Source organism: Ptychodera flava, chromosome 8, assembly GCF_041260155.1.
Source record: "Ptychodera flava strain L36383 chromosome 8, AS_Pfla_20210202, whole genome shotgun sequence".
NCBI lineage: Eukaryota > Metazoa > Hemichordata > Enteropneusta > Ptychoderidae > Ptychodera > Ptychodera flava.
In genome coordinates, this window is record NC_091935.1 from 6,406,904 (window position 1) to 6,983,619 (window position 576,716).

General features: G+C 37.7%; 20 protein-coding genes and 2 long non-coding RNA genes across 35 annotated transcripts; 13 read left to right on the forward strand and 9 right to left on the reverse strand.

Moving 5' to 3' along the window:
- Nucleotides 1-275: 275 nt before the first annotated feature.
- LOC139138310 (deoxyhypusine hydroxylase-like) lies at nucleotides 276-3,175 on the reverse strand. Its single transcript, XM_070706635.1, is given in 5 exon segments — nucleotides 276-846; nucleotides 1,301-1,547; nucleotides 2,445-2,521; nucleotides 2,903-3,067; nucleotides 3,070-3,175. Coding segments are annotated over 5 exon segments (915 nt in total). The 3' UTR covers nucleotides 276-526.
- Nucleotides 3,176-3,316: 141 nt separating this feature from the next.
- On the forward strand, nucleotides 3,317-16,353 carry LOC139138309 (guanine nucleotide exchange factor C9orf72-like). 4 transcript variants are annotated; one of them, XM_070706632.1, is made up of 9 exons: nucleotides 3,317-5,246; nucleotides 5,710-5,811; nucleotides 6,174-6,235; nucleotides 7,256-7,328; nucleotides 7,622-7,732; nucleotides 8,483-8,700; nucleotides 9,588-9,645; nucleotides 14,214-14,314; nucleotides 14,906-16,353. In XM_070706632.1, exons 1-9 carry the CDS (start codon nucleotides 4,815-4,817, stop codon nucleotides 15,093-15,095), a joined length of 1,347 nt encoding a protein of 448 aa, XP_070562733.1. In that variant the 5' UTR covers nucleotides 3,317-4,814; the 3' UTR covers nucleotides 15,096-16,353. The 4 variants fall into 4 exon arrangements, with proteins under 4 accessions (XP_070562733.1, XP_070562731.1, XP_070562734.1 ...); XM_070706630.1 differs by having other exon boundaries at nucleotides 3,369-5,246; nucleotides 14,205-14,314; XM_070706633.1 differs by having other exon boundaries at nucleotides 3,384-5,246; nucleotides 8,486-8,700.
- A 1,763-nt stretch (nucleotides 16,354-18,116) lies between these two features.
- On the reverse strand, nucleotides 18,117-34,422 carry LOC139138311 (elongation factor 1-delta-like). Of its 2 annotated transcripts, XM_070706636.1 has the most exons (12): nucleotides 34,328-34,422; nucleotides 32,474-32,589; nucleotides 26,345-26,419; nucleotides 24,508-24,610; nucleotides 24,230-24,339; nucleotides 23,688-23,771; nucleotides 23,098-23,164; nucleotides 22,508-22,557; nucleotides 22,257-22,272; nucleotides 19,820-19,882; nucleotides 19,158-19,273; nucleotides 18,117-18,859 (listed from the first exon to the last, which is right to left on the reverse strand). In XM_070706636.1, the coding sequence occupies exons 2-12, from the start codon at nucleotides 32,585-32,587 to the stop codon at nucleotides 18,821-18,823; spliced, it is 837 nt and encodes a 278-aa protein (XP_070562737.1). In that variant the 5' UTR covers nucleotides 32,588-32,589; nucleotides 34,328-34,422; the 3' UTR covers nucleotides 18,117-18,820. The 2 variants fall into 2 exon arrangements, with proteins under 2 accessions (XP_070562737.1, XP_070562738.1); XM_070706637.1 differs by lacking the exon at nucleotides 26,345-26,419.
- Nucleotides 34,423-42,843: 8,421 nt separating this feature from the next.
- LOC139138312 (uncharacterized) lies at nucleotides 42,844-44,471 on the forward strand. The gene is made up of 2 exons (XR_011553573.1): nucleotides 42,844-42,924; nucleotides 43,382-44,471. It is a non-coding gene; the product is annotated as an uncharacterized lncRNA (long non-coding RNA).
- A 6,452-nt stretch (nucleotides 44,472-50,923) lies between these two features.
- Nucleotides 50,924-111,952, forward strand: LOC139138314 (uncharacterized). Of its 2 annotated transcripts, XM_070706638.1 has the most exons (33): nucleotides 50,924-51,363; nucleotides 64,275-64,652; nucleotides 65,656-65,862; nucleotides 66,059-66,262; nucleotides 77,876-78,172; nucleotides 78,726-78,850; nucleotides 79,387-79,651; nucleotides 80,792-81,208; nucleotides 82,070-82,411; nucleotides 82,979-83,095; nucleotides 84,814-84,939; nucleotides 85,199-85,321; nucleotides 86,280-86,393; nucleotides 86,826-86,939; nucleotides 87,518-87,631; nucleotides 93,264-93,380; nucleotides 94,108-94,221; nucleotides 96,357-96,470; nucleotides 96,909-97,028; nucleotides 100,437-103,421; nucleotides 103,677-103,973; nucleotides 104,540-104,827; nucleotides 105,090-105,395; nucleotides 105,869-106,150; nucleotides 106,778-107,065; nucleotides 108,194-108,475; nucleotides 108,806-109,087; nucleotides 109,281-109,562; nucleotides 109,883-110,167; nucleotides 110,329-110,613; nucleotides 110,764-111,048; nucleotides 111,207-111,487; nucleotides 111,811-111,952. In XM_070706638.1, the coding sequence occupies exons 1-32, from the start codon at nucleotides 51,297-51,299 to the stop codon at nucleotides 111,470-111,472; spliced, it is 9,888 nt and encodes a 3,295-aa protein (XP_070562739.1). In that variant the 5' UTR covers nucleotides 50,924-51,296; the 3' UTR covers nucleotides 111,473-111,487; nucleotides 111,811-111,952. The 2 variants fall into 2 exon arrangements, with proteins under 2 accessions (XP_070562739.1, XP_070562740.1); XM_070706639.1 differs by lacking the exon at nucleotides 94,108-94,221.
- LOC139138313 (uncharacterized) lies at nucleotides 68,382-75,576 on the reverse strand. 3 transcript variants are annotated; one of them, XR_011553576.1, is made up of 5 exons: nucleotides 75,364-75,576; nucleotides 74,183-74,962; nucleotides 73,749-73,821; nucleotides 69,673-69,847; nucleotides 68,382-68,650 (listed from the first exon to the last, which is right to left on the reverse strand). It is a non-coding gene; the product is annotated as an uncharacterized lncRNA (long non-coding RNA). The 3 variants fall into 3 exon arrangements; XR_011553574.1 differs by having other exon boundaries at nucleotides 69,673-73,821; nucleotides 75,364-75,558; XR_011553575.1 differs by having other exon boundaries at nucleotides 69,673-73,821; nucleotides 74,183-74,288; nucleotides 75,364-75,554.
- LOC139139490 (uncharacterized) lies at nucleotides 111,485-184,804 on the forward strand. Its single transcript, XM_070708402.1, has 88 exons — nucleotides 111,485-111,491; nucleotides 111,811-112,095; nucleotides 112,685-112,969; nucleotides 113,122-113,403; nucleotides 113,727-114,011; nucleotides 114,608-114,892; nucleotides 115,053-115,324; nucleotides 115,772-115,940; nucleotides 116,533-116,817; nucleotides 116,977-117,258; nucleotides 117,409-117,693; nucleotides 117,848-118,132; nucleotides 118,283-118,567; nucleotides 118,734-119,015; nucleotides 119,143-119,427; nucleotides 119,877-120,164; nucleotides 120,762-121,046; nucleotides 122,086-122,370; nucleotides 122,706-122,987; nucleotides 123,269-123,550; nucleotides 123,705-123,989; nucleotides 129,715-130,002; nucleotides 130,704-130,988; nucleotides 131,453-131,740; nucleotides 132,077-132,361; nucleotides 132,621-132,908; nucleotides 133,245-133,529; nucleotides 133,994-134,281; nucleotides 134,618-134,902; nucleotides 135,148-135,435; nucleotides 135,802-136,086; nucleotides 137,360-137,647; nucleotides 138,156-138,443; nucleotides 139,381-139,665; nucleotides 139,928-140,209; nucleotides 140,682-140,987; nucleotides 141,572-141,865; nucleotides 143,203-143,490; nucleotides 144,345-144,629; nucleotides 145,068-145,355; nucleotides 146,215-146,499; nucleotides 146,939-147,226; nucleotides 148,079-148,363; nucleotides 148,677-148,964; nucleotides 149,180-149,464; nucleotides 149,898-150,185; nucleotides 150,402-150,686; nucleotides 151,121-151,408; nucleotides 151,838-152,122; nucleotides 152,558-152,845; nucleotides 153,060-153,344; nucleotides 154,535-154,822; nucleotides 155,041-155,325; nucleotides 156,523-156,810; nucleotides 158,995-159,279; nucleotides 159,489-159,776; nucleotides 160,114-160,398; nucleotides 161,154-161,438; nucleotides 161,693-161,974; nucleotides 162,459-162,764; nucleotides 163,319-163,612; nucleotides 164,034-164,309; nucleotides 164,934-165,212; nucleotides 165,749-166,045; nucleotides 166,405-166,598; nucleotides 167,492-167,723; nucleotides 168,098-168,208; nucleotides 168,795-168,985; nucleotides 169,501-169,626; nucleotides 170,042-170,112; nucleotides 170,421-170,461; nucleotides 170,671-170,767; nucleotides 170,950-171,055; nucleotides 171,563-171,682; nucleotides 172,205-172,308; nucleotides 172,718-172,850; nucleotides 173,520-173,639; nucleotides 173,796-174,089; nucleotides 174,496-174,627; nucleotides 175,058-175,214; nucleotides 175,890-176,116; nucleotides 176,428-176,529; nucleotides 177,103-177,324; nucleotides 177,782-177,823; nucleotides 179,056-179,076; nucleotides 180,343-180,402; nucleotides 181,085-181,139; nucleotides 181,827-184,804. The coding sequence occupies exons 1-88, from the start codon at nucleotides 111,485-111,487 to the stop codon at nucleotides 182,501-182,503; spliced, it is 21,558 nt and encodes a 7,185-aa protein (XP_070564503.1). The 3' UTR covers nucleotides 182,504-184,804.
- An 8,487-nt stretch (nucleotides 184,805-193,291) lies between these two features.
- On the reverse strand, nucleotides 193,292-259,979 carry LOC139138316 (proteasome adapter and scaffold protein ECM29-like). Of its 3 annotated transcripts, none has more exons than XM_070706641.1 (44): nucleotides 259,904-259,979; nucleotides 255,446-255,576; nucleotides 254,099-254,188; nucleotides 250,336-250,362; nucleotides 249,243-249,361; nucleotides 248,801-248,956; nucleotides 245,353-245,572; nucleotides 244,559-244,698; nucleotides 243,878-243,956; nucleotides 242,972-243,091; nucleotides 242,511-242,675; nucleotides 241,263-241,312; nucleotides 240,491-240,557; nucleotides 239,813-239,938; nucleotides 239,218-239,321; nucleotides 238,594-238,723; nucleotides 237,909-237,989; nucleotides 237,158-237,448; nucleotides 236,455-236,586; nucleotides 235,484-235,652; nucleotides 234,689-234,930; nucleotides 234,204-234,305; nucleotides 233,431-233,640; nucleotides 232,812-232,926; nucleotides 232,117-232,231; nucleotides 231,612-231,680; nucleotides 230,340-230,457; nucleotides 222,470-222,640; nucleotides 216,746-216,825; nucleotides 215,656-215,761; nucleotides 208,157-208,323; nucleotides 206,459-206,621; nucleotides 205,983-206,042; nucleotides 204,463-204,552; nucleotides 203,560-203,626; nucleotides 200,569-200,862; nucleotides 199,451-199,716; nucleotides 199,090-199,133; nucleotides 198,205-198,406; nucleotides 197,742-197,880; nucleotides 197,508-197,613; nucleotides 197,174-197,274; nucleotides 196,861-196,932; nucleotides 193,292-195,671 (listed from the first exon to the last, which is right to left on the reverse strand). In XM_070706641.1, exons 1-44 carry the CDS (start codon nucleotides 259,923-259,925, stop codon nucleotides 195,532-195,534), a joined length of 5,658 nt encoding a protein of 1,885 aa, XP_070562742.1. In that variant the 5' UTR covers nucleotides 259,926-259,979; the 3' UTR covers nucleotides 193,292-195,531. The 3 variants fall into 3 exon arrangements, with proteins under 3 accessions (XP_070562742.1, XP_070562741.1, XP_070562743.1); XM_070706640.1 differs by having other exon boundaries at nucleotides 199,451-199,719; XM_070706642.1 differs by lacking the exons at nucleotides 254,099-254,188; nucleotides 255,446-255,576; nucleotides 259,904-259,979 and adding an exon at nucleotides 252,249-252,378 and having other exon boundaries at nucleotides 199,451-199,719.
- On the forward strand, nucleotides 224,145-230,323 carry LOC139138317 (thrombospondin-type laminin G domain and EAR repeat-containing protein-like). Its single transcript, XM_070706643.1, has 2 exons — nucleotides 224,145-224,731; nucleotides 227,362-230,323. The coding sequence occupies exons 1-2, from the start codon at nucleotides 224,239-224,241 to the stop codon at nucleotides 228,471-228,473; spliced, it is 1,605 nt and encodes a 534-aa protein (XP_070562744.1). The 5' UTR covers nucleotides 224,145-224,238; the 3' UTR covers nucleotides 228,474-230,323.
- A 14,041-nt stretch (nucleotides 259,980-274,020) lies between the features above and the next one.
- Nucleotides 274,021-314,546, forward strand: LOC139138318 (mucolipin-3-like). 2 transcript variants are annotated; one of them, XM_070706646.1, is made up of 14 exons: nucleotides 274,021-274,248; nucleotides 277,208-277,443; nucleotides 279,073-279,264; nucleotides 282,969-283,122; nucleotides 303,549-303,651; nucleotides 304,110-304,191; nucleotides 305,774-305,876; nucleotides 306,084-306,199; nucleotides 306,747-306,896; nucleotides 307,340-307,441; nucleotides 308,229-308,351; nucleotides 309,589-309,795; nucleotides 310,760-310,890; nucleotides 311,438-314,546. In XM_070706646.1, exons 1-14 carry the CDS (start codon nucleotides 274,167-274,169, stop codon nucleotides 311,475-311,477), a joined length of 1,821 nt encoding a protein of 606 aa, XP_070562747.1. In that variant the 5' UTR covers nucleotides 274,021-274,166; the 3' UTR covers nucleotides 311,478-314,546. The 2 variants fall into 2 exon arrangements, with proteins under 2 accessions (XP_070562747.1, XP_070562746.1); XM_070706645.1 differs by having other exon boundaries at nucleotides 274,023-274,314.
- A 3,499-nt stretch (nucleotides 314,547-318,045) lies between these two features.
- On the forward strand, nucleotides 318,046-324,418 carry LOC139138319 (low-density lipoprotein receptor-related protein 12-like). The gene is made up of 5 exons (XM_070706647.1): nucleotides 318,046-318,499; nucleotides 320,819-320,961; nucleotides 322,094-322,325; nucleotides 322,791-322,919; nucleotides 323,326-324,418. Exons 1-5 carry the CDS (start codon nucleotides 318,391-318,393, stop codon nucleotides 323,433-323,435), a joined length of 723 nt encoding a protein of 240 aa, XP_070562748.1. The 5' UTR covers nucleotides 318,046-318,390; the 3' UTR covers nucleotides 323,436-324,418.
- A 12,607-nt stretch (nucleotides 324,419-337,025) lies between these two features.
- LOC139139491 (uncharacterized) lies at nucleotides 337,026-346,455 on the reverse strand. Its single transcript, XM_070708403.1, has 7 exons — nucleotides 346,264-346,455; nucleotides 344,432-344,717; nucleotides 344,103-344,209; nucleotides 343,059-343,291; nucleotides 342,548-342,725; nucleotides 337,671-337,904; nucleotides 337,026-337,033 (listed from the first exon to the last, which is right to left on the reverse strand). Exons 1-7 carry the CDS (start codon nucleotides 346,343-346,345, stop codon nucleotides 337,026-337,028), a joined length of 1,128 nt encoding a protein of 375 aa, XP_070564504.1. The 5' UTR covers nucleotides 346,346-346,455.
- A 371-nt stretch (nucleotides 346,456-346,826) lies between these two features.
- Nucleotides 346,827-358,883, reverse strand: LOC139138320 (regenerating islet-derived protein 4-like). The gene is made up of 6 exons (XM_070706648.1): nucleotides 358,718-358,883; nucleotides 352,050-352,368; nucleotides 351,100-351,173; nucleotides 350,429-350,560; nucleotides 349,726-349,831; nucleotides 346,827-348,826 (listed from the first exon to the last, which is right to left on the reverse strand). Exons 1-6 carry the CDS (start codon nucleotides 358,782-358,784, stop codon nucleotides 348,751-348,753), a joined length of 774 nt encoding a protein of 257 aa, XP_070562749.1. The 5' UTR covers nucleotides 358,785-358,883; the 3' UTR covers nucleotides 346,827-348,750.
- Nucleotides 358,884-364,430: 5,547 nt separating this feature from the next.
- LOC139138321 (uncharacterized) lies at nucleotides 364,431-389,521 on the forward strand. Its single transcript, XM_070706649.1, has 16 exons — nucleotides 364,431-364,823; nucleotides 369,118-369,188; nucleotides 371,368-371,462; nucleotides 373,726-373,868; nucleotides 374,010-374,123; nucleotides 375,266-375,388; nucleotides 375,845-375,939; nucleotides 376,632-376,704; nucleotides 378,316-378,398; nucleotides 378,934-379,162; nucleotides 379,912-380,118; nucleotides 381,693-381,899; nucleotides 382,947-383,158; nucleotides 384,264-384,452; nucleotides 386,421-386,580; nucleotides 386,852-389,521. The coding sequence occupies exons 1-16, from the start codon at nucleotides 364,652-364,654 to the stop codon at nucleotides 386,929-386,931; spliced, it is 2,253 nt and encodes a 750-aa protein (XP_070562750.1). The 5' UTR covers nucleotides 364,431-364,651; the 3' UTR covers nucleotides 386,932-389,521.
- A 1,393-nt stretch (nucleotides 389,522-390,914) lies between these two features.
- On the forward strand, nucleotides 390,915-395,306 carry LOC139138323 (zinc transporter ZIP3-like). Its single transcript, XM_070706651.1, has one exon. It carries the CDS (start codon nucleotides 391,304-391,306, stop codon nucleotides 392,354-392,356), a length of 1,053 nt encoding a protein of 350 aa, XP_070562752.1. The 5' UTR covers nucleotides 390,915-391,303; the 3' UTR covers nucleotides 392,357-395,306.
- A 3,650-nt stretch (nucleotides 395,307-398,956) lies between these two features.
- LOC139138322 (prolyl 3-hydroxylase OGFOD1-like) lies at nucleotides 398,957-414,714 on the reverse strand. Its single transcript, XM_070706650.1, has 13 exons — nucleotides 414,349-414,714; nucleotides 413,717-413,868; nucleotides 413,313-413,359; nucleotides 412,736-412,836; nucleotides 409,242-409,358; nucleotides 408,854-408,945; nucleotides 408,103-408,231; nucleotides 407,853-407,966; nucleotides 402,900-402,979; nucleotides 401,630-401,862; nucleotides 400,997-401,137; nucleotides 400,432-400,490; nucleotides 398,957-399,840 (listed from the first exon to the last, which is right to left on the reverse strand). Exons 1-13 carry the CDS (start codon nucleotides 414,536-414,538, stop codon nucleotides 399,673-399,675), a joined length of 1,623 nt encoding a protein of 540 aa, XP_070562751.1. The 5' UTR covers nucleotides 414,539-414,714; the 3' UTR covers nucleotides 398,957-399,672.
- A 163-nt stretch (nucleotides 414,715-414,877) lies between these two features.
- Nucleotides 414,878-445,609, forward strand: LOC139139492 (U6 snRNA-associated Sm-like protein LSm4). Its single transcript, XM_070708404.1, is given in 6 exon segments — nucleotides 414,878-414,970; nucleotides 415,423-415,464; nucleotides 416,286-416,384; nucleotides 417,003-417,122; nucleotides 417,124-417,181; nucleotides 445,530-445,609. Coding segments are annotated over 6 exon segments (402 nt in total). The 5' UTR covers nucleotides 414,878-414,967.
- A 14,074-nt stretch (nucleotides 445,610-459,683) lies between these two features.
- On the forward strand, nucleotides 459,684-503,113 carry LOC139138324 (metalloprotease TIKI1-like). The gene is made up of 6 exons (XM_070706653.1): nucleotides 459,684-460,312; nucleotides 460,640-461,203; nucleotides 483,380-483,701; nucleotides 498,623-498,722; nucleotides 498,932-499,120; nucleotides 500,192-503,113. The coding sequence occupies exons 1-6, from the start codon at nucleotides 460,190-460,192 to the stop codon at nucleotides 500,391-500,393; spliced, it is 1,500 nt and encodes a 499-aa protein (XP_070562754.1). The 5' UTR covers nucleotides 459,684-460,189; the 3' UTR covers nucleotides 500,394-503,113.
- A 1,462-nt stretch (nucleotides 503,114-504,575) lies between these two features.
- LOC139138325 (transmembrane prolyl 4-hydroxylase-like) lies at nucleotides 504,576-520,992 on the reverse strand. The gene is made up of 9 exons (XM_070706654.1): nucleotides 520,738-520,992; nucleotides 519,198-519,279; nucleotides 509,605-509,762; nucleotides 508,372-508,433; nucleotides 507,836-507,870; nucleotides 507,262-507,427; nucleotides 506,497-506,667; nucleotides 505,677-505,767; nucleotides 504,576-505,063 (listed from the first exon to the last, which is right to left on the reverse strand). The coding sequence occupies exons 1-9, from the start codon at nucleotides 520,933-520,935 to the stop codon at nucleotides 504,773-504,775; spliced, it is 1,254 nt and encodes a 417-aa protein (XP_070562755.1). The 5' UTR covers nucleotides 520,936-520,992; the 3' UTR covers nucleotides 504,576-504,772.
- Nucleotides 520,993-523,132: 2,140 nt separating this feature from the next.
- LOC139138327 (mitochondrial ribosome-associated GTPase 1-like) lies at nucleotides 523,133-531,600 on the forward strand. Of its 3 annotated transcripts, XM_070706657.1 has the most exons (11): nucleotides 523,133-523,251; nucleotides 524,102-524,229; nucleotides 525,154-525,218; nucleotides 525,543-525,647; nucleotides 526,117-526,203; nucleotides 527,392-527,539; nucleotides 528,483-528,544; nucleotides 529,080-529,176; nucleotides 529,727-529,808; nucleotides 530,320-530,426; nucleotides 530,663-531,600. In XM_070706657.1, exons 2-11 carry the CDS (start codon nucleotides 524,112-524,114, stop codon nucleotides 530,761-530,763), a joined length of 972 nt encoding a protein of 323 aa, XP_070562758.1. In that variant the 5' UTR covers nucleotides 523,133-523,251; nucleotides 524,102-524,111; the 3' UTR covers nucleotides 530,764-531,600. The 3 variants fall into 3 exon arrangements, with proteins under 3 accessions (XP_070562758.1, XP_070562759.1, XP_070562760.1); XM_070706658.1 differs by lacking the exon at nucleotides 526,117-526,203 and having other exon boundaries at nucleotides 530,663-530,931; XM_070706659.1 differs by lacking the exon at nucleotides 523,133-523,251 and having other exon boundaries at nucleotides 524,100-524,229; nucleotides 525,014-525,218.
- A 989-nt stretch (nucleotides 531,601-532,589) lies between these two features.
- Nucleotides 532,590-547,468, reverse strand: LOC139138326 (RING finger and CHY zinc finger domain-containing protein 1-like). Of its 2 annotated transcripts, none has more exons than XM_070706655.1 (11): nucleotides 547,323-547,468; nucleotides 544,903-545,022; nucleotides 543,464-543,582; nucleotides 542,298-542,376; nucleotides 541,812-541,856; nucleotides 538,466-538,629; nucleotides 537,850-537,879; nucleotides 537,191-537,311; nucleotides 536,426-536,564; nucleotides 534,308-535,971; nucleotides 532,590-532,876 (listed from the first exon to the last, which is right to left on the reverse strand). In XM_070706655.1, the coding sequence occupies exons 1-10, from the start codon at nucleotides 547,401-547,403 to the stop codon at nucleotides 535,715-535,717; spliced, it is 1,155 nt and encodes a 384-aa protein (XP_070562756.1). In that variant the 5' UTR covers nucleotides 547,404-547,468; the 3' UTR covers nucleotides 532,590-532,876; nucleotides 534,308-535,714. The 2 variants fall into 2 exon arrangements, with proteins under 2 accessions (XP_070562756.1, XP_070562757.1); XM_070706656.1 differs by lacking the exon at nucleotides 538,466-538,629 and adding an exon at nucleotides 540,801-540,859.
- Nucleotides 547,469-553,000: 5,532 nt separating this feature from the next.
- Nucleotides 553,001-564,725, forward strand: LOC139138328 (aldo-keto reductase family 1 member A1-like). Its single transcript, XM_070706660.1, has 7 exons — nucleotides 553,001-553,322; nucleotides 555,596-555,747; nucleotides 556,555-556,756; nucleotides 557,079-557,278; nucleotides 559,791-559,863; nucleotides 562,015-562,107; nucleotides 564,061-564,725. The coding sequence occupies exons 1-7, from the start codon at nucleotides 553,134-553,136 to the stop codon at nucleotides 564,124-564,126; spliced, it is 975 nt and encodes a 324-aa protein (XP_070562761.1). The 5' UTR covers nucleotides 553,001-553,133; the 3' UTR covers nucleotides 564,127-564,725.
- The last annotated feature ends 11,991 nt before the right edge of the window (nucleotides 564,726-576,716 follow it).

Below are 576,716 nucleotides of genomic sequence, written 5' to 3' on the forward strand. Positions count from 1 at the left end.
GGGATGATCACGTTGCTCACAAGCTTGGCCAGCCAGTGACTGCTAAGAAGCCAAGCAACTGGTAAGTCTATCACCAGAGGGCACGCCTCACTGCAAAGTGACAGACCCTGTACCTGTGAGAAAGGATGCAAGGAGTTCCCTCAAGTAACAGATCTTCCAGTTCTGGGATGCAATGAACTTGGGTTAATATCTTGGGAACAGGAAAATATTTTCTAAGACGACTGATTTTGATTACCAAGGGGAATCTGCAGACAAGACTGACCAATATAGCCTGATGATATTTCTTACAGTGTTTATTGCTTACAGTGTTACAGCTGGGTAGTGTTGAGTATTTTCTCACACAAACTTGGTAAGAATTTTGTGTTATCCTTATTCAACTACCCTTCCAATTGCAATATATAAATTGTAGATATTGCCACTCGAGAGCATTGTTATGTTTCACTGTGGAAAGCCAGGCTAGACACTGATAATAGTTACATATACATATGGTACCATGTTTTTATCAAGATACGGAAGAGAACTAATATCAAGAATCTGACTGCGTAACTTTGACAAGTCCATCTGCGTACTGAAACTGATCACTCTTTTCATAATTGTACATATCAATGGCAACAACACAACTTTCTTTGACAACTCTCTCGGTGTCCTTGGCATACTCTTCTAATATCTTCATGCACTCGTCCTTGGCTATGGATCCCAATGCCTCTGCACATTCATGTCTGACCATAGGATTCTCCCCTGTCTTCTGTAATGACTTCTTCAGCTGTGCGATGCCACCCTCATGCTGCATCTGTCCAAGGACGTAAGCTATTTCATGTCGGAATAGTGCACTACCACACTCCAAGCCTGCATAGGTAACAAAATATAAGTGCCATTATGCATGATCTGGTTGATGTAAAATCATGTGATCAAAGAGAAAAAGTTCATAGAGAGATCTGAATTCTCCAGCAGAAATTGTCAGTAACTTTCACAAGAATTAAGACAATTGTCAATACCATCTATATTAATATTTTATCTTCCACACAAAATTGGTCATCACCTGCTTGTTTTACAAGCCTAATGTAATATTTAGAAACATACCCTTTATGGTAACACTGAATTGCAATACAGCTCGGTGTGGTACCAGTGTTTTACAGTCATGCCATGCAATGATTTGCAGTCAGATAAATCTAACTAAACCGAATACTTTGGGTCATCTTATTATCAGCTCACAGAAAAGCTGACATGAATTATTGTGACACTGTCTATGCAATGAAATCACTGCACAATGTCAACTCTGAGAATTTCTACACATTCTCACCTTGTGAAAGAGCAGCGACTGACTCCTCACTTCCGATATTCCTCAATGAAAACATGGCACGATACCTATCAAACAATGGTAACTTTTCATCTAGCAGAATCTTGGCCAAAGTGTCTACATCGTTTTCTTGAGCTGGTGGTGCCGGATCAACAGATTTGTATGGATTTTCACTCAGATTTTCTTTGTCTTCCTTTCTACTGTGTAACCATTTTATCCTTTGAACAGCCAGCTGGCATGTTTCTGCCACCTAAAGAGAAAGAGTGAAGACGTATTTAAATTGAAAGACGAGTACACATCAAAAGAAATTAACTCAGTAGGGAGTAATTGTGGGATTGTCGACTACATTAAATGCCAGCTGAAGAAAAAATGTTTTGCTCACTTTTTATGTAGTTCAAAATGCGTCACATGCTTCTGTAGCCATTTTATGTATGGCTTTGTTACAAAGAATAGAAAGGTAGACCAAGTTTACATGTAACTAACTGAATTTGAACTTCATCACCTATGTTCACAGACAAGGTGGCATCACACAGACGCAGAAAGTGTAGCTCTACGGTGAGGCGGTCGGTGAGTTTTGGTTTTTGCGACCTCGCTCACCAGTAGAGCTACAATGCCGAAGGCCCTGTAGCATACAAAATAAGCGCGCTACACATGGCACGGCATTTTGATGTAAAATCCCATATATTTACTGCATTTGGTCATACTGATTTATCACTACTGAAGATTAAACACTGTACTACACTAACCTTGTCGTGTATGGGGTTTGCTATTTGTTCAAATACGTCGATCGCGTTCCAAAAACATTTCTTGGAGCCGCCATTACCAACTTCCGGTAATGGCGGCTCCCAGAAACACGCTCAATGTTTATGGAACGCGATCGACGTGTCTGTGCTAATACCAAACCCCATAAACGACAAGGTTAGTGTAGTATAGTGTTTAGTCTTCAGTAGTGATAAATCGGTACGACCAAATGCAGTAAATATGTGGGATTTTACATCAAAATGCCGCGCCATGTGTGGCGCACTTATTTTGAGGGCCTTCGGCATTGTAACTCTACTGGTGAGCGAGGTCGCAAAAAGCAAAACTCACCGACCGCCTCACAATTTTGCAGCTAGCATCACACAAACGCAGGAAGTTTTGCTTTCACCTCTATGACTGGATCTTGTGAATACTGTTGCAACACTTCCAACACCGATTCTGATCCAATAGCTCCCAAAGCTTCACCTGATGAAAAGAGTACAGAAAAAGATGTCTCAGCAATCATCAATGACTATACACAACTTCTGCAGCCATGTTCAACACTCCTTCCATTGCATTTTATCTTTCATTGACCGAGATTTCTAGCTAAACATCTCAAAAATAATTTTTTAGCAATATACATTGTCATGTCATTCATGAGCTTTTCAAGAAGAAATAAGTTTCACAAGAAATCGTACACAATTTATGTACTCTGACTTGCTACTGTTTATCAATGTTAAGGACTCTCTAATAAAGTTAATGGATTTTTTTTGTTCAGAATGTTTACTTTTAATTTTTCCTGAGATAAAAGTTCTATCACTGAGAAATGTATTAAGTAGTATTGCAATGACGTTATATTGAACCTACCTGCTTCATGTCTAACCATTGGTTCTTGATCGGTGTCTTTTAAAACTTCCAGAAGATGTGGTATTGCATAATCGTCTCCCATTTGACCGAGACAATACGCAAGTTCATGTTTTAACAAGGCTGAGGGGTCACTGAAGCACGTCGCAATGTAATCGACCGCTGCTGGCCACCCAGGCTGCGAAGTGTAAATAGTGCCCGGAAACGCTCTGTCAGCGACTTGTCCTGGTCACACAGTATTTGACCAATTTTCTGCACACTGTCACTGTCCACCATGATTGATCACTGCGGTTCAAGATGTGTCCTTCTTACATGTAAACCTGATTGTAAGTTATAACGAGGACACTCTCACCAATTTCCAGAAAGGTTACCCTGTATACTGATGCACAAAAAGACGTGCTCACCCTCGTGCGTATTGCCTGCTGCTCTATGAGTTACAACATCACTGCGCAATCGCAAAAGAGCTCACGACTTTATCACTTCCGGGTCAATTAAACTTCCGGAAGACGGAAGGAAGAACAGATGCAGATCTGTGAAAAATACAGAAAAGCAGTACACCAAGCCGTACAGCAATAATATTTTACCTCGTTCAACAAAAGAATTCGAAAAGTTTCAGGCACCTGCAAGAATTGCATCTCAGAAAAGTTGCTCCATTGGAGGTATTTTTTTGTAATTTTTGTTGTGCACAGCGATCAACGCGTAGGACGTTGGGGAATATGCATGCGCACAGTTGAGGAACGCCTTTTTACCTTTGTGATATCTCATCCTTACCACCGGCTTTCATTCTCAGCGGATGTGGAATGCGTGAATCCTGATGCAACGCTGTGTTATCTCAGCAGTACAACATATTTAGACCCTCTCTGGTGATAGTATTAAACTGTTGCTATGGTTAACCGGCGTCACCAGCCCGTTCTGGTTAACCTCATCAATTATTTCATGACCTGAAGATGTCTTCCATCGCTCAGTGGATGGGCACTGTAGTCGACCGTTTGATGTTAAAACATTTCTGTTTCAACTATGCGTTGTCAACGTACATGCTGACAGGACTGACTGCCTGTATCCTGTCTCTTGCGTATTACAGTTCGTCATCTCCATCACCTCGGATCCTTCTCACAGCTTTGGCGTACACCATGTCCACCTTTACAATCGCCCTGGGCATCAAAGTTGCTTATTTTGTGGCCAGCGTCTCTCGTATTCAGTTTGATGCTCAGATGAACAACCTCGCGTGGTAAATTTGGAACTGTGTGGTCATAGGTCAGTCAGATTAAAAAATAGACGCCTTAGGAAGATTTGGAAGACATTTTCTCTGCATCTTCTGTTATCTGCTCTTTGAATATCAAACTTCATCACAGCTCTCTTTTCAAACAATGCTCCCAGCTTATCTGAAACTTACAGAAACAATTGTCGACCGCATTGGACTTAAGCATATTTTTTTCAACTATATGTTCGCATCGTGTATAGTTTCCGGACTGGTGTTATTTTTGATGTCATTTGTGAACACAGCTTCCCCAAGACTGACCATTGGTGGCATTCTTTCCCTGATGACCATGCTGATACTGTCCCTGTCCATTGAGTGTGCTCATCAAATCTTGTTTTGGATGTACGTCAACAAAGAACCAGTCAACTACCTCTTTGGTGACCAAGCTAATCAAAGCAACTGATCAGAGACATAGGGCATTGTTGCAACCAAAACAACTTTGTTTATCATCTAGCTGTTTTCAAACATTCTATGATTACTTTCTGTGTTTGACTATTGAGTGCAGTAGCTGCTTGAAAGTGAAGACTTTATGTACATAAGAAGTCAAGCTTCACTGAGACTGAATTGGGGTGAAGCATAGATTTCCTGAACTAGTATTATTGGAGTACAAAAAACGTGTTATCTTAGGAGTTCAATCACAATATATCGGATTCAACTATGGAATCACTGAGCCCCTACAAAATTGCACCGAGGAATATTACAACGGTTGCATCAGCGGAAGATGCATCATTCCATGGAATTATACTTTCAATGTGGGATAACATCCTGGGACCACAGATACAACATGCCTGGTTGGTGGAACACAAGGAAGCAGTCAGCCATGATGTATTGAACTATGCTTCAGGGCGCATGTTGAACTCCAGCGACGAACCAAGCAACAAAACTCACAATAAGTTTTTTGTGTTGGCAGAGAAAGGCATAATTGTCAATGCTGTAATATTCAGTGGCAATAATGGACATGAAATTAATGTTTATGCACTGTCTTTGGTTCTGCCTTACAAAGAACTCAAATGGTACATGCCAATCCAAGAGCTATGTACAAACAGACTTCTGACCATGGTCTACAAGTTGCGGGTTTTATTTGACAAAGTAGGTCACTTCAAGTATAATAATTCAAATTCACCTATTTAAATTCATACTTTTAGCAGTCTAGTAGAAATAATTATACAAAAATTTTCAAAGCTGATCATTTCCAACTTGTATGGCTGGGGAAAAAAATTTCAATTCTATTCTTGCAATATGTTCATGAAGTTTTATTGTGCCATTGGTGCTAGGAACTTGCCAGTTTTTCCTTGTATTTGTGCTATAAATAAGTGCAAACAGCTTGTTTCTATACATAACACTTGAGAAATGAGTTTAGATGAAGGTTGTTTTCAACAGATTGTGTCAATAGTTGCCAACGCTGCTTTCATTATAAAACAGTGGATATAAATGACCTTTACAAAAAACAGGACAAATAAGAACAACCAAAACCAGAAATAGCTCAATGATATATTGAATAAATCACTTTATATCACTAGGAAGTGTGAACATTTTTGTTTATTCTTTGCAGGATTATTCAACAGCTCTTACAGAATTCAAATCAATGTGTATAAACGGATTTGTGCAATTGTTGATCAACATGGGGGAGTACAGACTTCCTCCCACCATAGATGTAAGTTTACAATACCGGTATGCCCATAATAACAGTTCATATTCTCTCATGTTGAAAATGTCTTGTAAAGAATATTTTTATTTGACTATCTATCCATTGTGTAATAAAATCAAATTGTTGCATATGAACTCCGCATGAAATTCACAGAATCACATATTATTTACATCTGAACATTAGTCTTACTCAAGAAGACCACTTTTTACACAAAATGGCCAGTTTTGGTCAATTTTGGAAAGGCAATATGTGAAGGATGGCCTCATATCTTTCTGTCAGATCTCACTGTTCTTAACATGTACAGTCGACCAGTGTACCAAAGAATTAATATTCAAAATTCACAAAAAAATGTAATTTTATATTTTCAGATCAACCACACTGTGTTTGCTGCAGGCCAAGAGAATCAATTAGATATTGCCTTTGTAAGACGGTGAGTATTCATTATGAGATTGTCACATCAGCACACTGGTCATTACCAGTCATCCATCAAAGAGATGAATTAACCCTTGACGCGATGAATTGAATTGTTGTAACATACCTCATCTAAAATCTCTCTGTCATGTGTCATCAATTTAAGCATAGACTGTACAAGACTCTCTTGTACTGCCTATGATATAAAGTCATGTGGTACATGTATATGTCTTTTTGGCACAGACACATATCCAAACAGCCAGTTACTGGTTAATAGTTTCGGAAACTTAACCAACCAGCTTGCAGTTAAGACAACTGTTACCTGGGTAAGTTTGAAAGTGCCCTCTACATATTCCCACTTTCTAGAAAAACATAAAAGAAGATGACAGTGTTGTCTGCAACCAAGACGAGTGATGGCAGGGGAAATTTTGGAATTTTCAGTGAGAAAATTGGATGTTGTGTGTTGCAAAACACATATTGCCTGGCTATATTTGGGTAACAGCATTCGTTTCTTTCCCCCAGGCTTGAGAATTGCCAAAAAAGTCTGTTTCACAAAGCAAAGCAGACTGTTTTGGGATGATTCTCAGGTCCTTGAGGAAACAAATGCATAATGCTACCCAAATATGGTCAGTGGAATTGTGTATAATACTGATATTGTTTAACAATATATCTGCAATGCTTGTTTTTCCCTTTTTTTGTTGTACATAGCCCAGACTTTATTTTAGAAACTTGGCATGTAATATGGTGAAATAAAGATGGCAACAGGGATTACAAAATATCTTTGAAAGGACAAAATACTGAAACCTTTTAATTTAATCATATGTTATGCAATGCAGATTAATGTGGTTGATTTGTGTGTGGAAAGAGAATGTAGCATCTTGTACGCCAAAAAAGTCTTTGTTATTTTCGTAACGACAGCAGTCATCACCGGTGTGTTAGCATGAAAGAAAATCTCATTTTATTCTGTGACATTTGAAGGGAAGATTCTTCTTCAATTTTGTGTTGTTTATTGAGCTTTCCTTGTTTTGTTCTTCTTCAGGGCCATAGCATCTCATTTACAGACATGTGGTTGTTCTATAGTGATTGGAAAAAATATCAAAGAAGTCAATATGGTAAGGATGGTTACAGTACAAGCTGGCCTGTAGTATGTTAATATTTCAATAAACCATCTGCCAATCTCTCTCTTGTCCTTCACTCCCCACTCTCTCATGCATTTTGTACACAATAACATTATAAGAATGTTATGTTATCATGCTTTGACAAATAAATCTTTGACCTAAAAACTCTTACACTGACAACAAGCTGTATGTCAATCCTCACACATCCTTAAAACAAAACAGATAATGATACATTGAAGTATACATTATATGCTGTTAAATCTATGGTATCCTTTCTTTCTTTCTAGGTAATCAACACATTAGCTCTGTTTCTGACGCCTTCAGAAAGACAGTGTTCGTGTTTTGTCTTGAGTGATTGTGATTATCAACAAGGACTTTATCTCCAAGGTCTTGTCAAGGTAATTATGATACAATATGATATGATAAGATATAATGTGATAAGATATGATATGGTATGGTATGGTATGGTATGGTGTATGGTATGGCATGGTATGGTACATGTATGTCTGTCTGGTCTGATCTGGTCTGGTCTGGTCTGATCTTAGTAGATCTAATACGATATAATATTATAATATAATATAATATAATATAATATAATATAATATAATATAATATAATTTATACAATATAATTCAATATGATGACACAAAAAGCAGCAGCATCTCACCAATATTGATGAATCAAGTTTTTACATGAAAGGTCCAGAATTTACATGCCATTGTGGAAGTCATGTATTTTGGAAATATGCATTTCCAGTTCATGTCAAATTTTGCAAAGTTATCACTGTGCCTTTACTGAAGGTTTGCTTGACAAATGTTTAAAAGTGTTAGACTATTTCTGCCCTGAAATTACATCAACAAAAGCATATAGCCTCAGTGTGGCCTGCCTTCTTGAAGTGGTATGTGAGCAGTGAGCTTCAGATTAATGACATTGATACTTTGATGCATACGTCTTCCAAAGGTAAAACAAATTTGATAGGACTGATGCAACGAGAAGTGCCAAAAGAATGTTAAATTGACCCAGAAACTCAGAATTCATACATTTTTAGGTAATACTATGGTATGTCTGAAGAGTAATTATCAATGTTGTCTGTGATTGCAAGAATGTCACAGTTAATATAAATGTCATTACACAATGTTTCATTGCAGCAGTCACCCGAAGGCTTTGACACCTATGCAACTCTCAGTAACAACATGCGATCCATACTGACCAGCGAGTATCCTACCAGCCTGATTGACATCACAACTCTAGAAGTGAAACAGACACCTCTGTGCAATGAACACTACGCCAGGAAACATCTGGTGATGACACAAGAACTGCAATGTCTGTGGGTGGACAGTCAAGAAGAGTTACTACTCGTACCATTGTAAGCATTTTATCATTTTGCTCACCAAAATACAGATAACAAATTTCAAGTATGAAAGTGTTTAAGATCTCTCCAGTTGATATGAATATCTCTGCATGTGAAACCATATACTTCAGTTCAGTGACATATTTGTCCCTGATCATAATCCATTTGAGTCTTTGTAATTCTATTTGCAACAAACTGATTATTTCTTAGGTATAGTTTGATCTGGCAATAAGAAGGTTGCAGATGGGGAAAACATATATATTTTTGTGTAACATTAAACAGGTTATTTTTCTCTGATGTAAAGAACGATATTTGTATTTTTCTGTTGGATGAAGAGATTCTGTATTGTTGGTCTTGCAAACCCTGCTCCATTGTAAAAATATCCTTTGCAAATTTACTGTAAGCACATGAATTTAAAACCAGATTTTCCATTAAATGGGGCAGTGCCATAATCTGAAATCATTAAGATTATTTTAGTTTCGCTTGAAATGTTATCGCCCAGCTGACTAACTCCAAACTGAGACAAAGGTCACGTTTTCCCATCCTGCCCGTATAAATACATCTGTCAGGTAAATACTTCCATCGGTAATTTCAGGTACATTTGTGTTAGAAATTACATCACTGCAATTACATATCACCACTGCATAAAACAATGACTCAGTTCAAACACTAATGCCCTCTACATGTTTCAGGCAGCAAAATATAAGAAATAGCATTTCATGCAAATTTGAAAATAACTGAAATATTCTGATGCTGACGTGAGAGTGCTTCATTATACTTCAATAAAAAAGTAATATTTTTTACACTCTGTACAGCAGTGAATTATTAGATGAAACTAGCCCAAGATCACAGAATCTTTTGTCATTGTTCATTTTCTGACCTTTTTGTGTTCTCTGTAATAGCACATTCTTTCAGACAGTTGAAGACCCTGAAACGATGGTTCGAGATATTATGACAGAGGTGAGTAAAATCTCTCATTCACAAATGTAACACCAAAGGTGAGTGGTTTCTATGGTAAAATCATTGCTTGAGATTGGTTTGCTTTACTAACAGTTTGCGCAGTGCTCCCATGCTGGCAGTAACAGAGCTGTACTTGCTGTGTCTGTATGCAAGCTTGCTTGTGAATGGCTACGGAATCTAATGTTGATATGGAGTAAGGAATTGAATTTTGGAATGCTCACGCTTTTTGCAAAGATTTTGTGTACTCCTTACACACTTCTCCTTAGAGAATTCACAATACGGATAATTAGCATATCCAATGTGATATATGCCATAACAAGGAGGGGGGTGTCCTAGGGATGGAGAAGGGATTATGAGGCCTCCACTTCTTTGACGATACTGGCTTCTAGAGATTCACTGTAGCTTTGTCACATCTTTCTCTCTGTCACATACAATTTTGTATGACAAAAGGCAAATGGGATTGAAGTAAACCCATCTGTACTTTCAATCCCTAAATAATTACTTGCTTTGAATTGATATGGTGTAGAAAAGGATACCAGTCAGGTATTACATATCACCATTGTTGATCTGTTCAAGGAACCATCTGTCTCCCCATACCCTCCCCCCAAGTACAATGAAGTGTTGACTTGAAAGGATGGAAAACAAAATTTCCATTTGTATCTGTTGTTCAAAGAAATCAATGATTACAGCCAAATAGTCTGAAAGCGCTCATCAAAACAGTAATGGAATCTATGTTGTTCAATGTTCTTTTTGATAACACTCTGTCACAAATGCGTATGGTTAGACAGAGAAATCCCTAATGCTCATGTTAGATTGCACAAGAAAACATCAATTTCATTGTATTCTCATCAGTGCATTGATGCTACTCGGATGAAAAGGGTCATGTTATGGCTATCAGAGTATCTCCACAATATGCAAACTAATAAAAAATCCATGCTACCGTACAACATAGTGTGACAAACCAATAATCTGCTGCCATAACATCCCAATGTTGTGAACTTGAACTTGCCCAACTTGGACGACGCAAAGTTTTTTTTAGTGAAGTCTACACATTTTACTATATTATACGCTTAGCCCATTCAGTTTTAGTTTTTCATCTCCAGCAAATGGATGTTATTGCCCACACAACATTAATGTAGGCGATGACTTTCTTTTTGGAAGAATATATGCTAAACTCAAAAATTGAATGGTAAATGAAAGCTACACCAACATGGCTTACTGTAGCCTATTGATAATTCTAATAAGATATTGCTTCAGTCTGAAGAGCATATCTGTTTGTCACTGTGTGCCTGTTATCCATGGTTGGTTGTCATAACAACACTGACGAGTCTTTTCATTCTTCTACTGAAATATTCAAGCAAGCACAGACAAAAGTTTTCTAAAGGCATCATTTTCCGATGTCATAATGCCAGCAATGGTGCTGATGCTGACCTCCCTACTTTATTGAAAATAACCCTCTCTGCTATTTGGCAGTGAAAGTAGTAAAATATATGAAATGTAGTATCAGTAAGGGTTTGTGCTTCTGTTTTTCAAACAAAGAAATTTTAAAAGGGCCCATGAAATGGTTTATACATAAATGTTGAGATCACTCCTAAGTGGCCCCTGGCTTGATATGTTCATTTTCACTCTCATTTACCGTTTGTGCACCTTTGCTGGATAGTAAATTGATGAAAGTTTGACCAGTTGACGTTCATCTCTATGAAGCTTGCCAATCCCCAAGTACCATATTAAATAAATAGTTCCCTCAGAATCACCTGATAGTGACCATAAGACAAGCATTCTGTTTGTATAATATTATTAGCCTGTTTTAAGAGTCATTTCAGCTTTGTTTATGTTCCTCTATCCTTACTTTGAACATGACTAGAGACCACAACATCCTGATGCCCAGTTCACTTCTACCAGCTGTGTCTTATGTGGTGTTGGGCCTGGCGGCAAAAATGTTTGATTTGAAGTGTCATCTATAAATCTCAGATTTTTCTGGTCACATCAACTTCTTGGTCTAAATACCATAGTGAATACCTCTTATTCCAACACATATACAAAAGGGAAAGGGGAGACCATTGCATCGGCCCTTTAAAATTGTGATATGTACTACAATTAATCAACACATCAAATTGTATTGATTAATGAAAAAAGCTTTGCAGATAAAATTAATGAAGTAGGTTACATTTAGGTTACAAATTTGAAGCTACTTAGCAATCAAGCTGTAACCAAGCTGTAAACACTGAATGTTGTGAGTCTTTCTATCCCAGGGTTTTCTGCAATCAGTTGAATTGTTAATTACTTTTCATGGTTTGGGAATTGCCAAAGTTGTCAAATATCCTAGTATTGTACTCAATGGAGAATTTTGAGTTTCTGAACATGGCATTTCTCAGTGATTTTTTTGTGCCCATTGTTGATTAGCTTTAATTTTAGATTGCAATAGTAATGCAACATAATGGTAAAATATCACTTACAGTGTAGTCAACCCTCACACATGATAATCAGTAATACCTTCCTTAATTGCATGTGTTAATTAAATCACCCTTCATAAATTATGCGACAAAAAAGTCATCAACATCATCAATGAAACTTCACCAATGAGACTGCTCTGTAAATGTATATAATGTGGTAAAGATAAACGTTTGATAATTGTTGTTGTTTTTTATTCCTCATACTGTCAACCCTGCTGAACCATGCCTGTGAAAAAATACTGTGATACTTTGTTATACATTGTAAGTACTGTTTACAAACACCTAGATCTTCAAATCAGTGCCCATAGCTTTCACAAATTCCAATCAGTCACCGTAGCTAATTAATGTGTCCTTCAATCAAACACCCTAGTTTTGTGTTTCTTTCACCCATCAGTCACTGTAGTTATGTGTGTCTTCAAATCAGTCACCCAAGCTACATGTCTTCCGTTTAGTCACCCTAGCAAAGTGTGTCCTGCAATCTGCCACCCTAGCTTTGTGAGAATTTTAAATCAGTTTCTTTTCAAACGTGCAGTTGCCGATCATTGTAGGCAGGTGTCTTCCGCATAGTCACCTTAGCTCAATTTATTTTGAAAACAGTCCACATAGCTCTGTTATCAATCATTCCTTTGGATGTAGTGACTGCCAATGACATCTGTAAAGATTCCAGTACCCTGCAGTGCATGCAAGTCACCGTAGCTTAGCTGAGCTCTGAATAATTGCTGCTTCTTATCTCAGTCCCTCAACAAAAGACCGTGTTCTTATCAATTCACTGTCTCCTGGGAAGGTACACAATTACAAGATTGAATCCAGTTGAAGGTCAACTAGTCAATTTTTCAGGAATTTGTTAATCAAATTATCTTCAACAAGTTCTTTTTGAATTGATAATTCTTTTTCAGTGCCCATCCACAGTCTGAACATTGATGTATATTTCTGAAACATTACAATAACATTTTCCATTGGTAGTTGGTTTGGAATTGACTTTCCTATCATATTTACAGAGAAGTCATGAACATGTCAGGTTCAACAGAATTCAACCAGCAACAGAAAGGACTTATTATTTAGTTAAAAGTCCTTAGAATTATTGCCATACAATCAGAATTTGTGACGCTGCCAAATTGTGAAATGCATATCTGAAAGTCAGTCATCCTAATGGACGTGATATCTATATACCAAGTATTTGACAGCTAAAAAACTTACTTCTAATGGTGCAACAATTAAGTTTAGCATGCTAAATTAAAGGACTTTATCATAATATTGCCCAACATTTGGATTTTGCTTCATATAGACTACGGTCTCTCATCACAAACTGTGTGTAGATCAAAATCTTTGACAGTTTATCGTCAGCCATATTAATATTTATTATTCGTGGTGTATGTTTACTATGTTGCTTACAAAAGCCAATGTAAAAAAAACATCAAAATCAGTTGGCTCCTACAAAAATCAGATTTCATGTTGTGGAAAATTTTGACATCAGAAAATGTGTGTTTTGCTAATGAAAATAGAATTATTTAAGTACAAAGAGATGGAGATGGATTATTAAAGGACAAAGAGATGCAGTGGAGACAAAGAAGCATCAGTCACATGCACGTAAAGTTTAATTACTGATTGAGAAGTGATTTTTTTTATCACCATAGTGCCAAGCAAACATTTGAACATTTAAAACTACAGTAGATGTATCTTTTGACTACTTTTCAGTATTTCTGTTTATTGTATCAAGTAAACTTTCTTGGTCTACTTCCTACATGTAAATATAACATTTTCAAATACCCAGCATGATTTGGTTTGTCCTTTTGGTGTGTCTTATCGTTGATAACTGAAATTAAGTCCAAACCCGAAATTTAATTATCAACACTAACAATATTGAACACACATATTAAATGGCCATGTCAGCTGTTGGAAGTAATCCCAGAAACTGTTCTTGACACAAAGCATTCAAAATTTACATTTACTAGGCCTTTAAAGCTTTAGGTTGTTGATTCACTTTGCTTAAGTTAGCATGATTTGCTTGACAGATGACTTGCACTGATGTTTCTAAACTCTTTTTTGGATTACATGTAGTACGTATGCGTGTAAAGATACTGAATTACAATTTCCTTATGGTTGCAGATACATCAGTTACATCCTGGATCAGGTGTCAGAGAAGCTCACATTGAGCAGTTCCAGAGGATTTTAGAGAGAAAGGCATTGGCAATGATCAAATACGTTGAAGAAGAGACGTAAGTTTTCCCATCAAATTTTGAACAGCTGATGTCACCTGAAAATTCAAGCATTCATGTTACTTCTCTCTTTAAAATACCAGTTGGAACCAAAGGTATGACTATGTACGACAGAAAAACATACCAGAAGTGTTTGATACATGTTACACATCTGTATTCATCACAATAAAAGTGAGAAATGTTCAGAAACAAAGTTCAAATCAGCTCAAACCATTACAGTTCAATGCTCAAACTTGACTCTGACAACTTCATAACAAAAGCATGGATTGCGATTGTAGGTTTAGATAGTAGGTTTAGACAGTAGGTTTGTTTAACTGAATACAGCAATGATCGCAAAACATTTTCTGCTGCAGAGAGAAATTCTTACAAATTTTGTCTCTTTTAATATTGCAGCTTGTGCTAGTATCCTGTGGCAAACACTTTTAAGAGTTTCATTGAGAACATTGGTTGTATCAAAGTACCATTTTCACAATTCCTGGAAGAATTTCCAAAAGTCCTGTCAAAATTTCGGACAAATATTTTTGCATGCTAATAATGGAACTCTGACATTATCATGGTTAGCCAATCAGCATTATTCATTTCTTTCTACAGTAACAAAGGATCAGAGGATTTCAAGTCGTCCATGATGAAGAGGATGAGGCAGGATTTGAATTTGCTTGTAGAGGGTGACTGGAAAATCATCCTGGCAGTCGCTGAAAAGCTAAAACCCGGAATTTATTCGTTTGTTTTTGGTGACTATAGACAGAGTGATGAACAGAGAAGGGAGCCGATATCTCAGTAAATTGATTACCAACTCTGTTTTCTGCAGAAGTGACTTGTCTTATTCATGTTTGTTTTTGGAAGAAGAAAAACTACTTTCTCTTATCAAGCGATGTAAAATATTTCAGGCCATTTCTTATTCCAGTAAGTAGACCTTGTTAGAAGTGACAGGATTTCAGAAGTAAAGCCGTCATACTGTGTGCCGTTGGCCAGTAGTCCAGAATATGGCTTTGTTGATAGTCATTGGCCAGTAGTCCAGAATATGGCTTTGTTGATAGTAAGACTGAAGAAAACTTTGCCTGAACAACTTTACAAATGAACATAATCTTAGGGGGTCCAGTTGTTTCAAAAAGATACAAGATGACCTTCTCTCCCCTTTCACCCCATTTCCCTCTCTAGAGGTCCAACTTTACCATAGAAACAATGGCATTGGTTCAAACTATTATGGTGAAAGGGATAAGGGAACACCATTGTTTTTATGATGGAGACTGGGCCCTGTATTCTACAGGCATGCCGAAATACTTTGTTATCATCTTTTATCAAGCGAGATGCCGACTGTTATGTTTTGTCAAAACTGCTAAGCGCAGTGTGAAAGTTGGCCTGGGATTGTATTTTACCATGTAGCACTCACAGTGTTCACAAAGTTCTGCACAAAGCTCTGAAAAGTTCTACATCATCCAGATCAATGGCATCTTCAAAAATTGAACAGCTTTACCACACTTTCCATCAAAATTGGAACCAACAAGCGTCATTGCAAAGATCAAAAACTGTGACATAAATAGCACATTTGATTCAAATACTCTTGGGTCCAAGAGAGTTAAAAGAATGTCGCTGTGAGTGTATGGACAGTTTGATAACAGATTGGGGGAAGAAAAGGATGACAAGTAACCGGTGTAGCAGACTTCTAGCTCTGAGATTGTTATGTATTCAGGATTTCTTGAAACTTTTACCCAGTCTACACATTGCTTCTATGTTATTCTGAACTTACTTACTTTGCCTATAGCTGAGAGGAAGATTTATATGGACAGGACTAACTCATGTTTTACATGATGTATCTCTGACTGTTAATCTTTTGAAAAACTTGTAATAGTCTGCAGAACCTGAAGATTACTGCTTGAATGTTACTTTTCAGAGAGACAGACTGATTCTGAGAAAAAGATAAAACGCTTGAGCTTACCTACAATTGCCAAGGCAACAAATATAGCAATGCTTCTACAGCGATCCTTCTGAAATTGGAATTACTGAAATAATGGAATAAAAGTATGATGTGCAAACATAAATTTCAGTCATTGTTTTTACTGTGCATGTGAATCAGACCTTGTCTGTTCTCGTACATAGACATAGGTATAGATAGTTATTTTGATTTGTGCCAAAGGCCTACAACTTGCCTATTGCAGTATTTTAGATGTTGAAGATGGAACTGTACATTTTAATTCCATCTTTAATCAAGATTTGCGTACGCAAATGCATGTGTACAGCAGGAGTTGAACAGAACTCTTTCTCTGAAGTAAAGTGATAAGAAAATCACATTGGAAATTTCACAGGGTTCTGTGTCGGCAGCTTGGTCTCTGTTGGTCTCTTGGTGCAGAGGTGTAATCATGTGACCAATGTCTTTCTGAATCACCTCAGCTGCTTCAAATGAATGTCATTTTGATGATGTAATTTGTGTTAAACATGTATTTATACATTTGTACATGTGAGAAAGTAGAAATTTCTGGTTTGCTTTGACTGGACAAGTAGAAGTTGAGCAGGCCTGTGCTTTGTTTGAATGGCCATCTGTAAAAGTCATTTTGAAACTCTTTCATCTTTGAGCAATTAGACTTGTTTTCGGACTCTGTTGAGTTCATAATGTTGTCATTGATTATACTACAGATGTCATTTCTCTGAAACTGTGCAAGGGGTGTGAAGCAATGAGACAGTGTCAGCAAGGCCAACCTATCTTCATTGTTCAATATAGCAATCACCCTATTAGGGACAATGTCAGTTTCAATAATCTATGAAGAACTGTGGCCTGAACTACTTGACTGACAAACGTAAAATTGTTTATTGCGGGGTCCTAACTTTATATCAATGGTGTTGGCACCTTTACCCTGGATGGAAGGTTTTAGTCTGTGCCGACTAAAATGTTGGCCACAATTTTAAATGGGGCTTTTCAACATAACATGTTTCACCAGAAATTAATTTTGAGTGGATAGATTAACTATTTGGTGTTCTTGGTCATCAAGCATGCAGCAATCTTCTGTAAACTACTGATGTTAATACATTAATTTCCTTTGCATTACCGTTAAATTTTTAGCAATCAAGAAAATCACCCATTCTTGCTCTGATGACCTAAATCTCTTCCTTAAAATTGCTATGCCAGATTCTCAGTTTGACAATTCAATTCAGCTCGGCAGACAAGATTGACTGTACAGAAAAGGTTTTATCTACTCTTGGCTGACAGTGGTTTTAAGAAGCACGTAAACTTCTAATATATGTCAGTCATCTTCAAACGCTTGATTCAAGACGGTCTATGAAACGGATCGGAATACTGAAATCAATCCAAAGGCGTTTCCAAAATGAATGAACCACTATCCATGCATACCAAAATTATTGTCCCAGCAGTATTACACACACATTTCATAACTCAAAAAAAGTTTTATATGCACCTGTCAATGTATTTGGAAAACTGTTACAAATTTACTAAATCAGTCCGCCATCAGTTCAGCTGTGTACCATTACATCTCCATATATGGTCCACTAACAATGGACCATTCCTTCTTTCATATGGCATATCAGCTTCTCCATAGTTTTACTACACCAGTCATAAAGACTAGTAATTTGCCACAGTGAACTAATAGCTGATTAGCATGAGTGTATATATAACAATACTGTCGGCATTCAACCTAAATATATTGAGACTTTGGTATGTCAAGATATACCATCATGGAAAATACAACCAACAGTAACTAAACTGTGCATGACTGGTTTCTGTTCATGTGACTAGTGGAGGAATTTTTTCAGAGCAAAGCTTCTCAATGATGACCATGGTACAACCGTCATATGCTGTTACAAGTATTTATTACTTCAGAGATTACATGTAGGGCGTAAAAAAGGTTTACAGCCACAATTCATTGCATTGAAAGACAGCACACATACAAATCCCAGTCAAAGGAATGCCTGTTGGTCATGACTAAGTCTCAAAAAGTTTCTCATTTTTTTTGACAGGGTGAATTTACATACTTCTTTCAGACAATTTATTTTCTCTATTTCATTCGGCTTGGTTAAATTTTGTGAATCAATTTCTTTACAAGAAGAGCCAAATCATTAATCATACTGCATATTTCGTCCATTAAAGCATACCCTTCACATGACTTAGTTCATCTTTTCAAGATTTTTTCGAACTTAAATTCATGAAAAGCTAAACCTCTGTACATAAATCTCATCCTCTTGCCTTTGTAGTTGCAGAGACATTTATCATAAATATGCAAATGAATTCATATATTATGTCATTAATATTATTCAAGTACTACACAACTGCATTCAGTGTCTACCCTATGCACATGGATTCTGACTGTGCAGTCACCGATATAGGCTAACAGCAGTAGTGTCCATGGAAAGATACTGTGTCTGGAATGAAAAAATTCAGGAACTTTTTGAACACATGCACCAATGACGGTGAGTTCATCTAGTCTTCATCAGAACCAGAATGGAAGAGCTTTCCCTCTGTGTCTGGCATTTGCAGATCTTCAATGCAATGTCAACTGATTAGACTTTGTTGAAAGCCACCACATCCATGCTTTGAACCTGTGAAAAGAAAATAACATCTATGTATGACTGAATTTATTCACCCCTGATTTGCTGTAAACAGGTCCAAATCATCACTGATATCAATGGGTTCGGGCCAAACCATGGCGGTGAAAAGGATAAACATTACTGAACATTAAGTTTTTGTTAACAAAATTCCAAACCTAAACCAGGATTTTTTTTCAGATGACTTTTCACTCGCATTGTGTAGGATTCCTACAGAACAAAGGTCACTGTCCCGTATATTCCATTCTGAATGTTGCAGAATGTTTTGAAGGACAAGACAATTCTTACTCACCAAATCATCAAATGCAGTAATCTGTTCTTCAAGTAGGTCAGTGCCCACTTTTTCATCTTCGACAACACAGCTTATTTGCAATTTCTTGATGCCATAACCAACAGGAACCAATCTTGCTGTGTTTTTAAAGAAAATAAAATTTAAATTATACAGATAAATTGACTCTTCACAGGAGGGTAGGATTTCTTATCAGATTTATCTCTGGACAAATTGATTCACTGAACACATCTTTCAAAGGAGATCAAAGGATTAAAATCACAAAAACAACAATAATGCCAGAACCAGGGATTGCTTACTGTCACTTTCAACTTATTTTAACATGTGCTATTTTTTAATCGACTGCAGATTAATTGAGATTTGATGATATGTGCAATGTTAAAGGGATGACAGCTGTATTCAAGAAGTGTAATTTGAAATGAATATGAATCAAAACCACATCAGTCTGTAAAGTCATGGTTATTGCTTCATACAGCAAAACACTACCCCTGTTGCTGTACAAATACATTGACAACTCCAGTTAATGAAATTGGTTCCATACATATTCTTCAGCATGTATACTCTGCAATTTTACAACACGGCTATTGATTGCTGTTGAGCTTGTCACTCATGTACATCAACTTGATCAAACAATGGGAAAATGTGGTACTCTAGACGATACTTACAGGCACCCCACTTAAGTCCATCCATTTCAATTGACCTGACTTTGGCTTCCACATCTTCCATGTCTGCAAAGAAAGAAACGGTTGCAAATATGACAAGTTACTGACTGTGTGAAGTTACAAACAGAACTTTCTGAGAACTACGACGGCATAATTACAACTGGATATGACATGTAGATTAAAACCAACACAACAGAGTGCTAGTATGTGCTCATGGGTGAGCAACCATTCGCCTGACGTCAGGAGGGCAAATCATCTCCTGCCTGAGGGTACATAGTCCCATACTAGGGCTATAATGTTTTTATTACATGCTTCTCCCATACAATTTTCATCTTGAATTTTCAGTATGATTTGTATGACAATCATGTGCTTAATTTCCATGAGAGACAAAAATTTGTACAAATAAAACAATTTTTGCTATTGAACAGCTCATGAATATTTGAATTACTGTTATGCGGGTCATTGATTTTTGTAACAAAATTTTGTAAATGCACAACTCCCTGTATTTTTCATGAAAAGTTGTGTAAGTCAATCATAATTTAATCCAAAGTTGTCGACTTGAAAATAGTGCCAGGTCAGTTTCATTCAAATGATGACAATGCAATCTCCAATGTCATCAATAAGGAGGTATGTAATCGTCTCAAAACGGACGAACTACGAGCAGACCTACGAGCTCGTACGAGCGAAGTACGAGTGACGTAATGTGCCGTACTTTCAAAGGACGAGTGACGTATGCAAGCTATAAGTTACACATGCCTTTTGACCTAATTTTTTATGAATACGCCTAGGACTATGTTGTATTCCATAGATGAAAGATTTTTGTTTATGTGAAAGGATTTTACGACAAACGAACGCTTAGACACATTTTCTGTGTATATTCGAAACTCGGAAGTAGGAGCGGGTGTGAACTTCGTATGATTATTTTTTTGGTCGTGAGAGCGGGTTCAGTGCAGTGCGGAGGAATACTAGGCTTTGACTTTCGGACGAGTCTGTACGTACGGGTCAAGACTGGAGACGACGCGACACTCTCTCACAGTGTACAATGAATAATATGAAGGATTTTATGAGTTGGCGGGTGTTTTTGTGGCATCCGTGTGTACCTCATGTTGTACAGTCTATTTGAAAATGACCTCTACTCAACAATGATTTTAAAGACTAACATTTTTCTGACCTCGCATTCAACTTCAAGTTTTGAAAAAGCACATTATCGGAACTACACTATTATTGGTGTGTATTGTTGAGAATACGGCCCCGCCTATTGAATAATGGTATAGTCAGGTCACTGTGGGGTCAATATTCCTGTTTGTCATCGCGGAACGTGCAGAAGCCATACAAGATATCGATGCTCGATACTTCTATATTCAATTCGTTCGTTCGCGCTCCTGAACAACAAAAAAAAACATCACTCAAAACCAACTCATCACATTCCAAACTTACCTAGCTACACTCAGTTCGGTAGATAAGTTCCAGGCATCAGTCGTAGTATAAATGTTGACGTCAATTTGTCGACGTCAATGAAGTCGGCGTCGACGTAATAATGTATTTTTACAAATATATTTATTTATTTGGCGTTAATTAGAGGAAAATCACATCAGAGGGTGGATGACGTATGTATTACAATATCGTGGGTAGGCTAAACTGGCCGTTTTGTTTATCGCTATTATTGCCTACTCCCACCGTACCGCCCATCGTCTGTAACTTGCACGCGATGTTTGCACACGAACGAACGCCCAATGCCAGTCACTCAGACGTCGGTTTTCTTGCTACCCAAGTTGAAATATATGCAATTATGAATGTCATTTTTGAAAATTCACTAATGCATGCAATACCAATTATGATGAACCCACAATTTATTGTTGTTGAGATTTTGTCAACAGTGTTATTGCTGCAAAGTCAGTAGTTGGGCCTACCCACGTGAAAGACGTTTTGAACTCGTTCCCGTACTGCTATATTCAAGCTGAAATCAGTCAAGTCATTACTTGTTTATTTCGCATATTTGCTATATTTTAGCACCCGTACTCAGAACCCCACTTTGACATTCTGTTGGCATGTTTCTACGTTCATTTCGAATCCTATTTGTCTTTTTTTTTCAACGCTCAGTTCGACGCTGTTTTTGTTTTCCACGCTCAGCTTGACGCTCACTTTGTCGATTTTGGGACATGCATTACGTCACTCGTCTTTGAAAGTATGGCACATTACGTCACTCGTACTTCGCTCGTACGAGCTCGTAGGTCTGCTCGTAGTTCGTCCGTTTTGAGACGATTAGATAAATGCAATAAGTTAACGTTGCCGTTGAATCCTATGGGATGCACAATGTTCAATATATGAGGCATGTATTAATTACATTATTGTTTATCAGTCTCACTCAGAGAGGCACACAACTATATAGAACTGGGAATACTAAGCAAAATGATATGTTTTGAAAATAGTTAGGACTTACCTGTTTCATCATCCCACTGAAAGGAAAGGAAACAAAAAAGAGAGGCTATTATCATTCAATTCATTTAATCTGAACAAACACAACTCTGATCAGTACAATAAATTACAAACATGCTGGCTGCATGAATTCTGTGGGAGTTTGATCTCTTTTAATGTAGAACAGGCCTTGTGATCAGGTCTAATGAAATGACAGAGCAGTAAGAAAACACACTTACTGCTTGAAAAGTATGAATAACTTGCAACATCACTTACCGGCTTGACATCTAAAACTATATTAGACTTGGCAACTGGGCCAGGACCCTCTGTGAGAAAAGAAAAGAACACGGACAAGATGAGCATAATTTGGGCGTTTTCAAAAAGTAGCAAAAGTGATCTCAACTTCTAGAAAAGAGAATACACAATGAGATTGATGGCACAGAGACACATGGGTTATGTGTTGAACACGAAATCAGATGTTGATATTTCATGTCCAATTGACAACTTATGGTTGAACCATTCTGGTATATCAAAAGCGCTGGGAAGGAAGATGCCGTACACTCTCTGTAGCAGATATTCATGAGTACAAGAGAATAACAAAGGCAAGCAGGAAACAGTGGACCAAATAGGACCAATAGTTCAAAAGCAAGCAACCTCAGAGTCTGGCTGTGGCTTAGAATTACATGTACCAATCATGGGAGAACTGCTGAACGTGGCTTGCTTATTTGCTCACAGTTTTTCATTTGTGCCTTTTAAGAAATTATGAGAAAGTATCATAAGAAGGAATCACTACTTATACATTATTTTACACAATAAAAGCATGGCAGTGTTTTAAGTAAGACTGCTCAAATGACACTCATACTTACTTTTAGCCTTTTTCTCTTGATAAGCTTTTAGTCTCTCTTCTTTTAACTTTGCGGCGGCCTCATCCTCCTACTCATTGAATGAAAGCATTATTAAAGATTCTTTATAATTAATCATAAACTCAAGTTAAACAAAGCGTGATGACACAATTTCATTTTTCAATATCTAGGTAAACAATCTCCAAGGTTACTGCATTCAGCAAATTGCAACATTTCTACTTGATGTATGGATTATAAAGGACACTCATGATTGGACAAGGAAGTGATGACATCATGCCTGCCACATTTCTGATTGGAGAGAAAAAACTATCACCATCATCAGGGCTTTGAAACATTCCATGGGCATTGGTCTCAAAGAATTCCTTCCTTAGGTTTATGATACAGACAAGTATTGATAAATACTGCTCAAATCAACCACTTCAAGATGGAAGATTGAAAAACCACAGAGTCACAAAAGTGGCTCGTTTTAAAATGCTTCATGATAAAACAGAAATTCTGGAGAGGCTAAACTCAGCAGGTAAAGTTCCTAGGTCACTTTGTGCTGACTGCTTCCCTTTTATTTGAAGGACAAATTCAATAGAATTAACACTAGCCTCTGCATCTGAGCCAAATAGATCAATGTCACTATCATCATCATCATCGTCATCATCATCTTCATCTTCTTCTTCCTTCTTGGCCTACAACAAGAAACGAGAGATTCTTATTTCTTGAGATGTTCACTTACTCAGAAAATGACCGAATCAACAGTGAGTTCATAATCAGTCAAACAACGGCCACATTTCCTAAACAAAATAATCACCATCCTCTTGGTCCAGCATACATGTGTACTTGCTTGTGAATTCTAACTTGCCATAATTTTCTATTACTTTAAAGTCAAATGTGAGGAATATTGGTCAAAAGTAGAAAACGTTCAGTGAAGGTACTGTTTTGTGCAAAAATTAGGATAGACATACATGTATTTGCACCATTTGCAATTATATCATACACTTCATACAAGAAAACAATAATATAATATGAAAAAAGAAAATGGATACAAGGTTTCAGTAAAGGATTCAGAATCAAATATAAGATACACTTTGAATTCTTTCAATTGCTAGTACAGAGATTTCATTTACTGGAATATTTGGTTACTTACAGGTGCAGCAGCTGCTGGTTTTGGAGCAGCTCCTCCAGACGTTTGACTTTTCTCCAAAGCTGACACTTTTTCTTGTAATTTGGAGACGGCAGCCTGCAGATCCTGAGTGACTGTAAAAGAGAAAACAAGTTGCTAGACAAAATGTATTTGCTCTCAGCTCTGCAATGAAATCCCAAACATGACCTTTAAGATGAAATACATCAATACAGTCACTAGTCACATTGTTCCCAATGGGAAATTCCAGTCTGGATAGGTTTTCACAAAATATTTCAGCTCACCTTTCTTCAAGTCTTTGTTCTCCTTTTCCACGGCACAGAGTCTAGATTTGAGTTCACCGACTAAGTTGTTCTCGACAGCAAGGCCAACAGCCAGTCCTGTACCCTGAAAAATGCAAAGAGAGAGAGAAACGATTGTTGCAAGTCATGAATCTTCTCAACGAATGAAGAAATCTCCATTCAATTCACACTATTGTGATGTGAATGAGTTGATGGATTTCACTGAAATTCTTGCTTCAGTTTGTGTATTTTTCTAGTGTTTTACTGGGACAGGTCAAAGGTTACAGCAATTGTCAAGGACGTAACATGTAACATGCATTGATAACACAAAACATGCCCATGCAGACCAAAAGCTCTAGTAGTGGTCTGAACAACAGAATGAAATCTTTGTTATGCTTGTATTATTGCCACTCTATTTCACGACTGATCACTGATATTCAACATAAGCTGTTGTCATACCAATCAGTTCAGAACAATCTCTGGCAAAAAATCATTCCGAGAATTTCCCATTGGTTACTGAATTTATAAACGCCATAAAGTATATTGAGCATTTCCGGAAATTGCAGATACAAAGGCTGTACTTTGCAATAATTGGTAACAAGCTTTACGTTGAAGAGATATGAAAAAATCCTTGCATTTAAAAAGCAACTTTCAAAAGATTATACTTTGAATTGTGTGGAACGAAACGAAAAACACATTAGCGGACTTATTCCCTACAGATCAAGCTTTCAAAGTCTTGACACAAATCAGTGTATTCTAGATGGGAGTTTCCCCATGCTCCTTAATTGAGAAAATACATTTATATACTGGAAGGGATCGCTTTGTTCTTCTTGTCATTTCAACTTTTCATGATATTGTTCTTGCAAATAAATAACAGACAGAAAATTGACATGCTTGAATATTCCTACCTTCAAAAGGTGTTGAAGACTGTTTATAAGCATAACATTTAATTTCATTCTGTGTCAAATTAAAGATTTTAATTCAACGATACCTAGCTTGTAATGGAAACATGGAAACACATAACAGTAGGAGGTACATGTATTGTACAGAGAATAAAATTCAAACTCCAGGGCTGACCAGTGGAGTTTAGCCATGCATGCATGCAGGTAGGCATACAGGAGGTTTGGTACATGTACATGTATATAACCATAGTAGCAGCAGAGTCTACGTACTTGGCAGCCATCTTGAAATGTTAATGATTGGCGAAGTTAAAGACAGTAGTTAGTGCTGATGTGACATTTGTGAAAAAAATGCACTTTTAGACCTTGGAATTCAAGTTTACCATATGAAAATTTACACATTTTTAAATATTAAGCACTGAAGTTATTTTAAAAGGAATGTATGTCCACCGCCCAGTCTTGTACGCCCTCATTCAGGCATTACTATTACCATTGTTGATGAAATCATGTATGATGTATGGGAGAACATGAAAATATTTCCTGCTGCGAATATTTAAATGATTATCATTTTACGAGTTTACCATGACTGCAGATGGCTACCATGTACTTTACTTTTTTTTATCCACAAGAGAGTTCATTGTCACACCAAAAAGTGTGAAAGATTTTGAAAAAAGAAACATCAATTAACAGCACTTTGCATAACGATATACAAAAAACTTTACGTAATCAGACAACAGACAATCACAACAAAAACTCAGAAATGCACATATACTGAAGGTTTTATCCTATTTCTGCTTAGAAAAAAGAGGTAACTGCTTTAATGGGAAAAGTGTAATGGGCACTTTGGCATGTGCTTTTGCTTGAGTTAGGCCAAAGCATGAGAACGACAAAAACATGACAATAAATTTGTGTGGCAACGAAATTGAGACAGGTGTACTCACACCAGCGGTGCTTAGTGTGTTTTGAATATTCTGACGGGCCCTGGCAATTTCCGACACGAGACTACTTGACGAACCCTAGAAGACAATCCAAAGGAAACATAACAGTTCAAAGAGACACAATATCACAGACGACAAGGATTTTAAGGCCAGTGTAAATGATGGACAATGTTAGTACATATATACTGTACACACACTAGTCATAGAGGACAGTAAGTCAGTAGCCCATTACCAAAGCAAGAACCCTAAGCAAAATAACAGCCTCGTGTGGGGTCAAAGGTCAAGGTTCAGGCATTTGTGGTTGCACAGAAGGAAATACCATGAATGTATTGCATGCTAGTGTGTTTGTTGGCATGCAAATGTGAAAATGCATATCCAGAACTCCTTGTCTCTAGATTCATGGAGCGTCTTCATCAACACTGTATTCAACAGGCTTCCATTCACAGTACACTTTTGAATCAACAAATAAATCGACAAATAGTAGTTAAACTCATGAAAATACACTATCTTCCAGTCTGCTTCAGTCTGGTTCCAAATTTTGAAAGTCATTGTTGGAATGCAATGATGGCAAGTCAAATTACATGTAGAATCTTGTGGTTGACTTTGACTTGTCGTGACCACAACCAATTACAGTGGGGAGCGGCGCAGATTTGACGTTTAAGTAGAGCTGGATATTGATAAGGTTGTATTACATATTACCTACTTTGTTCCTAGATGTACACAACTTGTTTCAAATATTGCTTCACTAGCGGCAGGTTCTCAAAAACAAAAATAATACACACTACACAAACTCTTTTTACACTGAACAGCCAGTTTCCTATTTAATTACCTACAGTCTGGAACTCACCATCCTCTGACAGTGAGTCCGTTACTCTGGAGGTTACTCTGGACCCTGCAGGTCTCAACTCACCATCCTCAGATCGTACAGTGAGACTGGTACCCTTTAATACCAATATCCCACAGTGCCTCCTCTAACAATTAATGTTTACTTTATAATATCAAGGCAAAGGCGATTAAAACTTGATTTTGAACATAAAATTTACATAAAATGCACATTTCTTTATTGATTTATATCCGATTTATTTAGAAGATCTGAAAATGTCATACATTACAGTTTTCAACATGTGTTTTATAAACTTAAAGCACAAAACAAAACATTCAGTGCAGTAATTTAATGTGTGATGTATCACTTTAATGTTTCTTAAATAAAACATGACATAACATCTCTCAAAATGACAATAAATCTCTAAAAAGTACATCTTTTGCAATAATGCTTGAACTGTAAACAAACAAGATCCTATGTAAATTTGTAGAAACAATAAATACTCATCAATAAATATATTCTCTATGTAAACAATATCAAAGACGTAAATTACAAAAATATTTCACCACTTTGGTTCAAAACGAGATATAATCTGTAATGATGAAACATCAGTATGGCACACTTGTATGAGAGAAAAACTAACAACTGATGTCTTGTAACTAGCCTTACGTTCATGGTCTAGAAGGTAATGGCCAGGTAAAGTCTTGCTATCTCAAAGTAAATTTTTGGATAAGTGGCCAACTTTTCACTTGCAAATGATCTCATAGCACATCCAGCAATGTAACAACAAATTCTGCAGAGTTCCAATCTACTTGAAATGTGAGATCCTTGTGAACAAGACCAATTGTTTCCATAAACTCTAATTCTTTTTCTGTTGTTATTAGCTGATGTGTTGGCCATATTATCAGGTGCTTCAGTAATAGTCACAATGAACCATCAATGAATTCTAAATCTTTAATCTTTGTAATGTAATTTTGCTTTGGATATCAAAAACACTAATGTAACCGGCCTGTTCAATTATTGGTCTGGTTTGGTTTCAAAAAATACTAAAGACTGCTGTTGAAACAAAGTAATACTGGAAACTCAATACATGTATGTCTGTTGAACGTCTGCATGTCTGTGCTTTCATTATTTGCTAAGGTATGCCATGGTCACTCCACAAACCATGGGTATGCATAACTGACAGGATTACACATGATAACGGTATCTTTAGCATAACCAAACCAGTAATCTCTGCACTGTTACCTGACTACAACGAACAATAATAGAACATAGTAAAATGCTGGACAAGTTTTCTGTAACTTCTGACATTTCGAAGTTTCTAAAACCATCTGCACCATTTGTAAAATTCATAATTGTACAGCCCCGTTTTACCCATGGTATGAAATAACATGTCACAGTCCTTGAGGAGATATTTGCTTGTATCAACACAAAGATCATACAAGCAGTGACCCTTGAAATCATATGGACTCTCTGAGAATCTACTGTGGCAGTTTTTATCATTAACCTTAAAATATGACAGTTGCATATTTTAAAATGGAAAACTTATTTCCATTGTATCCATATGAACAAAAATACATCATATTCCTTAAAACATACTTCCTTATTACACCTTAGGAGGTAGCTATGATACAAAAAAGTCAATATGCAACGGGCTGCACCATGTTTCCTGAGTAATAAGCGTTGGGTGCAGTATTTGTACTCTTGTTTGGTTTTCTCAACACAGCTCTCATTACTGTTCCTCTGTAGGGTTTGGCTTTGGTCGTCTCCTGGTGGCATCTCCTCTTGGTTTCTGGAGAGGGCGCTGTCACCAAATAAAATATTAAAATCATTACTCGGAGTTCTGTCAATGGTGCACAGTTTGAATTGTAACACAGTTATTGTTTGATAAAGGTTTTTGCATGTGAACATGAACCCATAAAAAACATTTAAGCTATCGAATTTGTAAAATACAAAATTTCATGACCCATGTAGAATGATCTTCAGTTTCAAATGCAAACTTGTGTTGCTAAAAAGATCAAGCGCCTAATTATCACCTTTGTATATGATGAAGTACCCTATAATTTGAAAGCTTTACAAAGTTTGACTCAGTTATTGAACATCTTGTAAATTCTCAACGGTGGACTGCTTTGTTCTAAATACTGCTGTAAAATCTGCAACTGAATTTGTGTACCGGCAACAGAATCTTGAAGTAATTCAACCAGAACTGGAGTGAAAACAATTTTTATGACAGGTAAACGCAAACTGACTTTAATCTCCATTACATAGTCACAGGTCAAAATTCAGAAATATTCATTGCATCACAGTTGAGTTTGGGTCTGTAGCCCAGATAAAAACAGTAACAAATACAATTGACAACATACCTGTCTCTGAGGATACACGTCAATCTGACAGGCTCTACACTGCTGGCTGGCGTTGGCAAAACTATTGCCACTCATCCATTGGTGATTACACTGTGAACATCTAAAGATGCCAAAACATCGCTTTTTCCCTTGATACGGAGTCAGGCCTGTCCCTTTATTTTTCTACATTGTGCAAATATAAAGGGATAGACAATGACTTGCACTGTGTTGATATGCTTCCCATTTACTGGTTTGCCACTCTGTCAGTTTTTACAGTATTTTATACGACACAGGAGGGCTACTGTAAAAACTAACAGACTGGTCAAACCAGGAGGGATTCCTTAGCTGCCCTGTCTTTATTTAGACATGAGAATATGGCTGATTTCACGGTTTGAAAATCATAATCCATTGGCAAAAATATTTCCTTGGGTATAAGAGGTTGCCCTGTGAGAGTCACAGTGAGTGGTTTGTCATCAGTGTACGAAGTGTCTTATTCACGTAAAGCATACAGAGAATAGGTCTTTAATCTCTGTTTATGTTTTTTGAGGTTTTTTCAAAAAAAGTCTCTGGATATATGATGTTAAACAAACAACACTGTTTTGACATGTGTAGTTGTAATTCGATATTAGAGAGAATATCGACATAGAAGACAAGTCTACAGCGACATTGAAGAAAGCTCTCATCTGCAGACTGTCTATATTTCCTCCACATGTCTTCAGACATCTCAAGGAGTCTGACCTTGCCAGATCAGAGTTTCAAATCTTTGTCCTCTGATAACACAAAATCTATATTACTCCAATGGTACTGGGGTACAGTTTGTAATTTCAGGGGCAATTGAAGGTATGAGGTGATATTACCTTATCAAGACTCAAGAACTATGGTTAGCATACTGTGTAGCTCTTGATAAGGTAATACGAGCATCTTTGTTATAGCACTACTTATATTCCCCATGAAAAAAGTGGACTTCAAAAGACTCTCCTAAATATTAGCCACCTTATGGGTATAAGATAACATTTTCAATCCAAAAACACCATTTGGTTATTTAGATAACACATTCAGTGTAATTGAGGAAACCTAATTCAAGATTTGCATATAGTTCACAATCCAGTACTGACGTTTGAATGAGATTCAAACTTGAGTCAAATCCCTTGGAAAAGGCACTGAATGCACATAGTACCATCTGCACCATGTCATGAAGACTATCAAGCAAGCATAGACTTCATATTTATGTTGGTTGATGATCAGCTGATGATTTAGCATAATTGTGCAAATATGCCTTCATTGGCACGAATTGACCTTTTCTCATACCAACATTAGCTGCACTTTTATTTGTGACTTGGTTACTCAGCTATTTAGTGCTACAGAATGGTAACATAATGAAAAGAAGAACAGCTCATGATTCAATAAAATTATTTGTACAAACTTACACATAATTTCCTCCATGAAATTGCCATATAAAGTTAAAAGACCATCAATGGAGATAGATTTCAATGGGCAATTCCAGGTGGTATCAATCTGACAAGGTCATCAAAAATGTTGTCCCCCTCCCTTCCCCCTTTATCCTCAGTGAAGAATGTATGTATACATATCTAGCATATAGTCTGTTTGGATGCTTTATCAGCCATGGCTATGGATTGCAAGAAATGTTTACATGTCCACACCATAGCAGTGTTTTCTGCTGGATTTTGAAATTACGACCATTGAAACAATGCCATTCTACACAGATGCTTCCAATGGGATTACCCCTTCCTTCAAGAAATTTTGATACAACAGATTTGTTTTCAAGGGTTTTGACTTTGTATTTTCAAAGGGGCTAGCCCAAATCACTGATGAATACATGAGCCATCGCATTCACACGCAGTGATTTGATCTACATGCAAACTGTCGCACATCACAGCAATAAACTGCATCAAGACAGATACTCCATGCACAGGGATGTAGAAAATTTTGGTTACAGGTGGCAAAAAGTAAAGTTCAGGCAGTTACAAGTAGAGTGTGGGCACACAAAGTTTTGCCCAGCTGACAGTTGGTTGTTGTCGCCAGCTGTCGGCTACTTTCTACATCCCTGCATGTAGTGAGAGTAATATCTAAATTCATTCATCCATGGTATATACTTCTAGTATATTCCAAGAATCTGCCATGTCTGGAATTCCATAACATTTATCTGTTATAGTCAGCAAAGTCTAGTGAAACACATACTGTTTTGGTGGTTGTTATGGATGCCAAAACTGCCCAGCTGAGCACAAGTATGTTACATTCTTGTGCATGACATGTGCCAAGTGCATGAAAATAAGTAATGGCTCATTACTGCTTTTCACTTGCTTGGCAGGACAGCAGCTAACAAGGGATATACCTTCATGAAATACTTGTCATTTTGGTCAACAACAAAGAAAACGGTAAACTTTTCAAAAATTTTGTTTCAGGAAACCTCACCCCTTGGGGTCTACAGGCTTGCTTTGTAGTGTACAACTGTATATGTACACATCTTTCTATCCCATGATGCAACTTGCTACAGGATTTATGAAGAAAATCCCCCTGTTCATCACCTATCATGTATTCACTCAATTTCACAGAGAGTTCTTCACAGCTTCCGTGAAGAATACATATAGAAGCATGCTTTCAAAAGCCAACATACAAACGGAATGGACTTTGAGGTGATCAATACTGCCAGAGAAGAAGTTTGCTATACATATGAAATAGGTTGAATCCTATTTTAGCTCAGTAAAAAGTATTTGACTGCAGGGAAAAAGAAGCTCATCGACAGATAGAAAAGACAGCCCAACTGAACACCGTTCATGATTGAAATTTTTTGTAGATTATTACACACAATATGCAAAGCCACTTTGCCTTGCTCAAAATGTTGTCCGTCGACTGTCAGATATCTCAGCTATACATTTCTGATGCTTTCCATGTGCTGAAGATTGATGAGATGTTATCAAAGTGGAAACCAAGAACAGAAAAACCAACCTCAATGACTAGCCCTGCATGTTGACTTGCCAACTTCTCTTGGTAAATTCTCTCGGCATCTTCAACTCGGTGTCTATCAAACCAGATAGATTCAAGTAGCAGAGGGTGTGCCATGACTGGAAAAGCAGAAAGTACAGTCAAATGATTACTAATGAGTACAGCAGTACATTGACAGATTCACAAAAAAGCTGGAAAGAAACTAATACAAATTAAACACAAATCACAGGAGTGCTAATTTACAGACCTTCAAAATGCTGTAGATCTAATATGTTTTCAGTATGAAATTGCACATTCACACATTATTGAGGCTGAGCACAGATGGATTGACAGCTGAGGTACAAATACACACAGAATTATCTCCCACTCTGCTTTTAGGTTCCAAAGAAGCATTTGTCTATTGCAAATGACATACACATTGTATACTACTTGTTCAAGTAGACTCTTATACAAAATTACAGTTGTGGTGCTGAATAGTGCATTGCACAATACCTGTGGTGTTGGTAATTTGCATGTACCTAACTATGGAATCTATTATTCTTCACCTCAAATGCACTATTACTAATTGTTGTGTATTCACTGCTTGTATCAAAGGAGGTAAACGAGACTCTGTTCTTCCTCCATGCTGTAACAGACAATTTTCAAGTAGCTCTTGGAATCACACAATTCATCTGAGACTACACAAGGCATGAAATATGTGACTATTTTCATCAAAGTCCATTCTCAAAACCCACTGAGCTTAAAATTAAAATCAGTCTAAAAAGCTTTCAAAATTATTCATGGCCAATCCCCCAAATGACAAATAATGCTGGATGTTCCCTCCTTGTCCTACTGGCACTGTTGTGCACATATATTCAGCTGAATTGGTCATCCACACCATTGACAATGGCCGTTTCTAGAACATTAGAAGACTAGGAATCTGACTGCAGCCAAATCATGGGTTGCTTTAGTGAATGTCCCTGAATTACTGTTAGCCATATTTTATTACTGATCAAACGGTTGGCTCCACTTCAAAGGAAGACTTTAAGCAATTACTGATAATTCACACTTGTATAATTGATATACTGATCAGCACTTTGACACCGAAATGCAAGAAGTTATAAAGTTGCTTGCTTTCTCAAAAGTCAAAGTTGAGCTGTCATCTCGCACACGATATTAAGTTTTTTTATCATTTTCATGACAGAGAAATTTATTTTATGACAGCACCTTTCATACTTCACCGTTCCAAACCCTTTTATCTATCTCATCAAAGTGACAATCCACCCGTTTAAATCCTGACATTTTCTTCAATCGTTCGAGAGTGCATTCACTATCAAAAAGTCATTACATTAGGCCGATGGGAGTACAGCTGTATAATACAAAATGTACGTAGATGTTATTCTTACATCACTTTAAACTTTTGTGTATTGGTTTGTTTCCCTGCCCTCATAAACAGTTCGGGACACTGGAGTCTGGAGAATGTGTAAGACTGAAACTCGCTGTCGGATTATTTCCCATATGACCTTCCCAGTATTCACTACAACGTAACAGAGCTTCGAAAAGCAGAAATGAAAGCTGCTTGTATGGACGGGATTTTTAGACTGGCAATTTCCTCTCTTGTAAACTATTCTCGTGGCTCCTAAGGAAATCAAATAACAATCCCGAAGTACGGTCCTGTGAGCGTGTTCAACAGTTCATGATATTAAAACTAGCCAAATGTGATCCATCGTGGTAGCTTCTTGGAAGTAAAACCATCTTCATGTATTCTGTCCCTATTTCAGCCATTTCACACCAGTCAACCTTCTCTATTATTTAGAGATAATCATTTTTGTTTGAGTGATCTTTAATAAGTCTGAAATGGCTTATTAGAGTTGTTACCTGTGTTGTGAAGATACGCTTTCTATGTGGAGCTGTAACTCAGCTGAAATGGCTGACGGAAGAGAAACCCAAGACCGGCCACACGTGAATTGCCAGCCTCGTTTTCAGTTTATATTCGACCGTGCGGGAGAGATTGGATAGAGTTGAATGTTTGCTAAAATTAGCCACCAATACCCTTAAAATATTTCAATGTTAATAAGTAAACCTTTCATGAAAAAATAAGAGGAACTTTGCATTTTATTTATGGTTTCTACTTTTTTTTTAATGACCTAAGGTCAACGTTTTCGACTGCCATCACAATGCTAACTGTCCCATACTTTTGTTTTTATCTCATACCGACGTCGCCCCGACCGAGGCACGGGGTGGCAGTCGTGATATTAGTATTCCTTATTCGCACAGCCGCGGGGTGAATAACATCTTCCATCAATATTATAGTGATTCTTGGACTATTCACACGTAGCTGTGGGTCCATAGCTGTGGTGTTTTCGGACGGGGTTCCTGTCTTTTACGGGCTGATTTTGACTTTCACGCCTCAAAAACACCACAGCTATGGACCCACAGCTAATTCACACCATGCTTCATCCCATGATCAAACTAGTCACTCGTCCAAATGTAGACATGGATGAACTCTTCTACTTCGTGCTATGCCATATTGGTGTTAAATTGAGTCATTGATTCAGGCATGGTAAGCATAAACCGACAGTGATGATCGTCGTCCTGTTGTACGTCGCTTCTCCTTTCGTCTTGAGAATAAGATTTTTATTGTTTGAACTATTTAAAATCAGCTTCCGAGATCCATGTCACGAAATCGAGTCTCAGCTCCCAATGGGAAAGCTACAGGAATGCATCAGGCTGTGTTTAGAGAATACCAATCATGGGTCGTGATCATACTCCAAATTCGCCTAAACAATGTTACTGACTTTATGTGTGCTCATTTTTATTTAAAACGATAATTGGTTAAGGTTTAACTGATTAATGCAAAATCTGCGCCACAAACTCGTATTTTTGACCCCGTTTGTCATCGGCGTTAAAATGATGGCCGTGCTAAGATTATTTTTACATTTAAAACTAGAGACCTTACTTTCATGCACAGCAAGTCCGGATATAGGACATCATGTGTAGCCGCTCATATGATATGAGGATATAAGTAAGTATAATCGTAAGAAGAATTGTCGCCGTACTCTACATGTGATTTTAATTAGATTGTCTCCATGTCAGCATCTATGTTGGAAATGAAAGAAAACCCACTGAAATCACAGGTCCACGGAACGTTTCGTAGATCGTCGTCGGATGGAAAGTGACTGACACTGTGAGGCCGAAGGCCGAACCTCGGTACTGTAACGTTATACATGTAATGTTATATAGATGTTACACGTTATAGGTATGTTATACTGTAATGTTATACAGTACCGAGGTTCGGCCTTCGGCCTCACAGTGTCAGTCACTTCCCATCCGACGACGATCTACGAAACGTTCCGTACACCTGTGACTGAAATCACAGGTCCACGGAACGTTTCGTAGATCGTCGTCGGATGGAAAGTGACTGACACTTTGAGGCCGAAGGCCGAACCTCGGTATACGGTATTTCCGACCGGTCGATGTAATTTTTTTTGAGGTAGATGCTTTATTTCGTTTGTTTCGGGCCACCGGTCGATTTTTCCGTGACATACCTTGATATTCTTATACAGTACCGAGGTTCGGCCTTCGGCCTCACAGTGTCAGTCACTTTCCATCCGACGACGATCTACGAAACGTTCCGTGGACCTGTGACTGAAATGATCAAAAGTAAAGTTTAACTTATGTTTTCGTGCGTGTTCAAGTTGTTCACTAGGTTAGACCTAGCTCTGCGTTGCAGGCCTAGGGCTATGTGTTACCTGCGTTATACGGTCTCACCACATAAAGCCGGTAACACACAGCCCTGCCACGCAGATCTAGGTTAGACCACCGTCCCTCCACACAAGGGACGGTGGTTAGACCATGGAGGTAGTAGGGTTAGACCCCGGTGGTGGCAGTCCCCGGGTTGGTGGGTACCCATGCGCGTTACCAAATTCACGGAATAGGGGGTGTTCTTCTTCAGTCATCTAGGAGATTCTAGGTCGTCCGTGAAATCGAGAAAAAGGGGTACTTTTTCAGAGTAACCTCCGAGATTAGGGGTAGTCCTTTCATAATCTCCCTAGGACACTAAATCTGGTCGAGTCTTTTTTTTTTTTTTTTGGATTGATTGATTTATTTAGCACTTAAAAAATAACCATACAGTACAAACAAGAAAAAGACAAAGACAAAAGTGCTGGGATAACACAGAAAAGTTAAAAACTTATTTCCCTGCGGTCCCACGAAAATAAAATCACAAGCAAATCGGCACGACAACAATTAATAAAAACAAAATCATTTTGCTCACGTTGAATCATTGCTTCATAAAAATACTTCTTTAACTTTCTTTTAAACAGAGAATTTGAAGTAATACTCTGTATATTTCTTGGAACTTTGTTCCATTCAACACTAGCTGTATATACAAAACTATTCTGATAAAACCGAGCCCCACCTTGAATAAAAATAGAATAGGGTCCGATCTCGTTCTATGGACATGACTGTTAAAAAACAAAATTATCAGACAAATATTTCGGTGCTAATCCTAATGTAACTCTATGAACATGATTGATTTTATATATGCGACTCTATGGCTAACAGGTAGCCATCCCATTTGTTTGAAGTGAACCGATTCAAGGTGTGCTCTTGCTGACATACCAAGGGCAAACCGTATAACTTTATTTTGGGAAATTTGAAGTTTTTGTTTGCTTTTTAAAGTGAACCGATTCAAGGTGTGCTCTTGCTGACATACCAAGGGCAAACCGTATAACTTTATTTTGGGAAGTTTGAAGTTTTTGTTTGCTTTTTAAAGTCAAGGCACTATACCAGTAAGAGCTTGCATAATCAAAATGGCATTGTATCAAACAGTTAGCCAACAGTTTTCTCGTATGAAAATCTAAAAACTTCTTATTACGATATAAAAACTTGAGACGAGAACATGTCTTTTTAATAACCTTAGATGCTACTGTTTCACCAGACAAGGATTGATCCAAGTCAGTACCAAGATATTGCACAAACTGTTTTGCAGCGATGTTGACATCCCACACAGAACCTGCATTTCCGAACTCACAAAGAAAATGAAAAACAGTACCGTAACGTTTGTATGTACATATGACGTATACATGCCCATCACTTAGGGTCCATCCCCCCTTAAACTCCAGATCCAAACGGATAAGAAAGATGATTGTGTATGAATGTGACTAAAATCAGGTGAGGACAAATATTTGTGATGTATGTACATCAATACAAAGTCAACCTCCAGGGTCAACCCTGGAAGTCAACATACTAACCTCCTAGATTTCGAAAATAAGGGTATGTTTTTTACAGCTAATTTCTCCCAGATTTGACACAGATAGGGGGTGTTTTTCTCAGAAATATTCTAAGAAAGGGGGTACTTTTCAAACTTGGGTAACAAGCATTGGTACCCACCAACCCGGGGACTGCCACCGCCGGTGGTTAGACCATGGAGCTAAAAGCTCTATAGTTTAATAGAGCAAGAAAATCCCCAATCACAAGGAAAACCGATTTTTTTTCCATCCGTTTTATAGGTTAGACGCTTGGGATACATTAAAGGAAACATAAAAACCATGGAGGTAAATTAAACGTACCGTACGATGAAAACAACCCGCGGGTTGAAGTATATGGCAAGCCAAGTGTTGCAAAATTCAAAAAACACATTTTTGTGTTCTAAGTTTTCATGTTTGTGTTCAAAAAATTTATGTTTATGTTCATAAAAACCATGTTTATGTTCTTAAAATGTATGTTTATATTCTTAAATTGTATGTTTATGTTCATAAAAATCATGTTTATGTTCTTAAACTGTATATTCAGGTTCATAAAAACCATGTTCATGTTCTTAAAATGTATGTTTATATTCTTAAATTGTACATTTATGTTCATAAAAACCATGTTTATGTTCTTAATTGTATGTTTATATTCTTAAATTGTATGTTTATGTTCATAAAAACCATGCTGTTATTCAAACTTTCATGCTTATGTTCATGAAGGTCATTTGTTTGTTCATTGAACAAATTTTATGTTCATTAAAACACTGCTTATGTCCATATCTCCCTGTTAACACTGAGGGCGCTCTGGAGTTAGCAGCACGAGACAGCTATGGCGGCGGACATCAGCAAGTTACACCGCATACAGCGAGAAAAGTGGGCTTTACGTGTGCTTAAAGCAAAGCTTAGCACATCGTGGATCTAGACAAGTAGAGCGTGCTCGAAAACGGAAATCGATCACAAGTTTGTACTAAATACGGCTGTTCTCGGCGGAGAAACTGCACACTCTCATTCGGAGGCGCAACCAGCGGTTTAACGTTGTAGGCCTAAATGTCTACGCACTTTCGAAGTCCAAAGTCAAAGACTCAGGGCTGTGGGAGGCACTCTGATCCGATGTAGAGATGGGTCTGTCACAAGTGAGGGGAGGACCACACAACAAAATACCCTAATACGATAAAGGGAGAACCATTTGATTTCTGGGGGGGCATGGAGGATTTTGAGAAAATAAATTTGTCACCAGGTGAGATAGAAGGAAAAAAAATGATCCTGTCATGGCCTGAGAAAAAAATTGTCATAACAAACAGAAGTGAAAAAAAAATTGTCACAATGCATCAGAAATTCGCAAAATTTGGGAACCTTATTCTCATGCATTCTTTGCCGGAGCGCCGCCATAGGCGGCGCAAATGTTTTTACCACAAGCAATTCTTATGTTTTTTTCCCCAGCACTTATGATATAAGCATGCACTACATAGGTCTACTTTACACCTCAGTACACTCAATGTTTTCCTTCTCTTTTCTGACCCAAGAAATCACATTGGAGGATTTCTGTTGCAATATCTCAATGGCATAGGCACTATCTAAAGGGGACTATTTGACTTCTGTAAATTGTTAAAATTTAAAACACAAGACAGGAGTCAATAAACTAGTGTTAAAACCAATATATTAATTCTCTCAATATAAATATGTTATAATGATGAACAAGTTAACAATGAAAAAGTGAGGAACAACAATATAATGAAATAGAATGTGAGAGCCTTGTTTCTCTGACCACAAAAGATAACATCTTCCCTGAGAACTTACATCGATGCTTGGTCATGTTGATTATAATATGACACCACACACCGGATCACATACCGGGTCAAAGCACTATCGATTCACCGGTGTCTCGCCATGTATTCGGAGGAATGTGAGGGGGTTAGGGGTCACTAAAAAAATTGAAAACTTCAGGGGGGCATTACTCAAAATGTGGCGGGGTAACTCAATTTCTTTGTGCGAAATAAATTGAAACACATCTGAGATTGCACATTTGCACACATCCATTTCTCAAAATTTTCACTGCGAGAGGGGGAGGACCCCCCTCTCGTGCTCTCCCCCTTGGGTCTTCTAACAGTTTTACTGGGTAAAAGACAAAATTTAAATTGAAAATATTAAGAAACCTCTCGGATTGCACTTCACTGCATCGTGGCGCACATCAAAATCTCAAAATTTTCACAGGATCGAGACAAAACTGAACTGTTGTGAATTCATCCTTTATTATCACAGAAACATGTTTTAATGTACCTCAGTTCAATGACCATTTTGACAGATAAACATACCATATTCCGGCTTTTTATTAGAAGCTGGCAGCTGGAGAAATGACGCAAGAAGCTAGGTCACAGCTTTTCCGTTCCTGTATATTCGTTTGTCTTCAGTCTCTGGCAAACAGAACTGTTTTTCACAAATGATGACCCCCCCTTTGTCAGACGAAAAAAATTGATGACCCCCTCCCCGCTAAAAAATAACCAAAACCCATACGTCAAATTTACCCGCACGGTTTGGATTTTAACTCCGGTACGCGGCACACTTGATTCGTGTAGCAGAGATGCCAGTGCACAAACTTCTCAGCCACATCCATGCAAACGTCTGTTATTAGGACGACTGTAAGGCAATTTTTAACTTCATTTCCATAGACAACTTATGTCCATGGACATTGTATAAAGTAAACTTTATTGGAGTGGTTCGCCAAAGGCAGCCCTTCGGTTAAGACGGTCATGGGCCATTACGTAAAGTCAACTTTATTCTCATGGGCAACCAAAGGTGGCCCGCTGGTAAAAAGAGGGTCGATCATGGCCATTGCACGAAGTAAACTTTACTGAACATGCAGGGCCGCTGAAGGCGTCCGGCCGTTAAGATGGTCATGGGTATTACAATAAAGTCAATTTATTGTAGTGGGCCGCCGCAGGCGGCCCGCCGGTATAGAGGGTCGATCATGGCCATTGCATGAAGTAAACCTAATTAGAGTGGGCCGCCAAAGGCGTCTGCCCGTTAAGAGGATCATGGGTAATACATAAAGTATAGGATTTTGCCAGTCCCCCCCCCCGGGTCGTAAAAACTGAACGGTCCCTTAGGTCTGTTTTTGTTCGGTCCTCTTCTCACTAGTAACGGACCATTCTCTACATCAGATTTTAATCAGAGTGCCTCCCACAGCCACAACAACCCTAAGTCTTTGACTTTGGACTGCCAAAATGCCATAGGCAAACCGGTGGTTTTGCCCCACAGGCGTGCTGTTTTCTGGGTAGTTTCTATAAGTGTAGTTTATTCTACGTTTCGACGTTCTTCCGTAGCCTAATCACCAAGGTAAGAAACAGAATTATCCGGCCAGCCAAGAAAACTGCACGTTCTAGTCGAAAAATAAACAAATCCTTCATTGAGTTACCTAGTTAGATGCGGAAGGATCTCGGCTGTCCAAAAAACACACTCATGTCACGATAAAATGACACTTTCGAAGAAATCTGCCGCGTTTTGACAACATCGGCGTTTCTGATGGCCACCGTTGTAATAACGCAACTCATTAACATAATGGACGGTGTCTGCACATAGAAAGTGGTGCATCTCAGTCTGATGCCGTTGATGGCGTTGCTCACGGACCAATCAGCGATGCGGACGGCGTACAATTATGATAATGAGTTGCGTTATTACAACGTTGGATGCCAGAAATGCCTAGTTTGTCAAAACACGGCAGATTTCTCCTGAAGTTGTCATTTTATCGTGACATGAGTGTGTTTTTTGGACAGCCGAGATCCTTCCGCATCTAACTAGGTAACTCAATGAAGGATTTGTGTTTATTTTTCGACTAGAACGTGCAGTTTTCTTGGCTGGCCGGATAATTCTGTTTCTTACCTTGGTGATTAGGCTACGGAAGAGAACGTCGAAACGTAGAATAAACTACACTTATAGAAACTACCCAGAAAACAGCACGCCTGTGTTTTGCCCCGAGTCGGAGAGCGTGCAGCACAGTCACCTTTGGTCGGAATATTCCACTCGGCGTCTATGCCCTCATAGACGTGTGTACATATGCCTGAGAAGGAGATGTACACACGTCTATGGGGGCATAGACGCTGAGCGGAATAGACCAACCATAGGTGACTGTGGGTGTGCGTGCAGTTTCTACGCCGATATTTATTAACCACACAGCCCTGAGCCTTTGACTTTGGACTTTGAAAGTGCGTAGACATTTACAACGTTAAACCGCCGGTTGCGCCTCCGAATGAGAGCGTGCAGTTTCTCCGCCGAGAACAGGCGATATTTAGCACAAACTTGTAATCTATCTCAGTTTTCGAGCACGCTCTACTTGTCTAGATCCACGATATGCTAAGCTTTGCTTTTAAACACACGTAAAACCCACTTTCTCGCTGTATGCGGTGTAACTTGCTGATGTCCGCCGCCATAGCTGTCTCGTGCTGCTAACTCAAGAGCGCCCTCAGTGTTAACAGGGAGATATGGACATAAGCAGTGTTTTAATGAACATAAAATTTGTTCAATGAACAAACAAATGACCTTCATGAACATAAGCATGAAAGTTTGAATAACAGCATGGTTTTTATGAACATAAACATACAATTTAAGAATATAAACATACAATTTAAGAACATAAACATGGTTTTATGAACATGAACATACAATTTAAGAACATAAACATGGTTTTTATGAACATAAATGTACAATTTAAGAATATAAACATACATTTTATGAACATGAACATGGTTTTATGAACATGAACATACAATTTAAGAACATAAACATGGTTTTTATGAACATAAATGTACAATTTAAAAATATAAACATACATTTTAAGAACATGAACATGGTTTTTATGAACATGAACATACAATTTAAGAACATAAACATGGTTTTTATGAACATAAACGTACAATTTAAGAATATGAACATACATTTAAGAACATGAACATGGTTTTTATGAACATGAATATACATTTAAAGAACATAAACATGAAAACTTAGAACACACAAATGTGTTTTTTGAATTTTGCAACACTTGGCTTGCCATAGACGTTCATGTGGAGATTTTGTAAATGGGGGCGCTGCACTGTGAAGAGCGTTCGGTCTGGTGTTCGTTGGTTCGGGTCGGCTTTGTGCTTTCTGCGCATGCGTAATGCGATCAGAACATAGTCATTTTGGTGCTGCGTCATCACTTTGTCATTTTCGTTTTCTCAACGGACGGTGCAGGTATGTGAATTTGCGTTTGTTCGGTTCGTGACGTTTCTCACTCGTTCTGTCGTAATGAAAGCGTATTATTTTGTACTGAAACTGCAGCAAATGATTTCGTATTGAATTCTGTGTATGTTTGTTTGTCAATAGTTTAAAAAGATAATTTTTTCACCTCGTTTAGCGGTGGGAGTACGAGTGTCGAGAGGGAAGCCAAAATCTGCTTGACGCCATATTGGCATTGTTCTACGCCCCTGAGTTTTTTCACAGCATTGTGTCACGGTCGGGCGTTCCTCAAGATCTCTTGACTGCATTCAAAGGAATGGTCTGTTTTTATAGTCATAGTCAAAATGAAAGCGGAAAGTATCTTTATTATTCTTATGGTTATTCAAAATGATTGCGAGACTTAGGAGCTTTCCCAGGCAGTGTAGCTGGCTCTCGCGCCAATGTAAAATTTTCTTCCATTTTGTATCCACAGGTAGTCATGGACAACTCTGTTTGCAGATGTTACAACAATATGTTCATCCAAGTCACCAAAGTTTCAGTCAGTATTGTGTGTAAATGAGAGTTCAAGTATCGAGTTTAGGTAGCACCGTTGAACCTCGTGCAAGAGGCACCATGGGATGACGAGACAGTTTCGCGCGGGCGCGAAATCTGCATCGGCCGCCATAACGGACATTGCATTGAGCACGTAGCTCTCTGATAAGTCGTCCATTTTATGGGCGCGGTAATTGTAATAGGTGTGTATATCGGTAAACAGGTGTTAATTGCGGACAATATGTCCGATTTTTCGTATGAAAAGTGTTTCTTTGAGGATCAATTTTAGAATTGCTGAAAAATTTGAAATATTACTCTATCAAGTGAATGGCCATGGATTTTTTTTCAAAACGACCGATTTACTGACGTTCAAACTACTCTAAATCATTCAAATGTTATTCTGTGAAAGTGTCCTTCAAACAGTAAAATTAGCTAGTTCTGGGTTTGGTGTAGGACAGCCAGTGTTGGTGTTTTTGACAGGGCGGTGTTGTAAGCTGGGAACATTGAAGGGAATGACCATTAGATCAGGGAGAAGTGTGTGCAAAAGAGAGGTGATGTAAGAAAATTGCCCAAAAGTGGTATTTGCAGATTTGAAAAATGTTTTGAACACGGTCTGTAGTCTGCCAATTGCTGGAGAAGGTTTGTAGACCACCTTGATGCACCCTTACCAAGGTGTAATGTGTCAACCCCTTGCCTGCCAGTGTTACCAGTTCTCCCTGGTAAAAAATTGTTCTCTTAAAAAAGAATGTAAATTATCCCTTTGCAAAGGTGTATTTTGAGGCTGATTTCATTTTATCATATTTTTTACCCAAGATGCCCTGGCAATAGTACCACAGTCCTACTACGAAACCCTTTGGACACACTTAGGTAGTTCAGAGATGACTATTCCAAATTTCTGACCATAGCATTCTCAAAATTTCAATTTGAAAATATACAATTTGGCCATGTGCAGAATTTGACAAAAATTACATTGTGACTTTTGCATGTCGACACTGACACACATGCACCATGCACACACCAACACCTACATCCCCTACCAGTGGCATGTACCTTGTCGTGGTGGTAGGGCAACTGATTGGTAGACAATGAATCAATGTGCTACAGCAGAGACTTCCAAGAAACCAATATGTATATGATTGTCTGCCAATTAGACCAAATCATGCCAACCATGCTTCAATCCTTTAAATTGATGAGTGTTTTTACATGAAGGGGAGGTGCCCTTGGTTTACAACTACTTTAATAGTATCGTGTTGACAGAAAATTAAAAATGGCACATAATATGGCCATCTGTACAAATGAGCTTATCCCATACATAATACAGATGTCTGTGATATGCATCCTAAAAATATTCAGTGAGCTCTGGAATGTTGAATGGGTTAAAAACTAAAATCGCAGTCCCTCTGTGTGGGTAGGACTGCTAAAATGTATGCACTGTAATAAATGGTAAAATTGCTGTTTGTTCGTAAGTGTGTTGGTCTATGAGTCTCTCCCTCAAACATGATATGATGTTCATCATAGTTTGCAAGCTGTCCACTTTAAAATGCCCTTAGGATATGTAGAAATCAAACCAGACATTACATAAAATGGCAACCACCCTTTGTACCGTTGCCCACTTGATGTAGGCAAGAGTTTGAGGCAAAACCCATTGTGTAGATATGATTTATTAGGAGTTTAGTGCTGTCACCCACAGCACAGAGGAGTCCAAAGGTGGCACGGTTGGCATGAAACTGCTGTAGGTTCCACGCTCTTACATCACCAGTATTTAGCTGTATCTTTTTTCACAGCTTCTGTTTCATTTGTTTATTACCAAATTCATGTTCCACTCCACAGTGGGGGGAAACTGCTAAGGCCAGGGAGAGAGAAAACAATGCAAGTCTGATTTTCGTGGGCAAAGCTACAAAGGCAGCGAGCGAAGTTTTTTTTTTCCAAACCATCAAATCTCCCACTGGACTCAGGCTAGGTACATTGTTACTGGTGACTTACAAATTAAAGTCCAGATTTTGCACTGTCCAACGTATTAGTAGTAGTAGTCTTGAATCTAGACCGTCTGTTAGGCCTTTTGCTTTTCGTGGGACGAAAATCAAGAAGCCCAAAGGACGCCCTGGATTCTGGACTATAGCTATAGCTGTCCATTAGCAGACCTTGGCTAGCTGTGAATACGCGTGTGGTATGGTGCTGTGGAGCTCGAGCTGGCACATCCATTGCGCCCGGGTCAGGGGTCATCCCGTCAGAACTGCTGTGAGCCAATAGTTTACAGTAATATGATGCTGATCGGTGTCGCCGACTTAGGGAGCCGTCATTATTTCGAAACTCCAAAATTTGAGTAACCCCCCTGCCAACCATGACGTGTTTGAGTAACACCCCTCTCTGCTACAGAAAATTTGAGTGACCCCCCTCCCCCCCCAAAAAAAATTGGGAAAGTTAAATATCTACATGTATACAGTAAAATGGATTGCTGCTGCGACAGACCCTGATTAAACCCTGTGGTATAGGTCTTTGTCGGAAGGAGGTTCCAATTGCTGTGGCAGGGCTGATGTACAGGTCTGTATCCAGTGCTCTGGTGACATGCAGTTATTCTGTAGGATTTTTTTCAAGAGGGGGAAGATGTGGTGCGAAAGTACCAAAAGAGACCGTATAAGCGGTCGCGGGGGGAGGTCAGGAGGGGGGGTGTCCCCCCTCCTGCCATTGGAGCTTTTGAAAAATAGAGGTTAAAATGGTGTTATTTGGTGGCACTTGGGGAGTATTTTTTTCGTATAAAAAACTCTAAGGAAAATAAATCTGAGACAGTATTCCAAAACTTATATTTCAGTTCACTGATTTCAACTATATTTTTTGAAACCGAAAAAATAGCAACAGACATACATTTATTCACATTTATTATTTATTATTATTTTCCTGCAATAAAAGATGGGTTTGTTGTCAAGGCATTCAACTGGTTTTAAACTTCATAGAATCAGAATAAGCTTGCTTTAAACATTTTCCCACACGTTTCTCATTAATGATCAGGCAAGTATATCAATCTTTAATCAGGAAATACTGAAAAATGTACTCAGTACTAGCCTCTAACATAAGGCTTTCCACGTCGAATAGCTGATCATTCTCGTCTGAAGATCACAATAACGTGAAACACATAGTGTAATGAGATTTTAGTTTCTACTTGAAACCAATGATTTATATATATATTATATATATATATATATATATATATATATATATATATATATATATATATATATATATATATATATATATATATATATTATATATATATTATGTGTGTTGTGTGTGTGTGTACACAAATACCGGGTATGAATATACATATCTTTACTATTATTGTTGTATTAATTCGTAACTCCACTAAATGCTTCAATACATGTCAACAAAATTGAGTAGCCCCCCCCCCCTTCTTGTTCTCCACTTTTGAGCAACCCCCCTCCCCTTGTAGCTTTCGATTTTTTGAGTGACCCCCCTCAGATTCCTCCGACCCCCCAGGCCATAAATAATGACGGCTCCCTTATAGCAGGCAAAATCATAACTTATATGAGTCTTTCAATAGATCAACCTTATACCCGCTTTATCACTACCTACGACTAATTCTGTATTCCTGCTACATGTATTTTCAACCTTAGTGAGCCGTCCGCGGTATGTGCTCGGACTTTGAAGTTTTGCCCTCCAGCGTAAGGGGCGTTGATAATTAAAACACGCGTACAGCAAACGTAACTTCCGCGTTTAGGCGAGGAGGAGATGGAGGGGTTTGGCTGTATTTCAATTACCGTGCGCAAAAATCGCACTGCATGTTTTCATATCAACATCTTGCTCCACGCTTTACTGTATCGCAAAATATCGGGCTGTGCTGTTTGGCTTGTACCAGGCCAGTGCGGCACCTGCTACAGCTTTCTTTTGACATACATGTGGTTCAGTGTACGGTGTAAAATAACGTAAGAACCATTTTGGATACATTTTTGTCGAGTTGACGCTGAACAAAGATTGATTTTAGAGGGGGTATCTGAGTGGTGGGTGGAGCGTGTGCATGCGTGATTTGGCCTAGTATTTCTGTCTGTTGCTTTCCTACTAGGTGACTGGATGCTGTATGTTGTGGGTTCGAACTCGATTGGAAACACCGTGTATTTATAGCCACGTAATTACCAATTGTAGATATATGATACAGAATGAGGCTCGGTTGGATTTTCGCACTTACAAACTTTCATGGGGGAATGGGGGGGGGGGGGTGTTGAGGCCAAACGCTCTCAGTTCCGTTTACCGTGCGCACGCTTTAATTGTCCACGGCCCCTAATAGGGCACAGAATGCGTTAGAGGTCAAAAGTTAACGACGAAATATTGTGATACATTTGAACATGTAAGAATTGGCCTTTATGTAAGGGTTTTGCGAGTATTCTTATGTCGACCATATGGGTGTTCTCTTTGATGTATCGTTGACATTCGTGTGCCACCAGGTTATATGAGAGCTGTTATGTATTTGCCGTGTATTTCTTGGACAGAGAACTTGCAAGTGAAAATTTGACAGTTTGATGAATTTTGTTAATTTATAAACTTTCGTTTAAAATTGTATCTTTCATATACTAGTATATTTTTGTCTCGGTTTGTCGTTTAAGGTTGATAGTCAATGCAAATTAAAGGGAAGGAAGCGCGTGGTAACTAGGCTCAAGCTCGTACGGGACCCATACGACCAATGTAAACACTTTATCCGAGTTACGTTGGCGGTGAAAATATAGTAACATTTAAAAGTTGCAGTTATGTTAACGTGATGCGTCTACTATATCGTGCTTGAAATACATTGTTTATAAACAAAGTCGCACAGGCGCAGTTTCGACGACTCTTCCCCTTTAAAATGAGCCGTTTCAGGGCTGACAAGAATTCAAACGTTCCTTCAGGTCCAGTACTTGTCGCAGATTATGTACTTATCTAACACACCTTCGCCTCTTTCCCGGATAGTGATTTTTTTACAGTTAGCGGCCAATGGACATTTTGCCACTGTGGTGGCGCTGTCTATATCTGGCGATTGAAGAGCTACTCAAGTCGGAATTATGTTAATGAGTTTTTTTGTATAAATTTATGCTCGGCCTGATCACGGTCCCTCATGATATAACAAAAAGAGCGCACTTATATTATTTTTTCAACAAGATTAGGGTGTTTCTTGTTTCTTGTTTTACACGAACAGGGACACTATAGATTAGTAAAAACTAGATAGGAGTATTTTGATACTTTTTGATGTAATTCATAGCGGTATGTAAGTTCAAAGTCATTTTGCCACGTAAAGTTTGCGCAATGCATGTACATACTGTGATTTTAATGATAACAGCAAATAGCAAAGTAAATCTGGATTCAGCAAAGGTAACCTGCATCGTCAACTTCAATAGTGACACTTGTTATACAAAGCAATACGTTTTGCCAAGACAAATGCGACTGACACAGATGCTACAGGTATATAGTACCAGAAAAGTTAAGAGAATGTCTTACTTGAGGCGCATACAGAATATATTTTCACCAACGTTCATACTTAACTTAGTAGGAAATATATATGAGTTAATGTATAATCAAGATATCTCGCTTTGAAGCTAGCTTTTCTGATACGTCCAAAGCTTTGGAAGGGCTGGCTATACACGTCTTTCTTAATTTAATTTGATCGAGGGGTGAGTGAGTTTACTACAGTTTTAAGGACACAGATTTTGGTATTCTGCTTGGACGGAAACGCTTGCAAAAAACTATGATAACATTCTATCAACTTTATTCTGGTCAATTTAGAAAAATGTGTATGTGAAAAGTTGTGATGTGTCTCCAAGTGACGTTTTTGTGATGAGACTAGTTCTTTGTACGCGATAATGCGATTTATAATGAGATTATTTTCATACCGGTATGATTTGTCACGGCCTTTTCATCTCGGCTACAAGAATGGCAAAGAATTGAACGTGCGTGCGTGTGTGTCTGTATTTAAGTCTGTATGTATGTATTTAAGTGTAAGTGTATGTAATGCATATGGTTGTGCATGCATGCGGTATGCATATGGGTTTTTTTCCATTCACAAATAATTATAGCTTGTTGTTTTCAAGGAGAGTACACCAGAGAGCTTTATAACGTATACAATATTTCATTCATTGCCAGGCGCCCTCAAAATTGTTTCTTGGCAATAGGTTACAACATCTGACTGATACTAGGAGTGGGGTTGTAAAGTACAGAAATACATTCTCTCCAACTGTATTAGGCCTATCCCAACTCTGCTTGTTCTCGCTATATCCCCAATCCCTCGATTCATCGAAATGTCCATTGATTATTTCTTTGTGTCCAGAGAATATTTGGTTAGGATATCATAGGTGTATCCCTGTGCTGCCACAGATCTGTATATCAATAATGTGGATAATTTCCTTTCTCATAGTAATGGTAAATCAAAGATCACAGGTAAGACTCGTTACGTAACGACTTAGCGTAGGTCTTAACGAGCATATGTGACCTGCTCATTGACTCCTGTGAGGGCAATGGCGCTTTAGTCTTGATATTACCCGAGATATAACAATCTGCCGTTCTTCATGCTGGGCTATCACTGTATAAGCAAATAATTTTCATTTTGATTTTTAAAGTACGAAATCTGCTTGTACACAAAAAGGAAGTGCAGTCGATTTGCAACAGTTATTAATGCAGTTCCTAAGCTCATGCTGTAAATTATCGGGCAGTTCACTGACCATCGATCGTATAGGCAGCTCCTCAGGTGCCTTCTTATCCTAAATAACACTGTTTGACGATTTGGTTTTCCTTCCTTCCTCCAGTAGGTTTACAATTTATTTGGCAGCACTTTTTTCTGTCGTTTGTTTTTCTTTTTTTATACGCAAACTAAATCGAGTTGCTTATGTTATTACTTCCCGTTCCCGACACGTGTAAATTGTCAGCAGTTAGCCCCACCCTAGTCTGCAACAATAGAGCGCAATGCACACACACGGTAGCAGTGACTGATACAAGGCTGACTGTCTGGGCGGTAAGGAGGTGTTGCATAAACTCCCCGGACCACACCCATATATATCACATAAATGGGGAGGGGGCTTTCATCTGAAAAATGCGCAACTTTCCCATCGAGTATCGATGGCCTGATTGCACCACATTCCCAAAGGAATTTGTCAGTTTAGTTGCTGAGCACGACAGTGCGATCAGGTGGATAACTTGACGTAACGATATCGACGTCGCGAAAAACCAGATAATATTTTTCTACCAGTGCACTGTTTCCGTCGAGTTTTTTGTAACTTGTCAACAATACGAGCTAGTGAACAATGACGTAAACAAAATATTAATTTCCATGATATGATCAGTTAATTATCGACATTAAATTCGCAGATAATTATCGACATTAAATTCGCAAACTAGGGCACTAATAGGTATAGTGAAATAAATTTCCTCCGCTTATTTTTTCGAATCACTGAGTCCACGCCGTCTGCCTGTAAAGGCGCTATACTGTTTGCTAGCTCGCATACCTTATCAACTGCAACGCCGTGCGCCTCTGATCTTATACACAGTTAAGGGGACTCTTTCCCAAGAAAACAAAAGTGACCACAAAAGCCGCATCTGTCCGTCCGACGTGATTCGAATGTCGAGCTGGTTCACCGCACACCCAAGCAAACCAAAACAGTGGCTTTTGTTACCGCGCATTTGCACAAGAATACGATGTATTTGAATAGGCAGGGCGCATAAAAAAATCTGGACAGTGAAGTCATTTAGGCGACCTGCGGCTGATCTCGCAATGGTATACACGACTGAAGGAAATACTTAAGCTGCAATCCCGTGGTAAACATACACACTCGGCACAGTAGGTTACGGAACGAACGCCATCCGATGGTGGTGAAATCGGCGGACGAATGGATACCGCTGGATTATTGATATGCTACTATTTTATTGCACAAACGTTGACGCTCGGAGTGTTAGGTAAGTTGGGCAGTTCTTCGTTTGTCAAATGTGACGTATGGCATTTATGCTTTCTGTGTATAACATGTTTGACTCTACATTTCTCGACATGGCGCTACCGTCACAATGGATCAGGTGTTGGTCGTCCCGAGTAGCTCTGCTCAGGGCATGGGGCACATTGTATACGACGTAAGCCAAAGGCGAGAACCGCAATATCTTGTATTAATAGGATTTTCCATACCTGCATCTTTCTATCATTTAATTGTTTCAGTAACGCGCTCGACTTGTTGATGATATCCCATTGTTTGTCATAATCAATGTGTGAGGTGCTCGTGTGCCGTTAAGTAAGCAGAAGCACGCCATGAAAATCACCTCCTAAAGCCGCTGGCGCAAGAGGAAGGTGTATTAACAGTCCATAGAGAGAAGTTATCGCCTTGTCGGTCCCTATCTTAACGTAGTTATTTCGTGTTGGTCCCTGCAGGTCACGGATGCTGACGCATTTTCCCTACGCCCCTCCCTTGCCTACCTCGCCCAGTTCAATCATCACTTTCTTCAACCAGCAGCAATGCGTAAGACCCAAAGCCACTTGGCACGTTCGAAAGGTCAGGACGAATCAATCGCCAATTTATTGTTCAATAACAGTTGACTGGTGTTTGGAAAAGATCTTTGCGGCGTAGCACTTGTGAAATGAACACGCCATTCAGTAGTTCCTTTGGAATTTAGACTATGTGTACACCTTGCCTGTCACGGTGACATTGGGTGAACCACATCCATGGTGAATTTACCAGTGCCCGTTGTTACTGCACTGAATCATCAGAAAGGTGTCTGGAGTTCAGCTAGCAACTCACTATGTCTATTAAACATGTAACTCTATACAAATTTTATTGGAACACTTTCACTGCAAGAAGATTCATACACGTTCAAAGAGCGCTGGTCCTCCCATTCCTATAGTTATACGGCTCTCGTGTTATTGCTGTATACTTAGGATGTTACTCAACTCCCTCTCCTCTTGGAGGGTGACGAGAGTGACTTTGCAACCCTACAAGTAAAGCAGATCTTCAAAGTTGGGGCGATACCCGATATCTCAGTCTTACAACTGTGCTGGACTCAGCGTTCACTTAAACTGTGTTGGGTTTGCCCTGTGCTGTCACCTGTGCTAAAATGATCCCTGCAGACGGTGGTGAAAAGAGACAATGTTCAACGTGGGCTCGGGTAGCAGATGTAGATGTGTCGTCACACTACTCTAGAAAGGATGATCTTTTGTCCAAGATCATTTATGCGTTTTCCAGTTATTTCTATTGTAACCTTTGTCTTTCGCTTACATAAGGCAACTTTTAATGACCACTTCAAAATGTGACCCATGGGAACATAGGAACTGCATCAACTGTACAAAAGAGCGGTACAATATGTCATATTCCTTTGTCAAACGAATAGAAGTCATGGACAATGCGATATGAAAACTCCAGTAAAGTCAAGGGATTGAAAGAATAGATTTTGAAACCAACACTCGACGAGAAAACAAAAATATGCGACCGGGAAAGGGAAAGCTTTTCCGTGATGAGTAACTTTGTTATAACTTTATTCTGTTTAGACTGTAAGTTGTCACATAAGCTGCGTCGGGCAATCTTTAATAACTACAACAAAAAATCCAAAAGATCCATTAAAATTATGTAACAAAATTCATTCTGCACACGGCATATCAGAGTCTGTTCTTTTTCAAGTAGACAGCTGCTTCTGTTCTGTCAATAATGCGCGGCCGCCTTTTGTTTCTATTTACATGTTGTTATGATTTAACTGGCTAAAGCATGCAAGGACGAAAAATGAATAACTGTAAATGGACATTGTTACCCGTTGTTCCATAAGCATCGTTGCTGTCACGCATCCGCCTTGTCTAAATTGAAGGAATGCGGAAAGCATGAAAGTTTTTCCGCGAGAAACCCTGAAAAAGCGAAATGAAATTAGAGACATTCGGTGAAAAAGCTTGCGAACTTGACAAAGACTCTCAACAAAGTTAAGTTGCTCCGAAGGAAGGCATACATTAGACACATAAAAGAAGAAACGAAGTTCTCAAACTCTAATTACGTGGGCTAGTCAATGGAAATTAAAAATACATATGATAATCCTGTTATTTGCTGTCGTCATGTGTCCATTTAACCCTTTTACCGTGCATGATATGACCCAAACCCATTGTTTCAGTGTTGCAGACCTGTTTACATGAAATTGAACTGATCAGTACACGACAAAATGCACATCGAAGACAGCTTTTGGCGCTAACAAAATCTCACAATTTTTCGCTGGTCTATCTTAAAGGCTTTTCTTGATTCATTTGGATGTCTGCCAAAAAAATAAATTACCGCTGTCATTTTTAACCTATGAATTTGATTTTGGCAAAGAGATCATACATGAGATGGTAGGCATTTTTCATTTTAAATCCTGGCATATTATTTGAGATAATTTGCTTCTCCGATCCAATAATCTGCATGTCATTTTTAACCCATGAATTTGATTTTGGCAAAGAGATCATACATGAGATGGTAGGCATTTTTCATTTTGAATCCTGGCATAATTTATTATTTGAGATAATTTGCTTCCCGGATCTAATAATCTGCACTTCGACCCTTTTTTTCATAACAGACGATGAATATAGTCTAAATGATAATCTCATATTTGTTAGCGACATGTCATCTCTTGGCTTTAGACATAATCTTGCTGCAAATCTGAGGGCGATTGACGTTGTGAACACGGTGGATGGCTTGATGGATAAAGGGAGAGGAATGTATGAACAGTGTCACATTGATCGATGGGTGTTGGATGAGTGACAGGCTTGTGGTGAATACAAGACTAAGTGATTGACCGCCAACCTAACAAAGTTCATCGTGATAGTTACAATTGTAACCTATAGCAGTCAGTGTGTCTTTCTCGAAAGATGCCAATATTCGTAGACAATGGATGACATGGGTATACTACACGTGACAATCTGCAGCAGAAACTCGTCGCTCGCAAATTGTATTGATTACACTCAGTAAAATATTGAATCGACTCAGGAAAATAATATAAAAACAAAACAAAACAAAAACAAATAAAAACAACCATGGCAATTAAGTTCAGCGCAGTACTTGTGAGACGGGACCTGCCTTTCTCGGGGACTCGGACATAACAATCCACTGACCTCATCAACTCTATCACAGGAGGCCACAAATACACCTAAAGGACGTCGATTAAGATGCCAGGGTAGACATTTTTGTCAGCGTCTGTCCACGCATGAGCGGCTAGCCTGTACACATGAGCGAAGCCACACAAAACTATAAACATTGCAAATTATTAGGGGACGGGCAATTATATCGTAGCTAAGACGTTCAGAATGAGACAATAGGTTTTCTACCGCAAGCTATTAAGTTTTACGATAACGCAGTGTATGCTTGCAATTTTTTCGTGTTGAAATAAATGTACAAATTTCAAATAGGTATATTTGACTTCCTTTCATTTCCATTATACACTGGGTGTCCCAAGAGTAAGTCTTTAATGCGGGGTTCCATGCTGAACTTTACGTTGAAGTTATTTTGGTGATTTCTACACTAACTTTCATCCATTGTAGTTTGTGCGAACGTCCCACAAATTTCAACGAGATGACGGAATAGAATACTTATTAACAGCAGGTGTCTGCCACTCAATAAATTATTCCGCCAAATGTGTCGGCAAGAATGCAACGACAGCAAGAAAAAAATAATTAACATATACCCCTGGAGCAAGGTCCAGGGTCTAAAGAAGACACAGACTTTCGACAACTCAAATAAAAAAAAAATTCGCCCTTAATCAACGGGATGAAAGGGATCAGACATTACCGCCAGATAGTGATACAGAAATACAAATGGAATAGCGCAAAAAAGCTGGTGGATCGTCGAAATCCTCATTGTTCTTTTCGCTGTGAACGATTGAGAGTGAATGTTACTTTTTTTCAATGGAACCAGTGATTTGTAACGTGTTACCAAAAATAACGAGTGTAGACCAAATGAATGGTGGAGTTACACCTGTTCCTAAGCAATCATGGATTCGTCTTACAAAATATCAGCTGCTGTATATATGAAAACAGGAAACGACGGTCACCTTACATCAAACCTGACCCGGTTAGCTAATAAACCTCCCTCAGTTATTGTACAGTATTCAGAAGTATTTCTGTGTGAGTCATATTGCTTTTCGAACAAAGCAGAACAAATTCCAATCTGTTGTCGAAAACATGAATGAAAGTGTGAGGCGCACCGCTATAAAGGAACTTTGGGCGGGCCTCTGTTCAGGTAGGGAACTTGAAACTCAACGGTTCCGGCGAATAGTGAAACGATGATGTCAATGCCCTAATCACTGTGTTAATAAAATTCTGCAGGCAGTTATTACCGCTGATCTTGATCTGAACGTCGTTGACAGATACAAAGCGCCTTTGGTTGCTTTCATTGTCAATGAAATGACTTTATTTATTTAGCCGTAAACGTAGGTATTCACTGCCTTTTCATGTTTGTTTGTCGAGGATCTATTCTGAGTGTAAGGTAGGCGTATCAAACACAATTGGCAGTTTTAAAATTAAACCTCATCATATTTCAGCACATCCATTGCTACTGTTTATCAACATAAATATACTTTTAATAAAGGATAATTTGATCATGCAAATAGACGCCAAAGGTTCTGATTGATGAAATCGCGTCATGAGCGAGATTTGCAATGAACAAGTTTTGCACTGCAGCAGACTACATTTGAGTCATGGATCACAAATCACCAGGCGGGTCAAAGGGTCTTTGTAAGGGCCGACCAAAATACAACATGACGGAGCTTCGCAATTCAAGAAGCTAATAATACTGCCGTTGACGGTGCGGTACCTTACTATACTAGATTTTGATACAGCACGTTGTAGCGACAGATCCCCGGAAGTCCATCCGCCATCTAAAAGCCAATGACGACGACGACGACGACGATGATGATGATGACGATGGTGGTGGTGGTTGGGTCGACAGTTCAGTATTATCCAATTCATTATGTTTGCATGTTGCATGTAAATGAAAACATCCTCGTAACATTGTCGTTTTCTTGACACTTTAACAAAAAACACTTGGCATGAGAAGCCTTTTAAAAAAAGAATATTCAAAAGTGGTGTCACAGTGCTAGATTTCAAGTTAAATTGGCAAGATTCTTTGCGAAAATGTATTGTTGTTTTCCTCCATTGCATGGTCAGAAACATACATATTCATAACGCAATCTAGAAGTCATTTGTAAGGAAATGTTTCAGAACTCTAAGACTGCAGGAAATATCGATGCTTCAGTAATCTTTAGCCCCCCCCCCCCTCACGTTTGAGGGCTTAAATTTGTCACGAAGCAGTGTGAACTGCATAAAATCAAAGGGTATGGTGTATTTCCATAAGAGGAATCTCATTAGTAAGACGGGATCACTGCTTTTTCATAAGATATTTCTTGTCTACCCACTTTATCCTACCTCATATATGCAGTTATCAATTGGTAAGAAAATGACAATATTTTAACTTTAGAATAGTCATCCACTTCAGTGGGCAACCTGTAAATGTTAATGTTTTTTTCTTTTTTTTTCAATGTCAAATAAATTGTTATGTTCATGTTTCATGTTCCCCAAAGCAGGTTGAGTTTGTCAACTCAGCCTTCATATGTGTAGGCAACATCGTTATTGTCGACAAGTGAATTATGAGTCCGGACTGAAATTCAAATGTAAAGAGTATAACAGTGCATTTTACACGAATAGACTGCAGTGTTTGGGGTTTGATATACAAATCAAAAATGGCGAAAAAATCGCCGAAAGATACAACTACTGGCGCTGTATTGGTGGTGAGCGATGGCGGTTAGGTTCAGTTTACGCCAGTTGAACTGATGCCAACGATTTCAGAATATTTTGTCTTGAGGCGACTCTTCTAGCTACTTTAAATAATATTTTCATTTTACAGTGCTATAGGACACCTTTCAAAGGGTCACAGGTTGATCCATATTGACAGTAATTCTGATAATCCGCACTTGTCATCTTACTGATTTTGTAATCCTTCACGCACTATGCCACCTGAAATCATCGTCTAACCGAATTACTAGCTGTCTGCAGAAGTCAGTAACAATTTGATGTGTCCCAAAAGTTGACATTGTGTGCATACGTTTGACCTTGTTTTTCGACATGCCGACATAATGAGTGTAATATGCAATTTGGGTTAAATTTTTTTGAGGAAGAGATGTTTCGATGTCGAATATGGCTTGACTTTCTTTTGCAATTTTGTGAAAAATACACCAGAATTTTAGGTTTTGTACATAATTTTCTAAACTGATTTGGAACTGTTCTTTTCCGTTACGCGAGTTAAATTTCCTCCTCGTTCCGTGTAAGCACTCGTGCAGGCGGGGAAGGGAGAGAAAGTTATGTCCAAGAGAACCTTGCCGTAGCATCATCTCAAGGACAACAGTCAAAGACTGACCTTTCTAATCTTTACCAATTGGCGGATGTCAATGAGTTTACAGTCAGCCATCCACTCATACTGCGCCTCATTGATGTTTTCATCTACTGTGACGATCCAACTCAATTGTCAGTGAACATCGAATCCCCGAACAAGGTTTACTGGTTTTGTATGGCCTTTTATTTGTTTTTAATCCATGCTAGCAAAACCAAGGACAGTTATACACAGGCACTGCATGCATACAATGAGAGGGAGGGGGAGGGGAGGGGGCGATGCGCATGCGTGAATCAGACTCTCGAAATTGTGCTGTTTCTCGACTAAACTATTCTCCTCAAATACAACGAGGCTGGTTTCTGGGACTTCGGGGACTGTTTTTGTGACTTTTGGATGCTCCATTTTGCTGACCTTTTTGATGAATACACAACTAATGGACATTATGTAACCGCACGGGAGGACCTCAGGGCTCTACTTTACGTCAGCTTTTTTATTCAAGAATTTTATCGACAATATGACTTTCATCCGCAGCGCCGTCCCCGATACATATGCTGATTTTCTGACAATACTTCAGCGACAAAAGCGTTGTCGATGTTTATGATGCTTTCCAGTTAATCCCTGAAATAGTCCTTCGTGTCTGTGAATGGTTGCATACTTTTTATGTATGACTGCCACTGAGGCAAGAGTATCCTCGCCCTGTTGTCACCAAATCATCATTAAACATTCAAAGATTAACAGTGGAATCATCTTCAATTTCCAATCTGTCAAACACTTGATAGGGAAAACCTGAAGATTGGATTACGCTTGCGCGACAGAGTGAAAAGTGATCGGTCATATTTAACTTCAACGTTAGTATTGCCGAATTGAGTATTAACACTAGAGTATAATTTAATTTGCCTGAATAATTTATTTTAGATTATTCTCGAGAGAAAAACAGACAGAGAGACACAGACATGCATCGACAGATAAACAGACAAACAGAGACAAAATCCCATAGTTGAAGTGCACATAATACCATTGTGATATGTGTTGGCCTTACTTCATACATAATTGGGCGTATCGATTTTGATTAATAAAAGCTCATTAATTAACTCCTATTATTGAACACACCATTCGTATCATTATAAAGCCATGATGGACGTCTCGATCAGTGTTCGAACAAAAGCCAGAATTCTTGTTATTATACCGGGCACTAAGTAAACAAAATATTATTTTGCCCAGCTTGAGTGGAGCATGTGAATTCAGGTTTCTTTGCCAAGCGTAATTTTTCGTACACAATAGAAAACATACTTCGAGTTAAGCCGTGTCATCTCCCGTTGGAAGTCAATTCTTTGAAACAACGAGCAAACGAACTAACCGCAAAGTATACGTCAATGTTCGAGAACAGGGTAATACTAAAATTCACAATGGCAATTAAGACTAAACGCAGACATCTTATTCGAGAACTAAATATGATCTATCATAAGACTTACAAGTTAAGCGGATTTTCATCTATCGATCTATGCACTTTACAGACTCATATATATATATATATATATATATATATATATATATATATATATATATATATATATACACATATATATGTGTGTGTGTGTATGTATGTATATATATAAATATATATATATATATATATATATATATATATATATATATATATATATATATATATATATATATATATATATATATATATCCCACTTTTTAGAGTTCATTTTAACGCTCTTGACCATGGGAATGCAAAAAGATTCGCTGTTTACTTTTCCGAAAATTGAAAATTTTTTGGGAGCCATTTTGAATGCCAAAAAAGGAACTGTTCGGTACTAGTAATTCGTATTTCCAGTACCAAACTTTGCTCAGTGAACCCTTATTATTCTTATTATTGATACGATGAGAGAATGCTTGAGCAAGTTAAATTTAGAAAGTTTAAGTCTTTTACTTTCGAGACGCATATTCGATGTATAGGAAGTAGACCAAAACTTGTAAATCTAGCAATACGGAATACTGAAACAACGTTGAGCTTACGTGAGAACAACAGCTCTTCGTCATTTCCAAGAAAATCGCTTGCAAAATTTATTTATCGAATTCAGTAATGACATGTACAACTGTATTATTTCAAAGTTCGAGTTTGATCCGTATGTCAAAATCCATGAAATGAATTAGGCTATTTGTACCTGAAAGATTATAGAAATCATAGTCCAACGTGTAAAGACTATTCCTCATTCTGAAGTCTGTGTATATATATATATATATATATATATATATATATATATATATATATATATTAAAACTAACAGCCATTCTAAATTTTATTACCTGTAGTTCTTAGCGTGATCACACATGGCAACATGACCGCCACAGTGACAAAATCACAAGTCACCTCACGCATCGCAGTGCAGCAAACAATTTTAAACAGACGTACAACTGACATTTTCTTTCAATTGAATGAACAAATAAATGTGTTTCTTCACCTCAGAAAGGCAAGCCATGTCTCTAGACAACATTCTGTTCCATGTCATTTGGTAATCTTGTTGTCAGACAATGCCAATTGTTAAGAATTGCGCTTTACAGACACTTACGATATTGGGAGCGAGCAAATCGGCCAGCCAAAAGTTCAGTGGAAAATAAAGCGACCGGCTAGACAAATCCCTGACATTGAATGACCCCTGTATCTGCGTTACAGGAATGTAGATAATTCTTGGCGGGAAATCTACTGTGCAGGTGCCAAGGGACGTGATTAGAATATTTCTTTTTGTTGTCGTGGACTGAGATTTCGAATATTTTACGACGGTTTGAATGCGTTGGAAATTCCTGCACGTCAGAGGAAAACTCGCACAAACCACGTACAAAACACTTGTAAAACACGTCAGAGAGCTTTTTCCAGCTACATGAATCTACGTAAAAATGAAATCTTAACCGTAACGCAAGTAGTCTCGCCGTAGACAGGTGTGTAGTTTACTATGATGGCCAAACAGCAATGATTGCAAGTCGGTGCAGGTGAAAGAACACTGCGTTGCGAGAATCATAAAACTCACTGAAGAACTTCTCTTTTGTCAAACATGCATAAAATATTCCACCCAATGGCAATAATTTGCCACTTCAGCTTTCCTATGCAGATTACAGACTTCATCGTGTGGCACCTCAGCCTTGACTACACGTTATCACGTCTTATCATGCTATACTCGTTCTCCGTCGGTTTCGCATGGTCGCAAGTATATATTACATCGAAACTTATGTGTTAGAGTATTGTTCTCGAATACACAGACTTGTCAATGGAATCGAGGTTTATCCGACAGAAATCATTTAAAGCAAAAATTTGGGGAGGGGTTCAATCCATGGACCAACAAAGTTTTTGATACTTAAAGTACACAACAAAATGAAAGTGTAATGAACCAACACTTCGACGTTTAGATTTGTATGGAAATTCAACATTCCTCGCCACTAGAAAGTTAACGAGGCAGAGCCGGATGAGTGCTCAACTGTAATCAGTGGAAACACTGTTCACTGTCTGCCGCGTGACTCTTTTCAGTTCGCTGACACAAAGTCGTTCAAAATCAGCACAAAACTCACCACAGCACAGTGACATGTATCGCTGTTACATCGCTGTAGTCAGTTATAAAACCATCCGGCTTGTTTATCCTGTTCACCCCGATCCACACTAACCATTGAGAACGAGGGGTTTGGGTCAAACTATGGCTATGAAAACGTTACGTAGCTATATTTCAGAAGCACAACTCAGTGAACATCATAACAAGGGGTCTTCAAATGAAATTAAAACATGTCTGTTCATAATCTACATCGTATAATTTAAATGTTGCAGCTATGATGATGAGGTAGATCTAGATATCGTGCACGAAATACATTGTTTGTAAACAGAAATTCGCACAGGCGCAGTTCCGACGACTGATTCCATTTAAGGTAGGATGCGCCATGGGGACAGATATTCGGACTCTCAGATATTTAACATTCTTTGATCTATCGCTTGTTTGGGCTCATTTTAGAGCTTTGGAGAAAGAAAAATTATCCACGTCTTAGTTTTGTGAAAATTGAAAACTTTGTCTCCCCTTGGGTAAACACAGGGATTGCGGTCACTTTGAATTCGAATATCGGTAAGCTTAAATGTTAAGTAATTTGTTTCTCTAGTACCAAACTTTGCAAGATGACCCCTGAATTCTATTCTTGATTTGGTAAGAGGATGGTTGAAAGTTTCATTTAGGAAAGTTTGAGTGAAAGTTAGGGCTTTCACTTTAACTATCGTACTATCGTCCTGCGATCGAAGCCAGAGGGACAACAATGGAAGAGAATTATTTTGAAGACCAGTAAAATCCATAGAGCACGATGTCCTCAAAAATTTCCCCGTGGCTATTCTTCAACTTACTTGACCCTAAAATTGTCGAAGCGTTGTCCAACACCTTCGGTCAACAACCCATCTATTCAGCCTATGTTTTGTTTTCTACTTCTCTAGAATACCAATGTGTGGATACTCAAGGAGCCATAGCCTTAAGCATTTCTCGCTTCTACTTGTCTATGCATTTAGGCAATCGAATTGCGCATGATTCTGCGCGGTGCGGGAGTTGTTGCTCTCACCTCACGACCTTTTCAAATCAATCAATAAACGCAAGAGTCTTTTAAAGGAGAGACATAAAACGTAGGATGCGAGCGGAATTTTGAACAATTCGGTCAGCATTGTTCTGTTTCTACTCACAGTGGTGTCGTTGACCTAATAGAACATTGTTGCCGTCTGGTTTCTGCAATTGTGTGTAAAAGCTAATTGTGCGCGATGACTGATGGGATTCAAACTGTAACAGGGTAAACTATCCCCACCAGCACGTGCAGAAATACATGCATGCAAAGTCAGAAAATTTCTTAAAACATTTATCAGAAACACTTTATAATTGTCCATGATTAAGATAAAACAACATCGGCACGCAAACAATACTGTATGTGTCATCGAACAATTAATCACGTTTCGGGTTTCGGAGTTTATGGTAATTTAACTGTCGTTAGCACCGAAAAGTTTTAACACCAGAGGTAAGCTCATTGAAACTTTACTCTACACCATATTTAGCAAATAGTCTCGGCGCTCTCCTTGACTTGCCCCTCGCTGCAGTAAAAATCTCACCTGATATTTGTCTGATCTACCACTCAAGCACGTTTCCACACTTCTGTTTTTGACTGCTTAATTCTCAGTCAGTTGCCAACATGCAGCGTCTGTGTGTCGACAATGTGCAATGTTATCATCAGTTTTGTCGAACACAGTATAAAACTCTGATGTAAATATTTCTAGACGTTTTAAGCGCCAATTTTAAAGCCCCTGTAGCTGTAACTCTTGAAACATGTTGACCTGAAAAAGGCTTTCTATTTTCTCTGGTTTTCTTTAAATTCTACAGATTTAAAGGATATAGTCTTTTACCACTGAAAAATTGGACCAGTAAATTTAAATTTTGACCGTTATTTTGATTTCCCGCCATTTTTAAAAATTGGTAATATTTCAAAGAAAACATGGCATATGATGTCCCAGTGGAAAGCATTCAGCACTATATGCATTATATTAGACTACTCTGTTCTTTCTGTGAAGATTCCAATGCATATATGCACTGCGTACTGTGTTTTTGCTTTATCTGCATGAAGGCGCCATTTTTTGTTTGGGCAAACATTTATTATTTATCTTGCTCAAAATTGCACATGCAGTCCCAGTGGACAGTTTATTCTACCTGTATAACCACCCCTAAATAAGTACATTCCATGAACTTGTTATATTTTGGAAGTAAAATCACAAAAAATAATGCTAAAAGATACAGCTATAGGGCCTTTAATGATATCCCAGATTTCAGACCGCTATTTGTCCAACCATAAGGTATTGGATGAGTTCTTAAGAATGCCATTGCGAATGCGTCAGTTTCCGATGTTCATTTAGATGCTTAGGCGTTTTATGCTCAACTCCAGTATCCAGTACTTGGTATGGCTCAATTTTAATGAAGAATGCGCCTCAAGGAACGATAATCGGACTCTCAAATTTTTACATTACTTTTCTTATTTATCATTTGTGAGGCTGCATTTCGAAGGTCTTGGAGTAAATACAATTTTCACCGGATTAGTTTTGCGAAGATCGAAACTTTACATTTTCCCCATTGAGTAAACACAGGGATGGTGGCCATTTTGAATCTAACGTAATATAAGGTAATTTGTTTCTCTGGTACCAAACTCTGCACGGTGATTCCTTATTTTTATTTGTGATTTTGAAAGATAGAGGCTGAAAGTTGCCTTAAGAAAAGTTGAGCAAAAGTTTCAATTTCAACTTGAAGGCATGAACAACATTTAGATTTTATGTCTTCCTCTATGATGAATTCTCTGCCCCTTATCCATAGACTTTTGGATGGAAAGACATTTTTCATGACTCTAATTTCGATGTCTTTTCGCCATAATTTAGTTTTACTAAGTTTCTGTTGCTTGATGGAATCGGTGATTGACTTACATCGTTTTTTCTCTGTATAGGCCAGGGCGACGAGGGGCCATGCACAACCCCCTCAATCTTCACAGCGCCAACAGCGACCATCACATCTCCGTCGTATCCGAGTGAGCACGGTCACAACTTGCAATGCACCTACATCATAACCGTCGAGGGAGCCACCAACGTTAACATAGAATTCAATAGTTTTCACTTGGAGTACAAACTAGACTTTTTGAGGCTCGGTGCTGGGACTGAAGTCGGTCAAGATGAATTTGACCGACAGGATTATATATCCAAGTCAGGTTTTACGGGTGACATGGACATTCAACCGCTGACTATTCAGGGTAACTCTGTATGGATTGTCTTCACAAGTGATGTCGACGTTGCTTTTTCTGGATTTTCGTTGACGTATTCCACGTCAGGTTCGTGAAGTTTATTGTCTTTCCTTAACTTTCTTGCTCATCACTGAAGCAATTTATGACGGACGGATGAAGTGCCAGGGAAAGACAGGCCAGTTTAGAGAAGAGATGGAAGAGAAAAATACAGAGAGAGAGAGAGAGAGAGAGAGAGAGAGAGAGAGAGGAGAGAGAGAGAGAGAGAGAGAGAGAGAGAGAGAGATCACAGAGAGACAGACAGAAAGGTAGACAAATTGAGTGAGGGAATATAAAGGACTGCATATCCAGCAGTATATATGTATAGGATAAAGCCCGAGTACGAGGGCTCTTCTGGTATATAAAGTCCAACCCAACGATAAAATGTCGAGGCCGCAGGCCGAGACATTTTATCGTAGGGTTGGACTTTATATACCAGAAGAGCCCGAGTACGAGGGTTTTATCCGACTTAAAAACTATCGCCCCTAACTGATATATTTCGTTTTCAATGTGTTACGTCAACCGTCCCTTTGCCAATGTAACATGTTTAGGATATGAATTAAAACTTTTATTTGTGAAATAGCCTTCCAATGTAATGGAACATCCTATAAATGCCCTAGGGCACATTATACAAATGCCCTAGGGCACAGCAGATTTTGTGTTGCAGCTGGTTTCCGCTGTGTTACCAAATTGAATATTAAAACGTACCAGATGTCTACAGAATATGACATGTTCACTTTGATTGGACAGTACTTTACTACGGTGCTGTCATTCGTTTCTGGAATTTGGTGACCAAGGCTTTACGAGTAGATAAAACACCCTGAATTGAGCACTCTGATTGGTCAATCAACAGTAGATAGTTTTTAAAGTTTAATAAATGCATAGCAAATTGAAAGGGGAGGGCAGATAAAGAGTTTCCGAAATACCTATTTAAGTCATAAAATAGACCGTAGATTTCAGTCTACATCCTTATTAATTTCATCGTAGATCGTAACCTTTTACGCATGCATTGCAGTCGCTTAAAAGAATACAAATTGTTTTTCAACTCTCCCAGAGACATGTCCACCGGGTTATCAGTACGGGAACGCCGGACATTGCTACAAGTTTGTGAGCATACCAGCTACATGGCATGAAGCCAGGCTAGACTGTCAAACAACACCCGGGAGCGACCTTGTCAGCATTAACAGTGACACGACCGCCGGTAACGATCAGGAAATTTCGTACATTTCTTCAGCAATCGCTGCTGTTGAATTCTGGACAGGTAAGTGGTTCCAGTTAGATTTCATCTTATCTTCATCTCATCTTACCTCATCCCATCTCAGGAAACCAAACTGTTCGACTGTCCCGTTATAGCTGGTTTATCTCATCTCAGTCACGGAACCAGAATGTTAGGCTGCCTCGTTACGTACAACTAATTTCATTAAATAATCGATTCTGATATGAATTTCCGCTGCTAGGTCTTTCTGATCTGTCGGTCAATCAAGTATGGCGTTGGATTCCGGTGAAGTGCGGCGCCTTCACCGAATTATCAAGATGGGCGCAAGGCGAGCCATCCAATCAGAACGGGGATGAAGACTGTGCAACTTTGAATAGGTTAGGTTCTTTTAGAGCCAGAGAATGTGAGAGAGCCTACCCCTACGTATGTGAAGTCAACGCTGGAGGTAAGTATCTAAGGGGGTTGGTTACGGGAGCTTACAATACAGTCTCTACTTTGTTGGGGGGATGCGTTGCCGGGTTTGAAAAAAATTCTTCAAGGTACAAAATTCCAAATGTTGGCAGTTTGTGCCAGGAAACATTGACTGCCTTAATTTCAAATCCCAACAATAATTCAGAGACTGTCTATACATAATGCGGCAGCGCTTCCTTACGCAAATATGTCTGTCTCGTCAGAGGAGTCATCAGCTCATCAGCATATAGTTCTTGTATCTGTATTGACATCATTCAGGCATTCATCAGGTGCAGCCAACGAACAATGCTCTTTTAAAGGGGTCCTTACTATGATAAGATATATTGTGCATGACAAGTAATGTGAACTGACTAATTTTAAGTCATGAGGGTAATTAATTAGCTGTTCATAATTTGCCCTCCCACTGAAAATTTTTCGACTTACCCTCCCGCACTCAAACTTCATTTTTACCCACTCCCCACTAATTTTTGTCTGTTTCCCCTCCCCACTGTCAATTTTTGAAGCTCCCCTGCCCTGGGGCGAAAAAACTTGCCGATTTCCCCTGCCCTGCAAAAAAATTCCCCTTAAATTTTGCTCACCAATTTTTCTGCAGACATGAAGCTACCCTATACCCTCAGATGGAAAAACCTGTGGATTTTCCCCTGCCCTGTGAAAAAAAAATTTCTCCTGAAAATTAACATTCCCATGCAGATACTAACTGCAGTGGCCTTCTATTTGGTTTCCATCCCGAATTACATTGATGGCTGGCTCCTACATGCGTCTTCTACATAACACGAAATCCCAGAAAATTGTATTTGATTTTTCAATGCATATATCCACAGGAAAAGAAAAAACATTGTGTACCCATAGAAATGTTAAGATCTTGTCTCCACAAGTTTTCTAAAATGGCGCCCTTTATCGTCACAAAAATGTCGACATACGTTGTCGATGTTCTGAGAATAGTCCCCCTAGCACAGGTCCAAATTTGTTATCGGTTCACCTAATGCTATTTTCGTTCATTTTTTGGTAAGATTTTATGTGAAAATATTACACAAAGATTGCCAAAAGTCCTATTCAAATTACCTGCACTTCATTGTTCGAAAACTCCAATTCTACCTGCACATTTGGGGTACGTTCAGTCACAAAGCACTGGTCACGAGTTTAATTTTGTAAATTAACATTTTTGACGAATTTTTTTTTTATTATACAAGAAGGTGAGTAAAATACTGTGCAATACTTTTGTTAAAACCAGTAGATGGAACTGTCCTTGTGAAAGTTATCATTGAACTAATCTCTACAATCAGGACTCCATTGCACAAGCTCTTCATGGTTTGGTACTTTTCTATTTTTGATTGAAAGGAAAGATGCAGAAAATGTAACAAATTCTATGTAATGACCTTGGCCATGTTGTTGGCCATTCGGGTAGATAGTAAAACAGCACATTTAAAACCTGTGGAGTTTAAGCCTGTGTACATTCTATTTACTTACCTTGATATTTTAAAAGTTCGTTTGCAAGTCTTTTATTATATTGTTATCTTAAATTTAAAACGAAGAGTAGCTTTAACATCTAAGAATTTATTCAGTATTTTTAACAACTGCAGTATTGTGTATCAATTATAATTTCTTCTCAAACAAACTTAAGGTACAACTATACAAATTTAGCCTTGATCACTATGGAAAGTGGAGATCAAGCCGATTGAAGATTTTCACAGGGTGGTCACACAAAATAAAGTGTGTCACCACACAGTCATTTAGAAAACTGAAACCCACCCTCATATAAGGTCATATGTAAATTAGAGGTGATTGTACACACCTTTAAGCATGTTGAAGCAACCTGTAATCCCAAATAAAACCAACACTTTTATTTTTGAAGGTTGAGTTATACTGGACTTTAATATTAATAATATGTTTTTAGGCGACTGAGGAAGAGACCGCTCTGGTTTCGAAACATGGGGACAAAGGGTCACGGCTGTCAAAGACACATCTGACTACGCCCACGTCTCGCCATGGCTCAGTTTCTTTAAAATTAACGACTCGTTTGTTAATTTTCACACTAACAGCCAAAACACAACTCACACAGTAAACACACCAAAGCACATACAAGACAAGATGGGTGATGTGTGAAGCCACTTTCCCTTTATTACATAGTCATTAGCAACAATACTTATATTATACTTAAAAGCCCTATACGGAGGAAACTCTCTGTTATTAAGGCCATAGTGTCCATCGAAAGTAGTGAAAACTGGTTCCAAGTGAAGATAAAGAGTTCCGTGTTTGCAAGCAAGTCTTCTCTCCTGAATCCACGTTCAATTCAGTGCCAGTCTAGAATCCTTTTATGTAATATTTCATACACAATTTGATAACGGAATCTTCCTACCTCTTCCTGCAATAGAAAATTAATGTAAAACTGTTACAAGATAATTAGCATAATACTTATCTGATTGAGTCATCGATTAATGTTCCAAGACAAGAAATCAACCTTTCAAAGCTAACGATTCTCTGTTGCTTAATAAGCTCAGAACCCCTCTAAATTATATATTTTTCAAAAGCCTAGATATAGGGAAACATTTTTGTTAGCATAGTGTCACCATTGTTTACATAACCATCACGTGATAGGTAATTTGCATAACCTTTCATAAATCGGTTTTCCTTATGTTTTGTTTCAGTGCTTTGAGATATATGGCTGAAATTTGTGCGAGTGCAAGCTGTCCCATGGATCTTTAAAAGTGTGTCTCAGAATTTTGTTAAACCTTATTAAACAATTTTTATGCCAGAAAACTTCCAGAGCAGCAAATTTAACCCTAATTAATGTCTTTAAAATTGTGCTAAAAAAAACTAAGCAAGATATAAAAAATCTGAGACACTCTTTAGAAGAGCATTGTGACAGCTTGTATTCCAGCAAGTTTGAGTAAGATATTTTGAAGTATTGAGACAAAATATAGGGAAAACAGATTTTCGAAAGGGTATGCAAATTACCTGTCACGTGATAGTTATTTAAATAATGGTGACACTGTGGTTACCAAATTGTTTCAGTATATCTAGGCTTTCAGAAAATGTATAATTTAGGGGGGTTCTGAGCTTATTAACCACCAGAGAATTGTTAGATTAAAAAGGTCAATTTCTTGTCTTGGAACCTTAAGTTGGTGACACTGCATGGCTTACCTGCAGAGTGTAAATTTCTATTGGCTACTGGACACTTGTGTCATTTACATTTTTCTGCTATAAAACATGACCAAAAACTTCTCCACTACATATAATCTTGACAGTAAGCACAGCAGCAATCAAGATATTTTTAATTCATTTTGAGACAGCGGAGCTAAAAAACTAACAAACAATAATACTAAGCATGAGTCTGTCTCTTCTGTGTTATGTTGTGCATTGCACTTCCACTACCGTAACACTTACTTGTGTAAAGTTCACAACAACATCACTGGCAATCAGTCTGGCAAAAATGCACACAGCGACACCACAATCAAACCCGGTTTTTTGTTGGGGCATCTGTCTTACACATTCTAAGGTCCAATTCCATACCGCCGTGTCTTTTCCATAGACTTTTTTCCTCTCCAAGGACAAATCTTCTCTATACGACAAAAATGGCAAAAAAAATTGAAAATTAGTACAATAGATAATTTACACTGTCAAAATGTGCAATAACAAATTCTGAAACCATTCAGTGGATGACAATTAAACTCAACAAGCTGAGCATCACAACGTTCTCCATCATTGTGCTTGTGCCCTTTTTTAAAGTAAGTTATACAAGATTTGATTCCATTTGGGAATTTCTTAATTTTTCTTTATACATTCTCATTTCATATTGGCAATTTCCTTGTGTATACAGGGTGTTCACGTTATCTGTGGCCGTTCAGTTCAGATGCCTAACATGGCACATGGCTGTATACAAAAATGAAATTTCTCATTTTCCTCTTCCGAAAGTAACACCTTCTTTTAGCACCTTGGAAAATCAGAAACCTGGATGTGTAAGATATTCAACACCCTATTGTTTAAAATTGCATTAAATGGAGCATTTAGCAAGCTTCATTTTGTCCTATGTGCTGATATTCTGGGGCTATCCACCATCTAAGACAGTTGCCCATACATTATGGCTATCTGCTAAATTAAGACAGTTGCCAATACATTGTGGCTATCTGCTATCTAAGACAGTTGCCTATACTTTTCGGCAATCTGCCATCTTAGACAGTTGCCCATACGATTTGGCTGTCTGTCATCTAAGACAGTTGTCCATACATTGTGGCTATCTGCCATTTTAGACAGTTGCCCATACATTGTGGCTATCGGTCATGTAAGACAGTTGCTAATACATTGTGGCTATCTGTCATATAAGACAGTTGCCAATACATTGTGGCTATCTGTCATGTAAGACAGTTGCCAATACATTGTGGCTATCTGTCATGTAAGACAGTTGCCAATACATGTGGCTATCTGTCATATAAGACAGTTGCCCATACATTGTGGCTATCTGTCATATAAGACAGTTGCCAATATATTGTGGCTATCTGTCATGTTAGACAGTTGCCAATACATTGTGGCTATCTGTCATATAAGACAGTTGCCAATACATTGTGGCTATCTGTCATGTAAGACAGTTGCCAATATATTGTGGCTATCTGTCATGTAAGACAGTTGCCAATACATTGTGGCTATCTGTCATATAAGACAGTTGCCAATATATTGTGGCTATCTGTCATATAAGACAGTTGCCAATATATTGTGGCTATCTGTCATGTAAGACAGTTGCCAATACATTGTGGCTATCTGTCATGTAAGACAGTTGCCAATACATTGTGACTATCTGTCATATAAGACAGTTGCCCATACATTGTGGCTATATTTCATCTTAGACAGTTGACAATACATTGTGGCTATCTGTCATTATAAGACAGTTGCCAATACATTGTGGCTATCTGCCATCTTAGACAGTTGCCCATACATTGCGGCTATCTGTCATCTTAGACAGTTGCCCATACATTGCGGCTATCTGTCATGTAAGACAGTTGCCCATACTTTTTGGCTATCTGTCATCTTAGACAGTTGCCCATACATTGCGGCTATCTGTCATGTAAGACAGTTGCCATACTTTTTGGCTATCGGCCATCTTAGACAGTTGCCCATACATTGTGGCTATCTGTCATGTAAGACAGTTGCCCATAAATTGCGGCTATCTGTCATGTAAGACAGTTGCCCATACATTGCGGCTATCTGTCATGTAAGACAGTTGCCCATACACTGTGGCTATCTGCCATCAACGACAGTTGCTCATTTTCTACTTTCAAACTTTATGAAAAGACATTACCTCATCCGCCGGAACAAATGGAATTGAGGCATTGCATTATCTACGTTCATTGCAATATTTCACCTTTTTAAAACGGTTGGAAACTGTAAATGTACTGATATTTCTTCAGTGGTTCTGTTAGGTTTTTCACAACTGCGTATTTTAATTAATCATGGCTGCCTTAAAAAGCGTAAATTCTTTCAATTTTGCATTTTGAAAATCCTTCTTTTCACATGCACTATATAGCCATACACATACGAAGGAGAGGCAGAGTTTGGACTGCGAGCCACTGGTTGTGTAGTAACGCTGGTAGAGGCCATTTCCTGCAGGGCACACACAGCAACATCTAACACAGGACTGTACAAAAGTTACATACAGCTTGGTCATTGAGGAAATCACTCTTCTGTAATATTATGCCACCCTGCAAACTACGCCTATGTATGTGATTTTGAACAGACAAGTTTTTTTGTAAACGGTATCGAAAGAGGGGGAAAATACCATTTGAATTTACATTTATGCAGTAGTCTTGCATTTGAATAAATTGGAATACTTTTTAAATGAATTTTAAATTCCCAAATTCCGATGGAGGCAAGGACACACAAAACAAATAAATGTTAATGTCATAAGTGTCCAATGTAATACAGTATGAGTGAATACTTTTTTCAGTAAATAGGGTCACAAAGGGAACTTTGACCAAATCTGTTGACATCCTTCAGTAAGCTGTGGGAAGGTAAGGTTTTTGTTGTGACTACGCTAATGTGTGAAATAGAAACTACGGCAAAGAGAGATGAAGAGAGATAGAAATACTCAAAATCTGAAAAGAATACAGGAAAATGTGGTAAATGCAATTTTCAGATATAACTATCAATCCCAAATTGACTCTATTCCTTTTAAAACTGCCTTGATGATGTTGGTGTGGCTGTACCATACACCACTTTCATAAATTATTCGCTTTGGTTGGCCTTAATAGTGTCATGCATTGACCCAACAGTTTACAAACTAAAACTCTTTGCAACAATTAACTAGTTTTTTTATTCAAAAACATATTATAAACAATAGGGCACGCGCATCAAATATGCAGTGTACGCGTTGCTTAGAAGTTATGTCTGTGATTCAGTGACTATTTATATCATGTCGTGCAGACACTTTCTCTTAAGGTTAGCTGAGATTTAACCTAATTTTTAGTGAGTACGCTTCAACACACTGAACAATTTTTTGTTTACGGTCATGAAAAAATATGTCAAATAAGCAGTGTTTTGCATTAATGGAAACACTTCATTCCTAATTCTTTGGTTGTTTTTTTCACAAATAAGTGTTATCTTGATTGAGTATCAGACCATATCATTAAGTACGTATAATTAAATGCATTTGGAGCAGCACAAATTTTATTGAGTTGCAGCTCATGGGCCTTTAATGGACATATGCTCATTTTGGCTATCTATCATCTCAAATCCTATCACTATCATTTACAATTTTTTCTCACAGTAATTGAGCTACGTATAAAGTAAGACATAAGAGACATCACTAAGTGTAACTGATACTAGTTAATCAAGATATCATGTTAGATACAGTAAGCATCAAAGGCTCAAGGTTCATCTCAGTGTCGGACATGAACCGTTACTTCACTTTTGTTAGTAAAACTTACAGATGTAACTTCAGCTGGATTTACTCTAAATTAAAGTACTTTCTGTAGGCTGTCAAATATGCTAGTCTATCATCACTCTTTCACAGTTGATCAAGTCCATGTTGTACTTAAATTCCATTTTGTCTCTGAATAAGTCAGGCTGTGTTATCTACAAGACTTGATTACATAATGATCAATGTCCGGTTTTCAGGTTGATCAAATCATGGAAAATACAGTTTGAGGTTCCTACATTTTTCCCTCATTGCATGCTGTCTTAGGCATTGCATATGAGCCTGTTTGTGTGAAGTGGTAAATCGTCTATTTAGTACAAGTCAGATTAGGTACAATATAATACATCCTACTGACATGGTTATTCACCTCAAACAAAAATTCAAACGTGCAACATGTTTCTCTGGGACGTTTTCATATTCTGCCTATGACAAGTACGGTCACAAAAGCAGTTCCGGATAGTTGACAATATGCCCTGAGTGACTGTGTATGTTTAAATCAAATTAAAGGCATTGAGGAAGAAAAATAAGGCTGAATTAGGAAGCAGTGGTACTTAACTTTTGAATCTGACCCTCTTGAATGAGCCATGACTACCACATTCCTGCTACATGTACTGGTGCTGCGGATCAACCTTTCAGAGATAAAAAGTTTCTATAAGTGAATGTTACAAACAACCATAGTGTTACTCTTACACTCCTCACACGGGTGTAGTATAAAGATGATTGGGTTTATAGTAAATTGTAACATGATCATGGTCAGTCTGATTCAGAATATCACGACTCCGTCAGTATCTGTGAGTTGTGTCCACTGGCCCCGGGCTGTTTATCTATCACTCTATATATAAGATAAAAATCAAAGGCTTCATTACAGGTGAACTCCTCCAATATGCTTGAACATGCAACAACATCATAGACTTCATAACAAAGTCAATTTTTTCACACTAAAACTTCAACTACAAGATAACAGAAAAACAGAAATATCTCGTATCATACCTATCAAAGCGTCGGCTATACCTCATCAACAAGAGCTATGGCGGATCTGGAGCTTTGAGCTGTCAGTCTGTGTCCAGGGGCCGTCTATCTTAAATACTGTATCTCACTTAAATTTAAATAAACATCACTAGAGTAACTGATATTGCTAATCAATATCAGAGCATGTTACATAAAACTGAAGGTTCAGAGTTCATCTTAATGTATGTCTACTGATTTTTCGTAAAACTTACAGATATTCAGTATTAAATGAAAGAAGTTATTTTCTAAATTCATGTATGTTCGGTGGTTCCAGTAAAACATTCTAGTCAGTCTATCTTCAGGGTCGTTAACATCTTCATTTTATATGACCTCTCCGTCAATGTCCAGGGGCTGTCTATCTGTAATACTGTGTCTCACTATATGATAACCATCACTGTAGTAACTGATATCACTTCCATATCAGTGCACGTTTTGTCAAACTGACGGGTCAGGGTTCACCTTCATGTCAATTGATTTGTCAGTAAAACTTACAGATATTCAATAATGGCAGAATTTACTCTCGAATTCACATATGTTAAGTGGTTCCAGCCAAACATGCTAGTCAGTCTATCATCACAGTAAGAAACGTCTTTGTCTTAATTAAATTATAACTGTCTTCGAGGAAGTCAGGCTATGTTATCTAGATTTCTTGATTATATAACAGTGGTTGTGTCCACTTTTTAAGCGGTTTTGTTCCCACATTAAAAAATTTTAAATAGTGTTGCACGATAATGCTTGACTTGGTCACATTAACTTCCATACCTGTTTGGGATCAGAATAAAACAGATAAAACATTGATTCAAAACATTTTGTTGTTTTCTAGATGACATTTATAGGTACATTTACCTGATCGTTGTTTAAAACTGTAAATGTCAGTATATTCGAAATTGTACATCAATACTATAATTTGCAAATTGAGTGTTGACTATAGTGGTAAGTCTTACTTGCAGTATGAAAACTGACTGGCTATCAGTGCCGCTGGATAAAAGAAGAATGAACTCAAGACTGGGATAGAGAATACTTGATTGACTTTGAAAGTTTAACCTATCCAAGTTAGACCTCAGACTCTCTGGTGGAGATATGCAGTTCGTATAAATCAAGACAAAAGGATAATTTGAGCGGCAACAATGTAATGTTCTGTAACACTCTAAGGACACACTTACCATGGGTTGTCCTACGAGCCACGGTGGAGTTGACCGCATCCGCGGTTGTCGGCTCCAGGATATGCTACGTCGCGTTGGCGCGGTAAAGTCGAGCTGAACTCATGATCAGCTATCCCGGATGTACCACAAGCCTTGTTGGTCTTCGAGAATTTTCGGAAAACATCCGATCGATGCATCGCAATAACCGGGGCCATGTGGAATGACATAATTTACGTCATTTTGATAATCAGTAGATTTCGTTTAACACCTCCATGTGTCGGAAATTTTTAACAAAGTTACAAACATGTCTGTAGGCCTACATGTAGCCATCCAATCAGAAAAATAGAAAATACATTCTAAAACCTGAGAACAGCCCCTCTTGCATGCTACAAAAAGACTTGCCCTCCTTTATTAAAAGGCTTGTAATAAAAGGAAAGTGGCTTCACACATCACCTATCTTATCTTGTATGGGCTTAAATGTGTTTTGTGGCTATATTGTATTTTGACTGTTCGTGAGAAAACTGAAAAATAGGTCCATGGCGAGAGATGCATGGGCGTAGTACAACCATGACCCTTAGATCTGTATCTTTCTCAGCTGCCAATAAATATAGGTATAAATCTTTCGTACGTTTATATTTTGTCGATGTTGTTGATCTCTTGTTCGTCTAGCAGGGAGCTCGAATATTATGTTTGGATTGTTTTTTGTATTTTTGTTTGCGGCCTTGTTCCTAATGCCGTGGACTTTGGCCTTTATCAGTGTATCGCATATGTTTGGATTTCTTTTGTATGAGATGATCGGTTGTTTTGGGAATAATTTCCTTAGTGTTTCGTCCTTTTCTATGTGTTCCCAGTTTTTGCACATTGCTGTTTTTATAGCTTGTGGTCTTACATATAGTGGCTATATTTTGTTGTGAACACAAATGTGTTGTGGTTTCTTCTTTGTTCTCTGTAGCCTAAGTTCTGTGGTGTTGTAGTTGCGTAATTCGTGTGACGAAAGATTGTCTGTTGTTTTTAGCCACGTTCGACTATCTTGCATGAAGTGTATTGACTTTTGAAACAAAGTTGTTGTTAGTGTTGCAAGTTTTGGTGTATCTTTGTTTTCGCCTTTCACCTAAGGGGACCCAGAGATCTAGTTGTTGATGTTTGTATTGTTGTTTATGTTCATTAGTTGTGTTGTTGACCATCAAAATTCAACGAACATATGCCTAACTGTTCTGTTGTTGTTGTTGTTTTAAACCTAATGTAGATGTCATAAGAAACGCTATAAGGACACTATCATTGTTTTACTCGATTCAACACTGCCAACGTACACTCTCTTCATATACTTTTATAGGGAGAGAGTTGCGTCTGGTCCAATAATGGGGAGTAATCAGAGCATAAGGCAGACAAGGTGACAAATAATCTGCGCCAAACATTTAACCCATTTTTGTTTCATTATATCATTGCGTTCATTTCATCAGCTGTGTGGTTTACAACGATAGTGCCTAAAATCCTAAAATCTTTTTACACAGACTGTTGCTATGATTAAATAAGGGTAGAGTTCAGCCAACATAAAAAGTCGAAAATAAATTCAAAAACATGTGAAAAGCTTAAAGTTTGACTTTTCTCGTCAGGTGCAGCACAGACAGAAATACACAAGTTAGGGTACATCCGTAATATATTGGCAATGTACATGCAGTATAGTATAGGGGCCAGCTGCGAAAGTTTTTTTTTACCCACACTGCTTTGCTCAGCCTTGTTCGGCCCCCTCATATACGCCCTTGTAGATTTAGCAAAGCAATCTGATAACAGATAGCAGCGGGCCGTTACGCGAAGTACATACAGTGAGATGAGGGGTCATTCGCGATAGGCTAAGTAGTCTGGGCAGCCTTCAAAAGGTATATTACTTGCACAGTGTCCCAATCCCCGGAAACACCATGGCTGAAATTCCCCTGTCCCCGTTTTAAAAAGTAGCTTCCCCTCTCCTCGTTTTTTGCGAAGCCCTGTCCCCTGACAATCAACCGATATTTCAGCCCTGCCCGACAAAAAAACTAAAATTTTCTCCCCTGCAACCTAAAAATGTGTCCCCTGCCCACGCAAAATTAAAATTTCCCCTCCCCTCGAAAATTGCTCATGGAATAGCTTTTTCGATGAATAGCTCCGTTGGCTGCACCTGGTGAAACATTCATTCCTTCCCCCCTTCAGTGTTGTATGTTTGAATGACATTGAAGTTATGATTTCTCGACCACTCTTTCAACGTTGTTAAAGATGCTTGAAAACATAACGCATTCCCATAGTCCGGACCGTCAGGTCAGTTGTCTGCCTAGTTTTGAGAGAGAGCGAAGCTGAACGCATTCCCTCAACAATACAAGTTTGACGAAACCAGAGTTCAAATCCATGGCTACTCCAGCTCTTCATCCTTTCTTTGGACAAATAGAAAAGGAGATCACAAATCCTTTTTGTCTGAAAATTTTAGACTTGTCATCTCTAATTAGCTCAAGGGTCATAGATTGTCCAAAACCCACTAAATGGTACTGAATTTTCATCCTCGTAGCTAATAGAGTTGATGTACCGTCGGTGACAGCTTCTGCCCAATCATCGTCCAGCATTCTCGTCAACTGGCTGATACCTATTGACATCTGCGTGGTAAATGGCTACCAGATTATGTACCATAGATCTGATTGGTTAGGGGGTGCGTCTTTCATTGACGTGGGCAGCCCACTGACCAGCTCCAAGGTGATCGACAACCTCCAAAGTGGAACGAACTACACGGTGTACGTGGCCAGTCGACTTATTTCCGGGGATTTACAAGAGTTCGTACCGATAGACGGACCAGTAGAAACTCACCAAGGTAATAAATTTCCTTTTGTTTAAAAAAGTACGCCTGATTATTTCGATGTCATTTTCAGTCTGCACGGCCTCCGTTTCATTCAAGATATAATCTCTTTTAAAGTCTTTTTCAGCTATTCTGTTTACCAGATATATGGATATTTGTTCACCTCACCCATGGGTATGGCAATGTTGTGCATGATTAGTCCACTTGTAAATATTATCTTACTGGTGAGGCAGGCGTATAAATTTTATAACTTCAGGTTACCTACTGGTTGCCCTGCAGGTGTTATAGAACCGAACATTCATGACTTTTGACAAGGTTTGTCAAGCGGTGATATTTGCGCTTCATTTCAACTTTGATCCGAGCACTTTACCAATGTGGAAACCTGACACTTCTAAACTTCATGGCCAATTACATGTCGATTCTGTTTATTACAACCCTCTTTCCCCATCTCTATTTTCCTTCGAAAATTACTTCATCTCATGAAACTTTATAAATAAGAAAAGTATTACGGGCCGCTTTCTGATCACTGAAAATACTGATATCTCTTTAACGACGCATCAACTTTCAGTGACAAAACCTATTGGTTCATCGGCTGCGCCATCGTCACCATGCGGCGGAAGTGTAGCACCAAAACAAGGCTCCGTGATAACTCTGACGTCACCAAATTACCCCAAAGATTATGACAACAATATCGTAAGTAATATGCTACATACTTCGTGCTATTCCCCCTTTTTAGTTTGGGAAGATATTAAAGCAAAATACCACTCTTGTGACGGTATACCACGAGATTCCACGAGATTTTGACATGTGCAGTTCACTACATACATGTACGAAAGATAGCGAGTGCATATATCATATATACGGAGTGAACTGGTCAAAACCAAGCGGCATACCCCTTGCTGATCTGGTTTGTTGCTATTACTACGTTTCAAATCTCGATTTTCCATTTTCACAAAAAAATAAGTCGTTGAAAACTATATTTACCCCATGAACTTCAAAATGAAACCAACAAGAGGTAGACCAAAACTTCTGCAAATACTTTAAAGTACGAATATCTGGCATCGAGGCGTACTCAACCTCAATCCACAAATGAATTTTACAGCATAGAAAGATTTGTCGGTTTTGTGACTTTTCCTCTAAATTATTCCAGGCTAATGATTTCTTTACCGATAAAATCATAGACAGTAGAGAATATGTTTCAGTGACTTTTTTGTCTATTTATGTGCCAGTATTGCGAATGGACTATCACAGCGGCGGAGAACTTTGTTGTAATCGTCTACCTTGGAGACCTGAACACAGAGAATGAATACGATTGGTTAGATATTGGCGAGGGGTCTACACCCACAGATGACAGTCGTGTATTCCACATGTCAGGTCTTGATCGACCAATCGAATACTGGCACTCAGACAGCAATCAGGTGTGGATCACGTTTACTTCAGATTATTCCAACACAGCCAAGGGGTTCTACGTGTGGATCACTGCCATTGCAGCCGGTGAGTAAACCTTACATGCTTTTCAGAATGGTAGCATAAGAACGACTCAAAATTACACCCAATGTTGTTAATAATATATATTCAGCTGCCGAGGAAAGCCAGACTGAGACTGAGGTCAGTCCCAACGTACTTAATTGACGCAACCTGTTAATGGAACTTCAGTGTTTGATCTCCAGGATATTGCGGACGAATTTTCGTTGTCTTTTGCGAAATGTTCCAGCTTGTAATGCCCTTTACACAGTTGCAGTTTTGGTGATTTTTTAAAAATCTTATCACACCTACTGAATGTTACCCAAGCATGTGTTTTGTTTGTAAATGGTATAACATTACCTAAGTTAAAACTTTAATATGTCGAAGCTGAATACTTAGCTGATATGAAAGTGACTCGAGAAAATGGTTGCTGTGGTTCATTCTCCCAACCTTATTTTTCACGTTTGAATTTTTATCATACGCAGTTTCATTATATCAAGACTTTTTTTGTACTAACTAAAAACAAAACAATGTAACAATAGCCGTTGCACAATACCGATGACTTGTGGCTGACGAAAGCTACCAGTGGAATCTACTATTGGTGCTTTCATCATCTGTGAATTTTAACTGAAATCAGCTTTAGAGGTGTGAAATATATAGATAATCTTTCGTGTGAACTTCGGAAAAGCGAAGAAAGTCGACCGCCTTGGCTTTGGGGACACACCCACCTGCAACTTTTACTTGCTTATAATTATCTACAGCGCGCAACTCTCAATGTCCGATATGGGTAGAACTCATCTCCAAGCTTTAAGGCATAGAGATTGATTTTAAAAGTTGTTGTTTTGGGCATGGCATTGACACTTTTAATCGCTCATACTTCCATACATATCGTCATGTACCACTGGCGTGTACTTGGCTTTTACAAGTACATGTGTGTAAGCGAAGGTGATGATTTTAAATATCGCCACCTTTTGTATCACTACACACACCGCACTCATTTGCTGGAAATTACCCACAAGTCTCCTTCAATAGTACGTAACGGATATTTGATTTCTAGTGTCGAGTTACTGAGATCTGCACTGTGCTTCCAAAATTGACCATATATAATTGACGTTCTCATGACAATTTAGACAATGTTATTATTAAGGGCCTTGTTGTCTTCAACTGCAGATGAAGTAAACCCACGAAAGCCGATCGTCACCGAACCGATCCAAATAAATTATATATATCACGATGAAATTGTCCTCCTCAGTGGTGGTTCCGTAACAATATCCTCACCGAATTACCCACAACCCTACGACATCGACAACCAAGTTTATTGGCGCGTGCGCACAAGCAGCGGGAAAAGAATGCAAGTTTCATTCTTGGTCTTTGACACAGAGGAGTATTATGATTGGTTGCTCATTGGTGACGGACATGACTACTCTGACGTCAGCACGGGAGTCGTTCGCCAGTCGGGACGACCATCGCCGCTCCCGGCACCTTTCACCTCTGTCGGTGACAAAATATGGCTGACTTTCCTTTCGGATCACACCCACACTGCACAAGGATTTTCTCTTTATATCCGTGAGATCGATGAAACGACACGTAAGTATCTGTAATATACAAATATTACATCGATTCCTCGTCATCTAATGTTTGATTTCAATTTCAATTTATGATCAAAATACTAATTAGTGGTGTTTTAATCTGATTTACAAAGGGTGTATATATTTTTTCTTATGAAATGACATCGTGTGATTCTTTACAAAATCGCGCAACCTGTTTTCCCTACAAAGATTTATTATACAATCGTTTTGGCGTGTCACTGTTGCCTAAACCATATTACACAACTTAAGATTTTAGTCATCTAGCTTTTTGAAATAATCAATGTCCATATAATAGTATACAAAGTACTTCAGGCTATGGAACTATGCATATCATCAGTCACCTGAAATCGTGAGAAACCAAACATTGAGATGCTTTTCCCGGTCTGTAAAGTTATTGATCAATGAAAGGGACACGATGCCATACCGTCGACACTTCGCTCAAAGGCCATATTGGCCTTATACGACCAAGAAGGGTTGTGGAAATGTTAACAAGTGTAATAGTCAAAAAAAAATTTGTGTTTTTTTGCCCATTCTTACATCAAACTGTCTTTCGTGTTTTACATCCTCACATCTATATTTTGTAGCTATTTCATCTGGCTTCAGTATTGTTTAAAAAACTTATATTCGATCGCGCTTGCGCGGACATGACGACGGTCGCCCTTTTAATGTGTTTGCTATTTTGGGTACTTTCTTTCCAGTAAATTTTGTTCAAGTAAAACAACATTTTAAAGAATAAGACACTGTGAATATGCTCTCACGGTCAAAGCTTGAAGTCAGAGTGAGTAAAAAGGGAGATTGTGTGAAAGTAAATTTCAAAAGGGGATTTAGTATTTTGCAACATGTTATTTTCTATCTGTAGAGTGTGGTGGCGAACTGGTAATACAAGAAGGCGTTTCACAGGAGATCACCTCGCCGAACCATCCTGGGAACTACAAAAACGATGACATGTGTAGATGGACACTGACAACTGCCAACGGAGCTGACATCACCGTATCCATAGACACATTCAGTTCTGAGAAATTCCACGATACGCTGGAAATCGGCACCGGGATAGATGGAATGGAAGCCTCGTCTCGCATGCTGAGGTTCTCTGGCACTGACGTTGAGGGCTCCTATCCCATGAGATCGTCTGCTGTTTGGGTTATATGGCGAACGGATTCTTCCGTAACAGATAGCGGTTTTTTGATTCAGCTATCTGCAGGTATGTTTGGACAGATAGCTTGCTGGTGTATTCCCTCCTTTACTTTAAGGTTATGACAGTGAAAATTGTAAATAAAACGTAAACTGGAAAAGGAGAAAGTCTTGCTTCTTAACATTTTATGCGATCCAGTTGAGCGAAAAATGTCCCCATTTGCGTTTGAATAAGATATTAGAGTGGTCTCGTCACGACATAAAAGATAGAAAAGACCATAAAATAAAAAAAAATACGAGCCTGCTCATTCCCTGGTCTTTTAGACTTGGTCTAGTATAGTGTAGTGCAGCGCATTTTTGTATAAGCTGTGCGGTTTGATGAATAATTTAAATGAGTTTTCAAGATTAATAGCCGCTTTTTCCATTTTCATGTCTCCCTTTCAGAGACTAATTTCATTTACCGATTTTACTGTCTCTCTACCGTACTTTCTACTGCATTCATTCAGATTATAGCTACTTTTGCCCCTACGTACAGTCACGTATATCTGTAACTTATCTGGAACTTTTTTGTTAAGTGCGAGTGTCACAAAGAATTAAAACACAGACCTTCAGGCGTTTTGTTTCTATCTGGTCACAGGTAGCGAAGACCAATGCGATGCCAATCCATGTGAAAATGGTGGCACTTGTGTTGTAGTGAACGGTCAACCAACATGTATTTGTGCCAGCGGGTTCATCGGTGATACATGTGACACAGGTAAACGTTTGGTAGTTTAAAACCAATAACCCTTTAATACGAGATTTTTTCTGAAATGGCCAAGTCATTCTTGTGTGTTTGTCTTAGCGCATCTGCTCTACTCACGTTGGTAAAATAATATTAGTGAGAAGTTTGGTTTCACGGCTTTATAGCAAGCAATGTCTTCTGCCTAGTTTAACCATGCTGGGAAGTATTTGAAAATTGTAGGCATGTGGTGAGCTGCATTACTACTATGTTGCGGAAATTCCAAGCAACAAAGGTCAGGGGCAGGTACTAAAAGTGTGCTGGGGTTTCTGGGCATTGTTATGTTCTGGAATGTTTGTCGATTGACTGACACTTTCACGATAGGATAGTATGTTGCCATAACACTGTCAAAAATGTTCGCCTGATAAGCGACTGGTGACGTCTTGACAAAAGTACTTTTCTTGCACGTTAATAACATGACACCATGTTTAAAGTCCCTGCTATTCACGACAGAATTTATGTTGTGTTTGTGTTATGTTTGTGTGTCTGTAATTATTTGTTCCATATTGTATATAATTGTTTATTTTGTACATTATTTTTTATTCTGCCTTGTCACTACTGCATATCACGCCACCTTTTCGCTCTTTTCATTCGGACGTTGCATACATACACTTACAGTTTACGAGTGTGCAAGTCAGCCGTGCCAAAATGGCGGCTCCTGTGTCGATTTAGACAACCTGTATATCTGTCAATGTCCGCCTCGTTTCTATGGCAACAATTGCGAGTTAGGTAAGGTGCAAATTATTTGAATGCCAACGCGCATGTCACCTTTAATAAAATGTCCCTGGCTGTAAGTTTATCCTTTCATGTTTGTGCATTGCTTGCATAGCGCATGCGCCAAAAGTCGGCTTCAGTTTCACTCAACCATCATCAAGAGTTATGCTTATGTGTATGCTGACCAAAATATTCTTAAATTCTCGTTATGAATTCGAATGTCGCATTCACAAACTGTTTGCCAAAACGGGAATAGTACCACTCATTAATGATTACAGTGTGGCTAAGTGAAACAAAAGCCGACTGATCATAATGACCAACCTGCTTGCTGCTAGCTTATCCACCACTAACATGTCATAATTCAGTGAATATCGATGAATATTAATATTAATATTTTGCGATGTTTAACGAATGCTAAATGAAATACGTAACGCTAATATACGTAATGGTAACATTACTTAATCCGCCAAGTGTATGGTCAAATCTATTCATCACCCATGACCTGTACATTCATCGTGTTTAATCATGTTAATTATGTCGATGATTTTTCATAGACCACTTTAATGTTTTTGTGCCGTTTTGATTAATATCAAGCAGTTTAATAATCAAGGTAACTAGTATGATACCGTATGAAAATGAACGAAAAAACCTGGAGAGTTAATTTGAACACCACAGAACTGTGGTATTGCGGGATTCAAAGCTACTTTTTAGTGAAGTATCAATATTGCTATCTTTCTACATTAATTTTATAACTCATCGATAGAAAAACACAGATAGATTTAGTTACGCCGTCGCGATCTCAGGAAATGATAGCGTTGTAGAAACTGCGGTTATCAAAATGCGACAATCATTCGAATAAAATGCTAAGTTATATGAGTCTAGCGACGAGAGTCATTGCAACTATGATAAACATTTGCCATCTTTAGGAAATACTGCATATTTTCGAATCACGGGTTTAATTCCTATATGAATTCCCTTAGGTCCCATAGACCTGACACCCTGTTTCTCGAACCCGTGCCTGAATGGAGGAACCTGCAACAACGTTGGTGACACGACCTACCAATGTAACTGCATGTCTGGTTGGCAAGGTGATAATTGTGAAACAGGTGGGTATCCAATCATTTACTTGCGCCTCTTGTGATTTTGACAATGAATATGAATATAGTCTGCTTATGTTTCTGCCGATGTACAATGTGTATCTTAATCAAAGCTTTTTTGAGCATGCTCTTTGCATTTAATGACGTCATTCATAATGGCGGTGATGAATATTATGAAAATCAGAAATGTTTTTTTTAGAAAAATTTTGTGGTTTTTAAAATTAGCATAATGCTATGTTAATATTCGTTTACTTTTTTATTTACGCAGCCGTAGAGGTCGGTGTATGTGACTCGTCACCGTGTCTCAACGGTGGGACATGCGTTGAGGTAGCCTCCGATGGTTACGTCTGTTTGTGCCGAACGGGCTTCACTGGCACGACCTGCGAAATAAGTGAGTTTTTAAAGAGTTCAAAACAGCAATATTTTTAACAATTTGAATAAAAAGAGTTCAATAATACACATGATAGAATTTTATGTACTAGAATTAAGTGAATTTTGAAATTTATAATAATTGGATTTCTACAAGATATAAAATATGTAATCTGAAATCTATGGTAGTTCTGTTTGAAAATAACATGAAAAAAATCTTCGTTCAGAGAACGTTTTCTTTGCTGCCGATACTTACACATTTTTGAACACAAAAGATTATTTCGTCGTGAGGTCGAATCGCAGCTTTGTTTTTTATTTTTATTTGGCATTCCAGTTTTTGCGTTCATATGAAGTTGCAAAAGTTTGCTCTATAAGCAAGTGATTTCAGTCCATGTGCTTTTACTAGAATGAGTAATTGCATGTGATCAAAACTTTTTGTTGAAATGTGTTAATATCTACAAGCAAGTTAGCCGAGTCAATGTATTTACACGAACGATTGTATGTGGTCAAAACTTTCTTATAGAAAGTTGCAAGAAACAACCATTCCTAACACAATGTTTCCATGCAGAAAAGGCAACACGGTTTACTTTAAGGCGACAGTTTTGACACCCAAAACAATAAAAGCAAATCAAACAGTTTGCAAAACCGTGTTATGCAAAGTTGATCAGAATTTTGGCGTGCAGAAGGCGACTTTCTTAGATACTCAAAACAGCTATTCGTTGATGAGATCATCCATGTCTTCCGTACGTGTTCTATGATTCGAAAGGCACAAATAGATGTGGCGGCAGAATATTCTGTTAGTCTGAGAGTAAAAATGGTTTCCGATGGTTTCGAACGAGCAGTAAGATCTGAAAAAGCTTGATCACACAATACCTTCAAAATTGCATTTATTAAATGAGATCGTGATTTTTGTCTCGTTGAATCTTCTGTATATTGCACAACCATTTTATGAAGTTCTTGTTATTTTCTTCTCATTTCAGACTTAAATGAATGTTCAAGTTCCCCGTGTATGAATGGAGGAGTTTGTATCGACCAAGAAGGTCGCTTTGTGTGTCTGTGTCCACCTGGTTTTGGCGGTACATTGTGTGAAACAGGTCTGTATATCAACATCTAACATTTCAGGTAGAAAACCCCTCGGCCTCAGATATTCGGATTTTCTGGGTTTTACAATACTTTTCTAGTGTACCGTTTGTTGGGGCTCATTCTGAAGCTCTTGGTAAAAGTAATATTTTCACAGTCTTAGTTTATTGAAAATAAAAAAGTCCATAGAGTTAACACAGGTACTGCGGCTATTTTAAATTCCAAATAACGGTAATATTGGGCGATCTGTTTCTCTGGCACCAAACTTTGCACTAGACCCCTGATTTTTATTCTTGATTAGTCGAGAGGATGGTTGAAAATTTCCAAGTTTGAGCAAAAAATTAAGTCTTCCGATTTCGAGACGCGTACTACATTAAAAGGTAGTCTTTTTGATACTTCACATGTTTTTTTTATACTCGCGACAAATAATTCCTTTAAAATTCCAGATCTTAACGAGTGTATCAGCCAACCTTGCAGAAATGGCGGAACGTGTGTCGACGTGCAAAACGGATATATCTGTATATGTGATGTTCGCTACACTGGAACAAATTGCGAATCAGGTAGGGTGCTTGATAAAGTGTTGGTAGTTGCACTGTGTTCGGATTATTACTTTACGAGGTCCATAACGTCGTATTCTCTACGTACTCGTGTGAAAAGAAACTCCCCGATGACATAAGGACTGCTTACTTGTCAAGCTGCCAGTATAGTGGCTATATGGCAATGTCAATGCTATCAGTGTATATTGCTTAAAACCTATACACTGTTCATCCACTGGTTGTATGTATAACAGACTTCGATTAGTAAAATTTATTTTTCCCTCTGGCGTTAACACAGGGATGGCGGCCATTTTGAATTTCAAATATCGGTAAATGTCAGGTGATTTGTTTCTATAGTACAAATATTTGTACGGTGATCCTTGATTTTTATTCTTGATTTGGTAAAAGAAAGGTGAAATTTTGATTGAGGAAAGTTTAAGTCTTTCACTTTCGAGGCGCAGACTATCTTAAAAACAACTATTTGATTTCATGACGTTGCATAAGAGATGTTGAAAACAAATGATAACTACGTCTTGCACCATAACTATGGAAAGTGTGAACTTATTGCTTAAATTGTCCATTTACTCACATTCTTATTTCAGGTATCGATTACTGTGCGAGTCGACCTTGTCAAAACGGCGGAACTTGCAACACAGACACGAACGGCTATATGTGCACGTGTCTTACTGGCTACGTCGGCAGTGACTGCGAAACAGGTAGGCTAAAAGTGAACACTCGTCACTCACTTGTTAATCCGATCAACCTTTCCGAAGAGAGAGAGAGTACATTTGTTTTGTATATTTTTCAGCATGAATTATGCTTCAACTGAAAAACATTTTGTTATGTAGGTCATTTCCCCCACACTCATCATGACCTGAGTTCAATCAGTCTAGAACATTCCCAAGGTCACTGCCCTTGATGACCTCACAACCTTGAATTCAATTAGTCATGTTTGGAATGTTCTGGAAAGTTGATTAGTTGTGTAAGGGAGATAATTTTAGAACAGTAATTAGCATGTCAATAAAAGGTTCTAGATTGTTCTTACATGCCTTTATAAAAGGGACGTGCACAGCTTCCAGTCAGACTTTGGGATCGTGTCTCTTGTGTGTTACTAAACTCCAGCAGTAGTCATTCTCAAGACTTTTCAAGACCTTCACTGTCAACGCTGGATTTATACTGTGGTCTTTGTGCAGCTTCAAGCCTGCAAGCCAAAGGACTGTTCATTCATCCAACTGACTGTTACAACTCTGAGACTGGAGCTTTGCCGTCCCAGCTGAGATAAGTAGTCTGTACACTTTTAAAGCTTGTACTCTGTCCCTAACTTAGCAATTAGTTTTGTTTTCGTAATAAATTTTGTTTAAACGGAAACTGCTGAGTTCACCCTTTTGTTCGTTTTCTCTGCACGTAACAAATTGGGGGCTCGTCCGGGATACGAATATTTTGAGCCGTTTGACAACATTTTGCCAGCCTTTTAAAAACTACAGTATTCTGTGAACTCAGCGAAATTTAATCATGGCGGAATTTAAACCAGAGGAAATGGATGACCTTGATCAGGACACATTTGATTCCCTCAGAAAAGACGACCTCATTGCACTGGCCAATTTCCTTAAAGTAGAAGTCAAAAGATCTATGCGCAAGAGGGAAATACAGTACCGTATTGCCAAACATCTAGTTGATTTAGGCCAATTTGAGGAATCCACCCTGAAAGATTATGAGCCCGAGTCTACCTCTGAACTCAGAAAATTAGAATTAGAAATGCAGACAAATTTGGAGATCAAGAAACTAGAATTACAAATGGAAAAAGAGAGACAGGCATTAGAAAAAGAAAAAATACAAATGCAATTAGAAATGGAAGAAAGACAGAGAGAGAAAGATAGGCAGGAAAGATTAGAAATGAAACGTTTGGAGCTTGGACAGTCAGGAAAATTCTTCCCTTCAGACAAGTTTGACATCACTAAGCATTTCAGGTTAGTTCCCCCTTTCCAAGAAAAGGATGTTGATAAATATTTCCTTCATTTTGAGAAAATTGCTCAGAGTCTGAATTGGCCTAAGGAGTCCTGGTCTATGCTTTTGCAGAGTGCTTTGGTGGGTAAAGCCAGAGAAATTTACATTCAGTTGTCAGTAGAGCAGGCTTCAGATTATGATTCTGTGAAGGAATTAATTCTCAAGGGTTATGAGTTGGTGCCTGAAGCTTACCGTCAGAAATTTAGGGATTGTGAGAGGTGAAGGATCAAACTTATGTTGAATTTGCTCGAACAAAAGAACAACTGTTTGATCGTTGGTGTTCTTCTGAAAAGGTTAGTCAGAATTATGACAAATTACGACAACTTGTTTTGATTGAGGAATTTAAAAGGTGCATCCGGAGTGACATCAAGACATTTATCAATGAACAAAAGGCAGATACATTGGAGGTTGCTGCACGTTTGGCCGATGATTATTCATTGACCCACAAATCGTCATTTCTCAGCAAACCATCCCAGTCCTTTTCATACAGAAACAATGCAGGTAAATTTAACTCCTCCTTTTCATCCAAGAATTTTCAAAGGACAGTAGAAAATCAAATGACAACAGTTCACAGAGTTCAAGTAACACTTCCACATCATCAAATCCCAAGTCTCAATCTCCTTCTGACAAACAGTTCGGTACACTTTCTTGTAATTATTGTAAGAAAGACGGCCATTTAATGTCAGAGTGTTTCAAATTGAAAAGAAAACGTGAAGGTCAAAGTGGTCAAAGTGGATCTAAGCCAACCGGCTTTATTTCTTCATCAACTCAATTAGAGTCTAATAATGTGTGCAACACATTTTCTGAGGTTAAACCCCTCTTATCCCCAATTAATGAGGTCAAGGTCAATTCTTCTCAAGATAGCATTATGGGTATTTTCGAACCATTTATTCATAATGGTTTATATCACTTTCTAGTGATTTCTCTTCCGCTACTCCTGTCAAAATTTAAGAGATACTGGGGCTTCCCAGTCTCTTTTGTTGGCAGATACCCTGCCGTTTTCTGAAAAGTCATTTTCAGGTTCTAAAGTTCTTATTAAGGGGTAGATTGCAATGACTACATTCCTGTTCCTCTCCATAATGTCTATTTGTCTTCGGACTTTGTTTCTGGACCTGTGACTTTAGGTATTAGGCCTTTTTTGCCTTTTGAAGGGATTCACCTTCTTCTTGGAAACGACCTTGCTGGGGACAAGGTCATTACTAATCCACTTGTGACTGATAATCCTAGTTTAGATCAGGATCCAGAGCCAATTGAACAAGAGATACCCGATTTATTTCCTTCATGTGCCATTACTCGAGCCATGTCAAAGAAAACTTCTGAGAATCAAAATACTCTCAAAAATAATGTCACAGATGTTGACTTAAATGACACCTTTCTCAGTCAGGTGTTTGACACGGATCATTCCGTTATCCCTCGTGGATTTGAAACTTCCAGTAAAACTTCTGCTGACCAAAGTCAGACATTTTCTAGATCAAATCTCATTGCAGAACAACACAAAGACCCAGATATTTTGTCTTTGTTTGACAGGGTAGATGATGAAGGTAAAACTTCAGATAGCTCTGTTTCCTATTATACAAAATCTGGTATTCTCATGCGTAAATGGAGACCTCCAGATGTTTTGGTTGATGACGATTGGGCTATAAAACATCAAATTGTGGTTCCAAAGCCCTACCGTGCTGAAATATTGCGCCTGGCCATGAAACCCCCTGGGCTGGTCACTTAGGAGTCAGGAAAACTTATCATAAAATTCTCAGTCACTTTTATTGGCCTAATCTCAGGCAAGATGTAACACATTTCTGTAAAACTTGTCACACATGTCAAATGGTAGGAAAGCCAAATCAGACCATTCCAAAGGCCCCTTTACAGCCAATTCCTGCATTTCAAGAACCATTTAGTAGGATACTAATAGACTGTGTTGTGGCCCCTACCAAAAACAAGATCAGGAAATGAGTACATGCTGACAATAATGTGTACATCAACTCGGTTCCCCGAAGCCATACCACTGAGAAACATAAAGACAAAGACTATAGTGAGAGCTTTAGTCAAATTTTTCACTTTATTTGGCCTCCCTAAATGTGTCCAGTCCGATCAAGGCTCCAACTTTATGTCTGGAATTTTTCAACAAGTAATGGATCAGCTAGGCATTAAACAGTATAGGTCATCCGCCTATCATCCAGAAAGTCAGGGTGCTCTTGAGCGATTTCATCAAACTTTGAAAAACATGATTAGGACCTACTGTTTTGACACAGAGAAGCAGTGGGATGAAGGAATTCATTTTCTGCTCTTTGCTGTTAGAGAGTCAATTCAAGAGTCTCTTGGTTTTAGCCCATTTGAGCTTGTATTTGGACATACAGTCCGTGGCCCACTCAAGCTCGTTAAAGAGAAATTCCTATCAGACGATGATGATTGTCTGAATATTTTGCAATATGTGTCAGATTTTCGTACAAAACTCTCTAAAGCATGTGAATTAGCCAGAGAAAATCTTGAGTCATCTCAGCAGTCAATGAAAACCAGATATGATAAAAGCACCTCAAAACGGAAGTTTGAACCAGGTCAAAAAGTTCTTGTTCTACTTCCAATTCCTGGCAAACCACTCCATGCTCGTTACTTTGGGCCATATCTAATTGATAAGAAATTGAGTGATTTAAATTACATCATAATAACACCTGACAGGCGAAAACAAAAACAGCTATGTCACATAATATGCTTAAGCCATATTTGGATAGGGATAATCCTACTAAAACAAAGCCTGTCAGTACAGTCAGTTCTGGCCATTATGAAGATAGTGATACTGAAACTGACTTGAGTGAAAATACTCTAAACTCAAAGCTGGGCTCGGTCAAGCTTCAGAACTCAGAAATCCTGGAGAAGCTGGAGTCTACAAAGTTGGCACACCTCCAGCCAGAACAACAACAACAGCTGAAAGAACCAATCCATGAACATTTGTTCCCAGACATTCCAACAAGGACAAACATCATCTATCACAACGAAGATGTCTGCGACAGTAATTCAATGGAACAACATCGAGACAGACTGAATCCTGCGAAAGCGGAATATCTCCAGGAGGAAGCCAAGTATTGCCGAACAATGACTTTATAGAACTCAATACAAATAACCGGACTTTGCCGTGCATACTTTATGCCAAATTCAGTGCCATTTCAAGTTTTCCAACAACAAATTGCAAGAAGATAGTCATGGGACATCCTGTTTGCTATTTTTCACGCAAATTTAACAAATCCCAGAGAAACTACTCTACAATTGAAAAAGAGTGTTTATTTTTGATATTAGCTTTACAGCATTTGAAGTTTATGTTACTTCTTCAAATCAGCCAATAGTGGTTTATATTGATCACAACCCTCTTGTTTTTCTGCAGAAATTTAAAGGCAAAAATCAGAGATTGCTAAGATGGAGTTTAATGTTACAGGAGTTTAATCTTGACATTAGACATATCAAAGGCAGAGACAATTAATTGCAGACTGTCTCTCTCGTATTTAGAGTTTATTGTTGTTCACTTTCAAGAAATTTTACTTTAGAGTAAAAAAATTTTGAGTACTTAAATCTTTTTCAAGATTACATTTGTAAAAGAAAGATTTTTCTTTGAAAAATTTTCTTTTTTGAAGAGGGGGTGTGTTATGTAGGTCATTTCCCCCACACTCATCATGACCTGAGTTCAATCAGTCTAGAACATTCCCAAGGTCACTGCCCTTGATGACCTCACAACCTTGAATTCAATTAGTCATGTTTGGAATGTTCTGGAAAGTTGATTAGTTGTGTAAGGGAGATAATTTTAGAACAGTAATTAGCATGTCAATAAAAGGTCTAGATTGTTCTTACATGCCTTTATAAAAGGGACGTGCACAGCTTCCAGTCAGACTTTTGGGATCGTGTCTCTTGTGTGTTACTAAACTCCAGCAGTAGTCATTCTCAAGACTTTTCAAGACCTTCACTGTCAACGCTGGATTTATACTGTGGTCTTTGTGCAGCTTCAAGCCTGCAAGCCAAAGGACTGTTCATTCATCCAACTGACTGTTACAACTCTGAGACTGGAGCTTTGCCGTCCCAGCTGAGATAAGTAGTCTGTACACTTTTAAAGCTTGTACTCTGTCCCTAACTTAGCAATTAGTTTGTTTTCGTAATAAATTTGTTTAAACGGAAACTGCTGAGTTCACCCTTTTGTTCGTTTTCTCTGCACGTAACAATTTAGAGAGGGTACAATCTGCGAAAACACTTCGTCATTTTATGCAAACCTGAAATCAACCATCAAGTTTATTAATTGCCTAATATATATTCAGCAACGTCTGCAAAATTTTCGCAAGTTACTATCAATTGTTTATATCCCGTCAGATGCGAGGCCTTGCAACAGCATTCCATGCCAAAATGGTGGTTACTGCTTGAACGAGCCTGACAACACGTACATATGTGCCTGTCCGGCAGAGTGGAGCGGAGATAATTGTGAGATCGGTAAGCTGAAACAATTCACATTCAGACATGTTTCTCGAGGTTAATTTTTTTTCAGTTTCACACAAAATGATTGTGTACGTACAGGATGGCGCTGCTTACTTTCATGCCAATAATAAACAGCACTCATTAGTCTGAGACATGAATTATCTTTAGCATATCACCATAGTTACTCGACTTGTAAGAGTCACATGCTAGAATCGGCCACAATCTTTCGTTCTTTACAATGATTTCGTCCGCAAAGTGGAGCCACATATTTAGCACTTCGTCGGTTAGTTCATATCGAAACGCAAACAAGAAGCACACAATTTCAAACCACTCCACCTTACTGGTACATAGCTAGGAACTTCAAAGTAGCACCACACGTGTTTTTCAATGGCTTTGATGTTAATTGCATGGATATTCATAACACCATACATAAGAGCCCTTTGGGGATTCTGTACGGTCTCTTTCTTTCGGTATCATTTATTTTAGATTAGAAGATGGTTTTATTTTATAATTATGCATACATTATCTTTAACGTTCATGAGGTCATGATTATTTTTCTTAAAAAATGTTTATAAATGAATTCAATATGCAGAGATTAGCAGTCAAAGGATGTACGATTGTTTTGAGAAATCACGTGACAAGTTTATTTCATGCTTTAGATTCATAGCCGTGTGAAGAATTTTTCAAGAATAAAGAACCGACAAATATGTTGTGCATGTTTTTCATATTTCCCGCCTAACAGGCGTACGTGAATGTGTCGATGAGCCATGTCAGAATGGCGGTACATGTATAACTCTCCCAGACCGATCGTACTGCACATGTCGTTCTGGATACTCGGGGTATCACTGCGAAGAAGGTAGACACAACGTCCAAATGAGACGCAATCTTTATTTCGCTCGGCTGCACAAAGCTTCGCTATACTGCATTGAGCTTTAATTAATTCACGCGTTTTCTAAAAAATACACCTTCTTGGTGACTTATTATGCTACGCATTCTCCTTCCACGATGAAACTTTAAGTTTATAATTTCCAAGATGGAACATCTTAAATCACGTTCATCCGAGAAAATGGTCACTCCTAAACACACGTGCCTTTGTGTAGATTGCAGAGCTGACTAACAGTTGCAGTGTTCCTCGTTTATAAGTGATCTTGTCATCGAACACGCTGCTCTTTCTAGTATGACTAATCACATGACAGCAGTATACCGCGGGTTTTACTGGTAGACAAGGATGTGTTCACTTTCTTTGAAACACCTGGCAGCACATCATTTCATGTTTCGAAAACTTGAACATGTTTTATCTGTGTTTTGTTCTCAGCATTTCACTGCAATTAAGGAAGAACGCACCTCGGCGACAGATAGTGGACTCTCAAATTTCTTCAATTCTTTTCAGATCAACCACTTGTGGGGGCTCATTTAAAAGCTCTTGGAGAAAGAAAAACTTTAACCGGCTTAGTATTTTGGAAATCCAAAGTTGGACTTTTCCCCCATAGCGTTAACACAGGAATGGCGGCCATTTTGAAATGCAAATATCGCAAAATGTTGGCTAATTTGTTTCGCTAGTTCCAAACTATGCACGGCGAACCCCGATTTTTATTGTTAATTTGATAATTGAATGGTTGCGAGTCTCATTTAGGAAAGATTGAGCAAAAGTTTAAGTCTTTCACTTTCGAGGCGCATACTACCTTAAAGTGTGGACGTTTATCAATGGCATTGAATTTGGGATCCGGAAAAAGGAAAGTTTACTTAATATCTACTTTAACACAAAAACAGAAATTCGTTGCCTGTGTCACAAATGAATACAAAAAAGAAGTTGATACAGCTTATATTGCGTGCAGTGGGGAAGGGAACGAGTGCATGAAATTATCGGCTAAAATTTCGACATATTTGATCGATGCAGGCAATTATCTTTCCTGTGTATATTCAATTTACAAAACCGACGCACACGAACCCCGTTTCGATTGTAAGAAGTGGATGTTCCTCGGGGAGTTAAATTTTCCTTCTAGCGAGTAAATCAACACTCCATATTGCACTGCTAGATATTCTGTTCTGTAAATATGTAAATTTATTCGCTGGCAGTAAATTGCACTTAAATACCTGTGCTTTTTTTCAACGTTACAATGCAATGAATCTCATTTTACGTTCGGGCGGTGTCAAATGATGAAATGATAATCATATTTAATGGCGATGAAACTTCTTCCCAGGTAAAAGACTTCACATGGGCTGCGCATCGTTCCATTCCATTGACTTGCATGTGAAAATGCAAGAAAATGTTATTTTGATAGCGTTATTTTACTTGAAATTTTCACAAAAGACGATGCGACAATTTATTTTGAAAAGTGTACTTTAAACATGGCGGCATTAAACTACATATAAAGATAAAAAGTTCTTTCTTTGCAAAACAAAATATTAAAATAATGACTCAGCAATTTTCTTATTGATTTTGATAAAGTCATTACATCAAAGGATACGCTGAATGAATTCTATTTAGATCTTTCTCAGAAAGTAAGATGGGAACACAACAGTTTCTCCTCATATTTCTTACCTGCTCACAGCTTTCTACAGCATGCACGAATTATAAAGACTGCCATCTGCAACACGTGCATTTACAACGAAAATGACAATGTCATCTACCTCTATGCACAACACATAGATATACTGTGTAAATGGAAAACATTAGCGCTTATAGAGTCTTGCACCGAATGTATAACACTTAGTGCTTTTATTGAGCATAAATATTTTAAATTTACCATTAGTAAATTCTCCATGAAGAAATGTAATGGCCTCGCCACGCGATGTCACTTCGCAGTCAATCTCACTGAAATATGACGTTTCTTAATATGTAATACATAATCGAATCCTTGGCCACGGACGGATGACAGTGTACGATAATCCACCATGCTCCGAGTACACCGTCACGTATAAACTTTTATGAACTTACTTAAAGTTAATGCTCATTTTTCTAAAGACAACATTTCTCTTTCTGTCTACCAGCAAGCACGAATTGCCTCAGTCAGCCATGTATGAATGGAGGTACATGCGGTGAAAGCCCTGATGGATACTTCTGTGTGTGTCCATTGCCCTACACTGGAAATATATGCAACCAACGTGAGTACCTCAGTTTCTGAAATTGTATGTAAAAAAACAATGCTGTCATCGCCAAACCATATTTTTATTCTATTACAGCTTTGTCAATACCGGTAAATTTTGTGACGTCATCCCTCCCAAATTATTAGCGATAATGTATCCAATTATCAAAAAATTGTGGCCCCATATGTTTCTACATCTGCAACTTCCCTGACATTGCCAAAATTATAAAATAACAGCAATAATGTATCCCCTCCCTGCCCATAATGGACTCAAGCAAACTTTGCACTCCACGATGTACTCTGTTTCACCTCGTACATTATGTTGTGAAAAGTTTGCTGTCGTCCATTATGGTCCGGCAAGGGGTACATTTTTCCGTAAATATAACAGTACTTAACAGTAATTCTTTTTACACAACATGTTTTTGGCCAATATCAAATATTTCTGTTTTTTCGACAGTGTTTGACGCTTGCTCCGTGGCCCCCTGTTTGAATGGCGGTACCTGTAACAATTTTATGACGTACAGTACGTGCTCCTGCCCGCCATTATGGACTGGTGTTATTTGCCAAACTTATCTAGGTAAGATGAATATCCACTCGGCATTATCAATTCTTTTATCTTAAACTTATGTCGTGACGTACCTGTGTAAACGTTTTGATTTGCATATATTATACCGGTAATTTGATCATGGAAACTGACATAAAATTGAAAGCTAGGAATCCTTGATTAAAATGCTGACTCGGAGGCTGTTCATAACAGTACAAAGAAGAGAATTACATGGTAAAGGGAGGGGTAAGCTATAAAAGGAAACCGACAGAAGAAAGGTCGTTCGTGATTGCACGACGTTAATGGAAGGACGTGATAATGGAAGAAAAGAAGTCTACAAGAAGCAAGATCCTCCACTGATTTTCGATGTTAATGCTGCAGAGGATGAGAACAAGTGTAGAAGCGAATGACTTCGCTGCAGTTCTTAGCATCTCATATTTGTATTTGTGTATATCCGTCTACTCCCTGTGCCGTCCTGTGACCACCCTGACGGGTTTTACCGAATGGAAGATGCAACATAACCCATCGTGTTCTCCATACTTCCATTGACATGCGATGTTCATGCGGACTAGCATTTCATGGTCAACTTAAACTGATGATTCGCTCTTAAATTCGTAGAAGATTCGCGTCGAGAAAACAAATTTTCGACTGGACTCACTCGTTTTTTGCTGTGTCCGGAGAACTAGTTACGTCCCCGTTGGTGAGTTTGGCGATCTGCTTATTTTCAAATCTCTGCTGCTGTTGCCTTTTCTCCTGCATTTTAGCTATTTAAGTTTATTGCTATTCTTTTCGCTCTGTTATATCAACCATCCATTTTATTCTTCTGTTGTGCCATGCCACTGCTCCTTTTGTCTTCTGCTCTCTTTGTTAATTTGCATTTGCACGCACCAGTATTTCAGCATGTCTGATTGCAATAGCTTCCAAAAGCTTTACAAAACGCATATTATATTCTCCTTTGCATCCAATCTCTTCGCTCTGCTCCTTTCTTGGTCTCTCCATCTCCGCTTCCAAGAAACAGTCATGCATCATACCGACAGAACAACAAAGTGTATGGTGATCGGAAACACACCACTCAACTCGGAACTGATATACTCAGCACGCTCAACGACAATCACGGAGACGTCATATTCTTACGGTAGAGATTGACATGGCACAGGAACTACTGTGATCGCTTGATGGATCAATAACACAGAGAATCACACATTGTCATTTAAATAACTAACAAACGATCATTGTTATGTGTTGGGGTCTACGATAGCATGTGGAAAAGTTATAAAGAGGGCAATTTTAAATTTAACAGGTATAGTACATAATAGCCCACTTTGAGGGACAAGGTCACTATTTTTTGCATTTAATATGTAAACTAAGAAATGGGAAATACATTCGTAAACTAATCACATACTGAAATAATATAGATGCGTCATATGCAGGGCTCGAAATTAACCTTTTCCCTGGTAGTGCCATTGGGCTACCATTTTCTGAAGTTGGTAGCCCAGTGACAAGGTCTGGTAGCCCATGCATGAATGAAGAGTTTTTTTGTAAAGGATATTTTTATTTTTATCTATATCTAGACAATGAACGATTCAGTTTGCATGATTCTATCCAGGAAGTGAATTTTCTAGCCATTTGACATCAATAGCTGCAGATCATAACCTTAGGAGAACGGTGACGCCTCAAAGTTTTTAAGACCTATTCACACATACGCAGAGCCTATATGCAAATTTTGATGTTCGCCATGACAAAGAATTTTCACTCAGCACGTGTAAACATAACATGGCTAAAATTGAATTGGCTATGAATTTCAGGATGACAACTTGGTACAGTCATGTTCCTAATACTTTCGTGGCAATTTTGACTATATTTCTCCACCATAGTACACTATCATGGGATGATCTCGTACACTTCGGAAAGCGTAATTTGTGGATGGCCCGACTACTTTTTCTTTGCAGTTTGAATAATTTTGTGTTTAATTGTGATTTAGACATTGTGATTAAATAACTATGAAAATGAATTTCCATTGGTTATCATTTCCCGAGCCTGTTATCTAGGTACATCAGTTCAGATAATGATATTTTATTGGAAAGTTTGTCGCAACAAATTCGACTGCGCTGTCGCCTTTTAATTTGCATAATAAAGTCATAGTCTGGTCTTTCTGTGTCCAGCTGGGTTGACTGTATGAGCGTGGTCATCTCACAGCGATCGACATCATGTCGCCAAGTGAGTAATTTTTATCCCGGGCGTTGGTAGTCCGTGTGGGCTACGATTTTATGGGTTTTGGTAGCCCCCAAGGAAAAGTTTGTAGTCTGTGGACGCGGGACTACCGCTAATTTCGAGCCCTGATATGGTAAAATTATGATATGTCATATGTCTTAATGGTCATGACCATTAATTCATTTTCGCGATGGTTTCATGTATAGTGTCTAAAATCGGGGTCGAATATATGCATGGTCACCCATTCATTATCTTTCAACATGTCAAACAATATAAGTAGTATCTCGTATCAAACAAAATTCTTGAAAAATGGCTGACTTTGTCCCTTTAAGGTACAATGCGTTTTAAAAATAATTATCTGAACTCTTAAATTGTTACAATACTTTTCTGTACTGCCGCTTGTTTTGGCTTATGTTTAAGCTCTTGAAGTAAATAAAGTTTCGAATCCATTGTCTCGAAATCGAAATAGAAATCGAAAGTTTCAAGTGTCAAGTGTAAATGTAAGGTAATTTGCTTCTCTCGAACAAACATTTGCACAATGAAACTCCTATCAGATGATATTCTTAATCATGAAAGAGACCGATGAAAATTTTTTTGAGGAGTTTGAGTAATAGTTGAGGTGTTTCAGTTTCGAGGCGCGGATTGCCTTAAAAGGAGTGGACGGTATTTCTTGTCGGTCGTCCTATGGACATTTGTCAAGAGGATAAAATTGATGAGTCAAAAACATTGCGTTTATCCCTATAATTATGTTCGATCAAGGGATTTTGTGTCGCAATTCACAATAGGTTACACAACGTGTTATGATTCAAGAGGAAAGATACGAGGTGATATTCATTTATGGTTTGTAACTGATATAGAAGTATTAAAATTGGAAAGAACAGCATCATAAAATCTTGCTTTTGTGCAGTTGTCACCTAATCAATAATCATTTTAAATGACCTTACATAAACTACACACTATTCCAACAGCTCACACTATCCTAACAACAACAAATTAATAGCATATATATATATATATATATATATATATATATATATATATATATATATATATATATAAACTTACATATGCATTTATCTATGTATACCCATATATCCGAAGATTAGTATATATCTACCTACATATACAGATAACCATGTATGCATGATTATAAATATATATCATGTGTACACGCTTTTCAAATCTAAAGATATTTGATTAAATATTTACCATATTGGTTTATCCAAACAGGTCATTTGAGTACACCAGAACAACAAACACCAACCAAAACTCCAACCCGTGCAATTACACCTGTGGTTACAACAAAACTGACAACAGAAAGAAAGACTACAGAAGAAGCTCCTACCGCTGGTATAACAAAACAACTAACAACTGATGGACCAATAGCTCCTACGGAAGAGAGAACAACATCGCGATCAACTACCCCTATTAAAACGAGTAAATACCAAACAACGGCGATCCCCGTCCCATCGGAGACGGCAGACATGAGAACAGTCATGGCCTCTGCATCAGTCTCCCTTACCACTGAAGAACAATTACATACAACACCAGCGCAGCCATTAACGACGTCAGCGAAACGGACTTCAACCAATCAGTCCACGCAAAGAATATCCACTCTAAATACACAGACCAAGCCTGTGACCACTCGCATGACAACAAGTTCAGCCATGTCAACACAACAACCCTCATCACGACAGCAGACAGAGACCTTAAAACCAACAACTCAGATGATTACGACAAAGGAGCCTACCACGATTGATGAAACGACAAAGATACCTCTTACAACACCTATAGCGACGCCAGCGTCAAGAACAACACCCAGCAGTTCTTCATCTAAACCTGGCACATCCTTTCCATCAACGACTGTAAAGCCTGCAATAACGATGCAACCAACGACGAAAGAACCAACGACAATAGCCACCACGCAAAAAGCTGACACAACACTGGAAACAGAGGCTCCACAACGTTCATCTGTTCCGGTCCCTGAGGAAGCAACAACACAAACAGCCAGAGCTTCATTGATACCTGGCTCAACTTTAGCTTCATCACAACAATCAACTGCTGTGAGACATGTTACAACAATGATGCAACCAACCACAAAAGAACCACTTATTTTGGCCAGTACACAAATAATGTATACAACAGTAGAAACGGGTGATATTGCTACTCATAGTACAGTTTTCTCCATTCCTCAAACCTCTCCACTGCCATCTGATAAAAGCACAGAAAGAAGCAGTACTACTCTTAAACCGGCCACATCTGTGTCATCTCCTAAACTATCTACAGTATTAGGAGATGTTACAACATTGATGCAAACAACGACAAAAGAAACCAGATCAACTGTGACATCACAAAAATCCTATACAGCAATTAAACCAGAAACTCAATCCACTGCACCTTTTTCTACACCAAGTGATGTAACAACAGAGAGGGACCAAACTACACATAAACTAGGTTCAACATCACAAAAATCCTATACAGCAATTGAAACAGAAACTCAATCCACTGCACCTTTTTCTACACCAAGTGATGTAACAACAGATGGGGACCAAACTACCCATAAACTAGATTCATCATCACCATCGTCACCAAAATCAACAATTGGCAAACCTGTAATGACAGAAACGCAAGCAAGTAAAGAAAAAACAACTATATTACAGACCCCTACAACTGTTGACAGAGACACTCGAGCTGCTACAACTTTTGCCATGCCAGAAACCTCTTCAATGCCAACTGTGGCAGCGACAGAAGTTTCCAGAAGTACTTCAAAACCAGATACCTCTTTACCACCATATTTACAGACAACAGATGTTAGACCTGTCACAACAATGATGAAGCAGTCTACAGAGGGACACTCTACAATAGCAACCACACAAACATCTGGTACAAAGTTAGCAACTGGCACTCAATCTGGTACAACAACATCAGAGCCTGAAACTTCTTCCATGCCAACTGGTACACCCATGGAAGATGTCAGTACCACCACTATATCAAGCACGGCCTCACCATCGCCACCATCACCACCATCTACTATTGCAAGAACTTCACCAATATTGCAACCAACAACGATAGGACAAACGACTCTCCTATCACACAGGCCCTTTACAACAGGGGTACAAGAGACCAAGCCAATCGAATCATTTTCGACACCAGTCGACGAAATGACAGAAGAAGCCAGTAGTTATAGTGAACCAAGCACATCTTTCCCATCACCAGCACAGTCAACAGCTGTGCGACCACTCACAACGACGATAGAACTGACATCTGATAGTGGAGCTACATCAACAACGTACACAAAGTTACAGACACGCACTGAAGCTGGTACAACTACTGCAATGCCAGAAACCTCCCAAATTCCGATTGATAGTACGACAGAAGGTACAGGCACTACTCCTAGACCAGGTACTATTTTCCCAACGCCACCACCACCTCCTTCTTCACCACCGCCCCCACCATCCACTATTGCAAGGACCATGCCAACATTGTATCCAACAACCAAGGGACCAACAACGATGGTAACACCGAGAACCTTCACAACAAGTGTACAAGAAACTCAACCCATTACATCTTTTTCCACATTCGATAAAACAACAGAAGGAATGAGTAGTCATAGTAGATCAGACACCTCTGCACCACCATCAACACAACCAAAATCATCGTTTTTGACGCCAGACACAACAATGATACAACAAACCACAAAAGAATCATCTCCAATGACGACTACACCACAAACCTATACAGACGTTTATGCAAGAAAAACTTTCACCATGTCTAGAACGTCCACAACATCCTTAACGTCGTCAGCGACAACCCAATCAGAATCATCAGCGATTGTAAGAAATGTTACTTCAGTGGAGCCAAAGGGAACAGTCAAAATTACACAAACAGCAGGTACTGTAACTCAGACCATATCAGAAGAATCTACACAAAGTGTTACTACTCAAACGTCACAGCCGACTACCTCTCCGGAGAAAACAATGGTCGATACCATCACCACAGATGACGGTATTTCAATTGGTTCAACTTCATCATCATCTGACTTGTTTACCGAGACGATGTTTACTACAAACCCATCAGTATCTGAATTTCTTACACGTGCAACCAGTATCGGCACTTCTTCATCCACGATTCCACAGACAGACGTAGCAAAAAATATCACAGATGGGACAGATTACAGCAGTCCAGTATCAACAGTCACGATGCAAACTCCAACAGGTACATACTATTATTTTAATTTGTTGTGGTAATGGTAATGCTTTCGATATCATAGAAGTGTCAACTGTCTGACATAGATTGTGACCTAAACTGAAGTTCATAGCTTCCCTGCAACGAAGCTCAATGTTGGACAAAGCTACAAAAAATGGCAGAGGTTGCACTTTATCCTTTTATCCTTATCTTACATACTCTTTTTAGTTTGATACATTTTCGCTGATTGGTTTGACCACTTGTTTCCTGGTGTCTTTTCTACAGTGAATACTACCTTTGATGCAACAGAGATCACGGCAACAACATCTTTAGTGGTGTGGTCCATCGGCACAGACTACAACCCTACAAAATATGTGTCTGTTGCCTACTTTCAAAATCAAGGTTCTGCAGGAGGCTTTGACACTGAACAATGGTTCACAACAATTAAAGTCCCACGAGAACCTAGTAGACTCAGGCTAACCGGTCTACAGCCAAACACTGAATACAGATACAGACTGCAGCTAGAAGATGACAATTTCAATGCCGTGGGAACCACTGACACAAAGTATTTCACAACAAAACGTAAGCGGTCAAACTATTTCCGTTTTGCCATTTTATTTAACCATGCACACTATTGACTTGTTTTGTGTCACTATGAAAGCACAGTAATGTGCAACATGTTGTACACTGTAGTATGTTTATAACCACCTCGACTTTTCGCACGCAGCAGTTGAATTCCATAAGAAGACGTATGTATGTATGTATGTATGTATGTATGTATGTATGTATGTATGTATGTATGTATGTATGTATGTATGCATGCATGCATGTATGTATGTATGTATGCATCTATCAGTCTATCTATCTATTTATCTATCTATTTATCTATCTATTTATTTATCTATGTATCTATGTATGCATCCATGTAATATATATATATAGATATATATACGGATGTATGGATACATTTACGTATGTAGGTATGTTGTATGTACGTATGATATTTTCATCAAAATAATGTTATTTGTAGAAATTCTGAACTAAAGGAACTGTGACACAAAGAACTACTAAGCTCTTGACTTCGATTTCATCGAACTCTGTCATGTTGTGATATCTTTTACAGTAGATCAATTTTAATATCTTTGCAGTTGTTCCTCTACCGGTGAATGTCATCGTTACGAACATCGATGATACCTCTGCTACAATAACTTGGATCTTTCTTGACGACACTGCTCTTATTGAAACATTTGTGTTTCGGATGCAAGAAGCTGATTCAGATGATTGGTTCGCTGTAAATATACCAGGGGACATGTCACCAATTATAGAGCTGACGGATCTTAGTCCAGCTACAAAGTACCAACTTGAATTTGTAGTTACTGCTGCTGATGGCGGAGCTACAGAGAGCACTCCTATATATGAATTCACAACACTGAAAGGTATTGTCCTCAATTGTCTCTCGTACGTTGACTGAACTTCGTCCCGGTACAGTGAATAATTGACGATGATTATTTTTCTTGAACTCTGTGTCTGTCGGAAACGTAATCATGCATCAGCACTAACAATTCATTATTTTGTGATTAATTAATTAATTAATTAATTTGTCAAGCTACTGATTGTTTGTTTGTTTGTTTTTTGACATCTCTTACATCGATTGATTTTGAGTGATAGCCTTCTTGTTACTATTTTCCAACTACACAGAGATTTTAATTCCCGACCATTTGCAAGTGGTAAACATCAAAACTCGGGAGGCTACGTTGACGTGGATGTTGAATGAAAATTCCACCACAGATGGGTCAATAGTCCAAGTCAAACTCGCAGACATACCAAGTAGCAGATATGTTGACAGTTCTGTGTGGCAAAATATATCATTTATTGAACCTCATGAAAGGTCTTACACACTGACTGAACTTAGTCCTGGAACAGAGTATAATGTACGTCTACTATCGAGCAGTGAGAACGGTACACAATTCAAAGCAACAGATGTTGTTACCTTCGAAACGCAAGGTAGGTGGTTACAATGCAACTATAAACAAATCAACGATTTTTGCATGCATCTTATTTTTTCATGAAGATCTCCCATTCATATCAGTAATATAGTGTGAAGAGAATCACTGTAGCAGTTCTCTGGATATGTCTTGATCGCTACCGAATTTGGTGAAAGTGAATGTGATCCTAGGCCCGTAGTCGTACAAACACAACTGCAAGATGCACATCAAAGCCAATGTGGACATAAGCTTAACTATCAGAATTATCGTACAATGAGTATGTCAAGTACTCAATCAACCTTAAAAATAGTGCAACGAAATTATAAGCAGGTAAGGATGTTTTACCAAAATCCACACTTGGTGTTTGTGTACTATGAATTGTTTATATACACTTATGTACACTGCGGTACTACATTAAAGCATAATGTCTACCAATGGCTAACTCTGTCATTCTGTAATTGATGTTAATCTGTGTACTTTACATATCGACAGCTGTACCTCTGCCCACAAATGTGATTATTAGTGATGTGACGAGCGACTCAGCAAGAATTGCTTGGATAATTGAAGATGAGCAATTGATCGGCCAAATTACCTTACGATATAAAAGGAAAGATGAAGATAGCTTTAACGATGCACCAGTTGTACCTCTTGGTAACACAACCACATTAACAGGACTTCAACCCGGCAATGAATACACGTTCAACCTAGAATTCGTGAGCAATGATGGCCAACAACACCGAACTACACAGAACTATACTTTTGTAACATCGCCAAGTAAGTAGAAATTACGAAGCTTTTGTTTTCAAATACGCAATTACACGTACATTACTTGAATGCGTCGTTTCGACTATACATCAAGACTTGTGTCCTTCATTCGAGTTACTGTCTTCAGGTAACAGAGAGGGGGCATTTCCCCAAACTACTCTTCAAATAACCATTTGTCAAGGTGTTGACTAACGAACATGTTTGTATGTACTTGCATCTGTTAAATTTACAATATTCAACCCATTTACGTACACCTCATTCTATTTCCTTAATGGAACAGACCCAGTACCGTCTGAGACTACAAAAATTCGCTTAGTCGGTAGTTTGCATAACGACAAATCTTCTGATTTTCTTACTATAAGTAACGGGATCTCCTTGACGAAGAATTATTGCTTGTTTGTACAATATCAAGTTGTGTGATATTTTACATGCATTGTACCTTTTTCGTCATAAATTCGAACAATAGATTATGTGATAATATCAAGTTCCTTTATCTTTATTCTGGTCTTTTTCTGCAACCACTAAGAAAGTACAACAATTCATTCCGTAAATATCTCTCTGACCTAGAGACTTTGTTTTTTATTTAAGTTCCTGTCTTGTTTATCGTTCATTTTACTTTTGTTTTCCACACAACAGGGGTAATTCCATTGCCGATCAACGTGACCATCACTGACATAACAAAGAATTCTGCCAAAGTGTCTTGGACCTATCCACAGGACACCACCAATATTGGAAATATTTCAGTACAGTACAAATCAGGCGATGCAAACGAATGGCACACAATGAAAACATCTTTTCCTACTCAATCTGTCACACTGACTTCGTTGGAATCTAACATGGAGTACTCCGTATATCTCGTTGTTGAAAGTGTTGACGGGCAAGATAGTAGTGCCACGGAAATTGTTGCATTCAACTCTACACCAGGTTTGACAAAATACTCACGAAATTTCCAACAATATGTCTGTAACTCTCTTTTGTGTACGCATCGTTGGCTTTGCTTATGCTTACATATACATTCTCTATCTGCACACGCTTCTGTGACTATGTTAATAATCTGTTGATTTCATCGAAGTTTTGCCAATGTCATGTCCAATTTATCGATTGTAGAAAATCTAATTCTTTGCCAATAAAAAAGTAACGAGTGCTTACTATCTTTGCTTTTTTATTTGAGAATATGCATCATGGTTCTTTTTAGCATGATTCCTTTTCACAGCGATTGTGATCACAATCTCGCATCTTGCATCTTGCATGAAATGACGCTAAGAACAGCTGCTTCAGTGGTCAGTGCATAAGCCTATGCCCGATTCACTGGCGTAACAAAATGCATATTATTCTGTGGGCATCGTAACTTTTTTCTTTTAGTTTCCACGCTTTGTTTACTGTGCCATTTTATTATAGCCATTCAAAATGTATATCGTTGTTCTATACCGTCAATTCGGGTTCACACACGCCTTTCAATTTTATTTCCAACCTGTATCTGTCCTAAAAGTTTGCTTAATGCAATGCATGGCTGATTTTTGCCTTATACTTTTGAATGATAGTTACTGTTTCTATAATATTTCTGTATTCAGTGCGTGAAGTGAATAGTTTGTGAAGTGCAATGGCTTCATTGTAGCTTAACATATCAGAATTCATCACTTGCGGGAATATTAACGACTTTTAGATCGAAGATGACTCCCTGTTGGTCGATTGTATAGTTGTGCGTGGACACATGGATAAAGAGATTTTGCAAAGAGTGTCAAAATTAATTTACAATCAACATTTCTGTAGCTCAACACCTGCCTGAATGTCTTATTATAAAACCCCAGCAGAGAATGGTTGGCCAACTCTGTGAATCAGGCCATTAAATTGTCCAATCATGATAGCGTATACTGTCACTATTGAAGCTTGTCTATTGAAAATATCATATAATTATTCATTCAAATATAAATGATTTTGAATCACGAGTGATAACGATCTTCGTCGTTTTCTCTTCCTCTTTTAATCGATACGAGTGTAGTATTTTATGATAAAGACGAAAGAATTAATGCTTGGCATGATACTCTTTTTAAGGTGTTCCATTGCCGAGGTCAGTAACAGTCACCGACATAACTTCGAGTACAGCTACGGTGTCATGGCTGCTTCCACTGTACGTTATCGTAGGACACATTTCTGTTAACTACCAGATTAGAGGACAGGAGACATGGCTTAATGTCAGTGTCACGCCTCCGACTGATTCCGTGGTTTTGGAAGACTTGAGTCCCGATGAAACTTACATGCTCTACTTAGTTGTAGTCAGTACTAGTGGCGAAGACTCGAGAGTGACTCAACCCATCTCCTTCAAAACAACATCAGGTAACTTAGCTCAGATTTTGTCAAAGTACAATTTTAACTTTCCTTTATTTCAAGGGTATCTTTATTTGCTTGGTCTGCTTTACTGTGTACCTTGTGCTGAAGTTGGAAAAAATAAAAATGCACACGTCTCCTTCACAACATTTGGAGATAACATACTGCATTGAAATACTATTCTGACAGATACTAATTTGAGATATATTGAGCCGCGCAAGAAGGAAAGCAAAATATTTTCCCTGTATTGGCTACTTGACTTTCAGTAGCCGTTAATTTGCAGAGATTTGCTAAATATATTGGTGACATTAACAAACAGATCTTCTTTGTTGTGCATAGCATTACCGACTCCGAGCGATGTGATGGTAGACGATGTCACGGAAAATAGTGCCAGGATATCGTGGACACTCCCCGACAATATCGATCAAATTGGGCAAGTGGTCTTCCAGTATCGAAAAGCAGATGGACAGTGGCAAAACGTGTCCCTCACACCCGACACAAACACATTTGTACTATCAGGGTTGGATCCCGCAAGTACCTATACATTCCGCTTTGATATCAGAAGTAAGGATGGAAATGAAAGGACGCTGACACCCGAATACACGTTTACCACCAGAGCAGGTAAACGTAATATTTGAAGTTAACTTTTATCAAAATATACATGGTTTTGAACTGAGGAACATAAAATCAATGTATGTGTATATTCTTTTTTGAAATTTTGTGAAACTATGTAAAAGTATTTCTTCTTTCACTTTTGATACGTATCGGATGATGACATGTGAATATCGTGTCTTATCTTCTATCATATTGACAGAGCTTCTGTTACCTGAAGACATCACTATTGTGAACAAAACAACAAACCAGGCTACAGTAACTTGGACACTGCCACTTGGATCATCTGTGCACAGTTCAATTGTCGAGTATCGGCAAACAGGAATGGAAAGTTGGACTGCATCTGGAGAGCTTGATAACTCTACCACTGCATTTACCATGGTTGGACTGTCTGCCAACACAGAGTATAGTGTCAGACTTGTGTCGAAGAACAGTGATGGATCAAGGGTTGAAACCACTGACGAAATAGTCTTTGTAACTCATGGTGAGTATGATATTTGTCAAACACACCTTAATAAACCAATAGACTTTGCAGGATAGTTCTGGACATGATAGAGAAATGTAGGAATATTGAAAAATAATCACAATCATATCTATCCATAATCCAATAACACTAGTTCAAAATAATTCGTAATACATTCTTGTCAATTGTTATAAACATAGACACAAAACAGCGCAGAACAGACAGGAAATCACCTGTACACACACACAAAAGGAAAATTCGTGAAAGAAAGATATATGGGGACCATTGCAACGACCAAGAAATCATTCATTAAGAACACAATTCTATTCCCCTTTGAACAGCTATTCCACTTCCGACTGACATAACAGTCAGTAACATCACGGACGATGGCGCAGAGTTCTCATGGACAATACCAGAAGACGAAGATCTCGTGGGTTCTATAGTATTACAATACAGAACCGATGAAAATGGTACATGGCAAAACATAACAGTTACACCACCTGATAATTCAGTAGAGTTGACTGACCTTGAACCTAACACCAACTATGAAGTCCGCCTTGTTGTCAAAACTCAAGATGGGAATCACACCAGAATTTCTCCAGTGACATCGTTTACCACACGAACAAGTAAGTTTGCTTCTGTTAATTATTTCATGGCAAGACTTTTGTTTTCACAAGCACATATTAACTTACATAGCAAACAACATGTGCAGTTTCATTTTTCAATCCAAGACAAATATATACATTGTCTTTTTAATTGCTGTATTTTTCTATATGTTCATATGTAGCTCTTTCATTGCCATATGACGTCAAAGTCCAAAACATCACAACCAACAAGGCTACAGTGACATGGACAATGGATCCTGATTCTACTATACCAAAATTCGTATTGCAATATAAATCAGAAGCTGGTGACGAGCCTTGGATTAATGTGACTTTGGCCTCGATCGCTGTCACTGACGTTACCCTCAATGACCTATCGGCGAATACTGAGTATTCAGTAAGATTTCTTGGTACAAGTGACAATGGATCGTTTTCAGAATCTACACACCCGATAATGTTTAGCACAAAAGGTGAGAATGATTATTTTGATGTTGAATTTTCAATATTAAACCATAGGTTTATTTTATTGGCAAATCTTTCATTCCATACATCGACTTAATATCCCTTAGTATTGAGTGAAAGCTATTCCGTAACATTTAAATCTGCTTATTTCCTTACAGCTGTACCTTTGCCTGTCGATGTAAAATTTAGCAATGTTACAGAAGATAGCGTCAGAGTTACCTGGACCATTCCTGAGGATGAAGACTTGATCGGCAATATTATTGTTCAGTACAAGATGGACAGTGATAATGAGTGGGAAAATGTAACGGTTGTACCACCGATAAACACAGCACAAATTTCTGATTTAGAGCCAAACTCCGATTACAATATCCGTCTGATAATTGTTGCACAGAATGGACAAGACTTCAGAATTACACCTACATCCTCTGTAAAAACGTTGGCAGGTAAGATTATCGATGACGACTTTTCGCACCGTGTGTTTTATTGCACTTGCCGTTTCCTGGACAGTTATACACTCTGTATTGTCTATCTGATCAATACCATAGCATCTGCATATGTAATGTAACATATTTACATAACATTCTTTGTCTTATATCTACAGAGTTTCTGTTACCAGATGACATCACTATTGTGAACAAAACAACAAACCAGGCTACAGTAACTTGGACACTGCCTCTTGGATCATCTGTGCACAGTTCAATTGTCGAGTATCGACAAACAGGAATGGAAAGTTGGACTACCTCTGGAGAGCTGGTAACTCTACCACTGCATTTACCATGGTTGGACTGTCTGCCAACACAGAGTATAGTGTCAGACTTGTGTCTAGGAACAGTGATGGATCACGGGTTGAAACCACTGATGAAATAGTCTTTGTAACTTATGGTGAGTATGGTATTTGTCAAACACACCTTAATAAAACCAATCACCGTTGCAGGATAGTTCTGGACATGATAGAGAAATGTGCCAATTATTGACAAATAATCACAATCATATTTATCCATAATCCAATAACACTAGTTCAAAATAATTCGCAATACATTCTTGTCAATTGTTATAAACATAGACACAAAACAGCGCAGAACAGACAGGAAATCACCTGTACACACACACAAAAGGAAAATTCGTGAAAGAAAGATATATGGGGACCCTTTGCAAAGACCAAGAAATCATTCATTAAGAACACAATTCTATTCCCCTTTGAACAGCTATTCCACTTCCGACTGACATAACAGTCAGTAACATCACGGACGATGGCGCAGAGTTCTCATGGACAATACCAGAAGATGAAGATCTCGTGGGTTCTATAGTATTACAATACAGAACCGATGAAAATGGTACATGGCAAAACATAACAGTTACACCACCTGATAATTCAGTGGAGTTGGCTGACCTTGAACCTAACACCAACTATGAAGTCCGTCTTGTTGTCAAAGCTCACGATGGGAATCACACCAGGATTTCTCCAGTGACGTCATTTACCACACGAACAAGTAAGTGTGCTTCTGTTATTTCATTGCAAGATTCTTGTCTTCACAAGCGCATATAACTTATATAGCAAACAACATGTGTAGTTTCATTTTTTCAACCCAAGACAATATATACGTGGTCTTTTTAATGGCTTTTTTTTTCTATATGTTCATATGTAGCTCTTTCATTGCCATATGACGTCAAAGTCCAAAACATCACAACCAACAAGGCTACAGTGACATGGACAATGGATCCTGATTCTACCATACCAAAATTCGTATTGCATATAAATCGGAAGCTGGTGATAAGCCTTGGATTAATGTGACTTGGGCCTCGATCGCTGTCACTGACGTTACCCTCAATGACCTATCGGCGAATACTGAGTATTCAGTAAGATTTCTTGGTACAAGTGACAATGGATCGTTTTCAGAATCTACACACCCGATAATGTTTAGCACAAAGGTGAGAATGATTATTTCGATGTTGAATTTTCAATATTAAACCATAGGTTTATTTTATTGGCAAATCTTTCATTCCATACATCGACTTAATATCCCTTAGTATTGAGTGAAAGCTATTCCGTAACATTTAAATCTGCCAATTTCCTTACAGCTGTACCTTTGCCTGTCGATGTAAAATTTAGCAATGTTACAGAAGACAGCGTCAGAGTTACCTGGACCATTCCTGAGGATGAAGACTTGATCGGCAATATTATTGTTCAGTACAAGATGGACAGTGATAATGAGTGGGAAAATGTAACGGTTGTACCACCGATAAACACAGCACAAATTTCTGATTTAGAGTCAAACTCCGATTACAATATCCGTCTGATAATTGTTGCACAGAATGGACAAGACTTCAGAATTACACCTACATCCTCTGTAAAAACGTTGGCAGGTAAGATTATCGATGACGACTTTTCGCACCGTGTGTTTTTGCCGTTTTCCTGGACAGTTATACACTCTGTATTGTCTATCTGATCAATACCATAGCATCTGCATATGTAATGTAACATATTTAACATAACATTCTTTGTCTTATATCTACAGAGTTTCAGTTACCAGATGACATCACTATTGTGAACAAAACAACAAACCAGGCTACAGTAACTTGGACACTGCCTCTTGGATCATCTGTGCACAGTTCAATTGTCGAGTATCGACAAACAGGAATGGAAAGTTGGACTACCTCTGGAGAGCTTGGTAACTCTACCACTGCATTTACCATGGTTGGACTGTCTGCCAACACAGAGTATAGTGTCAGACTTGTGTCTAGGAACAGTGATGGATCACGGGTTGAAACCACTGATGAAATAGTCTTTGTAACTTATGGTGAGTATGGTATTTGTCAAACACACCTTAATAAAACCAATCACCGTTGCAGGATAGTTCTGGACATGATAGAGAAATGTGCCAATTATTGACAAATAATCACAATCATATTTATCCATAATCCAATAACACTAGTTCAAAATAATTCGCAATACATTCTTGTCAATTGTTATAAAACATACACACAAAACAGCGCAGAACAGACAGGAAATCACCTGTACACACACACAAAAGGAAAATTCGTGAAAGAAAGATATATGGGGACCATTGCAAAGACCAAGAAATCATTCATTAAGAACACAATTCTATTCCCCTTTGAACAGCTATTCCACTTCCGACTGACATAACAGTCAGTAACATCACGGACGATGGCGCAGAGTTCTCATGGACAATACCAGAAGATGAAGATCTCGTGGGTTCTATAGTATTACAATACAGAACCGATGAAAATGGTACATGGCAAAACATAACAGTTACACCACCTGATAATTCAGTAGAGTTGACTGACCTTGAACCTAACACCAACTATGAAGTCCGCCTTGTTGTCAAAACTCAAGATGGGAATCACACCAGAATTTCTCCAGTGACATCGTTTACCACACGAACAAGTAAGTTTGCTTCTGTTAATTATTTCATGGCAAGACTTTTGTTTTCACAAGCACATATTAACTTACATAGCAAACAACATGTGCAGTTTCATTTTTCAATCCAAGACAAATATATACATTGTCTTTTTAATTGCTGTATTTTTCTATATGTTCATATGTAGCTCTTTCATTGCCATATGACGTCAGAGTCCAAAACATCACAACCAACAAGGCTACAGTGACATGGACAATGGATCCTGATTCTACTATACCAAAATTCGTATTGCAATATAAATCAGAAGCTGGTGACGAGCCTTGGATTAATGTGACTTTGGCCTCGATCGCTGTCACTGACGTTACCCTCAATGACCTATCGGCGAATACTGAGTATTCAGTAAGATTTCTTGGTACAAGTGACAATGGATCGTTTTCAGAATCTACACACCCGATAATGTTTAGCACAAAAGGTGAGAATGATTATTTTGATGTTGAATTTTCAATATTAAACCATAAATTTATTTTATTGGCAAATCTTTCATTCCATACATCGACTTAATATCCCTTAGTATTGAGTGAAAGCTATTCCGTAACATTTAAATCTGCCAATTTCCTTACAGCTGTACCTTTGCCTGTCGATGTAAAATTTAGCAATGTTACAGAAGACAGCGTCAGAGTTACCTGGACCATTCCTGAGGATGAAGACTTGATCGGCAATATTATTGTTCAGTACAAGATGGACAGTGATAATGAGTGGGAAAATGTAACGGTTGTACCACCGATAAACACAGCACAAATTTCTGATTTAGAGCCAAACTCCGATTACAATATCCGTCTGATAATTGTTGCACAGAATGGACAAGACTTCAGAATTACACCTACATCCTCTGTAAAAACGTTGGCAGGTAAGATTATCGATGACGACTTTTCGCACCGTGTGTTTTATTGCACTTGCCGTTTTCCTGGACAGTTATACACTCTGTATTGTCTATCTGATCAATACCATAGCATCTGCATATGTAATGTAACATATTCTACATAACATTCTTTGTCTTATATCTACAGAGTTTCTGTTACCAGATGACATCACTATTGTGAACAAAACAACAAACCAGGCTACAGTAACTTGGACACTGCCTCTTGGATCATCTGTGCACAGTTCAATTGTCGAGTATCGACAAACAGGAATGGAAAGTTGGACTACCTCTGGAGAGCTTGGTAACTCTACCACTGCATTTACCATGGTTGGACTGTCTGCCAACACAGAGTATAGTGTCAGACTTGTGTCTAGGAACAGTGATGGATCACGGGTTGAAACCACTGATGAAATAGTCTTTGTAACTTATGGTGAGTATGGTATTTGTCAAACACACCTTAATAAAACCAATCACCGTTGCAGGATAGTTCTGGACATGATAGAGAAATGTGCCAATTATTGACAAATAATCACAATCATATTTATCCATAATCCAATAACACTAGTTCAAAATAATTCGCAATACATTCTTGTCAATTGTTATAAACATAGACACAAAACAGCGCAGAACAGACAGGAAATCACCTGTACACACACACAAAAGGAAAATTCGTGAAAGAAAGATATATGGGGACCCTTTGCAAAGACCAAGAAATCATTCACTAGAACACAATTCTATTCCCCTTTGAACAGCTATTCCACTTCCGACTGACATAACAGTCAGTAACATCACGGACGATGGCGCAGAGTTCTCATGGACAATACCAGAAGATGAAGATCTCGTGGGTTCTATAGTATTACAATACAGAACGATGAAAATGGGACATGGCAAAACATAACAGTTACACCACCTGATAATTCAGTGGAGTTGGCTGACCTTGAACCTAACACCAACTATGAAGTCCGTCTTGTTGTCAAAGCTCACGATGGGAATCACACCAGGATTTCTCCAGTGACGTCATTTACCACACGAACAAGTAAGTGTGCTTCTGTTTCTTTCATTGCAAGATTCTTGTCTTCACAAGCGCATATAACTTATATAGCAAACAACATGTGCAGTTTCATTTTTTCAATCCAAGACAATATATACGTGTGTCTTTTTAATGGCTGTATTTTTCTATATGTTCATATGTAGCTCTTTCATTGCCATATGACGTCAAAGTCCAAACATCACAACCAACAAGGCTACAGTGACATGGACAATAGATCCTGATTCTATCATACCAAAATTCGTATTGCAATATAAATCAGAAGCTGGTGACGAGCCTTGGATTAATGTGACTTTGGCCTCGATCGCTGTCACTGACGTTACCCTCAATGACCTATCGGCGAATACTGAGTATTCAGTGAGATTTCTTGGTACAAGTGACAATGGATCGTTTTCAGAATCTACACACCCGATAATGTTTAGCACAAAAGGTTAGAATGATTATTTCGATGTTGAATTTTCAATATTAAACCATAGGTTTATTTTATTGGCAAATCTTTCATTTCATACATCGACTTAATATCCCTTAGTATTGAGTGAAAGCTATTCCGTAACATTTAAATCTGCTTATTTCCTTACAGCTGTACCTTTGCCTGTCGATGTAAAATTTAGCAATGTTACAGGAGACAGCGTCAGAGTTACCTGGACCATTCCTGAGGATGAAGACTTGATCGGCAATATCATTGTTCAGTACAAGATGGACAGTGACGATGAGTGGGAAAATGTAACGGTTGTGCAACCGATAAACACAGCACAGATTTCTGATTTAGAGCCAAACTCAGATTACAACGTCCGTCTGATAATTGTTGCACAGAATGGACAAGACTTCAGAATTACACCTACATTCTCTGTAAAAACGTTGGCAGGTAAGATCATCGATGAGGACTTTTCGCACCGTGAGTTGTATCACACTTGCATTTTCCTGGACAGTTATACACTCTGTTTTGTCTATCTGATCAATACCATGGCAACTGCATATGTAATGTAACATATTTAACATAACATTGTTTGTCTTGTATCTACAGAGTTTCTCTTACCAGATGACATCACTATTGTGAACAAAACAACAAACCAGGCAACAGTTACTTGGACGCTGCCACTTGGATCACCTGTGCACAGTTCAATTGTCGAGTATCGGCAAACAGGAATGGAGAGTTGGACTACCTCTGGAGAGCTTGATAACTCTACCACTGCATTCACCATGGTTGGACTGTCTGCCAACACAGAGTATAGTGTCAGACTTATGTCGAGGAACAGTGATGGATCACGGGTTGAAACCACTGATGAAATACTCTTTGTAACTTATGGTGAGTATGGTATTTGCCAAATACCGCTAGATTAACTTACTGTCACATGCAAATAAATGATATTGGCGTACAAGAGAAAGTATTGCATATTAAAATGTTGAAAATATCGACTCAGTAATAAAGTACTCCACTCTCTTCCCCTTGAAATAGCTGTTCCGCTTCCGACTGATCTAACAGTAAGTAACATCACAAACGATGGGGCAGAGATATCTTGGACGATATCAGAGGATGAAGAGCTCGCTGACGTCATAGTATTACAATACAGAGCCGATGACAATGGTACCTGGAGGAACATAACAGTTACACCACCTGACAAATCAGCAGAGTTGACTGACCTTGAACCTAACGCTAACTATGAAGTCCGTCTTGTTGTCGAAAGTAAAGATGGAAATCACAGTAGAATTTCTCCAGTAACGTCATTTACCACACGAACAAGTAAGTCTCAGTGTTCATCTCATTCTAAGGGTCTGTTTCACCAGGACATATCGATGTATGTGGCAAACAACATGTGCAGTTTCATTTTTCATCTAAAGACAAATATATACGTGTATCTTATTAATTGTTCTATTTTTACCATATTCATCTGTAGCTCTGTCATTGCCATATGACGTCAGAGTCCAAAACATCACAACCAACAAGGCTACAGTGACATGGACAATGGATCCTGATTCTACTATACCAAAATTCGTATTGCAATATAAATCAGAAGCTGGTGACGAGCCTTGGATTAATGTGACTTTGGCCTCGATCGCTGTCACTGACTTTACTCTCAATGACCTATCGGCGAATACTGAGTATTCAGTAAGATTTCTTGGTACAAGTGACAATGGATCGTTTTCAGAATCTACACACCCAATAATGTTTAGCACGGAAGGTGAGGATGATTATTTTGATGTTGAATTTTCAATATTAAACCATAGGTTTATTTTATTGGCAAATCTTTCATGTCATACATCGACTTAAATATTCTCTGTATTGAGTGAAAGCTATTGTGTGACATTTGAATCTGCTTATTTCCTTACAGCTGTACCTTTGCCTGTTGATGTAAAATTTAGCAATGTTACAGAAGATAGCGTCAGAATTTCCTGGACCATTCCTGAGGATGAAGACTTGATCGGCAATATCATTGTTCAGTACAAGATGGACAGTGATAATGAGTGGGAAAATGTAACGGTTGTACCACCGATAAACAGAGCACTAATTTCTGATTTAGAGCCAAACTCAGATTACAATATCCGCCTGATGATTGTTGCACACAGTGGAGAAGACTCCAGAATTACACCTACATCCTCTGTAAAAACGTTGGCAGGTAAGATAAATCGATGATGACTTTTCGCCACGTGCATTGTATTCCACTCACCATTTTGCTGGATTGTGTTACACTCTATATTATCTATCTCGACAACAATTTGACACCGGCATATGTATTTTAATGTAACATATTTAACACAACATTGTTTGTCTTATATCCACAGAGTTTCTGTTACCAGAGGACATCACAATTGTGAACAAAACAACAAACCAGGCTACGGTATCTTGGGCACTGCCTCTTGGATCATCTGTGCACAGTTCAATTGTCGAGTATCGGCAAACAGGAATGGAAAGTTGGACTGCATCTGGAGAGCTTGATAACTCTACCACTGCATTTACCATGGTTGGACTGTCTGCCAACACAGAGTATAGTGTCAGACTTGTGTCGAGGAACAGTGATGGATCACGGGTTGAAACCACTGACGAAATAGTCTTTGCAACTTATGGTGAGAATTGCATTTATCAAAGTCCAGTAGATTAAATGCTCTATGCGTACAAGAGAAAGTATTTCATACAAACGTTTAATATTTCAACTCATTAATCAAGTACAACATTCTGTTCCCCTTTAAATAGCTGTCCCTCTTCCAACTGACATAACAGTAAGTAACATCACAGACAACGGTGCAGAGTTCTCGTGGACGATACCAGAAGACGAAGATCTCGTGGGTGTTATAGCATTACAATTGAGAACGGGTGACAATGGAACCTGGCAGAACATAACAGTTACACCACCTGCAAACTCAGTAGAGTTGACTGACCTTGAACCTAATACCAACTATGAAGTCCGCCTTGTTGTCGAAAGTAAAGATGGAAATCATACCAGAATTTCTCCAGTAACTTCATTTACCACACAAACAAGTAAGGTCAAATCTTTTAATTTCATTGCAAGATTCTTGTTTTGACATGAAACATTAACACACGTGGCTAATAACATGTGAAATTCTATCTGTTCAAACTAACTATTGTCATTTTCTATTTTGTTCCGGGACCTGGCAAGTTATTTATTTACTGATGCTGATTATTAGGCTTATTTTGTTGTCATATCTAGTACGAGCTTTTAAAGAATAGAAACTTGATATGGGTGTAATTGTGCGTTTGGCAAATATTATTTTCACATTTCGGCAGTTAAACTGCAACAGGGTTATGCATAAAAACCGGATCTCATTTGAAACTGCATAACACGATTCAAATAAACAACTTTTGATATTAGGTATTTGGACGATTTTCAACGAGGTTGAACATTCTTTTAAGGAATTCTTTGTTACATTTTCAAAACCAGATACAATTTCCATGTTGCTTTCCAATAGATGTACCTGTAGCTCAAAATATTGAAGTGGTGGATATCAGAACAAATCAGGCAACAGTCATGTGGTTAATTGACAATATCACAGTCCTGGATGGCGTCATGGTTCAATTCAAGCCAAGTGGGAGCATCGGTGATTGGAGAAATGCATCGTCTGTTTTATTACCTTTTACCTCATCGTTCACCATCACCGATCTTGCTGACAACAGTACTTATGCAGTCAGACTTTTGTCCATTCACAAGGATGGCACGATAGGGGTTTCTGACAAGGTGTCATTCACAACAAGTGAAGGTAAGCATTGCATTTAGTTTTCATTTTTTACTCAGGGGTGCATGGTAAAGTACCCTCAAACACAAGTAAGGAAGTCACTTGTTCTGTCTCCAGATTTTTTACATTAAGGTATCAAAACTTAAATTTGCTCAAAAGACGTAGTCTCGTTGTTTGACATGATTAACCAGAAAATGAATTCTCGAAATGAAACATGTACTGAATTTCATGCCGTGAGTCAGATTGTCTCAGAATGTAGTGAATTTAAAAGTTTTTGGTTTCTTTTAATTGCTGTAGACCATTACTGATAGCTCATTGCCATATATTTCCAATAAATACGAGATAGCAATTTCATACTTTTCTTTGTCAGTTCCATTAGTAGGAGACAGACGCTTCTGTTGTGGTCTACTACTCTTTGATAATGACTCAAGGTGCTGGAAAATATGACAGATTTCGCAAACAAAATTTACGTGGCAAAATACGTCAAACGGAAGTGGGTTTGCACCTTTGAAGTGGACACGTGCTAAATGTTATTTGGATTTGCCATAAGGATCATAGAAATATTACATAATAAGTGAATTCTCATAATCGATACATAAACAAGCATCTTCTCTTCTGCAGGTGTCCCGTTGCCACTGGACGTTGAAATCAGCGAGATAACGGACGATAGCGCAACAGTTTCCTGGACGTACCCATCCAACTCAGACCTGATAGGTAGTGTTATTGTTCAGTACAAGACGGGCACTGATGACAAATGGCAGAACATGACAGTGGTTCCACCCATCACTTCAGTAAAACTTTCCGATTTGGAAGCAAGTACAGAATACAATGTCCGTGTAATGGTCGTGGCACCGAATGGAGCCGACACAAGTATTACACCTCAGTTCTCACTGACAACGCTTACAGGTAATATTTTTGGAGATTGCAAAAGTGGTCTTGCAAAGTATTGCATTCATCTGTGAAATGAACAGCAAACTGAAGGAGTGTCATGAAAGAAACCCTCGGACGATCCTCACTCAAAGGACCAAAGGATAAATGCTTTTTCAAAGGGTGTTAATAGTTATTTCATTGTCAATCCATTCACTCGCTCGCTCAAGAGCTGTCTGGATGTCTTAATTTGAAATTATACTTTTAACCCTTGCAGAATGTGAGCGACAATTTAGTTTATCACGTCTATAAACAAGGCACTCTCACCAGCTTATTGGTATACATTTCCCAGCTTATTCGATATGCAAGAGCATACAGTTCATATGGTAATTTGGCAGAGAGACATAGCCATCTTACTTACAAACTTTAAATCAAGGTGACACCAGACAAAGACTTGCCTCAACATTCAAACGCTTTTTGGCAAGTGTCGCAAGCTAGTATATAAGTATGATAACTGTCTTCGAGAAATGATAGCTGACGGCATCAGTGACATTGGTCCCTAGTTCGTGACCACTACCTCTTTGACTTACAGATTGATATATGGTGGGTGCTATATGTGGGCAGAATGCGCTTACTATTTTCGAAACACCTGACATCACGTCTTTGTCTTTTTGCTAGAGGTCCATATATCTTTCTCTAACGAATTTGACTTTGTTGTATGTACCGGTACTTTTCTGTCTGTCCAATGCTGTTTTGTGTCTGTGTTTGTAACAATTAACCGTGTATTAAAGGATTTTGACCTAGTATTATTGGATTACGGATGGATGATTGTGATTAGTATTCCACTAGATTGTTTAATGATTATATTATGCACTCTCACAATCGAAGCTTGTCTTTTTAACATAACATAACATTTGATCATTCTTAACTACCCGTATTTCCTAACATAAAATCATTTGGATGATGTGTCGTAGCGATCTTCATTCTTTTGTCTTCCCGTCTTAATCTACAAAATTGTTGTATTGCATAACAAAGAGAAATAAATTAATGCTGGATGGACCTTTTACTGTATTGTCAGGTGTACCTTTGCCAAGATCAGTCGAAGTCACCGATATAAAATCGACTAAGGCTACGGTGTCATGGCTGATTCCACAAAACGATGATATCGTAGGATACATTACCGTCAACTATCAGATAAGAGGACAGGAAAAATGGCTTAATGTGAGTGTCACGCCTCCGACTGATTCCGTGGTTTTGGAAGATTTGAGTCCTGATGAAACCTACTTGCTCTACTTAGTTGTGGTTAGTACTAGTGGTGAAGACTCAAGAACAACTCAACCTATATTCTTTCAAACAACATCAGGTGATTTAGCTTCGATTTGATCGATCCATATTTTAAGTTTCCTTTATTATGTGGGCATGTTTATTTGCTTGATCTGCTTTTCTGTGTACTGTGTGTTTAACTGGGAAAAAATTAAAAATGCACACGTCTCTATCATGAACATTTATGTACTGGATACTGCTTTTGAATAGTGCTCCAACAGTTAATTGTTTAGAAAAATACTGAGCCACGTAAGAAGAAATCAAATTTTTTCCCTACATTGGCTACTAAAGATTTAGTATCAGTCCTCTCGTGGACCGAAGAGAAATTTGGAATCAGGAGTGTCATTGACAAACATAGCTTCTCTTTGTGCATAGCATTACCGACTCCGAGCGATGTGATGGTTGACGATGTCACGGAAAATAGTGCCAGGATATCGTGGACACCCCCCGACAATATCGACCAAATTGGGCAAGTGGTGTTCCAATATCGTAAAGCAGATGGACAGTGGCAAAACGTGTCCCTCACACCCGACACAAAAACGTTTGCTCTATCAGGGTTGGATCCAGCAAGCTCCTATACATTCCGCTTTGATATAATAAGTAAAGATGGAAATGATAGGACGCTGACACCCGAATACGCGTTTACCACCAGAGCAGGTAAGGGAGAAAATTAAGGAGTTAACACTGGACACTCAACTACTTGAGCGAAATCTGAGGCAATGCCGTTAATTCAAAACCCCAACTCGAAATGCTTTTTGTGAAATAATTTTCACTGAAATTTGATCGACATATCATGATGTTCAACATAGGAAACATAACTGCAATGTGTTTATTCATTTTTGACGTCTTGTGAAACGATTAAGAAGCATTTCTTCTTTCACGTCCTATATCCATTGCACGATGACAGGTGAATATGGTATTTTTTCTATTATTTATAGAGGTTCTCTTACCAGAGAACATCGCTATTGTGAACAAAACAACAAACCAGGCAACAGTAACTTGGACACTGCCTCTTGGATCATCTGTGCACAGTTCCATCGTCGAGTATCGGCAAACAGGAATGGAAAGTTGGACTACCTCTGGAGAGCTTGATAACTCTACCACTGCATTCACCATGGTTGGACTGTCTGCCAACACAGAGTATAGTGTCAGACTTGTGTCGAGGAACAGTGATGGATCGCGGGTTGAAACCACTGATGAAATAGTCTTTGTAACTTATGGTAAGTATGACATTTGTCAAATACCGCTAGATTAACTTACCATCACATGTGCATAAATGGTATGGATGTACAATTGAAAGTGTTACATACGAAACGTTTAGAATTTCAGCTCGGCTCACTGATCAAGTACGCCACTTTGTTCCCCTTAAAATAGCTGTCCCACTTCCAACTGACATAACAGTCAAAGACATCACAGACAATAGCGCAGAGTTCTCTTGGACGATACCAGAAGATGAAGAGCTCGTTGATGTCATAGTATTGCAATACAGAGCCGATGAAAATGGTACCTGGCAGAACATAACAGTTACACCACCAGATAATTCAGTGGAGTTGACTGACCTTGAACCCAATACCAACTATGAAGTCCGCCTTGTTGTCGAAAGTAAAGATGGAAATCATACCAGAATTTCTCCAGTAACATCATTTACAACACAAACAAGTAAGGTGGCATCTATTAGTTTCCTCGCAAGATTCTTGTTTTCACCGGGACACAATAAAAATATGTGGCCAAAAACATGTGAAATGTAATCTTGTCAAACGAAAAGTTGTCATTTTCTGTTTGTTTCTTTGAACTGGCAAGTTATTTAGTTATCGTGAATGACGCTGATTATTGGACCTTTTTGATGGCATATTTAAAATTAGCTTTACATAGGGCAATTTGACATCGGTGTAATCGTGCAAACGTTTCGTAAATCTTATTTTAAAATTTACACAATTAGACTCGAACTAGAGGGAGCTGAAGCTGAATTTCACTAGAACTGTATTACTCGATTCAAATAAACAATGTTTAATAACACTATTGTTGTAAAAGATCATTTTCAACAGAATTAACAATTTCGTTCTAAAGAATGCTGTAAATTTTAAAATCTAAACATGTTACAATGTTACTGTCCAACAGCTATGCCTCTACCTCACAATGTTGAAGTTGTTGATATTAGAAGCAATCAGGCAACAGTCATTTGGTTAATTGACAATATCACAGTCCTGGATGGCGTCATGGTTCAATTCAAGCCAAGTGGAAGCATCGGTGATTGGAGAAATGCATCGTCTGTTTTATTACCTTTTACCTCATCGTTCACCATCACTGATCTTGCTGACAACGGAACTTATACAGTCAGGCTTTTGTCCATTCACAAGGATGGCAGGACAAGATTTTCAGAGGAGGTGTCATTCACGACAAGTGAAGGCAAGCATTGCATTTAGTTTTCAATTTTTAATAAAATACCCTGAAACACAAGATAACTAGTCATATGTTATGTGTGCAGATATATTGGTGCATTAAGACATCAAAAATTATAACTTTCTAGGAAGACAAAGTGTCGGTGCTTGGCACAATCAAACAGAAAATACATTCTTAAAATTAAAGTAGAGAATAACATGCGAGGTGTTAAATTTCCTCAGTATATAATGAATGTAAAAGTTTCTGTTTTGAATGAATTCTTGTAGACTATTATTGCTGATTGTTTTCAATGGATCATAACATAGATTTCCAGTAAATGCAAGAGAGCAATTTATAGTTTTCGTTTCGTCAACTCAATCAGCAGGAGACGGACACTTGTGTTGTCTACTGCTGTTCGATAATGGTTCAAGATGCTGGCAAATATGACAGGTTTCACAGACAAGTGGTCAATTATGTCAAACAAAATTGGGTTTGCACCTTAGAAGCGTAGGCGTAGTTCATCATCGTTGGATTTGCCATAAGAGTCATAGAGACTTCATATAATCGGTACAATTCTCATACAATGATACGCCAAAAATCTTGTCTTCCCCAGGCGTACCGTTGCCAATCGATGTTCAAATCAGCGAGATTACAGACGAGAGCGCCACAGTTTCCTGGACGTACCCCTCCAACTCAGACCTGATAGGTAGTGTTATTGTTCAGTACAAGGCGGGCACTGATGATAAATGGCAGAACATGACAGTGGTTCCACCCATCACTTCAGCAAAACTGTCTGGTTTAGAGGCAGATACCGAATACAATGTCCGCGTCATGGCCGTAGCACAGGATGGAGCCGACACAAGTATTACATCGCAATACTTACTGACAACCCTGACAGGTAATATTTTAAAGAATGTATTGTACAGACCAGCTGCCAAAATATTGCATTTATCTGTTTCCGGCAGTAATAAAATGCATGTCTTAAGGGTGTCATCATACCTGTGTAAGCGCGTGCTTTCTGTTTTTCAACAGTATTCCAGCATTCTAAATGGCCATGGAATAATGCCTATTATATCATACCAGTATATTGATGGTGCAAATACAGCGATCTGATTGGTCGAGACGCGAAAAGAACCGTGGTATATTGGCGATATACCACGGCTGGCATGCGCACTAGCTCTCAGCTTGAGGAAAAATCCTTATATGACGTTCCACGCCAGAATTTCAATATACTGTTATGATATAATAGCAATAAATCACACCCAGCGACGGTATACCACTCGGTTTTGACCATTTTACTTCATATATGCACTCGCTATCGCTCGTGCATATATGTCGTGAACTGGTCAAAATCTCGTGGTATACCTTCGCTGGGTGTGCTTTATTGCTTAAATACATAATAATGTCACAAATCAAGTTTGAACGGTTTCTTATAACTTTGTCCACAAAATTACTACTATTTTCATTTTTCCCAGATGTGCCCGTCGCTGAGAATGTTGAAGTTGTTGATATTACAGCTAATCAGGCAACAGTTACGTGGTCAATCGATGACATCACAGCGCTCGATGTCGTCTTGGTTCAATTCAAACCAAAAGATAGCACCGACGATTGGAAGAACGCATCTTCTTCTTTATTACCCTTCATCTCATCGTTCACCATCATTGATCTCAATGAAAACCGGACTTACTTGGTCAGAGTGCTGTCGATCCATACTGATGGAACGAAAGCGTTTTCTGATGAAGTTATATTCACAACGCAAAGTGGTAAGCATAGTACTATGTACTGCATGTTTATGCACACTGGGGGTTGAGGAAAAACACGTTTTCGAAATGTTGGCGAAAACTAGCATGTTAAGAATTGTTCACCTGCAAGCTGTTGATGTTTGAACAGTAGTGTGACACTCGCAAAAAACAAATGTTTCAGAGTGATTATTTTTTCATAACTCAATGCCATTGAATGCCCATCAAACTGAGTGTCATAACCTTTCTTCTACAGAAATACCTTTGCCGACCGATGTTGAAATCAGCGACATTACAGATGATGGTGCAACGGTTTCATGGACTTACCCGTCAAACTCAGACCTGATTGGTACTGTTGTTGTGCAATACAAGGTGGACACCGACGATGAGTGGCAGAACATTACAGTGGTTCCACCGATCAGTTCAGCAAAACTGAGTGGTTTAGAATCAAGAACAGAATACAATGTCCGCCTGATGGTTGTTGCACAGAATGGTGTCGATGCAAATATTACGCCTGAGTTGATGCTGACAACGCTTACAGGTAATATGTTGGAAATGATAAAAATATCCAACTTGTAACATACACTTATATAAAAGGATGCAATCGATACTTGTTTATTTATTTATTTATTTATTTATTTATTTATTTATTTATTTATTTATGTATTTATTTATTCGTTTATTTATTGCGGAGTCCAACACGGATATGACACTGTTTACCAACATGCTTATCTAAAAAAATTAAAACCTAGGAAGAACTTCACGCAAAGGTCCAAGATCGGGGCTTTTACGAAGGATGCTAATAGTTACTTTACGTTCAAGATTTCCGTACGCTTGCTCAGCACCTTCCTTAATGAGTTTAATCTTAAAATGATATTTTAAACATTTGTAAAACGTGGGCAAGAAATGGTTTAGCACGAATTTTGAACCAGACCACTATATTGTTCAATCATGACATAGTGTAACATACTGTTGAAGCTTGTTTGTTCAAGATGATGTTTGTCCACTCTCCCCAATACGAGATAAAATATTTTAATCAGGAGTTGCAGCGATCTTTGTCCTGTTTTAATCTACATGATTGTACTATTGCATTATAACGAGAAAAATTGATGCTAGCTAGGCCTTTTACTCTTTTTTAGGTGTACCTTTGCCGAGATCAGTCGAAGTCACCGATATAAAATCGACTAAGGCTACGGTGTCATGGCTGATTCCACAAAGCGATGATATCGTAGGATACATTACCGTCAACTATCAGATAAGAGGACAGGAGAAATGGCTTAATGTGAGTGTCACGCCTCCGACTGATTCCGTGGTTTTGGAAGATTTGAGTCCTGATGAAACCTACTTGCTCTACTTAGTTGTGGTCAGTACTAGTGGCGAAGACTCAAGAACAACTCAACCCATTTCCTTCAAAACAACATCAGGTGACTTAGCTTGGATTTTATCAATGAATTTTTTAAATTTTCTTTATTATACGGGCATCTCTATTCGCGTTATATACTTTACTCTTTCCTGTGTATTTAACCAGGACAAATCCAAAATGCACACGTCTCTATCATGAACATTTATGTATTGCATATTTCTCCTAAATACTGCTCCAAGAATTAAGAGTTTAGAGAAATACTGAGTCACGTAGGAATGTCAGAATGCTTTGCCTGTATTGGTTAGTAATGTTTCAGTAGCCATGAACGTTTAAGTGATTTGCTAAAAGTTAGGAGTGTCATTAACAAACACATGATTTACTCTTGGATTTAAGCAGGGGTCACAATTATAGCATGTTGAATAACTGCCTGTAGAGGGAGTGTTATTTAAGGTAGTATGCGCCTCGAATTGAAAGACTTAAACTAAATTTTGCTCAAAATTTTCCTCAGGGAATCTTTCAACTTTTCTCTTTCAAAAATCAGGAATAAAAATCGGGGGTCAACGTGCAAATTTTGGTACTAAAGAATCAAATTACCAAAGATTCTCCGATATTTGAAATTCAAAATGGCCACCAGCTCTGTATTAACTCTATTGAGAATTGAGAAAAGAGTCGTAAAAGTTTGACTTAACTGCACAACAAATTTCATACTTGAAGGTGACAGAGTACCAATGACGTTTTACATTAAGATATTCATACCATTAACATTTCTGTATTAGATAATGTTTTTCAATATTGTTCTGAACGGTGAGCGTTTCAGAAAGAGGAAAACCAAATGGAGAGACAAAGCAAAGTGTTCTCCAAGCAGCAGCTAACAAACTGTCTCTACCCTTGGACCGAAGAGACATTTGGTTATAATTAGGAACTGTAATTTATAAACATGATTTCTTTTTGTGTATAGCCCTACCAACTCCGAGCGATGTGACAGTAGACAGTGTTACGGAAAACAGTGCCAAGATATCGTGGACATCGCCCGAAAAAATTGACCAAATTGGGCAAGTGGTGTTCCAATATCGCAAAGCAGATGGACAGTGGCAAAACGTGTCCCTCACACCCGACACAAACACGTTTGCACTATCAGGGCTGGATCCAGCAAGCTCCTATACATTTCGCTTTGATGTCATAAGTAAAGATGGAAACGATTGGACGCTGACACCTGAATATACATTTACCACCAGAGCAGGTACGAACACTCAATTTCAGGAGATATGACATGAGTAGTGCGTTGAATTTCAAAACCGAACTCGAAATACTATCGAGAAAGTATTTTAACTAAAGGTTTAACAAAATATATGATGTTAAACATGAATTACATGTTCATATTCTTCATAAAGGTCACGGAACGATGTATATGTACCACCTGTTTCACTTCTTTTACGTAAGGCATGATATCATGTATGTTTTTCTATCATATCCATAGAGCGAACGATTCCTAAACCAACATGGCTTTCATTCAAAGGCAGATATTTCTACTTAATTTAATCATCTTTTTCCCACCACTTGTCAACATTCTGTATTTTATACTTCCGTGACAAGAGATTAAGATTCCAATTATGAACGAAAAACTACAGACAGGTAGCTTGTTATGTAAACAGAGATTCAATAAGTACATGGCAACACAATAGGCGTTTAATACCAGCTCTTGAAGAGTGTTCGATATCTGTGTAATCGTTTAAAACAGTTTAACTGGAAGTGGACTCCACATAAAAATTGCATGTTATCAACAAGATTTTGTAAAAAGGTTCGGAAAAAAATATTTTGATATAACTTATTGGAACGATTTTAAACAAAGTAAATATTTTTTTCAAGAAGCGTGCTGTATTACATTCACGTTGTTCTCCACCAGATGTGCCTGTACCTCACGATGTTGAAATTGTTGATATTAGAAGCAATCAGGCAACAGTCATTTGGTTAATTGACAATATCACAGTCCTGGATGGCGTCATGGTTCAATTCAAGCCAAGTGGAAGCATCGGTGATTGGAGAAATGCATCGTCTGTTTTATTACCTTTTACCTCATCGTTCACCATCACTGATCTTGCTGACAACGGAACTTATACAGTCAGGCTTTTGTCCATTCACAAGGATGGCAGGACAAGATTTTCAGAGGAGGTGTCATTCACAACAAGTGAAGGCAAGTGTTGCATCTAGTTTTCCTCTTTTCATGCAGCGGGTCCTGCATTAAGGCATTAAATTTAATGATTCGCTCACATGACAAGTCTCTGTGTTTGTTACAATTTTATGTCAAGTCAAACAGAAATGGACCTCATGAAATAAACATTACGAGAACGACATGGCTTCTGTCGAATATTTATACCAAACTGCGCTGAACGTCAAAGTTTCGGTTTGAGTTGCTGTGAAGTCATTACTGATAGCCGTCGATAGATCATTAAACTATGTTTCCAGTTCATATCAGAAATTATTTCATCGTTTTCATTCCTCCTCTCCGTCAGTAGAAATCAAACACTTATGTTATTGTCGACTGTACTCTATCAAAATTGCTCATGATGCCAGGAATAAATCAAAACCAAAGTCTCAAAATTAATGCGCCTTTGAAGAGGTCGAGTATTTTATCGAATTTGGATTTGCCATTAGAGTCTTAGAGATTTTATATAGTCTGTGAATTTATCATAAAACGATACATAAACAAGAATCGTGTCTTTTCCAAAACTACTTTAACGTTGAATTGCCATCAAACAGAGTCTCATAACGTTCTTTCTGTAGCAGTACCTTTGCCAACCGATGTTCAAATCAGCGACAAGAATCGTGTCTTTTCCAAAACTACTTTAACGTTGAATTGCCATCAAACAGAGTCTCATAACGTTTCTTCTGCAGAAGTACCTTTGCCAACCGATGTTCAAATCAGCGAGATTACAGACGATGGTGCTACTGTTTCATGGACTTACCCGTCAAACTCAGATTTGATAGATACTGTTATTGTACAGTACGAGTCAGACACTGACGATGAGTGGCAGAACATTACAGTGGTTCCACCAATCACTTCAGCAAAACTGAGTGGTTTAGAACCTAGTACAGAATACAATGTCCGCCTTGTGGTCATAGCACCGAATGGAGTCGATACACGTGTTACACCTCAGTTCTCACTGACAACTCTTACAGGTAACAATACTGAAACATATTTCTACAGAACTGGCCGTTGAAAATAATGTATGTATCTATTTTTGGCTCACTTTACATAAATGTGTTCCTTCACGGTATCATCATCTTACCATAAGGAAAATGTTTTTCGCGATTTTGAACACTATATAATTAATATATGCGCTATGCTACCTTGTGTGATTAATAATACATATACAAGTGTTACTAATCATATTTGGACAGTTTCTATCGACTTTCTTCAAAAATCAATACTATTTATGTTATCCGCACACTTTACGTACATGTGTTCCTTCATGGTATCATCATCTTACCATAATGACAATATTTTTCGCGATTTTCAACACTATGTAATTAATATATGCTTAATTGTTTGATTAATAATACATATACAAGTGTCACGAATCATAGTTCGACAGTTTCTATCGACGTTCTCCGAAAATCGATACCTTTTATGTTATCCGCAGACGTGCCCATTGCTGAAAATGTTGAGGTGATTGACGTCACAGCTAATCAGGCAACAGTCACGTGGTCCATCGATGACATCACAGCGCTCAATGTCGTCTTGGTTCAATTCAAACCAAAAGAAAGCATCGACGATTGGAAGAATGCATCTGCTTCTTTATTACCCTTCATCACATCGTTCACCATCACTGATCTCTTACAAAACCGGAATTACTCCGTCAGATTGCTGTCGATCCATAGTGATGGAACGACCACATTTTCTGATGAAGTTGTATTCACGACATCTGAAGGTTAGCATTTTGTTATTGAAGAATTTGAATCGGCAAGGCTGCCTCTTATCCATACAGACGGGCTAATGACATTTTTAAAGCAGGTTCTGTTCACAACGCATGATTGTTAACATTGTTGCATACTTTGTTTTGGTTTCTCCTTGTAGGCTGACGAAATGAATCTCTGCGCAGGAAGGCGAAACTAGTTTATTAAAATGTGTCTTCCTGAAAGCTGTTGATGTATGAGAAGTGACACTTGTTAACACAAATACAATAAGAGTGATTAGCTTTCGTTTTAAAAACCATGTTGGCATTGAGTGTCCACCAAGCAGAGTTTCATAACTTTTTCTTCCGCAGAAATACCTGTGCCATCCGATGTTCAAATCAGCGAGATTACAGACAATGGTGCGACTGTTTCATGGATTTATCCGTCAAACTCAGATTTGATAGATACTGTTATTGTACAGTACAAGTCAGACACTGACGATGAGTGGCAGAACATTACAGTGGTTCCACCGATCACTTCAGCAAAACTGAGTGGTTTAGAACCAAGTACAGAATACAATGTCCGTCTGATGGTCGTAGCACCGAATGGAGTCGAAACACGTGTTACACCTCAGTTCTCAATGACAACTCTGACAGGTAAGAAAACTGAAAAATATTCTACAGACTGGCCTTTTATGTATGTATCTATTTTTTGCACGCTTTAAGTAAATGTGTTCCTTCACGGTATCATCGTCTCGCCATAAGGACAATGGTTGTTTTTTGCGATTTTCAACACCATTTAATTATAATATGCTTATTTTTGTGATTACTAATAAATATACAAGTGTTACTAATCACATTTGGACAATTTCAATACATTTTCTTCGAAAATCAATACTATTTATGTTACCTGCAGATGTGCCCATTGCTGAGAATGTTGATGTGGTTGACGTCACAGCTAATCAGGCAACAGTCACGTGGTCCATCGATGACATCACAGCGCTCGATGTCGTCTTGGTTCAATTCAAACCAAAAGAAAGCATCGACGATTGGAAGAATGCATCTTCTTCTTTATTACCCTTCATCTCATCGTTTACCATCACTGATCTCCTAGAAAACCGGAATTACTCCGTCAGATTGCTGTCGATCCATAGTGATGGAACGACCGCATTTTCTGATGAAGTTGTATTCACGACATCTGAAGGTAAGCATTTTTGTTATTGAATCATTTGAGTTGGCAAAACTGCCTCTTATCCACACAGACGGGCTAATGGCATTCTTAAAGCAGGTTCTGTTCACAACGCATGATTGTTAACATTGTTGCATACTTTGTTTTGGTTTCTCCTTGCAGGCTGAGGAAATGAATCTCTGCGCAGGAAGGCGCAACTACTTTATTAAAATTTGTCTACCTGAAAGCTGTTGATGTATGAGACGTGACACTTGTTAACACAAATACAATGAGAGCGATTTACTTTCATTTTCAAAACCATGTTGACATTGAGTTTCCACCAAGCAGAGTTTCATAACTTTTCTTCTACAGAAGTACCTTTGCCAACCGATGTTCAAATCAGCGAGATTACAGACGATGGTGCTACTGTTTCATGGACTTACCCGTCAAACTCAGATTTGATAGATACTGTTATTGTACAGTACAAGTCAGACACTGACGATGAGTGGCAGAACAATACAGTGGTTCCACCGATCACTTCAGCAAAACTTAGTGGTTTAGAACCAAGAACAGAATACAATGTCCGCCTTGTGGTCGTAGCACTGAATGGAGTCGACACTCGTTTTACACCTCAGTTCTCAATAACAACTCTGACAGGTAAGAAAACTGAAAAATATTTCTACAGACTGGCCTTTTAATATAATGTATGTATCTATTTTTGGCACACTTTACATAAATGTGTTCCTTCACGGTATCATCGTCTTACCATAAGGAAAATGTTTTTTCGCGATTTTGAACACTATATAATTTCTATATGCGCTATGCTAACTTGTGTGATTAATAATACATATACAAGTGTTACTAATCATATTTGGACAGTTTCTATCGACTTTCTTCAAAAATCAATACTATTTATGTTATCCGCACACTTTACGTACATGTGTTCCTTCATGGTATCATCATCTTACCATAATGACAATATTTTTCGCGATTTTCAACACTATGTAATTAATATATGCTTTATTGTTTGATTAATAATACATATACAAGTGTTACGAATCATAGTTCGACAGTTTCTATCTACTTTCTTCAAAAATCTATACCTTTTATGTTATTCGCAGACGTGCCCATTGCTGAAAATGTTGAGGTGGTTGACGTCACAGCTAATCAGGCAACAGTCACGTGGTCCATCGATGACATCACAGCGCTCGATGTCGTCTTGGTTCAATTCAAAACAAAAGAAAGTATCGACGATTGGAAGAACGCATCTGCTTCTTTATTACCCTTCATCACATCATTCACCATCACTGATCTCCTAGAAAACCGGAATTATTCCGTCAGATTACTGTCGATCCATAGTGATGGAACGACCGCATTGTCTGATGAAGTTGTATTCACGACATCTGAAGGTTAGCATTTTGTTATTGAAGAATTTGAATCGGCAAGGCTGCCTCTTATCCATACAGACGGGCTAATGACATTTTTACAGCAGGTTCTGTTCACAACGCATGATTGTTAGCATTGTTGCATACTTTGTTTTGGTTTCTCCTTGTAGGCTGAGGAAATGAATCTCTGCGCAGGAAGGCGCAACTAGTTTATTAAAATTTTGTCTACCTGTAAGCTGTTGTTGTATGAGAAGTGACACTTGTTAACACAAATACAATAAGAGCGATTTACTTTCGTTTTCAAAACCATGTTGTCATTAAGTGTTCACCAAGCAGAGTTTCATAACCTTTCTTTCGCAGAAATACCTGTGCCAACCGATGTTCAAATCAGCGAGATTACAGACGATGGTGCGACTGTTTCATGGACTTACCCGTCAAACTCAGATTTGATAGGTACTGTTATTGTACAGTACAAGTCGGACACCGATGACAAATGGCAGAACATGACAGTAGTTCCACCGATCACTTCAGCAAAACTTAGTGGTTTAGAACCAAGAACAGAATACAATGTCCGCCTTATGGTCGTAGCACCGAATGGAGTCGACACTCGTTTTACACCTCAGTTCTCAATGACAACTGTGACAGGTAACAATATTTCTACAGACTGGCCATTGAAAATAATGTATGTGTCTATATTTTGCACACTTTACGTAAATATGTTCCTTAACGGTATCATCGTCTCACAATAAGGACAAAGTTTTTTTGCGATTTTCAACACTATGTAATTAATATTTGTTTGATTAATAATACATATACAAGTGTTACGAATCATAGTTCGACAGTTTCTATCGACTTTCTTCGAAAATCAATACTATTTATGTTATCTTCAGATGTACCAATTGCTGAGAATGTTAAGGTGGTTGACGTCACAGCTAATCAGGCAACAGTCACGTGGTCCATCGATGACGTCACAGCGCTCGATGTCGTCTTGGTTCAATTCAAACCAAAAGAAAGCATCGACGATTGGAAGAATGCATCTTCTTCTTTATTACCCTTCATCTCATCGTTTACCATCACTGATCTCCTAGAAAACCGGAATTACTCCGTCAGATTACTGTCGATCCATAGTGATGGAACGACCGCATTTTCTGATGAAGTTGTATTCACGACATCTGAAGGTTAGCATTTTGTTATTGAAGAATTTGAATCGGCAAGGCTGCCTCTTATCCATACAGACGGGCTAATGACATTTTTACAGCAGGTTCTGTTCACAACGCATGATTGTTAGCATTGTTGCATACTTTGTTTTGGTTTCTCCTTGTAGGCTGAGGAAATGAATCTTTGCGCAGGAAGGTGAAACTGAATCTTTGCGCAGGAAGGTGAAACTAGTTTATTTAAATTTGTCTACCTGAAAGCTGTTGATGTATGACAAGTGACACTTGTTAACACAAATACAATAAGAGTGATTGGCTTTCGTTTTTAAAACCATGTTGTCATTAATTAATTGTTCACCAAGTAGAGTTTCATAACTTTTTATTCCGCAGAAATACCTGTGCCCACCGATGTTCAAATCAGCGAGATTACAGACAATGGTGCGACTGTTTCATGGACTTACCCGTCAAACTCAGACCCGATAGGTACTGTTATTGTACAGTACAAGTCGGACACCGATGACAAATGGCAGAACATGACAGTAGTTCCACCGATCACTTCAGCAAAACTTGGTGGTTTAGAACCAAGTACAGAATACAATGTGCGCGTGATGGTTGTTGCAAAGAATGGAATTGATACTGGTATTACGCCTGAGGTTACGTTGACAACTTTGACAGGTAAGGTGTTGAACAATGTGTAGTATAACCAAGTTGAGAGAAACAACTGTCTTACATCGTGTAAGAAACACAATGGATACTAACGTATATCTGAAATCTAAATGACATCTCTAACAGGTATAATGTTGGCCCATTATATCCTAATCCTTTATGTATTATTATAATACTTAAGAAAATGGTCTTCTCGTCTGCTGATTACGCCATCAATGGTACTCCTTTTCAATGCGTCTCTGTTGTCAAAGACCTGGGCATTTATCTCATTTCCACTTCCAGCCTTAATTAGGCTTTTCACAATAATGACATCGTTTCCAAGCCTTCAAATCTCTTGGTTTTATTAGGCGTCTTTGCCAGCCATTCAATGACCTATCAGCAATTGTCTCTCTATATTTGATAATGTTAAGATTTATTGCTCTGTTGTGTGGTCACCGCACCGCCTATCAAATTAGGTTTGTTAAGTTCATCTGTCGCAAACTCAATGTTCACTGCAGCAAGTCATTATGATTGACCCATTATTTGAAATCAAATCTCTTTTCATGACCCTAGTAGAAATTTACGCAAGAAAGCTCTTTTTAAACCTGTTGACTGCATTAAATTGTTCAGATGCATGTCTGCTATGATTGAATCGAATGTATTTCTACGCTGTATAGTTTTAGAACTATTTTATCCAGTAATTTAGTAGTAGTGTTTCTGGATTCTGTGTATTTCTTAATTTTTATTTATTTTTTCTGGTTGTCTTGTATATTTGTCTTGTGATATTTTTTTTCGTTTTTGGTTTCTCAGATCATAGTGGGTTCGCCCGTCGATCTTTGTATTAAATAATTTAAATAAAATGCTGTTTTTCTTATTCATACCGAGAGCAATACCTCACGATGTTCCCCTCCATTGATCAATCAAAATTCAAACATCAGATCCCACTCCCACTCCACCATTTAGATATTTTAACGGGCACACAAAATGGTATAACTTCCTCTTCCGCTGATAACAAATACTTACCTACGTACAAAATTACCACCTTGTTATATATGGGAGAAAAAAACCCCTACTTTTCACAAAATGTTTGCCAGCTGAAATTGCTAATTAAAGCAATCATTGCCACCTACAATATCATCAAAAAACGCCTTGTCCATTCTACCATTTCTCCTGAACGTTCCATTGAAATTCACATTCAATGCGATGTTCAGCACAAGTTAATGTTTAAGGCGAATGTCATCAGACAGGATAAATTGTATTCACTTATAAAAACATTTCTATCGGTATATTTCTTATCCCTCAGATGTGCCCGTTGCTGAAAATCTGAAGGTTGTTAACGTCACTGCCAATAAGGCAACGGTCACCTGGTCCATCGATGACATCACAGTTCTAAATGGCATCGTGGTACAGTTCAAGCTGAGAGATACAGCCGATGACTGGAGCAACGCATCATCCCTTTTATCACCTTCTGTCTCATCGTTCACAATCACCGATCTCATCGAAAACAGGACTTATTCTGCAAGAGTGCTGTCTATTCACACTGATGAAACTACAGCATTTTCTGATGAAGTTTTATTCACATCAACTGAAAGTGAGCGTTTTACTTTTTCATGCATTCTAAGGACGGGGTCGGTGGAAATCAAGGGAGTTGACTTTTACGTAACTGGTTTTTTTTGTGTGTTTTTTTGTGTTTTTTTTTATTGTTGTTTTTTTTGTTTTCCGGGGGGGTTTCCAACTTTACAATCAATGATTGGAAGTGGGGGTCAAATTTTACAAAGGTTTGTAAGGAGTATGGAAAAAAATTGAGTGTCTTCCAAGAGTGCTGTCTATTCAAACTGCTGAAACTATAGCATTTTCTTATGAAGTTGTATTCACACCAGCGAAGGTGAGCCTTTTAATTTTTTCACGCCTTCTATAGTCATGATGAATAATATCCAAATACTATGATTTGTTCAGTTTTTTTATTCATTAATTTACACATAATTTCGCATTTTTAGATAGCTCCGTTGAGAGCCTAAAAAGTCCTAAGCGACAAAATGCGTTTGTAGGATACATTATTATTTAGTTTCTTTGCCAAATGTGCATCTTTTGTTATACAGGTGTCCCGTTGCCAATCGACGTTGAAATCAGCGAGATAAGAGACGATAGCGCAACAGTTTCCTGGACGTACCCCTCCAACTCAGACCTGATAGGTAGTGTTATTGTTCAGTACAAGACGGGCACTGATGATAAATGGCAGAACATGACAGTGGTTCCACCCATCACTTCAGTAAAACTTTCTGATTTGGAAGCAAGTACAGAATACAATGTCCGAGTAATGGTCGTGGCACCGAATGGAGCCGACACTAGTATTACCCCTCAGTTCGCACTGACAACGCTTACAAAAGGTAATATTTTTTGAGATTTAATAAGATAGCTGTTTGTTTAAAAATTATTGTACTTATATTTGAAGTTAGTTATATGTAATGAAGAAACATCGCAAAATGACCCCTCAGAAGGATCTCGCCAAAATTGATTTCAATTTTTCAAATGCAATGTTCCATTTTCCGGCTTTCTTATATACGAGACAAACAACACTCGATTCTCTTCACAAAAGGCTTGATGGATGCAATTACTTGCTGTAGCAATGGTTGTCACATACTCTATAATCAACAATCGACTTCAGCAGTTCACCGCTTCCCACCACGTGCTTTTGAAATGCATTATGACAACAGATGCAATATTTAGCACAAGTTAATATTTAAGGCGAACGTCATTGTCTAGTATAAGGCAGACAATGACGATGTGTGGCAGAACGTAACAGTAGCTCTACAAGTCACTTCAGCAACACTCACTGGTTTATAGCCGAGTAAAGGATGTAGTTTCCCGGTGACGGTTGAAGCAGCGAATGGGGTGGATCATTGCATATCATCTACCAAATTTGATTTTCCCACACAATCTTATACATTGCAAGTCACAGTGTCGCTAAAGAGTATAGAACAAAATCTGGTACAGTAAATTTAATTAGTTCCACTTCCCACTATCTTGTCCAGTATTGAAACTTTTGATGAATGTTATACACACGAGTTACAAAAATGATGATGATATGCGTGCTTTCATAGAATTTAATCTCGAAGGCGTCTCTAATTGGCAGAACGCCAAAGTAACAATAACGAACACTTCTTCACAAAAACACAGTAAAGTTATTCGAACTTGAACGAGATTTTCAACACTGTATAAAATTTGGCAACAAGACTCAGAATGTTATGACGGATAGAGGTAAAGGGTGTTCTGCATATATTAATGGAATTGTTTACTTTATCTTCCCTTGTCCAATATGTCCAGCATTGCCAAGTGCTACCAATATTCTTGTGGAAGAAATTTCTGTGACGTCAACAAAGATTACGTGGGAGTTATCGGACACTGAAAGTCGTGTGCAGAGCATCGTTGTACAGTATAAACTTGAGCAAGACGGTGCAACGTGGAACAATGGATCGGTACTACCTTACACTGCTCGAAATGTCGCCCTCTACATGCTAACACCAAACTCTACTTACATGGTCAGAATTTTGGTGCAGGGTAACGACGGTACCTCGTCGGAGAGTGAAATCGTAACATTCCAAACACCAGGTATTGCTGTCAATTATTTGTGAATATTTTGTATACGTTTTCAATGAGATAAATATAGGCTTGTATTCTGCAGCCCTTGCAAGATTGCGAAGGGGAAAAACTCTTTAGTATTTCACGATTCACGTTCTTTTCGACAAGAAAAAAATCAGTGATTGAGATTGTTACATTTATATATTCACAAGAGAACTTCACAAGTTGATTAGTTCATTTGGTACCACGTAAGTAAAAACTAATGCCCCGTAAAATTGTCTCGATTGCACAGCTGTACCGATGCCAAAAGGCATTGAAGTTAAAACTCGACCTTTCAGTGCCACCTTATCGTGGACGTTTGAGTCAGATGACAGTAACGTCGGGGCGATAGTTTATTACAAAGAAAGTGAATCTACTGGCGACTGGATAAAATCCTCCTACGTGGCAGCTCCTGACGGCAGTTTCGTCATAGAAAATCTCTCGCCTGATACTGACTACGTCTACAAGCTTGCAGTGGTAGCTGGAACTGCTGGAATTTATCACGAAACGGAGGAGGCAACATTTACCACAGAAGGTAGGTTTCCAATCGCAAAAAATACCCCAATAGGTCATGGAGTTAATTTCATCATGACTTGTATCTTCACAATAATAATAGCCCAGGGACGTCCAAAAGCCAATATAGTACATCCGGGACCTTGTCCAAAAGTATCATCAAAGCCAGCGACGTTCAAGAGGAATTTCACTGGGTTACTATAGGACTTTGTCACCCAAAATTCATATAAAGTATTTTGGTAAACGTTGCACCACATTGTGACTGCTATAATAACCTCGGGGTATTATTTTTGACATCAGTTTAAAAGTAACAAGTTGCTCATCGTCCCCATTGATCGTCGTATTTAGCCTTTACAAGGATAGGGGAAAGATAGCTGCACAAATTTATCAATAATAACACGTGACAGTATTATAGATATTACTGATATATTTTGATTTTTTTTATTCATAATAATATAAGATGTGTTGGTTTATTCTGGTCTTTCTTTTCTCAGAAATGCTTCTTCCGCGTAACGTAACCATGGTGAACGTAACACAAGACTCAGCTGAGGTCACGTGGATACTGGATGCAGATTCTAACGTTGGATCACTAGTCGTGCAGCATCGGGAAGACAGGGAACGTGTGGCCAGGGATATCGTCGAGGTCGCGTGGTTAAATTCAACTGTCTTGAGTCCCTCAATCACGTCGTACAAGCTTGTCAACCTGACGGCAGAGACGAACTATGTCGTTCGTCATTATGTGGTTACCCGGGGTGGAACTTTCGAGGCAGTAACTGAACCAACGTCCTTATCAACCTCTGGTAACCTTCTCATTTTAATGTGTTTTTTAATCATCATATCTACATTAGAAGGAAGCCTTGATGCTGAATAGTCTTACAAAACAAGTTCTACTGTTTGAGAAGTGGGAATGGCTAGCAATACGGTGCAGACATTGTCCCTATTTTCTCACCCAGTTGTCCGATTTTCCTTTCCTGTTTATTGAATATGTTGTATTGGCTAAACATAAGCTATTCTGAGTTGTCAAGCAATGTTTTAGGAATCTCGATTTGCTGTCGGTCCGATTTGCTTTGTTTTCTTCCGTTCTCTTAGTGATATTCCCATAATGTCCCCTGTGAATGGAATTTTTATAAGTTGTTGTTTAGTTATATACATATCCTGCGCGTTTGAAAATTTATATCTACCCGCTATGCAAATGAGATGTCATTATTAAGCACACGTGCCACTGGCGATAGTGCAGCAGCTAATAATGAGAGCAAGGGAAGTAATTATGATTAAGTTTATAAATGCATCAGAATGTGAGAGAATCCTACATTGATAATGATAACCCTGTTTATTATTACACATATCAAAAGATAACATCGATATGTTTTTTATTTTGTTTAAGCTCCTCCGCCTCTGCCACTGCCGAGCGTAATCGAAGTCTCGGACGTAGGGCCCGGGGGTTCTACAATCGAATGGTCTATGCCAGACACGACTGGTGTGAAGTCTGTTGTCGTACAATACCGACCCACTGACTCAGGGGATGACGATTGGGTCGATGCTGCCGTTCTGCCCCCGTCCAGTGGGACGTATGTTTTGACTGGCTTGTCATCCGGAACAGACTACGAGATCAGACTACAAGTAACTGGCGAGGATGGAAGAACCGTGGAAAGTACGCCACAGGAATTTCAGACAGAAAGTAAGTAGACCAAGAACAAAAACAAAAAAAACAATCGAACATCAGCTGCATGTAACTGAAGAAACATCGCAAAATGACCCCTCAGAAGATTCTCACCAAAATGGATTTTTTTTTCGAAATGTAATTCTATTTTCCCACTGTCCTATATACGAGAGAAAGAACACTTGATTCCTTTCACAGAGCTCGTTGGCTGCAATCACTTGCTGTAGCATTCAATTCAATTCAATTCAATTCAATTCAATTCAATTCAATTCAATTCAATTCAATTCAATTACTCTCTTCAAATACATGTATAAAACTTGCCTTCGGGCTCATCATATACAGCTTAAGGTAGTGCAAATGACAATAGCATTTTATAAAGGGACGCAATTATAACAGTAAAATGGTTTAAAAACACACATAAAGTTGCGACATAGATACGCAAATTTAAACACTTAAAAAACAGAGACAATTGAAACGACTGGAAGTTTAAAACAATTACATCGAGTTTGAGTTTACAATTCAAAATGCTGATGGAAGAAATGACTTTTTGAAGAGGTTTTTCTTTGCACGAGGAACCCGATAACGTCTCCAAGACAGGAGCTTCTGGAAGTAACCATGAAGAGGGTGATTAACAATGTTGTGCGCTTTGCTTTTCACTACCAGATGGTAACGGTTTGCAAAGGAATTTTCACGACAACCTATATTTTTTCTGCCATCCTCACAATACGAGAAAGCTTACCTATGTTTTTGACAGTCAAATTACAATACCAAAAATGATATTATAGGTAAAAAAACTCTCAATGAGGGATTTATACACTATTTGTAAGAAATTTTGACTCACATTGAACGATTTGAGTTTCCTGACAAGGTGAAATCTTTGTTCGGACCTTTTCGCCATATAGTCAGTATGTTCATCGAATGTGAGTTTTTCACCTAGAAATGAACCTAGGTATTTGAAACATAAATCGATAATAGACCAAAAAAAGGAGGGACGTGCAAATGCGGCAAAGATGAAAGGGATTAATCTTTTCTTTAGTGCGCTGTTGCTTGTAATCTTGGTCGTCCACAGACCTAAATAATAGGGTCTGTACTTCAACAGATATGTCACAGATAGTAATATCCGGACAAACTTTACGATCAATTACAAGCTCTTTTATAATGGGTTCGCTTGTCACATACGCTATAATCAACAATCGACTCCGGCAGTTCAACGCTTCACCACCACGTTCTTTTGAAATTCATTATGAAAGCAGATGCAATGTTTAGCACAAGTTAATATTTAAGGCGAACGTCATCATACATGATAAATTGTATTCACATATAAAACCATTGCTATGGTATTTCTTATCCCTCAGATGTGCCCGTTGCTGAAAATCTGAAGGTTCTTAACGTCACTGCCAATAAGGCAACGGTCACCTGGTCCATCGAGGACATCACAGTTCTAAATGGCATCGTGGTACAGTTCAAGCTGAGAGATACAACCGATGACTGGAGCAACGCATCATCTCTTTTATCACCTTCTGTCTCATCGTTCACAATCACCGATCTCATCGAAAACAGGACTTACTCTGCAAGAGTGCTGTCTATTCACACTGATGAAACTACAGCATTTTCTGATGAAGTTGTCTTCACATCAACCGAAGGTGAGCCTTTTACATTTTTCATGCTTTGTATGGTGGTGATGAATGTTATTCAAATAGGATAGTTTGTTCCGTTTTTCAGTTTGTTAACCATATATTTATTTATTTATTAGCCGTGTTCACAATAATGACATTGGCTCAGAAAGAAAGAGAGAAGGGGAAGAAAATGTACAACACTGAAAAGTTTTCAGATTCACTTCATTCAAATTAGCTCAGAAGTGATTAAACTTTCTGTCTGAAAATCTGTAACAATTCATTCATGTATTTTGCAACAACATGAACAATGCAACTGTCAGTACATGACAAAAAGTACTTAAAAAGAGAATCATTGTCAAAGCATTTTAGCTGGTTCTGAATGTTAAAAATAATTTCTAAGTAAATTGTTCGTACAGTTTGTGCTGGTTTACTTGGACATAATAAAATACAATGGATTTCATCACCAACACCAGAATGACAAAGGGTACAAAGTCTAAGATGTCTTGGAATGTTTTTAAAACGACCAATTTCTACTGCAAAAGTATGGTCAGAAATTCTTGCCTTTGTCAAAGCAATTCTGTGAAATGGAGACTTAACAAGTGATAGATAATTTTCACATTTAAACATGTTTTTAATACTACAGTATACATTTAATTTGTTATTTTTTGACAAGGCATTTTTCCAGGCTTCCTTAAATTTAGACTTTAAAGACTTTTTCACAATTTACAATTCACAATTTCACAATTTGTTAATTTACAAATAGTTATACATTTTTCAGTAGCGCCTATTACAACTCTAAAAAGTCAGAGGCGACATACTGCATTTGCAGATCCTATTATCAGTGAGTTTCTTCTGCAAAATGTACATCTTCTCTTCTGCAGGTGTCCCGTTGCCACTCGACGTTGAAATCAGCGAGATAACGGACGATAGCGCAACAGTTTCCTGGACGTACCCCTCCAACTCAGACCTGATAGGTAGTGTTATTGTTCAGTACAAGACGGGCACTGATGACAAATGGCAGAACATGACAGTGGTTCCACCCATCACTTCAGTAAAACTTTCTGATTTGGAAGCAAGTACACAATACAATGTCCGCGTAATGGTCGTGGCACCGAATGGAGCCGACACAAGTATTACACCTCAGTTCTCACTGACAACGCTTACAGGTAATATTTTGGATATATTATAATAGAGCTTTTTCATTGAAAATTATTGTACTCATCTTTGAAGTAAGTAATATGTTACTGAAGAAACATCACAAAATGACGGATCAGAAAAATTTAAATGAAATTCATTTCAAATTTCCAAATGCAATGTTCCATTTTCCCACTTTCTTATATTCGAGACAGTGAACACTCGATTCTCTTTATAAAGGGCATGATGGCTGCAATTACTTGCTGTAGCAACATGTATCACATACGCTATTATCAACTATCGACTCCTGGACCAGCAGTTTACCGCTTCCCAAACGTTGTTTTGAAATTAATTACGACAACATATGCAGTTTTCAGCGCAAGTTAATATTTAGGGCGATCGTCTTCAGACACGATAAATTGTATTCGCATATAAAAAACATTGCTATGGGTATATGTCTTACCCCCTAGATGTGCCCGTTGCTGAAAATCTGAAGGTTCTTAACGTCACTGCCAATAAGGCAACGGTCACCTGGTCCATCGAGGACATCACAGTTCTAAATGGCATCGTGGTACAGTTCAAGCTGAGAGATACAACCGATGACTGGAGCAACGCATCATCTCTTTTATCACCTTCTGTCTCATCGTTCACAATCACCGATCTCATCGAAAACAGGACTTACTCTGCAAGAGTGTTGTCTATTCACACTGATGAAACTACAGCATTTTCTGATGAAGTTGTCTTCACATCAACCGAAGGTGAGCCTTTTACATTTTTCATGCTTTGTATGGTGGTGATGAATGTTATTCAAATAGGATAGTTTGTTCCGTTTTTCAGTTTGTTAACCATATATTTATTTATTTATTAGCCGTGTTCACAATAATGACATTGGCTCAGAAAGAAAGAGAGAAGGGGAAGAAAATGTACAACACTGAAAAGTTTTCAGATTCACTTCATTCAAATTAGCTCAGAAGTGATTAAACTTTCTGTCTGAAAATCTGTAACAATTCATTCAGTATTTTGCAACAACATGAACAATGCAACTGTCAGTACATGACAAAAAGTACTTAAAAGAGAATCATTGTCAAAGCATTTTAGCTGGTTCTGAATGTTAAAAATGTTAAAAATAATTTCTAAGTAAATTGTTCGTACAGTTTGTGCTGGTTTACTTGGACATAATAAAATACAATGGATTTCATCACCAACACCAGAATGACAAAGGGTACAAAGTCTAAGATGTCTTGGAATGTTTTTAAAACGACCAATTACTACTGCAAAAGTATGGTCAGAAATTCTTGCCTTTGTCAAAGCAATTCTGTGAAATGGAGACTTAACAAGTGATAGATAATTTTCACATTTAAACATGTTTTTAATACTACAGTATACATTTAATTTGTTATTTTTGACAAGGCATTTTTCCAGGCTTCCTTAAATTTAGACTTTAAAGACTTTTTCACAATTTACAATTCACAATTTCACAATTTGTTAATTTACAAATAGTTATACATTTTTCAGTAGCGCCTATTACAACTCTAAAAAGTCAGAGGCGACATACTGCATTTGCAGATCCTATTATCAGTGAGTTCTTCTGCAAAATGTACATCTTCTCTTCTGCAGGTGTCCCGTTGCCACTCGACGTTGAAATCAGCGAGATAACGGACGATAGCGCAACAGTTTCCTGGACGTACCCCTCCAACTCAGACCTGATAGGTAGTGTTATTGTTCAGTACAAGACGGGCACTGATGACAAATGGCAGAACATGACAGTGGTTCCACCCATCACTTCAGTAAAACTTTCTGATTTGGAAGCAAGTACAGAATACAATGTCCGCGTAATGGTCGTGGCACCGAATGGAGCCGACACAAGTATTACACCTCAGTTCTCACTGACAACGCTTACAGGTAATATTTTGGGATATATTATAATAGAGCTTTTTCATTGAAAATTATTGTACTCATCTTTGAAGTAAGTAATATGTTACTGAAGAAACATCACAAAATGACGGATCAGAAAAATTTAAATGAAATTCATTTCAAATTTCCAAATGCAATGTTCCATTTTCCCACTTTCTTATATTCGAGACAGTGAACACTCGATTCTCTTTATAAAGGGCATGATGGCTGCAATTACTTGCTGTAGCAACATGTATCACATACGCTATTATCAACTATCGACTCCTGGACCAGCAGTTTACCGCTTCCCAAACGTTGTTTTGAAATTAATTACGACAACATATGCAGTTTTCAGCGCAAGTTAATATTTAGGGCGATCGTCTTCAGACACGATAAATTGTATTCGCATATAAAAAACATTGCTATGGGTATATGTCTTACCCCCTAGATGTGCCCGTTGCTGAAAATCTGAAGGTTCTTAACGTCACTGCCAATAAGGCAACGGTCACCTGGTCCATCGAGGACATCACAGTTCTAAATGGCATCGTGGTACAGTTCAAGCTGAGAGATACAACCGATGACTGGAGCAACGCATCATCTCTTTTATCACCTTCTGTCTCATCGTTCACAATCACCGATCTCATCGAAAACAGGACTTACTCTGCAAGAGTGTTGTCTATTCACACTGATGAAACTACAGCATTTTCTGATGAAGTTGTCTTCACATCAACCGAAGGTGAGCCTTTTACATTTTTCATGCTTTGTATGGTGGTGATGAATGTTATTCAAATAGGATAGTTTGTTCCGTTTTTCAGTTTGTTAACCATATATTTATTTATTTATTAGCCGTGTTCACAATAATGACATTGGCTCAGAAAGAAAGAGAGAAGGGGAAGAAAATGTACAACACTGAAAAGTTTTCAGATTCACTTCATTCAAATTAGCTCAGAAGTGATTAAACTTTCTGTCTGAAAATCTGTAACAATTCATTCAGTATTTTGCAACAACATGAACAATGCAACTGTCAGTACATGACAAAAAGTACTTAAAAAGAGAATCATTGTCAAAGCATTTTAGCTGGTTCTGAATGTTAAAAATAATTTCTAAGTAAATTGTTCGTACAGTTTGTGCTGGTTTACTTGGACATAATAAAATACAATGGATTTCATCACCAACACCAGAATGACAAAGGGTACAAAGTCTAAGATGTCTTGGAATGTTTTTAAAACGACCAATTACTACTGCAAAGTATGGTCAGAAATTCTTGCCTTTGTCAAAGCAATTCTGTGAAATGGAGACTTAACAAGTGATAGATAATTTTCACATTTAAACATGTTTTTAATACTACAGTATACATTTAATTTGTTATTTTTTGACAAGGCATTTTTCCAGGCTTCCTTAAATTTAGACTTTAAAGACTTTTTCACAATTTACAATTCACAATTTCACAATTTGTTAATTTACAAATAGTTATACATTTTTCAGTAGCGCCTATTACAACTCTAAAAAGTCAGAGGTGACATACTGCATTTGCAGATCCTATTATCAGTGAGTTTCTTCTGCAAAATGTACATCTTTTCTTCTGCAGGTGTACCGTTGCCACTCGACGTTGAAATCAGCGATATTACAGACGATAGCGCAACAGTTTCCTGGACCTACCCCTCCAACTCAGACTTGATAGGTAGTGTTATTGTTCAGTACAAGACGGGCACTGATGACAAATGGCAGAACATGACAGTGGTTCCACCCATCACTTCAGTAAAACTTTCCGATTTGGAAGCAAGTACCGAATACAATATCCGCGTAATGGCCGTAGCACCAAATGGAGCTGACACAAGTATTACACCTCAGTTCGCACTGACAACCCTTACAGGTAATATTTTGGGAGATATCATAAGAGAGGTTTTTGATAAAATATTATTGTACTCATCTTTGATGTGAGTTATATGTATTAACTGAAAAACATCGCAAAATGACCCCTAAGAAGAATTTCACCAAAATTCATTTCAAATTGTCAATAATCGACTCTACCAGTTACCGCTTCCCCACCACGTAGTTTTTTGAAATTTATATGAAAACAGATGCATTACTCAGCACAAGGTAGTATTAAAGGCGAACGTAATCAGACACGATACATTCTATTCACCTATAAAAACATTGCTATGAGTATATGTCTTACCCCTCAGATGTGCCCGTTGCTGAAAATCTTAAGGTTGTTAACGTCACTGCCAATAAGGCAACGGTCACCTGGTCCATCGAGGACATCACAGTTCTAAATGGCATCGTGGTACAGTTCAAGCTGAGAGATACAGCCGATGACTGGAGCAACGCATCATCTCTTTTATCACCTTCTGTCTCATCGTTCACAATAACCGATCTCATCGAAAACAGGACTTACTCTGCAAGAGTGCTGTCTATTCACACTGATGAAACTACAGCATTTTCTGATGAAGTTGTCTTCACATCAACCGAAGGTGAGCCTTTTACTTATTCATACTTTTTATGCATGGCCATGATGAATAATATTGAAATATGTTTTGCTCACTTTTGAAATTGGTTAATTTACGAATACTTGTGCATTTTTGATAGCTGTTTTTACAACATAAAAAGACATAGGCCATAAAATGCATTTGGAGATCCTATTATCAGTGAGTTTCTTTTTACGAAATGTGCATTTTCTCTTCTGCAGGTGTACCGTTGCCACTCGACGTTGAAATCAGCGAGATTACAGACGATAGCGCAACAGTTTCCTGGACGTACCCCTCCAACTCAGACCTGATAGGTAGTGTTATTGTTCAGTACAAGACGGGCACTGATGACAAATGGCAGAACATGACAGTGGTTCCACCCATCACTTCAGTAAAACTTTCTGATTTGGAAGCAAGTACAGAATACAATGTTCGCGTAATGGTCGTGGCACCGAATGGAGCCGACACAAGTATTACACCTCAGTTCTCACTAACAACGCTTACAGGTAATATTTTGGGAGATATGATAATAGAGCTTTTTCATTGAAAATTATTGTAATCATCTTTGATGTGAGTTATATGTTATGAAGAAACATCCCGGAGTGACCCCTTAGAAGATTCTCACCAAAATTCGTTTCAATTTTTCAAATGCAATGTTCCATTTTCCCACTTTCTTATATACAAGACAAAGAACACTAGATTCTCTTCACAAAGGGCATTTTGGCTGCAATTGAGTGCTGTAGCAACCGTTGTCACATACACTATGATCAACAATCGATTCAACCAATTTACAGCTACCCCACCACGTTGTTTTGAAATTCGTTATGACAACAGGTGCAAAATTCAGCACAAGTAAATATTTAAGGCGAACGTCATCAGACACGATATATTGCATTCACATACAAAAACATTACTATGGATATTATTCTTGTCCCTCAGATGTGCCCGTTGCTGGAAATCTGAAGGTTGTTAACGTCACTGCCAATAAGGCAACGGTCAACTGGTCCATCGATGACATCACAGTTCTAAATGGCATCGTGGTACAGTTCAAGCTGAGAGATACAGCCGATGACTGGAGCAACGCATCATCTCTTTTATCACCTTCTGTCTCATCGTTCACAATAACCGATCTCATCGAAAACAGGACTTACTCTGCAAGAGTGTTGTCTATTCACACTGATGAAACTACAGCATTTTCTGATGAAGTTGTATTTACATCAACCGAAGGTGAGCCTTTTACATTTTTCATGCTTTCTATGGTGGTGATGAATGTTATTCAAATAGGATGGTGTGTTCCGTTTTTCAGTTTGTTAATTTACAAATAGTTATACATTTTTCAGTAGCGCCTATTACAACTCTAAAAAGTCAGAGGCGACAAACTGCATTTGGAGATCCTATTATCAGTGAGTTTCTTCTGCAAAATGTGCATCTTCTCTTCTGCAGGTGTCCCGTTGCCACTCGACGTTGAAATCAGCGAGATTACAGACGATAGCGCAACAGTTTCCTGGACGTACCCCTCCAACTCAGACCTGATAGGTAGTGTTATTGTTCAGTACAAGACGGGCACTGATGACAAATGGCAGAACATGACAGTGGTTCCACCCATCACTTCAGTAAAACTTTCTGATTTGGAAGCAAGTACACAATACAATGTCCGCGTAATGGTCGTGGCACCGAATGGAGCCGACACAAGTATTACACCTCAGTTCTCACTGACAACGCTTACAGGTAATATTTTGGGAGATATCATAACAGAGTTTTTTCATTAAAAATTATTGTACTCATCTTTGATGTGAGTTATATGTAATGAAGAAACATCCCGGAGTGACCCCTTAGGAGATTCTCACACAAATTCGTTTCAATTTTTCAAATGCAATGTTCCATTTTCCCACTTTCTTATATACAAGACAAAGAAAACTAGATTCTCTTTATAAAAAGGGCTTGTTGGCTACAATTACTTGCTCTAGCAATGGTTGTCACATACACTATGATCAACAATTAACCCCAGCATTTACTGCTTCCCCATCACGTTCTTTTGAAATTCATTTTGGCAACAGATGCAATATTCATCACAAGTTCATATTTAAGGCGAACGTCATCAGGCACGATAAATTGTATTCACCTATAAAAACATTGCTATGGTTATATTTCTTATCCCTCAGATGTGCCTGTTGCTGAAAATCTGAAGGTTGTTAACGTCACTGCCAATAAGGCAACGGTCACCTGGTCCATCGATGACATCACAGTTCTAAATGGCATCCTGGTACAGTTCAAGCTGAGAGATACAGCCGATGACTGGAGCAACGCATCATCTCTTTTATCACCTTCTGTCTCATCGTTCACAATTACCGATCTCATCGAAAACAGGGCTTACTCTGCAAGAGTGCTGTCTATTCACACTGATGAAACTACAGCATTTTCTGATGAAGTTGTATTCACATCAACCGAAGGTGAGCCTTTAACATGCTTATGCTTTATATGGTCATGATGAATAATATTTAAATAGGATGGTTTGTCCAGTTTTTCAGGGGATCACGATTAGAACTAATTTGGGATGACTGGATTTTCATATTTTTCAAATTTCTCAAAGTGTTAGGTGCCTTATAGCTCAATGTTGCAATATTGCAAATTACTCATCAAAGCAAGTCTGTTATGTAAAAAGGAAAGCAGATGAGCTTACATTTGTAGATTAAGTCGGCGTTCTCCGCCATCCAATTATCCGAAATTAGTTCCAATGGTGTTGTTGGTTAATTTACGAATAGTAGTGCATTTTTCGATAGCTCCTCTTACAACACTAAACGTCATGGGCGACAAAATACATTTGCAGAACACATTATCAGTGAGTTTCCTTTGCCAAATGTGCATCTTCTCTTCTGCAGGTGTCCCTTTGCCACTCGACGTTGAAATCAGCGAGATAACGGACGATAGCGCAACAGTTTCCTGGACGTACCCCTCCAACTCAGACTTGATAGGTAGTGTTATTGTTCAGTACAAGACGGGCACTGATGATAAATGGCAGAACATGACAGTGGTTCCACCCATCACTTCAGTAAAACTTTCTGATTTGGAAGCAAGTACACAATACAATGTCCGCGTAATGGTCGTGGCACCGAATGGAGCCGACACAAGTATTACACCTCAGTTCTCACTGACAACGCTCACAGGTAATACTTTGGGAGATATCATAAGACAGCTGTTTGATTAAAAAGTATTGTACTCATATCTGAAGTAGTTATATGTAACTGAAGAAACATCGCAAAAATGACCCCTCACAAAAATCTCACAAGTATTGATATCACATTTTCAAATGAAATGTTCAATTTTCCTTGTTTTAATATAAACAAGACAAAGAACACTAGATTCTCTTTACAAAGGGCTTTTTGGCTCCAATTACTTGCTGTAGTAATGGTTGTCACATACTCTATGATCAACAATCGACTCCAGCAGTTTAGTGCTTCCCCACAACGTTGTTTTAAAATTCATTATGACAACAAATGCAATATTCAGCACAACTTAATATTTAAGGCGAACGTCATCAGACACGATAAAGTGTATTCACCTATAAAAACATTACTATGGATATTATTCTTGTCCCTCAGATGTGCCCGTTGCTGAAAATCTGAAGGTTGTTAACGTCACTGCCAATAAGGCAACGGTCACCTGGTCCATCGATGACATCACAGTTCTAAATGGCATCGTGGTACAGTTCAAGCTGAGGGATACAGCCGATGACTGGAGCAACGCATCATCTCTTTTATCACCTTCTGTCTCATCGTTCACAATAACCGATCTCATCGAAAACAGGACTTACTCTGCAAGAGTGTTGTCTATTCACACTGATGAAACTACAGCATTTTCTGATGAAGTTGTCTTCACATTAACTGAAGGTGAGCGTTTTACTTTCTTCATGCTTTCTATGGTCGTGATGAATAATATTCAAATAATATGGTTTATCCAGTTCTTCAGTTCGTTAGTTACGAATAGTCATACATTTTTCATTAGCTCCTCTTACAACATTAAAAAGTCATAGGAGACAAATGCATTTGCAGAACCTCTTATTAGTGAGTTTCCTTTGCCGAATGTGCATCTTTTCTTTTCCAGGTGTCCCATTGCCAATCGACGTTCAAATCAGCGAGATAACGGACAATAGCGCAACAGTTTCCTGGACGTACCCCTCCAACTCAGACCTGATAGGTAGTGTTATTGTTCAGTACAAGACGGGCACTGATGACAAATGGCAGAACATGACAGTGGTTCCACCCATCACTTCAGTAAAACTTTCTGATTTGGAAGCAAGTACAGAATACAATGTCCGCGTAATGGTCGTGGCACCGAATGGAGCCGACACAAGTATTACACCTCAGTTCTCACTGACAACGCTTACAGGTAATATTTTGGGAGATATCATAACAGAGCTTTTTCATCAAAAATTATTGTACTCATCTTTGATGTGAGTTATATGTAAAGAAGAAACATCATAGAGTGACCCCTTAGAAGATTCTCACCAAAATTGATTTGAATTTTTCAAATGCAATGATCCATTTTCCCACTTTCTTATATACAAGACAAAGAACACTAGATTCTCTTCACAAAGGACTTTTTGGCTGCAATTGATTGCTGTAGCAACCGTTGTCACATACACTATGATCAACAATCGAGTCAACCAGTTTACAGCTTCCCCACCACGTTGATATGATATTCGTTGTGACAACAGATGCAATATTCAGCACAAGTAAATATTTAAGGCGAATATCATCAGACACGATTTATTACATGCCTCGATGTGGGTGCAAAATTGTGCATTGATTTGAATAGGAACATCCCGGGGGGGTTAGCGGGCCTGTGAACGATATACTGACTGGTTCCCTTGGTTACTCGGTCCAGTGATGCCCTTCGACGTTTTCGATGTCAAAGTAGACGCTTAGCTCTAGATGTAAAATATCCATGCGCGCTCTGCTATTTTGACTTTCGTTAAACTCTGTATGATACTGGTCGATTATAGTAAATTTATTTGAAAATGCCCTGCATGTAACTAAATGTCATATAGCGTTAGCTTTGAAGAGGCATGTAATAAAAATATTTTTGCCTGAATACGTGGGTTTATGTGCCCTCGTAGCAGGAGACAATTTGCCCTTCTGGCGTCGGGCAAATTGTCACCTGCTCTCGGGCACATAAACCCATGTATTCAGGCAATAATTAAGCAATAAAGCACACCCAGCGATGGTATACCACGAGATTTTGACCAGTTCACGACATATATGCACGAGCGATAGCGAGTGCATATATGAAATGAAATGGTCAAAATCGAGTGGTATACCGTCGCTGGGTGTGATTTATTGCTATTATATCATAACAGTATATTGAAATTCTGGCGTGGAACGTCATAAAAGGAATTTCCTCAAGCTGAGAGCTAGCGCGCATGCCTGCCATGGTATATCGCCAATATACCATGGTTGTTATCACGTCTCGACCAATCAGATCGCAGCATTTCCGCCATCAATATACTAATATGATATAATATATAATATTGCATTCACATACTAAAACATTGCTATGGTATATTTCTGATCGCTCAGATGTGCCCGTTGCTGAAAATCTGAAGGTTGTTAACGTCACTGCCAATAAGGCAACTGTCACCTGGTCCATCGATGACATCACAGTTCTAAATGGCATCCTGGTACAGTTCAAGCTGAGAGATACAGCCGATGACTGGAGCAACGCATCATCTCTTTTATCACCTTCTGTCTCATCGTTCACAATCACCGATCTCATCGAAAACAGGACTTACTCTGCAAGAGTGTTGTCTATTCACACTGATGAAACTACAGCATTTTCTGATGAAGTTGTCTTCACATCAACCGAAGGTAAGCCTTTTACTTTTTCATACTTTTTATGCATGGCCATGATGAATAATATATTCAAATATGTTTTGTTCACTTTTGAAATTGGTTAATTTACGAATACTTGTGCATTTTTGATAGCTGTTTTTACAACATAAAAAGCCATGGGCCATAAAAATGCATTTGGAGATCCTATTATCAGTGACTTTCTTTTTACGAAATGTGCATCTTCTCTTCTGCAGGTGTCCCGTTGCCACTCGACGTTGAAATCAGCGAGATAACGGACAATAGCGCAACAGTTTCCTGGACGTACCCCTCCAACTCAGACCTGATAGGTAGTGTTATTGTTCAGTACAAGACGGGCACTGATGACAAATGGCAGAACATGACAGTGGTTCCACCCATCACTTCAGTAAAACTTTCTGATTTGGAAGCAAGTACAGAATACAATGTCCGCGTAATGGTCGTGGCACCGAATGGAGCCGACACAAGTATTACACCTCAGTTCTCACTGACAACGCTTACAGGTAATATTTTGGGAGATATCATAACAGAGCTTTTTCATTAAAAATTATTGTACTCATCTTTGATGTGAGTTATATGTAATGAAGAAACATCATAGAGTGACCCCTTAGAAGATTCTCACCAAAATTGATTTCAATTTTTCAAATGCAATGTTCCATTTTCCCACTTTCTTATATACAAGACAAAGAACACTAGATTCTCTTCACAAAGGGCTTTTTGGCTGCAATTGATTGCTGTAGCAACCGTTGTCACATACACTATGATCAACAATCGATTCAACCAGTTTACAGCTTCCCCACCACGTTGTTTTGAAATTCGTTATGACAACAGATGCAATATTCAGCACAAGTAAATATTTAAGGCGAATATCATAAGACGCGATTTATTACATGCCTCGATGTGGGTGCAAAATTGTGCATTGATTTGAATAGGAACATCCCGGGGGGGGGGGGTTAGCGGGCCTGTGAATGATGTACTGACTGGTTCCCATGGCTACCCGGTCCACTGAAGCCCTTCGACGTTTTCGATGTCAAAGTAGACGCTTAGCGCTAGATGTAAAATATCCATGCGCGCTCTGTTATTTTGACTTTCGTTAAACTCTGTATGATACTGGTCGATTATAGTAAATTTATTTGAAAATGCCCTGCATGTAACTAAATGTCATATAGCGTTAGCTTTGAAGAGGCATGTAATAAAAATATTTCTGCCTGAATACGTGGGTTTATGTACGCTCGCAGCAGCAGACAATTTGCCCTCCTGGCGTCGGGCAAATCGTCACCTGCTCTCGGGGACATAAACCCATGTATTCAGGCAATAATTAAGCAATAAAGCACACCCAGCGATGGTATACCACGAGACTTTGACCAGTTCACGACATATAAGCACGAGCGATAGCGAGTGCATATATGAAATGAAATGGTCAAAATCGAGTGGTATTACCGTCGCTGGGTGTGATTTATTGCTATTATATCATAACAGTATATTGAAATTCGGGCGTGGAACGTCATAAAATGAATTTCCTCAAGCTGAGAGCTAGTGCGCATGCCTGCCATGGTATATCGCCAATATACCATGGTTGTTATCGCGTCTCGACCAATCAGATCGCAGCATTTCCGCCATGAATATACTAATATGATATAATATATAATATTGCATTCACATACTAAAACATTGCTATGGGTATATTTCTGATCGCTCAGATGTGCCCGTTGCTGAAAATCTGAAGGTTGTTAACGTCACTGCCAATAAGGCAACTGTCACCTGGTCCATCGATGACATCACAGTTCTAAATGGCATCCTGGTACAGTTCAAGCTGAGAGATACAGCCGATGACTGGAGCAACGCATCATCTCTTTTATCACCTTCTGTCTCATCGTTCACAATCACCGATCTCATCGAAAACAGGACTTACTCTGCAAGAGTGTTGTCTATTCACACTGATGAAACTACAGCATTTTCTGATGAAGTTGTATTCACATCAACCGAAGGTAAGCCTTTTACTTTTTCATACTTTTTATGCATGGCCATGATGAATAATATATTCAAATATGTTTTGTTCACTTTTGAAATTGGTTAATTTACGAATACTTGTGCATTTTTGATAGCTGTTTTTACAAACATAAAAAGCCATGGGCCATAAAAATGCATTTGTAGATCCTATTATCAGTGACTTTCTTTTTACGAAATGTGCATCTTCTCTTCTGCAGGTGTCCCGTTGCCACTCGACGTTGAAATCAGCGAGATAACGGACAATAGCGCAACAGTTTCCGGACGTACCCCTCCAACTCAGACCTGATAGGTAGTGTTATTGTTCAGTACAAGACGGGCACTGATGATAAATGGCAGAACATGACAGTGGTTCCACCCATCACTTCAGTAAAACTTTCTGATTTGGAAGCAAGTACAGAATACAATGTCCGAGTAATGGTCGTGGCACCGAATGGAGCCGACACAAGTATTGCACCTCAGTTCTCACTAACAACGCTTACAGGTAATATTTTAGGAGACATCATAACAGAGCTTTTTGAGTGAAAATTATTGTACTCATATTTGAACTGAGTTATACCTAACTAAAGAAACATCACAAAATGTTCCATCAGAAGAATCTCACTGAAATTGATTTTCAAATTTTCAAATGCATTGTTCCATTTTCAAACTTTGTTATATAAAAGAACACTAGATTCTCTTTACAAAGGGCTTCTTGGCTGCAATTGATTGCTGTAGCAACCGTTGTCACATACACTATGATCAACAATCGATTCAACCAGTTTACAGCTTCCCCACCACGTTGTTTTGAAATTCGTTATGACAACAGATGCAATATTCAGCACAAGTAAATATTTAAGGCGAATATCATAAGACGCGATTTATTACATGCCTCGATGTGGGTGCAAAATTGTGCATTGATTTGAATAGGAACATCCCGGGGGGGGGGGTTAGCGGGCCTGTGAATGATGTACTGACTGGTTCCCATGGCTACCCGGTCCACTGAAGCCCTTCGACGTTTTCGATGTCAAAGTAGACGCTTAGCGCTAGATGTAAAATATCCATGCGCGCTCTGTTATTTTGACTTTCGTTAAACTCTGTATGATACTGGTCGATTATAGTAAATTTATTTGAAAATGCCCTGCATGTAACTAAATGTCATATAGCGTTAGCTTTGAAGAGGCATGTAATAAAAATATTTCTGCCTGAATACGTGGGTTTATGTACGCTCGCAGCAGCAGACAATTTGCCCTCCTGGCGTCGGGCAAATCGTCACCTGCTCTCGGGGACATAAACCCATGTATTCAGGCAATAATTAAGCAATAAAGCACACCCAGCGATGGTATACCACGAGACTTTGACCAGTTCACGACATATAAGCACGAGCGATAGCGAGTGCATATATGAAATGAAATGGTCAAAATCGAGTGGTATACCGTCGCTGGGTGTGATTTATTGCTGTTATATCATAACAGTATATTGAAATTCGGGCGTGGAACGTCATAAAAGGAATTTCCTCAAGCTGAGAGCTAGTGCGCATGCCTGCCATGGTATATCGCCAATATACCATGGTTGTTATCGCGTCTCGACCAATCAGATCGCAGCATTTTCGCCATCAATATACTAATATATAATATTGCATTCACATACAAAAACATTGCTATTGGTATATTTCTGATCGCTCAGATGTGCCCGTTGCTGAAAATCTGAAGGTTGTTAACGTCACTGCCAATAAGGCAACTGTCACCTGGTCCATCGATGACATCACAGTTCTAAATGGCATCCTGGTACAGTTCAAGCTGAGAGATACAGCCGATGACTGGAGCAACGCATCATCTCTTTTATCACCTTCTGTCTCATCGTTCACAATCACCGATCTCATAGAAAACAGGATTTACTCTGCAAGAGTGTTGTCTATTCACACTGATGAAACTACAGCATTTTCTGATGAAGTTGTCTTCACATCAACCGAAGGTGAGCCTTTTACTTTCAAACTTTCTATGCATGGCCATGATGAATAATATTCAAATATGTTTTGCTCACTTTTGAAATTGGTTAATTTACGAATAATTGTGCATTTTTGATAGCTGTTTTTACAACATAAAAAGACATAGGCCATAAAATGCATTTGGAGATCCTATTATCAGTGAGTTTCTTTTACGAAATGTGCATCTTCTCTTCTGCAGGTGTACCGTTGCCACTCGACGTTGAAATCAGCGAGATTACAGACGATAGCGCAACAGTTTCCTGGACGTACCCCTCCAACTCAGACCTGATAGGTAGTGTTATTGTTCAGTACAAGGCGGGCACTGATGACAAATGGCAGAACATGACAGTGGTTCCACCCATCACTTCAGTAAAACTTTCCGATTTGGAAGCAAGTACAGAATACAATGTCCGCGTAATGGTCGTGGCACCGAATGGAGCCGACACAAGTATTACACCTCAGTTCTCACTGACAACACTTACAGGTAATATTTTGGTAGATTGTATTTGATAGCTGTGTTGTTACGATTTATTGTACTCATCTTTGAAATAAGGTCTATGTTACTAAGGAAATATCACAAAAGGAGAAGTATCACACCAAAATTGTTTTCGTTTTTTCAAATGGAATGTTTTAATATTTCGAATATGTGCGTCAATTTGTTCACGACATCTATTATATTTTGTTATCTTCCAGATGTCCAAGTAGCTCAGAATGTTGAGATTATCAATGTCACAGCTTCTCAGGCAACAGTTACGTGGTCAATCGATGACATCACAGTTCTCAATGGCGTCGTGGTTCAATTCAAACCAAAAGACAGCACCGACGATTGGAAGAACGCATCTTCTTCATTATTACCCTTGATCGCATCGTTCACAATCACTGATCTCTACGAAAACCAGACTTACTTGGTCAGAGTGCTGTCGGTCCATACTGATGAAACGACAGCTTTTTCTGAGGAAGTTGTATTCATGACAACTGAAGGTGAGCTCATTTTTATTTGATGACATAGCTTGTCAGTCAATTGATGGCAACTTTTCCTTATAGTTTGTTGGTCGTGTAGCCAGTTATTTAAACATCGTGTAAGTTATCTCTCTTCATAGTACTTGCTTATTGCAAAGTCTGAAGAATAGTTTTCGAAATGTTTAACATATGAAAGTGCCTTTCATTTATGAAAGACTAAGTATCCTGACGTTTTCTGTCCATATTCCGCCGTTGAGCAACATTGCTAAATATATTTTAACAGGGGATAATAAAGATATGCAGAACGTATATGTTGACGTTGCATTTCGTTCGAAACACATGTGTCTTGTCTCTTTAGGTATCCCGTTGCCAGTCGATGTTAAAATCAGCGACATTACGGACGATGGCGCAACGATTTCGTGGACTTTCCCGTCAAACTCAGACCAAATAGGTACTGTCATTGTCCAGTACAAGGCGGACAGTGACGATCTGTGGCAAAACGTGACAGTAGCTCCACCAGTCACTTCAACAACACTCACCGGTCTACAACCGAGTAAAGGATACAGTGTCCGACTGATGGTTGAAGCAGCGAATGGGGTGGATCGCAAAGTTACATCTACTACCAAATTTGATACACTGCAAGGTGAGGCTGATGTATTGCTGGCTTTTCCTTCACTGTCTTGTACATTGCAAATCACAGTATCGCTCCAGAGTATAGAACTCGCGTTACTTTCAAAGAAATCTGGTACAGTGAATTTAATTCAGTTTCACTTCCCAGTATCTTGTCCAGTATGGATGACGCTGATAGGCGTAAGGTCATAGAGTGTGACCTCAAAGGCGTCTCCATTTGGCTGAACGCCAAAGTAACAAAGTAACACTTCTTTATAAAAGCACAGTAAATTTATCCGAACTTGAACCAGATACTCAACACTTTCTTAAATTTGGCAGCAAGACTCAAGATAGTGTGATGGTTAGAGACAAAGGGTGGGAAAGAGTTCCTTAAGGCCCCCACGCCAAATTGTGTTTCTTAGGTAGGACATACAACACTTTTAAGTATGCTAACCGTAAAACTATTCGTTGCCCTAACCCTAAACCCCTCCAAAAGTTATATTTGGAAATTAAAGAGTTCCTTAAGCCCCCCCCCCCCCCGCCCCCGCCCAATTTTTTTTCTCAGGTAAGATATACAACACTTTTAAGTATGCTAACATTAAAACTAACCATAACCCTAACCCTAACCCTAAACCCCTCCAAAAAGTTATATTTGATGTGCTTCTTTCAAGAAAAGTCTGCGATTAAAGTGATTTCCATGAACGGGGCCTAAATGAACTCTGGCCAAAGGGTGTTCTTCAGATATTTGATGAAATGTTTTATTTTCTCTTTCTTGTCCAATATGTCCAGCATTGCCTAAAGCTATCAATATTCGTGTTGAAGAAATTTCTGTGACGTCAGCAAAGATTACGTGGGAGTTATCCGACACTGAAAGTCGTGTGCAGAGCATCGTTGTACAGTACAAACTTGAGCAAGACGGTGCCACGTGGAACAATGGCTCGGTACTACCTTACACTGCTCGTAATGACGCCTTCTACATGCTAACACCAAACTCTACTTACATGGTCAGAATTTTGGTGCAGGGTAACGACGGCACCTCGTCGGACAGTGAAATCGTAACATTCCAAACATCAGGTATTGTTGTCCACTCTTTGTGAATTTTTATATGTACGTTTTCCGTGAGATAGATAGGCTTGTTTTTGCAGCCCTCGCAAGATTGCAAAGGGGAAAAACTATTTAGTATTGCACGATTTACGTTATTTTTGACAAGGAAAATGTCAGTGATTGTTACATTCATATATCCACAAGAGAACTTCACACGTTGATTAGTTCATTTTGTAGTACGCGAGAAAAAACTAATACCCTGTAAAATTGTCTCGATTGCACAGCTGTACCGATGCCAAAAGACATTGAAGTTAAAACTCGGCCATTCAGTGCCACCTTATCTTGGACGTTTGAGACAGATGACAGTAACGTCGGGGCGATAGTTTATCACAAAGAAAGTGAATCCACTGGCGACTGGATAAAATCCTCCTATGTGGCAGCTCCTGACGGCAGTTTCGTCATAGAAAATCTCTCCCCTAATACTGTCTACGTCTACAAGCTTGCAGTGGTAGCTGGAACTGCTGGAATTTATCACGAAACGGAGGAGGCAACATTCACCACGGAAGGTAGGTTTCCAATCGCAAAAAATACCCAATAGGTCATGGAGTTGATTTCAGCATGACTTGTATCTTCCAAACAGAACAGCCCTGGGACTTCAAAAACCCAATAGGGCCATGGTACATCCGGGCCTTGTCCAAAGTACCACCAAAGCCCGCGAAGTTCAAGAGGAATTTCACTGGATTACTGTAAGGTTTTGTCGCATAGAATTCATATAGAGTATTTTTTGTAAACGTCGCACCACATCGTGGTTGCTTTCACCTCGGGACACTATTTTTGACATCGGTTTAGAAGCAACAAGTTGCTTATCGCTCCTATAGGTCGTCGTATTTAGGCTGTAGACAGAAAAGGAGACCAAGCAGCACGAATTTGACAATAATATCACGTGAAAGTATCACAGATATTACTCATGTATTTTAATTTCTTAATTTATAATAATATAAAGTGTTGAGACAAAATTATTTTGTTTATTCTGGACTTTTCTTTTCTCAGCTATGCTTCTTCCGCGTAACGTAACCATGGTGAACGTAACACAAGACTCTGCTGAGGTCACATGGATACTGGATGCAGACTCTAACGTTGGATCATTAGTCGTGCAGCATCGGGAAGACAGGGAACGTGTTGCAAGGGATATCGTCGAGGTCATTTGGCTGAATTCAACTGTCTTGGGTCCTTCAGTCACATCGTACAAGCTTGTCAACCTGACGGCAGCGACGAACTATGTCGTTCGTCATTATGTGGTTAGCGGGGATGGAGCTTTCGAGGCAGTAACTGAACCAACGTCCTTATCAACCTCTGGTAACCTACTCATTTTTAATGTTTTTTAATCATCATATCTACATTAGAGGGAAGTCTAGATGCCGAAACAGTCTTACAAAACAAGTTCTACTGTATGAGAAGTTGGAATGGCTAGCAATGCGGTGCAGACATTGTCACCCAGTTGTTCAATTTTTCTTTCCTGCGTTTCGGAAATGTTGTATCAGCTGGTATTCTTAGTTGTCAAGCAATGTTTTCAGAATCTCGATTGGCTGTCGGTCTGAATCGCTTTCTTCCGTTCTCTTAGCGATATTCCAAAAATGTCGCCTATGAATGGAATTTTTGTAAGTTATTGTTTAGTTGTACATCCTGCCCGGTAGAAAATATATATCTACCAATAATGCATATGAGATATCATTATTGAGCGCAAGTGCCGCTGATAGTGCCCTGCTAATAATGCAAGCAAGGGAAGTAATAATTGTGATTTAATTTATAAATGCATCAAAATGTGCGAGAATTCTACATTGATAATGATAACCCTGTATCGTATTATACATTCCAAAATATAACGTCGATATGTTTTCATTTTGTTTAAGCTGCTCCACCTCTGGCACTGCCGAGCGTAATCGATGTCTCGGACGTAGGCCCCGGGGGTGCTACAATCGAATGGTCTATGCCAGACACGACTGGTGTGGAGTCCGTTGTCGTACAATACCGACCCACTGACTCAAAGGATGACGATTGGGTCGATGCTGCCGTTCTGCCCCCGTCCAGTGGGACGTATGTTTTGACGGGCTTGTCATCCGGAACAGACTACGAGATCAGACTACAAGTAACTGGCGAGGATGGAAGAACCACGGAAAGTACGCGGAAGGAATTTCAGACAGAAAGTAAGTAGACCCAAAAACCAATCGAGCATGATTGGACGGTTTACTCATTCCAATGTCAATTAGTTCGTTTTCAGCCGAATACAGCAGTCTTGTATATATCATGTAACTCGTTGACACGTTATTTGTGTGTGTGTGTGTGTGTGTGTGTGTGTGTGTGAGAGAGAGAGAGAGAGAGAGAGAGAGAGAGAGAGGGGGGGGGGGAGAGAGAGAAGGAGATGGACAACCGGATGAACAGAATGGCAGACTCTCTGCCCGTATAGGAGAATCTGTAGTCGGTGAAACTGTTGAAGGTGGACAGATAATGGTACCATTATATCGCTAAACACTAGTTTTTACTATTATTAAAAAAACAGAAATGTATGTCTTTCAGCTTAAATCTCTGATTTTTGCTAATTCTGTCAACGAATTCGTCTATCCATAGGCCTGCCTTTGCCATACGACGTGAAGGTCATTGATATAGCAGATACAAGGGCTACAATTTTGTGGCAGCTTGACGTTGATCTCAATGTTGCCGGCACATTGGTTCAGTATAGCTACGATGGTGATGTCTGGTTGAACTCATCCTTCGTTTCCGTCGGAAACAACTCCGTGGTATTGTCTCAACTACTTGAAGGAACTCCATACACCTTTCGCCTTGTTGTCGTGGCAACTGACCAGGGCACTGCTGTTTCAACGTTTTACAACTTCATGACGACAGGTTTGTCGCTATAATGTTTACTTTGCGTGAAAGATAAGAATAAAAGTCATATGCTCATAAGTAGAGTGACTGCTGATAGACATTCTTCTGTTATCCCACAATGCATTACTGTGGTCGTTCAAACTCTGTATACGCACTTGAAATTGACCAATAATCTCACTTACGATGATAAAAATGTCTGTGACTTGATTTCCAATCGGCGCCGAATGTCTAGTCCAGGTAGCATCAGCCATAAATGCCGTGACTTGCCGATGCGCTTAAAGTATCATGGCGCATGTCGAATACCATCAGATCATGGCAGTGTCCTTCCCCTGACGCTCAATCTCTATGTAAATTTTCATCGAAATTTTATGGAAATGATTGTGTCGAACATCATCGTTTTCCTTAGCATTTTAGAAACTAATGCATAAGAGATCTGAAATGAAAAAGTGCCTTTCTTTGGTCTCCCTTTTGAGACGGCAATAATAACTTTCATTATTTTCACATCAGGAAAAATGCCGTTTCAAAGCTTGTCAAATCCTTTAATTGGTAGCTTCTCTAGTTATTATCTCTTTAAAACATTCAAATACAGCGACGTTTCTTCCACAAACTCTTACATACATCTCACATTTTGTACGTCTGTAGGTGCATTGTCACCATTTAACATCAGGGTGAACGACATCACCAGTTCCAGTGTCACCATTCTGTGGGACCTGAATACCAACCTGACCACAGACGGCGCTGTTGTCCAGTATAGGACTTCCAACGAGACGTGGCACAACTCATCGTATGTAGCCATGCCAAACACCAGTGTGGCACTGATCGGCCTGTATCCAAAAGCCAAATACATCTTCCGTATTATCTACTTCCACAAATATTCAGACGACGTGACCGTCACTCCAGCGTATTTCTTTGAGACAACAGGTGTGTGATTCAAGATACACATTGTGAACTTTTAGTCCTAGTGTTCCGTCATTTCCCTCAACTCAAGACCTTGACCGAAATCCCCTCAGAGGGGTTTTCCATCCGCCAATATTCGTAGCTTCGTATTGCACTTTCCCTCTCACGGCTGTGCTTGAGGTCGCAGTGTTTTCTATAACGCCTATAGCCATTCCAAGATTGAATGATATTCAAGGGTTTCCTTCTTTAATTTTTACCGCTACAGAAAAACGGGTTGAAATTCTAACTATAATTTTTTTAAAAAGACAAAGTTCGGTGGGCATCGTAAATTAGGGTCGACATAAATTCCACAATTGGTATAGTCTTCAGGTTCGACATAGAGACACCGGAGATCAAATAAGCAATTCCTCGGAGATTGCCGTGAAAAATTAACGTTTTACCAGGTTTATTTGGTAGTTATCAGTCGTCATCGGCTTTTGTTGTACATCTTTCTCAAATTCTACTGTATGTTATACTGCTAGGGCACCAAAACCATATTATGGTCTACTTTATCATTTCAGCACTGGTTCCTCCCCTGCCGTTTTACCTCAGAGTGATCGCCATACACGACACTTCAGCTACGGTGATCTGGTATTTCAACGACACATATGGCATCGCCGGATGTTTCATACGGTACAAGACGGCTAATGACAAGACGGCTAATGAACCCTGGTCGTTGACGTCGTTTTTGCCAGTTGGCACGGAATCGGTGAACTTGCTTCACTTGGAACCGGATTCCCAATATGTAGTGATGATGGAAGTAGTCGGCGTCGATGGATCAACGTCCTTTACTCCATTTGAGCTTTTCACAACGGAAGGTGAGGTGATGCTCCAAAGAAATCGATCTATTTGTTCGTTTTAGACTATTTTACGACGAGTACTGAACTCGTGACGTAAATGATTGTTATCACAGATATAGGTTGATTTGATAGGTCGAATAGAACCTCTGCCTCCACGACCTCTATTACTATACAAATGAATACCGTATTGTTACAATATATGGACAGTATCAATGTTACGTCACGTGGATTATATTTTTTTCGTACATGAATTCTTTTATAGATAAAAGCGTAATTATAATATTTATTCTTGTTGGACGAACGCAGTACAATAAACTCACGTTAATCAAGCTGACTTTTCATAATTAATCGTGAAAGTTAACCTTTCGTCATGGCAGAGACTGGTGGAGGTGTTGCCGCACCGCTGTTGGGAGGTATGGACTGGTGGTTCTACCTGATCGTGGCCATTGTCATCGTCGTTTTCATACTCCTTCTCTGCTGCATACTGTGCATGGTGGTGTGTCTTCGAAAGAAGAAATACACTGGCTACAGCACCGACAAAGAAGCATTGACCATGGAAGAAGCTATAAAGGTTTGAGATGCTTCGCTTTCATATTTTAACGTTTCCTACCTCCGTTTTAAATTCATCGGTTCCAGATTACCAATATCTATATGGTATTGGAGAAACCTTTAGGTTTGTGGATGTTCGTATCGGTAAAGTCTGCACATTTGACCTGTCAATAAATCATTGATATTGAACGATGATTACGTGTGTACCATCAACAACACCGCTCATGTTGGATTATATAAAATTCAAAGCCTTTTCACTTACCTCATATAGCCTATTGTTATTATGAAATGGACGTGTGTGAGTATTATTGAGGCATATTCCGAACCAATTGCAAGTAAATAAAAGTAGCCCAAGGATGACTAGGCGGGGAAAGTCCGCAAGCTTGTCTGTCTATTCTGACATAAGAGAGGACTCTCTTGCAATATGCTATATATCTGATTGGTGGTAAATTGTGATTTAAACGTGGGCTATTTTCTGCCTGATTGGCTGATGGGAAATATATCAAAAGAACAATAAATGTCGACAAATAAATTGGCTAAAAGCCTCAGAAACGTTGCGTATTAGTCCAACTCTGAGATGCCTTTGACTGCTGTACTGGTGCTTTTGTGTGCAAAGAACAGCATCTACCCAGGAACTAATTTTGACTTTTATACGTCTCATGCAATATGAATATTCATGAGGCATGGATAAAGCTTTTAATACCACCATGTTTATTGTTGCACAAAAAATGCTGTGTGACATTACGTTTCAAATCACCGTGGTACAAAATATTTCCAAACTGTCGTCTTTATCCACCGCGGAGTATTAAAATCAAACGACATTACTTCGGTATCATCTAATACAGAAGATGTCTCCAAGAATATTCAGTTTGAAAATGATCCTTACACTCTTTTTTATTTCCTTGCTTTCTATAGGCTGACATTCCTTCTGGCGTCGAAACAGTCTACCCACTGACGGACGAGATAGTGGAAAGCTACGACCCTGTTGTCAGCATCGAGCAAACGAAGTCCCATTGGTGGGAGATACCCAGAGACAAACTCACCCTTATCAAGGTGCTGGCGGCGGGTAAATTCGGGGACGAGTTCTGGGAGGGGCAAGTGGAATCCTACGGTGAGGTGGCTGATGTTGGGGTGAAAAAGTCACAAGGTGAGATTGCTGACCAGATGTGTTTTGAGTTAACATTTAACAATTCAACGAATGCGCCAAAGACCTTCTCCACTCTTCTGAGTCGAGCCACGAGATGTTGACTGTAAGATTGAAACTTCGAGATGTTACTTCACTATTCTGTCAAAATCCTCATACATTTTGATTTCACCTAATTTCGTACGTGATTAATGCTCTTGACTCCCCTTTCCCAGAACGAACAGAGAAAGCGAGAATGGAAAGATGATTTACTCAACTCATAGCAAATCTTCGACTCCATTCTTTGTACTTATTTCCCTGCAATTCTCGAAGTTTCTGTTTGCACTCCACGAAACCTAGCATTATTATTCTAAGGTTATGTTTTTGATTTGTCATAGATGACGATGACAACACCGCCAGGGGATTACTTCATCAGGAATTAGACGTTTTAAGCAGAGTCAGTAAACACACGCATATTGTAAATCTAGTGGGAGCTTGTACTGTCAATGGTAAGAGGCTATTTATATTTCATCTGCGCTGCAGTCGTTTGTGCACATTTAACACTTTCTACGCTACCACCCTATCTACCTACGGATATGTCTACCCATTCGTCTATCCACCCATCCCTCAACCCATCTATCTATCTATCTATCTATCTATCTATCTATCTATCTATCTATCTATCTATCTATCTGTCTTTATCTGTCCGTCTGTTTATCTTTCCGATTATCAATCTAAGGTTATCTATCTGGCTGCCTGTTCCCCTGGCTTTATATCTCTTTCTGTTTGCGTGTACATTATACATCAGTCTCTGTACGTAAAATAGTTATATTCCTCAAATGGAAAAACGTGATATTGCTGTAGTATGCTGTAGTGGGCAACATGTGAGGCGCTTGACTTTTTTCGTTACACTATAGCTAGAAGGCCAGATACCTTTCAGTAATTATCACTTTTTTAAATAATTTGACTTGTTTCCTGGGCCCTCTGCTTGGTTGATGCCTTCTTTGTAGACCTTGTTAGGTTCTGCAATTTCCAGATCTATTCATGGCAGCGATTTTAGCATCACATTGATGGATGATATTAAACCATTTGCAGGTCCTTTTATTATTGTTGTGGATGATTCGGAGAACATTCGTTTGGACGTTTGGTTGAGGAATCTTGATCGACTCCATGACCCTGTCAGACAGTCATCACTCGGGTTTAACCTGTCTCTACAGGTCTTGCCACAACTCTACGACTTTGCCATCGACATATCGAAAGGAATGGGACACCTAGCATCTCTTAAAGTGAGTCCAATGTTTCATCAATCTCTGCCATGACTTACGATGGTTTCCATAGCAAGTTTGTTACAAAGTGTGGTCACGATTCACGTCGGTTGCTGTGTCACTGAAGCTGTCGATGTGAAAAGGATAACGAACCGTCTATCAAATAACACATCATACTTGACAGGTTTCATGTCAAACTGGGGTAATTTAAGCAATAATCAAGGCACATAAAACCTCGGGTAACAACCCATACTTTTGTGGGATTAACACAGGTGGAATAAAAATGATATTGAAAACATGAATTTTATATACCATGATTAATGAAATCCGACCCAGAATTTTAGAGAAAACTGGTAATTTTTACAATATAATGATAGTAAAATTGACAGCGAATAAAATGAGGACATCTCGATGCATGTGTGCGTTGTATTTATTTGTTTCATACAATTAGAATAAAGCAATATATAAGGTGAGATATAGTTGTTCAGATACCACAATGTGCAAGTTCTAAAAGAAAGCTATCGATTCTGTTGTAGTGTGTCCATCATCACCTTGGTGCAAGGAATGTGATCATTAGCGCCAATCTGGTTGCCAGGGTTACAGACTATGCATTGCCACTGCCAGACGAAGACAGATATGCATCAATGCCACGTGAATCGCAGGTAAGACACATCTCCTACTTAGGTCAAAACTTATTTTTCAATTTTTAATGTATTTTTGTCCTCTACTCTCACACTGATTCGTGGCGTTTGGAACTGTTGTAGCATGCTTTACCGAACATTTTCTCTGCAAAACTAAAGGGCAACAGAGACCATTGTCAAGTTGAGTTCGGAGCAGATCCATAACCGCATTGGTTGCAATGCTGACACAGATAAAAGTGTGTGAGAAAGCCAGGACAACAGAGATGTAATTCGGTAGTGTCCATCTGAAATTATGTACTCTGTTGGCTAACATGTAAGGCACCGTCGACATATTTGATGCAATGTCACTGTGACTTCACGATAAACTTAAAGGAAATGATTCAGTTTTAAAATTTGTCATGCAAATTTGTCACATGTCCTCTTTTCTTATTTGCAGAGTCGAGATGACATCCGATGGATGTCTCACGAATCAATCTTCTACAAAACCTACACCGGTAAAAGCAACGTGTGAGTACATTTAACGATCACCGAATCGCCTTCAAATCGATCTAGACATTTATTGATCTTTTGATGTCATTGCAATTTCATTTGTTTTTGTTACATTCTGTCGCGTGGTTTGTTTGGGTATCGTTAAATGATTCATGGTACAATTGAACGTGACTTTTTTTAAATATCATGATTACATAAAAGATATATGTCACCGGTAAGTATTGTACTATGCAATCAGCTAAATTGTAAATCCAAAGATCTGGAAAGTTGTCGATGATCTTTGCGATTGTCTTTAAAACAAAGACTCTTCTATTCTTCTTCTTAAGGTGGTCTTTTGGTGTGATTCTTTGGGAGTTGATATCGATAGGTAAGTTGACATTTTACAGTACTTTAGATATCATAGCGCTGGAACAATTGTACCTGAGTTATTTAGACACTTCCGCGGCTAAAGTTAACCGAAAATAGTCCGAAATTGTGAAAGATCGACCTTGGACGTTTTCATGTGTAGTGGTCAAGTATTCCTTTATCTTAGCAAGGCTAGAATATCCATACATTGACAAGGCATTTCCTTAACAGGTCGTGTTCCATACGAGGGAACACGGTTAGAAGATCTCCGGGCAGCAATCAGAGCTGGACAGCGATTGGAAAACCCGTCTGCTGCGCTTGATGAACTGTAAGTCCTCAAATTTCCATTCCACTTCTGATAATATACATACAGTGACATTGTGATTATTGAAGTATTTATTTTCCTCGCCTGATATTATAGGTCACCGTGATGGTTAATGCTAAAATCAAGATCTTGACAACACTTGATTCTCTCAGAAGGATTATGACGTCACCTTGTTCTTTTTTCAGGTTCGCCTTGATGAGTAAATGTTGGGCCACCGAACCGAAGTATCGCCCTCTATTCTCCGAACTCACAGACAGACTCTCCATTTTACTGAAGAGTATTGACCTGCAGGTAAAGTTGCAGAACCATCATGCTATGGCGTGTCAGATCGCATAGCATAAGTTACAAGGTGCCGTACGATGCCCTACCATGGTCCGTCAATTCACAGACATTATTTCATTATGGGCCGAAAGTTCCAAATTTAATGTCAAATTTTAACTTATGTTAACCAGTCCAAATTATAGTCCCAAAAAGTAAAAACAGGTGAAAACAAAATGATCGATTGCTTCTCTGTTACACAGATTATCCATTAAATGATGTAGTCTTTCTTGGTTTTAAACTATCACCAGCTTTGCCATTTGATATGGAGGTGATAGATGAAAGTGTTGTGCAGATCAAAGCTAATCCCCCATCTAAAGTATCAAGAATTAAAATACTTTGAGTCTTTCCAAAATTTCTCTTTCCTCTATATCATCAACAATCTCTGGCGAAACAGATCATTGTATACCATGTCCTTTGAAATGTTTTGTAAGCATTTCTATTCCTGGGAACTTTTTCAAGATCGCTTTTTTCCCACAGAGAGAAACTACGAGAAAATACACGAAGGAGAGCTTGTCTGTGCTGGCCAACGAGTACACCAATTGGAATGACTACCAAGTGACGCTCTTAGAAGATCTTATACTGAGCAACATCGAAAAGGTAATAATTTTTACTTGAGTTAGGTACTTCCTCTTTTACTGTAGGATGCCAGATTGAAGGTGACGACTGGTTATAAATCCGCTACGTACATGATGAAAACAGATTCGCCATTTTCATTATAGACGTGCAAGTCATCCATGCATCTGTCTTATCTGTATCGTACGACACATTGTTTTATTGTACCATGAAATAATGTCGCTTGATTGAAATGCATATTAACGTAGGGAATGTATGGCATGTTCGGTTGATATTACATATTTGGTTAAACATCATATGTCGGATTTATTGTCATTACTCATTGGGTTGAATTTTATCGTAAGTCGGCATGAAGAGTTATTACTTGTCGGGTAAGTGTTACACATCGAGTTTTATGATAAAAACACGACTGTTGCTGCTGTTCTTCAGAAAGAAGAGCACCGGCATGCCGTTGAAATTACGAATTTCAAGAAGCCATGGTCCATATTGTCAACGTAAAGACATCATGTGAGATCTAACCAAACTGTCAAATGTTTCTTATTGCAGTCACATCCACAATCACGTTTGATGGCTGTACAATATGCCGCTTTTGTCTTCCCACCGAACCACGTAGCATCGAAATACGTCTTGCTTCTCGCTTCGGGCGATGAGTAAGTACGCAATTTTGAATTTTTGGACTCTTTCTATTAGATTTATTCATAAGAAAATGATAGTTGTTTCAAGGATACCCACCATATTGTAATATGTGATCTATTATGATTCCCTTCAATCATGATTTTCGTCGATTCAGTACTAGCAGCTGCAAGGTTTCGTCTGTGAACGACCACGAGTTTACAGATATTTGATATTTAATATGGCCGCCATTCCTGAGTTAACCCTATGGGAGAAAATTAACTTTTCGGTTTTCAAAGAAATAAGCATGTGAAAAGGTCGGATACTCCCAGTGGTAGACCACAGCGTACTATAAAGTTAGAGTCCAAATATCCGTCCGAGACGCGTCCTACCTTGACAATAACTGTGAAAGTTTTTCAACACTTATGATCTTACGTTTTCCTCTAGAGTGAAGATAGTACGGAACGCTGCCTTGGACGCTCTGAGGACCCAATCCAACAGAGCGGATTCCAACAAAAGCGACGAGAAAGCAAACGCCTTCCCTGACTTTGTTTCTCTTGTCACATTCATAAGTCTACGGGTGAGCAAACATACTTGGTGACGTATAGAAATATTATCTCCTTCTAATTCATGGCATCGAAAATTCATCTATGATGATGGTATGCGCAGGGTACTTTGGGATTATAAAGTTGAATAATTCTTTAAATTGATATAATACATACATCGGTATTTCCTTGCATCTAATTACATTAGCTTGCAGCGAACTATAGTTATAGATTTTACTCGAAACATCAGTGTCCCATATCGAACGAAATGGCAATAGATGCTGATGTGTCTAGTGCCATCTTATAGCGACTGAACGTAAGATAACAAAAATTTTCAAAGCATGTTTCCGAGAAACTTTTATCGGCCGGCATAATTTTCATCCACTCACAGTACATTTAGTGTCACGTGGTGTTGTGCTGAAGTCCGTTTAATGTTGGATTTTGCGACATTTTGTCAGCAAACCAATGAGGAGACGCGTCGTCGACTTATTTTGAACACGTGACAATAACGTAATGGTAACATGCATTTTGTTTAATTGTTTTATTTTATTCTGTCTATCTTACAATATTTCTACCTACATTAGACGCACATTTGACATCTAGTTTCAACACTTTAAAAAACTGACTGACGAAAAGGTTTTAGTCAATAATTGGTTTGGCTAAAGCATATATACTTAACAACCCAATTTCTTGTAATTTTCAAGATGAAGGACAGGATGGCTGCGAAGACGACTACTGAAGACAGAATTTCAACGAAGTCGATCAAAGTAAGGGGGCCGCTGGGAACACACAGTCTTCCATTCTCTGCAACGGCGTATGAAAAGGTATGGATATTCTTTATTCCTAACATAGCATCTTCCACTCCACTGCATATATCCAAATATGTGATTGTTCGATGAATTCAAGAAGATACCCATGGCATCCACTGGTTCATTTGGTGTATATCTTTTTTGCTTTATCATATTGTCTTTTGATCTTAGATGACGATTTACTTGCGCATGTGCCTGGCCTACGATTCCCGGGCGAATCCAAACGTGACCACCGCTGAAGAGATGAGACTACAGGGACCTCTACTGTCCAAACGTGTCAATACCTTATTGGACGAGGCTGGTGACAGCACGACAGAGGGACCAATTACCCTCTATCTTGGCATGTTACGTCAGCATGTGTCGGCGGTCGGTGGAGCAGCGTCTATGTATAGAATTTTAGAATTAGTGGCTGTTGCTCCTGAAAGACTGGCCCCTGAGTTCGTCACCAGATTTGGGCGACTAAAGGTATTGAAGTAGAATTTATTGTACATCATTTGTCCTTTTTTTGCTTTTGCAATTTATCTTACATTATTCGACCATATTAAAGAAAAAGTAGTTGTTCTATAGGAACACCTACCCAAAACTTGAGTATGTATACCTGTAAAATGTTATTTACGATTTGTTTTCTTTTTGATGGAACTTCCATTTTGAATGGGACAGCGAACATTGAATGTCATTAAGGAATGTCGAAAGAGAATGGGATTTGGTTATCATTGCAAGATGAAACACACGAGTGCTTTAACAGAAAATTCCAACTTGAACTCAGACACATACAAACCTAAATGCAGAACTTGCAAGATGTACAGTTATAGCTGTGACTCAGAATATTCTGAATAGAGTTCATTTATTGAGTTTCCTTGCTTTGTTTCAGGTATTCCTTCACTCTGACAACCTAGAGACGCGGAGTTACGCTGCTGAACTCTATGGTATCTTGCTGCAGTATGTGGACAAGAACATCGTATTGACTGCGATACAGGAAATCACTCAGGATCTCAACCATGAGGTAATGCAACAATGTGTACAGCGCGGGAAAAAACAAAAAGATACAAAACAAAAAAGCATCCGGTGAAAATGCGCAAATGCTTTGGGGGAAGTTCCAGTATTCATTAACATATGAAATGTTAATTTTAGAATATAACCTTCCGTTCAGTTACATATCATATCAGTATCTATTTTACAAGAGTGCAATGTCTTACTCTCGACTATTACGGTAAGATCCTGATCACGAACCTGTCGGGTCGCCTATTCTTGTAAATATGATACCAAACTTAACTGTCTTCCGTAAACAAAGTAACTAAAGGACTTGAAATAGCATTTTCCTCGCAGCAGCTTCGAAAGCGAAAATATGCTTTACAGTATCAAGATGTACTCGAGTCTCCATCGCACATCCAACGATATATGAAACTACTTTTCGTTAACTTTGCTTTCTGCAGTACCTTGAAGTCCAGCATGGCTCTATACTGGCATTGGGTCACATCATTGGGAAATACCTCCACAAGCGAAGGAGACTGGCAAGTCTCGAAAACATAGAATACATCGGAGATTCCAGCAACGAAGACATCATTTTCACTGAAGCCGTGAAGGCCATCGGTATGTGACGAGAATGTAGACAGCTCTGGGCTATCGAACAAGTGTTAAGGTTGAATGCTCCTCTGGGACAGTTAATCAGACTTCTACATTCTTACATTACCTTTCTGGTCTGTACCGCTGAGGGAGCTCATTTTGAAGCTCTTGGAGTAAATGAAATTCCCACCGGATTAGTTGTCCGAAAATCGAAAAGTCACAATGCCCCATAGAAATTTCACAGGGATGGCGATTTGAGTAAAAGTTTAAGTTTTTTTCAATTTTAAGTCGCAACCTACCTTAAAACGATTTGAGAGAGGTAGAAGATATATTAAGAGAGACACGGAATTAGACGGGCAAAGATAGACAGACAGACAGACAGCCTCAGACAGACAGCCTCAGACAGACAGACAGACAGACAGAGAGACAGACAGACTGACAGACAGACAGAGAGACAGACAGACAGACAGACAGACAGATATGGAATTACTAGGCTGTGATAGACATACAAGGACTAGTCAGCACTAATGTACTGGTAGGAAAGAAATGGAAAGAGTAAAATGTAGAAAGATCTGTGTCTGGAGCGATATCTCAAATGTCTATAATATAACGTTCACTATCAATTATTAGATTTCAAGTTTAACATTCATCACATCACATATGTGTGGTATCGCCTAAGTAGAATTGATATTATGTTTTCAGTGATGAAGTTGGACAGTGTTATCGTGATGCTGGTTGAAGCGGCGTGCATTGCTCTCGGGGAGATAGGCAGAAACGGCCCACTTCCTCTGAAGGATGGAGGGGAGGGTACAGAGAAGACAATCGAAGACATTTGGGAGCTCAAGGAGGAAGATGGACGAGAACTTACCAAACTCTCTGTCGTACAAACTCTCATGAGCAAAGTTCTCTCAGAGGACGATTCAGCAGACGTAAGTACCGATTTATAGGTGACCAATCAGAAGGAATGTCATTTTCGTTGCATCAATTTGTAAATTGCTATTGCTGCAGATGCATAACTATATACTTTTCAAATGTTGCAAGGTTCTTATAGCAATGGCTGAAACTTTGTATGTTTTTTTTGCAATCGCGAAATGTTCCATCGACTGTCCTTTGTCGAACTGAAAGCTCCACAAGTGATGTGAATATGGTATATTTCTTCCAAAACACAGACTCCAGTATAAGGCAGACATGCTGTAAAATCAGTCAATGTGTAAACTTACAACGTGACCTTACCTTGCAGGTCAAGGCAAAGGCAGCAGAAGCTGTTGCCTTCCAGACGATAGGAGATCCTCACTTCCCTCATCGGAAAGTTGTAATCCAAGGGTTATTAGAAAGTGCCGCTGTAAGTTGACAAAAGCCTGTGCTCTATAGTCTCAAGTATATATCTTTTAGACATTATAACTTGTGAAAAGGATATAACCACCTTATCGCAACAATGTTGAAATCGTTGTAGCCATATACTAGAGTTATTCTGTGGTACATACACAAGTCTAGTACTTGACATGATATTTGCTTTATTCGTGTCTTCAGATATGAGGGACAAAGTATCTTTCTTTGAACTTGATTTGTGTCAATTTTGCATGATTTTAAAAATCACTCACTTTGGTTAGAATTTTTGAAACACGCTGAAAGATCGTTGACAAAATATAAGCTTGCCACCAAGACCGTCTTACACCAGAACAGACGAAGAAAGCGATGGCCAATTTTCTAGTAGCTATCACCTTAAGACCAATTCTAATAAACTGCAAACCTTAGCATCCAGTACAGTATGATTTCATTCGACACTCACATCATGCACATCGACATAACAACCATTTTATGCCTTCCTGGTTATATTAGCAAGGTACTCGAATCATGACTTGTCATTGTAACGGCAACTTTAGTGTGACTCATTGTATCACAAATCTGCCAACAGGTCCGTGTACAGCCAAGAACACAGCACATCTCATTACACTTTGCCATAGGCGACTCGTTGGTCACAGCAATCCAGGGACCATATTCACCGCACGGTGGCGATAATTGGAGAGTGAGAATGGAGGATAGGGGTTCACGTGAACCGTACGGCGAGGATTTAGTTTGGCCTTTGACGCTTCTTGTGGACAGGTACATCAATGATGTACCAGCAGATCATACTGAGGTGAGATTTCGATTCCTTCACTTTATTTTAGCGTTGTCGCTTGTGTTTTAATACATTCATAAAATCTTTGATCATTTCTGGATTTTTTGTCTCAGTAAGATGCGGATCACAAATGTTATTCTATATGTTAGAGGGCGCATTGAGTGTCACAGGCCAAGCCTGTCTTTTTGCAGAAAGCACTGTTTCACACGGCATTGATGTTCGATGTGTTGGAGGTGTTACAACAGCTATGTCATCGCAGCTGGTGTCGTAACCAAAAGCCTAAAGCGCAAAATTGCATGATATGCTCGTCAACTGACCAAAAATATTGATGCTGCGCCAACAATGACAAATGCCCATTGCTAATAATGCATGAATTTGTGTTCAAGTTATTCTCTGAAATCCTAACAAAAATGCTAGCGAGCGACTGTTTGCGTCATCGGCATTGCTAAATTAGAATGACTTTATATTACATCAGGAGTATATGGACGATGAATTTGACATTGCTGAGAATTTCTTAGTAAGTATTGAGATTAGACGCACTATGCTTTCAGTTCAATGTTAATGTAATGTTTAAGTACCGTATCAAGTCTTGTAGGACGTGCGCTCGCCAACAGCTGCCATGCATAGTAAAATATCTTCGCCTATTATGTTTTTAACCTTAATCCGCTTGCTGAACATATTTTCAAATGTTTATTGTAGTGTTCACAATTTGTGCTTTGTAAGCTGTCTGTTATCTGAGATTTTTCGCTGTTATTTTTCGTAGTGTTAATGTAATGCACCTTTGTAAATTTGTCTTCTGCTATAAAGTGATAATAAAAATTAGATGTTCTGCTTTGATATTTGCTTTTTATAAGCACATATGTAACGCGTTTGATTTCGATCTGCTTTCTTGTCATAAGAAATGGTATTTCTGTCTTATTATGTTGATGTTATATATAGTCCCTGTGTATAAGATGATAGTAGCACTTTCACTGAAAGTATCGTAGAATTACAATGACAAGTCACAAACTTTTAACACAGGTCAGACAATGTTGAATTGCAAAAACGCCTTATGAATCATCTTCCATACGTGTTGTCAGTGGTTTGTGTAGACTTAACCAAGGCTTCTGCTTGGTTGCCAGAAATTGCGCATGGCCATGATGTGTAGCAAGAGATATTTGCGAAAACCTGTCTCGCTCTCGTTTGTGGTATTTCACGCCAATTGACAGTTACAAATCTTGCTGACATTAATGGGCACTCAGAAACTGAAAGACCAGTTTTTAACTAAAGAATCATTAATTTCGAGCCGTTTTGTTCAGAAAGATGTTGCATTGTAAGCGTCCCTGATTCCCCATGAAACGTGACTTCATTTTCCCGGTCTTAAAGGTGAAAAAGGTATACAGTCACCTGTAACCTAAATATGGGGCGCTCCTAGTTATTCAAAAAGTCCATGCGAGGGCGCTGTTTTTAAAAAGCGGCCACCCGCTTAAGATCTGTGATTGGTTAGATTTTCTCTTCCCATGGTAATTGTAGCAAAATTTGAACAGGTGACAGTATACCTTAAAACTTATGAAGGGAAGAAAGCATTGATCGAGAATAGTCCTATATAAGACAGTATGCCGCTTTCACAGTGATTGTTTTCACAATGTCGATGTTAGCAATAATACTTTGAAATGGCCCTATCATCGACAATGGATATTTGCCATGTGAGGCACTTTATCCACATCGGGAACTAATGTTTTACAACTTTGCGTTTTATTACATTAACAGGCGATGGGAACTATGAGAGAGGTAATTTTGAAATCTTACAATAAAAGTAAAATTAACTAATTTCATGAAACTTACACGGTTTATACCGTTTTACAATAAAAATTAAATATATCTGCATTTTTTCACTGATACCCGCGTTAAACAATTGGCAAGCTTACCCCTCCCCCACCCGTTACCCACAATCCATGTCTCGATATTCCACAACCCCTAATCTTCCTCTCTCCCACCCTTTAACTAACTTCAGTTGTTTATGACCACCATGTGGTTTAACTTCACTCAACTTATCCAAACAAAGTCCGCACAGACTTTTTACTGAACCCACTACCATTACAGTTGGATTTCGTGTGTGTTCAGTGGGTAAAATGCAACCCATACGCTCGACTCTCTCGCATTCCCCCGTTGGCTACACAGGCCATATGCAACCCATACGCTCGACTCTCTCGCATTCCCCCGTTGGCTACACAGGCCTTCTCCTGCCGTCGACAATATGATTTTAATAGCTAGGTTCGCTTTAGGCCTTGCCTAGCCAAACCGTAGAGGGCACGCACATCAAAAGAGACGGGAAACTGTGTAGTGAATCGGGGGCTGTGACAGAGACTATTATATTCCCTCAGCTGCTAAATTGTAAACATATTGGGGTATACGGTCATTTCGTAATGTTCAAGATTATCTTTTACCGTCTGTGTATGAGTTATTCCGACGTAAGTGATTGCATAGGTCACTGCTGCACAAAATAATATTTGGTCGTATATATCCTACATTAGTTAAATGTACTTTAAACTTTACCTGTAAATATTCCTTTCACACTGAATACCACCCGCGATGAGAGAGAGAAAGAGAGAGAGAGAGAGAGAGAGAGAGAGAGAGAGAGAGAGAGAGAGAGAGAGAGAGAGATTGTTCCTTGGACATCTCAGTATAACAGTGACTTCGAGGAATTTTGAAGACTTTTTTCTTCTACGCATTTTATGACATGAAAATTTGCATGAATTAATTATGTGTCAAGGGACAAAAACAAACAACAGCGTTTTTATCCGACAAAATTATGTTCAAGGTACCGAGATTAGACGATCGTTTCTCTGATCAAACAGGTAGATAAATTAAAATGCGGGAAATATTTTGTTATTTTCGGCCTTAGGAAATAATGGACAAAGAAGTAGAAAACAGTAAAAGGTAGCGAATCTCAGGAACAAATCTAATCTGTAAATTGTCAGTGTTCCAGATTAAGTTTGATGAAAGTGTAGTTGTTGATATTAACGAATGACCATACGGAATTTTTTTCCATTGCAGAGCGTGTGTGTTTGGTTGCTTGTCTTGACGGCGAATTTCAGAACACAGACAGCCATTGAGGTGAGTTTGGGAGTCGATTTTATCAATGTGAATGTCATCAACTTAATTTCAGATAAAGTCGACAAGATTATAACGTCACCATTGTTTAAGGAGAGAGTGTGTGCGAGAGGCAGACTCAGACGGGGAAATCCTAGACGTTCTATGTTTCAGATTTTTTAAATAACATTCATATTATGACGCATTGCAAGAGAATGGTATTTGCATTGTTCAGACATTGAATAGTTTATTCATAGGCTAGTTCTGTCTGACCTTGCTTCGATGCATATTGTCATTGAGATTATTCGGTATGCAGAGATGTACGTAGTACAGTTGTACAAAGTTTGTTAAAGTGAGACCAAACTTTGGCTTAACTATCCTAACCCCAAGTGCTATAGATAAAAGTGTGGCATCGACTCGATCAGGGTATTTTCAGTTATATGAATTAAACAACTCGCTCGCTTCATTGAGTTCTTGACGCAATTCAGACAGAAAATGCGACAAGGCATGAGGCAAAAATATATTCGAAATCAAACAGTTGTAATGGAGATAATCAAAATCGACAAAATACGTCTGAGATGGGTTCTCAAGCTGAATGTAAAAACAGTAAAATGTTCATAGGCAGCCCCAAATATTCCATTATATATAGGCTATTATTGACAAGATCTATTAGCCAGCTAACTTAGTTTTGTCCTTTTACACACAGACCCGTTTGATGACCATTCAACAAGCAGTCACACAAATGGTGAATTACTGGGAAGGTACGAATTCGTTTATATTCAACTCGTGCTTGCGACAACGTATGCTTCATTATTCATGTTTATTGGTTTGTTGTTTTATTTGATTATTTCGTCACCGCCGTAAAACGAGCAAATTTATGTAAGAATAGCACCTCTGTGTCGTTTGGCAGATACATTTACCTTGATTTTACATGCTGTATCACTGTGAATTTTGTTTGTTTTGGGTTTTTTTTATGATTTTTGATCGCAGTTGCTTTGATGTGACGACAATGAAATTTGTTAAACAGTGGAACTCCAGAAAACTTCACCCTTGAAAATTTTTATACTACAGTATATAGTACTAGTGAAATTGTCTCGTCCACGTTTAGAATGTGTATTTTTGTCAGACTATCGTGTGTAGTGAAGATCATATAACGAAACTCTTTGCAATTATACTTACCTGATAATCAGACTGTGTTCACAAACTGCCCAATAACTAAGATGGATCCTTTTTCTACTGTCCATGCCATGAATTGTACAAAAAAATCGAGAACATTACACTACGTCATAGTACTTGTCTGCGTCGGTACAAATACACAGGTAAGCTTACATACTGAACGGTTAATTTTGATTTAATGTAGCTTTATAAATAGGTAAAGTAGATAAAACGACGACTGGAAACCAAACTGGTCACTAATTTTTATGGTAATGTTTTCCTTTTTTTCACAGAAACCAATGTTATCGTCGAATTGTCACCAACCATCCAACATCGCCTTCTAACTTCGCTCAAGCTCATCAAACCAGCGGTGTCCAGCATTAATATGGGCAAAATGATCTCAGTTCGACTTACTCAACAGAAACAATACCACAGCGAAGTCAGGATACAAATCAGCAGAGAAAATTCACTGGTAGAGAATGAACCGTCAGTAGAAGTGGTAACACACACACCACAACACGCAGAGCCGGAAACAGAAAGACAGATAGAATCCGAGCTCAGTTCTGAACCAAGTCATGAAATAGACGTCGTCGAACAAGGGCGATCGGAATCCGAGAATGAAGCAGAAGAAGAACAACCAGGAGCCGAACAAGAATCACACGTCACAGAAGTCCGAATGACTACGGACGACGAGGAGACGCTAGAGTCATTCTTCGGACGGGATATGAGCATCGTAAGAACAGTGACCACCCACAGATCGACTACAGTCGAACACGAAACAGAGGAGATATCTTTCGAAACTTTCCTTGGATCAGAGATGAACATCGAAGTTAGCTCAAGTGAGAAATCTTCAGAAGAAACTCGCCCCGAGGATACTCCTCTTCAAAACCTTCACCCAGATCAAGACCAATACACGTCTACATCTTTCGATTCCGACACAGATGAAGAAGATGAAGTCACCCAGTTTTAGACATTAGCGTTCATAGCCTCTCCTATTTAACACTCAGAAATTCACAAAGTTTATATTTGAGTTAATGTTCTCAGTAGAGTTTTGTATTGTATTAACAGTAAAAATAGGTAGACTATTGCAGTCACCATCATATTGTCAACCTATTCTTTAACGGTGACAGCAAGCATGGTAGTCGCAAATCAGCATAAAACACTGTATTGTAATAGTTTATAAATTATACATATATTTACACTTTCCTCGACCTGAAGTATTTACAGTTGAGTAATTCCATAACAGGATTAGAAATCCATAATTCTTGGTTCAATATTAACCCTTTTGTTCTTTATATTTGTTTTTTGAATTTTAACTGCATGATTTGTTCCATACAAACAAAAAAATATGGAAGGGAATAAAAATTCGACAAAGTGTTGCAGTATGCTTATATATTTGTTGTTTAATTATTTAACTAAATATATTTATCAGTAATTAATTTTACAAGGTTATAAAATCAACTTTCTGTTTGTGCTGAACCCAAATGGCAGTCACTGTTTAAAGGTATACTGTCACCTGTTCCAATTTTGCCACAGTGATCATGGAAAGAGAAAATCTAACAATCACCGATTTTAAGCGGGTGGCCGCTTTTTAAAACAGCGCCCCCACATGGGCATTTTGAATACCAAGGAACGCCCTTTGACCATATATGGGCATGCTTAGATTACAGGTGTATACCGTTAATAGCAAATGACAAAATTTATCCATGTCACTTGAGCAGACAGTCACGACACTTGGGATTGGCACGATATGAAAATGTCAATGAAAATGAACATTTTGTTCCTCTTGTACCATGGAACTCTCCTCCACAAAGCAAAAGTCCTTTGTTTTGTCGAAGTTCCAACATTACATTGTGTGCAATCTCATTTGTACAGTGTCAGAGAGTAGTTTCACTGATCACCACCTGATTGTCATGTGATCAACTATCCAAGACAGTACCCTTTTCCTTCTACCCAAAGAAATGTACGATTTCACGTCATTCAGCCTGCCATAGGAAAAATTGGCCTTTGAATTGAAACTTGATGAATGTGCAAGTCAGGAAAATCAAACTTCTTATTCGTTTCATTGGCTTGGTTATCCTGAATGACGTCAGTCACTTCAAGCTTTGTTGAAGGTGAAGATTTTCAGTTTTGGCAAATATTTGTTATTGAACTGTAAGATGACATACAATCTTATGTGTTGAATCGGAATCAAACAGGGTACCAAATTACTGTTGCCAATTTACAGAGTCACAGTCAATCTTGATAATTGACAACCTAATCAAGGAGATGTGTATTCATTCACTATTTGATGTACACTGAAACATTTGGAGACAAGTGTGGAATTCCGGTAGATGGCTGTTTCAACTGAGAATATGTCAACACAAGAGTCTCTAACCTGGCGGTTAGAAATTCAAAAATGATATTTCAAAATCTTGTTAATTTAGTACATTGCCATGCCAGAAGTAGCTCTGCAGAATCGTAGTGCAATATATCTTATCCTAAAATTTTAACACGACTTCAAGATCTGTTTGAAACTAGATTGAACATTAGATGTAGTAAAAGTTGATTTTTTTTTATCTATGTGCCATATCTGGATTTTGTAACAATTTATTTAATCTATTTGCTGCACATTGGTATTAAATTTTTATTTGTAATAGAAACTGGTACAATTGTGAACAATGTACATGAAGCACAGTCAATGAGCTGTCAGTGTTAACTATAAACCCCAATTTAACTCCAAATTTCATTAAAACTAACTTTTCTGTGGGATTTATTACAATATATCAAATTTCAGCCATGAACAATACGTATTTATTCTCTTTTTGGAGGTTGTGAGGTACCTACAGAGGTGATCTTTAATGTTTTGGGGTATGTTTCGTTCACTAGTTGACACAGTTTAATTCATGATTCTAGTCTGTCTATGCAAAAATGTCAAGCGATATTTTCCTCAGATTTGGTCCATACGATGGAGGGTTAAAACTTCATTTTGATCGTCAAGTTTTCACCGAATAGAGGATGCTGAACTTTGGTGGCAATGAAGAGTATGGACCTAGTTATATTATGATATCAGAAATACCATTTTCTTTTCAACTCCAAGAGGGGAATAAAGTAAAACTATTATATCACTGCAGCTGTTTTAGGGATTTTCATGGGATAGTTTCCTTTCCAAATTTTGTAACATTTTATAAGATACTACCCAAAATATATATTTTTTTGAACAGCACACGCAATCGAAATGTTGTACAGTGGGAAATTTGAATAAAGGGAATAAAAGATTTATTTAACTATGTATGGTCTCTGTGAACTTTGATTATGAATGTTGTGAGGTTTGCAAAATCATGATTCACACTCAATAGTACTAACAGGTAATGTCTGAGGTCTTGGACGTGATCAAATCGATCTTGTACTGAATTTCAGTCTTACATTTGTCAATTCTTGAATATTTGTTCGCAACTCAGCTGGACAGATTGAATGGCAAGTCAACTGGTCTGGTAAATAACAGCTGTGGTACTGAATTTCCGCACCACACTTACTGAGTGTCTGCCAACTAACGCTTGCAGTGTACAGTGATTATCCTATTCATTTGTGCAAATTTGTGTCAATGAGTTTGATCGGGTGTGCAAGTCTGGCCACGTCTCATCGTCCATGGTGAATATTCATACACCTCGGATGATGCACTTCTGTTTTCCCTTACAAATCATACTGTTACTGAATACAAGACAAGACCTCATTTTGTCAAGAACTCGAATATTGCTGTAAACATCAAATGCTATTTAATATCGCATGAAATTTTTACCTTTGACTACCATTGCCAATGTTATACTATGTACCAAACCTATGAGCACATATGATCTCACCAGAAATCTTGGGGACTGCAGTACATCATTATGACGCTAAAAGATTGGAGTATACAATGTATTCAGTGGGTGAGCATATTCTCCACACACACTGTCATCTGTTTAAAACACACAGATGATGATTTATTTCTTGGTCTTAACTTGACATGAATGTGTTGAAATATTTATTGGTAAATACTGAGAATAACAATTTTATTTCTTTACTCTTGTCTCTGGTGCACTTATACATATAGCTATAGTCAATCACATTCTAAGTTCACTCTACCAAAATCTTACGTATACAGATCAACCTTCTGTGTAAATCAGACCAAAACATCACGCATGCAACAGGCTTAATGGCAACAATGTAAGACTTTTCTGAAGCGTTGTCATTACTTCAAAACAATCGGGCATCTTCCCCAACTTACTCGGGACCAAAAAACAGCAAAGCCTTGCATGAAAACTCTTAAAGTCCCGTGTACTTGTAGGGTCAATGACCATGAGTGACCCCATCTCAATCCAAACTGCAAAAAATTGTTACTCTTTTCGCCTTTTTTTTTTGCTTTGTCTTTCTTTTTTTCCAATATTGGTGGATCCTTTAATCGAGTTAGTTGACTGTCATGTGGAGTGCTCGACGAGAGCCCGTAAAGACAGTAGGCCTAATACCTGATTTTGAGTTTTCTAATCTGAGCAATGCTTCTCTAACTTGAACTTCACATTCGAAAGGTTGGTGAGAAATCAGTCTTAGCTCCAAACGTGTTGTTCAATGTCTGTGAAAACTTTGTGGAGTAAAGTTAGTTCACTTTTCACTTTCATGCGGAGTACTTTGGTTAACCATAGTCTGCAAGGAAAGTTATACCTGAGTTTGAGTTTTCCGACATGCAGAAGCGAAGACTGGGCTGTGTGAGGGCGTTATTGGTTACCCACAAGAGAAAAAAGCTCCGCTTGAGCCGACGAAAAATCCCAAAGTGGCCAAATTTTCCCGTTTTTACTCTCCAAATTCAGAAACGAAACTTCCTTTGTAGATTTAGCTTATATTCAAGAATATAATTGAACTATTCTCCGACAAACAGCCACCTAGCAGGTCAATTTAGATGAAGAGCCTCCACCGTCACAGGTACGTAAGCTTTAATGCGGTCAAAAAAACTAAGTAAGAGCTTTACATCTTCCCCAAACTACTCGGGACCAAAAATAGCAAAGCATTGAGAGCAGATGCATTGAGCAGGTTCATTGATACATACGATTGATCTGTAAATCCTTCCTTGTTTGCTATGCTTCATAGTTTTAGTGCTTTTAAAACCCAAGTGTCATCTGTTTTATTATCTCTTGCTGATAGTCATTTTACTATCGAGAGTTTTTGATGTTTGTCAGTCTCTGTTGTTACTTGTTTAGTGCCTTTTTTTAAAATTAGTTTCTGCATATTGTAATTTGTCTTTTTCATGTTTTAATTTTTCTCTGTTTGCATCCAGTTATTGGGCTATGCCTGTTGGATGTCAGAATGAATAAATAAATAAATAAATAAATAAATAAATAAAATAGGCTTTGGGGTCCACGTACGTAGAACCGTTTTGCTACGTACTATAATACTCAACTTCCCCGCTTTGATTCGGCATGTTGGAATCTCGACGCAGAAGCTGTCGACGCATTCTGCCAAAATTGGGCGGGCGAAAACAACCGGATATGCCCACCAGTCAAGCTTGTATTGCCGGCTATCCGCCATGTTAAATTTTGCTCCGGTAAGGCTACGTTGATAGTTCCAGAATAGCCGTCAGCCTATTTTTGGCCAGTTTTGCGCCCTCAGCCAGGTAGTTTTGCTGATTTTGTGAAAGCTCTGCGCGTACTCTCCAATATTGACGACCGGATCACTCCAGGAAGGATACAGCAATTGCCCGTCGGTTTGAAACCATCACCCTTTCATAGGATGCCCAAGTTTCAAAATGTTAGCGATGAGATTGGAGTTTCCCTGAACGGACTATTTTAATCATCCTTTCGGTCGCTTCATGGTTGTACGCTAGTACTACACACTTTAATTTTTACATTGTATTTGTAGCGAACGTGTATATATGTAAAGTAATCTTTAAGATAACATCTTTCTAGACTGTTATAGCGACTGCTTTCGCATCGAGACAAGTAGTTTTACGGACACCCAACTTTCGCTGTTTTTGCGTTAAGATATTTTTCAGGTGGAGCAATGGAAAACACAGTCTAATAGCCTAGCCCTGAAAAAGCTACGTGAAACCCTTCCCGACATGATGCTGGCATCAAAAGCAGATTCCACAGTATCAAAGTACTTGAATGGATGGATTCGCTGGAAAAATTGGTGTTCAGCGAACCTTACGATGGATGCTGCATTCCCAGCCAATCCGATCCACTTGCAGTGTATCTTCGTAGCTAGTTAGATGGCGCCAAGACAACAGCACCATTGGAAACTGCAGTTTATAGCATCAGATGGGCTCATACTCTATCGGGAACGGAGTCTCCTACGGCGCACCCTTTGGTTCAGTCAACCTTGGAGGGCTGCAGACGGATCTTAGCCAAGCCGAAGTCTCCCAAAGACCCTGCAAGCTTCAACATTCTATCCAAGCTTGCATCCAGTATAGGGCAATCTAAAAATTTATCAAACTTGCATCCAGTATAGGGCAATCTAACAATTTATCAGACTTGCATCCAGTATAGGGCAATATAACAATTTATCAGACTTGCGTCTTTTGTGCATGTGCTTTGTCTCCTTTGCAGGCTTTTTGCGTATCAGCGAATTACTAAACGTGAAGATAAATGACATTAGTTTTACGGATACCCGTGTAGATATCAAATTCACAAGCGAAAAAACGACCAATTCCGGGAAGGTCACTCAGTGGTAATTGCAAGATCAGGCAAAATAACTTGTCCAGTAGCAGCAACAGAGCGATACATTTTGTATTTAGGTGAGCTTGTTATTCGGAAAATGTATTAATTCGGCGTTTACAGTACACTAAGGCAGGTTGATACCTCATAAGTATCTTGGTATCTCTTATTACTACAGCCAAAGATCTAATGTTGGGAGGCATAAAGCAATTTGTTGGCAATATTTCTGATTTTTGTACCCACAGTTTCAGGGCAGGGGGCGCCACGGCAGCAGCTAATAGCAATGTGAACGAAAGATGTTTGGCCAGATACGGCGGATGGAAATCCACTAGCTCTAAAGACAGATATATTGTTGACTCTCTTAGCAGGAAATTAGATGTAGCAAGATCACTCGGTGTATAAATGTTAGAAGAGATTAGACTGCTTTATGGTTCATCATAGGAGATTTTTTCATTGTATCTTTCCAATACATCATAACTACTAGCCTAGCTTTTTCACTCTCGTGCGGTGTGACAACCACCACATACCGCATATTATCTCTGTTGTGTATCATTTATTCTCATTTCTCGAAGTTCAGTATAGATAAAAAGCTCCGCCGACTTGCTAGGTTGATGCATATTGGGAAAAGTTCAATTATATGCTTGAATATAAGCTAAATCTGGAAAACAAGTTTATTGATTTAAATTTCGGGGGAATAAAACAGGAAAATTCGGCCATTTTGGATCTTTTTGTCCGCTCCGGCGCAGCTTTTTTTTCTCATGGGTAAACAAAAACGCCTTCACACGGCCCAGTTTTCGCCTGTTCTTCCATGCAAATAAATAGAGTGGACATAAGAGCAGCAGTCAGGACAGATCACATGGCAGTATACGTAGAGATGGAAGTAATATCCAAAATACACTCCGAGAGTTTTTACCGGTTCATTTGTCCATTCATTATTTTCAAACATTTCTTTGCAACATCTTCCCTATCAACATTGCTTTAGTCTTCTTTTCACTCATTTTCAGGCCACTGCATTTACAAAAACATTCCATGACTTTTAAAACCGCTTCTAAGAAAAATTTGTCTTCAACAGAAGTCGTGATATCATTTGCAGAAGGAATATTTTGGCAGTTATATCATTTGGTAAATTAATGCCTTTAACGGATGTCTGATTTCGCAAGCGAGTGTTTCAATTACAAGTAAAAACAAAAGAGCAGATAGGGAGCAGCCTTGGTGAACTCTTCTCAATAATGGAAAATATTCTGAATGCCAACCTCTATAATTTATACAGCTAGTGATGTTGGTATACAATATGCAGTACTTGAAACATGTATTCCTAGTTCAGACTGTCAAATGCTTTTTCGTAATCTACAAATAAAATAGCACCATTCGTCTTTTTATTTTTCGTGAAATTTAGTATGTCAGCAATAAGGCGAATATTTTCAACGATATAGCGTCCTTTCATGTACTCGATTTGATCATTATGGATAGCTGAGTGTAAAACACGTTTTAATCTATTTGATAGTGCCTTGGTTGCAATTTATAATCATTATTTAGAAGTGTCACTGGTCTCCAATTGTTCAAATCAGACTCGTTACCTTTCTTAAATAGTAGTGAAATCATTCCTCGCTTTTGTGAAATTGAGAGTTCAACATCTGTCTTCATTTAGTGATGCGACAACAAGCGACTTTACCTCCTTCCAGACGAAGCGGTAAAACTCTACAGTCAATTCGTCAGATCCTGGAGATTTATTCCCGCCATTCCTTTCAATGCTTTTTAACACTCGTCTTCCGTCAACAAACCTTCACATGAATGTTTTTGTTCTTCTGATAATTGCGGAATTGTGACGTCATCAAGGAATTCCTCTGAAGTCATTTGATTTCCTTTGTCACGGTACAGCCATTGGTAAAATTCCATTTGTTCGTGTAAAAGTCCTCCTGTTTGTGTAACAACATCCCCTTTGTCATTTACAAGTTCTTGAGTTTCTTTTTTCATTGCGTTCTGTTTTTCTATTCTCAGGAAATATTTAGTGCTTCTTTTACTCTTTTCTACCCATGCCGCCCTCTAGCGTATTTGAACACCCTCTGCTATTAGGTTGTAGATGTCTTCCAGCTTTTGTTTCGCTTCTCCATATCGTGCTATATTTTCATCTTTTGCTTCACATTCTGTTACTTGACGTTCAGGAGATACAATATTTTCGTTGTAATTTTTTTTGGTCGTGTTTTTTGTTAGTTCTATCGCACATTCTTTAATCTCTTTCTTTATTAAATTCCAACGCACTCTCCTGCGATTGAAATATTGTCCTACATGATTTTTCTTACGCTACTTACGAATTCCTCATTCTTCAGTAGTTTATTATTAAATTTCCGAGAGCCAGGTACCCGTCTTTCTGTCTTTATTTCCACCTCTACGTATATACTGCTATGTGATCTGTCCTGACTGCTGCTCTACTGTCCATTGTGTTTACCTTGCAAGGAAGCACGGGCCGTGTGAGGGCGTTTTTGATTACCGCATGAGAAAAAAAGAAAGCTCCGATGGAGCGGACAAAAGTCCCAAAATTCCCGAATTTTCACGTTTTTTTTTCTCCAAATTCAAAAAACAAATTTGTTTTCCAGATTTAGCTTACCGTATATTTCAAGCATATAATTGAATTTTCCGATATACATCCACCTACCAGGTCAGTTTTTTCATGAAGTCTCCCAAGGTAGGTAAGGTTTAATGCAATCATAAAAAACTAAGAGCTTTACATTCTTTGTTGACGACATTTACCTACGAAACAATCATGTGGAGTGGTTTGGTCACTAACAAAGGTAGTTCGTGAAGGAAGTAATACTTGATTTTGAGTTTTCTAACCTGAACATTGTTTGCCTAACTTAACCTTCACATTCGAAAGGTTGGTGAGAAATCAGTTTTAGCTCCCGATGCGTTATTCGATGTCCGTGGAAACTTTGTGGAGATAAGTTAGTTCACTGTCATGCGGAGTACTTTGGTTAACCATAGTCTGCAAGGTAAGTTGTGCCTGAGTTTGAGTTTCCCCGACAAGCAGGAACTCTTGTTTAACTTTAAATAAAACCGTGAAACAAAACGTTATAAAAACCGTTTCATACTCCTACGGATGTGATAAGTGAGGCAATGAGTCTGTGTCAGGAAATGTTGTTCCTATCAAGGAAGAAGAGGCGAGGACTGGGTCGTGTAAGGGCGTATTGGGTTACCACTATGAGCCGACAAAAAGTCCCAAAATGGCCGAATGTTCCAATTTTTCTCTCTCGAAATTCAAATATAATTTGTTTTCCACATTTAGCTTATATTCAAGCATATAATTGACCTTTTCCCGACATACAGCCACCTGGCAGGTCAATTTTTAGACGAAAAGCTTCCTCAGGTAGGTATGTTTAATGCAGTTCAGTCAATAACTATGAATATCGAAGTTAGCTCCAGCGAGAAATCGTCAGCAGAAACGCGCCCAATGGATACCCCTCTTCAAAACCTGGACCCAGATCAAGACCATGGTCTACATCTTTCGATTCCGACACAAATGAAGATGAAGTCATCCAGTTTTAGATATTAGCGTTCATAGCCTCTCCGGTTTAATACTCAGAAATTCACAAACTTTATACTTGAGTTAACATTTTCAGCAGTTTTTTGCATTGTATTTAAAAGTAAAACCGTAGGCTATTGCAGTCATCATCATAGAAATCTAACCCTTGACGATGACGGCACACGTGTAGTTGCAAATCAGCATAATACGGGACCAATAATTATATATCAGTTATAAGGGATAAGCTTATACATTTGTTCTTTTTGGAGATACCTTCAGAGTGGGTCTTTAATGTTTCTTGGGGTAAATAATGTTTGCTTCACTAGTTGAAAGAGTTGAATTCATGAACGTGATCTGTCTTTGCAAAATATCATACAATATTTTCCTCTGATTTGGTCAATAGACTGGAAGGTAAAACTTCATTCTAATAAACATTTTGATGGTGGTCATGTTTTTACCAAAATGGAGGTTGGTGGCAGTGAAGAATATGGACCTAGGTACATTATATCGAAAATAGCATTTTCTTTTCAGCTCAAATAGGGGAATAAAGTAAAACAGCAGCTGTTTGGGGATTTTCATTGGCTTGTTTCCTTTCAAAATTTTGTAACATTTTATAATATACCACCCAAAATATCTTTTTCTTTTTGAACAGCACATGCAATCGAATTTTTTTGAATAGTGGGAAATTTGAATAAAGGGAATAAAAGATTTAACTATGTATAGTCTCTGTGAACTTTGATGAGGAATGTGAGGTTTGTAAAATCATTATTCGCACACAATAGTACTAACAGGTGATGTCGGAAGTCATCAAATCAATCTTGTATTGGATTTCATTCTTACTTTTTATCAATTCTTGCCTATGTGTTCCCGCGCCGCGGGACAGATTGAATGGAAAGTCAACAGGTCTGGTAGAAACAGTAGACTGAAAGATCCGTCACTTGAGGGCGCTCTCTACGCTCCCCCACCTACAAGCGACAGATCATTTAGTCTAGTAGAAACAGCTTTGGTACTGGATTTCCACACTACTAGAGTCTGTCAACTAACACTTGCAGCCAAGGTGTTCATTTATTTAAAGTCTGTCAGTGATTTTCAATTGGGTATGCAAATCTGGCCATGTTTTCTCATCCATAGAGACTATCTATAGATCTCAGGTGATGCACTCCTGTTTTCCCCTTACAAACATACTGTTACTGAATACAAGACAAGATCACATTTTGTCAAGAACTTGAATATTGCTGTAAATATCAAATGCGATTTATCGTATGAAATTTTTACCTTTGACTACCATTGCCAATGTTATCCTATGTACCAAAAATATGAACACTTCTGATCTCACTAGAATTTTTAGGCACTGTGCAGTACATCATTCTGCCCCATAAAATTAGTGTTCAGTGTAGTCAGCGAGTACACATAATCTCCACACACAGTGTCATCTGTTCGAAATACACAGATGGTGATGTTTTTTTGGTCTTAACTGTTGATTTGAACAGTCTCAATATGTTTAAAGCCACAGCTAACATCAGCATGACATTTAGCAATTTCACATGAACTGGAATAAAATCAAAATACAAAGGACCGCTTTGACATGAATGTGTTGAAATATTTATTGGTAAATACTGAGAATAACAATTTTATTACTTTACTCTTGTCTCTGGTGCACTTATACATGTAGCTATATTCAATCACATTCTAAGTTCACTCTCCCAAATTCTTACACATCAAACTTTCGTGTAAATCTGACTGAAAAAAATCACACATGCAACAGGCTAAATGGCAACACTGTAAGACTTGTGAAGTGTTGTCATTACTGCTTCAATGACACAGTAATTTAATTATGTTGCCTCCAGGAGGCAGAAATAACATTTTTCCCTTGAAACGGTAATGCTTATCATTTTTCTTTTGTTCCTTCCCGCAAGGAATGACCTTGACTTTGAGAAATTTGTAAACAGAGACATTGCAGAAATATGTTTGAACATGACCTGTGAGGGCGCTAGCACCATTCTCAGGCATGTGTTCCAGATTTTGCATAATCACAATGTCCAACGGGTACAATGCAGCTCAAGTACTTGGGCCAAAGCATAGAAAAGGATTTGTTTCTCATCCTCATGTGCATTGATCTGGCCTAGCTTTATTAGCCTGATTATCAGCTTTGCATGCAAAAAGTGAATAAAACAGTATGCATGTGTGAAAAAAATATCAACACAGTTCGGAACAGTGAAAGTCATCACCTTACTACATCACAGTAAGTGAGGCTACCCACAATTCTCTATGATCTGTACACACGGAGATCACTCACTGAACTGAAGCAAATTTCTTCTGTACACAGAACATCTCGGTCAACATTACAAAATTCTGGCAACATAGTTCTGATAATCATAATTTTCTGATTTATCATTGTGAATAATGAGAAGATCAACCCCTTTTCCACGGAGGAGATAGCAATTTTGTAATTTTGTCGACGTAGATTTTTGACAGCCACACACAATATTTCCAAGGAAACTAAGGGAATAAGTTGCATCTGTGTTGGCAAAAGAAAAGGTATTAATTTTTTTTAATGTTCGTAACAAAAGAAATTTGCATGTCTAACAGGTGGCATGATGAGACCATCTTAGTTGCTGATAACTTTATCTTGACAAGTGTGCAATTTTTAGCACCTCCAAACATCGACTTCTCATTCAATTTACTCTTGAATTTTAAACATAATCATTAATTTTGGAACATAGTTTTAACAAATAATCCTGAACTTGAATTGTAAGTTAAAAATTGTTAAGAAACTGATAAAATTGAAAACGCCTTTAGCAAAAACTGTCTGAGTGAACAAATCAAGGGGAATTGTGGGTAGCCTCACTTACTGTGTGCATGTCAGAAGAATGTAACATACCTTTCTTTTTAACAGTTGGGCCTTGCAAAATAGAAACACTCAGAAGACCTGCACCACATTTTTTTAGACGACCTAGGATGAGCAACAAACCTGTCCTGTTTTTGTTTGGCCTCTAGTCAATTAGCTTTCCGAGAAAGAGAGCGATACAATTTCATGCCTGCTTGAAACAGGATTGGATCCTGGCATTTCATTTAGAAAGTGAACATTGGTGTTCTTGAGACAGAACACCACATAAATTATTCAAAAGAAAAAAAAAGCAAATTTAAAAAAAAATTCACCTTCAGTTTGAAAATTAACAAAGTAAATGATAGGATTATCAGAGGACATGCATGCATTTGTTTCATGGCAGCCAGTGCCTACATTTTTACCCTTCAGTCTCTAAAATTTGGTTTTACTGTGAGTGTTGTCTATTATCACATGGTTGACATCATTACCATGGTGTACATGTGAAAGGGTTAATTTCCAATGAGAATTCATCAGAGTCTGCTAGGTACTAAGATGAGTATAAGTCACATAGAGTTAAAAGATGAGCGGTATACCCTGTAGTTTATCATAATGCTGGGTTGCAACTAAATCTGCTGTTGATCACCACTGGAACTATTCATTAAAGGGAGGCAGTCATCGGAACTGCACATGTGCGACTTTCTTGTTTACAAGCAATGTATTTCATGCATGATATCTATATGCATCACTTCAACATAACTGCAACTTTTAAATTTTACGATATTCATTGTTAACAAACATGTTTTAACTTGCATCAATCGCCAACGTACCCTAGATACAGTGTTTACATCGGTCATAGGGGTCCCTGGCAACCTTTGAGACGCGTTCCGATGACTGCCTCTCTTTAAGAGATTTGCTAGTGTCTGTGACTTTTTAACATTTGAATTAAATAGGTAAATGATGAAAAGATGCTCTTGAATGTACCAATAATGCCATTATTGCATTTCGGAAAGAACTTTCTGAAGTTTAGTTGCTTGATCTTTGAGTTTGGGAAGTGATTCTGATGAAGTATTCTCCAGGGCTTTCACCATTTCATCTCTGATGGTTGAAGAAAGTACACCTTCTTGGCCTTTATCTATAAGAAGTACAGATAAAACACACTGGGTAAATCAAGAGTCTGGATGGGCACTGGGTAAATAAAGAGTTAGGATGGGCACTGGGTATATCAGGAGTTACAATGGACTCTGGGTAAATCAAGAATATGGATGGGCACTGGATAACTCAAGAGTTAGAACGGGAACTGGGTCAATTAAGATTAGGACGGGCACTGGGTCAATTAACCTTTTGGATGGGCACTGGGTCAATTAAGTATAGGATAAAGCCTGAGTACGAGGGCTCTTCTGGTATATAAAGTCCAACCCAATGATAAAATGTCGAGGCCGCAGGCCGAGACATTTTATCGTAGGGTTGGATTTTATATACCAGAAGAGCCCGAGTACGAGGGTTTTATCCGACTTAAAAACTATCGCCCCTAACTGATATATTTTCGTTTTCAATGTGTTTACGTCAACCGTCCCCTTTGTCAATGTAACATGTTTAGGATATGAATTTAAACTTTTATTTGTGAAATAGCCTTCCAATGTAATGGAACATCCTATAAATGCCCTAGGGCACATTATATAAATGCCCTAGGGCACAGCAGATTTTGTGTTGCAGCTGGTTTCCGCTGTGTTACCAAATTTGAATATTAAAACGTACCAGATGTCTACAGAATATGACATATTCACTTTTGATTGGACAGTACTTTACTACGGCGCTGTCATTTGTTTCTGGAATTTGGTGACCAAGGCTTTACGAGTAGATAAAACACCCTGAATTGAGCACTCTGATTGGTCAATCAACAGTAGATAGTTTTTAAGAGTTAGGAAGGGCACTGGGTATATCAAGAGATAGAATGGGCACTGGGTATATCAAGAGTTAGGATGGGCACTGGGTCAATAAGAGTTAGAAAGGGCACTGGGTATATCAAGAGATAGAATGGGCACTGGGTCAATTAAGAGTTAGAAAGGGCACTGGGTATATCAAGAGTTAGGATGGGTACTGAGTAAATTTAGGGTAACAGTATGTACTTGTTGATCATGATGACAATCTACTAGCAGAAGACAGAATCTAGGTTTACAAGGTGTAATAGCACCATATGGCCAAAGTCAATGCCAAGAGTGAATGATTTAACACTTTGTGTGGGAAATCAAAGGCAAAGAAATTACCCACATACACGGAGTGAGGATGAAATCATAATGAATGTGAAGAAGCTAAAACGTTACCTTTTAATTTCATGGTGATCTTTTCTAGGACATGGACTGCATCAAGCTTCAGAGCACCATATTTATTGTAACCTGCAAAGTAATGCACTCAGTGTGTATCACTTCCTATTTTATGACTGAACAATGAGTTGAAGAAATGTTCTACATAGGTATTTGTATTTTTTCCTCCATCATAGTACTATACAGGAAATGAAGATTTGAAACATACTGAACATCAGTAAGGAGGCGGAGTTTTGTGATTTAAAATTGAATGGTATCTGCAAAGGAAGTTGTTACAGACTAGACAAAACCAAAAAACTCAAATGATGCTTACCTAAACATTTGCAGAGTGGTGGAACAGCCTGATGAAATAAGTTACTTAAGGTGTTGACTTCAGCCTCTGAAAGACTTGTTTCTGTGTCTAACAAACATAACCTGCAAAATATTCAAACACAACAATGTGGATGAACATTAGGATACTTCAAATTCACCACATCTGAGTGTGATATGATGAAATTTAGGTAGAAATATCACCTATCCACAGTTTAAAACCAAGTCTTTCATACAAGAGTAGATACATTTTTAAATATTTTTCCACAATGTCTGAATCTGCATCTTTGTTTTACAATTTCACGTTGAAAACATTGCACACAAGTCCTTTCACTAACCTGTCGACAAAGATTTCCAAGGAGTTGATGATTTTACTTTGTATGTTAATTGTATTCACTTTAAGACCTTCGCTGAGCAACTTACAAAACTCTTCTTGATAAGCATCTGAAAGAAAGCAAAACAGCACAGAAGCTATGAAGACTTGTAAAGACAACAAAAATTTACTGCCCAAAACTGTCCATTTTACTAATTGCATTATCAAGTCAGCAAAATATTATCACTAATACACTTACTTTGAGTTTCCTTGCTACTGGGCCATGATTTTCCAAGACATTCAAATGCACACGCTTTTAAATTCAATAAATTTTCTCTGTCTTTTCTTGTAAGATCTTCATCGTCATCTTCATCTTCCTTATCATTATCTGTTTTCTTCTGGTTTTATTTTATTTTCCAAAGCAACAAAGAAAATACTAAAGTCATTAAAATACATATTTAATTTAGGAGTATGAGAACACAGGCTGCTATGAAACACTACAGTGATCAGGAAGAAAAAAGAAAACAAATCGCCCAAGAACACTCTACTTAACGTATTTTCAACTTTGTCTAATTTCTTTGCAATCCACTTGATTAAATCCAAGCCTGTAGTTTTCAGAAGGAAAATACAAATTTATTCTCCACTGTGCTCTTTTCACTTGAATAACAGCAAACAGTAATTACAAGCTATCGCCTTCTTGAGGCAGACGGTCATTTACTTACCTCTGAAATAAGGGGAAACAGAATTTCACTAATTTCAGCAAATTTATCCACTTCCTGAGCTTCGACAACCGCAGCTAGACAGTGGAGAGCAGCAATTTTATACTCTATTTTGTCTCTCTTGCACTCTTTGAGGACTGCAGTGAATACTTCATTCATTGACGGTTGATCCTCGGTGTTTTCTGATGGACTCTGAAGAGCCTCCCTGTAATGCAACCAGAATAGTCACCATGATAGCTGTACAATATATGTACATTTGGAGCAAAATTCCCTGATCATTATGTTACACATATTATACATATTATATACATCCACTACAAAACTATCGATCATAGGAGTATTGACGGAAGGATATGCTTGAAAAAATTTCAAAACCAAACCATGTCAAAATCACTGCCTCTACAAGACTTATAAAAGTATTTTAGCATATCTCAGAAAATAAATTATGTATATATGAGTTTGTATGGTAGATATGGAGGTATGGTACCCAAATGTGACAATTCTGTCTTCTAGATGATACTTTCAACACAGTTACTTGTTACAGTGATGCTGGTGTATGACTGATTGAGACTCTGTGGTATGATAGTTGGTTAAACTCGCCCATTTAATAAACCTAGTGCAACCACTTATTGTGATAGTAGTTGAAGATTGTCCTGCCTTCCTTGCGATACAAAACTATTACTTTCTCAAGAATCTGGCAATTTTAATGCTCGACATCAACTTTAGCATTGGGTATGTATTGACATGATATCTCCAAAATCGAACATGAAATACATGGAGTACACAAACAATGGGCTGCTTCTGTTACAACGACATTGTCTTCTTAATTATGACCGGCCAAGAGCAACAACAAACATGGTATGGCAAGATCAAAACTCCAATACTTACTTGCATGATACACCTATTGACTGGACTGCCTTTAGTAAGGATTCCTATAAAGAAATAGACAAGATTATCCCTCTGGTCTCAGTTATTTCCCAAGGAGGTAGTTCGTTTATCCAAAGTTACTTTTAAGGCGTCATTTCTTACAAGGTCACTTCTGTACCCATCCCTTCACTTCAGTTACTCACCAACCTTATAAATGTCAAGTCTTATTCTCTGTGTTAAGCAAAGATATCAATATATCCATTCTTCAGCACAAAATACATCAATTTTACTTGTCACACAATGACATAGGATAATGGTAATTGTCATGATCACAATAGTTTTGAATTACATGGTGTCAATACACGACACTCTAAACACTTACTTTGCCATCCCATGTTCTGCCACTGAGTCCCTTCAACAGGGCTTTCAGTAAACTGCCTAGGTGAGGTGGTTTCAAAGTGGACGCTAGCTTTGTAGCCACTGTACTCATAGCCGATGCTGCCTGCGCTTTCATGTGCCATGACTGCGATCCTAACATGCGCTCTGTGATGTCCACAATTTCTGACAGGTAGAGACGTATACCGCCCTCAGTGCCCGGAGTAGAATCCAACCATACTTCTTCCCATACAGACTGTCTATTGTCACTGTCTACTGAAAACATGAAACAAAACAGGGTTTACAAACATATTCAGAATGAACAGTAATTGCACAATACTGCAAACGAAAGTTATATGTGGGCAATAATATTTGGAATTACCTGTCTATCACGAAACAATATACTGCAAGTCAACAACAGTAAAGTTTTTCCTTATGGGGCAATACCTGACACAAACATGACATAACTTATGTTTTTTTGTGGTTGAGACAGTTAGTCACTGTTGTCTGTGAACAAATATTTGAGGTGATAGAAGCAGATGAGTTTCTCACAGCAAATACCATGTGAAAAACAGGTGACCAAATCCATTCATATCTGTTTGCTTTGACACTTCAGATATGTGAAGCACAGTAAAATTTATGTTCCAATCTTATTTGTCATATGTCATTCAGACCTTCCAATCAAAGTAATCTCTTCAAACTGTCCAAAGGTCTTGACAGAGTGAGGGCAATGTCTCCTGTCTACAACAACTCTAATCGAGTTGATGAAAATACAAGACTCTGTTCCAAAATAAAGTTTATTTCTAAAACTTCAACGTTTTGATTCCACGCCAGGAATCTTCATCAGGAATAAAACACATGACAAGTGATCGCACAAGCTAAAAGTCATCAACCTAATTATACGACTCTCAAAAACCAGTTTCATTGCTACCTGGTACTGTAGTTGGACTGACACTAGTCTTCATAACAAACTGACTCTAATCGTTGTCACTATACCTTGTCTGAGAAATCTTTCTAACTGTACACAGCGGCCAGGAAAATTCACAATACAACAGCATCTTCTCAGTCTGACTCTAAAAACTCATAGAACTTATTGCAGTGAAAAGGGTATGATTTTCTCTATACCTGAGTCTGTTTTGCATTCATGCATAGCAAGGAATGCTAGAGGTAGAGCAGTAGAGGCATGTCTCTTGAGGATATCCGGTGCCTGTCTGGCCATGGCTTGCAGAGTCAAACCACACGCTGTTCTGATGTTTTCATCTTCCTTCTCCAGGTACCATGTCTTCAGTTTGACCACAAGTTTCTCAGTGCTGCTGTCCTTGGCTACTCTCACGATGTGACCCAGAGCTACTGCATAGGCTTTGCGAATGGCAGGGCTTCTGTCACTCAGGCCATTCAGCAATGCACTCATTAGTTTGCCTGTAAAGTTAACAGCTCATTTGGTTATAACTGTTCATCCCTGATTCCCTGTGAACAAGTCTTTACTCATGATTTGTAACAATGGATTTGGGTCAAACCATTGTGGTGAAAGGGATAGTGCATAGCAATACTTTCAGACACCATTTGGTACAATTTGACTCTCACAAGTACGAGCAAAATGACAAATATACTCTCATTTCCACAGATTTCATGATTACTTTTTACCAAAACAGACTAAAAACTTAGATAAAAGCTATACAAAACTATATTGTGAAAATTACAATCAGTTCCAGTGCTAGTAGTAATTTTATAGCATTTTTATAGCACCTATTTAAATAGCATTTAATATCCATCATGAAAATGCCAAATGGTGCTCATAGTTTTCAGAAATGCTCCTTGAAAACGACAAGTTTTGAGTCAGAGTTTGAAGATATCCACATAGGGTGCTATTTTGATCTCCTTTCTGTTAAATTATTTAGAAAGAAAACGGCAACCTTTTTCCCCCACATTCAAATAAACATCAATGTTTTATATTTCTTCCTAAAAAAGACTGACAGGACTGTCAATAGTTTAGCAAGAAACTTCACTTGAAAATGTAACTATAACAAAAATTTTCATTCTGTTTGCAAAACTACACAAGACAAGGGGGTTGCAATCTCAGTTTTGTTCACTTTACACAATAACTTTATCTTTTACACATGACACCATGGTACAGGAAACCTTTGAAGTAATCATTCCATGTTGTTGATGTTTATCACTGAATGATTATCACTGATTTATTTTAAATCTCATCCGTATGTGGAGTATCTGTGAACAATGAACAAGGGATTGTTCATCTACTACAGAAAAATAATCATCAGTTTGGTTTGTTTGATTTTTCTTAAACAGAAACATTTACACAACTCACTGCCACTATGCTCCCTTTGATCAGCTGAGACACTGACACTGACATTAACAAAAACTTTGACACAGACACAGACAGTGGCAATGACAAGAAAGACACTAGCACAGACAGCCAGACAGACACTGACGCAAACACTGAAACAGACACTGACACAGACACAGACATTAACTAAAACTTTGACATGGACACAGACAGTCACATTGACAAGAAAGACATTGACACAGACAGACACTGATATACAAACACTGAAAAAGACACTGACACAGACACAGACATTAACAAAAACTTTGACATGGGCACAGACAGTCACATTGACAAGAAAGACATTGACACAGACAGACAGACACTGATACAAACACTGAAAAAGACACTGACACAGACATTAACAAAAACTTTGACATGGGCACAGACAGTCACATTGACAAGAAAGACATTGACACAGACAGACAGACACTGATACAAACACTGAAAAGACACTGACACAGACACAGACATTAACTAAAACTTTGACATGGACACAGACAGTCACATTGACAAGAAAGACTTGACACAGACAGACACTGATACAAACACTGAAAAAGACACTGACACAGACACAGACATTAACAAAAACTTTGACATGGGCACAGACAGTCACATTGACAAGAAAGACATTGACACAGACAGACAGACACTGATACAAACACTGAAAAAGACACTGACACAGACATTAACAAAAACTTTGACATGGGCACAGACAGTCACATTGACAAGAAAGACATTGACACAGACAGACACTGATACAAACACTGAAAAAGACACTGACACAGACACAGACATTACAAAAACTTTGACATGGGCACAGACAGTCACATTGACAAGAAAGACATTGACACAGACAGACAGACACTGATACAAACACTGAAAAAGACACAGACACTGACGCAAACACTGAAACAGACATGAACACAGACACTGACACAATTGGACACTGAAACAATGACGGAGACACTGATTCAAACACTACAACAGACACTGACACCAATTACTGACACAAATAGTGACACAATACACAAATACACACACTGACACACTGGCAGTAACAGACAGACAAATACTGACATAATCAGGCATGGACACAGACACTGACACAATACACAAACTGACAGTCACAGATACTGACACAGACACTGACACAATGCAGACACTGAAACACACACTGACACAGACGCAAACACTGACACAACACAGAAACTGAAACAGAAACTGATAAAGACAGACAGTGACAAAGACATACAGTGACAAAGACAGAGAGACAAACAGTGACACTGAAACAGACACAAACACATTCACACACACATATATATACACATTAGCAAACATATGCACACTCAGACATGTATGGACACAGGAATGCAGGTTTAAGGTAGTATGCACCTCCAAATTTAAAGACTTAAACTTTTGCTCTAACTTTCCTGAATGAAACTTTCAATCATTCTCTTTCAAAATCAAGAATAAAAATAGGGGGTCACCGTTCAAATTTTGGTACTAGAGAAACAAATTACTCAAGATTTACCGATATTAGAAATTCAAAATGGCCGCCATCCCTGTGTTAACTCTATGGAGAAAAATAAAACTTTTCGAATTTTGAAAAACTAAGCCGGTGAAAAGTTTTCTTTCACCAAGAGCTTTAAAATGAACCCCCACATGTTGTATATCAGAAGAGAATTGTAAAAGTTTGAGAGACCGAATATCTGTCCCCGAGGTGCGTTCTACCTTAAATTGTCATTGTTATTATGAAAATTGTACATTACCTGCATATGGTTGTAAATCTTGAGAACATTGATGAGTCAACATGATGATGAAGTTGGAACAACCAGCCTTTGAAGAAATGGACAGAGATGTTGGTACAAGGTGGGATAAAACATATGGTATGTCAAAACAAGAAACTGCAAAACTTGATTTATTTTACAGAAAAAAGGTACATTCTCCTGAAAACAGAACAATTTATATTGGACACAACAACAACACAAAATGTTACAAAACTGGGTAATATGATAAATGACCCATTTTACAGCCAATTTATGACTTACTAAAATAGTTATCAATTCTAGAGTTGGACATAATAAACATTCCAATGATACAACTGTTGAGTAAACCTTATTTCTGTTAAGTAACTGGTCATTTCAAAAGCTTTGAATGCAAAATTATAACAGGGCTGTGCAATGGCAGGAACACCTACATTTATACATTACTTACATATTTTTAATATCAATTGATATTTTGTATGTGTTAATGCATAAGCTTTGGCAAACATGTCAGAGGAGCTAAGCAGAAAACCAAACAAACTTTAAACTGTGAGTTTAATAGGCAAGTCTCAGTGAACAAACACAACACACTGCAAGACTCAAAGAGCAGCACTGCCTTTGTGACTGGTTTTGTCTTTACAGAGTTCTGTTCATCAATAGTCATAGAATGAAAAGGATAGGTTTGCCATGCTTTGCATACACTAGCGACAAAACCCTGAGATTATTGTAGCATATTAAAATGACCGTGAAGGAAGGAAAAAATCTTTATTTGTCCCTTGAAATTATAACTGTGAATGATCTTTGTTCAAAGAAGGCAAGTTCCTAACAGGAATACAAAATTAGCCTATCAGGTAAAACAGACAAAGCTGTGACAACAAAATGACAGTGGATTTTAAAACACACACATACCTTGGTGCCAACTCCGATGCCATTACGAATGAGATCTGTTACTCTTGGTACAAGCTCTGGAAGCACTGTGTAATCTACATATTGCACACACTGTAGGAGAAAACTCAGTGTATTAGAGTGAACAATTCAAGGATATTTCTACAAGTCTATCCATCGTTCAAAATGAATGCTTAGGAATTCCAGGAGTGCTTGTGTGGAAAGATAGAAATCTGCAACATCAGTCACTGTACGTAGAATATATTTGAGTTTTGATTTAGATAGATTAAAATTAAAATAAGTTTACATAAATCAATGTTTCTCTTTCCTCTTGTTGTCATACACACTCACTGAACCTTTGTTGTCCTGAATGTAAAACACATTCATCTGCAAACTTAGCTCTCTTGACTGGTTAACATCATTACCAATCTTATGAAAAGAGACTTTATGGAATCTAGAATGTTCTGTACCTTTAAGATATTCTATAGAAGTTCTATAGAAGTTTATAAAATTAGGGCACCATTTTCAATAGAACTCTACTACAGAAGAGCAAGATTCCATAGAATTCTACAGAAGTCTTGTAAACATTTTCGTAGGGGTAATAATGTAACTGTCAGTGCACACATTAGTGCACAAAAGGATTCTTATTGATTCTAATGCGGCATCAGTATGATTTGCAGATTTATCGATTTACAGGATTCAAGCAAGAAGCCGATAGGGGGGTCTGGAAATTCTTTCCAAAACAGTTTCATTCACCCACTTTGCATCCGTTAGTGTCTCCAGCAGAAACATTTAGATCAATGGATAGCAGAAGTCAGTCTACAGGCAGAGTAACACATGAAACTCATCGTTTAAAGGGGAGAGCTTTTGTTCTGTTTCAACTGTCCTGCATAATGCCACAGAAGGTATGTATTTGGGTGATATTGATCGCTGATCATACTTTGTTTTGAAACATTTGTTGTTGTTGTTCAACAAACTGTCAGTATATAAAGTTCCAATGATACATTTAAGCAATTTATTGTGTTTAAGAAAGGTCAGATCACAGTTTCGTCATAGGATTTTCACGTTTCAAAACTTTCATTGGAGAAAGGAAGTTAATGTCAAATATGATAAGTTTTGTCTGCTGTGCATGCTTGATAATCCAAGGTCCCTAGCACATGATTTTTCCCCTTTCTATTCAATGAATATAGAGTGACTGAATGGCCTCTTTATTGCACTGTCTTGTTCTTCTTGTACATGTCTAAGCTTAACCAAATACAACAACATGGTCACATGGTTTTTGTCATATGACACATAAATTAACCATCCAGTTGAGAACATAAATCTGAAAGAAGTTCATAAATTTAACAATTATCATCGTAAGTTCTTGCTATTTCAGCTCCTAATTACTCAGCAGATACTTGCACATTGACCTCACATAATGGAAGACCCTGGGAGGTACACGTCCTTGGGTGTGCTTTGATGGGATTCTACTGTCTGAGTGGGAATCTGTGGACGCCCTGAAGGTGTTGGTGAGACTTTAAGGAGTGTGATCATCTACTTACCCAATTCACTGTGTCCATCATCGGCGATGATTTACTGGCCGCTATTCTGGCATTGTCCAACTGAAAGTGGATAAAGAGTAGACAACAGACGTGATTGAGGTCGGCTGTTTACTGGTAGTGGTAGAGATGTTGTTTGGGTACTGAACCATCAACACATCATAGAAGGTAAAAAACATTTATTTCTCAATTTAATGTGTAACTGGATAATTACAGTCCTGCACAGAGGTCAAACAATGACATCAAAGACAGCATTGGTGGCAATATAGAGATGTACAGTAACACTGACAATATACATGGCTTGACAACTCCTTGTTTCAAAGATTCCTGTAAATTTCTCTTAGTTTATGATATAACCTAGAGGTATTCCACAGTACTACAGGTAGAACAATGCAAAAAATAAGAGAAGTAAGTAAATGTTCATATAATATTGCCGTTGAAAATGGCAGTACGACACAAGATTTCAGTAAACAACCCACCTTCTCTTGAGTTTCTTGGTTTTTACTGACGTGCAATGCAAGATAGTTCATCACCTGAGGCTCCAAGCCACTCAATGATTCCAATAAAGCTATCACTAACTGGGTCACATGGGGTTGGATGAGTTTGCCCGCATTCTTGCTGATCTTCACCAAAGTCTGAAGGCTGAAACGAAATGCGAACAAGTTTTTCACTGAGATGAAATGGGATTTTGCCTTCTACTAGAGTTTTCTAATAATAGGCTCATCCACATACTAGTATAGGCTGATGGGCAATAATTTTGAGGGTGGGTGCTCATTTTGGATTTTAGTTTTGCTTGATCTTTACATGTGGCATCTAAAGCTGCCTCGCCCTTACACTAAAAACTACCAATAAGCTGTCATAAAATTGGCAGACACAATACACTCAGCACTAGTCAGACATTACCAATTTATCATTCATAATTATTGAAATTTATCCAACTACCATTAGTGTTGCTTCTGTTCAAGTCACCCCCTCTGCAGCCTAATGTTAACGGTAATTGCATATTATGTATGCAATTATATGCAAGTAAATTGTTTGTGATGTCTTCATCATCACTTTGCAACTTTTAGTTCCTGAATCCAGTCCTTCCAATCTGGGTGAAGTAATTAGTCTCTGTTTTCCTCATGTCACCTGCATTCTGCTAATTCTTCTAAACTTTGTACAAACAAATTTGGGATTCAAAAATGATCACTGGACATTCAGTTTTCCATCTTTTATTTTGTAAAATGTTCTCCAAATAGAAATTGGATTTTGTTGGATACTGACGTTTTAATCATAAGTGTAGAGGATTATTTTAACAACACTACTCTTTTCCTAAATTTTGTTCTATTGTGGTTAGTATTTTTAATTCTTGATTTATTTATTTTGTCATACATTTCAATCAGTATTTTATTTTCTTTACTTCATATTGGTGAGTAATCCAAAACCTTGCTTTCCACAAATTTAGAACTTGTTTTTCCTCAAAGTTTATTGTATTTGTAACAAGCATAACAGATCGGTCTTATCATTGTCAGTATGTTAGTCATTACAAAGATCAATTCCTGTTGACGACACTGAACTACGTTACTGCATCCTAACACGCGTGTTGCGACTACACATAAAATATGCTTTCACAGAGTTTAAATTTGAAATTTCAATGGACTATTTTAATACTCAGCACTCGGTACCAAATCAGTTTTGCAGTAAAAATGCTGAAGTGAACAAATGGTTCAAAAGGTTGACGGCAAACCAAAGGAGTAAATTCCAAGTTTTTATGGCTACTCTTGCTCAGTCACTCCCTGTATGTTGCAATGCTGCTATTGTCTGAGGGTGTGCGGTAACCAATAAATTACAGAAGTCACGCTGTCCTGATAAAATTGGATGTACAAAGTTTGGGAAGACACCATTGCGTCACCTTAATTCAACATCTTACTGTTAAAATCCGGCAAAAAACAGCTGCACATTGATTTCAGTAGATGATAAACTCTAAATCTTAAAGAGTATTCAAGATTTATAGTTTTTTCCGTCTCCTCATTATCTTTAGCAACACTTCACATATATCACAAACGTCACATAGTTACCTTTATACCGTGTTCTTTCGTTGACGGATTAATGGTCAAAAAGACAAAAAAGAATCCTCTACTTATCACCAAAGTTAAATATTGAGCATTCATAGAGAACTAGACAAGAAAACTTACCATAGTGCTCTAACTTCTTCAACTTTGCTTGGCAGACACTTTAGCAGTACAGGCAGGACAAGGCCGATGGCCTGGTCACCAACAGAACCACGGCTTACATCACAAAGCTTGATGGCTGCCCTTGTTAGTGTCTTCAGCGCACTTTCTGCAGCTAGTCTAACAGATTCCTACAAGGTGAATAAAGATCTTGTAAACTGCCTAGCCCATGACCATTATACTACTGATATTTATCAACACTAATGATCAATTCTGTGAATAAATGGTAGAAAGAGCTGCTTAGGAAAAAGAATCCCCTAAAATGGATTTATGTACAGCATTTATCCTGCGTGTTGAAAAATTTAATGGCATGTAGAGCAAAGCCCATCAGCCTATGTGATTAACAGCATATCTGCCACATTTTATTTCAAATGCACATAACCATTGAATAAACCATTGATCTGGGAAAACACATGACATGTTTATCAATCTACAGAACAACCTGTACAAAGTATATCCAAGAACGTGATTGTGAGGAAACTTTACAAAACAGCCAGAATAAATGAAAATGAGATTCTTGCCCATCTAAAAGTTCAAAAAAAACCTTGCCACAGTCATATCAGCATGTAGGTGCAACTTTCAGAAATGCACACACAATAGAATTTTGACAAACAAAGCAAAACGACTGCACAAAACAAAGTGAAATCTACCGAATCAAAAAACAAAACATGGCCTGCCATTAATACAGCCAAGGAGTGATGTCAGATGTCTTAAAAAGAGTGAGCACATCCTTTTTTACATATGCATTCAATTAATTCTCGATGGGATTCAAACTCACAGTCACCTAGTGAAGACATCACATCATAATTTAAAGTTACCATATTCTGAAACATAGAAGCATTTAAAATAATCTGTATTACATTACATTTGTGAACAAGCTCATGACAACGGCTTGAGCACATTAACAAAATGGATGAAAGTCGTTTTGCCATGTAGCCTTGATTAGTTGTCTCAGAGAAGGTGGTTTCTTCTAATATTCAAACTAAATTGATATATTTATTACTCTGGAATAAAATAATCTGAGAAACGTGTACAACTAGCTGGTGAGAATTGAAAGTTGCTTGTCAGGTTTGACAAAATCATCTATTTTGTCATTGTCTGACTGAAAGAGAAAGATCACACTCATCAAGTTGTTTAACTATGACCAGCCTGCAGCAGAATGAACTGATCTATCATCTGGATGGATAGATCTACCACTCTCAGTTTGAAAGATGAATTTCATACATACAGCATGACAATCTATCTGATTTTTATATTTGCTGGCTCATGCATTTCTACAATTCTCCGTCATTCTAAGTGGACAGCATGTGCAGTGGACACAAGTAGATAAACAGTCTGATTTTGTCATATTTGTTGAATACTTTTCACAAATCACCAATTTACAAATTTACAGGTAGAAACATTTTTCAACGATATTTAATTTTTGAAAGAATTGCTGAGAACACAAGTTTAGAGAGATTTTTTACAAATATAGCATGTCAATCAATATAATTTCATGATATTTAGATGGCATTGTCCAAAGTCTGACACATGGACATGTGCAATGTGATGTTCTGTTCACAAAATGTCTTCAAATCAGATTTTATGACTTGTTACACCAGACATTTCTACCACTCTAAACTCATACTAACTGCATAGCTTTGTCTACCAATGTGATTTTTGCCAAGCAATAATTCGCATGTTTGAATGTCCAACTGTCAACATGTTTACGTTCTATCTGGTCCCATCATTGATCCATTTAGAAACAGAATATACGCATGGACGTACTCATGGATACACACTACACAATCTACAAGTCCCCAGACTTCATCCACGGAAACTATTTAATAAACCAAAATGAGCTGTCATGTGCCAAAATGGGGCAAACAGGTGCAAAGTGAAAATGGCTCATTGCAATTAGCAAATGAAAGGAGTTGAAATGATTGCTCTGCATACTCTTGGAATAGAACCAATGACAAACTTCAAAGAAAATATATTGGGAAACAAGCTAAAAACTCAGATTATGGTTGAGGTTATCGAAAATAGACATGAAAGACATAAAAAGTTCCCTAAAACTTTCCTCTAGCAAACTTTTAACCATTGTCGTACAAAACCAAGAATAAAAATCTAGGGTCACAATCCACTGATGCTTGAAATTCAAAATGGCTGCCATTCCTATATTAAACTCTATTGGAAGAAAAAAATTAATTTTTGACGTAATAAACTGATGAAAACTTTGTTTGCTCCATGATCTTCAAAATGAGCTCGAATGAGTGGTAGACTAAAAATGTACAGTAAATGTTTTAGAGTCCAAATATTTGTTCCAGAGATGCATTTTATCTTAACGTCTGCACTGTGCATGCATCATCCAGTCAAAGGGCCTACTTCTATCTTGCTTTGGGCTGACTGAGATGCATACTTCTAAGTGCAGGGGAACTGTTATGTCATTGATGTGTATGATTTACCATACATACAAACTGCACATTCACTATAATCCCTGATTGCTGAGGATAATGAGTGTACCTGGTGAATAGCTTGGTAGGCCTCTGAATATTGTAATGTATGGTACAGACATTTGATAGTGATCTGACTTCTCAGTTTCTAGAATTTTTTCTTTCAACATTGGTGTAGGCTGTGTCCAATATGACATTAAACTGGTCCAATAATCATTTCCATTCAAGGTAATACATTACCAGGTCCATGGGACATTTGTGATTTACAAATTTAAGTAGGACCATCCTGAACCACAGATAGTTAGTGGTGGTACCAGGTGTCCGGAATGGGTAAGCGTACCCTGCTAGCATACTACACCCGTCAGGATTGGTCCCAAAATTGTCTAAATATTGTATGAAAAGATACAGGATATGAATCACTGTAGTAAGTCAAAGCCGGGAATGCTGTTGTTAATCATTTGAGTGACCGAGGTGTCATATTTGGCCACAATGTCGTCATATCGACTGTAGAACTTTTTGAAAGTCCTCATGAGTCTTTTGGATGTGTATCCCTGTCTCACTACCGTAGTTTTGATACCAATAAGCTGTGTCTCATTTGAAAATCAGCTAGTCTGTTTGTATCACCTTGTTCTAGTGTTAGAGGGCCTATTTTCATTTATTGAGTCCATTTTCTCCAATTTAGGCACATTTCAGCTCTGTCCTTTCAGGTTGTTCTAAAATTTATCAATTACCTCTTTGGTCATCTGATTTTGTTGTAGGTGTAAAACTTGTTAGCCATGGTAACAACAAAGATTACAGTAAAGTGTGCCTCAAGAAACAGATATTTGGACTATAAATTTACTTTACAATACTTAATTGGTCTACCACTTGGCGGTACTCATATTGAAGCTCACTAAAAAAATTAAAATTTCACTGGCATATTTATGCAAAATTTTTCCCCATAGCATTAACACAGGGTGGGCAGCCATTTTCAATTTCAAGAGTCCAGAAATATTGAGAAATCTGTTTCTCTTGTATTGTTGTTTCCACAGTAATCACTGATTTCATTCTTGCAAGTAACAACCAAGACAATGAAAGTAAATGAGCAGGAACAAGCCTATTAGATAAACGTAGGGCCAAATAAACTGAAAAATTGAGGGAAAATTTACCAGGAAATGCACAGGCGAGACAGATCCTGGTGAGGTGACCCCCAACATGCAACGTTAAGTTAAGGGGGGCTACTCCCTCCGTTGCTTTGGGCTGGCCAAAGGTACAGTGTCACTCAATACTGAATTACCTTCAAATCATCCTATACATCAACATGCTATTGTACACATTTTTTCGCTTTGCACGTAATGTTTTCGACATTGTTTTGCTATTTTTTTATTTATTAAAGATAAAATTGAATAACAAGTGACTATTTTCACTACTACTTAAAGGTTAATGAGTGCAATAAAGTTATTATAGATTATTATCTGTGCATGACCTTTCTTTACTTGTCAACAGCAGGAATTCAGGAATTTTCCGTAAAGCTGTCAAAGTGGATTTCAGTAATACGGCATAATGGGAACTACCAACATGGAAGATACTCTCCTAGCAAATATGGTGATTGAGGGAATATGTACAATTAGAATGTGCATAGTTAGGTGGTCGAGATGGGCTGCAAGTAATGATGAAACATCATTGGATTAGAAATCAATTAAGATTTAGTTTTAAAGCATTCAAAACCTAGGACTCTGGTCACTTCATCAGGTCCAATACCGAAAATTTTCAATTTCAAAAAAATAAGACAGTTAAAATTTTTTCTTAAACCAAGAGCTTAAAAATGAACCCCAAAAAGTGGTAGATCAGAAGAGAATTCAAAAAGTTTGATATTCCAAATATCTGTCCCCAAGGCGCATTCTATGTTAATTTAAACTATGTATGCATCTACTAATAAATTCTTATTCTTTGAGGCTTTTAGTTTACACTTTACTAGTTTGTTTGCCAGCTTTTTTTGCCTCCAGGTTCATTGTTATTTGCCAATTGCGTTTTTGAAATGGCCAAAACATGACTCATTGGTATGGAATAAACACTGATGTAAGCAGCTTGTGAATTAGAACTGGTGACTACAATACTCATCTGTTCCAGGTAATTGCATTGATGTAAATCATACATGTGGTAGCTAGTTGATGACTCCTTTAGTCAAATGTGTTGGTGGCTACATTCAGCACTTTCAGCATTATTTCCCATATGTCATCCACCGTGATGTTTTTAGTAACATTTGCCATCTTGTACTGGTTGTTCACATTCTGTTAAACTCATGTTTAATATGACTTTAACTTTGACAAACAGCTTTTTTGAGGATTATTGACAAGTGTGAAGATTAATCGTAATTCTCTTGATGTGCAAAGATCCATCACAAAGTCAGCACAGACAGAGCAAGGTGGGACATATGCCCCATAACTAATTGGTATATTCTATAGCAATTTGAAAACAGTCTGACTTTTCAGTATGTTTCCTGGTACATTTTTTTAAAATTTGGTCGACTTGATTTCCTGGACAGCAAGAGCACTTATTTCAGTTTATTTACTTCATAATTCAGGTAGTTTTACTTATTCATACAGGTTTACCAAGAGTTTCTCCCGGTTTTTGTTGATTTCAAACTTCACACACTACTTGGCAAATCTGATGTCATTTTCTGATAAACTGAACTTGCTCCATTTTGCAATATCTAAATCACAAAATCCCTGTGTGTATGCACCTTTGTATTGGACACAGCATCGTTATCTGTGGATTATTGGCAAAGGTGACTCTGTCTCTCCTCTGTGCAAATCATGAAGTTACAATATGAATCAAAACTGGTCATGAAGTTACAATATAAAACACAGACTGGTCATGAAGTTGCAATATGAAATCTTAACCAGTCCAGCAGTCATCACAATTCAACATAAATAGTACAAGGTGTGTGACAATTTATTACTTAGGGAAAAATATTTCATTAAATTTAGCCATGATTTTACATGGCACAAATAACCATCCACTGGATCTTTTACAATATTTTCACTTCACGCAATCATGCCCACCACTCTACATTTGTTACATGTATATGTTCTGTTTCCTACTGTTATTCCACGACAGACACATAACTTATCTTATTGTAACATGCATGACATTATGATTTTTTCCCCTACTGAAACATGAGCCAATCTTATATTCTGTCATGTCCTTGGTGACTAACTTCACGAGAATTTTAAATCATCACATACGAAGTGCTTCAAATTGGTGGTAATGAACCAAAAGCAAACATTATGTACTTTACACAATCAGAGATCAGGCGAAATAAGTTTTACGTACATGTACATCATACAAAGAAGCCAAAATTTCACACTGTGTAGAAGTTGGCTTTTTAAGCCAATACGACGCACCACAACGCAAACAATGGCCTGTGATGCAAGTAATTATTTCGTCAACATGTAAAGATATAGGGCTGACGCAAAAAAATTTCAACAATTCCTCAAATTGACGTAGAGTTTTAAAAAATACATGTTTGTTAGAGGGCACACTGCTGTGTATAAATTTATACTGATAGACATGCCTTTATAAAATGAGGCTGACGGACAAGCAGTATTTTAACAAATCACCATGATATGGACATTCAACATGCAATGAAACCATTGGAGGACATGCCCTGCTAATCTGGACAGATGGTACACAAACATCACACAAAAATATAAACATTGGTAACAACTAACAAGGTCATGGCAAACATGAGAGATAGGATGTGTAATTTTACCGACATGATACGAAATCAGCTTGTTTGATACAAAGTGCAAAATATGGAGAGGATTTTGAGAATGTTTGACAAAACTGGACATTCTTATATATATTCACAGAAACGGGTTGGTGAACATGAGCTTATAAATTGTACAGGAGGAAAATCTAAGCAAGTATTTTAGAAACAGATGGGTGGGCTGGTAGGACATCAAGACACGGCAATCTCTTTTGCTATTATTATGAAGTCTCATGATTATATAAAGCTATCATTGTTGAGATACACTGGTCAAGCCCCCAGACTTTTTTTGCTAGCTTTAAAGGCCACATTCACTGCACATTTTTAGACTCTTGTTTAGCTTTCAAATATAAATACACATGATTAGGCATAGCATAAAAGTTACTTAACTTAATGTGTCGTGTACTACAATCTTTATAATATGCACATACAACCTACATTAACCTACATTAAGTCGCAAACATCATCGTTCAATCCCTACTAGATTAATTCAAGAAAACATCATTAATCTGATGTATGATTTTAATTTTCACAATTAGCAGTTTGAGTATTTCTACTTTAAGTGTAATTTGTCTCAGTCTTAGATCAGATGACTTCACCGGTTGTACTGTCCTAAATCAGCAACTATCAGCTGAACCTGCTTTGAAATCTTAAATAAACATTTCAGAAAGCTGCTTCTACTCAAGGACGATGAAAAATCAGAGACTTTGCAGTAGTTTTGCACCAATTTTGAAACATGGGATTTTGAAAGTGATTACTGAGTCTTTCAGTCGGAAACATATAGAAATGATGCTGCATCTACTGTACGTATATTTGTATTAGGCTATACAAAAAAAAGATTGATTTTCTGGAACTTTAAACAATTTATGTCACATTTTTCTGGGACTTTCGAGGAACAACTTTGAAATTGAAGGATTTCAAGGAGTATACAAACATGTTACATTTGGAATATTTTTTGTACATCTTTAAAAACAACTTTTGTTGCATCTACCCTCCACAGAAAGACATTGAATTACTGAATTATATCAGAAACACCTGGTATTTAGATCAGCGATTGATTTGAACTAACCAACATTTACTTTGACCGTCCTTGGTATTAAAGATATGAAATCATCTCTATCAATGACAAACTATAAGTACACATTTTTATACATAATTGTGGGGAATTTTACCGACAAAAAGCTGCCGCTATCAAAAACTTCAAAAAGCCGGCAAAACTACCTTTGGCAAGCATTCCCTCATTGTATTTGCATTCTTTACAGCTGTAAATTCAACCTTACCTTAATATCATCTCGGACTCTGAAACAGGTTTCCAAAAGCTCCGGTAGATGTTCCACGACACTATCCAGATCTCTCCCTCTCAGCAAATCACTCAGGGCTAGGCAGCTTTACATAGACAGATATGAAGCAATCAATGAATTGAAGCGAACTGACGCTGACCTGGCTTGCCCAAGCCGGGTAATGACTTGGGGGGTAAACAATGAGCTAAACAGCAAACTATGCACGCAGTACCAGGCACTCCCCGCTTATAAAAAGCTTATCATTCAGAAATATTACACTTTTCAAACATTGGAAACTCTTTGGCTGTAAGAGCAGTACAGAATAAATTTACGTGCACTGAAAAAGATTTAGCGTAGATATGATTTCTCTCTGTTGGCGTTACTTTTCGAAAACATATTTACTTTTCATATCAACTTTAAAACTAAGTGATGTAAGAAAATATCAAAGTGCAGTACTTCTGAAGTCAACAAAACATATAATTGTGCAAGTATTTTAAACTTTTTAAAAATATGGTTTTTATTTAAAATATGAATTAATCTGATGCTAAATTGTATACAGTGATCCAATATTTCCTGATGTTGGCAAACGTTTTGTGATATGTGCCGATACTTCAGTTAGAGAACCAGTATATGCAAACATGCTGGAAAATATAAGGAAGTTCAGAAATTTTGAGTAGAAATCATTCAGAGAAACTAAAATTGACCAATTTCAGATTTTTGTACAAACTATAACGGTGAAATCGTACCATGTTCATGACCATTTTCCAAAGTCGACTTTGTCTAACGGTAAAACTGATCCCGGAGTGTCATTGGATACTGCAAGTTTAAACCAGGATCTTGAGTTTCCAAGTAAAAGGTCGTCGGTGAAATCGGGCAAAGTTGAACCAGGTGCAATTGATCAATCTTAGCGTGACAGGTAGCTTCTCATGATTGATTAAGATGTATAAAGACGGTAAGTTCAAAGAGCGCCCTGTCAAAACAACTTGCATTGTCTAACAGAGACTAACGTCATCATGCCTTTGATAGAGATAAGTAAGGAGCTGTACTGACGTCATCAGCGGTCTAAAAATAGAGATAAAGCCGGACGCACCTTGATTCCCTGATTCTCCACATGTTGCTGGTCAGATTTAGCATCAGGTCCTGAAGGATCTCTCTCAGATAGGTGTCAACCTGATAAACAGGGGTGAAAAAATGGGATTTCCATCACATGCAAAGTGGATTTACTCCGAAACATTTTCTATCATTGCCTATTTTACACTCATTTTGATTTGAAAGTTTGCCTTATATTTTAAAAAGAGACAACAAATATATATTCAGTGGGCATTTTAAAAAACACTTCCTCTTCAACTTAACATTTTTATTTAATTCCCATGTGTTTCATCGTACTTGGCCTTCCACAAGGTCATTCAAGGACATTTCAACATGTATACCTCCATTCAAATTTTACCAATATCACATAAAAATACGAAGATTTACTTCATTTTTTAAATTATTTTTGTTTGCCAGGAAATATAATGCAATTCTCAGATATTTCATGGAGGAAAGATTTTGACAACAAATAGCCACTGCAACCAAACAGAATGAAAATTTCTACTTTCTGCCCCTACAACTGAAATAAATTTACATTTCCTATTGATATGGCTTCTAACTGGTTTCTCATATCAGAATCAAGTTTTCCAAAAAAGAATCAATACACAACTGACAAAAATCAAGGCATTTTCAAATTCCACATCAATTCCAAAACACAGAAAAAAGTCTGGGAAGTTTTGCTGCTCAGACCTTATTTTCACCACACGTATTCATTCACGGAGGACTTTTTTTTCACTTTGTGGTTTCTGTAATGGGTTTGTAAATGACGCTGATGGGGAGCTATTTTGGGAAAAATAACATGCGTAAACTACGTCAGAGGTGTACCTTGGACATTTTTGAAGTGCATAGTGGCAATCAGCTGTTATCCCTGGGCAGAGTACAGATCATAAAATCAGTCTGCATTCAGGGAGGGGTTACCAAACCAATGACGGTATTTTGCCCAACAACTAAATATTAACCAGGCAATCAAAACTTAAAAGACACTGATTTGCCGCACTTTTGGTATAAAAACGGAAAGACAGTAAAAAAGGAAGAAATTGCCCTTATTTAGCCTTTCATTCTATCCATAGTCGCTCTACATAGAATCTGGCTGACTAAATTCTATAGTATTAAAGTCATGCTGAGTTGTTGTTGTTGTTGATGTTTGGCTGTAAAATTTCAAGATATCTCAGAGTATTCACGAAAAATACATCCGCACATACATACCCACAAATATACAGACATACAGACGCCACTCAGACTCATCATATAAGCTCTTTTTGGTATTTATATATAAAACCAAATATGAGCGAAAAATGATTGTATGTCTTTTTAAAGACCGGACAAATTCACCAATTGTTCAGTGACGGGTTAAAGAATGACAATTACAGATCGAAAGCCGGGTTGCCACGGCTTCACGTTGGCAGGACGCTGGCGGTAGCAAAGTGTCCTTTGACCTTTTCTGTAGCAAAGTAGGTCAAAGAACAAAACAGAAATGACATTGGAAACTTAAAGCCCCAATAGCTGCCAATTTTATGCATTATTGTCACAATTTTATTTTCAAACCAAAGTTGTTTCGTGTGAATGTCCTAACTGAAGGACATATATCTAAGTATCACTGCTCGCTGCTTTTGACTGTGCCTGCATATCTTATGGGCTGAATAAAAATTAAACATGGCACCCCAAGGAATAGTACAAAAACACAGTCTTTCCTGAACATAAACTTCGTGATCATACCAGAAACAAGCATGATGCCATTTACTAGAATGCACAACGCATGATGGCCAACATTTTGTTGTTGTAATCTTTATTTTCTCTGTCATATGATAAGTTTTTGAAAATGACAGGAAATCTAAAATGATGTTAAAATGTTTCAATTTGCATGCCACTTTCAACACTTATGATAATAATAATATTGGGTTCTTATATAGCGCACATATCCACAAGTACATGTGATCAAGGCGCTTTACAATTATTATTACCCCTGGTCACTGGACCTAATATGATACCACTCAACTCCCTGGGGAGCAAACAACAGCTCACATGTGCAGCCAATAAGCGCAGCAGAGCTAAATGCACACATAACAACCTCTGTCCTACCAGGTACCCCGTACCCATCACTCCTGGGTGGGGAGAAGCAATGAGGAATAAAGTGCCTTGCCCAAGGACACAACACCACAGCCATGCCGGGGCTCGAACTCGCCATCCTTTGATCGTGAGTCCACTGCTCTAGCCACTGGCCCATGATGCCTCCACAAATGATAGTGTTATACAGTTTTTCAGTCTTTAACGGGTCTTATTCAAAGAAAACCCTGGAATACTGGGGATATTTTGAGATCAGTTTATTACAAACTTGCAGGTATTGGGGCTTTAATGACGTATGATATTTACAACATTGATTAATGTCCATGTCTGAATTCCCTCTCAGGAAAAGAGACTCCAAATTTATTACGCAATTAATTCAAAATGTCTTATTAATTATGGCAAGGAACCATAATCCCCATATAGCTAAGCATAATGACTTAAAACCAGGCACAGCAGGAAGGACATGAATGAAAACAATAACCCTTCATAGTCTTAGACTGCTGTCTGTGCAGAAAATTTTACATTACACAATAACTGTACATTTGCCCACCTTGGATCACGTTGTAAAACAAAGTGAAAAACAGATGTATGTTATTGTGCAATGTACTTGTGACAAGTTTGAACAAGTCACTTGATGTATGTCTGTAAATTCTGGACAATTTTTCTGAGAAAATAGCCATTCGGCAGCCATGTTGGACCATATCACAAAACAAATTGATGTGCATATGTATGATAATGTTCATTGTGTTTGTGCAACATTTGAACAAAATCAGTCATGGCATGTCAATATTGTGGATCTAAATCAGACAAATTTCTCTGAGACAGGGGCTACCAGGTGGCTATATTGAACACTGTCGCAAAACAAATAGACTTGTGCATATAACCTGTATACCATTGTCTTTGTGAAAAGTTTGAGTGAAATTTAGTCCCATTCTGTCTGAAAAACGACTCTGAACATGAGCATACCTGTAGTCTAATCAACACGTACCTCAAGAAATCTGTATTTGGAGACGAAAAAATTTTGAATAATAACTAACAGGCAGCCAAATTGGATTACTTCATGAACAACGGAGGCCAAAGAAATCTTATGGCATTCTCCTTTTTGTAGAGTCAAAAGACAAAAAAGTTCACTTTTACTAGGACACGTCAAAATTTTACACTGATAAGGAGGAGTTGGTCTTATTAGCAAACAGGTTATGAAATATTGTTCCTAAGTATGTCACAGTGCATTGTATACGGATGTCAATGAGCATCGGCTTTGATCTGAAAAAATAAATCAAGGGATGTTGGAATATTCACTGTTGATGGACAAACAAACACACAGACACACACACAGATCAATCTGAATAAAGAAACCCTGTAATCTGGTCTTCAGCTGGAATACGCTGCTGATCAAGGACAGATATACACCTACGGAAGGCTGGTTTTCTACCAGCTTTATCTCTGAGTAAATTGACTGACTGTGCATAACATTCAAAGGAGAGCAAAGTACTAAAATTACATAAGCAGTCAATGTAAGTGTGAAAACCAGGGATTGAAGACTGCCCCTTTAACATTCATTCTCTTGATATCCTAATATGTTGAATACAAATATCCTCTTATAAAAATGTGATAAAATCTTGAAGCCAAATTTACGCTGGGACTATGGTGGCTTTGCAGTCAAAAAGAGACATCACTTTTATATACTTTCAAAACTATGAGCTGTGCATCTCATTCATCTTTGGGGATCAATGAATCAAGTTATCTGTTCTCTGGGAATGAATTCCGAATCAAATGAGACACACAAGCCACTTGACAATTACAATCAGGTTGCGTTGCATTTACAACTGTAAAACTGCAGGAACAGATACCATATTACCAGCACAGGGAAGAGTCAGTCAAGCAGACAAACATTTTGACAAACTGTCAAAAAAAACAGGCACAAAGACATGCACACATGTACGGTATGGAAGTAAATCGTCAAGACACAAACAAATCAGTGAGTAAATATTTGGAAAGGTATCTGGTCTATAAAGCCTGCAAAGGTATACAGAAGTCTTCAATTCATGAAGAAGTTCGAAATATGATCTTGATTTCTCCTAAACATTTTAAGCCAGTTCTGTTGATATGGAATGTAGTTTACTGTGGTTTCATTGAAATAGAGGGCAAGGTCGAATGTTTCTTATTGTCTGCCTTATCTAGTAGTGGTCATCTTTCTGTCCATAGATACCTTTATCTATTTAATAATTATCCTATCAGTGTTGATTACTCAAGAGACAATCAACATTCTCAGATGAGAATTCTGGGTCTGATCATTGCGTTTCACTTTCACTGGTGAAGCAGAGCTCACACTGTTCATGATAATTTGTCAAACATCCAAAGGAATAATTCACTGCTTCACATATTGTACAATTTGTGACATAATGGCAGATTGTATGAACAAATCTGTGAGCAATTTCTACATAAACACCATAAATAAATAAAAGGGTAGATAGATGGATGAGTCCGACATTCATAATTCGACCAACTTTAATTTCTTCTTGACATAACCTTTTAACCCTTTGAGCACCAAAGTCAACTTTTATGGCCTTTATAAAATGTACCCCAGTCAATTTTTTTCAGATTTTTGCCAAAATTTTGATGAAAAAATGTAGCCAATGGAATGTGATGTTTGTTTGGTCCAAAATAATCACAAAAATTACAGAAAAATTCATAAAAATTGCTAAAATGTTGCACTAAAATCTTGGTGGGAAAAATTACAGCACTCAAAGGGTTAAAGATCTCCTCATTTCTAGTCTGCTGGCCTAGTCATTTTCCTTGGCTCTGAAGCTGGTCAATTCGGCACTTTGGCCATGGAGGACTATATGATTCCTACCAAAACTTGATGTTGAAAAAGTTTACTAAATGTTCTTTCCGTGGCTGAAACTTACAAGTTAGTGCAAAAAGGTGGATTACAACAGAAAATTATGATGGCATAATTGAGAATTAAGATTTTCAATTTGAAACTTCAAGGCAGACAACTGATTCTAAGTTAGTGCACAGATCAATGTCTGGAAGCACAGATTTGATAGGAAGCTTCCCGAAGGAGTGGGACAAAACTATTGCTTCTAATAGTCATACACAATGAATGCCTAAAACTTTTAGTTATTTGCTTCTTAAGTTATATCACATTGCAAAGAAAAAGTATGTGTTTCTGAGCATAAAATGGACTGATCAATTGAAATTGAATCAAGAACTGCAAAGACTGATTTTATCACTTGATCGGCTGATATCTCAGCTGCAATCAGAATTTACCAGTTGAGATGACAGAATAAGACATTTCCTTTAGAATTTTATAACCACACTCGGAATTACTTTTTGAAAGACAGTCTGTTGTCAAGTACAGAGAAATGGATATGGGTACAATAGTATTAAAGATTCAACCACAACATTTGTAAGCAGCCAATCAGAACGGAGTATTTCTGGATCCAGAAATGTGCAGTGTTTGTACCTACTCTGAAACAAATCAAAGCATACATATCTGGATGAAAGCATAGAGATATCAACACATGTAAAAATCACACAGCTTCAACATGGATCATTGAAAATGTACATACAGCCTAATCACCATAAAATTATAGCCATTTCAAATACTTCACACCTGGTATTGCAGTATTATGTACTTTTGGTGTATTACACTTACTGTTTTCTTGTTATCTGAGACCACTGCATTCCAGATGCTTGTCATGGACTGTCGTATCTGAGGATTAGGATCGTACTGATAGCGGTACAGCTTTGGCACAATCTTGGGAAGGTAGGGGGCCAGTTGTTCTCCTGCCTGTGCCATGATGCTGCTGAAACCAAACGCTGCTCCCTAGGACACACATAAATATCAAAAATTTAGTTTGAGTACTTGATAGGATTGTAAAGGCTTATTTTATACACTTATTATAAATTGGCAATAAATTGGTGACGATTAACAAGGCATTGGGGGCTGTATATTAAAATGAACTGGTATCACCTCTGTGGTTTTGCATTGATGATAACATTGTTGAGGGTGTAATGATATACTGAGTATCAGGTCCACAATTGAAGGACTTTGTATGGTGGCTTCTACATCGCAGTCAGTGCAATTTTCACAATTAATATACAGTACATGTACATAGTTTGAAATCTTACAACTTCTCAGCTCTGCATGGACTGTGGAGGACAAAGCTGGAGCATCAACGACATTTTGTTTTTGAGATTTTTATAATGTTGAACACTGAAAACTTAACACTTCCCAAATTTCACGACATGGCTGACAAATGGTTTTATGTGATTTCTCAAGCTCTTTGAACGCTAAAAAGAGAAACAATTACCGATGCATGGCTGCATTTCTTCCAAGGCTAATGAAACATTACATTTCACATCTATTTTATCATTTTATCATTATTGCCAGCAGATTACAAAATATATCCACGCAAAAAGGTTAAAAAAAATAAATGGGAAAACTTGATAAATGAAGAGAAAAACAGATATAAATTACATGCGGTACTGGACTTTTACAAACTTTGAGACAAATACATAATTCCCGAGAATACGAGGGGTCAATGGGGCAATAACAGACTGGTTATCTCCTGATATCTACTCCAGTAAAACTTTCCTCATCTGTCTGAAAGATTGACCAATCACTGGAACAGTCTTTCTGGCTATCAGAGAAAAACATTGAACAAATTTAAATAACATTGTTTTCATATAACTTTTCCAAAATATTTTTCAATTTAATCCACATTACCTTGACTTTTTACAATTCATAAAACTACAATGATAAGAATTGGCCTTGAAATCTCACACACCAACTGATGGCATATCAGTTTATCAAAATAACAATTATACAACTTTGTATGCTTCACTCAGCAAAATCATGAAATGTTTTAGATATCATTAATGCCAGGAAAACCATGCTGTAATTAGCGATCATTGTCTTCTTATAAACCTATCATACACAAATGCTTGAACACACTGTACACATTGGGAATGGAGCTTTGAGACCAGGGCAGTAAAACACTGACATTTGGACGAGTTCATACTGAAGTTTTCATCTGATGAGCAAACAAGTATTGCTACCAAGATGTTGATAAGGGGAATCGAATGAGAAGACAAACATCGAACAGTATCAAAATTTTAGATCAATCAAATTGATAAATGAAGATAAAGTATTCACTCTACTGTCTTCAATGAAGACATAAAGGTCTTACATATTTTCAGTTGCTGAAATGAAATGCTCACACAAGATAAATGATAAGAAAAAGAACCAATGAAAAGTGGCCAAAAGGAAATCCTTATCTTTACGATGTACATCGGATCAAATATAAGGCAGACACACAATGACTATCAGATGTATTTCTTTGATAGGTTGGAGTGTGATACAAGTGGGCAAGTCATCCTAAGCTATTCAAGAAAGACTTATGAACTGACGCTGGTGTGGAAATGGTTGGGTTCACATTTCTCCAAATCTTGTTGCTCTTCTGCACGAGGCAGGTAAATGGCTCAGCAATATCATCACTCCTGCACGAAAGTCGCAATCCCTGCCTGGTGTCAAGAGAGTGTCTCAAAGAAAATCAGTGCGCCTACACGTACATCCTTTCAAGCCAGAACACAGACTGTGGCCAGCCAGAGACGGTCGTCGATATCGTCACTGACTTAAGAGACAGAATTGAGAAGCAAGAACAGGCGATAGAAGCGCTGAAGTACACCATCGGAAACCAAAAGCAAGTTACTGATGCGGTTGAGGTGATGGTCACGGATCAAGGAAACAAGATAAAAAGGATTGGTCAACAAAACAGGAGAAACCGTCATATGATGCAACAGATGGAGGACTCTCTTCGGTCCATTCCACATTTACGTGCAGAAATCAGAGAGGTAAAAGAGAAACTGTGGAGTCCGCAAAATAATGAGCAGAAAGAAATCACACAACCTAAAGGTAAGCACTTGAAATAAACTTCAAGATAGCTGTGTGAAAAACTATTCAGTACATTTCTGAGTATTTTAGTGACACTAGACTCAGGGTTTATTCAACAGAAAGAAATTGAATATGACATTATTTATGAGTAACAGTTATAGAAAACACTATTCTCATTGATCTAACATCTTTGTAAAGTTTGAACTGAAAAGCAAACAGAAAAGGCTTGTCGAAAAAATAGTTATATCCATGTTGGATTTCAACCATTCCTCTGTAGCCATGATTGTCATGTTATCTGCTGACGGCACACTTTACTGCACTGCATTTGATATGTTTGGGGGCAGAGTACAGACACGCCAGTTCATTGACCACAAATGATCATTGGTTTCTATTATTGATTCAATGGTTTATCGTGTTCTACGCTGGGGGCAAGGACCTTTGCTGGAGTGTTTACAAAATGTTGGGGACAGAAATTCAGCTGAAATCAGAGGAAACTTTATGTAAACACACACCTGGTTCCATTTACGGAGCCGGCAGTACAGTTTCTATACTCTAGTATTCTACGTCTATTCGCTATATAATAGTTGACTTTCATACTCATCCTTGAGGACGGATATTTGGACTCTACAATTTTACAATATATTTTGTGGTCTACCGCTTTTGGCGGTTCATTTTGAAACTCATTAAATCTTCACTAGCTTATTTTTGCGAAAATCCAAAATTCAATTTTTCCCCACAGGGATGTAGGGAAGGAACTATTTTGAATTTCAAGTGTCGGTGAATATTGGGTATTTTCTTTCTTTAGTACTAGATGAAAATGGGACCAGAAAGACACATCTTGACATTCATCCAAAGAGTAGAAAGTGCACGGAAATACCTTGTTACTAATAATCATTTGATTCTGTGTCAGTGGTAATTTACAGGCTTATGTTGAATATTTTCTCATAAAAATTTGAATTTTTTTTGGCACTCGCTAGGGTGAGTTTAACGGCAAAGACAACAGACCTAGTAAGGGTTTCTACAATATCAGCCAGACTTGTTAATGTCCAAGGTTTTATCACTTTTTACACCAACAAGCGATATTTTTTTACAACATATTGTGTTCGATCTTGCTACTTGACCTTTACACAGAAAAATTACGGTGGAACGTACTCACTTGCACAATACAGTGAAATTCTTATTAGCAACTGTTGCATGAGTTAGGAAAACTGGTACCGTTTTGTCAATGTTCTAAAATCTGTGTGGCATTTATATGAGGGTATCTAACCAATGAAAAATAGTTTTTTTGATTCTGAAGTTTTAAAATTTGATATAATGTTTCAATGTTTACAGGACGCTGAAAATCAGGATAAAACTTCTCTGAGTTATTTATAAAGAGAGAGATAAGTTTGATGGGGCTATAAAATTTGACTGGCAACAATCTAGCCAAGAAAGAATCCACTTGACATTTCTCTGAGTAGTTCATAATAGTTCAAAATCACTGAGCATCACCGCAAGACTGTCTATGACTTCTTTGCTTTGTATAAAGTTGAGATTTACTGATTAAATTCAAACATGTCAAAAACTGCTTTGCTCAGAGTTGACTCCGAGCACGACCTTGAATTCCACCTTCAAAAACTTTCAAAAAACAAGGCTGAGTACGGTAATCTCTCTAAAAAAGAGCCGGCAGCTTTGAAGTCATAATTTTTTTTGACCTCTTCCTAGAGTAAGAGGACTGCCAAGATGTTCTATCAGAATAAAAGATTATCTTATCAGTGTTATTCATTTGCTTTTGTGTACACCGAGTTCATCGCCATTTTTCAGATATGATTGATGGGCATGTTCAGACCACCATAGTACTCACATCAGACAATCTTTGCCATAAATATTGCTTTCATGCAAAATTGTTCCTTTCAAATTAAACACATTGTTAATCTCACAGTTCAAATGAAAGTCAGGAAGATATATTAACTACAAGTTATATGCTGATGATGTAAAGCCACTAACAGTCTGTTTTCCAGTTTTTTGTAACTAACGTTTTTATGTGAAAATTTTCTGGCAATGATGACAAGGCATTAGTTGCTATAAAGAAATACGGCTGAGAACTGTAGAATCACCATATAGCTTCATACAATGTTGTATATGGTTAGATCTGGGGTTTAGTCACCCTGAAACTGATCTGTGTTACAGTGTGATTTTCTTGCTCTAAAACTTGTCTGTGGTACCTGCACCACAAACTGTTTGATTTTCATTCCAAACTCTGCTCTGTGTATGGCATTGCGTGAGAAGGCAGCTTTTGTCATTATGTACATAAGTACAAGTGGATAAACGATAGATAAGTTAACCCATGAACTGTTGCTGAAACACCATGTTCTACATGACAATTGACAGATAAATTATTGACACTGCACGTGAGACCCAATAACTAACATGAAAAAAATACACTGACGATACAGAGAGCAGCAAGTAATATGTAAACATTGAGTTTGCACTTTTCAAATACAAAACATCACAATTCACAGGTTTTCTTTTCAATATTTGTCATGTAAAATTACACACACAGAGCTCTACATAATCTTTTACACTCTACTAATACACTTTCTCTTCATTTGAATTTAGTCTGTTTTTTCAAGCTTTTTGTAAATTTTTGTTCTTTCTCTCTCCCTGAACAGATGGGGCTTGCTCATATAGTGCTGTCAACACAATCAGACCAGGATGTTTCCGTTACTTCCAGAACATCTCAACATACATCGGAAGTCGGATGAAGACATTCCTGATCAACAATACTATGTACCTAGCAGTCCCTAACTTCCAGCATACAGTCATCTACAGATGGTACATGGGTCAGTTTCTTCACTTTCAGGACCTCCACATTACACAAGTCAGGGGTGTTGAATATTTCTCAATAGAGGGGCAACACTACCTTGCCCTTGCAAAGTTCAGGGAGGACAAAGACTACCACACCAACTCCCCTATTTTCAAATGGGATGGTCAGAAGTTCACTCAGTACCAAATTATTCCCACCACTGGGGCCTTTGATTGGCTGTACTTCAGAGTCCATGCCACCACAGGCAGTCAATATTTCCTGCTCATGGTAAACAGTGGGACCAGCCATGGGTCTGGCAAGATTGAGAACATCATTTCCAAGTGGAACGGGCACCACTTCCTCCCTATTCAAAGCATTCTCACCGGGAAGACCAAGCATGCTTCCTCATTCACTATCGATGATCAAACTTTCATCAGTTTTGCAATATATGAAGAAAGCAACTCCAATAGAGTGAATTCACAGATCTACAAGATACAAACAGACTCTCCCAGCCCAAGCATTCAGTACTATGAAACACTACCCATAGCTGGTGGCTCTTACGCAGTGGTTCCATTCAAACACGAGGGCCAGACATACCTGATGGACGTCATCAGGCAAAAAGATGACAGCTCTTTCACAGCAGAATCACCAATCTATCTCTGGAAGGAGGACAAGTTTGAAGTATTCCAGACAATTCCTACCACAGGGGCACGGATGGCATGCCCATTTGAGATCATGGGTAGGCTGTTCCTGGCAGTGGCAAACTGGCGAGATGAGACCACATACAGGGTGGACTCTGTCATCTATAAGTTTGTTGATGATCAATTTGTAGAATATCAGAGACTACCGACCACTTCTGCTTCGGACTGTGAAGTCTTTTACAGTGGTAATAGTGTCTATTTGATGTTTTCAAATGCTTCCGACAACCCAGAGTCAGCTTCAATGATCTTCAAAATGGATGGAGCCACTGAGCCGTAGTCTTTGGCAGGGTGAACATTGCATAGATCAGGATTTAAATAAATTCTTGACTAAACTGAAACCACCAAAATTTTAATATTGAAACTGAAACAACAAGCAGACTGACAACAATGTGACAGCAAAGTTTTCACAACCAATAAACATGATCATTACAAAATCATCGTTTTGTTAGAATTGCTGTTCCATAAATCTCTCTGGTTTTTTTGCACATGAGCATTACGATAAAAATTCTGTATTCAGAAATTGACAGCAAGAGGCAATATTATGATGTGTTGCTAGGTATGACAACTTGTCTTGTTTAAAAATGTGTTCAGTGTGATGATAAGTGTTTCCAATGTTCCGTATTCTGAAAAAGAGTCATAATATGGATATGATAATGTATACACTTTTTCATAGTAAATACAGTATGTGTGTGCGTGTGCAGTATTTTGTGTTAGTTTCTGATGTAAATGTACTGGACAGTGTGAAGTGTGTTGTAATTTTTATGTCTTTTAGAGATTCTGTCATGTTTTTGAGTGTTTTATGTAGTGAGCTCCTTGCAGTCACAATGCAATAGCCATGTTGTGTGGTGTTTGATGTCTTTGACATGGTGATGTGCAGTGCTTTGGACACTTTGCAGTGCTGGACACAATGCAGTAGAGATGTTGTGTGGTGTTTGATGTGTTTGACATGGTGATGTATAAGTTTTGTGAAAGTGTTTATTTCTTGCATGTAGAAAATTGTTTGCAATTGTTGCTGTGCACTTCTGTTTTTGCAAGATCTTTAGTTTTATTCAGTGCTCACTTTTGATTGACATGAGGCTGGTTTTTATGTCAGATCTGTATTTTAAGATCCAATCACTTTTGAAGGCTTACTGAAAGAAATGCCTTTCTTATTGTACGTGGCTTTACCTACATTGTACAGTACATCTAGGGTTTTTTTCTGTGATATTTTTAGCTTTGAGAAGAACATCAATTGTACCAGGTTTTAGTAGCAGGGATCAGCAAATCAACAAACCCAAGCCCATTGGTGAGTGGATTTTTATGACCAGGGCACTGTTTGTATCTACACTCCATACTGACCAGGGACTAATTCAGCTGGTAACTAGAATGGACTGATGGGCTAAAGAAAACGAGGGCTGGGCTAGTGATCTTTTTTCTCTATTAACCCTCATATGAAACTGATTTGCTCATCCCTGCCTTAGTGTCGTCTGACACACTACACAGCCAAGATGTTGACAATGACGATGAAATAGAGCCTTGTGCCGATTCTTCTGGCAATGAACATTGTATTCTACATACTTCCATGCCTTGGTGATGGCCATTCAGCATCAATATACGCATGACACTCTCTTGATGTCAATGTTCACTTTGAACATACATGTAGGCACAAAGATCAAACTGACACAGAAACTCAATGAAAATATGCCGAGCTGAAAGATATACATGTTGAAGACACTTGGTATAGGTAGCATGCTTCTGGCCTTACACTGAGAGTTATCAAAACTGTCACCAGAATATGCTATTAACTGTTAACACTTCAAACATTCCTGTATTAAAATGAGGCTTCCAAGTAACCATCACTATAGTTTTGTAAATGCACTTTCATCGTATTTTAAGTTTTCTCTGTACATTACCGTTTTCACTTCTGCACAGTGACCTATACACATGATTGAAATGTATTTTTTTAGTGTACATGTATACTTTGAAGTGTGTTTATCCAATGATTATTGAATTAGATTTCTAGGTTTTGACTTGACAACTGATAAAGCGATCAACGTTTCTTATCTTCAGATAAAAATTGATATATTATCAATGTTTACTGAGTCAGCTACATGTGTCGTATTTACTCAATAAAGGCGAAAAGAGGAATCTGGTCAGCGTTTACCTTTTTGGAATTCCACATAGCATTGTGGTTGGCAAGGTGCATGAATTTGTAGACTAAGTCTGGCTGGTTGAGGTCACTGGCCAATGAACACAACTCCTTGTATGTGGATAGACTGCCTCTGTAAATATCAAATCAGAGAGTTGAGAGATCAGAAAGAAGTTGGTCTGGTCAGAAGCGGACCGCATCAAATAGTCGGAAGTCGGTCAGGTCACAAAAGAAAACGCATGTCAACAGTCCTTCATGTACCTGTAAATACTGTAACTTTGGAACTAAGATGAAACCTAATTTGCACAATAATCCTTGATGTAAGAAAAACTGTCCAAACAAAAAAGTATACTTTTCACAAAGTTGAACAAATATGCCAAAATTGAATATGAGAAAATAATGTACTAGTTCTTGCCCTCCTTTCATGATAGCAATGCAAAATATAAAAAAAAATATGAAATTCCAAAATATTTCATAAGGAATTCCCGGTATGAACTCGTAGTCTGTTCATTTTCAATCCGAAATTTTGAGAGTTCTCTATACAAAACCTGTTCAGAGTGACATTATTTTATATGTTGGTGAGAATGTCATAGCAAGTCTTTTGATTCATGCGCAAATCTTCAAAAATTAGTACAATTCATAGTGTAACATATACACTAAGGATTGTGATAACAAGAATTCCTTTCCCTACCAACTGTTTGATACCTCTCTTTCCAGTTTATATTATGGTCATTCGGGGCTAATAGTATAAATAATTCTCAGTCTTATCTGATTGAACATTTACAATGTCATTCAGATTCATATTCTAAAGTTCAATCACTTGTGCATAGGTTATCATTTCTTAATCTCCGTCACGGCCAGACATCAAACAGAGAAGCTGCTGTTTGGTAAAGCTACTGAGAATTCATGAAAAACTACAGATAAATCTCTGTCAATATTGATGATAAATGATCAGCACACTTGTGATCACTGGGTCTAACGTACTTTGTGGTAATACATGAAGATTTTTATGGGCTTCAGGCTTCTATAACCAATTGATTAAATAAGTACCACGTACAATGATTTTGCATTGTCATATATTTGACTGTGACCACTGTGTTCTTCAAACTTGAAGCCTTTCACAATAACCTCAAAATTTTCAAAAAGAAAATACAAGAGTGACAAATTCTTTCCACAGATATGTTATACAACAGTACAAGTGCTGATAGTCTTTTGTAAAGTTTAGAAATACTGTCTAGTTCCTTCATAAGGTAGAAGCACTATCCATCAATTTCAAAGTAAACTCACCCTGTTGGTGACTGGCCGAGGGAGCCCTCTTGAAAGACTTGAGTATCTGCAGTGACAGTCTGGGTGGACCTGCAGGATCAACAACATTATCATGGTTTATTTATATTCAACAGAAACAGTAAAGGCCGCATGATTTGATAAAACACATGAGCTCTTTTTGTCATGTACAGTATTGCCAGGTCTGACAAGAGTACTTAAATTCTAGATGTCCTCAAATGTACTCAAAGTGCCTAAATTATACAGAAAATGTTTGCAAGGAATGCAACTGGGGCATCTTAACAGAGCAATGGAGGAAATTAACATTTCTACCTCCATTTTAAAGGAATTAGTGACATAAATATAATGCTTTGGACAAAACAACAAAAAGAAATACAGTATAAAAAAACACCAAGTCTGCTAAATTTGGCTGAAATAACCATAAACATGGCAATTTGTAGAGTATCAATACATACACTGAGTTCTGTCTATCACTATTGCCTTAAAAAATGAATTAAAATGCAATTACTTTCTGCCAGAGGTGAGAGTTTCAACCAAGTCGGAGACAAGCTTCTGTCGACTCTCACTGTTGCTGTGGTCATACACCAAACCTAATCCTTTAGATGCAGCATCTTGGGTAAACTCTGATAGAAACAAAGAGAAGATATAAATCCAAACATATGAATCATTTTAGTTTTTCTATGATATTTGAAGAGTAGTCAACACCTCATGTTTATTCATGATCACAAAGTATTATAACACCTCAGTCAGTACTCCTACACTTTACATGCTGAGAAGCAGAAATGGAGTGTAGTCATAGTTTGGCTCTGGTGGCTATATTTTCAAATTCTTTTGTTTTCCATTCACTTTGTAATGCATGAAGGTATAATATCTGCAATGAAAATGTACACCTGTCTTCTTTAAATACGTCAATGTGGTGCAGGAACTGTACAAGCATTTTACACGTAAAACTCTGCCATTTCTGGGAGCAAAAACAAAAGTTATGAATGCTTCCCGCCATAGAGGGCACATCACAATAATCACACCTAAAAATACGAAAGTCAATTCTAGAATTATTCTTGCAGTCCAGCGAAGGAAATGTTAAAATGAGCTAGCATTCAACAAACTTACAAAGACCCTTTCACACCCACTTCCCTGTGTAGAAATCCAATTAAACCCTTGAAAACAATTTGAAAGAGGAAAGGTTTTCAGAGGAATCCTTACCATCATTTTCAGTCAGCATGTTCATGAATGCCACCTGAAGTTGTTGAAGTTTACTCTGGATAGCTGGATGGGATCCAGATTTCTTGACAAGTGACAGAAGCCACAGACAGCTTGCCTGAAGATTCAAACAAATGAATTGTATGAGTTTGCAGGGGTAGTTCACCATCACACAAGTGGCTGACTGATACACAGGTTGTAAAGAATGATTCATTTGAGCGTATAACAGTTTGTGAATAAACCCAATTACTAAAGGTACGCATAGATACTTGGGTCTGAATAAGATCAATAGAGCTAAGGTCTAAATGATCAGAAACCTGTTATCTTTACTCCAGTTCATAAATCAATCTTATTTATTTTGTTACAGCTTTAGTACAAGACATAGCGAACAAATCTTATTCTCTCTGTGTAAAGAACAATCAGAACTATCTTTCTTTATTTGCCCATATCTTGCTTGTTTTCATAACATAACCTTATATACAGAAGCTCATCATTTGTTTGCAGAATTAGAAAAGTAAAACAAATTAAATTCTCATCATTTGACTGAGCTAGACTGTAGTGTTTTGCACATCATATTTTCACTTGCAAAATGTGGGAGAAGCATTCAAGTTTTCAGACCTACCTGACGGACATGTGGTACTTGGTTGATGGTGTACTTGGATAGTATGGTATCAAGTAACCATTCCATGTCATCTTGTGTTGTATCATCTTCACTGACACTGAACTGTTTTTCATCTTCTGTCCACATGTCTCGGTTAGCTGGTGACCTTTGACCTAAGGCAGCGCAGTTCAGGGCTTCACCAACTGAGAAGTGTAAATGCACCTGTCTTTCCTGAATAAATGTAAAAAAAACCAAAATTATAAAACAACAGTTCATACCAAAAATTGAAAAAACTATTGAATTTTTTTAAATCACCTAATAACACTACTTAAATCAATGTATTTGCACTTTCACAGTGATATTCTAACCACTGAATGATAATGCTTTGGCACAGGCATGCTTCATTGTCCTAACTCTAGAGGGCTCCCTACCTGACACTGATATGCACTGTGCTGGCAGAAGACAACACCATTAATTTTGGCTGTCTTATGTCTTACATTATCAGACACATGACTTGTTTCTTTTTGACGGAGGAAATGTTGTCAAGCGAACTGTAAGTCATTATCTAAATCACAGAGCCTATGTTCAATGCAGTGACCACTTGAGCAAGTACAATGACGATGTGTGGGAGCAATGGTGTCATCTGCTGATCAATAAAAGATATCAAAGGCAAACGCTAAAAAACACTGAACGAAACAGTCCGTGATACTCAATCATTCCCTCAATAAATCAATTTTGGGTGACATGACTTTTACCATATGATTCAAAGTGGAGACAGATAACTGCTGACTGACCTTGGTAGAATCCAGTAATCCTTGGATGACTCTTCTAGTGTGTGGAAACTGTGCAGTACCAACAGGCATATAGCCCAGGGCTAGACAAGCCTTCTCCTTCACCTGCCAACATCAAAGATGGACACAGATAGGTATTTAGGCTAGACTTACTTTATGAACAGTTGTGTAAGAATATTGTGAAATCATACAAATATTTCACAGGTGTCAAGTCTCAAGTGCCAAGTTCATTTTCAGCCAGGGGTAGTAATGAACATTTAAAACACAGATATGCATAGCTAGCTGTTTGAAAACAAAAACAATCAATCCATGTGTGATACTACTGGGTAAAAGGGGGACACAGTCATGGTCTTGATAATATTTGGTTCTCTATATGTAGGAGAAACTGGTAATTTTTAAACATTTAAATCTTTATATAAATTACTGACTCACAAATTCATGAAGTAATTTTTATGATGTTGAATCAGATACAAAGTTGAATGACTGACCTTATTTGGTTCTTTAGATGACTGTATCTTAGCAGATAACTTTTCCACAACCAGTAGCTTTGTACATTGTTTTGGTGCGGGGGCATCTTTCTTGGACTTTTTCTTATCTGTTCCTTCAGCGGCGTCTTCCTTGTTGTCTGCTTGTCCATCTTCCAAAGGTAGACTCCCATTTCTGCTGATTTCTCCGATGGCCAGACATGCTCCACCATTGAGCAGTGCCTGGGAACTGTCCATAGTATCCACTGTCAACACAAAGTGACAATCAACCATTACGTATACATCACTGCTCTATAAACATTTCTACCCCTAACCCTTGCTCCCCCATTTTATGTAAAATGGTTTAACCAAAAACAATGGTACTTGGTGTTGCATCAAATTACAATGATGGATGTAAAGGTTGGAAGAGAAAACTAAACAGATACATGTGTATTACGCTCTTATGAACGCATCAGTGCATGAAAGAATGCATTGCTACAGAACAAGTACTCATTGATGCAACTTCTAATCTAACAGAATTGGCTCATAGGATTTCTAACACATCATACAAAAGGGCTAAATTGGACATATGAAATATCTTTAAAACTACCTTTCCATACTTCTATAACCAATGTAGGGAACTTAGAAAATAGGTATTCCCATGATGTGTACAAAATTCAATCTATTGGTGACAAAAGTGAAATTGTACTTTGACCCCACCCCTCATTTCACAAAGAGTTTTCACTTTCAATCTAGAAATGTGTTGACAAGAAAAATTATCAGCCATGAAAAAAACCTGAATTACTAGTATCCACCCACCAATGGCCTTAACAGCATCAGAGATGGCTTCATTGAGTTGTTCAGTGGCTACAGTGTCATCTAGGTCTGTCTCCATGTCAGTGACAGTAACATCTAGCTTCTTTCTGTACAGGTATCTACCAATCAGGTACCCTAGAGCCAGTAGTGACCCATGCTGTGTTTCTAGTCTCTGCAACGTTAAAAGTTAATGGTGTATTTTGATGAACTATTTCTATTTCAATGTCATTTCACAGAAGCAGACAAGTTCCAAAGCTTCAAATCCAAATCACTTGAGCTTATACAATTATTTATACAACTGGTAAAGTTGATATGATGTATACAATAAAAATGTGCTCACTAAATTATTCACTTTGTTCATGGTCCCTGGTAACAATCTGCTAAATTATGTAAATAAATACACAGTGACTTCATAATATCTTCAGAAATGTAAAAGAAACATTTGCTAACCTGTATTATATTATAGCTTTATCAATACCACTGAATTTTGTGACATCACACCATCAGATTATAACTAATGATGTATCTGATTATCCAGCATTGTGGCCCAGAGAACAAATTCCCTGGCTTTGCCAAAAATGTAAAAGAATAGCAAAAATGTAGCCCCATCCGGTCCACCAGAAATGAAATCATGCAAACTTTGCACTCCATAATGTACTCAGCTTTGCCTTGTACATTATGTCGTGCAGTGTTTGCTTTTGTCCATTATGGGCTGGGACAGGTACATGAATGCTTAAATATAGGATGACTACAAATTCTTAGACTTTTCAGAAAAATATGCTCCCTGGGCTAAGAATGTGCAGCCTATAAAATCAAATCAATCCAATACACCACAACATCAAAACTAGAATTTCAAAAGGTAAAATCATTACAGTTTCAATACTCTCTAGCTGCTGACATCACTCACATGTATCTGTACATTTTTTTCACTTTAGTATAATAACGTCACTGATAAGTAAACCATTACATCTTACCTGGTCACTGATATTCTTAGTAAGTTCTTTGACAACTTTGAACAATGCTCCGTGGTCCAGTGTACAGGCAACCACTGCAAACAGCTGAGCTGCATTCTCTCTCATCTCTTCACGGCTGGAGTGCATCAAACCCTGCACAGAACAATTTATGTAAACTGTAATGTTTAATAACTGAAATGAACAAACAACAGTGAGAAATTTGGCTCTTTACTATTGTTACTAAAATACATAAGGTGGGAGGTGAACCCTGGTACCCATCCCCTTAGATATAGATCAACCCAAATCACTAAAAACAATAGGGTTTACTGAAGTCAGGTGACGGAAAGGTTGAAAAGTATGAATTTCTGTTTCGTATGCACTGAAATACAAACACAAAGATATAACGGAACAGTCACGGGCAGGGAACAAGGATGTGATTCAGAAGAGAGTTGAAAGAGAGGAGAGAGAGAGAGAGAGAGAGAGAGAGAGAGAGAGAGAGAGACGAGAGAGAGAGAGACGAGAGAGAGAGAGAGAGAGAGAGAGAGAGTGAGAGAGAGAGAGGGGGGGGCACAGAGCAAGACTACAGAAAAAGAGAAATAGCGCTTGAGAATCACAGAAAGGAGACAACGAAGACAAAAAGTGTACACATCTCCACGGGTACACATAACAGTTCAATAATATTTTAATTGGCAAATTTATCAAGAAAAGGTAGGTGTAAAGATACCTTGATCCATTCAAGTTGATCCACAAACTGTACAGCAAGTTTCCTTGATGATACTGCCAAGATTTCTAGCAGGCAATACATTGCAGTTTGACTTGCAGATGCTGACAGCAACTGCTTAGACATCTCCACGTAGGTCTGTACAGGGCCTTTTGATGGGTCTTTACCAGTTTTTAGTAGCTGGTTCACATACACACCGATGGCTGGTGCTTGTTCAATAGATGGATCACTCAGATTGGAGTCAAATGGTAGCCCAGCTGCATAGGCCAGACACATTCTCATGTACAGTAGTACCTAACAGTCAAGATATCATACACAGATTACTGGTCAGAAAAGGACTACAGCACTGAGATATCTAAATTCACATACATGTATCACCAAATGCTTTACCATAAAATAGTCAGGTGGATTTTACTGTGAACTTGGAAGAATGTTTGACTGATGCAAAAACATATTTTGTCTGATTTTAATACTGCAGTCTGTGGTCAGATCCTTCAATGTGTAATTTTTATAATTTCAATCATAACTTCAATGGTCACAAAGTACCTATTTCCAAAAAGCTCATAAAAAATGTTGGACATTTATTTTCGCATATTGCTAATGGAACCGTAACATCATTAAGGAATGAAAGCTACACAAAAGAGATTGAGAAAAGTATGTAAACAGTCAACATGCTGAATTCCTCTGCAGAACAGAAGAGTATGACATGGATGAGTTGTTTGACTAGATGAGATGGCATCTTTTAATGTCTTACCTCATTGAATATACTTGGATTGAATGGGAGATGGGTCGTACCAATGACATGTCTTGACTGGCTCTTCAATCTCTGCGCTGCCTGATTAATATCAAAACAGATTTCACATTAGTTGATCAATACACAAAATCAGTAACTAGATATTATACTACCGTATAACTTTGTCAATATCATTACCAGTGAATTTTGTGATGTCATTCCCAAGATTATTAACTGATAATGTATCCGATTATCCAGTATTGTGGCCCCAGATGTTTTCTACATCTACACTTTCACTGGCATTGCCAAATTATGAAATAATAGCCATAATGTACACCGTCCCGGCTATAATGCATGAAAGCAAACTTTGCACTCCTTAATGTACTCAGCTTTGCCTCGTACATTATGTCGTGCAAAGTTTGCTGTCATCAATTATGAGCCGTGAGGGAATACATTAACATTTATAAAGCAGCACATTTAGCAATTTCCTTGTACTTTTTCACATCCATTGAATAGATAAAATATTTACTGTTTTATATCCTTGTTATTATTTATAGTGCTTTTTTACCTAAGCATTATATTTTCAGTTTTGATAAGTTCACAGTGGCCAAGTTACAACTATTAATCAAACAAACAGAATTAATTTTGTTTGATCAGATGCATGCACAATGAAATTGGATAAAAAATGCACAAGACACGAAAATACCTTTTCTTTGATATAATTAGTTACTTCAGTAAACTCTGGAAAAGGCTTCCATTCTTTAGTTTCATCCCTGTCATCAGGTTTGGCTGGACTTCTGAGTGCTTTGATAGCTTCAGAATGTATGTCTTCTTTGCTACAGACAACAGTGTAAAGACACCTTGAGTGTGTGAGGGCATGTGATATTCAGTCATATCATGGTCAATATACCTGACCAAAGTGCCATAATTTATTGAGATGCCTCATCCAGTTACATTGTTTTTCATAATCAACATTAGTCATAGGTTTTATTCACATGCAAAACTACTGAATCTATTCTATAATCTATAGAAGGCAATACATGCACCAGTATTCTCTGTACTCGGTAAATGACACAGCATATAAATTGCAATATAAACGTTAAACCTGGTTTCAGGATAATGAGGTATGGATCTGCCATGTTTGTGAAACCACAAAATCTTCACTCAAATTCCTTTGAATGCAAATTAAACTTTTCAATATGACTGTTGCTTGTCAGAAAATGAAACAGCATTCAGTACATCTACGTCGTCAAATGCATGTCATAATGTTGATATAGTGCCAACACCTTACTCCTGGTAACAGTATTGACCAATATACAAAAACACTTACACATCTCCAGAAGCCAGCAGCAGTACATATCTGGATGGGATGTGATTTGGTGGGAACACTGCAACCGCATACTGCACTGCAATGACTCGGGCTTGAGCTTCGTTCTGTGTATGTAAGTGGATGGTAGCTACACATGATATCATGAACAAAATTAAAAGTTTTAGTTTAGGTGATCATGTGCCCTAAAGTGAAAGTCTAAAATCTTTATTAATCCTTCAGACCATCTTTGTTTGAAAATATAAGAGAAAAGTAATGGTAGTTAATCATTTGAAATTCAAAACAGTGGCAATCCCCGTTCTGAATCAAATGATACAAATAGCTATCGTTGAATTTTAACAAAACAAGATGGCGAGTTCATTATTGCTCCTGGCATATAAAAGGATTCAACATAAACTTCAGTGCAGCTAAACCAGAAAATTTTCTAAGATCTGTCACTGAGAGAATTCCTTCTTCTAGGAAACATGCACACAAAAGACATGAACACACTGAGTAAGTATACCCGAAGGCAAAACTCAAGCATTTTTAAAATGTTTACATTTTTAACATTTATATGTGGATGTAGTGTATCATATTTTACACATAATATTCTACTTACATTTTCTACATTGCTCATCACCAATGCTTCCATCAGTTTCACATTAGGTCCTTCTAAGTTTCTCAAAGCTGGTGTCATCATTGACAGAGCTTCTTGGACATGTAGTCTGGTTTCTTTATCTTCAGACTGAAAGTACATAAATCATTCAATTTTTAGCGAAGACAAAAATAATTGGTGACGTCAATTCAAACAATACAGAAAAAGATATACTTTTTCTAGGAAATGTTTCATCAATGAAACTTTTCACACTTCCTTTCACTACCAGAACTGCTAAAGGTGGGAAATGAAACACCACTGATAAAAAAGCTGACCAAAATATACTGCTGGTGCAAGATTTTGAGAACTTCAGATGTAAACACACCTTGCATATCATAGAGTACCATTAGATATCAACCACTTACATTGAACCACATAATAGATAATTTTCATATATTTTATAATTAAAATTATCATAAACACAAAGGTGAATATTTCCTATATAAGCTACGGAAGTATCATTGAGTATGCGGCAAATGTGTAGTTGCTTGAGGTGTATGGCTACTGCCAACGAGACCCGAAGGCCTGACACAAAACAACGGTGACTCTATAGCGCCCCCACATGTTAAATGGAGACCAGAGATAAGAAAGGTACCATTGTGAAATTTAATAGAATAAACAACTTGAACATGGTAAACTCACTTTGCACATAGCTTCAAAAAATAGCTGTATCATTCCTATATCTTTGGTTACCATGCTTGGTACTCTCCTGAAAATGACAAAGTAGAGAAAGTTTCAAATTCATTTGTGGTACAACCGTTGACTGCTTATCATACAGACTTTGGAAAATGACTTTAACCCTTTCACCACCATGGTTTGTCCGAAACCATTGTTTTCTATGGTAAAGTTGGACCTTTATACAGGGAACTGGGGGTTGAAAGGGTTAAAAAATGCCTGTACTAGTTTTGACAAGATAAAGAAGTAAACTTGTTATCTCTTGACTGTTCAAGAATCATTGTATAGATCCATCTAGTATCCAATGGGACTAGTAAAAGTCAGTACTGGTGAAAACTTTGTTGTTGTCTACTTTCACTTCTCAGTCATCTAAGATGTTGTGGCAAAGAAAAACTGTAAATGTCCTGAACATTTTGAAATAGCTTGGCAGAAACTGTATAAATAATTATGCATTGACCTGAAATGAGAACATCATAAAGGAGAAAACTGATTCATCACAGAAAAGTAGCATAACAAATTTTCACTCTCAATTTCAGGTAAACCTTTGCATTAGTATGTCAATCATCAGCTTTGCAGCAGCATGTAAAGCAAATGACATTGATAAGGCGAAAAGTGCAAATTGTATACACCATTTCAAATAAATCTCTGCAGTATGTGGTTTGGGAATTCTTGATATGTAGCAATTGAAAGACTATGAAGTTAGCATTTATATTTCAAACACTGTGACATCCTTTCTTACCTTGCAATTTTGCCAACTGCTACATAGCCTAGTCCTTTGAGCTGGTTGTTCTGTTCAGAGGAAAAAGGAGCATTACCAGTAATCCACTACTACATTCTACATATCTCTGTTTCTCAGTATTACACACTTAAAGCCCCATTATCTGTATCTTTTTACATTTTACTTCCAAAAAAATACCATTAAATCTTCCAAGACATGTTTTTGATTCCCATAATTACACCATATTGTCTTTGAAAATGTCACTTTTTCAAATCCTGGTGATGGATTCAGTTGATTACATTCAGGTGCTTATGCGTATCTTTGCGGCAGCAATACTTGTGTAGCAGCTCAAAAATTATTTAGATGCTTAAAGGGGAAGTTCACCAAGGATGATTTTTACATATGTGGTAGCTCTGTGGTCATTTACCCCAGAAAAGCTATTTTCACCATTTATAACTCGCCCGATTTTCTACGAAAATGATAAAAATAGTACAGGAAAATGCCCATGTAATTTGAATCATGGGAAAAAAGCCCCAAGCTTGGAGCTTGCATCATGTGATATGGAAGGGACCATCTTCGGATGGGTATGGCCCCCACATTGTCCACTCACAGTAATGCAGTAGTAAACAGCAACACAAAATCTGACAGTGGACAGTTTATCATATGTGATTCACCGTTTATGCAAGGATACTCAGTATAAACAAAGTTATGTAAATACGCACAGCCTGGTTTAAGCATGGGTGAGTGGACAATGCCATACCCATGGGAAAATGGTGCCTTCCATATCACATGATGCAAGCTCCAAGCTTGGCGCTTTTTTCCCATGATTCAAATTACATGGGCAACTTCCTGTACTATTTCTATCGGTTTTTGTAAAAATCGTGCAAGTTATAAATGGCGAAAATAGCTTTTCCGGGGTAAGTGACCACAAAGCTAGCACATATGTAAAAATCATCCTTGGTGAACTTCCCCTTTAAAATCTGAGTTGTCTGTTTGAAAAGCAATGTCTGAAAAACATTCTGTGGTCTCACTTGGTTGAACATTTTTATTTTCGTTTAATTTGATTTCAAACCATCTAATTGGATAAATGCAAAAAGATACAGCTATTGGGTTTTTTAACATGAATTACAGTGTTGAGTGAATTGATCTCTTTCCATTGAAAAGAGGGTGCAAGCAGTTCTGCAACATGCTTATCATGGATCAGAGAAAACTTTCGAATGACATCATGTAGGCATGGAGAAGATTTCAGACTGATATGGTGTTACTTACGTCTTTAGAACCTCCGATGAGTTTCAACATTCCAGACATGAGCACAGGTGCCATGGGTGTTATCTTAGCATCACTACAACACAGACATAGATGATGAACAAACTGTACGGCATTCACCTTTAGTTTGTTGTTGGTGTTGTTACCAAACAAGCAATCAAATACAATCTGAAAACACAGAATGAAATGGAAGGATGTGCATAAAAAATCAACCTGATGCTTGAAGCTAAATATGCATGTAAAATTGTAAATGAAATTCATTTTATTCAAGCAAAGAGTAAAGTCTTGTCAGTATTTTGCCAGCGAATAGAAACAGTCATTAAAACCAACATCACAATGTTAGGCCCGTTCCTGACCATATATGTCCCCACAACATTGTAGGCCCCAAGATTATTACATTTCTCCACAATATTATATGTCTTCACAATATTCAGGAAATATGACACAAAAAGAGCTGTGCATACCTGAATGGAAGATGGAAATTGTTCACAGGCTTCCCTTGATTTCAACAGAAATGGGAACAGTTTCATTCTGATTCTAGTACTGGCCGCTGAACGTCTGTCTTCTGGCTTCACTTGAGGTTTCTGCAAAAATGAACAGGAAATAATACAGTTTGAAATGAATGTATGTCAATCCTGTTGTAATTTGAAAGCCTGCTTACAATCAACAGAAGATAATAGCAACTTGGCCTTTAGATACTGACAACTATGTCTTTGTATACTGACAACTATGTCTTTGTATAATGTCAACCATCTAGTAGAATCAATAAATAGGTATATCTTGTTATCCTGACATCTTTGGATACTGGTAACTACATATATGTCTCTGTACGGCCAAGTCAAAAGCAGTTGGACATCAAGGACTAACATAAAGGTAGAACGCACCTCGGGGACAGATATTCGGACTCTCAAAACTTTATAATTCTCTTCTGATATACCACATGTGGGGGTTCATTTTAAAGCTCTTGGTGAAGAAAACTTTTATTTTGCTCCATAGAGTTAACAAAGGGATGGCGGCCATTTTGAATTTCAAATATCAGTAAATCTTGGGTAATTAGTTTTTCCAGTACCAAAATTTGCATAGTGACCCCCAATTTTTATCCTAATATTGAAAGAGAATGGTTGCATTAGTCCTGAAGGAAAGTTAGAGCAAAAGTTTAAGTCTTTCACTTTCAAGGTGCATATTACCTTAACTAGGTCTTGACATCATACATTACAACATGACTGGCAATGTTTTCACTTTGAGGGAGAATCTCTATCACCACACCAAAAGTATGCTTTCATATTTACAACTCTCTACTTCCATGCAGAGTTTTTCTCAATGACATACTCTGAAATTGATATATCAACTGATTGGCAGAACACACTCACCTGTCCCTTGACAACCACGGTACCTTGGAAAATACTGTACATCTTCTTTACAATGATTGGGTCATTCCAATCTATGCCACTGTCAGATACAAATGTCAATGTCCATCAGTTATGAATGAAATGTGATATGTCTCAGAGTATTTGTCAGCATTGACAATCTTATCATCTATAGATCTAACCCTCATCCCCTCTGAAAAACCTTCCCAATTTTCCCTCACTGCTAAATGCTTAGTACATATTCCAAATATGGAAAAATTACAATCACATTACAGATCTTTGTTGCAGAGATTGAAACACTAATAATTTTGCTAATTTAATTGGACAGAATTGTCACAGTTATATTATTTACTTAAAATGAACACTGCACATTACATTTATAACGTTCTCTGAAGTACAGTCAGTGATCAGTTGACAATGCCCACTAAAGACCTTGCAAGCTAATGATGAAAATACTTTGATGAAAATTTCTGGTACAAACTTGACATTATTTTGTCAAAAATATTTCTACATTTCTACATGTAAAGGCAGCGGTAGAGCAGAGGTCTGACAGTAAAGGACAAATATAACTGTTAAGCCAGCAGACTAAATCTCTATTATTACACAAAAGACAAGCAACTAAGATCATATCAACAGATGGGACCTGTGTTCCTTCAGGCACTATTCTTTATTTTATTTCTATACCTTTGAATTCTCTTCAATTCAAGATCTGCAGCTGTAGCAACACTGTGTCTGGTGTCAGAGCATCCTACAATCAGATGACAGATGACTTCTTGTTCAGTCAGGATGTCTGCTCCAAGGAAATTCAGGATTCCAACTTTGTTCTGTGACAAAAAATAGGAAGAAAAGCAGTGTGAATGCATGTAGGGTAATCAAACAAAGTGAGACTTTGTATATACCTTGTGAATCAGTAAAAGCATATCAAGTTATCCTGAAATTTCATGACGTTATACAGTTTTCCTTTTGTATCCTTCTGTTGCACAAGCATTGACTGATCTCCCAGATTACGGTGGTAAACCACCAAAGGACACATGAAGGTCATCTGACCACTGAATCGGTCTCCTTAGTGCATGTACTTGTTCTGATGCTTACTCACTGGTCATGTTCCTGGTATTTCAATTAATAACAAGGTACAGTGCACTAACCAACATCTTGAACTACGGTACATTGGTTTAATTCCATTCAAATATCAAGTAAAAATGAATTTAACGTTTCTTGACCCAAATGAGATACAACAGATGTATTTACTTGAAAGTACATAACACTTATGTCACCTTAATTATTTTACATTATCAAGTCTACACTGATGAAGATACAGTTTCCTATGAAGAGTCCAGGACTGACCTACCTTCTTCACATCTCAAAGTTTGACAACGAACCATGAACACGAATGACACATCCATGTAACTGTGGTTGATCAGTGTCAAACGTTTTCAGATAATGATTCTTCGTTGACAACAGAAAATAGCAACATTCACCTTTTCAATTTGTTCAGGGTCTGGTATGTTCTCTCCCAGTAATCGTTTCACAGCATTCTGACTGAGTCCAGCGGTAGGATTTGCAGCAGCTGCAGCTACAGTGCTGGCTGGGGCTGAGCTGGGCCGACTTCTTCCTGATGTCCCGGGGGCTCCTGGTGCTCCAGGGGGTTCAGGTGGACCTGGGGCTGCTGCTGTACCCGGTCTTTCTTGGGTTGTACTACTACAAAAGTTTTTACAAAGATGATATGATAATCAGATACCACATTCTACCTTTATTTTTCAAATAAGACTTGTGATGCAAGCATCTTTTAAACTCTAAACAGCTTGATTGAATTTAAAATTATTCCATACTTTTCAACAACTTCTGCTTGTGGTTATGTTTGCTTACCAGTAAAAGACTACAATTGACAATTTTAACAGAGACAAGTAGTTACACATTGTGGCTTTGTAAAATATCTATGTATCTTCTTGACACTATGTTAAGAAGTCAGTGTAGTATTTCAGAACAGCCACACTATGCTTCAAGCATGACAAAATGATATTCATTTTAAACAAAGCGTAGTGATATGTATTTGTGTAAGTATGTAAATCTGGAGATAATGACGGATTATCAATGGAGAATACCCATGTATATCAGATCATGCACTACAAAAGAACACCAGAACAAAATATTTGTAATTCTTGTTTCAATTTTCTTACTCTGAATAACTGACTTTGATTGAGTAGCAGAACTACTGGGTGATTACCCTGTGATGTATACTTTCGGCGATAATTCCATTCATTCATACAACTAGTAATGCTGTCAATATGGAAATTCTATCAAAGCCCTGTCATGGATCAGTGTCCTGTCAACACTGAATCACATCATCAACTCAATACAAGTAGACATATGGAAGGAACAGCCTTAAAGGTATACAGTTACCTGTAATCTAAATATGCCCATATATGGTCAAAGGGGTGTTCCTTGGTATTCAAAATGCCCATGGGAGGGCGCTGTTTTTAAAAAGCGGCCACCCGCTTAAAATCTGTGATTGGTTAGATTTTCTCTTTCCATTGTAACCATGGCAAAATTGGAACAGGTGACAGTATACCTTTAAGGGACGGACCATTAGATCTTGGGAGGGGGGGTGGTCAAAAACAGAAAAAAAAAATTTTCAGAGCAGAAAGTTAGGAAAAAAAAAATCTTCAAACTAGTCTGCAAAATAAAAAAAAAATAAATAAGAAGACAAAGGCGTAAAAAAAAAATCTGCAAAAGTCTTTAAAATTTTGAATTTTTTTTAGATTTTACCGACAGAAAGCAACTTTCTGTATTTTTTAGTACATCCTCCCGGCACATTTTTAATTTTAATTTATACATTTAGAGTGACTGTATCCCTTATACTGGAAGTTGTGATTATCTTATCTTTTCAGGACTTTTGTATTCTGATCACTTGAAAATTATGAAATTATAGAACCTGTTTTCTACTTGTTTCCTGCGTACAAACCAAGCAGGTACACTAGGTAAAACATTGAAACTATGGTATGGTTGTCAAGACAGAAAGTTGTATTTGCCTTTTAAGATCAAGGTAAACAGATGCAGGCCACATCAGTTTCATTTTTTTCACAGCATTTTATTGCAATGATGACTGCAAGAATGGGTGAACAAGTAGAAACACGTCAATAATGATAAAACAACATATCAAGTCATTATGTATTATTTTGCTTTTAAAAAGGATTTTCAATTCTTTTTTCTCAAAAAACAGCCTCAAATAACAACAGCAACACATGTTTTAACATTCAACAATACACTACGTAGTAGAATGCCATCTATCCAACAAATCCCAACACAAAACACACAAAAGGGTTGAACTTTGAAAGTTTCTCGATAGCAAATACTGAATAAATCTGCATGATAATCGTTTTTGTGTAGCAAATTTCAAAGAAATTGGACAAGCCCTTTCAGAGAATACAGATTTTTTGACCATGAATGGCATAAATTGCCCTAAAAAGACAAATATTGAAATTTCAACACATCTATACACATCCAATCAATTTGGACATGCTGCTACAGAGAAATAGATGTTTTGATCAAAAAGGGCAACAATTGCTCTAAAAACACAAATATGCAAATTTAACTATATTATTTAGCTTATTTTAGCTTCTCAGCTTGTCAAAATCAATTGTAAATCATGAGATATGCATGATGTTTGGTGGGGTGAATGTAGCCATTTCACCACGCAGTAGAAAGGGAAGCCAGGAAACCAAAATAGTCAATTTTCAAAACTATACGAAGCTACTGAGGAGCAAGAAGACCATGTTTCAGAGGAAGATGTGTAATCCGAAAAAAATGCTCCCAAAGTGCCACCAAATAACACCATTTTTATCTCTATTTTTCAAAAGCTCCAACAGCAGGAGGGGGGACACCCCCCTCCTGACCTCCCCCCGCAAAAATACTCCCCAAGTGCCACCAAATAACACCATTTTAATCTCTATTTTTCAAAAGCTCCAACGGCAGGAGGGGGACACCCCCTCCTGACCACCCCCGCAAAAATACTCCCCAAGTGCCATCAAATAACACCATTTTAATCTCTATTTTTCAAAAGCTCCAACGGCAGGAGGGGGACACCCCCTCCTGACCTCCCCCTTCAAAAATACTCCCCAAGTGCCACCAAATAACACCATTGTAATCTCTATTTTCAAAAGCTCCAACAGCAGCAGGGGGACACCCCTCTCCTGACCCCCCCCCCCCCCCCCGTGACCGCTTGCGTGGCCGCTTGTGGTGCTTGGCACCACATCTTTGCCCTCTTTATCTTCAGACAGCGACGAACTAAAAAAAAATTATAAATCTGAAAATTTACTCTGAAAAAAAAAATTTGCACAGCTAATCTCAATTGTAAAAAAAAAATTTCATAAATTTACAATTGTAAAAAAAAAATTTTCACAATTTCATTGTGACCACCCCCCCTCCCAAGATCTAAGTCCAACCCTAACGTCCCCCCCCCCCCCCCCCCCACCCCCCCCCCCCCCCCCCCCCCCCCCCCCCCCCCCCCCCCCCCGACAGGTCCATTCCATAATCACCATGGAAAACAATAGCTTTGGGCCAAATCATAGTGGTGAAAGGATTAAAGCATTCAATGTAGATGTTCATATCTTGCATGTTTAGTCAGAAAAAAATACATCACAAGGAGTATTAACCCCTTCACCACCATGGTTTGTCCCAAATCCATTGTTTTCTATGGTAAAGTTGGACCTGTATACAGGGAACTGGGGGTGAAAGGGTCAAGTCCCTATCATGTATATCTACAGAACACAATATGATACCACCAATGATCTGTTGGAATCAAAAGAGAAACAGTCACAAACTGGCTTGTTTCTTTTCTTCCTCGCCACTCTTCCTTGCATTTTTCAACAATCAAAGTCCCAGAATACTGGATTTGGGCATGGATGATCTGCATGGTGAAGCACTTACCCAAAGGTGTACGGCAGAAACAAATAGTCCAACATGAAATCTAACAGCAGTTTGACTGTCTTTGGTCTCTCACTCAGTCCAAACATGACTTTCCTTTTATCAGCGTCAGGTGGATACTTGTACCCACTCAGTGCAGGGATCAACAGTTGCATCAAACTGTCAACAGAAAAAGATACCACGAAAGCAGATGTGAGGCATTCATCAGAAAATATCAAAATTGTATTATTTAAAGGGAGGTTTCAATCAGAAACATGATTTATTTGCAAGGAGTAAAATTCAAAGGCATGATTCTTTTCAGAAATTACTACATACGGTACAAGGTAACAGCACCACCTCTTAAATAAGACAGCTGTATTCACACCACAGAGATATGAACTGTTATTCTGTACTGTACTGTTCTCTGTATATGAAATTCTGAATGCAACAATGGGATTCATTTTACCTGTCTTGCTGAGCAGCTGGTTTTCCTTCAATACACTGGATCAATGTTGGTGCAAGCTCTGCTTGTTTCTCTGCTGCCATTCTTGGATAACCCATTTTGATGTACAAAATTGTAAAATTCTACAAGTATAAGAAATGTAGATCATTTAATTTCAGTTAGAATCAAATAGCAATAACTAAATTATAGCCTAAACAAAGAAATTACATGTCTGAGGGAAGGTAACCATTTGCCTGATGTCAGGAGGGCAAAATGCTTTCCTGCCTTGAGGACACATATCTCTGGTTGGAGTTAAATGGTTCTGTTACACGCCTCTCCAATATAATTTTCATAGCAAATTTTGTGTCTGATTTGCAAATGACAATCATGTGTGATTTCACAACAGATGACGATCCATTAAAACAATAGAGCGATTTTTGTTATTGAACAGCAAACAAACATAATTGAATCACAGTTATGCCTTTTCTCATCAAGTTGACAACGAGCCATTACAGTTGAATCCTATGGGGTGCATGAGCATGATGTTCAATACATTAGACATGTATAAGAATATATTTTTGAATGAATGTGCACACAGACTTTACCACAGAACTCTCTTCAGACTTTCATACATTTGCATGCAGTGACATAACTTTCTGATAATGGTATTTATGCAGAGAATGAGTAACTGCAGTTAAATATACATCCTGCTTATATCGTAACTAAGTAGGAAAGTACGGCAGAGATAACATGATTTGTTTACAATTTTTGTTGTTGATTTTTTTGAATTTAATGAAAGATACAAAATATCACATAATGTGGGATATATGTTAAATGTACATGCTAATGATCACAGGTCAAATTATATGATAATATACATAGGTGTGATATGACAGATGTGAAGGCAAAATGCGCCACTTTTGATTTTGCCTTGCAGGCTAATATGAAAGTCTGAAACAAACATACATGTACCATTTGCACGCTGCCACCTACAAAAAATATAATGGAGGTATAAAACTATGAAACTACCCCCCAAATTACTAGTAGTAATACATGTATGTCGGAATACCTTGTTCTAATTCACGGATTAAATTTTAACTGATTGTGTTGTACTTACCGTCACAAATGTTACAGCTGAGGGATCCTGTATGGGATGAAGGAAACATGAAATATGAGTTACATGTGAAATGAGTGGCTGTTGGAATAGATGTCAGCTATATGTTTCACAATAGGTCTTGAATGATAGAAAACTTACTTTCTGCCTAGTTACTAATTATGGATAAACAAAAACATTTGCCATTAATTTATCTATACTGATGAAAAGCAGATAAAGTCATGATACACTTTATCATACAATGTTTCATAGATAGAGGGCGCTATTCCTGATAGTAAAGTGCTGTGACATCGTCTCCAGTTAAGTGCTCATAGTGCTCCTTTATTCAAGAAACTTAAAATTCTTGGTGTATATAAACAATTTAAGCTTCAGGTTGCCATTTTTGTCTATGATGTACTGCATGGTAATCTTCCCATGCCCTTCAAATCATATTTTTCCTCAATTGATCATGCATATAGTACTTGATCAAGAGATAAAAATGTTTTCCATCCACCAAAATGTAGAACCAGTTTAGGGCAAACATATGTTAAATTCACTGGTACTTCCGTATGGAACAATATTCCAGAAGACATAAAAAATATTTCCATGAGATACAGATTTAAAAAAGAATTGAAAAATTACCTGTTAGATTTGTAATTTTGCCGTTCTTGGCTATAATTTTCAGCTATTTCTCATTGTGTAATGTCATTCTTGTGATATCATGGAATAGTCGCCATTTCATATACTGACTATAAATTAATATATTTCTGAATATTATTACATATGTACTGCAGATTATTCTATTGTGCCCCACCACATAAAGTTGGTATTAAATCTCAGTAATGTGCATATGAGAAAAATAGTTCCTTTCAAAATCGGTTTTTGGCAGGATAAATTGCATATCATATTGACCACACAGTTGCTTCCTACACTTATTAATTTTATCATAATAATACAAAATGTTAACAATAAACTCCTTGTCAAACAGCTAAAAACGTACTTACAGATTGAGGGAGAATGTCACAAGCCATCAAATAACTATGCAAATTAGTCACGTGCCCATTCAATAATTTTTCGGTATTTTCACGCTAAATTATGCAAATGAGTATCAAATTTGGCGGACTACTTTATACTTTCAAATTGGTAAAAATTGTCGTCTACTGTATATTGAAACCCGCTCGATGGAGGACCGGCATTACGACTGGCAAAATTGCGAATATGTTGATCATTTCGAAAGTGAATTTTATTACGGAGACACAATGGAAACACCTTGTGACACTTGAGAAACAAGTATTTTCCAAGGATAACGCGACGGTAGCGTCGTTGACAGTGCCGTCTGGGACTGCACAGGGAGCGGAGATGTGACGTCAACACAGCTGACATGTCGAAAGTTGCACCGCAGAAAAACCAAAACACGGAAATGAAAACAAGACGCGAAGTGGCACTTTTCAAGGAATGGCTTCACACCATGACAGAAGAAACTTGCGAAGTTCTGAACATTCCACCACCTGAGTTAGATCAATTGCTAGCCCGTTTTTTTCTGAGCGACGGGACTCACTGACAGCGCTCGTACGGTAAAGCCTGCGTACAACGACTGCTCGATGCCGGCGTTCCACCAACTGTGGCTTCACAACTAAGCTAAGCGGGCACAAAAATCCAGCATTACTCAACCGCTATTCTATGGCCAGTGCAGACCAGCAGCGTCAGATGAGCAACATACTCGCCGGTAGCTATACAACCTGCATTTGATCCACAATCGACCGCGACCGGAAGTACAAGCCTGATGACGGCCGAACATACACCGCGACCGTGGCCGGTCCTTCGTATGCTATTCGAGGTCCCTTGTCGTCTATGCATCAAAATGCCCTCCATCAGTTTCCGCAACTACCAGGGATGTTCTCAAATGCACAAATCAGTGGTGGATCGTTCAACTTTACCTTCAACATCACCGAAAATAATTCCCTATCTCAACAGTCTTCGCCTGTATATCACGCGACGTCGTTGCATCGCCTCCAAACGTCGCCGACCTTCTCCGATTCCGACTCAGATTGAATGATTCAACCGATAACATAATTAGACTTTCTCGTTTTGAAGTTTTACTCATTGTTCTTGTTCCAGTGTACATGAATTTCGATTATAATGATATAAAATACGAACGGTTTCACTTGAAAACATTTGCAGTGTCATGTGTGTGTGAGTGACGTTGTTTGAGTGTACCAGCTGAGGGGCGAATAACTCTATAGGTTAAGTAATATCCATCCGCCGACCCAAGAATTTACTTGCTCGACGAAGTTACCAACGTGTGTAATTTGGGAACATATGTAATAATAACAGAACTCCATGACCTTGCCCTGACGTTTGTGTGGTACGGAAGTTATTTTCACTCGTGATGCGGTGTATCCTTGCTGTATTTTCACTCGCTTCGCTCGTGAAAATACGGCCGCAGGATACACCGCATCACTCGTGAAAATAACTTCCGTACCACACAAACGTCAAGGCAAGGTCATGGAGTTCTGAATATGAGGCTGAACTCTATTAGTGCCTATGGCAACTATTTTTCAGTCTTTTTCTCACGTTAAATTTTGTATGATAATGGCAGTGTATCCTTTGCCATAATTTGTATTCAGTTGACATGAGAATAAATTATTATTATTATTATTTTAAAATGAGACATTTTGCTACTTGATACTCATGAAGTCTGCCCACAAGGTCTTGTACATACATATATCTGTTTGATGAACAAATATGCAGTAATAGAAAATATAATTCTTGTGAGGAATATATCTATTGTACTACCTTTACTTCATTACACAGTGGCACAATGTTTTAATTGGATATTTTAATATGTTTCAACAGAGTCATGGAACAGTGGCATGGGTACTACAGATCTTTGCTGTTAAAATTACAACACACCTTTGGGAGTTTTTCAGATACTAAAATTTTCATGTATGCCACTTTTAGGAACTCATTCTGAAGTTTGTAGAGTACATGAAGTCTTAACCTTTTGGTGAAAAGGGGAACTTACACTTTCTCCACTGAGTTTTTGCCATTTTGATTTTCAAAGATTGGTAAATTTTCTGTTATTGTTTCTCTAAACCTAAACTCAACATCCTTTGTGACCCCTGATTTTAATGCTCGATTATGAAAGAGTAATTGTCACACTTTCTATTGAACATAAATAGTATCCACAGTAAATGCATAATAACACACATTATTATACACCTACTGCCGTAACCTATGGGAGTTTGACCGTCCAATAACTTTCCGTATTTTGTATAGTACACGGAGTCCCGAATACAGGAGACGCGCGACGCGCCTGTTTGACCTTTAACCTAGCGATTATCGGATGTAAACAAACTATTTTACGGTGAGTTATAGACATAATAACAACTTCCACCAAAATGTATTCATAGTATAAGGTTTAAAATACGCTAAACACAAAACTGAGTCTCAATGCAATTGATTTTTATTTTAAAAAACTAATTAAATTGAAAACATTCAGCGAAGTTTGCTTGTACTGCACTGAAAATTAATTGGCTTCGTGCCAACGCAAGGGACTTGTACTACGCAGGCGCGCGTTCCACTCATATCGCGCGTGCCGCATCCCTCAAAATTTACCATAGAATTATATATATGGACGATTAATGGAGGGAGGTGTATAGTACATGTACCCATGCCGAGCTCTTTGTGATGTACATCCTGATAGACCAGATGTCAACTAGGCCAGTCTGACTACAGAACGAGAGTGTTTTCAAATTCACTTCAAAGAAAACTTGAAACTCCATACCTGGTACTGCAGCAGTAAAGGTTCCACTGGGAGTTGTATTTTTGGCCTACTTTTTATCCTTCTATTAATATGTACAAGCAGTTCCATGACCTGGAAGTAAAACGTTTCCAATTCAGTGATGCCTCTAAGAAGGCAAAAACTGGCTCTGTTATAGAGACTTCTGTTTTCTGGTCAAAAATATTGTTACCTTGATAACGTTTAAGGGATTCAGTAGCACTTGCTTAAATTCTTCATCTGATCAGAACGAAATTAAAATATTTCGGCAAGATAAGCATCTTGAAACATAAATTATTAGCCTCTCTTTGTATCAATGGTTGGGATGGACTAGGATAAAAAAGTCATCGTTGATGACACAGTCCCCACTTGTTAATGGGTACTTTGATTACATGTCCTCAGAGAGGATAGAGTCCTCTTCTTTAGGTCTGTGATAAAAATACTTTTGAATAAATTCGCTTGATACATGTCTGAGTTGTAGTTCAGGACATGAAAAAATCGTAATAAAATGGCCACATGTCGGCCATATTGGATCTTATCACAAAACAATCGATGTGCATATGTATGACATAGGTCAATGTCCTTGTACCAAGTTTGAATAAAATCCGTTGAGATATGCCTGAGTTATGGCTCTGTACATGAAAAATTGTAACAAAATGGCCGCACGGCAGCCATATTGGATCGTATCACATGAAAAATTGACGTGCATATCTATGACATTGGTCAATGTCCTTGTACCAACTTTGAATAAAATCAGTTGAAACATGCCTGAGTAATGGCTCTGTACATGAAAAAATCGTAATAAAATGGCCGCCTGGCGGCCATATTGAATCGTATCACAAAATAAATCGACGTGAATATGTATGACATAGGTCAATGTCCTTGTACAAAGTTTGAATAAAATCGGTTGAGATATGCCTGAATTATGGCTCTGTACATGAAAAAATCGTAACAAAATGGCCGCCTGGCGGCCATATTGGATCGTATCACAAAACAAATTGATGTGCATATCTATGACATTGGTCAATGTCCTTGTACCAACTTTGAATAAAATCAGTTGAAACATGTCTGAGTTATGGCTCTGTACATGAAAAAATCATAATAAAATGGCCGCTTGGCAGCCATATTGGATCGTATCACAAAACAAATTGACGTGCATCTGTATGACATATGAAGTAATCCTTGTACCAAGTTTGAATGAAATCGCTCCAGGCATCTCTGAGATATCTGCGTGAACAGACGGACGGACGCACGGACGCACGGACGCACGCACACACGCACGGACATGACCAAACCTATAAGTCCCCCCGGACGGTGTCCGTGGGGATAAATTAAAAATGAATAAAATATTACCTTTTTACGAACTCCTTCTTGCTGACTTGATAACTTGAGCAGTACTGGGGCCAGAAATTTTGAAACAACATTCTGTAACTGTTCATCAGTTTCAGCAGATCCGACCCGGAGAAACACTCTCTCCAATAACTCTGTGGGGCAGGTAAAAAGTTCAGTTGTAAATATGAGCAGCTCAGTTGGTACTTTTCTTTTTCTTTCTTTTTTTTTATTTCTCATGAGACTCACACCATATGAAGTCACAGTTAACAGATTCATACTGTCTTGAAAATACCCTGCTCTTCTGTTATGGAAATTGATACGTAGCCCAAATTATGATTATTAATAAGTACAGCTTACCAACAACTCTTTTAACTCTAGTTATGAAAAGCACAGGTAGTAAAATGTCTTGGTCAAGGTCACAACATCACAACTACATCATAGCTTAAATCTGCTATCAGTTGCTCATGAAACAGTTACTCCAGCTGCCAGTCTATGATGCCTCTCAACGTATAAAGAGATCTTGAAAAATTAATAACCACTCAGAAATGAGTTATTTTTGTGCATGATGCATATGAAATCTCCATATCCATGGAATAATTTGTATTCCTAGAAAGCTGTAGAATTATTAATTTCAATTGATGCAGAGAGCATGGTTTTAAGAAAAAGGCAGCAGATTTTTCTTCAAATTTATTCCTAAAATTAAAGAGCCCACTAGCTGTATCTTTCTGCATTATTTTTATGATTTTACTTTCAAGCTAAAATAAGTTTGTGAGAATGTACTAATTTAGGTATGTGTATACACTATTATTAACTACCCACTGGGACTGTATATGCAGTTTTGAACAAAATAATATATATTATAGCCCAAACATGGGACTATGTGCCCGAGGGCAGGTGACCATTTGCCCGACGTAAGGAGGGCAAATGGTCTCCTGCCTCGAGGGTACATAGTCCCATGTTTGGGCTATAATGTTTCTATTACATGCCTCTCTTACACATTTTTCACTCAAAATAGTTAGATTTATTGGCAAATAATAATCCAATGCTTTATTTTTATCTTAGACAAAAATCCATTAACAATGGAACGATTTTCATAATCGAATGGCGCAATGATATATGTAAACTACTGTTATGCGGTTTATCAATTTTTTTTTCTGCAAAATTTTCCAAAACCGGATTTCCTGTGCAAAACATGAAATTTCGACTTTTTCACGTAAAATTGTTGTCAAGTTGAAAATAGTTCCGGTTCACTTTCAGTCCAGTGATGACTATGCGGCCCGCGACGTCATCGACGAGTTACCATTGAATCCTATGGAGCGCGCGACATTCGATATACGAGGCATGTAATAAAGACTAAACTGCGATTGAATGTTTGCCCAAACATTAAATCGCAGCCACATGTTAGAAAGCAAAAACCGTGGATACTGTGCACTTAAATCTTGATAGAAATTGCACAGAGTAGTCCAATGTAATGCATAGGGTGAATGTTTACTGTGATATTGTATGTTCTGTTTCCTTTGTAATATTACCAATTTTTAAAAATGGCATGAAATCAAAAGAGCAGTTAAAATTTGAATTTACTCGTCAAATGTTTTACAAATGAATGTTTCCTAATGCAGTAAAAGTCCATATCCCTTCAGAGGGTACAATTCAGAGAAAACCAGGAGAGAATAGGAAGATTAGGTCAACAAATTTCAAGAGTTCCAGCTAGTGGGGCATTAAGCCTTGATGCCTTATTCAAAATGGATTCTGCTGAATGATTGTACTCTGCATTACAACTGAACATTCAGCAGAACATCTGTCCTCTTAAAACTTATTTTACTCATAGATATTTGGGTTTAATCATCAGACCCATGACTCACTTGTCCTAAGTAATTTTTCTCACATACATATGAATTTTCTCCAAAGTGTGGTCGGAGTTCAATTAAAAACAATATCAGTAAAGATTCAATACTATATATTATTGCCTGAATACATAGCTTTATGTGCCTGAGAGCGGGTGACAATTTGCCCAACACCTAGAAGGCAAATTGTCTCCTGCTGTGAGGGAATATTAACCCATGTATCCCAGCAATAATATTTTTATTACATGCCTCTTCACAGTTAACGCTATATGACATTTAGTTAGATACAGGGCATACTCAAACAATTTACCATTATCGGCCGGCATCAAACAGATTTTAACGAAAGTCAAAATAGCAGTGCATACATGGATATTTTACATATAACTGTAAGTGTCTACTTTGCCGTCGGAAGTGTGGAAGGGTTTCACCGGACTGTATAACTTTGGAAACCGGTCAGTACATTGTTCACACGACCTGCTAACTCTCTGGATGTTCCTATTCAAATCAATGCACTGATTTGCACTCACATTGAGGCATGTAATTAAGTATAATAATGAATTTGAAGAAGGTATTGTGTTGCAGCCAAAACTTCAAAGAAGAATCACTGTACTTTGATGTCCAACTCTTTTGACAAATGTATTTTCTGAGTAAACGAAATGCAGTACATTGTCTGTTTTTATTCGATGTTTATGAAATTTGCTTTTCATTATTACATACTTGGCATGAGAAATAACATATGTTGACCATTTTTAATAAATATTCATGAAATATGAATTAATGTTATTGCAAATATGATGTAGCTTGACTGAACTAATTATAGAAATAACAGGGTAAACTTGATTGTCATTAAAATTATGTTACAGCTAGCGTTAGCACTTTCACACTACTTCCCTTCATAAATCATATTGTTAAAAATTTAAGAACAATTACTACTAGCTAAAGGTTTGGTTGTAAAGGTTTATTGACTTGCCATATATGTGATTACTTATTTTTTATTCCCCGAAACTGAAATTTAAAGAGGAGACTTTCTCTTCTGTTTAAGCATTTGTGCAATATATTTCGCTATGAAACCTCACAGCCACTTGCTAGGCCAAGACTCATCCACTGTACTACTGTAAGTACTCAGAAAAATACACCACATACATGTACTTAGCCTATACCTAATGGCACTCGCCTAGCGCCTGTTAGTACAGTACAGACAAAAATCATTGATTGCGATGTTTATCTACATGATCAGATGAAGAAAACCAACAACAGTCTACTACTAGTTATGAGACACGCACCTGTCCCTGTATCAACTCGCATTATTTATGAAGGAAAACTCTGGCCCTAGAGCTCGGGAAGTAAACTTCGTAAGTAACTAACCACTATTAGCGACAGTTTGCCTGCATATTTTTCACACTTGCTTGTAATGAAAACAGGGGAAATTACATTCTCTTTCAACGTGCAGATAAGCAATCACTTTCTAGTTGTCGTTCTTCAAATTACATGCCTGGCTAACAAAGCAATTGCTTGGTAGATTTTTCTGACTAGCAAGATGACAATTCACATAACTATTCAGTGGCTAATAGATTTCTATGACTGGCAAAATGGAGCAATGATATATCAAAAGAAAACAATTCATGTATGTTTGTGCATCATGACCTGTGACATTGTCTGTAATTTATCATCAAGGGGTCAATGTACTTGTTTTGACTCGCTGTTAGGTTATCAAATCATGAAAAACTTATCCTTCATGTCTTTTTAGTAAGAAACAGAATTACTAAACAGGGACAAACACAACAGAGACATTCAAAGAGTTGGTATAACACACTAGTTAAATTTCTGCAAGTCATTCATTCATTTTAACCTGACCCAAGAGCATGACCTGACAATTATGTGCCTGTGAGTTGTGAACTTGTCTGTTTTCCCTGATCTGCATAACATTTTTCATACTAAGGCCACAGATATCCTGTTGATTTCATCTGATTTAATGTTTTAATTCATTTTGAAAAACAGTTCGCATTATCAATGAAAAAAAATATATATATACTCATTCATTCACTCTGAAATTGCAAAACATGAATCCTTGACCCAATGTGGTGATGCAAATATCTGACACACAGAGTGTACATCCACAAAATGAAGACATAGAAATTATCTAAAATATAAAACGTGGTTGAATTGAAAGTTAAGATATGTAGGTTGAAGGATATGTTAGAAATGTGAACGGAATAGAATCTGCGTACTATGAGCATCAGAAGTATACATGATTCAGCCTTGTCTTTGCATAATTATGTTTCGTCTGGCATAAATGCCACTTCTCAAAAAATGACATATTCTTGGTTTTCCGTCAACAAAGACTGATTTTCTGGTCTTTTTCCACTACTGCATGACAGGTATTTTAACAATGTCCTCTAGCGGCGATCGTCATGACATGACATGCACAAAATCAGAGCGAGTCAACAAACATTATCATCAACGTGGTCAGGGCCGGTGTCGTGTACATTCTGGAAATTCAAAATTATTTCTTTTATCGATACTTCTAGCACTTCTCCTGTTCATATTGATGGCGATCGACTTATTTGACGCATTTTCCTGACATGTGGGATCATTTTCATCGACTCTGAATTTTTTTTTGGACAACTTGACTTACCCAGTTCGTCCTGCGCAGCCATCTTGCAGGTTGAGCTGAATGAGCGATTACTTTACTTGTAGCCTGTGCTTTCGTCACCTCGATTATCTATCCAGACTACAGCAAGAACATTAAAGGTGGAAAGATAATACGACATCTTTAGATAATTTATCTTTAAAATATTTAATTTACAATGAATCCCTTTATGATTAGAATTTGGTTTAATATGCATTTATTTTATCGAATATACAGCCTCGAAATGATCTCTTTATTAAAAGTAGTAGCATTATATTTAGAACAGATTTCGAATCTGAACTGTTATAAATTGTGTAAAAAATGCCTTTTAAATTATAGTTCTGTACTAAATACAATCTTAAAATATTTACATTTTTAAGACATCTACTATCAATTTTTTAATATGTTTTCGTATATTTTGAATATCGAAGATCTTGTTGTAACTTGGGAGGATATGAGCAGACCATTGATCAAAGGTCAAACAACAATATACGTACGTCCCACTCGAGGGACGAGGTATGATATGTGTTGCTTTTCGGTCTATAAACGCCACTAAGAACCCTTAACGCACTTCAAAAATGATCGCTAAGTTGAATATGGCAAGCCAAACGTTGCAATATTCTTGAAAACCTATTTTCTTTTTGTGAAAACCAATTCTTATTGTAGAAAACCATTTTCTCTTTGTAAAAAATCCTTAGATATGAACTTTAAACTTGTTTTCCAATTAAAACAGTGGTGTCTAAAAATATAATATTGACTATTAAAAATGATAAAAATTGCCAAAACTGTATGAATTTTTAGCATCTAATTTGTGCACCACCGTGTTCTTGACCGTACAGAGAACGCGGAGGCAAAAAAAGCATCCTTCTGCGATCTGGTATTCGAGAATGGCGGGCCGAAAAATCTGGGCGACAGTGTGAATTAACAAAAAAAACCACAGTGTGATGCTAGGATGCTGAAGTAGTGTCTTATTATTTTTTTCAATCAAATTACTTAGTGCGGATAAAAAATATATTAATTATATTGGATTTAACCAGAGGATCGGGATCCCGGTTCAGGGCCAATGATTTTTTTAAGTTCCTGCTGTCCCGCTTGGCCAGTAGAGATTTTGCGTAAGTTTCGCACACTGATCGGGATAAATAGGATGTGAGTAAAATATGTCTGGATATGAACGGATACGTCACTACTTTCTTCACTCTCTTCAGCTCTGCGTGGCATAGCCCTGCGTACAGGTATGTGTGTCCCGGCGTTATACGGCCACGAAGGGCGTTACGGCCTCGGAGGCCGTATAACGCCGGGAACACACAGACCTGTACGCAGGGCAATGCGTGGCATAACTCTGCATGGCAGAGCTGTGTGTTACCGGCGTTATACGGCCTCGATGACGCTCATTGTTAGACCCCGTCAGATCAGGGGACTACACCACAGTCGCTCGAGAGCTATTCAGCTCTGGGACTATTTGCCCCATAGACGAGTATACAGAAGCGAGGGTATTTCTCGCTTCTGTATACTCGTCTATGGGGCGAATAGTCCCAGAGCTGAATAGCTCTCGAGCGACTGTGGACTACACACTGACACAGTCGCAGCATGAGTCACAGGCGACCCAATAGGTTCTGAGTTTTTCACACTGTTTTCTCTATCATTTTCTCTTCTTTCTTCATGCTCTGAATGATCGGAATAAATAAAATAAATGGTTTATATAACCTAACCTAGCCTCTGTGACTCTTTATTTATTTTACACTCCATTACAAGGATATATATCTCTCATACACACATGCTGTAATTAATTAGTCAACACAACTAATTATGCTAATCCGTGGACTTATCAGGGATTTTACGGGTTGGTCAACATCGCGAAAGATAGGAATGGTTACTAAAACGGGAAGGTAAGAAGCTCTCCTGAAATGTGTCCAGAAATTACCAAATTGCGGCCAGTCATGACCATTTATCCACAATCTACTGCAGCCAATGTATTTCGATGGCCGAGGAGAGTCAGCTACTCTAATTTCAAACGTTTAAATGGTCGCAAACAGTGCAAACCCTGACAGTGCCTTGCCTGCAGTTCATGGCATGAGGACGTCCGTAAAGCAGGAAGTCGGAAGTTGAAACCTTTGACCTTTACGTTGTTTATATGTGGGCAAACTTGTAAACATATTTCCCAGGGACAAGTCTGATTTTGAATAGGGTCAAAGTTCGTGTACGTGGTTCTCTCAATCGGGTGGTGTTGCTAAGGTTTTGTCTGCCCACCGTCCATGGGTGGAGGGACGGTGGTCTGCCCGTAATAATAATTTGCTGTATTTTTTCTCACAAACATTGGAAATTCGTTTAAGTTTTAACATGGTTTTAAGAAACATTAATTTTTATATGAGGAATATTCTAGCTCGTATCCTCGAATTAAATCAGCCGATTTTCTTTGATACAGTTTTTTATATGGTTTGGAGAACTCTTTGGGGCGGCGTCAGATAACAAGTGGAATGAGACAACATTTCGTCCATGTAAGGAAATCATATAGCAAGTACTTCTTACGCTGGTGCAAACTCTACGAAATATTATGATATCAAAGATGTTTTCCATGATAGTTTACAAGTTTCTTGTCTAAATTCGCGGAAATAATCAAGAATATCTAAAAAATACTACACGTAATTGTGACCACATTTTGTATGTGTAGAGGTGTTGTTTGCCGTTCCGAACGTATGTTCTACACGTACGCGACGTATGGTTATCACTGATCAGCTGATGATGGAACGTAATTACGTGTAACTAAACTTCTCCATAACGATATGTTACCGGCAGACATGGAGATAATAGCGAGTGAATAGAAATGACGGTGACTGGTTTAAAAAATTCACAGTGCTGCTAAAAATTCTCACAGGCTTCTTAACGTAGTGGCCGACATCATCGGTGATGTCAGTTTGTGTTTCGATGTTGCGAGGTCACCGCTGACGTGACTTTAGTGACGGGCTGCACTGAGCCTCGTCAATCGCTTGTACGCCAGAAAAAGAACGGTCTGCGAGTAGTCATGTCGGAAAAAGCTGGAAAACGGCGATAGTTTGGTGATTTTTGAGCGGATTTCTGGTAGTGGTAGGCCCCTAATAACCATGTTGTCGATGAGTGTTGGCAATATTTAATTTGGGTGGAAAATTTTCGAAATATCGACAAACAAAGTTGCGACAAGCGTGCTGTCGGGCAGAACATGGACGTTCCCATGGCTGTGGTGGTGACGTTAAAGTCAAAACCAGCCGTGAAAGGCAGAAATCCCGTCCGAAAACACCACAGCTATGGACCCAAAGCTAGCCCACAGTCCCTCTAGAGGGACTTTGGCTAGCCTAACAGTACAAACGAAATTTTATAGCCCGTGCGCCGCTTCTTTCGGGAATTTTTTTTTGTGCACTAACAGCATAAGGCGTGATTGAAAATCGATGAATTCCTTAGACTAGTAGCCACCATGGAGCTAGAAACTAGCTCCATGTAGCAGCGACCGACTCTCTTTATTAGGCGAAAAAAGTAACCGGCGAGATTAACTCTTTGACGCCGTACTGTCATTCGAATCATGAGCTTGGTTGCTACCGTATACCAGAAAACAACCGACTTTGACGTCAAAGGCCTGTTGCTGGTACGTACTTTGAGACAGAAAATAACGATGTTACCGGTAGACATGGACTTAATAGCGAGTGCAGAGAAATGAAGGTGACTGGTTTAAAAAATTCACAGTGCAGGCAAAAATTCTCCAGTGCGTGCTGTTGCTAATGTGTCACCATTGTGCCTTGAATCACGACGCGGTTTGTAAATTATACTTGGTATATACACTCCCAGAAAACGACGACGTGAAACATACATCTATATAATTTTGTTGAAAAACTCATGAAACGGCCACTCCGGTGATCTTTTCTGCTTGGTCGGTCGATACTTTCTGGGTGGCATTTGTTACATGGAGCAGGACCATAATTAGTTATGTTAGAATTTGGCGCTTGGCAACGAAAAGCATGCGCGTTTCCAGCGTTCCTTTCAATCTAACTTCCCGTTTATTTTTGAATAATGAGCAGTGTTTGTTTGCGCATATCATGAATAGGCCTATATAAGCGTCCACTAGGTTTACGGACGTCCTCGGGACATGTTTCCCAGATCTTCATACCTTCCCCTTTTTCATTAACATCACTATCTTTCCGATGTTGACCAACCCCTGATAAGTCCACGGATGCGCTATTTTGCGGGTTGCGGGCTGCGGGCTGCGGGTTGCGGGCTGCGGGTTGCGGGCATGAAAAAATGTGTGATTTTTGGTATCATTTTCGCTAGTAGATAGAATAAATGCTAAAATAGTATCTAGATGTATTTGTTTATGGAATAAAAGCCGTGAACTTCTTGAATAATGCCGTTATTTTAGCTTACATCTGGTAAAGCACCACCAACGTCAGAATAGTCCATTTCCCATCCAACATTCGCCGTTGCACAGCGCACTGCCGATCGAAGCTTTCGAAATGATATGACTGAACACGGATGAGTAATAATATGAACACAAGACAGATTTCACAACAACTCGCTATATTAACTTTTTATGTAATGATTAGGACGGATAGTTTAAAAGTAAGTTTCGGATCGTTGACAGCACAGATGAACTGGGAGATGAACTTCGGTTCGTTGAAACTCGACACGCCTAATAATTTGTTACTTTTTCATAGAATGCCATGCCCTTCTCACACTTCAGATTGGTTCAACCGCCGATAAAAGCACAATTTTCAGAATCGTTTCCAATGCCGTTTAAAATTATTTTATTGTGTTGAACACGATAATAGTCCTAGGAAACTTTCATAGTCACGCTGGATCAAATGCATATGGAGCGACTATCATACTGCAGGTGCAAGTCATAGAATATGTTCATGATATTAGGAGATACACAATTATTGAGAGCTGCAGAACACAAACTCATCCAAAAATATTCCTATTAGATCGATTCCTGAAAATAAGTCAACGCACCGACGTGTTTTTCCCGCTGAAATTCTCGCGTAAAATGTTAGCGGAATGTCGTTCTCTGTGGTCGTGACCTCGGTTGAACCGAAACGGCAAAGTAAGCTAAGTCCATTGTCGTACGTCTTTTTCTTTTAAAGATTTCATGAAAAATACACGGCATTTAAATACACAACACTTCTACGCTTTTTGAAGTCAAATCTTTCCTTACACATTGCATTTAAGTAGGCATTGTTTAATTTTCTGTATGTGTTGCCCTAGAACCGAATTGTGAATAGATGCATTACAAAGAATTTACTTCCTATGGCCTGATACTAGAAATGTAACAATTTTCATTCCGCGATAAGTGGCGACATTTCCGAGGCGCGATTTTTTTTGTCAGTCTGGTATTATTTCTCACTCACATCCATGGCAAGAAAGAAAAGTGATTTCAGATCCCAAATTATTTGTGATGGCCAGGCAGCTCGGAACAAATAAATTGGTCCTCGGAATCGCCGCTTTTAGTTTAGCAGATTTTGATTTTTTTTCAGAAACATGACGTATTTTCACCCACTTGGTATGGTCTGTTATAGCATCTTTAGTCCAAAAAATCAATTTTACAGCATATATGTTTTCAACAGCCTTCAAATGTACAGTATTATGTTAAAATACACAATATGGAATATGTTGTGTTTCATTAATTTTAACCATCTTGACCTGATGTTGAAAATATGGACTTGGCAGGAAAAGGGATACTGTACGATAGACCTGATCATGATTATTAGACACCTTCTAAAGGTTTTATTTCTTATATACTAAATGCCATATTACATATATTAGAAATCTAGCCATAATTCTAAAAACCCGCAGCCCGCAACCCGCAACCCGCAGCCCGCAACCCGCAACCCGCAGCCCGCACTTTAGCAGATACCATAAGTCCACGGATTAACATAATTAGTTGTGTTGACTAATTAATTACAGCATGTGTGTATGAGAGATATACGTCCTTGTAATGGAGTGTAAAATAAATAAAGAGTCACAGAGGCTAGGTTAGGTTATATAAACCATTTATTTTATTTATTCCGATCATTCAGAGCATGAAGAAAGAAGAGAAAATGATAGAGAAAACAGTGTGAAAAACTCAGACCCTATTGGGTCGCCTGTGCATGAGTTTTTTGTTTTCGACTTTCGTCATAATTCTTTATTCAAACTGCAAAATAATGATAAACACACAATTTTTTTATATTTTTTAGAGGTTAAGTCAATCCAAATGTGCAAATTTTAAACAATTTCTTTGTTTTCCTTCAGCATCATGAAATCACAGAAGTGCATAGGGTAAGCGACGGGGGGTCACGTATCGAGCGTTCGAAAATGGTGTCGGGCAGTAAATTGAAGAGCGCGAGAACGGCGCAAAATAAGAAACGAGATCAAAATCGTGCAAGTCGGAAAGATTTTACTATAGCACAAGAAGAACACATTAACTGGTGAAATCCCCCGTAAATTTTCTGGTAAAGGGGGACAATCCCCCCCCCCCCTTCTGATTGGGCCTGATGACGCCATTCTGGATGAAACACTGCTTGAAAAGTTAAAACTGATGAAAGACAAGAGAAAAAAAAACATATGTGAAAGTGTATATCAATATCTATAAATGCACAGATGTTGTCGGTTTTATCTTTTATATTGGCAAAAACAATTATCATATATATTTTTTTCACACTTAAAAATAATAAATCGTAATTATGAAATATTGATATCACATAACTGAGTTCGTATTTCATCCGGGTTGCACTTCCTTTAGGAGTAGGAGAACTTGATAAAAACGCTGTATGTGTATGCAGTTGTGTATGACATGATCGGCCGCCCGGCGCGCATGTCCGGCCCTGAGGCCGTCGAGCGTTAGGCTAGCAATGAGTTCTCCTCCTCCTAAAGAACGCAACCCTGATGAAATACTCGGTTATGTGATATCAATATTTCATAATTACGATTTATTATTCTTAATAATTATGAAAAAATATATTTGATAATTACGATTAATTATTTTCAATACTTTATATGAGAAAATATAATTAATATCTTAAACTACCAATTTTCAGTTGGCCGGTGAGTTCTCTCATAGACAACAGTGTATTGTGAGTCAGCATTTCAGTGAAATTCAAAAATCCAATCTCTTGTCACAATCCTTTAATAACAACCCTAGTCTTATCAAATATTTTAATATAAATAATCAAGCACACATTAATCAGAGATTTACCTTTTTTTGTATTGGAAAAAATTATTCAAAGTTTCATCAAAGATCAATCATAAAGCTAGTTCCAGCTCGCATAATAGCCTGCGGAACTGGGGGCACAAAGCGAGGTCAACGTTCCAAATCATACATTGTATCAAATTTCCTTTGTTCAGCACAACATTGTATCGATTCTGATACCTAAAATATCTCAAAATCAGACAGCGATCGACGATGTCTATTAACCATCGAGTCTGGCAAAGCAATCGTAAATTGAAGATCGAGTCTACTGGGTGACTGGACGCATGGAACACGCGACCTGCCACGCGCCTGGTAATGCGTACTTTCCAATCACGCGCGTATACGCGACGATTGTGATTCTCTGACATAACCTGTTCTAGGACGTGGGCAAGAGGGAGTCTCTGTGCACCCCCGCGTGCACCCCCACAGGATAACAAACCTGTATTTTTCAGAAGCCTTGGGATCCTTAGAATACGAAATGGAATTTTAACAGAAAAAATATAGGGATGCAATAGCTGTTACGGTTTTGAAGGATACCGCAAATCACGATTTTGCGACCAACATGCGTTTTCGTCAAATCTGTCTTATTGTAAGTCATCTGCTGAGCTCATTTTTTAACATAACCTCACTTGTTTGGTATCATAAGAAAGGCAATTTATTTTTCTTTAGGATGAAGTATTGTACTATGCAATATCTTGGACAGTTTCATAAAATATGACCAAAGCTTACCCCATACCCCAAAGTTTAACATACGAAATTTAACCTCAAATTCTACCAATTTTTAGCTACACATAATAAAAAATGCAACGCTTTGTATGAAGTCTTTTATTTGGTACAGGTACATATTAGAAATATGAAATAGACTTTTAACAGAAAAAATATTGGGATTTTATAGCTGTAAGAGTCATATCTTGAAGGGCACCGCAAAATCACCGTATTGCCGACTCGCGTGCGTTTTTGGTAAATGTCTTCTTATAAGTCATCCGCTGAGCTTGTTTTTGTATATAGACTAGCTTGTTAGGTATCATTAAAAATGTAATTTACTAGTCTTAGATCATATATCTGCAATATCTTGTATAGTTTTCATTAAATATGACCAAAACTTACCCCGTACCCCAATATTTATATAGAAAGTACTGTCACAGCTATATAACGTGATCAAATTCTGCGAATGTTTTAGCTAGACATGATAAAAAGACCAATGTTTTGTATGAAATTTGTTTTATTTGCCACAGAGACCATAGGGGATTCAATCTCCGATGATGACGATGATGATGATTAAATATTTAAAAATGAAGATAAATAAACATATATTTGGACTCAGTAAATTTGTTATTATTGTTGTTGTTATTGTTGTTGTCGTTGTTGATACTATTTGCAGAAAAGAACAAAGTATGCCCTGCAAATTTCAACACAGCCTAACTATACATGTGCGTCGCTAATTCAATACAGCCTAACTAACTCACTTCATTGCCACACACTTTTTTTCGAAAAAAGTGTGTGGCAATGAAGTGACACCCCTTGGGTATGTTAGGCTGTATTGAATTTGCAACGCACATGTATAGTTAGGCAGCAACGCACATGTATAGTTAGGCTGTATTGAATTTGCAACGCACATGTATAGTTAGGCAGCAACGCACATGTATAGTTAGGCTGTATTGAATTTGCAACGCACATCATTATAGTTAGGCTGTATTGAATTTGCGACGCACATGTATAGTTAGGCTGTGTTGAAATTTGCAGCGCATACTTTGTTCTTTTCTGCAAATAGTATCAACAACGACAACAACAATAACAACAACAATAACAACAAATTTACTGAGTCCAAATATATGTTTATTTATCTTCATTTTTAAATATTTAATCATCATCATCGTCATCATTGGAGATTGAATCCCCTATGCAGAGACATACTAGAAATATAAATAGACTTTCAACAGAAAAACTTTTGGGATTTTATAGCTGTAACAGTCACATTTTAAAGGGTAACGCAAAATCGCAGTACTGCAGACTGGCATCTTTTTTGTTAAATTATTCTTCTTGTAAGTCATCTGCTGAGCTTGTATTTGAATATAACCTAACTTGTTAGATATCATTAGATATATTGTAACATGCAATATCTTGTATAGTTATCATGAAATATGACCAAAACCTACCCCATACCCAAAAGTTTATATTGTAAATTTCAGTCATAGCTAAAATCAACTTCTACCAATTTTTTAGCTAGACACAAAAATATGCCCATTTTTGCTATTAAATCTGTTTTATTTGGTACAGGGACATGTCGGAAATATGAAATAGACTTTTAACAGAAAAATGTTGGGACTCTACAGCTGTAACAGTCATATTTTGAAGGGTACCGCAAAATCACAGTGTTGCCGACTTGCATGCATTTTTGTTAAACCTGTCTTTCTATAAGTCATCTGCTGAACTTGTATTTGAATATAACCTAATTTGTTTGGTATCATTAGAAAGATAATTTACTAGTTTTTAACATGAAATATTGTAACATGCAATGTCTTGTATAGTACTCATGAAACATGACCAAAACTTACCCCATACCCCAAAAGATTATATCAAAAATTACAGTCATAGCTATCGTCAAATTCTACCAATTTTTTAGCTAGACATAATAAAAAGGGCGGTGTTTTGTATGGAATCTGCTTTATTTGGTACAGGGACATGTCGGAAATATGAAATGGACTTTTAACAGAAAAAATATTGGGATTCTATGGCTGTAACAGGCATATTCTGCGGGGTACTGCAAAATCACAGCAATGCAGACTCATATGCGTTTTTGTTAATTTTGTCTCATTGTAGGTCATCTGCTGAGCTTATTTTATTACATTGTAACAAACAAATCAGATTTCATACAAGAATTGCCTTTTGTATTATGTGTAGCAAAACATGGTAGAATTTAAGATAAGCCGTAATTTGCGATTTGAACTTTTGGGGTATGGGGTAAAGTTTGACCATATTTCTTTAAAACTATGAAGAACATTGAATCTTGCAATATGTCATCTTAAAGAGGAATAAATCGTCCTACTAATGATACCTCACAAGCCAGGTTATGTTACAAAATGAGCTCAGTAGATGACTTACAAGAAGAATAATTTAACAAAAAGGGTGCCGGTCTGCGGTACAGCGATTTTGCGTTACCCTTCAAAATATGGCTGTTACAACTATACAATCCGAATATTTTTTCTGTTAAAAGTCCATTTCACATTTCTTACATGGCCCAGTACCAAATACAACAGATTAAATACCAAAACAGTGCCTTTTTTATCATGTCTAGCTAAAAATTCGCGGAATTTGATCACGTTAGCTATGACAGTACTTTATATATAAACCTTGGGGTACGGGGTAAGTTTTGGTCATATGTCATGAAAACTATACAAGATATTGCATGTTACCATATTTCATTTTAAATGCGAGTAGATTACCTCATTAATGATACCTAACATACTATGTTTTATTCAAAAACAAGCTCAGCAGACAACTTACAAGAAGACAGGTTTAACAAAAACTCATGCGAGTCAGCAATATTGTGATTTTGCAGTATCCTTCAAAAGATGACTGTTACAGCTATAACATCCAAATATTTTTTCTGTTAAAAGTCTATTTTATATTTCTAACATGTTTCAGTACCAAGTAAAACAGATTTCATACAAAACATTGCTGTTTTTATTGTGTGTAGGTAAAAACTCAGTAGAATTTGACGTTAGCTATGACAGTATCTTTGGATATACACTTTGGGGTATGGGGTAAGTGTTGGTCATATTCCATGAAAACTATACAAGATATTGCCTGTTGCAATATGTCATTTTAAAGACTAGTTAATTACCTTTCTAATGATACTAAACAAGCCAAGTTATAATCAATAACAAGCCCAGCAGATGACTTATAAGAAGACATATTTAACAAAAACGCATGCGAGTCAGGAATACTGAGATTTTGCTGTACCCTTAAAATACAACTGTTACAGCTATAGAATCCCAATATTTTTTCTGTTAAAAGTCTATTTCATATTCTTAACATGTTCCAGTACCAAATAAAACAGATTCATACAAAACATTGCCCCATTTTTTATGTCTAGGTGAAAAATTGGTAGAATTCGACATTAGCTATGACAGTAATGTTCAATGTAAACTTTGGGGTATGGGGTAAGTTTTGGTCATATCTCATGAAATCTAAAGACGATATTGGATATTACAATATGTCACTTTAAAGACTAGTTAACTACTTTTCTAATAATACCTAACAAGCCAGGTTATATTTAATAACAAGCTCAGCAGATGACTTATAAGAAGACATATTTAACAAAAACGCATGCGTGTCAGGAAAACTGAGATTTTGCGGTACCCCTCAGAATACGACTGTTACAGCTATACAATCCCAATATTTTTTCTGTAAAAAGTCCATTTCATATTTCTGATATGGCCCAGTACAAAATAAAACAGATTTAATACAAAACATTGCCCAAAGTTTTATGTCTACGTAAAAAATTGGTAGATTTGACATTAGCTAAGACAGTAGTTTTCAATGTAAACTTTGGGGTATGGGGTAAGTTTTGGTCATATTTCATGAAACCTAAAGACGATATTGCATATTACAATATGTCACTTTAAAGACTAGTAAATTACCTTTCTAATGATACCTAACAACTTACATTATATTCAATAAGAAGCTCAGCAGATGACTTATAAGAAGACATATTTAACAAAAATGCATGCGAGTCAGGAATACTGAGATTTTGCCGTACCCTTCAAAATATGACAGTTGCAAGTACAGAATTCCAATATTTTTTCTGTTAAAAGTCTATTTTATATTTTTGACATGACCAATTACCGAATGAAATAGATTTCATACAAAAAATTGCCAACTTTTATATGTCTAGGTAAAAAATTGGTAGAATTTGATTTTAGCTATGACTGCAATTTTCAATGTAAACTTTGGGGTATGGGGTAAGTTTTGGTCATATTTCATGAAAACTATACAAGATATTGCATGTTACAATATATCATTTTAAAGACTAGTAAATTATCTTTCTAATGATACCTAACAAATTAGGTTATATTCAAAAACAAGCTCAGCAGATGACTTATAGTAAGACAAGTTTAACAAAAATGCATGCAAATCTGCAACACTGTGATTTTGCGGTACCCTTCAAAATATGACTGTTACAGCTGTAGAGTCCCAACATTTTTTCTGTTAAAAGTCTATTTCATATTTCTGACATGTCCCTGTACCAAATAAAACAGATTTCATACAAAGCATTGCGAGATTTACTGTAATTTGCGATGTTAAACTTTGGGGTATGGGGTTAGTTTTGGTCATATTTCACAAAAAATGTAGAAGATATTGCATAGTACAATATGTCATCTTAAAGAAAAATAAATTGCCTTTCTAATGATACCAAACAAGTGAGGTTATGTTAAAAAATAAGCTCAGCAGATGACTTACAAGAAGACAGATTTGACGAAAATGCATTTGGGTGGCAAAATCGTGATTTTGTGGTACCCTTCAAAACATGACTGTAACAGCTATTGCATCCCTATATTTTTTCTGTTAAAATTCCATTTCGTATTCTAGGGATCGCAAGGGTTCTGAAAAATACAGATTTGTTATCCTGTGGGGGATGCACGTAGACTCCTTCAGGCTCTAGCCCACGGCCTAGTATCTCATGTAATATATTCAGAATTTTTTTAATTTGGTGCAAATTAGTAGGAGCTGAAACGTTTTAAAGTAGAGCTGTGGAAATTTGTACATATGTGTGACGTCACTGACCAATCGCGCGACAAACCTTCGTCTTTTGGAATTGTGTGGTTCTGTAAATCTTTGTTATGCAAAGAAAACCATGAAAACTTTGTATTTTGATTGATTTCGGAAATTACACTTAGCAACCGTTGCTTAGCGATTTGAATCCTTCGATATCGCCTTAAAGTTGTTACAATTTTTCTGACTGCGCGACCACTCCGTGAAGCACTCAAGCTCGTACATGTACGCTCACTATCACACATCGCACTACAGTGGCCGGGTAGCGTGTGTCTATGCGGGTCATCAAAAGGTCAACCCCCCCCCCCCCCCCCCACCCCCACACACACACACACGGATAGCTGCAGTGCGTTTCCACATCGTGTCGGGTTGACTTTTTTATGACAAGTATAGCGACGCACGCTACCCGCCAACAGATAGCTGCGCTTCCACAGCTAACATCGCACACAAACTTTATCGAAGCGAACCAATTTATACATCGCTTAAAATCGGTATGTTAAGAACCTTGATGCCTTTAGGGAGGTTAAATATGATAATTCATAAATAAAAATGATAAGATATGGGTAATATTTGCAGCCGAATATTTGCCATATTTTGAACAGAAGCCAGGAACCTCGGGTTAATCCCTCTGTGTGGATAAGAACCTCGATGAGTTGAAAGTAAGAACCATGCTACGGGTGAAATAAGAACCTTGATGTTGAGTATGAAAAAAGGAGGTAAACTATAATAATTAATTATTATTTATAATTAAACTTAATATTGTAGACCATACTCAGAAAACGAGAAACTGTTTATAATTGTACTATGTTGTGCTTTAAATTAAGAACCTTAATGCTCAGTGGGCATAAAATCAGTAAATTAAGAACGTTATACTGTCGGGGAGGTAAAAATGATAATGATAATTAATCAATAATGATTAATAATGATAATGTTGACCATATTTTGCAAATAGAAACCAAGATCCTCAAGGTTAATTGACTATATCATGGGCATGCAAACTAAGAACCTTGATGTGGGATATGAAAATGTGTACGTTCAGAACCTGACATAGGGATTTAACCTAGCGATCATTTTTTAAGTGAGTTGGGAGGTCTGTTCGTATTTTCAACCAATCAGGGCTAGGGTAATTCTTAATGGCTTTTACAGACCGTAAAGCAGTACGTAACATACCCCGAGAGAGGCCCACGCACGTTCACACCAGTACGGTCGTTTGTTGTTTTCGCGTATTTCGCCGGTCAGCCGATCAGCGTGTTGAGTGTCCTCGATTATGGTAACCATGAATTAAGGATTCTACATACTGACGTGACGATGAATGTCAGATCACACCAGAATAACCGACCCCGATCGCAAACATGGGGAAATAGTCAAGGATCCATGGTCGGTAGTGAAGGTACCGTTGATGATGGTGTTGTTGTAACTTCCGAGTCGTCATCACCGCAAATGTGTAAAAATGCTGGTAAATCACGCTTTCGCTTGCTGCATATTCACCCCCCTGCACTAATTTCACCTTTGCATTAGCTCCAGCTGCTGTTGTGCTTGTTTGTATTTAGGACTCAATGCCGATCATTCAAATGTTCAAGCTTTTATTTGGCCTTGAGGATCAGAAATGGTGCACTTGAATTCTTTACTGATTTTAATCACTCCGTACCGTTCCACGACTACTTCTGGAGAGACGCCAGATTATTCACCTTTTTATGACATGATCCTGTCAAGTAATCGAAGTTCGCTTTCATACTTCGTCATTCCCGTGATTGCTTCGCATTGGTGCTGTTTGTTTAATTTATAATCCCTCCCGTGTTTACTAACTATTAGCACCATGTTATTTACGATCATCATTGAGAACGTAACATTTCCGAGACCTTCTTCTTCCTGTGTAAAGTAATAGCGCCAGGAAGAAAAATTGTTTTTTGTTGGAACCACAGAGATCAAATATTGATATACATGTTGGTATTTTCTATACATATAAATTCTTTGTCGTCTCGTCTGACGGGAATCTTAACAATCTGTGCGATTCGCTCGATATAAATCGCTAGTGTCCAGTGTCAGCCCGTGGTGTAGAGTGTCATGTGATCGACTGTGAACGCCTTCAGTTTCAAAGAGTATTCCATCACATGATTAGTGGCTTGTCCGGGCCATTGTGTTACTGTCTCACGTATTGTTCCGAGGCCTTGTTTTGTAGTACCAGCAGTTGAGATTATTCATTCTATGTTCCATATAATCAAAGAAGGGAGTCTTCCCTATTTATTAACTGTGATGCAACTATGCATAGGACCATTATGGGATGGGTTTTAGTAAATTTTCCAATATTCTAAATACCTGTCACCTGGGAACTAATCTTAAAAAGAAGAAATTTGATCCTAAATTTTTTTACAAATGACATTGTTCCATAACAAGTACTTTGATCCAATCACATGAAATTAAAGTTGATTATACATGATGATGCACTTTGTTCGGTACGAAGGCCATATTTCAAAGTGTGGTCCACTCAAGCCACTCACTGACTCAGTATCTGTTCTCCCACTTGCATGGCAGAATATTTCTTTGTTTTTTAAACATAGTTAGCATTTATCATGGAGCTAAAAAAGGAAACTATGCATTTGTTTACACATTGCAAGCAAATTACTGACAACAGTATAGCCCATCAAGTCTGTCAAATCCCGATAAAAATTCTCAACTTCCTGAGACATCGTCAGGTTTCAGTCAGCAATAAATAAGACTACCAGCAACACTCAAAATATAGTTTACCACTGACAAAATGCTGCCATTTTTTTTCAAATTATTAGCGTGTACATGCATGACTTCATAGCAGAAAATTTCATTCCAGTCATCCATTGTTTTATCAAATTGATAAAGTACACATGCATTATTCTGTACTGATGAATGGATATTCTCAGCATAAGTGTAAGTCCCAACTTACTTTCTTTGGTGTATGATGATAGACACAGTCCTTTCCACACAGGGTTTTCAAAATCAGGGTATCTATGATCATTTGTCAAAGACAGGCTGTACACAGTGTGTCATGTCAGTTTTGAAAAGGAAAGGATAGCAACTTCCTGTGTTTCAATGTAAAACCTGGTGTTTAAAATTTTCACAGATTTGCAGTTTGACACTTCAGCTTCTGAAGATTATCACTGCAAGGCAGTGTTTTATTGGCAGTGTATCATATTGTGTATAGTCCCTAAGATGATCTCTGAAACAGTAGACAATCCATTCTTATACATCGTCTCAAACATTAAAATTGTTATTGTGAGAAATAGTGGAAGTTTAATGTTTATGATATATATGATTTCTGCGATCTAAATAGTAAAAAGCAAGGTTCAAACTTGATCATCTATGGCAACAGATTATAATGCTGATCATGGAAAGCAAGTACCGGTAGTTAAAAATTCATGTTGATTTTTAAATTACAAAAGTACATGGTTAACTTTAATTGTTTTGTATTATGATCATGATGTGATGATTGTTAGCGATTTGTGTTTGCACATTTGTATCAGGGCTGTTTGTTTTTCCTAAATTTCCAAAAAAAGGAAGCCTTGCATTCTTCTATATTTAAATTGTTCAAAATCCCGTTGTATTCAAAAGTGTCTAATAACTCTTTCTTTGATACAGCACCTTTCGAAGTTAAAAAACAGATGGCCAAACTATTTTTAAATGAGAGAATGGCATCTCAATCACCGGATGGAAGAATTGTAAATACGATACATTTACAGTAAAACCTGTGTTTATGGTCATTTTATATAGTGATCACCTCTTTGTAGTGTTCACTTTCATAGAATTCCAAAATATATTACAAGGTCGCGATCCTCTATTGAGCAGATACTAGTCTCATGTGATCAGTGGTTGCCTGCATTCATTTTTTGTATCTTGACACAAGTCAATACTGATAAACTGACTGATAGACTGGCAGACAAGGAATATATATATATATACTGAAAGCAACAGATGAGTCATTTTTTGACAAATTGCTGTATGAATATTTTTTCAGAAATGAAACCTCATTTATTTATGATAATTATTTTCCCTCTGCATGTGTCTTCCTACTCCCACCATTCAGTGAAGTAACTGCAGTACCCAAAAAGCAATGCCTCACCTACCCCTCTGCTTCCAAGCCGTCTCCACCTAGTGGTCACTTTGTCTCACTGCTTTGAGTGACCACTACTGAAGTTTGTTTTCTCTGATACACAATCTTCCTATCATCTTAATTTGGGCGTCGTAACAATGGCAGGATCCTCGTCTTCCTCTTTTGGTATTTATTACCTTCATTGTTGGATCAAATTATGTTCCATTTTACAAAGTGGCTGTGACTAGACGAGGTAAGACTTGAACTTTTTATTATTCTCATTTGGCAGAATTTGAAGACATGGAAACGCCGACAAGTTATGGAAGCTTTGGCCGCAAGACGGCAAGAAGGGAAGACTCCATGCTTTCTGGAGCCTCTATCAACTCACAGACAACATCAGAGGAGAGAGTGAGAAGACATTTGAAATTCTTTTTTATGAATCCGTGTGAAAAGTACAGAGCTAAAGGCAGGAAGCCATGGAAGCTGGTTTTACAGCTCTTCAAGATTGGACTTGTAACCCTCCAGGTCAGTGAAACAATAGTGCTGTTTGCGATTGCACGTTTGTTTCTAAATATGCTATCTGATGCACAACATGGACTGATGCCAACAGAAAGGAGGTCAATTTTGTCTGCCTTGTGCCTGTGTTCATTGCTGCAGTTTGTTGGATGTCATTGCAAGTGATTTATTCAGTTTTGCTTGAAATATCAAAGACCAACTGACATTCCTTCTGACCTCAGATTAACGCTGAAGATACAATGTGTCATAAAAAAAGACGTTCAAACTGATGAAGTCTGGTAGAAGAGACAGTCCTGCAAAAGTAATATTTTTGGCAGTGTTTGGTAACAGCAATGCAGTTAAATGGCAGGCACTTCCTTTTGACCTTGATTGAAAAATTGGACAAAAGAGATACATGTATACGTAACTTTCTAAAGATTGGCATACACTTATACAGTATGGTGAAAATAGTATGTGCCAAGGGACAGATAATTAGACTCTGTAACTTTTAAATTCTCGTCAATTCCACCACTTTTGGGGGGCTCATTTAAAGCTCTCAAAGTAAGACAAATTTTCACTGTTGTAGATTTCAAAAATCGAAAATTTTATTTTTCTCCTTAGAGTTAACACAGGGATCGTTGCCATTTCGAATTTCAAATATTGGTAAATTTTAAGTAATTTCTTTCTCTTGTACCAAAATTTGTATGGTGACCACTGATTTATATTCTTTATTTGGTGAGAAAAAGGTTGACTTCGGTGAAGAAAGTTTGAGCATAAGTTGAAGTCTTTCTCTTTAGAGACACATACTACCTTAACAGACAAAAAGGGAAGTGTACCCCTTATGTAATCTCACATCTCATTGATTATGCAACTTTCATAATCACATGTATCTGTTTTATGTAAATTGGGGAAGTTGGAAAGAAAAATGGTAAATCATTAAGTTAAGATAACGCTATTTCTTTACACCAAAGTTAATATCTATGGTGTGTAGCAATTGATGAAATTCAACTTATTGCAACCATTCTATTATGGTAATAGTACATATCATAACGCATGTTTGTAACTTTAATGTGAGATTAATAATAGGTGAGAGCATAAAAATGACTAAAAAGGACTCAAAGTTGTGTCAAGTATAGTTGCATGTGTGTCCAAATGATATCAAGTTGCAGCAAACTTTTTTGGCTGTAATTAAATAATTTATGATTAAGATTTTTTTCAAGACTTTGTTTCAAACGGAAATTATATAATCTACTGGCTTGCTTCCATAAATTTCACAACTTTAAACAGGGAGCATATGACATCAATAAACAAAGTGTCTACTGAGATATCATCTCAAAGCAGGGACTGCTGCTACTATGTAGTTCCAAAACAAAAAAATGTTGAACTCTGTAAAAGAAGTTAACATGCACGGGAGAGGTAACATCACAGGTTAGGAGGGGCAATTAAATCTTGTGAATATCTCTGAAAATGAGGTTTTCATCATCAAATGTGCATTCATCTAGATCAAATCCCAATTAAACTCAACATTTCAAGTCTGTTAATCATGGAAGAAGTCTTTGATCTTTGTTATTATGGGTCAAAACAGTCATCATTCAAACAGTCATTTGTAAATATCTATTAACAATGCAGATATTAATTGATATTATTTTTCTCTTTCAGCTTGTTCTGTTTGGATTTCATCAATTCTCAGTCATCAATTTTCAACAGCAAAATTTAGAATCCTTTGAGCACATGTTTATTGAAAACTGGGACTCAAGCCTGGACAGTAACACGTACCCAAAGAGTCCTGGCTACCTTGCAGTCTATGAAATTGATGATTTTTATGAACATTTAAACTATACCATGATTCGGGTAAGTTGGGCTTTCTCTATTCTGAATGACTAGTATGTTAAAGCTTTGTCAATACCAGTGAATACCGGCCACGTCATCCCACCAGATTATATATCCCATTATCCAGTATTGTGGCCCCAGATGTTTTCTACATCTATAAATTCATTGACATCACCAAAACTATAAAATAATAGCAATAATATACCCCCTCCCAGCTTTGCCTCGTACAGTATGTCATGCAAAGTTCACTTTCGTCCATTATTGGCAGGGAGGGGGTACATTATTGCTTAAATGGATTGATTGGTTTTGTCACCCTTGCATTGTGTGGCGATATGATGTTTCAAAGTTGAAAATCTTTGTGTGGAAAAATTCATAGCATTGATACTTCTGGTACTGCCGTACGCACTCCAACTCACTTTGCTGAAATCACTCGAATCTCAGACAAATTAGAGCAAGATGGATTAGCAGTCACTGTTGCTCAAGTGTTGTAAATAACAAAATGATATGATTTAAATAATATTGTGTGTGTTTTTTTCACACGACAGCATTTTGACAACTTAAAGTTTGGTGGATCACTGCCAGCCACATCTGGTTTTTGAAAATCAACTTCACCATGCATATATTTTAAATGAAATAACTTGATATTGTTTGAACACATGTGCAGTTAGTAATACACTGAAACCATAAAAAATGAAAGAAAGGTTTCCTGATTTTGCATCTTGATACAGTGTTGCCAACTGAAATCTCTGTATTTGAAAAGGAATCGTACAACTTATAACATGACTGGTCACTGGAACATTCTTGAATTGGGAAGGAAAATCTATATTAAATAGTGAATAATCAGAGTACCGTATCAGGGACCGTCTCAGATTGTTGCAGAAGTTCAACAAACGAAATTTCTTCGTTTAGATCAAAACCCCCTCCCCCCTCCCCTAAACGAAACTTCAAAAGTGCGAAATGTTCATGTCTGCCTGAGAGTACAATGTTGCATTTTGCTATCGCTACTAAAGACGTATATCCCTTGCCACATTACAATTAAAGTAATCGATCAGATTTGAGTACTAACAGGGCATTTTACCGCATAAAAATTTCATTTTATTTTACTTTCCCTTTTTGCATCTCTTGTGCTGTTCTTTGTCTTTGTGAACACGCAATTTGTACTTGGTAGGGGCGGTAAATAAGCGAGAAACTTTGACAAGGGGGCCCAGGCATGTTCAATCATATTCAAAACGACTATGACCAGGTGCATAACAAGTGAGAATAAAGACATCTAGTGGTTAGAGCAGACGCTTATAAATAGCACATTTAAAAAAAAAAGATACTTTTTGTCTTTGTATAATTTGATGAATGAAATGTTTAGGATACAATGTTCCTATCGGTAAATTGTGTTTGGGGCACAAACGAGATGGAAACAGTGACAAATTTGTTGGCACGAGTGTGCAGTTTTTCTTTAATTTAAAATAAACACACGAAAACTTGTGATCACAAAATAAAAGTGCGAAAGTGAAGTTCACTAATTGAATGGAGGTCAAACCCCCTCCCCCCCTAAACGAATAAATTTTGCTTTTTGAACTTCTGCGACAATCTGAGACGGTCTTACTGTAACTGCATTTTCAATTTCTATAGCATTAAGCATTAAATGGCGTCTCTCTGTGTGTCTGTGTATTTCTGTGTGTCTTGTACATGTATATGTATATAGGTTATATACAGTGTACTGTATGTGCATGTATATACTGGTGTAGCATGTGGTGTGTATGTATTTCTGTGACTATTCTGTACATTTATGCATGCGAGTTCTGTACAGTGTATGTATGTACATGCACATGGTACCCGTATGCAAATTGTCATTCAAGGATAGCATGCATACATTATGCACGGATTGACAAATCCAATGTCTATGACAAAGACTCGTTATTCTTGAACCAGTGGGTTAACCAGTGCACCAATGAAAACTTAACCAGATATGAACTGTTAATGCTCACGTGTCTCATTATTTATTGCAGTTATGTGTAAATTTGAACCTTTGCCACATGTTTGCAACTTCATTGAAAGTATTATGATCAACATAATGATTAAACTCTATAGGTCATTAAGTATTCAAATACGCAATTAGCTGAAATAGAAATAATTAATTTCTTTGACTGCTGTCATTGTATCACCACTTTATATAGCAAGTGTAATTGCCTTTGGTCAAGTCCTTCAAACTATATATTCCAAACTTTGAAAGCTCATTAGATATGCAAACTATTAATTAGCTGACATGAAAACTTAAGTGCCAAATGACTTTCAATATTGGTATAACCTGGTATAATCATCAATATACATAGCATGTTATGCCAACTTTAATCAAATAAATCCAAGTATATATCCCTAATTAGGAAAGTTCTTTAAATACACAAATTAGGAACTGGCTGAAAGAAAAATGCTAAAATGCCTTGCAATAATGTTTGACTGCATAATAGTATCTTTAATGTACATAGCAAGTTTCATCAATTTTGGTCATGTAAATTCAAATATATATCCCTAATTTCAAAAATTCATTAAATATGCAAATTAGGAGCTGGATGAAGTAAAAATGCTTAATCACTTTCAATAATGTCGTATCATAGTATCTTTAATGTACATAGCAAGTTTCGTCAACTTTGGTCTAGTCAATACAGATAAAATATCCCTGATTATGAAAGTTCATTAAATATGCAAACAAGGAATTGGCAAAAGTTCACATCCTTAATGACTTTCAATAATGTTCTATCATAGTATCTTTAATGTACAAAGCTAGTTTCATCAACTTTGGTCTCGTCAATTCAGATACATACCCCTAATTAGGAAAGTTCATAAAATATGCAGATTAGGAATTGGCTGAAGTAAAAATGCTTAATGATATTTAATAATGTTCTATCATAGTATCTTTAATGTACATAGCAAGTTTCATCAATTTTGGTCATGTAAATTCAAATATATATCCTTAATTTCAAAAGGTCATTAAATATGCAAATTAGGATTTGGATGAAGTAAAAATGCTTAATGACTTTCAATAATGTTAAATCATAGTATCTTCAATATGCATACCAAGTTTCGTCAATTTCGATCGAGTAAATTCAGACATATAGGCCTAATTAGGAAATGTCATTAAATATGCAAATTAGTAACTACCTTTCATGTCACCCCTTTAATAACTTTCACAGCTGATATATCTTGATGTGATCAACATTTGTAGCAAATCTCATCAAATTGTGTGCAGTCGTTCTCAATGTATATCCGTTTTTTCTAAAATCATTAATTATGCAAATGAGCAAAAAGTAAGCAAGCCACACCCACCAAAAACTAATTAGTTCTTGCCATTTGCAAACTGAATCTATGTACCAGATTTGGTTTTGATCTGATGAGCCGTTTTTGAGATATCGAGCACACAGACAGACAGACAGACAGACAGACAGACAGACAGACAGACAGACAGACACACAGACAGACAGACATTGCTGCGACATATGCTCACGTGTGTAAACACGTGAGCAAAAAATTAAAAGAGCAACAATGTTAGCCTTCATGAGAGTCCTTGTACCAGATTCACCTAGCTGTAGTATTTATATATTTTTCAAAATGTGCTTGAAAAAGACAAAACCCACCGGGCTTAACATTTCAATACATTCTTAACTTTTGTATGCCTCTGTTGGTGAGTTGTTTAGATCACAGTGTTCAACCGTCAATTTTTGCTTCCCACACAGTATGTAACTATCGAAGACATAGCCATAGGTCATTATCACCATATAGGCAATTCGTCCAGTGAGTACCTACCAAACATGGAGGTCTGTGTGACAGAGTACAAAGCTCTCAGGTTGGAAGGTAAAAATTACACTTTTGACCAAGATGAAAAGAAATGTAAGTACAGATGTTGATAGTGAAATTGTTGTTTAATCTTAACCAACTCAACCAGATATAATTTGATACAAATTTGTATGTTGCGGTGTTATCCACAAGAGGATGAAGGGGTGGGCGAACCTGAGAATCTTTCGTGAAAGTTATTTTGACAACAAATATTCTTCTAAAATTACAGCTTATTGTTGTGCATCTATTTCTGTAAGTCATGCAGTTATATTGTACAATCACCTTCAGTATGATAAGACACAATGTAGAATAATAATGATGTGTCATCCAATAGCTCAGCCTAGTCATTTGACCTTTGACCCCACTATAATTTTGCTGAAGTATGATTTGTTCAATGCACAGGTTTTCATTCTATACACTTAAAGCGCAGTGGTCGTCGCACTGCTTGTGCGCGATTTTTTTTGTTGATAAACATAAATGTTTGTAAACATAAGTCTTCTCAACTTCAATCGGAGTGAGATTGGAGCGGTCCCTCACTTTGTTAACGCCTTTGTAAGACTCAACATCATGCAATAGTAAAATATTCAGATCAAAAAACGATTTCAGTGGTGTATTTCTATCTATAAACTCATGTAAGGCTACGAACATTGAGACACTACACTCGGCACAGTGAACCAATGGGTTTTTATCGCGTGCACGGATATAAGAGAATCCAGTCCCCTAATGTACCGGTCCCGCGACGACTTGGCCCACGACCCACCGTTGATCACCATTTATTACTTCTTCTAGTAATACGTGTCAAGAAATAGTCAAATGACACGACACAATAGACAAAACAAGCGGGTTTTCGCGGCATTTGGCAGGAAAATTGCACGGCTACACATAGGGACGTATTGAGAGATCCTGTGCATGGTGCACACAAGCTAGTGTACTACTAAGCTACGCAACTTCGTTGTTGTACCTCCTGATTGCCGGGTAGGTCTGAATCCTCTTTCAAATGAGATAACCCCCACATAACAAGAAGACTTATGAAAGGTCCTTCGCTTGACTTGATACCTGTACTCGGAATTCTCGTTTGCACCCCACAACAGGGTAAACTTTGTAGTGGAGTTGGATTCTCCACAGCCGAGTGTAGCGCACCATGTACCCGGTTCTCTTGACACCGAAGTTCATGCAGACCACGGAACAGATGCTTCTTGCTGCCGCGGGCATTGATCTGCGGTAGATTTCTGTAACTTGCGTTTTAGCTCATATTTGGTTTTATATATATATACCAAAAAGAGCTTATATGATGAGTCTGAGTGGCGTCCGTATGTCTGTATATTTGTGGGTATGTGCGGATGTATGTCCGTCACACGCAAAGGCTCCCATACCGCCAAAGCTACCGTCTCAGTATTTAGTGTACAGGTAGATGTAGGGGTTGAGATGTGAATTTGTTCAAATGAACACATCAGTGTCAAAAATGTGCAAATGAGGTAAGAAAAAGGGAAATTCTGCAAATGTTCATGAGTGGTCGCATGCCAATGGCTGAAACAGGATACTCCACTGACCTGTAGTCATTTCCTGTCATTGTTTATGAACTGTTACATATTAACAGACCTGCTCAAACTAAGGGACTGACCATTAGATCTTGGGAGGGGTTGGTCACAATGAAATTGTGAACATTTTTTTTACTACAGTAAATTTCTAAAAAAATTTCTAAAAAAAAATTTTTCCAAATGCGAAAAGCTGTGCTAATATTTTTTACTAAGTAAATTTTCAGTTTTATATAATTTTTAGCTCACATTTGGTATACCAATGTGAGGTAATCGTATAAGCTGAATCAGTTCATTTGCATCCCATTTGCATGTCTGTATGTATGTATGTATGTACGTATGTATGTATGTATGTATGTATGTATGTCCGTCCACATCAAAAACAGCTAAACGGCAGAACCTACTGTCTTAGTATTTGGTGTACAGGTGCACCTAGGGGTGGAGATGTGAATTTGTTCAAATGAACTTGTCAGTGTCAAAAATATGCAAATGAGGGGGAAAAAAAGGAAAAACCCTGCAAATTGCTAAAACTCTGTAACCGTTGGTCAAATAGGGTTGAAACTTGGTGTGCAGGTTCCTTTAGTATTCTAAAGCAGGTGTGTAAAATTTAGGATGAAATTTGCATGTTCCTATTTTTCAGTTAATTTTTCAGTTTTTAGTAAAAAATGTTTAACTCTGAAACCATTCATCTGATTGCTCTGAAAGTTGGTATACATGTTCCTCAGGATGACATCAGTCAAGTGTATACAAATTGAATTGAAATTTTTATATTTGTAATTTTGGGGCAATTTTCCGAATTTTTGGTCAAAATTTTTTTTATTCAAGAATAACTAATCTGATAGCTTTGATATTTGGTATACAGGTTACTAAGGTTGATCCAAATCAGTTTGATGAATATCGTGAAGATATCTTGAATTTTATATTTTTGCTGAATTTTTTGGTTATTTTTCTCATTTTAAGTAAAATTTCTTCTTCTCTGAAACCGCTAGCCCAATTGCTCTCAAATTTGGATTGGATGTTTGCAAGGGTGTTACCCTTCTAATTGTCGAAATTACGACAAAATTGGAAATATAACTGTTTTGGGGCAATTTTGTTATTTTTGGTCAAAAAATCGTAAAAAATATTTTCATTTTAAAGCCCCTGGACAGACGGCTTTTACATCTGGTGTACAGATGTCCAGGGATGACAATAGTTAGATATGTGGAAATTGTCGTGAAATATACAAATTTGTATTTTTAAGACAATTTTGTCATATGGTCAAGAAAACTTGTTCTCAAAATTACTTGTCTGATAGCTTTGTTATTTGGTTCAAAAGTCCCGAGGGATGTTATTAGATAAAGTTTCTGCTCAAAGTGTTGTGAAACCCCCAAATATTTATATTTTAGGTAATTTTCTTTTGTGACCTTAAATGACCTACACCAACCAAGGATTTGTTGTGAGACAGTTTCGAAGGCTATGAACATAATTTTGTCTTGTTTAATATTAATTTGTAGTAAAATTTGATCCTGAAAACAGAGCTGAGGTAAATTTTTTCATTGCGAATCAAATTTTGCAACTTTCGCATGTAAGACATACAAGAACTGATGAGAAATTTGGATCCAGGATAATTCCAGATGTCATAATTCCTCCCACAGTGGAAGGAATTTCACTATCTGTAACTGATTTAAGTGCTGTTTACATTTGAATGATAGCACTCATAGTATTAATTAAAACATCGGCAAAGTTGTAAATATACTGCCAGCTGGTCTTATGTAAACATGATCAAGGGATGGAACATTTGATATTCAGGAGGGGGTAGGGGATAGAAGATTGATGAGGTAGCATTCCTTTTTAAAAGATCCCTTTTATATTTTTAGCTCCCATATTAGCATATATGCAAATGGGAGGTATTCGTATAAGATGGGAAAATGGTTGTCTGTATGTATGTATGTATGTATGTATGTATGTATGTATGTATGTATGTATGTATGTATGTATGTATGTATGTATGTATGTATGTATGTATGTATGTATGTATGTATGTCCGTCCTTATCAAAAACACAAAAACCGCAATACCTACCGTCTTCATATTTGGTACAAAGGGGCATCCTAGGTTGGAGATGTGAATTTGTTCAAATCAAAATGTTTGGATCAAAAATATGCAAATGAGGTACAAAAATGTGAAAATCCATTGAGCTGCTGCAACTCAGGAACCAGCGGGCAGAATGTGTTGATATTTTGTGCATAGGTAGGTAGCACCAATCGTTTACAAAAATGTTAATTTTTACAGGGATATCTTTAATTTTTGTATTTTTAAGATTTTTTTTTTCATTTATGGTTGAACAACTGTGCTCTTCAAAAATACATGTTGAATAATAAAAGGTTTAGAATTGTTATACCTTCTTGCCAGTGGGATTGCTCTTTGTTAACTATTTGTGGGTAAATTACATGGAGAGTGTACTTCTAAAAGGGAAGAAATAAGCAAAGGAAAAAGAAGTTTAAATTTATTTTCTTGATCAATTATTTTTTAACTGCGTCATTTCTGCTTATGCAAGTTCAGCCTATGTTCTATTGCGTAATTGCTGTTACAATGATAGTGTAGGACCCTATTGTTACATGGTGAAACGATACATGTAAGGAGGGAATAGTAACAATTAATGTAATAGCCAATTTGCCAGCGTACGCACCATTGTCTAAAACAAAGATCGACGACGAGACGAGTGTGTCAAAGTCGACTGATGAATCCGGATTTTTTCCTGCCGCTGGCGCATACTTTACGATTGAGGAGGTAAGCTAATCTGTATGTCTATTAATAGCTGTTTTCGAATGTATGGTCTATCATATTTGTACATTTAGAAGTGGTGGATTGTAATTTGTGAATGATTATTGTGGCCCGTTTATACGGGTACTTGCTGAATCTCTGTTGTTTGTGCGGCTAGCGGCTGTCGGCATTGCCGTGTCAAGATGTTTCTAAATGACAAAGCGGATTACTTGTTGTGAGGTTACGTCTAGTGAACTGTGTAGCATGTATTTCGATGTGAATTTGAATTGGATTTAAGTCAAAACGGCATGTCGATTATTGATGTCAGACTGACGTCTGTTATAAACCCTAGCGAGTAGCGTTGAATGTCTGTCTGTTCAGTTGGGAGGCGTTTGTGGTACTAGCTATACGTCTATCGTCGGTAAACTCGCTTTTGAAGTAGCGTGATTTTCATCAGTAAATGTCCCGAAATGACGGGGCGGATTACTTGTTGTGAGGTTATTTTGAGATTACGTCCAATCCGCATGTCGACCATTTTCGTCTTGATGTCAGACTGATTCTGTGTGATTTTCATCAGTAAAGTCGCTTTTGAAAGGGCCGGTGTGATTTTCATTTTAGTGTTTACTCACGGTGCGGTCATCCGCGCAACATTACCTCTACAATCAGCCTGATATCACGAATATCTCGATTATATTTTAGTAGATTTTTTAACTGATGTTTCGCAGTTTGAATCCTCCTAAACTTAGCAATTTTCGATTGAGTAAGAAATACTGGCCGAGACCAGCAACTAAGAACACGACGATTCAATTTCGCTGCTGCGACGGGCGGTCGGCGTTGTCCTGATGACAACAAAGCCAATGCATTTATACATGTGCTTATGTACACGTGTGACGTCAAAACTCTCGCGAGAATAGGGTGTTTGGTGCAATCTGCAGCTGAAGTAAATCCGGAAGTACATGTAGTTGTAGCGGGTGATTGAGCTACCGGTCGAGGTCGGCGAACGACAAAAACGAACCAGTGTTTTTCTCTTGTTTTTCTACTTTGTCTAGATAAAAAAATATTGTTGCCTTTATTAATCAAGGTACTCTTTCGCCACTTCGGTTTTCAAGTTTCGATGCTCGCGACTGCGCAATATAAATAGAGTGCATATGATTAGGACGAAGTGTTTATGTGTCGATGTCGCGTCGTTGAATATCGGCACAAGTCAGTCGTGTGTAGTCGATCGGTACCACCTAGCTCGCACGTACGTGTATTGTACCCGGGTATTGTAGCACCAGTTTGTGGCATCAGTTCATGCAATGAAAGTACATGCCTTGTGTGTCTGTAATAATGTAATGGAGGGTTCGAAATTCGTTTGTTTTTTTTTGGGGGGGGTATGTAGCTGTTGTTGGTAAATTCTTTCATTATCAAGTTTGGTGTGAACAAGTTAAGTTTATTGTTTCATTTACGGTCCCCGAGGGACCGTGTTTCATTCTCCAAATTTGTGTGAAAAGATGGTTGTTCTTGATCTGACAAAGTTTAGTATTTTCCCTAAGTGTGTACTAGTGATGAAAAAATATATTAAATATGACATGTCTTTGTCTGAAAAAAGCAGTCGCCCATCTGGTTAACACATTGGTGGATGGAGGGATAGCCTGTGATTGTTCCCAAGGACCAACTTAGGTAGTCTGTTGATGCTGGCAATTTCGAACCCTGTAATTAAATTAATCTAATCCGTTATTGAAATCTTATCTTCTTTTGGGATCTTGATTGTAATTTAAAGGCCTCTTTGGTGAGTCTGTGAGGATTATGGAGGTGTGATAGTCTGTTGTTTTCCATTAAAATTGTAATCTTGTGGATAAATTTTCTGCCGAGACAATCTTGCACCAATGGAAGCCCTGAAAAGGTTATCTGCCAACAAAAAGGTTTGCTGTATATGCTGCTCTCATTGTGTAATGCGTTGTGTGTTGGGGGGGGGGGGGGGGGGGGGGGGCAAGGTCTTGGTGACTACTCAATAATTGTGATGTGATGCATTGCATGTTATATCTTTTGAGGTGTTCTGAATCAATAAACACCTCTTTTATTGAGAAAAGTCACATTTGGAGGGTGCTTGTAAATATTTCTTTTACCCAAAGTCCCATACAACAGTTTTCACCAAAAATATAATGTATCCATATCAGTCAGTAAATATTTTTGTAAATTAAAGTTTGTTCTCTAACTTAGGTTGGATAAATACAGCATGCCAAAGAGAAAATATTGGCGCAAATCAGCTGTGAAAAAACAAGTAAGTGTATACCAAATACTGCTCAGGGGTGAGCAAATGGACTTGGGATCATCAGTTTTAAGTGTAGTCAGGTGGTAATGCTTTGAGATATAAATAATCCGTGTGTCTCAACAGCATGGTATTTTCTCTGCATTCTTTGGCATGTGATCAGATTTTGATAATGGCTGGAAACATAAAATAAGCGTAAATCGAGACTGCTACCATGGTGAATGTTAATCAAGATTGAGTCACATTATTTCAAGGTGATATGAAATAACATAAATATGACGCTTAAATTTTAAATATGCCTATTAAACTAATCACAGTTTTTTGTTTCTTCTGCAGCCTGGTCCTGGCAGGAGCCGTGCTGATGATCAGCTTACGTCAGTTGACAATCCTGGTTTGGGTGGTTCCAGTGAGGCAAAACACCCAGTATCATGTGATATATCTGTCGACAGTGATCGATACAATAAGATTTTGCTACCATGTGATAGTATTCTATGCGAAAGTACCTTAAGCAACTTACACTCAAGCAACCTATTCATAAATGAACCATCCATAAGACACTCAAGCAACCTATTCATAAGTGAACCATCCATAAGCAACCTTTACAGCAAAGAATGTCATGTACCACAAAGCAGTGCACAAATACAGTCCAACAGTAGTATACTGCCTACAGATCCTTTTTTACTGCAAAGTAAAACTATTCAGACTCAGAAAAGCAACTGTCAGAAGCTTGAATGGGAAAGTTACACTATAGGCCATGTTATCCAAGCTAGTATTCATCAAGGAAGTCCTGTCTTTCATGCATCTTCAAGAGGTAAACAATGCACTTGTAATGCCCTAGTATACTTATGTGTATCTCAAGACAAGCATTCATTAACATCTGAGGACTTCAATCACATTTTACATATTGGTGACAGTTTGTACAGAGAAAAAGTCAGTTACCTGCAGGCCAGCAATAAATTTTAGTCAGACATTCTAAAGTTTGATGAATTACCTAATGTTGTACACATGAAGTATTTGCAGTACAATATAAAGAAACGCAAGCAGTATTTGGGTTGTTAGATCATTTCACAAATATAGGTGTACCAGACTGTTTACAATTCAAGGATGCTTTACCTGAAGCTTTCAATTCTTGTGACACGTTGTTATTAATGACAGGTGGCTATTGTATGGCTCTTTCCAAACACCACAGTGACAAATATTGTGTATTTGATTCACATTGTCGTAACTCAATGGCTTGCAACACATTGATGGCTCAAGTATTTTAATTTTCTTTGACACACAACATACTCTGATTATTTGTATTATTTGTTTAATAATTTGGGTTGGAATAAAATGACAGCATACGAATTTCAAAAAGTTGTTATTCATTCTAAACCTTCCGCACATCAGGCTCAACAGCAAACATGACATGCATCGATAACTTATGGTTAATTATTTTAATTTTCAGACACAACAACTATCTTCTAAAAAGAATACACAAAGGCTTGACAGCTATGAAGGTAACATGAATAGTACTGTGTCATCTGTACCTAAAAAGGTTTCAAGTAAACAGCATGCAAGAGAATATAAACAGAAAAGAAGACAAAACCACACAATTTTGGCTATTGAACGACAAAAAGATAAATTAAGGAAAGCTCTGAAGAGGCAAAATAGAGAGTTCAAAGAGAGAGAAAAGTTGAAACTGCGGTCACATATAACTGAATTGCGACAAAATCCAGAATTTAAAGAGAGAGAAAAAATAAAACTGCGGTCACATATAACTGAACTGAGACAGAATCCAGAATTCAAAGACAGAGAAAAAATAAAACTGAGGTCACATATAACTGAACTGAGACAGAATCCAGAATTCAAAGAGAGAGAAAAAATAAAACTGAGGTCACATATAACTGAACTGAGACAGAATCCAGAATTCAAAGACAGAGAAAAATCAAAACTACGATCACATATTATTAAACTGAGACAAAATCCAGAATTCAAAGAGAGGGAGAAAGCGAAACTACGGTCACATATAACTGAACTGAGACAAAATCCAGAATTCAAAGATAGAGAAAAAATGAAACTTCGGTCACGTTTAACTAAACTGCGACAAAATCCAGTGTTCAAAGAGCGAGAAAAACGGAAACTACAGTCATATATAACTGAACTGCGACAAAATCCAGAATTCAAAGAGAAAGAAAAACTGAAATTGCGATCACACATGAAAAATTTGCGTCAAAATCCTAACTTCAGACAGCTAGAAAAGGATAGGCTTAAAATAAACATTCAAAATTTGCGAAAGAATTCCACTTTTAGGCTGAAAGAGAAGTTAAATGCAAAATTCTACATAAGGTCTCTTCGCAAATGTCCTGAATATAAAAATGCTGAGAGGCTACAGCAACGAATTTACAAAAGCTCCCGAAGGAAGAGTATTGTTTTCAAACAGAAAGAGAAACATGTTAAACAAAAAGCACTACACATAGAGCCCCCTAGAAACAAAGAAAGATCTGTTATTGCAAACAGTAGTGAAAAAGAAGACTGTTCAGAAATTACTGAATTGAATACAAGCTTGCTGGACAACAGCACAGGGCTACAAAATAGAGAGATTGATAATTTTAATCAACATCTGCATAAAAAGAAATTGAAACGCCCTCATGGTGAATTATTGCAAGACTGCATTGATAGTTTCCAGAAAGATACAGCTCAAGGACCTATTTATGTTTGTTCATCATGTCATCAAACATGGTTCAGAAAGTCTGTCATTCAGGCCGCCAATTTAGCCACACATTCTGCCACTGCATCTCACTATCTGACTGGCTATATCTCTGTTAACAATACAGAATGGGTTTGTAATACATGCTGTAGATCCATATCTGCTGGCAAAGTCCCAAAACTGTCTTTAGCTAACCGAATGAATTTTCCCGATATACCATCAGAATTACAGTTACACCAATTAGAGGAACGGTTAATTGCTTTGAGAATTCCTTTCATGCATTTGTGCAACTTGCCCCGTGGAGGTCAAAGATCATTATCTGGTCCGGTGGTGAATATCCCACTAGATATAAACCCTACTGTCAATATGCTACCAAGAATGCTTTATGAATCTGCAACTATACCAGTCAAACTGAAACGGAAGTTGTCAAATACACGATGTAAATTTACTGAAAATATCAGACCCAACAAAGTGATGCAAGCATTAGTGTGGCTTATGGAAAATAGCAATCTATACCAATATTCAGGTATCCAAATCGATGATTCATGGTTCCAGAAAATCAATGATAATACAGATACTGACATGGCAGCCTTCATTGAGAATACAGACAGTGCATCCCAACCGTCAGTTGAATCTGATTCTGACACTGATTCTACCGGTAGTGATACATTCAGTGAGGTTGATCCTAAAGAGGGTGCTGTTGCTAATATGGATACTTTACTTGATGATACTAATATCTCTAATCAATTGTTAACATTCGCACCTGGCGAGGGACAAAGACCTTTAAGCTTATTTGCTGATAAAGATGCAGAATACTTAGCTTTTCCTACCATATTCTGTGGACAACGTCGACTCATTGATACAGAAAATAACTCTAATGTATATTACAGTGACATATGTAAATGGGAAGTTCGTAATGTGGACAGACGCGTTGCTAATTGTGTACCAAATATATTTTTTAAACTGAAGAAGTTACAATTGAAACAAATCAGTGATAAAGTACACCTTGCATTAAGGCGTTGTAAAACTGAGGGTAAAAATTACAAAGTCGCTGATATATTAAACCCTGATAAAGTGACAGAATTATTAAGACTTGATGACGGTTTTATATATTCAAAGATCTGCGTAATTCACCACCTTACTTGGAAAAAAGGAAGAAGGATGTCTTTGCTATGATTAGACAACTTGGTTTACCGACATGGTTCTGTTCCCTCTCAAGTGCTGATACTAGATGGATTGACCTTCACCGCATACTAGGCCTTCTTGTTGATGGTAAACACTATACTGATGATGATCTGAAAGCAATGGATTGGGCTACAAAGACAAGGTTACTGCAATCAGACCCTGTCACTTGTGCTCGGTTCTTTGACCACAGAATAAATGTATTCATAAACACTATACTCAAAAGTCCACATGAACCAATAGGCAAACTTACTGATTACTTCTACAGAGTTGAATTCCAACAAAGAGGTTCTCCACATATTCATATGTTGATGTGGATTGAGAATGCACCAAACTATCAGCAAAACACACCTGCAGAAGTGACCACTTTCATTGACAAATATGTCTCATGTTCTTCCAATGTACCAGCTGAAATAAGTGAACTACTTAACCTGCAAACTCATAAACACTCAAAATCATGCAGAGAAAAAGGTAAACCCATATGTCGTTTTGGCTATCCAATGCCTCCAATGTCAAAGACAATGATTCTCACACCATAAGATGATGATGATACAGTTGACAAAAAGAAATACAAGGAATATATGACAACATCAAAGAAAAACTAGATCATATGAAAGAAGGAAAATCTGTAACATTTGCCAACTTTTTGTCCAGTGAATTACATATTAGTTATGAAGAATACATTCTAGCTATTCGCAGTTCTCTACAAAGAGTCACAATATTCCTGAAACGAGACCCTTGTGACTTGCATGTCAATGCTTACATGAAACCATTATTACCAGCATGGGGTGCCAATCATGATCTTCAGTTTGTGTTAGATCCATATGCATGTGCGATGTACATTGTATCATACATAAGTAAGTCACAAGGAGGTATGAGTGCTTTACTTGACCAAGCATGCAAAGAAGCCAGACGAGGTAATATGGAACTCAAGGCACAAGTCAGACACATTGGCAATAAATTCTTTAACAATGTTGAAATCAGTGCACAGGAGGCTGCTTACATTATACTACAAATGCCACCAACTAAAGCCACAAGACAGGTTGTATTCATTAATACATCACCTCCACATGAAAGAACATTTCTACTGAAAAGTAAAGCTGCCCTTGAAAACACACCTGGTGATTCCACTGACATAGAAAGTGATAATCTCATCAAACGTTATGCTAGAAGACCAAAAGCATTGGAAAATTGGTGCCTTGCAGATTATGCATCCAAACTGAAAGTAAAATATCCAAAAAATAGCACAAGTCACCAACCAGATGTCAATGATGACAATCCAGATATTCTCAGTGAATCAGACTCTGAAATGACAACAAATATCACACCGGATAAATCCAAGATAAATATCAATCTCAGAAATGGAATTACCATACAAGAGCTAAAAACTCATCGTGTAATACGCTATGTCAACTACAATAAAAAGTTTGACAATGAAAATTACTGTCGAGAAAAATTATTATTGTATGTGCCATGGAGAAATGAAACTGTAGATTTACTGTGTGACTGTGACACATTTCAAGATGCCTATGAACTAAGTAAGCATATTATTGCAAATAATGCAGTAGATTATGAACACTATACAGAGGAGTTAGAGCAAGCAAAGCAAGCTGCTAAACAGAATGATATCGAAGATACTGATGTATTTGATCAGATTGCACCAAATGCACAGCAGACAGAAAATGATGATTTACAGACAGGTTCCACACCAAGTGATCACTACATATACTTTGATCCTGACAAACCTGAACATGCCATATATGATATAGGTATTGATGTAGGTATAAGGACAACCGATACAACCAGTGATGACAATAATACTGTACCTGGGCGTATCCCTGATGACCAATATTATGCACTGGTGAGATCTTTAAACTTCAAGCAGAAAGAAATATTCCATCATGTTCTAAAATCAGTCAAGACGAACAAAGATCCTTTACGTATATTTATCACAGGGGGTGCTGGTACAGGAAAATCTGTTGTAATAAAAGCAATTTATCAAGCTTTACATCGATATCTGTGTTCAACTGCTGGAGAGAATCCTAATGACTGTAGATTGTTGTTGTGTGCACCCACAGGAAAAGCAGCATATAATATCAATGGAAGTACAATACATTCAGCATTCAAAGTACCAGCGAATCAAGGTTACAAATACAAACCACTAGACAGCGACCAACTGAACACACTAAGAGCTAAATATCGAAACCTATCAGTTGTTATCATAGATGAAATAAGCATGGTTGGACATCAACTCTTCAATTTCATTAATTTGCGCCTTCAACAAATTAAAGGGAACAATCTGTTATTTGGTGGTGTTTCATTGATAACTGTTGGTGACTTGTATCAACTAAAGCCTGTCATGGATGGCTGGATATTCAGTAACTTAACAAGAGAGTATGGACCACTAGCAACAAACTTGTGGCAGGAGTATTTCACTATGCATGAACTAACTCAAATCATGAGACAAAAGGACGATTTACAATTTGCACAACTTCTCAATCGACTCAGAGAAGGAAACCACACAGATCAAGACATAGCTGAGTTGGAGCAACATTCTATCGATCCAAGTATCAAACATACAATAAATCAGCTCTCCATTTGTACACTACCAATGAAAAGGTACTAGCAAATAACACTGAGGTATTTGAAAATGCTACTACATGCAAACTTAAGATCCCTGCAATGGATACAGTTATAGGTGACGTGTCACAAAAAATAAAAGCACAAATCCTGAAAACGATCCCCAAAGATTCATCCAAAACATGTGGTTTGTTATCAGAAGCACCTATAGCTATCGGACTCAGATATGATATCACTGCTAATATTGATGTTGAAGATGGCATGACCAATGGCGCAAGTTGCACAGTACAAAAAATAGACCAAAGAATGACAAATACATCCAACAACAGACCAAGTATAATATGGGTTGAGTTCGATGACAAACACATTGGTCTTTTAAGGAGACAAAAATACAGGCACTTATATCAAGATAATATGAACAAAGAGTGGACGCCAGTATTTGATATTAAACGTCAGTTTCCTGTTATTAGATACCAGAAACATGTCTCAGTGATGAGAATTCAATTCCCTCTGAAACAGTCTGCTGCAAAAACAATTCACAAATCTCAAGGTGCTACAGTAGATGAGGTCATAATCAACATAGCTGGAAGAAAAACTGACCATATACATTATGTTGCTATAAGCAGAGTACGTCAATTAATTGGCCTTCATATTCTTGACCTCAATAAAACTAAAATATCAATATCTGAGGCAGTTAGGAATGAAATGGCCAGGCTACGTCAATATGCGCAACTTCAACTGTGCTTCATACCGTTGTATGATCTACCTAAGGATTACTGCAAAGTAGTATTTCTAAATACTAGATCATTACATAAACATTTTGCTGATTTACAAAGTGAATATAACATTCTTGCAGCTGATATCATTGGTACCGCTGAATCAAGATTAACAGCCGATGACAATGATGAAACTTATACTCTCCCCAACTACAGCTTATTCAGAAATGACCAAGTCATTGAATCCAATATCACTAGACCCTACCATGGACTTGTCCTGTACATAAGGCAAACATACCAAGTACTTCGTGTTCATTACTATACAACTGTAGAGCTTGAATTCATATATGCAAACTTATTAACAGTGCAGCATCAACATATACAACTCGTTGTACTCTATAAGTCTCCTCGTTGTAGCCTACAATCATTTCAAGAGCAGGTTTCACAAACTCTTCTTCCACATATCAACTTAACAATACCACTTATTATCACAGGTGATTTTAACTTTGACATCTTTTCTGACACTAATACTACTTTCCTTAATTTATGATGACAACCTTTAAATGCCAGCAACTAATAACTGAAGAGACCACTGATAACCATTCAGCTTTAAATCTGATTTTTGCTAATCAGTCAAACATTACATCTGGTACAATAGAAAATTCCTGGTCAGACCACAAAGGAGTATATGCAGTTATACCAGCTGATCAACCAAATGAACAAAATACTAAAGAAGCCAACATACTGTGAATGCACTAATTAAAGCAAATCCAGTCACTTATTGCAGGGACCTCCTTATTATTCACGGCCATGTTGGTAACCTTACAGGAAACTCTTCAACTAGACAAAATATACTGAGAATGATATTGTTGAAATGTCATATTAATTATATAAATAGAAATGGAATGTTGCCAGCTGACAAATTAATACTCTTTCTCCCAAATCATAGTTATTTCTGTGGTTTGTCTGTGGCGCCTGGTAGAAAGATGAATAATATATTTGCATGCATTTGCCAGACCGTTCTAAGAGTTACTCCTTCCGTATGAATTCATCTCCAGTGATTATAATAGGGAAAAATCATAATCAAGTATGCTTTGTAGTGTTACTGTATATTAAGATAGAGATATATTACCCGTGATTTTGTAGTGGGCACATGAGGAGACGTAACGTATGTCAATGAAATACAGGCAAAAGATAGAAAAGGAAGTGTTTATGGTTGTTTGACCTGCCAGGAAAAATTGTACATGTCAGTAACTATTGAAAATGTTAAATTTTTTTTATACACTATAATTCTGTTTTCATACTTCTAAAACTGTCTTTTGTACTGTTACATTTTTAAAAAGTGTGTTTAAAAGTCTCTTATCACTGATTGATGTGGATTAGACCCTATGGAAATAAATTTTTGTTGTTATTTTATTATTATTATTATTATTATTATTATTATTATTATATACATGTGAACAGGTGTATAAATTTTGTGAACTACGTAAAATTGTGAATGATCATAGGGGTGCAAAAATGGCATCCTTGAAATGATTATTCCTCAAGGTGACTTTGCACACAACATTGATTACATTTTAATGAAGCGGTAACACAATCGCGCTGTGGTCACTGATGCCACAGACGCTACTATGGTCATCTGTGGATCTCGGCGCCCAATGATCTGAACCTTCTCAGATTGAGCGCCGGCTATATACTGGTATTTGGTCCAAAGATATTCACATGTACTGGTGACTTGTTGATTAACGAGGATGCAGAATTGGGCGTCTGCTCAATTCTTGTCAACATCCCACTACAAAATTGGACAGCACCCACTGGTTACAGCACTCAGGAAATGGCATACGCACCTGGCATTTCTACCTTGGTACATGTGTTTGGAAAAAACACATCATACACAACATCTGGGCATCATCTTACATGTAAGTATATTCTCAATTAGTATATTCTCAATTAGAACTGCCTTCCAACTCATAACGTCCTCACACTTAAATGTTTGCAACCTCTTTATACTTGTTATATTTTACAATTTTTTTGACTAGTTGTATGTGACTTTTAGGTATATTGCCATCAAACTGATTGCTTTTGTAGTTTCATGGTTCTGTTGAATTATTAGACTTTCTGTTCATATGATGGTATTTTGAAGACTTGCTTCGCAATGTCACTCAACATACTCTCTTCAATCACGGTCCCTACTTCACATTTGTGTCTACATGCAGGTGTGTGTTTATGTATGAAAACTTTTGGTCATACTGGCCTATACGATTTATTGTTGTTTAATTTCATTTTTTTTGCCAGTAACTATATTCATATACAACTGTCTGGCATTCCAGCCTAACTTAATATAATACAGTATTTGTTAACAGCGTTTGTGATTCTTTTCCTTCATGCTTTAATATTTGAAAAAGGCACATACAATAAACAAATTAGTAAAAACATGTCCTGTTATTTTCATTATAAATCAACATACAAATTTTCTAAGTAACTAATTTAGCCATTTAGGCTTGTCTTGTAAGTTATTAACGTTTTTCCCCAACATTATTTCAATTCAGGATATGAAAAGGACACATATGGTCAGGTGAAACAATGCTATGAAGAACTATGACAATGGCAGATTTGTCTGGCCAGGCTAAAGTCACTCTACGAACTCCACTCTTCATGATACCAATTTAAATACCAGATAAGTTATCATGGTATACACTGTAAGGACATCACCAACTTGTAGGAGGATCACTTCTTGATAAAACGCTATCATGACAGCAATGATGGTAAGTGACACAATGTTGACCTTTGATGGAGTCATTCCAATTTAAGATATCAATATCAGTGGCCATAGTCTGAACTTTTCCAAAATTACAAATATTGTAACATTGCCATCACATTTGTATACAATTTAATAATTAACATTAATACATATTGTTTCAGATGTGATATTTTTTACACCAGTTCCTGGAAGTGACCATCATCGTTATTATGGAATCTGCAAGTTTATGTAGTCAAGTCTGTCATATTAAAGTACAATTTTAAAAAAAGTCTTCACTCAATTACTGTTTATGCAATCAGAATGTGATGAATCTTTTGTCGATTTAAGGCGACTTTTGCCGTTTGGTCACGCAGTCAATAAAATCACTTATTACAGTACTTTGAAAGTGTCACTGTGTGTTTAGAGATGCTCTAAAATAGCTGTATTTTGCTCTAAAATTGCTGTACTTTGCTCTAAAATTGCTGTATTTCATTCTAAAATCAAAATTCTCATCTGCCATTTCAGGACAAAGAAAAGTGGTAAACGTTTTTAACAACCTGTTGGATGACACAGATGCTGCTTCACATTGGATAACAGCTTCAATGTATGTTTTAGCTGGGCTAAAACGGATTCATCTGTGCTCAACTCAGACTTGTGATCAGCATAGACGTATGTCAAAAATATGTAAGACCCTCCTTCCTATCATTATAGCAATAGATAGGAATCCAGCTGTTAGTGCCAGATCAAGAATACATGTGTGCACATACATGTTCCTCTCATAGAACCAGCTTTTTTCCCCAAATACTGAAAATGTATTCATACAGAATATCTATACAGCTCCAGATGAAACCTGTTTAAAAACATTTCCAGTGTCTTTCAACTATGATACAAGCCTTTTTCATTCTTAACCTATTATGATTACTTTGTTGGTCTGCACCTAGGTTTACACAATTTTACATGTTATTTCAATGCTCTCTTTGACAGCATTTCACCAATGCCAAGGGAGGATTACCCAAGCTGAGTTGTTATAGGTCCTATAGCTTCTGTAACTAGATTGCAATCGACCATAAGGCATATTTCTCGCAAACAGAGGAAAATCTCCTACTGTAACACTGGCACAAGTTCAGGACCTCAAAATTATATGCCTTGCATTATACTGACTCATTTGCATTTTGGCACTTATATCAAGGTCCCATGCAAAAATAATCATCTCAATACATATCAGTAACACCAGACAATTAAGTTTGAAGCCCTGACAATGTGCATGTGTCACCTCTCACAGTGTTGCCTTAGATTTGAAGTTAATAACATGAAAATTTTCCCTTGAATAAACTGTAAGAGATGACACCTGAATTCCACTTTATATTTCATCTACAAACAAATCATGTTTCACCATTCTAATCTTTGATACTGGGATATTATTATCATTTCAGATTACTTTCTGCAAGAAGAGTTGGTCCCCACAATCACAATCTGGTGTAGTTTTTACATTGCACCTCAATGATGCTGTTCAGTCAACGACATACACAGTTTTCCACAAGCAAGCAAGATTCTTCTCATCACCATCTCAACTAGGCAACATGAGCAACACAGAGCAGCAATTGCAAAAAGAACTGTCTAATGTCTGTAATGACAAACTTCACCAAGATGTTAGAGTGAAGGTTACAAAAGCTTAAAATTTAGTCACACCATTGGTGAAGATTCACCCTTCGGTTTGAAAATGAATTGTGTAACACTTTGTTCCCAAAGATTCCATTCACTCAATCAGGTACAAAATTTTCCCCAAGCAAGCAAAGATTCTCCTATGCCATCTCAAAAAAACATGTACAATATAGAACAACTATTTAAATGTCGATGGCATGTAATACCACCACTGACATTACAAAAGTTGGCAACAAAATCTGTTTGTGTGTTTTATGAGGATCAAGTCTGTGTTTCTGGCACCAAGCAGTACAGTGTTAAAGTTGCACATAAAAGTGACAGTGAGAGATAGGTCATACCACTTAGTGCAGAATATTGTGTTAAGTTTGAAAATTATTTTTTTCTGACTTTTAAAACTATTTATTTACACCCTACTTGATTTGAAACTTTTCATTTTTCTTTTTAAGTGATCGATAACTTACTGATCACCGTTTGGTGAAGAGATACAAAGTTTCATTTCTGTCATTGTCAACTGTATTTTTCATTAAATACTATATTCTCAAATTTTCTCTATTTCTTTATGTGTGTACAATGCATGTATATATGTCTGTCCATGTCAAAAACTTGACCAACTTCCACACACTTCACCTCACCAACCATCCAGCTACTGACTAATTGCTGGGTCATCCATTTATTTTTGCCAAAATTTTAGTCCCAACCTAACCCATACACCACACCACCTATCATACACAACACCACAATCCCTAATGGTTGACCTAGATGAGGATATGTGCATAGTCCGTCTGCTGGTTTTGGACCAGATTTTTCCATCATCATCACCATAAAGTCAAATAATATTCATTTCCAATTGTAGACATAATTTTTTGGCATTCCATCAATGAACTACAAGCTACATAAATTCTGGGTGGAACTCCAACTCTCAATGTACATTACCCTATCACCTAACACAAACATCCCAGTCAAACCACTCTGATGAAGCTCACTTTTAAGTAGTGGTTCACCAAGCATCCTATAGTATAGTGTAGTTGCTACTGTTTTTCTGACTCAGATCCGCTGCATGGTGTAGAACTCATGAGGCACCCGCACACAAACCAAGCATTGCTTACAAATTTCTCACTGCCTTGACACTCTTGTTACCACCCATATGGGAGCGACAGTGTCATTGACGCTATTTTTTCCTACATGTACTCTTTTTCCCCACTCTCCCACCTTTTCTTTTTGTCAAGCTTCTCTGGCTAATTTTTTGTTGACATTGCTTATGTATGTAGGATCTGCTTGTCCCATTGCTATAGAAGTTGATATGCATGTTCCTAAAGATGACCTCCAGTACCTAAGTTGCAGACCTTATTTGCTTTTGTCATTCTTGTTTTTCTGGTTGATCTTTGGTACCCATACTGGTAATATGTACCAATTCTGATAAAATGTGAGCGACACCGTATAATTGCGGTATTTTTTTAGTTTGACGCTGTCTGAGGATACAATTTGTACATCCATATCACTAGCGCAAGTAAGATTGCGTGCTGTAACCACTTACGGCCCAGTGATTTATATTGCTGATAGATTTCATGAAATGTTGCAGATCATCTGTTGACAAGCTGAGAAGGTGTTTGCAAAAAATGTGGTGAAATTTCAATATTTGTGTTTTTAGGACAATTTTTGCCCTTTTTTGATCAAAACATCAATTTCTCTGTAGCAGTATGTCAAACTTCTGTCATTCTTGTTGTTTTTCTGGTTGTACTGTGCAGAAATTATTGTCATAACATCAACGTAGAATTTTCCTGCACTGAACAGATAGAAACAACATTTATTGTTGATCTTTGGTACCCATACTGGTATGTACCAATTCTGATCAAATGTGAGCGACACCGTATAATTGCGGTATTTTTGTCAATTGTACTCCTGTTGGGCCTCTTGAAATGAAAGTTCTCGTCCTTGCTAGCGATGTCGTAGACTAGAGCCCGGTCATTGATAGTCTGTTGGCAAATACACGCGTACGGGTAAGTGTTTAGCTCCATGGCTCGAGCGATAACAGCAGCCAAGCCCCATTCAACTGATTCAAGAAAATCATGATCAAATGTGATCTCAATCCAGCGTGTAATTACTGTTCAATATTCAGCAGATATTTAACTTAGATTAATTGACCTTTTATTGCGTGTTAGATTTGGTAAGTTGGTATGCTTGTGACAGATCGGCCGCCATTTTAACAAGTGACAATATCGCAAACGTAATAATCAACCTGTAACCTCGTGCGGCATTCTCGGATATGTTTTCAACAGGGGGGACCCCCTCAGGAGCATGCGCAGCGCGATGACCACTGCGCTTTAACTAACCTGCTGACTTTTTGTTTGTAATTTTGAACCTTTTATTCTGTGTTTTCATTTCAGCATGTGCAAACTTTACGGTTAGAAGGAATATCAGCATGTCAGACCTAAATGAAACAATCTACGATTTTCTCCCTGCAAACAATTTAACCATTACATGGAGAAAGTAAGTATTTATAGATATTCATGCAATGTGTAGTGTCACTTGTCGAGCCAAAACTTTATCAGAAATTAATCTATTTATATTTTTCATCAGTCACTTCTTTGTGTTCAGGACATTCCTTGCAGATTTTCTCACCATGTCACAAAATAAAATGCAAATCAAAATTCAATTGACAGTATAATAAATTTCCTATGTCCATATTGTTGTAGCCATACATGTATGTGCATGGCAGCCACTTCAGATAGTCTGGGCTGTCTATCCAGTGTTCATTAAATGAAAATCTAATTTCTGTAGTCAGTGGTTGGATCAGATTCGGTAGAGAACTTCTGAAAATAAACTGTTCTTTATAAACTGATGCGAGAGTAACATCACAGGTGTAAAATTGCGGATAGATATGGAAATCAGGAGTACAGAACATCAAGATACAAATGTTTAGAAACATTTTAAAAATTGTCTTACAGGTTTATATCTTTGACGGTAAAATTTACGATGAAAGCATTTCACATTGCCAACCCACCGGATGTCTATCTCTTTGATTTTGTGGTGAGTATACAATGTACTTTAACAACCAATCCATTCAAAAACATGTAGATACTTAAACAATAACATTGGACAATACACACTGTCAAATACAGGCTGTGATGACAAGTTCAACATGGCATTTGAACATGACTTTTAGGAGCAGAACATAGACCCTGATTTGTTATTGGCAGCATTTGGCTTTAGCAAGCACTCAATGGATACCTATGCTATCGTCACATGTTCTGTTTGTGTGTTTTTGTGTGATGTATGTGCAGGAGATTATTTCATACTTCAATAAAAAAATTCAAGGATGTTTGTCACTAATTTTTCTCACATTCCTGGCCGCTGGGAGTGCAGGATCGACAGTGTGGGAAAAATCGATCCCACACTCTCAGAAACCGTCCCACACTCTGCAGTAAATATAACACGAGGGATGATAAACAGTCTGTTTTGTTCCACGCGCAAAATGTTATCCAATGGCACGACGAGTAACACACAGACCAGAACTACAAAGTAAGCAGGTCAAAGTACAGTGGCAGACGACAGACTTGTCACGATTTTGGATAATGTTGTACATGTCCAATGTGAGTTTAACGCATTTTGTGGTCATGTGAGAAAAAGAATCTCACACACCAAGGACCTGGGATCAGATTTCTCACACTCGTTGGGGATATTTTGTCTCACACTCGCCTGCGGCTCGTGTGAGACAAAATATCCCCAACTCATGTGAGAAATCTGATTCCAGGTCCTTGGGGGTGTGAGATTCTATTAGTTACACCGACTGGTTTTTCACATCTTTGTTATCATAGCAAGGATGTTTGTTTGATAATCCCAATATAGGTCACAACTTTTCTTCATTTCAGTGTAGCTTGGACATAACAGAGATCACAGTCATTAAACAGTAACTTCCCCTATGAAAGCTGGATCATCGTAAATCTATGCTAATGTAAAAAAGCCACGCTACTGATCGAGCGTGCCGTGTTTGGTCCTAGAATCCCATAATTTTGCCATGTTTCAGGCATTCATTGTCATTGAATCTTGCACATGATGTCCGTGAATATATAGCGATTAAACTTGAGTCGAAAACAAATTGAAAAAATGGTCCGTTTTTTTGTTGGAGAGTGCATACATGTATGTTTCAAAAGGTATTCCCTGTACGACCATTTGACCCCTCTTTGCCTATGTCATCAAAGTGCCCATCATAATTATTCGAATTTCTCATGTAGTCAAAGCAATGCTATGAGAATTTGAAAACTCCCTCCAAGTGTATGCAAATGGCTGCGTCATCAGTAATCCCCCTATTGTGTGCCCACGGTCCTACAACTTCCCGTTTAAGGCCAACAGCACAGCACTGTCAATTTAATCTGGTATGCATACCCAGATCTGATAGCAATGATCAAAACCTTGGATTAAAACTAAATGCAAAACAGACTCAAAAAACAATAATCTACAAAAGCTTTATATTAGCAAAGGGGTGCTTTTTGATCCTACTTCCTCGATTCTGATGTCCATGTACCCTTGTAAAGTACTAAAAACAAGCAACAAAGTTTCTATTAGTAAAGATATTTCACGATGCTTTTTTGTGCTTTTTTGTATTCGATAGATTTCATATGTAAATACACATCATACAGGCAAAGTCACCATCAGTCTTGATGGTACAGCAAGACTAGATGGGGATAGTGAAGGCAGCTACGTTGCCAAGAAAGGTGAGTCAGTGTTCTCTTTCTGGAAGGTTCTACATACTACAATCTGAATAAAATGTTGTATCTCAGCAGTATTCCATATGCTAATAACTCCTCTACAAAATGACTTCCTTATCCAGGCTTTGCTTGAAAGTCTCAATATCAGACCTTGTTAACAGTTTATTTTGATTTTGCTGTGGGCTTTACTGCCTTTCTCGTTTTCTTCCACAGATGAAAATCTCAAGTGGATTGGTCTGATCGTCTTCGATGTCGTAATCATCATTGTGTGTCTGTTTTCCATAATTCTCTGTAGCAGGTCCCTCATCAAGGCCAGAATGTTGAAAAATGTGAGTCAGATCAACATGAGATCATACACAGCAATATGAAAATCATTGCAGTTCCATCCTTATGTGTATTGTGTTTCTTACTGGAGTATTGTATAGGTTTTCCAAGCATATTGAACAGCCACAAGTAAGATTGTTGGTTGTATACCTTTTGCATCCTATATCAGGAGAATTCTTGATGTACATGTGTACATTTTGGGAGCTTGTGTTTGTGTTGTTTACCATTTGTACAACAGCAAATCAAGTAATGCATGGTCTGGAATCATTTTTATGGCTCTTATCTTTTTTCAAATTTTGTCTGAAAATTATTTGGCTTTTAAAGCAATTATGCTGTGATTTATTACAATTACCACATGGTCCACTAAGATTAGCATGTAATTCATCGATAAAGACTCTACTTCATCCATTGGTATCGTGCTATTAATGTGCTAGGGTGCCGTACACTTACATGTAGATTGTCTCATTTATCACCTCATTCATTCTCCATGACAATTTCATTTGTTTTACTTGTTCTCTCACTCTCGTTTCCATGGCACCGTTCTCTATCCAGGTGACGGTCAAGTTTTTCCGTAACTGCTACAACACTGAGCTCTCATCCCATGACAAGTGGAAATTTGTGAATTTTTGGTATGTGACCATAGTTGTCAGCGACATCCTTGTCATAATTGGTTCAATATTGAAAATACAGTTAGAAAACAAGGTAAGAACATTCCACAAATGTCACAAAACTTGTGATTGTATGTTTTAAACTCTGAAGGGATATCAATTCTCCAACATATGACAAAGATTTTTTTTTCAATTTTACCCTCCATGAGGCAATTTTGATCAGAAGAGTCTGTTCAAATACACATGTTAGCGTGAAATTTCTTTTCTTTCCTGATAAAATTTCAGTGGTTGCAATTAAAATTCATTGAACGTATCTGGTGCCTTCAAATCAAGGGAATAAGAAACCCCATTCCCCGAGTGATAGTCTAGCCATACTAAGCATAGTGCCCAGTACAGTTTTAGTTTTAGTTTGAGAATTCATTCAGAAAGTGAGATGCTGTGTTACAGAGCTTTTCAATTCAACTCACAATATTTCAGAATAGATATGTATCACTGTTAGATCTAGAATCCCACACCTTTTTCAATGTTTCTCTGTAGATTGCAGATAACTATGATGTCTGTAGTATCATGCTTGGTACTGGATCACTCCTGGTCTGGTTTGGAGTTCTCCACTATCTCGGCTTCTTTCCCAAATACAATGTGAGTATGTTAATTTCTCCTGAGACAACGATTCTTTTGTGTTCATTCAAAACCCTGGAAAGGGGATTGGCAGAGATGTTGAAGTATTTCTGAACACATTTAGTTAGATTTCCATCTGTTTCTGTAAAGCTCAGATGATTGAATCAACCACAAAGAATGAAGTTAAAAGGGAACTTTAAATTTAGATCAATTAAAATGAAAAATACCCTTTCATTCATCATCATATCTATGCAGGAGTTCACAATTGACTTTCAGATGTTATGCTTACCATGACACCATCATTTGCATACATTTGCATATACTGTTCAGGCATTGTGTTGATCAACTGAATTAACACAATTTAAGCAATTCAAGCTTTTCTCCTCAGAGTGTTTTGAATATTGTGATTCTGTATTGAGTATATTATGTTTCAAATAGCCTGTAGTTATTTATTCACTCACAAAGACAAACTATGAACACGATGCTTTGGCCTTTGTATGTGTGAAGGTCACAGGAAAAGGAAAACAGAAGTGAAAGAATTTGTTTCAATGTAAATAAGGGCTAATATATCACCATCATAGCTTCACTGCTTTGAATATATAAATTACAAATGGAGTGAATAAATAACCATGGTAACCAAAATGTTGCCCTATATATAGGCTTTCAGAAAATGTATAATTTACGGGGGTTCTGAGCTTATTAACCACCAGAGAATTGTTAGATTAAAAAAAGGTCAATTTCTTGTCTTGGAGCCTTAAGTTGGGTAGACTTCAATCATCTCAATTTTTTGTTTCTTTTTTTTAACCAGATTTTGATAGTGACCATGAAAATTGCTGCTCCAAATGTGCTGCGTTTCAGTGTGTGTGTCATTGTATTGTTCCTTGCTTATGCATTCTGTGGATGGATTGTACTGGGACCATATCATCCAAAGGTCAGTCGCACTCGTTCACTCGATGCTGGTAGTATTAAAGTCGTCAGTGTTTCCAGTATCCTTCTTGTAATAAAATTGCTGTAAACAGGATCATGAATGTAGTTGTACTTACCAAACAAGCAGGAGTGCCAATTTTGACAATGGCTGTCTTAAAGCCCCAATAGCTGCGAATTGTATGCTCTTTTTTCATGACTTTATTTTCAAACCAAAGTTAATTTATATAAATATGCTAACTGAAGGACATGTATAGAAGTATCACTGCTTGCTGATTTGGACCATGCCTACACGTTTTAACAGGTCGAAATAAAATGGCGCCCCTATGGAAAAGTACAAAAATGCAGTATTTCCTGCACATACACATCGTGATCATACCAGAAACAAGCATGATGCCATTTACTTGAATGCACAACACATGATGGCCAACATTTTGTTGTTGTAATCTCTGTCATATGATTAGTTTTTGAAAATGGTGGGAAATCTAAAATGATGTTAAAATGTTTGAATTAACATGCCATGTCCGACACTTATGACAGTGTTATACACTTTTTCAGTCTTTAACAGGTCATATTCAAAGAAAACGTTTGGGAAACTGAGGATATTTTGAGATCAGTTAATTACACATTCACAGCTATTGGGGCTTTAATTTTGCTCATAATACTACTGTTATTTTACAGGAAGAAATTTGACAAAGTATGTAGCAGCTCTCCTCTTGTTTGTTCATTATTTTATGCAAACATTCAATCCAGAGTCACTTTAAACTGTTTCCATGCAGTTGTAAGGTCTGTAAATTGGGGGAGAAACACTGAAAAAGTAATTTAAAATTATGACTACAGAGGCATAAACCTTTTCACTAGCATGGTTTCGCGGAAACCCATTGTTTGAAATGGTCAGGCTTGTTCTGTTTCCTGTTTATGGGAAACCGAGTTAACAGATATATGGGTCATAATCACAGTTGTTTTACATTCAATGTCAATGGCAAGGCATACTTATGTTCAGTTTACTGAATTAGTAAATCCTATTTCACATAGAGCAAGAATTACCACAATAAAATTGACTGGCCCTTGAGAATTGTTTCAGAGTAAAACATTTGATTACAGCAATATCGGAGCATCTGATTGGTGGGCATCGACCATTTCCACTCAAAATTCAAATTTCAATGTTTTGGAGGTTTGCAGAGCCCTACATTAATCAGATAGATGTCAGAGTAATTTGTTACATAACTCTTTCAACATTACAGTTTCAAGATCTCAACACTGCTTCTGAATGCATGTTTTCACTGGTGAATGGTGACGATATGTTCGCGACTTTCGCCGAAATGTCCCAAAAGAGCTACACAGTGTGGATCTACAGCCGCGTCTACCTCTACACTTTCATCAGCTTGTTTATTTACGTTGTTCTCAGTTTGTTCATCTCTGTTATCATGGATACCTACGAAACAGTCAAGGTAAGTTTGACCATTTCACCACTATGGTTGTAATTGTGCACTGGTTACAGTTTACAGGGAATTACTGATGAACAGTGTATTGTTTAATACCAATGCATTTATGCCTTCTGTATCAAACATGGCACTCTCCGTAGCATTCAATGGTAACTTGTCAATGACGTCACTGGCTACATAATCATCATTCGACTGATATTAACCTAGACCTATTTTCAATTTGACAATATCAAAATTTGAAAGTGATTAAAATACATGGTTTGCATAAAAAATCCAGTTTTTGAAAATTATGCATAAAAACTGACAAACAGAATAACAGTGACTTTGTTATAGCAGTTTACCATTCAATGACAAAAATCGTTCTACATATGAGCTGAATTGCATCCACCCTGGAAATAAAGCACATGATTGTCATTTCAAATAAACCCCAAGATTTGGAGTAAAAACTATGTAAGAGAGGCATGTAATAAAAACATTAAAGCCAAAACAAGGGACTATGTTCCTTATAGGCAGGAGACCATTAACTTTGCCTTTGCCCTTGTGATGTCAGGCTCATTGTCACCTGCCCTTGGGCTCATTGTCCCTTTTTAATCTATAGTAATATATTATTATATATTATTATGTAGTAGTATTTACCATGAAAGCCTCTTCATACCATTTCTGCATACATTGACAAAAGACAAAACAAACAGACAATGTGTCTTTGTTCGTTCTGTGAAATGGATGATAGCACTTTTAAGTGCAGAAACAATCAAACTAACACTTTTCTCTCACAAAGTCCAAAAGCATTTTTATGAAAACAACACGTTAACTTAAGTAATGACACCTGCAATATGGAATAGATATACACCAGTGTGTTTGTAGTAATATATACCAAAAAGTGCTGCAGTGAAAATGTTTTGCATATGCAAATTTATCCTAACTTGCTAGAGGTCAAATGTCAATTTTCCTTCTTGTCATGTATTTCAAGGAATATCAAAGGCATGGAAGACAAGGCTGCAAGAGTGACTTGGATAGGTTTATCTCAGAGTGTTGTGACGCTCCTGAGTCGGGAAATTATCGAACCAATGATGATAAATGGTGGTTCTGCTGTTGTCCAAGGTAAAAATGATCTCATGAGTTTCAAGAATTTGTTTACTTTTCCGTGAATTTTACAGAACTCTGAAGTCATCATTATGTGAACAGATTGTGTGTGAATGTTCTGACAAATTTTCTCAGCCTTGCTTCGTCGAAGATTTTTCATTGAAATTTGCTTCCAAACTTTAGATTCAGTTTCATCTGACGTGTACATGTAATGTCACTGCTCCAGACAGTGTTTCGTAGGTTGTCCAGACTGTGTTGCTGCCAGACATCGTGTTGAGGTCATTTGGATTTTGTTCCCTATTCTGGGAATTCCTCCATAGATACGTTCAATGATTTCCTCCATATATCTCATAAAACAATAATAAGTCTACCTCTGAGTGATAATCAAAAGACAAGTAAATCTCTGAAGAAACAACAGAGCAAGTTCAACAGTTCACGTCAGTCTATTTCCCACTCTAAAAGAACTTGATCATATCATGGAGCAACTGAATGAATTGTATTTCTCTAGAGTAATCACCCCCGATATTAAAATTAACATTTACTATTTTGACTGTCTGTTTCACAGAAGTGCACCGTATGGAGAGTTTGAGCCATTGATCGATTGATTGATCATTTCATTGGTCCAATGGTATGCGGTGAAAATTAGCAGACTACTGTGAAGCATAATGAGACCAAACCCTGTGATTGATCCGTGATGTAACCAGTTCTGGTAAATTTTGCAAAGCATAATGCAGGAAGTGCAGGTGAACTGTAGGTGGCGCTCTTCATAGTAGTGCCACGGATACTGTGTACAAGCTGGTCCTTGCCTGCTTTGCATGTCATAATCAGAGCAATGTATAGTGAATGGTGAGATAAGCAAGATCTCAGATGAACTTTTTATCAATGTGTCGGTGTATTTAAACATTTTAGAAACTTTTTAAGAAAGCCATGCAGAGCATGGAGCACCAAATGCAAAACCTCTTCCATTTTTATGTACGGAAGGATTTTCAAAGAAACATTTACAATTGAATCTTGATGTCGTTTTGAAAGTTTAGTGAATTTTTTTTGTCTCTACACATTATACCTCTCTTTAATGGATTTTGCTGTATCTGTCTTGTAAAGTTGTGTCTATTGTAAGTGGGCAAAATTTTATGTATATTGTTGGATAGTAACTCACGTGTGTCTGACCTTTAAACTGTGATTTCTATAGCATGCCATTGATTGCACCTTGCACCGTTTAAGTCACTTCTGTGTACTTTTTACTCTAACTGTACCCTAGCATACTAACTGATAATAATATTTTAAGAAGAAAACAATAGATGGCTTTGATTGAGTGAAAGTGTTTTAATGTGATTCGTTAATGTTGTTGTCATGATGGTACATGCAACTTGGGGAATGATACCTTTATAATCTGGACACTTTTTAAACCAGAAATCTTCCCATATTAAACACTTCCCACTGCGCTACCCTTTAGAAATAATGTATTGTGCCAAATTTGCCACGGTGCTATTCTTTCCAGGGCAATTTATGTTGGAAGTTGATAAGGAAAATTGGGTCAGTTTTAATTCTGCCAGGTTTAATCAGAGTTCAAATTCTAATGAATTTGAAACAAAGTAAGTTGGACTCTCTGACTACACTGAATTCCCGGTCTTGTGATGAATTAATATACACTTTGAATGCCAGGCAAGTCTTGAAAGACTGAAGTTTGGATTCACTTTATATTTGGTATATGGGACAACATTTACCATGGTAGTTGAGGGCTAATGGTGTTTTCTTAAGACATTGTAAGTTCAATTTGATGGTGTATTTATTGTTGTAGAATTTTAAATCAAGTCAATCCGTGTTACTTAGATACTTGGTGATTGACATTCTGTCAGTAGGGTGCATGCAGATTTTCACATCTTTTTTGTGTACAGTCAATTTTAGTGAGAGTGACACTTCAAATGTGAATACAATTTGTATTTTTGGCAAGTTGGCATGATTTGAAAAGCTGAACTAGGAAAAATTCAGAGTTTATCGTAATGCATCACTGTAAATAGTATTTCAAATCAGCATATTGCCTGGTCTTTAGTGAACATTAATATTTATGATATCGTACAGGGTTTTTTTGTCTTCGTAAAATACTCGTGCTTGAACCACACGACAAATTTCAGAATGCCACAATTCTTGTACACTGCCTGCAGATCATCTCTCTCCAACCGTATTTACTTTCTGATTATCCTTCTACAGATCTCTAGAATGTGGTGTAAATTTTTTCAAGCTGTCAGGTCAAGGAATGCATCTACTTTCTACAATCCAAAATTAAAATCCCACGACCAACAAATATAAAAAATGTTTCAGGTTTCAGAATTCTGAAGTGGAGTAGGGCGAGTCCCAAAACTCAAAACAGGTTTTGCTATACACAACTCTTGCTCGTGAATGCTCCAAAGAAAATGTGGTGAATTTTACAAATGACTTTGCATGTTTGTAATTCTGTCTGTGTGAGTGGTGTCTTTCTAAGTCCAGAGAAAATTACAGGCTTTAGAATGTCATTTTTCTGGAACTTTGTTTTTTTCACAGATTAGGTCAAGAGAAAAGAGATTATTTCCGTGAATGAGATTTACCATATTTTAAATATGCCCTCTCATAGGCATACAAGTAAATTCAGGGAAACTTTTCCAAATTTTGCTCTTGTCCCTGGGTAGTAGACCCCCTCAATAAAATGGACCAACCTTATTCAGAAGCTATAGTACGGGAAAGGGTAGTAGTCCCCCACTATATATATATAATGTTTATTCAGTAATATAGGCCACCGGCCTTTCTTACAATTCTTGTAAAAATAATACAGACAAACTTAGGGGCAGTTATACATTATTGCTCGTGGATAATAAGTTTTCTCTAGTCCCCCACTATAAAATGGAACAACCTTATCCAGAAGCCATGATACAGGAAATGGCACTAGTGAAGATAAGTGAATGCAAACCTTCAGATACAAACTAAGTGTCTTGGGGGTTGGGGCATATAACCATGTACCCCAACCCTTACCCTACCTTACTGTCTTCTTTAAGGTAGTATGCACCTCGAAAGTGAAAGACTTAAAGTTTTGCTCAAACGTTCCTCAAGGAATCTTTGATCATTCTCTTTCAAATTCAAGAATAAAAATCGGGGGTCACCGTGCAAATCTGGTACTGGAGAAACAAATTACCCAAGATTTACCGATATTTGAATTTCAAAATGGCTGCCATCCCTGTGTTAACTCTAAATAACATTTTCGATTTTCAAAAAACTATGATGGTGAAAGTTTTTCTTTCTGCAAGGGCTTCAAAATGAGCCCCCACAAGTGGTAGATCAGAAACGAATTTGAAAGTTTAAATGTCCAAATACCTATCGCCGAGGCACATTCTACCTTAATGGGTACTTCTGATTTATGTAAAAATGCCATTCCCATTTAGATTCTACCATGAATAGAGATATCCTTTTACTATGGCCATGGGTTTTTACCCAGACTTACAGGAACCAAAATCAGTGCCAATGATCCTCCACTGGACAGACCAATTTGTAAGCAGGGATCACAAATTAGCTTGACTTAACGACTGACCAGTAGATATGTTACCAATGCATGATAAGTAGACTGATTGTAAAGTTTTATTTTGATGGAGTTTCTTCCAAAACAAAGAGTCTGAAATAAACGAATAAAGTTTTAAACCATGAGCAAAGTGTGTACTGAAGGACTCTGTGTGATGTGTTCTGACTGACAGTAATGAAAGCCACTGGTCTGTACACAGCAAGGTGGATTTTGAACAATAAAAAGTACATACCTTAAAACATCTCATGGATTATTCAATAACCAAACACTAGACCAGTTTTATTAGCTACTATAGACTATAGTCTATAGAAGCTATTGCGATGGGTATCCGTCCGGCGTCAGTCTGTATGTATGTATGTATGTCCGTTTGTTAGGCGTCCGTCCACTCAAATATCTTGACAACTGCAGTACTTACTGATTTGATATTTGTTGTGTGGATAAAATATATGATTTTGAGAAACTGTTTTATTAATTTTTTGATATTGTTGAAAATATGCAAATTAGCACCAAAAAAGGCGTTTTTGGTAAAAAATTTCCTTCTTCATAACCACTGGTCAGACAGCTTTGTTATTTGGTATACAGGTCCCTAGGGATAACCCAACTTAGATTTGTTAAAATTGTGATGAAATATGCAAATCTGTATTTTTACAGAATTTTTTTTTTCCATTTTTGGTGAGGCCATCCTGAAATGAGCTATCAAAGATATCCACCTTCTTCATCAATACATGTGTCACAAAAGGTTATTCTCTACATAACGCAGCAGAGCTCTGTCAACTGTTGAGTCGCTTGTTTTTTCAAAACCGCTGGTCAGACAGCTTTAATATTTGGTTTACAAGTCCCTAGGATGACCTTAGTGATATAATTTCATACAGTCATGTACCCATGTCTATAGTAGCTTTACTAAGGGACTTTGGCCCTATGTTTTTTTAGCTGGATACTGTACAAACCATTATGGGCTTAAATACTAATCTTGGTTATTTTCCCTTCAAAGTATTTCCTCCACCATGAATTGGGGCAGACTGGTGAATTTAAGCCCAATATCATGGCAGTCCAACCAGCAATAATAATACTTCTCGGAATAGTCCTCAAACTGCATCCAATGATCCAACACTCATCCAACACTAGACTGGAAGATCCGTCGCTCGAGGGCGCCCTCTACGCTCCTCCCCTATAGAGAGCGCCCTCGAGCGACGGCTCTTCCAGTCTAATCGAAATCTATCAGTCAGCTCCTAATGTCAAAGGGCCAGAAGCTGTGACTTTTGATGGGTTTTTTTCACAATTTTTGTTTTTAATGTCATCTTCGGTTTCTTGTTCCACTTCCAATGTATATTGAAATACAAAGTATTCACCCTGTCAACTCAGTCTGTACATGTGTAGACTGCCTTGTCATTGTTCACAAGTGAATTCTGGTCAGGACTAGAATTCAAATGTCAACAATAACAGTTCATTTAAGACAACCAGACCGTAAATTACTATACCAAATTACTAGACCATGCACTGTTGTTATATATCTGTTGAAAAAAATTGCCTTCTGTATAGTTTCATCTGAAATATTCCACTTGTAGTCGGTAAAGGTTAATTATTGTAATTGGTCAATGGTGTGGCCTTTGCGTGATCCCATCTGTAATAGAATCTTTGACCGTGTGGAATAAAGTCCAATCCAAAGTGGTAGAATATAGGAAACTGATTTGGTGAGTGAGAATTTGCGCGGCACATGTTTTTTTTGTGACACCTAAGAGACCAAGATACTTTCCATCAAGACTATACCATACTACAGCCATTAATAAAATCTACATTCTTTGCAAGTTCATTCACAATGGTTATCTATGTCATAAGTTTGACAAAGTAGTCCTCACAATAACATAACACCCCGTAATTTTTCTAACAGGTATTCTTTTTTTAAGGCCCATGAGCTGTATCTCCTCATAAAATGTTGATAAACAAATCGTTATGCATCTTCATTGCCTGGTCTCCAACCTATCTAATTACATCTGAAAGTAACATATTTTGGAAATCTACACGGAGTTAAAGAAAATAATGATGCGTCTCTCTTAATCAGCTCTGCACTCTTTTGAAGGTTGAAATCTGTCATAGAGCAATGTGAACTGGATACATTCCCAGGGAAATGCATTTCTTTAGGAATCAAATGCGTATGTGTGTGCTATTTTATTTTCCTTTCTTTCTTTCTTTCTTTCTTTCTTTCTTTCTTTCTTTCTTTCTTTCGTTGTATTTGTATTTATTCTCTTCTTTCTTTCTCTCTCTTTCTTTCTTTCTTTCTTTCTTTCTTTCTTTCTTTCGTTCTTTCGTTGTATTTATTTATTTATTTATTCATTTTTGGTTTAGTTATGTATTTGATAGGTGGTTATCATACTGGAGTACAACACCTATTTATTATTTATCTAGTTCAAACTCATATTTACAGTTCAAATCAGTACTTGTAATGATCCAATGCAGTGCAGTGGCGAACTGGCAACGGGAGATGCCCCTAGAGTGAATTTTCGCCTGAATTTGGCATGTATCAGTCAAATGCAGTTACCAGAGTAAAGATTTGAACTTTTGAAGGTGTTTTCGACGATGTTACTTTCCTGTGGGCCGATGTTTTATTGTGTTGGTTTTGATGGGGTTTGGACTTCTCGCCACTGACTTTGTCATGTCATACCTTCTGCTCTTTACACAAGTACCGAGGTTCGGCCTTCCGCCTCACACTACGATCCCAGCCCGGGACCTTCGATCGACCATTTAAGGCGCACCTGTGGTAAAACCTGGAAGACTTCACAATCTGTGAAAAGCATTTTTGCAACCGTTTTTGATAATAAAGATATACTGCTCTGCTACGATTTCATAATCACTGTATTTTACACGAATATGAAATGAGCAGATGTTTGTAAACATAATTACCATGTTTACTTGTTAAATATCGTTGTGGATGACCAATTTCTGTTGAATATCGCAGACTCACATGCGCTTCTTGTAATGCTAGATATGTAAATCACATGTGAACAAGGTTAAAGATGAATTTCACTTTTCATCAGCAATTTGCTCGCCTGTCACAATCTCCACTTGAGTGACTAAATAGCGTAAATGTATATTTACTTATACTTATAAGGCACGTCATCTACGAAGACAATTATTACCCATGACTAATTCATTGATTTCGTGTTTACATAGTACACATGGCGTACTTTATTGCTGTAATTGTAAATATTTTTAAGTGTCAGTCCTTACAGCGAGGCCCTTGACCTTGAAATGTTATAAGTGACAGCTGCTTCTACCGTAAAGGGTAACCGTCGTCGGAACTGCGCCTGTGTGATTTTCTTGTTTACAAACAATGTATTTCGTGCACGATATCTAGATGCACCTCATCATCATAGCTGCAACATTAAATTACACGATGTAGATTATTGCAGGCATATTTTAACTTTCATCAATCACCATCACACCTTGGATACGGTGTTTACATTGGTCGTATGGGTCCCATGCGACCTTTGAGTGCAGTTCCGACTGTATCCCTTTAAAGATTTATTGATACTTAATAAAAATTGGGTAGACAAGAGTGTCATAAAAGGAGGTTATTCGGCGGTCAGAACACCCTCTTTAAACCATAATACGTATGTGTTATAGGTCACGTGAGACTTTTTACATACTCAACCGAGCTTGGGGAACTGGAATACCATCACTGCAGCTGACTGGGAAGCCACTGTGTACAAGTACAAACGAAGTTGCCTGCAAGTTCCGACTATCGTGAACAACCGCAACCCAAGGATTCTGTTGTCTTGTTTGTTTGTATGTGTGTGTGTAAATTGTGGAGTTTGTTGGTGGTGTACACGCCTCATTACGAAGGGCTAGTTCTGTCAGCTTGGTATCTGACGCACTTTAGCATAGCCTCGTCGTGATCTTCGGATCCAGGTCACTTAACTGCGCCAACGGAGCATCATTTAACTGGTATGGCTGTACGGTATTGAAGCGAAGTTGTTATGGTTTATATCGCTGCGTCTCTTTCCAACAAACAGCCGAGGTTACTGGATAATGTGATTTTCTGTCTAATCGTCTTATTTTACGTCATAAAGTCGGGACAATGTGTTTGTGAGTACTCGTTTTTTTCTCTTTCCTGTTGACGTTTGACTGAACAGATGTGCAAGGCCGTAACTCATCACCAACAGATACTCAGGGTTGAGCCATTATATTCCAAGAGGGGTAAATCACGTGACTCACAAGTTTTGCCCCTCCAGCGTTTCCGTAAATTTTGCTTACCATAAAGTCCAAAATACTCCGAAAGTTTTATCCATAGTGCATGGAAGGTTAGCTGCGAACATTTCACAGTTTCGCCTTGCAAATTTAAATTTTGCTCAAAGGACATTTGAATAGCATGTTTACTAATTTCTCTTTGAGGGACGGGGAAAATAAAAATTGTCATTAAGAGTTAGAATTATACTTCCATATCTGCCAGAGCTGATTGCCGGAAAATGCATGAATATGATATGATATCAACACCATTACAAACTTAAAGCAAACTCAGGTAAATACGTTGCCCTTAGAAAGTTAGAAATTGCCTTTAAATTGATAAATGGGAAATTATTTGGGTTACACTTTTCTCAGCTGGGTGTATTTCGGAGGAAGGAAGATCATATAAAAATTGGATTTTGTCACTTCAATTAAACAGCCATATGAATTTGATTTGTAAGTTCTTTTGACTCAACGTTACACAAAGTTGCATGAAAGTGACAGTAGTGGATGTGAGTTTTCTAGAAATACTTGGAATACTTCTACGGGAAGATATGAATTCGACTTTCGTCTAATGCTTTTAAACTGACTTCTCGAAAAAAGGAATGATCAGAAATCAATACATGTCTCGTATATTTTTGGGCCCACTTGAAACTCATTGGGCCATCCCTGAGGAATGGCATAGTGGGTGACCACACTTGACAGTAACCTAGTTCCATGATGAAACCACGGTCCCTTCACCGCGTCGAAACAAGTTTACCAACACTTCTTTAAAGTGGTATCCAATATCAAATACTGATTTTAGAACCAAAGCTGTAGGTCTTGACCTCGCGCTTCGAATATATCCCCTTGGTTTCAATTATCGTAAGTTCATACAACATTAAGCCAGTTCATGGTCATGTGAAGGAAATACTTTGAGGACAAGATATTTATGCGTTCTGTTTTCCGCTATTGAGAGATTGAATGACAATCGTTTCATTCAATATCGAAACAAAATTCCATCTACATCCAGACTATAAAGAATGCCTTGGCACATACCAAGTAGACCAGAACCTTAATAGTCCTTGGGGAGTATTTTTAGAAAGATCTATTGTCTAACTACATGACCTAACTCTCTGAAACCCCACTTTTCAGCTAACAATATATATCTCCACACGATAAGCCCCGTTACTACCAAAACAAATTTAGTTCAGGTGTTGCGTAGGTTTTTAGTTCTTTGTTGATCACGTCACTATGGTTACCATATCATTTTACGAAAACTGCTGACACTGGAATCCCCAAACAATAAAAAAGCACATTGCATCGTGTCGGGAGATAACGAGCGTTGGTCAGGTCATTAGGGTAAACTTTAGGAATACTAATGTCGTCAACAAGATCTCCATTGAACTGGCCTTTGATCTGTTGGACTCAGGTGTATACACTAGATTAGTACAAAATTCCACATGTACACGATTGGAGCTAGGATCATAGGATGGGGGAGCTTTGCATTTACTATTATGAATAATTCGAATAAATCGATGTAGGTCTAATCAATATTTGTACGAACATGATACTTAAGCGTCGACTCCATACGTTTTCTTTGGAAACTAAAATACATTGTAAATAAATAATAAACCGCCATTATCCAAACTTTGAATATAGTTTCAATTATGTTCGTAGTAGATGACAGTCAGAGCCAGCAGTTTTGTACAGCCATCCATCTGCTCTGTAAACTGAGAAATACCTCACCCACCTGTGTCCACAGACTTAATTAATTCCCCTCCCTGCGCCAGTCATAAGGCTGCCGGTGTATGTACCCAACTCATTAGAAGCCTTGCTCAGTATTCGTTGCAAACTTCATTTTAATATATACGGGGGTGTCACCTTGTCGGCCCATTCCCGCGAGAAGGAGATAATCTCCCCTTGGCGCTACCCGGCAGGCAATGAAGGTGACAATTCTAGGGCCCATTTAGGATGAATATAGTTACAACGATGTACAGCGCGTATCCGGACGTTGCGGGCACAGATCTTGATGGTAACGCTGTGACACTTTTTTGACGTTTTCGATCAGGTCATTCAGTGACGTTTTCTTTGTTCATCTCCTCTGCTCTGCTGAAATTGATTATGACTATCGAGCGAGCAATATTAATCTCGCGCACACGTTTTTGTCGATACTTTCTGTAATAATGTATTTCTTATCAGATTATATGACAGAACTTTGCAACCAGACTCTGACATCGCCCGGTGACAGATTGCAATCTCAAAGAAATGAAGAGTATGAGAACAACTTGGACTGCGTTTTAGTTTTGAAAACAGTTCAAGACTCTCAAATTATATCAATCGATGTGAGTAACCCGTATTTTTATAGACGTATATAATTTGCGAACTTATGAAAATGTGTGATCGCGTTGTTTCAGAAATTGTTGAAACCTCCCCCCCCCCCAATCTTTATTCAAAACTCTGAATTACATAAGCTCCATCCGATTACACAGGTGCGATGTTAGGTTTTGAACACAACACGATATTACTGATAATGTAAAGACATCAGGTGGTCATTTTGGCATCAATGTAAGTATCTCTGCCAACAATGTTGGTTTCTGGGTTCAAACCCGAATAAACAGCATAAGCTTAACTGGTTTGACTCAGTTTGTTTACCCACGCATACAGAGGGCAAATAGTAAACGTTGAAATATTTCTGTTTCGTAATATAGCTCATCCTCAACATGCGTATGCGAGAATGAAATCTCGTATCTTTCAAACTTTAACAGCCCATTAAGAGTAGGAACTTGTATTATGCCAGGCATAAATTCTTCAACTCTTAGTAGGCTACACGCTTCGAAATTTAATAAAACTTTCAACCATTCTCTTGCCAAACCAAGAATAATGATTGGCGGTTAGAGTGCAAAGTTTGGAGCTAGACAAACATATTACCTTTTCTGCCCCTCCCCCGAATTTTACACACTTTTGATATGTAAATTTATGTAAATTTCCTAAATCCTAGCTAAGCTAGGTTCTGTCCTCCTTGGTAATTTTGTCAGGCTACGACCCTGGCATAGCAATAAATAGTGACACAGAGAGTGAATGTGGGTGTATTATGAAATACCATCCCTCTCACTAATTCTACAATTTAAATTTCACTGCTTGTCTGCGATCGACTGCAAATTTTGGTCACGCTTACAAAGCACTGCGACTGTAAACCGTTGTCTTTACAATGAAACTACCCTGCCGATTGGTGTTTTTAACCAAGAAACCGGAAATGCATAAGTATTTGTAAATCATCAACGGGAGTGAGGTAATTTGAAGCATTTTCCTTGAAAGGAGATGGTCAAAACTATTTAATAAGCAAAAAACCAAAGTCTTTTATAAAACCTTCTCCATGCTCCCAAGCAAGCTACAAACGCCAGAAATGTCCTTCCTGTGACGTCATCTCCCATAGCGTTCACTTAACTTTTCTCAACCTCGTCATCTTTTTCCCAGTATGAATGGTATGAACTTGAAAAGGTCAATGTGACCTGTATTGATTACTTAGAGATCTATGATGGTGATAGCCTGGATCCTAGAGACCTGTTGGACTGGATATGTGGGAAAGACGACAACCCTGCGACACCTACTGTGCTTTCAAGCGGAGAGATATTAACGCTGAGGTTCTTCACAAACACGTGGGTCACTGGAAGAGGTTTCTCTCTGATATTCACGTCTTTCAAACCGCGTAAGCTACACTTATTTTAGTTTTTGCGAATGTCAGCATTTGAACTTAAAAGCATACCAGGGTTATGTGCGTCTACCTGTCCATAATAGACACAGCAAACTTTGTGTCGTTGATAGTGATGTGGTGTGGTGGTGATGCGATCGCTAATAGCAGAGTCACTCAGTAACTTCCCCTTCAGAAAGGTTATTTAGCAAGAAAAGTGAAACAGTAAAAAAAAATGTTGTAGCTAGTGATTCTGCTCCTGGTATTGAAACACATAAGCACCGAGCGACTATTAGGCTAATAGTCTATTTTCCAATTGGATGACATGCAACTTTCATGAACTATGGATTTGCAAAATGATAACATGTTTCTTCTGCTTTCAATGTTTTGTATGAGGTTCCCTTCACTACATACATTTTCAATTTGCCTAAGACGATATTAATTCTTTGTCTTTGAGAGTCTTTCGGGGTTTTTTTATTGCAGATGGAGATTGTATCGGAGATGACGAATACTATTGCGATAACAACCGATGCATAGACTCATCCTTGGAATGTGACGGCATCAACAACTGTGGTGATAATTCAGATGAATCCTACTGTGAAAGCAGTTCAAGTGAGTCAAATATGACCTTTTGCACACCGATATTTCGGGATGGGAAAGATATTTCCAACAAAATAATTGTTTCATTCTAATTCCAACTTGAACTTCAAGAGTATATTTTTACCAAAATTCACCTACAATAACTTTACTTTGATACGAATGTCGCATGTTGTTTTGAAAGAGATATATGTACTATATTTTTAACTTACGAAATATTTTTCTCGCGGCACCCATAATTAGTGCGCTTTGTTCTTTGTTTATTTTGTTTGTTTGTTTGTTTATGTTTCTTTGATTTTGTTTAATTTCTTGAAGTCAGCATGGTGTTACATATTTCCAATATCTTACCCGACGAATCTGTAAAAGATTTATCATCAACGATACGCGTCATTTAATTCATATTTCTTCTAATTTTTTCCAGGCCTTGTCTGGTTAATCGTGCTTCTTTCAATCGTTGGAATAATTCTCCTCGCACTCGCCTGTCTAGGGATCATGAACTTGACAGCTCGGTTACGTCAGTGCAAATCCTAGTCTGGCGACTGTCCTTGTACCTGACAGAGACGTAAAGATGTCGTTTTTACGGATCACGTTTTACTTGATGCCATGATACAACCTACATGACGTAATAGTTTCAGCACCTTGACCTCCTCTTAGGTCATACATTTACACAATAGGCTTGTCACTTGTAAATTAAGAAGTTCAAGTGCATGATTTCAAGCCAAGATTTCCCCATGAGATATTTGATCATAAAATCCTAAACGGATGTTCAGTGCTTCGGGCCACACACTGATCGACCAACTGTCATGTTATAGTATGAGTCAACCAATGTCAGCGTTTAATGTTTATGTAAGATTTGGAGTGACCCATTTCTCGAAACACGTTCTTGCACACCCTCGTGAGACAACGGCAGTGCAAGGAGCGTCATTTACTTCACACTCTCCAATTCTGTACCTCTAATAGGCAAAAATGATTCCTGCAAAAATATTTCTCAGCCTGACAGACAATCGTTCTCACAGATAAAATGATACCACAGTATATAACGTGTTTGTGAGTTCCATGGGTAGCGTCAGAGCTTTCGACTTCATACCGTCATGTCTAGATATACCATCTTTACTCTCATCTATTTTGGAGGAAAAACATTTTGGACCATGACATGTAACATTTTTCCTGCTAAAAGTTTACCGTAAATCCATCAGGTTTTAGGGTGGGGGTGGGAGTGGGTGGTTCAGAGATAGAACTGATGTAATTGTAAGTTATTTTTACACACATAATGACATTATTAACGAAAACGCTCATGAGATTAATCCGCTCCAGCTAGATTACTTTTATTCACAGCAATGTCAAACTTGGTCAGACGACATTTTTAATCTACACAGGAGTCAAATACACATCGAGGACTTATTTTCATTCGAGCTGTAAATAATTCGTTCGTTTCAAAAGAATACCTTACCTTTGTAACCATGACAATTGTGAACGAGAAAGAGACAAATTAAAAAAAGTACATTTCGATAGAGCTTATGGGAATGAAATTTGTTGCCTATGGCCAGGCCCTATGATAAACCCATATCTGTGTACAATGAATGTGAGTATGAAAACTACAGATGGTCTACTTCAGTCATACAGACTCATCATAGATGGACCGGTTTTTACAACGAGATACATGTACGTGCCTTACGGATTACTCTCCGGTTCCTTTGAAGGCAGCTGAAAGACGACAGATGAAAAGAATGTTAAAATTTCGCTTTTACCAGCGACACCCGCCCCACCTATTTTGAGTTTCGCTCATTTATAATTCTTGCTGTGTCATCACGGCCAAAGGTTTATTAATTGAAAAACAAACACAAAAAGTACTGCTATACGGATACATACCAACCGCTGAAAAACCTAAATGTACCGTTTAACGCTATTTGTCATTAATTTTGTTTTCTCAATCAGACGTAATGTTTGATCACATACTCAAAGTTATGGCGACGTATCGTCTTGTTACAGCGCCACCACAGCTCGAAGCGTGGTTTAGTCGAGTTATTCATAGCTGTGTCCTCGAAATACCTTCTCACTATTGTTCAGTACGTTTTCTGACCACTCAAAATCATTACGTCCAGCCTAGGGCATCACCCTAATCAGAAAGCCAGGCCGGGGATGGTTAATAAAACCTCATAACAAAGAATGGATTAAACCAGTACTTTAAAAGTGAGTGGAGCCCTGGGCTGATTTCCCAAATTTACTTTCTTTATTATATTTCTCCTTTTTTTCTTTCTGTATTTCGAACGCCTGAATAACTTGACCGTATTGCAGAGCGACAAGCGAATGGAAATAAATAATTAATCGTTCCAGTAACCTATCAAAGTTTCGCATTCATCAACACTTTGTGAAATGCTGAGTTTTAAATTTCAATGAAGGACTGACCTTTCTGGCACAGCTGAGCTTTCATCTCACTGCAATGGCTGCTTGCCCAGCCCACCGACCCAGAGACTCGCTTCATGGATACACAGGCCTCGTTGTTAGGCTCCCCTGGCAACCAATCAGCCCATCGTACGTGTGTGAAGACCTCTAAGTGGTCCCTGACTTCAAAGTGGTCCCCGTAGTTGTAACTGAACTGAAATTTTACGCAGTCCAGGGATTTTTCCATTCCTATATTTGCATAAAGTTGTTCAACTTTGTAACATTGCCAATACTAATCTGTTATTTTGGTCCTTTTTGATATATGCGCTCACTTTTATTACTTTTTCAAAATCCCGACGCATTTTACCAGCCCAAACTGCGCGTCCAATTTTTTCACCTGGTTAGGGTGTCTCATATTAGCATCATGGTGGATTGCGCTGCACACGGCACGGTCGAAACCAGCGACCCATCGATCACTGTACAGATATGCGGATGTCCATATGGCCTAGAAGTTTACTGAGTGAGTACCAGCTCAAACAGTCATTAATTTCAATCTTGTTGCTCGACGTTATATTTCATACTCGCATACAGGCGTTCTGTTTACTGGGTAGCTCTGCATGGCAGGGCTGTGTGTTACCGGCGTTATACGGCCTCCCACCATGTAAACGCCGCGCCGCTAACACACAGCCCTGCCATGGCCATGCAGCAGAGCTATTTACTGGGTAGTTTGTTTTATGCTACGTTCCGACCATGGTTCCGACGTTCTATTCCGTAGACATTTTACGGAAAATGCCTTTCACTCTCACCAAATTTTGGTCCAGCTTCTGCAAATTATCAGTTATCTGCACTTACAGTCTGAGTGGTGTTTTTTTTTAAAAATTACAATTCACAACAAACCTCGCTGTTTGTCTGTAAAGCAATACTACTTCATATGGCCATGGTCGACCTGAATAATACTAGGAGCAGTAGAGCCACTTTGTTTGGGTATTTTCTCTATTGGGCAAAAATCTGCCATATGTAGAGTTCTGACAAATCAGTGACAATGTTTTAAAACAAAGTCCATATTTACTTTAAGCCAGGGGGTCTCTGTAATGGTTCCCCTGCCACAGAAAAGATATCCATGCTTATTGAGTGCAGCTCAGAACCCTGCTAGCGAGATGGGAACAGACTGTTAAAATTTGTTCTTGTGTGGCACTCAAACTTCAACCCCACTTTAGACCATGGTTTACAGATGATATGTGCTTATAATGAACAGACCTGCTTTGAGTCGGTTTTTAGCTCATATTTTGATGTGTATATAAATACCAAAAAGATATTATATTTGTGTTTCTTTCTTAATTTGCATACATTTTATCTTCTGATAATGATGACTGGATTAATTTGCTTACTGGTAATAAATTTTTCAATTTTAATCTCTCCAGATAACAGAGTTCTTGGAAATGATGTGGAAAGATCAGAGTTATCACTGCTTGCTGATTTGGACCATGCCTACACGTTTTCACAGGCTGAATAATAAACTGGTGACGTACTCAAAAATTGGCGACCAACAGAAAAGTAAAAAAAAAACAGTATTTCCCCGCACATACACACCATGATCATACCAGAAACAAGCATGATGCCATTTACTTAATGCACAACACACGAATGCCAACTATTTGTTGTAATCTTTATTTTCCTGTCATATGATTATTAGTCCCCAAGGACACCGTCCGGGGGGGGGGACTTATAGGTTTGGTCATGTCCGTGTGTGCGTACATCCGTCCGTGTGTCCGTCCGTCCATTCACGCAGATATCTCAGAGACGCCTGAAGCGATTTTGTTCAAACTTGGTACAAGGATAGTACCCCACCTCATACAGATGCACGTCAATTTGTTTCACAATGTGATCAAATTTGGCCGTGTTAGAGGACTTTTTAGTTTACACCTCCGTAGACTCCCATGTATAAGGCAGCTCTCCATAGACTCCCATATAAAGCCAATGTATAAGGCCAAGAAAAATAAAAATTTAGTTTCTCATCGTATTCATATTGCAAAAAGGATGCAGTGACACAGTTTTTAGTCCCCACCACAGATAAAGTCCAGGGGGCTTATAGATTGGGACATATCCGTCCGTGAGTCCATCCGTTCACCCATCCGTTCACGCAGATATCTCAGACACTTTGACAAAATGTCACGTGACCTTGGTGACCTTTGATGTCAAATATACATATTTGTCCATAACTCAGTAACCACAAGTGCTAAACCTTTCATATATGGTATGATAGGACGCCTTATGACGCCACATATTGTACCTCATTAATTATGTGCATATCTAATTTTGAGCGAGCCAATAGAGCTAGAGGTCTGAATTTTGGTATATAGGGATAACTTAGCAATACAAATTTTTTTTACGAAATGTCACGTGACCTTGATGACCTTTGACCTTGATTATACATATATATGCACAACTCAGTAACCACAAGTTCTTTACACTTCAATTTTGATAGGATAATAGACCTTAAGATGTCACATCTTGTACCTCATTTATTATGCGCATATGTATTTCTTGGCTGGCCAATACAGCTAGAGGTCTGATCTTTTTTCCCGATTTAGAACCAGAACTTAGACATGCCTCTTGTTTCAAATTGGGAACAATGACATAGACCTATGTGCCCATAGATCTGAACATATACACTCCAGTGATACTTCTTAATGACCACATTTCCCTGCCCCATCAAGACTAATACTCCTATTACAAGTGGGGACTATGTCATTGTCAATGACTTGTTACCTTCTCGTGTCTATTTATAGACAGAGAAGGTATTAGAGTTGAAAACCAGTATGCTGCTGTCAAGTACTTCCGTCTGTCAAGACTTCCGTCTGTCAAGATCCGTTGACGTGATGCCATTGTGATGGGTCATATCATAAACTGGTGGGGGTGTTCATGGCTCAGGTTGAGGTGTGGGAGAACGATTTTGAGCTATGACAAAAATCAAATGGGACTTAGCGGCATAGCCACAGTGTTAAGCCTTTCTCCAAGGTTTCTTAGTTGACTACAATCTATTACAGACTACTGAGCTGACGTTAGGGGTACTCACTTTGTGTTTGCTCACTCTGTGAGCGCTAGTGTTTGGTACTGAGTTGCGTGGATATCCCCTCATGGCCTCACGTGATCTTGGCCTGTTGCATAATCTTGCAGAGATGATCATATGCCTCCGAGTCTGAAAACTGTCATTGTGTAAGCCTGTCGGCATTTTCCTTGCATTTTTTCTCATTTAATTTTGCAAAATATCGGCGAGTACCTCAATATTTCAAGATAGCCCTTTCTTCCCGATCGTTTCCTGGAGTTTCAGAGTCATATGAACGAAAATGAGTGAAAGTTTTAGACAGGAAAATCGGACGTCGGCCATGTTCAATGTTTACAGTACAATCAGAAGTTTACGTGGAGGAATTAACCAACAAACACTATTCATGATGCCCGCCCTCTAGAGGCAGACCCTCCTATATGAAGTACCACATTTGATGCTTGTGGAAAGCTTGACAACACAATGGAGCATTTAAACTTTTAGAAAATGACAAACTGAACAAGAAGGTATTCAGAAAATGTCAAATACTGCGGAAAAATGCGCAAATATTCAATATAAACAGGTTAACTGACTGGTCAGCTATAAAAAACAATGAAAATGTTTATGATCAAAAGTTTTTGAGATGCGCACATCTTATCAAATACAGAAATTATTAACATTATAAATATAAGAGCAAACTATTTTTTCAGGGATGGGAGAGGTTGGGAATGAGGAGTGAGAGACAAAGACACTCCTATTGCTGCATGTGGATGCAGCCACACCATTTCATTTACAGCATACTTATTCACTGTGTTGTGTTCAAGTTCCATATTGTACTGACTGTCATACAAGGATAACATAAGCAAATCAAATCAAATTAGAAAAGGATCAATGCTGTTGTGTGGATTTTGCTGAACATGGCTGATTTAATATTTCGCCCTATATATTTGGCATCCAGCAAAGGCATATTTTGATGTAAAGTCAAAATTAACACTACATTGCTGACAATATATGTTACCATTTCTGCATGAACTTTTCTTTTTTAATTTAAATTATAGTATAGTAGTACTTCGAACAGATTAACAATTATCGTGATGTCAACCCATAATTTTACATCACAAAGACTGTAATTCTGCCAATTTTTTTTATTTTTCAGTCATTTTATAAATTTTGCACTGCACAAGATGATTGAACAAATTGCAATGTTTGAATTTGTAAACTCAAAGAATAAAATCCTTTTGTCACAGATTAAATTATTTTTTGAAAAGAAATTTACTCTTAAACACTTTTAGCATATATTCTTTACACGGTCATGTATTTCAAGGTAAATATGCCTATCAAAAACTGTAATTTCTTCACTTTCAATTTGTTTTCAATACTATGACAATTATCAGCCATGAGGTTTTACAAATACAATACCAGATAAGCGTTTTTCATCATTTCCACAGGACTCTTTGGAAAATCCATTTAAAACAGTTAAAAGTGACTTAAAATGATCACTTGGTATACCGGTACATTTAATTTATAGATGCCAGGTCAGGTTGTGTATTTCACATGCACTCAGGTCAGTAGGGAAGTGCGTCATTACTATTTTGGACTGTTAATTCTTATTTCTGAATTATTTAACTTTTTTCCACATTGAACTATCTTTAGGCAGTTTATACTGTAGCTTAGAATTTTTTTGATTGATATATTTAATCATCTTTTGGGTTCTTTGGGTCCATATCCCACCTCATGCCCCTACATCATCAACTATTTACCAACAACTCCATGCTAACAAACAACCAATTACCTGACCTGGCCAAAGATTAGAGAAGGTACAGCGTCATTGACGGTATTTTTGTTTTTGGGGGCAATTGTTGCCATTTTTGGTCAGGAAATTTTATTCTCAAAAAACTACTCATCAGATAGCTTTGGTTGACATGGTCATAGGGATGATCCGATGTGATATATTCAAAGTATGATGACATCTTCAATTGTGTATTTTTGCAGCTATTTTAGCCACTTTTTTCTGGCCACTGCATTGAGCTATCAAAGATTTCCACCTTCTTCATCAACATGTGTCTAAAATAGTTATTCTCTACATATAAACACAGCGGAGCTATATCTGCCGCTAGGTCGCTTGTTTGCATTTTGGGGCAATATTTTGGTCAAAAAATAATTTTCTTTGAAGTAAATGTTTTGATTGGTTTGAAATTTGTTTTTAATGTATCTAGAGGCAACCTCGGTTGAGTGTGTTCAAATTTTGGTGAATATTTTCATATAGGCATTTTTGCGCAACTTTTCCCATATTTGGTCAAAAATCATTTTTTCTGAAATCCCTCTTCCAATGGCTATGAAACTTTGTATGCATGTTGCCAAGGGTAAACATAGTTAAGTATACACACTGTGGCCTGCCTCATCAAATCAAATGAGAGCCAAGTGTCATTGATGCTATATTTTCCATTATTGATCGAAAAATCTCTTTCTCTAAACACTACTCATCTCATACCACTGGCTGATTTGTTCTCAGGGATAATCTTACTGTGATGTTCAAATTATAATAATATTTTCAATTTTGTATTAGTGGTAATGCAGCGTTTTTGACATTTTTTGAAATTTGCTATCAAAGGTATCTATCTTCATAAACATATGTGTCACAAAAAGCTATTCTCTACATAGCACAACAGGACTGTATTGGCCTTTAGGTAATGTGCTTTTATTTTTGTGAAATTGATGCCCTTTATCTCATTTTTCCGGTTATTGAAAGTAGTTATTTTACTTTATAGAGAAAAACTGCTCTTGCGCTTTACTCTACTGTTAAAATTTATGTACAGGTAAATAAAGATTTTTTTTGGCTAAATAATGCTCAACGTCCATTTGTATGTGTGTATGAGATTGAGTTTATAAGACAGAGTTACTTGTAGGATTATTCTTCATTTCTACTGATTTATCACGCATTTGGTATTGTATTGAAAAAATACATATGACACCAAAATGTCCGTAAAGGTGTCCACGGAAATTCCACTTGATAACATGTTCCATCCGCTATGTTCAGCTTCTTTTAAGGAAAATTAAAAAGAATTGTTGACTTGAAAAATGTAACATGCCAGCTGTGAAGTATCAGGTATAAAAGGCCTATAGTACACTTCCTTGGATTTTTGTCAACTTTTAGTATTGAATAAAGAAAATCAGTTTGACTCCAAAAGTGTCCTTTTGACTTCAAAGTGGTCCCCGAAAACTTGGGATGATTTTACGGTCTCTCTGCTGTATTCCACATCTTTTAAGTTAAAGACAGAATGTGTTGACTTGAAAAATGTAACATGCGACCTGTGAGGTATCAGGTGTTAATAAAACTAAAGTACACTTCCTTTTTTGTCCAACTTTTAATATTGCATAAAGAAAATCAGGTTGGCTCCAAAAGTGTCCTTTTGACTTCAAAGTGGTCCCCGGGAATTTCGAATGATTGTACACTCTGTCTGCTTTATTCAACTTCTTTTGTGTAATTGAAGCAATGTTCTAACTTGAAAAATGGAACATGCGACCTGTGAGGTATCAGGTATTAGTAGGACTATAGCACACTTCCTTGGATATTTGTCAACTTTTAGTATTGAATAAAGAAAATCAGTTTGACTCCAGAAGTGTCATTTTGACTTCAAAGTAGTCCCCGGGAAAATCGAATGATTGTACACTCTGTCTGCTTTATTCAACTTCTTTTGCGTAATTGAAGCAATGTTCTAACTTGAAAAATGGAACATGCGACCTACGAAGTATCAGTTATTAGTAGGACTATAGTACACTTCCTTGGATTTTTGTCAACTTTTAGTATTGAATAAAGAAAATCAATTTGACTCCAAAAGTGTCCTTTTGACTTCAAAGTGGTCCTCGAAAACTTGGGATGATTTTACGGTCTCTCTGCTGTATTCAACATCGTTTAAGTTAAAGACAGAATGTGTTGACTTGAAAAATGTAACATGCGACCTGTGAAGTATCAGATATTAATAAAACTATAGTACACTTCTTTGATTTTGTCCAACTTTTGGTATTGAATAAAGAAAATCAATTTGACTCCAAAAGTGTCCTTTTGACTTCAAAGTGGTCCCCGAAGTCTCGGGATAATTTTACGCTCTCTCTGCTGTATTCATCATCGTTTATGTTATTAAAAGAATGTGTTGACTTGAAAAATGTAATATGCGACCTGTGAAGTATCAGGTATTAAGAGGACTGTAGTACACTTCCATCGATTTTTGTCAACTTTTAGTATTGAATAAAGAAAATCAGTTGACTCCAAAAGTGTCCTTTTGACTTCAAAGTGGTCCCCAAAGTCTCGGGATAATTTTACGCTCTCTCTGCTGTATTCATCATCGTTTATGTTATTGAAAGAATGTGATGACTTGAAAAATGTAACATGCGACCTGTGAAGTATCAGGTATTAATAGGACTTTAGTACACTTCCTTCGATTTTTGTCTACTTTTAGTATTGAATAAAGACAATCAGTTTGACTCCAAAAGTGTCCTTTTGACTTCAAAGTGGTCCCCGAAGATCTTAGGATGATTTTACGCTTTCTCTGCTGTATTCATCATCGTTTATGTTATTGAAAGAATGTAATGACTTGAAAATGTAACATGCGACCCGTGAATTATCAGTTATTAATAGGACTAAAGTGCACTTCCTTTTTTGTCCAACATTTAGTATTGAACAAAGAAAATCGATTTGACTCCAAAAGTGTCCTTTTGACTTCAAAGTGGTCCCCAAAGTCTCGGGATAATTTTACGCTCCCTCTGCTGTATTCATCATCGTTTATGTTATTGAAAGAATGTGATGACTTGAAAAATGTAACGCGACCTGTGAAGTATCAGGTATAAATAGGACTTTCGTACACTTCCTTTGAATTTTGTCAACTTTTAGTATTTGTTCTTCACAATGACTTGGACTCCAAAAGTGTCCTTTTGACTTCAAAGTGGTCCCCAAAGTCTCGGGATAATTTTACGCTCTCTCTGCTGTATTCATCATCGTTTATGTAATTAAAAGAATGTGATGACTTGAAAAATGTAACATGCGACCTGTGAAGTATCAGGTATTAAGAGGACTATAGTACACTTCCTTCGATTTAATGTCTACTTTTAGTATTGAATAAAGAAAATCAGTTTGACTCCAAAAGTGTCCTTTTGACTTCAAAGTGGTCCCCAAAATCTCGGAATACTTTTACGCTTTCTCTGCTGTATTAATCATTGTTTTTGTTATTAAAAGAATGTGTTGAATTAAAAATGTAACATGTGACCTGTGAAGAATCGGGTATTAATAGGACTATAGAACACCTCTTTTGATTTTCGTCTACTTTTAGTATTGAATAAAGAAAATCAGTTTGACTCCAAAAGTGTCCTTTTGACTTCAAAGTGGTCCCCAAAGACTTGGGATGATTTTACGCTTTCTCTGCTGTATTCATCATCGTTTATGTTATTGAAAGAATGTAATGACTTGAAAATGTAACAAGCGACCCGTGAATTATAGGACTAAAGTGCACTTCCTTTTTTGTCCAACATTTAGTATTGAATAAAGAAAATCAATTTGACTCCAAAAGTGTCCTTTTGACTTCAAAGTGGTCCCCAAAGTCTCGGGATAATTTTACGCTCTTTCTGCTGTATTCATCATCGTTTATGTTATTGAAAGAATGTGATGACTTAAAAAATGTAACATGCCACCTGTGAAGTATCAGGTATTAATAGGACTTTAGTACACTTCCTTTGAATTTTGTCAACTTTTAGTATTTGATCTTCACAATGACTTGGACTCCAAAAGTGTCCTTTTGACTTCAAAGTGGTCCCCGAATACTTGGGATGATTTTACACTTTCTCTACTGTATTCATCATCGTTTATGTTATTGAAAGAATGTGATGACTTGAAAAATGTAACATGCGACCTGTGAAGTATCAGGTATTAATAAGACAAGAGTACACTTCCTTTTTTTGTCCAACTTTTAGAATTGAATAAAGACAATCAGTATGACTTCAAAATTGTCCTCTTTACTTCAAAGGTATCTCCTTGAAAATTAGGATAATTTTACGCTCCGTCTGCTGTATTCAACTTTTTAGGTAATGTATTACTTCAATCGCGTGACTTTCTATGGTACATAATGGATATTTTTTTTTTAAAAATATAAAGAAAAATACCCACTCTTAAAAAAATTTGCCTCGAGTCCTATCCATATGTATTTCATATCTCTGCATTCGTAGCACAATGCTGAGGTGTATAGATCGCATTCGTGTCAAGGGATATCGCTTCAGAACCGCTGTTAATCTGTCCATGGACCTTTTACTTAGTTTACTACGACACCAGTCAGTTTTTTAATTTACTTAGCAAAATAATGAAACAGCTTAGTCTTTGAATAAATGAACATGTACCTACTTTATCTCTGACTACCTATGACTCATCTCCTACTTCCGTTCATTATGTCGAATGTGGCAACATCTAATTTCAGCCGTTTTTAAGAGCCGTCGACTGTTTCTGCTCCGTTCTGAACTTTTGACAGATCAAAAGAATTCAATACGTTTTACGCGAGAGGGGTAACGTTGTAGAGTTCGTGGACGTTGGCTCACGGGAAAATGGTTGAAAATACATGTTTATATTATCGAGGTAGCTAGCAGAAGTAGACAATGGGTCATGAACCGACCAGTGTTATAGTACCGGTCGAAGTAAACTACCAAAAATGTCTATGGGCTGGCTTGTGGCGATGAATTTTTGACCCGCAAGTGCGATTGATACGCCACAGCACTGCTGCAAATTGTATTTCATACCCGTTTATGTATTTAAGAGCAGCGATTAGAATGACTTCCAAATGTCGATATGATTTCAAATGAGTCAATTTATAGAATAAGTCATGATTGATATAGACACTAGCCCTCCCTATTGTTAATTCTATTTTGTTTATTTTTTCCCAACTTTAGGTATTAAATACTAAAATAGCAGCTGATATTTCATCAGAAACGTCCATGTGACAACAAATGCGTCCATTATGCGGTAGGTGTCGTCAGACTTGAGTTTGACCCCCTATCTTACCGGACATTTAGGATGGGGACCACTTTGAAGTCGGGGACCACTTTGAGGTCTTCACATACGTTGCTGTCATCGATCCAAACATACTCGCCATTTTCTTCCTAAGGGATTTGACGGAACAAATAGGAGAGGAATTTATTGAACAACGTTACGCCGAGACGACTTAATATGACGAATCGCGCAACAACAATCCTATGTATCTCTTTTGATATTGATATATGTATATATTGCGATTTATATCTCTCTTATGATATATATATATATATATATATATATATATATATATATATATATATATATATATATATATATATATATATATATATATATATAATGTTTGTTAAAATAATGGTTGCTTATGAGTATGTATGTATGTATGTATGTATGTATGTATGTATGTATGTATGTATGTATGTATGTATGTATGTATGTATGTATGTATGTATGTATGTATGTATGTATGTATGTATGTATGTATGTATGTATGTATGTATGTATGTATGTATGTATGTATGTATGTATGTATGTATACCTGGGCATGTAGAAATTAACAAAACACACCTTGCGTAATCCGATCCAAACATCCGCCTGGACGGTTGACAATTCGTTCGTCGGGAAAATGTGCGGCAATCTGATCAGTGACTCCGATGACAACGATGCTAAGTCCGCTGACAGGGCTTTGCAGCTATCCCTGGCTTCTTGCCATGTCTTCTGTGGCAGTATGCCTTGTAACAATTATCTTTGTACCAACTCCATCCCTTCTCACACCAACCTGGGAAAAATTTACAACACGAAACCTAGTAGCAGACATTTACGGCTGTAGTACATTTATATCACGTCGTTACATATACCAAATTTATATGTAGAAGAGCCTCATCCCTTCTTGAGTAGAGATCCTCTCCCAATACTTGTACATGTGATATTTGACGTCATCATTTCGGCGGCGCAAGCGCTCGATTTGAGCTCAAAGTCTGTTCTTGCGCATTCGTTTCATTCGAATCTCTCCTAATATCACTTGGTATTTATACCCATAACTATCTGTCCCTGTCCATCTACATGTGTCGAAAGTTTTAATATCTTTCTGAGCCACCATGGAAATCTCCATTTGCATGCTACTGCAAATTCATGTCTTAGAGCTGACGCCATCCGTATCTTCTTCTGAACTGTGTTAGTTCATTTTCCACCGAATTTCTCGGAAGTTGACAGTTTGATTCACTTTTCAAATGCCTCATCTCTAATTGGATTCATTTTCCACACAAATTCGCCAGTTTGACTCATTTTCGGAGAAGGTTTGCTAGTTGCAATAAAAAATAGTAGAACTGTGTCAACTCTCACCTTTTTCCCGGATGTGTTTTCCGAATTCACAAATAAAACCGTGTTCTTCATCACATCTTCCAATGACCCACTTAAAACCGTCCTGCCTGCGAGACAGGTGAAAAATATTTCATTCAACGTCATAAATTGAGGAACACAATAATGTTTACAGTTCATGTTTTTGTTTTTGTTTGTTTATTTGTTTTTTATCGTTGTCAATGTTGCTTAGCTTTCTTATATTCACGTTGCCTATAGACAAAAATGTTCGTTCGTGTATTTGTTTCCTCAAACTGAAACCTTTACTATAATTGGAGTTGGCGGGGAACCATGCACGACTCAAAGTTTCAGTCTAGTAGCCTGTACAACCGAAATTAGCGCAATCCGAGATACGTGAATATTCTCTGCTGACATACAGAAACAATACTCATTTCATAAAGAAATATTAATACCGTTCATCAAACATTAGATGGATGTGACCGACACGAGAAAGAAGATATTGAAGCAAACATTTACACTCCAAAATGAATTGTGATCTGTTCTCATATAAAACTTTAACGAGGAACCTGAATTTCCCAGCAATGACAGGTCTTATAAGGCCACTTAAGGTACGAAGGTGGCCGAAAGAGTGTATACGAAAGGCGCTGGAACACAATAAATCTCCGGTGCTTTAATATCTAGTTTTATCGTCTAGTATGAGAGGAATTGTTATCCATACGAATGGTACTGTTATTACAAACTCCGGTGACGACACAATTCAACTTTCACGTACAAATTTTACCGCTTTCTCCATCTTATTCATTTCGACTCTAATTTTACTCCAATGTTAATAATTTGCGAAGTACCAGTCTTCGTGTGACTACTACCGTTAGAATGATAAGTATTCATTCTTACCTTATAAGACCGCAGCTTATGTCTTCAGGGATGGCTTCATGGGATGTATCCCAGCGATCATATGTAATCGAGCGTCCATTCATTGTTTTCCAATTGAACTCACCCCCACCGACACTTATGGCATCAAACCAGAACTCCAAGGCTTGCCCTCTTCCCATAGCATTCAACTCCTCCTCGACTTTTCTGTGGTTTTCGTCGTTGTAGATATCAGCCAACCTGCCGCCTTTCTTGCTACAGGCCCTGATGGCACCGTGCCAACTCAGTCTCGGTTCGCTGTACGCCTTGTACCGTGACTGAGAAAGCCCTGTCGGTCCATGCATCTCCATATCTGTGTTGACTGGAAAATAACGAAAACGTGGAACGAGCCATCGCAAAGGAAGGCGTATAAAAAACCCAAAACATTCCTCCTGAGGACTACAGATGTCAATATTTAGCGCTTGTTCCTTACTTTACCAAACGATGTTATCCTTCTGTCTGGTAGTTATGGTAGCGCTGGTCAAAAATATCCATAAAAGGTATTGACTGCATCAAAACTTAAAAGTGTTTCGGCTTCCTGACCTTCAAACATTTTAAAATCCCTCGAGTATAAGCTTAAATTACTCGACTAAGTATCAAGAAATTTATGAGAACAAGTAAACCCCCCCCCTCTCTCTCTCTCTCTCTCTCTCTCTCTCTCTCTCTCTCTCTCTCATCTAAAAATTACTAGGTAAATGCTTCCTTAAAGTAGATGTCACAAGTCCTAAATGACAATATTTTTGTCGGAGCTATAAGCGTCCGGTTTGAAATCACTTTCGTCGATGAATACCAACCTTTCCCAGCCCTTGCCTCCCTGATAAGAATAACCTGTACAGCAAAGAAAACAAGAAGCCACAATTTTGTCTCCATGATGAAGGGTATGCAGTTTTACCAGGTCCCTACGTGTGATATACACCTGAAAGTCCGAATGATCCTTGTGTTTGCAATGGTCATAAAAAGTGTTCACAAACACTTGTCTGGGGAAGTTTTCGACAGTTTACCGCTAGTAACCATGACGACGGTTAACGATTGAATGAAAATCTCTACAGCCAACCCCCGGCTTTTATCCGGGCTTTTTTGAAATCCCAAATGGACAATGCGCTCGGATAGAGATTTAAAGTTCTCGCTTACAGCTACTTGTATGCTCACAGCTCGTCACTGAATGAAGGTGCCAGTTGTAATCTTATTAATACTCATGACTGCAAGGTACGCATGTACTCAAACTAACGGGTAGATCAATGCAATACATACTTCTATTGACGAGCTTCTGTCAAAAAAAGTGTAAATTATTGTATAAATGTTAGGCGTAGTTGGTGTGTTATGCCATATTCTTCCATCAAGTTTAGATGCCAACGCTTGTCTGAAAAAAGAACTTCTTCCATCCTGTATCTGAACTACTTTTGCATTTATGAGATCAAATTATCTGCTGGTATAATAAATTTGGCCCTTTGTGGATACGGGTCTGAAAATTTCCATTCATTTCCTCGCAGGGAAGTACAACAATGACTCAATATTTGTCCCTTCAGACCAGTAAGTATTGCATGAAGAACGAGCATCAAAACTTCTCCCTCTTTATATACAGCTCTCTTAATGTATTTTCGAGCAAATTATTTCGTCAGACTTATATCCCGTTTTTCTTAGTCATAAACGTTTTGAAATAAATTTTGTCCAAAACTCTCTTTCTTTTATCTTGATAAAGCGTGTTTTAAATCAGACTGTTGGATTAAAATACGGTTCTTTGTTATATACTTTGAAATATCAGTCAAACCTCTCGTATGCATCGATTCACGTCAGATTTACCACCAGTGGTGACTAAGTAGTTAGAGAAAAGCACTCTTTGTGGTTTAGGCCGCAGGTTCTTGAAGTATTAATTGTTCAATGCAGTGCGCCCTCAAGAAATGTAGCTTGTTGCGAAATTGAAATAGGCTCTATCAGATGAATCAACAAGCAACAATTCCTTAGCAGTAAACAGCATACTTTGATTCGGCAGTTGTAAATGCTATGCCACAATGATCAAGTAATTCCCAGAAGGTCTTGCTCTCCTGAGCATGCACACACTGGAATGTCGATTAGTAGCTGTACAAGTTCCTCGCTGAACAACAAGTTAAAGGTATACTGTCACCTGTTCCAATTTTCGCCACAGTTACCATGGAAAGAGAAAATCTAACCAATCACAGATTTTAAGCGGGTGGCCGCTTTTTAAAACAGCGCCCTCACATGGGTATTTTGAATACCAAGGAACGCCCCTTTGACCATATATGGGCATATTTAGATTACAGGTGACTGTATACCTTTAAAGGTAGTATGCGCCTCTATTAAAAGTTGAAGGCTTGCTCAAACTTTCGTGAAGGAAACTTTCAACAATCCTCTTCCAAAATCAGGAATAAAAAATCAGAGGTCAACGTGCAAATTTTGGTACCAGAGAAACAAATTACAGTATACGTTAAATTTACCGACAATTAAAATTAAAAATGGCGACCACTACTGTGTAAATTGTATTGGAAAAATTAAGAAGGCGAAACTTTTACGTACATCATCTTTAATGTGAGCACACACAAGTGGTAGATCAGAAGTATCGTAAAAATTTTAAAGTCCAAATATCTGTTCCCGAGGCGCATCCCACCTAAATTATCCTCTTTTCTGGAAAGGATCCCACAAAACACAGGGGTGCATTTAAACCATCAGTTTTGAAAATTATGATGAAAACTGCCCTCCTGGGGAAAAGTATAATATAACTCTCGCGAGATCTCATGGGAAAGTATCTGATATCATTTGCATGACAGCATTGCTGCAGTGTGTATTTAACTGCTTACCCCGCTTTTCTCAATTTTTATTTAGAACTGAGAGAGGCAGGGAAGCTTGATCGACAATTTTTGTCGTTCACTGAAAAAATATCTTAATAATAATTCTTTGTACAGCTGGAGAAATTGATAGACTTTTGGAACTATGCAATCGCTGCACTAGTTGAGAGTCCAACTACATCCGGGCTTTATAAAATACCGGAATGATATGAATGCTCTAGAAGCTGGATACATACTCTGTGAAAATGTTTTAAAAGAGGCGACAGGGTAAATAAATAATGAAATTAACATTATACGATGGAATCGGAGAAAAAGAGACAGAAAGACAGTAACAAACAGAGAGTAGACAGAGAAAGTTTGAGAGGGAGAGAAGGACAGGGTAGATGGGCAGAATGGAAGTGAGAAGGGGCCAGGCCCCGTGAGGGGAGGAGGGAGGGAGAGGAGAGGAGAGGAGAGGAGGGGATGGGAAAAGGAAAGGGAGAGAGACAATAAACAGACAGAGACGCCGTTGTCCTTTTTTTAATAACCAACAAAATACCACTGACAAAAGCGAACGAATACAACTTTTCTTTCCCCCTATTCCTGGGTACCGTCGCTTACTGAATTGGGTCATGTGATACGTTGTATTGCAAACATGGCAAAAGCTCTATTAAGCAGTATATATGTGATGACATCGTTCTTCATCGGTCACCAAAGTCGCCTCTCTTCGGTCACGATTCTTAAAGAGGCATGTCACGCTTCGATCCATCGACTGCATCTGGTCATTACAAAAACAAAGAGTAATCCCATTAGTGATGTCGGCGTGATATGGTAATTTCTCAGTGGTTGATTACAAACAAGCGATATCAATTTTCTTAATAAGCATAGATTTTATGTATTTGCGTTGCCATACATTTTTGCAGAATTTTAAAAAAGTTTTTCTTATATATTTTTTAAAATAATCCCCGACTCCTGTAATTGAAAGTCTAACTCACATAAAAGTAACAAATCAAGTCTGTTTTTTTTTTTCAAAAATGACAAGGTATTTGCGACGATATTTTTTCATGAAAGGGATTGACCATCAGATCCTCTGAGGAGATGGTCTAAAACCCACAAAGTAACGGGTTTCTTTCACTTTCTAAAATATAACTTTGTTTTCGGATTGACACGGCATGCATACTTTTATCCTGCATTTTAGGACGCCCTCCATCTGATGTGTTTTCAAAGACAGCTGGTAGCTGAAATCTTTAGTGCACAGTAGTGGGATTTGTACTACTTCAGGAGACAGAGATACATAAACCGGTTTGGACCGAATCCAACCAGCTTGAACTGGTTGGCTATCCCGGAGTAGGGCCTATCCCTCTTCTATAAACTATTTTGAATGTTACTTTAATTTCACATAATTATGGTATAAAGAACTATTCTTAGCAATCGTTACATATTTGTACTCATATATCTCATTTAGGATATTCAAATATTCAAAATCCTTATTATAAATGCAATATGACTCGCAATTTGTGTGTGTGGCTTGCAGACTCGATCCCCAATTTGCAAAATTTCTTAATTAGAAATCAGATATTCTAAAACTGACTTTATCAGATACGATCACCCTTGCTGCAGATATAGATAGGAAATTTAGTGTATATGGGTTTTGGCTAACTCCAACCCTGAATCTTTGGTCTTCTGCAGATAGTTCTATGAATTTGCGGGTTATTTAGTAGTTTGATGTTTACAACATTGCTTATTACCATATCTAATCTTCTTTCACAATCATTAGAGGATACCTGTGTGGAAGGCTTTCCTCAAGGTGATGAAACTTTCTACATATATAATAGAAAGGTATGATACTGAGTGGTGAAAGAGATCTGGCAGTTTCATGTGAGCTATTGAATTGCCAATTTATATATTTCATTGTATTCTAATTAAGCTACGGTAAATGGTGATCGCTCCAAACTCTATAACTCTTTGTAAAGATATTACTAATAACAACATGATTGAACTGAAAGGCGTGCTGCAGTTTCATCTCAAATATCATTGTTTTAAACAAGGAAGAATATACAATTCAGATCTGGTTCAACAACTGATATGAAGTAAAATATTCGAAAATGTTTTCTCATACGTCTGAAAAGCAAATGAATTGGGTTGTTTGGTTTTGACAATTAAAAGGAACAACCAAAGAGTTTACCCTTGACACAGACAAACGGCAGTGAGGAGAAACATCGGGCAAGTCTGTATCGAGGAATACGACTCGGACCATAACCGACTACACCTGATGGCCGGAAACATCCTCCCCTGGCACCAGGTGCTTGTGGCAGTAACTGTACACGCATCCCATCTCTATCAGCATCACCACAACCTTGGCTCTTAATGGGTAAAATGAAAGCATGTTAGAAATGTTCTTTTTGCGAAATAACATTGCTGTGTAGATGTGTGCTTTGTATTTTTCGTCGCAGTTAGTGTAGATCAGTAAGCTCCCCTCAAACTAAACCAACGCAGAACGTAAAAAATATTACACTTTGTAAAGATACTAACACTCTCTCTCTCTCTCTCTCTCTCTCTCTCTCTCTCTCTCTCTCTCTCTCTCTCTCATAAATGCAGGTATACACGTTAGTTTCTAATCTCATCAATGAGAATGTGTACTTTGTAAGTAGGTAGGTAGGTATATGCATGTATATTTATTTATATGTACCGCGTACCTTACGCCTTCCAACCCAGAATTCATACTTCAGCGAAGACTGGGTATCGAGTTCATTCCACATTGCCAGGTTCACGATTTCATCGATATCGTTCGCCTGTACTGAGCCTGGCTGAGGCAGACTTGCCGCGTACAGAGTGGAGCAAGTCCGCTGGGCTGTGAACCAGGTCCGGGACTGGGCTTTCAAAAGATAGCATGATCCCCTGAAGAAAATCCAGCCCTCATCGCAGAATGCTGAGGAACAATTACAATCAACGATTATGGACTCAGGCTCCAACGATGGGACAATAAATTAAAAGTTAAATTAACTGTAACTTTCGATTAATATGCAAGAATTTTCTTCTGTCTGTAAATTGAAATAAAAGTTTGCGATTCTCACTTCCAAAATCATGTCGAAATATTTCGTGTTCTTCTTGTCAATACAGCCTACATGTCATACTTGGTTCAAGTCGGTGATTATGTGAAATAAAGTGATTTCAGCAGGTCATAACGGCATTGATGATACATTTTGGTATGAAACACACTGAGTGAGATGACTGCAATGCGATCAGAACTCTACGAGATGAACGCGGCTTGACTGCATGATCAAGGCCAATAATGATAAATGCTGATTTAGGAAGTATTTTATTTGAAGAATGCCTACACATATACTCAAATCATCGGCCATAATATTTCGAACAACAGATGTAATAGGTGCTTCCACAAAGGGATGCAGGGGACGGACCACTAGATCCTAGGAGGGGAAGGTCAGAATGCCGACATGCAAATTTTATGGAGGTGGGGGAGGGTGCGCGCGTTCGAATTTTTTTCATGTTTTCGGAGATTTTGCATAGCATTCATTCCTTCATTTCGAGATATTCACACTGTTTTCGGCTGGCCGTCATGTGATTTGTTTCTTAAAGCTATCAGGGCTGTAATTTTTTTCTGACATGTTCTAAGCAATTCTTCCCATTCGGATCTGTATAAATATAACAAGAGATTGTACGTCATATAGTAAATTTTCACCACATTTGGCGAGATCACAGCTTACATAAAGACTACATACTCGATGCAATCAGCTCCTGCGGGTCATAGAAAACGAATTCACAGACATAGCCGCGTCTTCTAGAGCAATAGTCAGTGCTGAAGGTAGATTCGGATCCATCATTGTTTCTAAAAGACGAAAATAAAACAGAAATTTGTTGCTTTCGTAGAAAGCAAATAAAACTAAGCATGATATGGGAATAAGAACAAAGCAGACTGCATTTTACAGACAAAACAACAGTTCTGGGAAAAGGATGAAAAGTGTCAGCCATAAATTGATCTGTAGGCGGTTATGGTTTATTCGTTTGCCTTCTTAATTTTGCTGGTGGGGTTGACTTTTGGAGATATTACCTTATAATTCCACATCTTTCTTCATCATAAATCTTTCCCACCAGTGAATCCACGTCAAAGTATTGTTTTCCGGTGTCCACCCTCGACATTCTGGTCAACGGAAAGCCCGAGTCGTCGTACCAGAAATCAAGACCTGCACATGTGCCCGAGAAACGAAAAGTGGTCGTGACGTCATCGGCGGCCTCGGAATTCTCATCGGGAATGTGGGCAAGTTTCCCGCCTTTGAATGCGCACGACCGATCGGCAGCGTCTAGACTCTCCTTGGGTTCCTCAAAAACACGGTAAACTACACGAAGAATAAAAGGAAAAATCGTTCATTTCACTATACTTCGGATTTGTGACGACTGGACATCAAGCATGAGGTAGTGGTTAAAACATGACGACTCCACCTAATAAATCAGTATTCTCAACTCTCTCAGCTTACACGTCATAACATGTTAGAGTAATACCTTGCGAATACTCCGATCTTGGAAACGTTTCCCTTACAAAATCAAATTTGATAAGTAGGGGTCATAAAGAAATTGTTTTGTTAGGAAAACAAATTATCTCAAATTTACCAATACATTAAAATCAAAACACCATCTCATCATACACTTCTGTCTACTCGCTGTTACCTATGAGATATGCAATTATAAAAAAAGTACAATATTTTTACTTTTTTTAGTCATCCATCTGAATTTAATATTGATCGTAACATTTTAGGAACTTTCTGTGGTTGTACGACGGTCTTGAAGGCAAGAAACCTGAAAGGGGAATCGTGTCAGGGATAATAATCCGCATAGAATTGCCACTCTCCAGTGGAATTTTGCATTCTGAGTCGGTGAAATCACGAAATAAAACGATTTCTTTTTGAAACATGTGTTCATGAAATCATTAGATACAGTTATAAGACAGAATAAGGTTTTGCCTGGGGTATTGGGTGGGGTAGAAAATACGACACGGCTGACATTAGCTGAACAGGTTGCGCCGTGGCGAGACAGAAAGATATTGAAACAGAGACAGTCAGCCATATGATTTCAAGAAAGAGATGTTTTACATGCTATTCATACATACGAATTGAGTTAATAGCTATAGGGGACGTGAAAGATGTTCGCGACTACCTTCCCGCTACGATTTTAAGTTTTTCTCTCAAACATTCTTGTTTATCCACTCCCTGCTGGCCCTCTCCCCGTTACGGAAGCTCCTGAACTTTTCGGCCCTCCCTAGTCAGTAACCCCCTTAACAACGAAGTCATATTCCGTACCAACTGAACTTTCTGTTTTGTAATTTTCGTCGAGCAACCGCACCACTGCTAAGTTCTTCCGCGAACATCTTTCTCAACAGCCCCTGAAAGTTCTTTTTAACTGACATTTGAGCCTTCCCGTTGTCATCATGACATTTTTGATGTTCCTAGAACTCAAAAATTTCTCATGTTTAACCTTTTTCTCGACTGTGGGTAGAACAACAGCCTGAACGTCAAACACTATACGATAAACTCTGATAATCGAATGCATAAAGAAAAATACACTAGATTGACTCCGGAGTGATTGTGTGTGCAACATAGGAAAAAGAGTGCCGCTGTAACTTTTGATTTTCATCTTTCTTTTCTAGAAACAGAGTTCGTTTTTCTTACTCTTCGAAAAGCATGTATTAGCCATAATAATGCACTGCACTGTTCACAGTATATGCTATGTGCACACAATGCGTCTGTGTTTCCGTGGCTGATATCCCGTATGTCAACATACAATAGGGAGCAAAATATTATGCGGTTATTTTGGTAGAACAAAAATACATGATACTGCAAAATGTGATCAACTACAGCTATAGTCATGAAATTTATGAAAGTGACATACCTTTGTTGGTTTCCGTTACTGCGAGCGACCCAGAGAGCACCAACCCGATAAAAATGAACGAAAAAAACATATTCATGTTCATGAAACTAGCTGAAATAGCTCTTAAATGAACGGTACAGATTAAACTGTAAGAAAATTAAACTGTCCTATGGTGACTTTGTTTCGAGTAAAAGTGCTGATCTGCTATTCTGTTCGTCGTTATATGCATGTTCTCTTCGACCATATGGCGGAATGTTTCTTATATGACTTTAAGCAACTTGGTTGACGTCATAGCTGTTGCGATAACAACGATGGACAGGTGTGTAGGTGCCCTGAGAAAGATGAAATGGCGGCGGCAGGTGAAGTGATGGCGACGACGACGATGATAAGACGATAACGACGACGACGACGACGATGATGATGATGATGATGATGATGGTGGTGGTAATTGCAGCGGTGATGGTAGTGGTGGTGGTGGTGGTGGTATCAGAGGAGGGGTTTGGTAGTGATCTTGACCGTGATCTAATACAGTACTTGGATAAAGGAATTATACTGTGAAGATTGCCGGGAAAACCCGTCTTGTTGATGCAAGGGAGTGGCAGTTATTGTGCTGAATTTTAACGTAATCGCCCCTCCGGCTGTAAACTTCCAAATAAAGATGATATCAGAGAATGGCTGGTCTGAAAACGTATTGAAAAACAGTAACCTACTTTTCCTATAAAATGATACCAAATAACATAATTTACAATGTCTCTTGAATGTGACCAAGTGCTAACGTAGTTAGGAGATTGATATTTGGACGGTGCCAATAGTGGCATAGGATGTGTTCATATCTTTCGAATTGGGTGATATCACTTCATGGTCTATCCCTGTAGTACCACACGTCTTCATGAGTTTGGTGTGAGTTGTCCACATGTGTTCTGTCAAAAACTGACAGAGACAAATGTACCACAGCCAATCCAGTATTGAATAAATAATCATGTTTCCTCCTCCTGAAAGGTGATATAGTTCACAATGTACGACAGGTTTTTAAAAAAAATGACAATCTCTGATGACAGATTTTAAGAATGGCGGTTTTATTTCTGAAGTGACAGAGGATAAAAATGCCAAGACAATGAAATAATGAACTTGTAGAATAGTGGAAAAATATGTCAGAATCCTGCACAGATTTTCATTTAATAGAAACAGCCATGAGTTAATAGGTTTAGTTAATGTATTCAGAAAAGTATATGGTAATTCTTGGATTGCCATTTTATCAGAGTGTCCATCCCACACACCACAGTAAGTGAGGCTACCCACAATTCTCCATGATCCGTACACACGGAGATCACTCACTGAACTGAAGCAAATTTCTTCTGTACATAGAACAGCTCGATCCATATTTCAAAATTCTGACAACACAATTTTGATAATCATAATTTTCTGATTTCTCACTGTGAATAATGAGAAGATAAACCCCCTTTCCGCGGAGGAGATAGTAATTTTGTTGACATAGATTTTTGACAGCCATACACAATATTTTCAAGGGAAACTAAGGGAATAAGTTGCATCTGTGTTGGCAAAAGAAAGGGTATTGATTTTTTTATGTTCGTGAAAAAAGGAAATTTGCATGTCTGACAGGTGGTATGATGTGACCATCTTAGTTGCTGATAACTTTACCTTGACAAGTGTACAATTTTTAGCCCCTCCAAACATCGACTTCTTATTCAATTTACTCTTGAATTTTAAGCATAATCAATAATTTTGGAACATAGTTTTAACAAATAATCCTGAAATTGAATTCTAAGTTTCAAATTGTTCGGAAGCTGATAAAATTGAAGAAGCTTTTAGCAAATAATGTCTGAGTGTACAAATCAAGGGGAATTGTGGGTAGCCTCACTTACTGTGCGCACAAAGAAAATTATATGGTCTGAACAAGTTCATGATGTACAATGTTGAAGCTACTTCCGTTAAAATATAACCTGTAATATACAGGACTATACACTTACGCTTTCTTTGAAAACAAAAACAATTATTGACATAGGGTGGACAGCAAGTGTGAAGGAAAGATTCCACATCTGCTGGTGTTGGACTTTTGAGTCAGTGTTGATATAAAATGCATGCTAAGTTCTTGTCAATGACGAATCGTATACATCCTAATAACCTTTTCAAATTGAGTACTTATTCGGATAATGTTTCGCAGTTTGTTTGTTTTTTAGGGGAAATGCTATTTTTTACATCCAGGCTTTGCTATGTACACAGCAGTCTTAACGTCCCTTTGTAGATTCCCTAGAAATCCCTGGTGGCAGTATTCGATTTGTGTGCCAAAGTCACTATCATTTTGGTATAAAATGATTGTTTTTCTTGAAAGAAGAAAACTTTAAAGGGACAATTCTACTTCCTGGAATTCCAATATTAGACTTTGTGGCTTGGCATACACACAACACGCAAACAAATTTCCGGTTTTATGTTTTGTTTCGCGTTTTGTTATAGTTCTTGACGGCAATAATACAGGAACGATGACGTAATCTATATGTTGTCTTGGTTTGTTGCGCTCTGGTTCACCAAGTCTTTGTACACTGGTTCTTGGATAATGACCGCTTGCCTGTAACATTAAATACGTTATTAAAAAAGGTCAACAAGGCAGCTTCATGAGATCGTTCTTTCATCGTCATCGTCATCCGTTATCGTCATCCGTTATCGTCATCGTCATCCGTTATCGTCATCCGTCATCGTCATCGTCATCCGTTATCGTCATCCCTTATCGTCATCGTTATCGTCATCGTCATCCGTTATTGTCATCCGTTATCGTCATCGTCATCGTCATCGTCATCCGTTATCGTCATCGTCATCGTCATCCGTTATCGTCAGTGACATGATCTTTACGGTTTGCTTCAGTATGAAGTGGTTCAATTGAACTCAATGTAAGGCACATTGACTGAAAAAACTAGAACGTTACTCATGATATTTTGTCTTTCTGTCAATCAAAGCTTGAAAGAATTTCGGAAATACTTGATTTCTTAACCGCCGCCCCCTCCCTCATGTAAAAAACAAAATGTTAGGAAATAAGAATTCATATAATCATTGCCTTAAAATTTGCCAACCAACTTAATTAGCGATCAGTAGTCATTCTGTGATTCAGCAGAGAAAGCACAAATATTTCGCAGTACATCTCTTTGTATACAAGCTTTGACATTGGTTACTTGTATGTTATATGTGTCTTTGTGTTTGGTTGATGATGATGATGATGATGATGATGATGATGATGATGATGATGATGATGATGATGTTGATGTTGATGATGATGATGATGATGATGATGATGATGATGATGATGATTTTCACGAAATTGGAGCAACTTAAGCGGAACCACTTCGTGAGCCAAGCTGTGTAATTTGTTACAGCGATCCTAGCATGTCCACAGGACTGCAGCTAAAGCTTTCAAGGCTAAAAGTAAGGGGAGCGGCGCAGGGGATAAATGTAACGCAGAAGCATGCAACTTACATTTTCCTCCATACAATTGTGTAAAATATGAACACCATGGCAATCAGAACGATTAAATTTACAAGGGATAACGCCAGTACAACAACAACCACTCTTTCTGCAGTCTCTGTGAAAACAAAAATTGGTTGAAATACAATGCACTCGTTACTTTCCATAAAAATTTAATTGAATATTTTTTCTGACTTCCTCTTCAGTCTGTAACTGCCCACTCTAAATTACTAAAATCGAGGAAAGCCGTTGACTGTGCTGTGTTTTAATAATTTTTCGAAGCATTTGTTGGGTGAATCAACAAACCAGTTGCTTGATGCGAGTCTCTGTAGCATGTTGAAATACATGACGTCTATACTTATCGGTGTATTATGTCCGGATCTGAACTCGGTTGTCCACAATTATAATAATAAATCGTCAGAAATTCACTTAGCTGTTAAGTAAGCATATAAGGACCTCTGTTTAATCGACAATCAGAGAATATCATACTTGTTATCTAGCAGCAAGTTCTGACTTTCGGCCAGGATTGAAAGTCTTTTGTACCAAAAGTCTTTCTGGTAATTTATCCAGTTAGTGACTAGAAAACGTGTGAACATCGTTGCACAGTGATTTCTGGACACTCGCGTTAGAAGGGCGCCATCGCCGGCCTGCCATGGCTTTTTTGAATGACTGAAATTGACGACAGAACGAAATGATAAAGGCAAAGTCAATCTACCAATTATCTTAACTTCCGACGAGATGTCAATATCGCTTCGTGCTGCAGCTGTTGGAAGGCCATAGTTCACACCCTTCTCTGTCGTCGATTCGCCGATTTTATATTTCTTCTTCTTCTTTTTGGTGTAATTGTCTGTAAGTTTTGGTGAAAAATAATCGCAAATATTACAGATACATTTATATTCAGATGAATCCTGACATTGAAATATTAAAAAAAACTCTCTAGGAGTTTTTTAAATTTCAGTTTCAATATTGCTCTTCTATTTCAAATCAAGTATAGAAAACCTAGAAAACGGCTAGTTCAGAGTTCACGATATATTCTAATCCCAAGCAAAGAATACACTACAGAAAAAAATATCACACATTTGAAATAGCATACAAAGTTTACTGATTTTCTTGCCGAAGCGTATAGGAGGTGGCTTCGTTGCCAAAAATAAATTTATATCAGACAAATATTATATTTCAATAGGATCCTGATTTATATTGAATATGTAAACAGTACTCTATTAACTATCTCATTAGACTGTGGGTGGACATATGAAATGAATAAATCATGGTACTGCCAATAGCAAGGGAAAGATATTGCGTGTCTCACAAATCCAAAGTGATATGTCCCCGTCCATTATATGCATAAAACTTCTGCTTGTATAGACGATATTTGAAAGGAATTACCTTGGCTGTATTGACATATGTAACCCTTGAGTATCTCACACTGCTCGTCTTTCCATCTAAAGTCCTTATCCTGCCTGGTGGAATACAAAATATGAAGCTATCCTGTCAACTTCGACAGAGAAAAACTTCATTCATGCATATTAAATATAATCCTCTTTTTTGCAGTGATAATAAACAGTCCCTTTCAGACGAAATGTCATATGTCTTGAAACTGATTTGTCCGACTCACATATTTCTGCTATATTAACGCAAGGGCCACATGCACACGTCAAGCAGTTAATCAAGCCGTAGAGAAATCGTAGAGAAGTTTGATGTTGTTAAATTTGTAGTTTCTGACATAGTGTCGTATCGTACGTAAATATTGTTGTAAACTTGGAAAATAAGCATCTTCACGCAGGCATACACTCATATTTTAATGACGCTTTCTGTACATACATGTGAAGGTTAAGTTTTTATTAGTAACAGACCACGTGAAGTAGTAAAAAGACTGTGCAAGAAAATATCGTAGTAGCTTTCTCGAAAATATGTAAATAAATGAACCTTGTTACAAAATTAAACCAGAATGCTCGATAAGTTGGCAAGATAACGGGCCAAAAAATCGACTTATAGTCAAGTCCTTAAAACTTCCTCTAGATGACTGTTTCGTATACAGTAACAATAAAATAATCACCACGTGACTGTTCAACATTCAGGCTTTCAAAAATGTGAATTCGATGGATAAGTCTACTGTTAATGGAGATTGTTTGAGCTCCATATTAGGGAAGTTTCCGCCGGCAACATTCTGTAATCTGAAGTCATTAGTCAAATTTTTCTGATGAAAAAGTCATTCTTTTTCAACACCAGGGTGACATTATAAACGATGAAAACTGTTTCTTATTCCGGAATTATCGTCTAAACCTAATCGGAATTGCAATCTGCGGCAAATATAAATGTAATACTGGTGTTCTTACGAAAGTTCGGCGCAGTGCTGGTTACCGCCACATCTTTTGCCGCCACCAGCGTTATTCGGTTGTCCCTGTGCCCAGTTAAAAAACTTAAGAGGTTTGTCATCGTCCGTTCGCCACATCCCTTCCTCGTCAGTGTCATGGGCGTTGAACCAAAAGTCGATATGGTCCAGTTGGTGGCGCTCTTTAATGAGGAACTCAATGTGCGTTTGCGTGGTGTTGTCGTTTATTTCGGCCAAAGTGCCGCCTCTGTCGATGCAAATATCACGAGCACTATACCATGTCTCACATCCAGGGAAGATCTCATACCGGGTCGATATGTCTCCTGCAATGTATAACGTTATTATCGAAAACTTAAATTCTGTTTCACATTTTTATAGCCAGTTAATTTTCTGATTATTGTTCTCGCAAACATGTTTCAAGATGTAACAAAGTCCCACACTCACTACCTTTACCATTATTGTACAGAGTGTAAAATTATTGAATACATTATTATTAATTAAAAAGGAAAACTGCACACAAATGTGAAGATATACGGCAAAAGTCCACATACGAAACGGCGTGAACAATCCCGCCCTTTGCAGACCAACTTGAACCTCATCAATCTTTAAATGGTATTAGGTATTTTAGCTTTCAAGCCTCTCATGCGATGCAATGCTACAATAGACTTGAATAAAATGCGTATATAGGTTTACTGTATGATATAGGTATGCAGGGTTTTAGTCATCGGCTGTGATGAATTCAGAATCCATGTAATTGCAATTACATTACACCACCATGAGTATTGTTTTGGGGATGCATCACTTAGTCTACGTTAGTCAGCATGTAAACTTGCATTTTTTCACCTTCCGAGATTTGACTTTTTGTTTACGCTAAGCATCTATTATCGTATTCCAAAGAATTACACATTTTTTTTCACTTTTCTTAAGTCACCAGCAAGGTCGAACGTTTTAAATCAATCAGTAGAATCTTTTCTCGACCCCACAAAGTCTAATGGTCCATCCCTGAAAGCTTCAACCCATTTCTTCCTCCCTCGATGATTTAAACCGCCACAAACTGTAACTTTTTATGCATTTTCAAGTGGTTTTTGTTCCTTCTGTACAAAACATTTTCTTGTTCTATTAAAAAAACATATATGATATAAGGACTGTGTTACGAGAGAACTAATAATATTGTTCTTATCGCCGCCTTGCCTTAGGGTACATATGTCTTTGTTTACGACAATCAAACAAATCTGCAGAGGGCTGATGTTGATATACAGAACACTATCGTCAATTTTCTCATACACGGATACATTACAGCCCATAGCGTATTCAATAAAGTCTTTTTTCAAACTTCCTCGGACACAACGATACTACTTTCACTTTTGTCCTTCAGCAGTTCAATGTTAGACTCCTGTGCTTTTTTTTAGAGATTAATTACTCAAAGCGTCTGACGTCCACACTTCCGTGCGATGGGTTGCATGGCCTTTGATATATTATATACTAGCGTGCAGATTGTATACTCTGCGTTGTACACAAGTATTCGATGATGTTTACTATAAATAATTTTCTCACTTGCGACTTGACCTTGATTGCTTGTATTTTCCCGAGTGATGCTGTTCTGTAATGTCCCAAAATGTCCCCGATCAGGCACCATCCCCCCTCCGTCCCGACGCCCTCTTATTTCAAAACAGTATATCTTCCTCAGATATTGATGCCTGAATCCCATGGACTTAAATATCTACCGTCTATTGCCTGGGGTCACGCTAAAATTAGACAAGATCGTTCAGTGTGGCATACTTGTCCCCGTTGTCAATGTCAGCGTGATTGCCATCTAAGTCGTGTCCTTAACCACCTCTCACGGCTATACCATTCTTTGAACTCCAACTCCCTGGTTCTTCACATCGTATTTATATTATCCTGCCTCGATGCATTGCCCTGCGTGGTCAAGCGCCACCTCACCATACCTATATCATGTATGGGCCCAATGTTCTGGATGAAACTTGCCTGGAACAGCATATAACCCATATATTGTCCACTGCAAATTTTTTTCATTCGCCCTGGCCATGCTAGAAACTTGTTCTTGTGCCGACAAGCAATTCAGCACGTGGCTGTACGTTATCCTGGTACCGACATATACGGCAGTGTAAACAGAGTCGGAACAGACTGACCAAAAGCTTTCATAAATCAGACGGTCGCAATACCCTGAAGGCTGGATAAACTGGTGACTGATTACATATTTTATGCTGCAAGTGCTTCAACACATGTTTTCCTGATGGAAACATTAATCATGATTGCCTCCTTGAGGCGCTGAATTTTTCCCATTACTTCGATCAATATGAGTGCAAATTAGGGGCAGCCAACCAGCCGACTTTGAGAGAGAGTGACCGGAGGTCTTTTTTAACATGTAAATATGCTATCCTAACCTGGCATACTGATTACAGTTAAAATTTACAGGAGATGAGGTGAAAGCTGATGCAACTGCCGTCTCTCCCAACCCTCCCTATACTCACAAGTTTCCCCTTTTCCCACTTGCCTTGTAGAAACCTCCCTACTCCCCCCTCTGCCAACTAAGAACTCCCAACTGCCATTTCCCGATATTAAGAGCTCCGAACAGTCATCCCTTTGCTGCGAGCAACTTCCATCAACAGCTAGGTACATATATTCAATCCATTTGGATCTTTTCGAGTCGCCCGCCGAACAAAGGGAGGTAAATTTACCTGCACGTTATTGAGGGGAATTGCCTCTTTCTAACCCGAGCTAGGACCAGGCTGGTGTTGGGAGAAAAATACCAACCCGACACCTCCTTCAGAAAGTAATCGCTTGTTAACACTCCCCCTTGTTTGCTTTGTCGGCTGCCCCTGACAAACATATAACCCAAATGGCCTAACTAACCATTGTTAACGTTATTCCGACAGGCAGAAACGCCGAGGTACCTTGACCTAAAATTACATGTGAAATTTACGAGTATAACTCTCTCTTGACTAAAAATAAAAGCATGATCGAACTTCTTTAAAGTTTTACTCACACAATGGTCTTTTGGAGATAATTGTTCTGAAATATTGTGCGAGACAAATCAAATCAAATCAAATTAAATCAAATCGATGCCCAAGCACAGAAATTAATTAGATTTTTGGAACATCATCACAGCAGTTACTAATAAGGTCTGTTTTCAATAACCAGGGCAGAGTTTGATCCTATTCTTATCCGTCCGCCGGTAAAGTTTATCAAGTCAGGCACTTTAATGTCCAATTTATCTTTTTTATATTCCAAACTCCATCCCCTGGGAAATCAAATTATTTCCACGTGGAGCCGCTATGGTAAATCATTAGATCTTGCTGAAATTATCAATGAAAATAGCCCACATGGGGCGGGTCAAACTTGTCATCACCTTACGTATGCGATTCCAAGATAAATATTTGAGGGGGTCTATTTTGATCGTGAAGTTCACAAGGAAAGCCTTTCATGCCACATTTTATTTTTCACCGGCGACAAGTCTACCACATAGGCGGTGCGATAATGAGACCGCGTTTTATATTTGCACTCGTTTCTATAATGTACTTTTGCAAATTGTATCTAAGGCTGGTTTGTTTGCTTGTTTGTTTGTATAGCTTTTCTATCCCTTTCGTTATCATTGTTTGTCGCGTTTATCTGTCGCTAGTCAAGTAATACTGATTAATTTAAGGCTAGGCGAATTTCGACGCTAATTTGAGTTTTCATTCAACACAAATGACTCTCTAAAGTTCAATTAGCTGTAAATGTTGTGTTTTCCATGATCACGTGGTTTTGCAGAGTACAGATTCTTGTTTAAAGGGAGCTTTCAGTAATTACAAACGGGTGGGCTAAGGGAAATCAAGGGAGGTCTATCCTGTAAAATATGACCCTCCCAAAGTACCTCTATCTTAACTGTGACCTTCCCCTTTTTCCAATATGTAAACCATTATACTAAGGACGCATAGACAGATAGATAGATAGATAGATAGATAGATAGATAGATAGATAGATAGATAGATAGATAGATAGATAGATAGATAGATAGATAGATAGATAGATAGATAGATTTACACACACCATGCCACTTTCATCAGTGCCTTTCATGCATTTACATATTTGACTGTGAGACAGCTGCAATTCTTGATATAGGATTATTGTGAAAAGTTTTACGTTACATAAACAACAGAGTGAAAATTTGTATTTACCATGTCATGATAGAAATGGCAAATGTAAAATGTGACCCTCTCCCAAGGCCAACTTTGTGAGATGTGGCCCCCCTCCAGTGGCAGGTTTGTAAAAAGTGACCCTCCCCAAATTCCCCGGCCCACCCCTAATAATGACTGATAGCTCCCTAACGCCTGTAGAATCATGATGGAATGGCTATGTTTCAGTTTATCAATACAGCCTGTATGAGTACGATGTCCAATGGGTATTGCTTAAAAGTAAACCTTATAGTCCGGACCACAATTCATATGTCAACAATAACATTGTAGATTGCACATAATGTGTTTATATCAACAATTTGCGACACCATTACCTTGCATCTCAACAAACTTGAGGAGGTGAAGGACATGTCATGAACGTTTTGTGAATAGTTACAGCCATTGTCCCTTAAAAATTGGTGATTAGAATGAGCGCTAAAAGAATGAAATAAAGGAAAAAATCTCATGGGTAGAAAAATCATGTGGGATATTATATGTTTGTCCGATTGTTTGAAATATTTGGAGTGGCGTCCTAACCTTGGGCATTCACGGCTAGCCCCTCATAACTCGTAAGGAATTCGATAATAGTTCTGTCTAGGCAGTTGTATGTTACAGTGGTCATCTCGACAATTCCATCCTTGAGTGTTATGAGGTCAAATGGTCTTGCTGCTATCCAGTGGTCAGCTGACCGTGATTTTATTCATTTAATCATCATGGCATGTAGAACATCGTGAACTTTGACCTCTGCCATATAAAAACCCCTTAAGATAGATGTCGCCATGCTATGTCAATGAGGTAGAAATGACTAGAATCTGCAGAACAAGTATGTTGGAGATGTGTTTTTTTCGTTATTGACATATTTGTGTAATCATGACCGCTGTGAACGTGATTTGTGTTCGGTCACCAAGTTTATCGTATCCAAAAAGCGTTTGCTGTGAGATATGCAAAACGGAGGTCGTTCCTTCGTGATCAAGCCCAGTGTTGTTTCCACCAATGAGAAAACACGTTAGGGCATGTTTTGATCTGAAAAAAAAACAGCAAGCGTGCCAGGAGCCTTAATTCAGTTCCTGCATCGGTTTCTGCTGATCTTGTGTCATTTTGAACGACGTTTTTTCCGGGCACTTGTCCGAAATAACAAGGCAACTTAAGAATGTTATTAAAACATTTCGACCATTTGCCAAAGTCTATGAATGTCCGGTATCCAGAGTATCCGGTAAAAAGTTATCCATGCGGTGTCGTAAATTTTCGTTTACTGTCAATTTACAGTTTTGTTACGTCGCTTATTTATATACGCCTCAAAATACATCGTTTCACGTGCGGTACATCTGCTGCCTCTGGTTCAGTTACAATTAAAAACAAACAAAAAAAACGCAAAAGGGCAATAAATGCCGATGATGCTCATCTACTCGGAAAGCCCAAACATTTTGTAGTGGACCTACACAATGATGTCATCTTTAACACGAAATAATCAACTTCGCTATCCAAGGGTATTTTTTGAGACTATGCTACTCAGACCTAACCTAGTTGTGCGGACTGCGGACTGGACATAAAAATAGTTGACAAAGCCTTTCAAAATATGTTTGACGTGCTATCTGGAAGCAAAAACTGTAAGATCGGGCTTACTTTCGTAATATGCAAACAAAGCTTTGGATGAATGGTCTTATGACTTTTGCCTAACATTGAAATGTTCCACATTAAACACTGACTTTAGAATATAACATCTAATCGCACATTTTGTTAAACCATATTACTTAGTTTCAGGACTTGCATTTGACAGCATACACATCGTGAGAATTAAACATGCTGGTGATGTTTTGCCTTCAAGTATCACTTTAAAAGTGGAAGTACAGCGTACAACCTTAGGTCAATACAAACACAAGATACAGCGGTATACACGAACTGTCAAAAAAGTGACAGTAACGGATGTCCCCCCATCACTGCACATTTCGAAATCATCACTCTATCCGGCATCAAGTCATTTGTTCGTACAGTAATTTTATAAATCGCTCGATTAAAATCTGTTTAAGCAAAGTGACGTGAATGTCAATTGAGAGCATTTTCCTCCGATATTAATGCTAATATTAAATCCTCATTTCTAAAGCCGGACTTTCGGAAGTCCATCTATAGACAGAACACACGACGGAAAGTGAAAAAAACGACCGGTCCTTTTAGCACTGTAGTCTTTCCTTCATCACACCCTTATTCTGTATTGAAGTAATCCTTCATCAGAAACACGGTGAGGCTTCAAAGAGAACATATCTTGACACTCGTCATGCAGGATAAAGACCTGCTATGATTCCAATGGTGAAACAGTATATGAACAATTCTGTAAGAAATATGTGAAAACTCCATACGCTAAGCAATTCGATCAACCTACTAACCGTGCATATGCTGACGTTCTATTCAATTCTATATTTTATACAGCGACTCGCCGGAGTTTGGAAGGAAACGAATTGGCCGAGCTGGGATGATATTCTAATCATAATAACAGACATACCTTTCACACGGGCAATGATGGTCAAGAGAAGCACGGAGAGTGGGAAATACCGCCGTTTGGACGCCATATTTCAAGACAACGCGAATGTTTTTACATCGGACGTTGTTATGCAAAGCTCATAATCAGAACGAACACTGTGTACGGATTATGTTACCGCTGGTGGAATATTGGATATCGTTAACCTCGGCTTTAAAGGGTTGACATTTTTATTCCAAATTACTTGACGACAGGGAGTCTGCTTGGAAATTAATCTATATGATCTGATATTTCGCTAAAATAGTCAAGGACAGGGTTGAGCTTTAAATGATATTGTATTTCGTCAGCTATGTAGTACTAGTACGAGTTACTTTTACCATCGTGCCTTGAGCCAAGACATGTCCCCAAATGAGGGCACAGCATGACGAAAGATCAAAGATATACACTGGCCAATAAGTAACTACGGAGTTGACATATAAATAGACTAAACCAATGCCTGTTCGATTATAAGCGCGTCTACATGTTGTTTGTTTTCTCAGTGATGGACCAATAAACTTAGGGATGAAGCAATAAATCTTAAGAGGTGTGGTCAGAATGCCGAAAGATTTTCACGAACTTTTTAAATAGACGGAGCATGCACCCTTCGTCCTCAACTTCAACTGCGCACTATTTCAGTGTCTTGTCATGTGTACACTTTTCGCAAAGGCAAAAAGGTTGAACAGATTTTTTACAACTTTTTTCTTCAGAGACCTTCTCATTTCACTATCCCTCCCAAAATCTAATGGCCCATCCCTTTCTGAATGCATGTTCATGCATGGTGACGTTCGCCGGGACCGACAGAAATCAGGCCAAAGTTGCTTGTTTTTCGACTTGCAGCGCATTATTGTTGGAGCCATTGTTGTGATTTTCGTGTTTGTTATTATAAAATCGGTAGTAACAGGTACCAGGTTAAGACAAATGTTGAATTTTCGAAAATCCTGGCCAAAATTTACTCAAAGCTAATATCTATACTTTTACATTTTGAAGAACTGATTGGAATGTGACGTCAGTGGAGTCTGAAGTCTTCCCGCCTTTCTTTCATATTGTACTATCAAATATGACAGCTACCTTTCGCAAGCAGAGAGACTTCTTTCTCATCTTTTAACTCACATATTTGTAGGCTATAAAGTACGCCACCACCGTCCTCGAACACAATGCAATGCGTACGCATTGCCGACCTGTTGTATGGCGCGTTCACCAATGTTTCCATTTTCCATTCAGACACTTCCTTGTGTACTTCATGACCATCGCATTTTGTTCGAGTAAAGGATAAAGTAATTCCTGATTTCTATTATTCTTAGAGGATACTTTGTACTTCTGAATCAATTTACGTCTGTCGACATGTACTGCAGTGCATCAATAAAATGAAGGTATAAGCAAATTTTATATTTCGAATAAAAGCCCACGACAGGTGAAGGTCCAAGTCGAGTAATGGTCCTGGTCATCCTACGGAAGAAAGAAGAGCGTACCTACGCGTGTGTTCCTGTCTGTATGTCTAGCTTTGTGTATATTTGGCTCTTTCTGTCCGTGGCTATATGGCTCACCCTGTCAATTTGCTATACACGATTTCCTTCTTCTTGTATTTCCGTCAACTCTCTAATATTTGTCGTTTTTTCGAAATGCTTGTAAGGGGAAGACTTGCAGCCATAAACGTTTGGATTTGGGAGGTCTGGGCCGTGAGAAACTTTGTGGTGTACACAAATTACTCGGCCTCGATTTTTCGAATGCTGTATAGGATTTAGCAACAGTGGAAGTAATTGAATAGGATACATCCATGAGAGTCAGCAGCAAAGTCTTAAAAAGTTTCTTTGAGGTTTGGTTCCTCCTTTGATAAATCACGTTTAACATTCAACCACTTTGAAAAGAAAGGGAAAATCCCTCGCTGTTGAGATTGCTTTGGAGGACAGCAATTGTAAAACCCCTTTTTTTCTGGGTAAAGGACGAAAGCGCCAACGACTGAATCAAGACGTTGCATAATCCTTTATGTTCAGGGCAAGGTCGCTGAGTAATTAGTTTGCTGAAAGTCCCTCATTGCAGAGACCGTGGAATGTCGCATGCCTCACATACCTGAAAGGTGACTTGGTCTGTGTGTGTAACAATGCATGGTACTGTCATAATTCCCAGATTAAATATAAGAGAAAGGTCTGTTTGTCTGTCTATTACACTCACATGACACACACACACACACACACACATACACACACACACACACATTCACACACTCACTCACATATAAGTCAAAGTATACAGAACAGATATTATTTCTTTGTACTTGAAGTAATTTCTCATATATATATATATATATATATATATATATATATATATATATATATATATATATATTATTTCTTTGTACTTGAAGTAATTTCTCATATAATATATATATTATATATATATATATATATATATAATATATATATATATATATATATATATGTCACATTTATAGATGATAGTTAAAATATTACGTAGAAGGTAACGATGCATACCGTTAGGCCTACAAACTTCTTAACACGATGCAACAATGAGGATGTAATGACAATAAGCCATATTTTAAAACCACGCCGGAGTTGGAAATTAACAAACCGATGTTTGGCTTACAAATGGAAATTTCTTTGTGTGGATTTTTTACGGACTTAATAGTTTTGAATAGTTTTGACAAAAGGTTTTCGATAAAACAAATGTGAGCCAGAAATCGTGCAAAAAAGTTTCGCGCCAGCATGATTCTTTTGTAACAACAATGTAATGCTACCATGTATCGCGAAATGTCTAGAATTTCCAAAATATATTCATCGTTGAGCTCATGGCTCCTCTGTCACCTGATATGCAATTCGTTGTTTGAAGGCAGTCATTCTAAATGTGAAATGAAAGTCACCTCTTTGTGCAAATTATAATCCTCTCAGCGAAGTTTTGGTGCCGCGGGCCCGGCCCCGTCATTTCCAATGCCTGTATTAAAACCCCATTAGCTGTATCTTTTTTGCATTTTTCCGATATAATGGTTTGAAATCAAAAGTACCTTTTGTAAAAATCTTTACTGAATTGTGACCACAGAATGTTTTTCAAACACTGGCGACAAGCGCATAGCCGTTATAGATTTTAACAACCAGATGATTTTTTCGAGATGCAACTCAAATATGGCCGTCGGAAATATACGCATAGGCTCCTTAATTTAATTAACCAAATAATCATCAAGGATTGAAATATTGATATTTTCAAAGAAGATAGGGTTTGGCTCAACGACAGGAACTCAAAACACCTCTCTGGAGATTGGATGGTATATCCTGATATTAAGTAAAATGCATAAAAATACTACTAATGGGGCTTTAAATAGACAGGGAACGGAAGCACTGAATTTCCCAATTTGTCTATATGGTTATCCAAAACATATATTTATCTTTTACCTTGTAAAGACTTCCTCCCGTAAAACTTCCCATCCTCTGTTACAGTAGGTGTTTGTTAATCTCTGATCTTTCTATTGACAGGAATACGGAAAGTTTAGATGGCAGAAGTAACTTAAGTAATTACGACACACTAATGATACTACCAAAAGAAATCAAAGGATCACACTTCCCTCTTCAAAATTCCCACACACACGTGTTCCCTGTATATTTGCATTAGTACACAGTGCAGGTGACGAGTGTGCATTACTGAGTACCACACTGTTGACAAATCAGTAAAGGTTATCTAATACAGGGATTTCTAACAACGCCTATTTGAAGGATTACAATAGGTAACTCTGATCCAATGCGCCTCGGGAATGGATGATTAGTCTCTCAAATTTACCACTTGTGGGAACTCATTTTAAAAGCTCTTGGAGAAAGAACATTAATTTTATAGTGTTTTTTTTTCCAAAATCGTGAAATTTATTTTCCACATAGAGTTAACATAGGGATGGCGGTCATTTTAAATTTCAGATATCAGTTAATGTTAGGTACCGGTAATTTGTTTCTCTAGCACCACATCTTGCAAGATGACACCTGTTTTTTTATTCTCGACTTGATAAAAAAATATGATTGAAAGATTCACTGGAAAAGATTGAGCTGAGGTTTAGTTCTTTCACTTTCAAAGTGCGTACAAAATAATTTTTCTAGTACTTTGTTTAGATATGGTGCGATAGACCAACTTCTTTCAGACAGTACACATTTTAACTGAATTTGTAAAGAAGATAAAAAAATACTCCCAGGTGATAAAAACATGTGAGGATACGTACCGATTTCCATGAATTAGGGCGTGCTGGACCCATACACTGCTAACTCATTGCAACAATTTTTGAAAAAAAGTCCTGTAGAATCTTGAAAGTCGAGTAATTGAAAATAACACCTGAAACCATTAAGGATGTATGCACCTCGAAAATGAAAGACAGATTTTCATCGATGAAACTTTGAACCATTCTCTTAAAGATCGAGAATAAAAATTAGGGGTCACTGCGCAAACTTTAGAATTAGAGAAACAAATTATCCAACCCATACTGAACAGATATTTTAGCGTCAAAATTTCCCCGTTCGAAAAACTAAGACGATGAAAATTGTTCTTACTCCAAGAGCTTTAAAACGAACAAGTGGTAGTCTACCACTGTATTGTTAAAATTTAAGACTCCAAAGGCACATGCTTCCTTAACGTGTTGACATTATTGCGACGGAAATGAAACATGTTGTGTGCAGACGTTAACACAGATTTAGACAATTTAAGCTTACGCAAACACTAGAAAGTGTTGATAATCAGCATGCAAATGACGTAAATGAGCTGCTTATGCGGTGAACCCGGATATGCGTTTATTTCCCGGTCATAAACTTGGGTGTGGTACGCTTTGCTGCGTCGGTGCAAAGCACCGAAATTAATGTAATTGAATTTGCACACAGGTGCTATCGATAGCTCGGCGTATTAATTAGTTTCCATGGTTACGCGTCATGCAACCAGCCCGGTACGGTGGACAAGACTTTACAATTTTGAACGCAGACAAATAAAATACTAATGTCCGAACGCCAACAGCATATTACAAATACAAATTACACCATGTCTATTGATACAAAATTAAAATGTGAATAAAAATAGGCAACCATCAAAATGAAATGTTTTATCGTACCTGATGCAATGCTTGCCATATGCCTACACTTTTTTACAACAACCTGACGAGGCTTGGCCTAGCTGGCCTACGAATGTTTGTCTGAAATTGGAAATGTTATAGAACAGAAAATTTTTCAAAGAGATAGCACATGAAATCATAATCCGAGCCTCTTTTGTCCAGTATCTGTATCGTCGTTTATCATATAGGCCTAGATGCGTTCTCTATAGTCACTCTCTTAATGGGCACATTTCAGTATTCCTACGTCCAACGCGTTAACGCCCTCACAATACTATACTAGAACCTGTCCTTATTTGCATGTTAATCAGTAGAATAGCGCTGTTCACGGTTACAGGTTTGTTACTAAATATAGCTGTACGCGCGCGACATCGGACACGCAGCTTGAAATGCGGACAAATTTTATCAATGTTGCGTGCGTGGCTGTTTTTGCAGCTTGTACTCTGAGTCGTGAATATGTTTTTTAGTATTCACTGTTACACTAGCAGTCGCCCACTGCGATGTATTTTCGTCGTTCTTGCATGCGTAATTTTCAAAAGCGTAATCTAAAAATGCGGACAAATATTTATTTTTGCATATTAATGAGAGAACAGTGACGTAAACTGTGAACTGCCCTATACTTTCCCCTTGAGCTTTCGCTCAATCGCTGCACCTTTTATTATTGCCAGTTCACACAATACTGCCGAACGCGGTACAATACCATACCTTGGCCCGACACGCCGCGAAAACGGCACAGTTTCCTATTCATCACACAGTCTACGCGTCGGCCGATGTGCCCCCTGTAAATAACTTTCAATCAGTCGTCAATCGCTATCATTTTGTACCGTTTGACTGTCAGAATGACGATGAAAAACCATTCGATGATACCGCCGTTTGTGGCAGTTCTGGTGTTGTTGGTGTGTCACGTCCACGCTCACGTACGGATGACATTTCCTCCTGCAAGAGAGTTCGATTTCGATTTCCTTGACAACGTTCGTACCAGGGGACCATGCGGTATGCGATCAGGTCCAGGTAGGTACCGTAGAATGGTCCGTCATTAGTTCACAATTTTTACTGAACTCGCGCGATTCAAGGTTAACATCGCATTTTTTGCGGTTTCGTTGGGTAGTTTCTGAATGTATGCAATTTGCAAGTATTCAATTCACTGGCGACAGCTTGCAAAGGTGCGCGGACCACGATATCACCTGGCGTACATTAAATTTAAACCAGAAAGTGGTTTCATGAATTCACTCATCGCAACGATTTTTCCATTTATTTTCCCCGTCACATTCTGTTATGTACTACCGTCCCCATTCCCCCGGAGTTGCGAAGGAATCATATATAGAATGTGTGTGCATGTGAAAGTCAAACAACTATTGAAGACTGGTTCAATCAGCGGTTGTAGTGTATTGTGTACGTACGCGGTACGTAAAAGGCCCGGTAAAAGGTTCTCTCGCGTACCCTCCAATGTTCATTATGTAGTGTAAGGTTAACCTGGCCCAATTCCGCCATTGATGACTTTTTCGGCATGAAAAATATGTAAAGCTTGCTACGAAACTTATCGTTATGTAGTTTTGTTTCTGGAGTAGCGCTTTCTCTGCGTTGCAGGTTTCTCTCCGGCACAGGCGTTCTGTATTGTGGGTAGTTTGTAAAAGTGTAGTTTCTGCTACGTTCCGACGTTCTCTTCCGTAGAACGTCGGAACGTAGCAGAAACTTAGCTGCAATAATTGTAGCCTTGGTTGGCCGTGGGGCTTGGGCTTCTGTCGTGCGGCTCGTGCCTTGCCCCAACCAAGCAAGGCACGAGCCGCACGACAGAAGCCCAAGCCCCACGGCCAACCAAGGCTACAATTATTGCAGCGTAGCAGAAACTACACTTTTACAAACTACCCACAAAATTAAAACAGAACGCCTGTGGTTACCGGCTCCGAGCTGCCAAGCAGTGCTAGCCTAAGAGCGCTATAAATCTTCTACTTAGCACTAAGCTATGGCGTGTTACAGAAGCTCTTGTGTTTTGTTTGCAAACACTTGTAATATTTCCCCTTTATTTGTCTTAACGTACACGTTTCAATGTACTCAAGGAACAGCGCATTGCTTTTTTAACGTCGTGAGCCGAACACAGAACTATTAAAAAATAGAGACCATTCAGTACGAATGTAATGTTGAACCATGGAGGTAGTCTTCCTACCTCTATGGTTGAACAGATGAAACCAATTATGGCAAGATAGCGTGCTATGGAGAGTGCTTTGAACTTAGGCTTAAACGGCTGGAGATTCTGACAGCGACAATTCAGGTGCAGCCAACGGAGCTATTTATCGAAAAAGCTATCCCGGGAGCAATTTTTTGAGGGCAGGGGACCTTTAATTTTCTTGGGCAGGGGATATATTTTTAGCTGGCAGGGTGCAGATCTTAGTTTTTCTGTCGGGCATGGCAGATATCGGTTGATTGGCCTGGGGACCGGGATAGGGGAAAAAACGATGAGAGGGGAAGTTAGGCCTACTTGTAAAACTGGGACAGAGGAGGTTGATAGTTATAAAATTAAATATGAGGAAAATCGACAGGTTTTTATCACAAGGCAGGGGAGTTTCATGTCTGCAGGGGAATGATAACATTTTAGGGGAAATTTTTTCCAGGGCAAGGGAAATCAAGGGTTTTTTTTCCGCCACAGGACAGGGAGGCTTCAAAAATTCTAAATGGGGAGGGGAAACAGGCAAAAATATGTGGGGAATGGGTAAAAATGAAGTTTGAGTGCGGGAGGGTAAGTCGAAAAATTTTCAGTTGGAGGGCAAATTATGAACAGCTAATTAATTACCCTCTTGACTTAAAAGTAGTCAGTTCACATTACATGTCATGTACAATATATCTTATCAAAATAAGGACCCCTTAAAAGTGCACTGTTCGTTGGCTGCACCTGAAAATTTGTCATGAAAAGTGTGCAATTGTTTCGACAGAGATGTGTATTTGTTCCAAACATGTATACACAATGCAGCATGTTACCAGTACCCCAAAAAGTTACTGATTATTGTGTCATTACATTAATTTATTCCATATCGGCATTTTTGAGGCTCTATTATCTTGTCTTTGACATTCAAAAAACGCCTATTACTAATAAAAATACCTACAATTATATTACCATGCCTGTCCATCGCATTTTAATTGGTCGAGCTGAACCATGTGATCGACCACAAATACGCAATAACAGTTTGTTTATGAGCCCGTGAATATGAATAATATCGTAAACATCGTAACTTTTCAGCTAAACCGTAAATTGTAATCTGTACGAAGATCATAATCAATCACAAAATGAAATGGAGCACTTGTGGGCCAAGTTTAGACACCTTTTTTTGAAAAATCTCCGGATTTGCAAAATTTTTACAGTGCGCGCATTACTCACTGAAAAGTTCTGGGGCCCCGTTGTCGTTCGCGCGTCGCGGGGGAAATTTTCGTAAATTTTGACGGTTTTGGGGGTTCGTTGATAATATAATGGAAATAACAGACTCCGCGCTGACCATTAACGTTTATTTATGGGCGCGGGCTCGAGGAAAGCCAAAATTAACGGGCTCGGCAAGCCTCGCCCGTTAATTGGCTTTCCTCTCGCCCTTACCCACAAATAAACGTTAATGGTCAGCGCGTCGCCCGTTATTTCTATATTAACCATCTTGACCTGGTGGTGAAATATGGCCTTGGCAGGAAAAGGGTTAATAAAGGGACAATCACCGTCCGGACGGTGGGACAATGTACCCGAGGGCGGATGACCATTTTGCCGGACCCAAGGGCAACTGGTCTCCTTCCCATGTGTAAATAGTCCATTGCCTCTCTTGTGTCACGATTGCTTTTTCACACATAATGAGAGGTATCGGTCGGGGATTGTAACGCTTGCAGTAATTGAAGCTGACACCAATTGGTTATATACACCAAATTGCTAAACAGTCATGGAGACAACTACAAAGTCAACTGTCCAATGTCTCTACCAGCTGGCTTCTACCCTTTGTCTTGAAAGTATACGACTTAAATCTTTCCAAATCTACATATTGTAACGAATGCTTTAAACTTTGATTACATAATGCACTGGAAGAATGTAAAAGGTGTCCAAAACTAAACTAAAACTTGTCAAAACAGTATTAAGATGTTCTAAAAAGGCAGAGCTTGTTGACGAAGTTTATGACTATGTTAAAACAATACATTACGATATGTTCTCACGGATGGCCGATGATTGTAGCATCTTTAAACATCAAGGGTTGCAACTGAATTCAATAGTGTAAAATATATAACAATAGCAAGTTTGTATAAGAGATTTCTCAGCCTTAACAATTCGAGAAAGGCTTGATATCACGTGGATATCATTGTACACCAGGCATGGCATGGCACTCGTTACACTATCATATTTTTCCCTATGAATTTTAGGTTTCAGTGAAAAATGACAATCACATGCTTTTCCCCATGGTAGACTATAATCCATTAAGGTAGAACACACCCCGGGGACAGATATTTAGACTGTCAAATTTCTACAGTTCTTTTCTAATCTACCACTTGTGAGGGCTCATTTAAAAGCTCTTGGAGAAAGAAAAGCTTTAACTTTTTTACTTTTTCGAAAATGCGAAAATTTATTTTTCCCCACAGAGTTAAACAGGGATGGCGGCCATTTCGAACTTCCAATATTGCAAAATGTTGGGTAATTTGTTTCGCTAGTTCAAAACTTTTCACAGTGACCCCCAATGTTCATTGTTGATTTGGTAAGAGGTTGAAAGTTTCTTTGAGGAAAGTTTGAGCAAAAGTTTAAGACTTTCACTTTTGAGGCGCATTCTACCTTAAAAAGGTCATTTTCATCATCGAATGTCACATACATATATCTAAATGATAGCTGTCATGAGTTTATCAATTATTATATATAATTTTCAAAAAAAACAGATTTTCTATATAAAACATGTAGTTTGATCATTTTTGAATCCTAAATTTTTAAAATTGAATATAGTTCTGGGTCACTTTCAGTCAAATGATTTGTCTTGGTTACCCAGACTGCTCTGCTGAGGCTCTCTGACTGTGTGGATCGCTACATCATCATCAAGTCACCATAAAATTCGTTGGGCATACAACTTTTTGATATAGAGGCATGTAATAATTAATAATAAGAGATGGATTTGCCTGCATGATAATTATATCTGAATAATATCTATCACATTTTCAGTCATTAGCTAAATAGGTCAAAGGTCATGTATTTAAATTAAGATTACAGATAACGTGTGCAAATGGTATTGATTGAAATGAAGATTTATAGATTTTCACTTTATGTGAACTTATTCAATCAAACTTTCATGTTTTGCCCTTTCAGCTGGACCTCTGACGGTGTTGAAGAAAGGCCAGTCCCTAAATGTTACATGGCACTTAGCATATGTGCACAGGGTAGGTCAAAGTTCATACTCTTCCATGTACTGTAGATGGACTAAATGAGCTGACTAAATCTCTTTTTTAACTCTTTGAGCGCCAAAGTCAATTTTTGTCACCTTTATAAAATATACTCTAGTAAATTTTTTCCAGATTTTTGCCAAAATTTGGATAAAAAATGTATCAAATGAAATATGTCTATTTGGTCCAAAATTAGCAAGAAAATTACAGAAAAATTTGCAAAAACTGGTAAAATGTTGTACTAAAAATTTTGGTGGGAAAAAATTACGGCACTCAAAGGGAATTTAAACTTTTGAGTTTGTTATGAAGCAAGATACTTCCTCTCACACTTTGCCAGAGCTTAGGTCATTTGTTCAACACTCCTTGTCATTTGAGTGACACCTGTTACACCCATGGCATATTGATTTGACTGAGGCTGTGACAGGACACACCTGAGTGTTCTAGACTGTCTACTTAAGTTACAGACTGTGCATTGTCAACAAAATACTATGACATGGTTGCATACAAACATGAATCTTTCAGAAGCACAACAATCACCTGAGACTAACCTCATTTTTATGCAGACAGACAGTCTGACCCAAACGGAAAATTGCTGCAAGGAAATAAAATCCCGGTTGGAAATTTCCACAATCTGATAAATGTGGAAAAACACCTACATTAAACTATAGTGCTCCATTATTCTCAATAGTTTATTTTCCAACTCTTGGAAGAAGTTTTTCCAACATTGGTAATATTATCACTTGTCAGTATGTATTCACCTTTGCAATTTAGTGGCCTCATTATCTTAATGATAACACATGTACATACATGTAAATGTCTTCAAAAGTCTCTATTTGATGATTTTAGAAATTAACTCTCAAAACTCTGACAAAAGTTTAGAAAAAGTTTTTTCTTCAGGAGCTTCGGTGCATCAAAAGTTGACTGTAGAGACATTGTTCTCAGGAGGTCAGTGGAAATTGCTTCTCAAAGTTATTTCCTGGTACTGTTCAATACCCTATGTCCGCATCCCGAGTAAATTGAACCCCATTTGATTGCTCATAGGAATATGTAGGTTTAACGGTAGTTTGTCTGGAACCCATTGAAATAATGGGCTCTGCATGGCAAATGGGCTCTACTCTGCAATTATTATTGTCATGACCTCCCAAGAAACTGGTCAAGCGTTACGATTTAAATACGTGAGTCAAAGAAAAGAACACGTGTTAGAGCCAGCACTGTGTGGTACCATTCAAACAGTATGGGAAAAAATAGAAAGTTGAGTCGTGACTGCACTGAACCATGCAAATATGCATTACGGAAGCCATATGTTTACCTACAAAGTTTTATGGGGTCAACTCTTCATGCCATACCTAAGTATCATAGAAGGTGGGCAACAGAAATACTTGGTACCTGTGTTACAAGACAATGGAAACTCACTCCAAAAACAATGACAGAGAAATTGCTAGTGCATATATAAAAATGTGGCAGGCACCTTCATGGAAATTACACAGATTTCAATACATCGCTTTGTTAATGTTGAATAGGTTTTAAATCTAATCTCACTTTGTGTGTGTAAGTGGCACCTGTAGAGATCTCAACATGTACTTGTGCTCAGTCACGATACATTACCATTTTGCAATGGGCATACAAATATACTGCTTGTCAGCAAGTAAACATGTGTCAGTCAGCTTTTAAATCCATTAATAGAAACATTGACATTTTTGTTACTTTTACGATCAAACATCACTAAATTTGTTGATAGTTTAACACAGTTATTGCAGAAGACAATTACTCACACTATGCTTAAAGCATTTTGATCTAGGTTATAATCATTTTTTATTGTAATATATATGAATTGCTCAAAATTGATGTGCATATGTGACTCCAGCCAATAACTAGACCTGTGTCAACCTAATGTGTTACTTTGGAGTTACTAATATGGAAAATGTTTTTATCTATGCTTTAACAGTGGTAAATATATAGTTCAATATGCTTGGCTTTAAACTCAACACTAATTGGTGCTTGTGGAATATGATATTCACATTAGATGTAAGAATTTACCATTGATGATTACCAACTGTGGTACTGTTTCCTTCATACAAGATACTGCACTGGTGCAGAATGGGTACTTACAGTTATACGAAAAAATACCAAATTGACATAAGTTCAATGTGATTTTTGCTTTTATTGTACCCCCTAGGGTGGAGTTCTGATTGACATTTTGGAAGGTGATGAAGTGAAGTACAATTTGACAGAGTCAGATTTGGACAACTTTGTCAACCAAAATGATTCCACGTAAGTTTTCATATATTTCATTTCATATGTTTGATATTGACACTGCTGATGAAGCTTCAATCATCGTTACAGCAAACAGATAGACATCGGGGTTATATTGAATTCTGCCAGGATTCTGAAGGCCAGCAGCCTATATCATGCTCTGTTTGTCACATACAATGATAATGGAATAAAATAGACGCACAGTGTTCTGCAGACTCAGCACACCCAAGAGATCACATGATGCTGTTACAAACAAACCCACAAGTACAAAGGCGTATAGAAATAAATGTCTTTCTGTGTGCTTTATGTATGTGGGTTTGTTTGTACTGTGGTCCATTCAAATTCCAGGCTTTGTTCTTACAATACATGTATGTATATTCTGGAGTAGTGCGCCCTCTAAGGCTGAAAATGAATGCACCACTGAATCAAGAAAGTTCATACTGACACCAGAACCGTTTACCTATTACATGTACTGGACCACTGAGGCTTGCTGTGTAGAAATTTCCAAAAATATTCCTGGATGGACTGTACAAATTATAACGAATTCCTAAATCCACTCAAAGAGTTTGTAATTTGGATAGTACATTGTTCTGGGGTATCTATAGATACATGTACATGTACTAACAGGCCAAATAAAAAAAATTGTGTTTTCAGTAACATGATTGCCTACAAAAATTAGGGTAGCGTAGGCCACAGGAAATTTTAGTTTGTTTTTATGGCTGAAAGCCATAAAATACAATTAATTCAGAGAATTTACTTGAAATTTTTTTTAAATGCGAAAAAGATGTCTATAGGGTCAGCAGGTTTTTTCTAGGAATGGTCAGGTTACCGGAAACACACACATAATTTTTTATTTGGCCTAATGAAAATTAGCAAGGACTTTTAAGTTAATTTAGTACTTCTGAACAAGCTCCCCGACAAGAACATTTTGTGAATGATCTAGAGATTTTCGTCTTTGAAATAGATTACATCACACTTGATCAATGTCAAGTTCAAATTGACACTATTATGAATGTGGGAAGTCTTCATTTTCATATATCAGTATTTTTTTAATCAAGAGATTGAACATAATAATAATAATAATATTTATTTCTTATAGAGCGCATTACATTTTAAAAATCTCAATGCACTTTCACACAACACTAAAAAAGAGGTAAATTATAAATAAAAATTACGAGAAAACACCAATAAAATGCAAGGAGATAAAATTTTAAAAAATGTCTAGGAATAAAATGAGCTAAAAAGATAAGTTTTTAACTGACTTCTAAAATTGTTATAAAAATTAGCAAGCCTTATAACAAATGGTAAAGCATCCCACAAATGGGGAGCACATACAGAAAAGGCTCTATTGCCATAAAAAGCCGTGTTGCAAACAGGCTGATGCAAAATGATCGCACCACTAGACTGGGACCTAAGTGTACGACCAGTATGACGTACTGTAAGCATTTCTGCTTAATAGTCAGGGGCTTGGCCTGTAAAATTTTATAAGTGAAACAAAGAATTTTAAAATCGATTCGCTTCTGGACTTGAACATAATGTTACTTTCAGATATTAACTTGAAAAAAATGCAGAAATAGGTTTTTCAAAATTTGAAGATTTTCAGTCCCAATTTTTGTGTATTTGTAATCACTGTCAGCATGCCAGAAGCATATGTAAGGTAAAAAAGGGGCAAAATAATGTAAAATGTAACATCACATGTGTAGCAGTCATCATAGACATCCTAGATTTGTGTTTCAATAAATCTATTGAGTGCACTTGGCTTTGTTCATGACAATTCACTTGACATATACCATACTGCTACAGTTCATACCACTCTTGTCTTGATATTAACTCTCAGAGGTCAAACATTTGAAGATAAACATGTGTCAGCTAATGCTAAAGCTTAAAGTGCTGAAATTTCTAAAATTCAAGTTGACCACAGACTGCCACAAGGAGTATCACGTTGGTACATTTAACTCTGATTTGAAAGATTTAGTCAAAGGAAATCCATAGTTTGAACAGCAATCATGGCAAAAAAGGTGTCAGTGTGGAGTGGTTAAGAAGATTGTAGCTGATTGGCTGTTTAGAATAATTCATCAGTGTCAGGGAAAGTCGGCCAACCAATAAGCAGCAATCTTTAAAGGTGCATGGTATTTGTTAGGACTTACTCGTAAATCTCTTAGAAGATAAACACAAAATAACAAGATGTTGCATTTTTGTGATAAAACTATTATGTAGGGCAAGGTTTAAAAGATCAAAAGTGTTCACCAATTCTGCATTTTATTGTTCATACTGTCGACAGCTCCCAGCAGGTAGAAGTCACTTTGCCTTCAGATTTCATGTGTGAGAAATGTACGTTGCGATTGCTACGACAAGCCGGAGAGTGGACCGCAAACAGATCTGGTGGATACCTCTTCTGGAGTTGTGCCGATATCAAAATTACAGGCAAGTTTAGCACATCAAAGCCCAGGTATAGAAGTGTTTTTTTGTGAACTGCGTATTTTATTTGGTGTATAGTTGGGTTTTTCACGAAACCGTATTGCTTAATCCTAACAGCTTCTTGGTTTATTTCTCGTTTAATCTCAGATGATAATATGGGATGTGATGACAATATGACATGCTCTGGACTTGGCACATGTAATAGTGATGACACGTGTGACTGTATGCCTGGTTACTTTGGCGATTATTGCCAGTATGTCGGTAAGTGGTCTGTAGTATATTTCACACAGCATTAAAATTGCTTACAACACATTGGAAAATGCCAATTTATAATAAAATTCATGGAAGTTTCAACGATAGAGACAGATACTGACACCATAAAAAAATTCAGCCAGCAAGAGCAGCATTCAGGAACTCCGATGACTACGTAATGAAATGAACATGCAATATTAGCCAATCAATTTTAACAACTGTAGGAGGTTTATAATATAATCAGCCAGTTTGGGACATAGTAGTGCTTGAAATTGTATTGTCATCAAAGCCTTTCTGATGTATATCTATGTGTGTGGGTTTATTAAATGCGTATTGAACATTTTTATCATCATAGTAGATCAAAATAATATGATTAAGTGAGCTTGTTGTCATTACTTATTTTTAAATATTTTGGTTTCATTTTGCTGGTTCCTGTTTGTGGAATTTATGGTCAGTTGTGAGCCTGAGTTACAAGATGATAAATTATATTTGTCTCAATTAATCTATTTATAAAAACACTTCAGTTTTAAAGCAGATACTGTAAGAAATCTTGCCATTGAAAGTTTTTGAAGATACCACTTTTTGGGTATCATTTAAAAAAATTGACAGTTTTTCATATTAAAATGATGTTAATCATATTGTTCAGATTAATGACAGAAATCAAATCACATAACATTCATGAGCTACTTTCTCTGCAGTACAGTGATTGTATATCAATTCTGTTTGTTACAACTATTGGTCCACTTTACTCAGAATTTCAACTTATTAAAATTGCACAGTCACTAATAATTTCCCTGACATTCTTCAATTGAGCCATTCTAATTTTTGACAGCCATGGATTATTCCAAGTTGCCTACAGTTCAAATTGTACAGTAATAAAGCAAATCCAGTGACAACCAATCACATAATTCCTTACTTGTACATTGTACCTGTCTCCATGGCAATGCCCACAAATGAGAAACTGATTTGGATTGGTCTTTCCCTTCCTAATCAGTGAATCATGACTTCAAATGGAGATCAGAGTATATACAGTTATAACCATGGTAACATATTCATATTTATCATCAAGACAAAATTGTGTTTTCAAATAGATACAACTTCTGTCATTCTATGACCAATATAGAAAGTACATATTTGCCTTTGTTTGACAGATGGATGTGTCAATGACACTGATTGTTCTGACCATGGAAAATGTTTGGATACCATGGCAACAACTTACCCAAAGAAAGTCTGTTACTGTGAGCCAGAATATTTTGGTGATGACTGCTCGAGAGGTATGGAATCACAGCATTTCATTTTTCAGCAGTTTACTGGTATGATTGTACTTGACTGATGTAATACTCTACCAAACACAAAGCATTCTTGTATGTTGTATATTTCAGTGACCTACCTTAGTATGCTCTTGGTATGATCAAAGTAATCCCATTTACCCCTTTGCTATGATGGTTTGGCCCAAATCCATCAATATTATCCCTTTTACCCCTTTGCCACAATGGTTTGGCCCAAATCCATCAATATCATCCCTTTTACCCATTTGCCAAAATAGTATGGTGCAAATTCGATATCAGTTGTGATTGTGGACTTGTTTACCTGCAATCAGGGGTGAATTTATAGAGATGAGAAACATGACAGTTTGAGACTGTTCGGTCTGAAAGCAATGAAGATTTTTATCAATTACTATCGATTTAAAAAACTGTTAGTTTAATGAGAGTCTTATCTTTTATCAACAGTAAATCCATCAGGCTTTACTGCAGATATTGCAGAAAGTCATTATTATCATGTGAAGCTTGCAGAAGACTTTGACATGTTCTGGAAACTAATGACGGTAAGGCAGCCCATTTTCAGCAAACTCACTTCTCCTTCTCTAAGAATAAGTCCCAAAGTTAAAACCTGTATCTTGCCAAACCTGTCACAATGCACTGAAATCAGGCAACACATCTTGAGACATGCAAAAGAATTTTTTCAAAAAATCTTTTGACAACCTTGTCACATGCTCTGCAACTTTTTATTTGGAAATAAAAATGAGTTGTAAATTCATTATGTGAGCCTTATACAGTATAACACTGTACATTTAATGATGAGATACATGTGAAAAAATTTAATTCAATCTCTTCTACTCAGCCACTTCTTATATAGACATGACCTATGACCCCACGATTCTGCACAGTGAAAATTTGATGTCACTAACAAACAGAATAAAAAAAAAAACAGAACAGAAGCCTATTATCACCATTTCTGAAATCATGACTCCTCCAAGTTTGTTGTATGGATACACAAATGTAATAATGGGGATGCAAATACTCCAATACCAATCATAGTTGGCATCCGCTACAGTCTGAAAGATCTGTCAACTGAGGGCGCTCTCTATCGAGTTTCAGTCTGGCATCTGTAAAGTTGCTTTTAATTTGTATAAAAGTTACCTTTCGACAATTAGTTGTCAAACAGAAACTGTCTTGTTTTCCTTTGTTCATTGACCATGATTCATCTCTCACATTCATTTTTTAAATTTTAATTCAGGCTAGAGATGAGATAGAAATTGCGCTCAAAGTGAAGACGACCACGTGGGTTGGTCTTGGAGTCAGACCAATGGGTAAGAATCATTAGACGTAGCTTAAGCTATCTGATACCAAATCAAAATATGTCAAAACTTGCACTTTACAGATGAATATTCGCATGCATTTAACATCGAAGGGATCAAGTAGAAGGTATATGTGTTAAATATCAATATGTGAGGACCTCCCAAAGAAAATCCACTGTAAAATTTTGAACTTTGAAAATATTATAGTAATTGGTCTGCAGCTTTAATGCTGTTATTTGTATCTGGTAGAGGAGATTGATCCTTCAGTCTTGTATTATCATTCTCAAAGAAGGATGGTCAGTTGTTTGAATTTCAAATATTTATAAGTGAAGTAATTAGCCACAATTTGAGTTCACACATGTGAGCTAATATCGCACCTCAATCTGTCTGTCAGATCTCAGCCTCAGTCTGTCAGTGTCTGTCTGTCAGCACAATATCTAAAGGACGGCTAAGGGACTGGTCAGTTTCTTAATCCAGGGGGTGTCAAAAACAGGGTGACACCCCCCCCCATGAATCCACTGGCCCCCCCCTAGGCCGAAGAAACTGACCAGTCCCTAATCAGATCAGAATCAAACTCTGGTACTTTCTGTTTGAGAATTAGAAGAACTCATCTGTCTTGGTGGGTGTGGTTTGCATAATTGATACTAATTTGCATATTTTTTTGTTCAGAAATCAGTTTTTCTTAGAATGACAATATCATATCTCATGAATGTTCTTAAAGAATATGTTAATGAAGTAGCAACATGACAGATTTCAAGGTCAGTTAGGAGTTTAATTGGAGAGTATGGCTGTGGTCATTTGCATATGTCATGAACTTTACTAATTAGGGCTATATACCTTGCTTGACTTGAGCTAGGTTGACAAAAGTCTCGATTTACATTGAAGATGATATGTACATCATGAAAGTCAGTATGCATTTTTAAATCAGCTAATTAATAATTTGCATAACTAGTCAACTTTCCTAGTTATCGACTTGACCAAAGTTAATGAAACTTGCTGCGTATAAATGTATTGATGGTAGAATTGCATAAAAGACATTTTGCATTTTCATATAAGCTAATTATTGAATCGTATGATGACTGCTCAGCTTTCACTTGGCATATAAACTTGAGGGAGTTGACCAAAGGCAATTTACTGTGCAACATTATTAAGTGATGATGCAATTAAAATATGACAGTGGTGAAGAAATTCAGCATTTTCATTTCAGCTAATTACTTATTTGTATACATATAGTCAGAGATGATAGTGTCACTTTTAGACTACTGCAACATAACAGTACAGAAACACATGAGTATTTTCAGTTTGTATCTGGTTTTGTTCTCCCGTCAAAAAGAATTATTAATGGTCACCAAGTATAAAAAGCTTAGAGTGTAGTATGTTGGTGGCACAGCTTTATCATATGACACAGCAGTACATAATTGTATAACCTTCCATAACACTATCTTCAACAACAAACTGTGATATGTAGATTGTAAGTAACTGTCAAAAGCCATTAAGTTAAGGGGTCTAGGTTAGAGTTGAGTTGAGGACTCCCCAGAGCAACTGTTTTAGTTTTACTCACTCTATAGTAAGCATCTACAAAACTTCACTGTGCAGTTGTATTGTATTGTTAATTGCTTTCAGGTTTGGCAGGGACTTGCCAGAACTTTCCAATCCAGTACAATGGATATCCAGCAAATAACAACAATACAAATACTGGGACAAGGGTAAGTTGTAGACGTGGATATACCTTTATGAATCCATGGCATTTGTATTCATCCGATTTGGATGCTCATTTTAGATAAAGATACTTACTGGGAATACCAGTACAACCTGACAAGTTACATTAAGATTGCAAGTTTTGATATTTCAAATATGAATATCTGTGTAAAGTACTGATAGTCCCTGGCCTAGCATTAAAGGTCTGTGCCAGCATCAGATTGTCTGGCAGGGAAATCTACTTATTAGATTACAACTGAGAACAAAAGGATATGACAGTCCATAATCTTCTTATAGACAAAAGCAAACTTGATCCTGGGGATCAAGTCCCTGGCCTTTAAGTGGACAGCAACTAGAGTTAATCACATTAAAGGGAATTTGTTGGAAATAGTAAATAGAAATGTTTAGCTTACTCTCAGTTGAACTTATTACAATATCTGTGTGATTTGTTGAACCCACATATTATATTATTTGAATTTCTGAATCTGCATGAAACTTCTTGCTGTGTCAAGTATTGACCTGGTATTTGATCTTACTTGACAGCGGCGCCGTAGTTTTATCGGTACTCCAGACTTATTGGATCAGTCAGAGTCATCAGATGTTCTGCAGAGATTTCGTCGAGAGCAAGGCAATTCTGAAATGTATGATTGCAGGACTGCAATTCCTGAATCTGAAGCTGAACCGGAAACTGAACCAGAACCGGAAACTGAACCAGAACCAGAAACAGAACCAGAGTCAAGCTCAGAGCCTGAAACTGAACCTGGGCCAGGTAGTAAGTACTGATATTGTTTCAGTGTGATGGTGTAACACACTCAAGATGGCTTTTTCATTAGCTTCTTCATTAATATTCTTATAAATGTGCCAGTATTCTAAATCACACAACATATAAACCGTCATCAAAGGCATCCTTGTCTTGTAACTAGGCTGTTAAACTTAGTCTGTAAATTGCATCCAAACTTCTTTTCCACTTTATCAATGTCATTCATCCCCTTGATACCATCCAATTCACTCAGATATTTGAAGTCACTAGCTAATATGGCATAAATATTGTCTTTTCATGACAACAGTTTCAACACCTCCCTGTATTCTTATACTATCATTCAACAATATGTTTCATGGATGCATCAAACATATACAAAATATAGTTATTGGAGCATTCATCAAAGCTGTATACTCTTCACAAGTTCAAATGATCTGTTGGTGGTAAAAAGTGTAGGACCAACAAATCCACTTTTTGAATTTCCCAGAAAAGAAAAAGCAACATATGATTTGTGTTTGGTCAACTTGAAAGTAACCTATTTGTTCATAATGTTAAAAGAAGGTGTAGCTGTAATATTTGAACAGTTTATGAATTGTTGGTAAAGTAATTCTAGGCTGAAAATGTTTGCACTATTTCAATGACGTAAAATTTTCTTCTGAAAGTTTTTAACTTTGCTGCTCTGGGAGGCAAATCCCCCTCAAATTCCTGTTTAATACACTGCCACAACACACTTATTCAAAGAGTTTGTGTCGCTGATACAGATCTTCACCCCATGGACTGTACTGACATTGTGATCGGTGGTGTAAAGATGGGTACATTGAGTCGCATCGGTGATTTCTACACCAGAGATAGAGCTACTCCACGACCAGATGATTGGTACAGCAGTGATGGTAGTGATAGTCTAGTCGCTGCAACTGGGAAAGAAGCAGATGGTGTCACTACAATTGTATATCGAAGAAAACTCACAGGTAAGGTAGATTTATATTGTCTTGTAGAGGGAGAAACCTGTCAGTGATTCTGACTGGTGAAATTTCACCCGCAAAGGTATTTCTCTGAGTGCTTTAGTAATTTCAAAAGGCCTCTAGAGGGCGCCCTCCGCAACTTTTCGATTTGTGCCCCTGATTTTACCTCTTGGTTACATTACAAGCGGTTCATCTCATTACTGACAACAAGTAATGAAGTAGGGATGTGCATGTAGCCAATGGGGAATGTGTGCCATGGACTCTCATCCATATATTATACTATGAAGAAGGGCATTTGGAAAATGGGTATAGCACATCTCAAAAATGAAAAATTTGTAAGCTTTTCCTCATTTATGCATTTATTTTGGATTCTGTGATTACGGTACTATCACAATTGTAAGCGCTTGAAGTGGCTGTTTGGTCTCACAGATATATATCTTTCCTAGTGAAAGGACATAGTTATGTAAAACTTACTGATCAGCGGAGTTGGAAAAGTGCAGATTTGCTGAAAGTATAAAAGCTGAATTATCGTATAAATCTATGCAAATGTAAAAAAAAGCCACGCTACTGATCGGAAATGTCGTGTTTGGTCCCAAAATCCCACAATTTTGCCATGTTTCCGGCGTTCATTGTCATTGAATCTTGCATATGATGTGTGTGAATATATATAGCAATTAAACTTGAGTCGAAAAATAAGAAAAAAATGTTCCGTATTTTGTTGGAAAAAGTGTTCCCTATACATATACGACCATTTGACCCCTCTTTGCATATGTCCTTCTACCCAGTGTATGAAAATGGCTGCATCATCAGTAATCACCCTATTGTGCACCCACGGTCCTGTAACTTCCTGTTTTACTTTGAATTTTAGGACTTTTTTCATAGAGTGAAATTTTGTTGAAATTTTTTGTAACCAGCAGCCTTGACACCATTATCATTAAAATCATATGACAAATTCAAGTTCAAAATGAACAATATAAATTGTAAGTGTGATATTTCAAAAAAAAAATATCAATATTCAGATAGTTGAATGGAACTTGAGGGGAGTATATAATTTAATTTATCATTGAAAATGAGTAATTGCAGTTGCCTGTGTGTTTGGACTTGTCCCTAACAAATGGTTGAAAAGATTTCCTACTAGAAGCTGCGGCTTCAATTAGAATTTTGGAAATGACCTCATCCAACTTTTGCGTTTACCTTAGAGGGACATAAGCTGTAACTTGTGGCAAGTGTTTCAGTATTCTGCTTCTGTATATCAACCACCGTGTCTGACCCTAATCTGTTTGTCATGCTGAAAGTATTCTTTTTGTCAACATAGCTTGTATGTGTAGTGATCATTGTTTATTGTTTACAAATGAATTCTAGTCCGGACTTGAATACAATTTTCAACAATAACAATGGAGATTATAGTCATATAGGTTGTGTTGATATGCTAAATACTTGGCATTTAATTACAGTTTAGGGATTCAATGCAGAAAGTGTAGGAAAATCACAAAAGAAAAGTTCTGAAAAAATAGCGAAAAGATACAGCTAATTATGGAGCTTTGACCAAGTTCTTCTTTGTTTTATTTTGTCTTGACTAGCAATGGAAATGACTGACCACAGCATATCCAATGGTTTGACTCATGTCATATGGGCCAAAGGTCAGGACCCTGGCAACTACTGGCACACACCGCCATCTGGCATAGAGACCTGCATGGCAACAGATTACATGTTCTACAGAAGAGATGAACTCAAATATCATGGAACTCTACCAACCCAAAGAGGTGTAACAAGCATGAATTTCTACGGTATGTTGAAAATGTGTTGGAAACAAATTTTGCATACATTGTGTACCATTCAGAGAACTTTAAATGCTGATTTGATAATGAATTGCTCATATTACGGTAGTATATTCATCTTCCATAGCTTTATTTCACTATATCCCTCACTGATGTAAAGGTCAGTGCATGTGACCACAATTACATCAATTTAGAAAACCAGTGCTTGACTCAGGATTTTCTTTTGTGTATCATGTTGTGACTTGGGGAAATTCAGAAATTTGTAAACTGCCGTGAAAAGTTGAGATATCTTTGAAATTTGACGGTACACTGAACAAGCGTGTGTCCATGGTATTGACAAAAAAATGACTTCAATGTATATCAAAGTTGCAGATAAAGTATTCAGAAATACAAACACTTCTTTGATTCAAATAATTCTCAATTTCATGAATAGTTGTACATATTTTTTTATTTATTTATTTATTTATGCAAATTTTACTAATGAGCATTGTTTAAGCATATGCAGACCGTAGGATTATGAGTCATAGAATATTCATTGGTGTTAACCCTTTTAGTGCTGAAATTTTTCCCACCAAAAATTTTGGTGCAACATTTTACCAATTTTATGAATTTTTATGCAATTTTTTTTCATAATTTTGGATCAAAAGGACATCACATTTCATTGACTACAGATTTTTTTCAAAATTTTAGCAAAAGTTAAGAAAATATTGACCGGTGTACGTATCATAAAGGTGACAAAATTTGACTTTGGTATTCAAAGGTTTAAACAATGCATTATAAATGTACTTTGATATGCAAATGGCACTTCTGCAATACAGTGGAGAATTGCAATTGTACATATTATGAAAAATTTCAGTAACCCATGAAAAATCAATCTACTATATGGTATATACAACTCTGCAATTGAAAAGTTCTTCCATGGTGCATTCAGTGAAGCGCAAGTCATTTATACCAATAACACATGTTTAATATGTTGTGCAATTTTCTGGTAGTACCTTCCTTTTGTACAGTGTCAGTAAATTTCTCAAAATGATAGCAAGCCAATTGTATTTTCAGAGGATCCAGATGCCCCTCCCAGTACAGGTCATTGCCGTGGCCAATGGAGCACCCCACAAGGTTGTTCTGGTAGCGACTGTACCTACCGTGCAGCTTGGGTGTACGATGGGTTTGATGACACTATGACCTTTGAGATAACATCCAGAAATGCATACGATAGCAATGGAAATGCTAAGTGGATTGGCATTGGCTTCTCAGATGATAGATACATGGTTTGTGTAGATCTTCTTCTCATTTGGTTTCTTTGAAGTATGATTGTATGCTTTAATCTGTTATCATAAATAACAGAGAAATGCTATGTTATTGATTGATATCTACTTTCAACACCATCTTTTTATACCAGCATAGTAAATCACAAGGAACTATGACTGAATAACAGTAAACAAGTAAATAAAAAATAGAAAAAAATAGAAAAAATGGTCTACCATTGTAGAGTAATAGAAAATACGGCTAGTTTTCAATCGGGTTCGAACCCACAACATATGGCATCAGTCGCCTAGCGGAGCAGATGACCATGCCACTACCAAGGTGAATCTAGTCGGGAGGACCATGCCATAGCAAACTGAATCTAGTCTGTTTGTTTGTTTGCTTGTTTATATGTTTGTTTTTGTTTACTTATTTTTGTTTATTCTGCCTTTTTTTCTTTTTTGACCATTTTTAGTCTCACAATTGATCAGTCAGTCATCTGTTTGTTTGCTTGTTTACCTGTTTGTTTTTGTTTACTTGTCTTTGTTTTACTTTTTTCCTATTTTTTTCTAATTTTCATTTACTTGTTTACTGTTATTCAGTCAGAGTTTCCAGTGAGAAAATTTCATCAAACTAATAGAAAAGGGCACGTTTTGCTGTTGCAGATCATAATTGTAAATTTTGTCATCTCATGAAGCATCGCCTGCATATTATATATTTCTGTACGAGGTGTCAAAAATGTCTAAAACAAATATTTAGTTTCGATTAATGATGGCGCTGTAATGTCACACACCATCGGGAATCAGTCCAACAAAGATCATGCGTCTTTATGAGGTGACAATAGCCTTTCTTGTGTCAAATACTACAGTCATTATCATCCTTTCTTCACTGTACTGCAATTCATTTTCTCTGTTTAACATAAAATAATAGCAAATGATGTGGTCAGTCGTTTGATTTCATAATGTGGTGATTTGTCAAAAAATTTAAAGGAAATTAACATTTGGTTTGTTTTCATTTTGATCACTGAAAGGTCTCTGGTGAAACATGTCGCAGGATTATTTTAAATTTGAAAATTCTTTGTGACCATGCATGCACATACTTTGATGTGCGTGTATTATTTTATTCTTACAGGCAAATAGTGACATCATTGTTGGGTGGCTTCAGATGGATGGCCAATCAGAAATCACAGACAGGTGGGCCTCAGGTAAAACCCATCCTCCAGTGGACGCACGCAAAGATCTCACAAATACAATGATATCGACTAACAATGGCGTGACGACCATGAAATTCACACGAAAACGGAACACCAATGACAACCAGGTATTTAAAAAGTCAATACAATATTTGTTTTGCACTTTTTTTGCATTTGGATTCAGATCATTTTTGTAATTGACTGTTTTGAGAATTAGGGACAGGCAACCCTTAGAAGTATGGTATTTTATTATGTTGATGCTATTTCTCAGTAAACAATTTGTCTCACAGATCAAACTATCTCAGTGTGTTCTTCAGGAGGAATGTGCGAATCCCCTCTAACTAATTAATCAAAACCCTTGTCAAATAAACACAAACGCCGCGACATAATATATGTCATCTTTTTGCAACAAGTTTTGCGATTATGATTTATACAGAGTGTTTATGGTAGCATTCAACTTCATGATCATTGTCTTCTATCATACATGCTATGCCTGTATAGCCATTTTTTATTGTTAAGAGAGTACTGATTTGAACCCTTAAACTGTTAAAATATTTCTTGGGCCTGGATTAACTCAATATCTCCACTCAATTGAAGCAGACGGGAAACATGAGGGTTCGCCGTCACTTCAAACATGCCCACAATATTTGTGGCACGTTGGTTGTCTGTTGAGCATGTTGTCGTCTTCGATGACATCACACGCCTCCAACGCGCAATTTTTGAAAATGGTGCCCAAAGAATCAGAATCTTGAGCAATGTTCATGTCAAATTTACCATTTTCTTCCATCCATGCATGTAAAATGTCCACGGAGAAAATTAGGCCATTTGTAGCCAGCATTACATAAGTAATGACAATGCAGCAACATACACACCTGTACAGGAATTCGGTTGCCTCGACCACTTGGTATGCGGCGTGTACTGTTCAGTTGAAACGACTCGCCAACTTTTAGGGTGAAAAAACACGCCAATGGCAACTCTCCAAGCCACAATTCCAATTCCCATGATTCAGCTAGGTCTTATATATCTTGCGGAAACATTGACAGGCAAAACCCGAATCGTTCATGCGAAAAAAATAACAAGATTTCAGGACACCAAGTGCTCTGGCTATGCCTTCGTGTCAGGTCACGTGACCATCAAAAACAAATTGGCAATCCAGAATACTTTTAAATATATTCACACTTAGAATTAAAGATTGTTACCGACAGGAATGGCATCAACAAATCACAGATTCATCTAGATTAACATTGTATTGTGAATTTAAATCGCTACTAGAACCGGAAAGATATTAAATATTTTAAGCCAGAAGTACAAACTTGTGTTATCAAATTTTCGCTGTTCTTGCCATAGACTTAATGTTGAGACCGGGCGTCATTTAAAGCTTCCATATCAGGAAAGAATGTGTGTTTAGTGTAAAAATGCAAAAGATATAGAGTTATTGAGACAGAGTTTCATTTTGTATTTATTTGTCCATTGTATGCAGACATTAGAGACGAATATATACCAATGTCACTGAGAATATATCCATCACAGGACAAGCTGATTAGAATTTTATCTTCCCAAAATCCACAAGTTATTTGTCAATTTTCTAAGTATTTGTGGAATGCCTTTAAACGTCGTGATGAAATAGTTTCAGATTTGACAATTTAGCAGATATTTGTTGTGACTCATTGAATATACTGAATTGTTGTTGTATCTTTATTTGTCTACTGGATTATAACCATTCTTCCTTTTCCTCTCTCTGTCTGATTTTGTATATTTATACATTTTTTTGTGTCCGGCTAGAAATTCACTGACCATCGATTATATTTAAATGTATTTTGTAAATATTCTGTACGATGGGCCGAGGCCCTGTATTGAAATAAACTGAACTGAACTGAACTGTTAAAATATTTCAATTTGATATAAGAGTTATTCGGAACTATACTTACACCTAGGTATATGCGTTGGTATATTCATATACATAAACAGGTAAAATAGCAAACACTCCGAAACGTCATTAGTTATCGTCCAAATAATTTCCATAAATTCCATATCAGTAAAAAGAGCATTAATATGTGGATATAATCAGAATATATTTATGTATCTGTTTATTTCAGGATATTTCATTCACTGACTCAGCGTGTAGGTATTTGTTGTACCCAGTCAGTGGAGGTAATGTGGTGAACCATGATGCAATGCAAATTGGCTATCACTCATCCACTCCTGTCATTTCGTCTCAAAGAATTTGTATCGGAGAGTGTCTTGCAGTAGGATCTTGTAAGTATTAATTTTAAACAGTATTTTTTTCACAGTTAATTAGGTTGGGTAACTGTGTGCACTATAGGTAAGAGTATTTTCAATCACTGAAATACAGGTAACTTGGATTGCGAGATAGAAAAACCATATTGAAGACATGTTCATTAAATATTAAAGTGAATCACATTTCATAAAGGTCAATGAAGGTCATTATTGACTATTGAACATCGTCGTATTCTACAACCAATCAGAATCAATTACTGATACCTTTCAAATTATTTTATACATACAGCTATCAAAACATCCATGCCATCAGTACATCTGGTCGTCATGGCAATGGTGCTGAGCATAATGATGCTGATGAGACAGTAAAGAGAGATGAAGAAAGACAAAGAGATCAGCAGTAACTACAAACAGTGCAATACTGCTTGAACTTTGACCCCAACACTTGATGGCAGCCTTTTGTATTGGAGATGTCAGGGGCTCGTCAAAAAGTTACAATAGTACTACAAATATCTTTCGAATTGATTCAGCTAAGTTTGACTGTCGTATTTCTGGTGAAGCAATAAATGACTCTGATAAAATTGCTTTAGAAAATATTCCAGCATTACGTATGAAAGCTTCATAAAATATAAATGCCCTGTTGGTAACTTGAAAGCAGAGTTGGATCCCCGTAGTTACTGAGTGATTAAGCTCTCCCAAAATTCTTGATACCTTGAATATGATTTTGCCACCTTAAGTGAGTCTTAAGTGAGTCTGGTGGTTGAATATTTTCAATTTTGACTGGTAAAATACATAACGTTTCTGAAATCAAAGTAAAGTTCAAGGTTATACAGGAATTTCATATAAGAAAAGCCTAACTAAAACAAAAAGATGCATGATTTTAACTACTTTCAAAAACAAACAGGACTTTTTGCAATGAAATGTTAACATTTGCGTTAAAAGTATTTATGTGATCACTGTCTCAAACTCTTGCTGTGGTGAGACGTCAATTTTTACCCACAATGCATTTCTATATCATGCAGTTTGCCCCCCCCCCCCCCCCCCCAGTACAAGACAAAGCTATTCAAGGTAATGAGAAATGAAATGGCAACTGAGAGCAAATACCAAAAGTCAAAGGTCAACGTAACATTATTTTCCAACTTTGATTTATATTGTCCAAGATTTAATAAGACATATGACCCAGATATATCCACACTCAAGTATTTAAAAATAATTTAGGAATACAAATTATCAGTAACAGGGTTATGAATATGTATGTGCCAAGATATGTGATAAATTATGGACACAAATACTTTCAAAGTGACGATGAGAAGTAAATTGACTGTAAATTTACTAAAAGACTGTTTCTACATGTAACTGTGCCTAAATGCACTCTAAACTTGACATTACAGTGACTGGTCGTATCTCACCATGATATTGAAATTTTTATTGGTTTTCAAGCACATATAATTACATTGATGATTGAAATTAGCTTTTCCATATTTTGCATTTAGCTTCATGAAAGCCCTATAAAAATCAATGTTTTCATCATCACTGTACAGAGTTAGCAATTGAAAGCAATCATTGTAAATTTACTGTAATTTTTATGCATATATTAAGGCAGCTTTTGACAGGCCTGACTAATTGTATGATAACAATGTATAAACCTGCCCAGAAGAGTGTAGATTTGAAAGAAGAAATTACTGCAGTCACACTTGTAAGCAAATGAGAAAATTCTGGGGCAATATTAACACTCCTAAATTGAACAAAATCCTCAGTTTGCGGTTTTTCTGAACCTTTCATGAACGTTTTATACTTCAAAAATTTCATCCTAAATTGCGAAATGACATGATTTGAGTTGAAATCAGAATAACTTGGCACTGACCTTAATGGCGTCATGTGATGGTCACATGACAACATTACTTGCCAATGTCAAAGACAAGTAGTCGTAGTTTCTATTGATAGACAATAATAGTTTAAATGATAAATTGTTGATGTATAGATTGAATGGTGTGTGAGGAAATGCTGCAAAAAATTATTTTTAACAACAGATAGATAGTGTATTTAATCCATGCAATCATAAGCTATCAAAGTGACTTATTAAAAGGCAACACTAAATGCTGTGTAAAACATGGGGAGCCACCTGACTTACTTGTTACTGCGGATTCATAACTTCACTGATTTGAAAGGAAATCCTAGTTGTAGATTTAAGTTACAACAGTGTGGTTGTGATCATTGTGTTAATTGTCACTACATCATATTGAAGGAATTTGGTCACCTCCCTATGTTGTAACCAGTCATTTAATTTCACAAGGAGTGCCTTACAAAAAAGTATACAACAATATATGGCTGACAGGTACTGCATATTTCCCTGATATGGACATATGCAAATTAGCCATGGCTCTGTAAATTTCATCCTAATATTGTGTTTTCAAATAGTGTTAATTTGCAAGAAGATAAAGTTAACTTTCATATAAATCATGGATTCTCCTGGCATTTTCAGTTTTGTAATCGCCTGTGAAGTATTTTGTATATACAGATTCACTAGTATGGGCAATCAATGGAAGCAAATTTCATGTACTTTTTTTTGATATAATATCAATAAATGCATAAATGTTGAATTTCTGTGTTTATGGGAGAAATTTTGTAACTTCTTCCTAACCGAAAGAGAACTTTTGTACATCAAACTGAACTGCAACAAAATTAAGACAATGGAATTTTGTTATTAATTAATAACAGGCTAATGAATTCTGATTAATTGATGTACATGTTCTATTTGCTCAAGAATATTATATTTGCTGAAATCGCTGAAAAAAAGACTGCTGGCTCGTCTATTATTATGACCTGGAAATGAGATTTTGTGTAATTTGTACTCGGATGTCTTGTAACTTTATATTCAGAGTTTCCTCCATGTACTAATTTATTGACATTTGTACCTACTTTAATTGATTAAATAAACAGATATCAAGGATGGTTATCATTTCAGTGAGTATATTGTATATCATTGTGATGTGATCAAAGTTAATTAATTGATATGATTCAAGATTCTGAGAATGAAGTGCCGGGTGTAAAACAACTGTAAATGTGTAGGACAGGTCCTGACAAAATATACTGTCAAATTCTTCAGGAGGAACCAATTTGAATGTGCATGATAACATTAGTGGCTAGCTGTGGTGAAATTGTGCTTGAAGGGCTCCCGTACAAAATGCTGTTGAAAAGTGAAAAGTTCTCATTTGATGCAGTTTTATTATGCAAATTGTTTACTGATCAATATTTTTTCGAGTCCTGGGTCTTACACATTTTGAAAATATTTTCATTCATTGCAGCCCCTTTTAACTAATTCTGCTGTCATGTGACTGTCATGTGACAATTATGTTTCTTGATTATCTTATTCGAGCATAATACCATGGCGCTTTATAACTCTGATGACTCTCCAACATTTTGTGGAGGGATGAAAGGACCAGGATATGTGTAGGTATCTGAAGAGAGTGTACGTTTGGAGAGAGTTGCACCGGGTCAAATAATGATAGCATTCTTATACTGTTTCTTATGACGTCTACATTACGTTTGAACACGGTCCCTATAACTGTGGTTTGAAACAACAACAACACAATTATGTTCGTTGAATTTCATTGGTCAACAACAACAAACACGACTATAATGTAAACATAAATAACAATACAAACAACCAGGTTTCTGGGTCCCCTGTGGTTTACGCATGTACAGACTGGCATTACAAGCTGAATACTGTCTACCTCGGTATGCTTTTGTGAGTAGTGACCGCCTAAATTTTCCAGCAGGACCACAGAATTGCTCGATTGGCTCCATGATTGGAACTCTGGGGGATCGGGATCTGGACCTGATACGGACGAATAACGTACGCCCTCTAACGGCTGCAGCAGTGTGTACGATCATTTTATCGATCATTTTTCTCATATATCATTTTGACCTATAAAGCACGGGTGATCCTCTCATATCATCTTTGACTTCTCTGTGAAATCTGTTCTGGTAAGTTGCGGCGATTATTTGGAATAAACATCTGTTGCAAGAGTGTGATTGATGTTTCGTCGTACCCTCAAACTGAACTTGGCTTTAGCGTCGCAGGGGGTGCCAACGATAGGGTGATATGACCGTATCAGATCGAATATGCTTCTATGAACGAAAGCTTGTCAGTTTTTGGACGGGATGCAATCAGTATCATGCCGATAAATATTGAGACGTTGTTCAGTTCAATAGCTGCAACACTTTGTCGTAGTTCTTGATCGCTTTGAATTCCCATACATTGAACCATCTTGCTATTGTTTGTAGATTATAGGACGCCGGCTCACTCCATTTCTAATATTACTTGTCCCCCGGAATCGGGCGACATTTACAATCTACTCGTCGTCTGTTAATGCAGGGAGCGCCATATGGTGGGGACAGAGTTGTCCTTTGCTTTATTAATCATCTTATCCCATTGCGTAAGCTGTCAGGCCTACGCCGTCATAGAAACTTTCAGTGTTTCATGACACGTTAAATGGGGTGTAATTTGTCGGTATCCACCTTGGGAATGACATGAAGCGAACAGCCTGAACGTCGCCACCCAATCACCACTTCTCAGCGGTGTTGTGCCAGCCACTTCCGGGTTGATATTACTGCACCATGGTATATAGTCACCGCTCAGTGTCCTGCCCGCACCTCGACTGAAGACCCACAATTAGGTATCGTTCTGTAAACACTCAGGTAACAGCTAGCTGCAAATAACTCGTGCCAACCAGTTGCAATGGAGCTTCTTGTACTTCAGATCATTTTCATGGCTGCCATTTTCTTGGGCACCTTACTATGCGGCCTGATACCTATAAAAGTTATCCCGAGGCCGGGCGACAAGGAGACCCCGCTCAAGACACGATCAGGTCGTATCATCGCTGTTTGCAACTGTTTCTCGGGCGGAGTCTTCTTGGGAACTTGTTTTCTTGGCGTAATACCAGCAGCCGAGGAGAAACTCGAGAGCATACTACGGGAGAAGGATATACAGACGACATATCCATTGAACGATCTTATTGTCATGCTTGGATTTATCTTCATACTGTTCCTTGAGCAAACCGTTCTGACGTTCCAGGACAGTCGCTGCAGCGATCGTAGAGATAAAGGCGACCCGGAACTCGAGTTGGGCGATGTAAACAGCAGCCATGCTATGCTTATAAGAGAGGACAGCAGTGAGGAGGAGGAAATAGTCAGTAACCATAGCAACAGGGTTGATGACAACCCATTGGTTGAAAAAGTAAATGGTGATGCCAAACAAGAATCTCACTCTCATCATCATGATCATCATCATTACCATGGGCATAGCGATTTTGGACACAGTCATCACGGTCACATTGACGGGACCAGCACTCTCCGTTCTGTCATACTGTTACTCGCTCTATCATCTCACTCCTTCCTCGAGGGGATGGCTTTCGGATTGCAAGACGACACAACTCGAACTATCAATCTCTTCATCGCAATCATCATCCATGAATGTCTAGCATCGTTTGCCTTCTCTGTAAGTCTTATAGGTGCATCACGTTCCAAGCGTTCAACTCTGATGTATGTACTGCTCTTCTGCGTTATGATCCCCATTGGCATGGTGATCGGGCTGTCACTGCAGACCTCGCCCAGCGCATCAGCCCAGCTAGCGTCTGCCATCTTGCAGAGTTTTGCAGCAGGAACGTTTATTCACGTTACCTTCTTTGAAATACTCTCTCACGAGTTTGAGACGGGTTCTGATAGACTTCTAAAAGTACTGTTTTTGACGTTGGGTCTTGGTGCAATCGCTGGGCTTGAATTTGTAGACTGATTTTGAAATCACTGGATTTATCAGATACATCCTCCTTCTATTGAGCAGTCCTATTATTGTGCAACCAAAGAGTATTATAACATCTTAATATTCTTTGTAGCAAATTAAATATATAACACTATTGTGAAATATTTCACTCTCTCTCTCACACACACGAACACACACGTTATGTGTTTTGTATTGTATCAACCTGGCATAACTTTAATTCATTGTACTCCCACTCTCTGCACTGCTGTAAAATGTAAAATGTGCCATATTGAAAATGACAAAATAGTTATTTAAACCATGTGGCTTTGTTATTACCCATCTGGTCTTTACCGTCACAACATGTCGTAGTGGTCGCAGCATAATAATTCTAATCATCCCTGTACAGGTTGCCACAATCATTTGAAGTCTGTCACTCCTAATTTAACGTAAGATGTATTTTCAACGTGTCTCTGAGCAATGCAAATTAAAATTGGATAGCCATTCAGAGTGTCAGTACCAAGACTTGACATGATCAGAGCAGCTCAGCTGACATAATGCTTTCCCTTCTAGGACAAAGTGCCCTAAATCATGTGTTTTGGCATAAACAGAAAAACTATCTGCAATACAGAGTTTCAATGTTTAAAAACATTTCATAAAGTGTTTTATGTGCTGTTCACTCCCATGTAGTATGGAATGGCCAATCCATTTTCAAAAACAAATTTTTCTGTCCTATCAGACTTTCTTTGAGATGTGTATTGTCAAAGAAGTATAGCGCTCAATCAGAGAATACCTTACTTTCAGACGTATTATTCAATATTGTCCTGTTGGGTATTTCAATACAAAGCCAAAGGCCCCCTGAAATACTGTAAATTGCGGGTATTACTAGAAAGACTGTGACCAGCCTTCGTCAGGGGCATATATGCCAGACAATTTACACTGCCAGATAGCCTCATTACTGATTGACAGATGTTATCATGATAAATCACAGCCACACTATGTGGCATAAACAATCATTAACCCATGCTCAATTGTTGTGACATGTTTATAGGTTGAATGATCACAAGACTAGCGTGATGGCTATCAAGTTGATGGGGTATCAAAATATTTGTCTCAGTTCGACTGCCAACTAATAGACATCATGAGAATGGCTGAGAGTTTCCTTGAAGAAAGTTTGAGCAAAACTTTGAATTGTTCACTTTTGAGGTGCACAGGTGCATGTCAGACGCTGTTGGAGAAATGCTGCCATACGCTGTAGTTCACAACCAAAACAGGGTTGCTCAGTTGAAAATATGAAATGTATTAGTCCATCAAATCACTGAGGGTCCATGATCAAAGTGAAGCCTCACCTGGTCATCTTGAATCTTTCTGAACACTTCTCTATACCCAAGATTACTATTTACACATTCACATACGAGTTTAACAATCACTTCATGTGTAAATTTAACATGTACATATTAGAGACTTGATAGTGATCTTACTTAGACCTCTAACACACTCTGACTTGACGGTACAACAAATCAAATTGAAGGCATGGGAGGTGGATTTGCACGATCTTTTGAATATTGGAATCGCACTGAATCAGACTTCAATGTGTGAAATTTAATTCCTTTCGATGACATTGACAGAGGGATTACAATATAGCAAGGTAACTCAAGATGTAGTGGAACCTACAGTGTTGCGTTTCATGAAACCGAGAAATAAACATGAATTTACAAGTGCTTGAAACTGACAGTTTATTACAGTGAATGTTATATCTTCATTCTGTTTTTGGCATTAGAAATTTAAACTCTGGAAAAGCAAAAGTTATTCCTATTCTTGTTGCTTTCAAGTTATTGTATTGATTAACAAATTATTTTAATGTTTTGTAAAAAATCTTTCCAGGCCACAAATCATTTCTGACTTATAAAATGACTACTAGGTAAGACACAAAAGCTCAAAGAATTGAACAAAAGTGCAATGAATGTATCACTGTTTATAAAGTGGTTTAGCTAATATATATTTCTACCAATAAATTGTCAAATATTTTATGTAGTCTCCCCTAGCACAAACAATTGCAAACTATAAAATATAATTTCTGTTTGGAAAGAGTACAGGGTATACTCAATGATTTATCCACAGAAAATACTTTGTATTGTATGAAAATGTGTGCATCAAAGATCAACATTGTCAGCACATCACTTCCAGTGTGGGCTGAAAAAAAAACATGTACCAGTATGTACAATATATAAATGCATTCATAAGTCTATATTTTGATGTATTTTAATGTTACTATTGAAAAAAAAATAATCAGACTAGATTTCTTGCTTTAAACCCAAAGAAGTGTAACTTCTGACAATTTATCAGGAATTCTGTTTTCACGATTCGTTTGCAGTGCTGTCTAAGATATGTCGTAATGCAGAGTTTGGTTCATGTACAAATTGTACATGTAACATGCATTCCTTTGTATCGAAAACTGAACAATATTGTAATATCCAGTCATAATGATAAGTATGTCACAAGTTATAGTTTCTGGGGCTCTAACCCTGCCATCCCCCATTACCATGTGTATGGTTCCGTTATTTCTACAGAAAACAATAGGGTTTTACCAAACTTTGGTAGTGAAGTCGTGAATTCACAGTTGCACAACAAAGAGAAATGTCACATAGAATGAATATTGTGGTATTTATAGACCACCCAGAAGTACTTACAGTTGTGTGAACAAAGAACTTTATCAGTTTGCCAAAAGTGAAGTTTTCTACGGAAATGTTGTGAACTTTTTCCATTTTTTTCTGACAATACACATATAAAGTACAGCCACACACACACACACACTGTGTCACATATACAAATGTCCACATACATCATATAAATGAATATTCCTCAGAATATTGGCAGCAACACTCAAATTACAAACACTTTTTAAATTCTGCACTATCCTTTGTTTTCATCGATAATACATTTACAAATAAGATTTCTAAATGTAATAAAGACAATGCATTGAAAACTGTCTAACCTGTGTGTTCTGTACTAAGTATATCGATTGCTTATAAAACTAATTTACATCAATTATTAATTGTTCGAGAGATAAAAATAAATTTGCAATTCTCTAGAGAGCACCAATGAAACAAATTCTTCAGAAATTTGTCAGACTGGTCAACTTCTGTAGCATTAAATTCAAAATTTAAATTTCTTGGCATAATTTTGCCAATTGCCACCAGGCCAACTTGCTTCTTTCATAGTAAACGTATAATTATATGTATAACACAATGTGTTTGCACATTATTCTCTAAAATTCATTTCCTTAATGCAGCTCTTAATATTGATGAAGCCTTAGATTCTCAAAGGAGTATGGATATTGAGAGAAGATGGCTGATATAAATGATATGGAGACATTCATTACTAGCATGTAATGATAATTTGTGAATGTTCAGATTAGAAAAAGGAAGCGTGTTTAAAATGATAAAAAAATTTTCATTCGTATTCTTTGGTATCGAATGACAAAATTTCCTTTCATTGTTAATTGGTTCTTATCAGTATACATATCAAGGTAAGAGCATGACCTGTGAAAGACCTTGAACTGTGTCATGTTTCTGCTAAGACTGACAGGTTCCAGTCTAGAAGCTAACCATGCATATCAAATTCTGTGAACTGGATAATTTTGGGTTAGCAGAGCTGCATGGCTAGGTTTTAGACTTTGACAGGTAGATATGCAAATTTGGAATAAAAAGCAGGCATGGCATATGGATGGTGTGACAATTAAGAGAAAAAAATGGATGACACAAAACACTTTGACACCATACTGTTACAATTCATAGGACTTTTCGGAATGCTTGTTGCCAATATTCAATAATCGCATAGCTGACTCTGAATCAATGGAGTATTAACTTGTATATATAACAAAGCTGGAACATATCCCAGTGTGTTTATCCTATGGGAAGATGGATACAAATGTCTTCACATGCTTACAGTACAGTGAATTTTTGTTACTTTAAATAATTAATTTGTTGTGCAAATTTTTTCATTATAGCTAACATAAAATCCCTCCCTACCCACATTCATTTATGAAACTTATAACAGATAATTTGCCACAATGCCATCAAATATTCAATAAAATGTGTTCATGCTTGTTTTACAGAATAGTTATATAAAACCCAACAACCAGCAGATATGCAGTCATTGACTATCATTTGAACAAATATGAATTGTCTAATAATAACGATCTTGAATGGTTTCCCATATAAGTGAAGGTATTTCGGAATGGTTTACGACCCTGTGGTACCACTGAAATTCCCATAAAACAGGACAAATTTAGAATTTAGAAACAAGTCGGCATACAAGTGGCCAGGCTTTTTAGAATGGTGACTTTTCATTGTGTTACATAAAACAAGTAGACAATGTAAACTGCATTCACAGACCAGAATTGAAAAAACCACACTGCATGCCCATAGAAAAAAATAACCCACAATGCATTCTCTCATATTACGATAAACAATTGAAACAGACATCCATTGTCTATGGTACAATCCTTATGCTGCATTCAGCTGGCTTTCCAAAGTTCCTAGGTAATATTTTAAGTGAAGACTGAAACTGTAAGTCAAATTTTCCACGATGAAGCTCTCAACCATTCTCTTACCAAATCAAGAATAAAAAGAGGTCACCATGCAAAGCTTGGTATAAAAGAAACAAATCACCTAACATTTAGGGACTGGTCAGTTTCTTCGGCCTGGGGGGGGGGGGCGGTGGATTATTTTTTGCTGACGTCAAAAGTGGCTGACCCCCCCTATTCCAATTTTGAAAACAGGGTGACCCCCCTATTCCGAATTTCGAAAACAGGGTGACCCCCCCCCCCCCCGGCGCGCGACATAGGTAAAACAAAAGGTGGACATATATATATATATATATATATATATATATATATATATATATATATATATATATATATATATATATATATATATATATATATATATATATATATATATACACATATATACATATATATATACGAGCAGGACATAGATTGATGTCTTCATCGGACTGGCAGAGTGCTCAATAGTTGAACTAGAGCTATAGGTCCAGCTCCGGACTTTCATCTACATATATAATATATATATATATATATATATATATATATATATATATATATATATATATATATATATATATATATATATATATATATATATATATATATATATTATATTTTACATTTTACATATATTTATATTTTATATAGTCATTCTATGTTTTAATGACATTGTTGACATGTCAGTTGTAAGATAGGAATTTCAAAGTGTCAATCTTAAAGTCTGAATACAGTACATTTTGAATGAGCTGTGAATATATCACACTTTCTATGCTTAACCAGATGTCCTGAACTGTTGTACAGAAATGGATGTCAATCATTAATATCAAAGAGGAAAAAGCAGTGAATCAAAAACTTTGATGGGTGTTAAAACTTGCCAACCATCCAATTAAATCTCCTGAGGAGCCATAGAGAGCTTTTTTAGCCAAATTTGATGTGTACAGTGTCTGAGAGGACCTTTTCTTGTAACATTGAAACCATAAAAGCACAGCTAATAATGACAAAAACTGCTTTTTTTTACTGTTATTTTGTTCATAAAAAGCATCTTTCTACAGAAAACCTGTGAAACAAAGGAAAATAATTGCATCAATGAGAAGGAAAGATATCTTGTCATTTTTCTATCTCTAAAATAAGTCACTGTATCAAATATATATTATGAAATATTTGTGCATGTTGCTTTCTCATACTGAATTCTCATAGAGAGAACAGAAAAGTATCAGGAATTTGTCATCCTTTTCATATGAAATGCAGATTTCATAATGGTACACTTTCACTTAGCAAACATAAAGATATCTCTGATTTATTAAAGTATGGCGCCCGAAGGGCGCGCCGAAAAATATGAAACATCCTGATATCTCTGATATATATGCCTTGTATATTAAAGTCATGCACCTGAAGGGCATGCTGAAAAATGTCTGATATATAAAGTATTGAGCTTGAAGAGCACGCTGAAAATATTGAACATACAGATATCTCTGATGTATGTATGCTTGATATGTTAAAGTTAGGCGTGCTGAAAAATATGACTGATTAATAAAGTTACGCGCCCGAAGGGCGCGACGAAAATACAACTGAATGATGAAATTTGTGGCTGACACTAGCATTTTAGGCAATGATGAGCCGGTGTTAAAATTCAAAAACACACTGACCCCCCCTATTGGGCATTTCAAAAACATGGTGACCCCCCCTATCACCAAAGTCAAAAACAGGGTGACCCCCCCCATGAATCCACCGCCCGCCCCCCCCCCCCCCCCCGGCTGAAGAAACTGACCAGTCCCTTACCATACTTGAAATCCAAAATGGCTGCCATCACTGTGGTTTCTACATGAGGGAAAATAAAATTTTTGATATTCTAAGACAATGAAATGCTTTCTTACACCAAGAGCTCTAAAATGAGCCCCAACAAGCGGTAGATCAGAAAAGAATTGTAAAATTTTGAAAGTCAAAATACTTGTCCCAGACGGGCATTTTACTGTGAGCGCTCTAATAAATAGTGAAAAAAATTTGGAAAATCACATACAAGAATGATTTCATAGAATTATGCTAGATTCACCTCCACATGGAAAAAATAATTTGTACATCTGTATGATATCATGAATTAGTTTTTTCAAATTTCATACTCTACATGGCATCATACATTGCATTTTGATTTTATTAATTTGGTATTCACTTGGATTTGATGAACTACAAAGAAAAATATCTGGAAATTGGGGTTAAAATAAGATGTGCAAAGTGGAGGTCTGAGAATAGTGATACACAAATATTGTAAAATAATCAACAAGGACAGAGCATTATAAATCATTATTGTCTTCAATCAAGTGTATAAAGAGGCAGAATTTGATGAAATAAATAGACATGAATTTATATTGAATTATATTTATTTTGATAAAAAAAATCCAAGTATTTGAGCAAATCTACCCTGTTCACTACAATGGTTTCACTGTCTAAACATTGAATAATATTATTGAATTCTGATCACAAATCTTTAGTTCTGTAAATCAGCTTCTATGGTTATTGAAATAGCAGAACCAAAGTAATTTCAGCATTTAAAGAAAAATCCAATTGCAAAGAGTATTCATTCTTCTGATCAGCATGTCTAGACCTGTCGTAAAAAAGTGGGGGACAAATTTTTTGTGAATATAAATACACAGCCACAGTTGTCAAATTGTAGTAATTGAATTTGATTGCACACTTATACCATGTTTTCAATAAGTAATAGTATTTCTACTCATAAAAAATCCTGCTTTGTATCAAATTATCTCTGTAAAGACTGCTCTTCAAGTCTCTATTCATAGTACACTGATGAAATATCAAAAAATCCGGCTGTGTCTGGTTCCAGTGCATTGTCGGCCATGTTGGATATCCTGTGATTGACATGTTTCACAAACCGCAGTGTTTCTTTGTCCCTGTACACCAAAGCTAGTGAGTTGTCGGCTGGACTGACACACAAAAGCTGCAAAAAATTTGAAAAATGTTTTATTTGTTTTGCTAGCAGAGGTAACACACCCCAAAAGATATCACTGAAGAGTAACCACACAATACACCAGTACATTACATTGTCACATTTACAAGTTTGTGACATTAAGATTTTTATATATGGTTTTATTACAAAAATGTCAGTTTCTTTTGACTGTTGTTTTCTGAGTGACTCATTCTCTCTTCAAAGCATGTTAAAATACCAAGTATTCAGCTTGTTACACCAATGTGATTAAAATCAGATGTAGAGTAAGGTGATGTCTACTTATGCATGTGCGGTATTTTCTTGGTGTCGAGAGAATACCGCGTAAGTCGCTGTACTCTGCATCTGATTTTAATCAGATTGCTTGTTACACATAAAGACTTATAGTGACACCAGTTAGGTCCGCATTAAAAAAGTAAACACTAATATTTGTAGCTATGTAAAATTAGCTTCAAGTTTCTCTATGCAAGACATGTCTGGAAAATATCAAACTGCCCTTTCAGGAATACCTGTATTTTGGGAAGTAACAGCCACGCAGGAAAAGATGTAATATTAATACAGGAAGTGACCAAATTTTCAGCTTACCTCTTCGTCTTCACCTTTGGCAAGATATGAAACGTAACCACCACAATCACTTTCCCAACCTAGAAACAAAGCAATTTAGCTACCATTTCAGTCATTTTGAACACTTAAGTATTGATTGTTTTAAAATAATTCTTTCAGACGGTCTAAAGACAATATTGTAACATTAATGAGTACATTGAATGTCATCATCCTTCCTCTGAAGTTTTGAGGCGTTAACATGTACATTTTATTAAATATAAATTATACTTTGAATTTTATTGATTATGAATGAACTGCTAAGGGGAGTGACAAATTCTGACATTGGGTTATTCTCTAAGTTTCTATGATTGGACACACAAAAGTATCAAACAAACAAGAAAATACATCTATGAACATGAACTTCTAGTATCTCTATCTTTCATTGAATTCAGAAACTGTTTTTTATACATCATGGAACAAAATTTTCAGGAAGTTGCAGAAAACATAATACTAACACATTTATCTTTATTGTTGAAATACAATCTTAATTGCTATCACTCACACTTAAAGCTACTATCTGTTTATATTTACGGTCCAATTTTCTCACCTGTACAGTTCAAAAACAACATGGCATCTAGTGCATATTCTGAGCCCTCTGTGTCGGTGTCATGTAGCAGTGTATAGGAACCATGCTTCCACTGTCTGACATCACTGCGACATCTTGGGTGGATTTCTCGTTTTCCTTTCCCTGTGTTGTGAGACGAGAAATTTCGGTTCAATAAATGTGAAAAAATCTTACTTAGGCTGAGCCTTATCTACTGAAGTAACTGCTTACAAAAACTCAATTTGCTTCACCTTGATGTTTTAATTCCAATCATATTATCATCGAAATATGGAAAAAGGTCCACTGAAATGACAACTGACTAAGTAGTATAGTAAAACAAACTTGATTTCATAGTGAAATTGAGGTTACATTCACCATACGATGTGTTGACTTATTTTGAAATATCTAACATCATTTACATTCTTGTTTTTCAAAACTTTAAATGGACTTTACATTTGTATCTGTCTCATACTGACTTGACTCTGCATGCTTTCTTGACAATTGACATTTTTGAACTTACAAATGTGTCATTAGACCATAATCCTGGGGCTTGGAATCATCATTATTACAACTTTCAAAAAATATTACAATGATATCTTTAAAGAGCACCATGATCTTATTGCTATTAGTTCTGACCTTTTCTTTCTTTATCTTCATTTTTCACTTCCTCTCTCTCCTTGGCTTTCTCCCCTTCTTTTGTCTCCTCCCCCTCCTCATCACCCTCATCACTGTCACTCTCTGGTGCCAGTTCATGCAGCTTCAGTCCGGTAAAATTGGACAGCAGCAGAAACATTTCATCAGACTGTAGAACCTTAACACACTCTTTGATGATTTCAGGCAGACTATCTTGTTCAGCCCGCTCATAATTCCTACAAATTCACAAAAATAAAACTCTAATCATTATCAAAGTAGAGGTTACCATGAGAATTTTCTCCAACATAAACTCAATTCATGCCCTTTTTTTACTACTTTGCTCCTATTCCCTTAGCAACTATAATTGTTTCATCAAGAAAGGTTCCAGCTACTCAACTCTAGAGGGCGAACTTACAGGCAGAAGGATAAGATCATGCTTGTATCACCCACACAGAGCTCGGAAAGGGTCCAGTCTATTCACAACTTGACTTTGCACAGACAGAAAGACCATTGTATCACAAGACCTCAAAAAGTCCAGAACTTGTCAGAACTTTCATTCAATCACTTTTGCCTATCTCACAAACCGTGAAAAATTCAGTTATTTACATCATGTCTGTGAGGCTTTGCACCAGCTGTCCAGTATATTGTAGTAAAAATCCTATGAGTGTTTCAATGAATGTTTCAGTATTTTTCTTGGTCATTCTATAGTTCTTTTCAGGAAGGCAAAAAAATAATATTTCTGCTATTTAATTGACAAAGGGTTCATAGTAATTTTACCTCAATATCCTAGTGCATTTAAACTGATTGTGGTAATTATAATTTGTGATAACGATGATAGTATGCGTCTTGACAGTGAAAAACTTAAACTTTTGCTCAAACTTTCTTCAAAGAATACCTCAATCATTCCCTTTCAAAATCAAGAATAAAAATCGGGGTCATCGTGCAACTTTCAGAACTAGAGAAACAAATTACTCAAGATTTACCAATCTTGAAATTCAAAATGACCGCCATCCCTGTGTTAACTCAACAGAGAAGGAATAAAATTTTCGATTTTCGAAAAACTAAGCTGGTGAAAAGTTTTCTTACACCAAGAGCTTTAAAATGAACCCCCACAAGTGGTTGATGAGAAAAGGATTGAAAAAGGTTGAGAGTCTGAATATCTGTCCCGAAGCGCGTTCTACCTAAGTTCAGCCTTTGTACCAGTAAAATGTCCCAAAATTCAGATACGAACAATAAACAGTGAACAGATAGCAACATGTACCATCACACTTGCCTTTTATTTGCAGGTCCTCTGTGCTGCCATTTGATGGCATTCTCTTTCACAGCTGCTGCAACTGCCAGGTATTTCTCTTCCTGTGGAACCAAAATACCAAAAATAGCGCCAATGGCACTTGATCACAACTGGCACATTGTGAAACTACTCATAATTAATGAGGTACAATATGTGGCGTCATGCGGTGTCCCATCATACCATATATGAAGGGTGTAGCACTTGTGGTTACTGAGTTATGGACAAATATGTATATTTCAGGTCAAATGTCACTGAGGTCATGTGACATTTTGTCAAAAAAATTGAATTGCTAAGTCATCCCTATATACCAAAAATCAGACCTAGCTCTATTGGCTCGCTCAAAATTAGATATGCACATAATTAATGAGGTACAATATGTGGCGTCATAAGGTGTCCCATCATACCATATATGAAGGGTGTAGCACTTGTGGTTACTGAGTTATGGACAAATATGTATATTTGAGGTCAAAGGTCACCGAGGTCACGGGAGATTTTGTCAAAATATTTTATATATCTGCGTGAATAGAGGACATGACCCAATCTATAAGGCCCTGGACTTCATCCATGGGGACTAAAAACTGTGTCACTGAATCCTTTTTGCAAATGAATATGATGACAAACTAAATTTTATTTTACTTGGCCTTATACATGGGATTCTATAGACAGCTGACTTATACATGGTAGTCTATGGTGGTGTAAACTAAAAAGTCTCTAACATGGCCAAATCGACGTGCATCTGTATGGGGTAGGGTACTATCCTTGTGCAAAGTTTGAAAGAAATTGGCCAGGGCATGTCTGAGATATCTGCGTGAAGTGAACAGACGGACGGATGCACACACGGACGCAGGCACGCACACACGGACATGACCAAACCTATAAGTCCCCCCGGACGGTGTCCGTGGAGACTAATTAGACAGACCACGAAGTCAATGAGCAACATACAGCTGAAAGACTATTTTTCACATTGCGATTTTAAGCCCATTTTTATGAGAAAAGGGACATGTATATGTATATGGAGAAAAACAGCAGAAGACATATTTGTAAATTGTTTGTTAAGTGACAATCATATATGCATCTCTTGAAATTTTGTGGTTATAAGGTATAACAGTAGTGTAAGAATAATGAGGTTAGAATAAGTTAGTAAAGCTAAGTTGACAGTAATTAAGATTACAAAATTTATACACTAAGCTGAGGAAATCTGAATGAAATAAATGTTGAAAAGTAGCAAAGTCATGGTCATCTTTTGTCTAATACCTTGTGTAAGTTCATGAACTTTACATAAATCTTGCTATAGATTTGTTGCTAATGGGCAATAACTGTGTTTCAGATCATTTGAGAGCAATCCATCCATGACAGGTTTAAATTGTAATATACTTCTATTTAAAGGAGAGAAACTTCTCAAATAATTTTTTCCCTGTAATTTCCTGTGAGAACACATGGACATGCGTAGGACTCTATGCTGGTGCTACCTTGCAACTTGTCATGGCATTGTCTAACCTGTTCACCCCAATTTCCTGTAGACAGGTCCACACTCACCATTGATAACAATGGGTTTGGGCCATACCATGGTAGTGAAAGACTGTAACATGTGAGGTCATGGATACTTAATCTCAGGAATGTCAAAGTCTGTATATTGACTCAAGGATGTTTACATAACAAAAGCTTAGGGTCATCTCAAAAGTGAGAATCTAAACTATGAAATATGTTTTTTTTCATTGCTTTTGATACCCAAAAGAGCATAGAAATCTCTTATACTTTGAATCAGCCATCCTGCATATTTCTAACATTCATCAAAACCTCATTTCTGTTCCAGAACTCATAAAACAGTCCACAATGCAGGATTGGTGTACATTCCAAAACTACATATATGAAAGACCCCTAAAATCAATTAGTTAAAAAGGGGGGTTAGAAATTTCCCAAAACTATATAACCTCCGCTCCGTTTGGCTCAATTTTTCGGAATTTGAACCTTGGAACCAGTCTATGTATCGGTACCAAATATCAATGCAGTCTGTTCAGCAGTTTTTGACTTTTTGTCGTTTACGGAAATGGACGACATCAAACACCGGTTGAAACCACCTCTATATCACAACTTCCAGTTGTGATAAAAATTATGACGAAATATTCAAATACTGCAGAATGATTATGCAAAGAAAACTGTCCTACTGTATTTGGTTTATAAACATGTTTCATTGACTTACTGCAATCATATTGTCTGCTTTTGTGTAAATATTCTGTGTGTTTATTTTGAATGAAAAACATGAATGGTCCTATGACCTTGGCCATGATGTGTGACTATGGCATGCTATGTAAAGTAGGATAACAGAATTAGGCTATTGGTGCACGCTTTGCAGTGTGGTACAACTAATAAGTAAACAAGCAACATGTATCCTAAATGTATTTATGTGTTTCTTCTCTCAGCTTATTCCAAAACTTGGCAATTTGATCTGTGAATCATAATACCTTTACAACTGAATATGATTGAACTCAATATATTGCAAGAAGATACACATAATGTGATAGAATGCAGCAATGTGTGACAAACAATTAGTTTGTTCATATCACTTACAGGATTACTGCAGCAATATATGACAAAAGATGAGACTGTTCATATCATTCATAGGATTAAATCACAGTCACATCTGTTACAATAACAGTCAGTTTAGTGATCTTCCATCAATCTGTTACACCAGCTTTATGCAAATTATCATGCTGCAAACAACCTGTTACATTAGCTTTATGCAAATTAAAATGCACCCAACAAGCTGTATTTTAATTGGCTTTATGCAAATTACCATGCTGCAAACAACCTGTTACATTCGCTTTATGCAAATTACCATGCTGCCAAATATTACAAATGAAGAAAAATACTACAGGAATACTGACATGGTCACCTCTAAAGCCGGCCGCACACGAGAGAAATTAGCTGAGCAAAAATCCTCGCGAGGAAAATTGCTCAGCAAACTTCTCTCCGTGTGCGGTCGATTTTTTGCGCGTTGCATCACTCTTTTGCGCGTTGAGTAAAATATCCAACATGTTTGATATTTTTTTCCTCGCGAGGAAAATTACTCACCGTGTGCGCTCGACTGAGTAATTTTACTCACGACTTTCTACCTACGCGCATGCGTGGAATCACATGACAGTACAAAATGGCTTCCCCAATGGAAAACGATAGTTATATTAATGATGCAGTTCTTGAGGATAAATTAGTTGAAATTAATTTTCAGGGTAAATTTCCCTTTAATTATTGTACACACCAATTGGTTTCTGATTCAAATTGACATTTCGGCCAATTGTTTAAAAAATTATTTTTTATTAAAATGAGAGAAGCCATAACTAATTTATAAAAGTAAAATATACTTCCTGCAAACATGCTTTTCCTTCTCTCCACCCACCCTTACTTGAAAAATCAAAAAGGCGAAACATTCAGATTTTATCCTGATCTTTATGAGATAAATATAAAAAAAAATTATATGCTAAAATTCATGATTGGTTTTTTCCTATTTCTTTTTCTGTTTATGTTCCCCTTTTTCTGAAAATCACATAATTGCCTATGAATGCCACAGTATCGAAATGAAAGGCGCCATACAACAATAAGATATAGGCCCCATTTAGCATTTTTGTAACAGGTGACAAAGTGCTTCGCCGCCATAATAAAATTAAAAAGAAAAAGTGACACCTCCCCACCGAAGATACTTACCTGCCCCTGTTATGCTAATTACCATGTCGCTGTGCCTTTATTATTATTCAAATTATTTTGTGACGGTCTTCGCATATGTTTAATCAGCTTATAAGTCTCGTCGTGCGGCGCACCATTCGTGAGGGTGTCGTCCTTGTTGAAAACATATCCCAAGATGCCTCACTAAATCAGTGGCCTTTCTGTACGCAAAAAAGAACTTGCAAAAAACTAACACGCAATAAAAAGATCCATTGATCTAATTTAAATATCTGCTAAATATTGAAAAGGGATTACATTATGTTAAAATCACATTGATCGTGATTTTCGTGTATTTAGCCCGCGGTTACTCTGATCGCTCGAGCATACTTGGGAATCTACACACAACCGTACACAGATTTTCGACAGAATTGATATATAAACGGGGTTGCATAGAGTAAGGTTGGACAGTTACTATCTCACCCCGATAGAAACCGAGAAGTTCTATACTAGGTGTACTAAAAAAGATGTGGCACGACGAGACTAACAAATGAGGGAATTTTTAGGGGAGAGGAACTCTCAATCTCCGGAGCGGAGTTATATGTTTGACTTGAAAGAACACAAATATGCGAATCTCCCATTTTTACCTATTTTTCCAAGCTTCGTCCCTATCGCTACAAGTGCATGTTCTTTTTTGTCTCTATTCTTAAAATCGGGTGATCTAACGTCGTATAAGGCGGGATAACTTGACCAGATTTCAACTAATTTATCCTCAATAACTGCATCATTAATATAACTATCGTTTTCCATAGGGGCAGCCATTTTGTACGCATGCGCGTAGGTAGAAAGTCGTGAGTAAAATTACTCAGTCGAGCGCACACGGTGAGTAATTTTCCTCGCGAGGAAAAAAATATCAAACATGTTGGATATTTTACTCAACGCGCAAAAGAGTGATGCAACGCGCAAAAAATCGACCGCACACGGAGAGAAGTTTGCTGAGCAATTTTCCTCGCGAGGATTTTTGCTCAGCTAATTTCTCTCGTGTGCGGCCGGCTTAAGACCATATACACATCACAAATCACTCTAAGACACATCACAAGAGTCCCCTCCAGGTTTGTCAGAATTTTTAACTGAGACAACAAACCGTTGGGTGATGTGAAACCCAAGTTGTTTCCATCATGTGAGGACAGCAATCTCACATATCAGCTGTGAACTTCTACTCAATATTTTTTTCTAAGTTGCATGATGGGTAAGAATCTGACGAGATCAAATAAGGCATACCTGGAGAAAATTCTGTAGTTCAATTTCTGAATCCTCACTGAATTTCTCTTGAATTTGTGCCTGTATTAGGACATCCATGTATGTCGGGTTGACCCATTCAAATAGCTTATCTTCCTGTTGGTTGTGTTAAGGAGAAATAACAATACATTATCACACAATCACTGATGTTACTTAGCTTCAGACATTTGTAAGATTAAATAATTATCAGTTCACTATATACGTATACAACACAATATACATCATTACTTACACCAACAATTTCAGCAGTTTTCAATGGATCTGGAGGTTGTACATAAGGCTGTGGTCTATCCACAGGTGGACCATGGAACCAACCACTGACGGAAAGTCTGGTTTTATCCTGGCAAAGCACTTCTGCAACCTATGGACAGAAAGTTTTCCTGGGTTATTTCTAATGAGAAACTTTCAAATCTTTCCCAAACGTCTTCAAAAATGTTGTTGATTCAATCCTTCAGGGTACAAAAAATGCTATCTTCTGTTACATATTTAGGAAAGTCTCTACTTAATAGGTCATCAGGGGCAAGCAGACCCAGAGACCGAAGGCCTGGGACAGGCAAATCTTCTGCTACCACCATTGATTCTGCATTTGTACTGATCCAATCACCCAGTGAATATGGTCGGACAGCAAATATACACATTGAGTATTAACATACCAGACAGCAGGACTGGCATACAAGACTGCTTCAATATATTGGTACTGGTTTTGCCAGCACCCACCAATATCAAGATAATTTGCATACAATCTCTTGTCATACACGATATGAGTGAGCAGTATAAATGTCCTGAACTTGCTTGTCCTTTTAAAGCTACAAACAACCTTACCTGGTACCACAAGTCAGCAATAAATAAATAGTATTCATCAAAGAGAAGTGTGGAAAATGATAGTTTAGCAGTGTACCCTTGAAATTACAACCACTGAAAGAGGTGTTATATGTTTGGAAGTCAACTGATATAATGGTTGAAGTAGAAATGTACTCACTTACCTGATGGAAAGATACTGGTGTAACTTCAAAGAATACAAAGTTGTTGTTCTGAGGTACCAAGGATTTAACAATATTTCTGGGCTGTCCATTCTCTGATGGTATAGAATATACTACACTGTTTTTAACGATACCCTTTCACACTTTATGTCAAGGGGTAGTTGCTCTTTAAGAAATTACAAGAATCCATTCTGCAACTGACAGCTATGGCCGACTATTTATGAAATTAATTGGTCCTAGTCACATGACCATAAGATAGAAAACGAGGAACAGAAACTGCAAGAAGGTCAATTTGTTGAAACCTACAATTTTACAATTGATTTAAAATTTATGCATTAGTTTATAAAAATGTGCAGACATCTGTCATGGTCTGATTTTGAGTCTGACTTACCATTGACATCAAAGAGATCAAGACTGCCACCATCATCTTTGCTCCAAGGTGGGACAAGATAGAGAATAAATGCTATCCGTCTGTCTTCCAGCTCATCGTCATGGCACAGAAGGACATCTGAAGAAAGGTATGAAGTCAATTGAAAATCACACGAAACTGCTGACACAAAACTGGACTTCACTGCCCTTTTCCAGTACAGAAGTCATGCAAGACTGATGATAATTGAATTGTGTTAAAATTTGATGGTAAAAAATGGCTGCTGTTTCAAGGAGAGACTGCATTATTTTCAAGTAAACTGCAACTAGTCAGTTTGTCTGGCTAAAATATGAACCCACAGATTAAAACATTGAGAAAGAGCTTTTACATAGACAAATGATAAATGCTGGATCATACTTAGAAAAAATACCGTCAATGACGCTGTACCTTCTCTAATGTGTGGCCAGGTCAGGTAATTGGTTGTTGGCATGGAGTTGTTGGTAAATAGTTGATGATGTAGGGGCATGAGGTGGGATATGGACCCAAAGAACCCAAAAGATGATTAAATACATCAATCAAAAAAATTCTAAGCTACAGTATAAACTGCCTAAAGATAGTTCAATGTGGAAAAAAAAGTTAAATAATTCAGAAATAAGAATTAACAGTCCAAAAAAGTAATGACGCACTTCCCTACTGACCTGAGTGCATGTGAAATACACAACCTGGCATCTGTAAATTAAATGTATACCAAGTGATCATTTTAAGTTACTTTTAACTGTTTTTAATGGATTTTCCAAAGAGTCCTGTGGAAATGATGAAAAACGCTTATCTGGTCTTGTGTTTGTAAAACCTCATGGCTGGTAATTGTCATAGTATTGAAAAAAAATTGAAAGTGAAGAAATTACTGTTTTTAACAGGCATATTTTCCTTGAAATACATGACCGTGTAAAGAATATATGCTAAAAGTGTTTAAGAGTAAATTTCTTTTCAAAAAATAATTTAATCTGTGACCAAAGGATTTTTATTCTTTGAGTTTACAAATTCAAACATTGCAATCTGTTCAATCATCTTGTTCAGTGCAAAATTTATAAAATGACTGAAAAATAAAAAAATTGGCAGAATTACAGTCTTTGTGATGTAAAATTATGGGTTGACATCACGATAATTGTTAATCTGTTCAAAGTACTACTATACTATAATTTAAAAAAGAAAAGTTCATGCAGAAACGGTAACATATATTGTCAGCAATGTAGTGTTAATTTTGACTTTACATCAAAATATGCCTTTGCTGGATACCAAATATATAGGGCGAAATATTAAAATCAGCCATGTTCAGCAAAATCCACACAACAGCATTGATCCTTTTCTAACTTGATTTGATTTGCTTATGTTATCCTTGTATGACAGTCAGTACAATATGGAACTTGAACACAACACAGTGAATAAGTATGCTGTAAATGAAATGGTGTGGCTGCATCCACATGCAGCAATAGGAGTGCCTTTGTCTCTCATCCCTCATTTCCAACCTGTCCCATCCTTGAAAAAATAGTTTGGTCTTATATTTATAATATTAATAATTTCTGTATTTGTTAAAATGTGCGCATCTCAAAAACTTTTGATCATAAACATTTTCATTGTTTTTTATAGCTGACCAGTCAGTTAACCTGTTTATTTTGAATATTTGCGCATTTTTCCTCAGTATTTGACATTTTCAGAATACCCTCTTATTCAATTTGTCATTTTCTAAAAGTTAAAATGCTCCTTTGTGTGGTCATACCTTTCCACAAGCATCAAATGTGGTACTTCATATAGGAAGGTCTGCCTCTAGAGGGCGGGCATTATAAACAGTGTTTGTTAGTTATTTCCTCCACATAAACTTCTGATTGTATAGTCTGGTTCCCTGACCCATTTCCCCGTAGAGGGCGTGGGGAAATATAGGGTCAGGTACCGGCTAATGTAAACATGGACGCTATTGGGTTAAAATAAAACAAGCTGTGATTGGATGAAAGTAACACTTGTAACTTTTTCTCGTGTTTCTTGGGTTTTGCACTTTCAGGCTCACTTGACACCAACTTCTTGTTTGTACCACAAAGCCGTGGAGGTAGAAAGAAAGACTTTTTACCTCCATGATTTAGCCACCTAGCACACCTCTTGATACTTTTAGAACGTCGATATGATGCCTGGCATTTCTCACGAAATTCGGACACCATTCTATCCATCGAAATCAATCGTCGTTCACAGTTCCAACAAAGTTTGCTTTCAATTAGCTGTGATATCGCAGCAGTACTTGTGGCGTGTATCGAACGTGCTCTGGTCATTGGGGTCACGCCACAGTCGGCGATGACCTCAATGACCCTTGCGCGTTCGTTACACGCACAAGTACTGCTGCGATATCACAGCCAGCCTTCAATCACATCTATTTCCCCGTACTTCTAGATTAATCCTTTCAGTTTATGTTTCCCGTCTCGTGTGCCAATGTTTTTGGTTCGGATACCAGTGTTCGAGCATAATGCTGATCCAGTCGAATTTTGACAGGCGTTTTCATGGTAGCAGCCATATTTGTTGTAGCATGTTCTGTCAGGTGACTAACCTCCGCCATCTTGAACAAAATTCTGTTCAAGATGGCTACCCGGTACCTGACCCTATATTTCCCCACGCCCTCTACCGGGGAAATGGGTCAGGGAACCAGACTACTGATTGTACTGTAAACATTGAACATGGCCGACGTCCGATTTTCCTGTCTAAAACTTTCACTCATTTTCGTTCATATGACTCTGAAACTCCAGGAAACGATTGGGAAGAAAGAGTTATCTTGAAATGTTGAGGTACTCGCCGATATTTTGCAAAATTTAATGAGAAAAAATGCAAGGAAAATGCCGACAGGCTAAAAAATGCAAGGAAAATGCCGACAGGCTTAATACACAATGACCGTTTTCAGACTCAGAGGTATATGATCATCTGCAGATTATGCAACAGGCCCATATCACGTGAGGCCATGAGGGGATATCCACGCAACTCAGTACCAAACACTATCCTAGCGCACACAGAGTGAGCAAACACAAAGTGAGTACCCCTAACGTCAGCTCAGTAGTCTGTAATAGATCGTAGTCAACTAAGAACCTTGGACAAAGGCTTAACACTGTGGCTATGCCGCTAAGTCCCTTTTGATTTTTGTCACAGCTCAAAATCGTTCTCCTGCACCTCAACCTGAACCATGAACACCCCCACCAGTTTATGATATGACCCATCACAATGGCATGACCTCAACGGATCTTGACAGACGGAAGTATTGACAGACGGAAGTAGTTGACACCAGCATACTGGTTTTTCAACTCTAATACCTTCTCTGTCTATAAATAGACACGAGAAGGTAAAAACTGTAAGACACAGGACCTAACAGTCATTATGTATGTAGGAAGGTTTAATTAAGGAATTAAAAAAATCAACAGAAACCAGTATAAATATGAGTTTGATATAAAAATAATTTAATATATCACTAAACCATTAGTCATAATTACCAGTATAATCATACTTGGCACAAGTCATGTCAACTTTATCTGAGAGTTGGATTCCGGTGACATCTTTCAACCAGGCCAGAAAATCTACATACAAAAGTTTTCTGAAAAGAACAAAAAAATAATGTAAGATCTAAATTAACTGATTACCTAAACTGAAAACAACAATGTCACTATGATCATTAGTTTTAACAAGTTGGTATTATCATACCAACTACACTATTACTAATTTCATTACTGCTTTATCTACAGTAATGTTTTACGAACAATTTCTGAACTGCTCAAAAACTTTAATTTGCAACAAACACTTAAACAATCTATAAGGGCATACTGCCAAATATTCGACGTGGGCTGAAACACATAATTTTGTGAGTTTCACTCCAAAACCCTAATACTGCTTTGAATTTTATCTATTGTTCTCTGAAAGTTAATGTTCAACTCTGATGAAGATTTTAATTCATAAAATTCAAAACTCTGGTACCAACTTTTTCATCTACAAGAAAGTTTAATTGAAGGCATCCTAGTTAGTAATTTCAATAGTCATTAAAATGGTATGTGAGAAGACAACACACATACTCACCTTAGGGCAGCGATATGTGGTGATGCACTCTTTTTCAGATCATCAGACTAAAATTAAATTTATGGAACTAGTTAATATCTGAAGTAGTTTCATGTGTATGTGCAAAAAAATGACAAGTCAACCCTACGAAGCATAACATTATTAGTATTGATTTATGTACAGTACATGAATGAGTAGTTTTAGTATGAAAACCTGACAAAATCAATTATTCATATTCAAGCACCTGACAGTGTGACACTATTTGTCACATATTTATGTAAGATACTTGACAATGGTATTTATTGAAATTATTTGTGGCCCATTTCACACATATGAAGGTCATAACTTGTACTTGAAACTGATGCAAACAATTTATCCTACTGCTATCTTTATGCACCCAAGAAACAATGAAAGGTTTATGGTACCTGTTCAAACTTGTATAAATCATTTGATTTGTCATAAAATATCAACTGTAACAGTTCGTCTTTCAAGCCTTCCAAAAACTTGGTATCTTGGACAAACTGAGGCAATTTGACACATGTGAAGGGTTCTCCATGGACTACTGCGCCATTATCACCTATTAAATGAAATAGGAGAAATATTTAAATTCATGGATACCTAATGGTAGTTGACTGTGTAAAATGCAACTTGTATATCAGATAATTTGCAATATAATTTAATTGCGACATCTCTGCCATGGTGTGTACAGTGATCATAAATCATGAAATCAAAAAGCCTTCATTCTCTAAGTGGAGAATTTCCATTACTTGTAATTTTGCCTTACTGCACGTTGTTGAGCAATTAAAAGTGATCGATTGATTGATTGATTGATTGATTGTGCTTGCCATTCTTTGTTCATGTTGATTAGACCAAGATTGGCAAGTTTGAGGTTTAATTTCTCCTTAAATGGAGCACATTCCTATATTTTAGGAGAAGGAACTCCCATGTTAATTTTAATATTTCCATGCAGTATGCCCAGCTCTAGACAGGGAATGGGCTGAAAGGTATTCCTATTAAGAAACCAACATGTCAAAGTGTATCAGTTGGTTGAACTCACCAATTTCCTTATGTTTATGTTCTTTGAAAGCCTGACTAACTTCTTTTTTGAAGGATCCATCTACATATTGCAGATTTAAAGCTGCTGCGTGAGCGAGCTCGATGTTTTTGTTTGTCTTTGATGTTTTCTTTCTGGGCACAGAGTCCGCAACTGCCGATTCCTTGGTGAAAGCGCATCGTTTTGTACTCATCGTTAGTTCCCGACTATGGTTTTGAATATAACGGTGCCGCTATATTGCCGGAGATACCGGTATAATCAAGTGAAGTACATAGTAAATATCATGTATGCTAGCTTTTAAAGCAGAATCAGTGATCAGTACCAAGAACCTAGATTATGTACACCACGTGTATTCTGTATTCCGCAAGTGACCCGACAAAGGTCATTTGTCACTCTTTTACGATAGCTACCGCAAAATGTAACAAACTTGAACTTGCAGTGCATGTCATATTCTTCCTCTACTCATCCCCACTTTGAAAAAATATAAAACTTATCGATCTGAGGATAATCGGTTTTTATGTCGGACAAAATTGTTTTCTTTTGCGACAAATCCACTACGCATGGACACCGTACGAGGCGGCCATTTTGATTTCCCTGTCTGTTTATCAGAAGCTCGCTCGATATGGTAAGTGAAAATCAACGTATGGGTTTGCGAATTTAGGCTTTCTTCTCTACTGCTTTGTATTTTAAAATATGACTAAGAGGTCAAAGTTGTGATTACTGCACTATCTAATTGTACAGTCTTGCTTCCCTGCCAAGTGCGAGTCGAGGCTATCATGCATGTTTTCTAAGGTATGGCCTATATTCATGATGTATTAGAACATGATTAGAAATACTCAACTTCAAAGAGCAATGCCAACAAAGTTAAGGTGTATTCCTCCTATCATTGTCAGCAAGGAGAGCTGTACTAGGCCTATTTCGATCAAGTGATCGCCTTTCTAGAGTATTTCCTCCATACACCCTCGAGAAAAATGTTGGCAGCACAGCTCGCTCTTTCGTTGATTATGTGTACTTTTCCTATCAAAAGTGAAATGTCCCTACATATACCACTAAGTTTTCTTTATTACTTCACCATAGCTGCCGTTATCATTGTTGAGGACAGCTGTCAATCATCCAATGGTAAGTTGTGTGTGTGTGAGAGAGAGTAAATCATTCTTGACTTTATTATTATATACTTGAAGTTAAGTATATTAACTAAGCTCATTTAGTTCATTATATATATATATATATATATATATATATATATATATATATATATATATATATATATATATATATATATATATATATATATATATATAAACAAAAATAATCATTTTCTAACAAATTCACGACTTTGGCTGCAGCGTTTTGTTTTGACAGTGGAGTACACAGATGATGACAGATGACATTAGATGTGGCAATAATTTTAAACTCAGTAAAACTTTAATTGATGTGATGAAAATGACACTGAACAAGCTCAATACATTGCAGGACTCCGATATTTTCCATTCAGAAGTTAAGTTAAGAATCTGTGGTCCAAACCAAGACTATGGATGAGGGTTTTGCTTTGTTACTCTTAGCTGTTTGCTGCAGTATTGTTGGCCATTTATTGCAAGGAACAGGTTTAAGTTAGAATGTGTCTTGGGTAAAGATATTCAGGCTCTCACACTTTCGCAGTGCATTTTGATTCAGCCATTTTGATTTCAAATATCAGTATATGTAAGGAAATGTGTTTCCATTATACCAAATTCATATGGCTACCCTTGATTATTATTATTGATTTTTGAAAGAAAAAGCTTTGAAGTTTTTAGGAGGGATGTTTGAGCTAAAGTTTTAAGTCTTTTGATTTCGAGACTTAGACTACCTAAATATACCTGCAGTGCATACAGACGTAATTCTGGTCAGTAAATCTTGATTCCTATGTTGAATGATGATAATCTGTACATTTGTGATGACAGCTGGTTGAGTTGAAGAATGGTGAGACATACAATGGACATTTAGCATCATGTGATAATTGGATGAACATCCATCTTAGGGAAGTTATCTGCACATCAAGGGTAAGTATAGAAGGGTTATTTCATCATCAAATGGATGGTTTTAAAACATGTCAAGAGCTATATAATGTGACGTACCATTACATGATGCCGTGAAAGACACTTTTAGCACTGTTTTACTCTACCCTGATTTTGAGAAGCAGTGTTTTTACCACAGGTGTTGCCCTGAGATAGAAGGGCGCCCTCTATGGCTCTGAATGTAATTTGTGAGAAAGGGAAGCTTGAAAAACTTCCACCTGTCATAATTTAATAGATACCTGAACCCAAATACTACCAGCCTGAAAGGACTATTGTTAAATTGTGCATTATCCTCTTGTTAGAATGAGCTCATTATTGAAATAAATTAACTTTGACAAATTAAATGGTCTTCCGGGAAATAAATTTCCTTGTACAGCTGAATTTCTCTGGTGTAAAAGGTAACCTCCATTGTTTGAGATGTATCCCATTGAATGGGATATTACATGTAAAAGGTTAAGCAACTTCAAAATCATGTATGGAATATCAAGGTGCTGTATTGGAACTTAAAAAATCATTGCAAAAACAAACAAGTGGTGAAAGCCTCAGAAACTGCAAAGCTCTACTTTAATAATACAAATTTTATTTGTCTCACATTTGTTGTAGGATGGCGATAAGTTTTGGCGCATGCAGGAGTGTTACATTAGGGGCAGCACGATAAAATATCTACGAATTCCTGATGAGGTTATTGACATGGTGAAAGAAGAAGTGATAGCCAAGGGACGCTGGCAGGGGCTTTGGACAACAAAAGGGAAGGGGAAGGGGTAACCCAGCAGCAAGAGGAGGTAGGTCATCTCTGTTTCTACCCATGAACAACCACCATTTGGTTGAGTCCTGTGTATTTTAACAGTGTGGAATGATCCATCTATGTGAAAATGGGGCTGAAAGTGTTTCAGCTGAAGGACAGTTTAGAATGTTTTGCTATCCTGTATTTTTGCTGATGAAATCACAGTGCGAATCAACAAATTGCAATGATGTAAAAAATTCTGGCCAACAAATCTGGAAGCGCAAGAAAACACAGGTTAATGACTTTTCAGGTTTTCAACATTGTGAGCCAAGCCAAGGTAGATTGATGTAGGTTGGTGTATACTGCCCTCTAGAGTCCATTACAGAAGTTGTGACCAACCATACCCAATGTTTTCTGTATTTACATCCAGTAAAAGCCATCATGGTGTCCATGTCCAAGTCCAACAAAAACTGTATAATTGCTTTCCCTCTGTATAATCCTAATCTGAATAGCAAATCTGTGAGTCCACTGAATAGAAATAAAAGATTTCCACTCTCGTACCAGTTCATAATCATTTGTGATGTAATATGGTGCATTTGGCATTGCCAAAAGAGAAAAAAGTGACTAAATAAAGGGAGAGGAGTCACCTTGAATTATTGAGTGTAATAGAATTACACATGAACAGTTCATGACAATGTTCCATTAGTTGTCATTGTGGGATTCTGAATTGACGTTTGGCGCTCAGAATGGCCAGTAATCAGTGAACTCCAAAGGGAAGAAGGGTCTCACTTTCAGATAAATACCGCAATTCAAGAGGAAAATAACGGTGAATAAAGTCATGCAGTTCTCCACACAACAGCACAACTCAGCCCACACAGACTACACGCAGCTCTGGTGCCGATGTCTGGAATTGATCCTCCTTTGTTGTTGCCTAGTTGAATTTTGAACAACTCTCTTCATGGTTGGCAAATCATTAAATTATGAAAAATTCAAGTTCAAAGCAACGACCCATGAAAATTGATTTTGCTGCTCAAAATAACCATCCATATCCTGACTTTTTAATGGATATGGAGCATATAGCTTGTCAAACTTTTCAGATTGAAAGGATATTTTTGAATATAGTGTTATTTGCATGTTTGTCAGACATTAATGGGTAAGATGACCTTTGAAGCTGATAAATGGATCGCTGACACCACTCATAAGTAAAAATAGAATTTTTGACATGACTTGTGATACTGAGAATCAAATACCATTTTATCAGCATTGTTGTTCTATACTCTTTTGCATGGGATGTTCAATAATGTTAACTGTAACCTTCAAGCGAGAGTCAACCCAGATCATTACCTAAATTAAACCCCACAGCACAATGGTTTAGCCCCATCTCATTATTTTGGACTATTAGATTGGCAATGCCTGTATTGCATGCCAAAATACCATTTCACAAATGGAAGTCAGTCTACTTAAATTTTCAGACAGGAGTAGGAAAATTGCTGTCTGACAAGGAGTTATAGACCAAGTTTCCCCTGTTCTACACTCTGTTTGGACCAAGACATGTCGTTGTGGACAGTTTAAGTTGAATCAAAGATTTCTATCTACATCATTTCAATCGGCAACTCGCTCAATTGTAAGAAAAATGACATCTGACTAGGAGTTGTAGGCCTATCTTCCCCATTTCTCAAATGTGAGTGGACCAAGCTATGTCATTGCTGACAGTTGAAGTTGGATCCCAGTATCTTATTCAGCATACTGTCTGCATTATTTCAGTGTGCAGCTAACTCAGTAGTATCTCTTTGACTCAAGAAAATATTATGATGAAAATATTATCAGATGATTTACCAAAAGAAATTTCAAGATATTTCTAAATTGACTTACAGATATCGGAAATCATATAATTCAGTGGGCACACTGATCTTGTTGTACAGGAATTGTCACAGAAAATGTTGCATTCTCATTTTAATTGAGTTCATATTGAATCGTCATCTGTACAATTCCTCTCTCTAACCTTCTCAAAGAAACTGGGGACCAAAGGTCATCACGTTTTCTCTCCATGTTAATATTTCAATTGTAAGCTTGAATTCAATTTGACCACACAACTTGACATGTTTTTCTTTTTGATGGTTCATCAAAGGAGCTGATGTTTGTAATATGACTTGTTAATCACAAATCTTCCCGATGTGATTTTTCAAATTAATCATTTTGTAATCATCGTATTGATGTGGAAGTGGCACCGTTCAGAACATTCAGTGACAAAATGTTTCAAAAGAAATACAGTACTTTGTATGTATAACACAGAAATCTTGATTTACCTGTACAGACAGCCATTTCAGGTCAATATCCAAAGTTGTTGAAAAGCACAAGAAACAGTGAAATGTTCTAAAGTTTCAGTGATTTGCAATGAAGAGTCTATTGATTCTGATTGTGCAAGGGTTTTTTGTAGCTCATCAAATAAAAATCAGGCGTAATTATATCAGATGATAACTGCTAGGAATTGGTTGTATGCTTTTACTGGCAAACTGTATTTTCTTTTTATTGAAATGTAGACACACTTCAGCTCCAGTGAATTGGCGGTGTGTGACTCCCTTTTTGGGTGGACACAAAAAGCCCCAACGATAATAAGCTCAGATATTTCTTCACTTGTGATGTCAATGACATCAGATGGTAGATTTGATTGTGAAATAGAGAAATGAGACTAGAGTAATTATTCAGTGAAGCATACAATTGGAATAAAAAGAGACTGTTTCTGATGTTGAGTGGTTGCGGAATGCGCATTGGCTGCAAAACAATGATAGGGGCATCCCAGTTTAGGGTGTTGGGTTTTGTGCATGCACAATGCCCAGCTCCCAGTACACCTGGTACAAAGAAACCGCAGAAGAACAATATATTGGAATTCCAGTCACTCTGGGACTCGGCTGGCTACAAATCAACAAAGGGCTGCTTTCATTCTTCGTGTATGTTTATGTTTCCGCCAAGGCGAATGGCTGGTGTGGGTTTAGAAACGTGTTTTTTTGAATGAAGCGATGTGTGAATCATCGCGCACATCTATCGCTGTGATACCAACCGTTATCTCCGTCACCATAATATTTCACTTTGCCCATATTATCACAATTTCATAATTCTGTCCCCCCCCCCTTGGGCAGTGGACAGAATTATGAAAACGTCCAGACCTGGAAGTGCTTTCCGGACCTTTGGACTCGCTCAGTCTATATTCATTCCCTTGTTCTTCAATGCTAAGCTGGCTATAATAGATTAGCCTTGTTGCGGCAAAATAGCAATAATTGATTTTCTGAGTGAGTTGATGCCGTGGATGACACTGTGAGTGGTTCAAATCTCCCCATTGTGTTCCCGACTTTTGTTCAGACGTTTGAAAGAGTTACCGCTGACTACAGGTCTTCCAGTCGCCCCCGATCTGTAACCAGCAAGAGAAAGACACGCCTGTGCACCCCTCGGGAAAAGGAGAATAATATGCCTCATTGAATCCAAAGAGAGCTCTGCAAGCGTCGAACAAAATGGTCTGTCCAGTTTGCCCTAGTTTTGTGATACATGACACAGATAAAGATGCAGAAATTATTCTGTTTGTACAACATTTATGAACATATGATGATGATGATGATGATGAAATTATGATGGTGATTTCAAGGCACTCCTACAATACTATAGGAAGTGCATGGTTAAATCAATGACGGATGAAAACAAATACTGGACTGATGGGTGGTTGTAATCAGCTGTTGTTTGCGATGATTTGCAACAATGTAAACCCTTCCATGTTGTTAAATTAATGCATAGATTATAAAGATTCTTTCGAGCCAGGAAAGGTTCATTTGTAAACGTAAGATTGCGTAGGAAAAACATCCAGGGTGTGATATAAAGGTGGTGAATCTAAATTATGTGACCTGTCCACCTGTACCCCAGGAAATCTTTGAGAATTGATAAATTATCACGCAAAATTTGGATGTCTTAAATTACACCTCAATCCAGTAGTAGGCTTGGTTAGGAGTTGGCAAGAAAATGAGGTACCCCTCTGTATATCTTTGACATGAAAATGATGAGTTTATTCCTGCAGTATTTTAAATATTCCTGGCCCTAACTTCAGGATGTAGACAGTATAAGGCAACTCGAAGTATTATCTGCACTAGATTATCTACTCAAAAATGTAATTTTTTCTGTTGAATGTACTGTTTGACTTGTCTCTTGAACACATCTTGTCCATGTTTCTGCCAGCGCATTCCTGCTTAATCCAAGAGATGTTACACACAAGTATGAATTATTTTATTGTCATTGAGAAGGTGGATTTAATTTCCCAATTGATGAAGTTTGCTAGTCTGCTGACAGATGGTGAGGGATTACAAACTGTACAATTATGAAAACTGAGGATTTCACCATGTCTAATTTGTAATATTAACAATATTGATGATGTTTGTAGTTTTGTTGCTTATTATAGTGTGACACATGTGAAATAGGCGGCTGCCGATGGAACTACTTCATTAGATGCAAGAACTTTTGTTTGGTAAAGTGGTCGTTAATGTGTGACCCATGTGTTTCCATCACAACATTGTCACTAACCAATTATAATTCTCATATTGGTGATCCTTGTATGGAAAATTCCCCAAATCAAAATTGCAAACTGTACTTTTAAAAATCTCAGACAACTGACAAATCACTGTATATCAACCTTGTTTAATGTGTATTACAAGGAAGCAACTGTCTATCCTTTGTATTGAACCAAATTACACCGTGATTTTGAGTTTGAAACGAGGGCAAGTTCCTCAACTAATCACACAGGTGCACAGAAAACATTACAAGTTTTTGATTCAGCACACCTGATGAACAATAGGCCCAACTTCCTTGTAGTAAAAGTCCATGCTTGTCAAGTTGTCTGAGGGTGCCTTTAGTGATGAATAGATACATACATACCCCCTAGTATAATATTAAATTGGGTGTAGCATGGCATGGGACAAGTGTTGTTGAATCTTGCCTCCACTTTTGCCACTGTCACAAATCTGAGATTTGTTGTGTGCGTTAACACTATAAAAACAGATTCAACAAGTCATGCAATCGCAGTATGAAATTCTAACAAATTTGGATCCCATCTGTCACAGCAACGGCAAACGAGGAGTTTGTCTTCTCTCTCCATGGAGATTCTGTTTATATTGAAACTTGTGGGATGCATGCACAGGCCTGTACCTTACTGCGAGTTCATTAAAACTACCAGCAAAAGCAGATTTCAACATACTGGGATTGAAATAGATTTTTGTCACTAGAAGGATGCAGCTGTCCGCAGATTCTTCCCAGCAAATTTGTATCAGGTACAGCTGTATCATACAATGTGTTTCCAGCCAGCAACTTCACAGCAAATTCATAACAGCTTTCTCACTGAAGGAGAATTTCTGTCTGGAGAAGCAAGACGGAAATTGGACTCAGTTGTGTTTGTTGTTTGATGCTCGCTAGGATTATTTCCCCAATGTTTCTAAATATATTCGGTTTCTGACCCAGGTATGTGATTGGAATGATAAACATGTTACAATGATAACAACAACGAAAAAGCTTTTACAGATTTTAATTGAAATTTTCTACCTTTATTTTGGTGTATATTGTTCCAGAATGTACGCTAGAGGGAAAATATTGAGTATTATATTATAGCTTTGTCAATATCGGTGAATTTTATGACGTCATCCCACCCAGATTACTACTGATAATGTATCCAATCATCCAGTATTGTGGCCCCAGATGTTTTCTACATCTACAAATTCACTGGCATTGCCAAAACTATAAGATAATAGCGATAATGTACCCCCTCCCGACCCATAATGGATACAAGCAACCTTTGCACTCCATAATGTACTTGACTTTGTCTCGCACATTATGTCGTGCAAAGTTTGCTCTTGTCCATCATGGGCCAGGAGGGGTACATTATTGCTCAATTAAACTTGTAAGTAATGTATCAATCTTTGCTACATGTATGACAAACTAGAGTACTTCAGAGTTTATGTCTCTTGCAATAGACGTCCATTCAAGTAAGATTTTACATTGTCATTTGCTCAAAGAAACTGTTGACTATTTGATTGTTCAACTGCAGAGAAAATATTAGGGGTGTCTCACAAAGTTTCAAAATACATAACCAAATTTATGTTTATGTGTATTTTATTGTTAAAATGGAAGCCCTTATTTCAATTATCTGTTGGTAAAATTGCGATGATAAACAATACATATATGTGAGTGAGAAACAGGATTTCACAATATTTGACTGGTTCAGTTGAGCACTTTTTCAAAATGACTCCTTCATGTTGTTACATGTGTTATGGCAAAAGAACGGCAAGATTTTGAGTAATTTTAAGTGTAACCGGAAATGCGTTCTACCCTCAATTAAAAGCGGCACTGGAAAAGGTCGGGCACTTGACCACCAAGCACACTGGTCAAATAAATAAATTTCACTGGCAGCGCAATGTTTCCCAGATGTAGAGATTTTTTCTTTCCACCAGAGCAAACCTGGCAAGCTCACGCTGGGAAGAAAAATATCACCGATTGTGATACCATACTCTGTTCGGAAGCAAAAATCAACAAATAGTGTTGTATCATTGGTGTAGCAGGTATCACATGACTTCGTCAGCTGACCATTCTGTCATTGATCACCGGAATAACCTGGAACACAGGGATAGTGACCAGCCTCTGTGGTTTTAACAACCTCATTTTATCATAGGGTACTGTACGAAACATTCAACGAAATTGTGGAAGTTTTAATAAATTTATGTATATTTTTAACAAGAAAGGCAAATTTTGAAAATCTGCTCCATTGATTATCATCTCCTGCGATTGATATTGTTATTTGTATGCTTCACTGGTTAAGCAAGACGTCTTTCCATGTCATAAAAGGAACATGAAAGTATCACACAAATACGTAATTAGAAATAAAGGACTCAATTATTTGGGCGGTTAGAAAATTATTTACAGTTCAGTGACACTCTCCTAAGTGAGAGTCATTGTGAGTGACTGCATTGTATGTAGAAAACTTCCACGATGCCTTCAAGTAACCAAACAATTCATGCATGAACAAAATGTTTAAATACTGACGTAAAAGTTTCAGTTCATTGTAAGTAAAACTGAGAGGCTAATGTCTAGTCTCAGAACTGGGAATTTGGAGATAAAAAAAAGCTAGACGCTAGACTTTTGAACTCATTCCTTATAAATTTGTGAATGACTGTAATCTGTCATCTCCATATGTCTCAAAGTTACTCTTTTTAAACAGAGAGCCTATATAAGCTGTATAAACACATACCTAGAATGTGTATTCTTTGAAATCATGATTTTTCTTCACTCTCATTACTGAAACTTTAAATGTACCATGCCCATCACCAGGACATGTGCAATCCATCGCTTCTCACTTCATCACCACTGTGTGGGATACTAGATAAGACCTTGATCGCCCATCCTGTGTGAAAGTAAAAAAAATATTTGAGATGAAACACTACTTCCTCATCGTCGGATATCTCCTGCTGTTCATCAAAAAGTTATGGGTCTGGTCAGTAGTCATCGCAATTGTGTATATTTTGGATTTGATCCTCAGAATTACATTGAATATCTGTTTTCTTTCTTAGATATCTCCAGAAACATGACAAATTCACATTCAAAATAGCTAACATTTAAGATATTAAGAACTATTTTGATATTGAAATATAAACTCATTTTGGTCTATTGATGGTGAATATTGAACTAATGATTTATCAAATCAACATGCAATGAGTAGCACTAAATTTAGAACTTCAAATTCATTGGTCATGGGAAAAGTAATCATTATTTTCCATTGATGTCTTTCATATTACCTCGCTGTGAATTCTTTATACTCAAGCGTGTGAATATCTTCAAGTTAGCCTTGGCTAAATTCCAGCTTAGAGCAAGCTAGCCTTCATGTTAGCATATGAAATCTTCAAAGTAGAATATGAAAGCCTTTATACTAGTATGTCACAAGTTCAACTGAGAGTTTAATAACATCCTTGTTAGCATGTAATAGCTTCGATTTGAATGTGACTGTCTTTATGTTGGCATGTAACAACTTCAACTTAGAATATATTCGCCTCCGTGTTAGCTTGTGGCAACCTCAATTTAGAATGTGGCAGCCCCATATCAGTGTATGACAACTTCAACACAGAATGTAACAGCCTCCATGTTAGCTTGTGACAACTTCAATTTAAAATGTGATAGCCTCCATGTTAGCATGTGACAACTTCAATTTAGAATGTGGCAGCCCCATATTAGTGTGTGACAACTTCAACATAGAATGAGACAACCTCCATGATAGCATGTGACAACTTCAATTTAGAATGTGACAGCCTCCATGTTAGCATGTGACAACTTTGATTTAGAGTGTGTCATCTTTCATGTTGGTATGTGACAATTCGATGTAGAATGATACACCTTCATGTCAGTATGAAACAACTTCAACTTCGAAATTGAATGTGACAGCTGTCATGTTAGCATGTAATGACCTTTAATTGAACCATTGACAGTGTACAATTTGACATGAACAGCAGTTGTTACTAGCTTCAGATAACTGTCATGTTGTACATACATGTGTGTTCTTCATGATCAACACACACCATCCCTTTAAATGGATGAAATGAGTCATTGGGTGTACTGTAAAATAAGTCTGTGCAGAGAAATCGCAAAAAACAGAAAAACAAAAAAGCCATTTTACGTCATATCAATATGTGTGTCCATTCATCTTCACTTGCACCTTGGAAGTAAAAATGCAACCAAATTTATACCAATTGATTGCAATTCTGTTGCTGTAACACCATCCCCATTTTCGTGTGTGCTCCAAAAACACCAACCGTGCCTCTGAAAACATGAGGTTATACCAAAGCTTTGAGGTTCAGCAGTTTTCATCTCTTCACACTGGCAATAAAAAAACAAGTTGTTGCCGAGAAAATAGCAATCCACACTGTGATGTATGAGTCTGTCATGTAGTTTATCAGGATTCTTCACGGCTGAGTTGGATAGTTTAGATATTTTGACCCATTCCTAGGGGAAAGCTAACCAGAAAGCTGTTATTACTGTCATCTATGGGGTGTGATTGCCTGCCCCCAGAGTCAAATATACCTGTCCTGTGTTTACATGTCTGAATATAAACTTCCGTCCCAAATTGAAAACATTACACCCACTTGAGTAACATAAAGGGATATTTAAAGCTTGTGGTATGGCCGTTTACTTTAACAACCTTTCAAAAGTGACACATAATTTAGATAGTTTTGACCAAATTAAATGATTTATTTAACAAGTTTGTATGTTCTAAGGGATTGAAGTGTGGCAGTTTAGACTGGTCCGATATTTACTTGACCATGCGTTCATAAATTATATCGGCCTTGCATACAAAACTGAATCTTTGATTGACCCTGTAGACATAGAGAGTTGTGATTAAAGTGTTCCATAAATAGGTCTTCAGTGTTATTAAATGAATTTTACATCGTTTGACAGAAAGTGTGACTGTACACCAAACAAACTTCATGATACTGGGTAAACCTAAATACAGGCATCTGTCATTTTCTAATACATTGCCTCCACTTCATATACATATATACTCAACAACCAAGAAAATTTTCCGTATAGAGATGTTGTAGAGTTTTGCTTCATATTTCTACATTTATGTAGCCATTCTAAGAATGCCGTATCAGCAGCTAATGTGAGACTCATCTGTAGTATTCTAATTTCAACAGATTTTTGTCCTCTCACAAGTGGCATGCTTGCTCTGCTGTGAACCTCAAAACAGTCCGAAGGAGAAAGGCAACTCTACACGACACAATTCAATTGCTCCACACTCAGACACCACACCAACATAACAGTGGCATAATGTGTGCAGTAGACGCTAGCCGTAACCTACACCGTCCCTTTGCTTGCCTGGTTAACACCACTGCCAGTCAGTTGAGACCATTTTCATAGCTCATTTGCTTCTCACTCAACACGACTGGTTTTTACCTGTGTGTACATACCGGCAGTGCCTTGAGGAGCTCATGCGACATGGACAACAACAGACTGAGTTTATGTCAGCTCATTTGCAACACATGACAGTCTGCATAAACCAACCGCCACAAAAACTTTGTTGCTGTCTTCTGACAATGTATGTGACCTTGAGCAAGGTGTCTTGGTGTGTTGCTTCCCCCTTTGAGTGCTGTAATTTTTCCCCACAAGAATTTCAGTGTAACATTTTACCAATTTTTATGAATTTTTCTGTACATTTTTTGAAACTTTTGAACCAAATCAACCTAATTTTCCATTGGCTACATTTTTTTACCAAAATTTTGGGAAAATTTGAAAAAAATAGTCTATATTTGAAAAATGTTTTTGGTGTTAAATTCTAGAAGGCAACAAAAATTGACTCTGGCACTCAATGGGTTGATATGGTTTTTAGGTTATCCACATCATCTTTCTTGTTACCGCCAGGCAATTGAAGTAATCAAACTCCTCCAAACTCTGAATTAGTAAATCAATATTTGATTTTTTAATACCTTGAAAGATTGATGGGAACTTTGTATGTGTCTGCCTAGCCTTACCTGCTATAATCTATGCATGAATTAACATGGGAGGATATATGAATGAACAGAAAAAATATTAAACTTTACGGATTATTTTTCAACAACACCAAGGCTTTGCTGCAAACGTACATGTGTGAGGTAACATTATCAACAGCAAGTTCATATTACATCAACTTTCAAATTTTGGAATCAAGACTTGCCAGACTACCTCCTTTATGAAAACTTGTTTGGCTGAATTCTTGAAACTCATTCTTTTCGATCAGTGTGTGTGTGAACATGTTTATGTAGCTCAGACTTTAGTAATTAAACATGCGTAATTACTGAAGAATGTCCAGGCTCTACCAGTCATATCCCATGATACTTTGTACCTTCCCACGGAGTTGATATTCAGCATGTGAGGCAAGCCAAGTGAAAGAACACATCTATGTGGCGGTGATCAGTGGAACAGTTGTACTCTTTGGGGATACCTGTACAAACAAGAAATCCTCAAACTGATTGCAGAACATGCCTATAACAGGCTCTGATCACTCCCTGTTACAGAGTCTGTGAAATATCCTCTGTCACAGGGCCTGCAATATTTCGGGAAGTTTTCAGAGTTGTACTCACAGGCCTGTTTTAGATCTGTCAGTACATGACTGTGTACAGTCATGTAGTTTCTCACTGTATCAATTGGTGTGGTCACAGGTCTGAATGGTGGACATACAGACAGAGCTGCAGCCAGTGTTAAATTTCAGCATCTGTTACAGGGCCTGTTACAGGGCCTGTTAGTTTGTAAGATTTCAGAATAGTGAATGATCTTAGAAAGAATAGATCTGTTGTCTAACAATATTTATTAAATATGTTACCATGAAGAAAAAACAGAACTTTGTGTGCATCAAGAAAGGCAGTTCAGAATACTGTTCCATAACATTTACTTTTTCCAGGCACCCAAAGCACAGTGCATTCTGCAGGTGCCTCTGTCTATGCACTTTTGGATGGTTTCAAGGGACCCATTGGATGATTTTCAGAATGTTTCTCACGCTTTGAATGTGTAGGTGCTCAGATTATCAAAAGCATATCCAAGGTGACATTCCATACCAGTGTGAGAAACCAGAAAAAAAATTGTGACATGGCACAATAATGGTCACTACTCAGGCCATGTTTGATATTCCAGTAATGAATGTAAGATGTATAATAATAAGCTTATTATGAAAATTCTGCAAAGGATGCGGTCAGACATTAGTGCCACACATCCACTTTGTGTTGGTTAATATTCTACGTTTATGTCCCTATGTATCCTTTATGGCATTTTCAAATAACTTGACAGTGGACCGCCAAAGGCATATGCAATCACCTCACTGATATGCATGTGTCACTACTGTATGATAACAATTTTTTCCGTGACCGCAAAGTCGCAGCCATTGCAATCCCACAATGCTTAGGTGAGTGCGTCATCATTCCTCATGGCATCAACTTCATTATTTGTTACTTTGATCAAGATTTGCAACTGATAAAGTTAATAAGATAACTTTAAAATAAATTTAAGGGCAACAGTACATTTTTGTTTTGGATAAAATGTACAACAGTGTTCGACAGCAGCCAGCAGCTGTCATTACTAATGTCAAGGGTCACCATCCTGGTGCAAAGTATGCTGGGTAGCCAGGCTCAGCAAGTTAGCAGAAAGCATAGCCAGGGAGGATGCCAACATCTGTATCTAAGAAGAGTATTTTAAAAAGTATTTTTATTAAAGACCCATATACTGTTGACAGTGCGCTGTCACTTTCAATTGAAATTACATTTCCAATCTCACTATGTGTGAGCTTATGTGTTTAGTCCCATGATATATAGAAGACATTGAAATACATAAGACCCTGATGCATGTCTGTGTGTACATATACTGGACTGTATCTAGCCATTACAACAGTCACTAGTGCAAGCATTCAATTCAGAACCTATCCCACACCTGTGTGCAAAACACTGTATACAGCGATGTCTTTACAGTGCAGTGTACAGACCTTTTATTTCAACAGCCCTGTTGCAGCCCTGTGCCATCTTTGCCAAAACAGATCTGTACCATTGTTCTGTGATAGGGTCTGCAACATGATCTGTTACAGGAGTTGTTGTATGTATGTATGTATGTATGTATGTATGTATGTATGTGGTATTGTATTGGCTATTGGTTTGAACATTGGTGGATGATATTGTAACCCTGGTAACATTTTGGTCTTCCCCAGATCTGATGGCATTGATATACCAAGGGGAACCCCAGTAAAATGGCTGAGGAAAATGGCTGCGTACAGGCCTTAACAAAAACACTGGCTGGACAGGTACATGTGTGGGACAATCAACCTTTAACTGTGCAAGACTTTTGTTCTGCAACACATTAGACAAAGCGAGCAAAATCAGATTTGTTGTTCACATGTAGACAGGATCATGGAAATATGTCAATCCATTGCAGTGAAACAGTGAGTAGAAATACGGTGTGCTTCATTATAACTTAAGCATTTTCAGCGGACATAGTGAACTTGTATGTACAATGTACTCGCATTGCTTGAGTTAAATTTGTGAAGTCAAATGTTTAAAGAGTGAATAGGACATCACAATTTCAGCAAAAAATAAGAAAGACAATGTTTGAAATTTTGTGTTGTGCAACAGTGTCATGTTTTACAACACAATCCCATCAGTATTTCCGCACATCTAAATTTTAGGCTGTAAAGATTAAATCAAACGAATTGCATGTGGTTATATATTTGTCTGCCAGCAGAATGTGGTTCCATTTGTGTAGCCAAATGATCAGTTCTTGTTTGAGAGATGTCAAAATATTGACAAGAAGGGAAAAATTGAAACTTCTCCAGGAAATATTGTGTCTGCTTAAACAGAAGAAAAAAGAAATTGCTCACATGTGACCTTGTTTTCATGCAGGGAGAATGGTGTAGAGTTTACAGAGTGAGATGTACCAGGGTTAGTTTGCTTACAGTGCAAGGAGATTAGAAGTGTGCCTTTCATCGGAAAAACACAGTGTTGATTTGTTTTCTGTGGTTCTCTTTCACGGTTGACAGCCACTGATGAGGTGAAACTGTTTGCCTTGCGATGAGCCAGTCTGCCTCCTCAATGCAAAGTCAATAGCCATTGGCCACAGCAAGTGTTCAGCCCTTTGCTCTCGGTGCGACTGTTGAAAAAGTCGCCCTTTCAACACCGTGGCAGACTATAGTACTGATGGAAAGTTTGTTTCAGAAAATAGCTGATTGTAATTGATCATGATGCTATTTCTGTGCCTGGTTAGTTTTCAGAGAAAACAGAGAACCTTCTGAAAAAAAGCACAAACTCCTTCTACACCTACCAAGGACTCAAAATATTTGCAGCTAAGACAAACATTGAAATTGTGTATTGATTTTGGCGGCAGTGAAAATCATGTAACAAGTGTGAAACCCCCTTGTTGGGCGACGACAATGCTTTCATTCCAGCAAACAAGAACAAAAGTAAAATTTACATAGGCACCAACTGAACTAGAAAAAACAGAGAATTTTGCATCGCAGAGGTAGCTCATGAAAAAAAGGTCTGCTATCATAGTCAATTTATAATTATACTAGTGGACGTTCTGTTGTTTTGGGTGTAAATCAAACATGTTTAGAGAGTTGTTGGCAAAACATCCTCTGTCCACTTCTGAAAGAGAACTGATGGAAAACAAGGCAATGATGCATTTATTGGTATCCTACAGATTTATTTATGAGTGAGTTAACAGCTTCCCTTGCAAACTGCAAACCCATTACAGTGAGGTTGTATATATTTAACACTCTCATGTCACAGACACATACATCAATGTAATTTGAGTTCACAGTTGCTGTACAACCCTTTCACCACCATGGTATAGCCCAGTCATATTGTTTCCTATGGCAAAGTTTGATCTCTAGACTGGGAAATGGGGTTGAAAAGTTACAATGCTTTGTTTTTTTCGTGACTCATATTTTGACATTGAGCTTGACAAGCTTGGTCTTTGAGACAAAAAATTTGCGTAAACAAGTTTCTTGTTGAATTATAATTGGTTTATTTACCCAATTTGAAAAGACAATTACATGACACATGAACTGGAGAGGGAGAAAATAACAATGTAGAGGGTAAATGGGGAGTCGGGAAATAGCTTACAGCTAGTCTAGCCCGAACCCCCGTCATGGTAGCTTGTCTGAAAAAACAGTTAGCAAAGGGGGCTCATGATAACAATAACAAATAGTTCTTTAAGTAAATAAAAGAAAAGTGCTGAAATAATTACAATATCGTAGAAGATCACTAAATTACTACATGGCAAAAGTGAAATCTGTTACTGATTGATCAAATATTGTCTAAAAGTGTGTTTGAAGTTATGTAGAGAGTTTGTGGACTTTATATGGAAAGGTATGTCATTCCAAACTCTTGCTCCAGAAAAAGAATTCACCTGACGTGTTTCTGATCGGGAGATTTCTATCCATCTATAGCTCAGTTTAGACTTTATCTGTATCCGCATATCTTTATGTTTATCATCAGACAAGCCAGACTGCACCCCATTTGAAACCCTTTCACAGTCATGGTTTGGCCCAAAGCCATCATTGACACTGATGATTGTGGAGCTGTTTACAGGGAACTGGTGGAAAAACACTGTAAGACACTCACTACTCAAAAGTGCTTACAGCCTTCTTATCAGCAAAGCAAAAGTTTAACCTTCTGTGAAGGCAAATAGGATGAAGCCATGTACATCTAACCCCACCAGAAAAATTCTATATTCTAATGAATGCATCATTGAAATTTCAATTTTTGCAGCTTTTGACGTGTAAAATATAGCACGGAAACTAATTTTGAAGGGCATTTGTGATCTACAAGATGAAATTCGTGTATGTAGAAATGATAGACAATTATATTGTTTAAAATGGTGTTTCACAATGTACCTCTGCATGCCACTTGTTACTTTCACATTTGATACGTGCTTTCTAAGGAAGCTAGAAACCTACTCACGTGGAAGATTGAGCGGATCTACCTAACAGTACAGCAAAAGTTACTTTTCAATGAAGGCCCATCAAACCTTGAATTAAAGACCCACAATTCATGCTCTGTGCAAGTAGGCAGTCTCTATCTTCATCTGCTTGTGTTTGAACCTGGGATCAAGTTTTTGGCCTTTAAAGGGGCAGGTCCTTTATCAGCTTTAATATCAAAAAGCAAATTGAGAAACTTGATAACAATTTCAATGGAAAACAAAAGGCTAACACCATGTAAACACTCAATGTCAACAAGAACTCATCCGAAAACCTGGGATTGAGATCTGCCCCTTTAAATGGCACTTTCCCCAGTACACAGTCAGGTACACATATAAATATATACATGTGTACCGTCATTCACACATATACAAGACATGCAAGCACATACATCTATGTGCTGGTGTCCAAAACTCCATACTATGCCCATGAAATCTGTCATGACATTGACTCTAAGTGTTAATAGGGTTCTATGCTTTGTCCAGTCTTTGTCAGAAATCCTTGTAACAATTTCAACCTCAGTCATGTGTGTCCTGACAAGGCAAATGAAGACAGCCTGCTTTTCAGTAGCCCAAGCATTTGCTTATTAGGTTAATGCCAGGATAAATATTGACTTTGAACTTGTTGATTGCTGAGAAAACATCACTGATGGAACTTGACCTCAAGAAGGTGCATTCCTGATTTCTCCCAAGGGTCGGCTGCGGCTCTGTCTGATTAAAATCCACAGTGCTGGGTTTGTGTGTAGTGTTCAATGTCCCAACAGGAAATCTGCTAAGAAAACACTGTTAGATTCAAGTACTCAGCCAATTAAGATGCCTTGTGTCCATGTAATGTGCGGCACTCTGCTGTAAATAAACACATAAAAAAATCATTTATAAAGCCATGGTCCATCTACCAAAGGTGGATCCTGATAAGTCTTTTAATGAACTCTGAAGCTTTGAAGTCTTTTTGCAACCAAATGTGCATTAACCCTTTGAGTGCCAAAGTCAGTTTTTGTCGTCTTTATAAAATATAATCTGGTCATTTTTTCAGATTTTTCCCAAACTTTTGATCAAAAACTGCAGCCATTAAAAGTGACGTCCATTTAGTCCAAAATCATCAAAAAATTACAGAAAAGTTTATAAAAATTGGTAAAATTTTGCAATAAAATTTTGGTGGGAAAAATGACTGCTCTGAAATCAAGGAAAATTCATAGGAGGTTGCATGCTGCTGTTTATAATACAGCAAATGTTTGTTGGTCAGTCAACATTCCGATCTGTGGTACTAGGATGTCTTGAACCATAGACCCTTGAGAAAAACTCATGTTGTGAGATACCCCACTCTGCCTACCTCCTGTGTCTTCAAAATATTCGCATCCTTCCATGATTCAGTGAGTGGCTCACTTAGCTTGTTATCAGTTTATCAAACTGTTTGTGCACCACTCCCCCTTTTTAAAATGGACACACGATATCCTTAGCAAGAGGCAAGATACCAAAGTGTTACAGGGCCTTAGAGAAGTAGGAACTGCAGTGGTGGCGGTATTGAAATTCTAATTGCTGGAGATATCAAATTGTAGGGATTTCATTGGAGGGTTCTTAGGAAGCAAACTGACTGTAAAATTGCTTCAAGTGAACCACTTTCATCACTTTACACTTTAACCTGAGATTCTGCATGTTTCCATAGTACGGATATATTTTCCCCCAAAAGATTTATATTTCTGGTTTGAATTAAACTTTAATGTCTCTTTTGTTGGAAGTTGCATTTATACATATGGTTGCATGGCAGTGTTTGTATAACTGTGCTTGAATAGATTATGAAAGGTGAAAGAAACTCCATATTCACCGAGTAGCAGTCAGTTACTGGAGCTTTTGATTTGGATGGTATGATTTGGAAAATTTATGAAAATATGGTCTATCTATATTCCAGTTCTTTCATTTAGAAAATAATCTGTTCTAATACAGTGGTGAAATGCATCATCAAAATAGTTCTACTCTGGAACAAATAGGACATGTGGTGTTCTACAGACTCAGTACGCCAAAAGATCACGTGATGTCCGTGCAAACTAACCCACATGTTCAAATGCATATAGAAAAAGCATATTTCCATGAGCATTTGTGCATATGGTTTTGCGCGTACTGTTGTCCATTCGAATCCCTGGGTTTAACCTATTGAACACTAATGGCAATGGAAACGTTTTTTCAGTACAGTGACAATAGTTGATCTCTTTAAAGAGGACTTTTAACATGGTACCGTAGGGAAAATTGTTCACTGTAGATAGGTTTCTGGTTTATCCAGGGTTCTGTTTGGTCGGTTTCATTATTGAGCCATAGTCAATGTAGAAAATCCTTCCCCAGAGTTATCTTAAGATCTCATCATCATTCAGTCATCGTCGAGCGTAATGTAGTAGAGAATGATTTTACTGTTTCACAGGTTAAAAAAGCCAGCTTTTTCTCACTTTTCTGCTTCGACAGTGTACAACAACCTTAGTCATACCACCACGTGTATTTCAAATTCTTGAAATCACAGCTAGACCCCTTATTAACTTAACACCCGGGACACCAAACAGCCGCCGTGAAATTTAATATTTCAGCCGGTACCGAGTTAATGGCAAAGTTTGAAGATATGTCATGTCAGTGTCAAATGCTAAAACAGCTTTTTAAGAAAATAAAGAGTAATGTTAATATTGTTGTATTGTGCGTGTAGTGGTTTGCTTTCACAGGATAAGCAAGACGTAATGCCTCGACAAAGGACATACCACACCTACTTTCACTGTGGAAAAAATCTTGTATACTCACTGCATTTTAGCACTATTGACATTAGAAACAATTTTTGAAACAAGTACACCCAAAGTGGTGCAACTTGATCAACTTTGGCGTGGCTCTGAGATCCTCCTTACAGAAATCCGGTGTTTAGCCATGTTTGTACGCAAACTGCACGACTGTGTGGTTTAAGACTCAACTTACCTGTTATTGTTGGAGTCTTAGGCCCACACACATGTACACACACAAACATCGGTATACGTACACAGCCCGGCAAATGTGAAATCTGACCGTCCCCGATTTTAGTTAGCTGAAAAAATAAGCAATATACACCTAGCGGTGAAATTCTGAAACAAGAGAATACGGACGTCTTTGTGGTCGTTCCCCACTCCAATTATCAGAACCAACACGTGTAGAATTGTTGTTTTCAAGGATTAACTTCATACCAATATACGCAAACACACAAATTCCCACCAGTTGATTCGCTCACTTTAATACTCTCTGACTCACAATATATCTCTGGATCACCAACTTGTTTAGGAATCCTGATTTCTGAACAACGCTGCTTTCTTCTGTGATACCCTTGTGCTACACATATCACTATCACTTTCTCCGCTGTAAAATCACCGTTTCCTTGAACTTGTGTTGAACATTTTCCTCTGCTTACAGTAACAGACGGGATCTAATAAATGTTCTGTTGTAGAATAGCTGTCCACTTATGGAACAGCTGTAGTTTCTGTGAACAGTGTGTTTAGAATCAGTTGTTTACTTATTTTGCCAATCTAAGTCTCTTCAAGCTGTACAATGTACTTATCTTATCCAGCACCAGTGCTTGTCTGAATATTGGCTCTCTTTCTGTATGGTTACTACGGTACTACCATTAGAATTGCTTGCAGAATCACTCAATCATGCTTGGTAACCATTTCATAGTTGATGATAAGCCATTCTCAGCCTTACTTTGTTTGACAATGTAGCTTTAAACTTGATTTGTTCCTCTTATGTGAGTTTATATTACTTATACAGAAGCTTCCGAGTGGTAATTATCCAATATCCATGGTTTCTTTGTGACAGTGATGAAACATGAACCTGTGTAATTGTGACATATGACATATGAATATAAATCTTTCGAGAATATTTGACCTGTAGAGATAGTCTTCAGAAAACTAGTCTTCAGAAAACCTCTTATTCTCGGAAGTATAACAATGACAGAAGCTGAAACTTTCTTATGTGAAGTGATGGATGACCCTGGAATGCCAACTGACAGTGGAAATTTATTTGTGAAAACCAGAAATATTAGCTTCCAAGGAACTAAATAACCTCGCTGTGGATTATGTTCAATGTGCAAGGTACAGTGCATGTAGGTGACATACAAGTCTTGTTGCACGTAAAGAACTTTATACATGACACCTATGTTTCAAAAACCGCTGAAACCTCAAAGCTGTCTACCCAAGGCTTTGTTATCAAAAAGACCCAGTGCTCTGTATTTGAACCATGAACTCTGTAGCCAGAAGTTCCCTGTATTACACTCATCAAACCCAAAGATCTGTTACCCTGGAAACCCAGAATAATCTACCTTTAAGGCTTCCTTCTTTATTATGAAGCGTATTTTCAATTTTACAAGTCTGCTGCTGATGAATTATACTTTTGCGTACCCATGGAAGAAAACTTGTTGTTGTTGTCAAGGCTAGAGAATGCAGGGCAATGAATCTGTAACTTGGTAACATTTCAGACGTGCCTTGACAAGATTTGCATCAGAATGCCAAGGGTAATCCCATAAAAAACATCTGTGGCATATTTGTAACTTCACTACCTCTTCCCCTAAAACTGAGAGATGTAGAATTAGTCCTGCTAAATTTCAAAAGAAGTTCCCTGTGTGTACCAAGATATCATTGTAAAATATTGATTGTAAGATCTTGGCTTTGATGTCATTGAATTTTTCGAGTATCGCTAAAATCACTGTCAGATTGGATTGGGTATGCAGCCTTCTTATGAGATGCTGTAATAGCTTGAGACCAGGCAAATCACAGGTTTTTAACTCTGTAATGATATCACAGTGACTGACCGACCTGTGGGAAGGATATCTCTATCCGTTGATAGTGCTGCATGGTTTGTGGTGGTAGGATTTGTGTTTAAACAGGAAATCAGGTGCAAGGTCTTAAAAAGGACAGTAGCTGTAACTCTTTGATAATATTTTCATTATTTTTTGTTCTTTGAAATGTATCTTTTCTCACTCTTCTCATCAAAGAATTTTGGAAACGAAACTGTTGGCCTTGCCAACCAAGTACATTTGTAGTGTTTCGTTGAAGTCAAATCAAAACTATTTGGTTGTCAATAGCAACATTAGCCATGTTGACATCACATTTAATACAGGCTGTGTTGACAAGCTGATCCGTCGGCATTTCAACATTATTTTGCGAGTTGAGTGAGAAACTGTCAAATTAGTCCGTCAAACTAGAAATACTTGAAAACATATGAAAAGTTACAGCTAATGGAGCTTTATTTGTAATTGTTTAACAAAAGACACCTGTGACTGGCAAGATTCAATCTTACTCCGGTCATTTCCCTCAAGAGACTTAACCACAATTTATACTAGCAGAACAACAGTATGCAAAAAACAATACATGACATCCATTCCACTCAAGAGAGCTTGTATTGTTGCTCAATAAGGCAGAAACAATAGCTTCATTTCTACCTACTCTTTATACATCTCTGTGAGACGCCCACATTGTAACTTTTTTCAACTGTTTACTAGGAAAGACACTCCGCTATGTTTAACCACAAAGGAAATTCCAAGCTATTGAGTGTGCACTTCTAATCGGATTTCACAGCCTCTGGATTAGTTAAGGGTTTCTCCAGCAATTCTGGTGTCATCTAGAAAAAAAGAGTAAAAATATGGGGAGAGAAAATTTGTATTGGAAAGAGAAGAAAAGTAAAATGTTTCAGGAAAATGAGGAATGGAAGATTAGGAATGATGCATAGGAAATATTATTCCGAGAAATTTTGTGAAACTTTGGAATCAACTGATTTTCCATGACATCCCCCTTTTCCCAGCATATGGGTCAAGCCAACCCATTTGAAACAATAGGGTTATACCAAACTCTGGTGAAGAAAGGGGACAAACATGATTCACAAGAACATTTCAAAAATGAGTTTTTGGTGGTAAACTACTTGCCATTCTTCTGGAAGCAAACATATTGCAAAATACATGTGACAGAATATGAGGTCATCACGAAAATACCACAAAGGATGCATGAGGACATTGGCGCAGCATATCGCGTCGGGCGATGCGCAGCGCCAATGTCTGAGTGCATCCTTTGCGGTATTTTCGTAATAACCTTATTATTGTACATCTTACATTCCTGATTGGGTCATAAAAATGTCGGAGTAGTGACCGTTTTCGTGCAATGTCAACAATTTTTCTTCCGATTTTATCGCGCCAGTGTGGAACGCTACCTCGGACGCGCTTCTGCAAGTTTTTGAGTGTGTGCACTACACACATACGTACGTACAGAGCGCGCGCGAGACTTGTTCTGGCACTCATCCAAGGGGTCCCTTGAAACTGTTCTACAGTGAACATGCAGATACAGCCGCAGGGAATGGGGTGCCTTGAAACCATACGTGTTACGGAACGGGCGTTCCGTACGGCTTTTTTAGCGCACGCTAAATTCTATTGTTCTCGATGGTAGATGTATAATAATGAGTAGTCTATTCATTGAAAGTTGTATATCTTTCTGGAAACAGAATATTATTGAACTGTGGACAGTGTTAAGGTAGCGGTAAAGGCTATTTTTGCACCAATTCTTTTCTCAGAGTTAATATCAAGTTTCAAGTGTTAGAATCAAGATATTTAGTTCAAATTTTCAGGATAACTCCCTTAGTTAATACTTTCTCCAAAGAATATAAAAATTGTATGTTTGTAGCCATGATTTTGAAATATGACACAATCAATATTAAAATTTAATTTTTCATATTTTTTTTACATCTTTGAATTTAATAATAAATTAATATTACAAAATTAGTTATAAATATGTTGACACATATTAATTGTAAGATTTGTACGGCAGGATTTGTAAATAAAATTTGTTTTTATGATTTTACATGGGTTTACACATCAAAAAATTATTAAAAATTCTTTCAAATTTCAAAATGTGATTTTTCAAAAAGTACTTCAAATACAGGAAATTGTGCCATACAAATCTTATCTGTAACCTTGTTAATAGGCTGTAAAAATTCCATGTCCATATCTCATTTCAAAGGTTGGATTAAATTGGTATAAAATTATGTAGGAAAACTGTTATTCTGTCAAAATTGTTGAAAACAAGCCATATTTGCACCCCTCTTTTGAAGTCAAAGAGCAGTCTTTTGGTTAATCTCACTTTTGACACCTCTTTGACACTCAAAGAATCTAAAAATGCATTTATAATAGCAGTCACGCATTCTGAATGCAAGCACTGCCTTGTCAAACTTTCCTAAAAACAGTAAAAAATGACTTTCCCTTTTCAAACATGTTTTAAAAGCTAGTGGACCTCTACCATAGTTAATACACTAAGGACTCCCCAACTTCCTCTTATTTGGTCAGTTTTTCAGAAGTTTCAATGGGCTATAACTCTGCAATGCTTATGACCCCAAATGTCTAGTTTTTTTTATTCCACAGAGAATGTTGACTTCTTTCATGTTTTAATAGTTTTATTGAAGTTTAACTGACGCTCTAGCCTTTACCGCTACCTTAATGGAATCCAACCGGTAATCAGTAGTCACTTGTTGTATATATTTCAGGTTGTTTTAGCTTAGATCAGTCAACTGAAAGCATAATGTTAATGTCTTTTACAAAATGTAATGGTAATTATTCATGACACAAATCAACCTGTCTTGCTTTGTGAATTATTTTGTCAAATGGGACAAGATAATAAGAATACAAAATTCACTCCGCCTTGACAGTGGTGTAGGTATCCCTGTGGGGAAGCATTTCATAGCTGAGTTGGGATGCATACTTGTTGCAGAGATACTAAACTTCATATGTGACCATCTGTGGCCACCAAAAATGGCAAATAAACTCTTCTGCCCTTTCAAAAGGCCCTACTCTACCATTGCAGACGATTGGATCATACCAAATGAAGGTGGTGACAGGGGGGTGTGACTCTGTGTATTGTACAGTGATATTGGCTTTCACTATTTTGAAACATCTTCCGAGTTGAGATTCATGTCGGCTTTACATCAAGCAAATCAAGTCTTGTAAATAGTCGTGTGATATAATAGATGACAGTCCATCAGAACCAAAACCTTGGGGAGCTAGATATTCACAAAATCTTTTTACAGTTTCCTGTGCACTGAGCAATCTTTTCCCAGATGTATTCTTTCTGAGTACTTCACACCTGCCTTGTTCCTCTCTGCCGTTCAAATCGCTACCTTTGAGATGGCAGGTTTTATTCCTCCGTAATCCCCCTTAGACAGATTGTAAAGAGGAAATTGGGTGCATTCCATTCACATGTCCCAGTCCAAAGACCTATTAGTAGTGTGTTGATTTAATCAATTGGAGAAGAAAATTAGAGCTGTTTGTGTTGTTACAGAGCCCGTAATACAAGTAACAACGAGCTCTGAATCTCCAAAGGGGAAAACAAAAAAAAAGTCTGTTTGACCAAAGTAGACAAACTTCCCCCCTGTCTTGTTGTGAATGTCGTCTTAATCGGGATGGATAAGAATACTGAAATTCCGTTGAATCAAAGAAACATTGTAGGCAGCAAGGCCACGGGTAAAAAATCCTGTGAGAATTAATTGGGCTGGTTTGTTTGTCTGAAATCGCAGCAATGTGGTTGCAGTAAATAAAATTAACTTCCCTCTCCAAGCTCATTGCTTTGAAAAAAATGGGAGTACCGGTCGGCAGATTGGCTTTTATGTATGGGGCTTTTGGTGTGTGGAAATGACACCATTGAGGGGCTTGGAGTTTTTCAATGAGAGCATCAACTGGTAAAGTGGAGTGGGGCTAAAGTCTTTGATCTCGGACTTATTGTGTCAGAAATCTCCTTAAAGCAAGTCACTCAAGTGTTAAGTGCTCTACCTGGTAGGCTTGTCTGGACTTTCTCAAGTCGTACATATCCAGGCCGTCGTTCCGCATTATCATTTACCAGTCGGCAGAAATAAGCCGCATTCTTCCACCTAATGTTCATTTCCCCCCGACTGATCTTATCGAACTCCGATCGGACTCTGATTTCAAGTGACTTGAATCATAATGATAACAGAAATAATGACTTTCACTTGTGTATGACAAATCATAGGTGTGAATGTCCTAAAGTTATAAGTGAGTCGAGATTTTCCGCTGAAAGCCCATGCAATCCAAGGTATTTACCTACTCAGTGATGGTACACAGAAAGATGTTGACATAAAACCCAGGGAATGAACGATTTACCGCTTTATTCTCAGAAACTTCGCAAAATCCACTTCATGTCAGAAAATAGAGAAAATTTCTGTTCAAGAGTCGGAGAGTAGCGAGATAAATTACAGGTGATTTTAGATTTGCTGTTTTTATATGCAGGGGCGATGGATTCCATCTTGGTGTATACACGAGGGTTATACTCACCCTCTCTGTTGATTTGGTGGTTACCACACAATGACACTCCTCCCACCATCAGAGATAAAAAACCATGCTGATCACAAGAAAATCAGTAATTTAATGGAGGCAATTATTGTTATCCAACCATGTGAAGATGCTGGCGGGATGTCATCATTTTCTGCCGTAGGGATGCAACAAACTACATAATGGTTGGTGTTCTATGCCAATGGTACTGAAATACTCTCAGTGGGTAGCCCTACAATATTGCAAGGACAGGTAGTAGATTAGGCCTGGCAACATACAAATCTGACGTAATGTGACTGAAAATGAATGAACTCTTCCTACATCATGGCTTGAAGTCAAACTCCTGAGATGTGCACAAACATAGTTATTTACTGAAAGCTTATAAAGAAACATTCTCAAATATTCTGTGTCATCATTGTCACCTGTAGCGACTTCTTTACATGGTATAGTCCAGTTGTCTTCAATGGTGCATGGTCTAATCTACGCTGAGGGAAATTGGGGTAGTAGGGTAAAACAACAAAAATATCATGTGCAATGGATGAAATGTGCCAGAAATTTGTTTATGAAACACTTTATAGCCCTGAGGGCAAACACTCCGTGAATCAAACTCACGTTGATGTGTGTGTGATCGCTTGTTTCCTCAAGGGCGGAAAATATCAAGGCAAGTGATCCCGCATGTGTAAACATACACAAAATGCCAGCAGCTCATCATTTGAAAAAAGTTTGCCACATTCCTGTACAAAGGGCATCTGTACAGGACTACATTAAATCCAACTGACGTAAAGTTTACATGTAGATGCATGGCAGCGTATCTTGGTTTTCGTACGGCAGCTCACTTGGGACCCCGGTTCTTAAAGGTTTGTTTTCTACTGTGGGCATCTTGACTGCTTCTTGTCTACATGTTCTGGTAAGAGGTATTGTAAGTGATAGGGGTAGAATTGATCAAGTCACAGCTGTTGATGATGCCACCAGTGGATTTCCATCAGGCATAAAACAGCAAACATGAAAATGCCGTGGTGTTTTTGAGGAAACTTTGTCAAGGAGCTTGTGGTTTAAACAAACCCTTTGAAGAGCGCTCAGTTTTCAAATGTTGTGTAACGTAATAGGATGGGGAAAGGAGTCATTAAATGCTTCAGTCAAACTTTTCGTCGTCAGTCAGTAAAATCTTAATCTGAGCTTGTCAAACATTCTTCAACCCTCTAGTTTTTTCAACCTTAGCTTCACACACTCTGTCTAGGTTTGTCTAACTGAGCTTGTAACATCTCCTCAGTGTGTCAAACAATTCTTCACACTACCTAGGTTTGTCAAACTGAATGTCATGCCCCCTAGGTTTGTCAAACTGCAGTTCAAAACCCTTATGTTGGTCAAACTACACTCAATTCCCAAGCTGAATGCACAATGATTATGTCACTGTCATAAGTATTTATGGTTGTCATTTGCCATCCGGAATCACAGAAGTTTATAAAGAAAAACAATATTACAATTTATAGATATATTTTCTAGAATAAATGCAATAAGTATAATGATAATAATGGTGGTGATGATGATAATAATTAATGGAGGAAAATCACACATATAGATGGCTAGAGGAAATCAATCGCAGGATCTGACTTTTTTCACTGATATGCTGTCATTGTAGATTTGGTGTCTTTACAGATGTCTGTAAAGAGTTTTTAATGTTAGATGTGAAGACTGCATCACTGCTAACTATTAAGAGTACATAGTTTATTTTGTGTTCATGAAATCTCTAGACTGATTCCAGTGTATTTCAGAGTTCTGAAATAGAAAAAATTGATCAAAAGATGCAATGTTTTTTCAAAGTCAAGCAAAATTAAAAACAAGCAAAACATTACTTGCATGATGACAAAATGAAAAACAGGAGTGGAATAATCAGGAGTATCTGAGGTCTTTCCAGTGAGAGACACTGATTTGTGTTTTCATCAGGCTGGATGGTCAGACGATTGGTTGGCATACAAATCTTACAAAGAGACTTTTTAGCGACTGTAAGGTATACAGATCTTACTTTAAACTTTAGAATGTGTGGAATTCTTTGGAGCTCTGTGGAAAATACCAAGTGTAGTTTGTTTGTCTGGTGATCAAAACGCTCCCTAGTGAAGAGTTTCTTTTCCGTTTCTATTCAACTAATTATACAATTGCTTTGACACTTTAAGTGAGTTCACAATCAGGAGGTCATCCGCAAATAGTTACATATAATCTAGCCTCAAAGACTCCCTCCTTTGATCGAACTTAAAATAGAAAAATATAATGTCAGAGGAAAGCATTCTTTTGTGTTTGAGGGAGAGAGTAAAAAAAAAGATTAGCTTACTCAGCCCGTAGTTGGTATATTGGAGTGAACAAACATTCCTAATGCTCCCAAGAATAGCAAACTCATTAATAACACAGAAAGTGAATTAAAAAGCAATGTTGATAGTTCTGTGGCATGTATGATGGTATGTACAGTGCAGACTTGGGTGTTTATTGTAGATGGCTTCCCCATAGAGTTGTCATTGTAACTTTTGTTTATACTTAAGGTGTGTTAAGAAGCACATTTTTCATTCTTCATTGGGTCGTATCCCGATTCAATAGAAGTTTGTTTGTCTCAGAGGACCACTCCTCCCCAATGAAATGTCCGTATTTTTTCGTTATTTTGAAGTCCGTGAATTCACAAAGTACTTTAAATGGCATTGCAGTGTTTGATGTTTGCTCAATTTATCGACTTGTTATTGTTTTGGCTGTCTCTCAGCGGACCGGAGTTTTAATAAACCATAAACGTGCAATTAAAGACTCTGAAAGCTGTCAGTGGAGGCAATTATTGCCCGGCATTTTTCCCATCAATTGCCGGAATTGCCTCTATTATGCATCTATTCTTGTCGCAGAGCGTGTCAACTCAACCCTTGATTCAGATGTCAGTGCTGCCCTACACTACAAGTATCTGTTAGAAAGTATTGTACCGCAAACTTGTTTACAGCTATCACTGAAACTCACTGCAAAGTTTGTATTCAAGTCGAAAAAAAAAGATTTCCCTCCAAAGAAACTTTGCCAGGAATTTCTGATGGCATTGTTTTTCATCAGCAGCGTTGAATCGCTGTAACCTGGTGTCTGTTCATCATTTCCATTGTTTAGAATAAACAACAGATGCTACATCTGCAAGAAACGTGTTTATAATTCGCTATTAGCTTTTACAACAGGTAACATGTCAAAAAGGTGACAATTAACATGTCTCACAATTTGATCAGTTGACCGATGTATATTTGTGTTCTCCCAGCAAAATGTGTACACTTGCTGGTTCCTGCTGGTGTTGCCAAGGTTTTTTTAGCCCTTGGGTTGTCCTGGTGGGCTCATGTCCGTTGGTCTCTGGTCATTCTTCCAAAAGCTGGTTCAGCCTAAACCCATTGTTGTCAGTGGTGACACGCGCTGAGTGTGGACCAGATAAAGAGAATTGGGAATGAACAAGTTAATACAGCCATATGAGGTTCAGCAGATGTGTTACCATAATTCCGTAACAGTTTACCCACTTCTGTTGCCCCAAAGCTGTGCTTATAGGAAAAACTTCTTTATTGAGGATAATTTTTTTTCTTTTTTCCTTGGTGTTCTGTAGGTTTCGGTGGTCGCGGTCGTGGAACTCCCAAACCAGGACAACAAAAACAAGGAAAGCCACCAGGACAGCGGAACAAGTGATGTACAGATAATATTTAACCAGTGAATTTAATTGAGAACTATTTCTCCAGCCTATGTTGTTTTGTAATCTCCTCGGTAACAGTGCCATCCTTGTAAGCTACAGACACAATATGCATCACAGGGGTGTTTTTATTATTTTAAAAGTTGTATCCAGTTGTATCCAGTCATAAGCTGAGACAAGCACACATCCTCTCCAGCGATGAATTAGCTGGAAAGCCAAGCATCAGAAACAATTTACTTTAGGGTTAGAAAATGACACAAAGTCAAGCTAGGATGAAATACTGCAAAATGGAAGATCAAGTGTGTTGATAGGAAAGATAAAATGGAGCAATGCTGTCAGATGGTGAAATTCTTTTGTTTCTCTTTGTGAGTGTCTACCCATTGAAAAAACTGACATTTTAATAGCATGATGAACCCAATCCAACTTAAATATTACAGATGATTGAACTGAGCATTAAGAGATAAGACAGTGCCGTGATCAGTCTCCTGTAAAGAGTAACACACAAACTGTGATTTGAAAGCTTTGAATGCTTTCTTAGAAATTTATTGCATAATATGTCACTATTTTATTGATAATAGAGAGTCTTGCTGTAATACTTTTTGTGTATTCTCACTGACATGGATATCAGGAGACAATGCAATTTTAGTGCATGAGATTATTTGAATACATTAAGAGTTTTAATAGTTTTCATGCCTTTTATTTATTTGGACTCACATTTAGCTCTAAACTTTGTGTGATATTAACACAATACACCGAATTGTAAGAGGCACATTTTTTTATATATTTTGGAGTTCGTACATTTGAGTGCTGTAAGAGACACACTGGCTTGACAAGTTGGAAAGTTGCTGTCAATCTTCGCAGCCCTGGATGAGCTATAAATGTTTGTGCCACAGCATTTCAAGCTTTGTAGAAAGTACACATCATCAGCGTAAATGCTAATGAATATGTCAACTTTTAGGATTGTGTTTCTCCTGTCTGCCAAGTATCGCAATATTCTATGCCATGCACCAGAGTGGCATTCTCAATGAAAATATCTGACCAGAAAATACTAATTGTGTCACTGTATCCAAAAAACAAAGGAAGGAAAAAAAACAGTGATAGGAAGTTTTAAAGTTCAACTTGTTTGAAGTTATCGTACTAGCACTTGTTCATGTAATCTGCCCTATTGATTTACTACACGTGGGTAAACTACCCAATATTGGAATGTTGCACGTAGACCCTGTGCTAAAAATCATGTACAAATGGTACTCTCGATAAAGTTTACATGAATTCATTTTTTTAGGGTACATTTATTTCTGTATGGAGCATTGCACATATTTATCCTAAATGCCATTATTGCTGAATCAGCCCAGCTCTGAGTGTTGTCAAAAAAATCATCGCATTCTAATAGAGTTATATAAGCAGCATTTTTGCTAAGTTTTTGCCCCTAAGTAAATGATGTGGAAGTTGCATAAAATGTGTGCTGTCTACCAGAATGATTGCGCCTATGTACCAAAGTAATTAAACCCTGTAAAAGAGGTAGTTCAATAAGTGTTACTGAGTGGATTGACCTCACAAAAAGCATCGACTTGGTTGTGTACACAAGTCACCCTGTTTGCCAGTCGCCTCTCAATGAAAAACTCATAAAGTTGGCAGCACGCTTCAAAAAATCCATCAAAAGTTGTGACTATCATTCTGTCACAGCCAGTGATACTTTTCTCATTGTCGCCATGGTAACAGGATGACAAGTTCCAATGGAAAAAAAAAATTGCATTACTGGTTCATACAATCCTACAATACACACATTTCATATATGTGTACACAGAAGGACCTTGCATTGTTGGTAAAAGTATTGTATCAGTCAAGTAGTTACTAGCTATCTAGGCCAATACAAACATTAAAATATTTGTTTAGGATACCAAAATCAGACACAGTAGCTTATCTGATGAGATGACCTTACAAGATAATCTGTGGTTATTTGTTACAACATTTGTATTTGAATGTTTTGTTTACTGTTTGATAACAGAGATTGGGATATTTATAGAAAAAGAATAAAGCCCAAAGAAATGAAATGTGTGTGTTGATGTGACTTTCCTCCAGCATCAAGATTCCAACTCTTCATCAACCAGTGAGATGTAAACATTTGTCTTGTACATGCTTAGGTCCTGTATCATTCCTTGATCCAACCAGAGGGGTGGGAGAGGGGGGTTGGGGGTTAGGGTGAAATCAAAACTACATACCTGTCAAGCTGAACTTCCTGTTGAAAATAATCTAATAGAATGAGGTCACAGTTCAGATTTGGATAGCATTTCTTCAAAATATCATTGCAAAGTGCTGCTGTGTGTACACTGTATGGGGTAGTATGACCGGGGAACAACCCCCATGGCATTTTTAACATATGTCTTCAACTTCAAACTGGAAAGTATGTCATGGTTTCTCAGGATTGTTACCTTGTGTGTTTACAAAACTTTAGGAACCACAATATTGACCAGTGAGACAGCAATAACCATGATCTGTTACCTTTTAGGGTTTTGAACGTTTCATTTAAAAAAATGGATGGCGCCTACATACATATCCCATGATTCATAAGCTTTTCCATTGCATCATTTTTAGTCCCGTGATATGAAAAAGTTACTGCATCTTGTTTTTCCTATATGATCCCAAAACATCAAAGACTTTATTTTCAGGAACGTGAACTTCAGACCCACCAGGTATCGCACTTATTGGAGATTGAAATATAGCGAGCTTACGCCCCCCCCCCCCCCGGCCGCATCATTAGCAAGATTTACGCCCCCCCCCCCCGCACCTGTCTTGTCGTGTACAATCCTTAGCCTAGGTATATTCAAAAAGATGAGATGTCCAATTTTCACAGGAATGAACGTAACATAGCAGTATGTCAAAGTTCAATGTTCATACCCTCATATATCCATCGATCGACTAACTTAACCACCGTACCATGATGAATGACAACCGTGGCCTTCCTGCACAATACCGCAACGCGATGTCTAACAGCGTAAACTAAACGGTTTAGGTGTAAGTGGTCGTAGTTCCCGTAATTCATTCCTGGAATTCAAACTCTCCCCCTTTAAGATACCACTCTCATTCAAAGAGTAGGCGTTGATGGAATTTTAAACGATAGCATCCTGAACTTCAAGTGTTTACGACTTATCTTGGTTAATGACCGGAATTCCCTGTGCTTCACTTCACCACAGAGACTTAATTATCTCATTTGGCTTTGCTCTGAAAATTTCTTTCACTTTGATATCGTCAATCATAGATTAAAGCATTACAAAAACTAACATTTTCGGTTTTACAAAGCTGGCACCATATGCCATACGCTTGTTAACAAACACGGTATCCCAGCTTATGGTGTGTGGCTGCGAGTATTCCTTATTAAAATTCTTGGCGGACTGCTTTGTCAATAATTGATGGCATCCCTGGTTATCGGCAACTGCTATTGAACTCAAAGTTGTTTATTAGAACGCCAGACTGTTATCTTGGAATAATTTTGGTTCTAAAACACTGCTTGAATTTGGAGCGGTTTCCTTGAACTGAACGTGCAGGTGTGCACACATTTCATGTCCATGAATCTTCAGTACGCTTCTACGAGAAAAAAAAACCTAGTAAATCTATGATCTCAGTCTTGGAAGAAACTGTGCATCCTACAACAGGCAAACTTGAGCTTAGAAGTAATGACAGTGCGAAACTACATGGTAGGTGTTTATGTAATCGTTTCCACCTTGGTGCATTCCGTGTTTTGAACAAAATGAAAACAGAGAGGCACAGCTTAAATATTAATATGGACAAGAGGTTCTAAACCTGTTGTTACCGTCATCAAAATACATCAAACATGATTGCTATTTTTGTCTTTTGGGTTTTGGTTTCCAGGGACCGCCATGAATGCAAAACTCGGGAATCTTTCCGAGAGAACGAACAAAATAAATGGTTTACCGGGTCGGTTTAACCTTGTCTAAAAACTCAATTAGGACCATCGTCTCCGCATGATTACACCAAGCCCTGATGCTTATCTGCCTAATTCCATCAAACGCGTTCCGCTATCTCTTCCAAAATTTTCCTGAAATTAATATTTTGAAACCTGGAGACTTTGACAACAAAACGTTTCAATCAGTGCTTGAAATTTGACCGATGCATCGTCATTTGCGGCGAAATGTACCAAACGTGAGGGAAAAAAATGCAAAAATGCGAATTCGATTAACTTTTCGAGATGTCTACACATGTCAAAGTACCGGGACAATAACACGCTCAATGGAAAATCCGAAAATTCCCACTGGAAACAAATATCCTTCAGTCACGAAAGAATCAATTTGATTATCCAATTCAGTTTAAATTTGTATTTCCTTTTCGGCAGTTGTCTGTTTTCCGCGTTGAATGGAAAACGTGAAAACGACCGGAGTCGTCTGCGTGCACGTAGATTGTCGCTTCGGAGGTCGACGTTTATAGACAGGTATGCAAATTTGAAAACGAATCAATATATTCTCAGACGAAGCTCAAACCACGGGCTCAAACACGCACCATACTTGCATAGTACGATTTGAGAGTGAGTTTAGCAGTTTCCAATCAGTCACAGCTCTCATGCAAGTTTACAATAGACTGCGAAAAATTTGCCACTTTCCTTGACTCGAGTTCATATTTTCATATAAATTCCGACACTCGAAGAAGACTTACTCTGGATGAGCAACGTCATTACGGCACATCCATGATTACGGCAAGAAGAATGTATTACTGATTTACCTGTAACAGTAATTTCAAGTTCGAAAATATTCAAAGAGTGTGTGTTGGGGAAGGGGTTAGCATACAAAATATGGATGCACATGAAAAGATGATGAACAAAGAGCGAAGTGCATATATTAATTTCACGTATTTCAGTTGGTTCCGCGTTCAAAGTGATGCAAAGCCCTTGAGGTACAACGAACTCCAAAACTTTCAACAAATTGTCTTTCGTAAGTATCTGTCCGTCCCCTTTACGACGAAAGAAGGGCAGTATTTTTCTGTGGTTTTGTAACCGGCTTCTAAAATCACTCATTTGTTCGATCACCACCTCATTTGTCTGCGGGTTATTTCGCCACGGTCAGTGTGATTCACAGACGCTTTCCGGGAAAATCCTGAAAATATTCCACTATAAGCCGTGAGTCCGCACTGTAACACCGTCGTTCAGATTGGCACAGCGCTTGCGCAATAGATCTCACTGAAAGTTATCCTCATTGGTAAGAATGTAAGCGTCCTTTTCGATCGATTGATGCAAGCAGAAATTGAGTGTCAATTAAAATATGATGGATTTTATAATATGACTTTAATACAAAGAGAAACCAATTTACATAAAACTTTACATTGAACAGGTATGATGTGGTCCACTTTGAATAATGAATTATATATCTCCAATAAACGCGCCATCACTACAAGGCAAAAGTCCCAGCCTTCGCCTACGGTGCATCTTATATGAAAATAAACCACATGACCGTGCACTGTTACGAATGCTTAACCAAAGAAAGAAATCACGCGGACCTACTTAGTGCATCGTGCCTTTTCTGCTGTCTTTGTATACTATAGCAATGATATTATTGATTTCATAAACGAGATTATCAAAGTTTGCGTCACGGAAGCTCGTGAGTTGAACAAGACAAAATTTTAGTGGAGAGTAACGATGTCATTCTGAATCTGGTTTTACTACCTTTTGTCAGTGTCAATACATTACCGGCGCCCACATCCATGTGCACGCGAACATTCACGGAACTGCTTTCCCGATTCAGCTTTAACTGTTTTTAGATTGTCGGTGACATAAAAACGATCAAAGCCGTACAAATACCCTTGGGCTTTGGATCTTTACCGGCCTCAATTAATAAACCATTGAATTAGCAGGATACATAAACTTGGAGGACAAAAAGTTTACACCGCTTTTCAAGTCGAGTGCATTTATTTGTACTAAAAAAAATGCAACGGATAACAGCGACAACTGGCGGTCCGGTACGGTGTTAGTCATGCGACAAAAGGAGTACTTCGAAAGGGCTATGCATGTGCCTCTCCTGATTAGCCAAGTCCATTGCCACCTTCCAGAGTGTCCGCCTCTCTCTCTCTCTCTCTCCCTCTCCCCCCCCCCTCTCTCTCTCTCTCTCTCTCTCTCTCTCTCTCTCTCTCTCTCTCTCTCTCTCTCTCTCTCTCTCTCTCTCTCTCTCCTTGAAACCGTATATCTTAAACGGAAAATAGCGTTGACTTTCATAATATTTTCAAAGTACGTTTTCATAGAAACGGCGCGAGTTACGTTGTAAAAATCTGAAAAATTTACCATTCAGCCGTAACACATACAGTCTGTGTTGTCTATTTGAGTACTGAAAATTGTTCATAATTTGAGGAGAAGAACAAGTAGTTCACAAACAAGGCAAAAAACGATGGGAAATGCTTCAGAAGTTATGGCTAATGCATATGCAGTGGTCATTCTCAGCCAAGCCTCAAACGAGTGTGCCATTTCTAGATATGGATGGCTGGTTTACCACGTAAGCGTGTTGTATCACTATCACAGATGTTTGAGAAAAACAGCACACATTACCTAAACGGTAAACGTTTTGATCGAGTGTGACACTGCCTTCAACAAACGGCATGCGTAACAACAGCCTTCAAAACGGACATAAAAAATATCCGTGAAAGAGCACAAGTTTCGCGAGCAACTCTTAATTGTCGATAGGAATCCGTTGGTGCATAACGGCCTTACGCGAGGCCATTTCAGAGAACATGCGTGTGGTCTAACACAATCTTTGCTCCAATTCTAACCTTCGGGGAATGCTCTGATTTTGTTGTTTGCTCTCCATATTTTTTATTTCATCAAATCGAAACGTGTCTCGCATACAGCCGACGCGTCGCCGCACAGTAGCCTGTTTACTCTTGTTTACACCTGTTCGTCAATTCCCCCGGCTCCACTTAAATGCCGTCTTTCCTGTTTTTGTCGCTCTTCGGAAGTGTCTGAGTACCAATTTTACAACCGCGTACCGGTACCTCTGAGTGCAATAATTTTTCGCACCAAAATTCTAATGCAACATTTTACCAATTTTTACGAATTTCTCTGTAATCGTTTTGATAATTTTGGACCAAATGGACGCCCCAGTACATTAGCTACTGGTTTTTATCAAAATTTTGGCAAAAATGTGAAAAAAACCCAAACAACTGGGGTATGTTTTATAAAGACAACAAAAATCGACTTTGGCGCTCGAAGGGTTAAGCTTATCAAATGAGGCCGACCAGTTACAAGTCTGCAGAACTGCACAGCATTTTATTTATTTGTTTGTTTTTGTTTGTTTATTTTAAGCTGTGTTGATTTTCACACAACAATTCGAGGGACTGCGTAATTTATTTTCCATGGAATGACCCGATCAAGGTGAAGGATCCTTGACCTTTTTCTCAGTAAGATAGCTGGCAACATCTTTTGATACTAGCATGAGATGCTGCAGAAGCATATATACTTTCACTTTTTAATGTTTGGATGATATTTGGAAAAGGTTGACATATTTTTCCTGTTCCGGTTCAGAAAAGAAAAAAACGTTAAATTGCCCGTCAGTAAGTGTGTATGTGAACGACATAAACAATTACTCTGTGAAAGCAATCGTACCGTATCATCCAAGATCATTGCCCGTCAACGGTATGATAACTCTGGCACATTCTCTGGTCGTTCTGAAGAGGCACTCGCTTCTAATCAGGTGTACGCCTGACTGCATCAGTCCATGACGTGGGAAAAATAGGCCTCGCTTCTGTTCGGCTATCCGGCGTATAGCAAATCACCAGCGACTGTGGTTTTGAGTACAAAAGAGGAATATGAACGGACGGGATGGGTGACTGTCAGTGAATGAAAAGGAAGAGATTGTGTACACCGAGATCGGTCAAGCATTGCCTATGACGACAAGGTGTCAAAATCAATAGTAAGTACACAGTGCAAGTAATTGAATAAAACAGATCGGACACCCGAACGTACAAAGAACAGTCCATCTTCCTCTAACTATACAATCTGCAACAAGCTTCCAACATGGTTGCTTGTCTCACAATCAATGCGGTCGTCATTTTTATGTTGGCATGTAAAACGAAGGTGCTGTTGGTTTTAGAATAGAGTTTTAATTCAAACGACTCGCCTTACGTTGTTATTATGCGCAAAGATGCAGTGATTTTCTGGTGAGGTAACCACGGCAAAATCCATTGTGTGTTCACGGTTCAAAATATACGTGTCCGTAAGACAGATACATCATCATGAGATACAGTCACCACGGGAGTGTACACGTCTGTATAATGCGGTCTCTAAAGTTCTTCGAACTATAAAACTTCGAGTTTGTAAACAGCAGGCGGTTCACGTCCTTCCCGATAATTCTTTTATTGAGATTTTTAATCCCCCACTCCACTCGAAAGGGATTTCAAAGCCGTTTACATCTATGAAAGGGAAATGTCTAATTTGTCACTCCAATTCACACTCAAAGATTTCTCATCCCTCTTTCTGTCGGTTTCTTCAATGGACGGTCGCAAAAGTATGTTGTATTAACTTCAGGCGGTGAAAAGAAGCCCCTGGGGTCCCGGGAACTCTCAAGCACTGCCGACTATTATAGCCATCATCGGCTAGAAGCGTACTTTGTTAGACTGCGATTGATCAAATCGAACGTGCTCACTTTCCGGAGCGATCGGCAAGCGACGACCACGGAATGTGTTGTTTACTGTCCGCCCACGATATTTACTTTCGCCAAGAGCGGCAATCTACGAAACACTTTCTGATATTAATTCTCGTTATTTGTGCAAAACTAACTGCCAACATCCTGGGAGCGACGGCTACACTTCGCAAAGCCCCTTTTGTTGCGCAAGGAGCACACGCCTAATATAATAAGTAAGGTTATTACATTTGTCATGTTATAGGAACCTGAACGTTATAAATTTATAATCTTAGTGATAACTTTAGGAAATAAGTTTCTTGAACTCTAGTAGAACCAACTCACGTGACGCTCACGTGACACCTACAAGTACCCTAATGTTCACGTTTTCTTTGAAATTCCCGTTAATACGATGCTGATAACGATTTCTCTCTGCGTTAGTCGTGTCGAGTTAATTAACGAGCATTATGCATTGAACATACTTGATATTTAAGGAAATTAAATGTATCTTTGTCAAACCTTTGTGAGTTTCGGAAGGCACAGGATAATCATGAAAGAAAACGTGGACGAACGAAAGCATTTATTGCGTTGTTCTAGTAGCCTGAGAGTTGGGCTGTTGTCAAGTTCCAATGTCATTGTCGTAGTTTGCGTTATTGGAGTTGTTACAAGTTTGAGCAACTTTCAAAACAAGAGATTTTTGGCCTCGTCCGTGAATAATACCCCTGACTACTACGTTATCAGATGTGCAAATGTCTGTCATCCGGTGCAACGATTCACACTGTATGTTGAGGGAATAGCCAGCTTATAGTTCCATGCATCGAGTTTTGGCAACGACTTTTATAGGCCTGTATGCTGAAGAAATATTTACCAAAATTCAAAATGCGAACATTTATTGCTTTCGTGACCTTACCAGCTCTGTGCCCATGCGTTTCCTATTTTTGTCTTTGTTTTTGTTTTTGTTGTAACGAAACTTCTTTCAAAAAGGTGGGTAACTTTTACAGTAATATGAACATTTTGTGGAATCTTTCAGTACTGAATGACAGGAGGTGACGCGTTATCACAGTTGCACGGACTGAAACACGGCATGAACCACGGAGCGTTTCGGCGTTGCATACGATGACATTCTAAGCTTCTACATGTATTGTGCATCAACAGGCAGGGGACCTTTAATACATTTAGTTTTTTCGTTCGAATGTTGACATGTCAGGATGTAGTTGATACACTGGACAAATCGCAAGTAAAATGTTTAACAATTCTAACAGTACAATACTTATATTACGGACACGACCGTATTTCTATCTGTTAATTGAATCTGACCAAAGACAACATCCGGGATATTACCTGAACATTGGTACCACGAACCCCGGGACACTGCCACGCCGGTTTCAACCAATTCATTTACGGCATTTTCACCCGCCGTGAAAATTCACGGACGATAAATCAAAAATACGACCAATTATGCAGTTAATGGTGACAGGTCAAGGAGTCATACCGTCTCATCGTTAATAGGGCCGGAAATTGAAGCGGACAGTTTTTATTGTACGACGACTCTGGAATGTGACACGCTCACAGAGCATAGTGTGTTCCAATGCGGCTGTACATCAAAAATGACGTATTTAGTTGCTAGCCCTATACGACTGCACCATTGAACAGTTTTTATCGCTAATAAAGCGGGGGTTGTTTAAAGTGCCTTTCGTGAACTAAAGATAGCAAGAAGTTGTTTCCGAGATGATTTAAAATGGGATAGCGGAACTGAAATAACAAAAGAATAAACGAGGGGATTACATTGTAATTATTCCAGATTTCTTTGGAAATTTTATGGTTTTGCACTTTTGGTTTATGTAAACGCTTTCAACGCTCCCCATTCTTTGGCAAGATTGAATGTTCCAATCGTTTCTGTTATGCATCGACGGTAGAAACGAGTCTCTGATATATGTTTTATGGTACACTTTCAAGCGCCCATCTCATTTTTAGGAGTTAGCGATTGACCCTAAGGTATTGGAAAATGGTTGTCCAAAAGAATTCTGCGGAGGAAATATCATTCAAGTGTTAAATTGTTCACTTCACCGATGTATGGAAAAAGTGTGGATTCCCGGGATGGCGAAAGCTTTGTATACTTGTAGCAAACACCAACAATAATAATTTTAATATTGCGAAAAATCGAACGACCTCAGTTGGACCTCCTCTCCCAAAATGTAAACGTCACAGTAGCCTACATGTTCTCGGTGCCTGCCTGTCGTTACGATTATTGTGAGTTCTGATCGCATACAATGAGGAATTTGGTATCAGGTAGAAATAAATATTTAAGTCCTGTAGAAAAACGAAAGTAGCGTGTCACATATCACGGAAGTCTGACTAGCTTTGCCATGGTCTAGGACCTATCTACCTTTCAAAACTCACAGTTACTTAGCTTTGAGTTGGAAAAGAAGGATAGATACTAGACTGCTGAAGCTGCGCCCGACGTCACGTTTCTATGTAATGGCTGCATTTTACTCCAGATGTTCCCAAGCGATGAACATGAATATTTATTTGGAAAAAACCCTCCGACCAAAACGAAGACGTTTCTTTTGTTGAGGCTCTGGCATGGAATTTCCGGAGACACTGTATCGTATACACTTTACGGAAAGAAACAATGTTCTTCATGGGTGCTTGACAGGATGGTTGTGAAGAGCAAGCTGTTCCATGCCCCTATATATTGTTTGGGTTTCTGTCAACATATTGTCAAATTATAATGATCATATATTGCAAAATGATTGAAATTATTCTAGACATAATAATTCTGATAGTTGAAAACAATTTTAAGCTTGACTTGTTGCAGCGATGATTCATTATTGCTGTCGACGGACATTTTTCACGTCGCCTAAACTTACAAACATCCCCGGGCTTGGACTACATCATGTGAATTGTCAAGCGCGCGCATCTCCCAACCACTGTCACTACCGCGAAGTTCGACATAACGATCTAACAGCTGTTACTCAAGGTTCACTTTTCAATAGAAAAACCATGAACTGTGAAAGTACCTCACACATTTGCGAACGCGTCCCCTTGATTGCGTCCCAGGACACGTCGGGGACAGTCCAGGGTTTCCTGCAGTCAGCCATGAAACTTATCGATTCCACGGGTCAAAGGTCAGGTCTCCGGATGGAGACTATTCCGGGCCTGAACGGTCTGCATTATCGCTGGTTCATATTGAACACGTGGCATTGTATACATAGTGACAGTTTAGATTGTACTAAATGGGAAATGGACCTTGCGTTCACTCAGCTGTGAATTCGGGTGCGATACCGTAAGCTTTGTTCACAAATCAGGGACCGGTCGTTTTATTTTCGCCCGCCCAGGGCCGGACACCCTCTTATTTCGTCATTTCTTTCGCCAGTTTTAAACGCTATTTCATTTATTTACTTCGTAGCAATAAAGTTGACAAGAATTACCTTGGAGTTAATTTTTAGAATTAAAGTTCTATGTAAATTGTTTGACTTTCGACCTTCTTTTTGGATTTCAAAAGTGCTGAAGGACCCACCAATCACAGAATTCTCCATCACTAAAGGTGGCCGAGGTGGGTTGATTCAAGATCATGTCCACTATATTTCCGAATAGTTAATTTCTCCTACATTCTGCTATGATGAGTGACAGTCAGCAACAGGGTAAGCTTATGCACAGACTTTTACATAAACAGACGACAGAAGTTGTTTTCCATGATTGCTATGTGACTGCCATCAAATAAATGAGTCCAGTGTTTCCTGTAAAGTAATGAAATTTCACAAATTCACCCATGCAAAATGCACGACAGTGTCTGTAAAAGCTCGGCAACTTGCATGTTAACGCCGGTGCATGTGACCACAATGGCGAGAACATCTGTCGCAACACACTTTGTCATGGGGCTTACATGGAGACTGACTTTTGTTATTGCGACCACAAGGCGGGGAGACCCCATCCTTGAGTTGCCCACCTTCGTCCGGAGATACCATTCATTATATTATGGTTCGAAGGAAATAAATGTGGGAAGAACAGATTTCAAGTCACACAGCCCTGCATGTATAATCCATTCACCCGTCCTGTCTTTTTACAAAAGTGACTGTTTGTACCTCACTGAAACTGTCTTCGAACATCTTAGTGTCAGTTGAGAAAAGCGATAAAAACGTTATAGGCCTAATGATACTGTAGGTTTTTTTTCTGTAACTAAAAATGCCTAAATGTTGTTGAGATATTTTCAATGACGGCATCTGTAGAATACTTGTGAATACTTCATATTTTATAAAAATTCCATGTGCGATACTCACAATGGATGTAATCTCGCTTTGGTCAACATCAGTGAGAGTCGGCTACGTGCGAAAACACACACATCAACGACCGCCCTCCCGAGGTCGAATCGACTGGCCAGTCCCTGATTTAATGGCGTTTAGCTGATAAATACTCATGTTTAAGGCTCGAATGTCGTTATGGGGAAATGAATGTCTATGGTTTCGTCACATGGACTCGGAATCTCTCCGCCTTTTGTGTAAGTCAGAATGTCTGTGAGAACTTGCCTGAGTGAACGTGGAATACTGAAATATATGCTGTCGATATTTTTAGCGTCTTTATGTGCGCTTGGTCTTCTCGAAAGGTGCGAAAACAATAATTCGAACGAATTTCGTCTTTAAACAGGCTACTTGAGCGGTCAACAAAAAAATCTTCTCTGCAATTTGCTGTTCATACAGCCTAAGCCTGTAGGATGGATGTTCACGCCATTTGGTTTTGATTAAAGGAAGACTATCGTTAGAAAATAAAGAATGTCTGCTTCGTTAAATCCATAAAGTCATGACATCTTAGTCGATAGACTGAGATTATAATGAAAATATGGCGAGCACGTGCTACATAATGGGATAAAGTGATGCTGCGGACGAACGGTAGATCGCTCTCATGACGTCATCTTAGCCCATTGGGAACTCGCGCAATTACCGGTTACCCCCTGCCCTGTCCCAGATCCTTCGGCGAAAAACATTCCATTACCCCGGAGGAAGAATTAAATTTTCAGTTGTCATTCGCCGTATCTCTTTTCGCAAACCCTCAGGACTCCCGAGCTAGTCGGAGTCAGTAATTCGGTGGCAGTTTTACACGGCGACAGCGTGTCTTGCATACGTAAGATGACCAACCGCAAAACACCCGAACAGACCTTTGCCATCAGGGCGGATGGCGGTTTCCTTACAGGAACAAGTAGAATGCGATATCGAAATTGTTTAATTTACTATTATCCTTTCGCGCGAACATTCCTTTCATTAAGAACGCATTCCACACTCCTTGAGCGTATCGGTGTAATCTCCTTGCGAGCGAGACAGCCAGCAAACTTTTTATAAACTTTTTTATGCTTGTGCAACAAGTGACCCGCAGTCACTTTACGTTGATGAACTTGGGTAAGTGGTGATTGGCCGAGAACTTGTCACGTGGGTTAGGTACCGTCCATTTCCCGAGGCCACCCAACCTGCTGTGAAAGAAACTAATTATACAGCGTTGGTATCCAATCAAAGCTTTGCTGCTTGAAAGCGCACAACCCTTCGAAACATGATGGATCACACGGTGAGTGTCTAAGAGCACGGACTAAGTCTTACGGTAGTCACACTTTCTGGGTTGGCCGAAATGCGACACTCAGGCAATCTACGTTACAGCGGGCAGACAACGTGCTGTGTATGGGCCGCGTCGCAGGACCAGTGTAGTAAACCGCGTCATGTTGTTATTTCAAACACAGCGAGCAAAATGTATATGCTAATCCTCGGCAAAGCAAGACGTTGAGTTGCCTTCGGCCTGCATATATTACCCGATTTGGCTTTGTATACCCTAAGAAACAATTTTGAACCAGTGACTTCTGCTCAGCTTTCGGTACAACGACGACTGGGTTCCAAAGAGAGCAACTCGGATCTGCCAGAGCGACTCAACTGTCGCACTCTACCAGCCGACCGATTTCGCGCGATTTGTTGTTGCGAATCGCATGGAGTCATGGAATCCATAGCGTGGTGGCTACGGCTGTTGACAATCCTAACGTTACAGAACATTTACAAAGCGGACGGGGTCTCTACGGAGGAGCTACGGGAAAGACTTCGCTGTCAGCAGACGACGGGGGTAAGTCACAGTCACGTATTTGAGATTTCTTTTGCGCGCGTGAAACTTTTAAAGTACACGCCATGTGGAACTTCCATTTCAGCGTCCAGATATCCACCCACACGTAAACATTACACTGCGTACACGATACATTTTAGTCTATGTGTTGTACAAATTACCATCGAGTATCGTAACAATTCATGAAAAGCGTTGGATGCTATTGTGCGTGATTCTGCAAATTCGCGCTCCACATTCCTATCCTTGTTTTACGTGCCACTGAATTGAGCTGTCAGAAAAAAAAAACGTTTCTGCACATGTGTAACCGTCTTAATCTCGTTTTTCCCACAGACCGACGGCAGCAAAAATTCATTTCTTTGGACGGTCAGGCGAAACCCGCCTGCATATTTCTTCGGGACGATTCACGTGCCGTACTCCCGGGTTTGGGACTATATCCCGGAAAACACAAAACTGGCGTTCCACCAAAGTGACAATATATTTTTTGAGTTGGATCTGACGGACCCGTATACAATTTCAGCGCTGACTAACTGCCAAATGCTTCCCCATGGTGAAAACCTCAGCAATGTTCTGCCGAAGAATTTATATTTAAGACTGAAACGTCACTTAGAGTATGTTAAACTGATGATGCCGACTTGGATGACAGCAGACCAGCGAGGAATTGGACTGTACGCTGACTTTCTGTTCAACGCGATAGCCGGGAACTGGGAACACAAGCGACCCGTTTGGGTTATGCTGATGGTGAACTCGCTAACAGAGAGCGATATAAAGTCTCGTGGCGTGCCAGTTTTAGACTTGTTCCTGGCTCACGAGGCAAAGAGCTCGAACAAGAGGACCGGTGCTGTAGAGCGAGTCGAGGAGCAGTGCAGACCTCTGAACGGGTTGAATATATCTCAGGTAAGTGCCCTTCGGACGCGGCGTTTGACAGGATGTAAACATGGAAGCAGTAAATAAACTTGAGCGAACGCACCCGGGAGAAGCCCTACAAACCGCACACAATGACTTAGTGTGGGCTTCGACCAGCTACCTTGGAATCGATTCCCTCACACTTGAGTGGTGAAGCAAAGAAGTTATCGGATGGTATCTGTGCTTCCGTCTATATCTTGGTTCTTCCCACTCTTTTGCCCCTGAAAAGGTACAACGTGAAAGCGCCCAGGCGAGTTTGATGAGGGTGGACAGTACGGCCAGCGACTCAAGCGTGTCAATTGGCACGAGTGAGATAGTCGTTTGAACATGATTAACACCAGCTTGCAAATTTCTCTGGATCAATACTCCAAATTATAGCTAATTTCCCAACCTTTGTCAGCCTTTAACTCCTTAATTAATACCATCACTCTAAAGAATTTTACAAAAAAAAGTAATCGCACGACCCGCGTAATTGATGGTTGGTGCACATGGGGAATTTTTTTAGGTCCAAAGAATTTACCTTTTTACAGTTTATTTTTCTGCCGCGAGTCGCTCAAGTATTTGCTACACGCGGGCTTTCATTGCGTCAGTGACTAGGAGCGAACAATAGTGTGAAAGGGCCGGTGTCATGAATGCCGGAATGCACTCAACCGAGACCAACTACGTTCGACTTTTGTGTTGACTAAACTTTTCGTACTTGTCAGCACCGCCATCAGTTATACACCGTTGCATTAAACCGTACTATACGCTGGTCGCCTTTAAACTTTAATTAATGATGCGATCTCCCATTTAGCACCTAAACCAGAACAGTTGGGTATCTTCAGAAGGCCAACAACTCGTATAGTGTTTAACTAATTACCCAGGCACTGTTGCGTATTTTGTTTTCCCCTTAGTTGTAAAAGACTTTTATCGCTAGTTGGGCCGTAAAGTAGAGAGCTCTGCCATTCGTTCGGGTAGCGAAAGGGAATTCTTGTGACTGACCTGACCCCAATTTACGATGCCTTGGGCGGACAGCCGGTCTCATAGTCACAGCGTAGTTTCCTTGGCTCAAGTCCCGGCTTCCCCTTTCAAAACATACGTACTTCTACTAGTCGTAAAAGCAACTTTCCAAGTTCGCGTGGTTCTCTCTGGAATTTGTTGAAGGATTAATGAATGCGCCAGGAATAATTCAAGTCTGAAAAGCAGAGCTTGTTTTTATTTCGTTTTTAACGTGAAAAAGAAATAAATTTTGGTAACCAGTGAATGTGAATTCAAAGAAGGATGTTTTAAATTTTTCATTTGTTTCCCCATCGCAACTTGACTGCAAGAGAAAGCCGATAAATTCTTGATGGGATGATCCGTCGTGTAGGTCGTACTTATATAATTGTAAGCTACGCTACTTTCCCGAACTCTATGAAAGTTAGTATGGGAACGTGACTACTCGTGACACATTGGGCAATACTATACCTGAAGTTGTGTGTTGACAGAAGTTGCTTAAAGTCAAAGTTTACACTGGACACTGCAATTACCAGGGTGACACATACCCCTCATTTGATTTGTTTCATTCACCAGATGACCAATTGCCACCTTTCATCGTGTTCTTAATCATGTTGACAGAAGTCCGCTGACAGATGCACGGTTGTATCAACGACAGAATAGAATGCCAGTGTTTCTTTTTTCAGGGGGGGGGGGGGGGGGGGGGGTGGGTGGGGGGGGGGGGGGGGGGGGGGGAGGCTTGATTGTGCGAACGTTGTCTGTTCCATTATATTTGACGACTCATAGCTTGTTTTAGCTCGTCTGCTGACAAAGGTTTTTGTGTTACTAATAGAATAGACCATAATAGTAAGTGATTGAACCGTCATCCATTTTAGCCAGCCTTCTCAACACCGGCTCGTTGGAACCAAGCGACACCCTGGTCTCCCCACCAACAGGATTCTATTTGGATCCAATGGGTTTTGCCGCCAATAATTAGTGAGTGTCGGTTGAGTGAGGGAGAAGCACTTGACGTGTATTTAATTTCAAGATATCAAGGAAACACTTTCCGATTTGTTTGGGTTTTTTTGCATACTGTAAAGTTGCTCAGCGGCTAATCTTGTCGCAGGCGCCACTGTTGGTTACCATAGAAACTAGTTTTCAAGGTCATTTGTGTGCTGGCGTCGCGAGTAATTCAGAATCCCTCCTAAACCCTCGGCACTACCATTTTTTGTCAAATTCTGTGAATCGTAGAATGTGTATTTGCAGCCCTGGAAATTTCTGTTTGATATGTTGTTGCCATACGAAACAAGCTAGTGTCACGCATTCCGAGTTTAGCTATTCGGAAACTCTCAGTTACAACGGAATCCGAACATACCAGGGAAGCCTTATTCCGGATTCCCCTGGGAATGTTGCTAGGACAAGCTATTTGAAGGTCAGCTGTCCCTAAGTTCAATTGCACAAGGGAGACCGCAGATAAAACATCACAGCTTGGAATGAGAAGATCACGTGAAAAAATCCTATTTGCAAGTTTCAGGGGCATATCTCTCGTGTTTTCAGTTCAGTTATACACACCGTTTACTGGCTGTTTGTTGGATTGTTAGCTTTGTAAGACTTTTTCTGAATGAGAACACTTTCATTTCTTTGCTGTTATGAAGGTAGAAACTTGAAGGAATTGATTGCTGGGTTTTCTATAACCCAGTGAAATTTTAAGCAGATATCTATCAGTGGTCATCGGAAAAAGTCAAGATGGATAAAGTGATAAGCTTAGGCACTTTGTTACACTAAGTGGCGATGCTATAATGTGTGTTCATTTGTATCCAAACATCCGACACATTGATCATGTTGACGGACTATTCCCTCGGCAATGGTTTCCTCATTCATTAAGGGGGAGGGGGACTACACCTCCAGTGAACTCTTCCGTGTCATTAGTTGCCTATCAATGACAGTATGCTGCCCGTCTGATTATTTTTCCTAAAACCTGAGCTGCTATGCAAGAAGTAGAGATGTCAGCAAGTGAGTTGGGTATAGCAGTGTAGACAATGTGAGGGTGATTTCAAGTATTAACAGCAGCATTAGTGTTTTATTTCATCAGTGTGAACTGTTTCTTTGTCTAAAACACTGATAGTCGTAGATTTTTGGTCCCTCCTGGATAGCAACTAGAGGAGACCCCTGAATCATAATAACTTCCCCACCGACAGATTCTCATTGCATAATCTTTCTGTAGTTTGTCATACAAACTTGATATTTGCATAAAATCACAAAGAAGATGACAATTGAATTAATTCCATCAGCAAAGGAAAGATATTCTGATCTAATTAAAAGGTCTAACCCAATCCAATCTAGTCTTACTTAATCAAATTCCTTCTGATGATATTGGCCTGTCGTTTGAAATTACTGACAGAAGAGAGTGTACACACATACCATGTGCTGCATGTAAGGTTGTGTACATCTGCTGTAGCTCTGTTTGCGGTGGCACATTTGTCGCTAACACACACATGACATTGGACACTGCAGTTTGAAATGCAGACAGATTTTGTTAGTGTCGCATGCATGGCCGCATGCATGGCTGTTGTAGTCTAAGCTGTTCATGTCTTTTTTGGTATTCAAAGTAAGATCAACAGTCTTTTAAGAAGTTGTATTTCCTTCATTTTTGCGTGCACTTTCCGACAATGCAAACTGAATTTGTGTACAAATGTTTATTTTTGCATATTAATGAGAAAAGTTACAGTTTTTGCACACAGCCCTATTTCTAGCATTCTTTGGTTTGATACTTGCTATTTTATCTTCATAATCAATTTTATCATTTTTGATTGGTTTGTAAATGGCAGTCATGGTATTCCTTTTTGATTTTAGATTATAAGCTACAAACATGCTTTACCACAAAAAGACTGGTAGTTCTAAAACATAACGTGAAAATTTTTTCATGAATAAATCCAAGGTCGTTCACTATGTATGCCTGAAAAAGAGTTCTCATAAAGAACATTAACAGTACTGTGTATCTGTAGTGCTGTTCATTTAAAAGATACCATGATAAAACAAAGTCAAGTTCATATGTATTACAACCAGTAACTAATCACTGTCTTTAACTATTTTAAAGATTTTGGTATATTCCAAATCTCTTAACATTTGTGACAATATTGTAATTTATCTTTAAAAATATAGAAAACTTACTTCAGTCATGATGAATAATCTTAAATGAGAAATGGAGCTATTGAAGGTGGTTACCATGGTGAAAGTGGGTTTCCACGACAAGATTTCACTGATGTTCATCCAGAATGCTGTTGTCTCATAAACAGGAAAAAACCCTTCAGTAGCTTGTCATCAGATCTACAGAAGTGATAAACTAAGTGAGCAGAAAAAATGGGTTTCATTAACCTCAAGTGGCCTTTTCAGAGCTCGAATCAGAATCAATTTACAAGCTGTATTAGAACTGCGAGATTTTATAGATGTGTTTGTTGCCGAAATGATGACTCTGATGCATATTGTGTACATGAAAAATAATTGATGTCACCGGGAGGGCAATCAGTTTTCAGCTGTTGAAAGTAACAGCGTCTATGTTTCCAATCTGCACGGCTGAGTCAGAGAGCATTGTAATTTCGCTGGGTGATGTGTAATTCACATGTATGTATGGATTCCGTTCAGGACTGGTCATTACAGAATGACCTTTCTACTAGAGGTCAATGATGACAGCCCAGTCCGGCCTGGAAAATGTATCAAGTCGTGAAAGAAGCTCTCTTGAGGTTGCACTCCAATTATGAGAGTATTTAGAGTGTGCATTAACATCACAAGTCTGTTTCCGTCTTTCCGCTAGTTATTTTTTCAAATGTGCATTCGTCGTACTTGTTTTTGAACACAGTTTTCCTAAAACCAAATACAGTACTCTGGAAGTGTCTCCAGGCTGACTGCATGATTCTCAAGGACAGGGATAAAAAGATGTCCAGAGGTGACTGTCTAGGGGATGTAATTGATAAGATTTTCACCTCCTCGTATAAAATGATGGATATTCTAAAACTCTGCAGTCTGTGAGAATGACGAACAGTGGATAGATTCTTGTTGGTGAAATTCCTCCCAGCCACCCCTCTGGTGTACACAGAGCTTAATAGTGACTTCATCAGAGTTAGACATAAAGACTTTTCTGTTTGCGTGGATCCCTTGCCTTAGGGCAGGGGTTTATGCTTAATGCTTGGAATGAATGGCTCCATGATGTTCCACTACACTTCTTGTGTACAACCGGTGCTTCTTATTTCTTTTATGAAACCCGGCTTTCTGTAATTCTTGCTTGTGAAATAGATCTATGATGCGTACCGGTTTCCACACACTGCGGACAGTTAGGTTACGTTTGGGTTAGCCGCGATTTGACTTGACGTATGGCTGGACACAGTCAAACAGATTGCGTTTGAACCAACTGATGGCTTACAACTGTACAGCGGTTGACCCCACGACCTTTGGAGGGCCATCTCTCATTAGATCGCCGCAAATGCTTGTTCCATGGAAACACAAGTCTACTTTATCTTCTGAACTGCATTTTTTTCGGACACGAGTACAACCACTTACTGGCCTGTTCATTACTGTTCCCTGCCCTGCGTACTTAGCACAGAAGCAATGCCACAGAGAACAGTGTTATCCATTATATTAAAGCGTAGATGTCTTTATCAGCAAGCCATATCGCTATGTGGAAAAGAATGATTCATTAATAGGGCCAATGCTGATAGCTGGGGTTAAAGTTGCTACTTTCCTTCAAAAGACGGATTGTACATAGAGCTGCCGCCCTGTCAAAATGTTCATTTTTCATGTCATCTAACTTATATTTCAGAATCAAACCTCTATTTTATTACACAATGTTGACATAATATTTATAATACAGTTGTGTATTTGGAAATATATTGTGACAGGAACATAAGTGATTATTGTAGATGTTAAAGTTTACGCACACAAATACATTATTTTCACTTATTGAGAAAGAACAGCACAAAAACTTGTCAAAACTTCGTTTCTATTGAAACAAAACTTATTTCATATCAATAATTTGAAAAAAATAACCTCAAAATGGTTGATTTGAACACTTTGTTACCATGGATGCGTATGGTAAATTTTTTTGTGTCTTTTGTGTTAGCCGACTCAGATTCTAATGTTTCCAATGATTTATACCCAATTAAAAATAATGAGATTTAAACCAATCAAAATATGGTGGCTCCGGAAATGATGAGAAATATGAGAAGGGCACCTGAACAACTGAAATACTAATAAACACTACTGACACAAAAATCCACGCCAATAATCGGTAAACAGTTCCTAGATGAGATCTGCTTCCTGAGTTATTGCAAAATTACCAAATTACAACGTAGCCATGTACATGTATGTATATCTGTGTTAGCAATTAGTTCTGGTTAAATTGTTTCAGTATTGTACTGGAATAATTGGGAAACGATAAATTGAAATATATCCAAAGTTTCATTCTGATTAACTTGTTTTTTGTCTCATGATAATTTATTGCATCATCTTGTTTTATCGCCTCCTATATGTTTAGTATCTGATCTGGATCACTGAACAAGAATGCACACTTCTGTTTCTCATATCATCAACATCACCATATCTGATATAAGATTACCATAAGGGCTGTCAAGGTACATTTTCATTTGCCAAAGTTGCGTGACATTGGGATATTTATGTTTTGAAAGATATATGAAATATATGGGAAAGACATTCAGTAAATATTTGTATGACAAACAGTAGGGCATGTACACTGTGAACGTTGAAAAAACACTTCAGAATTTATTATTTATCATAAAAGATCTCTGACATGTTTCTCCTCTGTGTTGCTACTGTATGTCTTCTTTTAAAACTCTTTGCGGGCAATTTCTGATAACCAAGGTTACCAGTGGGATACTAATGGCTTGTCGATTACCAGGCTAATTTTATGTAAATAAACATCTCAAATTTAACCCGTAAAATAATTATAACAGTAAACAAGCCGTAGTGTTGCAAATTGGAATTGGGACAGTATCAAGTGTACTTTGGTCTTTGATTCAAACAGCTGTTTGGGTTTGGCTGGCTTGTTTTGCAAACTCAGTGTTGAAATTCAGTGGTTTTAAGTAATACATTGATTTCAGACAAATGGTACAAAAAGTTATCCAAAAGAACCCAAAATTAACCCACATGGTTCAAATGAGTAACTGCAACTTGGTATCCTTATTTTATTTCTTGACAAATACACCATCCATCTTGGTTATCGGCAGCAACTGTACAATGATTAGAAGTGGTGAGTGAATGGTAGCAAGCAATGGCCGTCTCAGTGAAAGTGACTGCGTCAGGTTACAGAGAAAATTCTTGGTCCTCTGCCAGCAGAAACGCTTTGCTTATTAGCACTTTCAATGAATTGTAAATGATATGACCAGCAAAGCAAGTCGAAAAACCTCTCTCAGCAGTTGATCGCAGGCAACAAACTTTATGTGTCTTAAAGTGACGACAATAAGTCAGGATTCGTACAGGCAAGGCGGGCAGCGGGTTTTATGAGCTTGTTAAAATTGTTAGTATTTATGGAAAGTAGATCGAGTTCTTACAGAGCCCGAGAGCAAGTCGAGAAAGTCGGCAGTTATGGTGCCAAAATAAACGCTTACTTTGTTGCTATATTTTGTTACAATGTGAGAAGCAATAGTGAAGGACTGCGGGCCTGTTATCGATACGTCACCTCCCTGCAGAGACACTTACAAGCAGAAACAAATACATCGTAAAAGTTCTTTTTTACTCTTCTTACTCTCCCATCATTAAACAAATCATTCCTTGACAGTTAAACCCACATCTCTCATCTGAACGCAAATTTGGCATTTTATTGTTCCATTATCAGTGATTATTGATTCACTTTACGGTGTGAATCAACAGTCAGAGATCACAGTCAAGGATTATTGCATCATTTTGTCCACCAGTCACCGCCGATAAAACTCAAATATTACAATAATGGTAAATATTCATCCATAAGGCATGTTAATGAAACAAGTCACCTCAAAGAATACTTTCCTTACAGTTTTTTGGTTCTAATTATGTAAGAATTTAATTTCTCGTAGTTTAAAAAATCTTATACAGTACTTCCATTGTTTATGGCATGATATTGGTATGATCATATGACTTTTCAAATGTAATGCTATGGCATTATGTCTTGTAGAACAGATTTATTGATTGAGAATCAAATGGACAGATTATTATACCATCTTAGTATAAATGAATAATCAAGATTTGTTGTTTAAATTATATTCATTCACCACGAATATTGACATTTGAAGAATCATAGCTTCTGATATTGTTTTTCTTTAAATATTAGCTCAGATATAGCTGTCCCGTTTACTCAGTGATTGTAATCACTAAATTTACAACCTGTGTACGTTGTTACGTGCAGAGGATACGAACAAAAGGGTGAACTCAGCAGTTAACGTTTAAACAAAATTTATTACGAAAATAAAACTAATTGCTAAGTTAAGGATAGGATACAAGCTTTAAAGTGTACAGACTACTTATCTCAGCTGGGACGGCAAAGCTCCAGTCTCAGAGTTGTAACAGTCAGTCGGATGAATGAACAGTCCTTTGGCTTGCAGGCTTGAATTTGCACAAAGTCCACAGTATAAATCCAGCGTTGACAGTGAAGGTCTTGAAAAGTCTTGAGAATGACTACTGCTGGAGTTTAGTAACACACAAGAGACACGATCCCAAAAAGTCTGACTGGAAGCTGTGCACGTCCCTTTTATAAAGGCATATAAGAACAATCTAGAACTTTTATTGACATGCTAATTACTGTTCTAAAATTATCTCTCTTACACAACTAATCAACTTTCCAGAACATTCCAAACATGACTAATTGAATTCAAGGTTGTGAGGTCATTAAGGGCAGTGACCTTGAGAATGTTCTAGACTAATTGAACTCAGGTCATGATGAGTGTGGGGTAAATGACCTACATAACACACCCCCTCTTCAAAAAAGAAAATTTTTCAAAGAAAAATCTTTCTTTTAGAAATGTAATCTTGAAAAGGATTTAAGTACTCAAATTTTGTTGTACTCTAAAGTAAAATTTCTTGAAAGTGAACAACAATAAACTCTAAATACGAGAGAGACAGTCTGCAATTAAATTGTCTCTGCCTTTGATATGTCTAATGTCAAGATTAAACTCCTGTAACATTAAACTCCATCTTAGCAATCTCTGATTTTTGCCTTTAAATTTCTGCAGAAAAACAAGAGGGTTGTGATCAATATAAACCACTATTGGCTGATTTGAAGAAGTAACATAAACTTCAAAATGCTGTAAAGCTAATATCAAAGATAAACACTCTTTTTCAATTGTAGAGTAGTTTCTCTGGGATTTGTTAAATTTGCGTGAAAAATAGCAAACAGGATGATCTACCCCATGACTATCCTCTTGCAATAAACAGCACCAGCAGCCGTATCACTAGCATCCACAGCTAATTTGAATGGCAAAGTGAAATCTGGTGCAGACAACACTGGAGCACTTTGCAGTATGGCTTTAAGTGTATCAAATGCCTGTTGACATTGCTCTGACCAAACAAACTTTACTTTCTTTTTAAGTAAGTTAGTCAAAGCTCAGTAATTGTGGAGAAATTTGGACAGAATTTTCTGTAGTAACCAGCCATACCGAGAAAGCGCATCAGTTGTCGTTTGCAGTTTGGTGTGGGAAAACTTGAAATGGCACTGATTTTGGCATCAACAGGTTTTACCTCACCCTGTCCTACAGTATGTCCGAGGTAAGTTACCCTCGCCCAACCAAACTCAGATTTGGCAAGGTTGACAGTCAACATTGCTTTGCTCAGTCTCTCAAAGAACTTCCGCATGAGCTTGATGTGTTCCTCCCAGGTGTCACTATACAGGATGACGTCGTCAACGTAGCTGCACACCCGTCTAGCCCGGATATGACGTCGTTGATCATCCGTTGGAACGTTGCCGGAGAGTTCTTCATTCCGAATGGCATCACCTTGTACTGGAACAATCCGTCTGGTGTAACAAAGGCGGATATTTCACGAGCACGATCCGTCAGAGGGACTTGCCAAAATCCCTTCAGTAGGTCAAATTTTGTCACATACTTGGCTTTTCCCACTCGGTCGATGCAGTCATTAATCCTCGGGATTGGGAAAGTGTCTGTCTTTGTTAAAGTGTTGACCTTCCTAAAGTCCGTGCACATACGATAACTGTGGTCTGATTTGGGAACAAGTATGCACGGCGAACTCCAGTTACTTTTACTGGGTTCAATAAAGTCATTGTCCAGCAGGTATTTGACTTCTTCCTGGAGATATTTCGCTTTTGTTGGATTCAGTCTGTATGGATGTTGTTTTACAGGCTTACTGTCCCCAACATCAACGTCGTGGTAGATGACGTTTGTCCTCGTTGGAACATCTTCAAACAGGTGTTTATATTCATGGAGCAGTTCTTTCACCTGTTGTTGTTGTTCTGGCTGGAGGTGTGCCAACTTTGTAGACTCCAGCTTCTCCAGGATTTCTGAGTTCTGAAGCTTGACCGAGCCCAGCTTTGAGTTTAGAGTATTTTCACTCAAGTCAGTTTCAGTATCACTATCTTCATAATGGTTTGAACTGACTGCACTGACAGGCTGAGTTATAGTAGGATTATCCCTATCCAAATATGGCTTAAGCATATTTATGTGACATAGCTGTTTTTGTTTTCGCCTGTCAGGTGTTATTATGATGTAATTTAAATCACTCAATTTCTTATCAATTAGGTATGGCCCAAAGTAACGAGCATGGAGTGGTTTGCCAGGAACCGGAAGTAGAACAAGAACTTTTTGACCTGGTTCAAACTTCCGTTTTGAGGTGTTTTTATCATATTTGGTTTTCATTGACTGCTGAGATGACTCAAGATTTTCTCTGGCTAATTCACATGCTTTAGAGAGTTTTGTACGAAAATCTGACACATATTGCAAAATATTCAGACAATCATCATCGTCTGATAGGAATTTCTCTTTAACGAGCTTAAGTGGGCCACGGACTGTATGTCCAAATACAAGCTCAAATGGGCTAAAACCAAGAGACTCCTGAATTGACTCTCTAACAGCAAAGAGCAGAAATGAATTCCTTCATCCCACTGCTTCTCTGTGTCAAAACAGTAGGTCCTAATCATGTTTTTCAAAGTTTGATGAAATCGCTCAAGAGCACCCTGACTTTCTGGATGATAGGCGGATGACCTATACTGTTTAATGCCTAGCTGATCCATTACTTGTTGAAAATACCAGACATAAAGTTGGAGCCTTGATCGGACTGGACACATTTAGGGAGGCCAAATAAAGTGAAAAATTTGACTAAAGCTTTCACTATAGTCTTTGTCTTTATATTTCTCAGTGGTATGGCTTCTGGGAACCGAGTTGATGTACACATTATTGTCAGCATGTACTCATTTCCTGATCTTGTTTTTGGTAGGGGCCAACACAGTCTATTAGTATCCTACTAAATGGTTCTTGAAATGCAGGAATTGGCTGTAAAGGGGCCTTTGGAATGGTCTGATTTGGCTTTCCTACCATTTGACATGTGTGACAAGTTTTACAGAAATGTGCTACATCCTGCCTGAGATTAGGCCAATAAAAGTGACTGAGAATTTTATGATAAGTTTTCCTGACTCCTAAGTGACCAGCCCAGGGAGTTTCATGGGCCAGGCGCAATATTTCAGCACGGTAGGGCTTTGGAACCACAATTTGATGTTTTATAGCCCAATCGTCATCAACCAAAACATCTGGAGGTCTCCATTTACGCATGAGAATACCAGATTTTGTATAATAGGAAACAGAGCTATCTGAAGTTTTACCTTCATCATCTACCCTGTCAAACAAAGACAAAATATCTGGGTCTTTGTGTTGTTCTGCAATGAGATTTGATCTAGAAAATGTCTGACTTTGGTCAGCAGAAGTTTTACTGGAAGTTTCAAATCCACGAGGGATAACGGAATGATCCGTGTCAAACACCTGACTGAGAAAGGTGTCATTTAAGTCAACATCTGTGACATTATTTTTGAGAGTATTTTGATTCTCAGAAGTTTTCTTTGACATGGCTCGAGTAATGGCACATGAAGGAAATAAATCGGGTATCTCTTGTTCAATTGGCTCTGGATCCTGATCTAAACTAGGATTATCAGTCACAAGTGGATTAGTAATGACCTTGTCCCCAGCAAGGTCGTTTCCAAGAAGAAGGTGAATCCCTTCAAAAGGCAAAAAGGCCTAATACCTAAAGTCACAGGTCCAGAAACAAAGTCCGAAGACAAATAGACATTATGGAGAGGAACAGAAATGAAGTCAATTCAATCTACCCCCTTAATAAGACTTTAGAACCTGAAAATGACTTTTAACCTGAAAATGACTTTTCAGAAAACGGCAGGGTATCTGCCAACAAAAGAGACTGGAAGCCCCGGTATCTCTTAAAATTTTGACAGGGGTAGCGGAAGAAAAATCACTAGAAAGTGATATAAAACCATTATGAATAAATGGTTCGAAAATACCCATAATGCTATCTTGAGAAGAATTGACCTTGACCTCATTAATGGGGATGAGAGGGGTTTAACCTCAGAAAATGTGTTGCACACATTATTAGACTCTAATCGAGTTGATGAAGAAATAAAGCCGGTGGGCTTAGATCCACTTTGACTACTTTGACCTTCACGTTTTCTTTTCAATTTGAAACAATCTGACATTAAATGGCCGTCTTTCTTACAATAATTACAAGAAAGTGTACCAAACTGTTTGTCAGAAGGAGATTGAGACTTGGGATCTGATGATGTGGGAGTGTTACTTGAACTTTGTGAACTGTTGTCATTTGATTTTCTACTCTCCTTTGAAAAATTCTTGGATGAAAAGGAGGAGTTAAATTTACCTGCATTGTTTCTGTATGAAAAGGACTGGGATGGTTTGCTGAGAAATGAAGATTTGTGGGTCAATGAATAATCATCGGCCAAACGTGCAGCAACCTCCATGTATCTGCCTTTTGTTCATTGATAAATGTCTTGATGTCACTCCGGATGCACCTTTTAAATTCCTCAATCAAAACAAGTTGTCGTAATTTGTCATAATTCTGACTGACCTTTTCAGAAGAGCACCAACGATCAAACAGTTGTTCTTTTGTTCGAGCAAATTCAACATAAGTTTGATCTTTCACCTTCTCACAATCCCTAAATTTCTGACGGTAAGCTTCAGGCACCAACTCATAACCCTTGAGAATTAATTCCTTCACAGAATCATAATCTGAAGCCTGCTCTACTGACAACTGAATGTAAATTTCTCTGGCTTTACCCACCAAAGCACTCTGCAAAAGCATAGACCAGGACTCCTTAGGCCAATTCAGACTCTGAGCAATTTTCTCAAAATGAAGGAAATATTTATCAACATCCTTTTCTTGGAAAGGGGAACTAACCTGAAATGCTTAGTGATGTCAAACTTGTCTGAAGGGAAGAATTTTCCTGACTGTCCAAGCTCTAAACGTCTCATTTCTAACTGTAGTCGATGTTCTTCTAATCGCAATTCTTTTTCTCTCTGTCTTTCTTCCATTTCTAATCTTTCCTGCCTTTCTTTTTCTTTCTGTCTTTCTTCCATTTGCAATTCTTTTTCTTTCATTTCCTTTTCTAATTCCAATTCTTAAGCTCCAAATCTGCCTGTCTCTCTTTTTTCCATTTGTAATTCTTTCTCTCTCATTTGTAATTCTAGTTTCTTGATCTCCAAATTTGTCTGCATTTCTAATTCTAATTTTCTGAGTTCAGAGGTAGACTCGGGCTCATAATCTTTCAGGGTGGATTCCTCAAATTGGCCTAAATCAACTAGATGTTTGGCAATACGGTACTGTATTTCCCTCTTGCGCATAGATCTTTTGACTTCTACTTTAAGGAAATTGGCCAGTGCTATGAGGTTGTCTTTTCTGAGGGAATTAAATGTGTCCTGATCAAGGTCATCCATAAATTCGTCTGGTTTAAATTCCGCCATGATTGGATTTGGCTGAGTTCACAGTGTACAGTAGTTTTGAAAAGGCTGGCAAAATGTTGTCAAACGGCTCAAAATATTCGTATCCCGGACGAGCCCCCAATTTTGTTACGTGCAGAGGAAACGAACAAAAGGGTGAACTCAGCAGTTAACGTTTAAACAAAATTTATTACGAAAAAAACTAATTGCTAAGTCAGGATAGGATACAAGCTTTAAAAGTGTACAGACTACTTATCTCAGCTGGGACGGCAAAGCTCCAGTCTCAGAGTTGTAACAGTCAGTCGGATGAATGAACAGTCCTTTGGCTTGCAGGCTTGAATTTGCACAAAGTCCACAGTATAAATCCAGCGTTGACAGTGAAGGTCTTGAAAAGTCTTGAGAATGACTACTGCTGGAGTTTAGTAACACACAAGAGACACGATCCCAAAAGTCTGACTGGAAGCTGTGCACGTCCCTTTTATAAAGGCATATAAGAACAATCTAGAACTTTTATTGACATGCTAATTACTGTTCTAAAATTATCTCTCTTACACAACTAATCAACTTTCCAGAACATTCCAAACATGACTAATTGAATTCAAGGTTGTGAGGTCATTAAGGGCAGTGACCTTGAGAATGTTCTAGACTAATTGAACTCAGGTCATGATGAGTGTGGGTAAATGACCTACATAACAACGTGTAATCAATTTATGGGTACCCTTTCATTTACAACAACATTTACAACCTGTGTACGTGTAATCAATTTATGGATACCTTTTCATTTGTTCATTATAGTGTTTTTTTTTGGATTTGAATCAAACAGTGCTCCTCAAATTCAGATACTCTAGCAATACCAGTGTGAAACTTCAAAAAGTGGCCATGGCATTGCCAAAAAATTGGGGAAAAAATGTAAAAAAATGGCAAACTTTATTAGTGTGCTGTTTGTTCTTCAAATCAGAGCAAGTGAATTATTTCAACATTTTTTACTTGGAATCATCATAGTCAACCTCCTTGACCCTGTCTGCAGCCGTTCCATTGTGACTGCTGTCTATCTTTAGTAGCTATAAATGTACAGCCATTGCTAATCTTCAAGTCAAAGGTCAGTGTTGGTTGTCATGGCACCAAAGGGTGTGACTGTACCAGCCTCTGTGGTCTCGATCTCATCTCAGAGTCCCAGTGTGTGGTGGAAAATCAACAATGTCATTAAAAGATATGTCTGTCTGATAAATATATTAAACTGTCAAAGTCCAAGTGAACTCCACGCATCATCAGCTCTCAATATATATTGCCACTGTAATTAATATTTTATCTTTGTGTCCTTCAGTTTGGACGGTATCTGGATCACAGTAAACTCTAGTACTAGTGGTAGCTTGCGACCCAATTATCAAATTCACAATCAGAATTGAGAATTACTTCCCCTTCTGACAAAAGTTGACTCAATGACAAAGGAATACCAATAATGCCACATTTTTAAACTTTTGATTGTAATTTTCAAATAAATTCTTTATCACAAAAAGCAGTGCCATTTTGATTGTCCACACAAACACAAACTTGACTTGATATGCAAGCTATTAATGCTATAGAGGACAGCTCCAAGTGAACTCTTTAATGTAGTTGCTGGAAATATCAAATCTGATATTAAGATGGATAAGATTAACTTTTAATACCTTCCCAATTGATTAAAAGCAAGCTATCTAATCTGTGTCATGGTGCTGTAAAAAAAGGTGTCAACGACCTATAGATTATCTTGTCCCGAAATCTGTTTCTCAACTGCAGATTGTTTCCTTCAGCACTTAACAGTGGTGTGCTGTTTTGCAATCATAAAGCAGGCAATTTTTACTCTGTGTATGAAAATTGAGCAAGCAAGTTGTTAGCATTGAAGTTTTTGATTTCATGATGTAACAATGCATACAGTCATTAAATAAAGCATGGCTTAAAACTCATCAAACTTTTTAATAGGAAACAAGATCTGTATCTTTCTACTTGGATGGATCAGATAAAATTAAATCTGCAGATAAATAATCATCATACATTGTCAAATGACCTTCCAATATCTGGGGGTTTTTATGAGCCACATAAACTTTTAAAAACTGAAGTAAAGAATTGTTTTTGTCCTGTTTGTTCAAATTGCTTGCAGTGAACTAATGCAAGGTTAATTAATTAACCTGTTCACCCCAAATCCCTGTAAACAGGTCCACAATCAGCATCGATAACAATGGTTTGGGCCAGACCATGATGGTAAAAGGGAAATCTGGCTTGAAGCATTATACCCACATTTTGATGAATTGTTGCCAAACTGTCTTCCACAAATTCAATTTGATTTGATGTCTTCTATCAAACAACTATCAATACTCTGAATTCAGATTTTCTGTGTAAAAATATCAAGATGAAACTATTGTTAGTTATTTTGCACTTATAAGAATATTTTCAGAGATGTTGTGAACAGAAAGCAGACATTCAGTAAAAACTAACTCATTGAGTACAGTGGTAATTAATTTAACTAAATGATTGGCCAGGATTTCATTCATTCACATAGTGCATGACAAACTTTCTACGAAAGAAAAACGGTAAGAAAGTGCAACAGTCTCATTTGAGGATCCCTCAATTTGATCTCAATAAGAGAATCGTTGTCTGCATAAGTCAGATTCTGCCTTTTGTTTTTTTCTTTCAAGTGGGTTTGTCTTCAACAGATCAACCGTAGAAGCCCAGTGCAGCGTATCTGTTGACTGCTTTAAATGCTGCACATGCTGACATGTCTGTGAAGCAGGCCGAATGAAAAGAACATGTGTTCTGGCTGACATTTCAATCGGTGCTTGTGTGTGCGTTCTGTTGTGACAAATGAAAATGCCAGGCCCTCAGCAAATCGCATCTCTCAGTTGAGATGTGTAATGTTAGCAGCTGATCAGAAGCTGCTTAAGAAAACAAAAAATGGAGAAATATTTTCTTCAGGAGTCGGTTGTTATGGTGGTACAAGTGCTTGCAACTCACAACATCCAACCCCATTTGCACTTGTGTGAGGTTGGTCTGGATGACATCAGACCTGACAGATTTCTTCTCAGTGGTGAGAACTGGTGATGCTTGACAAAGTCAATCACAGTGTCAGGTAGAACCTTACAAAATGGATCGTCATGGTGATAATGGTGGTGATGATGGAGAAGTATTATCTCTGATCATCATTTGATGATGATGATGATGATGATGATGATGATGATGCAGAGAAACAATACTACAGAATTTTCCATGAAGATTGTCAACGATCTTTATACACAAGCAGTACCTCTGTGGTTTTAACTTCATAAGTCCAAAATATTTTTGAGTAGACTATGACATATAGGTTCAAGTACAGTCAAGTGCTAATGTCACAATCATTCATTGACAAACTTATGACTGTAACATTGTTTGGAATCCTCAAAATAAATGCAACATTCACCAATTAAAACATTCTGTTTTGTTGCCATGTTTGCAGTAAACAGGGAAATGAGCTAGCAGCTGTGTACTTCAGATGAAATTGTTGATTTAAAAATCACAGTTTATTCCCATAACACTAGCTTTGAAAGCAGACATCACTGTGTACTTTCATAGGACTGGCCCTGCAGTTTTATAGAATTTTGAATATTTCTCCCTAGGTAATAATCATATTACAAATTCCTTGAGCATCTTTTAGTCTGCATCTGTTCTGGCATCACCGTTTTCATATTCCCTCATGTTAAATATTACAATATTCCCATATGTTGTTCATGAGGGGTAAATTATTTAGTTGTCCGTTGTGTCACAGGGGATTGTTACATTGTTGCACTTTGTAGCTGGGGGTTGTTATAACAGGGGGCGTGAAGTCTCCTGCTGTAGCAAAGGCGGTCCCTACAGGATCTGCCTTCTGTCGCCAAAGGGTATAAATATCAGATTATCAACTGCATTAAAGCGATCACATGATTCCATATTGAAGTCATCTTTGAAAACTTGCAATAGGGTTCATACAGTGGCTGTAGAGATTATATAAATATTTAACCATGATTTCAAATCCTCTTCAGGTTAGCTGTCAAATTCAAGTTCATTTAAGGACAGCTTTGATTCAGATACATTGTTAGCTATGATCTATTGAAGTAAGATTTCAGGAAAATATCAGGAAAAGATCCCTCCAACCAGATATATTTCGTGACAAGTACTCAGTTTGTAGTAATGAAGAGGTGTAAACAAATGAACATCTATTATTTCCAAGGCTGTAAAATTTCAACCTGTTCACCCCAAGTCTGTGTGAACAGGTCCACAATCACCATTGATAACAACAGGTTTGGGACAAACCATTGTGGTGAAAGGGTTTATAGGAAGATTTTCTATAGGTTACCTTTCCCCTAGAAAACCAAGCATGGTCCAGCCTAGACTATAAAACAGCCGATAAAAACTGATGTTGACAGGAAAGGGAGGGATAAAAACTGCGAAAAGAGCTGGGGAAGTGATCAAAGACCGGCCACTGATGCGTGGGAATGTTGAAATCCGGTGTCATTTTATCAAGGAATGGTGTCGGTATCAGGATGGTTAAGACGGTCTCTGTAATTGAAACGGAATGCCTTGAGATCTTCTGGCCATCGCCTCACATGGTGTGTCCACACACTTAAACATTTTACAGTGCTTTACATAGTCAATTTTGGGTGATTTTTATGTCAGTATTTAAAATACGACCTCCTTAGTAGATTTGAAAGAGCATAGTGCCTTGGAACACCCTGTCCCTTGTAGTCAGGGATTAAAATAATTTTATTGGATATCTCAAGCTATGCAGTACTTTTCCTCTTAAAAATTCTCAGAATTCTTTTCATGCATTTACACTAGTTCTTCTGTATTTTCTTAACCAGCAGGCAATAGTACATTGACTGAAAGACAAAGTTCTGATATTAATGAAATGATGAAAAACCACCATATTTTTTCAATTATTTTGTGCTGCAATTATGCCCATTAAACAATGCTGTGTATTCTTTATTGTAGATTATAGATGAAAGTCTCTTATTCTTGCTTCTCAATTTAAATATTTAGATATCAAAATGTTATTTACATATTTTATGAAATTTTCATCGAAGTTCACGACTGTTAGCCCTCTTTAAAAAGGTACATGTTATTTTAGAAAGAAGTCATGTGCATTGGCGTACAAGGGAAGTTTGAGAGCTGTTGCAACCTATTTGCCGTGACATTGACATCTTGCCTTGGAGGGGCGGTGACCTCTCCTTTGCCATGTGTCCCCTGTGAACTAATAAATGAAGTTTTACTGCTCCCAGGCATTTGCACATGATGCCAGTACTCCTACCAACTCAAACACCACCGGGACTTCAAAAATGTCCCCACACAAAGATGGATATGCATTTCAGAAAATGATCAGGCGCATAGCTTTGGTGGGAACAGATACATCTTGACAGATATTGGTGTTTTCAAGATTTCTCTGGGAGCAAAGACATGATTGCATCAATTAAGCCAGATAAAAAACATGCCACAAGTTGTTGGTCAAGTGCATATAGATAGATTACAGATGTTACATTCTATCTTACAAAGATATTGTGCTGTGAACTTTATCGCTGTATTGTCTCAGATTTTATTTAAATGCTTTCAGAAATCCGCAACAATTATAATTAAGGACTGACTTTCTCAGCTATACCCATCTGAAGTCTTCCAAAGCATCCTATGAATGCTAGTAATTTACCTTTTTTTCAAGAATATTCTTAGAAATGACAAACTAGATGATTAAAAGTTGTAGAAAAGTCCTTCCTTAAAACAGTCTTTGCATTCTCAGCTTTATCTTTTATGAAATTGTTTTTTAAAATCTGGCTGGTTGAGATATTTATAAGAATCGCATATGCAAATTATGCATTTGTATTGCCTAATGAAGATTTAGATTTGTGGTATTTAGAAAATAGTAAGAGGAGTGTCAAAGAAAAGGGAATCTTAGAGCATTGTACGAACAAAAGTAGGGTTTTGACTCAGGTATGAGCTATTTATCTCGGCACATCCATGATTTGATTTAAGGTTTGAACCAATTAATATCTTTGGACCTTAGATATTTTCAGTTAAAAGTTTCATAGAGGATTTCTTTGGAAAAAATTAATCAACAACTGACAAGAAGAGGCAAATAATACCACAAAAATATTCTGCTGCTTTCCCAATAATGAAGAAAATCCACTGCAGAGGGCTGGTTAGAAAAATTCGGCCACGAAATCCAATCTTCTGAAGCCCCACCTGGATTATAAAATTTTCCACCCCTAGTGTATTTGGATGAAATGCGGAGGCAAGAACTCTGCACAAGTTTTGGAAGTTTTCTCTCAGCTCTTGATTACCCCATCACCTGTAGCAATGCTCAAAAATATTGTGGATTGGTCAGAACTTGTGTACAGTAAGTCAAAGACAAAGAATCCCGTCCTAGCATGGTGTACAATTAGACTGTAAGTTTGCATGTTATACTTGTGATCAGTTTACAGTGTGCTTTGAGGCAGTGACATCAGACATTGACTTCACAGCAACTGTATACCATTGTAAAGCCATACCGATGTGTGATTCAATTCGTTACTTTGTTACAGAATGGCCTGCTCAGAGTGGCGGAAATTCCGATACCTCTTGTGTCTTGGGATATCTCTTTACACAGCATTTTTTGTGAGTGATTAAAGCCTTAGAGCTTTACAAGAATTCCAGGTTTTCTTGTTTGTGCCATTTTTCTGGAGTGCGGGTTTTTAAAGTTGAGAGCAAATATGATGAGGAATTTACATGTGCATTGATTCAATTTGCGCAGGAATTTTGGGAAAAAGCTGATCAAACATTTGATGTGGTGTGTGAAGCAGATTGACCAATGTTGGGTGTTTGGTGCACATTACTTCAAACAATATCCAGAAGCCGAGAAAAGATATACAGCGCAGACAGATCTACGTCAGTGCCTTGTTAAAATTGTCTTAAATTTTTATTCCCATCCTTGACAAGCAACTCTGTGCAGAGTTCACGCCAAGTCTGCGCAGTCCTATGTGTGTGATCTTTCAAATCCCATAAATTAAACTCTTAACATGCCGGAATCGTAAATCAGTGATCCTTTAAAAGAAACAATGTAGAAATTTAGGTCTCAGAGTTCTGCGGGGAACTTATTTTTGGGTGTAACAGCCTAAAATTATCTAAACCATGCATGTAATATATTTTTTGACATTGTGATTATACATAGTATTGCTGCTTTTGTTAAAAAAAGATTTCAAGCCATATAAATTTTTTCTACCAGTTTTTATCAACACACAAAGTTTCCATGGAAATTTTGATATTTGTTCAAATAATTATTGCAATTGCAGCTGGGGTTTTAAAGCCACTAGAAGATTTGTATTATTAGTAAATTTTGAAAAGTCAATTGTGAGAGCAGTGTTTGTCTTTTACTCGCTGTTTGTCTTCTTTATTTTCAGTCCTTCTGGCTGATCAGTTACACAGCAAAATGACATAAAAACCTAACTTTTGGAGTCAGTCATGAGATCATTTGTTCAAATTCAATCTTTAGGACATTTCTTGTCAGTTTACAGAATGCAGACAACCTCGCTGTGGCACTCATCCATGATATAAACAAGTATCTTTCATCCACTGAGCCCTTTGAAATGAGTCAACCAATATTTACCTTACACTTGAAAGTCTCTTTTATTGCAAACATCGATCAACAATGCTTCTGTTCACATCAGTAGATCCGGAGACTTGCTGGACTCGGCAAGCAGAAGGAGCCTTGTTCACAAATTACTGGTTCCTGGCCACAAAAAAGAAAACATCCTGTTTTTAACTTTTTATCTGTCAGAGGTTTTATTATATCTTGTGGTGTTGTCCGCAACGGAAGAATTTGGAGGTGCGGCAGTTGACGTAAAACACAGGAGAGTCATTTTGAAGTGTGCAATAAACTCTTTTGAATAATGAATGAAAAGTGGTCAGAACTGGATATAAAAGACTGTTTATCTGTTGCCTTGCCTTGCTGGGGAAGACACCGATCAAATAGTCAAATCTTTGAACTCAAGGAGTGTCAGATCCCAAAGGAAAATTCAATAAATATATAAATAAATCCAAAATTACTGAAGGATTATCAATAATTTGCATCACTCTGTATTTTTCAGTAAAATCAGAATCATATGAAGATGTACTTTGAACAGAAAATTCTATAAAAATGGGACGAATCACTTACACCAGTTAGAATTATTGAATTATTAAAAACTATTGTAATGATACCGAACAAGGAAACTTGATTAATTCATCAATATTGATATTGTGTCACTTTTGTTTGTTTTTTCAGGTATTGTTTGCATTAAACCAGACATTATGGCAACAAGAAATACTTAGGGCGGGAGAGAGTGGCACGTCGTATACAACGGAAGATCTGATTCGTCATTACAACTGCGGAGATCTGAACTCAGTGATATTTAATCAGGACACAGCCCAGGTTCCAAAATTTATCAATGTGACAGTGGGGGGACAGGACGTAGATATAGCAGAAAATATTGATGAATACTTCCGTCAAGAACTTATTTACAAAAGAAATTATAGGATGGCCGCCAGAGTTCGCGACCTTCTAGAGACGTACCCTGATCGGAGCTTTTTCTTTGCCTTTGGTGCAGGTGAGTAACTGACAATGGATTCTCAACATTGGCGAAGTTTTTTTATTTGAAACGGGATTTATGCGCAGAACAATAATGTCTGTGAAACAGTAATCTAATAACTTATGTGCTTTGCACCAACACTGTCAATTTACCGGTGAGTCATGGTGCTGTTGAAAGTTGGCCATTGAGTTGATAAAACATTTTCTTACCGCAGTTTGTACAGTTTGAACTAAAATGTTTCAAGGACTGCAAAAGTTTGTAACCAGCGCTTCCAAATCTCCTGGGTCCACAAGATGGGAGTTGGATCCATTTGTGAGGCTGGACAAATGTATGTTTGTGAAAATGGGATTGGGATGGAAGGAGGGTGCATGGATAGTGAGAGGGTTAAATACAACCCATTCAACTAAGATTTTCTTATATAGTAATATTTGTATGAAACTATTTTAGAAAATCTTAGTTGAATATGTTGTATTAACCCTCTTACCATCCACCCTCCCCCACCCCATCCCATTCTGATTAAAGTTCCCTTTTTAAATCTTTGACAGTGAAAGGTTGAATCCCCATCAAAGGCTTTAAGAGTAACGTGATTAAAGCTTACAATGGTCTAGATTTTAACACGGCATACATGCTGCAATATAGATCAGTAATAATATGACTTCAGACAAAGGTCATGTCTAAATGATAGCTGTTTTTTAGCAAACAGTGAGTTTCTTTCCACATACAGTACACAGTAGCTGTATTGTCTACCAATAAGCCGGGATATTCCAGCGTATTCGGAACTCCCTGAATCCACTCTTGAGAAATCACAGCTGTGGGATCACAGTATTCCTCCTTTGTCGAATCATTTAAAAGCAATCAAGGAGTAATTGACCATAATTGAAACAAGCGAAATAAGTCTCTCCAGTTTGGGATATTTCTGAACAGTGGTCCATTTCCGAGAGGATTTGACTTTGTGCAAGTCCCCCCATCATGGCGGATTGACTTTTTAAGTCCCCATCGAAGGGGATTGAGTATTTTTAGACTACATTTCAATCACAATAAAGGCAGTATTCTTAAGCCGTTCTCTCTTAACAGGCTCATTCCAAACCTTTCAATCGATGGTATTGGTCCTAACTACTTCAAATTGTCAGTGAGTTGAATCTTGTGATTACTCTAACCTGTGGAGACTGAAAACTAGACACATTTGTTAAAACCAGATTATAATATATCATGTTGTATGTGGTTCAGCTCCCATTGGGTTGATATATGAATAGATATTCAATATTGTCAAGACTTCAATAAACTGAATGAAAGACTAGATTATTGATTTTTCATCTTGACTTTTGCCTTAGGTTGAATTGTCCTAGGTTAGAGAGACAATAGCAATAAGTGTTGATAATATTTTCATTCTTTTTGTCAAAAAAAATACAATTTTGAAGTGTAATCTGACCACAGGAAACTTTCTACTACCCAAGTGAAACCTTTATATAAGATTGAAATTTGAAAATCTTGTGTATTCAGCATGGTACATGCGTTGAAACTGAAAAACCTAAACTTTTGTTAAAACTTTTGTTAAGGAAATTTTCAATCGTTGTTTTTTGAAATCAGGAATAACTTTGTAATTCTGAGTAGTAGCTTTTATAAGCATGCATGGTAATACATTGTACTGTGTGCAATGTTGTAGTTGTCCACCAATGATGACTTCCAGTCCAGAATAAATTTCACTTGACGACTTTGTCAGCATATAACATTGAACATTACATATCTACAGGTTGTGTTGACAAGTTGAAAAATTCAGACTGTGTAGATATAAAATAGGGCATTTCACCATATTTTTGGAAATAGGACAAGACTTTGTTTTACGAGCAGAACATGAAACAATGGAAAATACCATAAAAATCCTTTAGATAGGCTGCATACTTTTTCAGCATTTTCTGATTTTCTTTGCAATCAGCAAATTTTTATTTTAGCTAGAAGAACATCGTAACCATTGTAAATATAGGGAAAAAGTTTAAATATAGCAGCATCTTAAATCGGTGAATTGACAGACATAGCTGGCAAACACAGAGGGTGCTAGCTAAAAAGGCATGTTTTACAGTATATTGAAAGTCAAGGCCAATTAAGCTTTGACTGGCAGAACAACAGGACTTTACTGTTACATATCTTTATCTGGACAGTTCAAAACCATAACTTACATTTGTTCAGACAAGTAGAAACCCTGCAAGAATAATGGTCTATCTTAAAACAATAGGAATCAGTGTTACCAGAAACATGAGGAATAAACCATTTTAATACCAGTTTGCAATATAATTATACTCTGTACTGTTGTGAATATTCTCATCTGAAGGTAAAGAAATCAAAACTTTTCTAAATCATATCTTTGGTGTGGTTTGGGTTGGTTTACACTAATGTGATAATTTCTGATGACTTCCGGCTCTTTCATTACCTCCAGCCTTAAAAGTCAGCCTATGCAGCAATTGTGAAAAGCAGTGACGTTATTCAAGTGCTTTAAAGTTTAGTAAAGTGAAAGTCGACTTTTACTGAGAGTGAAGGGGTGAGGCCTGGGCTGGTATCTATCTGGTGACCTTTGACCTCATTGTTAAGGTTCCGAAGAACCAAGTAGATAAATCATGCTCTTATGGTTTTGTTGGTTGAAAGAATGGTACTATAAATTTGTCCTAAGTATAGACACTGTACCTAGTTTTAAATAAGTGTTTATTTTTACTGGTCCAAGAATATACACAGTGAACAACTTGTGACCTGTCACAGCCCTCTGTGTTCAAAAACGCTCAAATGCTACAAAACTGCTGACACAGCAGATATTTATTTAGAAATTTTTATTATTTTGCCAAATATTTATTAAAGTAAATCATCGTTTTATGGCTTTTTAACTGATTGGTGTTTATTTGGATTAGGATGAACAAGTGAACCGAGATTGTCAGTCGTGTCTCTTTTCAAAGGAATACATTGAGAATTGGTAGAAAACCCGTATATACTGCTACTTGAGAGTCGCAAAACTAACATAGCAGGCAGCTTACTCAAATGGCTGAGTTAAAACTTAATAGCTGGCACAGCACCAAATTTGTAGATGGACGTCACTAATACAGTCTGCCAATCAAAGACCATACATTCAAAATGTGCCGAGTCAGCCCATTTTATCCTTACAAGTTTTTTATATAATAAGTTTTAATACATCAGTTCCTTTAGTCATTTACACTGTAGATGTTGATGAGACTTGCAGTCACAACCCTAATACTGTCATCTTATAAACTGCTCTTACACTCTCACTTTTTTGTAGCGTAAAGCAGCAACATTCTGAAAAATCAGTCTTCAAGTGAAGGAATAACCTTTAAAGCAACTACATGTTTAGTGTTTCTGAATGATTTATATTCTGCATTTTTTAACCCTTTGAGCGCCAAAGTCAAGTTTTCTGGATTTATAAAGTATACTGCAGTCAAGTTTTATCACATTTTAGCCAAAATTTTGGTAAACAACTGTAGCCAATGAAATGTGATGTCCATTTGGTCCAAAATTATAAAAAAATCATGGAAAAATTCATTGAAATTGATAAAATGTTGCACTTTAATTTGGTGGGAAAAATCGCAACACTCATAGGGTTAATTCATCAAATTATATTTGTCCTTGCAGATACATCCCTATATCTACAATGGGCTTACAGTCCACTTCTAGATTGATTTTAATCAGAATCAAGTTCAGTTTTTTTATGAGTACTTACAAATCATATATATTCCATAAGCTGATACTTTTCAATGTCATCAGCAGTGAAATATTGATGTTTGTCATTAAAGTATCAATATTACACAAGTTATTGACAGCTGTTTTGAACTTTGTATTTCTGAAATTTGTTTTGATGTCACAGGGTTTAATGAGTTTTTTCACAAAATAAAACTTTCTTTGTGGATTCATTATTAACCCTTTCAACGCTGTAATTTTCACCCGCCAAAAGTTTAGTGCAAAATTTTACCAATTTTCATGAATTTTTCTTTAATTTTTGATACTTTGGACCAAATGGACATCGCATTTCATTGGCTACAGTTATTTCTCAAAATTTTGGCAAAAGTCTGAGAAAAATGTATGTATGTAAGGACAAAAATAGACTTTGGCGCTCAAAGGGTTAAGTAGCACAATTCATACCACCATATGGTATCATTTAAAAAGCTGCTGAATCAGCTGCTAAAAATTATCAAAAGAGTAAAATCGTAGTTTGCAAGTTATTCTGTAGAGAACAGTTGTTGAATTTAGGCATAAGTTTTGAATACTGTTAGTCTGGGATCTCTCTATGTGAAAAGCACTCCCATTCCCAAAGAGATCCTGGACTGGAAGGCAGCTGATGAGGTTGATGCTGTTTTCATTTTCTTTAAACCACATTGGTAGCAAGATGAGGTAACTATTTGTCGAGAGTGATAATGTTCATTGTAGTTTCACATGGGAGGATATGATAGAGCGAAACTGCCGAACCTGCGCATGGTAGTATGATGGGTTTCACAAACAAATTAGAGACCGGGCCAGATGTCAAAGATAACACAGTGTTTTGAATGGTGATTAAACACTTGCTCAGCTCAATAACAAGACAAAAATAAATTGTGTGTACCGCACTGGTAATTAAAGAAGCTCCGCAGTGACGCAGTCAAAGGTCATCTATCTCAGCTTCCATTTTACTGGCGTGAAGGGTTGTCTCTTTAGGGGACTGCACAGAAACACAGAAAAAAAAAAAAACGTGATAAATTGTCTCAGGGGATAGTTGGCAATGAACTGAATGAAATACACAACTTTGCTAGCTTTGGAATTTGCAAGTGTTGTTGGGTGTAAAGTGTTTGTTTGGCAGAGTTAAGGGAGGGACTGAAATGTTTAAACGGTCCCAGTGGATTGATGGTAATTGTGATAAATGGACCAACAGGATTTGGAAAATTGAGCAGGGAGGCAACTTGACCAGCGCCTGCGTGTGTGGTACGGACCCCTTCTTCGCAGCTCTCCATTGAGTCCTGTGAGAATAATTGGCTGATGGGAAAGAAAAGCTCCGGTTGCGATGCAAATGATTGTTGGTGTCTGCAAAAGGGAGGATAATTTCCCAAATAACCGCGGACAATAGGTGTCAATGATGCCTAGTATCATCACCTTTATAAGAAAGCTGATTACCATATTCTGGCCACAGGGTCCGCTAATTAAACTCACTTCTCCTTTTTTTTCAAGTTATTTGCCAGGATAAACAAAACTTCAAAATCAACAAAGTATTGTTTACTGGCTCAGTTGCCTCTGCTCTGATCAGCATGCAAAGCCGGCCAGTGTTTGTAACATAACATGTAATTAGCAGCCAGCTAATGGGCCTGCAACCATCAAGGTCATTTAGACTTCAGTCAACAAAAAAATGCCCATTTGCTGGCCAATTGTTTAAGCTTGAAAGCTGGGCTGCAATTAGGTAAGATAAAACAAGAAAATAAAATGCTCCTAAAAACTTTCAAGCATGTTTATTTTTCATGCAACAAGGATTGACGCCCTGGTTCATGAGCATGAATCGGCAAAAAGTAAATCTGATCGTACAATCAAAACTCAAAAAAACGAACATTGAACCATAATGAATGGTAAATTTGTTTGAAACAAGCCCATAGCAGTTAAGTTTTGACTTGTCCTTGTTTTAGAAGTTCAAGAAATTCTTTTAATCCTTGAGTTTCCTGGTGTTGTTAAATCATGTATACTTGACTCTGTGTGAATCAAGCGCACACTCTTTGTCAATTTAAATAACTTGTGGTCACTGGTGTCATTTTGGTCTTGCCCGCTGATTTTTTACCGCCATTTGTAATTCAAAGTGACTTGCTGGCCTGAGTGATCAGCAAATGTTGTAGGTTTTGTTAGAGAATAAATCCTCATGCGATACAACAATATGAGATACATCATCAAGGAGATCATGATGTAAAATGTAGGAATAGGAATGTACTAGAAAATCATTTCATTGGTGAAGTCAACATCTTTTAATCAGGTCATGATTTTCAAACAAGAACAATTAATTTTCAAATTTGAAACAATCAATAAAAGTAGCTTTCTCCTCAAATAATAATTTACATACTGAACTTCATAAAAATCATTTTAATGTAGTCTGCACACCTTCAAAGCTGAAGGTAAATGAAAGTCTTTGTAAGGTATTTGCACAGCAACAGAGGACAAAAACATGGAATTTTTTTACTGTGCCATCTCCCGCTGATCATATAGTGATAATACTATTTCTTGAGACTTCAAGAATACCCGCTATCTTCCTGAGAAATATCATAAAAATCTTTCTCAAGTCTTTTACAATCTTGTCAATATAATCATATTTTCCATCAGCTCCTTAAATAGCTTCACTGGAAAGATCAAAATGAAATGAAGATATCTAATTGTAATGGAGTACACCTTTGCTAAAGAAAAAAAATGAATTGTTAAAATACTTGGACTACATTAATCTTTCTGAAATAGTAAATCATTGCCTCTGTATGAATTGGCAGTCTTTGTATATTCTGTTCTTTCAGCTATGTAAAGGTATAAAGATTTCGCCCACTTACAGGAGTCGCTGATTGATCCCCTTTGTACAGTGGACTCCTTGACTGTTCAATCTTATCTTCTTATCACCAGCAATCTACCAAAGCTTAGCTCTTCGCACGTAGAGACACACAGACACAGGGACACACGGATACGCCTACTTGCACACCTGTTATTACGTTATATCCTCCCCGCCACGTTGGCACTCAGTGTCTGTTTCTGAAATCTTTCGTCTCATTCAACTCATAAGTTTTGAGAATTTAATGAATTTGTCTGCGAATTCCACACACGCTTTCCAGATGTCTGTGACTTTTTATATAAAGTGAAGAAAACATCTTAATCATCTGTGTATGAACAGCTGTATGCATTATGTCAAGTATGAGGTGATTAAAGATTAGAATAGATTATATCATAATCAAGAACTGATTTTATATCTATGCAAACTTAATTGAGAGATAAGTTTTTTGAACCTCACAATTCACACAATACCTATCACCCATATGTCTATATACAGGTACATGCATCTCTGTCAGAGACTTCATGCATATAGTATTGTTTAATGATCTTTTATTAAAAGCACTTTCGCTTTTTTTCTTTGTCAAATGCAAATGTCACGTAATATCACATAACAGGGCTACATATTTCAAAATTATTGATCTGCGGCAAGCATATTCCATCAGACCTGCAACTCCACTATCTCTGCCTGAAAATGACCTTCAAATGACTGTTTCAGATAAACCTTTTCATAAGTTTCTAAGTGAGGTTCTGCCATATACGTAGTCTCAGATCTCTCCCTTATTTTAGATAGTGTGCAAAAAGGCCAGAGAGATTTTAGATCAGCATACATTGCCATGCCATAAAGGCATTGAAATTTTCAATTCACTTCAGAATGGAAGCTGGTTATCTGAGTGAGGATGTGCAAATTTTTCCCTTCCAAGATATAGGGTATGATTTTTACAGGCACTGAGCATGCATACTTTATTTTAAGAATTCTCAAGAAATTCTCAGAAATTGCGTCAATTCAGTTCTGGCATGCTCACCGTCCCATTGCAATGGCCCATCGACTTTACTGTGAAACAATGAGGCATTTTTTTTTTATTTAATCTCGAACCAACAGGTTGCCCCAATAACAGGTTCGTTTGAAAATAAAAATATAATACAAAAACAATAAATATATAACAGTTACAACGAAAACAAACAAACAGAATTCACATAAAAAAAACAGCAACACCATGAAAGATACACAGAAATACATCAAGATAAAAGTAATTATTCAGAAAAAAGGATCTTACATAATCCATGACGCGTTGAACCAAAAACCAGGCATATCCTAGTTTAGCCATCTGAGAAAAAACTAAATACATCATCTGCGCTCAGTTCATAAAGTGCTGTACGACTGTGGTTAGCCCGACTGACGCAACCAAAATAGGCACTAGGGACTGTTGACAGTCCGATGAAGAGACAACCTGAGAAGAGAAACAGAATTTTTGTTTAAGGCATTCAAGCTCCTCCCTACTTCCGTGGAACTTTGATGGTGTTTTAATTGAAAACTTCTGATAATAAAGAGCAACCACAAGGCTGACCAATCCCATTAGCTCGTCAATGTCAGGAATGATGCTATGATGTAAGAAAGAATCTCAACAAATAAACAAGCCGGAGATTGTGGGTGTCGTCTGACAAGAAAGTGGGTTTCTTATCAGAGCTTCATTTTAAACTTGTTCCATGGCTTGCAATCAGGAATGAAGCCCCTCTTGCTGGTATCCGTGGTGACCGGTGTCCATGATGTCTTGTAAAGTGGATGTTGAGATTATTGAATTTCATTCCTGAATATAGTCAGTCAATTTTGAGTTTTGTTGGAGGTTTGCATAAGTCCCTAGCTGCCAATTAGGTGTTTTGATTTTAGGAGAGTCAGACGTTAAAAACTAACTAAAAGGTCATGGAATATCAAACAATATCTTGAAACAATAACATCAATAACATCAACTTGTCATTTATGTACATAAAACAATGAAATGAGCTCAGAAATTTTAAATATTTGATGATTTTAGATGTTAAAGGCCCAGTAGTGGCAACTTTTGATGAAATTTTTTAAGGAATTTTGTTTTGTAAATTTGTTTTCTTTGTTCTAACCCCCAAAAGCATGTTGAGATTCAAAGTGTTGAGCTTGTCATCCTTACCTGCATGTGTATACTGCATTGTTATTGTTGACAAGTGAATTCTGGTCCTGTGTAGAATTAAAATGTAAACAATATATGCATTCTTTATGTATAGACGCTGTGTTGATAAACTAAGTAGGTTTTCCAACATGCTTTGGGGAATTGAAAAAGAACTTGCAATTGACATACAAAATAAAAATAGTAAAGAAATCGTCAAAAGTTAGAGTTACTGGTTCTTTACATGTAACTAGGGAAGTTGGCTGATAGTGACTGCAATCTTTCTCCATGTTGGTTTGGATGACCATGGAATAATGACTGGCATGACATCATTAGGTAGGACTTGTTTATTTTCCGGAAACCCCTGTTATCTGTCAAGCAGCAGGGTTTAAATGAATTGTCATTTTAAATGTGCCAATCCATTTACAACCACAAAATGGACAGCGACCAGCAGGGGTGTACAATTGTCATCCCAGAACGTAAATCTTGTCTCTCACAACAGACTTGACAGTAATGATCCATGGGGGTGCGTGATTGACATCCGTTGTAACCACACAATCTTCAATGACCAGCATGGTGCATGATTGTCATCCTGGACGGGAATCAACCCAATGTCTGCAAATCAACTCCATGTCTGTAAAATTGACAATGACCAACCAGGGGTACTGGCAGAGAGATTGCCATCTTCAACATGTGTCTGTGTGCAAGGCATGGACCACTGGATCTTGGGGGGTCAGAGTGCTACTGACAACGTGAATTTTTTGTTTTCCCACTATTTCAACAATGCACAGCATGCATACATTTTTGTTCCAAAGTTCCTCATTTTGTTCAGCAGACTTTCATTTGAATATACTTGTTTTTTAAAAATGTTGCAGATTCTCCCCCCCCCCCCCCATTGTTCATCCCACTCCCCCTCCATCATTGTAGGAGAAATGGCTGACCCCCTATAGAGGGTTGGCAGTGTAACCCCCAATGTAGACACCTTGTAGCTGCAGAATGTTATCAAAATCTTTTACTTTTTACTGCAGTTCCGATTAATACAAACCAAATTTTGTTGTCTAGAAACGCAATACTTAGAGCAACTGAAGATGTATGCCTAGAAACGTCTAATGCCATAACCCTAAAGGGAGGGTGTCATCAGAACTGCACATGTGCGACTTTCTTGTTTACAAACAATGTATTTCATGCATGATATCTAGATACATCATGTTAACAAAGCTTCATCATTTAAATTTTACGATATTAATCGTTAACAAACATGTTTTAATTTTCATCAGTCTCCAATGTACTCTACTAGGACAGTGAATTTGTCAAAATTACACAAATAAAAGTTTCACAAAGTCTCTTGTCTTTTGATACTAACATTATTTGAAGATGGCTATAAGAGTATTTTTGTAACCACCAATAGCTGTAACTTTTCATTATTTTTTCATGACTTTTGCTTTTAATGTCCACTACAATTTCTTGCTCTACTCCTCAAACATGTTGAAATACACAGTATTCAGCATATCCCATCAGCCTGTACATATGCAAACTATATTGTTGACAGGTGAATTTTGATCCAGGAGAAGTTTCAAATGTAAACAGTAAGAATGCATTTTACACATATAGATGCTACGTGTAGGTTGACAAGCTAAATAGTGGGTGTTTCAACATGCTTTTGGAGTAGAACGAGAACTTTTAATTGAAATACAAAACACAAATAGTGACAAAAATCATCAAAAGTTGCAGCTACTGACCCCATGGGTCTGGTTGTCAGCAGATTTTTTTTATGATAACAGTCCATTCCTGGAGAATTTAAAAGGGGCACACAAGCCATTAAAACAAAATGACTCATAGGAAACTCACCAAAGAAATCTGGTTGCTGAACATCAATGATATATGGATATTGTACAGGAGTAACAACTTTACAAGTCTGAAATTCACAATGCAACAGTGAACTTGCATGGTGTATAAAAGCTGATTGAAAAGTTCAATTGCAGCAAGTTACTCTTGACTTCCTTCGCTTTACATTGACCTGGCATCTTATCAAGTTTTACCAAATAGATATTATCACAATCAGTTATCACGTTCAAATATTCACAGTATCTGTGCCGAAGTCTTGAAAGCTGCAGTGCCCTTTTACCTTTCTAGTCTCAGATAATTCAAAATCAGTTAATAAGGGGGTCACATTGGTCTAGGGTGAGAGGTCACATGGGCCTTGAAAGTGAGATTCCTGAATGCATGCTTGAATTTCTTTTTCTAATCCGTTGGAAAGTTGTGAAATAGTTTTTAGATACTGCAGGAAACTATTCTAAGGACAATTCAAAGTAGAAGTTCAAGGATGTGTATTTCTTTTGACAACAGATGTCACAGTTTCTGCTGGTTCTCTTCTTTAAAACTTAGAAAGAAAATCCAGGATGTATACATAGTTGAACCCAGGATTTATTTCCACAGAATTGAAAATTGTTAAGACAGGGTAATTGGTGGAAGTTTCTCACCATGACTCGTAGCAAATTCATGCAAATATGTAGTATATCTTCTCAAAAGTTTGTAACCAGGAGACCGAATAAAAACTTATGGACATTGATTTGACAACGACCTTCCCATGTAATTACTTTTCTTCAGATAATCTGTTAATCTCTTATCAATTCCATATCGAAGTGTTGCATGAAGCACTCTGGTTTGGTAATTGACAACAGACAAGTCCCACACTGTGAGACTTCAAGACTTGAAGATACATTATTTAGCATATGATGATAGTCTACTATCAACACAGTTAATGACACTCTCTAAGTTCAAAACAGACACACTGGTGAAACTGACATTGTAGCGTCATACTCAGAATCATTTTTGCCTGAGCCCTGAAGTTGAGGATGAGGATGAGAATGACACTATTTTACACTCATCTCCTTCATCTTCCACACGGTACTGCTACTTAGAAGTGCCACTGGAATATTTATTAGATTACCATATAGCATTAGTACATCAGTACAACTACTATTGCTACAATGTAAAACAGAACTGTGACTATTAGTACATCAGTACAACTACTATTGCTACATTGTAACACAGAACTGTGACTGTATTAGTACATATCAGTACAACTACTATTGCTACATTGTAACACAGAACTGTGACTGTATTAGTACATATCAGTACAACTACTATTGCTACATTGTAACACAGAACTGTGACTATTAGTACAACAGTACAACTACTATTGCTACATTGTAATAGATCTGTGGCTGTAGCTCTGTGCATACATATTTATTTGCTACAACAAACAAAATAAAAGCAGTTACATCTGATACTGCTTTGAAAAAAAACATGCAACAAACACTTGAAAAAGTCTCACAGATGAGAGAAATGTGTGTTTATTGCATGCAGGAAAACTCAAGACATGTTTTCATTTTAAATGTGCGGTTATTGCTTAAGAATATGCCATTTTGCAATGACATTAATCTCTGTTGAAAAAAAATTTTAATTTGCCATTATAGAAATCAGTCTTTGGGCAAAGTATAAAATTACACTGTTTCTTTTTCTATATGGACTAATGGTAACTATCAAATGCATCAGGCTTGCGGCAGACTATTTAATACGTTTCATTCTAAGCTGGCTGATATTTCTGGTAAAAAATAAATTATAACTGAAACATGCCTTTCTGCAATCAAAAGCTACATCAGAGTGCTTTCCATGGGATGAAATTGAGTTTTCCACTTGCTGTAAGTTAGACATGTCGTGGTGTTGTCAGTTTATAGGTATGAGTTGTACTTTACCATCTCAGACATTTTCGAGGTGTCTAAAAAAGTGAACATTTTTTTCTGATTTTTCAATCTCAGTAATTGCAGATATAGCTAAGAAAATGTTTCCTCTGGCAATTACAATTATTTACCGTATCAAACTAGTGTAGTTTGATACACCATCAACCCACAGAAATGTAAAATTTGGTTTTTGGTTTCATTGAGTAATGATTCTGTAAAACTGCCCATGAAATGTTATAATGTGCAGGCAACTTTATGGCCTGATTGAATGCGCTGTGAAATTGTCTACAGATATATTAAAAAAGTAAAACTATGGCTTCAAGCAATTTGAAAATTGACAGAAATATCAGGAAGACTTTTGATTTTAAGATGAGTCATTTATATTTATGGAATATGTCAATTGATTTGATCGCCAGCTCAATTTTCAATTATATGTTACTGGTTTTTTGTGGCTAACAATCTCATATCCAAAGAATACATGAGATACCTCATCCATAAGGTACCAGTTGCATTTCTGTTGTTTCCTTGCAAAGGAAGTTCTCTTAATTACAGATTCACAGAAATCTGATTTAATAATTTAGTAATGTGCAGTTTCAAAATGCAGAATTGATCTCAAAATTTACTGCCAGCTATCAAGGTATTATTGCATACACAGTGCATTTTCGTAACATTTTGATAAAATGGCAAAAACAGAACTTTTGAAGGGACAACAGCTTTAGCAGTCAGTAGTAGATTCATTCTGTAGATTTTGCTCTCGCTGAAGTGTGTATACAAAGTATTAATGTCACAAATGCAACAAATTATGCACTATGTGCGATGTTAGTGCTCAGAAATGAATCTAAGACTAGACTTACATCAAGTCGTCAACAATAACGACAAAAGCGTTGGATATTAAACAAGTAAAGGCTGTGTTAATAAATGAGAATTTGAACACTTAGCATAGTTTGTCATCACAGTGGGAGAAACACAAGAAACTGTTTTACAAGCGCAGAAAAATAGTGGAAAATATATCAAAGGTATGGCTGATGGAGCTTTAAGGGTTGTACAAACTCTCGGTTGATGCCTTCAGAGTATGACAAAGTTGTTGAAGACAGTGTGAGCTGTATCCCCTTGAAATACAGAACAACTTAACATTAAGACATCCGTGATGGTATTGATTTAAGAAGATTTGAGAACGAAAAAAAAGCAACATTGTCGTAAACATGCAAAGTGTGTCGGGATTATAAGATTACTTAAATTGGTGTGTGTCGGTTCAGAAGAAACACAACAGTCGGTTTGTGTTCAAGGTTGAACAAAGAAATAAAAGCAGCCTGCGTATATTAAACTCACATTACAAAGTGCTGCCAAGTGATTTAGCCGAAAACAGGATTTCTTTGAAAGGATTACCGCTGGCAATTCTTTTGCCTGTCGGAACATTTCCAGGAGATTATACTCTCAACAGTGTCAATAATCCCAATGGTTGTTATTTGGGAATAGTGTTTGGATTGCCTTTGAGGAATAGCTCTTCCCTCTTTTGTGGATGTATTCTCTGTTCTTTGTCATGGAAGTTTGCGATTACTTACAGTGTTTCAGGTTGCCTTGAAATAAATGAAAGGTTTGTTAATCGCCATGTATCAACTTGCCAAGGTGACAGAATCACAGATAAAGGGAAAAATTACAAAGTGTTGGGTGTGGTTTCAACCATTTTGCAGCCATAATAGGCTTTTTTAACATTCACGGATCTGGCTTTGGCACTGCTAAAGCTCATGGTTAAGAAATTGAGCCTTCAAGTATCTCAGACTTGGTCACCAGAAAGGGGTTGTATGGAGGCAAAAGTTTGACACCAAATAGATAACCCAGTGCTTGTTGCCATATAAGAGAACAAAATTACTTTGATATCTTGAGAAATGTTTGAAAATGTAATGTCCATCAAAATATTGATGTCAGTAAAAAGTTGCTTATAATCTCTTAAAAAGAGATGCTGAGTTCCGGTATCATAAAATTCTTAAGGTAATACAAACATCAAAAGAGAAAGTTTATTAGTTTTGTGCAAACCACAGTCCCACCATGTGTGCAAACTTTTCGCAAGGAAACTTTGGACAATTCCTTTTCATAATCAGGAATAAAAAGCAAAGTACATTTCTAAGTTTAGTATTAGAGAAACAGAGGGCCACTGTACTGTGTGTGTTTTGAGGGGGGAGGCTTGTTCTAATTCATGTAAAGTAATGTAGATTTTGGGCAATTGTACAGTTGACAGCAGCAGTATCACCCCATTATGTAATAATCGGTCCAATATGTAGTACGAACCAAATATGTAAAAACACTTTACCCAATATGTAATACTAACCCAACATGTAATAATAGCACTTAACCCGATATGTGATACTAACCCAATATGCAATAACACTTGTCCCAATATGCAATATTACATATTAGGGTGATACCACTATGTGATACTCCTGATGATGCCATGGTCTATGTCAACAAGAGCTTGTACTATTATATGATATATATTTGATATAATTATGAATATTGTTTGCTATCTTGCTTACAGGTCATTTCCTTGGCAACAACACAGTGATAGAAATCCTTCAGAACGATGGGTACAGCATCGAACATGTCAGTCCTGATGAAGACTTGAGGAAGATGAGGAGGTGAGACTGCTGTGTGCATAGCGCCCTCTATGGTCAAATTATTACCAAAGCACTTTTATATGTCATAATCAATAGCAGCTTCCGCTGATACGTTTGCTGTAGCTAGCAGGCCAAAGTACTGCAGTTCAGTGTATGTTTTCATGCACCATACTACATAGCGCCACCAGTAGAAGGCATTCACAATGCCTTTGTTTATTTTTCCCCGACAGGCGATGGAGAAAGGAAAACACACATCCGGATCCACTGTTGTCCACTGTTAACAAGAGTAGGAGGAGAAATAAAAATAGAGACAGAGAAGGAAGTAGACGGAGAAAGAGAAGGAGACATGAAAGAGTTAATCATAATAGAGAAAATACCAGGCAATTTAATGATTTGTGGGTTCCTTTGGATGATGCAAGGTATGGCTGAGTTTCTATCCTCAGTTTTCCGACTTAAAGTTTATTTTAAAGGGAGAGAGTCATGTTTAAAAGGAGGGGTCCATCATGTCTATGGCTGCACAAATTTCTTTTTGATAAACAGAAATTGGCACTTCATGCTGAGCAAATATCAAAAAAAGTCATCATTTGATGCATGTTTATAGTTCACCAGTTTTGTAGCTTTCCAATCACTGCAAGACTTTGCCAAATAAACTCTGGTTGCATCCCTTCATTTCAATGAAGCTGCTTTGGCCATTTTTTTAATTTCTTGATATGCACAAGGGGTGTTTTGGGATATGTTGTGCATAGCAACAGACCTGTTGTATGGGTCCCATACACACTGCCATAGACTTGACGACCCCCCTCCCTTTATGTCTGTTAAAGACACATGGGTCTGTTGCTATGCACAACATATCCAAATATCCCTTGTGCATATCAAGAATTTATGAATACAAGTTCAAAACATCTGGCCATAGTAGCTGTAATTTTGAAATTTCAAAAAAACGTCCATACTCAGATTACTGTTGAGCGTTAAAGAGATGACTATCAAATAAAATGTTGGAAAGACTACAAGTTCACCAGAGATCAGAAATAGTTTCAACTCAATTCAACTAGCCAACCTTGAATTGTAACTGTTTTGTTAAATGATTATACTTTAGTTGTGTTTACACAAATCAATTGACAATTTCTACAACAACAGCCATGAGTGTCCATCAATGTGACATCGTAATTGTTTGATGGAGATACATGAGGCTATTGAAGGGAAAATTGCCTACACAGCAAGTTTCATCTGTGGATCAATAACAATTTCTCGGCAAGGCTAAAGAACTCATGACCCACACTCAGCAGTGTTGTTACAAATCCACACAATTCTAGGGAGTACACTTGTTACACAAAGCTAAATGAAGACCCTCTAAGAAAACTGTTTTTTCACGAGGAAGGCTGGACTCCATGCTCTTCCAGTGCACCCATTCAGATTTGTAGTCCATTAATCACCCTATCAATGACAAACGTAGCTAAGAAAATTAATTTTTGTTTCCTTTTATTTTGCAGTCAAGAAACAACCACAAGACCATCAGCAGAGCTGAATTCACAGGTCACCATGGCCACGACACCACAGCTATCCCACAGCATTTATTTTATTTACATGGCCAACGGCAACTCCTGTATATACGGACTTAATTCTCTATCCCTCATATTGTGTATTATTTTCAGTTTGTGGTTCAATCAAACGCTATTTATAACGTATGAATAGACATGCATATCCAAAATATATTTGTACATTTGACAGCATTTATTGTATAAGTGCGATCTTTAAACTTTCGATGAAAAAATATCTAAGAAGATATTGTACCAGCAATGTTGGTAAGGTCCCCATACAGTTATGCAGTGATCTGTTTTATTTCCAAATGTTGGGTTTTTGTTAGTTTGTATATATAGATTCCTATTTTTTTGTAACATGCTGCATTTATCACGAGTATACAATTTACTATTTCTGTATACAGGCTTACAATACTAAGTTATGTTGAGGGCGCTGTTCATTTAGATGTCATTAATGTAGCACTTTCTTCTGTTATTAGATATAGTCATGCTGAGGGCGCTGCCGATTTCTTTTCATATCCACTTAGCACAGTTTCTCCTATATTGGTGATTGCTATTAGATTAAAAGACATTGTCCAAGGGTGTTTTCCGTAGGAATATGGAAAGCGCTATCAAAGTGATGAATCTCTCATGCTATATCTTAACTGTTTTCCAGTTTAACAAGGACATTCTCACAGTGGTGTATCTGTTCTCAGTCAGGGTTTGTGGTTTTTCTGCCAGTAGCATCAGGGGGGACAATGGTAACGTTGAGGGCGCCATTGACAGCTTTAATACTTAAAGGGGAGAGACTCAATGCCACTTTCCAGGTCATTCCATTCATCTGCTCTTTGTGTTACAGGGCACATTATGACATTCTGTATTTTTGCGTGGAAAATCCAAATAAGAATTTCAACAATGAGAGAAAAGTTATTCAAGGTCATGGCTTTGAGTTACCTGGATGTGTAAACATCAAGACATTATGCACTACTTGGTATAGATTTGTCACAACACAACACCTGGCAATATGTACATTTTCAGTCATTCAGTCTACAGAACCAAAAATTATGGACTGAAATTTGTACCATGCAAAGAGAGAACCTCATAAGAGGAAGCCGAGATAGAATCTTTGTGATCGGTATGTAATAGAATAATGCCCACTGTCCTTAAATCCTCAATTAAAGATATTGTACATTACTCCAAAGTTATTAGCTGCGGGACGTGTAATTGTCTGTATTTTGATGAGGTGAGTTTAAGTAATGAAAGCAAGGATTTTTGTTTGACTGTCATGTACAAATGTAAAGAAGATTTCTCTATCTTGAATTGCTCTATCTGATTATCCTAATTGAAGATTATTAAGACTATCAAAATGTTCAAAGTGTTACTTTTCCATTTTGCAAAAAGTGTATGGTTAAAATGAACAGATATCAATGCAAGCATTGTTCTATGATAACTTGTGTAGTCACCAAAGTTTTGCGATGTGTACGTACGTACCCGCTGCTTGTTTGAACACAATGACATTGAAATGAGATGATGACTTCAGCAAGCTGATTTTCGGCTGTGTGTATTTTTTTTCATAAATATGCCCTTTTATCACCATGGTTTGGCCCAAAGCCATTGTTATCAAGGGTAGTGTGGACCTTTCTACTGTAAATTTGGGGTTGAATAGGTTCACTATCGATCCATACTTTGAATTTCTTGTATTGGCTCTGCATTCCGACTTGAGTCACCATGGTGATTTCATAATTATCCATTTTAATTGTCAACTTATTTCTCACACTGTAACTGAGTTGAAACTCTGTGTATTGTAGTTAATGGTTGTCAATAGAAGACTTGGAACTTGGTGTGCCAAATTACATTTGGTCATGTCAATATTCAGAGATGAGAAACTGCATTGCAGTTGTTTGGTGTAGAAACAGATGATTTTGAAACAACTTGTAAATAGCCCTGTATGTTCTTGAACTTCAACACTGTCAAAATAAAGGTCGTTGCCCTGGTTTGAGGATACAGCACAATAGGGTTTACATGGGGTACAAGGTGTGTTTAAAAATGCATTATACCCACAACGGAAACCATGAGAGTTGTCCATCCTTATTGTTCCCTTGGTGGGACTAATCATCATTCAAGTTATGCCAAAATTAACTTTTGACCTCGAGGTCATCTAGAGATAGACACCTTCGTCTATGTAGCATGATGTCATCAGGTATCTTCAATATATTATCAGCCCTAGTGAAAAATACATGGACATTTCAGTCTGCAGTTGATATTTTCCCAGCTGTTAGTTTCATCAACAACTCTCTAGTTGAGCTTATGAAAAGTTCCTATCCCAGTGATTAAAAGCTAATTTCTAAGTGTGCTTTTTAAATGTCCTCCTGAATCAGATATTGTTTCCTTGGTAACCAACAGAGACAAAGATTTCTGTATTTGATTATTTATTTCTTTTTATAAATTGTCAGTGTATATTATCCGACATCCTAAGTTATGGAGAATTTACAATTCAATACATATGGAGCTATATATACGTGTAAATACTTTGAAGAGAGAATAAATCAGGTATTTGACTTTTTTTGGTCCAAGGTGGGAATTAGGTCTGTTTTAAAATTCGTTCATTAGACGTGTATGATCCATGATTTTAGAAAGCACATGTACAACAGCCACCCTATAACATGTGACTTGGATTTCATTGTAAATAACAGAAAACGTGAGGAGTTTTCACTGAAAGTTTAAATCGTTATGAAGTAGCGATGTACTCAACACAGAACAGCCCGGTGTCAAAGGCTGCCGACAATCAAGTCATCAAAACATTTTTTATGTCGCTGTAATGTCATTGTTTAGTTAACAATTGACTGTTGGTGTGGTTTTCTTGAATAAACCAATTCCCTTGAGAGTCAAAATCAACTGTTGTTATTTACCAAAGTTTCTTGTCGTTTTCTGTAGTTTTTGTGAGGTTTTTGCTTCTGTATAATGCGTGCATCTTTGTGTAGTTAATAGTTTGTTTGACCGTGTGGCTGTGTTGGTCCGTGTACCTTCGCTTGTACTGGTGTTTTGATATTTGCTCTGATATTTGCACTAATTTACATGCATACAGATCTTTCCATAATAGGCATGTTCAATTGATTTAATATCATCGCAGAATCAATCTACCATTCCAGATTTGATCAATTTGATTTTCAGGTCAGGGTTCAGAGTATAATCAAAATTATTAATTACGACACACAAGACATTTGAGGGTTATTGCGCAGACGAAGACTAATGGTGAAAGACAAAATGTGTTGACTGGCACACTCAAATGTCAATAAGATTTGCTGGCAAGCTATAAGATAACCCTGAACTTGCCAGACAATACACACCTATCTTGTCTTAGCTCGTGTGATGACATATTGTCTTCCTCTTTCCAGGTTTTAGTAAAATCGTCATTTATATGCTTATCCGACCGGTATCGAGATCGCTTTCCCATCCCAGGGCGGGCTTGCGTGGTAGCCCTGCACATACCGTAATGTGTTCACCAGACAAATCCCATATCACAGAGGGTTTAACTCTTTGATTTGTACAAAATATAAGCGAAAACTCAGAACAGAAGAGAAACTCAACAAACAGGACAGAACCAAACGTGGTAAACAAGACACATAATACAAAGTAGACAGCCAAACCGAAAACGATACATATTCACGGTTGGTGAGAAAACCCAGTTTATTTCTCTGACCAGTGAATTTGCCTTTACTAGAATAATGGCTATTCTTGTGAAATGGAGAATTTGTTGAGGGCCAATATGCTCTTGTGCAGGACAACTGGCATTGCGTCGATACTGTTTGGGGTTTTACCAAATTCTAAGCTAGACGATTTACCCATCCCTGTTGACATTTGGTCATCAGCGTTATCGTCAGCATTATAATAACCAAAATGATTTCTCCAATGTTATGTCTGATAATCATCTTCGCAAGCCAAACGGTGTTTATTCAGGTCTAGAGAAGGACAAATTTCTCCTTGTTTGTGATGCAGGTGGAGACCCTCTACAACGAGTCAAAGGCCAAGCTTTGCGGATTGGATGTCGGATAATACTAAGAGATTAAGATCTTCATATAACGGTAAAATGAAGTTTGATTTTCTGAAAAACATGCCCCACTTTATAACCTGTTCATATTAACAACGTACCCTATTTTATGATATGTTAATATAAAAAACGGGTGAGTCGGAGGGGGCATGACCCTCATCCATACGCTAACATTCTTCAAGTTTGCCATCGGTTTATATTGCAATGGAAAAATGACTTTTTTATTTCAACGCTGTGATCGTTCTTCTTGGTGCCAGTGGAATTCTCAGAATTGTAAAGACCACACTGGGACAAAAGCTTCGTTTTAATAGTTTATTTGGACCAGCTTCGATCTTATAAAAATCATTTTCATTTTCATTTTCTGATATTTTTTATGCAAAAGGTCTTCATCGAAAATGATGCGAATTCTTCCGTGTCTAAACATTTCATTCTTTTAACTGAATATCTCATCTACTCATACACTAAAAGTGACAAACAAAATTGTGGTAATGGTGACGGTATCTCAACTACTCTGGCTTGGGATCTTCTTCTGTTTCTTCGACATCATCTTCTTCTGGTTCTGGTTCTGGCTCAACGTAAGTGTTGATGTTTATCCAAAGTTTTGCTAGCCATTTTTCGCCCTTAGTGACCGCACACTGCCCATTCCATGTTCTATCGTCGATCTCGCCGACTTCACCAGTGTCTCCACTGGGGAAATGATTGTACCAGATCACGGCCTTGCCCTTCTTTGGTGTCACACGGAGGTTAGATTCCTCGCAGAATTTCCTAAGATTCCGTTTGTTCCCCAAACGGAGATCCTACATTTGGTGCAAAAATTAGAAAAACTGTCAGTTTGCAGAAGTTAGAGAAGAAACACTGTATGTGAAAGGTCACTTCAAAAATAATTTGTTATTACAAATTAAGTTTCAACATACAGTGCAGGTGACGTAACAGCATAGATGCGTAAACGTAGATTATTTCTGCATGAAAATATCGATAACTTTATCTCCATGAGAAATTATGAAGGGTGATGAAAAATGTCTGCCAGAATAAGAATAAGTATCGAACTTTAAAGAACACTCATTAATAGGATTTTTTTTCAATTTCCTCGCCTGAAAATGTTACACGTCACCTTAAGCTTGTTTTAAAAACTCTCTCTCTCTCTCTCTCTCTCTCTCTCTCTCTCTCTCTCTCTCTCTCTCTCATTTCCGCGAGAAAATTCTGTCAGAAAATGGCCAGTTTCGAGAATTTCAACTTGTTAGTTTCATACACAACCAGGCATTTCTAGGTGTACTGCTGCAGGCCTGTTTAACCAAAATGATTCAAAATAGCGTAAACCTTCCCGTCTTGATGCTTGAACCTTCACTATTTATCAACAATGACTTGCAAGAAAACAGAGACCACGAAAAATCAGTTTCTTTTTTTACTCACTTTGGGAGAGTATGTGTCATTGTTAGCGACCGGAAAGGCTGCCTCGCCTCCCTCTTCCACGTTACTCAGATGCAATTGTACAGTAGCATACCTACAGAGAAAAAAACCGAAAGATTAATCTTTGGGTTTACCAAATTATTTCGCCTATTATACGCCTAAGCAATCAAAGGGCAAGGGGCAACACACGACAACATCAACACTTAAAATGAAAAGAACAGCTAACAAATCGAAGAAAACAAAATTAAAGGTATACTGTCACCTGTTCCAATTTTGCCACAGTTACCCACAGGCGCTCCTTAGCTGGGTAGTCTGCTAAGTAGATCGATTTTCGGATCGATCTATTGATCCCGTAGTCGATTTGCCCGCCACTGCAACCTAAATATTTAGGTTGCAGTGGCGGGCATATCGACTACAGGATCAATAGATCGATCCGAAAATCGATCTACTTAGCAGACTACCAAGCTAAGGAGCGCCTGTGCAGTTACCATGGAAAGGGAAAATCTAGCCAATCACAGATTTTAAAGGCCTGCGTTCACGGGCGCCAGATTGTCTCATCAAAAAATTACCCACAAGATTACAATTTCAATGGAAAACAAAAGGCTATCAAACCTCCATAATCCTCTTACAGACAAGAACAAGGCGATCCCTGGGATCGCGAACAGTGTCTTTAAGCGGGTGGCCGCTTTTTAAAAACAGCGCCCCCACATGGGCATTTTGAATAACAAGGAACGCCCCTTTGACCATATATAGGCATATTTAGATTGCAGGTGACTGTGTACCTTTAATATGAAGAGAAAGGGACGCCGTCAAACATTCTCACCTACAATCCCGGCACACTTCAGAATCAGTCTTGTGGCAACATGGTAATCGTTCTAGAATTGGAGCAGAGTCAATGTGTGCATTTTCATGTCCCTCCTGCTCGAACTTCATCACCAGCAGCTCACTGTCAGTCTCTACGGCAGCATTGCGCAGCCGCAAAGCTCTCAGTATTCTACATTTGAGAAAAAATTACATGCTCTTTGTCTGATAAGATACATAAATCGATTAATATTAAGTCTGTACGCCAGTCGAATTATTTTGCAATCTTATATCACAACAGTAATTTTACTCGTCTATATTCTTTTTAAATTCATCGAGTTTTGAAAATCCCTAAAAAGAAATTCAAAAATAAATCAGACTTCACGTATGAACGTTTGATATTTTGTTCAAGTTCAATACGATGAGTTTAGTTCTGCCTATTTTCAGAAGCTGAATTTTTCAATCGTCAAATCATTGCTCCATAATTAGAACTGTCTTCGTTCGTATTCAAAAGACACATTCCACATCGGTTTCTTGCCGTTGTGTGTATATGGGGAACGAATTATGTGACGACATCAATTTTGTATTAAAAATATCTCATTAATTTGAAGTATTCGATTGGCCGTATAGCCAGGTAAGTAGACTATGGAACTTCGACGTGTGAAGTCTACGAAACAGTATGATGAAAATCCCGTCGACTTCTCGTCTGTGCAAGAACTCTGAACTAAATAGCGCCACCAAAGACGATTTCGTCTAAAAATTGCTTTCAAGATTTCAAGTATTATACCTTTGCTCTATTTTTGCGAAGACGCCGTCTTTGGTACCGTTGATGGCAATCTTGGCTTCTTTGCTTCTCCTTGGCTGGCAAACTGGGTGTTCGTTGACGTAATGTAGAACGAAATCACGGAAATTTGATAATGTCACCTCATCTAACTCGGCTTTGCTGATTAGATCTACAGTATAGACAGGAGGTGTAAAATAAAAAAAATGTGACAACCATTATTGAAACTGTTATCAATCACTTCCACCACCTCTAAACTGTCAATATCGGAACCAAACAAGCCACACCACAATCATTATTACCGCCACCACCACCACCACCACCCCCATCATCATCATCATCATCATCATCATCATCATCATCATCATCATCATCGTCATCATCATCATCATCATCATCATCACCATTATCTTCATCGTCGTCGTTGTCGTCATTATCACCTTAATCATCATCACGACAAACGATTTTCGTTCGCGTGTTTTAGGGTTTTGATATTCTGTTCATTTCTGTCGTCAGTGCGCATGTCTTTTCTGAGAAAACACTAAACTAGTGTTACATCAACGACACAATCATATCTTACTGTCTCCATTTGTATCCATTCTCAGTTCTTTGTACCTGAAACAAGAATAGAGAATATGTGATTCAGATTATATGCACGATCGTGTACATGTGTGGCCAATGCGGTCATGTATGCTAGATTATTAATGTCTGCCTAAGTTATTGATCCATTAGGAGTATTCTGTGAGCAGCATCGGAAAATATATTTGTCCATCTAACAAAACTTTGAAACGTTTCTGTATCTTGTCATCTATATCTCGGTTTGCCAACGCGGATTTACACAAGGGGCAAATAGTAGAAACTGGATAAAAATGTGTGTGTTACGTAACGGAATACGTGCATTTCGGTTTAGTTTTCCTTCAAAAAAACCCCAAAGGGATGCAATGATAAAATGAAAGGGTTGCACAGTGGTTCCACCTATCTCCTGTCTGAGAAGCACGGTACGATGACAATTCCCCCTGTGTTAATATAGCGGCATTAAAAAAAATAACAAAATGCTCATTTTCCGTAACCGTGAGTGAAAGAGTAACTGTCGGCAGAGAGTATACATTAGCTTACACATTTAGTACGTCCTCCTCACACAGATAAACGTCAAAGTTATCTTCTAAAGATATCCTCATCTGTAAGAAATCAAAATGTAGTTTTAAGTAAGACTCTGATGGTAAGTATCTGCATTAAGACTATGCTTGGGTATACATTGATCCTTTGAAGTCAAAACATTTTGGCAATATTGGAGAACTGTATGGCATTGCACGTTAGAGGGCGCTGTTCTGCTAGCCTTCAGATATCAATACCTTTCAGCATGCACAATGATACTGTGTGGTCACTAAAAATGACCTATTATTCTGTTGTCATCAAATATTTAACTGAATAAGTCGTCCTGAAACTACATACATTTAACCTTGTATCGTGCATTTTTTGAGTTAAACGTGAGAAAATTTTGCTGTGTAAACATGCGCACTGTCATGCTCACACAGAAGAAACGAAAACATGCACTCGGACAGACAGACAACATATGGAAATCGCATGGGTAGCTAGGGCGTTTGCTAAAAATTGCTGAAAGACACAAGTTATTTCTTTATCTGTATAAAGTTCATACTTCGTAAATATGAAATATATGGAGTAACATAACTGTATACCTGAGTATTTATTGCCAATATTCAAAACACATTACGTTGGATACAACACGAAATTCTGTGAGATTCCAGTAAAATATGGTTCTTATTTGTGAACGGAATGAATTATACTCGCGGGGGTCGTACGGTTGAAACAATCAAATCCCATAATATGCAGTTTCAATTCAATTCGTTGTGAGAGATTAATTTTCAATATAAATCCAATCGTTAAACCGTAAAACTGGCAACATAGACCCTAAAAATATTTTGCCACCAAACATTGATATAATTTTGTAAACTCGTTAGCAATGAGAAATAATATTTAGAGTGATCGCAGTCGAGGAACATACTTAATATGACACAAGATGTGTTATTTGTTTAACACTACCATTTCAGCCATATTGACAGTGAAAAACTCCATTAGCCGTAACATCTGTTGTATTTTCAATAATTTAGGTTTGGTTGGTGAAATCTCCGACCAGCACTTAAGTCCGGGCCAATAGCAGTGCATGCAGCACCCAGTGCGTAGTCTGTAAGGCTAATTCTTTTGTTTTTAACTTAATTTTGGGATTACAGTGAGAAAATATTGTCATTTTGCAGAACGAAAATGACCAAAATATTATCAAAAGTTTCAGATATATTATCTCTTTGATTAAAAACACTGAAAAGTATTAACCTCATTTGTATCCAGTTGACCGTCACTGTTGAAATCACTGACGTGAATTCGCTCTTTTGGAGAAGTGGCCGCTGAATTGATCGTGTCCTCTAATCCTTGGTCCTTTGCCATCTTAATGAGGTGATCGCATTCTTTGCTGGTCAGAAAGTCGTCGATTTCTACAGGAGGGAGGGAGCGAGAAGAAAGGAGAAGAAAGAAGAAAGGAGAGAGGGTGAGAGGTTGGGGAGACAGGCATAGACGGGAGAAATGAGAAAGAGGCAGAGATGGGCGAAGGGGAAACACAGGCAGAGACGAGGAGAGTAAGGAAGAATGAGGAAGGTATATGAGAGAGAGAGAGAGAGAGAGAGAGAGAGAGAGAGAGAGAGAGAGAGATTAATCACAGTATATTGTCACTACAAGCACCGAGCACTTGTTGCTAGACATGTTACCGTCTGCAGTGTTTCCCATTATCAGAGCATATTACTTAATGCAACATCCATCATCACTATGTTCATTCACGACTTATTCTACCCATTCTACGCAGCCGCAAAACTTTTATTCATATTCAAATACCAGCAGTCTGTATATCGGCTATTCTGACCAATCAGGACAGAGCATAATATTTCGATACGGGGAAATTCCCATATGGTTATCCACTGTTTAGTCATATTTTTTCACATCGTTCCATTCCGGGGAAAACAAATCTAAGGGACTCTAAATGCGTTGACATTTAAAGGAAACTAAATGTTACCATCCGCAATTCCTAATTTGTCTGATAGAATTTTCTGATCTGTTGAAATTCAGTTTGCAAATGGCAACCTATTTAAATTATACTTTTCATCTGATTGTTACATTACAGTAATGGTAGATACAGTTTTAGGCGCTGAGGAGACGCCTTTTTCTGTTGATTAAATATTGCGATCATATGGTTTTCTGTAAAGCTACTTTGAATGAAAGCTTTAGGGAAAATGATTGCGAACGGATTGTATTGGATCTGAGTTATAAATTATGTACCAGATGGATTTGCATGTGTAAGAGACATGAAATATTTGCCCAGACATTAAAAAAATTAAAACAGATTACAAGCATAATTTCAGGTTTAATTCTTAAAAAAAAGTACTAATGAATTTTCAAAAAATGTCAGGCTAATTCCTTCGAAAAAGTCCGAAGTTCTCCCTAGAGGAAAATGGACGAGTGATTTTCCAAGTATGATATTGTCAATTAACTTTTGAAAGGTATATATCAAAACCTTTGTATGGAAGACCGGTCAAGACATGCGACATGAGAGTTTTTAAAACTGCGATCTGCGGTTAGGGTTAGGGTAAGGGGTTAGGGTTAGGGTTAGGGTAGGGGTTAGGGTAAGGGATTAGGTTTTCTCTCGTAAAAAGCCTTACTTCGCTCTAAACCCTGGAGGTTAGGCCAAGGGACAGAAAAATTGTAACGGCATAACTTAGGGTTAGTTAGCGTTAAGGGTTAGGGTTAGGCTGCGTTCACAAAAAACGGTTAGGGGGCTGGAGGAATTCAGGGGGGATTCGAAAATTTTGGGGGTAGTGAGGGGGGGGACTTGAAAATTTTGCTCTACCTGTAGGAGGGGACTTGAAAATTTTTGGGTCCCTTTTGAGTTTGTTATGTAGGTCATTTCCCCCCACACTCATCATGACCTGAGTTCAATTAGTCTAGAACATTCTCAAGGTCACTACCCTCAATGACCTCACAACCTTGAATTCAATTAGTCATGTTTGGAATGTTCTGGAAAGTTGATTAGTTGTGTAAGGGAGATAATTTTAGAACAGTAATTAGCATGTCAATAAAAGTTCTAGATTGTTCTTATATGCCTTTATAAAGGGACGTGCACAGCTTCCAGTCAGACTTTTGGGATCGTGTCTCTTGTGTGTTACTAAACTCCAGCAGTAGTCATTCTCAAGACTTTTCAAGACCTTCACTGTCAACGCTGGATTTATACTGTGGACTGTGTGCAGCTTCAGGCCTGCAAGCCAAGGGACTGTTCATTCATCCGACTGACTGTTACAACTCTGAGACTGGAGCTTTGCCGTCCCAGCTGAGATAAGTAGTCTGTACACTTTTAAAGCTTGTACTCTGTCCCTGACTTAGCAATTAGTTTTGTTTTCGTAATAAATTTTGTTTAAACGTTAACTGCTGAGTTCACCCTTTTGTTCGTTTTCTCTGCACGTAACAAATTGGGGGCTCGTCCGGGATACGAATATTTTGAGCCGTTTGACAACATTTTGCCTACCTTTTCAAAACTACTTTACACTGTGAACTCAGCGAAATTTAATCATGGCGGAATTCAAGCCAGACGAATTTATGGAGGACCTTGATCAGGACACATTTAATTCCCTCAGAAAAGACAACCTCATAGCACTGGCAAATTTCCTTAAGTAGATGTCAAAAGATCTATGCGCAAGCGAGAGATACAGTTCAAGATTGCAAAACATTTAGTTGATTCAGGCCATTTTGAGGAGTCTGCCCTAAAAGATTATGAACCTGAGTCTTCCTTTGAACTCAGAAAATTAGAGTTAGAAATACAGGCAGATTTGGCACGTGAAAAGTTAGCAATGGAAGAAAGACAGAAAGAAAAAGAATTACAAATGAAAGAAAAAGAATTGCAAATGAAAGAAAAAGAAAGGCAGGAAAGATTAGAAATGGAAGAAAGACAGAGAGAAAAAGAATTGCGATTAGAAGAACAGCGATTGCAGGTAGAAATAAAACGTTTAGAGCTTGGACAGTCAGGAAAATTCTTCCCTTCAGACAAGTTTGACATCACTAAGCATTTCAGGTTAGTTCCCCCTTTCCAAGAAAAGGATGTTGATAAATATTTCCTTCATTTTGAGAAAATTGCTCAGAGTCTGAACTGGCCTAAGGAGTCCTGGTCTATGCTTTTGCAGAGTGCTTTGGTGGGTAAAGCCAGAGAAATTTACATTCAGTTGTCAGTAGAGCAGGCTTCAAATTATGATTCTGTGAAGGAATTAATTCTCAAGGGTTATGAGTTGGTGCCTGAAGCTTACCGTCAGAAATTTAGGGATTGTGAGAAGGTGAAGATCAAACTTACGTTGAATTTGCTCGAACAAAAGAACAACTGTTTGATCGTTGGTGTTCTTCTGAAAAGGTCAGTCAGAATTATGACAAATTACGACAACTTGTTTTGATTGAGGAATTTAAAAGGTGCATCCGGAGTGACATCAAGACATTTATCAATGAACAAAAGGCAGATACATTGGAGGTTGCTGCACGTTTGGCCGATGATTATTCATTGACCCACAAATCTTCATTTCTCAGCAAACCATCCCAGTCCTTTTCATACAGAAACAATGCAGGTAAATTTAACTCGTCCTTTTCATCCAAGAATTTCTCAAAGGAGAGTAGAAAATCAAATGACAACAGTTCACAGAGTTCAAATAACACTCCCACATCATCAGATCCCAAGTCTCAATCTCCTTCTGACAAACAGTTCGGTACACTTTCTTGTAATTATTGCAAGAAAGATGGCCATTTAATGTCAGAGTGTTTCAAATTGAAAAGAAAACGTGAAGGTCAAAGTGGTCAAAGTGGATCTAAGCCCACCGGCTTTATTTCTTCATCAACTCAATTAGAGTCTAATAATGTGTGTAACACATTTTCTGAGGTTAAATCCCTCTCAACCCCAATTAATGAGGTCAAGGTCAATTCTTCTCAAGATAGCATTATGGGTATTTTCGAACCATTTATTCATGATGGTTTTATATCACTTTCTAGTGATTTTTCTTCTGCTACCCCTGTCAAAATTCTAAGAGATACCGGGGCTTCCCAGTCTCTTTTGTTGGCAGATACCCTGCCGTTTTCTGAAAAGTCATTTTCAGGTTCTAAAGTTCTTATTAAGGGGGTAGATTGCAATGACTTTATTCCTGTTCCTCTCCATAATGTCTATTTGTCTTCGGACTTTGTTTCTGGACCTGTGACTTTAGGTATTAGGCCTTTTTTGCCTTTTGAAGGGATTCACCTTCTTCTTGGAAACGACCTTGCTGGGGACAAGGTCATTACTAATCCACTTGTGACTGATAATCCTAGTTTAGATCAAAATCCAGAGCCAATAGAGGAAGACATTCCCGGCCTTTTCCCTTCCTGTGCAATTACTCGAGCCATGTCAAAGAAAACTTCTGAGAATCAAAATACTCTCAAAATAATGTCACAGATGTTGACTTAAATGACACCTTTCTCAGTCAGGTGTTTGACACGGATCATTCCGTTATCCCTCGTGGATTTGAAACTTCCAGTAAAACTTCTGCTGACCAAAGTCAGACATTTTCTAGATCAAATCTCATTGCAGAACAACACAAAGACCCAGATATTTTGTCTTTGTTTGACAGGGTAGATGATGAAGGTAAAACTTCAGATAGCTCTGTTTCCTATTATACAAAATCTGGTATTCTCATGCGTAAATGGAGACCTCCAGATGTTTTGGTTGATGACGATTGGGCATAAAACATCAATTGTGGTTCCAAAGCCCTATCGTGCTGAAATATTGCGCCTGGCCCATGAAACCCCCTGGGCTGGTCACTTAGGAGTCAGGAAAACTTATCATAAATTCTCAGTCACTTTTATTGGCCTAATCTCAGGCAGGATGTAGCACATTTCTGTAAAACTTGTCACACATGTCAAATGGTAGGAAAGCCAAATCAGACCATTCCAAAGGCCCCTTTACAGCCAATTCCTGCATTTCAAGAACCATTTAGTAGGATACTAATAGACTGTGTTGGGCCCCTACCAAAACAAGATCAGGAAATGAGTACATGTTGACAATTATGTGTACATCAACTCGGTTCCCAGAAGCCATACCACTGAGAAACATAAAGACAAAGACTATAGTGAGAGCTTTAGTCAAATTTTCACTTTATTTGGCCTCCCTAAATGTGTCCAGTCCGATCAAGGCTCCAACTTTATGTCTGGTATTTTTCAACAAGTAATGGATCAGCTAGGCATTAAACAGTATAGGTCATCCGCCTATCATCCAGAAAGTCAGGGTGCTCTTGAGCGATTTCATCAAACTTTGAAAAACATGATTAGGACCTACTGTTTTGACACAGAGAAGCAGAGGATGAAGGAATTCATTTTTTGCTCTTTGCTGTTAGAGAGTCAATTCAAGAGTCTCTTGGTTTTAGCCCATTTGAGCTTGTATTTGGACATACAGTCCGTGGCCCACTTAAGCTCGTTAAAGAGAAATTCCTATCAGACGATGATGATTGTCTGAATATTTTGCAATATGTGTCAGATTTTCGTACAAAACTCTCTAAAGCATGTGAATTAGCCAGAGAAAATCTTGAGTCATCTCAGCAGTCAATGAAAACCAAATATGATAAAAGCACCTCAAAACGGAAGTTTGAACCAGGTCAAAAAGTTCTTGTTCTACTTCCAATTCCTGGCAAACCACTCCATGCTCGTTACTTTGGGCCATACCTAATTGATAAGAAATTGAGTGATTTAAATTACATCATAATAACACCTGACAGGCGAAAACAAAAACAGCTATGTCACATAAATATGCTTAAGCCATATTTGGATAGGGATAATCCTACTATAACTCAGCCTGTCAGTGCAGTCAGTTCAAACCATTATGAAGATAGTGATACTGAAACTGACTTGAGTGAAAATACTCTAAACTCAAAGCTGGGCTCGGTCAAGCTTCAGAACTCAGAAATCCTGGAGAAGCTGGAGTCTACAAAGTTGGCACACCTCCAGCCAGAACAACAACAACAGCTGAAAGAACCAATCCATGAACATTTGTTCCAAGATGTTCCAACGAGGACAAACATCATCTACCACAACGAAGATGTCTGCGACAGTAATCCAGTGGAACAACATCCAGACGGACTGAATCCTGCGAAAGCGGAATATCTCCAGGAGGAAGCCAAGTATTTGCCGAACAATGACTTTATCGAACTCGGTAAAATAACCGGACTTTGCCGTGCATACTTTATGCCAAATTCAGTGCCATTTCAAGTTTTCCAACAACAAATTGCAAGAAGATAGTCATGGGACATCCTGTTTGCTACTTTTCACACAAATTTAACAAATCCCAGAGAAACTACTCTACAATTGAAAAAGAGTGTTTATCTTTGATATTAGCTTTACAGCATTTTGAAGTTTATGTTACTTCTTCAAATCAGCCAATAGTGGTTTATATTGATCACAACCCTCTTGTTTTCTGCAGAAATTTAAAGGCAAAAATCAGAGATTGCTAAGATGGAGTTTAATGTTACAGGAGTTTAATCTTGACATTAGACATATCAAAGGCAGAGACAATTTAATTGCAGACTGTCTCTCTCGTATTTAGAGTTTATTGTTGTTCACTTTCAAGAAATTTTACTTTAGAGTAAAAAATTTTGAGTACTTAAATCTTTTTCAAGATTACATTTGTAAAAGAAAGATTTTTCTTTGAAAAATTTTCTTTTTTTGAAGAGGGGGTGTGTTATGTAGGTCATTTCCCCCACACTCATCATGACCTGAGTTCAATTAGTCTAGAACATTCTCAAGGTCACTACCCTCAATGACCTCACAACCTTGAATTCAATTAGTCATGTTTGGAATGTTCTGGAAAGTTGATTAGTTGTGTAAGGGAGATAATTTTAGAACAGTAATTAGCATGTCAATAAAAGTTCTAGATTGTTCTTATATGCCTTTATAAAAGGGACGTGCACAGCTTCCAGTCAGACTTTTGGGATCGTGTCTCTTGTGTGTTACTAAACTCCAGCAGTAGTCATTCTCAAGACTTTTCAAGACCTTCACTGTCAACGCTGGATTTATACTGTGGACTGTGTGCAGCTTCAGGCCTGCAAGCCAAGGGACTGTTCATTCATCCGACTGACTGTTACAACTCTGAGACTGGAGCTTTGCCGTCCCAGCTGAGATAAGTAGTCTGTACACTTTTAAAGCTTGTACTCTGTCCCTGACTTAGCAATTAGTTTTGTTTTCGTAATAAATTTTGTTTAAACGTTAACTGCTGAGTTCACCCTTTTGTTCGTTTTCTCTGCACGTAACAAGTTTTACATTTTCCAATTCCAAGTTTTTGTAGGTAATTCAATGAAAAATGAATACCATTTTTATGTCATCAAAATGTTGTAATGTTAGTAATAATTTTACAAAATCTAGAACCATTTTGTCACATTTCATGACTTTTATCTCGAAAAAATCTAAAAGTGTGATTTGTCGTAAAAAACAAACTTGAGCCTCGTAACAGGGCAGAAGCTGCAACTGTTAATGATTTCTGCAATATTTCTATGCAATATAACAACTACAGTTTCTTGCTATCTCCCTACAGCATGCTCAAACACACAATATTTAGTTTGTCGACAAAGCCTGTATATATAAATATAAATATGATTTGGTGATAATTTAATTGGAATCCAGACTGACAGTCAGTTGTCAGTGATACAAATGCACGGTACACATACATAGGCTGTGATAGCAAGCTGAAATCGCCATGGACAATTCAACATGCTGTAGGGAGTAGAACAAGAACGCAGTTGTAAAACTGAACAAAACTATTGTCAAAATTATCAAAGTTTATACAGCTACTGCCTACGGGTAGTGTCACTATCAGATACTACCCTGCTACTGCAGTGTCACTGTCACTGCATACCTGAACAGTGACAGAGACAGCTCTGACTCTGATGTACATGGTAGTTGAAGAAGAGTTTGGGTCAAATGACACTCATGACAGTGAAACTCACTTGTACACAAGATCAGGCCAGAGAGCAACACATGGAAGAAAACATATAAATGTTTGAATTCTGGCATATGAGAATAATCAAATATTAAAGAAAAACATGGGGTCACCATGCTTGATTTTCTAAATTTTCACACTCTTATTATAAAATGATACAGAAGTAAAACTTTGAATAGTAAAGACTCGAAGAAAAATATGTGACCAAATGGAATTATTTATTTTTTAACCAAATTTGCAATTATCACACCCAAAATTTCAGAGATTAAAACATTTATTTGATGGAATATTTTAACTTTCCGGTATTGTCAATTTTGAGTAGCATCTAATTCATATAGGTCTTGTAGTTTTGAAACAATTTTTTGGTAGGTCACTGTGCAATACGGCAATTAGCCAGAATTCACAATTTTCCTAATCTCTCATGATTGCATTTTGTGTGCTCTTCAACAGGAGCAATTGACCTGGCCAGAGTTGGATTAACTCAAGTTAGCTTTTAGACCAATACATCTAAAAAATTCACTGATGCATTTAAAGAACTTGCCTTGGGAATATGACTATACAAAGTGCTAATACAGGTAGTGTTGAACACCTGTGAGCAGAACGGCGCAATACATGTTTATTTTTTCTGCGCTCACATCCTTTACAAATATGCGGGCCTGTGATAGTTGGGGGGGGACTTGAAAAATTTTAACCATATAGAGGGGGGCATTTGAAAATTTTTAGGGTACTCAGGGGGGGATCTGAAAAAAAATAAGATTTCAATCGAGATTCCTCCAGCTCCCCCCCCAATCGTTATTTGTGAACGCAGCCTTAGGGTTAGGGTTAGGTCGCAGATCACAGTTAAAGACGTAGGTCATATGTCGCAGGTCGTGACCGGCCTTCCATACATGTCGGGGTCCTAACGTGGCCGCTATTTCTCCCAGGGTGTATCCATTGTAGAAGTATGCAGAAATAAGCTCGTCTCTACCTCTGTAATCCATCGTTAGGAGGAGAACGAAATGACATGTATGCAAACGCCATATTAGTTTTGCAATTCGCACGTCGCAGTTCAAGAACTCGCATGTCGCAGTTTAAGAACTCCCAGGTCGCAGTTTAAAAAAACTCGCATGTCGCATGTCGTGACCGGTCTTCCATCCTTTGAAAGCATAAACGACAATATTCACGCATGCAGCAAAATGACGTAACGACCGCTACGATACAGTAATATTGGTTTTGGCTTTAATTGTTAAAATTCATTCCCGATTCAGAGAAAGAAATCCCTGGGTGGAGTGACAACCCGTGCGAGAAATGGTAAACTGACACGTTCAAAATTCAATTAATATTGGGTGCAATCAAAACCCATTACAAATGCCCATATTGCCTGCTTTAGCAACACAAAGGCGATGGAACGGGGTACTACGAATGGCCCCCACTTTACCGATCAGTTGATTGACAGCATAACACGTTACAATACGAAATACCATATGTTATCACTGATAGGCTGACTTAGATTCACTGCAATGCGAGTTTTTTTTCAAACAACCATACGGTTACTTTTAAAAAGAACAGTCTAAACAGACAGAAAGCATCAATCAGATCGATTTAAACTGTATGACTGTTTTGCTTGGAAAAAACCCGTTCATTCGGAATATCCCTAAACATATTTCTTTAGTTTCACCTACAATTATCGCAGTTATGGTCTGTAAGTAAATTTTGTCACACTTGACAATGACACCGTTAGAACTAATAATTCCCGTCCACGGGAGGAGTAAATTTGAGACGATTGAATATTACGTGCACAGACACACATTGATCACAGTCCATCCACCAAACACGTGATGGGGGGGGGGGGGGGGGGGGCTGTGGCTAAAGTAACGTTGTCAACGTATCTGCAAATCAGTTTGTAGAATGGACTCACCAAGTATCAACGGAGCCATGCTCAGTGTTTTCATAAAGTGCGTTTCTTCTGCTTCGATTGCCAGTGTCCTGTAGAAACCGACCTAAACGAAATGAACCACCATGAGAAGAAATAGAATCGTTGAAAAATTACAGCATCAAATATGGCATATGCGTGGGAACTCAAAACGTGTTTCGCTGCTTGACTACTCTTTTCATAGTTGACAGGGAGCCACATCTGAATCGTGACAATCGATTTTAAAATGGAGGTTTCTCTCGTCGCCAAAGGGAACAATTCAGACATATGATACCGTTGGCCTTTTCGATTAAAAGCTGTCCTGTGGTATTGTAAGGTGTTTCTCATCATCATTTAAGAGTCATCCCGAACTTTATAATTCTAAATATAAATTTTATTCACTCAAGATTATAACTTGATCCGGCGATAAGGTAGCTTGAACATTATTTAAAATACCAAAATATTTATTTATTTATTAAGTTGGTAACAAAGCATCCATAAAACATTTTAACAAATCATGTTTATCGCTTTGCATGGACTTGCTATGTAAGCGTGCTAATGTCGTTAGGTGCCCTACGGACCACCAGATTGTAGACAGACCAGAAATCGATGAGAGTGCGAAAGGTAATAGAAAATTGACAAAGAAATATCATCTTTTGTGTTCATGGTTGAGAGGAAGAGCGCAAAAGTCGTATATTGCTAAAAAGAGAAGATAACCATCGTGAAAAGTTTTAAACATGAAACGAATGTATGACTCACTAACTTTTAAGATGTGACGACTCGTTTTCTACGTGAGTCCATACAAATGACTCCAGTTAAATGATTAAATGGAGCATTTTTGCAGCGAGCTTCTGGTACTATAGACCTACCTGTCTTGATCATGTAGTGAGAAACCATCAAATGTAAATCCATCGTTTTAACAAAATATTGTGTGGTTTCGTCACACTCAATAATTTGAAGGGAATCGATCAAGACACATGTACAATACAATTGTACTGGCAATTTAAACGCCCGGACTGAGATAACTGATAATTAAACGTTTGAGACAATGGACATATGGAAATATCTAAATGACGCATTTTAATAAACTTTTGTTCATTTCCTATAAACTGAGGTAGCTACACACCAATTTACTATTGTTACCATATTTCTTTCTATACAGAATAACATAAATTGCGAAGTTATTCTTGTCACTAATATAATAATAACATATTTTGAAAGTTTGCAGGTAATTGAAAAGAATGGGATGATGGTGGCACAGGCGTTAGGCAGCACTGCAAAAGGCTTTGTGACATGTGGCCGGGGTTCATGTTGGCCCTAATGGCCTAGCCATACTGGCGTTCAGTATGTGAAAATTTGTTTCGCAACTGACTTGCATATGCGCAATAGTAAAGTTGTAAGCCATATTTCTGTTTTGCCGACATACACAACTTTTCCTACTCATCCACAATTTGATAAAAAAGTTCAAGACCACACAAGGTTATCGAAATTCATGAAGATCAAGACCATGATTGTTACTTGAAAAATATAGAACTGACTACCATACCGCTATACCGTCAAGTCTCGGCACCTCTTCCGGCTCTTCCAAACATTTTCCATCGGCGTCCTCTTTAAGGCAGTGTCCCTCCCCTTTGGCTGGTTCTTTGTACATATCGGCATGGTCGTGTTCCTTGGCAAGACATGCGTACGCGAAACAACCCAATGCCACCACGCAGAAGACAGAAAGGCGCTGTGAAGGAGCCATCGTGTGAAACCGAACGGAGCGAATGAATGAACGAATGGATTGGTAGATGGGAACTCGATGAATGGAAAAACGGCGTACGTCACCGACGCTTTATACGCCGAAGATGCGTCGTGTTAACCAATGATTTGAAGACTCGTCAACTTTCAACCTGTAATCGGTGTACAACAAAGCATTCTGGTGTGTACACGTCTCACTAATGCAGCTCTTTTACAAGAATTAATGGTTTGTATGCTGTTAGACACGTATGAAATTTGATAATTGATATGCATTCAAAATCAATAACTACTTAAAGTGTAAAGGCGACCGCTTTTAAACAATTAAAAGATTATTGCTTTTCATCATATATGAGCTTACAACCTGGCAACTACTATGATGTCGTCTATTTTCTACGCGCTTTAAATTTTATTAATGATTCAACGACATGCCAGAAAAACAAATTCTACTATCAATTAACAAATAATGCTAAAACTGATTTTCCGATACACAGATTTAGGTTGCGTAGAAGTATAAAGCTATGAGGTTTTTTGAAAATCACATTCGACGATTCCTCGAAAATGCAGTGATATGTTGAAAGCTCCACAATATTGTGTTATTTGTTGCTTATTTGACGTCGCGTTTGAAAGCAAGAGCCCATAAAACATAGTATCAATATCAGGCCATCGGGCCATAAAGAAGAATAAAAGCTCGAAAGCAAGGGGTACTTGAACGCATGCATTAAGCGGTTAAAGCGAACACTCAAGAGAGACTTGAAAGACTCAGTCAGCAATCTGGTCTCATGCAGCAATCCTATGCATAGATGAGATAGCCCGACACTTTGGCACCACACACAAGTATAAGTGTTAGCTTAATGAACAGTCGGATGAAACTGGACCATTTTACCAATATCGTGTAGGATAACCACAGAGAATAACATGCACCCGTTGATACCATTCTCAAGATGGCTGTGTTCATTGTCGTTAACGAAAAGTATGCAAAAATTTTCTTTAAACCCTTTGGACAAGTCTGCCGTGGAGAAAAAAAATGTAGAAAACACCCTATTGACAATTTCTATTGAATTCCAACCATAAAACTTTTTCAAAAAGTTCTTACTATTGTAATCTGTTCACGGAAAGCTACTTGGAAAAAGATGTCCATTATACAAAACCTCATTTCTGATCCGAAAGTGGGAACATTTGATTGTTATCCCATTTAATTCCCTGAGACCCTAACCATTTGGAAAACACGTTGAATCAGATGAACCCAGGAAGCAAGTTCGTTCAGTCGAGTCCTGCAGAATATTTATTCTACAACGTCTTTTCCCCGATAAAACTTTGATGCTATAGAAAGATTCACACGATCTTCACATTCACCATCTTCCTCAGAACGCTGAGTTGTGTTCACATATTTGCATGGGAATAAAAAAATATCGATCGGAAGTTTTACGAACCTTACATGCTATACACAAAGAGAAAAGAATAAATGCCTGGGTAGAGTTTCCTTCGCTCCACAACTTTTTCTTTATTAAATGGTCAGTAATATCCTTTACCTAGCTTCAAACGAAATTAGTATACTAAAGCAAGATATTACATCGACGACTTGACCAAAATACTCCCTCCGTGGTGAACCGTAGCGGTATGACCAGCCTAACAGGCCTACCCCTCAGTCACCGTTATCGCCTCTTGGCGTTTTTATTTACTTTTTCATTTATTTATTTATTCGGAAATCCTACGCGATCAAGTCCCATTTATAGGTTCCTCCAAAAATTAAAATAAAGCTTAATATAACATTTATATTTCATACGATTGCTAAACTTTTTGCTCAAGTATATTCTTGCTTATGTGTGTAGTCAGTGATTATATGAATATATACTGTGATCTTAGCAAAGTGAGCTACACTTATTAAACATTTAACATCAACTCAGAGATATGATTCACAAATCACAAATATGGTTCACAAATCACATGCTTGAACCAGGTCCATAGGTTTTTGTGTGAGTGTCTCAGGTGTCGGGAGTACGATGCACACTTTTGAAACTCTAAGTTGCTTTCCGACAGTTATGTCGGGTTTTAATGAGCCCTCTGATTTTTTAGAAAAGTTTGAGCAGACTGAAGATCCAGAAATTTCCATCAAAAGAGGTGAACACGAACCGTCCGTGCACAGAAATCGCGGCAAATTCCGCTGCAATGGTTTGCTCTTTAAAGTTCGCGCACGCGTATAGGTGATATCGAAGATCATCATGGGGGTGAAAGGTGACACACGTCTCCGGATCGCGGGAGTACCTTTAGCAAGTTTGTGTACAATGTATTTGCCGTGACCAGTGTTTGAAGGATCATCCAGGTAAACTTAGGTTTGCTTTATAGCTACAGGGCTTTACATCTGGTACGTCGTCCGTGTAACCACAGTCCCTTGGTGGGCTATTCAGCTCTGGGACTATTCGCCCCATAGACGAGTGTACAGAAGCGAGAAACAACCCTCGCTTCTGTACACTCGTCTATGGGGCGAATAGTCCCAGAGCTGAATAGCCCAACGAGGGTGTTCGTGTCGGCTACATGGACGATCTGCCCCACGAGGGACTGTGGTGTAACATCCAATCTGAGACCAAGTCTCAGCTTCAACAACGGTCCGTCAAACTCTCAATCACATGTGGTAGAAAGACTCATAGCCTAGATTCTATTCTAGGCTAAAAAGACTCAAAGAGAGACTTCTACCTCCAATCGTCCATTCATGTAGTAAAGCCTCAACTCAACAAAATATCCTACCTCCATGCTCTGAGAATGGAGGTAGTAGGATCATGTCACACCGTATTAGGGAGTGTCCAGCTATTGCATGTATATTGGGCCATGGGTAGACCGCCTCTGCTTGAAGAGATACTGTGCAGACAGCCCAAACATGCACTGCCGCGTCACTAAACCAAAGCGGGAGTTTTTATACCTCCATGCCGCAGCTGAGTGCCACTATGGGTCCAATGGGGTCAAAGCCATAAACGTAACGTGAATAGACGCCTACACATTTAAACGTCTTGTTAGCTCATATTTGGTATGTATATAAATACCAAAAAGAGCTTATATTGTTATTTGAAGGCTTTCTCAGTCGCATCCAAGAGGCAATATATACACATGATAAGCAAGCTATACTGAAAAGCAAATGAATATAATTAGTGTTAATCATATCACTTTTGTTTTTGTAGATTTGCAATTATGTCTTCGTCACAGCGAATTGTAGCCCCCAAGTCAACTGTTGGCCGACTATTCCGTGAATCATTTACATTTGGACACAAAGAACTCACACACTGGTTCCCATCTCATATGGCAAGAGGTGAGTATTTTATTGACAAAGTCCTCAGATTATACTTTCCAGCCATCAATGCAAAGTCTCTCCATCATCTCACTGTTCTTCCATCGTCTCACTGTTCCTCAGTCATCTCACAGTCCAATTTCTAGTTTCTCCATCATTTGACTGTCCCTCCATCAGGTCACAGTCCCTCTTTCACATTTGCAAATGATTGTGGCATGTTAAAACATGCATAATCTCATTTCACTGGTCTGCCCATCTCATGATATTGCTGTGTATTTTTCCTTGTCCTTCATCAATATTAATTGAAAGACATGTGATAGTGCATTTGATAAAAGAATTTGTAAATTTAAGCAGAAAATGACATAGATACCATGAGTACATGCCTAATACAAACTGAGTTCATACCTCGTTGTGATGGCAGTTACATCTCAGGAATTCTCTTTGGATATTAGAAGTTAAGTACTCATCACTAGCAAATTCAGAAAATGGATAAAGGAGAATAGCAAGACTAGTGTCAAGATTTTCTGAAAGATATGTTTAACTGTTTTCCTTCCAATCTCATAATTTGGAATCTTCTTTATATAATTTGATGTTTTCAATGTGAATGTCAAACATACTAGGTATTTTATTGTTCACTTTGCATTCTGGGGTTTTGTCAGCTGTGCCGCTATCTGACACTTTTAACTTATCAGGAGAAAGAGTAGTATAGACAGTTATATGACAGTAAAATAAGTGATATTCTTGTTTTAATTTTTGGTCATGGCAAACACTTCTTTATGTATCTACCCTATTTCCTGACATATAGTTCCAACCAGACCGTTGATAACAATGGAACAAGTGCAAGCTACAGAGGTGAAAGTGTTGTTCTCCAAGGCTGATGATCCAATGCAACGGTGGAACTTATTGTCAAGGCTTTTTTATATCTGTTACTGTTCTGTGTTTTAGGAATGAAGAAAATGCAAGCAATGTTACGGAAAGTAGACTGCGTCATTGAAGTCCATGATGCCAGAATATCCTTTTGTATGTGACCCTGTGACCTTTGAACCCTATTCTCAAGTTATGATTGGATGGCGTATTGTAATGTTCTGTGATGCTGTACTTACTGTGTGGAGGTTAAGTTTAGTATGTGCTAAATTAGTCAACACTCTTTGGGAAGTTGTGTAAAGTCAAAATGTTTGAACTCAGAATATGAAACAGAAATTTATTCTTATTTTAATACTTTCGCATTTCTGTTCCAAAAAAAGGTGGAAAATCATGGTTCGTAACTATAGAGGATGTTCACAGTGTAGAGTTTACAAAGATTTGTTGTAGTTTTCCTTACTTGTGAGTTGCACATTCCATTTACCGGTCGCAATATGATGTTCAGAAACTTGCTGGGAATCAAACCACATTTGCTTGTCCTCAATAAAATGGATTTGATGGATTCTTCCAAGAAAACTGTGAGTTTCAGATGATATTTATGGAAACTATGGAAACAACTGAAGTTGCTATGGTGTTACAAAAATTGAAACAGAAATAACAGACATTGAAGGGACATGATAGATTATGCTACTATGAAATTGTCATGACATATGGAAATGATATGCTAATTTTCCTCTCCATGTTCAACAACATAGATTATTGCTTTTATTTGCAATTGATGTTGTAATTGTCTTTTTTAAATCAAAGACCTCACAAATGCTTCTTCTTTAAATCCAGCATGTAATTCATAGATTTTTTCTTATGAGGATACTTTGAAGCAAGTTGTGATCATGAATTTTAAATTTCTCTCAAAAAGTCTTTGTAATTTGTGTTAATGTGGAACAAGCTCTGAATAATGAACTTTTCAATCATAAAGTTCTCTTTTTCATCCGTTCATAATAAAGACATTCTATGCAGATACTAGTATGCTTTATTTTTGAAAACCAGGAAATAAGAAATCGACTCTCTGAAGGAGGAACTGAAAACATACTCTTTGCAAACTGCAACAAACAAGAAAGTAAAACAATAAGAAATGTAAGTCTTACAACATGACTCTTATACAGGCAAGTTCATATGTCACCATCAGATCAAGTTGGTTTAATCAATGTTAAAAACTATCTACTGTTGATTATTGACCAATCAGAGTGCTCAATTCAGGGTGTTTATCTACTCGTAAAGCCTTGGTCACCAAATTCCAAAAACGAATGACAGCGCCGTAGTAAAGTACTGTCCAATCAAAAGTGAACATGTCATATTCTGTAGACATCTGGTACGTTTTAATATTCAAATTTGGTAACACAGCGGAAACCAGCTGCAACAAAAAATCTGCTGTGCCCTAGGGCATTTATATAATGTGCCCTAGGGCATTTATAGATGTTCCATTACATTGGAAGGCTATTTCACAAATAAAAGTTTTAATTCATATCCTAAACATGTTACATTGACAAAGGGGACGGTTGACGTAAACACATTGAATACGAAAATATATCAGTTAGGGGCGATAGTTTTTAAGTCGGATAAAACCCTCGTACTCGGGCTCTTCTGGTATATAAAGTCCAACCCTACGATAAAATGTCTCGGCCTGCGGCCTTGACATTTTATCGTTGGGTTGGACTTTATATACCAGAAGAGCCCTCGTACTCGGGCTTTATCCTATACGTATAACATATATGTTGCATTTTAACAATTAAAGACTTCAACATTCAAGGCCCTTTTAAACCTAAAGACACTGTACACATGATTTTTACTGACTTGACCTACTATGACGTACATGGCGAGTAGATGAAAGTACATACAGGTTTTGGCATGATATTGCTTTTCGTCGACTTACCAGATGACAAGAGACAGGCCTGCCAGTAAAATCATTAATGAGGAATTTCATTGCAAAGTGGCAAATGTTTGCGACAATTAGTGTGAGATTAGATGTGTAGTTAGAAGAAAAAATACTTTTTATCTCAAACAAGAATCAAACAGAAATCAAAAGCTTCAGTTTTTTATCCTTTTAACATTTGAATAGAAATTGTGAAAGACTGCAGGCCAGTAACATAACAGTTTTGCTGTTAATTAAGTACAAGATGAAATAGGTTACAAAGTGAAACTAGAAAGTACTGTGCAATCAATATGTCCATCAAAGATAAGTAAACCTCAATCAATATAGTGGGATTGTTAGTACATTGTAACTTCTTTGGATAGATTCCTTTTCTGCATTTTATACTGATGTAGGTTGTGAAAGCAGTTGTTGACATTGTCAATCAGAGTGAGAGATATCACAGAGCTGAAGCAGATGATTACAATCTGATGGTTGTTGGAATTCCCAATGTTGGTAAATCTTCAGTTATCAATGCAATGCGGAGAATGCACCTTCGGAAAGGTAGGATGGCAAATTTATTCTTTTAAATTTTTAATCGGTGAAGTAATGGGCATGGCTGTATGGGTAACAACTTTGGGATATGGGAAAAGGCTCATGTGAGTTTATGTTTGGTTCTATGAAGACACAATTTCTGGCCTAGTGACAAGAAATTGAATTATGACACCTTTCACCAATAGACTTTGAAACTTTCCAATTGTTTTGGAAACAGAGAATACACCTGTGTACAGGAACCTGCAGGCGAAAGGGTTGAAATTATCTAAAATCTGCTGCTGTACACAAGATGTACTGTCAGAGTGACTAAAATATCAACCTATTATGAGTGACAGTGACAGACTACTTAGCGATTGTATTCAATGATGGGCAGTACTTCTACTTATGGCCATGCTATGTACTAGTTCACATGCAAATTGTAAGTAAGATACAAACCAGTGGAATGTGTTTTTGTTTATCCAATGTACATCCATATGGAGAAAGCACTTTAATTTTGCTGGCTGATAGAAACAGACTTGTGAATACTCATGACTTACTGTTCTAAAAATTCAATCGACTCATTGATGAGGGTGATTATTTTTCAATATTTATTTCAGTTGATGTTTTCAGTACTAATTTTACCAAGTAACAGATTTATCGCATCATTCTTTACATTGTATGTAAATACTGGTATACCAAACTTTAATATTAGCATCCCCAGTATTGACTTTTGTTGTACCTCTTGTTTTTGAATGTCAGGTGAGCAATTATCTGGAGAGCTTCACGTTAGTTTTCAAACTCCTGTAATTGACAATATCATGTGAGGTTGACTCAAGTCAAACTCTTTATCCCAAAGACATTACAATCACTTTCACAAAAAACATACCTGTATAGTTTGATATTTTAGAAGGAAGGTGTGAGTGATAGTCTTCTGTGGTGAATAATTCCAATATTTCTATTGCAAATGTTTTAGGCAAAGGAACAAGAGTTGGTGGATTACCAGGCATCACCAGAGGTGTAATGGACAATATACAGGTAAGATGAATAAATGCTGTTTCTGTCTTGTTTATCACAGTAACTACCTGACTGTGGTTTGTTTGCTGTTTGATGCAAATATTTAAAAGAACAACTGCACAGTAGCTGCTACTTTTGATAACATGTTGATAACTTTTTGTTCCAGAAGACAGGTACATACTGTTCTTCTTCTGGCTAAAGGAAGTTTAAACGCAAAGTATAAGCCCGGCAAACTCAAAACATTGCTTTACGCTATGTAATGTTTTTGTTGACGAATACATGCTTATCTGGACTAAAATTCAGTTGTCGACAATGACACTGTACATGACACATGCTGTGTAGACAAGTTTGAATAGTGGGTATAGCAACTTGATAAACGATTTTGCAAATTTTACGGAAAGTACATCCAAAACTTACAGCAAAATGGAACTTTAAAGAAAACATTGCCATAATTAATTTACCAAATTTCAAAATGTAAACTGTTGATCTGTTATGAACTGAAATATTTCTCTAATCACAATCTGGTTGTTTGCTATCTTCACATGCATATTACTAGGTTTCAAATCGACCAAAGATTTTCCTTGTGGACACACCCGGCATAATGACACCATACATTCCTGGAGTGGATGATGGAATGAAGCTAGCACTTTGTGGTATGTCAGTTTATGATGGATGGTTGTTTTATAATGGAATGTGACAAATTTTGGTGTTTTGCTATTGCTCAAAACATTTAATGCTGTTATAGTGTTTAGTAACTTCCTGTGGTCTTAATGTACATAACCACTTGACTATCACCACAATGCATTGAAATTGCTGGATCCCACCAGAATTTTCTGGCATTCAAGAAATATAGTAAAATATCATACCACTGGCAATTTCCTGCATTCAAAGTTGTCATTGGGTTTCAGTATTTACAGCGTTTTTCCATTGAAGTCACAACAATGACATATCATGTCTGTTTGATGTTTGATCATAAATCTTACAATCTCTAATGGTAAGATCATGAATATTATGTCTCTTCAATTGTTTTATCGACCAATATCCAAGACCGGCAACAGTTCAACGTCATCCTAAACATCAGTGCTTTGAGGTTTAAGGTACAATGAAGAGGTTGCAAAAAATTGTACTCAAACGACCTTGTGACCACAGACAATCAAACCCTGCTAAAAACAAGTTGGCTGGTTTTTTTTTCTCAAATCCCAGGTACCCTTCAAGATCACAAAGTTGGACAAGAAATCATTGCGGATTACCTTCTATTCTGGTTGAACAAAAATTCCAGATTTGAGTGAGTAATTATATCTCGGTAAATTTAAACAATTACAACTTGGAAAAACAAACATCATCATCCTTTAGGCTCATACATGAACCTACACTTGTGTGTATTACCATAGGTTCAGAGTTCAGGTCACAAAACTAATCATTGCATGATCATGCAAACAGCAGTCATTCAAAATGTGCTATTATATAAGCATATTGAACTGTTACCCTTATACACAATGCATAATGATTAACTGAGAATCCTCAAGAATGTTGTATTTACCGAAATATAATGAAATTAAATGAGGCCCTGCTTGAGTTTGCAGTGTTTTTCTTCAGCAATGGAAATTGACCCCATGACCTTTCAGGAACTATAGATTCTTGTACTAAAAAGTACACTTTGAAATGGCAATAATCAGTGTAGAATTTGATTTCAATAAAGTTAAGGTTTGATTGCCATCTCATGTATTACATTATCTTATTTGCTCAGTATGGTGAATGTTTTTAATTTCATTATACATGGATGGTTTATGTTCCAGGTATGTGGACGTCTTTGGCCTTGATCAACCATCAGATGATATTATCTTTGTTCTGACACACTTGGCAAAGACTTTGGGAAAGATGCAGAGAGTCAGGGCCCTTGATGGTAGGTGTTGAACATCTTATTTTACCCACAGAACAACAAGAGATTTCATGAAAGTTGTGTTTTTTGTGGTGGTATATAGTTGTAAACTTATGTCAGTTTGATGTCTCTTTTGTTGATTTCTATAACACAAGAAGTACTGATACTGATTTTATCCCCAATTTTTCAACTACCCACCGCTCAAAAAAGTGTAAAATCTTGTCATTTCAGTTTTTGCCCATTCTATTTTCCTTTTTCAGGTACGAGAACAATACAGCCAAACCATGATGCCGCAGCTTCACACATGTTGCGATGTTTCAGAACGGGACAGCTGGGAAAATTTGTTCTGGATTTGCAGTGAATTTTACCATTACAATCCTGTAGAATAATAAAAAGAATGCTGTCCAGGTTGCACTTTCCAATGACCAAAGACAGGCAAAGTTGGAGAAGTGAGTTGATACCAGAGATAAATGAACTCAGCTCTATCTTAGCAAGGCTGCAAAGATTTTTGCAAGATTTGTTGACATGCCGTGAACAGATGTTTTTAATCTTTTGTATTTAATCTGAGATGGCAAGAGGAATCAAGACTACGTTCTGTGTTGAGGAATTCGGCCTGGTATAAAATGGAGAGAAGCTGTGTCTGTCGGACGGATTGTGTGTCACAAATGTTAGACCACATCAGTGAAACCAATCTGAGGAATTGATAAACTGAATCACTGAGACACTCCCTGGTACTTCTGATTAGGTGTGCTGTTTTTTAATTTGTTTTAAGATGTCCATGGTTTCCATGGTCAGTGATGGACATCATACATACATGTAGGAAGTAGTGGAAGAAATACCAGGGAAGGACTGTAAATGTTAAGAGAGTTGAGATGTTCATAAAATGTTTGACATTGTAATACATGCAGTAATACCTAAACTTATTCAACATCAGTATTCAGGCAAGGGTGTCTGGTGCAATTTACAGATCTTTGCAGTTTATTTGTACAAGTATGCCAAACTCTGCAACTTGTGGTATACAGGGGTCAATACGAAATTATTTGCAAATAACACAAATATGCTTGACTCTGGTCAACCTGGAGCTGTAAGGTATAAGAAAGTACCATTTTTTTACACAAGCACAGTGGACACCTACCACCTTAATCGGTACAAAGCTGAGAATTGGGTATATACAAAGATCAAATGGAAAAACAAACTGGTGCATTCCTAGTCTGGTTCCCTGCCCCCTTTCTACCGCTGGCTGCGCTACACTCACGAAAAGGGTCAGGTATGCGGCAGCCATTTTGCCCAGATTTTGGGCAAAATGGCGGATGCGCGTGGCGCGTGATGTCAGGCTGGAATGTTCGAAATGACTGCGCCCTTGACAGTAACTCAGCAACAAAGTAGGAGTGGCAGTTACATGAACATTACACAAGTCCTCAAAAATCAATCTGTTTCATTATGCAAAACGTCGGACGAGCTGATATATTTGTGAAAGAACGTACTTCATCCGAATGACAGAATCGAGTTAGTTTTTTGTTTGTTTATGAAATTGAAACACACTGCAGCGGACGCAGCAGACGCAGGTGCTCCCCTTAGCAGCCAATCGACATGTTCCATAGTGTCGTCCAATCAGTGCCGTGAATTGAATGGCGCATACCTGACCCTTTTCGTAGAAAGGGGGCAGGGAACCAGACTACTGCATTCCCTCTCTTGTAATGGAGAGCGCCCTCAGGCGACAAATATGGTAGCCTTGGTAAACTGTTCACTTTGCTGAGAAATCTTCAGCGTTCAGACAGAAAATTTGTATTGTTGCTGACACGGTCATCGACTTGACTCACAATTTGAAATAAAACTTTCTAAATAAACTGGCGATTGGTTTCTTATTTTTATTATGGCCAAGGAAGAAACCTGACAAGAGGTTTATCACTTTATAATACAACTTTACTGCTTTCTTAAAATCCCTAGGCTCTAGGTTTCATTTTCATCAGTGTTGCTTCATTTGCCAAGCTGCTGGTATGACGCCCCAAAGTTATGACCCAACTGCAGCAGATCTGTAACAGCTCATTATCAAAATCATAGATAAACAGAATGCATTCTCCCAGAAATTCTGAAGAGCTTTCATATGTCTATGAGTGAAGTGAGAAATTTGTTTGAGTGAAGAAGCTTACTGTGGGGTTGTAAAGAGGGACAAGAATAAGCCATAACTGCAACTTTTATTCATTTATTAATGCATAAAAGGTTTTCACAATGGTCTATAAATAACGTATCTTCTCAAATCTTCCATTGCTCTGTTGCCATGGGAACCTCTCCTATCCACTTGAAATACAAACAGGCAAAATTTAATTATTATCACAAATTGTGTAAGTTGAAATGATCATGTGAAACTTTTAAGGATATATGGTTTCTTCAAATTCTGTACCAGTTGTTCTGCAAGAATCTGTTATCATGTTCAAAAGCACTGACTGTCATGTCTGTAGCTGTGTAAATTCTCTCTTTTTATTAGTCCCCACGGACACCGTCCGGGGGGACTTATAGGTTTGGTCATGTCCGTGCGTGTGTGCGTCCGTGCGTGCGTGCGTGTGTGCGTCCGTGCGTGCGTCCGTCCGTTCACGCAGATATCTCAGAGATGCAAGAAGCGATTTCATTCAAACTTGGTACAAGGATTACTTCATATGTCATACAGATGCACGTCGATTTGTTTTGTGATACGATCCAATATGGCTGCCAGGCGGCCATTTTATTACGATTTTTTCATGTACAGAGCCATAACTCAGACATGTTTCAACCGATTTTATTCAAAGTTGGTACAAGGACATTGACCAATGTCATAGATATGCACGTCATTTTGTTTTGTGATATGATCCAATATGGCCGCCAGGCGGCCATTTTATTACGATTTTTTCATGTACAGAGCCATAACTCAGACATGTTTCAACCGATTTTATTCAAAGTTGGTACAAGGACATTGACCAATGTCATAGATATGCACATCAATTTGTTTTGTGATACAATCCAATATGGCCGCCAGGCGGCCATTTTATTACGATTTTTTCATGTACAGAGCCATAACTCAGACATGTTTCAACTGATTTTATCAAACGTTGGTACAAGGACATTGACCAATGTCATAGATATGCATGTTGATTTGTTTTGTGATACGATCCAATATGGCCGCCAGGCGGCCATTTTATTACAATATTTTCATATACAGTGCCATAACTCAGACATGTTTTAACCGATTTTATTCAAAGTTGGTACAAGGACATTGACCAATGTCATAGATATGCATGTCAATTTGTTTTGTGATACAATCCAATATGGCTGCTGTGTGGCCATTTTATTACGATTTTTTCATATGCAGAGGCATAACTCAGGCATATCTCAACCGATTTTATTCAAAGTTGGTACAAGGACATTGACCTATGTCTTACATATGTACGTCAATTTGTTATGTGATACGATCCAATATGGCCGCTAGGCAGCCATTTTATTACGATTTTTCATGTACAGAGCAATAACTCAGACATGTTTCAACGGATTTTATTCAAAGTTGGTACAAGGACATTGACTAATGTCATACATACATGTATGCATGTCAATTTGTTATGTGATACGATCCAATATGGCTGCCTTGCGGCCATTTTATTACGATTTTTTCCTGTCGAGGGCCATAATACTCTAAGGCATATCTTAACCGATTTTATTCAAAGTTGGTACAAGGACATTAACCTATGTCATACATATGTATGTCAATTTGTTTCTTGATATGATCCAATATGGCTGCATGGCAGCCATTTGTTACAATTTTTTCGTGTCCTTAGCCAAAACTTGGGCATGTATCAATTAATGAAGAGGACTCTATCCTCTTAGGACATGTAATCAAAGTACCCATTAACAAGTGGGACTGTGTCATCAAGGATGACTTGTAAACTGTGTTTTGTATCTTACTATGTGTGTAGCCAAAATTGATCTGAAAAACGTGGAAAACATGGTAAATCTAGAGTGGATGAAATGGAAGATACAGGTTAACACAGTGCTTGGTCCTAAAATCCAAGGTAGCACTACACGTCAATGATGAATTGAATTGATGAATTTGGACTGACTGAGATCAATTTTATTTGTTTTGTACAACATCCAGAGTGGTAGCAATAGCACTGATTGCCATGGTAGGTTTCTCATCAAATACAGCATTTAAACATGGATGACATCAACCAATGATGACAGAAAGTCACACAATACTTTGTTATGCAACTGTCTTTGATGTGCTGGCATTTGATTAGAAAACAACTTGTGATTTGTATAATTTCCATCATAACAGCAAATATTTATATTTTAGCATATTACAGGTGGATATTGATTGCACTGTGACATCTTTTTTGAATCGATACTATTTTCTCTGTTCAAATTGATGATATAATGCAAGCCATCGTCAGTGACATTAAGTTTGATGGGTCCCATACATTTCACTCACATAACCATCAGACTTTTGTATATCCTCACTCTTTTCAGTGAGATGGGTGAAATTTAAGTACAAAAAATGGAGGTGGTGGATGGGAGCGGTGAAAGGGTTCAACTACTACAATCGCTCACAAGGCACTAAATATGTATTGCCAATCTAGTGATCCCGCCAATGCTCATCTCTCATACACAACTTTTGACTACAATGCATGACAAGTACTTTATTCTGCAATGTACAAAACCTTTTGAAACACAGACTGCAAATTCACATTTACAATATATTGGTGAAATTCCAATAAAATGCCAGATAAAGTCATCCCTCAATGATGAGATCCTGTTTATGAACATCAAAATCATCACTGAAATTGCCCTTCATGTTAATTAAATTATTAAAATCTCAAGGAGTGGAGGTAGATGCAACAAATACATGTAACATTTCTTTGTTATGGAGAATTTTGTATTCATCTCAAAAATTTACAGGTAGAGAAACCGTGTTCTTAGAATGGAAAACAGTAGATGGGTTAGATGTGTCTTTGATAACTTAACTTTAATGCCCACACTGAAGGATGTCTATCAGTAATTATTTCTTCAGTTTCAGGAGACAAACCTTAAAAACTTATTTGAAAAACAAGTCAATGCAGCAACAAGTGAGAAACAGTTTAAAACTGTTCAGATTTCAGAAAGAATTGTATTCATATTCTTAATACAACTGGCAACACATGAGAAACAGACTGTGGTGAGATTTCAGATAAAATTGTTTTCATATTTTTAACACAAACAGGTAGTGACCATTTCTATGATGCACATGTACATTAATTCACAAAAAGTCCTCCGGTACAGAATTGTGTCTTTGACTTAAGCTGACTTTTCTGTCACTTTGTTTCACCATCCGGGTCACTCTCTCCGGCAGTTTGCCAGCTATCAGAATCTTCAGAAGTCACTTCGTCGCACACTCCTTGAACAGTTTCTGAAGTGCCGCCATCTTGATTGGGAGAGCTGCCGTCTTGATCAAGTTGCATGTTATCATCACCAACACTACTGCTTTCCTGTCTGCCAGCTGATGAATCATCGCTTTCTGCCACCAAGTTTTCCTCATTTTCTTCCGCATCTTCAGCATTTCCACCATCTTCTAAATATACAGCAATTTGAAAATGGTATTACCGGAAGCTGAATTAACTTTGGCATTAATGAGCACCCACAAGTACCTAAGCATAATGTGAATTCACATCCTCATCCTCATTGTCATTCAACTATTAATGCTGTCTATTGAAAAATTGGAGAATGCATTCACTGAACTTCGTTCAATGTTATGATCTTCCATTCTGTTTGTGGTGAGCGTAGGAGCATGGCTTGAACCAACAGAATCTTTAATTCATGAGTGAAAATGAGTAAATTTTTACAAATAAATATAGTTGGATATAAACGGATGTGACAGAATTGTTGATAGGAGCAAATGCTTCTACTTCTTCATCACATTACCTTCACGATCCATTAAATAATGGTGAATGTATCATTTTTTATTCTTTCTTTCCCTGTATGTGAAAACTATCTCACTATTTTCTCAAAATCTCTCTCACTCTTACCTTGAGGCGTTACAACTTCGTCCAGGGTTTCTTCGTTCTCGGCAGTTCTACAGGTGTTGTATGAACCACAGTGTTGGCACTTTAGACCTATCACATGAAATAACACTTTGCATTCCTTGTGACAATCCCGACACAGTATCTGCAATGAGAAACAAAATTGGAGACGCATGTTTTGTTTACATGAAGTATTTTAAAAAGAGTGGTTTGGAGGAAAATAGGAGAGATTTTCAAGCAACCAACAAACATACTCACTGTTCTCTCTCATGATTACGGTTGAAATACTCAAGTGCATTGGTAATGTATTGTGAATACCCATGGACTCTAAATATACTCAACCATCTATGTACAGTAAGTGAAATTTAAGACCTACCCTTTCACAAATGTGAAACCTACTCTTTCTCTCATGATTACGGTTGAAATTAGTGAATGAATTGGTAATTTATTGTAAATACCTCCAGTCTCTCTAATTTCAACCATCAATGTACAGTAAGCGAAATTTCAGACCTATCCTCTGGAATCCTATTTGACTCAGTAGAATTTGTAGAAGTCTCTTCTGTGACCTTGACACCAAGGAAATTGATAAATTCAAGTTCAGAATACCTAAAGATTTCATTGGCACTAAAGTGATTACGGATAAAATCACCTTGGACTTCAGCAAGACAGTTCAGTCTGCAAGTTCATCAAAAATATATAGCACTTACGATAAAATTCTGAATTGTAATGGTAACTTGGGAAGGAGATTAAGTTTTCAAGATGATGTCATACCTGGACTCTGTAATTTGCATATTCCTCCGGCATTTGTGTATTTCTCACTTCCTGGTCTAACATCCGCCATACATTTCTCATACTCAGCATTGACTGATTACACAGCGGGCATGTGTAACCCCTGAATGAAAACATACAAAAACATTTTTTTTTAAATTGTGTGAATAAAAATACATGTAAGTCAGACATCTAAACAGAAACTGACTAAACTATTAAGCCGTTTTTAAACCTGGTACTTAGCCACATATAGCTGAATAAGTGGTGGCTCAAGAACTTTTTTTCATGGAACACAAATCAACAATAATTTTGTTTGCAAAATACAGATACATAAAGTCTGCTAAACTTTCTGAAAGGAATATTAGGTACTTGTACTCTTTAGTGAATAGTATGAGGGAGTCAACTTTCTTGCCTTTGGGGACAATACCATAGCTATCACCCTACATACCTGACTATCCAGCCAGCTACCTTCTTTACAACATACCGGGTACTTCTTTTCATAGATTAGTATTTGCTTTGTTGAAAATTATAGTTTGTTGTGTTACAGATCTTGCCTTTTACGGAGTGCAATCTTTTGTTACTTGGGAAATTTAGTAATTGCAAACATACACAGATTTGTCTTTTGAAATCATTATTTCATGACAGGGCATGTACATACTCACCCAGTTTTGATGTAATCCTCGAAACATGTCCTGTCATATGGAGAAGCATAGAGAAGAAAGAATTACATTATAAAAGTTCAAAAGTGAAATGTCATGAAAAGTTTGACATACGTTATTGATGAATGGCTAGATGATTACACAGAGGCAAAATACTATTTGTAGTAGTGAGGGATGAGTCTTGAAGTACATGTACTTCCATTAATTGGCAATAATGCTGTCCCTGCTGGATCACTCACAACAGATTCAAAGACTCATCTTTGCTTGATTCTCTGCTCTGAGTCTATGAGCTTAGGTGAATACATACAGTGTATCTAGGTAATCATTTTGAATGTGATAAGATAGAGATTACATAGCAATCTTGGTTGTAGCAATGGCAAGATTTCACAATTTTACTGGTAAAGATGTGCAAAATTGGCAAAAAAATCAAGGTTCTTAGAAGATCATTTACCGGTATATTAAAATAAAATATTCATCAGTAGAATTGAAGTGTGTGGTTTATTAGACTGCCATGGAAATTGATATGGCTGAATAACAATTCTTTGACAGGAATGTGAACTATTTATCCAAAGGTAAATCCTCAGCTTTTTGCAGTCACTCGCAAGAAAAACGCACATACTTTATGTTCAAGTTGTTTGTAGCCTCGCCAACCTGTATATTTGTCTGCTGTACTTCCAACCACGGCCCAGCAGCATCACTGGCACATTCAACTCGAATAGAGTACATTTCACATTCAGAAAAACCTGGATGGTGTTCCTCCAAAATTTCTTCGAATATTCGGTTCTGTTTAACAGAAGACAAAATCGACCTTTCTTCGCCATGATCGCATTTGCAAAACAAAATTGAGTACACGTTATGTCCATCGCGAGTCACCATTTTGTTTGAGACGAGGCCTGCTTTAAGTAGGGATACCAGGCCCTTTTTTTGTTCTTGGTTAAACTTACTTGAATTGTATGTTTTCTTGAAGATCTTGTCTCAGGATTCAAAAAACTGTTTGAATGATAGTTCTATCTTGTCTACTTCCTGGGTTATGATTTTTTTAGAATTAAAATATGCTCGATTTTTTTTGACAAATGGTCAAAAAATTTCAACATATGGCTAAGAGTCATTTTGTGGGTATCCCTATGAAAAAATATATTGTTGTATAATAACATTAATTCTCCAACTAATCTGCTTTAAAATACTTTTTGTGCAATATATTGTAAGAGTACGGTATAAGGAGCTTTTGTTTTCTTTACAGAGTTGAAAATTGGACGGCACCGTGTATACTACCAGTCAAAATGCTATTTTTCGCCATTTTCAAACTACTGTAACTTTCAGAGTTTTTAAGCCAGCTCTGTCAAATTTTGGACAGTTAAACTTGAGTAGTAATAACAAAAAAGAATAAATATATTTTAGATCTGTAAATTTTTTTAATGTTACATTTGAGAAATTCTGATATTCAAAAAACGAAAAATCATAGGAATATGAATAAAATAAGTCATTGTTCAACTGATCAACTCACAGTACAGAATAATCCCCCTGGAGCTGTCCTTTTTTACACAAGAATATTACTCCCCCCTAAAAAGCTGTCATCTTGTTGTACTCAATTTTCCTTTTGCATTGAAATCTAGAGTCAGGGTTATGATTTTGTCCTTTCCTTTGCTTAGATTTTTCATTCTCTCTTCATTTGCCCGTCTTTCAACTTGTCTTGTTTATCAATTCCCAATTCCTGCACTACCCTATGTCTGTCATTTTCCCCAGTTTACGTTAATGCTGTTTAAAAATAAAGGTTGTTTACATACATTTATAATAATAACCATGGCATGCTGACTTTATTCCCATGCATCATTGAAAGAGTATTCATTTCTGTTGTCAAATATCATTTTGTAAAGTTTGTGTAACATCAACAGATGAAAAATGAACACAGTTTAATGTTCGCAAAACTACCAGGGTTAACGTTTGAAAACAGCTGATTGTAGCGTTGGCAGTTAGGGGCTGTTCAACGAAGTACGTACGTACGGCAAAATTCACGGTAAAATTCCGAACGCATAGATTTTGAAACTACTCAGAACTGACCTTAACACACAGTTTTTGGTGTACGGGTTTATAATTAATGATAGAATGACTATAAAAAGTAAAATTGACCAGAATTTTGCTCGATTCACTATCACAAAACACTTCCGGGTTTTCACTTGGCCTGCATAATATGGCCGCACTGTGCATGGCGCGGTTCGGAAATGACAACAAGAATGTAAATGAAAGATTACATCAAAAAACGGCCATGAAAATGCTTCAAACTTTCCACAAATTTAATATAACAGTTGCTGTTTTGTATACTAACTCCGATCACTGAAAATTGTCCCTGCATTTTAGCGAAAACCTACCTACAAAACGCCCTTTAGGCACTGAACAACATACTGTAACAAGCCACTCCATTCTAACATAGGAAGTAGTGGCCTGAGAAATGTGCGTGCCGTAGTACGGCACGCTGTATGGCAAAAAATAATGCTTGATTTTGAGCGCTAAAATGACACGATATTTTTTTCTTTATTTCAAAAAAAATCCCATGGTAGAACGAGCAGTTGATTGGAATTTTTTTTATCGAAAATTCTAATACTTTTTGAGATACAGCAGTTTGAAAACCGGAAACCGTTCAGTGTGCTCATGTCGCAAGTTTTCATGAGCGTCTGGCATCACTTAATGACGTATTAGTTCTCGCGTGATTCGCGCGATTTGTCATAGTTCTCGTGTGATTTCGTGCGTTTCACGTTTTTCATATCTTTATTTTTACTTCCGGGTTTACGAGGCTCTAAAAAGTCTAGGGTCGGGGGGTTAAAATTGGGGTAGGTCAGGTAATCGGAACAGCACATATTTTTTTGTTTGGCCTTATGGGGCGTGTCATGCTTTACTAGGTTCTGACCAATTTGACATCATGGGAACACATGAATGTGGGTGGCAAAGCGTTAACTTACGAATGTATAAGGTGGCCACACGGTGGAACATGCGCAGCTACTCTTGCAGTGTGTAGATCCTGCAGAAATGTTAGATTTGATAATTACTGTTCTCCAGAATTATCAAGCCATGATTCAACAGCGTTAGTGAGTTTGAAGTTAAACTGTCCATTACAACTGACTGGTACATGCAGAATTGCAGGACATAATCAAATCTACACATGGTGCAAGTTTTAACAGTCATGGAATCACCTGCTCCTAATTTTGATATTCAAATAATTCTTGCCTTTTCCTAAGCTTCAGAAGCACTGGCTTATTATTACGAATGAATATATATATTGCTAATTGCTTAAAAATTATTGAACTTCGGGAAGATCACAATGCTGTGTGTCATCATACATTTTTGGTCTTAATTCTTCATGATGTGGGTAAGATGAAGAACACATAAACATGACCTGATTTGAAGATGAGATTCTATACTGCCTAAACCCATTCACCACTATGTTCTTCAGTAGGGTCAAATTTTGCAACAAAAACAATTTTGTTGCACCAAAGTTTGGTAGTTAAAGTTTAACCTGTTCATCCCCAATTTATGATAAACCAGTCCCTAATCAGCATTGATAGCTATGGGTTTGGGCCAAACCATGGTGGTGAAAGGGTTAAATAAAGCCCAGCTGTTAACATCTGTACAGGTAATTTCTTTAATGACAGTTGAACATGATAAGTTCATGGCTAGATATAAATGAGTACGTCATGATAAATTTATTATGGCACATACTTCCCAGTCAGTGCTCACAAATATTTTGAAGCCCTTGTTTTGATTCCAACTCAGAGGCACTCATTATCAATGACAATTTTCACAAAAATATTGAACTTTTTACAGAAAAATTCCTCAAATGCATGAACATGAACACTTCATTATTCCATGCAACAAGCATTTGTACAGTACTGTCAGAAATATCGATGTGCAGTGACACTCTCTAGGAATCAGTAGCTGTTACGTTTTTATAATATCAATACTGATATTCTCACCTCCATACAAACTGGACAGTTTCCTTGGGATACTTTCTCAATACACTGAAATTCAAAAGACAGAAAAATTTGAGTTGATTTTGTTAAATCTATTCATTATGACTATGGTTAAGGTATTAGCAAGTGAAGATCTACACTTCCAAACTTTTGGCCATTTGCTGTCATATTTTATACTCAAATTTTGAAGACGTCTAGTATTTTGATAAAGTTGTGTTGAGATATTTGCTATCCTGAACATGCTTGAAAACTGTTAGAGACCCTGCACTTTGAGAAATTGACTGCAAATCAGTAACAGGCAAATTTTGCCGTGCTATCCCCAATGGTACTTATACCAGCTTGGCCTCTGTCCACATTTGTTCATCAACCACTAATTTATAGCCAGTTTTATATGGAATCACAGACACATCCTCTTTCAAAAGTAGCTACCGGAGTGCTGTTATACAGCTGGTAACTCTACACAGGTGTCATGCAAACACACAAGCTTACTTTATGTTTGTTCTGAAGACCGACTCCTAGACACAAACCACATTTCCCACAATGGAAGAAATTTTCTCTGCCTCCAACTCTGAAAGAAATAGGTATTTTGATTGTTATCTGGTGAAAAGTTTTGTGTTTAGTCATGGTCGTGCTTTGGTGTAATATTCTTTGGAACAGCATTTTAATAACTTAGCTACATGACAATTTTTTTCGGCAGGAAATGTATTCTATTGCTGACTGACAAGAAGTCCAAATTTGCGTCTCTGGAGCTGTATAATAGCTGAAAAATATTAAAGTTCTATTAGCTAACATTTGACGTCTTTTTTAAGCATATTTTTTCTGTCTGTACAACATAGTGTCTTGCTTTACTGCCAAAGTCAGGACAAAATGCCTGGTGTTCACCTTGTCAAATCAGCCTGTATTCAAGTGATAACAGGTTTTAATGTTGACGACTGGATCAAATCTGCACTAGAATACATTGTCGACAATAATATGGCATATTGTACAAAAGGCATTGTGATGGAAAGGCTGATATTTTATATTTTAACATGCTTTAGGGAGAACATAGACTTGGTCAAAGTCTGTGAATGAAAAATAATTTGGTGAATGTGATGTAGTAGAGAAATTGTGACTGCTTTTTTGACCTCGATGTAGTGGATATATCGCTGGATTAAAACTGTCAATCGCTTTCACTCCACACTCGTGCAAATGCACGGCAAGATCAGATGTGAAGGCACTGTAGGTCTAATCATACTGCAATGGTCTCACTCAAAGGTGTTCACACAAAATGTATCACTAATACATTATATCCTGCTGAAATTTCTTTATTTCACATAATTACCCACTCAAACCAAGTCTAGGAAGAACAATTAGTAACCACATTTGTTTCATAGAACAAACATCATGTAAATATGTATCAAAAGTTCCTCTATTCCCCAAATTACCTCCCACATTTATTATTCGATTTAATGTTATTAATTTTATGCAAAACAAATCTAAGTATCTTACTCTTGAAAATAATTCAACATTTTGATTTGGAGTTTGTGATGATAGTACAGGTATCTTCAATGAACAGTTTGAAAACTGTTCTTGAAGATTAACACTCCAGACGAGGAAATCAAAGTTTTATTATGAGAGGAAAATAGAGACTTTTGGAATCAAATATAAATTCTAACCTGCAAATTCCACACTCCTTGCAATGAAATTGTCCTTTGTCGACTTCATCGTAAAGTCTACATATTTGACAAAAATACCGTGCAAATTCTTCATTACAGTTGACACAGTGAGACTGTACCTGTCGGACAACAAAGAATATTTCAGTGATGTTATTTTTCCTCTGCAATAATCATTTGAGTTCATCAGAGCTGGTAGCTGCAAACATCAGCTGCAAAGTGCTGTATGATTACCCACACAGAGTAAGGTCAAGGGTGAAATAAATTGATTGAAATGAGACGTGGAAATGTGTCGGTCTTCTTTTGCAGTTGTTCTAATGCTAGCAGTCTTTGTAGAAAGGGGAGGACTGTGGAAGTAAAAGACCATGGAACTTTTGCAAACAAGGCAGACACATACAACTGATTTCAACCAGATTGGGGTAAAGCCAGTGGTTCTGCATTTGAATACTGAATTTAAAATACTGTTATGTAGGTCATTTTCCCCCACACTCATCATGACCTGAGTTCAATTAGTCTAGAACATTCTCAAGGTCACTGCCCTTAACCCTTTTCCTGCCAAGTCCATATTTGACCACCAGGTCAAGATGGTTAAAATTAATGAAACACAATGTATTCCATATGATGTATTTTAACATAATACTGTACATTTGAAGGCTGTTGAAAACATAATACTGTAAAGTTGATTTTTTTTGGACAAAAGATGCTATAACATACCAAGCCAAGTGGGTGAAAATACGTCATGTTTAGGCTCAATACCGCTTTTTACTGACTTGGCTGATGGGGAAGTGATACAGTTATTACTGTCTGGCAGGAAAAGGGTTAATGACCTCACAACCTTGAATTCAATTAGTCATGTTTTGAATGTTCTAGAAATTTAGTTAGTTGTGTAAGAGAGATAATTTTAGAACAGTAATTAGCATGTCAATAAAAGTTCTAGATTGTTCTTATATGCTTATGTAAGCACATGAGTATAAATACTGGGACAGCAGGCTTGCAGTCAGACTTTTGGGATCGTGTCTCTTGTGTGTTACTAAACTCCAGCAGTAGTCATTCTCAAGACTTTTCAAGACCTTCACTGCCAACGCTGGATTTATACTGTGGACTTTGTGCAGTTTCAAGCCTGCAAGCCAAAGCACTGTTCATTCATCCGACTGACTGTTACAACTCTGAGACTGGAGCTCTGCCGTCCCAGCTGAGATAAGTAGTCTGTACACTTTTAAAGCTTGTACTCTATCCCTGACTTAGCAATTAGTTTTATTTTCGTAATAAATTTTGTTTAAACGGAAACTGCTGAGTCCACCCTTTTGTTCGTTTTCTCTGCACGTAATAATACACAAAACTGTGCAGTGTTAAATTTGCTTTTTTCCTCCCAAATCTATGACCTTTTGGTGACTTATGACCTCTGCCCTGCTGTTATGCCACACTACTGGTATCTTGCTTACCTCAGCAACCTTCTGACATTTCAGACACTTGACTTGTTCAACGTCATTTCTATTAAGTTTGTGGTTTTCGTTTTCGTCATGACAAAATCTACAGGTGTAGAATCTGTTGCAACATGGTGCCTGTCAACAGTGAAGAAATACAGTGTGGTTAGCCACTTGCCTGATAGTAGATAACCTGAAAGCAATGAATATATTTGAATGTAGATCATAATACTTGAAGTGATTTTCCCTTCCTGTTTTTCTATCTAGTGAACTATCTCTCCAGGCAGTGTCCTGTGTGTGTCTTTGTACTTGAAGAGCCTGTCTAACGGTCTCTCAAACAAATGGAATTGCTTCCACTGACCCCTGAATGCAATATGTTCATTTCAGCGGTCATTTATTGCACCTGCTTGCTGTATAAAAGACAAATAAAAGTGTCAAATTGGTACTTCCTAAACGTTAGACATGTTAGTTTTCTGGCTCTTTTCTAAAGATTGCCCAAATCATTCTATACATGTAAACAAAGTATTTCACACCTCTACCCCCCCCCCCCCTTTGCAGTGATGATGAGACTGTGGGTCAATGTTTGTATAACATCCAGTGCTTGTTTTGGGTAGAACCACAGTCCCTCCACCCACTGTGGTTGAACCATTTCATTTTGTTTTAAAGTCAGCTATCCCTACTGTGAATTGGGACCACTGCCTACTGTTGTGCAGTCAACAGCTGTCACCTGTGTCTCACTTGGATCTAAGTCTGGGGGCAAAAATGATCAGTCTGAAGTGTCATCACTCTTAAATTTTGCAAGCCATGCAAAACAAATACCGTCAAGGATATTTGGTTTGAATTGGTCCATCAAGAAATAATTAAACCAGAAAAACAAGAATAACAAAAGTAAATAAGGTCTGAAACTTTAGGTATTGGAGGTCAACTTTAGGAACAGGCTTAGCAGAGGAATGTTTCGACACAGTCCTTCATGGTTTCAGCAGGTCTGCCAATGTGTATCAGTTCATGAACAATGACAGGAAATGACTCAAGGTCAGTGGAGTAGCCTGTTTCAGTCACTGCCACCACTCAGTCCTACACATAATAGGTACACTGAATACAAATAGGTTAGAGATTACAGAATCTCCAACTCAGATGTGTTGGCTGTTTCAGTTAATGCCACTACTCCCGCACATTTGCAGGATTTCTCCTTTTTCTCACCTCATTTGCATATTTTTGACAATGACATGGGTCTACCTAGTAATGTGATGGTAGGTGCGGTGGTTTGGGAGTTTTGCCTGTGACAGACATACATCCGCACATACATACATACATAGCTGCAAAATTGTAGCGCTACGGTGAGGCGGTCGGTGATTTTTGGTTTTTGCGACTTCGCTCACCAGTAGCGCTACAAGGCCAATGGCCCTGGGGAGTATCATATAAGCGCACCCCACTCGACCAGGCGTGTTGATGTGAATGCAACATATTTACTGCATCTGGTTGTATCGATTATCCTACTGAAGACTAAACAGTATACTGCACTAACTTTGTAGTTTATGGGGTTTGGAATTTGTTCAAACACGACGATCGCGTTCTGAAAACATTGAGCATGTGGCGCCGGTGTTTGTGGGAGCAGCCATTACCGGAAGTTGGTAATGACGGCTCCCAGAAATGTTTCGGAACGCGATCGTCGTGTTTGAACAAATTTCAAACCCCATAAATGACAAAGTTAGTGCAGTATACTGTTTAGTCTTCAGTAGTGATAAATCGGTACGACCAAATGCAGTAAATATGTTGCATTCCACATCAACACGCCTGGTCGAGTGGGGTGCGCTTATATGATACTCCCCAGGGCCATCGGCCTTGTAGCGCTACTGGTGAGCGAAGTCGCAAAAACCAAAAATCACCGACCGCCTCACCGTAGCGCTACAATTTTGCAGCTAACATACATACATACAGACGCCACCGACTAACCATATAAGCTCTTTTTGGTATTTATATACATACCAAATATGAGCTAACAAAACCAATGTAATTAAGGTTCCAAGACAAGTAATTGACCAGGTCCCTTTAGAATGCAACTGCAAAGTTTGTAGCCAGTGGTTCGAGGGTTTGCATTGGGTTGTGGATCTGGTGTTTGCCACAGGCTTTCGACTCAATGCAGACAAACCGCCAAACCGTCACTGATGCAATAGCATCAGTGATGGTCTGGCGGTTTGCCTGCATTGAGTTGAAAGCCTGTGGTTTTTGCCGTCCGACCCACAACCAACGGCCCATGGAGGTAGGAAGAGAACTACCTCCATGCAACGGCCCAAGCAAACCTCTGCCGTTCGGCAGCTGCTAAAGGTTTGGTGCTTGCTTTTGACTTTCAGTCAATATGAAGACGATAACTGTACCAAACTGCTATACTTGAATTTCTGTGAAATCGGTAAACTACTTTTAGTTTTGTCTTTACCCACCAGCAATGAACATTTCCGTTGATAGTGTTCACATCCACTATACTTGCGATCTTGTTCAATATCGGCCATAGCGTATGTCATACCTCTTTACGATAGATGTCCCGGTTTGAGGCTATGAGACGGATCCCTCCGTCATGAACGTATTTTCGTCGTTCCACTCATGGGTTTTGCTGCCCTAGCGCCACTTGATTGATGTTAATAATGCAAAGATAGAATGACTTTGGGACTGATGTTATGAGGTCATTTCCCCCACACTCATCATGACCTGAGTTCAATTAGTCTAGAACATTCCCAAGGTCACTGCCCTTGATGACCTCACAACCTTGAATTCAATTAGTCATGTTTGGAATGTTCTGGAAAGTTGATTAGTTGTGTAAGGGAGATAATTTTAGAACAGTAATTAGCATGTCAAAAAGTTCTAGATTGTTCTTACATGCCTTTATAAAAGGGACGTGCACAGCTTCCAGTCAGACTTTTGGGATCGTGTCTCTTGTGTGTTACTAAACTCCAGCAGTAGTCATTCTCAAGACTTTTCAAGACCTTCACTGTCAACGCTGGATTTATACTGTGGATTCTTTGCAGCTTCAAGCCTGCAAGCAAAGGACTGTTCATTCATCCAACTGACTGTTACAACTCTGAGACTGGAGCTTTGCCGTCCCAGCTGAGATAAGTAGTCTGTACACTTTTAAAGCTTGTACTCTGTCCCTAACTTAGCAATTAGTTTTGTTTCGTAATAAATTTTGTTTAAACGGAAACTGCTGAGTTCACCCTTTTGTTCGTTTTCTCTGCACGTAACAAATTGGGGCTTGTCCGGGATACGAATATTTTGAGCCGTTTGACAACATTTTGCCTGCCTTTTTTAAAAACTACAGTATTCTGTGAACTCAGCGAAATTTAATCATGGCGGAATTTAAACCAGAGGAAATGGATGACCTTGATCAGGACACATTTGATTCCCTCAGAAAAGACACCTCATAACACTGGCCAATTTCCTTAAAGTAGAAGTCAAAAGATCTATGCGCAAGAGGGAAATACAGTACCGTATTGCCAAACATCTAGTTGATTTAGGCCAATTTGAGGAATCCACCCTGAAAGATTATGAGCCCGAGTCTACCTCTGAACTCAGAAAATTAGAATTAGAATTGCAGACAATTTGGAGATCAAGAAACTAGAATTACAATGGAAAAAGAGAGACAGGCATTAGAAAAAGAAAAAATACAAATGCAATTAGAAATGGAAGAAAGACAGAGAGAGAAAGATAGGCAGGAAAGATTAGAAATGAAACGTTTAGAGCTTGGACAGTCAGGAAAATTCTTCCTTCAGACAAGTTTGACATCACTAAGCATTTCAGGTTAGTTCCCCCTTTCCAAGAAAAGGATGTTGATAAATATTTCCTTCATTTTGAGAAAATTGCTCAGAGTCTGAATTGGCCTAAGGAGTCCTGGTCTATGCTTTTGCAGAGTGCTTTGGTGGGTAAAGCCAGAGAAATTTACATTCAGTTGTCAGTAGAGCAGGCTTCAAATTATGATTCTGTGAAGGAATTAATTCTCAAGGGCTATGAGTTGGTGCCTGAAGCTTACCGTCAGAAATTTAGGGATTGTGAGAAGGTGAAGGATCAAACTTATGTTGAATTTGCTCGAACAAAAGAACAACTGTTTGATCGTTGGTGTTCTTCGGAAAAGGTCAGTCAGAATTATGACAAATTACGACAACTTGTTTTGATTGAGGAATTTAAAAGGTGCATCCGGAGTGACATCAAGACGTTTATCAATGAACAAAAGGCAGATACATTAGAGGTTGCTGCACGTTTGGCCGATGATTATTCATTGACCCACAAATCTTCATTTCTCAGCAAACCATCCCAGTCCTTTTCATACAGAAACAATGCAGGTAAATTTAACTCCTCCTTTTCATCCAAGAATTTTTCAAAGGACAGTAGAAAATCAAATGACAACAGTTCACAGAGTTCAAGTAACACTCCCACATCATCAGATCCCAAGTCTCAATCTCCTTCTGACAAACAGTTGGTACACTTTCTTGTAATTATTGTAAGAAAGACGGCCATTTAATGTCAGAGTGTTTCAAATTGAAAAGAAAACGTGAAGGTCAAGTGGTCAAAGTGGATCTAAGCCAACCGGCTTTATTTCTTCATCAACTCAATTAGAGTCTAATAATGTGTGTAACACATTTTCTGAGGTTAAACCCCTCTTATCCCCAATTAATGAGGTCAAGGTCAATTCTTCTCAAGATAGCATTATGGGTATTTTCGAACCATTTATTCACGATGGTTTTATATCACTTTCTAGTGATTTTCTTCCGCTACCCCTGTCAAAATTTTAAGAGATACCGGGGCTTCCCAGTCTCTTTTGTTGGCAGATACCCTGCCGTTTTCTGAAAAGTCATTTTCAGGTTCTAAAGTTCTTATTAAGGGGGTAGATTGTAATGACTACATTCCTGTTCCTCTCCATAATGTCTATTTGTCTTCGGACTTTGTTTCTGGACCTGTGACTTTAGGTATTAGGCCTTTTTTGCCTTTTGAAGGGATTCACCTTCTTCTTGGAAACGACCTTGCTGGGGACAAGGTCATTACTAATCCACTTGTGACTGATAATCCTAGTTTAGATCAAGATCCAGAGCCAATTGAACAAGAGATACCCGATTTATTTCCTTCATGTGCCATTACTCGAGCCATGTCAAAGAAAACTTCCGAGAATCAAAATACTCTCAAAAATAATGTCACAGATGTTGACTTAAATGACACCTTTCTCAGTCAGGTGTTTGACACGGATCATTCCGTTATCCCTCGTGGATTTGAAACTTCCAGTAAAACTTCTGCTGACCAAAGTCAGACATTTTCTAGATCAAATCTCATTGCAGAACAACACAAAGACCCAGATATTTTGTCTTTGTTTGACAGGGTAGATGATGAAGGTAAAACTTCAGATAGCTCTGTTTCCTATTATACAAAATCTGGTATTCTCATGCGTAAATGGAGACCTCCAGATGTTTTGGTTGATGACGATTGGGCTATAAAACATCAAATTGTGGTTCCAAAGCCCTACCGTGCTGAAATATTGCGCCTGGCCCATGAAACCCCCTGGGCTGGTCACTTAGGAGTCAGGAAAACTTATCATAAAATTCTCAGTCACTTTTATTGGCCTAATCTCAGGCAGGATGTAGCACATTTCTGTAAAACTTGTCACACATGTCAAATGGTAGGAAAGCCAAATCAGACCATTCCAAAGGCCCCTTTACAGCCAATTCCTGCATTTCAAGAACCATTTAGTAGGAATACTAATAGACTGTGTTGGGCCCCTACCAAAAACAAGATCAGGAAATGAGTACATGCTGACAATAATGTGTACATCAACTCGGTTCCCAGAAGCCATACCACTGAGAAATATAAAGACAAAGACTATAGTGAAAGCTTTAGTCAAATTTTTCACTTTATTTGGCCTCCCTAAATGTGTCCAGTCCGATCAGGCTCCAACTTTATGTCTGGTATTTTTCAACAAGTAATGGATCAGCTAGGCATTAAACAGTATAGGTCATCCGCCTATCATCCAGAAAGTCAGGGTGCTCTTGAGCGATTTCATCAAACTTTGAAAAACATGATTAGGACCTACTGTTTTGACACAGAGAAGCAGTGGGATGAAGGAATTCATTTTCTTGCTCTTTGCTGTTAGAGAGTCAATTCAAGAGTCTCTTGGTTTTAGCCCATTTGAGCTTGTATTTGGACATACAGTCCGTGGCCCACTTAAGCTCGTTAAAGAGAAATTCCTATCAGACGATGATGATTGTCTGAATATTTTGCAATATGTGTCAGATTTTCGTACAAAACTCTCTAAAGCATGTGAATTAGCCAGAGAAAATCTTGAGTCATCTCAGCAGTCAATGAAAACCAATATGATAAAAGCACCTCAAAACGGAAGTTTGAACCAGGTCAAAAAGTTCTTGTTCTACTTCCAATTCCTGGCAAACCACTCCATGCTCGTTACTTTGGGCCATATCTAATTGATAAGAAATTGAGTGATTTAAATTACATCATAATAACACCTGACAGGCGAAAACAAAAACAGCTATGTCACATAAATATGCTTAAGCCATATTTGGATAGGGATAATCCTACTATAACTCAGCCTGTCAGTGCAGTCAGTTCAAACCATTATGAAGATAGTGATACTGAAACTGACTTGAGTGAAAATACTCTAAACTCAAAGCTGGGCTCGGTCAAGCTTCAAAACTCAGAATCCTGGAGAAGCTGGAGTCTACAAAGTTGGCACACCTCCAGCCAGAACAACAACAACAGGTGAAAGAACTGCTCCACGAATATAAACACCTATTTCAAGATGTTCCAACGAGGACAAACGTCATCTATCACGACGAAGATGTCTGCGACAGTAATCCTGTGGAACAACATCCAGACAGACTGAATCCTGCGAAAGCGAATATCTCCAGGAGGAAGCAAATATTGCTGCCGAACAATGACTTTATAGAACTCAATAAAAATAACCGGACTTTGCCATGCATACTTTATGCCAAATTCAGTGCCATTTCAAGTTTTCCAATACCAAATTGCAAGAGGATAGTCATGGGACAGATATCCTGTTTGCTATTTTCACACAAATTTAACAAATCCCAGAGAAACTACTCTACAATTGAAAAAGAGTGTTTATCTTTGATATTAGCTTTACAGCATTTTGAAGTTTATGTTACTTCTTCAAATCAGCCAATAGTGGTTTATATTGATCACAACCCTCTTGTTTTTCTGCAGAAATTTAAAGGCAAAAATCAGAGATTGCTAAGATGGAGTTTAATGTTACAGGAGTTTAATCTTGACATTAGACATATCAAAGGCAGAGACAATTTAATTGCAGACTGTCTCTCTCGTATTTAGAAATTATTGTTGTTCACTTTCAAGAAATTTTATTGTTGTTCACTTTCAAGAAATTTTACTTTAGAGTAAAACAAAATTTGAGTACTTAAATCCTTTTCAAGATTACATTTGTAAAAGAAAGATTTTTCTTTGAAAAATTTTCTTTTTTTGAAGAGGGGGTGTGTTATGTAGGTCATTTCCCCCACACTCATCATGACCTGAGTTCAATTAGTCTAGAACATTCCCAAGGTCACTGCCCTTGATGACCTCACAACCTTGAATTCAATTAGTCATGTTTGAATGTTCTGGAAAGTTGATTAGTTGTGTAAGGGAGATAATTTTAGAACAGTAATTAGCATGTCAATAAAAGTTCTAGATTGTTCTTACATGCCTTTATAAAAGGGACGTGCACAGCTTCCAGTCAGACTTTTGGGATCGTGTCTCTTGTGTGTTACTAAACTCCAGCAGTAGTCATTCTCAAGACTTTTCAAGACCTTCACTGTCAACGCTGGATTTATACTGTGGACTTTGTGCAGCTTCAAGCCTGCAAGCAAAGGACTGTTCCATCCAACTGACTGTTACAACTCTGAGACTGGAGCTTTGCCGTCCCAGCTGAGATAAGTAGTCTGTACACTTTTAAAGCTTGTACTCTGTCCCTAACTTAGCAATTAGTTTTGTTTTCGTAATAAATTTTGTTTAAACGGAAACTGCTGAGTTCACCCTTTTGTTCGTTTTCTCTGCACGTAACACTGAATTTAACCATCTGATGTTGATGGCTCTAAAAGTATTTTGCGACATGTCGTAAATGAATACGCACGCTACGTTCAGGGTCAACATCCTCATGTGAACAGAGACGTTTTGCAACATACAGACAGCGTAGAGCTGTCAACATCCGACTTTTGCCTTTCAGAAAGTTCTGCGTTTTCGCAAACGCAATGGCTACATCCGTAAAGTTATCTTCGGGTGCCGACATGCCTCTGGTTGGTCTTGGTACGTGGAAAAGCAAGGCCGGAGAAGTTGAGAACGCCGTGAAAGCTGCCATCGACTGTGGGTATCGTCACATTGACTGTGCATCCTGCTACGGAAATGAAAAAGAAGTTGGAGCTGGTCTAAATGCAGCCAAGGTTAGGGTCTCTTTACTTCATTACTGTATGTATTAAATCAGATGACTGAGATTACCTTGCAACGTCTTGGGTGTCGCAGCATGGAGCTAGCACAAAGCTTGGTTGCTTTCCCCAGCCATTTGTTAGATAGTAGAGGGAGGATTTCCTTCCCATCGTACACGTGACCATGGAGCTGGAAACTTTTCTAGCTCCATGACGTGACCTACGGTAAATGAATATTGAAATTTCTGGCGTTTTTTATTGATAATACCAGAACATTCTTCTAAGCTAGCAATTTATAGTGAACTTAGATGATACCCTACTGCAATTATTGAACAAAACAGCTAGTAAAATATTAGAATCAGATTTATAATAGTAATAATCCTTTTCTAAAAGATGCCTTCTTAGTGGACAAAAACCTGAATAGTAAATGTATTCATTCTCTTCTTGAAAGAATACTACATGAAAATAACATCCTTGGATCTCAGATGATGCTCTCAAGACAGGACTGTCAAACATAACTCAAACATTGCAAACTTTCTCTGTATAAAAATGGGAAAAAGAAATATACTGTCACTACAAATGTGGAAACAAATTAAGGATCAACATGTACTATTTAAGAAAGATTTCCACAAAATAAACTCATATATTTGATGAACACCAAGCAATATGTCTGTCCACCAGTAAAGTATAAAAAAGGATGAATGAAGATTAGAGATGAAACATACTGATATTCCCATATACCATAGCTACTTATAACATGATATCTCCACGACTTTCTCCTTTTTCCCCCACATTTTTTGTTATTGATACAGTTATGTATTTTGTTTTGTTATTTGATCACTTTTGTCATGTAGTAATCATTACCCGCCCTAGAAAGGTATGACATTAATTATGACAATAAAGTTTAAAAGTTACAAAGGTTCAAAGCTAAATGTTGTAATTTGAAAGGCACTTGCTCCACAGTAAGTGAGGCTACCCACAATTCTCCATGATCCGTACACACGGAGATTACTCACTGAACTGGAGCAAATTTCTTCTGTACACAGAACAGCTCGGTCCATATATCAAAATTCTTGGACCATAGTTTTGATAATCGTAATTCTCTAATTTCTCACTGTGAATAATGAGAAGGTCAACCCCTTTTCCGCAGAGGAGATAGCAATTTTGTGATTTTGTCGACATAGATTTTTGACAGCAATACACAATATTTTCAAAGGGAATAGGTTGCATCTGTGTTGGCAAAAGAAAGGGTATTGATTTTTTAAAATGTTTGTAACAAAGGAAATTTGCATGTCTGACAGATGGTATGATGAGACCGTCTTAGTTGCTGATAACTTTACCATGACAAGTGTGCAATTTTTAGCACCTCCAAACATCGACTTCTCATTCAATTTACTCCTGAATTTTAAAGATGATCAATAATTTTGGAACATAGTTTTAACCAATAATCCTTATTAAATTAAATTCTAAGTTTAAAATTGTTCAGAAACTGATAAAATTGAAGAAGCCTTTAGCAAATAATGTCTGAGCACACAAATCAAAGGAAATTGTGGGTAGCCTCACTTACTGTGTGCTCCACCACTCACTGCATTGAGGGTATGATCAGTCACAGGTACTTGGCTCATCACTTCGTGAATCTGCTATATGATACAACAAGAAAATCATATAGGAGATTCGCGAAGCGACAAGCCAAGCGCCTGTGGTTGTATCACTTTAATTACTGCTGCAAGCAACGTCTTTGGGCATCAAACTATGTAACAAGGGAGGAATTCATTAGTCTAGATCTATTTGGGGTGGAGCAATTGACCGTTTATATATGGAAAGGCGGGGTGGTCCATGGAAGTTCTCTTTCAATTTTTATATTACCTTTATCCATGATACTGCTGTAGGTCTGTGTGGCGTAACCTCCTTGGCCATCAACTAGAAAAGGCGGTACAGTGTAGTGTGTTGCTGCCAGAGGTATAAATGTGCAAGCAAACAAAAGCATCCACTTAGGCAATATAGTGGAAAATATTCTGCTGTGTCAAACTCGTTGAAAACCACATTTGTGCATGTTTTTGCACATGTGTGTGTAAACAGTCATAAGCTATGTAGGCGGATAAACCTTATAATCAACAGTTTCTTATGTAGAGTTTTCAGTTACTCTGCCATTCAAGCCAGCCGTGCTTATTTTACCATACCATTTTGAATGAGACTGCATGTCATGTCCATTAGTAAGATGCAAACAAGAAACTGTTTAAAAGACGCTGTAATATTTACATCAGTTTTGTCTGTTTTTTCACTTTCCCAAGGATGTTGACCGAAAGGATATCTTCATAACATCAAAGCTGTGGAATACCATGCATGCTCCAGAAGATGTGAAACCGGCTTGTAAAAAATCTATGGAAGACCTTGGAGTTGACTATCTTGATTTGTATTTGATTCATTGGCCTTATGGATTTCAGTAAGAATGTAGATTTATATAATGGTCTTAAAGTCAATGTTGTCTTTATAAAATCAACTGTCATTTGTTTTGATGACATGAAATCTGTCTGATACATCATTTATCAAGGTAGAAATAATACAGTTATCTTTAATGTAGATCCCTGATGTTTTCATTGATATGTAAAGTGTATGCTGGGATCTGTCGCAGGAATCCATATACTTACAGAACTTTACACCTTGCTGAAAATCCGCAAGATACAAATGATTGTGTATCATACCTCTGAGATATAAATGATTATTATACATCTTCTAGCCAGACCCAGAACGATATAATTTTGTTTGCGCTGAAAGAGCTGAGAATGCCCGTTATGTGACATTGACCGTTTCCAGGCACCACCATCCCCATGTGCACTGCTTTCTATGGCTGCCTCTGTGCAAACTTTTTTGAACGATTCTGAGGGAACCATTTGACGATTGCCAGAATATGTCTTGCATTCTGTGTAACACACAGGCTATACAGAGACATGTCCAAGATAGCATTCTACACTTCGGAAGAAAAATGGTTACATAATCATTGCAAGAAAAGGGTCAATACTCGGACAATTTGATGCCCCAGTCACAAATGTAAGATGTATAATAATAAGGGTATCACAAAAATACCCCAAAGGATGCACTCAGACATTGGAGTCGCACATCACCGTCTGTGATACGTTGGGCAAATGTCCATGTGTTTTCTTTGCTGTATATTTGAAATAACCTCATATTATCACACATCAGGACAGTTTGCAAGTTTAATTGCCAGTGATTTTACAATATTTTCAAATAGAAATACCGGCACTGGTAACAACTTTCCAAAGAATCCAGATGGGACTATAATATACAGTGATGTGTCATTCATTGAGACCTGGAGCGCAATGGAAAAGCTAGTAGATGAGGGACTCTGCAAGCACATTGGTCTGTCCAATTTTAACAGTAAACAAATTGCGGAAGTCTTTGAAAAGGGAAGAATTAAACCAGCTGTGCTTCAGGTGCGGTGATTTCTTTTAAAAAGTCACCAGATGCTACCAGAGAAAAACATGATGTGGAGTTATTTTTGTATTTGTTTAAACTTATATCTATAGTAGCTTGATATTGTTGCTAGCTTTTATTGCCTCTACCATGATGAGCAACATTCAAAATCATTGCTTATTCTGTGTAAACATGAATACATTAGATGCTTAATTTTGATTGCAGCCAGGAACCTTGCTTTTCTACCATCTGATGAACTCAAGCAGATACAGTATTTGGGGAAAATGAGCAACCTAGTCAGAGTGCTTTTTTAGGCAAGTTCTTTCAATGTCTGCTTTGCAGGTGGAGTGTCATCCTTACTTCAACCAATCCCGACTTATCAATTTCTGTAAAGAGAAAGGCATTGTAGTGACTGCATTCAGTCCCTTGGGTTCTCCTGACAGACCCTGGGCCAAATCAGATGACCCAATCATCATTGAAGATCCGTTACTAAAGACAATCGGTGACAAGCACAACAAGACTCCGGCACAGGTAGCACTGAGGTAAGAAAAAAAGATTAAAATTATGAAAGACAAGGAGAGTGACAAATGCCTCTTTTGTTTCACCATAAAAGTTGTGATTTGTAAACTTGCATTGACCCGTACACCCCCATTCCCATGTATAGTGGTCCTGCTCTGCCATGTAACACTAGGGTTGTACCAAGATTAAGTTGTGAATGGATTAAATCAGATACTTTTAATTCCCAGAATTTAGCTAAATTAATCTTGTAAAAATCTTAAAAGTTGCATCGTCTACTTTAGGCCAAAAAAAATTGATTTGTTTCTGGTCATCGCGCGCATCATTTCAAAGTGTGCTCATCAACTTTTTTTTCCTGTTTTTCATTTGCCCCTATGGAAAAATGGAAAACTGTATCAAATTCCACCAAAAATTTAAAAAAATTGAAAAAAAATTGCGTCTCCGCATCACTTTTGCCACATGTCAATAACCAGAAACAAACCTTTTTTTTTGGCCTTAGTCATCAGACATCTGTGTATTACTGCTGTAAAATATTAACTATTGGTTTTAGTTGATTATCGCGTGTAAAAGATATCGAAAAAGGCAGTTGTCTGATATATAAAAGTTGTTAAATTTCATGTTGGATTTGAAAATGTTGTCAATCACATTGATTAATATTGAATTGCATCATTCAGAACAAGTTAAAGATGATAAACAAAGTATGTTTATTAGGCTGAAATCTTGTGGCTGTGTGCTTCTTCCAATGGAACAGAAATAGCGTACTGATAGTTATGCAATAAATCGAGGTATGTAAGAGTGTCTTCAACAGCATACTCCGAGTTCAAAATCCGAGTCAGACTTACAAGTCCGAGTACTCGGACTTGCATACTCCGAGTAAAACTGCTTACTCGGACTTGTATACTCCGAGTGCATGGCCTACTCGGAGTTGAATACGCCGAGTTACACTTGCTTATAGAAAAACAATGCTGGAAAAACAGAGGAAATATTCGATCTTGTGATAAAAATTTGCAAACAGCGTATACAGTACATGTACTTTCAGTCGCTCAGAGAAAAGAGTTGTTAACGCGATCTCTCTGATCTCTGATCTGTGTAAAATACCATCTCGTACAACACGCTCAAGTCATTGTCGTTGTCGAGTGTAGCTACCGTCACGCAAATTATTAGTTTGTCTTGTCTTTTCATTTCATTACCGGATCAGATCCTGATTTGATACATGACTTGAATTGGGCACAACAACGTTTCATGATAACCGCGATGCATCGCGGCGAATTACATGTATTAGAACACGGACGCCATTATCAAATGACCTGTCAACCTGTGACGTCATGGCGTTGGTTTGCTAGCGTTGCGAGGCCATGATAGACTTGCCCAAGCATTTTAGGCATATTATGCCTTGATAAAATAATTAAACTAATAATTTTTCAAAATAAAATGAGCACAGTGCGCTTGTGTATAGTGTGAACCCAGTGCAAGTGACCACTTGGTCGTAAACAATGACCTGACTTGACCTGTGATGTCATGCATGTATTTCGCTAATGGAACGATTGTGCGATATCGAACTGAGTAACTGGCTGGACTTGCCTGAAGTTTATTGGCTTTACTGTAAATGTTACGTCTAAGTCATCTTTCAAAAAACTTCGCTGCTGGCCGTGGCAGCAGCTTTCTTCTGAGGGTAAAATCACGGTCGCTCCTTGTGGAGGGACAGTGGTTAAATATACATTGCGCAACAGATTACAAGACATCATGAAAATGAAATTCTTTTTTTCAAAAGAGCAGATTTTCGACATATTGATCCGCACTAGCCGTAAACTCCATGAGTAATAAAATACCTTTTTTCGACAGATCGTTTCTTGACCGGTATGGCAAAATATGCATTTATAGGAACACGTATCGGCGTATTCAAGTACGAGTAGGCCATGTACTCGGAGTATACAAGTCCGAGTAGGCCATGTACTTGGAGAATACAAGTCCGAGTAAGCAGTTTTACTCTGAGTATGCAAGTCCGAGTACTCGGACTTGCAAGTCCGACTCGGTATTGGAACTCGGAGTGTATGGTTTGAGATACTCCTACATACCTGAATAAATCACACCCAGCTCCGTGTATGCCACATGATTTTAACCAGTTCGGGACATACATGCATCAGCTATTGTGAGTGCCTAATGGAGTAAACCGGTTGCGGAAGTGATTTACTGCTGATATTTCTTAACATTATAATGAAATTATGGCATGAAACATTAAAATAGGGGTTCTTCTTAAGCTTAGAGCTTGTGCATGATCCAATTGTACCATATGGCAAATATATAAACCGTAATTTTCATGCCTTGACCAACAGATCGCTTTATTTGCCCCATCAATATACTGGTATGATAAAATTAGGATAATTTTATTTAACCTTATGTTTTCCTACTTGGAAAACATAGCCATAGCTTTGTTTGTGGAATACAATTACCAGATAGTGACAATAGATATCTGTCAGTATTCAAGACACATTTTATTGACTTCTTAACAAGTTTCCAAGTTTTGACATTAATTTACAGATTCAATGTGCAGAGAGGAGTCATTGTTATTCCTAAGAGTGTTACTCCAGCAAGAATTGCCCAGAATAAAGAGGTAATAGAAACAAATAGACTTTTATTCATTATCTCATTATACAGTATTCTTTGTAGAAGATAGCGCTGCTTGCAGTTACAGGTTTGCTACTAAATATACCTTCAAACAGGCGACATTGGACACTGCTGCTTAAAATACAGACAAATTTTGTCAGTGCAGTGTTGCAAGCATGGCTGTTGCTGCAGCTTGTAGTCTGAGCCATTACTATGTAGTGTCAAGTGTTGATTGTAACATTGGTAGTCACTTAAAAGATGTAGTTGTGTCGTTTGTGCATGTGTAAGTTCCAAAAATGTAATCAAAATCTTTGGACAAAATATTTATTTTTGCATATTCATGAGAGAACAATTTCATCATTTGCAAACAGCCTTGTTCTCATAAAAATATGAAAGATAAGGCAAAATATTATATTGTTTTTTGCATAAATTTGAAACCTCTGCATCAAATTTGAATTTCAAATATTGGTAAATATTGGGTACTTTGTTTCTCTAGTATAAGAATTTGCTTGGTGACCCCAGATTTTTATTCAGGAATTGTAAGAAAATTGTTTAAAGTTTGCTTGAGGAAGGTCTGAGCAAAAATGGAAGTCCTTCACTTTGCAGGCGGATGCTACCTCAAAGGCACAAGTTGATTAGCAGATTTGTCTCAAAACAAATTGATAACTTTATAGAAATTTCAAAGGAACACAAAGGACTTAGGGAGCTTTCAGTAATTACAGGGGGGTTGGCCGGGGGAATTTCGCGCACACCTGTACCGTAAAATGTGACCCTCCCCCCTATCCTCCTGTCTAAAATGTGACCCTCCCCTTTGTCAGACATTCTAAAACTTGACCCTCCCCCAACCACTGTGGTATTCTCCCCAGGAATAACTGAAACAGTATCAGCTAATTTACATAACAATTGGTTCAATTGTTATGTTAGGGACAAATTACAAAGGGGAGGGCTGGTGTTTTTGGAGGGACAGTCGCAATTTATCACGCAAGAATTTTTGAAGAGATATGGTATTTCATACATTTGAGGGAGGGTCACCATATTTTGTGCAACTATAAGAAGGCAAGATGTGGCTGATTTAGTGCTTCATCCAAAAATATCAAATCATAATATATGGAGTCTATCAGGCAAATTATTGACAATTTTCCCCCACTAAACATGCTATATCTGTATATTATATATGTTTGATTATGTATTTAAATGTACTTTGCTTGAATTGGGAAGCTTCGTAAAATGCGCATTCCTGTAGAAGAAATTTATTTCTGAATTTCATCTAAAAAGTTGGTTCACTATCCATTGTGTCTATGATGAAACTATGAATAGTTTTTTCCAACACAAAAACAGGTAAATCTTTGCATTTGTGTACTCTTGATTATTGATATTTATGTTCTTGATTAGACTAGAGTGGTTACAAGTTCATGGTTGTGTAAGAAATTTGATATTAGAATTTCACCAAAATGTCAATTCACTATGCATAGGGGTCTATGATGAAACTATGAATAATTTTTTTTCAGTACAAAATTAGATAAATCTGTGCATTTATGTATGCTTGATTATTAACATTGTTGTTCTTGATTAGACTAGAGTGGTTACAAGTCCGTGATTGTGCAAGAAATTTGATTTTGGAATTTCACGGAAAAGTTGATTTACTGTACATGGTAGTCTATGAGAGAACTATGCACAATTTTTTTCAATATAAAAATTGACAATATCTTTGCATTTATGTACATTTGATAATTGATATACACTTTTCCACCAGTTGCATATGTTTTTGTCGCTTGTCTTTTATCAGTTTTAACTGTTCAAGGTGTTTAATGTAGGATACCACTGCGTCTTCTTTGCTTGTGAAACTTGTGGATAATGTGTACGTATTTTGTTGGTGATTTCCTATGCAGGAAATATCACGCGGAGAATCAAAGTTTTGGCCATAAAATCAGCTTCTGTCAAAAGTGACCCTCCCCCCAAGATAGGTTTTTAAAAAGTGACCCTCCCCCTTGAGCTGTTTTCTAAAAAGTGACCCTCCCCCCAATTCCCCCGGCCCACCCCCCTGTAATTACTGAAAGCTCCCTAACATAGTATAAATAGTGAATGCTGACACAAAATAATGTTAGAACCAGAGATTGAGGACTGCGGCTGTAATTCTGTGAAATGGTTTTCCTTACAGCTGTTTGACTTTGAGCTGTCAGAGGAAGACATGAAAGCCATCGAAGGACTTCAGAGAAATGATACAGGACGTGTCTGTATACCTGCTGTTGAGGTAAGAATGTTGTGGCTGTCTTTCTGCTCATTGTTTTCATCACAGACAACTTTCAAATCTGGCAGCTGATGTGTATATATGTCCTTACATGTTTATCTGTTGTGGTGCTTTTTCTCCCTCACATTGTTCCACTGTCTTTTTGAGTGCACAGTTTTGGTTTGTGAATTTTACTGACACTGCAATTTCAACATGCATGTTGTAGTACCGGTTGTTGTCATCTAAGAACTTGCTTACCGTAAAATTCCCAATTGAAGCCGCGGCTTGTATTAGAAACATTTTTGAGGGACCCCTGGGACCACGCACTGAAGTCATGGTGCGGCTTCAATTACGTACATTTCCTGTGTTTCGATATTTTTCTCAATGCTCACCAAGCATTGCAGGGGCAATCGCTATTGTTATGCAAATTAGTACCAATGCGTGAATAAATTACCCGCATAAAAAGTCCCTACCCTAGTGTAACTCCAATATAGAAACGTTAGGAGAGTGTATTTGGTCGTTAAACTTGGTAAAATTCCTTTTATATAATAAGGAAACTATTAAAAGATGTTAAAACAATGGGAAACTGGAGTTCCCTTGACAGCATCGTAAGGAAAATGACACGTTTTTCCAGCACTTTCTTGATTCTCTGACCCTGGTCACCCCCGTCCTCTAAATAGAATAGTCTCACTAAGGTCGCCATGTTGATCAGCAGCGGGCATGATGTCTTTGTTTCAAGTGGTTTCAAGGGGTTTTTGGACGCTGAATTTCACAAAAATGTCACTTCTGTACTCAGAGATTGTACAATCAATTTCTTTGGACGTGTAAGTCGATTTTGAAAGCAACAGAAGATCAAATGGTGTTGAAAAAAAATCGTGCATAAAATTAGCATAAATTAAGCGTCCACTGCAGATGGGTCCCCTTGATTTACAGCCGTCTTGTGTTGCCGAACCGGTGGCTCGTACTTGAATAGTGCAATAAAGGCAAGTGAATGACCTTTGGTAACTTTACTGCCATGTTTTTGTGAACTATTTTGCGGTCAAATTTTATTTTCTCAAAAACGGAACGTTTACAAGCTTATACGCACCCACCATGGTCATTCAATTTCAACAGCCACAGTACAGTATAGGCATGGCAGTTCATTATGGCAATATGATGCAGGTGGTGGTGTTGTACGTCAGGCATCGGTAAGGGTACGTGGGTATTGAATGAAAACTACGTATTTGAAACATGGTATCTCAATCTCTCAACTATTTTAACTTGTACACAAACACCGTTGCTTCAAAATTGTTGCATCAGGTATTGACTATGGCGGTGTTTACCACACTGACAAAAACTTCGGCCCTGTTCAAACATACACACAAACGTACCGATACATGGGGCATTGTTTGTACTTTTGTTACTATCATTGACAAAATGCACAATGGTAGAAGTGTTAAAAAGGAACTTTTTATTGTGTATTTTTTCTGTAAGAAAGACACCTGTCAATCATTAGCACAAGTCAATGACGCATTGCAAGCCAGCTGGTGTGAATTTCAGCATGCATTGTTTCATGATGGGCTCAGAGAAGGGGTGCGGCTTCTATTATGGTACAATTCAAAAACCCAAAATGGCAAACAATGAGCCAAGACAATGTTTCAAAGTCAGGGTGCGGCCTCAATTAGAGGTGCGGCCTCAATTGGGAATTTTACGGTAATCAAAACACAACACAGCATCAATTGTTGCAATGACTTGTGATACTTGTCTGTGTTTATCTGTTAAGAAATCAGCTGGACATATTGGCTGTCACCAACTTGATTAAAGGCATCTTGTGTGAAAAGCAAAATAACAGATAATTTGTCATTTTTTAACAAATGTACATAATCTGAATTAAGAAACAAGAAGGCTCACATATCAGACTCTGCAATGATTTCAAATTTCTTTACCTCCTGAATTTTCAAAATTTGCATATCCCAATAGTCAACTTTTCATTTTCAGGTTGACGGTAAGAGAGTGCCAAGGGACGGAGGTCACAAGTACTATCCATTCAATGAAGAATATTAAAAATCTATCCAGTACTTCATTTAACAACTCAGAATTCTATTCTTCTCAGCTGAAAGACAAGTAAAAAGCTAGAGGGTATCCAGGGTTCTTTCTGACAATTAACTTTCAGTCAAGAATGACTTACCAGTATTCGTCTGCCCTGCAATGGTGTGAATTTGGCCATAAATAAGATGTTTTTAAAATATCTTTTTCATAGTTTTAAGTTTGAGTTTCTTGTACTTCTATAAGAGAGCTGTAAGCTAGGCACTGGACATCAGGGTTTCTCTTTTGTTCATCACTCAAACAATTTTATTTGTAGCCTTAGGTATTGTATTGTATCATGAGAACATACAGAATTGTAAATTCTGTGATAAAAACACTTCCTGCCATAAAAATGGAAAAAATTCATAGTAACAATCAACAACTTGTCAATCATGATTGATTTAACTCAAAATGCTGTTTACCTTTACCTATATTGGATGTCGTAATGTACTTTCAGTTACATGCACTTTTGAAAAAGGATGCCGAACACTGATATGTTATAATCTGTAGGTGTCCATGTATGTTTGACTTTAGTTTGTGGTCAGCAATAAAGTTCATAGTTTTGAACAATGTAAGAATTTCTCGCACTTTTTAATTCTATTTAGTTTTCAGAAGAATAGACATAAGTGAACAAATGAAATCACAAAAAGAAATGAAAAATTTAATATGAGTTCAATATATAAAGGATAAAAATAGCATCAATAACATGAATAATATACTGGTCTCAACCATAGACCCTTAAAAGCAGCTGTTGCTGACATAAGCTTTGTTTGAGCCTACAGTCAGCTTGTTCATCGCTTTTAGTAAAGATGGTGTGATATTTCACCAATTTTTAGCTACTGTAGACTATAGTCTATAGAAGCTATTGGGTATCCGTCTGTCGTCAGTCTGTATGTATGTATGTATGTCCATTTGTTAGGATGTCCATCCACTCAAATATATTGAGAACCGCCGTACTTACCGACATTTGATGTTATATGTAAAATATGATTATGACAAAATATCTTTGTTTTTTGATTTTGATGAAAATATGCGAATTAGCTCAAAAAAAAAACATTTTTGGTAAAAAATGTTCATAACAGCTCATCAGATAGCTTTGATATTTGGTGTACAGGTCCTTACGTAGATTTTTTCAAATTGTGATGAAATAGGCAAATTCGTATTTCTAATGCAATATTTATCATTTTTGGTCAACATTTTTTTTCACAAAAATCATTTGTCTTATAGCTTTGATGTTAGGTATGCAGCTTCATAGGGATGATCAAAATGTGATATATTGAAATTGTTGTAAAATCTACAATTTTGTATTTTTTGGGCAGTTTTTTTTTTTTCCATTTTTGGTTAAAAAATTTATTTATCAAAAACTACTTTTCTGATTTGGTGTACAGGTTCCTACACATTAACTTAATGTGACATCAGAATTTTGATGAAATCTGTTATTTTGTATTTTTTAGGCTATTTTGCCATTTTTGGTCAAAAAAATTGTTTCTCAAAAAGTGCTCGTCTGATACCCTTTTATATTTTGTATACAGGTTCCTAGGATTTATCTTAATGTGATATATTGATATTATGATGAAATCTTCAATTTTGTATTTTTCAGCTTATTTTGCCAATTTTGGTCAGGCTATCCTGAAATGAGTTATCACAGATATCCACCTTCATCAAAATGTGTAACAAATAGTTATTCCCTACACAACACAGTGGAGCTCTATCGGCTTTTAGGTTGCTTGTTTCTTAAAAACTGCTGGTCAGACAGCTTTGATATTTGTTATAAAGGTCTCTTAGGATGACCTTAGTGAGATAAATTTCATACAGTCAAGAAATACTTGATTTTGTATCTATGTCTATAGTAGCTTCAGGGACATTGGCCCTATGTTTAATGTTTGTTAAAATACAGAAAACATGGATATTTTGTTTTTTTAATTTTATTTATTTAAACTTTATTTATTAATCTCGATAACTCCATAGGTAACGAAAACCTCTTTTCATGGAGGTCGAGACACAAAAAGACATAAAACACAAATACAATCAAACATTAAAAGAGACACAGTACAAATCACGCAAGAAATGATAAAGTGCATGAGAAAACAGTTTTGATGTACTTGGTTAATAAATAATCATGACAAGCCTTTTTAAAACCATTTACATCTTCCAGCTCCCTAAGATAAAAAGGTAAATTATTAAATTCAATTGCACTTGTTACTTGAAATGAATTTCTGAAAAAACTCTGTTCTGGCTCTTGGAATGTCTAAAAGATGCTTTTTTGCAGATCGTAAGTTTCTCGAAGGACGGTATTCGTTAAAAAGTTCATTAACATTGCCTGGTGCGAGCTTTTTCTTAGCTTTAAAAACTAGGACCAGCCTGTTTAATTGAATTTTAAAAGCGAGTGGTAACCATCGTAATCTATGATAAAGATCGTTGGTTGGCACACTGGAATCAGTATCAAGAATAATACGAATTGCACGTCTTTGTAGACGCTCTAAAATCTGTAAATTAGTATTTGATGTTGAACCCCAAACAATAGAGCAGTAACAAAGGTAAGGTAAAATAAAACTACAATAAAGTATCTTCCTTGAATGTGGAGTCAAGAATCGCTTGACTCTTGATAAAAGGTATAATTTGGACTTAACTGTAGATTCAATCGATCGGATATGGTCAGACCAATCCAATGTATGGTTTATCATGACACCAAGTAGTTTTTCGCTCTTAGCACAGTCTAAATGTATATTTATCAGAAACAGACAGAGACTGCGCATTCAAGTGAGAACGTTTGCGCGCAGATGCTATTAACATAGACTCTGATTTGTTTGGATTTATAGATAATCTATTGATCAAGCACCAGTCATGCATATTCGTAAGATCTGTGTTGAGTGCCGTCGTAATTTTTGGAATATTATTACCAGTAACATAAATTGTGGTACCATCAGCAAATTATGTAGATTTTGAGTTTTTCAAATACAGTGGCAAATCATTGACGTAGGTAATGAATAGTAGAGGGCCGAGAATCGATCCCTGTGGAACGCCAACCATTTTGTGTGTTAGAAACTACTTCAAGTTTTTACAGACCTGCACCTTTTGTTATCAAACAAGGTAATTTCAATAAATTTTTAAAAACAAGTGTAATTGAAGGTAAAACATTGAAGCTGTTTATAATTCTTCTTCCCGGTTTCGGATGTACAAAGTACAGTGTATATTCATATGTCAGCCCTGCCCTGCTGCAGTTACAATAAATTACCCTCAGTTCTGTTTTATTCATACCGATTACAGTTGCTTTTAATTTTTTTCAGTTCTGCATATTAGCAATAATGTGATGCATCTAAATAAGTGTTTAACAATATCTAGCAAAAGTAGTTTGGATATTTTGTTAAAATTTTCAAAATTTAAATAATAATAATAATGATATTTATTTCTTACACGCACTACACATACGTCTCAGTGCGATTTACATATTTAAAAAAGAAACAAACAAATACTTAAAACCAGCAACAGCAATAGAAGAAAATTAAAACAAACAATGTCAAACTCTGTCAACACCTGTACCATTCTCGTACAATAAACAAAAGACGGTGATAAAAAAATTTTAAAAAATTAATTGATAAAAATAAAATAAAACAAAAGACGGTGATAAAAATAAATTATGAAAGCAGCAGAATGAATTTAACAGTCCTAGTTAAAAAATCCCAGTTAAAAACCATACAGAAGATCCTAAAAACTCAATCACAAATAGCACTGATTAAAAAGATGAGTTTTTAAAAGACGTTTAAAACAGTCAACAGATCTGGCGTTGCGAATCACTGGCGGCAGCGAATTCCACAGAGCAGGTGCACAAACAGAGAATGCTCTCTGCCTGTATGCCTTATTAAAGTTTCCATAAGGTGGCAAAGAGTCAGCTGATCTGAGATCTCTCACTGGGGTGTAAATTTCAAGCAAATCAATTAAATAAGGTGGTGCGAAACGATGAATGGTTTTATAGGTAGTTAACAAAATTTTGAATTTGATGCGAGCACCAACCGGCAGCCAGTGCAGATCAATGAGAACAGGTGTGATGTGATCGAATTTCCGAGTCCGGGAGACGAGACGAGCCGCAGCATTTTGAAGTGATTGTAGGCGATCCAGCTGAGTCTTATTAACACCATACAGGAGACAATTGCAATAATCAAGCTGAGACGTAAAGAATGCATGAACCATCTTTTCCGTTGTAGGTTTGTCCAATAATGGGTGGATCTTGCCAATTCTAGATAGTGCGTAGAAACCTTTCCTGCAGACATGGCTAATATCAGAAGCAGAACCGTCGTTGTTGAGCTTAACACCAAGATTGCGAACTGAAGTGGACGGGGCAATATCAAACTCGCCTATCCTAAGGCTGGAAATTTTCACCACATCTGATCTCAGGCGTGACGACAACTGAATCACCTCTTAAAGCGTCAAGTAACCATAAACATAGCATTAATGACACTTTGCTCACAATAAGTTCAATGTGGCAGACCAGAGTTTGCCCTGGGAACGTGCACACCAAGTTTCAAAGCAATTGGACAAGCGATTCAAGAGAAAATAATTTTTTGACCAAAAATGGGAAAAACTGCCCCAAAAATACAAATATGAAAATTTCACCACAATTTGAAGACACTCAACTAAGGTTGCCTCTAGGTACATGCATACTGAGTTTCAAAGCAATCAAAATGTTAATTCAGAGAAAATGATTTTTTGACCAAAATGCAAAAAATTGCCGAAAAATTCAAATATGAAATTATCACCACAATTTAAAGAAATCTGACAGAAGACAACCCTAGGATCAAGAGCATCAAGTATCAAAGCAATCCAAGTAGAACTTTTTGAGAAAATGATTTTTGACCAAAAAAAGGGAATATTGCCCCAAAAATACCAATATGAAAATGTCAACACAATTTGAAAAAATTTGACAGAGGCTATTCCTAGGATTATCATGCATATCAAGTTTCAAGACAATGGACAAGCACTTTCAGAGAAGATTTTTTGACCAAAAAAGGGAAAAATTGCCCCAAAAATACAACTATCAAAATTTCACCATAATTTGGACAAATCTAATTTAAGTCATGACCTGCATACCAAGTTTCAACCAACTCTGTTCGGTGGTTACAGAGTTTAAGCAATTTGCAGGATTTTCCTTTTTCACCTCATTTGCATATTTTTGACACTGATATGTTCATCTGAACAAATTCACATCTCTACTCCAGGGTGCACCTCTACACCAAAGACTAAGATGGTAAATGCTGTGGTTCAGGAAATTTTGATGTGGATGGACATACTAACATACATACATACATACATACATACATACATACATACATACGTACATACGTACGTACGTACATACATACATACATACATACATACATACATACATACACCACCAACCTACCATATAAGCTCTCTTTGGTATATGTATATAGGCCTATACCAAATGTGATCTAAAAATCACATTCTGGATGTTCTCCAAATGCCATACTTTTTGGAAACAAGTTATGACAAACTGAAGAGTCATATTGTCTGAGAAAAGTTAGCATGCAAATCTCTCTTATTTCCACTGGGGAAAATCGATATCCTTTTGTTTCACCAAAATTTGGATAAATCCCATGACCTGCATACCAAGTTTCAACCAAATCTGTTTTGTGGTTACAGAGTTTAATCAGTTTGCAGGATCAACAAGTACAGGAAATCATTTCTCTACTTTCCAAACTATTATTATGTGGAAAATTTTACAAAAATGCTATGTCCTCTCTCAATCAAGTATATTTTTCAAAATCATTTAAAATGCGAGTACATTTATTATTCTGTATTATTCACAATCTGTGGAAAATTTTACAAAAATGATATCTCCCATGTGCTTATAAGTACTTTTTCAATTTTCAATTTTTTTTAAATTCACCGAGGATTGCAGGACAAATCACTATGAACCATGGGATATCTCCAGTTCTGTCATTCTGCCCTCTTCTGGCCATTCTCGCAGGCCAGAGCGATAATTTCCGCTCCGCTGACCTCCGCAAAAATCAAAATCAAATTTTCGGCGTTGGGTGATAAGACTCGCCGAAGAGGGCGTGGTGTACGACGATGTCTTCTGGCATATGGCAGCCCGTGCCCATATAATTAAAGTCATTGTAATCTTGAAGGTAGAGAAACCGTGGGTAGTGGGGAGTTCTGTCCATTTCTTTATTTTTCATTCCTCCGTACACAAAGTTTGTTGAAAATGAAAACGCAAGTGCTAATTAGTGTTGGGTGCAAGCGTTGTCCGGGCGTGTCTCCGGTGTATTAAGCCGTGGTCTTACCACTGCACAGGGAAGCCAGGATCAAAATAAACACTCAAATAAATAAATAAACTAATTAATTAACTGAGATTCCCTCATTACATGCAGAGTCCCTCATCAATACATTACTGAACAACACATGAAACTTATTCAAGATGTGTCGTAAGTCTCACTAGTACTCACTTAAACTTCCACAACTAATAAGGATGCAACTTCAAGGCCGCCCATGCCATCATGGTCGATGACGTAATTTTTTCCTACCTCAAATAAAATTAATACTGTCTCACCGCCGAATACTAAAAATCCATACCAGTTTGGAAGAACATGAATGGGGTTCAAATATTTACCGTGTAAAATGAATGTGCGATCAACAGGATCAATAAGAAAGTAAATTTCCGGCGATTTCTAAAGTCACGTTGATAGCATTTCTCAGCAATCTGATTTAAATCCGATGTGGAGATGGGTCTTTTTTGTGTGTGCAGTCCTCGGGACAGTAGTACAAGCGTAAGAGACCGAGCCATCTCTACTGTCGGATTTTGATCAGATTGCATTTCTCAGTTCCCGTTTCTGCTCGTCTCGCACACAGGTCCGTGGAGTTGCCGTGTAGTTACATATGTATACCGGTACCACTAGTTTAAAACTGCATGACAACTCCACGTACCTGTGGTCTCGCATGCCTGACCTCGAACCTGCGTTTGCAGATGATTGGCACACCAAGTGCGCCACGAGCGGCGAAGCCGCCAGCTTGGAGTAACCGCATGCATACATACATACATACATACATACATACATACTTTCATACTGTTTGTGATGTACCCGTCAACAATACCTTAGGGAGCCTTCAGTAATTACAGGGGGTGGGCCAGGGGGAATTGGGGGAGGGTCACTTTTTAGAAAACACTTCAAGGGGGAGGGTCACTTTTTATAAACCTATCTTGGGGGGAGGGTCACTTTTGACAGAAGCTGATTTTATGGCCAAAACTTTGATTGTCCATGTGATATTTCTTGAATTGGAAATCACCAACAAAATACGTACACATTATAGACCGCCATGCATAGTGAATTGACATTTCGGTGAAATTCCAAAATCAAATTTCTTACACAACCATGGACTTGTAACCACTCTAGTCTAATCAAGAACAATAACCTAAATAATCAAGCATACATAAATGCACAGATTTATCTAATTTTGTACAGAAAAAAAATTATTCATAGTTTCATCATAGACCGCAATGCATAGTGAATCGACATTTCAGTAAAATTCCAAAATCAAATTTCTTGCACAACCATAGACTTGTAACGACTCAAGTCGAATCAAGAACATTAACATTAATAATCAAGAGTACACAAATGCAAAGATTTACCTGGTTTTGTATTGGAAAAAACTATTCATAATTTCATCATAGACACCATAAATAGTGAACCAACTTTTTAGATGAAATTCAGAAATCAATTTCTTTTACACAAATGCACCTTTTACTTCCCTATTCAAGCAAAGTCCATTTAAATACATTATCAAACATATATAATATACAGATATAGCATGTTTTGTTGAGGGAAAATTGTCAATAATTTGCCTGATAGACTCCCATGTATTATGATTTGATATTTTTGGATGAAGCACTAAATCAGCCACATCCTGCCTTCTTATAGTTGCACAAAATATGGTGACCCTCCCTCAAATGTATGAAATACCATATCTCTTCAAAAATTCTTGCGGGATAAGTTGCGACTGACCCTCCAAAAACACTAGCCCTCCCCTTTGTAATTTGTCCCTAACATAACAATTGAACCAATTGTTATGTAAATTACCTGATACTGTTTTAGTTATTCCTTGGGAGAATACCGCAGTGTTGGGGGGGGGGGGGTTTCAAGTTTTAGAATGTCGGACAAGGGGGAGGGTCACATTTTACGGTACAGGTGTGCGCGAAATTTCCCCGGCCAGCCCCCCTGTAATTACTGACGGCTCTCTTAGAGGGAGCGTTTGGTTAGGATGGCCGGGAGTGGGCCAGCAAATTCTTCCTGTGCACCAGTCAAACTAGGTAGTAACTCCCTCGTACCAATTGCCCCAAAAATTGATGAACCCCCTTTAAGGATGACAAAAATTTCATGACAACCCCATTGCTTGAGTAAGCATTGATCCAATTTTGAATCGTATATTAAACACTGGCCATTACCGGCGTAGATACAATATAACATCAGTGGAAAATATTTTTTCCCAAGACCCTGCTCTACTTCCAGAACTTGTACATATTATACTGTGGAAGGGTATCAGTTTGTTTATTATACTGTGTCTTTGAAGGTTCAAAAAGTTCTTCATCACTTGTATTGCTGCCAATTTCATGGATTACAACATCATCATCATCTTCCTCGGCAAAAAGGTCTGAGTGTTACGTCACTATCACTGTCATTCTACGTATTTTGAACAGTTTCCAAATAATTTATGGTCTTTCTCCAAGATTCCGTGTTTTTCTCTCCTGAGTACATCACAGGTAACTGCTTTGATTTTGTCTCCTTTGTTCCCTTTGTTTGACAGACCTTGATGAATGAAGTATCTGTTTAGACTGGCTCCCAGACACGTGGCTTTTCTTGACTCTCATGCGAATACTTTATACGTTCACAGAGTAAATATACGTCATTAGCCTTTATGTTATTACGGCCGGGGCCGGGGGTGGGCCGGCATAATCCACTGGGGGGAGTCACCTTGAATTTGAATTTAAAAACTGCAGGGGGGGGGGGTTATGTATTTTTCAAACAGCACAGAACGGCGACGTCTTCTTGTGCGTAAGCGGTATTCTCTCGCTGTCGCCTCTCACCGACAGCGAGAGAATACCGCGTACGCACCTGACGCACAAGAAGACGTCGCCGTACTCTACATCTGATTTTAATCAGATTGTCGATTTTCATGAGTATCCTTGTTCTTGATCAAGCACTTTTTACCATAGCCCATTTAGCTTCTCTTTACCTCCAGGAGCGGTGGGTGCTGAGGCCTGTACGTAAATTGGCTATTTGACCCATTCATGACCTTATGTCCTGGCATCTTTGATGATATAAGGGAATTCCAAATGCAAAATTTTCCTCTGAAAATGCACCTATGTGAAAAGGCAAAATTTCGCTCGAAGTGAGACCCGGTTGAAATGTGGTTGAAGGTATTAACAGAGTTCAACCTGGTAGACGTATATCAACAGAAAATACCAGAATGTGTGGTCCAAAAGGGATCACGGAAATGGCCATGTAGGTTTTGGTTCAATGCCTGTTGAGAAATACACGATATGTACATTATATGTACAAGAACTGAACAACCACTTGTCTCTAGAAGAAGGCTGTGATCATGATGGGTTGTATAATATACATAATTGAAGGGACTGACATGCTGTTTGATAAAACAATAATTCCATTCTTCGTAGAAGAATTGAAGTATAGTCTCACTTTGCTTCTGACCGTACAATTATAAATAAGTCGTCGGGATGTTTCCTAGCGTGTTTGACTTTCAGACCTCTCGCTGCTTTGTTAGTCCCCACAGACAAAGACATTGACCTATGTCAAGGACATTGACCTATGTCATACATGTGCACATCAATTTGTTTTTATGATATGCAGCAGTATCATGTCAATTAACTTCTGATTTGCATATTTAATTAATGTTCGTAATTAAGCTAATATGTTAAGAAATAGTACATCAAATTTCATGAAACTTGGTACAGATGTATTATTGACCTCGTATTGCTTTAACAGTCAATAGAGACATTTATCAGAGCCATGTTAATTCATTTGTAATTTGCATATGAACTTTCCTGTTTAGAGTGTTCTGTCCTGAAATACTGCATCAAATTTGATGAAACTTTTAACAGATGTTGATCTCAAAGTGTTGTAATACAATTCAATCACACTTAGCAGTATCGTTTAAAGTAATTGCTAAGTTGCATATACATAATGAATTTTTGTTTTTAGGGTGAAGGATGTCCAAAAGCACTGCATCAAACTTTATGATAATTTGTCAGTGTTGTGATAGGATACAAAACTGTTTGGCAACATCCCGTTAATTAATTATTAATTAAGGAAAAAATATGTTTGTACAGGAAATTATACTTCAATATTCAAATCCAATAACACATAGATTATTACCTCAAGGTTCAATCCTTGGTACCATTCTTTTCCCTTTTTACATCAACGACTTGCCTGAATGCTCTCATTACTTTTCATCAAAAGTTGTTGATGACGACACCAACTTTTTTCATGGTTTCCCAAACGATATAGTAGATATAACTGAAGCAACTGATGAGTTTTCACATGTTGTAAACTGTTGTGAAGCCAACAAACTTACATTAATCAGGATAAAACGAACAAATAGTATGTTCTCATTGCCCCTCATTAACGTCAGTTTAGTAAAACTGGTTGTATCGACATTCACTTATGTAAGATTAGAGAGGAAGATTATGTACCTTACCTTGAAGTTCATATAGACCATAACCTTTCCTGGAAATGACACATTAAGAAAGTTTGCAACCAGATTAGTCCTAAAATTGGTCTCTTTTCTGAACTCAGGTATTTTGTCCAAAAACTTACTCTTATTCTCTCGTACTACTCCCTTATTCTCCCGCATATTTCTGACTTTCTCGAGGTTTGGGGTAGTACCTACCCTTCCACACTACTTCCTGTTCATAATATGTCGAAAAACTTAATTGTTAAAGTCATCATGTTCAACCCCCCCCCCCCCGCAAGTCCCAAGTGCATCCCTTTTCAGATAATCAAATATGTTGAACATTCACGAACAATTTCGTTTCCGGACAGGAATTTTCATTCGCGATCCTTTGTGTGGCAGACCCCCCCCCCCCCCCACACACACAATTTCTTAGATTACTTTTCTTACATCAGTCATCAGTATTATACCAGATCTGTAGCCAGTTCCCACATAATTGTACAAGCTAGACACTAATAAGCTTTGCATTAACCATTTTCTAGCTCCTATTCACACTCATTCCTCTTTCAAAAAGAGAACAAATTCCTCATAAGAATTGTGTGTTTTTTTGTAACATCATTTATTTATTGACTTATTTATTTATTTATTTATTTATTTATATATTAAGCTATCTATTTATTTATTCTCTGAGATATTTTCTGTTGTATGTACTTTTGTAATACACAGTGAGAGTTTATAACGTGAGGTCGTGTTACCTCACAAGAATAGCAGCCTTTGTAACTTGCAACCATATATTGTGATGCAATTACAGTTCTTTTAAGTATGGAAATGAATGAATGAATAAATGAATGAACGAACGAATGAATGAATGAATGAATGAATGAATGAATGAATGAATAAACTATACTGAACTATACTGACTCATTTAATGACTTTTTTAAAGTAGGGTGGCAGCCTAGATTGGTTTTATGTTTTCTGAACCCTTGAACTCATTCTCGGCCATTAAGCCACATCTGTATAGCAGAATTTTTAAGACCCATTTTTAGACCCAATTCATGAAGAGGACTGGTAATCAAAGTACCCAGTCACAAATGTGGACTGAGTCATCATGATGACTTGTTTTACACAGGCTTAAAGGTATACAGTCACCTGTAATCTAAATATGCCCTTATATGGTCAAAGGGGCGTTCCTTGGTATTCAAAATGCCCATGTGAGGGCGCTGTTTTTAAAAAGCGGACACCCGCTTAAAATCTGTGATTGGTTAGATTTTCTCTTTCCATGGTAACTGTGGCAAAATTGGAACAGGTGACAGTATACCTTTAAATTCGTAAATCACAATTGACCCATGGACCCGGTAATGTATTACCTTGAATGGAAATGATTATTGGACCAGTTTAATGTCATATTACTATATATAGCTCAGTGTGATGACATTGACCTATTGTGTCTCAGTCTTTCACTTTCATGCCTCACACAGGGTGAAAAAACTCATTTCTGCAGACCTAAATTTAAAGAAACGTGACATTAATTGATGTTTTATGTCATATTTATGGCGCATCCCAGCAAACTTGCGGTATGTGTATGTGTGTCATTTATGGAATGACTGCTATGCGGAATTATACAATTTATGGAATTGACGGAAATGTTTTCAAACGCGCAAATACCTTATATATGTCTACGTAAACACATCACAAAATGAATCATACATATACAAAAAATGTTACGTTTATGTGGAATATATGTGCTAATGTTGTCACATTTAATACATTTACGATGTTTTTATGTCGTCTTGAAATATCGGATATATGACAAATTTATTTTTACAGATTTTCTGCGTATTGATTGGAAATGTAACACAAAAATGTCG

Bases quoted from the DNA above. Each gene is read 5' to 3' on its own strand.
- LOC139138309 (XM_070706630.1), top strand. From the start codon at position 4,815: ATGGAATCACTGAGCCCCTACAAAATTGCACCGAGGAATATTACAACG. The intron at 9,646-14,204 runs GTGAGTAAAATC...TTATGGTTGCAG, and splicing joins TTCGAGATATTATGACAGAG to ATACATCAGTTACATCCTGG. The intron at 14,315-14,905 runs GTAAGTTTTCCC...TTCTTTCTACAG, and splicing joins AAATACGTTGAAGAAGAGAC to TAACAAAGGATCAGAGGATT.
- LOC139138311 (XM_070706636.1), bottom strand. From the start codon at position 32,587: ATGGCACACCCTCTGCTACTTGAATCTATCTGGTTTGATAGACACCGA. The intron at 23,772-24,229 runs GTAAGTAACCAA...TTCTTGTTGTAG, and splicing joins AACCAGCAGCTGCTGCACCT to GCCAAGAAGGAAGAAGAAGA. The intron at 22,558-23,097 runs GTAAGTATGAGT...CTTTTCTCACAG, and splicing joins TCAAGAGAAAAAGGCTAAAA to AGGGTCCTGGCCCAGTTGCC.
- LOC139138314 (XM_070706638.1), top strand. From the start codon at position 51,297: ATGGATACCGCTGGATTATTGATATGCTACTATTTTATTGCACAAACG. The intron at 105,396-105,868 runs GTAGGTGGTTAC...ACATATCGACAG, and splicing joins TGTTACCTTCGAAACGCAAG to CTGTACCTCTGCCCACAAAT. The intron at 110,614-110,763 runs GTGAGAATGATT...ATTTCCTTACAG, and splicing joins GATAATGTTTAGCACAAAAG to CTGTACCTTTGCCTGTCGAT.
- LOC139139490 (XM_070708402.1), top strand. The intron at 152,123-152,557 runs GTAATACTTTGG...CTTGTCCCTCAG, and splicing joins CTCACTGACAACGCTCACAG to ATGTGCCCGTTGCTGAAAAT. The intron at 170,768-170,949 runs GTAAGTCCTCAA...TTCTTTTTTCAG, and splicing joins TCTGCTGCGCTTGATGAACT to GTTCGCCTTGATGAGTAAAT.
- LOC139138317 (XM_070706643.1), top strand. From the start codon at position 224,239: ATGGTTGGGTTCACATTTCTCCAAATCTTGTTGCTCTTCTGCACGAGG. The intron at 224,732-227,361 runs GTAAGCACTTGA...CTCCCTGAACAG, and splicing joins AGAAATCACACAACCTAAAG to ATGGGGCTTGCTCATATAGT.
- LOC139138316 (XM_070706640.1), bottom strand. From the start codon at position 259,925: ATGGCTGCGCAGGACGAACTGG. The intron at 255,577-259,903 runs GTAAGTCAAGTT...CCTGCCCCACAG, and splicing joins GGCTGCGCAGGACGAACTGG to AGTTATTGGAGAGAGTGTTT. The intron at 243,092-243,877 runs GTGAGTGTGTTC...TCATTTTTGCAG, and splicing joins CCGTGGTTGTCAAGGGACAG to AAACCTCAAGTGAAGCCAGA.
- LOC139138318 (XM_070706645.1), top strand. From the start codon at position 274,167: ATGAATGTCAGATCACACCAGAATAACCGACCCCGATCGCAAACATGG. The intron at 309,796-310,759 runs GTAAGTTTGACC...ATGTATTTCAAG, and splicing joins ATACCTACGAAACAGTCAAG to GAATATCAAAGGCATGGAAG. The intron at 310,891-311,437 runs GTAAAAATGATC...TCTGTTTCACAG, and splicing joins TGGTTCTGCTGTTGTCCAAG to AAGTGCACCGTATGGAGAGT.
- LOC139138319 (XM_070706647.1), top strand. From the start codon at position 318,391: ATGGTTTATATCGCTGCGTCTCTTTCCAACAAACAGCCGAGGTTACTG. The intron at 318,500-320,818 runs GTGAGTACTCGT...ATTTCTTATCAG, and splicing joins AAAGTCGGGACAATGTGTTT to ATTATATGACAGAACTTTGC. The intron at 320,962-322,093 runs GTGAGTAACCCG...TCTTTTTCCCAG, and splicing joins CTCAAATTATATCAATCGAT to TATGAATGGTATGAACTTGA.
- LOC139139491 (XM_070708403.1), bottom strand. From the start codon at position 346,345: ATGAACATGAATATGTTTTTTTCGTTCATTTTTATCGGGTTGGTGCTC. The intron at 344,210-344,431 runs GTAATATCTCCA...TTCGTCTTTTAG, and splicing joins GAAAGATGTGGAATTATAAG to AAACAATGATGGATCCGAAT. The intron at 343,292-344,102 runs GTATGTAGTCTT...ATTGTTCCTCAG, and splicing joins GCAGGAGCTGATTGCATCGA to CATTCTGCGATGAGGGCTGG.
- LOC139138320 (XM_070706648.1), bottom strand. From the start codon at position 358,784: ATGGCGTCCAAACGGCGGTATTTCCCACTCTCCGTGCTTCTCTTGACC. The intron at 352,369-358,717 runs GTATGTCTGTTA...TATACATTGCAG, and splicing joins CATCATTGCCCGTGTGAAAG to GAGACATATCGACCCGGTAT. The intron at 348,827-349,725 runs GTAAGTTGCATG...TTAATGTTACAG, and splicing joins ACAATTGTATGGAGGAAAAT to GCAAGCGGTCATTATCCAAG.
- LOC139138321 (XM_070706649.1), top strand. From the start codon at position 364,652: ATGACGATGAAAAACCATTCGATGATACCGCCGTTTGTGGCAGTTCTG. The intron at 376,705-378,315 runs GTAAGAATCATT...AATTGCTTTCAG, and splicing joins TCTTGGAGTCAGACCAATGG to GTTTGGCAGGGACTTGCCAG. The intron at 383,159-384,263 runs GTTTGTGTAGAT...TTATTCTTACAG, and splicing joins TCTCAGATGATAGATACATG to GCAAATAGTGACATCATTGT.
- LOC139138323 (XM_070706651.1), top strand. From the start codon at position 391,304: ATGGAGCTTCTTGTACTTCAGATCATTTTCATGGCTGCCATTTTCTTG.
- LOC139138322 (XM_070706650.1), bottom strand. From the start codon at position 414,538: ATGAGTACAAAACGATGCGCTTTCACCAAGGAATCGGCAGTTGCGGAC. The intron at 413,360-413,716 runs GTACCATAAACC...ATTTAATTTTAG, and splicing joins ATTTATACAAGTTTGAACAG to TCTGATGATCTGAAAAAGAG. The intron at 399,841-400,431 runs GTAAGCTGAAAA...AATTTTTTGCAG, and splicing joins CCAAAGGTGAAGACGAAGAG to CTTTTGTGTGTCAGTCCAGC.
- LOC139138324 (XM_070706653.1), top strand. From the start codon at position 460,190: ATGGAATCCATAGCGTGGTGGCTACGGCTGTTGACAATCCTAACGTTA. The intron at 460,313-460,639 runs GTAAGTCACAGT...TTTTTCCCACAG, and splicing joins GCTGTCAGCAGACGACGGGG to ACCGACGGCAGCAAAAATTC. The intron at 483,702-498,622 runs GTGAGTAACTGA...TCTTGCTTACAG, and splicing joins TTTCTTTGCCTTTGGTGCAG to GTCATTTCCTTGGCAACAAC.
- LOC139138325 (XM_070706654.1), bottom strand. From the start codon at position 520,935: ATGGCTCCTTCACAGCGCCTTTCTGTCTTCTGCGTGGTGGCATTGGGT. The intron at 506,668-507,261 runs GTATAATACTTG...TCTCAAATGTAG, and splicing joins TTCGCAAAAATAGAGCAAAG to AATACTGAGAGCTTTGCGGC. The intron at 505,768-506,496 runs GTGAGAATGTTT...TTTTCTCTGTAG, and splicing joins GAAGTGTGCCGGGATTGTAG to GTATGCTACTGTACAATTGC.
- LOC139138327 (XM_070706657.1), top strand. From the start codon at position 524,112: ATGTCTTCGTCACAGCGAATTGTAGCCCCCAAGTCAACTGTTGGCCGA. The intron at 529,177-529,726 runs GTATGTCAGTTT...CTCAAATCCCAG, and splicing joins AATGAAGCTAGCACTTTGTG to GTACCCTTCAAGATCACAAA. The intron at 530,427-530,662 runs GTAGGTGTTGAA...TTCCTTTTTCAG, and splicing joins GAGAGTCAGGGCCCTTGATG to GTACGAGAACAATACAGCCA.
- LOC139138326 (XM_070706655.1), bottom strand. From the start codon at position 547,403: ATGACATACGCTATGGCCGATATTGAACAAGATCGCAAGTATAGTGGA. The intron at 545,023-547,322 runs GTGGGTAAAGAC...CACTGTTGACAG, and splicing joins AACGGAAATGTTCATTGCTG to GCACCATGTTGCAACAGATT. The intron at 537,880-538,465 runs GTATGTGCGTTT...TCCATATGACAG, and splicing joins ACAAACAACTTGAACATAAA to GACATGTTTCGAGGATTACA.
- LOC139138328 (XM_070706660.1), top strand. From the start codon at position 553,134: ATGGCTACATCCGTAAAGTTATCTTCGGGTGCCGACATGCCTCTGGTT. The intron at 556,757-557,078 runs GTGCGGTGATTT...TCTGCTTTGCAG, and splicing joins TTAAACCAGCTGTGCTTCAG to GTGGAGTGTCATCCTTACTT. The intron at 559,864-562,014 runs GTAATAGAAACA...TTTTCCTTACAG, and splicing joins GAATTGCCCAGAATAAAGAG to CTGTTTGACTTTGAGCTGTC.